Below are 491,970 nucleotides of genomic sequence, written 5' to 3'. Positions count from 1 at the left end.
GAATAGATTGACAGGCCTACACAGCAACATAAAGTTGTGCCTAATTAGACCAACTAAGATGGATCATCCTGCTTGTTAGATTGCATTTTAAATTATTTATGAAACAAGGAAACAGCCACGCAAAAGAACCAACAGCATTCTCATCTCAGAGCGACCTCCGAGGGCAGACATCAGCTGTATGAACCAAATCACCACCTTTTCCGGCTGAAAGAGAAGGAGGGCTTACAGCCTGGAGCAAAAGCCCAAATTGTTTCCAAGAAGGTACAGTAAAAGGCATCTGACCCTCATCTAAGAGGCTCTATTCTCTGTTCCCTGGAGATTTCCCCTTTAATTTGATCGTTTGCTGTTTGTTTGTCTCATCTTTTTTTTCCTCAATTAATCTTTAAAATGTGTTGATGTAATGGCTGATTAAATATTATAATCTCAGAGCCAATATCCTTATTCCCAGTTTAAATATTTATTCTGGTATTAAATGTTTTACTGAAATTCAGCCTTGCTGACAAAGAGAATTTTCTCTTCAGACGGATTTTTTTATATTTAAGACTTGATCGTAGCTAGAAATGTTATTTAATAAGAATGATATGAATGTCTCTGCAGATTTAGAGGCCTTTAGGCTACAGCACTGCAGAGCTGGCAGGGCAGTCCAAGTTGCTTTTGTCGTCACCTTCATCACATCTGCATACTGTTAGGTCTCCTTTCTCATTTTAGTCTGAGCTAATGACAGACAACATTTAAGTTTGGCATTGTTACTTTTTAGTCCAAAAGGAAAATGTATCTTAGATAGGGGCATGAGGAGAGACTCTGAGTCTATGTGGTTGAACTCATTTTGATTTCCCCCTTTATCCTTAAAAATACTCTCACATAAAATATTTTCATGGTTATCAACATTGCCTAATTTTTTTCTTCTATAACACTTTTACTTCCTCACATTTTTCCATTAAAGTAGTTGCAAATTTTCATTTTCTCAAACAATTATCTTTTGTTGCTAACTCACCTTGTGGAGAGTGTCCAGATGTTTTTCTCAAATATGTATAAATTATGACATTGCTATAAATCATCTGTACTGGAATAATTGTAATGTTTTTTATGCAATAATCTTTCCTCATAGGAAAATCCAATGTGCTGTTTTTTTTTTTTATCACAATAATTAACATTAGCAAAAGTAAATGAAAATTCTGTGTGCAAATAAAGTATACCTTCCACCCTTTTTCAGATTGAATTACTGAAAGAAAAAACATATCAATGAGAGCCTATTTCACAAAGATGCACCTGAGGTATGTCTTATTAGCAATCCTGGCTAAAAAGCCTTCAATATTTGATTGTTTTTCTGTGAGACTCCATTACAGGAAGGAACTTGCTGGTAAGACAATTTTTAAAAGAAAGTTAACGTGTTTTTTTTTTTTCTCATTTATTGACTCAAACATGCCAAACTGAATATCCCCTATAAGTGTTTGTATTAGAGATAAAGTTAAAACTGAAATTATTACAAAAACCTTTCAGAAATCCTGTATCTTGCAAGTTTTTTGTCTGAAATGTTTGAAAAGAACAAAATCCAATGCTTACATTTCAGGTTGGGATTATTCAGACAAATTGTCATCATTTCCACATGAAATCCAATAGAGACTAAAAGAAAATAATGACTCATAAAGATAACCAAAGTTTTTCAAACACTATTGTGTCTGTGTGAAGTTTGCTACTCCAGGGAGAGCCTGATAAATTCAGTCAAAGTCACTTGTTTGTCAAGGTCCCCTACAGTGACCCCAATTTTAACCATGTGCTCCGTGCAGGTGTCAATGCACCATGCTGTGTGGAGAATTAAAATAGAGTTTTGTCGTTTGGGGAGGAGGACTGCATCCAAGATACTTCACCCTAAGCAGCTGTTGGATGACCCAGCTGTAAAGCATCATCAGGATTCCTTGGAACAAACCATCTCTCACCTCTGGTTTTTCCCTCATTTAATGTGCTCAGTAGAAATGTCTTGTGTTAAAATACATGACGGAAGGGTTCATTTTAACAGAAAAAAAAGAAAAACTCATCTGAAATCTTTCTGTGGAGAATCATTGAATCAAACCAAAAGGTAAGAATTAAAATTTCATCAATGCAAATCAGAAATTGTACAATGTTTAAGTGCCTTTAAAACCAAACTATGTTTTCAGTAGAATTACTTCCCATTTTTAGGAAACAAAATTCTAAATCAGTTTGCAAACTAGACAACATTTAAGTACAAAAATAAATGGTAAAACTTTCCAGGACAACACTTTGCTTATATTTCATGAATGCAGAAAATAATATGCGGTTAATATGAATATTGTTACAGCTTGCAACCAAAGGGTGCCTGTTAGTTCCAGTTTGACATGTGAACAATGCAAAAAAAAATATTTGTTGCAGCACCTTTCATTTTACTCTATATCTGTGGCAAACATAGACCTTCAAGAAGGGACTGAAGAGGAGGCTCAAACTTAACATGTAAAATGTCCGACTTTAGCTGCTATCTTTTTCAGAATTCAGCTCTGAATCGGCGCCTCTACATAAAAGTATCTGTTATTGAGGTTATGTCTGTACTCAGAAATTATTTTAAGTGTTGAATTTTAATTATTTTGAAATTATTTTCGTCAAAAAGGGCCACATAATTATTTTACGCAATATACTAAAAGCCGTAGGGAACACAGCAATGAGGAAAGAGGTGCACTGGTGAACTGCAATCATATATCATGGAGAAGTAACTCTGGATTTCACACTGCGCACATTTCTCCTATCGTAAAATATGATGACATGATGGTGGCACAATCATCCCACTGCAATGCTTTTATTAAGCAAGGGGAGGAAGGCTTGTGGGATTAATGGGAAGATGAACCACAATACAGTAAATAAAGGGCAATCCACTATAATACAAAAGACTTGATACTGAGATGAAATTTCACCATTATGGGCAACAAAAATAAACTTAAAAGCCAAAGATTGATTTACATTAATGTGATTAAACGGTCTAGTCAAAGTCCAGACCTGAATTTAACGTAAAATCTGGGAGGAAGATTAGAATATACATATTAGCAGATATTATTTATCCATTCTGACAGAGTTTAGGTTGATATGTGAAGCTGGTCGATACATACCTCCAAAAAACCAGTAGGGTAATGACAGGGGGAGGGATTCTACTTCATCTTTTATATTTAAGTTTGCATTTTTTTAATGCAACAAAATGTGAAAAAGTTAAAGTGGTGTGAAAACATGCAATGATGCAGTAAAGCTTCATATAATCAAGTTTGCTGATCAGAATAAAGCTATCTAAATCTAACAATAACTAGAGTGTACTGGTTCAGTATAAGCCCTCCTGAAATATGTTTTGTATGGAAAGTATGTTCTGCCCTCCCACATTTTGATATGAACCAAGTCCTCATACTGTGTCTTCATAGGCATGCTGTGTCTGTATATTGCAGACGTTAATTGACTAACACTGTGTAAAAGGCCAAGTGAAAAGAAACGTATAAGCAGAGTTACATTAGTTCTGCTTGAGAAGTATTGACCATGCAGCAGCACCATTATTCCTGCTGTGGCTGTTTGTGTGATGATCAATGCACTTATTGAACCACACAGAGCAATTATTGATCAGTGTTCCTTTTTCCTTACAGTCCGCTAAGTGGTTGCTGCTTTTTTTTTTTTTTTTTTTTGCAATGTCCAGTTTTCTGCACATTGGAACCAGAAATGCAGTAAAGGTTGTCTATTCCTAGACCTTCTACTGCTAGAGTCAGCGACTTTCTTTTGCTCTTTTTCTATTCATACTAAGTTTACCTTATTCCTTGGTCAAACATGAAAAGACTTCAAAACTTAGTTTCTTAAAAATAAAGACCTTACAGAGATTGTTTTAATTAATATAGACTCCATGTCCCAACAGAAGTCAAAAACAGTGACTTGCAAAAAGAGTGAAAACTTAATTCACATTACATAATAATTGTTTGATAATCATATGACAGAATGTAGGTCTAGGTTTCACAGTCCACAGCGACATCAGCTCAGCAGTGTCTCTCAAGTAGCACATAAAACGGTGAGACAGAGGCATGTCAGTTGGATAATGTGAATTGTTAAACACATAAGCCATAAGGGTAAGAACTTTGTTTCAGACTTTCACCTGGAGTATAAATTCTTGACACTTTTTGTCGTATCTGTTCACAGCAGTGTATCAAATGTAAGGAGTGAAATCCCATCGTGGCCACACACAGAATGATGGATGTCAAACACTGTTTTGATGGCAAGGAGATCCTGTGGTTGAGGCGAGGTGAGACCAAGCACAGTCACGCGTTTAAACAGGTTTCATGCAGCAACGGGAGCAATTCAGATAACACATTTGGTAGCAAAACTTTTTGCGAAAGACTTGTCACATTTGGCTCAAAAACTTTACATAAGGGATAAAAACTGTAATAAATAATTCAAATGTTTATGCAGGGCCTATATTATGCAATATAAATGTTATAGTTCTGGTTCTGTTATGTTTTCTTTTGGCTTTTCAGTTTTACTTTGCTCAATGTTTTATAGTCTTAGTGGTTAAATTCTTATTTTGTTGTTTTTTCTGGTTATTTTCAGTTTTCTAGGTTTTTATTTGTTGTCCTCTATTGCCCTCTTGTGTTCTCCTTTTTCCCTAGCTCCGTTTCTGTTCTGCTCTGTGCACACCTGTTCCCAATCTGCTCGTTAGTCCTCTCTTTGTCTCAGTCTCCCTTAAATACCCTCTCTGTTCAGTTCTTCTTGGCTGGGTCCTCGTCAAACTTCCTCCAACTCCGTCTCTCTGAGCCTCACTCCTTGTGACTGTGATCCCCCTGATGTCTCCATGGTTTCTGGTTTGTCTTGACTCGTTTTCTTGTTTGGATTTTTGGACTCCTGGTTTCATGTTAGTTTGGGCTTTGTTTTTTGCTTTTTTGGATTCCTGGTTTCCTGTTTCCTGTTTGTTTTTGGACTTTGTTTTCATATTTGGATTTTTGGATTACCTGCATCTGTTCTCACTTATCTCATCATTAAATCCACAAGAAATTCACCTCTGCCTCCCTGCCTCTGCTTGTGGGTGAACAATCCATTACCAAATCGTGACAATAAACTTCTTTGATCTTTTAAATATGTTATATTCCCTAATGAAAATCATTCCCAATGTGTTTTTTTTTTTTTGCTTCAATTCATGCCTATGTAAATAATCCTCATAAATGCTGCTCTCTGACCAGCAGCCCCTACCTATAATGTGAAACAAGCAGCAGAGAGTTGCATCCACCACCTCCAGGAAACACCTACCTTGACCGCACTGCACCAGCTCAATGAACAAACATACTTCATACTCTAATCAGCGAGGGTTGGTGTGACTCAACGCTGCACTAGAAGAGGGTGCTTTAGCTTAGAAAAGTGACATCAAAACATCCTTGGTTTAGCCAGTTTATCAAGAATTATTCTGCCTTTAAATCTGCTTCACACCATAGCTAATGTTGGCAACTCCAGTTTTCGTTTCTCTTTAATTTGTCATAAAGTCGTTTTAAGGTGATAATGAGCAAGAAAGTACCCTTTAAAATAATCTGTGCAATCAGTTCATCAAGGTCATAAGGTCTATTAATTAATGTGCTTTTGGAGTTTTTCAGTGATTAAAGCAGCTGCAGACTGGCTGCCAGGCCAGTTAGGCTAACCACGGATATAGCTGTAGCAATACTCAGCTACCGCAGCCTTAGTGTAAGTCTGCCAGGTGATTTTTTTGCCAACTGTTATTGTGACATAGCAGCCTTGTTTTGCCTCACCTCTGCTACCTGCACTACCCAAGCCAGCCTGATTGAACACACCTGCCCTCAATCATCTCCTCCTGTCTATTTAAGCAGTCTGTTCCCTTCCTCCCATGCCAGTCCATCTTTGTTTGTTCCAGCAAGCATTCCAGCCCTTTTTCCCAAGCTTTCTAGCATTTTATTTTGTGTGCTCTGACTGCTTTTGCAGTGTTTTGTGTCAAATTTCAGAATTTTGGAAACTCTGACTTTTCATTTAAATCCTGCCTGTCCATTTTCCTGTCACAGTTATCTGGTTTTAGCTGCTAAAAGTCAATCTAAATCATTGCTGTATTATATTTGTGATTAAAAACTGAAAGCACAAGAATATAAAATCTAACATTTTTAATATTTATATTTCAAGGGCATAGATTTATTTTTTATTATGATAACCTTTTTTGCCTCAGTTAAATAAGATTAATATTTTATCAAACAGTATATTACCTTTTCTTTGTATATAACTAAATATATTTTCTATTTAGGTTAGCTCATCATACCAACCTACAATAAAGGTGTTTTTTTTTGTTTGTTTGTTGATTTTTTTTTTTTTTTTTTGCTCCTTTAGACAGACAGTGAATCTTGGTTCCACTGGGGATAAGAAGAGATTTGATGGCTGTGCCTCTTAAATAAGGCTGTAGCTTATGAGAAACGTGTTGTAAGATAATATATGCAATTCTGGATGTTAAAATTATCCAAGCTCCTTGTTGATTCCATAATGTCTCTCTTGTAGTTCTCAAATTAAAATGTTTGTTTTTTTCTTTTTTTAATTAAATGTTAATCTGCTCAAACAGGGTCTTATGTACCTGATTTTCCTAAAATCGCCTTTGATCATTTTTAATTGTCTGTCATTTGCATAAGAATTTTCAGGTTTCAAATTGATCTTTTACAAATCCTCAGTGTCGTCTTTTTCACCTTAATCATACTTCTTGACAGGTATAAACATCTTTTCTTTTTTCGTCATACTTGTTTATTATTAAATGTACTTTGAATTCTGCATGTGTTGCTAGTAGGTTTGATTATTAGGCACACACCCTGTCTGGTGTTATAGAGTGAGAACTTTAAGAAATGGTTTGATACTTCCTATTTTAAGGTGTTGGATGTGTAAAAAAAAAAAAACAAGGTTTTTGCATTTCTTAGTTAGAAAATTTACATAATAGCTATGCTTTGTCAAGGGATTCTAGTTGCGTCAGGAAATTTCTCCACTCTAAAATAAGCCATTATCTATTACTTTATGGAATGTCTCATGTTTGTGGCATGCAGTTCACATTAAATGTACTGTCTAAAGCCTAGGGATTTTGATGCATGTGAGTGATTACTTAAAATTGATCATTCAAGTCTTGTGCTTTTGGATTGTTAAAAAAAAACCTAGCCCTTTACTCAAAAAATTTACTGAATTTATATAAATTAAGTCAGTAAAGATTTGTCCTCATCGCAGAGTTTAGTAATTTCTTTACATCTCGACCAATGCGTTGATGCTAGCAGCAGAGCAAATATTTAACACTAAACATAAAAAAATACCATATTTTAGTTATTTACAGTAAATTGTAAAGTTCACAAAAGTGCATTTATTTTAATATTCACAATATGTCACTGGTTTATAAAGAACATATTTCCCAGTTTAATTTAGTCACTGTTTGAAGTGTTTAAAAAGAATTAAATAGTTTCATCACTCTACAGTCTATTATAATCTAATAAAGTATAATAAAACATTATTATTCCTATTTTCATTATTGGCTCTCAGATGTGTTTAGGAATCAAGCACAAAAAGCAGTTATCAGCCATTTAAAATACTGAGTAAAAATAGAGTCTGATATTTGTCTCTGTAGCCTCTCTGAGGAGAAGATAAATATGACATCTGACCGAGGGCAGATGTTTGTTGCTAAACATTAAGGGGGAAATGTAATGTGCTTGTATTTGTTATCTGCATGATGAATCTAGGGTAATAATAAAGCAGTTGTGCAAACTATTTGTAAAAAGTTGAGCAGTGAATCTCTGTTCTGGTATTGTAGTAGTGTCAGGATCCCAGTTTTTCTGTTCATCTGTTTGTCTTGTCTTTTGTGTTTCTCCCTTCCACCACCAGGAGGCGCCTGGCTCCGGTGCGCCTCCTTACACACCTGCATGCTGTTGCCTCAACTCCGGACTGCTCTTAATCTGCTGGTTGCCACTACTTCGATGCCACAGTGTTTGCCAGTTTGGGGTACTCTAGCCAAGCCTTGTTTATGCTGAGTCTGATCTGAGTTTTTGCATTTTGAGTTTTAGTTCTCTAGCCAAGCTGAAATCACATTGAGTTTTTCTGAGCGCTTGTTTCTCCCTGAGTCTAAATTTTGTTTGTTCTTTGCCTTTCGGCAGGAAGCCTTCCTGCAAACTGGACCTTTTCGGACCACCTTCTCCCAAGTAGGATCAACTGAGTCTTACATTGAGCAACGGATTCCAAACAGGAGGTTTGGATCCAGCCACTTTTGAGCACGCTGAGATCACTCTCTGAGTAAGGAAGTCATCTTCACCATGACCCGTTCAAGTACCACAGGAAAACTGAGTTGCAACCAGCGGCTGCATCATTCCACTCCGTCCGAGTTCTGGGTAAACCCTGTTCCGCCCTCCACCAAATCAAACAAACCCTGGAAGACCAACACACAGACTGGAGTCTACGTGTATCTTCTTCTCTGGAAACGTGAATGGCAACAAATCCTCTCCTTCAAGATTAACAATTCCTATTCCCCACTGAGCCTGAATCTAACAGTCTGTCTTCCCCTCGTCTTTCAGTTTTCCGGCCGAGCAGAGTTCGGAAGAACTCTGCACCGAACTCTAAGATACCTTTCAATAAAACCCGTTCAAACCTTTACTCTGTGTCTCTGTGTTTGGCTTCACTGCATGTGGGTCCGAGCTTTAGATAAAACCATGACAAGTAGGTTAGATTCTATTTGATAGACACATGATTTACTGCAGCTTTGTTTGTTTCAGTTGAAAGACTGATCAAAAGACTTCTAAATTTGTCTGTTTTGCAGCCCAGTGAAGGGTCATGTGGTCATTTTGGCCTGGTGTTCCTGGTTTGATTTGAAAATACCAGATTAGGAAAACTGAAGTCGTTCCATGAGGATTACTGAATGATAGAAGTCTCTGTTCAGGCTCTCGATGAAATCTTTCATGGTACAGTAGAGCCATTCAAAATGGCCCTTCCCAGTCAAATGCCAGTCGAATGGCAGCCCACTTTTCTGCAACTCCCAGCAAAATCCTCTCCAACTTCCAGCCACTGGAGGGACCCCCTCCCTTCCGGGGGTGCATAACTTTTTACCCTGACTACCCTTTCACAAGGTCTGACCAGGAGATCTTTATGTGTTCACACATCAGCACAGAAAGCATATTTTAGTACAAAAATGTATATTTAAAAAGGAATTATAGGGGACTAGCGAAGGACCAGCCAAGAGCCCATCAAGGAAAGTCGGGAAATTTTGTCTGGCTACTACTGTAACATACTCCCAGTCATCCAAACACAATTAAACTGTGCCCAGATTGTCCTGGTTCATGAGTTCCTGCCTAACAGTAGTATCCATTCAAAATGTCCCCACTTTCCTTGATGGGCCCTTGGCTGGTCCCCTACAATTCCTTTTTAAACATCTAAAATATTCTTTCTGTCATGATTTGTGGACATTAAGATCTAAAGATAAATGTTATCTCCTGGTCAGACCGTGTAATTTAGTGTAAGGGTGGAGTCAGAGTAAAAAAATATGCACACCAATGGGAGGGCCAGTGGCTGGAAGTTTGCTGCTACTGTAAACCCAGTGAAGATAGATGTCTGTCCTTCTGTTGTTCATACAACAGACTACTGTTTATTCTTCTGCTGTTTCTCCAAATTAGAAATTTTGCTTCTACTTTTAGGGGAAAGCCTGTTAATTAGGACTGCAAATACTTGATAATCATCTACTAACAGGAACATAACATTGAAATTCCAACATATCAATTTCAGTTAAACCCCATTGTTGTAAACCATAGGGTTTAATTTCATTTTGTCCCTCTCTTTGCAGCAATAACAGCTTCAACTCCTCTGTGAAAGCTTTCAATAAGAGTGAAGAGTGTTTGTGGGAATTTAACACCGTTCTACCATGAGAGTTTTCAATCAGTTTCTATTAATGTACTACAGAGGTCATGTATTGGGTTGAGGTGAGGCCAGCACTGTTCTTCTGAACCAAACTCATTTATCCATGTTTTAATGGATATTGCTTTGTGGAATTGAGTGATGTTGGATCAGAAAAGTATGCTGTAGTTTAGGTTTCCAAAAATGACAAACCCCTTGGATTACCAGACAGAATGCGTTTGTCTAGAGCACTGATTGTCAAAGTTGGAATCTTGAACCCACTTGGGATCATAGATGAACAGGTATAAGGCTCTAAAATCCTCAAAGGAAATTAAACTTTGAAAATCGTAACAAGGATGTAAATTTCTCGTTTAATGCTGTTTTTATTACTATAGCAATGGTTAAATAACATATTAGAAATATCCATAACACACGCCAACTACTGTGTAGCCTGTTTAATTCTTTTTTTTGTACTTATTCATAAGGTAATTACATATCTGCAATACAAGTGCAATAACCCAAGTCAACTACTGTGTAGTCTTCCCTTAGCTCTCTACTGTGCATATATTTATATATCTAAGGGAAACATTTTCCAGGACATTACAACTTTTTTCTTTTTTTCTATATGCTTTTTTGTTACTATATAAACTCTTTTTTTATATCATCTGTCCTATTTTTATCTTTAATTACATTTTGCTTTAACTCTTTGTATTCTATATAAGCTGCTGGAACCAGAATTTCCCTGAAGGAGTAATCCAAAAGGATAAATAAAGTTGAATCTAAGTCTAATATTTCAACTTATTGTATGAGTCATGATTCCATTTTAGTACCTATTGGTGGGTCAGAGGTTTAATCAGATGTGTAAGGGCTAGAAACCCTCTAACACATCCAGGACAGAAGGCAGTAGGAAACACTTGATTAAAGGAACAGAGTAGCTGCTTTTTGAGCCCTTAGTGGGGGAGGTGTCCCAGTGTCCCAGTGCTAAGACCCAAGAGTGGCATCGTGTGTAACAGGAGGGTAAGGGAAATGTCAGTCAAGCACATGTTCTCACACTGTAAGGGAAAAACCCATTAAGGAGTCACTTTCACACACCTTATTCCCCAGACATTCACATGTGAATCTTGCAAAGTGTCTAGAGAAATACATGTAGACCTTATCTAATGCTTCCTGTTGATCCACAGTTATATTTTAGAAAAAACACTTTCTATAACTGCTGCATAATGCAAAGGAAATGAGGTGGCATTAATATAGAGAGTTCAGAGTACAGTAGTTAATATGTTTTGCTCCATATCTTTAAACACTCTGTATTTATTATGTCTCGTTTGCATTTACTGTCAACGTATCTTCCTCTTTGGAAACACTCGAAAAAATATGCAAACTAGTAGAACAGTTGGAGAAACAACTGTAATCAATACAGTCAACACTGTCAATGGGAATTCTCCAGATTATCATATATTGTATTCCAGTCCCGACTCATCAAAGGACTTTTTTTTTTTTTACATTCTGGTCTCCAAATCCTTTGTCAAACCTGTTCCAGAGATAAAAATCTCCTGTTATGCATCACTGCAGCTGCATGACAAATTCAAAAATAAAGCAAATGCTCTGAATATAGGATTGCAGAGATTTGGAGTTACATGCTTGTTATCTATGTCACGCTTCTCTCTGCAGTGTGTATAGTATCAACCTGAGTACACACTGGCTGTTTTCCATAGCTGCAGTGTGTGCTATGAACAAACAGCATACGCAATCTCAGTGTGAACACTCTGTGCCGACAAACTGAACAAATGAAGGGTCAAATAAAAGAAAAGTCACAAAGCCCCTTTTGCTAAGAACAACTTCTGCAGTAATGTTTCTCGTCTCGCTTTCTGTTTGTATTCCACATTCTTGCATTTTTCCGCAATTATCTTATAGATATTTTACTGTTATTTTATGTGATCGATCAAAACCAAGTAGTACATGGTTGGCAGATTATACATACACTGGTTTTTGACTTAGAAAACTTTTATCGTCATTTTGTATAAACAGTGTCATGATTTATTTAAAGGAGAATTCCGGTTTTTAACACTTTTAGCCCATTTTCTGTAGTGTCCAGGATGAAATCGAATGATCGACACCAAAATTTTGACAATTGGTCCTGTCTCTGCTTTTTGGCTCATGCAGAATCCCCCCCTGGCTGCTTCAGAATGGCTTCCATTGTGCCTGTCCGATAATGTCCTTAAAACAACCTTAAACGTTCTTTTTTTAAAATATGCTACTCACCGGGTCGTCAGCGCTGTTCAATGACGTTCCAAAAAAAGTTTTGTAAAGAAAAAACGTTCCTGTAGTGTTTTATTTAGCATTTTGTAAATCCCATTGAGTTCTGTTGGAATAGTCAATATTTCCCTGCCACCGGAAACGGAAATGGGGCCTGTTTACACAGTTGTAGTCTTTTCGCTTCACTCTGTGTACTCCGACGTCGAGAATCAAGAATCCACCTTTCGTATTCCATTTTCAGAGTTTTTTAAAGTGTTTAACAGAGACATTATAACCTCGACGTCGGAGTACACAGAGTGAAGCGAAAAGACTACAACTGTGTAAACAGGCCCCATTTCCGTTTCCGGTGGCAGGGGAATATTGACTATTCCAACAGAACTCAATGGGATTTACAAAATGCTAAATAAAACACTACAGGAACGTTTTTTCTTTACGAAACTTTTTTTGGAACGTCATTGAACAGCGCTGACGACCCGGTGAGTAGTATATTTTAAAAAAAGAACGTTTAAGGTTGTTTTAAGGACATTATCGGACATGCACAATGGAAGCCATTCTGAAGCAGCCAGGGGGGGATTCTGCATGAGCCAAAAAGCAGAGACAGGACCAATTGTCAAAATTTTGGTGTCGATCATTCAATTTCATCCTGGACACTACAGAAAATGGGCTAAAAGTGTTAAAAACCGGAATTCTCCTTTAAGGATCTGACACAAAATGCAGAGAAAGACTCAGAGAGCAAGGCAAAGGTTTAAACAGATGTATTGTGGTAAGAATTGAGGGGTTGGCCCTGTACTCAGAGGGCTGGTAAAGCAGAACTGGAAGGGAGCAGGGAAGTTGACAGAGGTGAGTTCAGGATCCGTGGGAACTTTGAACGATGACTTGGAGAGACAGAGAAAACGGGACTCACGTTAGTGGAGAAAACTTTCTTCCCAGAATCCAGTCTGTGTGGTTTGACCTAGAGAAGAGGGGACTCGTTGGAGAGCGAACAGATAGACCCTTCGCTGGACGGAGGGTCTACCTGAGTATGAAAGGTCTGTCACTCGAAAACCCAGGAGAACTCGAACAGAACTTGTGGAGGTTAATCCCCTGCTTAGTGTGAGACTCAAACAATCCCTTCAGGGGAAGAAGGTCAAACATCCAGCTTGCAGGAAGGCTTCCTGCCAAAAAGGCAAAGACAAAAACAAGGTTAGGCTAAGTGAAACAAAGACTCAGTTTGACTCTGCAAAACTCAGCTTGGCTAGAGTACCCAAAACTGGCAAACATTCTGTAGTGTTGAGGTAGTGACAGTCCACTGCTTAAGTACTCCTCCAGATAATGATCCAACGAGCCTCAGGTGTGCAGGGAGGACAAATGAGGACAGGGCGCCACCTGGTGTTGGAGGGAGAGACAAACACAAAAGCAACAGACCACACAAACTGGATTCCTGATACACAGAGCGATACAAAATGAAATTAAGTTTTTTACTGCTCTCATGATATTTCCATTTCTTAAAGTACAGCACTGATCAAATGTAAACAGTATGTGCGAAAAAAAAACATGGTGCAAAAAAGCCCATTCATATAAAAGTTCAGAGCATTAAATATATATGGTGCTTTTATGCAGTGTTTTGATTTGGTGTTGTCAGTTTGATGCAGAGTCTGTGACTTTAATTTAGCATTTGTTTTTTTTTAGAGTTCAGCAGTCTAATCGTGATGGTATTTTAAGGTTACGGGCTTGGAACATACAGCTCTGGGATGAAATGTCTTTAATGGAGGGAAGAGGAGTCCCGATGATCTTCTCTGCTGTTCTCACCGCTCTTCTCACTTTCTTCCAATCTTCAGCGCTGCAGCCTCCACACCACACATTGAGACAGCTGGACAATGTTGGGGGGAGAATGGAGACAATGTGTTCTTTAACCAGCCTTTCGAAGCACTTCATCATAACAGGAGTCAGTGCGACAGGCCGGTAGTCATTGAGTTTGGTATCAGAATGATGGTGGCAGTGCTGATACTATAGACTGGTTCAGCGAGATGTTAAAAATGTCTGTGAGGACACCAGCCAGCTGACCTGCACACTCCTTGTACACCTGCCCAGGTATGTTATAAGGGCTTGGCGCCTTTGTTGGGCTGACGCTCCTCAGACTTTTCCTCACTTCAGATATGTCAATGTGAAAGCGCCTCCTCCCTCTGCTGTGGAATGGCTTTCACTGCTGGGAAGTCCAGATAAAAAGTACTCACCTTCTCCTGTGTCTCCCTCAGTGCCCTGGTTGCTGATGGGTTACCTGGTTCAACCCACCTGAAGATATTTTACTTATTTCTCTGTGCATTCATTATTTTTATTGTCTCCTGGAAGATACCTGCATGTGGTTCCAACTTGATATAAATATATATATTTTTTTATTATTATTATTGTAAATTCAATGTATTACATCTTTATACATGTGGACCAACTTTAACTAATTATATTGTGACTAAAAAAAATTTCTGTTCATGCTGGGTATCCTTTATTCAATGCAGGTCAAAGTGGATTGGTCAGCAATGGACAGCAATGGTTGACAACAATGGCATGTGTGTATATATATATATATATATATATATATATATATATATATATATATATATATATATATATATATATATATATATATAAATAACTGACTTCTTATTGAGACCCAATATCTTGGTAACATCAGAGTTATGGGAACAGCAAGCTGACTAATTCCCTGGGATTCCTATTACCCGGGTAATAGGAATCACAAATTTTGTGGCTTTCAATGGAAAAAGGCGTAATTTGACAGAATTTTATTGTTGATTGCATCACTCTACAATTTCTTAGTGTAATACTAGGTCAACATGTCTTTGCACATTCTTTCACAAGCCATTTATGTCCAGTGATCTCTCTAGCACAATAATAAGGTCAGAGGAGTTCATAAGGTCAGAAATAGAACTGATTTTACTGCATGCCTGAAGCAAGACACCTGATGTATTCTGACATGTAAGACAAGGCAGCTTTAGGTATGTTAGCTATCTAGTAACAGTAGCGGCATCTGGAATTGCTTTAATTTGCAAATTAGTCAGAAAACACCATCAGTTCTGTTTTGACATTTTCCTTCTGCAGAGGCACAGAAGCTACACACTTCTCTCCTTTACTGTTTGTTTTTTTTCTGACATCTGAGAGAAACTAGGTCATGCTTGACATATTCTGAAATGTTCATCTGAAGTTTTCTATCACTTAAAAGAAGTCAAACTTGAGGTTAAGGAATTAGAATCACTCTGGCGTTGTTCACCTTTAAAAAGCCTGCTAATTCCTATTTGTCTTTGATGTTGCTGCAGCAACAGCTTGTAGAGAAAGATGGCTTAAGGAAGTTAATATCCTTAAGGAGAGAATCATGCCTTTTGTTGCATAGAGTGATAAAATATCAAGAATTGAAATCTTTAACATTTTGTCACATTATCACCACAGGCCCCAAATATTAATGAATGAAAAAGGCAAGAATAAGAGAAAAAAGTGATTTTAGTACCAAAAAAATACATGTAATTTGCTCATTCCACAAGACTCTGTTAACTTTAGATACAACCAAGTGTAACCGATATGTTTTTAAAGTAGCATCACCATTACCTAGGAACACAGCAGACAGTTAATGGGTAGATTTAGAGCTGAGTTAAAGGACCAAGCAATCTCCCAAGTTTTAAATATCTCACTGAACTCACCATCTGAAAATACTAATGATATAGCACTACTGCAAACCTGAAAGTACAAGGCTGTCCACCTAGACTGACTCACCAGGGAAGTCTTGATGTGAGTTTGTCAAGGAAAATTGAGATGGGGAAAGAATAGTACTAGATAGGGGTGTAAAAAATAATCGTTTTGTATCGATGCATTGATCCAACAGCCGATGATCCGATGCATCGATACGTCCACAAGAGTATCGGTTTATGTTTTTTTCCCTCCGGTCTATTTTTATCTATTTGCTGCCGGACGTAATTCTCCCTCCCGGGCTGCGGTTGGCTAAACCTATTTTGCCCTCCTACCTCGCTTCCTGGTTATACACTTACAGCAGTTTGTTGCAGTAAGCTTGACACAGACATTTTTTATTTATGCTCAGTATTTAAGTTTGGTCTGTGCTATACGCTGTGGGTCTAGATACGGCCGAGGCGGTGAGGAAGTGGGGGCGAGTTTAGTCCGACGACGGAGGGACAAAGTAGCCGGCCTTATTACTACTCATAAAGCAAAACAGTTTGAAATCAGGCTCATGGAATCAGCTCCTCTTCAAGCTCCTCTTGATCAGGATGAACTTGTTGGTCACACCATGCCTTTAGAGGAGATTGAAACATTTACCCACACACCAACCTGAACAAAACAATGTGGATATGACACTCAAATCTTTACATATACGGTTTTGCGGTCTTACACCAAGCTACTAACCCTTGGCATAAAAACACTGTTTTTATTGTAGAGTTATGCATCTTTAAACAAAATAGAACAGACCTACAGTAGAATAGGTCAGGTTTGGAAAACCATGATTATATATAAACTGATATGCAGAATAAACACAAGCTATATCAGAAGTGACTGTTATCTAAGTTGGCTTTAAAGACACAGGAAATGTTTCATATATTGCATCATTGTGGCTAATAACTGTTTCCTGAACCTCATGTCCAACCATTCCAGAATATAAACTTCTACTGGTTTCCACTGATGAGGAAATTCATTCAGAAAGGCAGGGTACACCCTGGACAGGTCACCAGTCTCTTGAGGGCAACACAGACACAAACAGAAACTTATAAACATACAAACAAGAGATGCCCCATTTATAACATAGTTGGATATAAATGGAGGGGGGAAATATCCTGGGCCGGGGATTGAACCCATATGGAGCTAAATATGAAAACAGGCTGTAATCTCACAAAATTACAAGTTGGTATTTAAGGCAAGAGCTATTGCATAAAAAAAAATTCTGAAAATATAAACCTAAAAGAATAAAAACACAAGGAAACACACAGTAATGGAGAATTATATGGTAAAAAGAGGCAAACAACAAAAGGATGAATGCTGTAAAATGGATAAATTCAAAGATCCTGATAGAATTTTTTTTCTTTTTTTTTTTTTTTATACAGTTTTATATTTACAATTTTAACATGTTTTTGGAAGTCAAATTATTTTTCATCTTTTGGTCAATATCCAACCAGATTAGGAAATACAAAAAACAATTTCAGATTTTTTTTTTAAATTGTTTGATTGCTGATACCTATTACCTAGACTGATTTGTCCTAATTGCCGCATGAAATTTCAAAAGGAAATATTCAACTAAGAAAGTGTAAGATTGAGTCTCAGTGGATGATTTATGTGAACAGCATAGATGAGTTAGGATTTCTAACACCATCCTTTATTTCCACATTTCAAGGCCCACATCTGTTATGTTCTGAAATAGTTATCTTTGGACAGACTGAAGGACAATGTGTCCCTACATGCCAAAGTGGTCTCAGGGAAAAAAAAAGTGATCATATTTTTACCTTGGTAAGACTTTTCTAGTTTACTTTTTTGATGTAACTCTGCCCTTCACTGAACTACCAGCTGTACAAAAGGCAACCTTGAACAATGATATCAGTGAGTGTTTGCAATAAAAATACTTAGTTAGCAAAGGGAAAAAATACTGGGTGTAAGCGAGAATAAATATGCAGATGTCTCACGTTACTACTTGAACAAAGTTGCATTTGCATATGACCTTGTGGAATGTGCATGTGAAAGAAAGGGGCTTTTTCGGTGCAGGCATCCAGTGTGACATTATGATTAAGCCCTTGAAGACCCCCTGTTGTATTAATGCGTAGCTGCTCACATAAGTGAGATACACCTGTTTTGAGAGTACTTCTCACAGTGAATGCATTCCAGAGTTCCAGTCTAGGATTGACTTTAATAGTTTTATATGAATTTTTTTTGTTAATTGCTTCCATAAATTGTAATTTTTCTTGTCTCACCTGGTTGGAGTATTTAAAATTCAGAATTCTACGGCCAAATTTTAATGGTCTATGAATACCCACAAGGGGAAAGATAATCATTAGCCAAATGAATCAGAAAGGAGGTATTATATTCCACATGCAATGTTGAGTTAAAAGTTTAGTATGTTGAGAGACTGTATGCTTTAGCTTAAAACTTATGGTACTTCTTTTTTTGCCCGCTGAAGTCAGGATTTTTCAAGATTCTGGTTGGAAAAACATCACGACTGTCTGAGTTCTTTGTTTAGATGGTATCCTCTGGCGGTGCAATGGGTTTTGCATTGAAAATAGCTGCCATGAATGTTAAACTATACTGATAACAATGAATCTACAGATTCTCTTAAGGCCCTTACTATTTAAATTAATCTATGGTTGTACATAACATGTACATATACACATGAACATAAACACAACTGTAAACGAAATAACAACAATTAATCCTGTGGAGCAAAGTGAGAGCGGAGATAAAGCTGAGTGCACAGAGAAGAAGTTGAGAGCTCGTTGTCAGTGTTGAACACGCGGCAGACTGATTTTGAGCTAGGGTGTGCAAGTTTAAACAATGCATATTGTCTCACAGTTCGGTGGCACTAAAATGATGTCATAGATGTTAAGCAAAAGAACATGAAATGCAAAGTTGGTCTTCAAACTGTCGGGACTACCCAAAGTAACACTTCCCATCTCCACCGCCTACAGCACAGCCATGCTGTTGAGTTCAAAGATGTGCAAAAGTCTCCAATTACCTTTCTGCAAAAACGTTTGCAAGAGAGATAACATTTGTATCCTTTTCAGTAAGACATTGTTGAATTTTTAAACTTGAATGAGTACAAACTTTAATATTTAATTGAAAGTAATAGTAACGGGATTTATTGAATAACTAAAAATATAAATAGATCAGTTGCGTTTTCTGCAGACGCCTTTATTTCTGATAGGAGCTGGAGCATTTATCGTTATCGAAAAATGCCCAATCTATCGTTATATTGATTTAAGGTCATATCGCCCAGCCCTACTGCAAAGGTTCATGCGTTGAGTCTGACAGTCACGCATTTCTCAGGCGTATTTGATACTCATTCAAAATGGCTTGACGTACTGAGAGAGACAGCTGCTGGTGGCGGTTGTAGATGAAACTTAACTGGGGGGGGGGTTCTGTTGTCATTTAGGGGTTTTCTATGTAATTAAAAATGCAGATCAACTGCTGAACTAATGCCAATTGAATTCAATTCAGTATATTTATATAGCGCCAAATTCACAACACATGTCATCTCAAGGCACTTTACAGTTCAACTAGATCATACAGTCAAATTGATACAAAGTTTTCTATCTAAGGAAAACCAGTTGATTGCATTGACTTATTGACTCAAATAAAATCCCTCACACTAAGCATGCTTGTAGCGACAGTGGAGAGAAAAAACTCCCTTTTAACAGGAAGAAACCTCCAGCAGAACCAGGCTCAGTGTGAGCAGCAATCTGCTGAGGCTGACTGGGGTTCAAGGAGACAGAATCAGAGACACAAAAAGCAGCTGTAAAAGGCAGCCCCGTCCAGGAAACACACAGCCAGGCAGACGAGCTCTGAGCCAGCTCCCATGCCAGAAGACGAAGAGAGCATATCCACTCAGTCACGGTCAGAGAAACAGGACCACACTGGAAAACAGGCCGATCTCCAGCATCTATAAACAAGGGTGTTGATGGAAGCAGCACAGCTGATGTTTTTTTTCCAGGATGGAGTCACAGCCAAACGAACAGACCAGGCAAAGCTACTCTGAGGAAAAGCAGAGAGAGCAGAAGGTTAGAGATTGAACTAACAGATTCTGCAGAATAGGAGAATAGAGAGAGAATGAAGGAGAATGATGAAATGGGGGTCCCTATGTCCTCCAGCAGTCTAAGCCTATAGCAGCATAACTATAGAGATAGCTCAGGATAACCTGAGCCACTCTAACTATAAGCTTTATCAAAAAGGAAAGTTTTAAGCCTAGCCTTAAAAGTAGACAGGGTGTCTGCCTCACGGACTAAAACTGGTAGTTGGTTCCACAGGAGAGGGGCCTGATAACTAAAAGATCTGCCTCCCATTCTACTTTTAGAAATTCTAGGAACCACTAGTAAACCTGCAGATTGAGAGCGAAGTGCTCTGTTAGGGACATAAGAAAATGTATATATTTGTTGAACCATAAATTATTTAAGCAGCATCAATTTATAAATATGTTTGTAGTTTTATTAGCAAGGTCGTCATGAAAATCTACTCACTTGAGTGGTTTTCTGGAAAATATAGATGTAGGTTCATTGTGATCAATATAGGTTAATCTGAACTGTTTTCAGTGGTTATTAGTTTTTGGTCACCCATCAGCGCACACCAGTCCCTGCCTGACCACCGCTGTAAAAATTTCCCAGAACCGCCACCGTTGTCAAATATTTGTCCAACTTTTTTGTTTCATTTGTTATTTTTTTGGTTAATTAAGACTAGCATCAGGAGGCAGTTAGAGCAGCTGGCATGGAGGTGAGGACATTGTTATTAAGGTTTAAATCAACGTTTAGAAAAAAAATCTAATTTTTTTATCAAATCACATCATTACAATAAGGTCACACTCTTGTAATTTTCTAAAACTTGGCTGCAGCTGCATTATGACACAGTTATTTCTCAAGGATACATTTATTTCTAGACTTGTTAAACTACTTTGACCCGCAGTGAATTGTTCTTATTGTTAACATTTATTTTCTTCAGCTAATCTATGTATTTTTTTCTAGGTCCCTCTATAGTCTTCATTGTACAGCAGTGGCATTTGGTGTTTTAAAATAAAACTTTATAGAGTGGTAACTTTTACAGATAAACTGACAGAACCTTATTCCTCAATATCAACGTTTCCCGTTAAAAGGTTTGAAATGCTAAAAAAAAGTATTCTCTTCTTGTTCTTGTCTTCTTTTCAGACTCTACAGTCACAACTTGTATTTTTCTTTAATAGACAGTAAGGAGTCTAACTTTACAATTAACAGTGCTGTCAACACAGTCTAGAAGAATGTGCTGATAAATATAAACAAGAAGGGAATGTTCTTAAAGTGTTCTTTATATCAGAAACAGTCCTCTGATTTCGACAGGTCCTGGATGTACTCACTGTTAGCTAATTACCTTCCTTTCTAGGCCTCCATCCCACCCTGTCTTTCTCTCTACTCCACCTCTCTTATTCATGTTCACGCTTCCCTCCCATTTTCCATCTTTGGGTAATTTGGCCTGAGTTCATCTCGACACCTAACCTAACTTTTCGTCTGCAAAGTGAAAAATGACATTTTGGGTCGGGGACTTCAAGGATGGGCAAGTTAATGAATGGCCACCAGATGGCCCTTATTAGGCTAATGTGTTCCCCCTCTCTGCAGCCCCAGTTCTCGCCTGGGGACTTAGCTTGTTGGCAGCATGTGCATAAGCGTGTGTATGCACTTGTGTTTTCACATGTGTGTCGTGGTAAATCAGGTTAACCTAGGATGATAGAAGGATGCAGGTTCCTATGTTAACTGAAACGCTTTGTTTTTAATGGGTCCTACATTCACTACTGTCCTGGTCACCCCGGCAAAGGGCTGACCTTCATCCCTCCCTACTTAACACCAGCTGCAGTGATTTTAAAGTTTCAATGAACAAAAAAAAAAAGAACAACACCAAACTGGATTCTGAGAATGAGCATTGAAGCCCTTTCCCCTCCAGTCTGACAGTGTGTTAATTGCCTAATTTATAATCCCTGCTCATCAAAATGAATTATTGTTGCAAGGCATACATCAACCACAAAAGGCCCCACTAAACTCTGGAATGATGTTAAACATGGTAATTAATTGAGTTTAATTTATTAGATCCGCATCAATGTATCCTGCCACTGGTCTGTTGTATTTCCGGAAGGTGAATGCCGGAGCTGAGAGGGGATGGAGAGCAGAGCTGTCAAGTCAGTTTTAAATGAGATGCTCCCGGTAACTGCTCCACAAGTTACCCTAAACCCAACCCTAAACATCTTGCTTCAGTCGTTATTATAAATAATCAGAAAAAAGCTGTTTCTACTAATCACTTCTCTCGTTCTTTGAGCAGAATTTCATATTCTAAATGAGCTTCAGCTTAAAGGGGAATGCTATTTTTTTTTACATTGGGCCCTTGATTTTAAGTTATTACATCATGTTCTACTCATCCATATGAGTTTTGTGCCATTTGGAGCTGTTCTGAAGATATTCCGTTAGGTTATAAGTAACGTCTTCCTATGGGCAACGACTTGAAGGCACAAACTAAACTGTTCATAATTTATAATTTATGGTACGCCAGCATTCATTAAATGTAGGCAAATCACTGTCCCCCAGACATCTGCGGTTTTATTTTTCATATTTATATTTTTTAAAAGCAAACCGGAGTGTGTATGACGTCATCCGCGCATGCCGGCTACCATTCATTCTTCCTGTCCGCTGAACTTCTGCTAGTTTTACTCACATGCCATGAAGATATCTAGTGCTACTACCACATATGATCTCGCTCTCAAAATGGAATTGAACAATGACATCACATACACTTTGTTTTAATGAAATATAACAAATATAACCGCGGATGTCTGTGGGCCAGTTATTCACTTACGTTATGAATGCTGGCGTACCATAAATGATAAATTATTAACAGTTTAGTTTGTGCCTTCAAGTCGTTGCCCATAGGAAGACGTTATTTGGATATAACCTAACCGAATACCTTCAGAGCAGCTCCAAATGACACAAAACTCATATGGGTGAGTAGAACATGATGTAAAATGTAAAATCAAGGGCCCAATGAAAAAAAAAAACGCATTTCCCTTTAAAAGTGTGAACAGCTTTCGATAAGAAATGGATCAATCAGACTCTTTTTTTGGTCAAGAATAGACTAGACTACGATAGAATAGAATAGATCAGAACAGAAAGGACTTGCTGATGCAGATAAAAGATCAGATACAGCACAGTAGAATCTGGGTATGGAGACAGGAGAAAAGCAGAGTACAACTTAAATAGAGCAGAACACAGGTGCAGGTAATGACGGAACCACAGGTGAATGAAATGAATAGATTACCTGAAAGCTGTGGCTGAGAAATGTTTAAACAAGGGTAAACAAGAAAAATACAAGGACGAACATAACAGAATCTCTGAAATATTATAGAAGTCATCAGTTGCTCAAGTAAGGACAAACCCAACTAGAAACATTAAGAAAAAGGCAAGAGAAATAGACAGGAAAACAACATACCAAAAGGTAAACAAACCAAACTAACATTGCTAAGCCCCAAAGGCAAATGTCAGAATATGGCAAGACACAAATAACAAAAGTAATAAGAGGCTTAAGGCAAAATCACAAATCACAATATCCTAAAAGTAAAACACAGAAAATGAAAAACATAGAAAAGTAAACCAAAAGACTCAAAAATAATCCTTAATTAAACACTTACTTAGCTTGCTAAGGGAAGTGATTGCTATAAAGTCTAACAGGTGCTAGGAGGACAGATCTGTGATAACCCTGCTTAGCACACCTATGGTGCAGCAGTCTTACACTAAAAGCTCCAGTTTTGCTCATATGTGGGGTGTGAGAGACTGTTAAACAGTAGTTTTATTTTTGCTTAAATTATTCTGTCTCCCACTACCTACACTGTGCCGAGGGGACATTGTAAGACAAAGCTGGCCTTCCTGATAGGCTTCCAGAATTTAACTCACTCCCTTTCCTGATAAACAAGCTGTTTCCCTAATAAACCATAGTATACATTTAGGATAAGAAATTGAAGAAAACAAGTGTGTTCTACATAAAAAAAAAAATCTTAAGATTGCTATTGCCAAACCAATAAGGTCTTAATAAGGTCTTCAAGAATGTCCCCTGCAGTCCAAGAGATTTACATAAGCCTCCTTGGCAGGAAAAGTCTCATCTGATCCTTTATTTAAAGAAGACCAGTGTTATGATTCTGGTCCATTGTATTATTCAGGTGAACATCCAGATACTTGAGTGTTCAAGCCCTCTATCTCACCATTGATTGTGATTGTTCTCAAAGCTACAAGCTTTTAGGCATTGTCTTCATTCTGAGTCATCCTTACCTTTTATGAGAATATGGTAGAGTTGTCAAAGAACATCTGCGGGGCGTTAATTTGTAGTTTAGATCAGCGGTCCCCAACCTTTTTGCACCACGGACCGCTATATGTCAGACAATATTTTCACGGACCGGCCGGAGGGGGGGTTTGGCTGGGAATACGATCAAGTAAAATGATACGACTGGCATAAAATCAAATACAAACAGCATAAAAATAAAACAACAAGCCGGTGCCATCTATGTGTAATCGGAGAAAATGACAGACAAAGTGTGCTCCTGATGTCCAGTCTGCTCCGTAGCTTTGTTTTGATCGCTGTAACAGCAGAAAATTCCGCTTCACAAAGATAGGATGTTATAGATAGGATAAGTCTTGAACTGAATTAACCTGTGTCAAGAGGCACAGATGCACCGATTGGAGAGAATTGGCAGAGAATACCGCATTTTTTTATATTTTTCAAAATAAAATATCACTCAGACTCTGATCGTCGATAAATTTTATATATATATATATATATATATATATATATACTTTTTTCTGTGCGGCCCGGTACCAAATGACCCACAGACCAGTACCGGTCCGCGGCCCGGTGGTTGGGGACTGCTGGTTTAGATAATTAATAGGAGAGATGTCAGCACATTTCCTGCTGGCCCCCCTATACTGCAGACCCAGCCCTACGACCCTATCCCTACCACTATAGAAGGTTGTCCACTCCTGAAAGTTCCAGTTTGTCCTCTTAAAAGTCTTGGTTGGATTCAATTTAAAAAGAAAATTATGTAATGGATCCAAAAGTCAAATTAAAGAACATGATCCTCACAGTACTTCAAGATTTCTCCAGGCAAGCCAAAACTTGATCAAGCAAGTAGAGGATGGCATGATTCGTTCATATGCCAGATTGGCCGGCAAAATGCAGGTGACCCAAAGAACTTGCAGTTCAATGAAAACTCAAAAAAAGTACCCTTGTCATGCCAATATCTAATCTAATCAGTGTATTCTCATTATGAGTTCGTATGAAATCGTACGAAAAGTTATGCACCTTAATTTCATACGTTTTGGATGTTTTTTTCGTCGTATGCGCATCTGACGCACCATTCATGAATATAGAATATAAATTACAATTAGCCCTAACCCTGACCCTAACCCTGACCCTAACCCTAAGATATAAAACAGCAAGCAACGTAGTTAGAGACATGAATAAGTGATGACTGCACTGTTTTTCCCAGTTTTACGTCCGTCCGCGGATCCGCTTTTTTTTTCTGTCTGCCAGCGCATGCGCACTGATGTGGTTTTTTGAGGAAAAACATCCAAAACGTACGAAATAGTGTGCATAACTTTTCGTACGATTTCATACGAACTGATAATGAGAATATGTTGATCTAATAGGGGCTTAAACACGTGTCAATATTTGACCAGTTGATCTGTTTGTTGATGGTTGAAGATGGTAAAACTGAGTTTGGGAATAAGCAAGTGTCCAATCAATCCCACTGGAAAACTGTTTTAAATCATGAAACATCCAAAGTGGAAGACATTTGTGTTTTTTTAATTAATCTGTGCATCTAACGTATGTTTATGTATTTTGAATAAATGCTTTTTTTAAGCTCTCTTTTCTATTTTCTTTTCCATGTCACATTTCACAATGCATCTTATTGTGTTATTCAAACATGCATAATATGTTGCATTTATATCATCCACAACATTTTATGGTGCACATATATTACAATACAATGCTATCTTAAATAACACTATATAATAATTCAATCACCTCTCGCTGACATTATGATTATAAATGTGCAAGAATATTTTGGGACATATAGAGAAATATGTTGTTCCACCTGACTTCAAATATCTTTGCAGCTCGTTACAGTATGTAGTCCAGGCTGCATATTCCAACTGTTTAATGTAATCTCACTGCTCTCAGTGTTTTTTTCTTCAGCAGTTGCAGGCATCTATTTTTAGAGACAAAGCTTAAAGATTATCTGATCATTAAATACATTTCTACCAGAATCACAATACTTAATCATTACCTCCACCTGCTACACCAACAATCTAACAAAAATGTAAAATCTGCTTGAGATTGGGGTTGTAAAGGTTTGTTCTTGGTTAAATTTAAGGCTTTGGCAAAAATTAAAAACAGGATGAATTAATCAGAGTTACAGTTACATTTATTTTCAAAGCTAGCAAAGCCAAAGTTTCTTTTTCCTTGAACTTAGATACAGTTTGTTCATTACAAATACCAACTCAGTGACTTTATCTGTAATCTTTATCTCTTTGATCTCTGAAATGCATTTCTAAAAGCTTATGAAATATCCGTTATGTCGTCTTCTACCTTTTCTTAATAGCTGTGCAGCTTTGCAGTAAAAATATTAACAACAGTGGAAATGACCAGGAGTATTAAAAGACATTTTATTGAATATACAGAGAAAGGTCCTGCTGCTGTTCATGTGGGTTAATTTCCACGTTTAATCAGAGCTCTTCTTTAAACCTTAAATTCAATGCTGTAACAAGACGTCTGCTATGAAAATGAAAGGGTAACAAAAATAACGCTTAGATTTTATTAGGTAATTTAGCTAACTGTAAAGAGGAGTTTGGTCAGGGATGTTGGTGATTTCAAAATGCTTTGACTTATAACTTATGACTTATGCTTTGATAATATTTATTAAATTGGGACGTGTAAATGTCCCAAATTAGGCAAAAAAAAAAGAAAAAAGTTTTGCCTAATTTTTTACATTTTTGCTGAAATCATCTTAAACCTAGAAGGGAGTATTGTGTCAATATTATTTATTTAATTACAAAGCTAAATTATAACATTACAAAAATAAAGTCATAATATTACCATAATAATACATTAAAGTTGTAATATTATATGACAAAAAAAGTTATTTAAAAAAAATTACTGTCATAGAGAGATTTAAGTGATGTGATCAATTCAACCAAAGTGCTGCTCTTAGCTGCTAACTCACGGGGAGAATTGCTCTCTCTTGTAAGAATTGAAATAAAAGTTGGCTACTTTGCCATTCTCATTATATTATGAGATTGTTCTTGTAATATTTAACTGTATTTTCATGTTATTGACTTTTCTCACATACTTCGTGCGGAGCACTTGTATGGCATGTTAATTAATGAGAATTGCTCCACATCCACCAATACTCCCCCGCACGTCACCATATTAAATAAAGCATTAATTTCCGCATGTTTTGCTCCTATGAATTTAATAATAATACCGTGCATGCGATTGTTTCAGAACGATTGTTCTGAAGTCCTAAGCACTATAAAAGAGGTTTTCTACCAGGATATCTTTGTATTAAGAACCTGTCATCTTTCTCTCAATTGCAACCTGTTGTTTTGTCCCTGCAGCTGGAAAAGACTCCCATAGCATGATGTTGCCACCTCCATGTTTCACTGGTAGGATTGTATGTGGGCAGATGATGTGCATTTCTCTGGGTTTCTTCACACACACTGTTTACAATTAACACCAAAAAGCTTCATATTTCTTCCACTTTGGAGAAGCTTCCATTCAGCCACATTACCACAAAGCCCAGACTGGCGGAGGGCTGCAGAGATAGTTGAGTTTGTGGAACTTTCTCCCATCTTCCTGCTGGATCTCTGGAGCTCAGTCACAGTGATCTTTGGGTTCTTCTTTACTTCTCTCACCAATGCTCTTCTCCCACGATTGTTCAGTTTGGCTGGACAGCCAGGTCTAAGAAGAGTTCTGATCAAACAAAACTTCTTCTATGAAAGGATTATGGAGGCCATTGCCACAGTCCTGTCTCTGAGCACCTTGGGGTGTTTCTTCGACCTCATGATTCTCGTTTGCTCTGACATGCATTGAGAGCTGCAAGGTCTTAAATAGACAGGTGTGTGCCTTTCCTAATATGGTCCAATCAGTTTAACTAAACACAGCAGGACTCCAAAGAAGGAGCAGATGAAATGGACAGTATGTGAGCTAAATATGAAAGTCAAAGCAAAGGGTCTGAATACTTATGACTATGTGATATTTAAATTTTTCTTTTTCAATAAATCTGCACAATATTCTATTTTTTGTGTGAAAACCGGGTGCAGTGTGTACATTATTGAGAAATAAAATGTACCTGATTTTGCAGTCAGGCACAGAGTCAGACACAGAGCTCAAAGTTGAAAGGGATCTGAATACTTTCCGCAGCTGCTGTAAAAAAAATTACAAGATGCAGGAAACTAACCCAGTGTGAATCAGAGAGATGAAGGTTCCATGCTGTATTGATGCTTTGCTGAAAGCAAGACACTTTCTGCTCGTTAACACTGAAACAACCATAAATTCCACCATGTTTCTTGGTCCCTTAGGAAAATCTTAGAACTTCTGTATTTATATTAAGGATGCGGCAGAACTGGACAATCACCAAAAAACACAAATAGCAAATCTACCAAGGCCTGACTGAGAATTTGCAAACAGAGAGACCTTGGCCGAGTGAAATATTGATCTTAATCTCACTTGGGTGCTGTAGACTGACTTAAAATAAGCAATACATACAGTACCAAAAAAAAAGTCACAGAGCTTAAAGATATAAGTGGGGTAAGCTTTCCTCAGACTGATAACAAAAACAGAAGGGATTGCTACAGCTACCTGGGAACAGGTCATCATACACCTTTTTCCTCCTTGTTTTTATATACTGACAAGGTTAGGTATGTTTAGTCGTATTAAATAAGTTTCTTTTCCAGAGAGAAAGTAAGTAGATTAGACATTGATATGTGAACATTTCTTAATAGAGAACTAAATATTTTATGAGGTGGTCCAATTTTTCCACATTACTTCACATAAAAAAGTGATCAGAGTTATTTTCATTCCCCTATTTCTTCTCTAACTTCTTATTGTTATGAGTGTATAAATTTTCAGGACCTTGTTGATAATTATGAAATTCTTATGTTATTTTACTTTAAAATAATAAATAAATTGACCTGGTGTTTTATTTCTTTGTAATAATACTTAATATAATAAAGTCATATAAATTCTAAAATCTTTGCATGATTTAGCCATTTTTAAAGTTTTTTTCTTTTTTCTTTTGTTTCATGACCTTAAAGGGTTCAGTTTATGTTTCTAAATTAAAGATTTATATAAAAATAACAGACTGAAGTATTTTTTAAGTCCAACTGACATTTTCTCTTGTTATCAGATATATATATGATTTTTAGATAGCCTAAATCTCAGTAAGATTGATTTCTGTACATTTTGCTTAATATTTTTCGATGCATTGATTAGAAATAGGAAATCGCTTACAAGACAGAATCCCTGGTGCTAAAAACAACTCTTTAGCACAAACATCTGGGAATAATGCTGCAGCAAAGAAGTAAAAATCAACGGGCCTAGTTGCGGCTGCAGAGTAAATAGGGCAACAACATAATCATTATCCATCACACTGTAGATATAAAACTGTAATAAGAGAGTGGGGTGACCTCAGGCAGAGCTGAAATTTCTCGCAGTGGTTGTGTGGTGCCCATCGGTGGAGGTTTGAACATAACTGCTGACGCCACAACATTCCCAAGAATGACAAATGGGACCTGAATACATCTGGAGGTGCTTCAGGGGACACTGGGGAATGGGCACATTGCGAATGGCACAATTGCCAGTTGAGGTTAGGAGGGAAAGAGAGAATCGAAGCAAAGAGTGAGTTAGACTCAGAAAGCCTAAAATAGAAGCTCTGCTTCCCACATCTCCATCATCCCTTTGTGGGGGAGTCGGGGTCTGCATAACAAATAACCCACCATTCCTGGGAGCTGTTTCATACCTACAACCACAAGTCAAAGTTGAGCTAAGGTATGAAGCACGTGTTATGGATCTGATTCAGATTCAGATGATATATTAGAATATAATGTATATAAAACTGAATTGTGACCTGCCACTAGACCAACTGGGATCAACTGGGAGAATAGGGGAGACAGATCAGTCCCAAGCAGTCCTCCCTGTTCTTTCCAACAGGCTAAAACACACCCTATCCAATCTGGCATCCAGGATAGACCAGGGGTCTTTTTTTGGTTGAATCCATGCAACAGTTTGATAGAAAAGTCATGTCAGACAGGAAGAAGGATTTTGGCAAAGTAAACACCAGCTTTTGGGAAAATCAAACTAAAATTGTGAAATGGAGACTCATATTGATCCATAACATATCCTAATGTCCGAATGCAAGCAATAAAGCACTTAAATAATCTGTATACTTATGGTTGGAGCTCAGAAGGAAAAAAATATGAAAGAAGTGATTCTGCGATTTTGTATGTGCTTACATAAGAAGCAAGTACTGTTTTGTGTTTACTCCTAGGCCTACCCTAATATGACAACTCGATTGTGTTACATCGATCAGTTCAGGTAGCATCTACTTGGAGCTAATGTAAGTTTTTATAAAATTTGAAACACAGCTTGTGGAGTGAGACGTCCACATTGTATTTTGGCCTCCAGTATTTGTTTGAAACTTTTCTTTTGTTTAAAACTGCAGCGATAACAATTCCACCTACAAAGTATAAAGACATACATGGGTCACACCCAATCAAATTGTTATACAGAAAAGGTTAACAATCAGAGATACTCTTTAACGCAGAGTGCTCTTTCTTATTATACATGTACGGCTAAATATCCAAAGGTGAAAATTGACCATCTTATCACTCTTTGCTAGGTCATGGGAATATTTGGAAGGAAGACCTTGACCTTGATCTCCTTGATCACAAATAGAAGCCATTCTACTCAATGCAATAATTCCTACCATCTCTTTAGTAGGATGGACAGACCTCCTTTGTTGTCTTTTTTTGACAGAGCACAACTTGTGCTGTGAAAAAAGAAAGTTCAACAATACACCACGTCTTGTGCTTGTCTTTTAGAAATGGTAAGTAATGAACCAGAGTAACCATGTTGATCTGTTCCTACTGTTCCTAAGTTTTATTTTTTTAGTTCCAAATCCCAGAGTTTCAAATTCTGATTTTTAAAGTTGAAGGTTGTACCGTAAATATGTTGCCCAAATCCAATATGGCCACCACTTGAATGTCAGTAAGAGATCATGTAATACCTGTTTATCTATTCTACTGATGACCTGTCTCAACAAATTAAAACATCATTACATCCACCTGGTTGCCGATCATTTTTTCATTTTCATATATTTCTACCTAACAACTTGGAATGGATGAAAATAACACCAGTAACATTTTTACCAATATAGACATGTTAGACATTGTCTATATATACGTTTCAAGACATCCAGAAGCCGTATTATAAATCCCATCTTCAATTGCTTATACTCCATTCGTCCATAAGGGTCCACAGATTAAAAGCATCCCAGCATATTTGTAACAGAAACATTCCATTTTAAAAAATCACCACATAATTCAGTTTTTTTTTACAATCAGAAAAGTTCGATCCTTAAAGCTAATGCTAAACATCTTGATAATTACCACAGATTGCACAGAGATTTCCAGTCAATGTTGAGTATGTTTGTTTTCCTCACCTTCTATCCTACAAAACAAAATTTTCCATGCACGCCCCATTTTGAGATTTGAACTTAGGGCAGCCCTCAAACTGTCAAAGCGCTTGGCTCAGCTGCCTACTTTTACACATGACTCCCCCTCATAAAGTCCGGCTGCTATTGGTTAGGTCCAAACGTCAAGTTTGTCTCTCTAGCCAATTAAAGGAAAATTAATGTTCCTTTAAAGCTACAGTGTGTAATAATTACAGGGATATACAGTCAGAAATGTAATATATCATACATAACTATGTCATTTCATCATCATCTACGAGCTCAGCCTCTTAACCTTAATATTTGCGTTGCCTTAGATTTCGTTATTTATAATTACATAGGAGCGGGTCTCGCAGCCATGGAGGCAGACATCTTTGCGCTACGGCAGCACAGAGCCAACAAACTAGCGATTGCGAAATCGCCAAAATGTCACAACGATGTAGAAAAAATAACGAGTATATTTATTATCTTAAGTCTACATGAAATCTATACCCTACACAGACTAATGAAATACTATCTGTAAAATGATCTATGTAAACAAACCTCATCACTTGAGAAGGTAGGTGATGCGGACGTCGTGGAAGACATTTTGTCCCGTAACGCTCGCCGTACTGTTGGGGGGGAGAAGCGGTGGGGGGGAGATGTTCATGTTGCTGCGGTCTGCAGTCTGACCGCTAGATGTCGCTAAAAGTTACACACTGTACCTTTAAAACAAGGCTAAACATGGCTAATTTGAATATTGCAGCCCAGATATATAGCCGGGCATAAAAGGCACAGAGACATATCCGATACTGGATCGTTGCAAACTGTTAGATCAGGGGTATCAAACTGCCTCTGAAAAGGGCCATGTGGCTGCAGGTTTGTGCTATTTTTTGGTTGGAAAAAAAACCTGCATCCACATGGCCCTTGTTAGAACCAGTGTGACACCCCTGTGCAGAAAATTAAATGGAAAAGCAAAAAAGAATTGCTTGAAAATTATTTTGTGGCATCTAAATGCTACAGTGTGATCTTTGAGGTAAAATTGTTGTGTGAAATCAATAAGCACTATTTGGAATATTTTGGAGAGGTTTGGAGACGCTGATGACTCCAGAAGTTAAAAGTCTCATAGCTCTAGAACTGTTATATCTAGAGGTCTGAAATGATCTGCAGTTTCTGTACACATAATGCAGAATAAATGTAAAACAATGACCCAGGCCTATTGTCCAGCAAGTGTAGAGTCTTTGTTACTGCTATAAAAAAAACTTTTATTTTTGAGAGGGAAAAAAAAGCAACTTTGAGTCATATTTGCAGTGATGTAGTTTAGGCTGTATTTAGGCTGTAGTCACACGGTTTTTAACTATATTTTCAGAAATAAGAAGGTGTTAGCTTGATGATGATGTATCACACATGTAATTTGGGCTTACAGTTCCTTAGTTATTTGTTTTTTCATTTGAGTATGCAAAAACGCAAGGATTACTTATAATTAGGTTGATGCTAAGACTAACTATAATGTCTTAGTTCAATCCAATTTATTTATTCAGCCCCAGTTCACACCACCTGTCATCTAAAGGCATCTTTAAAGACAAATAATATAGACTGATTAGTTGAAAGTTTTCTTGTTAATGAAACCAGCTTGAATAGAATCTTTGACTTTGCAACGATATCTCACACCTCTTTGATTCCTCTTGATTCCTCCTTTATTTAAATACTCTAGGTAAAATTAAAATGCTATGGTACCGATTCTCTTGTTAATATGTTCAAATTGTGTTTTACGTCTACTAATATTTCGTATTTAAACTATATTAAGCTGAGTTTTTATGTCCTAAGGTGCGCAGACCCCCTCGGCTAACATGATGAGCCATGGAAACATCTAAGCAGCAGGTTACCAGACTCCCTGCTTCTACCAGGAACATGCTTTGTGAAACATTTGATGACAAAAAGGTGCCTTTTCTCATAAGCAAAAAAAGGAAAATCTTAAAAAAAAAGTATGGGTAGCAGAAAAATATCTTTTTTGCTCATGTTGTCTTCTTATTTTCGTGTCACGAGACGGGCAGGCGTTTTAGGACCAGGAGAAGATAAAGTCCTTTCCAGCAGACAGAGAATTGCAAATGAATGTGCTTTGAAAATGGATCAAAACTCCTAACATTTTTTTATCTTTTCACTTTCCTGTTAAAAAATAACCCCAACTTGACAATGCTGCCAATAGTTTATTCAACCATTGGACTGGAGTATTCAGAAAAATAATGAAGCTTTAGTCTTCCTTTACACACTTTTACATATGGGTAAGTAGTTTGTCATAATTTGAGAGATTTTAGTAGATTTTCTTCTTCTACCATTTCAGTAAAAAGCAATCTCAAAAGAAGAAAAAATTATCAAAAAAGGGAAGAAAATGAAACTTCAATTTTCTTTCTTAAATTTTTTTTTTATTTGTGGATAACCTCTTAAGTGGTGAAAAATATTTGATCAGACTTAGAAAATGGCCCTACATGTCTTGTGGCAAACTTGAAAATATAGTTAAAGCTTTCTTTAGCCAGTGGCTTTCTTCTTAACCCTCGTCTATAAAGGCTAGCTAAGGTGTGGGGCTACCACATAAAATCCCAATAAAAACATTGAAGTGTGTGTTTTTTAAGTAAATAAATCTTCAAAATTGTTATTTAAAAATGTTAGCAGCATAATATAGAGCGCCTTGGAAATGGATATCCAGCTGTATTGGTCTATTGCTTTTATCTCCACAGCAAAGAAGGAATAAAATCAACCCTTTAGCAACGTTTTTAAGGAAATGGCCCTCTTATAAATTTTAGGATACTGAAACGGCAAAGAGGAAGTTGAAGTCCAGGTAAGTGTTGCCAGTAGGTCCAACACAAACAACTGACAGAGTGTTTGTGTGGTGGAGGTGGGGGAGTATCTTCACCAACACTGCAGCACTTGTACATAAAGGCTGTACAGTTACCATGAGAGGCTGTGTTTCTGAATATGAGAGTATTCAATTAGCTCTGGTGTTGTCATGTATAGCACTTGGTAAAATCGCAGTCTGCTGTAAGCAGTGCAGAAGTGAGGATCCAGTAACCCATTTTTACTGTTAAATCATCCTAGTGGCCCTACAACGACATAAGATATAATGCGTTTCTGTACCAGGAAGAAAAACAACTGAAATGTAACTTCGGCAGCACTGCAAATTATCACTTTCTTCATCTCCTCTTCAATGATCAGTAAGAGTGTCTGCCAATCTGAAGGCATAGATAGAAACTCCCCAACCTATGTTTTGATCAAATATCACTTAAACATGACTTAAGCTTGATATATGCTGAAGGTAATATCAAAATCTTCTTTCACTCTAAATTCATTTTATTTGTTTGAAGGTTATGCCAGTGTAGAGGAGTACAACAGAAATGTGACATATATTTTTTGTGTGTCCTCAGGGTTCCCTGAGGCCATATCAAGTCTATAGCAAGAAAAATAATGTTTTCCAGCATACTGTTTTTATATTTCTTTGCTAACAGAATAGGAGAAGGGCTGAAATATATTTGGAAACTTTAAAATGCAGAGAAATGTGAAAGTTTCAGAGCTTGAGAACAAAGTAGCAGAAAAGTTATTTTAAAAATGTCTTTAATGAATATAGTGAAAGTGCTAAAGTTAGCTTTGTTATCACAGAGAATTTCTTTGCTTCTTAATCTTCTTAATTTAGTTTTTTCTACATGTTTAAATCATTTAGAATATTTGGTCATTTACTACATTTTGGAATTGTTTTTTTAATTGTATGTTAATGATGTGGTTGAAAACGGAAACGCAAATGATGTCATGTATGACTAATGTATCCTATGTCATAGTCTTTTTTTAAAGCTGTGTTTTAATATTACTAAGGTGAAAATATTTTAAATTAAAATCACTCTTACTTGGGTAAAATGTTTAACTATTCTACTTGAGTCTAAACTTTCCATTATCAGAGCTCTAAGTTACCAGGCTGACAATATTCCATCAATTACGGCAGATAAAAAGAAAGAACACAGAGATGTTGGGAAATAACTTGAAGCATGTGATTATTCAAACTGGTTAAGTCTGCCAAAAAAATTGCAGGAAGAACAACATTGAATGCAACACAGGAGAAAACAAAGAGACACAAAAGTTGAAATTCCATATGAGTCAGGAATTTCCCACAACACAACATACCAATGAATTTCAAAAGCAACAACACACTTAGGGCCGGATTTATCAAGATCCAATTTTGCGTGCAGTAATTTGCGCTCGCAAACTGGAATTTTGCGCAAGGGGCTGAACCATGGTTTGCGGGTGATTTAACAAGAGTGATTGCGTAACTGGTGGCAGGTGCAAAACTGTTGGAGACGCCCTATTTAAATGATGGTTTTGCGCATTTTGTGGTTTGCGGCATGGCGAGTTTGGACAGCAGAAAGCGCAAAAGGAAATTCGACCCCATGGAAATGGAGGTGTTGGTGGATGAAGCCAACAAACATTTAAGTGAGCTACAGCAAAGAAGTGTGACTGTCACACAGAGGAACGCTATATGTGAACAAATCTGTAATAAAGTAAACGCTGTTGGTGAAACCTTGCGAACAGTGGATGAAGTAAAAAAAAAAGATACCAGGATATTAGAAGGCGAACCAAAGAAAAACTGGCATATAACAAAACATCTGCGAACAAAAGAGGAGGGGGCACAGTAGATGAGATGCCTCTGACCAGCATTGAGGAACAAGTAGACAGCTGACGCTCTGTGAGGAGCAAATCACTGGAATTGCAGCTCCAAAATGGCAATGCTGGATAAACGAAATGTTTGGATGATCGTTTCCTCGTTCATTCCAAAAATATTCACACGGAGTGAAAAAATGCGTTCTCTGCGTCTCCTTGCTTCATTTCCATGTCTCCTTCTTGCGACAATAACCGCTGCCATGTGTGCGCAATTACGCATACAGACCATTTGCACCTTCTTTTGAAACGTGTTAAATATAGAGTCAGATACCGTTAGCAAAATTGCTTTCAGGTTTGATAAATCACTTTGCGAGTGCTAAATTAATATATTTACATGTTCTCCTCCCACAAGACGCACTTTTGCGTGTAAACGCCCCATATTGCATATTCATTGCAGAAAAAGTACTAAATGGATAACAGGCGCTATTTAGCACATTTTAAAGACCAAATCCTTTTAGCACGCTGTTGATAGATCAATTTGTACATTTTTTAGCGTGCGCAGTGAAATAGCTCACGTTTTTATACACGCAAACCTTTGATAGATCCGACCCTTAGACAAAAACTGGTTCATCCTAAAGGGAGAACACTCAAACCTTAGCTGAGCGGTATTGTTTATGCCACCCAGTGCAGTGAGAACTGTGCAGCCTGTTATATTAGAGAAACCAAACAAAGTTTACACAAATGCCTGGCACAGCATGGGAGAGTCAGTAGCTCTGGGCAGGATTCAGCTGTACACTTGTACCTCAAGAACAAATGACACACCAGATTTTGGATGGAGAGGACAGACGTGTTGAAAGAGGGCTAAAAGAAGCCATTTGTGAAAAGGGAGAAGCCATCACTGAACAAAGGGGAAAGACTACAGTTTCAGCTTCCAAGCATTTACAATTCAATAAATTCATTCCAAAGAAATTACATAAGCAATCCCATCATGATGACAGCGGACGGGGGCTAGAGGAGCAAGCAAAGACGGTGCGACTGTCGGTCAAAGTGCAGCTGAAGAGGCGGGCTAACAGCAAAACCAAAAGAAATTCCTTACAAACCGCAGTAAAAGGGAAGGCTACTTGATTTGCATCTGACTTGGAATGTTTTTAGGAGGATGTACCTCCATGCAGCTTAAATACATCAGCACTCCAACTACAGGTTTCTCTGGTGAGAGCCATCAAAACTGACAAAGACTTCTAGATACAGTATGTGTCAAAACATCTTCAAATAAACTGAGAAAAAGTCCATTTGTCATCCAATTTAAGCCAGCTGTGGTTGCCATGACTCGGATAACTGAGAATTTGTAAATGCAAATGTGATTTACTTACATCTGATTAAAACACTACGCAATTTCTATTCTTACTGTTGATGGAATGAATAGCAGCGGTATTAGCAGATTCCATGTATCATTGCTTGTAGAGCAATGTACGTAAGCTGGCCTAAAAAAATAATGTCACAGGGGTGATAAATGTGCCATCTTCTACTTTTTTATTATCTCTTTTCTTGCACGGAATTATACAAGGTGAGATCACTCCTTAGGACTAATGCGCAGCGAGGCTGAATGTAAGTCTTGTAAGCATTAGCTTTACATAAGGCATAAAGACCCTTCTGTTCATCCTGCCTGCCTCGGTGAATTTGGATTCACACGCTTCGGGACTTTTCACAACAACGCCTCAAAGTGCTTATTCTGTTGAACTCAAAGTGTTAAGTATCACAAATGTACTGTGGGATGTAATGCCAGACTGAGCCAATTTAAATCGTGCATTTTAAATGTTTCATAATGCTAATTATTATTGAAGGAGAAGATGGCATCACCATCACAGCCTCCAGCTTTAGAACTGTATGTGTGAATGGAAAAGAGGCTTTGACAGAACAATGGTGTTTTACATACGTAAGCAAAAGTGCATTTCATGCCTTTTGCCAGCTGGGATGATTTTATCTACTTTTCTTTGCAGGGCTTCACAGTGTTAGACCTGCGTGTCTAACTTGAAACAACAAACTTATGAGAACTTGAATTAATGCAGTGTGAATACAAAACTACTCTAAGAGAATGGTTTAGAGGTTATATTTATGATTGGGGATTAACGAGCTCAGTACAGCAAAGTGACACTGAATCTGTGATTGGGAAAGTGTCTGATAATACATCAGGTCTTGAGACTACAGGTGGAACTTGTAGCATTTTTCTAAAACAGAGGAGTAGGCTGAGAGTTATTAAAAGAGACAAACATAAATGTTCTTAAAGACATAAAACCTTAGGCTGAGGGATTTTTCATATACGGGAAATGTGTGTCTGTATTAGTGCCAGTTGAGAATTCGAAATATGTTAAAGGATTTTGTATGCCATGTATTAAAGCGGCTGTTTTTAGAGATCAACCGGAAGTCTTCTACATCTGGCTTTAGATTTCACACATTTAAATTTTTAATATAACTCTGCTTGACATTAAATCCTCCTTTATTCAGTCCGTGTCCTTTTCCTGGAACATTCTCATATTTAAGGGTGTTTGAAGGTGATGAAAATCCAATGTAAAACACCAACGTGAAGTATGGGGCTTTCTTATCTTTTCATTTTTTTTAGGATGACAACCATGAGCCATGTGAGCAAGCTCCATATACAGCTGCTCAATGTTTATGCAGTTTTGAATGTCTTCAGGAAGACGGGGAGGGAAGAGCACTGCTTGATATTTACACACAACAGCCATACCGTGATGATGGCTCCCTCGTGGACCCAAAGGACATGAATAAACCAGGCAAGAACACAAATCGAGTCAGGATGTGTAATATACTGGAATGTATAGAGTGGAGCCATAGACTATAGAGTATAGAGTGAAGCTGTGTATGTGTGTGTACCTGTCTAGGAAAATCTTTCCAATTTCACTAGATTGAGGACCAGTTGTTTGACATTTTGCCTGTCCTCACAAGCTATTTTGCTAATGTTTCGGTTCAGGGCAGGGGTCGGCAACCCAAACTGCTCAAAGAGGGAGCTGGACCAAAAAAACAAAATAAATCTGTCTGGAGCCACAAAAATGTAAAAGTCTTATAAACGCCTCATATGGCAACATGGGCTCTAAGTGTATTAGCCCACTATAGAAAAGGACTATGTGGGCTTAAATATATAATAGGCATTCATGATTAAATGTTAATCCTGGAGCAAATGTCACATATCAGCATAAAGTGAGGGAGGAGCAGTGGATGATCATGGTGAAGTTTTATTGCATTGATGAAATTATAGAAACACGATAAAGGAATCTTTCTATGGTGGACATTTTTTAGTTGGAAGGAGATGATTGAGTAATGAGGAACCAAGCAGGAACTGACATCGATCAGAGCAGTGCTCAGCATGACCATGAACATAAAATGTTCTCCATGCTGTCAAAATTCTTAGAGAGATCAAGCCACGCTCCTGAGTCATCGTTTTACCATGCTCCAATGCAGCCTTCACAGCCTTACATCCCAAGAGAACCTCCTACTCATTCTCCAAGGTTTCCTGCGGTTTCGGGTCCATCCAACATCAGGCCTCTATCCTTTCTTCAGGATCTACATCCACCACTGTTGTTCAACAATACTCATTCACATCATCTAACTCAATCCTTTTGTAAAACACCAGTTAATACCCATGATTATCCTCCTTCCTTCCAGTCTCAAGATGAGGATGAAATGTAAACCAGATTTAGGCACTTTTATGAAGTCCTTATTAATGTTTTGAAGGATGCATTTTAATTTAAATACTATGCAGTTGCAATGCAAGGTTAAGTTCACCTTATTTGTTAGTACTTGAATTTCAGAGATGCAATATTTTTTATATGCAGTGTTATTTTATTTTTGTATTCTAAAACATCGTTATATGCAGTTAAAGTGTTAATCTAAACAATCCACTACAAGAGGCTTCCATTGTTTTATGTAAGACAGCAAAGACAGGTAACGTACTAAAAATCTTTATTTTCCTGGTGTTGAACAAAAACGTATGAACGGTGTTAACAGTAGACCGCCCTAAAAAAATATGTTGGTAGTTCAACATTGATTACTGGAAAACTAAGTGAGTGCTTCTCTGACTCTTGCGGGGTGCAGATCTGCTACAGCACCTCTTTCTGCCCATCTTTCAATGGGAGGAACAGGTTCACCGGGTTCCTCGTAGTCCTTACCGTGCATTTCACACATGTTGTGCATTTACTGTACTTATGATATTGGTAACAGCAGAGATGTCCACATCTACGCATTTACCAAGGCACCTCCCTACAGCCGAGCAAGGGCGCACTCCACTGTCATCCTGGCTCTGCTGTGGTGTTCGTTAAAGCATCGCTGCTCAACTGTCAATGCTCCTGTGTCAGAATATCCTTTGAGCAGCCAGCTTTGGACGGGGTAAGCAAGGTCACCAAGCAGCATGATGGGCACTTGAAGTCTTTTGTAAAATACATTAGTCAAATTTAACAAAATTTTAGTCTTCTATCTTTAGTACTAGAATGTTAAAAACTTACTGGCTCTCTCTGCCAGGCAATAAACATTGGAATTTGTGAGAACCCAAGCATTGTGGACGCTTCCTGGTCATCAAGCATAAATGTTGATGAAGCTGTTGGAATACCTTGTTTATTTAATACACTACAGTGCTTTAAAACGTGCAATATCACTATTTCTTACCAAAATCGATGATCCACGACTCCCTGCAGAATAACTGAGTGCCACCTTTTACGATTAAAATAGTGTGTGTGGTTCTCCTCTGGGGCAACTATTGGGATATGACTCTCAGCGAATGCTCCTCCACATTGCGGGAAACCCCGTCTGTTTTTGAAATCTTCAACGACCTCCGGCAGATCATCCCCCTGGGGTAGATGTATGTAGTCCGGGATATGACGAACAGCTTTACAGAAGTCGTGGACCAGGGAGCAGACAGTGGACCTGGCTATGCCAAAGAGGTTGGCTATTGTGCAGTAACAAGCACCTGTTACAAGCCAATACAGCCCCACGGCAACGCGTTTAGTCCCTTCCATGGCCCGCTGACAATGTGTGTCTTTACGTCAGAGAGCTTAAGAGATCCGTTCACAAAACATTCTAAAATTTTGAATGAACTCAGTATCACTAAAGCCTCTCCTGGCTTCAGCTCCGGACCCACACAGTTCTCTGTACAGACATGAAGTAGAGACGATTGAGGAGTTCTGGTTTTGCCATCTATCTATGAACCCCCTTAGGTCCATCAACAATAGACCAGGAACAGTATGACATAAGTGTATGTGAATGTACTAATGTATAATTTATTTGACAATACATGTGCTAGTATACGTTCAATCTGTTTATGCTCTAATCATGAAAGGTAAAAGTCTGTACCACAGCCTGGTAAATACATGTTAAGTAGAGATGCACAGATCCAGTCTTCCAGTCCAACCCAATACCTGGGCTGAGTGTATCTACCAATATCAGATACCGATGCCAGTCAACTGTTAAATGAATAACCCGTATACTTTATCATTTTAGAGAAGGCTATAACAATAACATAAATATTACTAAAAAAAAAGAACAAATCCACATAGATATAAATGTACATTATATTTTTTAAATTTACAAATAAACCACAAAAAGAAAGAAATAACAGTTCCATGTACAGTGCGCTGGATTAGATCTCCAATATCCAATCACTAATATCCACTCCAGCTTATTAGTCAATATTGGAACTGATATCCGATCCAGGTATTGGATCGGTGCAGCTCTAACTCTAACCCTAAAAAAGATTAAATTCCAAAGTAAAAGATATTTTGCTGCTAAAACCAGTACTTACTTACTTACTTGGAGGCAAGTACAATCATGCAAGACCAGGGGTGGGCAGTTTGATGACCACAATGCACCAGCCTGACTTGTGATTGAGGCTTCCTCTTCAGAATGGATAGAGAAGAATGCTACATACATACGTAAAAATATATGTTTGACAGACTAGATGCCCAATATTTTAAATGTGATTCTACATCACCAAAAGTGTTAACAAAGGAATCAGATCAACAATATAAATAAATCACATCTAAGAAACAGTTTTTGTACCCACAAATAACCAACAACTGTGCCTTACAGAATAATTGGTTGTATAGACTAACATCAGTCACCATATTCATTGTATTTACGGTAATGGGATTTTTTTCTCTCCATTTCTCTACAATCTGAGTGAACCTGAGGTAGTTGGGAATCTAAAATGGTCAAAGCTCTCTGTAAGGCTGGTGGAGATACACCTTTCAACATCTACAGCTTTAATTGGAATCAGACGGGGTTCCACAATGTTTTGACTCAGGTGGTCTGAATAATATGAATAAAAAAAGAAATTTTAACCACTTTTTTTAAACACATTTTTTTTTATTTGTGTTAGTCTACCTCATAAAATACCCCCAAAATACACCAAATGACTTGATTTCCAAATACAACAGTTAGAATGGCTCAGCAGGTTTGTATATCCCTTCAAGGTAATTTGGATAATTTGTTTTGGACCCTCTTTTAAGTCACAAATAACCACAACAAAAATGTAATGAATACATTGAATTCTATCTATGTGGTTATATTTTTAGTTGACTTTTCATCTCAAGCCTAAAATCACCCTGAAGTTTCATGAGCTGCCAAACTGTCCTGGCTACCAATGTTCATGAATCACTAAGGCAACATTGCCAGATTTGTCGGGGAAAAAAAACACACACTGTGAGGAATCCGAAGCATGAGCTTTGATTGTTGGAACCCTGAGATCAGAGCCACAGCGCCTTCAACACCTGCTTTCATATCATCAGAGCATCTCCTTCTGTCGGCGTCAGCTCTGCAGAAAGTCTTTGCTCATCCACAAAATCTTATATCAGATCTGACAACAGAGGACCAGAAAGTTGAGCCAAAAAGTCAAAAAGGCTGATGTTATCAAGCCATCTGTTGGGATGGTGGTCCAACCTCAGCTGGAAGCCGGCCGCTGTCATTCATGCTGACCAGGCCAGGGGACAGCATACCTGGTGTGCATTTAGAAAGGCCGTCTCAGCTCACGCGGCTAGGAATCCATGGATCGGGCAGCAGGTAGCAGGGCAGCAGATGGCAGGGGAGACCACAGCCCACACATGGGCACACGTACAAACACACTGGACCTGATTCGGATCATTTTTACAGTGAACTTGCAGCAAACATCAGCATATGTTTACCACCTTGTATCACTAACTGTGCCTTCAACACATGTTCTGACTGTGTTCACACATTCCCACCTCTGTTCACGAGCACCTTTAGTTTGATAAATCAACCATTTTTTAAAATCTTTTTGCAGCAATGAGACATTTAGTCTATCCCCACATTCGTTCGCACTTATTAGCCAATAAGCTGGTGAGAAACAGCCCCCCTACTAGCCGTGGGTTGTTTGAGTCCTGTGGAGCAAACACCCTCACAATGTTATCGCTTCAAGGCTAATTTTAGCACAGGGTGTAGGCGCAGATAAGTTTGACTTAAATTAAGTCCAGAGATATGTTAGTTCTTTATGATTAATTTGCATGTTTTGTTTGTAATCAGGGCTTTATGAAACCTGCTTTTTTATTAATTTTCATTCACTATAAAACAAAAATATGGAGTTAGCAATCTCAAAGGTTTATTTAAAATTGTTTATAAAATTTTTATGACGAGCATGCCCCTCCCCCCACAAAACAACAACAACTTTATTAGTGATTTGAAAATTTGATTTGAGTTTATTCTCACATGTCTACAGATTTACCTATTCCCATTGCCTGTTACCATTACCTATGATACAAGGATAGCACACTAGAAAGATTTTTTTTTTTTGTAGTAAAATCTATTATCTATCAATAAGATTTGATCACACAAAATCTCTCGGGAAGTTTTCTTTAGCCAAGAGTATTTGGAAAAGAAAATCATGCATACTGCTTATTGTTACACACAGATTCAGATTTTTAGAGCAATCTGAATTTGATTTAAACTTCTGAAGTTTAGTGTCACCTTTAACCTTTTTTCACATCGGCGAAAAATGTAGTTATTAATTTCCTAAAGATACTCAATAAAAATCTCTCTGTAATATCCTCTGTAAATACAAAATCTTCATTCTTGATCATTTAATCTGTTACACAACTTCAAGAACAGTCTTTAAAGTAGTCAATATCTGCTTCATCTCCGCTGAAGCAATTCCTTAAACTTTACTCTCATCAAAAACCCTGTATATCTCGCTCCATGGCTCACAGAAATTGTACCACTCCACAAAGATCATCTGCTTTTGCACAAACAGCTTTTCCTTTTAAGACAATCAGACGGTGGAATCATCTTCCAGAATCTGAAACCGGCAGTCAAAAGCTAATTTCTAAACAATCTTATTACTGACTGCATATTTATATTTACAGCATTTCTGACTATTTGAGATTGAATGCAGTTTTTTCTTTAATATATTTATTAAATGTGTTTACTGCATTATGGGATTTACTGTCACAGCGGCCAGCTGTCGCCATAGGCTGTTGCTACCTAACAGCGGCGACTAATAACAAAGATGGCACAGGCACCGCATGGTGGAGGAGTTACATGATCAACGGGGAGCTAAAAGCAGTGATGAGTTCTCTATAAGGTTCACTATATATTCCCCGCTCTATATAGTGATTGAGGGATTTAGGGGTTAGGCTGGATGTTCGGGCACAGTTAGCTTATATGAGCTTTGAGAACAGAAACGTTTAAACCTAGCGTACTTGAGAATAAATGGGCTTCTGCATGCTCTTGCACGCGTTTAATAGGCGTTTCCTCTCAGGACTAGGTACAGGGTTGTTCATGTTTTTTTATTTTTAAGTGGAGAGGGCGATTCTTTTAAAAAAATTCGCGAAAATGCTCCACAATACCTTTAAGTTCCAATGTGTGTGATGGGAGGAGTACAAATACAGTACATATTAATGTACAGTTTTAGTAGTTTCTGTGCAAATTCAGCCTAAATTCAGACAGATTAAACATGAAGAATGGACTAACCTGGCGTAAACCAGATTCATATGTATAGTTCAATTTGAATTCTACACAGTATCCATCTGGAAAGGCTTCTGTGGAAAGTGTTTGCAAAAAGGACGGAAACTTAGTACAATTCTACACGCTGATTGGGTGAATCAAGTTTTTAGCCAATTACACCAGCGGGATCAGCTGTGCCGCATCACAATCTTGGTTTGTTTTGCAACTAGTTAATAAATCAAACTCTTATCGAATCCAGTCGGTAGGAACGCATAAACATCTTTTTTACCCACAAAGGTAAAAATCTTGTCCTTTTGCTCCTTTTTCAAAAAGAGAAAGAGGGTATTACAGCTAAAACTGGCGCAGTCATGTTTCTTTTTCTTCATCCTACCAGCTCTGGTTGATGCGTTGATGTCATACAATCAATGCATTTCAGTAGTCCAAAACAGTTCTCAAGGCTCGATGTTCACCATCGCCCAAAATTACTTTAAAATCACCGACATTCGATGAAAATGACCCAAAAGCGTTGCCGGCGCCATTTTTGCTGTTTTGTACACATTCTCACGTGATTTGAAAAAGGAGCTTGATTTGAAAAAGCCGGGTGATTTTCCACCAGATGGTGTGATTTTTGTCCACCTAGCGGTAATTTTGATGTAGTTACCAAAACGACAAACAAGCTATAAAGTGCTATCATGTGGCAGTCTTCTGTACAGTGATTCAGGTCATACATTAAAAAATGTTTATAAATTGTTTTCTCTTAGACATTGGAGAGGTGCATTTAAATGTTATATAGCTAAACATGTTAAGTTGATAACCTGTTATGTTATTATTATTGTCTTGTTGCTGCATTTATTTTGTCAGGGAAAACTAATCCTGAGTCAGTTAAAAGTCAGGGAATTCTGAAATTATGTAAGACTGTGGAAACCCTGTATAAAATAACTATGTATAATGATTCTCTAGAAAAGTCACATTATATTAATACTATTATCTTTTATAAACATACGTACCGTGACTCTAAAATAAAAGTTATTCATTTGTGACATTGACTTCTGTCTTGTAATTTATCTTTTTTAACCTGTCAAGTTTTTTTTAGATTTTTAACATTACAATTTATACTTTTCCAAGCATACAACAGTTCAAAGCAAAGTTTAGTTTGAAAAGAATGTGCAGGAAGGATTGAAAAGCATGTTAACACGGTAATGTAGGCTTGAGTTCATTATCTGACGCATGCATATACACACCAGGAACCTGTAAACTTAAAAAATACTGAATTACAAAAAACATTTAAAAAAACAAACATGTTTCATTGATATATATACAAAAATGAATATTAGGAACTATATTTATCAAACATTATACTGGGCAAGCAAAAATTGTTTCTGGTCAAATGAAATGTGAAAGTCACTTGCCCTTTGGGCAAGTGGTAAAAATTCTTAACGTCAACCCCTGGTTCTGTATGGAGGCGGCACAGTGGAGCAGTAGGTAGCGCTGATTGCAGCAAAAAGGTTCCGGTTTAGATTCCCAGCCTGGGATCTTTTGGTATAGAGTTTGTATGTTCTCCCTGGTTATCCGTGGGTTGTCTGTGGGCACTCTGGCTTCCTCCCACAGTCCAAAAACATGACTGTTAAGTTTATTGGCTTCTCTAAATTCTCCTTAGGTGTGAGTGTGAATAGTTGTTTGTCCCTGTGTTGTACTGTGATAGACTGCCCATTTACAGCTGGAGATAGGCCCTTCGTGACCCAAGCAGGGATAAGCTTGTCAGAAAATGGACAGACCTCTGAATAGTGGCTACATGCATTTTTGTTTGAGCAAAGTTTTCTTAACAAAGTTTAAAAAGGAAAAAATATCCTGCATCAGGGCTAATGCATCTGTTGACTTCGGGCAAGATGTTTTTCATGAGTTTTTGAACAATTCATCTTGCTAACAAGGTAAAGAATGGGCTGCAGAAGACAAAAAGTCTAAACTGAAACAAAACTTTAGAACCAATATTTCCCATAAATTGTAATTTATGCCCCATTTTTTATACCAAACCAGTCCATGTTTCAGCTGCACAAAAACCTTCCAATATGCCACCGGATCAGACTGTTCCATGTTATTTAGGGTAAATGATGCATCAAGTCATTAAAAGAAGCAGTGTATATCTTTATTCAGCTCTATGTACAACATTTACACTATGATACAGCATCATTACAGGGTTTCGCTACACAGTTACGATTGCACCATATTAGTCAGGCCTCAGTGGTTGGGTACCATGGTTATGAGACAGTACAAACAGCGTACATCTTTGGCTTCACTGGCATAACAAAACACAACACAGATATTTGAATGTAATCTTCCATCAAGGCCTAATGGCAAAAGAAATTGCAGAAGTGTATATATTACTCTGAAGTTGGCCCTGCACTTCTAAATGCAGAAGCCATCCCTGCACGGTTAGAAAAATGGGATAAAATGAAAATGAGGTGAAATTAAACAGGTTTTGTTTAGAGATTTGCCTTTTTTCCCATCCTTTCACCAACATACAGCTGCCAAACAGCTGAGAAGACAAAGACTGGACAAGAGGTAAAAAGGAAAAGAAGGGAGGGTAAAGCAGAGATAGAGAGGTGACAGTGAGACCGAAGCAGCGGCAGACGGAGAGATAAATGCAGTGGGGTCGCTGAGGTGAGGAGATGGTGTAATGATTAGATCACAGATACCCTTGAGCCTTCCACCAATCCCTCCTGTGCTCCAAAAAAAAAAAAAAAAAACAGAAAAGCAAAGGTCTGGAAGAGCTCTGGGAAGCAGAGAAAGGCCCGCAGCTCCAAATGGCCCTGCTGTCAGAGTTCAACTAGACGGAGGACGAGGAGGAGGAGCTGGAGTGGATTACTGGAGTTAGAGGAGTTCACTTTTATTTCTTTTTATCCCAAGGAAGGGAGAAGCAGAGACAGAGGAATGATCTATCACATTTGTGCCAATGAAGGTCTCCAAAAGCTATAAAGGTTTTTCCAGGATTTATAATCTGCATAAAACGTCCTGAACAGCAGATATTTCAAAATAAAATTTGGAGCCAAACGTTTGCTGCAATTTACTGAAAGATTTTGAAAGTGAGCAATGAAACCCTTCCTTTTAGTCTCGGAAGTGTCTGTCTCTCTGCCTGATAGCTTCGCCTCCCAATCATATGATGTCATCTCCAGACTTGAGCAGGTTGAAGGTGAAAAGTTGCATTTAGGATGCTTCCACCTAGTGGTCAGTTAGTGACACTGTTGGTGTCTTGCATCAAGTAAAAATGAAATAAATTAATTAATGTAAAGCATTCTTAAAGAGAACAAAATAAAGATAAAAGCAACGAGTGTCAGCTATGGCAGGGTGTTATTCATGACTTTCTCACATAATGGAGCCATTAAGTCCATCAAACATCAGTACAGGAAACCATTAACTGAAACTGTGGCACAATAAAAGTTGGCATCGACACAATGAAGACGTGACAGGGGATAGGGTGGGGGGAACTTTGAAAAAAAAGGATTGCCTTGGGGCTGATTTTCAAACATGACAGCTGCCTTGATCACGGTAAAATTTCAATCTGAGCTCTGAAACTTAGCGTCATCTTCAAACAAGCTTTCATACATCTTCACGTACAGCCTCTAGGGTGGCATGCTGGTAAGAGAAGATCCAAATGTGTCACATAAACGATAGTGGAATAAAAAGAATGAAATGGCAGCAATAATAAAATCAGTTCAGAATAGTCTTCAGCAAATACGAGGATGAACATTTTCTGATGAAAAAAACCTTCATTGAACTTTTTGACCTAAATGCCAAAAGCTACGAGTGAAGCAAACCCCCAATAACCACCCAAACACACTATACTCATGTTAAAGCATGGTGGTGGGAGTATCATGCTGTGGAAATGCATTTCCTTATCCATGGAGAGCTATGAGGCTATTTTAATAATTGCTTTAAAGGATAAATGATTGAGGGGGATAAATTAATTCAAATTAAAGGTGAAGTTTTAAAGATACAGTAACCACCGCATTCTGCCATCATTCCAAGCTTTGAGACTTAATGTTTCCTAACTGAGGACCTTCCAGGTGGCTTGGCTGTCTCCACCAATAGGCCGCTAATGCCTGCAATAAAAAATACCCTAGGCGGAAGAGCTCATGTTAACAGAGCAGCCACCGATAAGAGCAGAGGATCCATTACGATCGGGGCGACTGAAAACACGAGAGGCCGCTGGGTGGAGGGATAAAGCACAAGAAGAAGCAGGAGGAAAATGGGAAGAATAACGATCAACCGCTGGCAGCTGTGTGGCGACGCTATCCGACACCGTCGCCTTTCTGCTCGTCTCCAGGAAGAGCGAGAACACGCTGCGATCACAATCAGTAGGAGGGAGTTGTGTGAATGAACCTGGGCCATCGATAACAACCTGCGTTTTGTGGAGCGTGCACACAGGCAAGGTCATAATCAGCTGCAATCCCTTCAAAGTGACAAAAAAAGGAAAAACTTCACAGAGGAAGCAGCTGATGGATGAAAGGATGGATAGATGAGCGCATGAGTGAAGCAGTGGCATCCGAGTCTTGACTTGTGACAGTTCCGTTGTCGCCTGACTTGGCAGGTTTGGGAGAAGGCGTGAGGGGGTGAGCAGTGGCAGACTGGGGGAGGAGAGGAAGTGAGAGATGAATTATGGATGGGTGAAGAGAGGAGGAGATGGAGTGTCTGCCGAGCTGGTTTCCTGCTGACAGTCAGGCTGCTTGTCGTTGTAGCTGCTTAGCCACACCGAGTCCAGCAGAAATGACGCGGCTTGTTAGCAGCCTGCAGCAGCAGCCCCTTTTTTCCTCAGCGGAAGGCCGCTGGGGTGGTTTTAGGCAACAGGGCTTCATGGAGGAGAGTCGAGCGACTGAGCCGCTCAGTACGCTGCCTCTGCTTTAATCTTACTCGTCTTCACATAGCCGCTCATTCCTCAACCTCCTCCACGTATGTCGAAGGAAACCAGCCGACCTAGGGAAGAAACGAGAATAAGTGATGAGATCTGAGCAAGATGAGATTTAGAATGCTAAACCTTTCATCCAACTTTAACTAACCGCAGTTAGCAGGGCAGCATGCCAGCAGGCTTATATCTATCAGGCACACAATGATGTTTTCTGTCTGTCATGTAAATAATGAACAGAAGCTGCTAAAAGGCTAATATCTCAGATGTCCATCCACTCTAGTGATATTAGCAATGCTTCCATTGACTAAGATATAGAATATTATTCTTTGATTCCAGGTGGAAGTTGCTTGTCTTCTATCTTTTAGTTTCTTGAAAGAAACCTTTTTTTAAAAAGGAGAGACTTTCATAAGTGATGCATGAGCTAAAAGACACAAACATGCTACAACCGAAACCTTTCGGAAATTTTGGAGGATTTTTGTGAAATATAAAGCCCATGTAAAGCTTTATTAAGGAGCTAATTGAAAATGATAAATGGTCCTGGTTGCTGCCACTACATCCTGCAGCCATAATGATGGTTTGTTCAGGAGGATGGGAACTGTTAGCTTCCTGCAGCATAAAACGTTTTTTTCTGAAACGTCAAAAAGTTTTATTTTCTTCTTTTCTCATCTCCCTCCACATGTTAGCAGCTTTCCTGAAGCCTTGTAGGAGGTTGAGGCCTCTTGATTGGCCTTAATCGATGCAAAACTGATCTTATCGACCTCAGCAAAACTCTGAATCCAGTCTCTGTCAATGCTATAAACCTGAGTAATATTATTTATTTATTTAAAATAAATAAAATTAGCTTTGAACACTCAAGATGTAGGGTGAATTTATAAGGCGTTATTTATAAAGAAAAAAATCAGTTAACCTTTTAAAGTTCATTGAATTGCCAGAAAACTGCACTCAATTCTTCAAAGGCCATAATTATAATGTGCTGTATGCTGATGTCTTGGTAGCAGTGTTGTGGTCAAGACCACCTAACCCGAGACCAAGACAAGACCAAGACTAGAGTGTATCTAGACTGAGACAAGACCAAGCCTTTTAGGGTCCGAGACCGAGTCAAGACCAAGACCAGCGCCAGTATGTGACAATAAAATGTGAATCATAATCAAAATCACTAAAACTTATCTAAAAGACCCACATTCACATAAAAACACCTAGATATTTAACACACAGAACTGGACTAAACATTAACATCTTTATTTAGTACTTCTGTGTAGTAATCACAGAATTTTAAACAATTAATCAAAGTCGATCAAAATTGTATTTTCTCTGCCGTTCATGAACAGTACATACATTTATGTTGTTTTAAAATCTGCTATTTCAAAACAATGTGCAAAATTCTGTAAAATGTGTAAAACTGAAAAAAAAATCCAATCATTTCTCTCGTTTCTCTTTCATATACAGATTAAAGCTATATTATATAACTTTTCTTAAATAAATCTATATCTGTCACCAAGTTGTGAAATATGTTATGAGACAGATAATTTGTTGAAAAAATAGGTTGATCTCCTCACTGCATTTACCAATGAGACAGGTTATTGCTTGGATTTGAATCCAAGCATCCAATAAAAAGAAGGATCTTAAAGAAACTGATAATAGTCTGATGATTAGTGTTAATTCCACAGTTGTAGTCTTGACCGGTCTTGAAATAAAATATCGAGTCCTCAGCGCCCGAGACCGAGACAAGACCGAGACCAAATACGGTCAAGTCCGAGAAGAGACCGAGACCACGAGTACTACAACACTGCTTGGTAGCTTTGCAGACGTGGGATATTTGTTTTATCAGATGAAAGACTTCGCCTTTTATTATGTTTAATTTACCTTCCGATTCAAACTATGGTCTTCTTTTTGTTAAAGCTCAATAAAATAAGGGCTGTTATGAGAAGACATTTAAAAAAAAACATCACGTTGTATAAATACTTTACTTTCAGCAAGATTAGGTTAATTTGAACAACATCCGCTACATGTGTTTAAAATGTGAAATATTTTCATCAACTGTTCAAAATAATCAAATATGATCGACTAAAATATTTCTGTATCCTATAGTTAATTTCATAGCATAAAAAGAGCAACTGATTACCAGCATAGACAGAAAATATCCAGTGTAACTCTGATTAAACCGGATTGTAATTTTATTGATTGCTGGTTTAGTTTAATCCCACAGAAAAGCTCCTTCGTTGAGAGATCCAGCTGTTTATTCCAGCAGGTTAAACCTGCTGTTTTTCCAGGCTTTTTAACAGGATAAACAGCTCTTTAGATTCCCTTCGCCATGGGCTTTCCACTGGAGCACCATAAACGCTTACGTTTGGCTGAGCAGAGGAATAAAACATAAACAAAAATGCCTATTTCAAGACTGGCCAGGCTGAAATGCAGCACATCAGTGGAAGTCAGCACATATTGTAGGGTTTTCTATATTCTGAACCTGAGGTCTCTCAGTAATGTCTGTGTTATTATGCTGGAGAGCCCTGTTGGCATTTATGGATTTAAGCATAAGTAACTTTGCACTGAGGAGTGAGCCATGCAGACTGAAAGGAAGTGTTTTCCTGGATCCTTGCAGAGTTAAATATTCACATCTTTTCTCAAATCAATGCAGGAAAAAGGAGTTGACCTGCTGCCGCCGACTAACTCCATTCTCCTCTGATTTCCACTCAGCGTTACTGGAAGGTCACTCACCCGGCCGTTGACCTCGCCTCGCCACCAGCCGTTGGCTCCAGACTTTGTGTAGATCTTCACCACGTCTCCCTCCTGCAGCGACAGCTCCCGGGTGTCTCGAGAGCTGAAGTCGTAGCGCGCTATGGCCAAACCAATAACTTTAGGTGTCAGCACTAGAGGGGGAAAAAAATGGATTATTTAATTCAGAAATACTTTATTGATTTTAAAGGGGAATAAAATGCTGAAATCAGAACCTTTTTTTTTTCAATGAGTTGTAGATGCAATTTAGAAGAAAACATGGACAGTTACACATCAGGTCTGAACAAACATACAGACAGCCTTATTGATGCAGACAGAGACAAGGACAAACCTACCATATAAAGTTTAAAATTCAAGTAAATAAATGAAGGGATTTCAGAAACAGGTCCTGCTACCCCTGTTGTCATATTTCTCAAATCTTGATCCAAATATTTAGAAAAATCCATCTGAATATATTTGGAGTAAAAAGGAATAATAGTTTTGCAATAGATATAATACGACAGAGAGGACTACTGCTCTTAGACACTATTTCAAATGGGAAAAACAAAAGTTTATAATGTCCATGGCTGCAAGGGATGAGCTGCTCACCTTTAATTCTAAAACTAATCGAAAAAATAAATAAATAAATAAATAAATTACAAAACTGCATATTTACACACAGCATTAAACGTAACCATTAGGTTTTCTAAATTTAATTGGTTCGCTTTGGATTAAAACAAAATAAGAATATATAAAAAAAATATTTTGGCCCACTGTAAAGTGGGGTGGAGGATCTGTGATGCTGTGGGCTTGTTCCTTTAACATGAGCTTTTTGCAGTACCAGAGCATTCTAAAAAAAATGCTTTGTACCCGATGATTAACCATAAATATATATCCTCCATGTGTTGTTTTACAAGGCTTAAAATTAATTAATTTAATTAAAATTTTTAAAGCGACATCAAATTACGATCATAAAGGATGAAAGTTTTTTGCACACCTTTTAAAAAAGAGAAAGGTGCTACATGATGGAACCAAGTTTATAGGAGATCAGTAGATCGTTATTCTTGATCATTTACAGTTAAAAAAATATGCAGAGCAGTAACTGATGTTAGAAATTATTAAACTTTCTACAGAACACTTAATATCTTCTTTTTAATAGAGGTAGACCAGCATGAGTGCCCTGACACCTGTACGTGTGGGTAAGAGATTAAATGTCTCCTGTTGAGGAGAAAGTAGCTGGAGAGACAGATGTGGAGCAGGTGGAGCTAGTTACCAGGGCTCCAGCCCGCCCTGCCGCCTTTCCTCCTGTCCAGACCGCCTGCTCGGCCTGGGCTGACAGGTTGAAATGGAATGTCAGACCTCTAGAACCTGGCCGTGGGGATAAAATATCTAATATAGAGGAGCTCTGTGTACACTTCCACCCTTTCCTTGACGGACAGACCCAGAGGCACACACATACACACATCAGACACAGCTATATAAAAAAAAAGCCTCACATGCCATTTCCTTTTCCCAACAGCAATATAACGTGCAAAAAAAACAAAAACACATGGATTTCCAAACCCCACATCCTATGCATGCAGACGTCCAAACAACAGAACATGTTCTCCATGTAGGATGGCCAGTGTGCACACATAACTATGTAAGAGTCGACACGGTGCAAGATTCGTGCAATGATGTGAAGGCGCCGAGCTGCAGGCAGCATGCTAAGTAGCCTTCAGCATTAAGAGGAACGGGAGACGAAGTGAAGCTGTACCTGTACCTGACCAGAAGGGAGCAGAGGAAGGAGGCATAAAGCTGTAGCCGGCAGGAGTTACGAGAGAGAGGCCGCAGAGCAATGGAGCTATGGCAGGGCGGGGCCAGGCAGTGGGAGGGAAGGGTCGCAGAGATGCAGGGGGGGAGAAACAGAAGCAAAGAAGAAAAAATGAAAAATAACATGTTTTTTTTCTAAATAAATTTTCAAACCTCAGGGTTTTTTTTATTTATTTCAAATCCATGTCTTAAGGATTGGTTTTAATGTTATTTTAAGATGTTTGCTTCTCCAATTATCAGGATTTTTAATCTGTTATATAACATCTTCAAACTGTAAGAAACTATTTAAGTTACACCAGAAAATAGCTTTCTACATTGGAGCCCAAACGCAGCGATCCTGCTCAGTGTGAGGCATGGAGGGAAACAAAGTGCAGGTAATTCACCTCCCGTATACACAGATCCAGAACATTTAGACTGCAGGGGGAACATAAAGTTTAAAGGCCGTTCCCTGCAGAGCTTTTGTTGCTGCAATGCGTTCAGCTTTTATAACTGATTTACTGTATAGATCCTGACAATCTGAGGGTCCATAAATGCTTCTGAAATAACAAGACATTTCACATATAACTCTGTCCTCTTTTACTGGACTGACTTTACTGAAATTATAAGAAAATCTTGATACTTTTAACTGAAATATAACACATTTTTGTACTGATGAAGGTTCTCAGTCATCCAGGTCATAGTCATTCCGTAAAAATTCAAAAAATATCCACTGGAAAACCAAGTCCAGTGGATATTTTTTGAATTTTTACGGAAAAACGTATTTTTGTAAAAAAATAAATAAAAAACTTTCATGTTTTCAAAACTATCTTTTAATTTTTTCACAGCAGGATTTCCTGTAGGTTGTGTACATTTGATTTTAGACTTTCAAGGCATTTATGATTGGAGTTAAGGTCCTAAAAGATCAATTAAAAGCAATTTTATTTCATACTTTTATGAAATTTCTTAGCTAAGAACTAAGTAAACAATTAATAAAATTGTTATAGTACATAGCTTATCTAGCTAAGGACTTAAATTACGAATACACAATAACTTCAGAAAGTTTTATATAAATATACAGAGAGTATTATAACAAGAATTTAAACAAACATGTAGTCATGAGCAGAATTCCTTATTGTTCTGCTGCCTCCTGGGGTTTGTAGTTTTGTAACAACATGCTTAGAGCTAATTTCTTCCTACAATTACAAACAATCAAAACATTTCTAAATAAATAAACAAACCATACTATGACTGCAATTATCAATTATTCTGCAAATCAACTAATCCTTTTATTATTATTGCAGTTCGTTGTTAAATAACTGTACAGTAAAATATGCTTTCTGGAAGATTATTCATATAATTTGAACCAAGGGAAGCTAAAGCTATGCTGCTACAGGAGTTCTGGGAGGAAAATAAAATGACAAAAAGGCTAAACGTCTGTATAGTTAATACAGTTTTTAAATAAATTATTCTGTAATATTTTTGCGGTTTAGAGTCTTTAGACACCACATAATCATCAATTAATTGATGATGATGATGATGGTTTAAATAATTGACTAATGTGATTAACTGTTTTTAGATCTGAGCCAAACAACAGAAACTACTGGTAATGTTCACATTTAAGATTTAACAGAACATTACTAACATTATACATTTGGAGATATTTACATTTTTAGGTCCTAAAATCTGGATTGATAAATGAAAAAAAGAAGAATACATTAGATATATGTCATTTACTAGGGAGGACAAGTCGGGGACAGTGTTTTCTCATGGGGCACATAGTAAATGCAAACACACAGAAAACAGCTGAAGAGCGAATATTTTTGCTATTCAAAGTGAGCCACAAAGCCAAGGTTGTATATATCTGATCTAACAGAAACAAACTGTGATCCTATCTTAATATGGCTGGAGCTTAAAGCTACGGGTAAGTATATAATGATACGATAAATTGTAAAGACAAAAGTATCTCTTGCAAAAACATCCCTTCTGTCAGCGCAAATCATCACAAGATATTGATTTATTATTACACTGCGATCTCAATAAGTAAGAATAAGTAAGAATATCTCAAAATAAGTACATTTACCTAATATGACCTGCAAAGGAATGAGTGTTTTTGACTTTATGATAAGATAATTAGTTATAATGCATTTGAAATAGGACAATAGATATGTTTTCTTATTTGAATTTATTCTTGGAAATTTCTCTTAATTAATCGTTAATTTTCCGTCTACTCAGGTCTAGAGGGAAAATGCACTTATTAAAAGAATGAATTATTTAGACTTAATTTTTTGCTGTTTATGTTTTCCATACAGGCCACTTCACTACTTTTTAGAACCTTGCATGCATTAAACCCTGAGCGTTACCAGAAAGGAGCTAACAGGGACCAGTTCCTCTGTAGAACTGCTTCTGTATGCTCCTGTACTTTAAACATAAAACCAAATCAATTTCTTATCATAATATGCGCTGACCGAGGAGAGCGTAGAGTGCAAAGTTTACTTGAACAATTATTAAGAAATCAAGGTTTGTCACTCTAAGCTTCTGTTGAATCAAGATATGATCCGTTTTATCATCTAGATCAAGGGTCTGCATATTTGACTCACTTAATATGGTAAATGATTCCCTATTTTTGTGTTACTCTTTTGCTTTCCCCCAAGGAAAAAATGCTTAATTTGGTTTAAAACCGCCACTTCGTCAAATTATTAAGGCATTTAACCTGCAGATAATCCCATTTGGGAAACTTGTCTCTGTGTTTGAGATCAACTCTACCCAAAGCAGTGTGTATTAGCCATGTAAAACTGAAACTCCCACAGCGGCAGATAAATGCTCCAACTTTGTGAAAAATGTTCTGCTTTGAACAATCCAATTGGCGAGTAAACTGGTCCAAGTTATTGATATGCTGTAAGGAGAGCAGGGCTCTAGTGGTTTTTAAAATGAATTCTAATCAGGGCGCTTAGAGACAGCTCAGTAAGCCCTGATGGTTTCAGGGAACGAGCAATATGAAGAGGGATCGCACAGCCGCCGAGACGCCAGCTGAATTTCACATGCTTTATTTTTGAACAATCTGATTTGTGTGATTGCTGCGATTCAGCACACACACACACCCACGCCAATGCCGCCCAAACACACACAGTTAGAGCATCATTTTGTGAGAGACTGAAGAAGAGTGTAAAAATCTAATCAGGAGCCAATAGTCCCCACTCAGACTGTGAGCTGAAACAGCTCCACGGCTCCATGTTTGTTTATGTTCCCAGTTAACACTGGTGGTATCGCGTTATCAATCAGCTGTCCCTCTCCGAAAGCTGTCCGAAGGAGAAAGTGTTAATTAGGAGCTTTCCAGCAGTGCTCAGGGAATGACTGCGATAATAAACAGAAGTCATTTAAATGTGGAAGAGAGGAAATGAATTCTGCACTCCAGGAGCGGGCTGCCATGTAAGATGGAGGGACTTACAGCAGAACAAAACAAATTTGGACCGGAGCTGCCTAGACTTGCACTTTGAAGCCAAGCCTGGACTAAAGAAACCCAACAGCCTCGTGCAATCTGTTCACATTTCTGACACGATCGGCCACGAGCACAGCGGCGCGCAGGCTTTAGATGAAACCTTATTTTCCACTCATTGAGATGTCAGAGTTTTCATTCCCCACTGATGGCCAGCTCACATATGCTCTGGTGGCATTTTTCAGCCTGTGCGAGGTGAATATGGAAGCATTAGGCTCTGATAAGGCAAGCTGCCCTCCGTTGTTCACTCACCTGGTTACATAAAGTTAAATCTATTGATATGGAAAACATGCCTAAATCATCATTATTTCTGATTATATATATACTTGTTTAGTCTATAATCCTTCCTGAGATCAAAGTCCAAGAAGGTCTTTGCTTGCAAACGTGATCTCATTAAAGAGTTGCCTTCAGGTTCAGACAAATTTTCACATCAGAACTGGTGTCTCCTTTCATTCATCATTGACAAATAAAAGGGTGAATCTCAGGGAATTCAGGTTAGCAACAGTAATGAAAGAGTTGCAGGGTTACGGAGGCTGGATGAATAAATAATCTACAATGTTTGGGTACAGTTTGAAGCATCTGGAGTGATGGCGTCATTCAGAGGTGCTGCTGGGTTTTGTTCACCAAAGAATAAAGAGTTTATTCCTATGAAGGTGGAAAAGAAAGGAAATCCATCTCCTTAAATCAACAGCTCAGCATCTGACAGACAGAACATAACAACCCTCGCTCATGCTGACGGGAACGCTGAGGGTAAAGACTTGAAAAATCCTTTGGTTCATCAACTTTACAACCACAACTTTATACAGAACCATGGGAACTGATTCAGATTATTCGATTACAACATTTAAAAACTATAATACAACAGACCAAAACAACAAACAGCTTGAAGGATTTAGCACTGTTTTGAATGGAACTACATGAAAAATGGGAAAACTTGGCACCAGCTTTGGTCAGATTCCCTTAAAAAAAAAAAAAAAAGTGACCCCCTCTTGCATATTTTTTAAGTCTGACTCCACCCTTTCTTAATTTCAGAGTCTGACCGGAAGATCTTCTCTTAAGATCTTCATGTCTAAAAATCATGACAGAAAGATTTTTTTAGTACAAAGATTGATTTTTAAAAAGGAATTAAGCCTGGCGTACACTGTACAATTTATTCAATCATTGCACGCAGCTACAGCTCACACTGTACGATGAAACCGCAGGGTTTAAAAGTTCACAGCTCATGATGTATGTTCTCACACTGTGCAACCCGACTATCTAATGGAATCTGGCTGCTTATACGCATGCTTCTGTGTTTTCGTCTGAGAGGAAGAAGAAGAATCCTTGTTAGTACATTCACACAGAGCGATCTGAAAAGGATGGCCGACTGAATTTCAAAAACACATTTGCTGATCAGGAGGTGGTCGTGAGTTGCTGATTACCTCCTGTACACTATACGACGCATGATCAGGCTGAAGTCGGCCCGATTGAAAAATTCTCGCACGACTGGAAAATTGTCCCGAAAAGGGCAAAATAATTGTACAGTGCATGGCCGGCTTTAAAGGGGACCAGCCAAGAACCCATCAAGGAAAGTGGGAAAATTTTGAAACAAAAACAAAATAGTGTTTTTTGAGTTTTGCCTCAATTTGTTTTCTACATTAACATCGGAAAACCAAACGAAGGATACGCCTGTGATCACATTTATTTACATATTTAGTGTAACTGCATCTCATGTCCACAGAATCAGTTTTTTTCATATTTGTTCTATTGCAGTTTAAGGGGCAGTCTTCCAGGAGCAGCTGTTATGTTGGCATAAATTAACCCATTTATCTTTTTTCTTCACCTTATATAAAGGAGTCTGGTCAGATCAAAGAGCAGATATGTGTGATGGGACTCTAGATGATAGAGCCTTTGGTCATGATATTAACCTTATCTGTCACCAACTGTAACCAGAACAGCTTGTTAACAAACTGTCCTTAAAGTAACAGTAGCTGAGTTTCCATTACAGATTTTATATTCGGTTAAATTCGAAACTGCAGTGTTTTGCAATTGTGATATTCAGCAAAATAATAACCACAACTAAAATGAGTCGGAAAACAACATGGCAGCAGCTGATTTGAACACATAAGATAGATCCATACTGCAACCACAGCTACTCCAACTACTTCTGATCTTCTTCTTTGTCTTTCTACAAGGAAGTAAGATCCAGTTGTAGATACTGTGACTTTTGTGATGCAAAAAAAGGGGTTTCCATTGAAGTTTTGCAAAGTATAAGAATTTCGATAGGGCCAAAAAAAACCTCATACAGGTGTGTTTTTTTTATTGTAGTGTTTCCATTTAGTCAATTTATTTTTGCATTCACTATTTGAGCAATTTAATGCTTAATGGAGATAAATATATATGGATTGATAACTACATTTAGTCCAATGACAGTGTCTAAAATTGGACAATGCATCTTTGGAAATGTATCACTGTCGAATTTTTAAGGATACTAGCCATGAGAGGGTGGGGCAAGAAATGCCTGTACCCTGATAATTAGGGAATTAGGAAAACCTTTGCCACAGTGCTGTAATGTAATCGGTCTACAAGTGCGGCTTTTGAAGGAGACAACCCCTGAAATTCAAACACACACAAGGTCTACTTGCAAAAAGTACAATTTGACAACAAACCAGACCAAACAACAAAATTGAATCCATATGTGACCGAAGCAACAAGACAAGCAGACCAGAGGACTTAGATGGGACAGCGTTTATTCACGTAATCCACAAACCTGGACTTTATGTAGAGTGGAAAAGCCGAGATTGAATAACGGCTAAGAAAAGGGCGGTTTAAAGTTTATCGAAAGGTACTACGGGATGCAGTGAAACGTGTTATAATCAGATGAGACAAAAAGTGCAAAACACTATGCACATAAATCCGACTGTGAAACACGGTGGTGGCAGCATCAGCCAATGGGAGTGTTTGTTATAAACAAGCAAGTTAAACTGGTCAGAACTGATTGACAGTAGAAGGAGCTAAATATATATAGTAGGAGAACCAGGAAAACCACCTAGTCTTAAATGAACATTCATGTTCTGAACGTTCTCAATGCAATAAAGGAATAAACTACATCAGACTAAATTACATGAAAGCTTGAAGCTATATCAAGGGGTTTACTTGCTCCTGCCAAAAACATTAAAAGGTTTTGACTTACTTTCAAACTTAAGCTAAACAATATAATAGATTTAAACAGTTGCATATATCAAATGACATCATTTGGATGAGATATTAACACTTCAAGTCGAGTTATGAATGTTAATTCATTGAAATGATCTGTCCTCCATGAAGCTCTAATTGATTTGATCTTCACTAATCAGCCAGGGAGTGTTATCAAATCTAATACCATGCTTAGGGAATTCTCCAACCGCTGCCTGACAGCGAGTCAAAACCCATTAACATCACAGGAGGCTGAAATGCTGGTAACAGTGACTCATTGTGCACCTCTTTAGAAGCAGCCAAGATGTTCCCGTCTGAATTAAAGCAGCGTTCAAGAGACAGCGCTATCTGCAGGTAACCTGTCACTTGGTTAAATGTTTTAGATTCTTCTTAATGCTTTTTCCTTTTAATCTCCAAGCTTTGGCACAAGGTGATTAAAGGTGTAGTTGGTATTTTATCTGCCTCACAAACGATACACAGAGCTAAACATACCTGTTTATTCTGGTTGTGTTGTAGATGTAGATTTAAAATAAGATCAAATTAAAGCAAAATCAGGAAATAATAAAAGCCCTTTTTTTTAATATATCATTTTAACCTGTTAACTGGCCAGTTACACTCAACTAGAAAAGGCAAAAAAATTATTGTTTTAAAATAATTATCTTTTAGGGATTTTTTACAACAGAAAAAGCAGCAATTGTTCCCTCAGTTGCTTTAGCATATGCATTGGTAGAAAAAATATTCTCAAAAAAACTGCAGGTTTTATTGATTCTGTATCATTGTCTATAAAAAGACTATTTAAAATGTAAAAAAAAAAAAGTTATTTATTCCATCTGAGAGTTTAAAAAATGAGGTTTCAATACCATAAAAAAGCTGTTGTATTAGAGATTACATACTGAAACTTGTACTCACTGTTGCTGCCTGGCCGGCTGAAGCGGTGCACAGCGGCGTTCTCCGGTTCCCGGTAGGGGAACTGCAGGGTGGTATCCAGGCTCTTAAAGCCTTCCCTCAAAGAGTGGTGTTTGTAGTACTCAATCAGCTCCTTTATACAGAAGACAAACATAGTCTCATTAAAACCAACAATGGAGTCAGTTGGAATAAGAACTTTTATGGCATCTAGTAGAAAATCTGAGGTAAGAAAATCATCCACCATAAACAGTGTGTTGGCATTACACTGGATGATTGAGAAGTTTTGCAGGTCAGTATACATATATTTAACCAGAGCTTTCTTTGTTCACATGGTTAAAATTAAACATTGTTGACACTTCATTACATGAACATTATGGTTAAGTTATTAATAAAAAAAGCAGAAACAAGAAAGAAAGAAACTCACTAATATGCTCCTAAATTTCTTGTTCTCTGCAATGTAGTAGCAGCCCTCCTTGGTCAGGATCTTTATGTGCTTCACGTCGTTGTTGTACCTGTGGGCCATTGAATAAGTTATGAGTGTAATTTCCCTCTCTGATCACCACCATCGATCCGCGGCCGGCCTCTGGCCCTCGCACGGAGCTCGGGCCATTCCTCTAAAGCACGGGGTCCTGGAGGTTTGTGACACCATGAGAATGATGGTGGTGGGGGAGCCAAGGTGCACGCGAGGGTGAAAATGCTTTTCAGAGTTTTGTGTTTGGGTTTGCATTAACATTATAGCTGATTGGGGGTTGGGTCAAATTTTATAGACGAGAGTGCATATAAAGGACATCTGTCTTTTACAGTGTTGCTTTGTAAGCAACACAACATGCTGATTTTGTTCACCATTTTTGTTCAGACAAATCCTGCTGATTTAGTTGAGGAGGACAGTATTAGAGCTGGGCCACCATCGACTGTACTATGTGATATATTCCACAGAGGTTTTGATCGTGCAGAAGCATGGATTAGGCTGAAATCTTGTGGAGACTCTCATCGACTCTTACGAGGTCTCAAAAGAAACAAGATTGAGTTCTTCCCAACTAAAAAGGCTGCACAAAAGTGCTGTGATAGCAGCAAAAATATCATTAAAGTTCCACCAGAAACATGCTGCTGCATTACTACTGTTTCCTCGACATCCAACAGACAACTATCTATACACATGTCACCACAAAAGAGCTTCAAGATTAAACACTATTCCAGTCTTTAAAAGGTTTAAGCTTAACAGTGACCAGGGAACAATTCACATCCCTAAACTTTGTTACAATCTATTACGTTAGAAACATAAACCTCCTTTTATCTGACAATACAAAGTACAGAATAATTGTGACTTTAATAAAAAAGCATGTGTGGTAAACGGTACATGTAACTGTAGAGTTAGAGCAGCTCCTAAATAATGAAAATGTAACATTTAACCTTTACATCCATCAATCCATCCATTTTCTGACATTTTATCTCCATTTTACCTTTACATTATATATGTTAAAACATATAAGTGTATTTTGGTTTTTAGGTTATAAAGAAATACACATGATCTGCCTTTTTATGTCTCCATTTGTATTTGATTTGTTTGATTTGTTTGGCTCTAGTTTTCTGTCACCTCATCCAAAACAATGAGTTTAACCTTAGTTATTTCTAAATTAATGCTGCTTTATGATTAGGGTGCTTGAGGACATAGCGATCCCTTTTCATTCTTCTTCTTCATTCTATCACTGTTCTCCCATTTTGCAGTATTTGTTAAGTCCACTCCTAAATGTATGCTCTCCCTGCTTTTTCTCATGATCTGCTCTGTTCTTTTATGGCTGTGGCGCCATCCTGGAGAGAAATATCAGCTGTGCTGCTGCCATCAACACCTTTGTTTATGTTGGAGCTTGGTCTGTTTTTCAGTGTAGTCCTGTTTCTCTGACTGTGACTAACTGAATGTGTTCTCTTTAATCCTCTGACTGGGAGCTCGCCCGGAGCTCATCTTCCTGACTGTTTCTTTTCTGGGTCAGACCACCTGTAGAGCTGGTTAACAGTTGCCTTTTTTATCTCTGTTTCTGTATGTCTGCTTCTGTCTCCTTGAGCCCCAGTCGGCCTCGGCAAATGGCCGCTCACACTGAGCCTGGTTCTGCTGGAGCTTTCCTCCAGTTAAAAGGCAGTTTTCCTCTCCACTGTCGCTACATGCACGCTTGGTGTGAGGGATTGCTTAAGAGTTAATAACAAAATGCAAGCGACATTGTCGCCACAAACTCATCCAGGAGGACCATGTCTTGCAAATCAACACCTCGATGCAATCATCTTTATAGAAAATGTATGATCTGATTGAATGTCTCTATAAAGTGCCTTGAGATAACATGAGTTGGTGCTATATTAAAAAAATGAATTGATTTTAGGTGCTTTATTTAACCACCACTTGTATTGAAGGCAGTTGCATCTTTTTAATTACATTTTACATGCTGGGTAGAGTAATCTTGATAAGCTCTTCAAAAATATGACTAAATATGTAATTAAAACTTCACCAGATGTACGAAATGAAAATAAATAGTAGAAATCAGCTTAACAGGGATATTCCTAAGAACCAGGAACAAATAAAAATGCACTAAAAGAAGAAAACTTGTTATGCACAGTATAAAGCTCTAAAGATCAGACTGCTAAGACTTGAACATCAATGTGCTTTTTATAAAAAACAAAAACAAACAAAAGCTGTTTATGTGGCTCTGATCATGAATGGTAATGATAACATTCAACCCAGGAGAGGCCGCTGTCCAAATGTGGTTAACCATAGTCTTCACCTCGGGATGGGCACATCGCCCTTCCCAACAAGGTACAAATTAGTCTGTCAAGTTCTGTAGTGGAGGCTGAAGCTACATCTGGTCAATACTGTGGTTTGGCTAACCAATAACAACGCATCCATGGAGACACAGGAAAACCGCCATGTAACAGTGAGTACAAGAAAAAGAGACACTAATAATCTTGGCCTGTGTAAAGACAGCTTGGCTGTACGCTTGGCTAAACTAAACCCAACATCTGCAGCGTACCAGTTCACCCAGTGAAAAGCAATGTATGAGAAAATGGCATCTCACAGAAATCTATTAGTTTTAAATACAGTAAAGCCCGATGTATTGTTTCAGACTTACTTTATGCTGATGGCGTACTCTGTGAACTCCTTGCTGCGATGGCGGACCAAATAGGTGCTGTTGACCCTGTTGATGAGTTCTGCTTCAGCCTGAAATCTCTCCATTGGACCAGCAAACCTATGACGGTAAAAGAGAAAGAAGATTCCGTCATTCATGCAAAGAAAAATAACATTCTTTACCTTTTTCTAAGGTAACAGTGGGAACATGTAGTGTAGGTCATTGACGATTTCGACCTTGAGGGTCCTTTATAGTTAGCATCAGCTGTGCACAATTCTTTTTTAAGCAAAAATAGCTCAGTCAGAGGGAATTGGGTGTGTCTATGTACGTAGAGCAGATCTCAATTCAAGCCACATATTCTCTGTTACAGTTTGGACTTTGACTGGGTCGTTCTAACACATGATGCTTTGATTCAAACCATTGTAGCTCCAGCCTTAAGACTCAACTTGGAGAAGGGTCAGTCGTTGCTAAAGAAAAGCCTTTCCATATCATGATGCTGTAACTTCAACTAATCGAAAAAAGGATGCTGTGCTAAGTTTTAGGCCAAGTATAATTGTGTTAGACCATTTTAATACTAGAGAACCTTCAGTCACATCTTTGTGGTCTCTCCTGTCCTCTACATGGCGTTTGGCCAAACTGAAAACAGAGTTCATTCTAAAGTCTCTTTCTTGTTTCCACTTTTGCGTACAGATCAGCCCTTTGGAGCACACAACTAGAGGCTGTCAGATTGCTCCAAATGAGCTGTGGATCTCTGCAGTTTCTACAGAGATTCTAGGGGTCCTCTTGGCTGTTTCTCTGATCAATGTTTACTTGTCAGTTTAGCTGGACAGCAAGGTCTTGTTGAGTTGTACTGTAGAAGGTAATGGTGCTTTCTTTACACGTCACTAGAGCCTAGATACTGACTGGGCTATGCTGTTTCTGAAGCAAACTGCCGGGATTTTGTTAAGGGGCATCAGTTTTAAATAAAGAATTGAAGTAAATAGTAATGCATGCCACACTTTTTATATTTTTATTTAACAGATAAAAAAATGGTATGTTATTGAAAAAAAAATATTTTAAAACATGTCAAAGGTATAGTGGAAGATGCTGTTTTTGTGAGTGGACCATCAGAATAAGTGGTCCTCCTAATACTCAGTCATTCTGGAATATGTTTGCGTAAGGCTGCCCTCGTCTTCATTTTCATTTACCAACGGCGAGTCTGACATAGTGGAACAATAGCAAATCTTCTTTTGAAATGTAAGCTTGTATGAGTGCTGCAAACAGCAACAACAGAGTACGCATGAGGAGAAATGGGCTTTTGCATGCACTCACATGCGTTTATTAGTGGTTCCCACTCAGGAGCGGGTGCAGGGTTTTGCATGAGTTTTTTTTTTTTTTTTTTTTAAGTGAAGAGGTCTTTTCAAAAAATTCCCAAAACCCTTCACTATATCTTTAAGGTTAGTTGCTGTAACCTGACATAATGTCAAAATTGACCGACTTCAGCAAGGTATTGCATATTGTATCTGCAAACAAAATGAGGTAAAACAGCAAAATGAAAGTAAAATAAAATAAGTTCATGAGCTAAAATAAGTCCAAATTCAATGTTCAAGACCATTAGGTATGAATAGAGACTGCTTTATTTCTCTAATGACTCCAAAGGATAGAAACAATCTGAACTCACCACAGCTGTGAGGAGTAATCAACGGGCTTTGGCACCTGCAGGGAGGAAGAAAAAAAATCAATGCATGAGTCTGTTATTTACCTGAGGCAGTCAAAGGACGCGCGTCATTCTGGTCCCATAAAATGATACGCCAAATCTGCTGGTCTGTTTTAAAGTTCATATTAGGATGTTACACAAGTAAAACCGCTTAGTGCTCCTACAGATACGGCGATATGACTTTAGCATCTGGAGTGAATTACGTATTTCTGAAGCAGTCTAGGTAACTGTCTATTTGTGGCATAAACAAAGCAGCCATAAAAATGAAGGAAAAACTTTAAATCCGATAAAATGGTGTCTTAGAAGTTATATGTATAAAACCCATTTCATATATATTCTCTTGTTTTTGAAGAAATGAAGACATACTAATATCTAATCTTACTTTTTTTTATCTTTGGGAAAAGAAATTGATTTAATTGTTGCTACTGTTCAATAATTAACTAGGCTTTGCTTGTTAAAGAAATATCTTCTACAAAAGCTGAACTAGTTTGTGGTTATAAAGGCATGCACTGCCATAACAACAGTAGCAAGAGTCTGGTGTAGGCCCCATGATGGCATTTAAGGGATTTATGGAGACTCTCTCTGGCATCTTGCAAGTCTTCCCTCATAATAAACACTATTTGAGTTAGACCTGCCCATGATGGAAGTTCTTTTCAATATTTTCCCTTTGTAAAGCAATCCCTCCACAATGGAACATCTGTTAACAAATTAATCACTCCAATTATAAGCGTCTGCAATCATCTTTGTGAAGCTGAGAAAGCTCTTTATTTCTCCTTCTAGTTCTAGGTTTCACATTGACCTAAAGGAAAAACCTCATTTAAAATCCCGAGAAACAATGTTCATATCTTGGAGTACAACCAAGTGTGATTTTAGTCGGAATAAACATGAGGGGTGTTATAATTGAATAAAAAAAATGGGTAACTAAATTGTGCGCTAAAATGTGGTCCTGCTGGCAGAGCTGGAAATAAAAGCTGCTTACACACGGACACGGCCGCACGGCATCACTTGGAAAGAAGCCAGTCTCTTTCGTCGACAGGTTCCGGCCCTGAAACCACACAGAGATAATTGTGTTACATAGATCTGGCTCTGGAGTTTCTCCACAGTTCCAGAACAATTGGGCCGCAGCGCTAATATACAGCAGCAGGTAGCTGGCAGGAAGAGCAGAGGAGGACAAGTTGTCCCTTGGTGATGACAGTAGAAGTTCAGCACCATGATTTATGCACAATGTAGAGGGAAGAACCTTGTAGAAACAAGTTATATATAGAAACCAGCTCCCTCTGACAGACATGGACACTATGTTTTATTTTCCTCTGTTACCTGAAAAATATTTACACCTACTGCAAATTACAGGCCTTGTCAGAAGTTTAATTCAGTCAAAAATAGCCTTTTTAATTATTTTTGGAAGAAAGGCAGTAGCCTAATGGATAAATATGACTGAATTCATAGAGGCTTTTCTTTCATCAAAACAGTCAACATTTTATATATAAAGGCACAGACATACTGTATGGCTTCCACATATATGAATATAAAACGATCTATCTTTACTAAATAGATTTAAATAGAATATCCTGCATTGGTCTTTATTTCCAAACAATCCTTGCACCTGCAAAGATCAGTACTGGACCTCTGACCTGAAGCTGTTCATGCACGCTAATGAATAAAACCAACACGTAGAGGTGAATTCCTGTCAGTGGTTCAGGAATGTTAATGCCTTTTATTCTGTCCTTTTAGACACAAGTATGTGATCTTTGTCCTTTGCTTGTATTCATTTTGAAAACATCAGGCTTCTTTGAATAAGAAAGGGAGCTTTATTGTATTTCTCATTTACTTTAAAGCGATAAGCATGCTGGCAGCTGGAGCAGCAGGTCGTATATATCAGCTGCCTGGTGACAGTTAGCTGGTTTCAGACCCCGTTCCCCAACTGAATAAAAACATATTTAGGTTAAAATAGTCTGCCCAAGGCAGCTTATATTATGTTCTCCAGGAGCATTTTTTTTTTGCATTGCAGTAACATGCATGCTCTGAAAGGCACACTGCCAGCCAAGCCTATTTGTTAGCTCTCCTTTTCCATTTGTGCAACCTCAGGACATCTTATCAGCCCTGCGTGAAACGCTGCTATCTCCTGCATGCTGGCTGGAAGTCTCAGAAGGATTTCAGTCAGCAGGACTGTCAAAATAAACTGATAATTGCTGCTGAATGAAATAAAATTACAGTCAACAAACAAAGTCATCTTTTGCTAAATATATTGAGTTTTGTCTAGAATTCACAATATGATGCAATCCTAACCCATGTGAAAAAGCAACATTTCCAGCCTCACTCGCACCTGTTCATGGACCAGCGGCTGCTAGACAATTCCTAGGAAGGGGCTTATATTCGCCATTTTAGTTTTTCTTCCCGCAACTGTAAATGTGTGCAATAAACAAACCTTTCTAGCGTCTGGGAATCCCACTTCATGCCGAGAAGAGCCCTGTGGTGTGTTTAATTGTCTGCTGGGGCAACAACTGTGCCTTTGAATGTCATTGTTATTTTGCAGCTTGTTAGCAAAAAGTGTCAAAATGCACCGAGTCTCGTCAGCGAGAGGAAGTTAGGGGTTTCATTTAGAGAATTCATCTTACATTTTATTCCAGTCCACACAAACATGCCTTTACAGCTTGGTTATATAATGTAAAATACTGACAATTAAATTCATGTTTTCAACACTCGTACACACTGCGTAATAGCCAATTTGTTTCCAGCTATGTGGGAATGAAGGTTCCATGGTGTAAATTAGTTTTTTAAAGGGTATAAATAAATTTATCAGCCTTTTAAAACGAGCGATCGAGAAGTAAGCTGAACATCTGACCTGCCACCAGGGGCTGTGTGGATCGGCGCATAATAATTCGATGGTGTCTCCGTGCTTGATGGTGAGTGCCAGGCCAGAAGCAGGACTCGGCACGCCAAAGTAGTTCCTGATCACCATCATCTTGGGCAGTCCTGTGAAAAGACCAGAATTAGTCACTGGGAGGGACTGTCATTTAGGAGGAGAAGCAGAGTAAATGGGATCTCATTGAAAAAGTTTGATCAATGTAGATGGGAGCAGGATTAGGGAAGAAAATTGGCTCTTTGAATTATAATATTTAAATGATACTTAAAAGACCATTTAGGATCATTTGAATTTATAGCTGAAAAGGTTTTTGAGAGAAAAAAGATAGCTATGTGTGTCTTTGAATGGATGTTTTTCATGCTAAAGCTGCTGTTGCATTGTTCCTGACTTTTCCACACATACCAGCATATGGAGAATCCATATTAAATGGGTTTAAGCCTGAAGAAATCAGGCCTATCATGTTTGTTTGTCAACTAATCGCCTGACAAGCTGGTACCAGAAGTTTAGTGGACGTCATAAACCTTAAAGAGGTCAAATAATTATCAGTTAAATAACAATAGGGCCCCATTTTTTTAAAGGACTGTTCAAGCATTATGCATGCCGAGGTGACAGAATCTTGGCATAAGATTAATAAAGGCAATTATAAGTCCAAAAATTGAGCCGTCTACATCTAGAAACATGTGACCAAAGCAAATTAGATCCTGACATCTTTAGTTGACATAATTATAAGGTCAAGTGACAATGTTTGAAACAATGGACCAAAAGGAAAGGTCAGTGACTCACGTTAGCACCGTCAGTGGGCGGAGACTATGTGTTTGTTCTCAGTATAACATTAATCAAACCTATGCTCAATACATAATCACTTTTAAAAGTTTAATACAGAATCCCTTTTAAAAGAAAAAATTAGATTACAAATACGTCATACTAAAAATAAAAACAAATTTGAATTAACCAATAATTTTGCTATTTTCTATATTGTTTGTTATTATTTGGCTACAACTCCATATATATGTTATATGAATCAGATACCAGCAATATAGAATAAGATTATTATCATTTCTGCATTAATTTGTTATAATTTGTTATTGTTTCCAAATAGTAACATCATCCATACCAGTAATAGTACTTGGATAGAGTCATTATCAAATCTTTCTGCCTCTCCCTTTGAAATGGGCAACCTGTTTTTTATTGTCTTTTTGTCCATTGTACTGTGCTATTTAAAACAAGCTCATGTTAAGTACTGTGGCAGAATTATTAGGATATGTTAAACTCTTTATTGTTTCCAGGATATATATAAATAAGGGTAAAAAACACAGAAAATGTACATAAACATCTGCTGGCGTTAAAAGTCGTCTGGTTGTGATATGGAACGGGTTACAATAGTGCATGACTGGCCATCCAGCTGTCAGATAAAATATGAGCAGTAGTGAGCTCTGCTTTCTGGTTCACTACTGAGTCATTGCAGTGTCATCTGACAGAAGCTCTAACAATTACTCATTTTCACTTTAATAGATTTGATTTATTTTGTTATTCATTTTACTTGATAAAAACAGGTGACCAGAAATGCATTTCCTCATACTTTAGTTTCAAAGATTTTAAACACTTAAGGACATTTTCTTTACCTGGAATAACATCAGTCCTCTCCATTTCATTTTAAGCAATGTCTTAATTTAAATACAGTGGGCGCTGGTTGGAAATGGACACTTCACTCACGCTCCGCGTGTTTCACGTATTGTGTGAAAAACATGTGACTACTATAGCCACTAGGTGGCAGTCTGACTCCATTTCGGCGTCCCATGAGTCAGAATTACATAGGTCGAGTAGCAGACTGGAAGCGGTGTCACGGGTTGCGAGTTTATAGCGCAGAGGTTAAGCTGAGTGGTCTTTGGTTCAATAGACTGTGGGTTCAATCCCAGCTGTGGCCGAGTTGCCTTAAATGTTTTTGTTTTTTTTTTATTATAATTATTATCGCTTTTTTATAAAGTAATGAATGTTAGAATGTAAAGTAATGAAACCAGGTTTTCTATTTTTGAAACAACAATTGGAGTTATTCGTTGGACATTCACGCATGAGCCTGTATAAAAAGAGGAGCTGACCAGCTCCTTTAGTCAGAGACACCGTGTCTGTACGTTTGTGGGCCTGCAGTCAACTGAAAAGCAGGTTTATTGGGGATCTTGGTGTGATATTGTTCTATTTTATTTTGTTTTTGATTAAAATAAAGTTAATGAATTAATTTAACATTGGGACTGCATAATCTTATTTCATGAAAATATTTATAGATAGATTGATAGTAGTTATAGATACACCTCCGATCTTATCTGAGAACTGTTATTTCTATTTATCTGCATCGCTATTATTTAATGAAAAATAAAATTAATTAAGTTGGAGCCGGGGATACAGACTGTAGCGCAACCAGAGAAAGGCGACAGAGACAGTGCTGCGGCTGGTGATGTTGAAATTAAAATCATATCCAAAGTTGATTCCTCATTAAGATAAGCCAAAGTTATTCAAAAGGGTATGTAAGAAAATATATTTTCTTTAGTTTTGTAAAATATAAGTGCAGTTGAAAGCTTTGTTTTTGTGTGTTACTTTCTTGCCGTGCAATACGTGACACCCCTCCCAGTCTGGTCAAGTAGCAGACTGGGAGGGCTGTCACGGGTTGCGAGTTTATAGCGCAGAGGTTAAGCTGAGTGGTCTTTGGTTCAATAGACTGTGGGTTCAATCCCAGCTGTGGCCGAGTTGCCTTAAATGTGTTTTTTTTTTTTTTATAAAGCATCTTAATGCACCTTTTCCCTCCCTGTTTGCACCTCCAGTAACTTCTATGCCAATATGTGACGAGTGAATTTCTCCGCTGTGAGATCAATAAAGCTCATCTAATCACATCTACTCCAATCTAAATAAATAAATAAATATACACATGTTCAATAAATAAATAAGCATTCAATTAATTACCCCCAATAAATGGTGAAATGATATGTTCTCATAATAAATCATTTATTTAAAAAATGCTGTTATGTTCCTTTTTTTTTAAATTCCTTTTAAAATGCTTAACTATTTTTATTCTTTTATTTTCTTTCAAAAAATCACTAGATAACCACAAAAAAAAAAAAAAAAATCTGTAAATGAATTGTCTTGACAAATAAAAACATTTTGAAGATATAAAAACTGTAAAATAATAGGAAATAAAATATGACTAGAAAGGATTCACAAAAAACTGAATTTTAAGTATTAAAAAATTTAATATATAAATGTTAAAGTATTGCAATTGTTTCCAAATTAATTTTTCTTTGCACCAACCAAAGGGGAAAAAATAGAAAAAAAGCATCTGAATTTTCTTTTTCTTTTTTCTTTTTTTTTTTTTTTGTGGTTATCTGCTGCGGACATACTGTAAGTGGACTGGTCATGTTATTGTCCGACTGATGTGTGGGTTATACAGGCCAAACATCTTCCCTTGCCAACCCAAATAATGAAATCCGTTTTTTGTTTTTTTTTTCATCTTGACGAAAACCAGAAATATGGTCTGCCTGCATTCATCAACAACTTATGTTTGTGAGACCCCCTACCCCTCAGGACCCCCGCCTAATCAATGCAAAAAATAACGACAAATGGCTTTAGCAGGTTATTCAGAGTTGACGCGGTACTTTGCAGACAACTTACTCTCTTGTTCTCTGACAATAGAATTCAACCACCACCATTTACAGAGACCCCCTCCCCCTCACAGCTCAACTTTGTGGTTTCAACACTGCAGCGAAAGTTTCCTGATATGGGGAAGAGTGACTTGAAGGACTGCATTGATAAGATCAACGAATTTCTCCGTACAACACGCAAATCATCCCAACGACTCTCAATGTAAACCTGTTCAGTATTCATCACAATAAACACATTTTCCCACATGCTCTTTTCCCACTTTGTGTTGTTTTAAAATCTAATCTGAAATATAGAAATAGAAATTATAGAAACAAAATGTTTCACAGCAGTTTTTTCAGGAACAGAATCAGGTTTATTGACATTGTCAGAGAAGGAGTTCACAAACTAGGGATTTTTTTATGGTACAATCGTGCAAGATGACACATATAAGGGTAAATAGAATTATAAAAATATCTAAACACTGTGGCAATATATAAGCAATATCTATACCGTATATCCAGGTCTGGGACGGATTTTAGCAGGGGCTTACCGGGGCTGCAGCCCGGGGCCCCGGCATTCCCGTAGGATTTATATTTTTGTGAATGGATAGTGTTAGAATTTACCGTATTTTCACGACTATAAGCGCACATAAACGTCTTTTTATCCCTTGAAATGTGCGGTGCTCCCTTTGGTAAGGAGACCAGGTGGGGGTTTTTTCCACTCATCAACATCGCTGTTGATGCAGAAGCAGCGAGTTTAAAAATAAAATTAATAAAATGAACAATATCACACCAAGATTTGTGTGTTTTGGTGAGACGTTTCCTAGCTTTCTTTAGTCTGTCTGCTTCCCTGATTATGACCAGTTTTTTGTCCTGTGGATCAGCAGTCAACTGAAAAGCAGGTTTATTGGGGATCTTGGTGTGATATTGTTCAATTTTATTAATTTTATTTTTAAACTCGCTGCTTCTGCATCAACAGCGATGTTGATGAGTGGAAAAAACCCCCACCTGGTCTCCTTACCAAAGGGAGCATCGCACATTTCAAGGGATAAAAAGACGTTTATGTGCGCTTATAGTCGTGAAAATACGGTAAATTTTAACACTATCCATTCACAAAAATATAAATCCTACGGGAATGCCGGGGCCCCGGGCTGCAGCCCCGGTAAGCCCCTGCTAAAATCCGTCCCAGACCTGGATATACGGTATAGATATTGCTTATATATTGCCACAGTGTTTAGATATTTTTATAATTCTATTTACCCTTATATGTGTCATCTTGCACGATTGTACCATAAAAAAATCCCTAGTTTGTGAACTCCTTCTCTGACAATGTCAATAAACCTGATTCTGTTCCTGAAAAAACTGCTGTGAAACATTTTGTTTCTATAATTTCTATTTCTATATTTCAGATTAGATTTTAAAACAACACAAAGTGGGAAAAGAGCATGTGGGAAAATGTGTTTATTGTGATGAATACTGAACAGGTTTACATTGAGAGTCGTTGGGATGATTTGCGTGTTGTACGGAGAAATTCGTTGATCTTATCAATGCAGTCCTTCAAGTCACTCTTCCCCATATCAGGAAACTTTCGCTGCAGTGTTGAAACCACAAAGTTGAGCTGTGAGGGGGAGGGGGTCTCTGTAAATGGTGGTGGTTGAATTCTATTGTCAGAGAACAAGAGAGTAAGTTGTCTGCAAAGTACCGCGTCAACTCTGAATAACCTGCTAAAGCCATTTGTCGTTATTTTTTGCATTGATTAGGCGGGGGTCCTGAGGGGTAGGGGGTCTCACAAACATAAGTTGTTGATGAATGCAGGCAGACCATATTTCTGGTTTTCGTCAAGATGAAAAAAAAAACAAAAAACGGATTTCATTATTTGGGTTGGCAAGGGAAGATGTTTGGCCTGTATAACCCACACATCAGTCGGACAATAACATGACCAGTCCACTTACAGTATGTCCGCAGCAGATAACCACAAAAAAAAAAAAAAAGAAAAAAGAAAAAGAAAATTCAGATGCTTTTTTTCTATTTTTTCCCCTTTGGTTGGTGCAAAGAAAAATTAATTTGGAAACAATTGCAATACTTTAACATTTATATATTTAATTTTTTAATACTTAAAATTCAGTTTTTTGTGAATCCTTTCTAGTCATATTTTATTTCCTATTATTTTACAGTTTTTATATCTTCAAAATGTTTTTATTTGTCAAGACAATTCATTTACAGATTTTTTTTTTTTTTTTTTGTGGTTATCTAGTGATTTTTTGAAAGAAAATAAAAGAATAAAAATAGTTAAGCATTTTAAAAGGAATTTAAAAAAAAGGAACATAACAGCATTTTTTAAATAAATGATTTATTATGAGAACATATCATTTCACCTTGTATTGGGGGTAATTAATTGAATGCTTATTTATTTATTGAACATGTGTATATTTATTTATTTATTTAGATTGGAGTAGATGTGATTAGATGAGCTTTATTGATCTCACAGCGGAGAAATTCACTCGTCACATATTGGCATAGAAGTTACTGGAGGTGCAAACAGGGAGGGAAAAGGTGCATTAAGATGCTTTATAAAAAATAAAAAAAACATTTAAGGCAACTCGGCCACAGTTGGGATTGAACCCACGAGCTGTTGATCTGGAGACCACTCAGCTTAACCACTGCGCTATAAGTTCGCAACACGTGACAGCCCTCCCAGTCTGCTACTTGACCAGACTGGGAGGGGTGTCACGTATTGCACGGCAAGAAAGTAACACACAAAAAAAAAGCTTTCACCGGCACTTATATTTTACAAAACTAAAGAAAATATATTTTCTTACATACCCTTTTGAATAACTTTGGCTTATCTTAATGAGGAATCAACTTTGGATATGATTTTAATTTCAACATCACCAGCCGCAGCACTGTCTCTGTCGCCTTTCTCTGGTTGCGCTACAGTCCGTATCCCCGGCTCCAACTTAATTAATTTTATTTTTCATTAAATAATAGCGATGCAGATAAATAGAAATAACAGTTCTCAGATAAGATCGGAGGTGTATCTATAACTACGCAACCATTTTCATAAAATAAGATTATGCAGTCACTTGACTGCATAATCTTATGTTAAATTAATTCATTAACTTTATTTTAATCAAAAACAAAATAAAATAGCACAGTATCACACCAAGATCCCCAATAAACCTGCTTTTCAGTTGACTGCAGGCCCACAAACGTCACCCTCAGCACGGCAGAGGTCCCAAGCGCCACCTGGTGGTTGTCCGGGTACATTGCAGTTCTTTTTGAAATAAAAAAACTGGCCTCAGGAAATACAACGTGATTCACGTGGGAATCACACAGGAATCACGCAGGAAACCGTCCATTTCCAACCAGTCCCCACTGTATGTAGCCAAACAGCTACAATTTGCCATTACAAAACTCCCACTCATCCCGAACACGCAAATCCCAGCCGCATATCTCGTATACCCGATGCAATAAATTCTGTCTTAATATGGTGGAGAGACAGAATTTGGCACTGACAAAATACATAAAAAGAAAGAATACACAAAAACAAAACAAGCGAGGCGATGATGAAAAACATAAAACTGAAAGCAAATAAAGGAGAAGTCAACAGCATTGTACTGTGAGCTAATACAGCTATATCTGCTTTGCTTCTCTTTCAGCATCTGTTCAAGAGCTAAGGCTCTGAGGCTGGCAGCCTGACATGTGCCATCCTGCCTGAATAGGACTTCTAAAGACACAGGGCCGTGGAAAATCGAGTCTTGGGGGCATGAATTACATTCCCATCCACACAAGGACGAGCCACATGTTAGTGCACCTTCCAAATAGACAAAGATAGAAGCGGCGGAATATCATAAAACACAGAGGTGCAGGGGCAATCAAATGCCTATTGATTTTAATGCATCTTCAGTCAGATATCATTTTCTGCAGCATAATGGATGGAGGAGTGGAAAAAATGAGTGCCCAAGACCGGTTTATAAGCGATTAAAAGCCTTGAGTGGAAGCCGCCACACACACAAACACACCATGCACACAGTGATGGCTCATGTTAGTAATGTTTTTTAAGCAGAGAGATTCATGAAAACTAGAGTGGGACCTAAAAGTGAACAGTTAAAAAATGTGATCCATTCTACATGTTAGCAAGACACTGATAGATTTGCTTTCCACTATGAACCAGGTCATCTCTAGCAGCAGGGGTGGTTAGAGGTCTTAAGAGACACTAGACAGTAAAAAAGTAAGGATCGCTGCATTTGATCTTATTGAGATATTTTTTCTCTTTTCTAAACTGAATTATTTTATTAATTTTGAGTATCTAAAGTAGCATTTCTTAACATTGACTTTTAACTTTTTGAAGAGATGCACTAGTCACGTTATTAATCTGTTTTTTATAAAGCTGTGATATGCAATATCTAATTTTCCGGACAGAAATATAATTGAGGAAATAAATTAATATACAGATATTTAAGGCTTTCTTGTAGTGATTTGTTAGCAACCTTTTAAAATTGAAAGAAGAGGCGATGTACCACTCCTGGAGAGGAGTCATTGTCGAAGAGAAAGATGTTTTGAAGTTTTAAACTGTTAAACTGTGTTCAGCACCATATAGTATAAAGTGTAATTAACAGGGCAAGCGTCCATTAATCAGCAAGGTTAATTATTTAGATCCTTACCTTAACACTTCATTTTTTGACAGGCTGTCCAAAGACATTTTAATAAAACAGAGCAACTTTGTTGAACTATATTAAACCTTCTTGTTATCTGTTCAAAGTCATGCTCTCTCTTGCAGCTTTAATAAACTGATAAAATTACATGTAAATTACAACTTACTGCAACTAGAAATGGGTCTGTTTGTTATCACCTTTACTTTGTAACAGCCTCTACACTAAAGAGTGTTTTTGTCATTTAAATCGGCAGCAGTTAGCTTGGTGCACTGATTGAAAAGAAAATGATATTTATGTATTTTTGTGTTTTAGATCAGTCACCAATTTCTCTGTAGCTGTTAAACTTGGCTTATTTGAAATAACTTTTTTATGCAGTAATTCGGGTTCTTTTATTTATTTTAATCAAATAAAAAAAGTATCATATTCCCAGCTACTGATAACATGTTTATTACATTGTCTACTAATGAGCACTTATACAGTGCAGAGTTGATGCATGCTGATGTCTAATCATTTGTCTTATAGGGAACAATCTGTACTTCTAAATATAACCAGTAAGGGAGGGAATGTACAGTGCACAATTGGAGGATAAGTCGTTTTAATTTGCTCACCTGGATCTCGATGTCTGCCCTGTGAAAACAGAAAAAACAAAAACATGCTAAGAACAAAGATGGCTTATTCTGATTGCAAAAATATAAAACACAATAGTAGAAGCAGAGTTTTAAGCTGGGTTTATATGTTGAATACGTTATGAACATTTAAAGCCGGCCTGCTCTTACCCAGAGGCCAATGTAGCAATTCTGCAATGTGAACGGCTGCAGAAAAGAGTTGCAGAGAGCAAAGCATCTTTATTTACCCTACCAACAACAATAAAGTTCACACTTTTTGCATGCTTCTTGTGTGCACAGTCTTTCCAGTTTCATAGCAGTTAAAGTGAGAATCAAACACCTCTCATTAGTGCAGAAGCTGACAGCAGGAAAGCTGAGTCTTATTTGCAGCACAGAGCAAGTTGAAACCATTGTAAAGTAAAAACATACAGCAGTTTCACAAGCAGCGAGTCAGGTTAAATCTACTGAAAACACTCAATTTTCTGGCATCAGTTATTGCTGCAGTAACTGAAGTCAATTGGAGTCTCCTTGGCAAATAGCTGCAGAGGAGAGCAGCCTTCAAAGTGCAGCAAAGCTTTGCAGAAACACACAGACACACATCGGCACCAACACACACACACACACACACACACACACACACCGAGCTCACCTGAGTTCTGACGGAGCCGGGATCTGAAAGAAGTTTGAGAACAGGCATGGTGAATGACGGGTTAGTGGGTGCACGCAAACACTTGCACACACTCATCGGTACAAGGCAACACTCCCTCATTAGTGGAAAAGGCGGACGCTCGCGTCTGACCACGCTTCGCTTTGTTTTGCTGCGCTGCCACTACCTGACAGCCGGGATAGAGGAGGTAACAAGGCGGGGGATGCGGAGAGAGGTGCGGGGAGCAGACCTGCGGTTTTTGCTCCAGCGCTTTCTTTCATTGGCTCCCTTAGGGACGGATTACAACCTTCCTCCTCCTCCTCCCAAGACACACACAACTGCTAGGCACACACACACACACAGAAACACACCTGAGCAGACAGAACAATTACGTAAACACACACACATACCTATGCAGCAGACACACGCCAGTTGGCAGACTGCCACAAATCTGTGCGCTACTTTTAGTACCAGCATGCACCCACGCCTCCCTCAGCAGGCCTATTGTTCCCTAAGCTGAACCTTTGACCTGCTGAGCAGACAAGCAGTGCTGGAGATAATAAGCGAGATAAACGCAGGTAAACAAACCTTATCGTTCAGTCACACACAAACAAACAAACAAGCACGCAAGCTTTTAATTTGATGCTCATTGTCTATTTCTGCATGAAGTGATGCCCCGCTGTCCGCTCTTTATTATGCTTTCATTAAATATGTAGCTATCCATGCTTGTCTAAGTATCTGTTTTGCTCATCTTATGACGTTTATAATGAAATAATCTGGAGGGCAAACAGCACAAGGCAACAAATAGAGCAAGAGCTGAGCAATTTTACGACAAGGTAGATAAATTGCTTTGTAAATGCATGCATACCCCTTGGAGTTCTTTACATTTTTTTTTTCATGTTACAGCCTCATTACTTAGGTGAATATTATTTGTTTTTTTTATGTGACAGACAAACAAGATAAAAGCATCTGTAAGCAGTTTTTAACATTTGCCACAGATCTTAAATCAAACATTGATGTGTACTTTGACTGGGCCACTCTAATGCATGGAAATGCTTTGTTCTCTGTGTTTGCCTCCACACAAAGCGTATTGTACGTCGGATAATGAGTTACATTTTGATCTTGTCTGACCAGGATATTTTTCTTTCATGTTTGCTGTGTCCCGTTTTAATGCAAACCTAAAAAAAAAATAGAACTAGTGGTTTCTACGGTGTTTTAGATCATAGATCAAACAATGTTTTGTGTGATTTATGCAAAGGTTGAACTATTTTCTAACATATGAGGCCTTCACAGGAGAGCTTGATTATTACTGAGATTAACCTAGTCAAAGGTGGAATAGGACTTACCAATTGGGTGACTTTGGGTGCTTGATGTTGTGTAGGGGTATTTGAGTCATTGTTGAAAGTTTAAGGAGTTTGAATACTTTTATGAGGAATTGCAGATACACCAAGAGTTTTAAACCTACTAAAATGCTTACACCAGATCAGATTTTTCATCTGCAACCGCCTGCCCCCCCAAAAGTACATTTGGAGTAATGAGAGGGCAAATTCAAACAAGCATCTGAGGCATTACATCTCGGCACCCTCCAACTGCAGGCGTCGCCCCAATCTCCTCTGGCAAACGCGGTGCCCAGGTGGGCTTGGCGGTGGCATTATTGCCTCTGAAACCTGATAGTGCCGTAACGAATGCGGCGTCAAACAGGAGCTGGCAGCTTGCCACGGGGAATGCAAACATGTGGTGATAAAAGTGCGATGAGCTATATTGCTTGTACGCTGGCGGTGAGATTTCAGCCCAAGTGTCAAAAGCATCTCGTTTTAAAATCACAATCGTTCTCTTAAAGGGGCTCAAAAGAAAAACAAAGTTTTGGTTTTCTCCGCTCTTCACGCTCTCTCTCTCACAGGCTTGCTGCTTCACATAAACACACTGGACGGACATGCTAAGCTGGTTTCTGTAGGCCTGTTTTCTTTTCTCGTTTTTAGTCTGAGGTTTTTCCTCCTCCTCCACTCTCAAAGCTGTCATTGTGCCTGCAGACAGCGCTGAATGACAGATACGCAGGGACACAATAAAAAGTTTCAGAAAAACTCCTTTGTAAAAGTACTGTTATGCATTGAGAGATATGCATTGACACATGGTGACATTTCCTTTAAAAGGAAAAAAAAGCAGTGGAGGCAGCGAAGCTACAGCATAAATATATGTATGTTGCATGCCAAATACAGATCCAATGTTTGGATGACCTTCATTATAAGAAAAGAAGGTCATGCTTCAGGATCTTATCTTGTTAGAACAACCCCCTTTTTTATCTTTACAACACAGTTTTACGAGGCAAGTATTATCGCCCTCATGCTCTGCAATAAAAGCGCACTTTAGGTGATAAAATTTAATTTAAGGCCTCTTCAGAAACGTCTTGTCCAGTAAGAAGGGATGTGAGCAGACTTACCTGTTTTTCCACAGGTGCCAAAGCGTCCGAGGCATTCTTTATGGGCGCCTAGCCCACACTTGGAGCAAAGGTAGCCCTGGTAAAAGATCCCCCTGCAGAGACCGAAGCAACAAGATGAAGAGAAAACAGCTCCAGCAACACTTAGATAAGAGGGCAGGTGTAAGATTTAGAGCTGTGCTGTATTTTCTATCTAGTTTAAGCAGACGGGTTGTGAAACAGCCTGAAAACTTCATTCATCTTGTTTAGAGATGCAGTATTGTGCTCAATTTGCCACACTAGGAGGGCTGCGGTACAACGTGACATTTAAGCTTGTAGCACAGCTCCATCTTGTGCCACCATGACTTTGACATTTTGGACTGCGATTGAGATGGATTTCCTCTGGAGGAGGCTTAAAATCTCAAAAGTTTTATATGCATTTCAGTCCCGTACAAAAAAATGTGCATACCGCATCAACACTTTTGAAACAACCAGATTTATTTGAACAACCAGAATTTGAGGTGAAAAGACGAAGAAAAAGCATTTTACAGATACAAATCTCATAACTGTTTGATCAGTTTAAGTCTCTATAAAACTACTGGTGTTTTCAATGTAAAGTTAAATGATAGTAAGTTGTTCCATTTTTGTTTTCTTGTGTCGTCTACAAACTTGAGGCAAACTGTAAACAGGACGACTACCTTCTTATTTTTTTAACTTCTTGCATAAAAGATGGAGTTTATTCATAATAATTGTGTTAACAGAACCTCCCACCTGAGGTATAGATCACTGCAACTCCTCCAGAGTCATAGGAAATCTCTTTGCGTCTTCTCAAATTAATGCGTGGTTTGCAGTTGTTTCATACCTTTTCAGTTTTTCCATAAAATCCATTGTTCTGTGAGATGTGCAAAGCTCCTACTATTGTTGCATGCTCAAACACTTCTTTAAGAGGTAGCATCTTTATACTGGGATCAAATTACACAAAAACTCTAGAACCTTTTCCAATATTTTGGGGTAAAACAAGATCAACATTGTTTTTGTTTGCATCAATTCTTCTTAATAAACTGCAAAAAAAAAGCCAATTCTACTCCGTAATTATCTATTGAATGTCTCAAAAATTAACTAACATAAAGTAAGCAATAAAAAACACTGCTTATATTTTAAATCGAAGTCTTTCGTTGCCTCTGACCTTAATTAATCCCTGTCTATGGCCACAGTGAAAAAAAGTTCTGTCAATACATATTTAGTTATGTTTTAAAAACGAGGCTACAAATATGTTATAAACAAGGTCCATGGGAATAGCTCAGAAGCTTTCTGGAAATTGTGGGCACAGTGATTTAGAATTCTGCTCAATGAACGTGATCAAAAAAATCATATCATTTTGTCTGCTGGACAGGTTTCCTGCCCATGATCCTTTCTAGGAAGCGTATAGTTAAAGTGGCTTTGGCTATCTAGCTGCTGTAGCCCTGGAGTGCTGGAGGACCCAGCGACTACATTACTTTACCTACTTCACCTAGACCTTCAGCTATTTTACCTTTGTTCTTTTTGCTCTCTGTGGTTAACTATTGTCCTCTTTCTTTCCTTAAAGTAGGCCTGACATTAATGTCTATGTGGGACTTTCTTGCCTGTAGCTGGATTTGTTTAAGGCCTGTTTGGTCAGATTGACTTTTGTGGAGGAATTTTTTTAAAGCTGTAGTTAGTTGGATCTACTTGCCAAGGTAGTTTTTGTTTACTTAGCAGAAATACTGTTTAACGATTACAAATATTTCAGTGGTACTTTAACAACTTCCCACCCACTCTACCCCTAGCACTACCTCCGTCACTAGTGGCAAAGCTTGCCTGACATGTATATTTCCTAAATATGGAATTAGATTTTGTATATTCAAGCTGATGCTCTCATACATTCCTCTCCAATGTATCCTCCACCTCTTAAGAGCAGCTTAGAGGATAATTAATTTATCAAAACTAAATTTCTCCAATAGAATACGATCAAAGTTAATATATTAACTTTTATTTTAGTGCACAAAGCAGCAATGCCTATTCCATCAAGGAATTATCTTTGAACCATCCTAACTTTCTATACAACACATACAGTAAGAACAAAAGTGTGATGCAGAACTTTCCTGGGGGGGGAGGCTCTAAAACAACTTTAAGAGAGGCTCAATCTGAAGAGGTGAGGAAATATTACGTTAGCTGTCAAAGCAATAACTTTAAAGTTTGTGATGTGAATAAGGAAGTCAGAGAAACACATTGGTAAAACACCTGAGGCGAAACTACTTATGCACTGTGCTTTGCAAAAGAGTTTGCAATGAAACTTTGTATTTATTAGGATTTTGTGAGGAAGACCGACTATATAGCCGTGCATTATTGGTAAGTGGAAGGAAAAATACAATTTTGTTTAAAAAATAAATACAAGAATACACTAAAAAATTGACGTTTGCAGTAGTCTGCACATTTCAGTCTCTGATTTGCTGCAAATGTTTACTTTTTAATTAAAATTTTGTCATGTAATGGTATTTTTTGCTTCAAATTTTAAGCAAATGAATATGCATTGATCCAAACCCTCTTTTTTTGGCTCCAATTGCAAATTTTGAGAACAATACTCTGCAATAATTTAATGTCTTTTAAAGCCTAATATCTGACCAGCTCTTCTTCACATGCTGATCAAAATAATCCCCACAGCATGATGGGTGTTGCCACCATGTGTCTGATATTCAGCTGTAATTATCATCCCTACACAGTTTTTTGCATATATGTCAGAGAGTTTAACGTCATGTTACCTTTCTTGAGGAAAACATAATTGCTGATGGCGTCATTTAAATGCAAAAAAGCATTCGTGACCTGACCATTTTACTGAGAATTTAAAACTAATCCATTCAACTATTTCAAATTTTTTTTCACCAAGTAATATAAAAAAAAAAAGCTACAAGCACAATGTGAATAAAAGCAAACAGCCTCTTTTTCTCGCCTGGCTCTGTGTCACAGAGCAATAATCTCGTCCCCATTTCCCATCCATCGCCTTGGAAGAAGTGACGGAGTGTGACAGACATTTTTCTTTCTCTCCATCTTCTGTAGGTGAAACCACTCAGTCGTTCCCGCTGCGGGGAGAGACCATGAGTCGCAGTCCTTTGGGTTGCCGATACCATTCAGCAAACTCAAAAGGAGTTTTGTACGAGTGAAGCCGGGGAAGACGGGGAGAAAAGGAGAAAGTGGTGAATGGATTGTTGGGGTACACTGGAGAGGAACGGGGAGAGCTGAGGCCTTTTAAAGGAGTCGCGACAGCGCTTCAAAGCCCCTTTCAGTTTGACGCCGTGTTTGGCTGTTCTGACTACATCTTTAACAAGTATGTGCACGAAGAAGGTCGGGTCTCTTACCTGAGCAGCATGTGGCAAGAGTTGCAAGAGGTGATTTTTTCAAAGGTGTGCATCCGGAACTCGTGGAAATTGTTGGTTGCATTCTCAGGACGAATGTTTGATCTAAGAAAAGAGAGCAAGATATAAACATTAAAGCCCTAATAACACTAGTCTGCTTTCAGAGAACTCACATTAAATGTTATTTCTTTAACAAAAATGACTTTGTGCTTATAAAGTCAGTTTGTTTCAGTGCTCAAGCTGTCAGACTGCTGGATAAAGACGTCAAATATAAAAGCAAAGAGCAACACTTTTTTTCTCATACTTCTAATTGCGGCAGACAAACTCTTCCGCGGCTGAAGCAGCATCTCCACCGATACGCTTCTTTGAAGTGGGAAGGAGAGGATTGTGAGCAGACAGTGAGGTCTGCACCCAGAATTAACACAAGAGGCTTCCTCTGCCCCTGGGAAAATCGAAGCATGCATGGGTATGTGTTTGTGTGTTGAGGGGAGAGTGCTGGGAGGATAAAAACAAAAATAAATCCTGGATTTTTACAAACAAGTGTTCCTCTTTAGTTTCTGCGTTCGCGGTATCCAGATATAATCTGATATTTACATGTGTGCAGCCACTTTCCTGGAATCTGGAAGAATCTGTACAATTAGTGTTTTACACGCTCAACAAAATTGCACCATACAGATAAATGTGGATTTACTTTAGATAACAAACATGTATTGGATGGAAATTAAATTGAGTTAATCCAGTGATTTATTTTTATGAGTTTGGGAATAGAACCAAGTGATAACAAATCAGTAATGTTTATGCATATTCTCATTAGAAATGATGGATAGAACCCCAACAGTTTGCTAGCATTAGACAAACATACAAGTTTTAGGCAAGCTTGTGGCAACAGTATGTTCTTCCAATAGCCACGCTTTAAGATTTTTAGTAAAAGAGGTCAGAGTTGGGAGTGTTCAGGTGTAAGAGGAATGAACAGAAAAAAAGGCATTCTTTCATAAAAAAAAACACACTAGAATCTCTAGAACTACACTCTAAAAAGAAAATGCAGCCCCAACTTAAATGAATTGCTTCAATTAGTAACAAGTAACTTAATCATGTTGATTCAACTGCATTTATTGTGCTTATATGTTACAAGATGAAGCAGTTAAATTAATTGCTTAAAGAACCGGACTAGCAGTTAGGGCATAGAGCTTGGAATCCTGAGGTTCTGAGTTCGAGCCCCACTCCCACAGACTGCCACTCTGGGTCTTTGAGCAAGACCCTTAACCCCACGCTGCTCCCTGCATGCCCCTGAAGGGCAGCCCACTGCTCCCCAAGGGGATGGGTTAAATGCGGAGGTAAATTTCTCCAATGTGAGATCAATAAAGTTAATAATTTCAGAGTCTGTATAAACTGTTTCAATCTGCTTAGTGCTGTGAGTCAAACTTTCTTTTAAGGGCTATATAAATACAAAAGGTATTTTTCTGTAAAGCATTTTTGACAACAAAACGCCTCCTGAAGCAGGATTCCAACTGGGAGGGTTGGACGTCGCCAATCATCCCTGTGTTCAGTGTTCAGTGTCGTTGCTGTGCTTCTAAAACATACTGAAGGCGGATAGTAGGTTACCATGTCTATATTAGCAATTCTAATGGTTAGCGTCTCATAAAGCCAGTGCCATGCATACAGTACGTAGTAAATACATGTAAGCATGTTTTATGAGAGTTTTAACAAATAAAATGAAGAGAAATTATCAGTTTGTGTTGCTGATACTGTAGATAGAAGTACTACAGTTAAAATCTGAATCAATTCCAACCATATTTGTTTTCACAAGCAATGAATTTGACTTTGGTTCTCCATCAATCACATGGTAGTCATCCGTTTCAACAACATTTATACAAGTCAGGGATGGAGAGAAGGTCGGATGTGGGGATCCTGTCCTCAAACCTAATTAGTAAATCAACTGCTAAACTCAGGTGAGTGATTTCCAGCTCTCACTTTTATCTCAAACAGAACCCTGCCCTGTTCAGAGAGTCAGCTAATCAAGATTTCTTCCCAACATTCAGTTATATAAGCATTTAGAGGTAATTGCTGGAAAAAGATTTGCAAACAACAGAAAAGGACTGAGGTTATGGTTCAGAGCTTATAATTAAATGAAGACGGTTTTATAGAGTCCACACATCATTACATCATCTGTACTCTGTTATATTGATCAAGTTTGAATTGGCCATTACAGAATCTTTTAAATTAAGTTTGTATTTTATGAAGCTTTGTTTTTTTTTAGCTTTTCTTTTTACATTATTAGAGGTAAAATGTCTTCTTGTCTTTCTCTTATGCAGGCCATATTGTAGACCTCCCTGCTGTCTGAACCAAATTATTCTACTCTAAGGAGGAAGAGTTCATCTGCTTGGGATTTCAATTTCAGTCACTTGCAAAGTACGCATTATGTCACTAAATGCTGTAAACAGCGAGTGGTTTGGGGAAAAAACGCAAGAGAAAAAATTTAGTTTTTTTGGGAAAAACTCTCAATTCTCATCATTGGATAATTTGGCTTCAGAAGGTGCAGAAATCATATACCTGTTTTCTTAGCCTCACATCAACAGTTCAGCTTCTTCATCATCAATTCCACTACAAGATTGTTGCTTTTCTCAGGGCTTTCAAATATTATTCGACTAAATTGTTTTTGCTACTCCTATTTTAAAAGCTAGAAGGCCTGTTTGATAATGCGGAAGCTGCCGCTGACAAAAGCAGTGGGTAAGACCAAATAATCAAATACAGGTATCTCAGTCATCAGTGACTGTTAGTATATATCAAGGTTTGTGTTTTTTCTTCCTATTTTATAGTTTAATTTCTTTTTCTGTATTTTTTTTTTATTTATTCAGAAAATGAGTGAAACATCTAATTTTGCTCCAGCATTAATATGTCTTGCACAAGCCTATTTCAGACAGCACTAAGATATTTGAAAAGTTAAAGGGAGCAGCTGAGAAAACACGTCTTTTTCTATGTTATGTCGGCAAAGAACTCATGCTCTTCCTCAACACTGAAGTCCTCAGACATTTTTCTTTCACTGTTTCTTTCTTTGCACAGGTAAACAGCACATTTCTTCTTCTACGCTTGCATTATCGGCAGAGCAGACGCTGAATGCGCACTTTCATCTGGTTTGGTCTGCCGCGGTTTCTCTCGTGAACGCGCTTTTAGGAAATCCTATACACTACTGTTTATGCTCTAAAAACATTCTAAATGACTTTGTTTCGAGTAAATTATGGACGCTACCCACTCAGGACACTTGGAATACATTGGACGAGCAGTATGGAGGAATATTGACACGTTTTTGTGGACTTTTATGGACCTTTCTGCCTTGGGCGCCATAGACCTCCATTATTTGAATGTCAGCAGACAGCAAGAAGCCTCCCAGATCTCCAGATGCATTTGAGATATCAAAAAAGTACTCCAGAGTGTTGTTCAGCATGGGGGTGAGTAGAAAATGAAGGCTAATCATGTTTTGGGTGTACTATTCCTTTAAACAAATCCGACTGTATTTTCTGCCATAAGGTGACAAGTGAAGTGAAATGACACTATATAAATAAACAGAATAGAATTGATTTAGCTTCCTATACCTAAACAGGATTTGTAAAGATAGTAAATATGTAGGAAAAGAGCAAAACAGAGTGAAGACAATGAGCTTTAAGATCTATGCCTAACGCAGTAACACTGAATGTATAGAGTGTGTGAAGACGAAGGAAGAGCTAAAATATTCCAAAATGTATTAACATGCTTTTTATCCAGGCATGGCTGCAGAAATAATACTCCTACTTTTTTTTTCTGTACATTTTGCCATAAAGGCAAAATTAATTGGTGGTGGTGGAGGGGGTGGGGGTGGCAGTGCTTGTCAACAACAGATGGTGTAATAGTGGGAAAGTTATCGGCAAAATGCATCTATGCTCCTAGAATAAAGAACTGTTGCCTGCTAGTAGTGGTTTTCAGAGTTAAGTTGTGTTCACTGCTTATTCTGCATGTCAGTTGATGCCATAATATAAAGAAAAACATCATTTTATTTTGTCAATGTTGAAGCATTGTATTATTTAATGTTGCTAAGTTTGTCGCATATGACCTTATGGCATCTTCTCATCTTTGATTTTGTGAAAAAGGAACAATGAGGTTCACTGTGTCCGTCCTGGCTCTGCATCTGGAGCGTGGATTAATGTTTCATTGGAGATACAGCTTATCAGTCACTCCTGCAGGTTTGGATCCGGTCCAGGACTAGGACTGGTTGATGCAGTTCGACCACATGCAGAAAAAGATTCATCTATCTGAATACAATGTTTGGAGAGGGCGACACCCCTTTGTGTCACTTTCATTTCTGTCATCGTTGAATCACAACAGACAAGAATAACAAGATGAGCAACGTGTTGTGCATTAACAGTGGGACCAAATGCAGCTGAGATGATCACATTGCTGCCCTTGTGCTGTCCCAGGCAGACCGGCAGATAGAAAACACACTCACATGGCCATGCCGAACTGCTCCAGCCACTTCTTTTTCAGCTCTTTGGTCTTGAAGAAAAACTCAAAGCCATTCTGGCCCTGGTTGTGAGTGAGGTAGAATCCATGGGACCACTAGGACAGAAAAAGACAAACAAAAAAATATTCAAGGCAGGAGATTAAACAACAGCGAGCATCTACGCTGATGGAGAGGCAACGGAAAGACAGATGGGGACAAAGGGATGCAAAATGAAGGAGGGATGCCTTGGGGAGAGCAAGCTCAAAGGCAGAGGGGGTGGAGAGAGCGAATGGAGCGATGCAGAGGATGAGTGTTAAACAGAGAGAGGGAAAAAATGAGTTAGTTAACTGTGGCACACCGCTGCTGGGTTTCAAACAGCATGCATAGACCAGAGCAGTGAGTGGGCCTCTAATCTGCAACAATTATCACTTTAAAGGTTAAATATCAGCCCATTAGCTTCTGTGCCGACTCGGGCATCTGTGTTCTTAGACAGCAAAGCAAAGCGGATGATTGTCGGATGCACTTTTTATGACTGCTGATCGTGGTTTATTGAACTCGGCAATGAAGGTTAAACTGAGCCGGGTTCACTGGGTGGTTAGAAAAGAGCAGCGGCATATTGCTTCCACTCAATAAATAAAGAAAAGGAAAGCATTGCTTCAAACATGGATTCCCAGTGGACCCACTGGGTAGTGGCAGTGTCTTCCTGTCAATTTCTAAGAGGAAAAGAAAGAGAAAAACATTTTTTTTTATCTTTTTGTATAAAGAAGTTTGCAGAGGATGCTACTGAAATACTATTACCTTGCATTATAAAGTTATGGAGTGACTTAGTAAACCCTAAAGAATCCTTTTTAGCAGTATTGTGGAGGAGGACAATATTGCCTCAGTTTCCTATAGACACTAATTTCTTCTGCGTTCTCCTTAGGTCCCACACAGAATTACAATCAGACTGAAACCTGGACTTATACTGGACCATTGCAACACTTTGATTACTTCCTGTTCTATAACCTTCTGTAGTGGTTGTGATCATCGTCTTAGAGCTTGACAAAATATCAGACATGCTTTATTATATTTTAGATGGATAGACACATAAAATGGAGTTTAGCTTACCGGTATAATTGAAAAATAAACTCCCAGTCCTTTGATTTTATAACAACCCCAGATCCTCAACCCTCCACTGCTGTGCTTTACAGTTGCCATGAGGAATTGTATCTGTGATATTTAAGCACAGACCTTCAAGTGTAGGCGTATTCATATATATTTTTTCAAATGAAGGCTGTTTCCTGAAAACTATTCTAAACAAGGAAACTGAGAAAATTACCTTTGAATTTCACCCAGATTAAAAGACGGCAACAGTTGCCTCTAGAAGGAGATTAGCGATTCATTTTCTCTTTCGATGTGGGAACACAAACCTGTATGATTCATAAGGCATGTTCCCACCATGCCTTATGAACAGAAAATGTCTATAGCAGTATCCGACTGCTGTTTGGCATTTAAAATCCTATAAAGAGCAGCAGGGGTGTAGATAGGGTTGCCAACTCCCTGGAAAAAAAAAAGGGACACCATGTGCATGCAAGCTGACCCGATTGTTTTTACCCCTCCTGGCGTGGGGATTTTTTATTTATTTTTTTACCTCACTTTGTGTGTGAAAAGATTTTTTTAACTATTTGACTGAAATCTGCATTAATTTTAATGCATATTTGTGAGTGACATGAGCAATTTACTTGATGACAAAATAACAAACTTTGCTGAATACAATAAGTATCTAAAACATAAGCCTGTTCTGCTTAACTTCAAACTGTAAAAATGTATATAAAACAATAAATAAATAAATAAATAGTGCACATTTTTGGTCCAACAGCAAACTTGTGCAAACTTGTAAACATATTTGTGCATTGAATGCAATGACTGTAGGCTACAGTTGCAAAACAGAAAAAAAAAATCAAAAATCATTAGCTCAATGCAACTTTATGTGGCGATAGCCTAGTTTTTCCGCTCATATTTCTTCTCAGGAGTGAGGATTTGTCTGCCCCCAAAAGCAGCGTCAGCATTTAAATTACTCTGTTCATCCCACTGCCCTGTTGTCTCCCGCTATCAACCAATGGGATGAGCTTATTCTTGATCGTTACATATATGTTGTCAGTTCATTGGTCACAGTGCAGGACAGGGTGCAGGAACGAGTTTACCGTAAGTTTTGTAGCTAACGAGCACTTGTTCTCCATTAGTTTTTTACTGACAGTTTTTTTGCTCTCGCAGTAATGCGGGACAAAGTTAGTTCCTTTTCCACTAAATACTGGACAGGTACTTTTATTTCTAAATACAGAATAATTCTGTTTTTTCAAGGGACGGTTGGCAACCCTAGGTGTAGATAGCTTTTAATGTTTTTGGACAAATAAACTTTATTTCCCTCTGTTTTGGCACTTCTAAGGGTGTTAAATGAAATACTTTATGAACTGGTAGGCTGGCCGTCACTAAGTCTACGTAGACAACTTAATTCGTATATTTTTCTATACAAGGCCATGTTGGGTAAACTGCCAGCATATTTATGTAATCTCCTCAAGCTAAATTCCAGCCATCTTCATCTCCGTTCCACCAGGTGGCGCTCTTACCAGGTTCCAATGGTTTTTACTGAGCTGGGGAAGAAATCCTTCTCTTACTTTGCTCCATGGTTCTGGAATAATTTGCAAAACTTGCTCCATTTAAATGATCTAGTCCCATTGAATGAATTTAAGGCCATGTTAAAATGTCATGTAATTCAAAAATGTAACTGCCCTATGTGACCTGTCTTTTCCTCTATGTGAGATTTTGTCTATGTTGTATTTCTGTTTGTATTTTAACTGGTGTGCCGTCTTGGCCAGGTCTCCCTCGAAAAAGAGATTTCAATCTCAAGGGACTTCCTAGTTAAATAAAGGTTAAATAAATAAATAAAAAAATAAATAAAATTCCAATTGGTATAAGAGCAAACTGTAGATCTTTTTTACCATCTAGCAGGAACCTTTTAGATAGTAGCCATGCTATCTTAATTGCAAGCTACCAAACTTTTTCTTTAGTTCTTCTAATTGAAAAAACCTGAGAAGATTAGCCTTAATGTGGAGCTATTAAAAACATCTGAGACTTGCTTTTTAAGTGTTGAAGGTTTTTTCAAAGGTTTGAGGCTTTAAATATTTTTGTGAGGCACTCCATGCTGCACATTTGGCCCTTAAGCAAAAAGAGTTAATGAAGATAGACAATTTCTATCGTGATATTTTGTATTTTAATTTTATATCTTCACAAAGTAAAAAATTAAAATAATATTTTATGTTTATCAGCCTTCCTTTTTAGTAGTTAGTCATATTTTGTACTTTTTTTTTTAACATAAAACAGATATTGGTACAACTTTTGACTTAACTTGGTTTGTTACAGTTGTTGCAAGTTGTTATTTTTGTTCTGGGAATCGACCAAAAACATTCTCCGGGCCAAAAATTATTATCAAAACTGAAAACAGCTTTTAAAAAACATCAGATACCTCTTTTTTTCAGACTTACAGATATTCGTTCTTTTTTACTTTGCTTCATTAAAAGATTGACTATTTACCTCCAACAAGGAGGTTGTGTTTTTCGGAGAGTTTTATGCATGTGTTTGTCTGTCCGTTTACAGCACAACTTGTAAAATTATGAAAGGATTTTAATGAATTTTTTAACAAAGAAGCACTTCAGTCCAAGGAACAATTCATGACATTTTGGTGAGGATCCGGATCACCATCTGGATCCAGAATTATTTTTGAAAGATTCTTGGACTACAGGTATTAACTTAAGTATGTCAGGGAAATAAGCTACTTGGCAGTACTTTGCTCTCTCCAAGTGCTTTTCTAGTTAATAATATCTTTTGTTGCTAAAACTGAAAAAATAAATTACATGGAAATTTGTCTTTCCTTTTTTAATTGGGGAGAAGTGGACCCCTAATTACTTTCTAATTGGATAGTTTGGCACACAGTAAAAAAATTGGACAGCACAGCTCTAGAGCTACTGTACCAAACTGCCATCCAGTCAGTAAGTGAAAATTTTTCTTTAGATTTTTAATTAAAAGAAAAAAAAAGTAACACCACAACTAATCTTTAAAAAAACTGACCCGAATAGTGCTAACTACTAAAACCAAAACATTATGCCAAAATACATTTAAACATGATTTAGAAAGATAAACTGATTATTCTTTTCTTTTTAACTGCTATTTATTCTTTTATGAAGTCCTTAGATGTCTGAATACTTTCTGGAAAACCATTTTACCTCCACATAATCTGCATTCAAACACTGCTTTTACAATGAAGGTGCTCATTTCTGCAACCTTCAAGCAGACGCCATCATCTCCATCACAGCAAACACAAATATAGCGGCAAAGAAAATGCGCAACATTCTTCATGTCAGAGGTGAACGACGTTAAAACGGCTGCAACCTTCATAAATATAATCCTGTAAACGCATATGGGTCTAAGCCCTCGGTGTCTGCTATTACTGCGTCATTATTACCCAAATCAATGCTTCCTGGCACGCCTTGGATATCATTCCTCATTATGATTGGCAATATTTTCCCCCAGTTGGTACTTTGTATTCACTGTGTGTACAAGAGTAGTCAGGCCCAGAACGAGGTTTAATGATAGCACCATCTGGGAGGAGGCAGGCTGCTCCAGTCTGACACTGTTTCAGAAAGATGCGGAGGGGAAAAATGAATAAGAGAATGTAAAACAAGAGCAGGAACAAGCATGTACCAAATTATTTAGAACTGTTTTCTGTTAATTATTTTGTTGTTCTAGTTAGGAGCCTGAAAGGTTTTTGCCTGTAGCTCATTTTAGGAGCCCACTGGGGGATTCAGAGCACAGAAGGCGACAGCGGGGTGGAGAGACTGCTACAGGTGCTAATAAAACCCTATAAAGAAGCATGTTAAGTTAATTTTCATTCAGTTTTATGAACCTGAGTATATCTGACAAATGGTTATGGCAGTTCATTATACAGAAATAGCACTGCTAATTGGTTTGTCAGGAGTCCAACGTGGTCTCCGAGCTTTGCTGACTCAGTTATAAAGAAGCAATAACGGGCTCGACGTCGCAGAACTCACCTTCATTACGGCGTTCGACTCGTTAGGTGCTGCTTGTTTTGTTTCTTTTTATTTTACAGAGAGTTAATAGTGTAATATTCTTATTATTTTATCCATTTTACAAGCTAAAAATTACATCAAAACTATAAAAGTGCCTATTTGACTGTGTCCTGCTGGGACAAACAACATGGCATGCAGCTGTTTGTGAAATTTAATACCATGGAAAGCTCTTTAAGCTGTCGTGAAACAATAGTAAATCACAGCTAAAGTGGGACAGAGTCTTACTGAAGTACCGCAGTATAACATTACAAGCAAAGACTCTCACACTGAAAAAACAATCCAGAAATAAGTAAAAAATGGCTTAAATTAAGTATATTTAGCCTTAATTTGAGCAGGTAAATAAGATGATTTGCCAATGGAATGAGTATTTTCACTCTTAAAATAAGATAGTTAGATAATATTTACTTGAAATAAGACGATAAAATAGTTTTTTCTTATTTTAAAAGGAAATTGTCTTGTTCCATTGGCAAAGTGTCTTACTTACCTCCTCAAATCAAGGAAAAACACACTTATTTTAAGAAAAAATAACTTATTGAGATTTATATTTTTTGCAGTGCAGAAATATGTTCTTTTATATTGATTATTACTCCTCATCAATCATATGTACAAGAGGTTATGATCTGAAACAAAAGCTTACATACAATCCACATGATATATCACAGACATGTTTAATCTCATGCGGTTATAGTTTAAGAAATCATCTTAAAAGCTTCTTTACAAGAAGAGTTCTGGAAAGATTTATCTACGTCTCTCTGCTGTGAAATAACTACCTTTTGCCAAAATGCTAATTTACTGCTTTTATTATTGGCAAAAACAGTCTTCACCACTCTCGCAGTTACTTTTGGAATAAGCAAAGAGAAAAACAAAATAAACTGGCTGACAGAAAGATTTCCACTGTAGAAGCCAAAACGAAAGACTTGTTTCATGGCAGATTTAGGAGAGCCGCTCTTGCCAACATGTTAATACCTCTTGAACTTTTTCATGTTTTTCCCACTAAACCAAAAACCACTAAACCACAAACTTTGACTTTTTTGTGAATTTATTATATTGAAGACCAACAGAAAACCTTAAGAGGCAGTGGGCTGCAGCATTGAGCAGTGCAGCTTGGGGATAAGGATCTTGATAAGGAATCCAGACTTAGGTTTGAACCAGCAATCTTACAACAGTATTTTATTTTTTTTATTTTCTTGAGTCTGTCACTTATTCTGTTATTTTTATACACTTTTCCAAAGTTGCTATAACCTCCTGCTGCTTCTATAACACCACAATTTATCCGTTGTGGGACAATAAAAAAAATGTCTATTCTTATCTATTCTATTAACAGAATAGTATAGATCTATTCTATTATTCTTCTCACATATAAAGCCTTAAATATGATTGTTCCTTATGTTCCTAACAGAGCACTTCGCTCTCAATCCGCAAGTTTATTAGTGGTTCCTAGAATTTCTTAAAGTAGAATGGGAGGCAAATCTTTTAGTTATCAGGCTCCTCTCCTGTGGAACCAACTACCAGTTTTAGTCCGTGAGGCAGACACCTTGTCTACTTTTAAGGTTGGGCTTAAAACTTTCCTTTCTGATAAAGCTTATAGTTAGAGTGGCTCAGGTTATCTGAGCTATCTCTATAGTTATGCTGCTCTAGGTTTAGTCTTCTGGAGGACATAGGGATCCCTATTTCATCATTCTGCTTCATTCTGTCTCCATTCTCCTACTCTGCAGAGTCAGCCTAGGCAGATGGCTGCTCACACTGAGCTTGCTTCTGCTGGAGGTTTCTTTCTGTTAAAAGGGAGTTTTTTCCTCTCCACTGTCGCTACAAGCATGCTTAGTGTGAGCGATTGCATTCGAGTCAATAAGTCGATGCAATCAGCTGGTTTTCCTTAGATAGAAAACTTTGAATTAATTTGACTGTATGATCTGGTGAACTGTTAAAAACCATGAGATGACGTGTTGTGAATTGGCGCTATAGAAATAAACTGAATTGAATTACTCTAACACCTGCCCTGGTAAGAGCTTCTCTCCTCTGGGTTGTGCAGCTCACCCAGAGCAACCGTGGTCAGACCTCTTAGGGAAAACAAATCCCCAAAACAGTTGTTTTTTTTTATCTGAGTTTTTACAGATTTTATTTAAGGGTTTCTTAATAAAGAATGCTAAATACATATTAGAAGGGTTGTCAAAAGTATCGATATTCAAAAAAGTATCGATACTGAAATGTTGTATCCGGATACAATACTCGTTTTCAAAAGTATCGATACAGTGCCACCACCAGTGGCACCTAAGCAGTCATTCATCTAAAGTGCAGAATAGTGGAAAATGCACTTTCAGAACACTGTGTAATTGAATAATTCTACGCGCTTTTCAGTTTCACGCTTTTTTTTTTAAGAGTTGCAGCTGCTGAGAATTACTTTTGCTTCTTAACCGGTTTGGCTAGCGTCATTGTTATGTGTGCAAAGCATAGCCAAGGAAGGAACACTTAATTTTAATTTTATACGTTTTTTATCAAGCTTACTTAATATTCTGCACAGCATACAACCTCAAAATATTGTTCTTATTGTTTATTGTATTTATTTATTGTATTTTATTTATTAATTAAAATATTTCTGTAGAATTTTGGAGTCTTTGTTTTGGTATCGAAAATGGTATCGAGTATCAAATATTTTCCTCAGTATCGGTATCGAGTTGAAAAGTTTAGTATCGTGACAACCCTACATATTAGTATCACAATTTCCATGATATTATCAGTGAAACAATTTAAAAACATCCATCATGTTCCTCCTGCTTCACAACCATTAATTCAATTGAGCTAGTCACACCAAATCCTAATAAATCATAATTTTAGTTTATGGGGTATAAGTATGGCTCTATGTGTTTGTTAGGGAGGTGCAAACATTGCATTATTACATCTGCCAAGGAGGTTATGTTTTCATCTGTGTTGGTTTGTCTTTTTTCAAAATAAGGGATTTAAGTGCATATAGTCACTGGCAGCATATGATTACATTTTGGTGATGATCTGGATCACCAGATCCAGGAATTTTTTTAAAGATTCTGTGAATACAGGTATTAACTTAAGGTGGAAGTCCTAATAGGTCTGCGCTCTCTGCATGCTTTTCTAGTATTCTAGATGTTTTCATATTAGAATCTAAACATGTAACCTTGGTGTCAATGCTGTGCATGTTCTATATAGGCTAACTTATATGTTTATATCACGAACTGAAGTTAAATTAAAACACTTTTTTTGTTACATTCTAAGGCAGTATTTAGAAATATTGTGTTTTCGGGACGATCAGACAGTCAGCTGACCTAATGTTTGGTGATAAACTGCACCGATTTTCAGGTGGAGCTGTTAGATCTGACATCTAGCTGTTAGCTGGCAACCGTCAGAGATGACGGCGCCTCGGGGCACTCAGACCTTTCTGTTCTCCTTGTCCGATGTTGGGTTGTTGGTAATCTTGAAGAGGTGCAGGTCGATCACTTCCTTCATTTCATAGTTGTCTCCTCGACGCTTGCAAACAATCACAGCAGCATCGAACAGGAAGATATGCCTGCAGAAGAAATTATCATTACAATCAAATGAAAATGCCTCTCGTCTCTACGGTTCCTCTTTCATACCAGCAGCTAAAAAAACACCCAGCTAATTGTATCCTTGAGATTCTTCAGCGGGAGGAAAATTAGCATAATGACATTCATTTGCCATGGTACGATTCACTCAATTACATCAAGTAGTGGGGAAAAACAGGTTTGGTTTCATCAACTCTATGTCATCAGTTTATGTGTACTCTGGAAGGTTGCCAACAACATCTCCCCTCCTCCTCTCATTGAGTTACGGTCTGGCTTAACTTGACATCCTACCTGTCCTGTTTAGCCCGTCTGTCTACCGAGGCCACCCGTACCTCCCCATCGCCTTTGGGTCTTCCATAGTTGCTCAAAGGTTGGTTCTGGAAAAGCATAAGAAGAGAAAGAAAGAATAAATTCAGTCGGCGATACGGAAAACCAAACAGTCATTGTCTGGTTATTTGGACCTACCAGGTTTTCAATGGATCTCTGATACTGATCTATTTCTCGCAAAGTCTCGTTGTCCCTTTTGACTTCATTGACGTACTGCGCCAAGTCCTGCACACATGAAAAGACAATGAGTCCATTTAAATTTTGCTGCACAAAGAAATGCTTGCTTGATTTTCGTGAAATGAGTCTGTATACTTTAAATTTAGTTTTTTTTTAGATTTTGTCAGTTTGTAGCCCCAAACTTTTATGTATCTTACTGGGATTTAGTGGCAACACAACATCTGTTTGATGCATAATGGAAAATGAGAGAAATAATCAAAGAAAAAATAATGGATTGTAACATTAATCGGAGGACCAGCAAAGTTAAAGGTTAAAGGTAATCATGAAGGAGTTTCAGAGATCAGGAAGGAGACACTGTTGTTAGGATAAATATCAGACACACATTCTACCAACCTGGCCTTTATGGAAGAAAAGCAAGAAGAAAGACACTTTTAAAAGCCATAAGAAACTCTGACTGACATGGAAAAAGGGAAAGCAGGTTGTGTGAATGTCTGGTTCACACAAAGACATTTCAAAATCATCAGTTCATTTTTAAATCCTAAGAGATTCCCACAAATAATAACAAAATAAAATCCCAGATACAACAAAATTGAGTCGAACCTAGAATCGGATTTAATACAGGAAAATTCAGATGTTGGATGGGAAATCTCACAAAACCTCTGAAGATCAGATGTATGTTCAAAGGAACATGGTTGACAAGGAAGAAGAAGTGCCTGTCATGATCTGGACTGTTTGCTCCTCCTTAATTAGTCATTCCTTTCACCTGTTGTTTTCCCTCCCTGCCTCAATTATAATTTATTCCTCTCACCTGTTTCCTCTGGTTTATATTCAGTTCAGCCTGAGCATTCAGTGCCAGATCATTAACTGTTTTTCTGTTAGCCGATCTGTTCAGTTTATTTTCTTGGTTCATGTCCTGGATCCTGGCGGCCAGTGGAAAGAGGGTTTTAGTGTTTGTCTCGTCTTCTAATCGTCCACTGTTCCTCCCCTGCTGTGTCCTCTGGCTTTTTGGCTCTATATGCGGGGAGGTTCAGTTTTTATCCAAGTAAGCCTGGCTCCAAGGTGGAGACCAGTTTAAAGTCCTGCATCAAGTTCTGGTTCCGCGTCCTGTCTCGGCTACCCTCTTCCACCGAGCCTGCTCATCTGCACCTGATCCTGTCTGCTCCTGTGCATGACCACCCGTTCACGCTTTCGGACCCTGTCAGACTCTGAACCCTCCTGGGAAGTTGTGGATGCCTGGAAATTTGGATCCTGCTACCTGTTCTGTTCCTGCCTGATCTAGATCCTGTTCCTGTCTGTTCCTGTCTGTTCTGTATCCCTGACCAGGATCGGCTTCCTGCATGTCCTCTGGGTCTGCAGCTCTTGGGACATTCTTGGACTGGACTGTTAATACGGAGTGTCAGAGATTGGGCGGTGCCCCGCCCCCCCTCCTGCAGTATCCGCGAGCCACAGCTCCACTTTAGTTTTTGTTAATTTAATAAACCTTTTTGAATTTTCCTACTGACTGTCTCTCCTTGAATACTGGGTCCATCTGTCCTCGGTTCATGACAGTGCCGATATTTTGGCTTTGGTCAAAGAGGTGGAGCCAGCTCGAGTATAGCAGCTACTTTCTATACTATGGTATGAAGGAAAGGGGTGTTTTTTTAATTTATTTTTCTTTAGGAAACTTTTTCTTATTGGACACATGTAGGATTCAGCAGGCTTGTCTTCTCTTGGAGTACAGAACACACACAGACACATTAGTATATAAGGCCAGGACAAGTCCTGAGCGCTTCCAACGTCCGTCGGAGCAAAATAGATCACACTTAACACAAAACATGATGATTTCTTAAGATTATCTGTAGAGCCAACAAGGTAATCGGGGCGTAACATAAAACTACATATCATGAAACCCCATCTGTTAGACGCTGCAAACCACTTGAAACTGGAGCAGAGGTTCTCCTTACAGCAGGTCAAATGTAAACATAAGGGCAGAGTTATGATGGATTAAGTTAAACTGAATATTTATGTGTTACAAAAGTCCCCTCAAAGGCTGTGAAAAGAATCTAGTGTACATACTTACGCCTAATCTAACTGAAGAAATAACCATCTTAACTTAGTAGTGAGAGTGATTCATTCAGCTTTAAAGGTGGAATAAGACAGGGGTGTCCAACCAGTTTATCATTTTCATGCCTTTCAACGGGCTGCTTGCATCTGTTCAACGTTAAATCTTTCGTCTGGGGCTGCGTTAACATCGGTATCGGACGATGTCAGTCGTTTTTTTAATATCTCTGTATTTTCAGTGTGTAATTACAGTGTCCAAATGGTAAGAAAAGATATAATATATAATAAGTTATCAGCTGTAAATGCAGCGTCAATAGATATAGATATTGAACCAGATTTAGATATTGGTGCATTCCATTTTATCTTGAAAAAGATCCCACTACTCTAAAATTATAATTTTCCTTTCATTTCCTTTCCTTTAAAGAAATATTTTTTAAATAATATATACCTCTATTACATGCCAGGCCTTTTTTTGTCTTTTGAGGCCCCGATAAATTACCTTGCAGGGCCGGGCCCGGCCTTAATTTGGATTAGGTTGTTAAGACATGAGCCTTTATGTATAACAAGAGATTAATAATCTTAACTTTCTTCTCGGTTAGTGTTTAGAAAACTGTGTTTGGAAATACCTTCATCGCATCTAATGCAGTCCGTAGATTTGTTTTTTCTGAGGCATCATGGGTGTGTTTCACCAGCTCCTGTTGAACAGAGAAAAAAAAATCACAGCAATGTACCAAAAATGAGAAAGAACTGAGAGCCAATAAGAAATAGGATGCATAAAAACCTTAATATACACTGTTACCCAAAACGTTTATGCTCTGGAAAGAAAATTAAAACGTATGTGGGTAACGTCATCTATAGGATGTGTGTACCTGCTTGAAGGTTTGTATCTAAAATTACTCGCCAGCACGGCGGCAAAGATTAAACAAGACATCTAGACCTCGGTGGTGAGGGATAAGGATGGAGGCCATGCACGCATGAGGCCACACTAAGAGATACAGACCGGCATTACTCAAAACCCCAGTGTCAGTCAAGCTTAACCTGGACATTATTATTATCACAAGCAAGACGACAGAGAACTATTTATCAGTCCTGTACTCCGACCCCCCACCCCCGTATCAAGAGATACAGAGGATTGGAGCGGCCATGCTGATAGTAAGGCACAACATGATGGACTTATTGAGGGAGTGAGGGCAGAAAGGAAAACCAAGCCAAAGACGGATGGAAAGAAGAAGTAAAGAGAGAAAAAGAGGAAGAGACGTGGAGGGTAAAGACGGAAGGAAGTGACAAAACATTAGTTGGAGATATTCTGGATGTCACTGGGTGAGAAAGCACATATTGGTATTACCCAGCTGTTCTACAGGGAGCCCATAATGACACAACCAATGCACTTCACATCAATGTGTTTCATAAGTCTCCTTTTTACTTTTTGGCAGTGGTGCTACAGAAAGGTGGCCCGTTGGGGGCCATGCCCCCTTCTATTATTTGCTGTCCCCTCTTTCTCTGTTCCTCCCTGCTCAGACTGGGTTACATGCATTATCTCTTTGATTTATATGGGTTTTAAAATAAAGAGGCCCAGCCCCAAATGGGTCTGTCACCATAACACATTATGCTGGATAATAAATAGTCCCAGAAATTATTGTGATTAACAAAAATTATTGTTGGGTTTACTTCTTTAAATCCAGAGTGCTCCCACACTGCAGCTGCCACATTCAGCTTTGAAAGCATTTCTATCTCTCATCCAGCATTTCTCTGGCATGCTGCTCCTCAGTCATGAGGCCCTTATGCTACAATTGCTACACAAAAAAACAATGGGGGAGGGGTAAGTGGAGACCGATTTACCAGAGAAAAAGAAAAAGACATAACGAAGACAAGCAAGGCTGCAGATGGACATGGTTCAGTTTGTTTAAATGTATCATGTGATTAATTAATGTATTGTAAAAGAGCTGCTGTAGTATTTGTCTTTAAGTCATCCTTATAGATTTTTTTCTCTTCCATAGGCTACCATTCGTTTATATGGAGGTAAATCGGTCTCACTTTTCACAAATACACATATGTGATTCATACACACACAGGACAAGATCCACACACACACTCAAAAACAGCACTATTCACGCAAGCATACAAGATTCAGCACATGATTCGCCAAAGTATTTCTGGTCCATAAACGATTATAAATTAAATCACAAAGTATCAGTGGTCTTTAAACTTCACTGCATTTTTGTGTGGATTGTTAAGACTCCTGACATGCCTCGGTACACAAATGCCTTTTTTTTAAAGAGCGGATGGTTTGCAACCAATCACAAAGCTCCCTTGCATAAGCCAATCACAAGAGAGTAATCCACGTGGAATGGCTATTTGCTCCGCTCTGTTCCAGTGTTCTGTCAACTCAGCATGCAGCGTCACGCCAGCATACCCTTAGTAATACTTATTACATAGTTTCCTCTGTCTCCGCTGTCCTTACATCCAATTACTCTGTTTAATTTTGCGATTTAGTCAGGTTTTTGTCATAGTTTGTGTATAAAACAACAGAAAAATCATTCACTAGGTTTGTTAAACATGCATACATGTATGAATCACATATTTGTATTTGTGAAAATTGAGACCAATTTAGCTCCATACTTTTAGCCCCTCCCCCCAACTTGATGGCAGAACTTTGATATTGCCACAAACATACAGACAAGCAGAATTCCCTCAAGCAGCTGATATATTGGTGTTTCATGGTACTAAATCTGTACGGTAAAAGGCTCAATATGTGTATTGAGAGAAGTTTGTGTGAGTAATAAATAAAACTCCTCATATGAATATTTATTGTGTGGATGCCTTTTTGGGTAGACTCCATACCAAAATATTTCTACTGCTTCTTATTGTGTTTCTGCTCTATCTTCTAAAACCCCAAGTTGGTTGTTGCAGAAAGCTGTTAACAACAATCCTGACTCTGCTGGAAGTTTCTTCCTGTTAAAGGAGAGTTTTCCTCTCCACTCTCGCTTCATGCATGCCCATTTTAAAGGAATCCTACAAATAACAGGATGCAATTGAATGGCCACTGTTTCAACATGATCATTCAGGAGAAGTGAATTCTAAAGTCAAGGATTTGATGCAGTCTGACCAGGGTTTCTTTAGAATCAAACTCTGTATAGTGTCTTGAGATGGCCTTTGGTGTGAATGTGTTATTAATTCATTTGGTTTGTTTAATAGAGAGGCTGGACGCTCCTTCTTGTCAAACAATCCAGTCTTGTTGGGGTGTTTTTTGTTTTTTATCTTCTGCTCTTAAATGAACTATTTTACAGTATTTTAACGTACTTTAAATGTAATATATAATTACCTTCCACTGCACTTTAATTTATATAGCTTCTGTCTAAACTTTATTTATTCATTTTATAGTAAAACCCATTTGTATATATGCTATTGTACATAACTGTAAAAACCCTTTTTATAGTAATATCCACCTGTATATTATATTCAGTACATATCCAGCTTTAAATTTAGTTCATAACACTAGTGATCTATATATTATATTCATTATTTATAATGTTATTCATCTCTATACTTGTCCTATATTTATGGAACCATTATTTATCCTGCACTTGCTGCTATTGCACTTCTGGTTAGACCTAAACTGCATTTCGTTGCCTTGTACCTGTACCTGTGTAATGACAATAAAGTTGAATCTAATCTAAAAAAAAAACGTTTGCTTATTTAAATGTAGGCATTAGTGGATTATTAGTAACAGGAGACACCACAGCTTTAAAAGGTTCCAGTTTTAAAATTTGAAAACAAAAAAACAAAAAACAAAGTCCTTTTATTCCTTCCGGTATTAAGTTGTGGATTCTGAGAAAGAGCTGCCCACTTTCAAAACTTGCAGAAAGTTATGGTGTGAGACTTCGGGAGCTTTGCCCAGCCTTCTATTTAAGATAACATTATAACTAAATAAGATATAACTGTATATAAAAAATAAAAAAAAAGTTAGCTAACTATCATTTATTGTGTTTTATAAATGCTGAGCTAAAGCTGTGGTTCTCAATCCTGTGCTTCTCCTGTGCTTAATGTTTTAATCCTCTCTCCCCCAAAACAAGCATGCAACAGAATGCTGCAGAAGCCGTTTAATAATTCATTTTTGGCATGGGGAAAATACCTACAATAGGGATGAGAAACGCTGTGTCACAGGTGGCCGACTGTAGCCTAAAGTCAGACCAATTCATCAGCTAATACCAGGTGCTAAACCTGAGCTAGAGATTAAAAAAAACAAAAAAAACATCAAGCTTAAAATCTGACATTTCTGGTTCTATATTTATCCTAAAACATTCAACTAAATTTAGAGCCTCATCAGCTCTGAGTGTCATTTCAAAATTTGGGCATTTTGAACAGTCCGTTTTGCTCTTTTTTTGTTGTTGATATTATTGTAGAAATCTCTATTACTATTAATCATATCATTACTGTTACTTATAAAATAATGAACAAATTAAAAGGGTAGATGAGTGTCTGAAGAAGCTTCCACTCTCTTTCTAGGTGTTTGTCCTTATTGTTACACCTCTCCTCCTCTCCTCGCTTTATTCATTTGCTGCTATGCATTCATCCCCAATTGTCTCTACTGAGGTATAATTACACTGCATCTATTCTAAAGTCCCAGCCATAAAGCAGGTAAACAAAAAAGACCAGATGAGCAGCACAGCCTGAAGGACAAATGTAAAACACGGTCAATGCTGCCTCTAGTGGATAAATCGCTTCATCGCAGCTGTTAGGTTACAAAAGGGATTCATTTGTTTTAGATCAGTGACATGCAGATTGAACCTTAACATTTACTGAGAATTTAATGTTAAAAGTTGATAAGAATGTTGTCTTTAACAGTTTGATGTAATGATACAGACTGACATAATGAAAACCCAACTGAAAACAGGTCCGCAGAAAACATGGTGACTCAGAAATTTGGACAAATTAATCATAAAGATGGTTTGTATTATTGTGGTTTAATAAATTAAACATTTCTTACTCTCTCACAGAAGAAAACTAATGACTCTGTTTGTTTTTAATACACTCATAATGATCTTATAAAATCAACTATCAATTAAATTAATTATTATACAGCAATTTGGCTCCATTAATCCTCAGAAGAGAAGACAATATTTCTTTTTTTGATATTCAGGGCACTATTCAAGTTCAGTAACTTTACAGTAAGACGGTCCTCAGAGTAAAGACAGCAGCTGACCAGGAACATGACAGTTCAGAATGCCTTACCTGCAAAAGGAGATGATACTTCAACACCCGCTGCATGGGAACCACCAGCAGGTCTCTCAGGCTGAACTTGCCATAATTGGCTCTCTTTGAACATTCCTGCATAAAGTAAAAAAAAAGAGTCAATGATAAATACTTCCAACTATACATTAGAGACTTATAATACTATTTTGCTCAATTCCAGTAATAAAAATGAATTTGTCTTAATTTTTTGTATGTTCGCACAATTTTCTTCGAATTAATGCTTCACAGGTTTTAAAACATGTGCGGTGATTATCACTATCCCAATCTTGCAATGCCTCATATGCCCACTTGAGGGCACCCTCCATCCACTCTAAGCAGCTGAACCTACTGCATTTTTTACACTGCATCATAAAAGAGTATTTATTTATTGTTTAAAAGCAGATATGTTGCTGTTTACCTCTAACTTCATGCGTACATCCTCTCTGTTTTTGCAGATGTCATCCAGGGTGGCGATGGCTGTTTCCACATGGCTGCAATATTTCCCATAGATCAACAACCTGGATTGGATGAAAAACAAAAGGAAGAAAAGATTGGTTACAAAACTGTCACAGGTTATCATAGCTTGACTGTATTCCTTCATTTTAATAATAATTTTAAAGACGTAAAGTCATTTAATGTCCCGGAGCTAATGTACTACTGTTAAACTAACGACACTATAAAAAAGAGAAATCTGAATACACTGTGACGTTAAAATGATAAACATCTAGCTCAGAGTCTGTAATATTTTATGTCATAAGCATGAAAAACTACAGTATATCCTGCTTTAGAGAAACTCTGATGACATGATGAAGAACAAAAACAAAGAACAACCAAAACTAAAATGTTCCTGGGGTTGTTTGTTTTGATACCTCTCTTTGAAATTGATGAATATTTTGTAAAGGTTCTGGGAACTTCTGTTTTGGACTGATTCTTGGATATCCACCAGTAAACTCTTGTGAACCTCAACCAGGTCCTGGAAAACAGACAATTAACACCGATCATCAGAGATAAATTTCAGTTATTACAGCCAACAACATAGAAATATTAAACTAGCCCATGTTAAACCCTTGGTCATCATTCTATGTATATTGACAACAGAGCTATCCTAATGATCCAAACTAAAGGGCCATAAACTATAAAAGTATCTTTGATTGGTGCTGATGTCATATTGAATCAACATCACTGTCGGTCAAAACTCAAAGCTAAAATATGGGTATCATAACAGATGAATAGAGGAAAATGTTTAACCAGAACAATCCCTAGTAAAATTGATTGACCATTATTTCCTTGTCTGAAACTTTGTTTTTGTTTTATTTAATACTAAACAAAGAGCTTTTTTGAGTAAATGACATATCTCACAGTAGGTAGCACATGTGCACATTTATAAAACAATAATGCAGTAGGTGGCGGAGTGTGGTTTTATGGTTATTTTACTGTTTTGTTTTTACTACGTATGTTATTTTATTTTAATGTCTCATTTTAACTATGTATGCTGTTTCTATTGTGCGGTTTTGTTTTAACCATGAATTTTGTAGCACTTTGAGATTTTTTTAAATGTAAAGTGCAATACAAATAAAATGTATTATTATTATTATTATTATTATTATTATTATGCTCTCTTAAAAAAAAAAACTAAGGAAGGAGTAACCATTGAGAGGCAATGGAGCCATGTGAGTTAGCAACTCCCAGCAGTGGTGTTAATAAAAAGAGGAAAGCTTAATGATTAAATTTTATAAAGTGGCGGAAATTTGAAAAATAATTGTCAATGTAAAGTTTCTACTTTCTTGATAAGCTAGAAATAGTATATAAAATTGATCAGTTTTTTAACCATACTAAGCTCTGATACATCCATTGACATATTGACTCCCTTAGCAAGTAACTTTAAAATACAAAGAGAATTAATGCATTATTTTTTGTCATTCTTTACAGTTAGTATGTGATTAGGTCAAGGCAAAAACTATTCTTCGTTTGTTAGGCTGCAGTGTGGCCATAATAGTTTAATTTCAATCCCAAGCTGTCAGAAGGGGAATTTTATAATATTAGTGAATTAAAATGATAATTGTTATTTCAAGCTGACTGTATTCAAAGACAATAACTTACCTTAATATTTACAAACACCTTCTCCATCTCAGCCGTAGAGAAAAATGTAGTGAGGGGCAACATAAAGTGCTGCAGGAGAAACAGAGAAAAGAATGAAAACTGTTTTCATGAGAGCAATAGCGGGAAAGTCATATTGGGTAAGACATTATTGTGTTATGGAGGTCAAGCTGCAAAGAGCTGCAGTAAGCAGAAACAACCAGACCTGTCTGGCTTTCAGCAGTAATCTTATTTTCAGAGTGTGCAATTTAATGATTTCCCCTCTTCAAGAAGTTGCAGCGCATACTCAGCTCTGCATCGCCATGGAGTGGGTGAGCCAAACTAACTTCCACCAGCCGCTTCAAATCTAAAGTCATTTACTGAGTCACTCCACTGGGAAATCAAGCGAGGTAGATGTGAACATTCAAACGAGGAAGAAGACAGCTAGCTCTGACTGGAGGTCTGGAGGCTGTGGGTCTCCTACAGCCCTGAGAAAGTGCTGAGTAAGGTGAACGGCATCTGTAGGATTTGATCTTTTCTAAACAGTTTTTGATAAAAAACAAAAGAATCTTTCCAGATTATATTAATCTGCCTCTTGATTTCGAAGGAAGGAAGGAAGGAAGGAAGGAAAGAAGGAAGGAAGGAAGGAAGGAAGGAAGGAAGGAAGGAAGGAAGGAAGGAAGGAAGGAAGGAAGGAAGGAAGGAAGGAAGGAAGGAAGGAAGGAAGGAAGGAAGGAAGGAAGGAAGGAAGGAAGGAAGGAAGGAAGGAAGGAAGGAAGGAAGGATTCTTTATACAACAAAATTGTGTTTAAACTATCATTTCATAATATTCGTATTTACTTCCGTATTTATTTTCACCTGAAAAATAGCAAAATAAAATTCTGTACTTTTTCTACAGTGAGCTTGTTTTTTTTTATGTTATTTTATGATGTTTTATAGCAATCCTTTTTAAAAAACATGCATTAATAAAAAAAGGTTTTCTGTCATTACAACTGAATGCTGACGAGCTTCGAATGAAGTATAATAATGATGTTTTAAGTTGCAAATAATACTCTGCCTTCCAATTTGGTACTTAGCTTAAGCTTTTTTATAGGCAGTTAGATGTAACCATGATAAAGACCTCACAATTATGCCATCTATTTTTTATGACAAAAACAGTTTTACAAGCTCTTATATACATAACTAACCATTTTTATTCTAGCTGCTTTTTATGTATGATTCCGACTGAGTGTCTCAGGTCTTCCAACATGTTTAGCTGTGAGTTTGAGACACTTTTCTGGAAAAGAAAGTCTGATACAACTTCATTAGTTTAATTTAATGTATTTTTTGTTTCTTTTGGCTTGTTTTTCAAGTACGTGTTTAGGGTAGTTGGTGGTGTTATCTTGCAGCAAGAAAGTTCTGGGTTCAAATCAGGGTTTATCTGTTTGAGATTTGCATAATCTGATTACAGTACTCTGATTTCATCCCAAAGAAAAAAAAATATAGGAAACCTAGGAAAATGTGTGTTTTATGGAATACTAAACCTGCAAAGTTTTCATCTTCATCATTAAATTACTTTTAACTGAAGAGATCTATTATTTTTTCTGATGTACTGTACATTACGCTCCATCTGCTGTGATAAAGATTGGTTCTAATGGTAATATGAAATCTTTTGTTTTAACAGTCTAACAATGAACATTAAAGATTTTTTGCTTCCTTTTTCTTTGCCTTAATAACCGCCTGAGCAAAACAGACATGTCTTTTATAATTGGCATGATTTTTTTTTTTTTTTTTTTTTTTTTTTTTATCTTCACCAATTTGAAGAGTGACCTAAGAGGAATGGTGCTCAGCATCAGGCTGCATTCATGCACCAAGCAAACAGAAATTAAAAGTTCCTATACACATTGAGAACAGCTTAGGGAGAGCATATTCAATTCAAGCCAGACACATACTCACCTTAACTCTAAATGGATCTGTTAAAGTGCTCAAAATATGAACTCACAGGAAGTACTGACAGCACAAGGCTAAAACTATCCTCTTCCAATTATATAAGCCTACTTCAGGGTGCCATGGAGAGATGAATACCTGCTGGGCTGATATAAAAATGCATTTTCTCAATCAGGAAGCAAGTTTTTTTTTTGCAGTGACTCCTTCCAAATGTGTTTTCCTCATTATTTGAGGCTCTGGCGACCATCGGTTTGAACTTCCAACACTATAACATCATACAGAAAGCGAGGAGCCACATACGTCTTCCTTAACTACACACAAACACTTCAGTGTGCTTCCATGAAACATTATCGGGCAAAATGTTAACATTAACTCTATGGATCTAGAATGTAAAGTATATTACCAGTCTTATGTTACGGCTCCTTCAAAGCAGGGTAATGACCCCCATTTTTCAGTCTGTACGTACCTTGTGTATAGACTCCAAGGTCTCAGTGTATTTCTCCTCTGTCTGCTTGATCTCTGTTAAACAGCAGCTCCTGATGTCGATCTCTGCCTGCCTCTGGAACGTCTATACATACACACATATACACACACGTAGGCCGGTTACCATGTGTCAGTGCTGTGGGCTGACGAACCAGATGTATCCGATACAAGCCTCAGAGCGAGGTCAGGGGTTACACATGCTCTCTAATGTCTGCCAACATGGGAAAACAGTATTTTTTTTCCTTTTTAATAAACAAATACAGGGAAAATATAGCAATCTAACATGAGCATGAAATTATATTTCTTTTGTACTACTTTTAATAACTATATTTTGTTTCATTTGAAGACAGATTAGGCACAAAGTAAAAAGATTTAGCTTTTTTTAGTCTATGAGATTATATTGCTGCTTGAAAAAATAGTTTTTTCAGCATCTGGATCTGTGTTCAAGGTGACGTCTGGAGCACGAACCGGAGCAGGAACAGGTTCTGTCTTCATCAGGTCCTCGTAGATCTCCCCTCCTTCCTCGTCATCGTACACGCAGGCGTACAGATCCTCCTCGTCCTCCACGCCGTTCTCACTGCGGACACACGGGATGGAGCGTGTGAATTGGACCTCGTGACATAACACTGGTGTTTTATCCTCACTTTCTTTTCTTTCTTTTTTTCACAGCAAGCACAGGAAAAGCTCACAAAAAGTTCTGCTTTTACGGTTGCGGCATGGAATAATCCTGTGAGGAGAGGGCCGCTTTAAATCCAGGAGCGTGAAAGTGGTTCAGGAACAACTTACAAAATGCTTAGAAATGTAAGTCAGCAGGAGAGCTGACACTGTGGGATTTGGCATAAAGAAATCATGTTCTTTCTCAATGAATGGAGAACCACTAGTGGGAAGAGGGATCTATTCAGTTAAAATAAGTCAGAAGCTTTCAAATCAATTACTTTCTCATCATAGTAGCATAATTACACAATTTTAAAACCCTTCAAGCCAAACTGGTAGCTTGAGTATATTTTTTTATATAGTTATGAAACAACCCCACTGTTTAATATTAGGTTTTAATAAAATCATAAAAAGTTGAAACTACTTGTACAAATGTTCACAACACTTTTGTTTGACCTTGTTTTGCAGGAAACACATCTCTGCATTCTCGTTCTATAGGATATGTTTTTGGGATAGAGATAAGCATAACAAAAGGTTGTTGTTTTTTTTAGCTGGGGAACTATTTTTTGGTGTTTTTGAAAGATTAGTCTGATAAAATTCTAAATTCCTTTACAGTATATGTTCTATGAGCTTTTTATTAGAAATCGCCAGGTATCTTAAGAAGTTCAAGAAAAAAAAACGAAATACTTAACTCATCATACATATTCATGCATGATGAGTTTAAGATATAAGGATTTCGTGTGGTTTGGCTGCTGTACGTCGATTCTAGCGACTTTGTGACCCCCAAGATGACACTCTATGCAGATGATACAATGATGTACATCTCCTTTTGTACCACCCTGCCAACTGTTTGTGGTTGAAAGATAATCTTAGCCAGTGGTTAAGCAATATGAACCTCAATGTCCCGCTATATAAGACTAAACGTAAAGAAATTCATATCAATTATGAATAAAGGCTTTTTTCCGACAAACCCCCAATTTCCAATGACAAATTCCCCATCCTTCCGCTGACTTAGAAAGCCGTGTTTATCTCTGTCACTGCTACAAGCAGACTACTTCCTATACGATAGGAGCTGCCGGCGCTAAACACAGATCAGATCACTGTCGGGCTTCCCAACATCTTCATTACTGTAGACCTGTCTGCCCCCTCTGGTTTCAATTACATCGGCCTCTGTCTTTACAGTGCAGCAGGATATTCAACTGAAGAGTAATAAAAATATCCATAACCCGCTCTGCTGCGGTTTTACATTTCAATATGTTACAATTTCAAACTTCAGGGTATTATATGAGGAACTAACAGAAAGTAGCTCATGACTGAACTCAAGCTCCTTTTACCATGAAACATACACAAATCACAAATTCAAATTTATTATTTGAACGTTATACAACATTCAAATATAATCAAGCGGTAGATTGAGTCCACCTGCGTATAATGTAAGCTCAGTATGATCGGTTCTGTTAAGGGCTCAGAGGTTCGTTAAACAATGGAGAAAGGTTTATACCAGGAGTGTGTTATAGAACAATATTCCGAATTTTAGACATCTTAAAGATTCGATCCGTCATTTGGAAATTGAAATTGTATGAAAAGACAGCAAAACCACCAAGATATATGCATCAAGATCAGGCGATTGGTGGAAACAAGAGAAGCTGCAAAGATCAACAGCTCAGGTGGGAGAACCTTTTAACGGCAGTGCTATCAGGTCGGCATTTAACAAATCTGTGCTTCATGGAAAACAAATCCATCACTGAAGGTTTTGTTTGGGGATGGAGGAAAATTGGATGTTTTTGTATTTGATCTTTAACCCATAAACCCCACCCCCATCGGGTAGCAGTGGCAGAATCATGCTGTGGGCCTAGTTTTCTCAGCTGGGACGGTCAAGACAGTCAGAGCTCTGGAGATTTTTGGTTAAAAGCAGCAGAAGGTTGACGACTGTGGAGGTATACCCAACTATATAAATATCATCCAGCACTAAATACAACCAGAATTACAATGAGAGTCTATGTAATAGAATGGCTGAATAAAACTCCATTCTCATCCAGTTGAAAATTTGCAATAGAATTTTAAAAAATAGGTTAAATAATGCTCTATATGTCTTTCTTGGACTTACTCGAGGGGGCTTTACACAAATGTGTGCCAGACTTTTTTGGAAAAAACTGACATTTTTAAGCCACTCTGCATTAGTCTACCACAAAAAAATCCCATCAAAATATATTGAAATCTTCAAGATTTAATTGAATAAATGGTAGAAAAGTCGAATCCTTTTTCATGCCACTGTGTTTTAAAACGAGGATGCAGCAGCATTAAAGCTGCAGTTATTATAGGAAACAAAAAAAAAAAGAACATGGATGGCAGTTGGCAGACTGGTTCCAATAATATTCGCAACTACATCAGCAGAGAATCGATATTAAAAGGGCTACTGTGTTATTTCGGTGCACTGTGTTCAGATAAAGGATTTACAGCAGTAGATACGCACCAGCTGACCTATTTGAAGTTATTGCAGATTATGTAATACTATATAACTATATGCTTTGTTTTTAATCCCAAAACATCATAAATCTCACAACATACTTCGATGAAGTCATTGCAAATAAAAAAAATCATGACTTGATAGTTTTTATTCTTTATTCTCTGTGCTACGGGCCAAGAAATTAAATTAATAATATAATTTCTGGCATATCTAAGTATTAGCAGTTATTTTGTTTCAAAATCTGTTATTTAGCAAAGATCGGCTCATAAGTTTGTGCTAATTAGGGCGTGAATAACAAATGATGAAAGCCCAGTCCCACACAACTTGTGGTAAACTGCGAAAAGCTGTGGGGGGGCTGAGCGCACACTGAGAGCAGCGGAGGAGGTGGCTGCCTTCCAGTCAACACCCAGGGAACAAATGCTGCCCTAATCTGCAACGTTTAGTTGGGTTTTCACAGGCAGAAAAAGATTAAACTAAATTGACATAAGTAAGTCTAATAAAAGAGCAGAAGCGGGTAAGTGGAGGAAACCTACTCGATTAGGTCCTCTAGGTGGTTGTAGATGTCCTCATCTTCTTCCTCTCTCTCCTCTGTAGGAAAAGGTCTGTGGAAGGGAAGCAAACAATTTTTATAAAACAATTAATAGTCATGTTTTTGTGTGTCAACTATAATAATTGCAACAGACCTGATTCCAGTTTGTTGTGCGATGCTTGTGTGGGAAAGTTTGGACAGTGTGACCATCACCTGGAAATATAAAGAGACATTTATGATCTATAAAATGCTTCAAAGGGAGGAATAAAAACTTTGTAATACTTCATTTATAAGTATGGACACAAGAGGGCAGCATTTTCAAATACTTCAGGTAAAACTGAGCCCCTATTAATTTATATATTTTTTAAAAAGAACCATATTGTTGCCATCCCTCACCACAGTAAATTTTTTGCACTCAAACTTTTAATAGTAGATGCAGTTAAAGTAAGAATCTTCTGGTTTGATGAGGCTAGGCGAGATTAAAGAACCAATCCTGTCCAGGTTGGAGTCTGCTTCTTTTTAAATCTTGATCCACTTAGCATCCAGTGTATTTATTGAGATTTTATAGGACAAAAAAAAAAAGATTATACAAATCATAGAAGGAACATGATTAATGGCTTTAGCTCCAAACAAATGTCTGAAACTGCATGAAATGCACAGCTTTAAAAACCTCCAAGTCTTTTTTTTGGTATTTCTTAAACATCTAAAGACTGTTACTTCTGTCCAGTCGTGTACAATACAACTGAATTATTTTAAGTTTAAGTATTTCTTCTAGGTTTCTTTTAACAATAACAAATTCATGTCTAACACTTCTCCTGTTAGCAGATTCTCCTACCCGACTGGTCGATCTCTACAGCCCCCACACAATTCCCATAAGGCTCTTGGCTGCTTCTCTAATTAATGCTCTTCATGTCTTGCCTTAGACTGGACTACACTGTTTTTGTTTTTTAATGTTTGTCAGGTAAAGTATATAAAGATATAAACTAAAACAATTTATTAATCAGGTAGGTAGGAGCTGTGGCCTAGTGGTTAGGGCATAGAGCTTGGAATCCTGAGGTTCTGAGTTCGAGCCCCACTCCCACAGACTGCCACTCTGGGTCTCTGTGCAAAGACCCCTAACCCCACACTACTCCCTGCACGTCCCACGATGGCAGCCCTCTGCTCCCAAAGGTAGATTTCTCCAGTGTGAGATCAATAAAATGTTTACAAGAGGGGATCAAAACCAAGCTTTGTTTGAGCTTTATTTGTCAAAAGATAATAAATAAAACAAAGCATCTATTGGACTTCATGAAAAATCAACAATATTTTATGTGCAGATGTTAGAGGCAGAAACAAACTCTGCTTCATACATATAAAAATAAAACATTGCCAAAAGAGTAATTGATCAGGGGTTTGCATGATTACTGCCAGTCTATAATTTCACGCCGCTAGGCTCCTGTCTCTACCCTTCTTTTGACCCTTACTATGCACACGTCGCCGTCAGTTTGACGAATCACCCCTGAACTCTCCTTTTGTAAAAACCTTTGATATCCCTCATTTCTGCTTTGCCACTTCCCCCAGACGACCCTTCCACACCACACATCCAGTCATAGGTCATGGCTGCACACTTTCATTCACACCAAATACATCACAGATGTAACATGGACAAATCTGCCCCGCAGCGAGCTCTGCACGATCAATACTGATCACACAGCTGGCTTTCCCCTCCCTCCCACCTCTGCTCCAGCAAATGGAGTAAACAGTGGTATTCCGAGGATCATGTTGTTCCAGCCAACGTACTCCCAGCTCCAAACCAACACAACTCTGGAAGCTGTTTTTTGAATTAGTATCCAGGTTGAAACTCTTAGTAATGCCTAATAGGTAGACCTATGTGGATCTGTTACACTACATGTGCCACATCCGTCATTTCTGGGGTGGGTGATGAAAGTGACTGACATTTTCATCTTTCATCAATCCATTTAGAATGTTCCCAAACATTCAGTCACTCCCAGCGTGTTTCCAACAGAGTACGGTAAGCGAATAAGAGGGGATTTTGTTAGCTTCAGCTTCTGATCAAAGGGGAATATCAGTAGGAGGGAAAGTGAATGCTGGGAGGACATGGTGTGAATGCGGCTGCATGCAGCTCTGTAAGAGCGAATGACTGAAAATCATCAGAAGATTGATTAACTTGTACACACTGACTTTAAACTCCAACAAAACCAAGCCAAATCCACAGGAAGTAAATGGTGCGTTTTTCTATATCAGGAAAAGTACACATCAACATGTTCTAAATACATTATTTCCAACTCCCACGGCCCGCTCATATATACACGACAGCTTCTAGCCTGAGAGACCAAATCCAGGGTGAAAAAATAACATTTAATGCTTATAATCTTATTGCCTTGGGTGCCAAGGCATACACTGGGCGCACAATTACTAATCACATTTGGTCCTTAGAAGTACCTTATCTGCTGAGAGAGTACAATGCCCACGGTCAGTCCTAATGAAATGTAAGGGAATGGGTTTATTACACCCTGTAGGGAACTTAAAAAGCTGCGGTACATACTGTATTGTGGCAAAAACGAAAAATAAAGAAAAGGAGCTGAAGAAAATTTGGAATTCGTGCAAAAAACTCAGATTAATTGATGAAGTTTGTATAAAGTTTGTATAAAGAACAAAGCACAGACTTCATCTGTAAATATATGCGCATTCGCTTAAGGATTTAGTGTTTTGAAGGAGCATACTGCCAACTAGTGGCATGGCAGGGGAATCACCCACTTTAACTGGTAAACACAGATCATACTTAAAATGTCACAAACGGAAAAATGTCCTAGTTGTCATGTAAACAGAGCTTAAGAAGATGAGTATGAAAGAGTGTATCTGAGCTATCGCTATAGTTATGCTGCTATAGGCTTAGACTTCTGGAGGACATATGGACCCCTTTTTCATCATTCTGCTTCATTCTATCTCTATTCTCCCAATCTGCAGAATCTTTTACTTCAATCTCTAACTTTATGGTCTCTCTGCTTTTTCTCATAGTAGCTTTGCCTCGTCTGTTCCTGTTGCTATGACACCACTCTGGAGAGAAATATCAGCTGTCACCTTTGTTTGAAGATGTTGGAGATAGTCCTGTTTTTCAGCGAAGTTTTTTTTCTCTGACTGTGACTGGCTGGATGTGCTCTCTTCATCTTCTGACAGTGTGTTTACTGGAAGGGGCCGCCTTTTACAGTTGCTTTTTGTATCTCTGCTTCTGTCTTGAACCCCAGTCGACCTCGGCAGATGGCCGTTCACACTGAGCCTGATTCTCCTGGTGGTTTCTTCCTGTTTAAAGGCAGTTTTCCTCTCCACTGTCGCTACAAGCATGCTTAGTGTGAGGGATTGCATTCGAGTCAATGAGTCGATACAATCAACTGGTTTTCCTTAGAAAGAAAATGTTGAATCAATTTGACTGTATGATCTGGTGAATTGTAAAGTGCCTTGAGATTACATGTGTTGTGAATTGGCGCTATATGATTAAACTGAACTACACTGAACTGAAAATATAACAGACTATGACTAAAAATGAATAATTGGCAAAAAAAAGAAGAAAAAAACGAAGAAATCCTCCTTTGAGATCTGAAAATATGGTGCTTTATGGATAACAACCAATCATCAGTCTACAGTTGGATGTTTCTGTGTGAAGAAAGCTCCAAAATAGTTATTTTCATTACCAGTGATGTGTTATAACAAACACTCTGAGAAGCATAATAGATACAAAACTATTTTCTATTATGATTTGGCAGCTGGTTATTCAGACTGCAACAAGCTGAACTTAATTACAGCACAGTTTTATCATTTAAAGCTCTAAACCTCCATCTGACATAGAGCATACAGGATCTAAAAATTCTGAAAACTTTTTTGAAATATAAATTATGTGGTGGGTCAACATTTAATGAAAACTGACATTTGTATTGGTAGGTCAATTATGCAAGACCTGGAGTTTGGAAAAATACAAAAAAAAAAAATTTAAGCAAGCCTTTAAAGTCATGCAAACCATGCAATACTGCATCCCAGGTTTAAAATATTTTTCGTTCAAATGTTATCCAATTTTAGTCCATAATTGTTGGTCTGCAAAATTTTTAATAAATAAAAATGTCAAAAACAGACAATGTAACATCCGGCTTCATCAGTACAAGTTATGGTGGTTGCTGCAATGGAAAAACGACACATCAATGGGTCAGAGGTTCTTCCTTCTACAGAAACTCTTTGATGCACTGTCATGATGAATACTGATCTCTCCACTAATGAAGGAAGTGTATGACATCTGGTTGCCAGTTTGCAGGTACAGCACGTTCAGAGGCTGAGGATGTCTGGAGGATTTCCAGCTGTAGTTTTTAGGGGACTCTTGGGAATAAGCAGTGAGGTGCTACAATTTGTGGCTTCGCTGACTTTATGAGTCACACATTCCCGAAGTCAAATTACCATCTGTGTCAAACTAGAGACTCAGCCTCAGACTCATGAATTAGATTTGTCAAGACTCAGATGTTAGCTAATGATATTAGAGATTATGATTGCAATGAGATATTTGGGAGTTTAGCCTTTATTACATACATCTGATGTGTTCCAACAGTAGTGTTTCTGTTTCTATGGTATTCTTGATCTGCTTCAAGTCTTCAATTAAACCTTTTTCTTACTTGGAAATGTAATGTAGCGTTAGCTGGTGCAAGGTCAATTGTTCGGCTCTCTACCGCTTTAGAAATGCACTCGGTACCCGGCTCAGATCAACAGTTTAATGATCTTGAAGCCTTTGCTGGCTGATTGTTCAGTTGAATATTTGAATAGAAAACTGTGGAGTCAATTCTTTGTAACTGAGAGCAGAGTTTTTCTTACACCACTGGTTGAAGACAGGGTTACAGTAGCTGAGATCCACCATAGAACTCACTGCGTATTGTATGTTATAATAATGTTTGGTGTGCTCATGTTCCATCCATTATTAATATAAAAATGATTCCCTGATAAAAATGCAGTGTGAAGGAAAGTTTTTTTTACAAATGAAGACAGAATATTGACATAACTTTTGTTCCCAGTGACTCCAATAACCTGTTTACTTTTTGACGGTTATTTTTCATAAAAAAGTACAGCAGGCCCACTACATACCTGCTTTAAGCCTGGTTTATGCTTGCACCCTTGCCCTTACCTTGCAAGCAAGATTAGCCTAGAATACGGATATGTTTCGAACCAATGAAATGCAGTGATGTGCATGATGCCAACCAAAAGTAGCAGGCTGAAGCAAAAAAAATGGTAAATGTAGTTATAGCCTGCTACTGTATTCAGTCTATTTCAGCTGGTATAATCTCTATCAGTGTAATTCTCATTATGAGTTCGTCTGAAATCGTTTGAAAAGTTATGCACCGTAATTTCGTACGTTTTGGACATTCTTTTCGTCGTATGCGCATGCGCATCTTACGCACCATTCAAGAACATAGAATTTAAAATACAATTGGCCCTAACCCTAAGATATAAAACAGCAAGCAACATAGTTAGAGACATGAAGAAGTGATTATTGCACTGTTTTTCCCAGTTTTACGTCCGTCCGCGGATCTTCTTTGTTTGTCTGTCTGCCTGCGCATTTATCAGTTAACTCTGCTAGTTGTAAAACAAAAAAGCTGCAGAGGGATCCTATAGCTATAATTGTGTCTGCTTTAGTAGCTCTCATGGATAAACAAGTGGATGAAAATCTGGGCATTAGTGGTGTAAGACTTGGGGACAATGACAGAAATGCAATTGGCTAAAAGATTGACATGATCGGCATGTGCCACTTGCTGTATTCAGTCTATTTCAGCTGGTATAATCTCTATCAGTGTAATTCTCATTATGAGTTCGTCTGAAATCGTTTGAAAAGTTATGCACCGTAATTTCGTACGTTTTGGACGTTCTTCTCGTTGTATGCGCATGCGCATCTTACGCACCATTCAAGAACATAGAATTTAAAATACAATTAATCCTAACCCTGACCCTAACCCTAAGATATAAAACAGCAAACAACGTAGTTAGAGACATGAAGAAGTTATTATTGCACTGTTTTCCCAGTTTTACGTCCGTCCGCGGATCTGCTTTTTTTGTCTGTCTGCCTGCGCATTTATCAGTTACAGTAACTCTGCTAGTTGTAAAACAAAGAAGCTGCAGAGGGATCCTATAGCTATAATTGTGTCTGTTTTAGTAGCTCTCATGGATGAACAAGTGGATGAAAATCTGGGCATTAGTGGTGTAAGACTTGGGGACAATGACAAAAATGCAATTGGCTAAAAGATTGACATGATCGGCAGGTGCCACTTGCTAATTTACACAATCAGCAGCAAAAACTGTACTGAATGTCTGTCTCTTTTGCAAAGACTGGCTGTGAAAATGTTTAAAAGAGCTTTATTTTCTTTTTGGACATCCATGGTGTAAGCTGGTGGTCTGTCATAATTCCCCTGCTACTGTCAACCAGAGAATGAGGTGCAGGGAGAAAAGCTGCATGAATTGTAAAAGTTAAAAATGTTGTGTCTCTCAATCTCAATTCTGCATTGGAAATTACAAAACTAAGCCTTTAATCTATCCATTCCTCTCCTCAGAACATTTGTTGGATCAATGGCTGCTTTTTACAAGCTTCATTTTGTTGAAGGTCTATATATATAAATTAAAAGAGTTTCTACTGTCATCAAATGCTTGCTAAAAATGATGTCAGGCAAAGGCAGCAACTCCCACGTGTAGATTAGATATTAAATCAGCATTAATAGGAGCAGTTTGTTTGTAAAGTGCCTTGTGGTGAGATTTGTGGTGGAACACAAATAACTTTATCTGAATTAAAACCAAATGATGTCGTGTTAAGACTATATTTTTCTGTGTACTTAGTAAATAACAAGAACAAAACCTGACACATACAGTAGAGTCTATTTTAAGGCGTTCAGTCATTCGTTTTACATGCAGCTTTGGTCATTCAGCTTCCAGCCAAATGAGACTTATGTTTGTATTGGTGTTGCACGTTTTTACAATCACACGGGAAAATATTTTGGCGCCGTGTTCTTGCTGTGTTATCAGGTTTAAATTTCAAGCAATCCATAATAAAACTAGGTTGTTTTGTTTTGTTTTTTTCGAAACAGAGGAGCCACTAAGTGCGCTGAGGGTTTTCTTGTTGCAGCTTTCAGGAGGGACAAGCAGTGAAGCGAATGCTTTTTTGCTTCACCGACTTTATTAGTCATGCATTTACAAACCCAAATTAGGACAACTTAAATTAAATTGCAAAAGTATTCATTTTTCATTCATCTTCTATACAATTTGCCCTGTTAGAGCCAAACAAATAAAAATATTTATTGGACTTTTCTGTAATAGATTGACACAAAGTAACATATAAATCTGAATTGGGTGGAAATTATACAAGATTTTTAATGGCTACTTAAAGTCTCAAAGGGATATGTGAATTTTGATTAACCCCTTTTAATTTGACTCCCTTAAAAAAGCCTCAGAACAAGAGCCTTCAGAAGGCCCCTAATTAGTAATAGCATCCACCTTAATGTATTTCATCTCTGTTGTTTAGTGAAGGCATAGAAGATGCATCATTATTATAAATCAGCATCCTCTGGACTTTTAAGGATGAGTAGGAATAATAAATCAACTATTGGAAAAAGCCTGTTTATACTTTTACAAAAGCAATGTGCGTGACAATTTCAAAAACCTTATGGAAGAAGGTTTTCAGGTCCTCAAGATACAAAATAAAGAAAGGAGACACTATATGTCATCCTGACAACAATCCCTAAGTAGGAATATGGTGGTGGCAGCATCATTCTGGGGGATACTTTTGTACAGAAAACACAGTAGAGCTAGTCAAATTTGGCCTAACCTCAACACACAGCAAAAATATTCAATTCAGAGGTTTAGATTATAGCGTATCCATGTGCTATAATGGTCCAGTCAAAGTTCAGAGTATCTAATATATCTAAATATAGAATTAATATCTTATATAGAATTATGATTGTTAAAGAAACCCTTTAAAACCATATCTACTTTTTCTCCCAATTCACAGTTGTGTGTCAGTTTGTTTTTTTGTCATATATCTTCTAATCCCCCAAAATACAGTGAGGTTTGTAACAATAATTGGACAGAATATTACATTTTAAAGATAGGCTAAAACTTTGGCATCGATCCACCGTACCAGCAGTGCGCTCCTTATTCTGACAAGAACATCCCAGTTATACCCATCATTTGTTAAAAAAAGCAAAAACAGAGCACAACCATTGAAAAGGGCAGTATGCATAAAGAAATATGGCTCATAGAGGCACGGGCGGTTCTACACAGGGGCCAACGGGGGCCAGTGCCCTTGTAGATCATGTCTTGGCCCCTATTATGGCCCCTGTACTGAAGACATAATACTCATAATATATGCACTGGAACAGACAGGGTTACTGATAGGTCCATTGGCTTTATTTCATTTTTTTTTCTTTACAAATTCTGTTTTACTATTTAAATACAATAAGGTGATAGCTTCAGTGGTGTTGAGATAGGATCTCAGTTTTCATCTGTAAAATGTTTTTTTTGAACAAAAAAAAATGTAAAAAAAATGCTCTAATTTTTACAGCTGAATTTTTCAGTTTTTCTCGAGTTCTAATTCAGATTTTATTTCAAAAAATGGTAATTTTGACTTACATTAAGTCAAAAATATGTAAAATTACTAAATTATAAATGTATATTAACCTAATAAGAAATAGGATCTTAATTAAACCTATTTGAATATCAATTTCACTTAATGCAGCTCTCTTCATATATTTGAATCCCTTGCCCCTTTTTTTTTTTTATTTCATGCTTTTCTGTGCACCCATGAAAACAGGCTGGCCCCCTCCTGGCCCCCTAGTATATTTGATCTAGAACCGCCACTGCATATAGGTAAATGAAAAGGCCTAAAATAAATAACTATCTTATGTGAGGTTGCAGTACCCACAGTGTGCTCACAGACTAGAGGTGAAACACTCAGCAGGAGCCATGTAGAGCCATGTAACCTCAGATGATCAAGGCTGACAGAGCCCCTTTGATGGAGGCTAATAAACCTGCCCTGGCTGGGCATGGCTGCTCCTCTGGATCAACTGAGTCACTACAGTCCAATTAAAGCAGGATGAGGGATGTGTCTGCCCAGCAGAAACTGAGAGACAACACAACATGTGGATGTGTGTGCGCGCCTGTTTGAAGCTGCACAGCTGCCCAACATCACACTGTAATTACGTGATAGAACTGAAAGGTAACACTAAAGATCATGTACGTACCGTGTGCAGCGTCCATGTTCATTTTAAGCTACTGGCTGCTGATCGAAACTAATCGGTATCAGCCCCTTAATCTGTTGATCACACTGCAAATATTTAAATCTTTCTTAAGTGCAGTTTTTCTTGAATATAAAGGTAATTAAGGAATTTTGCCGATAAAATGAGACAATTTACATTTAATTAAATATATATTTATAAGAAAAAAACAGCTGCAGTCTCTTTATTTCAAGTGTATAATATCAAATGATCTTACTTTATGGCTACACATACTTATTCCATTGACAGATCATCTTATTTACCAACTCAAATTAAGGGTAAATACACTTATATTAAGATTTTTTTTTACTCATTTTAAGATCGTTTTGCAGTGCACTGATTAAATCTGAGAAATTTTTGACTCTTAGAATTATGGGGGGGGGGCGCCTCTAGAAAAAAGAGCGATGCATTTGGTTTTACAAAGAGTCTTATTGGTTTCAGATACAATCCATCTGGTCGTCCTAGTTTACTGTGCTCTGCTTTTATGCCTCCATTCTATGGTTCCTCTTTTCTTTTCCTTTTTTCTCATTTAAATTAGTAATTATGTGCTATAAATAGTCAAATTAGGTACTCTACTAGAATCAAACAACTGATTCTACAGCGTTTCACATTAAGGCTGTCAAGTGGAGCAAGATTAGTTTTTATCTATTTAGAGGATCCCTACATATTTTTATTTTTCAGATTTAACCAACATCTAATTTTTACAGTCCATAAAGTTTTTATTTATTTAAAATAAAAAGCCTGGATGGATGGATGGAAAGAAGGTTCTAACTTACAATTTCAGCTTCAAAATAATAATAAAAAAGACTCATTCTCCTTATGTATGTGTGAACATGAAATAAATCATCTTTCATTAACATTTAACCTGTTTAAAATGGTTGTTTAGTTTCCAACAGAATGCTTGTCGACATGCTAACATTTTTAGTCAATTCATATAAAGACTAATAATATTTACAATATTCTCAGAGTTGTTGTTTTAAAAAGGCAAATCCGTAGTGACTTATAAATGTCACGAAAACCTACTCAATATAATTTTTCTTTTAACCTACCCAGCAGGATGTCAGTCGTTTGACCGATATTATCTTTTTGTTAGGAAAAATTAACATTCATGAATTTATTTTTAAAACGATGATCAACAAAGGGGATTTTAACACTGATAGAATAATGTCTGATGTAATTAATCTAATTTGAATTTCTCATACAGAGTTTTCACTGAGGGGGGCACGATCACAGCATAGGTTTGTAAGTGTTGATCTCATGACATTTCTTAGACTGTCTAAATAACTAGAGATCACATCATAAGTTATTTCTGACTCTACGTCGTTCCTCTCTGTACAATTTTACAGTTTTTTTTTTTTGACTTTAGAAACTCAGAAGCTGATCAAATATCGGGTTAAATATCGGTGGGGTGGCCGATGTCAGTTTTAAGGCCGATACAGGCCGATACCGATAGGGGGCCGATTATATCGTGCATCCCTAGTGTAAAGTGATTTATTAGGCTGTCAAAAACAAATGTGGTGCCTGATATGGTGATCAAATCGTGTCTGCGAAAAGTGTTAAACGCATTGTTTGAAGGAGATTTTTTTTTACAGCAGATGTTCCTACACCACCGACATAAAAAGCTCTCTTGCAATGGTTTGTTGCATTTGGTAAAACAACTGAACATGTGTAGATCTTTTTTTTCTAAACTTTACTTTTATGGTTTTGTCACCTCAACACATGTACAAAACAATTGAAGACTCACCATGAATGCACCAAACACTTCAACATCACAATCATGAATCTCTTCAAGCAGGACTTAAAAGAAACACCAACTTTTCATTACATTTCCCTAAGCTTCACTTAGTGGTGTAAACTCCAACCACTGAGAAAACATTTCCCCATTGCTCTGTCCTTTTTCTTTTTTTTTGCATACATGCATTTTAAACCGCCACTGGTGCTTAAAGCAACACGCTGTTTCTTTGTATATGGCTACAGAGGATCAACAGCACTGCTGGGTTTTTTTGGAAAAAGAACAGCTCCCTCTATACATATTAAATGATCCTCCAGGTTCCACTTGAGTTTCTTTGTTCCCCCGAAACCCTTCACTGGAAAAAATTGACATTAAAATAAGTCTTTTTTTTCTTAAAATAGGTGCATCTGTTCTTGAATTGAGGAGTTAAGGGAATAAATTTACATTTAGAATAACAAAACACAATTGTATTGTCTTATTTCAAGTGCATATTACCTAATTATCTTATTTTAAGAGTGAAAACACTCATTCCATTGGCAAACAATTTAATTTACCTACTCAGATTAAGAGTAAATACATTTAATTTAAGAAATTTTTAGTAATTTCTACATAATTTTTCCGGTGTTCACACTGAATATCGGTGGCGTTGCTTGATAAAACATTCATGAAAAGCCATAAGCTTCCGGTCAGTCACTACAACCCTTTTTCTGTTGTCAGGAAGTTAACCACAGGAGGTTATAGTGGAGCTTTCCGAAATGTTTTCCATGTTCTGCATGTCAACATTGATTATTTGTACTTGTCTGTAAATGGATGAGTGCGTTTGGTTGATAGTGCTGCAGCACAGATTTCTAAAACAAGCAGCCGATGTATTAAATTCAACTCACATAGAGCCAATGAGAAGTTGAGTGGCTCAGAGGGAGATGAGTTAATGTCTGACAATCAGCGCCATCCCTCATTAAGGTCCATAATACATAATTAGTGTGTTTAGATACACTGATACAGCTGATTAGGCTTCTGTCCAACTATTGCCATTCGTCCTTCAATGTGTGCATCATTTTGTTCGCCACTCTTCTGATCAAACATTTCTTTGCATACTCTTCAATGATGTCATCATGCTTTTTGTTTTGTTTTTATTCATATATACATTAGGGTGTCTGTCATGTGAATGAACTAGAACAGGAGCAACCATGGGATTGCATCAATCTGAACTACAAAAAAATATAGAATTCATAAACAAATGAATTTTTACTACAACAAAGAAATGTATTATATGTTGCACCTGCCTTCCTTTACCTTTACATAGCCATTATATGAAGCAAAAACATTAAGCAAGTGTTGGTTCGTATTTTTCTCGGTGTCTGTGAAAAATAGACAGATGAGAGTTTATCTGTAGCAATGCGCTGTATCTGTATTTAGCGTCCCCCATCAGTAGCATGTGAGGCATCAGCTTTCAGTGACCTTTGGCACATTCATAATGTCAAGAAGAAACTCATTTTTGAAAAGTTTTATGTTATCGACTTTGTAATAATTCCTCATACCAAGCATGTGTGTAGCGACAGTGGGGAGAAAAAATCCTTTAACTAAAAAAAAAAATAAAAAATAAAAAATAAACTCCAACAGAACAATGCTCAGTGTGAATGACCTGCTGCCAGGATTGAACTGAGGTTTGAGAAGACAGGCTAAACACAAAAGTAAACGTGAATGGAAGTAGTAACATTTTTGTGAAAAAGATACACAGATAAGTTCTGAGCAATTTTTTTTGGAGTCCTAAAGGAAAGGCAGCAGAGTTAAAAGCAGTAAAAGCTCAGTGAATAGCCATGAGAGAAACAGGCAGTGCCAAGCTAATGTAGAAAACCTCTAATCCACACAAAGCGAAAAGAAAATAAATTGTAGAGGATAACAACATTTTACGTTTTATGAGTATTTCAACAATTTTGGAAATGTTGGTTCAATTTATTTTCCCCAAGGTTCAGTTAGAAAATTGATAAATTATGAGATTAAGCTTGATTTGCACCAGTACTATCAATAATTCATTGCAGTTTACAAGAATCTTTGGTTAAGAATCAGTTAAAATTTGCAAAAGGCCTATGTGAACCAGTTATAATGACATTGGAACATATTTCTATTCATGAACATTCAGTGAATTTTTCACCCCAACATAATAAAAGGTCCCTGACCCCTGCTAGGGCGTCAGCTCGAAAATGGATGCTCAACATAAAGCAGCTGGAGGGTCATCACCTGTCAGCAGAAAACATCAATGCTTCAAAGAAGAAGAAAGTCTTGATGGCAGGTTCAACAATGGCTGACACCGGCAAGAAGATCGGGTAGATGATGTAAATGCCTTTGCAAATTTGTGAAAATGTCATTTTATGTTTTATAAGCCACTCGTTTTGATTAGCCAAGTTAACCATGCAAAGATAACATCATGACCAGACAAAAAAACTGGTTCATGAATCCCTGATTGAGTTAAGAATGCATAGGAGAAGAGATCTTTGAATGAACGGCAAGTTTGTTAAGAATAAACGCATGCTATGAATGTTGGCGTACCATAAAGAATAAATTATGATTCGTTTTGTTATGCCTTCAACTCGTTGCCCATAGGAAGATGTTACTCGGATTAAAAAACCGAATATCTTCAGAACAGCTCCAAATGACACAAAACTAATATGGGCGAGTAGAACATGATGTAATAACGTAAAATCAAGGGGCCAATGTAAAAAAAAACGGTGTTCCCGTTTAGCAATCTCAATAAGAATCCCAAAATTTTGCAGTTCTCTGTAAATTTGTAGAAATTAATCATCTTACCAAAAATCTAAATTTAAGCTAGTCACATTCAAGACTAAAACAGAGTATTTTCCTTATTTTCCCTTCATCTAATAACTCCATCTCCACAGGGTAGGGTCAAAAGGGAGGTCGCTCTTGTTGTCCAGGTAAATCACATCAACCTCAGACAGCAGCACCGCAGGACCTACACTCACTACAAGGTGAGTGTAGGTCCTCCGACTCTTCTTCTGTGGTTTAAGTAACCGTTCCTCGCATGATCACACATTTACCGGTTTTCACTCACAAATACGCAACAAACACACTGAGGCTCTGACAAACACATCTGCTCTGATAAATCTTAACTCAACAGTGTCTGAATTGGCGAGACAACCTCACTTCACACACACATGCCCACAATCTGCTGTCTAGACATATAAATCACATAAATCTGTGACATATCAGAGTAGAAAATAAAACAACTGTGGGTATACAGGAAATAATCCCATCCATGGAGGTGGATGAACCATTTATAATATCATTTATCTAATTTCATTAGTTTTTATTTATATTTCTCTGAGGTTTTTTTTTTATAAAAAGCATTCACTCACTGACATAGCACTGCAAGCTGAGTGATACATTATAAAATCTCGTAGACTGCTATTAAAGAAAACTTTTCTAAGTGAATATACACCTAATTAAAAACTATCTAGCCTTCGTTGTTATATTTGTAATACGAATTGGTGGTCTGAATTCAATAGGTAATAATTTATTATTAACATTTTAAAAAGCAATACTGTATGATTTAATAAAACGTGTCTTTTTTATTTGTGTAAGGATTACCGGTATACATTTTCATGAGAGGTGCAGAGAAAATAAATAAAAACTAATGACATCGCATTCAATGTGCGGCCAGGCACGTTACCCTTGCCATTGATAACATGGAAAAAAGGCTTGCAGCCAGACATCCAGTATCTCTGGACACTTATTTCTGGCAGCAGGAAGATAAACACCTAAACATCACATAAAGAAATCTCCTCTCTTACTGCACCAACATGCAGTGGGTCATTTAGTTAAAAAGCCAGCTTTAATAGATGCTGAAGTCTGGGATATGTTCCAGCAATTGTGTCTTGCTAAAAACTAGTGTTGCACCGATACCAGTATCGGAAGGGGGCCCCGATCCAGTATTAAAATGGTGGTATCGGTATCGGCAAGTACCAACATATAAGGCACCAATACCATTCTGGGAGCCAAAAGTTTATTCAACTATTGTCAACCATTCGAGATAGGCAATAAAAAGTTCTACTAGATTCACTTTGCATTAGTCTTTTACACACAAACATCAATTTCAAACAGATGGTATCGATATTGGCCAATACTGCACAGCCAGGTATCGGTATTGGGGCAAAAAAAAAAGCATCGACGCAACACTACTAAAAACAAACAGTGCTTTAAAAATTATATTCTTGCTTGTGCTTTTTAGCAATGAGGATTTATCAGCCTAAATTCAAAACATTGCCTGTTTATATCTACCTGGTTACCTGTTCAGCTAGTCTTGAAGTGGGGTAATAGTTCCCTTTTTTAGCCCTAAAAACAATGTTTTAAAGCAAGTCTGCTCTGTGTTCAATGTCCTGAGGCAATATGAATCCCTTTGGGAAGTTGATTTTGTTATAGTTAATCTTTTCCTTAATTATGTCTCAGTCACCTATGTCTGACTTGACATAACCCCACTGTTGCAACAAGCATCCAGTCATTTATTCTACCGTTTTGAGTAAGTTTAATGTTCTTGCCCTGTTGATGGGAAAGATTTGATGCTAGGAGGCCTGGACCAGGGACAGGTGTAAAAGCTGTGGCCCACAACCCTGATTGCAGTGTCACGCCCCTAATCTGACAGCTTTTGCTCCAGAAATGCACTGTATTTAGCTCCAAATATTTGCAACACTGACCAGCTTCCTGTCCGTGCAGAAGAGAAGTATCCACACACTATGACACTTACACCACTATGTCTCACTGGATGGATGGATGGATGGATGGATGGATGGATGGATGGATGGATGGATGGATGGATGGATGGATGGATGGATGGATGGATGGATGGATGGATGGATGATAACTGATGAGTGTAATTAAGTTGCTGCAAAGCCTGATAAGACTGCAGCTCTATGGTACTGAGGTCAGAATAAGAAGCAGCCCTGGAAATAAGATTTTTTTTGTTTTTTTTAAACAAATACTTAATACTTATACTGTTAACTGCAGCAGCTACATAGTAAAGTCATTTCTGAATTAAGGTCTCAAGGTTTTTAGGATACAGAGGTTTTTTGATCTAATAAAAGATCTCCTAACTGATGCCTTTTTGTTTAATTTACAACCACTCTGGGAGTAAACAATAGCTCAAGCACAGCAATCCATCTTGTTACACCTTGCACTGCTATTCATTGTGGTACTTTACATGTCAAGTTTTCTTTTTTTTTTTTCTTTTATTGGCTCTTCCTGTTGCTGGATTACAGTGCAGAGCGGAGCCATAAGAGGTGAGTCTTCAGTGAGATGGTGTCATAAATCTAAAACTCCGAGGAATAAGGAAAACATAATCAAATGTCAAGGCAGAAAATGCCTGGAAGGTAAATAAAGAATACCCATTTTCCAATCCAGTAAATATAGGCAGTCTATCTTGCGTCCTGCTTTTGGATCGAATATCGACATCCCTGTTGGTCGTTCTGCTTGTTCAGCCACATAGCCACCTCAGACGGCGAAACAGTGAGGGCAAACATGAAACGCTGCATATCTAACAGTCCAAACCCCATAAGCGGAGCTGCAACGCTCGCCCACTCACAGATGTTTAATTCTGATGTAAGTTATGGTAATGTGAGAGAGTCTTGATGTTGATAAGATGACACATCAAGCTATGTGATGAAATCCCAAACTGGTTATGAGAGGGCATCAGAAAAGTAAGAGGCATCACAAACACAAATAAAATGCTCCGTAGAGCTGCTGACGTCTCATTTCACTTGTGAGCTGTTAAACTCTCAACACAGACAGGCAGCTTGTCAAATCCGTATGGCATAAGTGGGTTAGCATCAATTAGCATACCCTGAGGACTCCTCATTGTAACCAGAGCACTTAAATACTCACTGTTTCAATTTTTGAAGGATATATTGTAGGCATTAGTCATAACGATGTACAGTCCGGGTTGTTTCTCTGGGACTTGAATTATTCAACACCACAAAATAAAATATTGTACTTTCTTATACAAAACAATTACTTGGAGTAATTTCAGATATATCTATCCTATTTTTACAGTTGCTTTTTTAATCCTAGTGACATCATTTGAATTTTTTATAAAGTGTTTATTTGAACTGTGTAGACTCATTTTAATTTTCGCATTGATGTTGGATCAGGGCCGAAACAATTGCTTGGTTTAATAGTTATTCGTTTGTGAAATGTCAGTTTATTCAGTATTCAGAAATTCTTAGATCAAGAACAACATCTCCTGAAAGGTAATTAAATCAAAACTATACAATAAATACATACATTTTACAGTTAAGGTAAAAAAACTTGGAGAACTTCTCGAGTGATGTGGTTTTATAGTTTTAGCCTACAGTGTGCCATGGGAAATGGGGTAAACATGGGGTATTGTAATGGTAAAGAAGAAAATGCTTAAGCTTATACAAATGGACCAAAAAACAAACACACAAATGGTAAATAATAAGGGCCCCATCATTCAATCAGGAACAAGAGATACTGGCATGGACATTTTTTGAACTAGCAGTTAAGGCTGAAACAACTAATCAGATTAATAGTGATTAATCAATTATTGAAATAATCGTCAACTAATTAAGTAATCCGTTAACTGAGAAATGGAGTTTAGAGTCTCTAAGACATATCTTTACTGTAGCTGACAGAGCGACTCACTTAAAGCAGTAATTACACCAAGATTGAGAAAAAATATATACATATTTTGCATTTAAGATTTTAAAAAACACTTTCGTCTGTCAATATGCTCTATCCAGAACTCCGCATGTCAAAAAGTTATATTTTCACCTTGTTTAATTCTGTATAAAATCTTCTTTAAGGAACCTTTGGCTATCCGATTATTTTAAAAAAGGAATCAGCAGATTATCAATTATATTATTCGATTCAATATCTATTGTCAAATAATTGTTTATTGCAGCATAGTATAAGGTAAGCCCCCTTACCCCTTTAAACACATCTGTTTGTTAATTGTGACTTTGCACTGAGGTCACCCAATAAGACTGAGCTTCAAGAACTGCTTGGAAGTTGCTTTTTTCAAATCAGCCAATTAAAGAAGGAAGAAACACAAAAATGCATTTATATCACAGACTTTTTAATGTTTAATAACCCAGAGAAGACAAAGTTAAGATATTAAAGACCAAAATGGTGCAACATTATCATTATCTGATTTTTTCAAGCAAACTACATATTTGCTGATAAAAGTTTCAGAGCAAAGAGGGCGCAGGAAGGTTTGAGAGGATTCCTGAAAGGTTGATCTCTTTCAAGCCAAACCAACCTATCATCAGTGGTTTAGGAAAATGCCAATCGTGTGAGGAAAAGAGGGAGGAGAAAGAGACAGATACAAAGGTGCAGAAGAATGAGGAGGAGAAAATGATGAAAGAAGAGGAGAAAAAGCAGGACAGTGAATCAGGGCCCAGCAAAAACAGACAGGTAGGGGTTTAGAGTGCAGGACTGAGTTGGTAGCAGGTCCTTTACAAAACAATAAATCTCTTGATATACAAGGATTTTATTCCAAACCAAAGGTTTTTGACATGTAAAAACAGGCAGAAAAATATTTATAGTAGAATAAAGCGTTGGTTTTTATTGCAAATAAATACGCAATAACAACTGAAATATTTAATTTGTTAAAAAAGGGTCTTTACATTACAAATAAAGTATACACCTTAAAATTTGGGTTCCACTTGCATCCCTCATGCCTCTGCAAACCAAGCTCCCGAGCTGAATTTCAACCCCAGCCCACTCCTGTTTGAAGAGCAAAATGACAAAAATAGGAAAAATATAGGGAATAGTAAAGGGATGAAAATTTATCAGAATAAGGTCAGAGTTAGCTCTCAGCTTCAGCTACAACACCTAGAAACCACTGATTATGGCCGACAACTTGGTGTCATGATGGACGCAGATCTAAAGGCAGTTACAAAGTCAGCATTTTATCACCTAAACACCATTTCCAGGATTAAAGAGCTAATGTCCAAACAGGAACTAGAAAAACTCATTCATGCATTTATCTTTAGTAGAATTGATTACTGCAAGAGTGGGTTCATAGGTTTGCATAAAAAGTCAGAAAGCTGCTGCTGATCCAAAACTCTGCTGCCCGTGTTCTCACTAGAACTAAGAACTTAGACCGTAGACCTTGCTTGGCCTTGTTTTGAATGACTTCAGCCATCCAAAGCCTATCAGAGCAAAAACATAACTTACGTATCTTTCGGACTATAAGCCGCAGAAGCTAAGTTGCATGATTTGTACATATACAAGCCGCACCGGACTATAAGCCGCAGATTTTTTATGTTTAATGTCTGTCTTTCTTGCTGTTGTTCTGTCTCGTACCACTCGCGTAAGAAGTCTGCTTCCAGGGGACCTCCACATTCCCCCGCGAGCAGCTACCGTACTTGTGTGTTGAAGCAAATGTGATGTCAACATGGTGGATGGTAAAATCCATAGAATAGGTATTACACTAGTGGCAGTCAGCTGTAAAAGTCCATAGATAAGCCGCATTGTTATATAAGCCTCAAGGTCGAAAAATGGGGAAAAAAGTCGCGGCTTATAGTCCGAAAATTACAGTAAACAAATAGGTCTATTATGATCAGAAATTCTATTTTCATAAATAAGTTGTATAAAATGATATTAGATGTGCTGTAAAAGTGCATCTAATGGCACAAATCATCAACATCCAAAATTCAAATCAGCAACTTAAAAATCTGACTGTCTTCATTTTGGTTCTTTCTCTTATTAGAATATTAAATAGTCACTTGTGGAAAGTTCTCATTAAGTAACTACATGAATGAATACTGCATTTCTTTATTCCCTTTAGAGTGTTTCCGCCACTTGTGCAGAGGACTAGAAAGCAAACTTTGGCTTTTCATCTAAGATGGATTACAAGGCTGACTCAATGTATTATTTCATTGATTGGATGGATTTCAACCCCCCCCCACCCCTTCCGCTGTTTCAAAACCACATTTTTCTGGATGTTATATAACTCTGACAGGCCGATTTATTCTGAGGGGAGCACAGATTTTCTGAGTGTGGAGGACGAAGATTAGGTTTTGAAAATCGCCCCCCCACTTTGAATAGCAGCGCAACCGCCCACCACCACCTCCGTCTTGAGAGAGCAACACAAAACCCAGCCCCCTCTCCATCAGCATCTGGAAGAAGCATTGTTGACTCAGAACTAGCCTCTACCAGAGGCTAACGTTATAGAAACAAATCTCAAGCAGATCGGAGCATTTATGTCCCTCTGAAAGCTCAGGGACTTCTGGGCACCTCATCAAAGATTTTAACAAGAAAGTTTTTCTTCAAATTCATCAGTCAGAAATTGCACTTGTTATAAATAAAAACTGATTCGTTAGGCTTCCTTCAGATCAAAACAGCAGGTGCCTAAGGGAAACAGGGGAGGGAGAAAACTGAATAGACAAGAAGAAGCTACACATAACTTCATCTGAGCGCATGGTTGCCCATCTGGAAGAGAAAACTGACCACAGGCGATTCATGTTCTTGAAAAATTCACCTTACACAGTCATCCATAAGTAGGATCAAAGCGCTACAGCTTCACTCTGATGTTCAAACCACAGAGAAGAGCATGGAAAAAAAAAACATTTCTGGGCACTGATAGGGCAGAGACGTGTGTACATAGAAAATGAGATATTTAGGTTATAAGGTTTGGGGTTTGTGAAGCTTATTCTTATTCAGCAAAACTGATGCAAAAGTAAAAGTCTGCAAAAATCTGCCTTCTTTTTTTTCTAGAAAACCTTTGAAGAAGCAAAAATTGAACTTATCCATGATAGCCGGCCTATGAAGGATGATGATTCTCCAAAGAGATAGCTTGTTGATTGTCTTTTATGGTACATAAGGCCCTAACTACTTATTAGGGCTTCCAACAACCTGGACCTTATAAAAAAAAAAAAGTTTATAAGATGTGTTTATAAACATAAAGAAACTACATAGATTTATCTTAAATCTATTACTGTTAGTGGGGAAGGTTAGCTGCAATTTCCAAGAAGAGAAAAATATTCACCATAGATCTGGATATCGTCTCAAGCTATACCATTGTTACCATGATTCCAATCCCAACACCCCTAAGCTTGTATGCCATTAAATGAACTATAAGCTACCTTCCCCCACCTGTTTCTGCAAGCTGTTAGCCAGCTGTAACTGACGGATGGAGATTCCCCTGAAACGTTCTCTTTGTTACAAATGGGCAATGATTTTATAACTTTTAAGACATTTTTTGAACATTAAAGGATTGGACCCGCTGTATAGATTAGACACAGCTTTGACCAGTTAAAATGAGCTTTTCTAACTCACATTGTTGCAGGCCAAAGAAGGGAATGGCTTAAAACAGATACTAAAAATAAAGCTAAACTAAAACAATGGAAAAAACTACATTAACAGAGGATAACTCCTGACAAACCCAAACAGATCGAGGTTACTGTCACCGACATTCCAGTAGAAACATTCTGTATAAAACATTGATGGCTGGATCTCTTTTGCTTAAGTGGAAATGCTCCTTTGCTCAACCTACATCCATCTCAACTTATAGCACTAATATATAGTCTCCTCTAAGAATCTTCATTAAAAGCCAAATTTAGGAATTCACTCTGCAATCTGAGTGATGTTCTGGAAAACGGTCACCAGCAAAGCCATAGGAAGGCAGGATTTGGTCCGCAGCCAGAGGCCCACTTATCTCTCCTTCTGTTCTGCTTAGTCAGACGCAGACAGGAGAGAGGAGCAGAACACAATCTGTTTGCACATGTCGTTTGTGAGGTTACTCAGACTGTGTCTGTGTGGGGTGTGAAGGAAACGAAGAGAAAGAAAGAAAGCCGACCATTTTTGCTGATCAGTCTCCCAAACAACAGTATTTACATTACTGGCAAAGAAACAACCCAACACTTCAGGACTCAAAAATAACCCATCAAACCCCTTTACTTTTAAAGAGCGCAGGTAAATAAGCTTATATAGCAGTTCTGATAATTTGCTGTCTTTTCTCTAAATCAAACAGCATCTGTTTTGGCTAAAAATGAAAGCACCGGTTAACCAAGATCACCTTGAAAGAAACAGGCTAATCAACTACATCACTGTGTTTTCTCGTGTCTAGCAGGTTATGTGGGTCTTCCCCAATGGTTCACACGCTTTTAAAGTTGGGGGGGGGATAAGACTGTCAGAAAGTAGGAGAGTGGGTTGTTGGTTTAAAGACTTGCACATCTCTCCTTCTCTTCTTTGATCTTGACCACAGTTGCTCATAAACTCTGTCTGACTTAGCACTCCCCTTGCATTAAAGCTAGTGTGTATGCCATTTTTTGGCCCTGATACCAATATCTGATATCTGGCTGTGCAGTATTGGCCTTCTGATACCATCTATTTGAAATTGATGTGTTGTGTGTGTATATATGAAGAACTGCATACTACTTGGATGTGAAATAATTGCCATCATGGCTTTGTCAAGCTGCTGCCTACCTTTGTGAAGCAGGAAAAAGACTAATACAAAGTTAATCCAGTAGAACTTACCTACCTGAAAGCGGTGCCAATAGTTGAATAAACTTTTGGCTCTCAAAATGGTATCGTTGCCCTATTTGTTGGTACTCACCGATACCACCATTTTAGTGCTGGATCGGGTAAGTAAAGTAATTCAATTGGTAACTTTAAGGATGTTATCAGGAAAAGAACTGGAGTTCATGATGTTGATCAAGATCTAGTCCAGTGAGCGCTATAGCATAGTTCAGAGGTGTCAAACCCAGGGCTGCTGACCAGATTTGTGCAGCTTCAATATTATCACTCTGAAAACATCTCTCTGAATATCTACTAAGATCCCCCACCATTGAAAAGCACATGCACCACTAATGCTATAAATCCTTGAAGCTCTGCTGGTGTGTTGGCATTTCAAATAGGTCCCATAAGCCACACCTTCTCTGTTGACATTCAGCAGTGACCTCAGGGAGATGAAGAGATGCCAAATTATCTTGCTTAGAAAGGATTCCTGTCATCTTTCAGACTAGAAAACTGAGCTTTGTTATTTATTTCTTATTACTAATGCAACATGCGGAGTTAAATGGCTGAATTCTCATTGAGAGACATGATTATTGTTTTTAGGATGGCATTTATGACTCAAAAAGAAAATGTTTTCGTAGGAATAGGTGTACTTCTTGAATTGAAGACATTTGATGGTTTTGAAGACAAATAATATCATTTATACAATTGGAAAGCCCTTTAAGGGCTCTCAAAACTATCCAAGATTGTAAAGAGAACAACTTCAAGGGCTAAGCAGTGAGAATGTGAGGTCTTCTCATTTAACATTTTCCAAACCTTCGGAGGTTGTGAGGTATTTTAGCCATTTGAATCCGGCATGTAAGAGAAGGGAACATATCTTTTGATTTGACACCCCAACCAACCCATTAAAACACAGCTGTAATGCAGTTTCAGGTTACTACTCATCTCTGGATGCAGACTGCGATGAGTAACAATAGCTGCACAAAGTACTCTGAGCCTCGTGTGGCTATATTAATCACAACAGGTTGGCAGATTCTCATTCATAGCCTGAGCCTTCTCAGGTCACACAAATGCAACACTTATTCCCAGCCTTTATGTTACTGTACATGTGCACTCTGTGTACCGAGATCCATTTGACATTTCTTAAATAGAAGCATTGACAATCCTTTTTTTTTTTTTTTTGCTCCTACAATAACAGATAATTCAGTTCTTTTCTGGTCAATCAGTGCATTCAACCACGATTTAAAAACACCTTCAGACTTCCTGCGCTTCTCACCTGTTAACATCTGCTATCGATTAGGGTTCAAATATTCCTATTGATGATTGAAATAAAATAACTGTCATGTTCAGAATGATGCCTACAGAATTCATCATTTTATTTTGACACGTTACACTCTAGTTAGAAAATGGAAGAACTAATTTATTTTTGTATAACCCCTCAGGATTACAGTAAAACGCAAGGGCATAAGTTTAATTTCAACTTTGGTAGGGACTCTATTGGTCTTAAGCTCCATTGGTCTGATGCCACTGGTCCTATGCAAAACTATGCATGCTCTTTTTTTTATGCTTGACGTGAAATTTTATAAGCACTACACACACTAGATGCTGTCTATCAATGTTTGAAGCATCAACGGCTCAGATTAATGTGGAATTATGAGTTTTTTCCCCCTTTGAAAATGGTTGCATTTGACCAGCAACTAAGACAAAAGGTAAATACCTGCCTATCTAAATATATATAGTCTAAATATGTCTGTTATATTTGGATTTATCCTGCATTTTGCTTTGAATATATAGGATTGTGCAGTAAATGTAAGAAGATAATGGAGTAAACGGAGGTAAAACCCACTCTTATCGTTTATATGCTCTCTCCGTATCATGAAAGAGACCAAAATAATAAATTCATAGGTCGGCAAATAAATGTATTGTGTTTACATGTTAATCAGAACTAGAAGAGGAACTGACACTGAGCATTTAAAATATTTACTTCCCTATAGAAGTTGTACAGTGTAGTTTATAGATAGTTTAGACTGTGTGGAAATCTATGTAAAATAAAACTGTTTGTACTCGTCTTTATCCTATTTCTATAAGTGGGAATAGTCATTCAAATATCAGTATTATTATTACCATGTGGAACTCTAATTACGCTTTCTATATAAAAAAATATCAGATGTTTAGGTGCAATCTCGTATTGTTATACTCTATAAAAGAAATAATTAAACAGCACAGCAACAGTCTGTGCAAAACAGCTGCAGCAGCAGCTACCAGTCGGGCCAAAATTGTGGTAGGGACAGGTCCCTATGCAAACCTACGGTCATGGTAACACTAATGTTAAGTGGCACTATTAGCCTTTTATGTGACTTGACATATTGTGATCAGCCTAGGATATCAGTCTCAGTAAAGTGTTCAGCCAGCTGGCCAGCAGTGTGCAACAACAGCTCTAGGAGGGTAAAATGAGTTATTCTGCGTTATTCTATGCCACTTATCATTTAATTGTGATTTTTTTTTTTTTTTTCACATTTTACATATTTCTATTCATGTGATCAGCAGCTCACTTTAATTGGAAAAGTTTCCATCTTTTTTCCGAAATGTTGCCAATTTTGGCAGGCTATGTTTGAGCTGATTTGGGGCAAAGATGGGCCTTTAAAATAAATCAACATTATGCCTTTCTTCCCTTTTTTCAGTCAGAACAGACTATTTTTATCAGGGGTTTTACAGCCTCTTAAACTTTGACACATTTGCACATATGCTTCCACATCTAGGAGGTCATGACCAGCAACAGGAACTAAGAGGAAAGCAGGAATGTTCAATTGTTTTAGCCTTACATGCCCAAACAATATCAGCAAAAGTTGCAGGTGAGGCTTTTTGACCTCAGCTATGAATAAGTAACAAACAGAATAGGAATATAATTCACTTCCTCACACCATAAAATATAAACGCCCCATTTATACCTTGGTTACATATTAAATTAAATGATAATTTTCACAGTCAGAGAACAACCTGTGTGTTGTTAATGTGACCGTTTCCTCTTCCTGTTTCCTGCTGCTGAATGTGGAGATGAGTCAGTCTCTATTAGTCTCTCTAGAACACAAACGCACAACCGAAAATGGCCCAAACATATAACATAACCTTAAATGTCAGTCTTTGCACTAAAAAGATGCATATTGCATTTTTTATTTGGCTACACACTGCGCCTATAAAAGGGGTTTCTTATCTTCGAGTGAGAACCTTTTGCAGGAAAATGGGGGGTTATCTTTGTTTTTCCAATCCGTATTTGACTTCTTTCACGCTGCTGCCTTTACACCAGTTAAGATCTTAAAGCGGTTATTTGAATGTTTATGAACCGTGACGATTGCTAAGACTTTGTGAGAGTTGATTTCAACTAAACCGCTCTCTGAGAACACCAGAGTTCATTGAAATTCATCTTGCAAGACGCAGGTTAGCTGCAAAAGCATGTTATTATGGGCCATTAGCTGTGTTATCGGAAGTCACTTAAGGATTTTAAAAGTTGCTTTCTTAACGTGAATCCCGTTAGTAGCTAAAAAGTGGAAATTATTTTTAATTAATAGATATCTAGCAAAATTATACTGATTGCCATCCATTGAAAATGGGTTTTTGTTCTTTAAGAAGCTACATATTACTAATTAACAATAAGTATGCAGGTGTTTACTGGTAGTGCTTTATTGGGCTAAGTTTCCTGGTGGCAGATAGACTCCAGGTTTAATAACAAATAACATCACTAGAGCATGACTTTTGCAAACCACTCCAGGTCAACTGAAAACAAGATGCTTAATGCAGTAAAACATTTAATAGGAGAGGAATAATATAGCACTTCCATGATGAGTTCTAAAGCAGAATAAACTGCCAAGCAACTATTGCAAAACTTATCAAGTTTCCTACGCACCATATTTTTAAAGTATTAGTGTGGCACGATTATTGTAGAATTTAATAAAGAGGGGAAAATTAACACATTTGATTCATTTATTTTTCAATAGTGAACAAAAATGATTTGAGCTTTTTGCTCTTGATTTTCTGTTATATATTGTGAAAATGTCTTTAAAACAAAAAAAAAAAATAGACATAAGAAAATACTACATTCAATAGGGAATATCCCTATTTAATGTTTTGAAGCATTTTCTGTCAAATGCAGTTAAAATTAAATCCAGTCACAGTCTTAAAAAGCCTGTGAAACATTTTCTTACAAAGACCAAGACAATGTTTGAGAGAGAGCAAAACTTGAAAATAAACTCCTGAAAAGATCAACCTGATATCTAAAAGTGAGACACGTTTTTATTCCCTATCATAAAGATGATCTGTGCAATAACTCATCTCAGGGACCCAGTGGCCTCCTACTGATTGTTTGCAAGCTGTGGTTGTACGTTGGTCAGAGCCGTCAATGCTAATGTGTCTGCCTTCACATCCAGGGATGTGCAGTAACCATGGACAGATCTAAATGTGCTGCTAGAGGAAGCAGCTGCCATGTAACCACTGGGAGCCCATGAATTATCCACAGAGCTTTCATCACAGCAGCCTCTGCAGCAGGTTCTGACAGACAGCTTTGGGTTGAATTCAAAGCAAATTGGAGCAGAGGTTAAGTGAAGCATCACAGACCAGTTGGAAATAGAATAGAAGAGAATAGCATAGCATAGAATAGAATAGAATAGAATAGAATAGAATAGAATAGAATAGAATAGAATAGAATAGAATAGAATAGAATAGAATAGAATAGAATAGAATAGAATAGAATAGAATAGAATAGAATAGAATAGAATAGAATAGAATAGAATAGAATAGAATAGAATAGAATAGAAAGAAAGAAAGAAAGAAAGAAAGAAAGAAAGAAAGAAAGAAAGAAAGAAAGAAAGAAAGAAAGAAAGAAAGAAAGAAAGAAAGAAAGAAAGAAAGAAAGAAAGAAAGAAAGAATTATCAAATAAAGAGCTATATTTGAAACCATTAGGAGCTAAGACTCCTTAACAGACTCATCAGAAATAACGTGACAAATCAAGCTGCCATACAATACCAAAGAGACAGGATAGATTTAAAACAGAAATATTCAGAGGTTATGCACATGAGCAGTGCATATTTTCCCATTGAATCATCCAGTCAGCCTGAAACAGAGATTCTGTGAACATAGATTGCCATCATTTTCCTTAATCAAACCTGAGGTTCCCCAACAACAAACCTTTTAAAGCATCCGTATCAGAACATACCTGACAGCCTAATGGGAATATCTCAAAGTGAATAAAACTTGCTGTGCAGAAACATACCAATTTGGAACAACCTGATAAATAAAGAGCTCTCAACTTTTCAGCATGGAACTGTAAAGAAATGAATCATTTAAAGGATATATGCTATGCATAACATGTCGTAGCCTAAAATGTCAATGGTGATATATTCTCTAAATATAACCAACTGAAACCTGTTATCCAGTCCTAACTATAGATGAAACTCATGAATATAGAACTTCTTCTAGCAAAACAACATGAAACATTTAGAAGTAGACCTTACTCCGATAAATAGATTTATCTACAGATAATCTTAACTATTTGAGTAAAATTTTAATAATAGCTCTTAGAGCTCCAACCAAAACGCCAACCTTCGCTGCTACAACACAAAATCCTACAAAGAACACATTACACAGAAGAAAGGATGTTGCTAAAAATGGGTTTCTCACTTAATAACACAAGTCCAAACTGTATGGGGAGATATACCCGATGAATTTCTCGGTGCCAGAGATTATCTGCATCTCTGACACTGTTCACCTGTCTTTGGCTTCTGGCTAAAAATATGTCAAAACCTGTGAACATGCCTAGAGTATACACTTTGCCTTCTTGGTGACATTTAAAAAGTGGGTTTGGAAACAAGCACATGCTGAATCCTTGAACCAATTCTACACATTGAAAAAAGAACATTATATAAGTAACTAAAATAAGTAAAATAGTGTTAAAAATCATGCATATCTTAGACATAACTACCTATATGTTAAACTTACTTTAGGAAATAATGTATGAATTTTTAAACATTGCCTGAATCCACACAGCTTTCGTCTAATTCAACCAAAATGACAGTATTCAGAGGCACACGTATTTTATGAGGTGAGCGAGTTACTCAAGCTGTTTGTTAAATCAGGTCATTAGGTGCAACAGTTATAGAGAAAAAAAGGAAGTTGATCAAAAACTACATTTATATTACATCTATATAGAGCTTTTTAAGCGAGGGTGTACCCATTGGGTGCTTTGCGCATGCATTAAACCAGGGGTTATTGACCTTTTTAAGACTGAGGGCTACTTCATAGTAGGGGTGGAACGGTTTACAAAATCCACGGTTCGGTTCATGGTTTCGTGGTCACGATTTTCGGTTCGGTATATGTTGATTGCTAGGAAAATCTATTATGGTCATGTTGCTGTTAGCATAAACAAAACGTGTTGCACAATGCTTGCACACTGTTGCACTTTTATCCACAACTTTCTTTCCGCCGTCATCGTAGATCACTCTAAATGCAAAGTGGTCCCATACAGCAGACCTATAAAGTGCTGTGACCTATAAAGTCTTCCAACTCCTGTTCTTTCCCACTCGCCACACAATTCTCCACAACAACTGATTTTTTTCTGCTACACCCGGCTAAGCTGCTTCGCTTCTTCTTCTTGTTTACTATTGGTGGTTGGCTTTGGTCGCAGTGCCGCCACCTTCTGCTCTGGAGTGTAAACGCTTCGCCTATGAGAAAAAGGAGCAGCGCATGAACTGAACGCAACACATGCGAATCGAGACAGTCGAACCGAACGGTTCGGACGGTTTTCATAAACCGTTCCATCCCTACTTCATAGGTACCGAGTACTGTAATAGGAGGGGCAACCAATACTGACCTGTAATGATAAAATAATAAGAGCCGTAGCATAAGATAAAATTTCAATCTTAGCCGAATAGTGAGTTGTTCTGTTTTCAGAAGATGCTGAGGGCCCCCATCTGTTCCTTGAGGTACCCTCGGTACACATGGGCACCACTTTGGTGAGTCTGTTGTTTTTTTTGTTTTTTTTATTGCCGAGATCAATTACATGTAGCAGGAACCCGGTTAGATTTAGACTTTAACTCGTCCCAAATTTGGTCATTTCATGAATCCAATCTATTCATTTGTAAAGTACACACTTTCAGGATATAGTTCTGCAACGTATGCCTAATTGGCAGGAGGGAAACTATTACCATAATCTGATGCTCTCTCTGCATCAAAAGCCTTAAAGAGTAGCGCCTTGCTTTTAAAGGCCATTCTAATTAGACCAGTTGTAGGTGGGTTGCAGCTCTATAAGTCTGGCATTGTAATTGTAGGGCTAAAAGACAGACACCTACAAAGTTAAACAGTGAAACCTCCCACACCAAGCTGCAAAATTTCATGTGGTTATCTAGTCAAACGCTGTACTGTAATGACACTAACTGGAGATCTATGCCTATTTTTTCAATAAAAGATGAAAATCAGCTAAACTACATCACGTAATTCAAAATTAAGCTTTTAAAGGTTTTTTTATTTTCAAGTTAAAATAGAACACCAATCCTGTAGTTCAGCTATACAGTGTGAAGATAAACTCAGAATATCCATTAGCAAATAGCAGACACATGATATCTGCCCAAACAGATCTGCTGCAGAGAGTACGGCTGAAGGACAATGGAAAGAGATAGAGGGGGGGAGAAATAATAGGGGGGATGGTCAGGAGATGAATCAGCCTTTAGTGGGTTATCACAGTCGACAGAGAAAGAAGGCACCTATCAATAACCCATCTCACTTCTGCTTTCCTTGAAACACCATTTATTCCCCGTCACTTTAAAGGGAAAACAAAAACGAATCTTAACCTACTTTGAAATTTGGAAATCCAGTCCTATTCTGTGCTGGAATGACTTCTGCAAACATGTAGGGTGAAATTCCTACTTTAAGTAAGCATAGCCAGAAGAAGAGGCCCATCTTCCTAACTCAATAAACTCCTACTTACCATCTACATTTGCTGATTCTGAAAAAAAAAATAAATGAGCAGACTGCTCCTGGCAAAACAGCATGCCATAATAAATACATATCAGTAGATTTTTTAATATACTATGTACACTGGCAAAAATACATCATTTCAAAAAGTATTGTCTGTAATGTGTGTTTTTTTTTGTGTTTTTTTTTAACAATGTCCTGTCTGGAAATGTGGAAATAAGAATAACTGACTTGATGCCAAAAAGAGAGCCCAACAGATTTTGCTTTCACAAGTGGAGCAGTACGGCTATCGCCACAGTGTTCCGCTTGATTTATGCATATAAATAGCTTTATTATAATTCATGCAGTGTTACAGATTTTATGGACACTGCAATGTAAATAGAACAGGAAAGGAAAAACAGAAAAAATGAGAAAAGATGAAAGAAAGAGGAGATAAAAGGGATATAAGGATAAAACATCTTCAGTCTTCATCACCTGCAAAGATGTACAAAGAACAGCACAACCAACAGATAAAGTATAAGAGTAATGGTATATCAAGAGGTGCATTGAGCTACGGTTTTGCTGTCTATTTTTTTCCCTCCTATTTCCACATGTTGATTTGGTGTAACTGAACTGATGAATAGATTTTAAAGGAAATTTTAAGAAAATCAAATTAGTTGAATCACAGTTGCCTATATCTATCTCATTATAAACAAAAACAACAGGAAGCAGCTTCCTTTTGTCAAGACGAAAGAAAGTGAAAGCCCTCTCTAAGTATCACCCAACTTCACCTTTACACCTGACAATGATGAATTATTTTTCTTAAGAACAAAAAATGTTTATCATATGACTGCAAGGATGGACACTCTATGTCAGCACTGTGGTTATATTTTAAAACAAGTCGGACAGCTGCAGTAAAAAGGGAATTGAGACTCTTAGTCACTCACTGTCAGAAAATGTGACCGTAGTGTTCCACTGGATGACCAAACGATGCATTCATTTTACCTTTCTCACACAAGGTCTGTTTAAGCTTTTGCTGACAGATGGATTTGAGCACATGAGTGGGTTTTCTGCTATTGAGTAAAGATTCTCTTTAGTGGTTACTTCTTTAGAAATGGAGAAATAATTCAAAAAAACGGTTTAAAATAGAGTCTTTCAGCTTTTCATGATAACATACTGTAATTTTTTTACTACCTCAATATTCTTTGGTCTGCTCAAAACAACACATTCTCACTTCCAGCTCATCAAATACTGACACTTTTGCTCCAAACCCCTGCAAATCACATGCTGACTTGACATGAAGAGTTGAGACACCCAGAGTAAATGCTGAATTTGACAAAATAAATTATTTTCAAATTTTGACCTTATTTTTCGTAGCTTTTGGAGTGTATGGTAACATGTATACTAGTGTTTAGGGGTTGGGGTACAGAATGGGCTATCTCTATAGTTATGCTTCTATAGGCTTGGACTGCTGGAGGACATAGGGACCCTTTTACATATTCTGCTTTATACTTTCTATTCTCCCATTCTGCAGAATATATTAGTCCAATCTCTAGTGTTCTGCTCTCTCCTTTTTTTCTCATAGTAGCTTTATCTGGTCTGTTCCCGTTTAGCTGTGACACCTTCCTGGAGAGAAATATCAGCTGACCTTCTGTCATCAACACCTTTGTTTATAGACGTAGGAGCTTGGCCTGTCTTTCAGTGTAGTTCTGTTTCTCTGACTGTGACTAACTGGATGTGCTCTCTTCATCCTCTGACATAGGAGCTGGCTCGGAGCTTGTCTGCCTGGGTGTGTGTTTCCTGGACGGGGCCGCCTGTGGAGCTGATTGACAGTTGCTTCTCGTATCTCTGCTTCTGTATGGCTGCTTCTGTCTCCTTGAACCCCAGTTGGTCTCGGCAGATGGCCGCTCACACTGAGCCTGGTTCGGCTCGAGGTGTCTTCCTGTTAAAGGGGAGTTTTCCTCTCCACTGTGGCTACAAGCATGCTTAGTGTGAGGGATTGCCTTTCAGTCAATGAGTCTAAACAATCAGCTGGTTTTCCTTAGATAGAAAACTTAGAATCAATTTGACTATATGATCTGGTTTAATTGCTCCTGTAAAGGGCTTGGAGATGATTTCTTTTTTGTTAATTGGCGCTATATAAATAAACTGAATTGAATTCAAAGAACATTTCTGATACTTTCTGCCACAACCTTTCAGGCACCCTGCCTTTTAATAAATGAGTAAAACAATATTATTGATATTCATTTATCATCACTAGCTGGGATTAACAGATATTATTGAGACAGAAAAACATCAAAGATCTTTTAATGGAGGAAAGCACTTATTACAGCTGCAAAATCACTGCAGATTGAAGAGCACTTTATTTAACAGGGTTCATCCAGTTTTACATGCTACCACATTTGGAAAGACATCAGGAACTACATGTTTCAAGCCCGCATCATGCTGTGAGTTTGCTGAGCAAAATATTGCTGCAGATCATGCTATTGTAGCACGTTTAATCAAATAACGCATATGTATCCTGTTGCATTCAATCGAGCCCAGTTTGTATTCACAACAGAAGGGAATCTCACAAGAGTCGGATAGGAAGCTTGCAAAGTCCACCTTAAAAAGTCGGTCTAGATAAGCTTGTTTGAACCATATTTTATTTTTTTTACAGTATTACATGTGCATAAAAACATTCAAATAGAAATATTAATACCAATTATATCATTTCCCAAACACTTTATTTTAGACTCAGTTTCTTCTGACTGGCTGTCAAAAAATTGTTCACACCGCAGAAACGATGTCCTCCCAAACATCCTCTTTCTGCCAGGTGTGGGTCTAAATTTGCATGGCCTCTAAAGTCAATTCTCTCTTCTTTTTAAAGTCCCCAAAACCCCTTTATCTGCCTAGGAGTCAGATGTACAATCCCAGATGTCCCTGCTGCGGTTTACAGGCAGACCTGCTCCATTTGTCTTTATGTTCTCCTAATACAGGGCTGTGCACTCAAGAGCACTCCTCGGCTGTCCTGCAGAAGCATTAGTAACATCATAACTTTTTACCCCGTAGCTCAATTCCTGATCCTAATCATAGTTAATAACATGGCTTTCTTTGTAGTTCCTTTCAACCAACTAAAGTGGAGCAGTCAAAACTCCAAGCTGAAACTGTCACCGCTGAAGCCAACATTCATTTCTATCAAATTTTCTCAAATAGACTCGAGACTTTGCAACAAACACTAAAACAAATAGGCACTGCTTATGTTTTATTCAAGAGTGGTCCAACAGCTATTTTTAAAACAAGCAGCAGTGGAAAAAGCGCTGAATGGCAATAGGAGTGACGGTGAATGGCAGCTTTGCCCATTCCCTCCTCTCCTCTCTCCATTAGCCTTTGCGGAACCAGCAGAGCGAGAATTACCAACAGGCGTGCGCCATGATTTCAGAATGCTGCATTCACTCTGTGCAATGTGTCGACTTTAAATCATCAAAGTGCTCCACAACAGCCAAGTGAAATTACTGTTCTGCACAGAACTACAATTTTATCATTCAAAGCGAAATGGCTTGTAGACAACTGATACTTTTTATCACTCAGTTGACTCTGAATTGGCATTCAGCTGTCGAGCTTTAAAAATGACAGACTAAACTAAACATTTCTTGGTATGTTATTCGGTGTTCATAAAGAAAAGATTAACACATACAGTGGTTTTGACTCTTTGTAAACACTGATATTGATGAGACTCCACTGGTATTTGTATACGGTGTTCTATATATGTGCTTAGAGCACCACTTTCATTTTGTCACCTGACAAAATCTGAGCTCAATATATTTTAATTGAATAATTGGAGGAGGCCCAGGGGGGGAAACCCAGGACATGCTGGAGGGACTATGTTTCTTGGCTGGCCTGGGAGCGCTGGCCCAAGTGGCTGGGGAGAGGGACGTCTGGGACTCCCTACTTAAGCTGCTACCCCTGCGACCCGACCCCAGAGAAGCGGAGGAAGATGGATTCTATGTGGTATACAGGACATCAGTAATCAGGTCGTAACCCTAACTGGGCCATCCGAAAACAGGAATATGCTCTGGTCTAAACCATCAAACTGTAGCTCTGGCGGCGGTTGGATGTCTTACAACATTTTGCATGTGTTTTTAAGGGTTCCGCACTTTGTTTAGGCTTCTTCTTAAGCTTTCAGGGTCTTTAAGTCAGATTTTCAGAGAAGGTTTCGAATCCAGGTCAGCCGGGTTTGAATCCGACCAGTGGTCCTTTGCTGCATGTCTCTCCCCCTTTCTCATAACCCCTTTCATGTCAGCCTACTCTTGAAAAAAACGGCTCACTAGTGCCGTAAAAACTAAAAAAAAAAAGAGTAATTTTGTCTTAATAGTTGTTTTCTGGCAGTGTGTGGTGTTTGTGTCGCTCTCTGTTGCCCCCTTGCGCCATTTCCCCTAGCTTAGTTGCTTTTATTCACACCTGCTCCTTGTCAGCTGATTAGCAGTCTATCTTCACTCTACCATTTATACTCCTCTTGTGTCGATTCTCAGTGCTGGTTACGTTGCTCCTCATGTGTGTTTTCCCCTGATGTCTCCTGGTTTTTGTTTTCCTGTAATTCTCCTTGGATTTTTGCTTCTGTTGCTTTCTACATTTCATTAAACCTCCCTTATCTCTGCATTTGGGTCTTCAACCAACCTCCACCCAACCTTGACAGTATTCATTTGTTTAGTTCCTAACATTCTTTCGTCATGTTGACAGTGTGCTTAGGGCGGTCTGCGGCATTAGCCCTAGTGGTGTTTTTTAGAGCGGTACCAGGTTTGATATCTGATAATGGCAATTAACTTTTTTTTCTCTGTTATTGGCACTTTTCTCTCTTTTATCTCTTTATTTGTCAATAAATAATATAAAGTACATCTATATCTTGATTAATCTGTTACCTTTTTTAACAAGGTTTTTGTCAAGGTTAAAACCTTCACTCACATAGTAAGATTTATGGTTGATTCTTTAAACCGTTGAATCGGATCTGTATCACATAATGGACAATATGATCAACCCAGGTATCGGTATTGGATTGGATCTGAAAAAAAAACTTTGGTGTATCTCTGCCAACAAGCTCCATTCTGGTCTCTTATTAAACTTTGTTTTTAGGAGTTTTCAATCAAATTTGTAGAAAGCGTCAATAATCGATTCTCCAGTCTGAGCTTTGGATCTCTGGAGCCGCTTTAGCAACACTGTGCCCCGGCCTTTCCATTTCCAAGATGATGGATTGAACACTGTGCCAAAAGATGTTGAAAGTTGTATTATTTTTATGAGTTAAAACTTTTCAAAGCCATCTATCATCTGTTTCTACTTAAAAATAATGTCTTGTTTGGTCTCAGCCTCTGGTGTTAAAATTTAATGAAATACATTTCACTTTGTAGCTGAAAAAGGAAAAACTGGGAAAAAGTTAAAGAGCCATGCAGTAGACTATATCGCAATAAAGTTTGTACTGAATAGAATTTCTTAAATATTTAAACAAAGGAAGAACTTTTAAATGATAAAAAAATAAACGTAATTATTAAACTACATTTCCTTAAAGGGTAAAATCTCAACCCATTGTTTCCTAGCTTTACTATCATGCTTCTATAGTTCTGTTTAAATTAAGCATTAAAAACCAGAGACAAGCTTTTATCTCCTCTAACATAAAACATGGTTGGAAACTGCAATGGAAAAACATGAAAATCCAAACAATACAATGAGTAACAGTTGTTGAGCAATAAAAATCCCTGATCTGTTAGTGAGTTTTGCTGAGAATCTGTATTTACATCCTCACTCAGCACACTGAGTGAAAATATTTCCTGGCATAAGCAAAGAAACCTGCTAAAGGTCCAGAAGGGTTTCAATTACAAATGACTTAATGAAAATTCAGTCAGCTGCTCATGCATTTAAGTGGAAGTAGAATCAGTGGGAGTAAACACGTACTGTTGTCTATTTCTTAACCCTTAATTTCACTTCTTATTCCTTTCAGGAAAGTATTTTTTAATGATATCTCCTCCATACATAATTAAAACTAACCCTTCTTTAATCAGGTCAACCAAAAGTTTATTTGCAGATTTTAGCCAATTAAACCATCTTCCATTTTTGCTTAAATTCTAAGAGTCGTCCAGACTGAGGACACATGATTACACTTATCTTGTTCCAACTGAAAATCTGCAAAGTGGAGAAGCTGACTCTGTTTCACAATGTTGGCCAATGGGTGCTGTTACAAGAAAACACAGTGCAACAGTTTCACAGGCTTGCTTTACACAAGCTGTTCTCTTTCATAAACTTTTCACTGGAACAGTGTTGCCACCTGACTTGCACATTTGTCTTAAAAGGGGAAGTTCAGAAGCACAAACCTAATTTACACATATGCAAGTCAAACAGCCGCCTCGGTATGAATATAAATTGTTATCCAAAGTAACCTTTCCGGGTCACACTGGCCTAAAATTATCCATTTATCTAATATGGTGTTTGGAACAGCAAGGATCGTCTTTTTCAGTTGGCCTAATTAGGAGGAAGTAAATAGGATTTTATGGAACATAAATTTGTTGTCAACAGAGCTTGTATATTCACTGCAAAAACGATCTAGAAATAAGTCAGTATTTCTTAAATTAAGTGTATTTGCCTTTAATTTGAGTAGGTAAATAAGACGATCTGCAAATGGAAGGAGTATTTTTACTATTAAAATGCAATAATTAGATAATTAGATAGTTTTGAATGTAAATTGTCCTGTTCCATGGGCAAAGTGTCTCACTCTCCTCCTTAATTCAAGAAAAAATGCACTAATTTTAAGAAAAAATTACTTATATAGATTTAGATTTTTTTTCCAGTGTTGGCATATTTTGAGCTCAAGTTATTTTCTATTCTGTCTGTGTTGTGATATTTAAGTTACTTCAGTTTTCTAGCGGTGTACTACATGTGCAGCATTCATGTTGGCTAGAGTGGTGGCATAATTTTTTGAACCTGACAAAAATTGTCCAAGGTAACCTGGCTTATTTGGACGACAAAATTGTGAATACAAAAGAGTAAAATGCATTAAAAGGCAATGTTAGAGCATTGGTCTTACCGCTAAATCATGTCTTTATCCTATTAAATTAAAAGCCACGAAAGCATTGTTGAGATTTAATTTAAAGGAGGTTTTAGCCTTGTGAGCTGTTAGATGACAGAACATTTAATTTAAATAAATTATATTCAATGTAATGGAAATGTTCAGGGGAAAAAATAAAAAAACTATATTTTACACTTTGTGTTTCACAAATACAGTCAAAGTTTTAAGGAACAAAAATTGTTTTAAATAAATATTTACCACTGTTCAATAATTCAGTACTTATTCAAAGGTGATTCTAATAGTACAGAATTACTGAAAATCATTGCCTTTAAAATTAGAAGGACGTTTTAATAAATATCAAACCATCTTTTAAGAATCCTCCCTTCCCAAGTTCAGCTTTGGCCACTAAGTATTTTAAACTATGAACAAGACTAATGCAGACCAGGTTACTTCATGCAAATAAGTAAACTCTGGTGCATTCTCAACCTTAGCATCATTAGTGGCTAACAATTAGCCAGTTGCAATATTCTTGCTGAAGTATTTCTAACGAGACTTCATCAGTAAGCTTCACAATTCACAATGATCCCCCAATAAATGGACAAAAACTATAGTTACTTCCTGCATTATGTTAAACTTAGAGTCTTTAACATAGACGCAGCCAGCTTAATAAAAGATATTCTAATGCCATCCATACCAAAAGAGCTTGTTACAGTTACAATTCTTATCTTTGCTTTAAAAGAATAATTAAAAAACATAAAGTTTTATGTGAATATATGAGATAAAGTTCTTTGGTTTTTCCACGTAATCCTATTTAACATGTACATATATACTGTAGATATTTAAAGCCATGGAGCCTAAAGCATTTTATCTCAGCAAAAGGCTGTAATTCCTAATTAAACCTCCCGGGAACGTCTTGTGGCCAGCGCCATCACTGTCAGAGAGCCACAGTCTTTCACAGCTCTGCAAACTAAGGATAAAAGCTCTTTACAAGTAACCAGAGTCCCCACTTTAAACCCTTGTAAAGCCAACATGCTGAGACATTTTCGCTTTAATGAGACGAGGCGATTGGAACTTCTGGGTCATGCTGTTGCTTTTTCAGTGTTGGGATAAAAGTTTAGCTGTGGAAAGAGTGCTGTAGGACCACCTTATATGATAATTACTGCAAACATGGAATGTCTCTGTTCATAAATATGATAATATAGTAATATAGGAAGCCTGAAATAAGTCAGCCTTTACAAAATGTGCATAGAGGTTTCTATTTTTTCCACCTCAGAAATTTGGTTGTCATTTTAAATCTGAAATTATAGGGAAAACAAAGTGTTTTAACCAATAAATAATTTAAACAAGAGTAAGGGCCTGCATAAAGGCTCATTTGTTTGATTCACTACATCTTTGTAGACAGCTGGTACGCACAGCGGGGAAGGATGAGGCCTTGATTTACCCAAACCATGCCAAAATGTCACTGTATGACTGGCGGCAAGGGCCTGCCTTACCTTGCCAAAGTTCCTGACATCAAAAAGGTCGAACGCGTCGAACAGTTCGCTCTTTTTCATTCCGAATGAGTCGCAGCACGCTCCCAGGAAGGTCCGGATGTTCTTCAGGCACAGGAACTGCGTTTGGGAAAAAAAGAAACATTAATCTGACAGAGCCTCACAACCAAAATAGGGACTAGCATGGCATAAATAAATGATCTAGCCCATTATTATTCTATCATATCTTACTATCTTCTCTAAAGTGAATGTGCTCATGTGGTGCAGATGTTTTGCTTGTTTGCCTGTAAGCTTCACTCTGAATGTCTAATTAGACAATGTAGCTGAAGACACTGGAGATCCTTGCCTCTAAAGGCTTTCAAACCAGTGTTCATGGGCACACTGAGAGCATTTTATTTCATTGAAATGTGGTTAATTACACCTTTGTGGACAAACATTTGTCATCCATAATTCAAGCAGCATCCTGTGATCTAAAGTTACTATTTTTCATCATTGAAAATACTTTATCAGGTTTGATGCAGCGGTGCAAAGTTTACTAAAAGTAAACTATTTTTTTTCAGTTATCTTGGCTACTGTGTGGCTAGCAAATCTGACATTAAAAAAATCCTGCAAATGCGGCAAAACAAAGAAGCAAATTCAGTTTTGATATGATTTCCTGTTATCAAATAAAAAATGTAAGTTATTTAAGTATATCCCACAGTAATTCAGTTATTTCCTCCATTTTTATATACAAATAAATCTGAAGGAAAATATAGCAAATGCATATACTGCACAACCTACCGGTATTAAAATTCAAAGAAAAACCTGAAGGATAATTTTCACTTATTTGACACCCAGGGTTGCTGTTGCTATAATGCCGCCAGCGTGTTGCCAAGAATAGTTTTAGCGATTCTTCCAAACAAGTATTTCTCTGACTCTTTTTAAACATTCGCCTGGTGGTTAACCCAGCTCATGATTGAGGTGTAATGGTCAGGACAGATGGATATGGAAACAAAAACAGACAAATTAACAAAATAAAAATATTAGGAAATATTTAGTGGAAAAAAATTTTTTACTCATACCGGAGGAGTTTTCAACAATATATGAACTGATAAGAATATTAATATTAAATTGGTGCATCTCTAAAATTTAGCTTTTAGACTAAAAGGTGTCTAAAAGGGATTTGACCCAAAACATTCAAATTTGAGTGAAGATTCAAACTGCATCTCAGTTGTACTGGAAGTCAAACTTTCCAACCTCAAGAGGAAGATTTTAGCTGGAAAGTCCCTAAAAGTCGGAATTATGAGTAGGAAAGCCAGGGCAACCAGACCTCCGGATTCAACAGTGAGAAAGACTTTCCATTTCAGTCTGTGACCCCTCAAATAACAATGCAACATACTGGCAACTCCCCAAAACTACATATTGACTTAATTACTTCACTCTACTACTTATTAATACATATAAAGTTATGTAATTATCTATTTTTATTGTATTTAAATATTTAAGGCATAATTCTATCTATTGAATGGGAAATTAATTATTTATTTGTGCATTGTAACACTTTAAGTTGAATAAATTCTTAATCTACTTATTTCATGGGACATTCGACATCAAAATACATCAATTATGAAAACCTTCGCCATCCCAACTTGGTGTCCGCACATTGGAAACCCCTAGTTAGTTATCAAGTTACTTCTTTGAAATGTTTATAAAGCCTCTGTCCAACTGAAATTAGTGGATTAATGTGTTTTTTTTTAAACCCGCTAACAAACGGCATTTGGCTCCCTTCCGATTGGCAAAAAATGGCACCCCGAAGTTAGCATACTTGCCATGCATTTTAAGATGCAATAACTGAAGCAGATTTGGTAGCGTTGTGCTCCTTGGACTGCGTGACGATACTGGCTGGTCAAATGATTACATCATCAAATTTTCCACCCCTGACAGAAGAAATACCCTTTTTTTTATTTGGGAGGGTCCCTTTCTGACATCTTTAACCTCATCAAATTGAAACTAGGACAGAAGATATATCACATGTTATTCTTACTTAGTTTAAGGCACGTAGAGTTATAGTTAAATGATGCAATGCATGGCGAAGAGAGACATATCGCCATGACCATACCTTTAGCTCTAATTTCCACATAGATCATTAAATCTGCACCAAAATGGCTATGATGCCTACTCAACACAGGAATCCAGCCCAATATTTAGCAGGGATGGCTTTATTTTAAATACTAAAAAAATAAATAAATAAAAACAGCCCCAAAGCCATGATTTCACTGAGGATTATGAAACTTGGCATACATGTGTATGCCCCCAGGACCAGCAAAGTCTCACTGCAAAAACGATCTAGAAATAAGTAAAAATTTCTTAAATTAAGTGTATTCACCCTTAATTTGAGCAGGTAAATGACATAGTTTGCCCATAAGATAATATGCACTTGAAATAAGACAATGCAATTGTGTTTTCTTATTTTAAGTGAAAATTGTCTTGTTCCGTTGGCAAAATGTGTTTTACCTCCTCATTTTAAGAACAAATGCACTTATTTTAAGAAAAAAATGACTTATCTAGATTCATATTTTTTGCAGTAAGCCGTGATCCAAACCCCATAGGAAGTCGGCCATTTTGGAATGAATTCCTACAGCTTTTTAGCCTGATAAACTAGACTCAATTTGAGATTAAATGTGTAATTTATTCTGGCCCCTATAAATGAGACTTCGGAAGAATTTTGATGAAAACAACCTGTTGACTTTCAAACCATGTCTGTCCCTATTGGCCAAAGCTCTGACCAATGAGCGCAACTGACTGTCACGTAGTAAGGGTGACAGAAAGCTGGTGGGGGAGTGTAAACAAACAGCCTGTCGGTAAAACGGCGAATACGTCCAAAAATGAATGAGCGTAGAGCTTCTTCCTGCTCACGTTTCGACGAAAACCCCAAGTCTAATCCTTCTAAAACTGAATGCAAAGCTGGGTCAAAAATCGCCATCAGAGCCAGCGGTCCTTCACACACGACTATGCCGAGAGAGGGCCACTACAGACGGGCTGTGGGTAGCACTGGCTGCCGTTAGCCTCGGAGCTCCGGTGGTTGCCGCGGTCCTCTTGACTTCGGAAATGTATTTTTTAATTACGCATTAAATCAGTAAATGGCCCATATATTGACGCTTTAAAGTATAATATTCTTGCCTCAAATGATCTTAAAATGTACTTTTATTAAACAACAGAAAAGAGAACTTTTAACTTGAAAGCTGCTGCTGCCGCAGAACATGCAACTGTTCAATAGTTGTTGCCATCTTCCTTGTTGTGCTTTCTCCAGCATTGTGCAGCTTTATCGTCACGCTCTCAAAACCCCGCCCGCTTTGCATCCAAAATTTAACTCTGCATTGTGATTCGCCGGCCAGTTCTAGGGCCTGGGGCATTGATCGAGGCTAGACCAAACTTGCAGGCAAAAATTATTTTGGCCACTGGGGCTAGTTACTAGGCTAACAGCTTTTGAGTTACAGACTTCAAATTAACTGCGCATAGAATTTAGGCATTAGGGATCAAACCTTATGACAAAAATTATTCTCTATCAAAGCAGGTGGGCATGGCCAACCGCCAAAATCTGGCTTTCTGTCATGAAATTACATTAAGCCCAAAACCATGCTTTGATTGCGAATCAGGAAATTTGGTACCCATGTATAATCTAACAAGGTTTTAAAAAAGTCAGTTGGAGTTATGGCCCAATCCCTACATGAAGTCAGCCATTGTGAATTAAGGCAGCAAAGAATGAGTTCCATGTCCTTTTCTGACTTTCAAACAAGTGGGAAACCTTGGAGATTATGTTACTCTGACTTCCCAGTTTACTTCTGAGATAAAGGAAGAAAGCATAAAGTCAACGTCTTCATAGAATACAAAGCACTTTCTTGTCCGTCTGATTTTCAGTTTACAAGAGATTTTTTGCAGCTGAAGCAATATAAATGAAGTCAAATTTTTGAGAGAAGGAAACTCAAGTTATTTCATAATCGAATGACGTTAGACACAGCTTTATAAGAAACTGCAAATCAGACTCAGCCATAGAAATCCAATCTGAGCAGTTGTCTTAAAGCTAAAACACATTATTCTTTAAATACATGGAAATGTCCATGTTTAATAATTAACATATAAATTACATCTACTGTAGCTCTAACTAAAAGGTAACTCATTTTAGCAAGGCTGTTGAGCACTTCTGCAAACTATAAACAGGGCTGAGTGTTGGTCATGTTAAACCACATCATGTGCCAAAGTGTCAGCACTAAACCTAAGCAGAAACAGGCCCAAATGTAGGCTTTCTGAGCTGATTTACATTCCTCAGAAACAGTTCAGAGCTACAGGCTGCATTAACAGGAATTCAGTTACCCAACACGCTGCATTTGTGACTTCCTGTAAAATAAAAAGACAGAAGTGTAGCTCTGCCTGAACCCATGTTGTAGGGGAGTTTACAGTTTTTTGGCCACTTTGCTGTCTGCTGGATAGCCTTTGAGGATGACTTCATCTTTGGGTGTAACCAATGCTGCTTTTGCTCATGGCTGACATCTTCATGTGTTCAAGCCTTTTAAACTGTGCTATAGAAACAGAGGAGAGTGTGGTGAAACAAAGAGAGCAGAGGAGGCTGTTCCTGTGAAATCCTGGAGCTTATCAGCTGTGCTGTAATGGCTGTGCCCTTCTGCAGGGAACCGCTCATTTTTCAGACTCGCCAACAGAAAAAAAAACAAATAAAACAATACATTTCTAGGTTAGGACTTCTTTTTCTGTGAACCTAAACCTAAACAGAGGAACTACTTTCAGAGTCCAGCGGCTTTTAGATTGTCATTGTTGTAAGTATTGGAGGAAATGTCCCCCACCTCCCACGCACCGCCACTTTTTCAGTTCCCCTACCATCATTACAATCCTAAAACAGAGAGCTTAGCTTTATTGTCTTTTTTTTTTAGCTAATTTCTATCAGTAGGAACTCTCCAATTAGCTTCCACATGATGACAGCTCTTCAAGATTGTGTTCTTCTGTTTCTCTCTTTAACAAAAAAGCCTTCCAGGAAATAGATTTCATTGGCAATTTCCCGTTTCTAAGGCAAAGCCTCATGCTGAGGTGTCCATATTTAGAGAACTCATAAGTTTCTAATGCTTGAAAGAGAAAGAGTCAGCAAGAGTTGATTAAGGAAGCAGCCATTTTACTATCTATGGCACACCTTTGCCTTTTTAGTGCAGGAGGCAGTTGGATTAATAAGAAATTCATCATATGTAAATGCTCCTTAAAACAATAGAATTACACTTTCACACAAGACAGATAACCCACCCTCTCCCAACCACACAGATCCAGATAGGAGTGAATCGGCAAACAAAAGTCAAGCGGATATTATTGAATGTTTACACTTGTAAACATCACTTGCTTGTATCAGACAAGCACATCTTGTCTGCCCCGAGCCTTTGGAGAGTCCCAAGGGACCGTAGTATATTATCTTAGGGAAGCAGCTTCTCAGAGCACATATGAAAGACAGCGTGTCATCTGCGCCGAGCCAAAGACTGAAGAGGAGGAATTGTATAAAAAAAAGGGATGTTGCAGTATGAGGCAACCCTCCAACTGTTCAACATGCAGCCTCTCCTTGACACGAGGGACTCTCTGGGGCTCACCATCTGAATGGCTGAGTGAGTAATACAACAGTCAAATCTGTACCAAGTAGAATCTGATTCTTTAGGTTTTCTGATCAGACTTTCTTCTGAGAAGAAATGAAATTCTGGTGGCAGCTGGAACAGATTTAACACGAAAAAGATATGGACTGACGGAAACACGGCTTCAAAATATATGCATATATAAATACACATATATTTATATATGCATATAATTTTTATAATAATTGAAAATTAACACTTCTACATTTTAGAATCTCTAACCAAAAGCTGGCACTTTGATTTTTACAGTTCATTAAAAAGGAAATAAAAATGAAGGACATTTGCTCTGATGCACCAATGCTTTAATCCCATAATTCTTTCATTTTCTTTGTCATGCAGAACTGCAGCCTCCACCAAAGAATCTGCAGCACTCTTTCAGATGCAAGGAAATGCACATATATTTACAGCAAACTGGAATTACAATTGAAATATGGTTGAGCAAATACATTAAATAATTTAAGCCAAATATCCACAAATCACATCTTTGCTGAAAAACTAAGGAAAACTAAAGAACAGGGATGTGGATAAAAAATCGGTTTGGAAATTTTCAGCCACGCAATGTAAAATTCTAAACATATGTACCAAAAATAATGGGGGAATATGGGTTAGTTTACACTGTGGACTAACTGATGAAAATATGCAGCACTTTCTTCTTTATCTAAATTTGATATTAACTGGATATAATGTCCTTATATACTTCCAAAAAAAGTTTTTAAAAAATCCACTTGACTTTGTTTCCAACTTTGAAGATGTTTCTTTTCCCATCCAGAAAGCTTTTTCAATTAAAAATGTCAGGAATAGCATTGAGTTCTAGGCTCTTATACAGTAGCTCAACAAAACCTTGTTTTTGTTTTGAAAACATGCAAATTGGAACGGACGAACAGGTCCACTCCTTTGGAATGGGGGTCATTTGGCTTCTTTTGTTAGCCTGGAATGCCCCAAACCAGTCTAAGTAGTATGGAAGCAAATCGTTACCATATTTAAAATGAAAAAGCATTTTCAGAAATGCTTTTTCATTTTAAGAATGTGGCTGCATTGTTTGACTCATAAATGAAATTATTAATCAATCATCCTAGAAAAAGACATTTGAGATTTATTTTAAATAGGATGATTGATTACTAATTTCAATGTTTACATTTCAAATTGAATATTGATATGAATTTTCTAGGGTAAATTTTGAAAAATAAATCTCAAATGTCTTTTTCTTTTTAATTTTAATTAAGTAAAAGGATGAGCAGTGTTGAAGAAGAAAATGAAAATGCAAACAGGATGATTGATTACTAATTTCATTTATCAGTCAAACAATGCAGCCACATTCTTAAAATGAAAAAGACTTTCTGGAAATGCTTTTTCATTTTAAATATGGTAACGATTTGCTTCCATAGTCTAAGTGTCTGAAAGGTTGGTCGTTAAAGTCTGTGCCTATATACCATAATATTGCAATATTGTGATATCATATAGTGACCCCTAATAACAACTAAAAACAGCTAAATTGGCAGCATCTTGTTGCAAAAATAAAGAAAAAATCCTAATCCTAATAGCTTATTTATAATATTTTAACAGTAGTAAATATTTCTTTTTTATGTTAAACACTAAACATTATGTATTATAACCTGAGTTTCTAACAAGATGAATAAAGACACCTATAATCTCAGTGAACTTAAAATCATGAAGGCAAAATAATGGGGGATCCATATCCAGGATATCTCAGAGTAAACTGCTGTTCAACATATATATGACCTTTATTAGGGCTGGGTAATTTCGCCAAAGTCCCGAATCGATACGATTTTGATTCATACAGTTCTAAATCGATTAATTTCGATTCGATCTGTTTTTATAATAATGAAAGTGGTTCAACTGTGTTTCAAAATTATTATTATTTTTTCCTGTCTTATTAAACACAAGGTGCAAACTTGTAAATCGGACAGTTTAAACTTGAGATGTGAACAAAACTGTCTCAAAAGTGCAAACTTGATTGTGAAAAGTGAAAAGTGAAGCCTCACTCGAGAAAGCAGACGTAACACAGCAGACATGCATGAGCTGCATTATCTTCACTGCACAAACTATATTTGCAGCATTGTCTGTAACAACTACAGGGTGTTTTCTGGTCAACCCCCACATGTTAATGTCTTCAATCAACATATTGGCTATATTTGCAGCTGTCTGGCTTGAAGTAATCTTGAGTGCATCTTAACTGCTCATTTGAATGTGAACGTCACACGCGTCACTCTAAAACTAATCGATCTCATTCCCTAGACATCGATTTTGGAAAAATGTAAAGGAATCGATTCAAAATCGATTCAAAATCAATTAAATCGATTTTTTTTACGCTTCCAACCAAACCATCCTGGCAATATTTGATAAACATTCTTAGAACCTCAAAAATGTTAACCTATGTTAACCGAACATCTGAAAAAGCCGATAATTGAGACTGTATCTCATGCAAATCCAGCCGGTAGTGTGAACTAAGCTATTTTAGTCTTTCCATGAAACCAGCCAATATCATATTTGTGCATAAAGAGGAACTAAAGATTAAGATTTCATTCAGACAGTAGCTTCAATGTCACAGTCTGTAGAGCATGCAGTGAGTTATACCGGGTGAAAAGGAAGAGGCCGTTTACATACAAACGGCATTTGGAGAATCTAAAATTTCACCTGCAGCAGATTTCATTTTTAAATCCAACCCTGGGTGATAAAAAAAAAAGAAGAACTGTGCGTAGGGTTACCTCCCTGCTGCGTTTGGTTATGAGGTCGTGCTCTGTTTCCATAATATCCATAATAAGCATCCAGTTTCTGTATTCTTTGACACAAGTCAAAGCTCCATAGCAACAAGCTGGAAGCTTTTATTGCCCCAGTGTGTGTTGCAGACCATAATGAATTCCTGTTCTCTCTTTCATAGATGTGCTCTATGAAAGACAGCAAGACACTACAGTATGGCCGTCTCACTGCTTACAGCTCATTGAACGTTAATTAATGGGTAGAAATGGATGCAAAGGGAGGTCAAAGCCTGAGTCTCAAATCACATTTGGTGAGGCTTTTACAGATACCACATTTTCTCGCTAGCTGTAATAAAAGTTTAATGTTTACGTTCTAGAACAAACACTAAGCTCTGCACCTCCTTCATAACCACTGGGTTACATGTGGCAGTCAGAGTCACCTGCTCTCGCCCAGGTCACGTAAGAGCCATTGTCAGGCGTGTAACCGGGAAACGGGAGGATGTAGGGTAAGTGAGGTTGTGCTGACACCGCTGAATAAAGCTGCCCTCTCCCCTCTAAATGAAGACACTCGTCATCTCACTTATCTTAATAGAGTAATGTCAACATGGAGCAGCAGTCAGCAGGTTTAAAATCCAAAAATATGCTGTGGTAACTGATTTTGTTCCTCCCTCTTCACAAACGCACACAGAGCTGATGCACGGCAGCAGCACATGACTGGAAAACATTCAACAGCTGGTTGTTTTAGTCACTTTTTCCATTAATTCATGACTGCGTGCATGCACGGTTCCTGACAACATCTCTGCATTGTTGTAGCTTATCACAGTTCCTCTAAATCACAGCTTTTTAAGAAGTGTCATGTTCTGCTCATAGGCTGCTAAAAAGGTCAATAGTTAAACAGTTAAAATTATTATTTAATAGAAGTGTGTGGGTGTGATAGGATATAAAACAGTGCATATAAAAATTGTAAGTCAAAAACCCTTTTAAACCTTCACATCATCTTGCATTGACATCCCAAACTGCACAAATGATCTAGAAATAAGTAAGAATTTCTTAAATTAAGTGTATTTACTCTTAATTTGAATAGGTAAATAAGATGATTTCCCAATGGAATAAGTATTTTTACTCTTAAATTAAGATCATTAGATAATATGCACTTAAAATAAGACGATGCAATTGTTTTTTTCTTATATTAAATGCAAATTGTCTTGTTTCATTGGCAAAGTGTCTTGCTTAACTCTTTATTTCAAGAACAAATGCAGTTATTTTAAGGAAAAAATTTCTTTTTCAGATTTAAATTATTTGCAGTGCAAGGATATGCTCATTGGAGGACTATCTAAATAAAGTTCTCCTTTCAAGGACATACAACACACTGGGAGAAAAATAATCTATCTGGAGACTACACAGTAACTGCTTTTTTTATTTTTCACAAGTAAGTATTTTCATACAGAAACTACTTTTTGTTACAAAGTTTAAATGTATTTTCTCCACAGGTACTAAGTAGACATCAGAGGTATTTACAGAGTATGTTTTCTAACTGTAATCATTTAGAAAATAGATGATGATTGTTGCTAAAAGCTGTTCAAAAACTCTGAGGGAGAAAATAAAGAAAGAATCTGCATCTAAATATTATGAATTTGGCTTGAAATCTATAATCTTTACTACTTAATACATGCAACTTTTTTTGACACGGAAATACTTGAATATAATTAACAGGTACATTTTTGGGAGCTTTAAAAAATATATAATTATTCCCCTGACAGCTATTGGTCAAACAGCCCAAACAGTGTATGTACTCCACTAATGTCAGTTATTTCACATTCTGATCAGACTTAGGAATTTTTAGCAAGCACTTGTTCCTGGTAAAACTGGTCCCTGACGATGACCCTACCTGTACCAGAGGCATAATCCATACCATAAGCTGATTGTCACTGAATAAAATAATTAGAGTATGGAGAATATTTGTTTCTATCCTTATTTCTTAAAGGCACATTAAAGAACTTATTGTAAGTTGTCAATAAGGATGTAGTCGTTTCTGTTATGTCGCTTACCTAAAGTCATCACCACACATGCTCAAAGCAGTCAGAGGTAGGTACTAACTACTCTCTGTTTCAGCTACTTGAGTAACATTGAAGCTAACTTTTCTCTCACCATAAGAGAAAGTGTCTACGAAGTGTATGAGAAGAAAACAAAGGCCTCAGAAGAGGAAGATATATCCCAGAATGCTTGGTGTGGAGAGCTCTCCTTGCAAAGCATGATGGGATTTACTGTCATATCGGCTCGCTGTCACCATAGGCTATCAAAGATGGCGCAGGCTTGGTTGAGGAGGAGTAACGTGACCAATGGAGCAAAAAGTAGTGATCATCTGTCCAAACGGTCAAATAAGTGAGTTCGCTATAAAGTCCACTATATAGTCCATGCTTTATATTTTGGTTGAGGGATTTAGGGGTTTAGGGCAGACCTTTGGACACATTAAGCTTGTATGAGCTATGAAAACAGCAACTTTTATAAAGTGTGCACAAGGAGAAATGGGCTTCATCATGTGGAGAGGGTGGATCTTTTAAAAAATTGGCGAAAATCCTCCACAATACCTTTAAATAGTTAAATAATATCTTTATAAAGTATCCCTACTCTTACTTCAGTTAAATGTTTAGCTACTCCCTCCAGTGTGAGAAACTTCACTGCAAGATTTTTTCTTTTTTATTAAGTGTTCCAGAAAAAGACACACAGTTAATGTTTACCGATATGTCAAAATTAATGTATTTGTTTGTACACAGCCTGGTTGAGCCTACCACAATATTTGGAAGTCATGCTAATATACAGCAAGGGGGATTGTAACTGCAGGCACCGGTTTCAAAAGTTTAATGTTAAAAGAAAACCACTTTGGAAAAGTGTTATTTTTTATGACAATATTTGCTTGTCTTAACTGTTAATATAGTCTTCGAAATATCAGATTCTGCAAAAAACTTTACATTTTGCCCTGCTTTTTTTTTTTTTTTTTACTATTATTTTAGACTTCAGATGGTATTATTAGTTACTCTGACTTGCCTTTTTTTTTACCAAATAGTTTTTACCCTTAATTGTGTATAATTTTTGAGAAGTCTACCCAGCTCTCAAAGCAGTCCAACAAACTATAATTGCATAGTTTTTATTTTTATTTTTTGTTATGTGAGTCTGTCCACTATACACTTTACAAGTATAGAGATATACAAACATTAAACAAAAAAATGACCACAATTATTTGCAAATATAAAAAACAAGTGTGACACGAATTGTACCGTACCGATCAGGTACAGACGAGCAATAAAACAGGAAGGATGTAAGTGCTTTAATTTTCTCAGCAAAGTCATAAATAATTATAAATTAGTATCCTATTAATGATTAGGGATAGAGATAAGTCTGGTACTGGTTCCTAAGTTGCATTTAATAGAAATGCGGATGGATTTTGTAGTTGCTCATGCGCAAATCCTGCTTCTGGTATAGATCATAGCTAAAAGGAGAAAGAACTGATTTTGCCTGGAGCTCCTAATAATGATGAAGAAGTGAATAACATATCAGATCTGACAGCTAATCTAAATTGATAATAAAGATATTATCAGTTTGTTTGTTGTAATGATGCATCTGTGGCTGGCAATAATGCTTAATCATCTTATCAGCTAATAGGAGATTTCCTCAGTCAGTTAAAAAAAGTAATTTATTACATCTTCCTTCAATTTGTTTTGTTTGTATGCATTAGATTAGACGTCACTTGCAAAAGTAAGGGCTATTAAAAGTGATGCATTTAGCAATAGGCCAGAGGTCAGCCGATTTTCCCTCTTCAGCCCCGATTGATTGTTTTTTGCATTCAGTGAATGCATCATAACTGAGAACTCTCATCGTTTTTTGAGCTAACATGCATCAACCAAACATGGTGCACTTATTTTAACTGTTTAAATGCAGGTTATAGACATAAGCTTTTAACAAGCTTGTGATTCCTTTTTCTGGCAGATTCATAAATCTAATCTATCTAAAACTCCACATCTTATGTATTTTACGTGTAATTAGTCCACAATTAAAGAAAGTCACAACAAATCTAAATTGGACAGAAACAAAAAAAATGAAATGAATATCAAAATGATAAAAAAAACCTAAAAGGTGTGTCCCGATTATTAAGGAAACCGTTTTTACCTAAATAAATTGTTAAACTATACAACATTGTTTAATAGCATAAAATTTTCCGGTTCCCAGATTAAATGATTGTCTAATATTCAAGTGAGCAATCAGCGCAACAAGTGAAGATGACAGCTTGCGTCCTTTTGGCATTTTATGCTTTCTCCCTTTCTCCGTTGACACTTTTGTCCTTTCAGATGAAGGACGGGGGCAAAGACATGTTCCTTTTGCTTCTTGTTCTCTCATCTTCTGACACAAATCCAAAAAAAAAAGAATAAAAAAATCCTGTACCTTCCCCCATAACACCAAGAAACGTCCCATGAGCCATTTTTCCATTATATCTTGAGTTTAACCCCAGTGGCCTCCAATATATACACAAAGCTTACTCCCTCCCCCTCTCCATTTACTGGGATTGTATTAGTAGTAATGCATGAGCTGCAAGTCCTCCTGGCAATAGCAACACAGGTCAAGCAGCCTGGCTGAACTGTGGGTAAGTACGTGTTTCAAAAGGAGGATTAGAAGAAATTAGTGTGGAGGGAAAGTGGGTAATTGAAACCAACTCTAAAATCACTACTAAGCATGTAGGCTAGAAGAGAGACGGCCAGTTTTGTGAGCAAACCCCATCCTCCACTCTCCCCTTCTCCTTCTGTTCCATTCGATGATCCACCTCTTGAAAAATTGTGTTAAAGGAGTGTGAATGATGTTTCCTGTGTTAAATGACAGAAAGGGGTCAAGTGCTGTCTAACCTTTGTCAGTGTGTTCTGTGTGTGTGGGTACACACCCATGTTTGCAGGGAGACACCAAAATTTCTGGGGGGGGGGTGCTTTATTTAAAGCTATATTAAATGAGATTGGGACATTTCTTTGTCGTCATCCTTTATTTTCTACAAAAAATAAGAAATATACAATAACAAAAAAACTGTAGTATGCACTACTCTACGGACATTACTAATGAGTAGGCAGTTAAAGCTACAGTGTGTAATTTTCAGCGACATCTAGCGGTCAGACTACAGACCGGAGCAAAATGAACATCTCCCCCCCACCGCTTCTCCCCCCCAACAGTACGGCGAGCGTTACGGGACAAAATTTCTTCTACGACGTCCACATCACCTACCCTCTCAAGTGATGAGGTTTGTTTACATAGATAATTTTACAGATAGTATTTCATTAGTCTGTGTAGGGTATAGATTTCATGTAGACTTAAGATAATAAATATACCCGTTATTTTTTCTACATCGTTGTGACGTCTTGGTGAGCCTCTTTGCATGGTGATATAAACAGACGAAGTAATTGTAGTCATTAGTTTAACAGCGAGATTGTGTTCGCTGGAAGAATATATATCCCCCGTTTACAGAGTCCAAGTCATTTTGGTGGCACGGGGGTTACAACGCGAGGGAGAGGGAGAGGACGAGGGCGAAGGCAGGGAGGCCGTGCAGCTAGGGCCAGGCGAGAGAGGGGAGCCAGCGGGGTGAGAGCAGAGGAGGAAAGGCTTGAAGATCTCCAAAGGAGCCGGAGAGAAGTAACCGAGGTATATATCCAGAAAATTATTTTACAGAAAATTACTGAATCATTACCTGTGAAACGTCAGGGACGTTGCTGAATAAGTATACTGGAGAGTAACAGCATCATCACGCAGCATGTTATTGTTTTAGACAGGTCTGAGCATCCTGTACTCCAAAAACTGCAGTGATATTAGACAATTGTGTGTATAGGATTAATTACCTGTCCAAGAGAAAACTGGCAACTTGAGCGTCACTTTGAAAACCTTTTTCCTCCATCAGTGACTTCCATCGTGTAAATGCCGTGCCAATGTTGATCCGTGTTTTTTGCCGTTTCTTGTCACGCTTGCGTTTATTCTCGTCGTGTTTCCGCTTCTTAGATGACGGGGGTTCGGTGTCCGCCGCTTTTCGTTGTGATACAGAGTAGGCATGATCCTCCATTCGTCTGATGTTTGGCCACACAGTGCCAAACAGTTTGCAAAGTCACTCACGCCTGCCGCCTTGTTCACCTTTCTTGTTACTGAGGCGCAGTATACCTGCTTCTTCTTCTTCTTTGGTTTCAGGCAGACTAAACGCTTCTCAGGCATAATACTGCCATCTACTGTTCAGTACCGTCTCAGTTAATCTCTCTCAACTTGCCGTAGTTATTTTTGAGCGTCATGGGAGATCTCGCAATCGCTAGTTTGTTGCCTCTGCGCTTGCCGTAGCGCAAAGATGTCAGCCTCCATGGCTGCGAGACCCGCTCCTATGTAATTATAAATAACGAATTCTAAGGCAACGCAAATATTATGGTTAAAAGGCTGAGCTCATAGGTGATGATAAATAACATAGTTATGTATAATATATTAAATTTCTGACTTTATATGCCTGTAATTATTACACACTGTAGCTTTAAGCTAGTTTCCAAAGCAATATGAGAATATTTATATAATAATTCATTACCTTTTGACAATCTAAATATAGTCTGACTGACAATTTTTTCAGAACACAAAACAAGGGAATTATGTTTCGCAATAATACGTAGTTTTCGATTCGTTTCTGTAAATTCAACAATGAATAAAAAGCATTCTTATGTTTGGAAAACTAACTGTACTTAAAAACTACCTACTATTTAGTAGTGCTGCACCGATACCGATACCAGTATCGGATGGGGCCCCGATACTGCCCTAAAATGGTGGTATCGGTATTGGCGAGTACCAACAAATAGGGCACCGATACCATTTTGAGAGCCATAAGTTTATTCAACTATTGTCACCCTCTCCTGGTAGGCAATAAAAAGTTCTACTGGATTCACTTTGTATTAGATTTTTTCCTGCTTCACAAAGGTAGGCAGCAGCTTGACAAAGCCATGATGGCAATTATTTTACATTATTATGGTATTGGTATCGGCCGATACTGCACAGCCAGGTATCGGGTATCGGTATCGGGGCCAAAAAATGGCATCGTCGCAACACTACTATTTAGTACTATTACTGAAAGAGTAAACCATTCGGGATAATATGTGTACTTGTGAGGATCTAGAGCATTGTTATCCACACCCTTTGCCTTGTGTCTTAAAATGATCGATCAAAACTGTTTTAATACTAGGGGTGAGTATTTAGTTGCGATACGATACGTATCACAATACTTGGGTCACAATACAATACTATCATGACATTGCAAAATTACTATATATATTGCGATATTTTACCTAGCTATCAAAATATTAGGAACTTGAAGAGTGATGTTATATTGAGCAGCCGAAAATCACAATATATCGCCAAATAGATTTTTTCCCACATCCCCACTGTATACCACAAAATATATTATTAAATACTAAGAAATTAAATAGGTTGATGGAAGATTCTCAGTAATCCAGGTCATAGTCATTCCGTAAAAGTTTAAAAAAATAAATAAATAAAAAGATCCAGACATTTGAATTGAGAAAGCTTCCTGGAGGGGAAGCGAAACGTCTTCTTCAAATCTTGGAGCCAAGTCCAGTGGATTGTTTTTTTGTTTTTTTTTTACTTTTACAAAAATTAAATAGGCTAAGAGCTATCAAGATAGATAGAAACAGTACAAATTATAGATGACTTTATTTATGAGTCCCGAAAAACAAAATGTGACAATCATATTTATTCCTTGTTCTACTTTAAATTTAAACTTTTACATTCCTCTTACCAGACCTAAAACGTACTGATGAGTCACAGCTTGCAAGGCGGTTGGATATAGCCTTCAATAAACTAATTGTAAAGTACAGTTACAGAGATATTTTTTTGGATCTAAATTTGTTAATTGGTTGAAGTGAAAATTGTTAATTGTTGTTAAAGTATCCAATTTGTTAATTGGTTAAAGTGAAAATTGTTAATTGTCATTAAAGTATCCAATTTGTTAATTGGTTAAAGTGAAAATTGTTAATTGTCATTAAAGTATCCAATTTGTTAATTGGTTAAAGTGAAAATTGTTAATTGTCGTTAAAGTATCCAATTTGTTAATTGGTTAAAGTGAAAATTGTTAATTGTCATTAAAGTATCCAATTTGTTAATTGGTTAAAGTGAAAATTGTTAATTGTCATTAAAGTATCCAATTTGTTAATTGGTTAAAGTGAAAATTGTTAATTGTCGTTAAAGTATCCAATTTGTTAATTGGTTAAAGTGAAAATTGTTAATTGTCATTAAAGTATCCAATTTGTTAATTGGTTAAAGTGAAAATTGTTAATTGTCATTAAAGTATCCAATTTGTTAATTGGTTGAAGTGAAAATTGTTAATTGTCGTTAAAGTATCCAATTTGTTAATTGGTTAAAGTGAAAATTGTTAATTGTCATTAAAGTATCCAATTTGTTAATTGGTTAAAGTGAAAATTGTTAATTGTCGTTAATATATAGTAGAACTAATTTGGGCACATTGCAAATATAGCCTTGTTATATTCTAGTTCATTTTAAGCTAATTAGCTAGTTAGACACAGCTAGTTAGGATAAGTTTTTTAACAAACTCAAAGCAATACATCTGTCTTTTACAGGCAAACATTTTCATTTTCATTTTTTATATACCACTGCATGATTCCTGCCTTTCTCTACACTAGTTAGCTTGATAGAGGGTTTATTTCCTGTTAAAATGTAGGTGGAAGACACAGTTTTGACATTTGCGTTCGTATCTTCTTGTTATTTCACCGCACCTGTACAAAACTGTGATCCAAAAACCAATGTACACACAGAGCGATGGCTTGGGTGTACTGTTACACCCCGAAGAAATACACTGGCAAAAATAGGTATGCCCTTGTCCTCATTCCTTATCCTGTATGATACATGTATCAGGTCATAGCTATACATACTCATTGCAGGGAATTTGACATTTTCTCATAACACATTGAAGCGCCTTGCCGTTTCTAAACAGACAGCCGTCTGGTTCAGAACAGGACACCTCACACATAAATGACCCAGCTGGAAAAGTCATGAGCTCCATAATCTCCTGAACTGCACAGAGCCTTATCCGTGTCTATTCTGGGTCCAAGCACTGAGATATATGGACCTCATTCTCTCCAAAGGTAACGTCTAGGCTGCACAATTCATTTCTCTCCAGCCAGAGGAGGTTTAGTTTGTCATCACTCCTTGGTCAGGGTTTATCGCTACTGTGACTCTAACAGCAAAAAAACTTGAGACAAATGAACCCAGCTTTTCCAGATAACATTTTTTCTTTCAAATATAGTTGTTGCTTTTCTTGTCCTACAATTTGTCAGCATCATTCTAACTAAACATTGGTACATTTTAGGGCTGAAACAATTAATCAGATTAATCATGACTAATCGATTATTGAAACAATCGTCAACTAATTTAGTAATCAATTAAACATTAAATGGATTAAAGACTCTAAAATATGCCTTTAGCTGACAGAGCAACCCACTTTGAGCAGCAATTGTACCAAGATTGTAAAGAAAAAAGTAAACATTTTGCATTTAAGATACACTATATTGCCAAAAGTATTTGCTCACCCATCCAAATTATTGGAATCAGGTGTTCCAATCACTTCCATGGCCACAGGTGTATAAATTCAAGCACCTAGGCATGCAGACTGTTTTTACAAACATTTGTGAAAGAATGGGTCGCTCTCAGGAGCTCAGTGAATTCCAGCGTGGAACTGTGATAGGATGCCACCTGTGCAACAAATCCAGTCGTGATATTTCCTCGCTCCTAAATATTCCACAGTCAACTGTCAGCTGTATTATAAGAAAATGGAAGTGTTTGGGAACGACAGCAACTCAGCCACGAAGTGGTAGGCCACGTAAACTGACGGAGCGGGGTCAGCGGATGCTGACGCGCATAGTGCGAAGAGGTCGCCAACTTTCTGCAGAGTCAATCACTACAGACCTCCAAACTTCATGTGGCCTTCAGATTAGCTCAAGAACAGTGCGCAGAGAGCTTCATGGAATGGGTTTCCATGGTCGAGCAGCTGCATCCAAGCCATACATCACCAAGTGCAATGCAAAGCGTCGGATGCGGTGGTGTAAAGCACGCCGCCACTGGACTCTAGAGCAGTGGAGACGCGTTCTCTGGAGTGACGAATCGCGCTTCTCCATCTGGCAATCTGATGGACGGGTCTGGGTTTGGCGGTTGCCAGGAGAACGGTACTTGTCTGACTGCATTGTGCCAAGTGTAAAGTTTGGTGGAGGGGGGATTATGGTGTGGGGTTGTTTTTCAGGAGCTGGGCTTGGCCCCTTAGTTCCAGTGAAAGGAACTCTGAATGCTTCAGCATACCAAGACATTTTGGACAATTCCATGCTCCCAACTTTGTGGGAACAGTTTGGAGCTGGCCCCTTCCTCTTCCAACATGACTGTGCACCAGTGCACAAAGCAAGGTCCATAAAGACATGGATGACAGAGTCTGGTGTGGATGAACTTGACTGGCCTGCACAGAGTCCTGACCTCAACCCGATAGAACACCTTTGGGATGAATTAGAGCGGAGACTGAGAGCCAGGCCTTCTCGTCCAACATCAGTGTGCGACCTCACAAATGCGCTTCTGGAAGAATGGTCAAAAATTCCCATAAACACACTCCTAAACCTTGTGGACAGCCTTCCCAGAAGAGTTGAAGCTGTTCTAGCTGCAAAGGGTGGACCGACGTCATATTGAACCCTATGGATTAGGAACGGGATGTCACTTAAGCTCATATGTGAGTCAAGGCAGGTGAGCAAATACTTTTGGCAATATAGTGTATATACCGTATCCTTTTTCGTCTTTCAATATGCTCCATCCAGCACTCCTGAAATGGAATAGTTTTAGTTTCACCTTGTTCAATTTAGCAAAAAGCCTTGTTTAAAGAACCTTTCGCTATATGATTATTAATTGATTAATTCAAAAAATAATTGATGGTTTAATTGATTTGCAAAATAATCATTAATTGCAGCCCTAGTAAATATAAAACTGAATTGCAGAAAACTAGCATATGTTCTACAGGTCCTATCTTTCTTAGAAGTAATTTCTTTATACTAAAAACTCGAATGTACGTTGAGGGTTTCATCTATTGTCAGGATTCGACTACAGACTACCAACATGTCTCTTCTGATGAAGCTTGTTACCAGGAAAAATAGCAAACGGTATTGACTTTTTTTAGAGGTTTAAAAGCACTCAGCAGTGATTAACTGGAGAATCTAACGACATAACAAAATAAAAATTGATTAAAGACATAATCTCCACTTCTGCATACCTCCTAATAAAATCAGCATATGCTTGATTTATAGTTTAATGTGCAGTGAAATGCAGCGGTTAATAGATGGCTGCCGTTCAGGTTTGTCACCTTAGTGACGGAATGTAAGGTCATGTCACTGTGTGAAAATGTGCATTAAAAAAAACGACGATGCAACCGTGTACGCAAAAGCTGCTCCTGAATAAGCTGAGGTGACACAGTGGAACTAAGCAGAGTTACTGCATTATGCCATGCTGGCATTGTAAATTGGAGGGCTGTGGAGCATGGCATTGGTGCAGGACATGCATGACTGCGGTAACGTGGTGTTTACACACTGACAGGTGCAATCCTTTCTACAAAATGAATCAAGAGGCCAGCGATGCTACAGCAGCTTTGACAGCCTACGTCCTACACGTGTCTGCTGCATACCAATAGCCTGCAGCACGTAGTCTGCATACAGTGTACTGTAGGGAGAAATAATCAGTATGAGGTTTGGTAACTGTTGGCTGACAGTGAATACTTAGCAGGGATCCAAAGCAAACGAATCAGGAGATAAAGGAAGTAGCAGTAAATGTAAGTGGCTGGCAAAGGTTTCCAATATTATGTGATATTTTAGCTGAATGAGTGAAGTGGAAAGTTCAAGAGAAATAATAATAATACATTTTATTGGAGGGTGCCTTGAAAGCCCAAGTTCATCGAAAAAATTTAGGGGGAAAAATGTAGTTTCCAAAGAATGTGCTTGCTACATGTTTCTTCTTTTGTCACATTACATGTTTGCAGCAACATTGGGAAAGGTTTTCAATGTTATACGCCTATTATCTGGGTAGGGGACTTCAATGTCATGACCAATGCACGAGTAGATTAGTGTGAGAAAAACACTGTTGGCTGAATGAAAGAGGGTGGCTATGTCGGGCAACCTCAAGAAACTGGGAAGTATCTTACATCAAGGTTTGAGGCTTTTTTCAGTGTTTTGATTTACTTTTCTAAGTCCGTTCTCTCTTATTTTAACCTTTTTAAGAGCTCTTTTCCAGCTTATTGCTCTTGCTTATTTTCCATTGTTTCTCGTTGGTTTTGTCTTCACTTTAGTTGCTCATTATTTCTATATTTTTAGATTACTCATACTTGTGTCTTTCACTGTTGATCCCACTTTAAATGTTTCTCCCTTAGATAGAGCTATCAGCAACTAGTAGATTCAGTTCACCTATATTTCCCTTATTACCTGCACTTGCGTTCTCTTCTTTTTAAGTTGCCATTTCCCTCTCTGTTTAGCTGGATCCTCTGCATTGTTCAACAGTGTTAGTCAGCTTTTCAGGTCATTCTCTCAAGAATCTTTGTCATGCTGCTACGCTCTGGTTTTCAGCATATTGATCAACAAACCAACAACCACACCCTGACAACATAAAAACCAGCCCTAGAATAGGGTTAATATAGGTATAGGTTGAGCTGCACTGTGCTGTGCTGTTACTTGCCAGAAAGAAAAAAAAACATGCAGCCCTGAGGTAGCACTGAAACCAACACTCCTCAAAGTGACAAGTGTTACTGAGGAAACAAACCCCATGTTAGCTATTTCAGTAGCATAATATGCTCAAAATAAGTTGATGGGATACAAAAAGAATTTAGGACTGTTTTCTAAACTATTATGAAAACTATTTTCAGAGACATGCTTTCTTTCAATTCAGCCTGTAACAGAACAAGAGAGTGAGACACATTTAGTAGCTAACATAACATAAAATAACAATATTACAGCTTTTGTTTTGTTTTAATCCCTTGGACCTTTTGCTGTTTTTGAAGGAACATATTCAAGTAAAGAACATTAGCAATCCTTTTAGAAATATATAGTGTTAAAAAGTGTTAGACCTCTAGCTGTTACAACTGTGGCCGTTAGAACTCTTAGTTTTAGAACTCTGGCTGTTAGAACTCAGAGTTGTAGAACTCTGGCTGTTAGAACTCAGCCATTAAAACTCTGACTGTTAGAACTGTGAGTTTTAGAATTCTGGCTGTTAGAACTGTGGCCATTACAACTGTGGCTGTTAGAACTGTGGCCGTTAGAACTATGTCTGTTAGAACTGTGGCTGTTAGAACTGTGGCCGTTAGAACTGGGGCTGTTAGAACTGAGACTGTGGAGTTTTGGCCGTTAGTACTCTGACTGTCAGAACTCTGGCTGTTAGAACTCTGGCTGTTAGAACTCAGACTGTGGAACTCTGCCCGTTAGAACTCTGGCTGTTAGAACTCAGACTGTGGAACTCTGGCCGTTAGAGCTCTGGCCATTAAAATTCTGGCTGTTAGAACTGTGCTGGTTAGAACTCTGGCTGTTAGAACTCTGGCTGTTAGAACTCTGACTGTTAGAACTCTGGCTTTTAGAACTGAGACTGTGGAGTTTTGGCCGTTAGTACTCTGACTGTCAGAACTCTGGCTGTTAGAACTCTGGCTGTTAGAACTCAGACTGTGGAACTCTGCCCGTTAGAACTCTGGCTGTTAGAACTCAGACTGTGGAACTCTGGCCGTTAGAGCTCTGGCCATTAAAATTCTGGCTGTTAGAACTGTGCTGGTTAGAACTCTGGCTGTTAGAACTCTGACTGTTAGAACTCTGGCTTTTAGAACTCTGGCCGGTAGAACTCCGACTGTGGAACTCAGGCTGTTAGAAGTCTGGTTGTTAGAACTGTGGCTGTTAGAACTCAGACTGTGGAACTCAGGCCGTTAGAACTCTGGCCATTAGAATTCTGGCTGTTAGAACTCTGGCTGTTAGGACTGTGCTGGTTAGAACTCTGGTTGTTAGAACTGTGGCTGTTAGAACTCAGACTGTGGAACTCTGGTCGTTAGAACTCTGGCAATTAGAATTCTGGCTGTTAGAACTCTGGCTGTTAGAACTGCGCTGTTAGAACTGTTGCCGTTAGAACTCTTGCTGTTAGAACTCAGGCTTTTGAACTCTGGCCGTTAGAACTGTAACTGTTAGAACTCTGGCTGTTAGAACTAAAACTGTAGAATTTTGGCCATTAGAACTCTGACTGTCAGCATTCTGGCTGTCAGAACTGTGGCTGTTAGAGCTCAGACTGTGGAACTCTGGTCGTTAGAACTCTGGCAATTAGAATTCTGGCTGTTAGAAACTCTGGCTGTTAGAACTGCGCTGTTAGAACTGTTGCCGTTAGAACTCTTGCTGTTAGAACTCAGGCTTTTGAACTCTGGCCGTTAGAACTGTAACTGTTAGAACTCTGGCTGTTAGAACTAAAACTGTAGAATTTTGGCCATTAGAACTCTGACTGTCAGCATTCTGGCTGTCAGAACTGTGGCTGTTAGAGCTCAGACTGTGGAACTCTGGTCGTTAGAACTCTAGCTGTTAGAACTTTGACTATTAGAACTGTGGCCGTTAGAACTCTGACTGTTAGAACTGTGGCTGTGGAACTCTGGCCGTTAGAACTCTGGCTGTTAGGACTTTGGCTGTTAGACTGTGGCCGTTAGAACTTTGACTGTTAGAACTGTGACTGTGGAACTCTGGCCGTTAGAACTCTGACTGTTAGAACTGTGGCTGTGGAACTCTGGCCGTTAGAACTCTGGCTGTTAGGACTTTGGCTGTTAGAATGTGGCCGTTAGAACTCTGACTGTTAGAACTGTGACTGTGGAACTCTGGCCGTTAGAACTCTAGCTGTTAGAACTTTGACTATTAGAACTGTGGCCGTTAGAACTCTGACTGTTAGAACTCTGACTGTTAGAACTGTGGCTGTGGAACTCTGGCCGTTAGAACTCTGGCTGTTAGGACTTTAACTGTTAGACTGTGGCCGTTAGAACTTTGACTGTTAGAACTGTGACTGTGGAACTCTGGCCGTTAGAACTCTGACTGTTAGAACTATGACTGTGGAACTCTGGTCGTAAGAACTCTGACTGTTAGAACTATGACTGTGGAACTCTGGCCGTTAGAACTCTGACTGTTAGAACTATGACTGTGGAACTCTGGTCGTTAGAACTCTGACTGTTAGAACTATGACTGTGGAACTCTGGCCGTTAGAACTCTAGCTGTTAGAACTTTGACTGTTAGAACTGTGGCCATTAGAACTCTGACTGTTAGAACTGTGGCTGTGGAACTCTGGCCGTTAGAACTCTGGCTGTTAGAACTCTGGCTGTGGAACTGTGGCCGTTAGAACTCTGACTGTTAGAACTGGGGCTGTTAGAACTCTGGCTGTTAGAAATCTGACTGTTAGAAGTCTGGTTGTTAGAACTGTGGCTGTTAGAACTCAGTCTGTGGAACTCAGGCCGTTAGAACTCTGGCCATTAGAATTCTGGCTGTTAGAACTCTGGCTGTTAGGACTGTGCTGGTTAGAACTCTGGTTGTTAGAACTGTGGCTGTTAGAACTCAGACTGTGGAACTCTGGTCGTTAGAACTCTGGCAATTAGAATTCTGGCTGTTAGAACTCTGGCTGTTAGAACTGCGCTGTTAGAACTGTTGCCGTTAGAACTCTTGCTGTTAGAACTCAGGCTTTTGAACTCTGGCCGTTAGAACTGTAACTGTTAGAACTCTGGCTGTTAGAACTAAAACTGTAGAATTTTGGCCATTAGAACTCTGACTGTCAGCATTCTGGCTGTCAGAACTGTGGCTGTTAGAGCTCAGACTGTGGAACTCTGGTCGTTAGAACTCTGGCAATTAGAATTCTGGCTGTTAGAAACTCTGGCTGTTAGAACTGCGCTGTTAGAACTGTTGCCGTTAGAACTCTTGCTGTTAGAACTCAGGCTTTTGAACTCTGGCCGTTAGAACTGTAACTGTTAGAACTCTGGCTGTTAGAACTAAAACTGTAGAATTTTGGCCATTAGAACTCTGACTGTCAGCATTCTGGCTGTCAGAACTGTGGCTGTTAGAGCTCAGACTGTGGAACTCTGGTCGTTAGAACTCTGGCAATTAGAATTCTGGCTGTTAGAAACTCTGGCTGTTAGAACTGCGCTGTTAGAACTGTTGCCGTTAGAACTCTTGCTGTTAGAACTCAGGCTTTTGAACTCTGGCCGTTAGAACTGTAACTGTTAGAACTCTGGCTGTTAGAACTAAAACTGTAGAATTTTGGCCATTAGAACTCTGACTGTCAGCATTCTGGCTGTCAGAACTGTGGCTGTTAGAGCTCAGACTGTGGAACTCTGGTCGTTAGAACTCTAGCTGTTAGAACTTTGACTATTAGAACTGTGGCCGTTAGAACTCTGACTGTTAGAACTGTGGCTGTGGAACTCTGGCCGTTAGAACTCTGGCTGTTAGGACTTTGGCTGTTAGACTGTGGCCGTTAGAACTTTGACTGTTAGAACTGTGACTGTGGAACTCTGGCCGTTAGAACTCTGACTGTTAGAACTGTGGCTGTGGAACTCTGGCCGTTAGAACTCTGGCTGTTAGGACTTTGGCTGTTAGACTGTGGCCGTTAGAACTCTGACTGTTAGAACTGTGACTGTGGAACTCTGGCCGTTAGAACTCTGGCCGTTAGAACTCTAGCTGTTAGAACTTTGACTATTAGAACTGTGGCCGTTAGAACTCTGACTGTTAGAACTCTGACTGTTAGAACTGTGGCTGTGGAACTCTGGCCGTTAGAACTCTGGCTGTTAGGACTTTGGCTGTTAGACTGTGGCCGTTAGAACTTTGACTGTTAGAACTGTGACTGTGGAACTCTGGCCGTTAGAACTCTGACTGTTAGAACTATGACTGTGGAACTCTGGTCGTTAGAACTCTGACTGTTAGAACTATGACTGTGGAACTCTGGCCGTTAGAACTCTGACTGTTAGAACTATGACTGTGGAACTCTGGTCGTTAGAACTCTGACTGTTAGAACTATGACTGTGGAACTCTGGCCGTTAGAACTCTAGCTGTTAGAACTTTGACTGTTAGAACTGTGGCCATTAGAACTCTGACTGTTAGAACTGTGGCTGTGGAACTCTGGCCGTTAGAACTCTGGCTTTTAGAACTCTGGCTGTGGAACTGTGGCCGTTAGAACTCTGACTGTTAGAACTGGGGCTGTTAGAACTCTGGCTGTTAGAAATCTGACTGTTAGAAGTCTGGTTGTTAGAACTATGGCTGTTAGAACTCAGACTGTGGAACTCAGGCCGTTAGAACTCTGGCCATTAGAATTCTGGCTGTTAGAACTCTGGCTGTTAGGACTGTGCTGGTTAGAACTCTGGTTGTAAGAACTGTGGCTGTTAGAACTCAGACTGTGGAACTCTGGTCGTTAGAACTCTGGCAATTAGAATTCTGGCTGTTAGAACTCTGGCTGTTAGAACTGCGCTGTTAGAACTGTTGCCGTTAGAACTCTTGCTGTTAGAACTCAGGCTTTTGAACTCTGGCCGTTAGAACTGTAACTGTTAGAACTCTGGCTGTTAGAACTAAAACTGTAGAATTTTGGCCATTAGAACTCTGACTGTCAGCATTCTGGCTGTCAGAACTGTGGCTGTTAGAGCTCAGACTGTGGAACTCTGGTCGTTAGAACTCTGGCAATTAGAATTCTGGCTGTTAGAAACTCTGGCTGTTAGAACTGCGCTGTTAGAACTGTTGCCGTTAGAACTCTTGCTGTTAGAACTCAGGCTTTTGAACTCTGGCCGTTAGAACTGTAACTGTTAGAACTCTGGCTGTTAGAACTAAAACTGTAGAATTTTGGCCATTAGAACTCTGACTGTCAGCATTCTGGCTGTCAGAACTGTGGCTGTTAGAGCTCAGACTGTGGAACTCTGGTCGTTAGAACTCTGGCAATTAGAATTCTGGCTGTTAGAAACTCTGGCTGTTAGAACTGCGCTGTTAGAACTGTTGCCGTTAGAACTCTTGCTGTTAGAACTCAGGCTTTTGAACTCTGGCCGTTAGAACTGTAACTGTTAGAACTCTGGCTGTTAGAACTAAAACTGTAGAATTTTGGCCATTAGAACTCTGACTGTCAGCATTCTGGCTGTCAGAACTGTGGCTGTTAGAGCTCAGACTGTGGAACTCTGGTCGTTAGAACTCTAGCTGTTAGAACTTTGACTATTAGAACTGTGGCCGTTAGAACTCTGACTGTTAGAACTGTGGCTGTGGAACTCTGGCCGTTAGAACTCTGGCTGTTAGGACTTTGGCTGTTAGACTGTGGCCGTTAGAACTTTGACTGTTAGAACTGTGACTGTGGAACTCTGGCCGTTAGAACTCTGACTGTTAGAACTGTGGCTGTGGAACTCTGGCCGTTAGAACTCTGGCTGTTAGGACTTTGGCTGTTAGACTGTGGCCGTTAGAACTCTGACTGTTAGAACTGTGACTGTGGAACTCTGGCCGTTAGAACTCTGGCCGTTAGAACTCTAGCTGTTAGAACTTTGACTATTAGAACTGTGGCCGTTAGAACTCTGACTGTTAGAACTCTGACTGTTAGAACTGTGGCTGTGGAACTCTGGCCGTTAGAACTCTGGCTGTTAGGACTTTGGCTGTTAGACTGTGGCCGTTAGAACTTTGACAGTTAGAACTGTGACTGTGGAACTCTGGCCGTTAGAACTCTGACTGTTAGAACTATGACTGTGGAACTCTGGCCGTTAGAACTCTGACTGTTAGAACTATGACTGTGGAACTCTGGTCGTTAGAACTCTGACTGTTAGAACTATGACTGTGGAACTCTGGCCGTTAGAACTCTAGCTGTTAGAACTTTGACTGTTAGAACTGTGGCTGTGGAACTCTGGTCGTTGGAACTCTGACTGTTAGAACTATGACTGTGGAACTCTGGTCGTTAGAACTCTGACTGTTAGAACTATGGCTGTGGAACTCTGGCCGTTAGAACTCTGACTGTTAGAACTATGACTGTGGAACTCTGGCCGTTAGAACTCTAGCTGTTAGAACTGGGGCTGTTAGAACTCTGGCTGTTAGAAATCTGACTGTTAGAACTCTGGCTGTGGAACTCTGGACGTTGAACTATGAGTTTTCAAACTTCAATGCTTACATGTCTAATTTTTATAATTGTTTATAAAATTGTAATACTTATAATAGCACGAGAAAGGAAGCTGGAATCTGAAGCAACTGAACATTTTGACATAAAAAGATTTAATTATCTAAAAGTATGTACTTTTTATAATAGTGAATAGAATCATCTTTATTCTATAAGTATATTCTAGTACCACAATAACACTTGGCCAGAGAAAGACATTTTCTGATGCATATATCTGTGTTTCGAAGGTCCCAATCCGGCAGTCTGGGCTTGATAGGACTTTTCTTCTCCTACTACATCCAGAAAGCAAATTAAGTCATCTTCTCTTTGTCTTTCCTATCCTCCCACGCTTTCTCTAACTTTTGTGTCACGTCTGCATGAGAATGATGAGCGAGCCTCGGAGCCTTTGAAGCTGTACGCAGTGCTCCCTCTGTGAAACTGGCTTCTCTCTTCCTACTTTCACATCGCACAATCTAAGTCTCAGTTCGATAAAATAAACGTGTCCGACTGTACAATACAGGGCATGTGTAACACAGCTGATTTGGCCCTGAACAGTCAATAAAGCTAAGCTTAAATTAACTATTTCAAGCAAAGGAGTCTAAGTACTGTGAAAAAACAAAATATCAATTTATACATTTTTTATAAAATTATGGAGCAGACTCTACAGAACTAAAGAAAAGTCTTAAAGAAGAGCTTCAGATTTTAATGACACAATAATGCATCGTATTATTGGAGTTTTCCAAGTCACATCTGAGATGAAACTTGTGAATAGGATGACAATGCATGTGTTGCTAAAGCAAGCACAGTGTGTTGCTCTTTGTCTCACTTTCACTTTCCAAAACTACTGCAATCTTAAAGGCTGAGTTGATCACATGTTTTGGGGGGGGGGGGGGGGGGGGTCTTATTTTTTCTGATGCCTGAAAATAAGATGGGGTGTTTGGCCCTTCATTGTGCCTGACAAGTCGGTGCTTTGGTCTGAATTCGATTGACGGCATGTTTTAGTTACACTTCCTTCCTGTATTCCATTTCCTGATTTCCTGTTCTTGCTGTGCCTCGAGTCTGTCCTGTGTGAGAGGCTGGTGGGGCGCCTCCTCCACTGTTCCTCTCAGAAACCGCAAACCTTAATTCTGTGTCACAGAAAACCCAGGTAAATGTGGCTTTACAAAGGTGCAGGGCTTTAATTCAAAGATTATAATTCCAAAACCCCCTTAGAAGCCACCCATGTGCATCCTTTTCCCCTTCAACCGGTATTCATTTTAATTCAGTTTAGTTATCAATCAACAAGACATGTCATCTTAAAAGACCTTATTTACGTCTGATATTATCAAATCTTGTTTAATGCATTTTATTTTATAAGAATCAGTTTATCTGACAGGAATTCTACTTTATCTTGTCTCCTACACATGCAGATAATATTTGTTTTCTTTCAAAAATTAAAAAAAGCAATTAAAACACAACAGCACCTATGCCTTTTGACAATGTGGTCTTGGAGTTGCACTATAACAAGCATTCCCCAGTTCCTCTTTAAGCTAAACCCCTGCTTTCGACTCAGCTGAGACAAAAAGCAACTACTGATTATGTGGTTACGTTTTTTTGTTTTTTGCTGCCAGCAAGGCAAAAGGCCTCTACATGCTGTGGTCGGGCTTTGTCTAGACTTTGTAATTAGCTTATAACAGCACTGTAAACTTATGATCAAAGGGGCTGAATGAGTATTTTTCTTAAGCCGTAAACTGGAGCTTTTTATTGCAAACACTTGCAACAAGCGTTAAAACAAAGACAAGAATTTACATATGTTCAGCACATGGCTTCTAGTCAACTAATAGGTGCGTTATGTATTTTCATCCTTAGGGGAAATGCAGCACATTTAGTGCCTTCCAGGGGTATTCATAACCTCCTGACACATGGTGGAACGTGATGGTTGCAGAATCAAGCTGTGGGCATCCTTTTCTTTTGCATGGATATGAGGGATTGTTTCCATATGGCTAAAGAGAGGGCAGTGCTGGAGGATAAGCTGTTAGAGGCTCAAGGGAAGGTCACTATGCATTAGGACAACAGCCATAACCACACAACCACGTCTACTGTTCAATGGATTAGGCAGAAGTTTTTGTCATCATGTGACAAAATGTGGGAAAAGTTTTAAAAAATGTATGAAAAAAAGGAGCAGATTAGCTCATCCCTTTAGAAGATTCAAACAGTAAAACTAGACTTTTCTCTGCTAACATGCCATACTTCTAAACACAATAGACACACCAAGAAGGGGAAGCAGTATGTCCTGATTCCAGTACGCAGCTTGTGAACTCTCCAGAGCTTCTGATGCATTTTACTTTAATTAAGCAGCCCACCCCAGCGATGCACACAAAAAAAAACCCTCCAGGTCCCTTTATGTCCTGTGAGGTGCCTCAGTGGAGGGCCAGACAGACTCTCTTTTTTTTTTTTTTTTCACTGCCTTTGTCTTTTCCATCTCACGGGTCCCACGGGTGAGGCCGCCGCAGCGTCCCATGTGTTATTATCGGCCAATGATAAAGTAGCTGCCACAGTCCTCATGCATTATGCAGGAAGAAAGGGAAGGAACTCCTCCCCCAGTTATGTTAATCTAACTTATTTTGTTGAAGAGGGGGGTTGTGACTCACATTCCCCCCACCCCGACCCACAATGATCTCATTGGAATGAGTCGGTCCCCATCACAGTGACAGTGTGTCTGTAGGTGAAAGAAAACAAAACGAAAGCAAATCCTGAACTACTGACACACATCTGACTTGGGGAAGATGTAGAGTCTTTGAGAGAACTTTAGAAATAGGTGACAATTTAAAAACCATGTGTTTAAAAAGAATGGGATTGCTACCACATAGTATCTTGTCAGCTAGCTGTCTGGTAGCAGACAGCTGTTATATTCTCTTTTAATGGCTCTCTTTTGCTACATTCTCCCAATTTGAGCAGCAAAAAAGTGCCTGCTGCTTTATATTTGATGCTTGTCCACATCAAGGTCAGACGCTCCTCAAGAGCATCTTTGATGCTCCTGAAACGTGTCCAGTAAAGTATGTCCAGATGCGTCTAATGCTTCTGCTTCTCCTGTGTTCAGTGACAACTTCATACAGCTTTATTTGCTGTGATAAGTGGGTAAAAATGAGTTTTACAATGTTTTAAATTAAGAAAGTCCACCTCAAAACATTGTCTATGCAGTCATTTCATCAAGATTACGATCCTGCCTTGAAATATTGTCGCAGCCGTCCCCCCTCCCCACAAAGCGGTGATGTGCTGTCACTAGGAATCCCCACCAGCAGCACCTCAGGCCCGGTCAGCTCTCGGGTTTTTTCCACATTGTGGCTGGAAGTGGACGTTAGCGTTTTTCAGGTATGTGGTACAAACTGCAGGCACCATAATACTAAAAGCAAACATATAATTTGGCGGCAGGTTTCGATATTTTAAGTTAATTTAGATGCTAATTAACAGTTTCAGAGGAGTGATCATAGCTCTATGCATCAGCAGTTCTGTGTCTGTACCCCATGCCAGGTCCCAGATCAGCTTCTCTGATTGGTTGATGTGGTGTCAAGTAAAATTTTGTTAACTCTAGAATTTGCTTCAGATCCTTAGATGCGTCAAGATGAGCTACTCCTGGGCGTGCTGGTGGCGCATCTGTTAGCTCGCATGACCGACATACAGAGGCTTTAATCCTCGAAGCGCGGGCGGCCTGGGTTCGAATCCGACCTGTGGTCCTTTGCTGCATGTCTCTCCCCCTCTCTCATACCCCTTTTCCTGTCACTCTACTGTCAACATATTCTCATTATCAGTTCCTATGAAATCGTACGAAAAGTTATGCACACTATTTCGTACGTTTTGGACGTATTTCCTCAAAAAACCACATCAGTGCGCATGCGCTGGCAGACAGAAAAAAAAAGCAGATCCGCAGACGGATGTAAAAATGGGAAAAACGGTGCAATAATCACTTATTCATGTCTCTAACTACGTTGCTTGCTGTTTTATATCTTATGGTTAGGTACAGGGTCAGGGTTAGGGCTAATTGTTATTTATATTCTAAATTCGTGAATGGTCCGTCAGATGCGCATGCGCATACGACGAAAAAAAAAACGTCCAAAACGTACGAAATTACGGTGCATAACTTTTCGTACGATTTCATATGAACTCATAATGAGAATACACTGCTACTGTTGAAAAAACAAGCCACTAGTGCCGCAAAAACTCACAAGATGTGCCACTTGAGACGCGCTGCAGGACCGTTTGATGCACCTATTTTGCATGTAAACCGGCTGCTTCTGCAGCTCTGATCGCGTTTAGTATAAACGTAGCATTACTGTAGCTTCTTAATGGGTAAAAAAAGGGATACGTTTTTGAAGTTAACTTCGTTTAGAAGGTTATGAGCGCATGTCTTACCTGCAGTAGATGACTCATTCAATGAAAATCTAGAGTAGTTTACGAATAGCTGATTTAAAAGGTTCCTAATATCAGAGCATACCTCTACATTGTGAAAAAAAACTCAGTTCTCCAAAAAAGCCATATTCCTGTATGAAACAGGTACTGAAAACAGAACATTTTGCTTTTCCAGTCAAAGTAATGTCAAAGTAATGAGCATAGAAATGAATATTTCATTATTTCTTTGTTGTAAAAAAAATCCTTCTCTGAAATAAATATTGGAAAAATAGAGTGGCTATTTGTGATATTTTGGCATTATTGACCATCTGGCTTGAACAGAACACTTGATCCCTCAAATGTTTAACAGGTTTGGTTGCAATGTCTGATGAACCGTCCTCTTTGAGGATGTGCATCGAAATCTTAGGATAAAGTTCAGTGCCTAACAGAGCGGTGATATGGGACTGCAAAACGTTGCAACATTTCCTCTCCATATGTCTCTGCGATCAGATTGCCTCCAGTGATGAGTGGGCTTGTTTTTCAAAAGAGGGAAACTCCTTGCCAAATCATCACAGTTTTTTAGTTTGCCATTGGCAGAAATGATTTGGAAAGTTTTTTTTTAATTGGCACACCCCACAGTGGCATTTCCTCTACAAACGTGGCATAAAAAGGAAATTAACAGGTCTGTAAATAGTGTAAGGTTAATTGCCAAGATGCATTGTCACAACTGAAAAAAGCGAGGACCAGAAATGCTGTATATTCCATCTAGGGCTGGGCAATTAATTGCATTGGTAATATAATCTCAATTCAACAAAACGCAATTTTCAAATCAATTTTGATCATATTACATTTAAAAGGAGCAAGTTGCTAAATGTATTCCACCCATGGTAATATGCTTATAGTGGGTTCACAACCACACAGATGGGAAGAGAGAGGTGCTAAAATGCAGATGCATGCATGCAAGTAGAATTTATCACTTCTTGACAAAACGTTATAGTAAAGTCCTGCAACAAAAGACTCTGGACAAGCAAGCTTTCCATGTCATGAAAAAACTGAAACCCTGCAGTGAAACATTTTGATGATATTGGTTAATGCATAGTAGCCTCGTGAGACCATCCGAGCTTTCAAGATTTCACTTGCTAATCAGTCTGGCTACTCTCCGTTGAAGAAAATTTGGAGCTGTTCACCAAACGAACGTCCAATCAGTGTTGGCTTTGAGGCGGGTTGAGGTGTGACACAACGAAAAGCTCGACAGTTCAGTCTAAAGAACATGGCGGCTTCAGCCGATGAAACTAGCGTTAGCGTGGCTATCGAGCAAGTTTTATCGGAATTACAGAGTATTTCTTCACTGAAAGAAGAGCAAAACACTGCTCTGGAGGCTTTTCTCAGAGGAAAAGATGTTTTTGCTCTTCTCCCGACTGGTTTCGGCAAGAGTTTGATCCAGCAATTGGCTCCTCTTCGTCGTCGCTCTGTTACGTCATATGCTTCATTGATCTGATTGGTTTATTTGGCCCGTCTATCACCAAAATAGGCCAATCAGCTAACCCGTATTTTCGCCCCTTCCCTAAATTACTTCAGCGGAAGGTTTCCAGATGGATATGCGGAGCAAATCCATCTGGCGGAGTCAGGTTAGGTAGGTGTTAGCAACATTTTTGTTGGTAAAGTTGCGCGTTAAGAGGAATTGAACTTGAGGAATTGAGTCAGGTTAAATGCATAGTAAAATCAAAATAAAATCGCAATTGCAATATTGGTTTAAAATAATAGATTTTATTTATTTATTTTTTTTAAATCCATCAGCCCTAAATCCGTCCAAAGATTTTACATCCATTTCTTGTTAAAAACAAAAACACTGTTTTATGGATTATGAGTTGTTTTAAGGCAAAAGTCTTACTTGGTCTTAACCACTTGTGACCTAGCTTCAACCTCTGGTCCAACTTACCTGAGTTTATATTAAAGCGAGGACATAGAAAATGCTATCTACTGCAGGTTAGAGATCAACTTATAACATTTAAGCAGAACCTAACTTTAAACATCCTGAACTATCCGTCTAAGTCTATGCAATCAAAAAGACATTAAAAATGTCTGCCAATAAAAAACTAATTCATTCATCAACCACCCACCCAATGAAAATTCGAATACATTTTTTTATATTAAAGTTGACACAAAACATTCCATGTCTTTTTATTGACACAGATACTGTACCTACAGTAAAGTCTGTGTAATTTTACAATGACACCAAATGGGCTTAATAGACTCCTATCTTGTTTTGACTGAAATTTCAGAGTAAACATCCTAATATGGACATGGACATCCAGTTCAGCCCAATGACATTTAAAACCCGGGCATAATCTTAATTTGTCCACTCGCCCAGAGCACTAGGCTCAAGTAACAGAGACCCAATTTGATTTTGAATGTTGCCACTATGCTGCTTCTTTCCAGGAAGTGGGATGGATGCACCTCTTGATGAAATGTGAGAAACATCACCAAACTGTATGCATGGATTTAATTATCTGCTTTGAATAAAATCTGAACATTAGGTTTATCTGTTACAAAGGCATAGTCGGTGAGTGGGGAGTGTTATGCTGTTAGAGTGTAATACTCTTCAGCAGGCCTGCAGGCTCAGTAGGTGAGTGTCTACTTCACTGTGTGCTGTCACGAAGCCAGACAGACAGATTCACCATTAGAAAGGCGAATATTAATCAGGTCCCGGCTCAGGATGCACTGGTATTGAAGCAGATGGTATCTGACAAACAGGATCTGCATGGCCACAACTCATCTATCTATATATGCATTTATCTATCTATCTATCTATCTATCTATCTATCTATCTATCTATCTATCTATCTATCTATCTATCTATCTATCTATCTATCTATCTATCTATCTACACATTTATCTATCTAAAATACAGTCAAGATGTGGCCAAAGGTTCTACAATTTTGGTCAGACAGGGCTCCACTAAGTGCAACCAAACCTATTCTTCACAGGACTTAAGGAATTTTATCATTGCAAATGGAACAACAACACAAAAGTTACATTTCATTAACCTTTGTCCAAGCATTTCTTAATCATTCATGGAAAAGAAAAAGAAAACAAAATCATGGGGGCAGCAAGTTTGGGTGGAAATGGTGTGTGGGTGTGTGGAGGGCGCAAAGGAGGATCCCTACTTTACAAAGTTTCATCTTAAATGTTAATGTATAATATAAAAGTATATTAGGTTTCTACTAGTGAATTGTTACTTTAAACATCACGTTAAGAATAGTAACAATCAGGGAAATCCGACTATCTTGTTTGGCTGTATTCTTGCAAACTTGGAAAGTTGGGTAATTATCCCACCGAACGTCATACAGCTTTTATCGAGTTTATGCTTTACCTCTTACTGCAAACGAGAGACAAGTAAAATAACAAAACTTTTTTGCTTGAACTAATCTCGATGTGGCCCCCTTCCCTTCGGGAGTAGATTTGCACAAAAGAATAAGTGCAATTAATAAAAAACGCCATTCTTAATTACTTAAAGGCGTCTGTTTTCAAGTGTTTTCCGGCAACAGATTGTATGCGGTAAGAAAAATAAAAGTGTGAATAAAATAGTTTAAAATAAGAATAATTCTCAAAATTATTAAGCCGAAAGCTATAAATAAATCACTTCAATTGGATTTTATGTAGTTTCGCTTCGAAATAGTGCCCTCACTTCAGAAAATGTACAAAATGTATAAAAGACTGTGATTCTTATGGAGTTCGGCAGACTGACATCATCGCGGCTCAAGTGGAGTTTGACGCCCAGTGGAGGCAGGGGCATCGAGGGGATTACGTCTCTTACCTGTGACATTTGTGGTCGGAGGTTGATCTCCTTCAGGTTGATGCACTGGGGCTTCAGGTTGTTGAGCAGATGGCACAGGAGGACTCCATCCCGGAGGGTCTGAGCCAAGTCAAATACCTGCGCTGACTCCCATGTCACCCTGTGGCTAGCCGGGAGCACCTTGCATTCGATCAGCCACAGCGCGCACTGCCTCCAGTACTCCATCATTATTCTGTCTTCGTCCGGAGCGCGTTTGTTTCAGGTCTACCTGGAAATCAAACTGCTAACGGTCCGGTTACACCTCAAGCCGTTTTCTCTTTTTCCTTGTTTTTTTAACAGATCGGACCCATGCCAGAGCAGCCCGACTGGAAACCCGATGGGAGGAGAGGTGAAAAAGCGCCAGGGAGCCTCTGGATGCGGACGGTGCGCTCCACGGATGACAGTCCGGTGTGGCGAGCCTGAAGCTGTGTTGATGGAGCGCGTCCTGCACCCTTCCTCTCTCACTTACGCTCTCTCTCCCTCTCTGTTTCTCTTCCCTCCCCCTCACCCAGTTCCTCACCTCTTCCGCTTGCCAAACGGGCTCATTGAACAATTACAGTAGAAGAAACAACACGACTTCCCCTTTGTAAGGTGAAATCAGCATGGGTTATTTCTAATGACATTGTATAAAGCAAACTGCTGAATATTAGAGATAATATTTTAAGTATGTTTGCATGCTCCAGTTGCAAATAATCGTTCAACGAACCAAGCATGAACCACTTTCCCTTATCTATCTATCTATCTATACCTCCCAATAAATATGTTATTAAAATGAAGTGAAACTCATATTTTATGTTGATGCATTTGGACACCATGTGAACTATTTCTAGGAACTGAATGAATATCTTCCTGCAAATGATAGCCCAATCTCGTTTCTCAAAAAAAAAAAAGAAGTCAAAACCTAATGTGTGAGTAATTAAAAGAAACATTTATTTTGTATATAAACAAATGTCTCATATATGTGGTCAACACAATCACAGAAAGAGTACTTGACTAAACAGCTTTTTTTACAGAGTAGGCCTACTCATCCAAATACTTACGTATATGGAAAGCTGAGTGGAAGGAAAACCTTTTACTAGAAAAGCTTTTTGTGGCCTAAACATGAAGTATCTCCAACCAGCATAGTATATGGATTCAATTAGGGCTGCAACAACAAATCGATAAAATCGATAAAAATCGACTTTTAAAAGCGTTGGCAACGAATTTCATCATCGATTAGTTGTGTCGCGCGATTAATGCGTCATCCGCCGCCGCCGTCATCACTGCCACTTGACTGAAACGGGGGAAGAAAAAAAAATTACGGCAGAGCGAGCCAGCGCTGCAGGGCACAGTGTTGCCAACTCAGCGACTTTGTCGCTATATTTTGCGACTTTACAGACCCCTCCAGCGACTATTTTTTAAAAAAGCGACTAGCGACAAATCTGGCGACTTTTTACGGTGTCACTGGCGGCTTTTGGAGACTCTTACGTGAAAGCATGTATGGTTCCTACTCTTGTCCTGCAAGAGTGGGGGCGCCTCCCCCATCCCAACCCCGTTCTCCCACAGGAGTCCCTCTCAGCGCTGCTGTCAGAGCCAGCAGGATGTTTACCCTCAGCGTCCAGACTGCAAATGAAGCGCGAATGCGCCGGGATTGACGGCGCAAATTGATCACAATAAATAAAATAGCCTTTATAAATAAATTAACTTGCAAATAATGAGGGCAAGGCTTTTAAAGTTTAAATCTTCTGGCAAAGATAAAGTAAAGAAGATCCTGCAATTTATTGAAGTAAAGCAGAATAAAATCCAGCAAGATCAGTAATATGTCAATTAATTATATGCCACATTGCCATGTAAATATCTGTCTTTGGAGGATGTGTTTTTTAGCACCCCTAGTTCTCTCATTTTTATTCCAAATACAATTTATAACTTGAATCACAGGGCTATTTTTATCTCTATGGTTCAGTATTTTCTCAAGTAGCATCTTTAACTGCTATACTTTCCTGTCTTAAAAGGCAGAACTCTTCTAGTCTAAAAAAACCTCATTTGTTGAAATGGGGGGACCTATTGTTTGAGCCCCTTAGGGGCTTTTAAAAACAAAAATGTCTTTTTTTGCGCTTTATGAAACAAAGTACCCTATATTTTGTGGATGTTCAGCTACATTTCTCATGTAAGTTTGCGTAGTTTTAACACAAACATTTTTTTTTCCATATTGCACGAGTACAATTAATGAGCAACCTGTACTTGTGTGCTTGTTTGTTCTGTCTAAAATGTTTATTTTGGAATAAAGAGGTTAGTATAAAAAATATTTTTTGTCCGATTCATCGTTTAATCGAAAAAATAATCGGCCAATTCATCGATTTTTAAAATAATCGTTAGTTGCAGCCCTAGATTCAATGCTGTTTTGGGGGTCATTTGATATATGAAAATACTGCATTAACAGAGCATGGCATGTGGTTTAGTCTACATGATGCGCTGTTATAAACTATACTGCATAACCACTATAAAGCTGCTTCGATTCGCTTATAAGCCTCTAAATATAAGCAGATATATGATCAAGCCACAGGACTGTACTCTGTTGTCCAATAATTAAACTCTCTCATTGCTTAAAACACAGTTCTAAGTAGGTGTATGTCAACTTCTTATTTTTAATATTTTTTATTCTCTTATATTATCTGATATTAGTCTAGTAATTTGAAAAAAAAATCTTAATTATATTGGTTAAACCTGAAAGCAATTGAAACTACAGAAGTTTATTATAATCTAACATTTAATTGAAGAAAAATCCTCCAATTATTGTAAAATTAGATATTAAAAGAAACTAAACAGCTGCCCAGGAAACAGGGAGGTCATTTAACTATTACATGGAAGCTGTTTACAGAGTACTCATCCAAATACATATATGGAAAGTTGAGTGGAAGGAAAACCTTTCACTGGAAAAGATTTTTGTGGCCTAAACAAAAAGTATTTCCAACCAGCATAGTATATGGATTCAATGCTGTTTTGGGGGTCATTTGATATGAAAATACTGCATTAACAGACCATGGCGTGTGGTTTAGTGTACATGATGGGCTATTATACGCTATACTGTATAACCACTATAAAGCTGCTTCGATTCACTTATAAGCGATGAAGCCACAGGATTTGTGTACTCTGTTGTCCAAAAATTAGAGTCTCTCATCGCTTAAAACACAGCATACTTCTGAATTTTTATATTTTTTATTATGTGATATTAGTCTAGTAATTTACAAAAAAAATCTTAATTATATTGTTTAAACCTGAAAGCAGTTGAAACTAGAAAAGTTTATTATAATCTAGCGTTTAATTGAAGAAAAATCCTCCAATAACAATAAAATTAGTAATTAAAAGAAACATTTATTTTTGAGAAACAAATGTCTCTCTGTCGTCACATATGTGGTCAACACAATCACAGAAAGAATACTTGACTAAACAGCAGTCCAGGAAACAGGGAGGTCATTTAACTGTTACGTATAAGCTGTTTACAGAGTACTCATCCAAATACATATATGGAAAGTTGAGTGGAAGCAAAACCTTTTACAGGAAAAGATTTTTGTGGCCTAAACAAAAAGTATTTCCAACTCGCATAGTATATGGATTCAATGCTGTTTTGGAGACTGCTCTGTTATGAAAAATACTGCAATAACAGAGCATGATGTGATAGATGGGTTCCAACATGATGTGCTATTATGCTATAACCACTTTAAAACTGCTTGGATTCGCTTATAAGCCTCTAAATATAAGCAGAGATATGATCAAGCCAGAGGATTTGTATATCATTCATTTTTAGGTAAGAGGAAGATGTTTTTGTCATTCTTTCAAAGTCCATGTCTTTGTTAATGTCAGGTTAATTTGTTACAAATGATGCAAATAAGTACTGGAAACATACTAGCATTGTTGAATCTTTGCATGCTCTACAGCAGTCCATCTGAGGTGTGGAGCTGCTAAAAGTGGCATACTGCAGAGGTAGGATGCTAACATTTTTTCGGTCAATGCTGGAAATACCAACAGGAAGTCAGTTCTGGTCTGTCCCAACAGGCAGAAGTCAGTCCCAATGGAAAATTGATGGAGTCGGTTTCAATCCAGGGAGTTTAGGTTTAAAATTAAGATTAGGATTATCTCTCTGTGAAGGGGATTAAATTAGGTTAAATATTAAATCTACTGACTTTAGGTTTAAGTTTTCTCTAATATCTCAGATTTTTTTTTTTTTGTCTGCTTGTTTTACAGAACTTTATTGGGACATGTAGACAAACAGCCGACAGGTGCCATTTATCTAAAAAAAATTGTTGAAATTTAAATATCTTCGAATTATATACGTTTTTAAATTAAATCATTTAATGGAAATGGCTGAATAAGCCAATATGCACTTCTGATGCAGGATTTCAAAATGGTGGTGCCCTGACCCATACGGTCCCTGTCTGGACTGTTGGAGTTTCTCTGTGTATTCATACTGTAACATCAGGAATTAACATCAAATCTACGTCAAGGGGCTTTTTTTTAAATCAGACTTTAAAATAGTGCCTCAATAAAAATAGTTGTATAAAACAAAAATGAATGTCATGATATAAGTCATGGTGGCAGCTTGAAAATAGGAAGTGAAAGTCATCCAAAAAATAGAGTACAGCCCTGCATCATAGCAGAGGTGTCAAGTAGACTTAAGTACACTTTTGAGGTATCTATACTTTACTCCATTACTTATTTGTCTCTACTCATTCCATTTTCACACAAGAATCTATACTTTCTATTCCTTACATTTTTAAAACAATCATTACTCGTTACTCTTGGCTTCGGTTTAATGTTTATAAATATTTATTTCACGTCATGTCCTCCATCCAGTGCAGATCACTAGTGTAATTGGATGAGTCATATAATGCAAACGTCAAATTTGTTCTGACACTAAAGGAAATCATCAGAAGCAAGCAGGTGTTCTTCAAACTGCAAACGTGAATTGTCTATGCCATGCTACAATTTCGGATTCAGAAAAAGATGTTGAAATGTCTGAAAGGTCGGACACAGGCGAGAGCGTATCAGGAGACGGAGACCAACAAGACCTCCCTCATTCTTGGCCCTATCTCAAAATTTTTTTGGAAATTGTCAAAAAATTGAGCTTTAAAATTATTTTTAAAGTTTACTTTATACTTTTATACTTTCAGTAGTTTTTGGAGCGCAAACTTTTGCACTTTTACTTTAGTAAAGAGGTCAAGTTGATACTTTTACCAAAATGTTTTTAAACTGCAATATCTATACTTCTACTTAAGTAAGAAAGGTGTATACTATTGACACCACTGCATGATAGAGATCAGCCTGGGACTGTGCCGAGTTAGTAAGGAAGTCAAGGTTGCCTTACCCCATTTTTCAACTAATCTCCATGTTGAGTCTGGTCTTTTTCATCTATAAATAGATTTTTGCTGGTTTCAGATAAGGAAGCGTTGTTGACTAATCAACCACACTGATACACATACATTTATTATAGCAATACAGTTCAAAAGGTGGGACTTATATACATATACAAGACAATAAATCATTAAAAAAAAGACTCAAATCAACCTGCATTATCTTGTACTATATTGCATTACAGCTAAAGCTCAAAAGTAAACAAAGTTATTCTCAGGTTGATGCAAAACCAGGGAGCACACAGAGTTTGCTGACAGTTCTGGTCAATTAAACAAACTAATCATTTTAAACATCCCTATTTTCCCTATTTATACATAGTACAAGTGAATCTAATTAACTTAGAATATTCATAGAAAAATTAATTATTTGTTTAAATAAACTGAAAAAGTGACACTCATAATTCATATTAAAGAGATTTGTGATTATGTAAAATTTTACTGAAGAATATCTTCAAATAGCTGTTTTATATGAGCCTTTACGAATAAAACATTGTTTTATGAGCAGACTGACACCTGAGTAGTTCAGCACCGATGCATCTACAGTATAAGCCTGTAGCCTATTTTCCCTGAATTTACTTTGGGTTGGAGGTTCCCACACTGTTCAGCCAACCCAGTCTCATGGGAAAATGGACCTCCACCCAAGTTAAAGCAGTTTTAGAGAACTTTTTAGTTCTGGTCGATTTTTGCTCCCCCCAGTGGTCAAAAGCTGTATTGTTTGCCTAAAGGAAGACAGCATTTCCCATGAGAATCAGGACATAGTTCAGATTTTTGGGTAAATTACAATAGAATTTGTGTACAGACTATTTATACAGTTACTTTGACTTCATATGGAATTTAAGGTTTTATATATATATATATGGAAATTAAATGCATTTTATGGTCTTTATATGAGAGTTAGTTGACAGAAAATGGGATTGATGCAGGAAGGCTGATCGGTCCTGGACACATCATGGACTAATGGGGTCGACCTACGAGGAGAGCATTCATCGCAGGGTTGAAACCCAACACACAGGATGCAATAGCAAATGCAGTATTTCCAATCAAGCTCTTGGGTCACATGTCTTCAAGAAATTTAATTGGTTGTGAAATTTGAGTTGTTTTGATGTTTTCAACACAATGATTGTCAGACAAGGAGAGACAAGGGATGGCAGCCCACTGTTCCCTAAGGGGACGGGTTAAATGTAGATAGTTCATTTCGTTGCTGTGTACTTGTGACAGTGTAGTGACAATAAAGGAAAAACAAAACAAAAAAAAGGATGAAGAGTCAGAAAAATAGGGTAAATCGTGATTGCATTAAGGAACAAAAAAAAAGGAAAGGTTGTACATGGCTAAAAGAGGCCAAACAACTGTCGCCTCATCACAGGTGCTTCGCCCTGTGTCATTGCCACACTCAGTAGAAAGTGTGGCAATTGCCCTATCGAGCAATAGTCCTTTCGTTTTCTTCACCGGCTCAGAAAGGCCTAAAAACAAGAGCCATTACACCAAAGTTGTGGGTGCAGTCCAGACTATGTAAACGTAATATTACCTCTGAGTAGGGTGAATGCCACTAGAAAATTACTTTAACAGTCCTATCAAAGCTGTTTTCTGCCATACTTTTTCCTTTCAATAAACTTTCCAATAAAAAGCTCTGAAAGAGCACGCTCTGAACATCCAGCTTATTTAGCGATGACCTTTCATGGCATACCCTCTTTCTTGTATAGAGTGTTGAACAGCTATATATTTAGCAGTCTTCCCCATGATTGTATCAGTGATAAATCTACTTAATGTTAATAATATACTAATTGTAAAAAAAGAAAACTATAAATTCTGAATGCATATATCCAGAAATGCACCATTCAATGTTATCATTACCATTCTGACTAGTAGGAACATCCAGAGTGCTTAAAGCCAGAGGATGCTATACAAGATATTTCTGAATAAAAAATGATTGCATTTCAAAATATTAAGAAGGAAATACCGTATTTGCACCAGTTATCAGTGGGACCATCATGCTACAGAAAGAGGTAATAAATAAATTGTGTTTTATCTTTATTGCAGGAAAGTGTGCATTGCACTTCCCATACAGGGCTGCAAGAGAAGCAGAAACCCAATCTGTGAAAACCTATCCAAACCTGGAAGAGGAAAGTGCTGGTAATCACATTAACAGTCAGAGAAGGTGCTTTTATAGTCTTGGAGTGTTTATAGAAAGACTGGACAAGCTGAACTGCGCGCCTTCCGGATCAATTTCGTCTTCAGAAGGTTTCACTGTTATCACAAGTGGGAACCTTGACAACGGAATAACACTGCAGAGAGTTTTTCTTTCTGAAGAGCACTGCTCTGAGGATTTACATACAATATTCTGACATAAAAGGCTGTGAAGATTAGACAGCTGATCATAAGCGAGGGGGTTCAGCATTCCCACTTCGCCTCTCCCTTATTCAAAAACTGAAAAAAATGGGAGGCAGTTGAGCTGTACGGCCTTCGATTCTTCCACAGTGGTCACACTGGATGCCGTGGCTAACATAGCACAGATGACACAAGAGGTGGCTGCAGAAGCTAGATGCTGGCATACCTTGTTGCACCCCTTCTCCTGTTTCAACTTCCTCTTCCACACTGGGCGCCTGTGAGGTCTGGCAGTTATCACCATGACTTTAATTAATGTTACACACAGGCTCCCAGCAAAAGCACATAGGGTTTTGACAGCCATGCAGGATGTTGTTCCATTAAAGCTCTCAATAACTGATCAATTGCTGATGGTAATAATTACCCACTTGGGAAACTGTAAAACCTAAAAGCTTTTTAAGCACAAACCAGCAGCAAAAAACTAGTCATGCAAAGAGGTTATAGAATTTATTTTACACCGGTGAATTTGCATCAAAACATCCTCAATTTTCTATTAACAGATTTGACTAACCTTGCAATGACTAACCATGTGAGCCTCCCAGCAGCTGTATGATAAAACACATTGTGAATGTGACGCGATCTCAGGCTGTCACTGTTTATTATTAATACACAAATATTTAGCCAGAAATAGACATTTTCATTTTATTTAAAATGACTTTATTACCAGTTCAAAGGGTTTCTCCATCCAAATGGGCTGAAAATGATTTGCATCTTCAGCACAAACCATCATAACGTGACAAGATGGGGATATATTGTAAGAGACTTTCAATGGTGGAATGGCTTTTGGTGCCAGATAGTTTGGTCTGAGTGTGTCTGAATTATGCAACAATAATTAGAGAGACTTTTTTTTAAATATTCCTGCTACATCCTCTGTAGGTTCCATACTTTAAGACTGTTTTATAACTATGATACCTACTGCAACAAATATGCTACAAAGACACGTCTACAAGCTTTGTTTTAGAAATGATCTCTTCTATGATTCAGTAAAAAAATATGATGTGATATGTCTACCTTTCTTTTAAGCATGTATCATTTATTAATCTAGTGTTTTTCCAAAAAATTAAAGCCATCAGAAGTTTTCTTTTGCTTTGAATGTCTGATGTACGTACATGGAACACAGTTTAAACATGTTTTACTCAGTGTAATAAAATCTGTGTTAGATAATGACTGTTTTCATTTTTCATTTTCATTTCATTGTTTCTCAAGATGAACAATTGAAGGTGATAATTATTATATCCTCCAGGAACTGTTTGCTCTTGAAGCAAAATTTGAATAAAAAAATTTACCAAAGGGGATGGATGGATGAATGGATGGATGCATCCATCCATCCATCCATCCATCCATCCATCCATCCATCCATCCATCCATCCATCCATCCATCCATCCATCCATCCATCCATCTACCCATCCATCCATCCATCCATCCATCCATCCATCCACACATCAATCTACCCATCCATCCATCCATCCATCCATCCATCCATCCATCCATCCATCCACACATCAATCTACCCATCCATCCATCCATCCATCCATCCACACATCAATCTACCCATCCATCCATCCATCCATCCATCCATCCATCCACACATCAATCTACCCATCCATCCATCCATCCATCCACACATCAATCTACCCATCCATCCATCCATCCATCCATCCATCCATCCACACATCAATCTACCCATCCATCCATCCATCCATCCACACATCAATCTACCCATCCATCCATCCATCCATCCATCCATCCATCCACACATCAATCTACCCATCCATCCATCCATCCATCCATCCATCCATCCACACATCAATCTACCCATCCATCCATCCATCCATCCATCCATCCATCCACACATCAATCTACCCATCCATCCATCCATCCATCCATCCATCCATCCATCCATCCATCCATCCACACATCAATCTACCCATCCATCCATCCATCCATTCACACATCAATCTACCCATCCATCCATCCATCCATCCATCCACACATCAATCTACCCATCCATCCATCCATCCATCCATCCATCCATCCATCCACACATCAATCTACCCATCCATCCATCCATCCATCCATCCATCCATCCATCCACACATCAATCTACCCATCCATCCATCCATCCATCCATCCACACATCAATCTACCCATCCATCCATCCATCCATCCATCCATCCATCCATCCATCCATCCACACATCAATCTACCCATCCATCCATCCATCCATCCATCCATCCATCCATCCATCCATCCATTCACACATCAATCTACCCATCCATCCATCCATCCATCCACACATCAATCTACCCATCCATCCATCCATCCATCCATCCATCCATCCATCCATCCATCCACACATCAATCTACCCATCCATCCATCCATCCATCCATCCATCCATCCATCCATCCATCCACACATCAATCTACCCATCCATCCATCCATCCATCCATCCATCCATCCATCCATCCACACATCAATCTACCCATCCATCCATCCATCCATCCATCCATCCATCCACACATCAATCTACCCATCCATCCATCCATCCATCCATCATTCTACCCATCCATCCATCCATCCATCCATCCATCCATCCATCCATACATCAATCTACCCATCCACCCATCCACCCATCCATCCATCCATCCATCCATCCATCCATCCATCCATCCATCATTCTACCCATCCATCCATCCATCCATCCATCCATCCATACATCAATCTACCCATCCATCCATCCATCCATCCATCCATCCATACATCAATCTACCCATCCATCCATCCATCCATCCATCCATCCATCCATCTATCCATCCATCCATCAATCTACCCATCCATCCATCCATCCATCCATCTATCCATCCATCCATCCATCCATCCATCAATCTACCCATCCATCCATCCATCCATCCATCCATCAATCTACCCATCCATCCATCCATCCATCCATCCATCCATCCATCCATCCATCCATCCATCCATCCATCCATCCATCCATCCATCCATCCATCCATCCATCCATCCATCCATCCATCCATCCAAGTAAACGTATTATGCAGTTCACCCTAAAGGTGGGATCTCGGTTTCAGAGAAAATATGATCGAAATATGATCAAGCTTGTAAACAGAGCTGTTTAATGCAAGATATGCAAGATATTATAATACATACAAAATTTAAAAGAAAAAAAAACACCTACTGCCAAGAAAATATATATAAATTACTAACTGTAAATAAAAATATCATAAGGAATTAGTTGACAGACAGACGGACAGACAGAAATATCTAATTAAATATCTAATTGATTAATTCTGAAAACCAAAGATAGCAAAGAATACTATCATGAGTTGACAAACATATTCAAAATGGTGACATCATGATGACTTTGTTCACACTGCGCTCTCAGGGGAGCTGTCCAAAAATCCACATTCCTTTGCCTCTAAGACGTACATGGTGCACATTTTGAAAATTTTTGAGATGTACTATTTTAGTTTCTGGAACTGGATAAAAAAAAAAGGGAAAATCTACTGAATAATTGCTGAGGAGAGTGACATTTGAGCAAGAAAAGAAGATGTACTACAGTACACAGGAAACAGAAACAGTAATGACTGCTGTCAGGCAATGAACACAAATCATAATAATCAGTCAATATTCTGTATTTATGCGAACGTCTTTGAGGCCTGAAGAGGAGCGTCCAAGTGGAAATCTGGAGCAATCAATAAGACAGCAGCCTGTGGCCACCTGCTTGACAAAAAGGTGGTAACAACACATGATCTGAGCCCTGCTGAATCATTAGGAGGGGGATTAGGGGTGGTGGGGGGGGACTGACTGCGAAAGCAATGCAGCTAACGGGCATGAATTCATTTTGCAAACACTTTTCCCATGAAATGTTTATATTCCTGTAGAAAATTAGCAATAGAAAACAAGTGTGCAGCAACTTTTTCCACAGCAGAGGCACAATGTAATCAAATGCCTTCATGCAATAAAGACATTAAGCTTTGCTTGACGTCTGCTTTAGACCTTTTGTTGCTGTTTGTGCTCAAAGCACTATTTTTGCTCAAGCAGCTCTTTGTTCTTTTACTTTGCTTCTTGTAGCCATAACACTCATACTAAACCTGATTTAAGAAAAAAAGAAAAATAAGCATTACACAGAGAGCTGAAGGAAGCCACGAGAGCTCAGCATTCATTTCAAGGTTTAGGCATCAAGCAGTGAAAAGCCATCTCTCCACTCCTCATCAAATCCTCCCTATCATCCTCCCTTTTCTGCAAGTGTCATTTATAGACACCTCCTGCCCATTGTGTCATTTGATCTGGTGACGGTGGCAGATCTATTTGTGCATCTCTTTCATCTCTCTGTGAAGGGCATGGTATCTCCCAGCTAAACACAGCAAAAGCTCTTGTTTATTCAGCAGATTAACCATTTGAAGATATGTCTCAGCTGTACTGGTGACTCAGAATTTTCCTATACATTTCAACACTGTGTCTCCTCATCACAGCCTGAATTAATTATTCTCTTCTCTAATCCAATTCTAATTCATTTGTTAGCATGAGATCTCATTAAATACAGTTTCTCAAGTAGCTTTTGCTGCATTTAAAAGCAGGGTGTTGTAGCAGGAAGTGGGTCAGCATGAAGACCAGAGGGGGGTCACACAGAAGCTGCAGCTTTTCTTCATTGTTTTCTAGTTATGGCTATTGACTGCCTGCTTCTACTCTCTCTCAGCGTTAGCTTTTTTTTTTTTTTTTGCTGTTTTAGGGAGTCGGGAGTGAAATCAATGGCCTGGGATACCCGTGGGAGGCCTGGGATAAGTGGCGACAGGCCGGGATTAGCAGGGTCTCATTGGAGATGTTACACTGGGGAGGATCAGGTGGGATACAAGCAAAATAGAGGCAATGGACTGAAAGATACAGTGAAGGAAAGTAAATCGACACAGCACAGCCAGTCTGTTATAGTAATGCTAGGTTACTTGATGTGAAACTATTGACCAGTTTGCTGGAATATTTTTGCACTACAAATGAGCATATAGTTACTGGTACTATTATATCCTGTTTATGTGTTTATAATAATAATTTTTTTAATGCAAGAAATGTAAAAATAGTTAATAAATCTAATACTGCAAGATTTTTATCCCGATTCAAGACTAAATCCCACTCCAGATGTCTACTTCAGCCTCAAATGTATTCAGATTTTCCAGGAAGCTCTTTGTAAAAGCCAACATTTGCAACTAATCAAGGCCTTCTTCAGCTTCATTATGACACCTCAAACACCTGGACCGTTCATTGAGAATAAAGGCTCTGATCACACAGGAAGAGCACATGATTGAGATGTAAGACTTACAGCAATACTGATTCAAGAGCATAAGAAAAATCAGCTGGTATTTGTTCCAGATTATTTATAAATGAGCCAAAGAGGTTTGGGGATTCCGCTTTGTGGAGTAATGAACAGTTTCAGCCTGATGCAAACATAGTTGCTGGTTATGCTCCAGCTGCAGGCAGCGCTTCAGAAGTATCTTTCAAATTATTTCTATTTTGTTCCATTTTTTTTTACATTATTTTTGTGCAAATTGACAATCTTTATTTCAAGTGTATAATAACTCACAACCCTTTGGACTCTGGGTTGAACTCAAGTTCTCTCATTTTTCATTTTTCAACATCCATATTGCCACCTAATCAACCAGCATTACCTAAATAACTTTACAGACATTACAAATAATGATGATTGGATCTCTTTCTGATATATAAATGGTTAAATTTGTGAAAATCATATTCAACTAGAAAGTTCGCTACGCAGAAATAATTAGTTGCACATTTGCAAAACTAAAGAAAAACGAAAAATAGCAATAAAAAGGCAACTAACCAAAAAAAAAAAAAAAAAAAGAATATAACTAATTGAATTAGTCAATCTCATATGTTTTAAGATAGAACAAATGATGTTGAACCATTAATGCAGGTTTCTAGTTTTAGTCATTTCTTGGTGTTGGTTTTGTTCTACAAGCAGCACTTAAAAGCCTGAAATGATGATCTATCATTTGATGGACAATTTCAATTTCCACTACAGGAAATAGCTTCGATAAAGACCAGCATATATGAAAATAATTAAAGTTAAGACATCCAAACTGTATCAAGTACAAAGCAACGAAATATAGTTTGCATCTATCCAGAAGTGCTATACAGAATATAAATATTTATATACATGTGTACAGAGACTATGTATGTATGGAGTAACTGTAAGAGGCTATATATATATATATATATATATATATATATATATATATATATATATATATATATATATATATATATATATATATATATATATATATATATATATATATATATATATATATATATATATATATATATATATCTTGATTAGTATGGCCTGGGATGCTGGAATGTGTATCCACAGAGATTAACAGGATGTTATCCTGTTTACTCTATTGAAAATTGTTAACTAACTTTACTCCAAACTCTACAACATGCTGTCAATTCATGGGTTTGTCTATCTGAACATTTTTATTACCTCCTTCAGGTCATAGGTTATCCCTTACTACATCTTCACTTTTGGACCTGTCCACATTAGTCAATTTTTCATTTGTATTGTTTTCAATATGCATTTTAACCAGATAGATCAATTGATGTCTTTCAGACATTTTTATGATATTGTATCCAATTTTGAGCAATTTGAAGAGTTTCTGCCCACTTTTCACACTGCCAGGCATGGATAATGCCTGAACACGAGACTTTCTCTTTTTTTTATCTATTATTGGAGGATTTATTAGCTGCTGTTTAGGGAGCTGAAACTTTTGAAAATTAGCAAATAATGATCACATTTTCTACTAAATTAAATCAGCAATAGCCTCATAAAGAAAGTCTAAAAATACGTTCATTATATTTCAAAGACAATCTTTTACCAAGTATTTTTTTTGTCCAAGGGACGCAGATGGAAGCAAAAGTGTAGATAACTCAGATTAAGTAAGGGGCCCTTATTCAATGCGTTAAATAACCGTTCCCCGTGGGCTGCATGTGATTGGCTGTTCTTATCACTTGGGTGATTGCTCATTTAGTCCCTTCCAGAAAACTGACAGCAACAGCGCCTGAAGGAGCAGCCTGACAGAAGCAGTTCAGACTGTGAGGTAGGAACTAAAAGGTATTGGAGTTAAAAAACTGATTATCTGTTTGAGAACTTTTATTGACAATGAACTAAAAATATGCTAATAAATATTCTATTACACATTTATTCACAAAAAAAATACCCAGCTATCATTTGTAGTGCTGATGTCTTTACAATCTGTTGATATATTAGAATTAAAGCCATGTTGTATGAGTTGACAGGCCAAACTAATAACACAACATCAGGGAACAAGCCTATATCACATAGATTCACCACAATTACTTCTGCATGTGGGTTTTCTACTCAGCATCCATCAAGTATTTTTAGCCGCTAGCTATATTAGATTATTTCCAGTTGGAAAACAGTTGGAAAATATATATTCCCCTTTCTCTAATGAAATGTGCAGACTTTCATTTCAAGCAGTAGTTGATTTTCATATTAAGTGTTTGAAAATTGCGTGAAGCCCTCATAATAGCATATGTTTTGTTTGTGCTTTGATAGAAACAGATGGCCTTAAGCGTGGCCGACAGAGCCATCGGTGCCATCATTGGGGCAGCCGTAGCAGATGCAGCTGGTAAGAATCACACTACTTACAGCCAACACCACAATTAAAGTATTCCTCACTTATTTTATTAGCTTTGCCTTAAAAAAAAGCAAAGCATTTGCAGTGTTTTTAAAACCTCAAAATGGTTCCAACAACATGTTGCTCTTTTTATTACATGTTGCACCGATGCATTATCTGTTGGAAACATCTGGACATGCTGATAGAGCCCAGGGGAGGTGCCTTCATCTCTGAGCCATGTTGATTACACGTCTCCATACAATCTAGATTTGTTCTCAAATCCACAAAAAGCAAGTGCATGCATTATCCCCACCACTTGTTACTATTTATATATTATACAATCCAACATATCTAATGTAAAACTCAAATTATACATGTTTTTTAAGGTTTTGTAACCACAACAAAAATCTGAAAAGTGTATTAAAAAAATGTCTAATAGCAGCTGTGATTCGTTGGTAATGTCTTTACCAGCTTTGCAAATTTAAAGAGTGATTTTTTTTGTCTTTAGTTGTTAAAAATGTGTCTCGGTGTCAGACTGGATAATTATATATGTAAATAAGTAACTAAGTAAGTAAGTAAAAATGTATTTGTATAGCACATTTCAGTGGCAAGGTAATTCACTGGGTTTATATAAGAAAACCATCAGAACAAATATGAAGTAATATCATTAAAGTCATTAAGAAATAGTGCACAGAAAATCAATAAATTATATATGTATATTTATTATAATCAAGCATAATCATACAGATACACATGATAATCACAGGGAAATGGTCAATGTGTAATATACTTTTTTCAGAGCAGCTTTTCACCTGGATTTGTTTGCAGAGTCTAAGCTTACCCCCATGACGGACACCACCTTTCACCCCCTGCACCAGACTGTAGAGGAGCTGAGCAGCTCCTTTAGTAACAGTTATATACCCTGTGTGTAAGAAGGAGCACTACCGCAGGTCATTCATCCCTGCTGCCATCAGACTTTACAATGCCACTGCACTATAACCTAATGTAATAACACTCCAATAACTTATACTATTTATCTATTTAACAAACAAGAATCCACATCTTACCTGCCACCACTTTACTGTACACAAGATACTGTATATATAAGTCACCTTAAATCTCTCCTTCATTATCTTTTAACATCCACTGTATATATCTGGATGCACTGTATAAACTTCATGGAACTTTTCTTCCTTTGTGCATTTCCTGTTGTTTGTAAGACCAGTCACCAGTAAATTTCTCCATTGTGAGACCAATAAAGTTCTATTCTAATTAAAGGCAGCCCTGATTAAAAGAAGTTTTCTGGGTGATTAAATGTGCATAAAATTGAAAGCTGCCTCTCCAAGTTTGGTTCTGGGGATACAAAGAATAGTTTGGCTTTAATACAATTTAGCTAAAAGCAATGCATTAACAAAAATAAGTATTTTAAAGTTTGTTCTCTTAGCTACGGGTAGCCAATGTATAAGGACTTTAAAGCCAGGATGATGTGCTCTTTTTTTCTAGTCTTAGTGAGAACAAAGGCAGCAGCATTTTGCATCAGCTGCTGCTCCCTGATCAATATTTCTGGCAGATATGTGAAGATACTGTTGCACTAATCAGTACAATTACAGATAAAAGCATGGCTGAGCTTCTCTATATCTTGTTGTGGCATTAGTTCTTTAATTTAGGAAATGTTCTTCAGGTGGTAGAAAGTCAACTTTTTTATGTGTGTTTGGGTCATGTCCATTACTACACATAGATATTGGTTCTGTTCCAAGGTTTCTATTCAATTCAATTCAGTTTATTTATATAGCACCAATTCACAACACATGCTATCTCAAGGCACTTTACAGTTCACCAGAACATACAGTCAAACTGATTCAACGTTTTCTATCTAAGGAAAACCAGTTGACTGTATCGACTCATTGACACAAACGCAATCCCTCACACTAAGCATGCTTGTAGGGACAGTGGGGAGGAAAAACTCCCTTTAACAGGAAGAAACCTCCAGCAGATCCAGGCTCAGTGTTAGCGGGCCATTTGCCAAGGCTGACTGGGGTTCAAGGAGACAGAAGAAGACATACAGAAAGAAGCAAAGATACATAAGTCTACTGTCAAACAGCTCCACAGGCGGAAACACACAGCCAGGCAAATGTAGTGGTTGAAGCTACGCATTGATTCTTGATCATTTCTCCTTTAAATCAAAAGATAATAACATCAGTTTTATTTTCACTCAGCTGTGTGAATATAAATGATCAAGTTGAACTTAGGTCTGGACTTCTAATAGGCCATTCTAAAGTGGTCTGCTCAAACCCTTCAGCCCTGGCTCTGGATGAACGTTTGGGGCTGTTTTTCGCCATGTATTTGGCTCCATCAAACTTTATCTCAAGTCTGACCAGCTTCCCTATCCTAACTAAAGAAGATTATTTAACAAGCATGATGATGCCGTCACCCATTGAACACCAGGGATAGCACTGCATGTTCCAGGTGACCAGTGGGGGTAGATTTCCTTATTTCCTCAGTCTAATATGACTAAATAATCTTCTATAAGTCTGCGCTTCATGTCTGTAAAAAGGTAAAACATGAATTTCTCATGATTTCCTTTTAGCATAGATAGAAAACCAAGGGAAAAGTGGAGAAATGCTAAATAAATAGTTTTTCCATTTCTTACTGAGCTTTTTATTGAACCTAACCTGATATACAGAGATAAAAATAACACAGAGGTGGATGACAATTACTATTTTAAAATATTGTGGAGGATTTTCAATCATTTTTGAGAATACCCACCCTCTCCACTTTAAAAAAAATTATGCGAGAGCGTGCACAACCGCATTTCTCTTAGTGCATGCGTTGTTTACAAATTGCTGTTTGCATCTCTCATAGGAACACACCTTCCAGAAGAAGATTTGCAATTTTTCCACTGTTAGATTCACCACCAGTAAGTGAAAAGTAGGACGGCCTTTCGTAAATATATCACCAGATTGAATGACAATTAGGAGGACCACTTATTTTGATGATCCACCTGGTAAAAGAACATCCTCCACTGTACCTTTAAGTTAATTTTCAGCTTATTTTTTTCATCCGGGAATTTAATTAGGAGTATCAGAATAAAGGGGACTGAATGCAAACGCACACCTCACTTTTGAGATTATATTTGTAAATATAATTTTCAAACCATACCTTCTTTTAACTCTGCTTTACAATTAAGCACTACTTTGTGTGGATCAATCAATTTAAATCCATTAAATATACATGGAATACAATGGAATTGGAAATGTTTATAGGTGGGAATACTTTTAGAAGGCACTGAGCTCCGTGTTAAACACAGTCTGCCAACAGAAGGAAAAACAGTTTAGGAAAGCAGGGGGAGGAGGCATTACTTAATGTTTTACTATTTTTCCACCTCTCTGAATCTTTTAACCCCCTACAGCCCAACCGATGCACTGGATTTACAACCCAGACAGGCTGAAAGAAGTTCTCTCCGATCTAGAGCCCTGTCCAGAGTTTCGGCCTCAGTCAGCGAATCCTTTTTACCGCAGGACGACGGGTGAGCAGACCTGCTATGGAGACCAGGCCTACGTCCTGCTGGAGTCCCTGAGTCAGTGTGGAGGTACTGGACTTCACCCAAACAAGCAGACAGAAGTGTGACACACAAAAACAAGATATTTTCAGAGCTCTGACTTTGTTGTTTATTACAAAATATTCAAGCCTTTTTTTTTATTATTTCTCAGTGAAAAAAAGTACGTTATGAAGAAGTTCGACTCTTATTCAGAAGTCCTTAGCAGGCAGACACTATGTTTGGGTCAAATTAATCTTTTTTTCTGATTTTATTCCTTATACTCTGATATGTTTTGATAGATGTGGATGTGAAAGACCTGACTAAGCGCTTCTATGAGTTCTTTGGGCCAGGAACGGTGTATGATCTGCCCCTTAATGATCCCTACAGGAAAAAAGGAGGTAGGTGCAGTGTCTGCTTTTCTGCTAACTTTCTGTTTTGTATTTATTTCCCTAAGCGTTAATGACCAACTTTATTGGCCAGAGAGGATGTAAGAGCCACTTTTCAAACTGGTGTGTGTTTTTTTTCTATTTGCAGAAGAGATAGTCCCACTCTATATAAATGTGGCAGGACGCACTACTTCCCTATTCTTGGTTTCACTCTCTCTTGCACTGTAAATGTTTGCTGCCTTGTTTTACTGCTGGGATGACATGTAAAATACATTTGTGCAGTAAATTACCACAGCAGCACAGCACACCTTTGGGTCCAGTAAACCACAGACAGCTGGATGTCTTAGTCTCATAGCGTCATCAGTTTTTTAGAGCGATTTTTATCATAACTGAACACAAACCCCCTACAGAGACCTGAACTTCAGAAAGTTTGGGGGGAAGTTTTGAACCTGGTATGATTGAATCTCCCCCTATATTCAGGATTCTCCAGTTACTTTTGAATGTTTTGGATTACCAAATAATTTTTAAAAAAGCTGAATCAATCAAAAATTTTTACATCGTTCGGGGAATTTTGGACCACTTCTCTTTTCCTTGTTAAACAGTGCGTTAAATCCATGATCTCAAGCTCATACACCATTAACACACATTTTTATTTAATAAATTCACAGAAGATCATTTTAGATGAGTCTAGAAAGCCATTTCCCCCCTTTCCCTCTCTCTATTTCTTTATTTCTAGACATGACAGTGTGCTTGAAAGTTTACATACCCTTCCTTTAAAGACAGAGAATAACAGCTGCCAGTAAAATAAATTTAACTTGACAAAAGTTATTATAGATAAAAAAAAAAAAAGGATATGGTCATGAGTGAGGCACTTTAATCTGTCTGGGACAGTTTGTTGTTTCAACTTATTTTTTTTTTAACAAAAACTCAAATCAATATCTTATTTTATTAAATTTTTATTTCTTATTAGTTTTTCCATTTTTGTGTTAAATTACTAGTGTGAATGTATCATTTTCTTTAATGGGAGGGCATTACCTCATGCATGTGAGGCCAGTATTCTGTCAGAACAGGATACACTGTCAGATCGGCATATTATTCGTTTTTATCTGACCTATATGAATTCTGAGTCACAACATAAGCTGCAGCCAATGTTTTCTATGTTTATAAGACATGAAAACAAAATTTCACCAAATTTTAATTCACCGGCACACATTTTTTTTACTAATGTGACTTATTTTATATAAATATTGACTAATATGGCATCAGCTACAGATGCAAACATCCCGGAAACTTCAATCATGTCTGGTCGTTTCTGCATCCAAGAATTAACAGTATAATAAAAGCTCATTTTCTTTTTTAAAAGTTAAAATGAACCTGTTTTTTGCTGGTCGGTACACCGCTGCTAAAATTCATTGTGGGAATAATTATCTTTGCGCATTTGCAACAATGTATGCAGATCTGACAGAACGACTGTAGTGCCTCAGATGTTGTGTACCTCATATCAGCAGACTGATTCTAGTTGTGGGAATTATCTTGATTCTACATGTCTGGAGATATCCATACAGACTGGGTCACAAAATTTATGCAGATCAGTCAAATTATTTAAATAAATCATAATGTAATAAAGTGTGGGTAAAAAAAATACAACAGACTCGTTTGAAGAGAATTATTCCCTTAATAAATGAATTTATCATTTGGTGTTCTTGGCAGCATATAACAGTTTTTGTTCCACTGCTCAGGTCCGAAAGCTGTTCTTCCCATTGATGGTCCGTGGAGGAATGGGAGCTTGAAGGCTTTCTTAAGAAATGTCGATGCTGGAAAAGAAGAATCAGGTATAATCGATTCCTTTCACACTCCTTCCCACTGGCATCTGGTGTATCATATTCAGCATATCAACCGCACTGTGCATTTTCTAAGGCTGCGACGTAGACTGCCAAATGGACGGTGTCACCAAACTCGCTCCAGTGGTTGCCATGTTCGCTGGGAGGCCTGACATGCTGGAGAAAGTTGAGAGCGCCATACGGGTCACCCAGAACAACGACATGTGTGTGGCTGTGACTCTGGCTGCTGCAAGGTAAAACAGTTCTAGGAAGTTTTTAGGGGAAAAGAAGTGGCTAAATGAGGGGCAACATTAGCAAGGTGCCCTGATCAGTGGACCGGAAAATTTTCATAGGGGTGGTCAGGCAGGGGCCAATGTGTGTTGAGGGGTAAATTGGGGGGAAATTGATAAATGCCAAATATATCTTATGGTCAATCAATATTGATTAAAATGAACCAATAGGAAAATGAACAGAAAAAAACATCTAGATTCTCCACATAAATCGCTGAAGACAGATTGGATTTTTATGAGGGTCCCTGCTGATAAAGTTATGTGCATATTGATACATTAGCTTCATTTAAATTAATTTATGCTTCTACATAATATATACATTAAATGGGTTGACCAATGTTCTGAGAAGACTTCTAAGTGACTGCAGAGACAAACCTTCCTCTATAAAACCTGAAAGCTAATTCATAAAAGATCAAATATTCTGTATTAGTACTCTTTCTTTGTAGTGTATTGTTGTGAATTATTTATTTATTTATTTTTTGCTGCATTTTTGTGTCAAGTCTTGGTTAATATAGCATCAGTAAAATGTCAAAGCAGGAAATTCCACATAATGGTATCACTCACTGCTGCCACCATCAGGCTGAATGGAGAACTGCTTGTTCCAGTATTGAATTGAATCCCAGGGGGAACAACAAATAACCTGGTAGGGGTGCGTCCCAATGGCCCCCATGGCGATCCATCTAGAAACAACCCTGAGTTAAAGAGAGGCAGTGATGGTTGCAGATTACAACTCTAAAAAAAAGGGAAATGTTACATTTGTGTGTGTCTGTTTTACTAAATCAGGTTCCTGGAGCATTTCATCCTGAAAGGCGACGATCCCAAAGCTTTGGATGCAGTTGTGGCTCAGTTGAATGACCCCAACAGGGCCAACCCTCAGGATCTGGACAGGGCTGTCATTGGTAAGCCTTTTCTTGCTCTTCATCTCCTGCAGTAATCTGCTCATATAAGTCCCAGGGCTTTGAATGTAACAATCATTAGGCGTTTATTTATTTTATTTTATTTATTTTACCGTAGACATTGAAAACTTGGAAACTGCGAGTTTTAACGTATAGGTTTAGGGGGATAAACAAAAAAGTGGAGGAATGAGATCTTGATTAGGAAACACAGACATTAGCATCAAGTGAAATGAGCCAGAACCTCAATCCAATCAAGACAACTCCTTAAATTTAATTCCACCGAGCAAAGGTGGTGTTAATAATAAGCCATCCTTCAGCTAGAAGCCTTTCCTATAGGTTTCCTGCATGTTGATGTTTATTCAGCGGGAAGTGATATCCCCCAGCCTTTAGACGAGAGCAGACGGAAAAAATCAAACAGAACAGAAGTCATCTTTAAGTAAAATCTAAAATTTCCCTGTTAGGATAAGAATTAACCACTGTTTTTATTTCTCTCTGTCTCAACTGAAGCCCATATCAGCCAAGTGAAGGAGAACTTAGCCAAAGCGTCCCATCAGCTCATACCTGCTGTGTTCACCAACACATGAGGTAAGCCAGTAGAAAGCAGCAGGACTCAGGTCTGTTGACTTGGCATCGCCTGAACCTCCTTCCTAAAGGAGATCCGTCATTAGGCCCTTCTGCCTTTGATCTGTAATGGTCTCCCCTCCTCCTCCTTTTTTATTTTGTCCTTCCTGCTGAGTTGACTGTCTCAGGGTTTTTAGCAAAGCTTTTAAAGTTCTCCTTGCTAGAGTTGTTTCACATCCCTACTAATGGCATCTAAAGAGCACAGCAAATGATAGTGTTTTGCAGATAATTAAAAACTTCCTTGTGTCTGTCTGTGTCCAGCTTTGCCCGGTGCATTCCAGGGAGCGCTGCATGCAGTCCTGACTCTCAGTCAGCTTGATGAAGCAGTAAGGGACACCATGCGCCGAGGGGGATGCACCGCCAGCAGAGCCTCATTCATTGGAGCCTGTTTCGGGGCACAGGTAAAGTACACTGGAAAAATAATCCAGGAATAAGTAAAGACTTCTTAAATTAAGTGTATTTACCCTTAATCTGAATAGGTAAATGAGACTGTTTGCCAATGGAATGAGTATTTTTACTCTTAAAATAAGATAATTAGATAATATGCAATTTTTTTCTTATTTTATTTTAATAAATTGTCTTGTTCCATTAGAAAAATGTCTCTTTTACGTCCTCAATCCAAGGACAAATACATCTGTTTTAAGAAAAAATTACTTAGATTTAGATTTTTCCAGTTTAAGAATTAGTGAGTCAGTCAGATCTTTCGTATGATTATTAATACTACATTATTATTAAAAGGAGAACGGGAAAAAGCTGTATGTTGTAGCTTTACTTGACTCCCATATTGTGCAGCATTTTAATGCTAAGAATCAATAAAAAGCCTGAGAATGAATCAATATAATTTCAAATTATCTGTCGCAATTTATTTGCAGACCGGAATCCAGGGAATTCCTGAATCGTGGAGGAAGAGGACGTTCAGATACCCTCTGCTGTTAGAGCTGGCTAAAAATGTGGTCAGCAAACAGCAGCAATTCTAGATTAACATCCCATAAGCCCCTAATTTGTGGGACGAAATTAGCAAATTTCATTGATACTATTAATTTCAACCCATACTAATTTGACATTTTCTAACAAAGGCAGACATTCCCGTCTTACAGATATGCTTTGACATAGCAATTCATGACAGTTGCATTTTAAAGTACCCTGCTGAGTGTAACTTGAAAATATTTGTTTTGTCAAAGCTTCATTTTGTAATAAAAAAGGGGAATAAAAAAATGTGTGTAACGTGTGTAAATGTGTGTAAAATGTGTGCTCTGAATAAAAACTTGAACAACCATATCTGTATTGGTCTGTTATCGTCTTTGCAGCTTAATCTTAGGGAGTAAGTCTGATGGAAAAGCCATCTGCTGCAGTCAAGCTTCAGCAGCATTTCTATTTTCTCATCCCTTATGGGTACTTTCTGTTATTTTGAAGTGAAACAGAAGCATCGGACAGATTTACTTCTGGAACCGGCGGAGATTGCAACCTACTCCTCTCCTCTTTGCCTTTATGAAAGTGCTGACTTCTATATTCACATGTTTAAAGCATCCACCCCAACACTCCTGAAAGTTAGCCAAGTACGAGGCAATGCCAGAGACTTTATGTCTTTAACATGGCATGGGTATAAGAATGTGTGTAGGCCATCTTTTCCAGCCCACTTGTAGAGAAATGATAGATATCAAGTAGTTTAATGTTTAAACTCGGAAATGTTTAATGGTTTATGTTGCTTTATTGAAATGCGAGCTGTATTTAATGAAAATGATGGGTGCTTTGCATAACTGGGGGGACATGATTTTAGCTGTAGCTGTGTAGGTCAACTCTGCATAACTGCAGCTATAGTTTGGATTTGGTTGCTATTATTCAGAAACGTTAAAAAAATTGTAACCAATAGGAGCTTTTCTCTTTGTCCTGTCTTCAGTCAGCAGAAAGCATACTCCTTCTGTTATGGTTATATCCAGACATAAAAAGTATTTCTGTTTGTTTGTATTTTTTCCCACAAAACCTGTCAAATTCTATTTCCTTTTCATAGCTTAACATGAGATAGCCTGTTTAATGTTTTCTTTTTAATTATGCATTCATTCCCACTTAAAAAAAAGAAAAAAGAAAATACAGCCCCTATATACTATTACATTTGTAAAACAGATGAGCATTTCTTCTGATCTTTCTGTTGTTATGCATAGAGGTATTTTTGTATTTTGTGTTTGTATTTATTGCAGATCCCCATTAGCTACAGCAAGATGCTGCTGCTATTCTTCCTCTGCTCCATACAAAGACTCATACAAGACATGAAAGAAAATTACACGTGTGGTGTGATACAAAAATGTATAAAATACATTTTAAGATGTATATATATATAAAGAAATATAGCATGCTACACTGGTCAATGTTTTTTGAATAATCAACTAGCTGACCTTGAGATTGATCAATAAGCAATCTTATTCATAATAGTATATGTCTGCTGCATAATATATAATGTATGTCTGCTGCAATGTTTCTGACACATAAAAGTAATGAGTATCGAAGACTGTCTTTAACACGTAACCAGTTTGATTGTTTATGCATGGATTTTACATTAGTTATGTAATTACATCTTTTTTTTGTTGTTGTTGTTGTAATGGACAGTTAAAAAAATACAAACAGTACAATAATCCTTGGACCGCTCATCTCGACAGAATTGGTTTTGTTTAAATTGAACTTTTTCAAACCAGAACAGCCTCCCTATATGGTCAGGCAGCAAATTTGATTAAGTAAATGCCAAAAGCGGATGCATTATTTTTTTTCAGTGTGAGAAATAAAATATGTTCATGTACACCTTGGAATGCACTTGCGGACCACTAGGGGCACAAGTATCACCTGTTGGGAATCAAGGTTTAAAGTAACCATAGGCTTGTTTAGTTCCATTGCAGTCTGATTCAACCTCCACAAGTCTTTGGCTAAATTTTTCATCCCTGCATACAATTAATCAAACTGTGTGCAATACAGTCATTTGGAAACTAGTGTGTGCAATTTCTATGGAGTAATAACTAGATGATTTAATTGTTATGACACACTTGTCCACTAGTCTACACTGGTTGACCAATAATTCAAAGCTCCACTAGGTGGTGCCCTCACTATACTGCTACAAAACATGGAATTAAAACGTTTAACTAAGGCGATTTAGCCGCAAGGAGAAAAAAGAAACTTAAAGGACATTTATTATTTACAACACAGCTTGTCATACAAATGAGGCAAGCGTTAAACCTCAGACCAAGAAATATATATAATCTCAGAATTTAGACCTTTGTCCTCAGAATTCTGACTTAATCTCAAAATTCAGACTTTTTTCTCAGAATTCTGACTTTTTTCCTCATAATTCTGACTTTAATCTCAGAATTCTGACTTTTTTCCATACAATTCTGACTTTAATTTCTGAATTCTGACTTCTTTCTCAGAATTCTGACTATTTTCCTCATAATTCTGACTTTAATCTCAGAATTCTGACTTTTTTTACTTATAATGCTGACTTTAATCTCAGAATTCTGACTTTTTTACTTATAATGCTGACTTTAATCTCAGAATTCTGACCTTTTTCTCAGAATTCTGACTTTTTTCCCCATATTAAACTAAAATGAAATGTAAAAATCAGTTCACTTGCACTTTCAAAAAATCAGTGGCCATTATCCTCTTTCGTAGTACTATACAGTTACATCACTTTTTTAAATTTATTATATTATATATTATGTATTATATAATGTTTTTATCACTGCTGCTTACCTGCACATAAAAAATTAAAACGTCGAGAGAGAGCTGTACTTAATGAAATGTCTTTTTGTTTACACTTGTGTGTACAAAATTACTAAATAAAATTTGTCTAAATCGTCTTATTTTCTATATGTACTGTAGCGTCTCTTTGCGAACGCGTTTGCGCATGCGCGACTCGTTGCTCGGTAACAAGGGGCGGAAGCAGGGAACTATCTTTGGCCTGTCTGATCTTTGTCACTTTCAACAGCTGGGTGGAACTCTGACAAAAAAAAATTGCTTCAATGACATTTTGTGTAGGGATGGCAGCCTGAGCGCCAGATTAAACCGCCGCAGTGTCAGGAGTGGATTTTCTCTTCTGGACCATGGATTTTAACGTTAAACGTTTAGCGGCAGACGCCGGTACTTTTCTGAGTCGTGCAGTACAAGTAAGTAAAACTGTTGGAACGAAGGTGGAAGTCGTTGCTAGCGAACTTAGCTGCTAGCATATCCAGTTAGCTCAGTTGTGGGGTTTTAACTGTCACTGCTGCTCTTAGCGTGCAGCTAAGTAGCCTGTTATCACCCGAGGGAAAGCCTCTTTGCTCTTAACACTTCTTTCTACTTTTAGTTTAGTTATTTATTTTATTTCATTTTTTTATTACGTGGTCTTCGTTTCCATATAGCCACCGACGCAGGCCTCGGAAACCATCAAACAGCTGTGAAAGATGTAGCTGAGCGGATAGCAACTTGACTCCTCGGTGTTTCTTTGTTTAAATCGATCCTGTTCAGCAAAATGAGCGAAAAGAAACGTTTGTTTTTGGTTGTCAGTTTACAGAAGAGAAGCTTGGACAGGCTGAGAAAACTGAGCTGGATGCCCACTTGGAGAACCTGCTGGTCAGAGCTGAGAACACCAAGCAATGGACAGAGAAGATCATGAAGCAGACAGAGGTTTTACTACAGCCTAATCCAAGTAAGAGGGCAAAAATAACAATAAGCGCGAATGTATGAATTTAAAAACACTGATATTATTTTTTAAATTGGTTTTTGTTTTTTAAAATTACTTCTTATTTAGGTTTGGATTGCATGTTTGACTTGGGAAGAACTTTTGAGAATGGAGAGACCTTTTTACTTTTGATGCATTTCATGAATTGAATGACCCGCCAATGCATGCCAAAATGTCCAGTTTATTTCACTGTTGTCAGTTTGTTTAGATCTACATCCCTAGGAGGCTGTTTTCTGGGCCCCATCGTTTGATGGGGCGTCTGCAGAGTGTGTGAGCTCAGCTGTGCATCCTCTGCAGCTCGCACCATGATGCCATACCTCTGCAGCCCAATTACAGCATCGGCACAACAAACACCCAGACCATCTGCTGGTTTACTCCCTTGTGCAACAGTCCCCCATGTCTGCTCTACTACATTTTCTGTTTCAATGTTAAACACACCACAGATGAGCTTACTGTGATTGTTGCCGTTCTTTCGCGTGATGTTGTAACTTTAAACACATCTAATTAGAACCAGCAGAGGAATATTTCTGTTTATCTTGTCGAGGTTAACATTAACAGAGCGTTCTTTGGAGATAACTGAAGTCAGGCTGAAGTCAGCCCAGTGATGTCTCATGACTTTGTAATCGAGTTATCCGGTTGTGATCCCTTAGATGCAAGACTGGAAGAATTTGTGTACGAGAAGCTGGAGAAAAAAGCCCCCACACGCATGAACAACCATGACCTGCTGGGTCAGTCCATGATGGATGCAGGAAGCGACTTTGGTCCTGGGACTGCTTACGGTGAGGAAGTCTAACACTGGGAAAACTTAAACATTATACCTGATTTATAACATTTTACTTTAGTTATTTTACTGATTTATGTGTTGGGATGAAGAAAAAAAAAAAGTTACTGACGAATTGGTTGGATTTCTGAACCCATTAGGCTCAGATGCCACTTAGCAAACATCAGGTCTCCCCCTACAATTTTGCTTTGTTTTTACAACAAATAAAAGGCCTGGAAGCTTCTCAGATTGGATTAAGGTTTAGTCTGATGGTGGGAAAGCAAAAAAGAAAAATGGTTCCTTTGCATTTCCTTTGGTCTGAACTCTAAAATCAAGCAGAGGTGAACTCTGGCAGTTCTGACAGTTTCTGGTTTTTGTGAAGTTCTGACCTTCTGACTCTTTCTCTTTAAGCCGCAAAATATAAAACCATTCAAATAAATTTTTTTCCCCAAGACTTCCTGCCTGAAGTAACCATTTTATATTTAAAGGAGAATTCCGGTTTTTAACACTTTTAGCCCATTTTCTGTAGTGTCCAGGATGAAATTGAATGATCGACACCAAAATTTTGACAATTGGTCCTGTCTCTGCTTTTTGGCTCATGCAGAATCCCCCCCTGGCTGCTTCAGAATGGCTTCCATAGTGCATGTCCGATAATGTCCTTAAAACAACCTTAAACGTTCTTTTTTTAAAATATGCTACTCACCGGGTCGTCAGCGCTGTTCAATGACGTTCCAAAAAAAGTTTCGTAAAGAAAAAACGTTCCTGTAGTGTTTTATTTAGCATTTTGTAAATCCCATTGAGTTCTGTTGGAATAGTCAATATCCCTCCGCCACCGGAAACGGAAATAGGGCCTGTTTACGCTTAGTTGTAGTCTTTTCGCAAGGCCCAAGTGTTTCTGCTTCACTCTGTGTACTCCGACGTCGAGGTGCTAACGTCTCTGTTAAACACTTTAAAAAACTCTGAAAATGGAATAGGAAAGGTGGATTCTTGAGGAGGACATATTGGACTTTGAGTTTGACGGTAGAGGATACCGTCGCCAACTAGTGGTCTGGAGTGTGCAACGCTTCAGATTCGAACCGGAAGCGGAAGTTTATAAGCGGTTGTGATGTATCGGAAAAAATAGTTCTGGGATTTACAAAATGCTAAATAAAACAAGACAGGAACGGTTTTTCTTCACGAAACTTTTTTTGGAACGTCATTGAACAGCGCTGACGACCCGGTGAGTAGCATACTTTAAAAAAAGGACGTTTAAGGTTGTTTTAAGGACATTATCGGACATGCACTATGGAAGCCATTCTGAAGCAGCCAGGGGGGGATTCTGCATGAGCCAAAAAGCAGAGACAGGACCAATTGTCAAAATTTTGGTGTCGATCATTCGATTTCATCCTGGACACTACAGAAAATGGGCTAAAAGTGTTAAAAACCGGAATCATCCTTTAAACAAGGGCAATATCACATAGTGTGTGTGAGAGAATGGTTTAACACATTTTAAAAGGCGTTTAACGTCTTAGGAGTTGCTTTTTAAGATATTGGAAACGCCTTTTTTTTTCAGATTTCTTTTTGGGCCCTTGCATCTGTTTCTTTTCATGATTTTGTAACTTTTAAAGCTGCGTTGAGGACTAAGGCCTTCGTACAAAAGTCACACGCTTAACCCCTTACACATGTGTCCTCTACTGCTAACAGGCAATTTTAGCATATTAGTCTTTAATGCTTAATGAAATCAGAATGTAGGCAGTTGAGGACCAAAAAAGAAAAGCGCAAGGCCACATAAACGCAGCTCAGATGGCATGATTAGTGTCTGAAAACCATGTTTTTTAAAATGAAGGCAAGAATCAAACAATAAAGTGACAGATAACCTAAAAGATTAGTCATCATATTGCTGATCAACCGCTGTGTGCCAACATGTCAGCTAATTTTTCTCTTTAGAATCCCCCTCTTGAGGCTAAACTGATACATTTTTGTCTGCCTAATTTCATTATTCAGTTCTTTTCAGTTTCATTATTTTATTCTGAAGGATTCATTATTTAAAGATGCTTTCCAAAGCAAAACAGGGTGGACGTAATGAACTGGACAAAAGACAGAATGCAGCCAGAGTATATAAACCAGCCTGAAGGGGCATCAATAAAGACTATTTCATAAAATATCAACAAAGTTTAACTCTGAAAGCCGGATCTATAGATTAAGACTTGGACAGACAAATTCAATGATCCTTATTTAGGATTTAGATATCTGAAAATTTAGATACATGCATAATTTAGACGTTTACTTTAGATGGATTTACAAATAATCAGTGTTGCCTAGCAACTAGAACCCTTATTTTTCTTGTGTGAAATCAGTTTTTTTTTTTTTTTTTTTGTTTGTGTGTCAAGATAGTAAAGTAGTAGAAATGAATACAGGAAATCTGATTTTAGTGGCTATTAAACCACATAAACATCCATCAATGTTGAAGCTCTATTCAACTGTATTGATTCCTTTCAACCATTATAAGCATCCATTTAGAGGACTGGTTTTGTGCTGCTAACTTAAGGGATTTATCCGGAATTCTAGGACCAAACAGGAAGGATGTGTGAAACCTTCTGTGATGCAGCTTCTGATATCAAGTTAGGAACAGAGATGTTCCTAGCCTAGTAAACCAGCCCCACCCGCCAGCGGCCAAAATCATTTTAGGTTGCGAGTTTAGTCTAGCCTCGATCAATGCCCCAAGCCCTAGAACTGGCATTGCTACGTCAGTCAGTTGCGCTCATTGGTCAGAGCGTTGGCCAATAGGCACACACAGCGGTTTGAAAAACATCGGGTTGTTCTCATCAACATTCTTCCGATGTCTCATTCATCGGGGCCAGACTGAATTACACATTTAATCTCACATTTAGGCTGTTTTAGGTTCAAGCTTCTAGGGATTTCAAAGGTTTGATGTTAACTGTTGTTTCTGCCGCTCACTGCGACAGGAAACGCTTTGATAAAATGTGGCGAGACGCAGAAGCAGATCGGCGGTGCCGAGCGGGAGTTCATCCAGAGTTCTGCCATCAACTTCCTGACGCCTTTTCGAAATTTTCTAGAGGGCGACTTTAAAACCATCCTGGTAAGTACAGCTGGTGTCAGTTGATTTTATAGTGAGTTTCACTTTGAGCTGTAACTTCAGTCGTTTTCCAGAACTTAACCCCATATTCGATAAGTTTGTGTGGGTTTCAGATAAACGGTGCATTGGTGACATCACACCTCTTAAGCTTTTAATCATTTCCACCTAAAGTTTGATCTGTAATGGACTGCTTATTAATCCATGGAGTTTATCACTGATGGTTTTTCTTTTTTTCTTTTTTGTTAGAAAGAAAGAAAGCTTCTACAAGTGAAACGTTTGGATCTAGATGCAGCCAAAACGAGGCTAAAGAAAGCCAGGATGCCTGATGCAAGAGCTGCAGTAAGTTCATGCGCTAAAATCCTTTTTCCTTTTACCAATTCTGTTTTTGCATCTCTTAATCCACATTTTAGTGACGCCTATCTCTTCACAACAGCGTGAAATGTATTTTTTCCTCTGAAGAAGTTATGACAAACACGAGTTGCACAACCTGAGCTGATTCTCTTTAGCTTTTCTGACTCGCATCCCGTCTTCTGAGGAACGATGGGAAGTTTCGAGTTCCCTTTTCTTGGAACGCTGGTTTTATTTTTATTCTTTGTCACGCCCAGCTTTTCTTTATTTTGAAGTGCTGCGTTCTTCAGTTCAGACTTTAATAGGTCACAGTTTTTCCTCAGTTTCTTAAAAAGTGCCTTAAAGTAAAATGTTGTAATCTGAGACTTTGAAAAACTCTCCTAACTTCTTGTATTGGAAATGTTACAGTTTTCCTTCATTGTCCTGATTTAAATGTGTTTATAAGAGGGCTGCAAAATACTGTGATAAATGTTTATTTAAAGTGGTTCTGTATCGTGGCTTTAAAGGGATAGTTCGGTATTTTTGACATGAATCTGTATGGCATCCCGATCACCAGCGGCATGCAATCACACTGACTTACCCCTGGCAGCGTCCTGTGAGCAGAGTTATCGTCCAGTTTTGGTCAAGCCGAAAGTAGTCCTGCAGGTTTTTAGGAACAGCGAAATAAAACTTTTCTCTTCCCAAAACATTATGTGTCCAAAAGAGCGATATTTTCGCATCCCAAAAACATTGTAGTGGAAAAAGTCACACGTCGTTATCAATTGGTCCTATTTTCTCTCTGTTCGTATCAGTGCGCGCCGTCATTCAGACAGCGAGCCCAACAACAGCCATGTCTCCCTCCGCCGCGGAAGGAGACATGGCTGTTGTTGGGCTCGCTGTCTGAATGACGGCGCGCACTGATACGAACAGAGAGAAAATAGGACCAATTGATAACGACGTGTGACTTTTTCCACTACAATGTTTTTGGGATGCGAAAATATCACTCTTTTGAACACATAATGTTTTGGGAAGAGAAACGTTTTATTTCGCTGTTCCTAAAAACCTGCAGGACTACTTTCGGCTTGACCAAAACTGGACGATAACTCTGCTCACAGGACGCTGCCAGGGGTAAGTCAGTGTGATTGCATGCCGCTGGTGATCGAGATGCCATACAGATTCATGTCAAAAATACCGAACTATCCCTTTAAGGTGTATATCCCAGTCAGGCATTGACATTTTTTGGAAATTTAATTAGATTTTTGTTTTGTTTTTTAAATTAATTTCATTTCAGAAGTAGGAATATTTTTGCTGATCTAAAAACAAAAAACAAAACATTTGTTGAGATGAAAAAACTAAAAAACCTTGTTTTCCTATATTCCTGAACTTATATAGACATAGCAACAATAAAAGAAACAAAGGAAATCTTATACCAGTTATTTATTTCTCAATAGAGGCTGAATTTTGCAGTTTTAATTAATCATTTTAGTGATTTTCTTTGTTTACATTTGTGATGAACCTCAGACCCTCCTGTATTCACATGTGTCCTTGCTGATTGAGCAGTAAAAGCTGATTTGATGTTATAACCAGTTCCTTTGGGATTATATCTCAATTATCTGCTCCACATGCAAATAAACAGGTGGCCACTTCACACAGTCAGCTCCTCGCTGTGCAAGAAACAGGCCATGAAGAGCTCTGTGGATTTTCTAGTAACAATTAGGCTGTATTATTGTGAAGCTATTAGCTACCGTTATTCGGTTGAGATCAACCATTTAGCCAACAAAAAGCAGCCGTATTTAAGTAGCATTATGGCCTAATGTGAGTGTAATGACAGTGATGGTAACACCTGATGTTTCTTGGTGTTTTGAGCCCGAGAGCTCTCTGACAGTCATGGTAATGATGATAACATGTGGGTTAAGCAGACCTGATATCCTTATCGCTGCTTTCAGTGATGGTGCTAAAGACAGACATCGTTCTGAGACAAAGAAACCACAACAGGTATGAGTTAGTTTCAAAAAGAATCAAACCAACCTCCTATCACAGAGGAGGAAAGCCTATTTATTTCTACCCAGTGTTTAAAACAATTGTTGACCAATGTACCACAGAAGGTAGAAATCTATTTTTAATGAGTAAAACAAAATAAAAGAGCAATAAAATAAAAGATCAAGAAGTATTGGATGAAGTTTGTCGACGGAGTAATAAAAGCTACTATGCTCACTTCTGGGAGATAAATCAGCTACATTAAAAGAGTCGAAAATGTGAAAGTGTGCAGACTTTTATATTTATTTACTTTTATTCATTTGTAAAACATTTAGAATAGTTGTAGAACTGTTATATACAGTTATAGAACCTTTCCTTAACTTGGAGAATTAATGAAAGGTTCATCGGTTCTGTCTTTTCCTTTTAGAGACTTAATTTGACCAGATGTTGCCAGTTTTTATCTTCCTGTGGCTCGAAGGAATTAATGTTTCAGATCCTTGCAATAAAATCGGAGTAAACACGTCTACTCATGTGAAAAGAAAAGTGACGGAGCTGAAAACCTGAGCTGTAACTATTACTTTCTGTGGGTTAACACCAACTCCTGGTTGTTTTCACTGCTTTGGTACGGTGGCAGTAGTGTTTAGCTGTATGAAAAGCAACAGCTGAGAACTATTGAACAGGCCGCATCATCACAGGCCTGCTAACCTCCTACAGAGTGCGGTTTTATCAAGGCGCCTCCGTACCAACGCAGAGTATGAGGATGTGCTGTGTTGGCTCCTGCCCTGCAGCAGCTGTAGCTCTAACCACTGTGTCACTGTTGTTGTTGTTGTTTTTGTTTTTTTTTACGCAAAGCCGCAGATGTGAGCAGAGGAAGTGACAGAGGTGAGTGGAATGTTGGAGCCATGTTTGATTTGAACACAGACGCTAAACCCCATGGCAGTTTGGTCAACAGCTGCTATCTCTCTGCATCTCCCCCACGCAACACACAGCCAGCCCCTTTGCAAAAGGATTTACCCATGAATGTTTTTCAGTATTACAATCACAAACTTGATTTGGTAGTACTGGAAAAATTCCTTGAGCCAATGAAAAATATTTTATTAAAAAAAAAATCATCATCCTACCTACTACTTTTAAACAATCCATCTTCCAGTGGTGGCAGCATCATGCTGTGGGAATGCTTGTTACAATTGTATGTCATTTGTTAGAGATTTGTATTGCTTAATAATAAAAGCAAATTTTCAGGAATCGGTTTAGTTTATACCTTTTATATTTTACTTTCTTTTAACTTGCACCTGAAACCTTAGAATAAGTTTATAAACAGCTCTGGTTACATTTCAAGCTGTGTAACATGGACAGTTTGTTTAAAGCTGAGGGGTTTGAAGTGTAGGTTTTATTTTATTTTTTAACAAAAAAGGTCTGCTGTGTAATGATGATGTTTCCTCCTCTTTAGGCGGAGCAGGAGCTGAGGATGACCCAGAGCGAGTTTGACCGACAAGCTGAGATCACGCGCCTCCTGCTAGAGGGCGTCAGCAGCACCCATGTATGTGACCTCACAGAAACATGGACAGCCTTGTTAACCCTGCTGGGTTTTAGCTGTTTCTCAATTATGACATGTTTGATATAAATAGAAATCCCTCTAATGTTTTTTTCCGGCTTTCTATTCATGCACACCTTCAGGCACATCACCTCCGCTGTTTGAATGACTTTGTGGAAGCTCAGACGACTTATTATGCACAGTGTTACCAGTACATGGTGGACCTCCAAAAGCAGCTCGGCAGGTGGAACAGATTCACTTTGAAAGTTTTTTTTGTTTTTGTTTTTAAGATTTAATGCATTAGCAGTCAATATGTTTGTTTTTTATTAGCTTGTCTTCATTATGAGTAACTGCTGATTTATTGCTGTAACTGTAGGTGTGTGGAGCTCATTCAGGAGCTGAGAGTTTAGGAATTAGGAGATAAGACTTAAGAGTCAGAAATGATTAAATAAATCATTAAACCAGACAGCAGATGTATGCATCTGGGAAGACAAACAGCCTCTAGTTTTGCATTCAGAGTCCCAGCAGCCTCCAGAATCATGTCTTCTCCCTCCCACCAGCTTCCCGTCCTCCTTCTCCAACAACAACCAGTCGTCCATGTCGGGCGGGGCCAGCATCTCGGTGCCAACCATATCGGTTTCTGCCTCTCTGCCCAGCGTCTCTGCAGGCCGCGCCAGCTCCTCAGCGTCAGGCGGATTCAGCGAGCTGCGGAGCTCCAACGGCAGCCGCAAGGCCAGAGTCCTTTACGACTATGACGCTGCCAGCAGCAATGAGCTCTCCCTGCTGGCTGACGAGGTGAACTTTCTTTTGTTTGTTTTTCCACACAGTATTGTTGTAAAAACTTGTTTTTACAGATTTCTTCCCTTGGCTCTTTCTTAGGCATCATTTCCACCAATATAAGCCTGTTACATCTTACTTTAAAGAATTAAAATGGTTCTGGGTCACAACTTTTTTAATGCAGAGTTGCACCATCTGTTTAAACCCCATGACGTCTGATAGCAGGACAGCAGAAGTTCATCTCCTTAGTAGAACATGTGCCACTCCCTTTTCTAGGGAAAGGGTGTAGTGCATATGTGACTTATCAGCAGTGAACCAACATTAAAAATCTTTTGCTTTCTGAATTTTTTCTTTCTTTTTTTATCTTTTGAAAGGCTTAAGATTTGGTTGGGTTCTGCAAAATCAATCAATTTGTAATCATTGACTAAATACTGTTGGACACGCTTTGATCTCAATGAGTCTTACCCTGGTTTAATAAAGGTTGATTATGATAAACTCTAGGTGTCCTACCATTCGGACATTTTTTCTTAATCTAAGGGTTAGCTTTCCTGCAAGAATAATCCAGCTTTCTAGACATTATATAAATTTTCACATCTGGAGGACCATTAGGAAAATATTAAATTGGGGGGGCTAAATTGGTTTGTGGGAATCTGCTTTTTCAGTTTAAAAAACAAATGAGGTTATTGTGCTGCCAGGTCAGGCTTTATATGTGTGTCGACTACTTAATAATTCTGAAAAGATTCATTTCTCTATGCTTATTTAATTTTTTTTGTCCAGGTCATCACAGTCAGCAGCGTCCCGGGCATGGATTCAGACTGGCTGATGGGGGAGCGAGGCAACCAGAAGGGCAAAGTGCCAATCACCTACCTGGAGTTGCTCAACTGAAGCACACCTTCTGCCATCCTGCACAACCAGCTATGATCCTGTATTTATGCCATTCTGCAGGGACAGGCTTCACTTTCTATCTCTTTTTTTATGTTTCTTTTGTTTAAAAAAAAAACAAACTAAAAAAAAAAAAAATCCAAAAAACATGGAGTCTTTAATGCTGCAGAGTGGAGCAAGAATGAATATAATTGAGTGACGGGTGAGCACATGGATGCTTTTTCCTCATTACTTTACAGTAAATTAGCTTTGATGCCTTTGAGTTTGACGCCATGCAAGCTGAAATATTTGGCAGAAGTCTTTGCAGTAACGTTTTAAGATTTTGTTTACAAAATACATCTCAGATGGTAACCTAAATGCCCCCCATCCTCCTGCTAATAAGTCTAAGGGTATATAAGGAGGACATCTCTTCAATAGAGAAAACAGCACTTCAGTGTGAAGCAGTTTGATGCTGGTTCTTTTAAGTCTTATTTTATAATTAATGATCTCATGGAGCAGTAACTATTTTTATTTCGACCGTATTCTTTTTGTTGTGCCACAGATGTATTTGCATGAAGCTTTAGTGAACTGTTGCTGTCCATTAGATGGCTCTAATTTTACTCTCCACATCTTCACCTTCAGTATTGAGCTTTCTAGCTCAGTCTTTAGATATTCAAAACAAATTTTCCAACCTTATTGGAAAGCATTTTTTTATGTCATGACCTATGGACTGCGCTTAAAAAAAATAAATTCTGCCATTATTCTGCGGGGAAAAAAACAGTAACTGATTTATCTGGTTTTGATCAGCTTGATGTTAAAGAAAATGCCTGCAGTTAAGATATTTTACCTCCTTGACACTTTACTAACTCATCTTGAGTTCCATCAACCTTGCATTTCACTTTTACATGAAAGACCTTCAAGAATTGTATTATGTTACATTTGAGGACATTTCAAGTTTATTATGACAAAATTCTGCTTTTGTATTTTGTGTACCCGATACAGTGGCTTGTGGTTGTAAAATAAATATAAAATGAGCTATTAAATTAGACATTTTGATATTATTGCTCAGTTTAAATGAAAACTATAGATTGAGTTGTACTTAGAGATGCAACCACTAGAGGGCAGGGAAGGAGAAATTAATAGTCTGAGAGAAACCAGCTGTGAAAATATCTTGGAATTAAAGATACCATTATTTAAAAAAAATCTTTTTATAATGCAAGAATTTTAAACACAATAGAAACTAAAAAGGTCTGTAGAATCAAGGCCCCCAAAAAACAATATTCAATTCAGTTTATTTACAGTATATAGCATAAGGGTGTGCAAAATAATCGTCAAATCGATGAATCGTGATTCTAATTTTTGTGATCTACTGAATCGATTCTTGAAGGCAAGAATCGATTATAAAAAAAAAAAAAAAAATGAACAAATAAAATACATGAATGGTTGGCGCACATCAATCAAACCAAGTGGAATACAACTTCCAGTCCAGCAGATGTCGCTGCGGATGTGTTGGCGCCTGCTGCTTTGTGTCATAAGCATGTCCGGACTGATTATCCTCATTTTGTTATTTTAAATTTGATGAATCCTAAGATCTTTTTGTTGGTGTGTCCATGCCAGTAATAGTAATATTTCTGTCCAGTATTTGTTTTCATGGCAACACCTCCAAAAGTAATTTCAATAAATACAGCTATGTATGAATTCAGTTGCTTTCAGTTATGTATCAATTGAAGACACGATCCAGATCACACCCAGCCAGTCAGCCACTGGTAAGGGCTGTATCTTTTTCTTACAGTGTTCAGTGAAAATATCACAATGCATCGCAATATTTCAAGTATCGTGATGCATCGTGATAGAATCGCATCGTGGCATGTGAATCGTGATTCGAATCGAATCGTGACTTCTTTGCCAATACCCACCCCTAATATAGCACCAATTCACAACACGTCATCTCAAGGCACTTTACAGTTCACCAGATCATACATTCAAATTGATTCAAAGATTTATATCTAAGGAAAACCAGTTGATTGCATCGAATCATTGACTCGAAGTAGATAAGTAGGTGTCACAACCTGAAAATAACAGCTTTTAACAGAAAGAGCACAGTGGTATAGAGGATCAACTATTCTACTGGAAAACAAGGAGGATCATTGAGTATAATCTCAAATACATCATCTAACACATGATCCCCTGCAGCAGGTGGTTCATCTATATCTCTACTCTTAGGTACCAAACTTAAAGCTGAGATGAGTTGAAGGTGGACTGGGTGGAATGGTTTGCTTCCAGTCCTGACCTCAAAACACCAGAACTCTGGTGAGATTCTTGTTTGAAACCAGAGGGAACAACACAACCACAGTGGCTAGTGAAGGCAATGCTAGTTAAAAAAACGGGATGTGTCGTCTCACATCAGTGTGCAGCCAAACTAGTGACTAGCACTGATCTCTATTTATTCACTGGATTGCAGATAGATCGAATAACTGAAATCACCTGTCGCCATCTTGGTACTCCCCACTTTCAGGAAGCACCATAAAAATGCCTGGAATGTGATGTAATTACCATAACAATGTAATCGGTACATTTATATTGCATGTACATCATCAATTTAGCACTTTTGGCTCACATAGTGTGTGTCCGTGTGTGTGTAATATTCTTAATGTCTGACTACAGTATTATTATTACACTAATTTAGTTGTGATGAATTTTTATTGTATGTTATATTACATGATTTATAGACTTCATGGACTGCCTGCTGCTTATACAATGTGAAGTGTCTATTGTTTACCAGAAATCACAGTAATCTGCTGATGCTGTGACACAGCAAGTGTGAGTCAAAGAGATGATTTTATCTTTATTTTAAAAGTTTTAAGCCCCACTGAAAATGAGAATTCCAACCAGTCTAAGTAGGGAGTACCAATATGGCGGCTGGTGACTTCACAGCACAGTGTACGACCAACGGCCTATCAGCTATCCAATGTATAAATAGAGCTCAGTGGTGACCAGCGTGAAGGTACCAGGCTGTTTTAGCGGCTCACGGTTCTCCAACACACCACTGAAGCGACTGCTTGCTGAAGAAATCAATGGTTAAAATGCAACTTTTTGCTGCTATTTCAAACCTTTCTTAGATTTTTTTTTTTTTTAAGATTTTCACAGTTTTTTCAAAACATTTGTTTTGAGCTCCTCCAGTTTAAGCGCTACGTTCAGTGCAAACAATCTGTTGTAAGAGCAGAAAGTATAAAGAGGAAGTGAGTTTAGCAAACTGCGTGTTGACTAATAAGCTGACTAATAAGCAGCTTATGCATCTGATAATATATAGGATCATGTTTCCATGGATAGGATCATGTTTCCATGTTCTAGATCATAACTGTATTGCAACCTTAGAGCCTCTCTCTTTTCACCTTTGACCTGTATAACCTATCTCTAGTTGGTATTTAGATCTTTAGGACCCAAAGATCTAAGTCTTGCACATTTCAATTAAATTCAGTATATAGTGCCAATTCACAACACATGATTCACCAGATCATACAGTCAGATTGATTCGTTTTCTAAGGAAAACCAGTTGACTGCATCAACTCGTTGACTCGAATGCAATCCCTCACACTAAGCATGCATGTAGCGACAGTGGAGAGGAAAAATTCCCTTTTAACAGGAAGAAACCTCCAGCAGAACCAGGCTGAGTGTGAGCGGCCATCTGCTGAGGCCGACTGGGGTTCAAGGTGACAGAAGCAGAGATACAAAAAGCAGCTGGAAACACACAGTCAGGCAGACGAGCTCCCAGCCAGCTCCCATGTCAGTGGATGAAGAGAGCATATCCAGCCAGTCACAGTCAGAGAAACAGGACTACACTGGTAAAACAGGCCGATCTCCAACATCTATAAACAAAGGTGTTGATAGCAGCAGCACAGCTGATATTTCTCTCCAGGATGGAGTCACAGCCAAACAGGAACCTTTTAAAGATAATCCATCCACCTCAGAGGCGTGCCATTTAAAATTGTTGATCATTGCACAGGTGTTGCCTTTGGCTGGAGGGTTCAGGAAACCAATCAGTTTCATTCTCTCACTTGGTCAGCTTGGTGGAATATGGGACCACTCTTTCAGGGGTTGTGTTAAGTTGCTGGATGCTGGCCGGAAATATGGGAAGTCAAACATATATGCAGATGTCCAGTAAATTGGCTGGCCATGCAAGAGCTATGACGTTTTCAGCTTCCAGGAATTGTGTACAGTTCCTTGCAATATGCAGTCAGGCAGGGTCAGACATGAGGTTATGGTCATGAATGAATGGCACAACAATGGTCCTCTGGATCTTGTCCCTGCATCTCGGCGCATTTCAAATGCCAGTAATAGAAAAGGAAAAAGGAAAGGAAATGTCTCTTTATTGTTTTACCATGTGGAAACCTGTCCTCTGGTCTAAATTGTTAGGAAACCCTCAGAGTTGCACCTTTGAACATTTTAGGATTAAGGTTTTCTCATGTACCCAGAGTGACAGTCTGAGTTTCAAACCAGCAATCTTGCAGGTTTTCCAAAAAAGCCAATGCCCTTTGCTATGACAAACAGGCCACCACTTCCCTTGAGGTGCAATAAAAAGCACCCGTTCCCAATCTAACATAAATTACAGCTGCTCCTTCCCTTAAGGAGTTTGATTCACAGCATTGCCAGCCACCCTGCATGGGTAAAACTGGGATTCATCCATAAAAAGAAGACCTTTCCAAAGTGACTGATACCATCAAATGTAAGCATTATTAGAGATTGACTAATAGGTTGTTTGGAAACTGATTGTAATAACGAATATTTTACAAATTTGTTTATTTTTCTCTGATTTGTGCTGCTGATATTTTGGGAAAAAATTAATGAAGCCAGTATTGCTTTTTCTTCCACCTTTTACATGATAAAAATGACACAATGTTAGCAAATGCTACATATTTATTTCATCATTTAGTATCAAATCTAACAAGACACTAACAATGGGTAGCAAATAGAGAGGGATCAAGAATCAAGAAATATTCTTTAAATAAGCAGGTAAATAAGATGATCTGCCAATGGAATGAGTTTATTACTTTTAAAATAAGATAATTATATTATATGCACTTGAAATTGTTCCAATAGCAAAGTGTCTTACTTACCTCCTTAAATGGAAAAAAAACTTATTTAAATTTCCTATTTTTACAATGTGGACATTCCTGCAGTCAACATGTCAACTGCACACCCCCTTAAAATTTGCAACATCTGCGGCATTGTGCTGCTTGATAAAGCTGCACATTTTCATAGGGCCTTTTTGTGACAATTATGCAATTTATTCTCCTTTATAGCACTAAAACAGCTATTATCATGTTAATTTTACAATATAAAATCCTACACAACTACAGTATCAGCCGTCCTTTTGACGGTTGAGTTAAATTGTCAGATTAAGAACATCAGATCTGATGCATAAGGAAATCATTTTGCACAGGAAGCTGCAGGGGTTGCATCCCCTCTCTACCTTTTGATTACCTAAGAACTAAACAACAACCAACGCTACACAAAAGAAGTAGCAGAACTGTTCATATTTGAACGGGGCTTGTGCTAAACATGGAGCGAGTGGGATCAGTATTAGCAGAATGGAATATTACTGATACCTAGAGACGGGTAGAGTACCCAAAAATGGGACTCAAGTGAGAGCAGCACTACTTCATCCTGTTTTTTACTTAAGTAAAAGTTAAAAGTAGCCTTTAAAAGAAATTACTCAAGTGTAAAAAAGTATTTGTCAAAAATGCTAATCAATTATTGAGTAACTTATCTACTTGCTACCCATTGTGATATCTCATTTAATATATTACAAAATTTTGTAAAATTAAACAATATATTAAGTGATATGCAAATTCTGTTTTTTCAAAGAATAAGATATAAATGAACAAACAGCATTTACCCAATAAAAATATTGGTGGAATTAATACTATTTAAGAATTTTTTTTTTTTTAGGTAAAGTGAAACTTTAAAAATCAATAGTTACTGTATTTAAGCATAGGTTAAATTTTAGTATACTGTTTACTGAGCTTTAAATCAACCTCCAAATGACACAGAAGACTCAGCAGATAGAAAATGGCACTAAACCAATAAGCCTTGAGTGCAAAATAGAAGAAAGTGAGTCTCTTAGAGGTGCATATTTGTTTTAAACAAACTTGTTTTCATTAAGTGAAGTTACTTACAGTGGATGGAGTAGCCAGACATTTTACTCAATTAAGAATACAGATACTTTACCAGATTTACTCAAGTAAAACGTACAAAGCTGTAAAGCTAACAGTACATGTTTTTCAAAAAGGTTTCCCAAATATATGTAACTAAGTTGTTATTACTAGTGTTGCACCGACACCAGTATCGGGCGGGGCCCCAATCCAGCACTAAAATGGTGGTATCGGTATTGGTGAGTACCAACAAATGGGGCACAGATACCATTTTGAGAGCCAAAAGTTTATTAAATTATTGTCACCCATTCTAGGTAGGCAATAAAAAAATTCTACTGGATTCACTTTGTATTAGTCATTTTACTGCTTCCCAAAGGCAGGCAGCAGCTTGACAAAGCCATGATGGCAATTATTTTACATCCAAGTAGTATGCAGTATCAATTTTAAACAGATGGTATCGGTATCGGCCGATACTGCACAGCCAGGTATCAGGTATCGGTATCGGGGCCAAAAATTGGCATCGGCGCAACACTAGTTATTACCCACTTCTGCTGATACCTATTTTATATCTAATAAACAACTAGATTTTATTTAAAAAAATTTTTTCATTAAACAAGCAAATAAACTTTGAAGTTGTGCTTCTTCATTTACTCAGTAAGTCACTTTACGTTGTCTGCAGAGTGATCTTAAAAGACTTGTCTGAGAGTAACTTTGCTTAAAATAACCAACTAAAAAAGCGTTGTGGGAACAGAAAGGAGTTTGCTTTTGATTCACGAGTAAATAAGAAATTAAATTAATCTTCTCTTGTCTACCTTCATCTATAAGTTGTGGCATTAGTAATACAGTGGATCTAATCTCTACGGGAAGTTACGAAAGTAGCTGGTTAACACACGGTTGGTCCTGGTATCAAAAGTCAGAGTTTGTTTATAAACCATTCATTGTTTTTTTGTATTGTGAAAATGATTTGAGGAGATAATTATGGTAGAGTTTGTTCTGTATTTGTTGAAACTGTTTTCACTCAGGCTGTTGCTTTGATAACAGAAATGTTAAAACATAATGAAAAAAGAAAAGGATTTTGCTGCCAGTGTAAATATATGTTTTTATATATTTATAAATTTGGTGGGAGGCATAAAAAGTAAATTAAATACATAGTGTATTCTATTCCAATTTGTCCACAACAAATCCTGGAAAAGTTGACGTCTTGCAAATCAGTTAAAGATGGGTTTAATTTTTTTTTTGTTCCAACTTGCTGTAAAGAAATAGTCCTAATGACCTGCCCGGTTGACCTGTTCACCGTGTACCCCGCCTCTCACCCACTTACAGCTGGAGATAGGCACCAGCACCTCTTGCGACCCCACTTGGGATTAAGCGGGTTGGAAGATGGATGGATGAATTGACCTCCCCGATTGACGGCTACTAGTTTTTCAACTATTGCAAAAATTATTTTATACAACAAACGTATAAATGTAACATAACCTGTCAAATCAGACTTGACAATGGTTTTTAATTAACTGAGAGTTCCCAATTAAAAAAGTAGATGAGAGGTAGTATGTGTCTTATAACCACCATATTTGCACGCATGTGTGACTGCAAGGCAAGAGAAATGTGACAAAGCCGGGGGAAATTTTGACATTGAGCAAGAAGTCACATCAGGCAACGACACTGCTCAAAGAGGATATAAAAAAAACAAAAACGATGTGGATAGTGAGGCAGCGGTATGCTGTGAAATAGCCTGCCTTCTGGAAGTTTGTTTAATTTCAGGCAAAGATAGATAGAAGGGATTTTTTTTTTACAGATAGCTACAGCACATAGTTGAGTATGTCCTTATTACCTGTCCTGTAACTGGATCCACAAATGTTATTTGATCCTCTAAAAACAGTGAAATGCATTTTATACATCCTCAGCCTAAAGCCTAAGATTTCGTTGATATAATACAGCTAGTGTCCAATAATCTCATTGGATTCCACTTAGAAACAATCTGCCTCTTATGTCCTGGTTCCAGAAAGCTCAGGACATCCTCAATTGTCCGTCCCCGGATTAGAGCTGCTCTGACGGATTCCTGTGGCTGGTACAGGCCATATTTGTGTGAATCTAACTCCTTCTGGTAAAGCGTGCCTAGTTGCACATTTGAAGGTTTGCAGCCCATATGTGTACAGTTTCTGGCAGAAGGCTTTTAATTCAGCTATTCCACATCCAATTTCACTTCTCTAAACTTATTTGCATTCATCTGTGAGAAGCAGCACATACGCAAGTTGCACATACAGCCTTCCATGCGTGTATTTGCTGTGTATATTTGGCATCCTGTGTCTAGCTTTTTTCAGCATAACCACATTTTGGCTATTTACCAGTAAATAAAACATAAATATTTTTTTCTAGTTTGCTTTACCTTCCTGTACTTGGTGCCTTCTTGATATATATTCTGACTCAGAAAACTTGTGGTCAAAGGTTTATTGCCCTTTAAGCTGTTTATTAAAGCTGACATCTGTCTTCTGTAGTTGAGCAATCAAACTGAATTCCTCATTTTCTTCAAGCTAAAGCAGCAGTGAAGGACCTTCCTGAAATGATTATGATCAGCGTTTCAGTCGTTATTTATGCCTTGCTGCTCAACCAGATTTACCTTTTCTTCCCCACCTGGCAGATTTGCTTTTCTTTGAAGCTTTACTTTGAAGGCATCTGTCAATATAATGATAGGCGGTCACATTGTTTTCATAAATGGCCAACACTCAAACTGCTGGTGAAGATTCTCAGTTATCCAGGTCATAGTCATTCCAAAAAAAAGGAATATCTGGACTTTTGAATTGAAAAAGCTTCCTGGATGGGAAGCGAAACGTCTTCGAACTTAAAGACAAAGTCTATTGGATTGTTTTTTTTAAGTTTAAGGAATTCCACTCAAACCAAAGACCTCAAGCCATTGGTTTATTTCTTGCTCTTATCAGCTTCTACACTCTGTTGAGAGTATTTCATCACAGCCTTCTGGAACAGTCTGTAAACCTGTATTATTACTTACTTTTTAACAACTATTCTAAAGCAGAAGAACAAAAATCAGGCTTTGATTGTTAGGCATTCATAACTCAAAAGGTAACGACTTGTCAAAGTAATGAAGTTTTGAGGCTTGATGAAGGCTTCACTCTGGTTTCTCTTTTTATGTTCCAACCACCATGACCCTGAGCATCACCACAGTGGTATTTTGGTTACCTTCTGGTTTGACTCCGGCACTTTATGCGAGAGCACACTTATCTACCAACCTCCCTGCTACTGCACAACAACACATATCGCGCTAAAACGGGTACAAATGCTCTGCTGCTTCCTACTGTGCAACGCTGTTTCAAAGACATTTATATCTTCACTGATTATAAAGATATTGCATTGACACAGGTCATGCAGCAGGTTTTATTTAAAAGACTGAGCACAGGGGTCCGGAGTAACTCCTCACACTTATCATTGAGCTGGAATCTTATTTCGACGATGAGTCTTTCTTTGCGCTGATGGGAAGGAAACCACAAACCCCTCCTCTGTGAGATACAGAACTGGGCAGTTGCTGCACATCTTAGCAAAACAGGAAATTTCATGTTTCCTCTGCTGCTTATAGCAACAGCTTGCATCACACTACTTCTGCATGCCTTCACACAGATACACGTACGCCTACACACTGACAAACCGAGACCCACAAAAACGCAGCCGCAGTTTTACATGACGGTATTAGGGTTCGGGCTGGTTTTAAAACCACAGTTCAATTAGCAGTGCAAGCAATGAAAGACTGTTAAACATACCAAAGTACTTTTTTTTTTTACCTTGGAAAGCATTCGAAGGAATTTTTTTATTTCACTTTTTTAACATCTGTTCAGCTACCTTTGTCGATAGCATACAAAATACATTCACATTTAAAGTTTTGTAGATATTAGTAGGGTGTGGGTCTCAAATATTTCTTTTTGATTGATATTTGTAGGATTTTTGGCTTGAAGGTAAGAAAAACAACAATAGAGATTCCGGATAAAAATAGACAAATAGGCACAAGAAGCAGAATGTACCACACGATAGATTCTTCTGCGTCCGAACAATCAAGACTTTCTGAGTCCTGCACTCTGTGCAGCATAAATTCATGTTCACATATGATATCTGACTTCCCAACCATATTCATCGTCCTTGCTTCTTCAAATGTCCAAAACCACTGTGTTTGGCAGCAGTTGAATGTATTTCCTGTGAGAAAAATCAAATGGAGTTTAGAGGCCAGTGAATGAGCATCATCAGAGGGGATGGTGGAGAGTCTGTTGTCCCTTATGTCCAGGACTTTTAAGTCAGTATCATGAATCGAATGAGGGAGATGGGAAAGACTGTTGTTTGAAAGATTAAGTGACTTTAGAGTTTGAAACCTGGAAAGATCAATGTCTTGTATTTGAGTGTTTCCCAAGCCAAGATGTTGCAATGTCCTGCTTAAGCATTGTAATGAATTTTGGACATCAATGCCAGGGTTATCTGACAGTTCTAGATGTGTTAGTGACAAACCTGTGAATGCAGAATTTGGAACAGTTTCAAGGTTGCAACCTTTAAGGTAAAGCTGTCTAAGGGAATCAATGTTGCTCCATTGCAAGCAAGATGAACTGCTGCTTGCATTGATATTTATTTCATCTGGTTGGCAAATGCCAATGCTGTTATAGCTCAGATCTACGGAGTGGATTTTTGGCAACGAAGAAAATAAACCAACAGGTAGCTCATTTAGGTCATTGTGGCTTAGGTTAAAGTAAGTCAGGTTGGCCAATGTGGTGAGAGACTCATCATCCACTGGAATCTGGTTCAGTCTGTTGTTGCTGATATCCAGCTCATACAGGCTGCCGAAGAACCGTTCTGATGTGAGATTGAGCGTTTCTAGGCAGTTCATGCTCATTCGGAGTCTTGACAGCAGGGGCATTTTTTGGATAAACCCATTAGGGAAATACTCCACCTGGTTTCTTCTCAAATCTAAAGTGTCCAGAGAAGAAATATCACCATGAAGACTTTCATCCCATATCTCAACAGTCACATTTTTGATGTGCTTTTTTAGATTATAGAACTCGACGCTTGTCGATGAGTTTTGGAGCGTATTGTTGTCTGCATAGTGTTCATAGAACCTTAGAAGGTTGTTGGAGAGATAAAGGTTCTGTAACTTGCTGCGGCTTGGCAAGAAAGGGAAAAAGAGGAGTCTGTTGTTTGACAGATCAAGCGTCTCTAGCTTGAACGTATCATTGAGGTCCTGCCTTGAGATGAACCACTCGATGTAGTTGTAGCTGGCATTGAGGACGACCAGTTGAGTCATGTGGAAGTCGGTCAGACAAGGCAAAATGTTAAAGGCCAAGTTGAGCCTCTGAAGCTTCGGGTTACCGCCAAAGGCACTGTCGATTTCAAACATTATGTTTCTTTGAAGATCTAGCTCTTTGAGGTTGTGAAGATCCCTGAACGAGGTCTCGTCCAATCTTTGCAAGAGATTTCCAGAAAGATTGAGGTACTCCAGGGTTGATAAATTGTGAAGAAGAGTGAAAGCCATTTCATCATTAAGCTTATTCTCAGAAAGGTCTAGAAATCTAAGACCAGGCAGCTTTCTTAATGCAACACTGGTTTCTTCATAGCCAATGTAGATATTGTTGTTTGCAAAATTTAAGTTCTCTAATAACTTTGAATCTTCAAAGACCTTTGATTGTACTTTCTCCAGATCGTTACAAGCTAAGGTTAAAGTGATGAGTGAAGGGTAAGGAAGGAGAGACTTGTCATGTAGTGTTTTAATTTGATTGTAGTTCAGATGAAGCTCCTCTAAGGTCTGGGGCAGTCCTTCAGGCACAGAGGACAGTCTAGCATTGTTGCAGACAGCATTTTCATGTACCTGTAGAGCGAATAAAAGCAAGTAGAGTTAGGTTTTTTCATGGGGTTTCCTGTCATGAAGTTAAACTAGCTACCTGGTAAAAGAAATCTCAAAGATCTGGTTTAATCTCAGCCGACAACAACTTTTAGAAAAGGTAACATGTTCACATGATTATAGGTTTGTTATAAACAGTAATGTATGTAGCGTTAAGCTTTTTTTTTGACTAAACCAAAAGCCCTATGGCAGCTTATGCTTTGTATACTACTGGGTGAACTACCAGCTGTAAATAATGCAGGTTCAGCTAGCTTCTCAGGTTAACATGCATTATTTTTAATCATAATTTCATGGCAGCATTAACATTGCACATTTTATTATGCTAACATCAGGCAAAATTGTTCTTTTACAGAGATGGCTCTGTAGACTGAAATAAAATTTAGTCCCCTTTTTCTAGTTGATTTAGAATTATTTCTAAAAAATGTAGGGTTCAATAAGTAATAAAAGAGTTGATGCTTTCTTAAAGTTGTATCATTTGGGTCTGTATTCGAAATTTAAAAAATACTTTAGACAATGGAAATATATTTACACAAGTATTGGATTTCTGGTCTTGGCGCTTCCTTTGATTTGTTTAAACATGCAACAGCTGCTGCGGCCTTAAAGAAGATAGTACGCTTCATGTTGCATATTTCTAAATTGCTGATTTGAAATTTTATCTACTATGTTTAAAAATAATAATAACCTGGGAATGGGTTCTTTTTTTAGGGATGCTAAAAAGAAATGGTTCAAATAATCTCAGCATTGCACTATTGTTGTCTGACACACACACACACACACATATATATATATATATATATATATATATATATATATATATATATATATATATATATATATATATATATATATATATATATATATATATATATATATATATATAATTTTTTTCCAACATGGTTAACGGTTTGTGATTAAAAAAAACGATTTAGGAATTTAAATTCAAGTATTCACATTGAAAAAGAAAACATTAATATGTATTTATTAGACTTGATTTCCTTTAAAAATAATAAAAATGAAAGAAAATGTTTAGATCCTCTCTTCATGAAGGTTTAAAGTTGCTGTTTTGTCAGGGCTCTCTGCGACAAAATAAATTGGTATCTCATGTGTAAAGTGTATAACTCACATTAATGTTCAAATTCAGTTTAGTTTAACTTTATCGATCCCAACACTGCACCCTGTGGAACACCCCATAAAATGCCCCACCACCAAGATGTGTGCCTCTTCTGATATGGGCCTCTCTAATTTCCTTTGCAGTACTTCATGGCATCATAGTTGTTGTCAAATCATTGCTTGTATTATGTACGAGTATCTTATAATCTTTAAAAACAGTTACTTTAGCTGTTTTCTGAATGTTTTGTGGGTTTTTTGTTAATTATTAATAGGCATGTATGTATCATTTCATAATTCGTTTTCAGGATTTTACATTTCGTCAGGACTTGAATTCATTATCTAAGCTATTTGAAAGCAATTTATAAATAATCTTTAAGAAAGGGAATTTTTCTTTGGTATATTTGGCTTGAATCAAAGTTTCCTGTTAAACCTTTTTTTTTTTTTATCTTTTTCTAAATATCTTCTTGAGCTCTTTTAACTGTCCTTTTTTCAGTATTTAAAAAGAAAATGTTATTATCGAGCTTAGAGAGAGAAATGCATCTTACCTGGTGGCAGTGGTTGAATTTTGGATGACTTAAGACTGGTGTCAAGATTCTCCACATGGCCAATAAGCAAAGTACAATGGGATTTAGACCTTGGACTGGCATTTTATCATCCTCACTGTTAAAAACAAAAGTGACAAAGAAAAGGTTGATCCTCTTTTACAATATAATATCTGTTGATTTTACTCATACTGACGACCATAATCCTTTGAGGCATCAGATACGGCATAATTAGACATACAATTACTTAAACAGGAGAAAAAAATGAAAGGAAATTATAATAAAGCTTTTCGACATTAAACTTTTTATGCTTTTAAAACTTTCAAAGCTTGGCTTATGATTCTGACTCAAAATAAAGAAGATCATATTATAGTATTATTTAAGGTTTTTTTTTGTAAATTACATAACTTTGTGTTTTCCATTTTCGATGGTTTCCCAACAACTCTGCTGTTGCACAGAGATAAAATATTCATTTTAAGATGATTGACTGAGAGCTTTGTTTTATAAATTTTATATCGATGGCTGGAAACCTCAATACTTCAGTTGTTTGCTACATGAAACCGCAGTCATCTATGTGCTGATGACAAAGTGAAATATTTCAGAGAGTTGAAAGTTTAGAATATAGATCCTTCTTCAGAAAGCAGAAAGTGGTATATTATTTCATGAGAACAGCAGCTTTGCAATAATTTCCCCAAATTTCTATTCAAACCGCTGTCATGCGTTTGGAATATGGAGGTTTTGTCTTCCCCTTTTTCCTGCACGCATTGGTAGCCTATGCATTTGTGAATACAGACATATTTTACCTGGAGGTGCCATAATGAAAATAAATCTTTTTATTTTTACCACTTTTTTGCTGCTGTGTTAATCTCTCATCAATGCACCACACAGTGACAGTAAACACATATGCAAAGACAGTTGCACAACACAGCCTGCTTGTTATAACACTATAAGTTTAATAAAATTGCTGTGCAGCAAATTATGAGGTCATAGGAGGTACTAACACTGTGAATTAAAACTTTATATAGATACAATATCAATTCCCGAGTTGAGTTAAAAGACATTGTTTTAGTGTTGAGACTTTGTGATTTAAGAAAAGCAACAAACATCTGTCCTTAAGAGCATATAAGTCCTATATATTACTAAAACACTACAAATTAAACATTCTACATCTTTCACTGAGGCTCTCTTAGGTGCATCTCATTGCGTACTGCAGTGGTTGATTAGAGCAGAGTGCATTTACTTACACTGGTGGTTAGATGTGGATTTCCCAAGCCACTGACGGTTGATCCCCTGACCATATCGCCGAGTGACTTGCCGTTGTAGAAAGAGCTCTCATGTGTGTGACTTTCAGCTGCAGCACTCGTCTCTGACTGAACCGCTAGTGCCCCCTTTTTTTTTTTAACTCTTCACGGAAGCAGGCAGGCAACAGAAACCAAGTCACATGGACAAGTTGCAATCACACTGAGGTTCTCAAAGACCCGAGCCACAGGAAGGTGAGCGCAGGCTCAACAGTCAACAAGCAGGACTGTGCACGTTCACAGCTCTCTTCTTTTCCTCCTTCTTCTTGTTGTTTGCAACACCACTACAGTTGTGTTGTTACACAGACAACTAGTACCGGGAGCACAAGTGCCACCACAAAAACCCAATGAGAACACACCCTTCACACCCTCTGCTCTTTCTGATCAGTCAAGCTACTAGAGAGGAAACCACTCAACACACACCCTTCCTGCCTGATTTTCGGCCTCTCACAGAAGCTGAAATGCATTTATGCATACAAGCAGATTTAGTCAGTACCCCATATAAAGTAATACATTAAAGGATCACAATGCCTCTGGACCAGGAAATTAAACAAAAGTGATAGCTGAAAACCTATCACCGTCTCAACAAATCATCTCCCTGCAGCATGCTCCAGTTGGGTCCCTCTAATGTTTACATGACCTCTCATACCTCCACAAAATGGCTTCTTTCAGCAAACACAAAGTCCCATCAATTTGAACTCTTTTTCAGTTTTTTTTTTTTTTTTTCAGTTCTTAAGTTTAAGAGTTTGGAGATCCCGTGTAGCTGCATATCTGAAGTCTAATGGGCGTAAGAAAGGGGAATTGGGAATCAGGAAGTGCTTTTTCTGTCCTTAGGGGGTTCATTTGTTAGTTATTCCTTCCTGATTTCACACAGGATATCTCAAGCTCTCAGTTTTGACTAATGTTAAATTGGTTGGCAGCATGGTGTTTCTTTTCTTTTTTTTTTCACAGAATGTACATTGTTACTTGGCTTCAAGAAATAATGCAAGTAAAAACTTGGTGGTTTGGAGAAACTTGATTCCATCAGATGGTTAATGGCATAAAAGTCTTTCAAAATTGTGGTTTTATGTGACATAACAATCTCTTATGGGCTAACTTAAAAAACTGTTCCGTTCAATGTGCATCCACCCATCTCATATCTAAATTGTGTTTTTAATCATGCATAAAAATAATTTTTTCCATAGTAAGTGATCGTCGACAAACAATAAGTAAATTTTGACAACAGGAATTTGGTACAGAAGACTGCATTTAAGAAAGACCTTACAAAGGCTGAAAGTGGCTTTTTAGGCCTTCTGCATTTAATAATAGGCACATCTATGATAAAATGTTGCAGTGGTGCTATAAAGTGTTTCTTCTGAAATATTTATTTCCTGGTGCTTTTATTTCCACTCAGGAGAAAGGATATTTGCCTTAACTTAGACGCCACTGTGCAGATTATTCGCTTAACCTTCATGATTTATCAACAAAAACTAATTGAGCTTTGCCTCTTATCGCTGCTGGGTGATCATAGAAAGTGGGCATGTTGTTTACAGGGCAGAAATGGCCTGGTTAGGGCAGGTGCTTCCTGGACTCGGCAAGTTAACACTGTCACAAAACAGACTTAAATCAGAGACTTTCACTTAATATTTCTAAGAATGTTTTCAAACCTATCCAGGATTCTTTGTCAGTTATTTTAGTGTATATTAGAGTAACCTTTAAGTGGAGCGCAGATGTTTTAAAATATCCCTCCTCCTCCACACTTTCCAAGTCAGGTGCAATTCAATGGCCTAACTGTCGTTGCCCTGGGTTTTTGCAGTCTGTTGTTTTGTAGGAGTGCCATGTTCGGTTATTTGAACCGTGATGAGACTGTTTAACCTTATGGAATGAGTCCCAGGACAGAATTGTGTGCTTTGTAGAAACCACAATCCTTTCCCATCTGTTAAGTGATGGCTTTTCTCTTTTAACAAAGATGGCTTCATTCACTCCTCTTTCAAACCCTCCGTCTTCTCTGTCCAAGGTCTAAACATTTTGGTTGTTGAAGATGTGCCCTTTTGTTTTTGAGGTGCAAGTGTACAAAGTTGAGTTTTGCAGAGTAGATTATAAGCTACCCTGCTGTGCTGTAGTTGTTTAGTTTTTCTGATGTTGTTTGAGTAGTCCTCGCTGCATCGCATAAATAATGCCGCTCATAGAGTATTGTTAAGGTTAAATTCAGTGGTATGGTGTTTAGAAGAAATACTCCTGGGTTCCTCTGAAATTCCTGCCACATATGTAATTTCAACATGCATCTAAGTAACCAAAAAACAATTACACAACACAGGAGAGCCAGCAGCTTTTCAAGCCATTATCAAGGTTTTAAATCATTTTAACTTTCAGAACTGGTAGAGTTTATTGAAAACAGGGTGTCCCATGCCATAGATCTGGTTTTGACAGTAGCTAACAAAGATTCTTTGTACCACAAGTCAGATTCAAAGACCATTAAAGAGAAGCTTTTCAACAAAGTATTATGTTAATTTAAGATATATTTAATTATCAAAATGCAGCACATGGTGCTTATAGATGCTCCTTTAGGGCTGCTCTTTTCAATAACTGGCCTATGTGATCTGAGAGCATCGGATCAGTCGTTAAGTTAGTCCTGTGACCCAGAGTGCTGCTTTATGGCGGTCTGAGTTCCCCTTTAACATGAGAGCTAAATAAGCTAAAAGTTGTTGGGCAACAAACCGGATACTACACTGAGCTGCATGTGCATCACACACCAGGTGAATAGAGTTTTAAAAAAGGACCATCTCCAAGTTCTTAAACTTTATCTTTTGATATAGCAATGGTTGAATTTAGGCACATTTTGGTTTACGCAAAGAGATACGTCAAAACTAACTGGGAATAGGGAGAGCAGCCGAAACCTTCCTATTCTGCCGACACAGTGGTCCAGAATCTAGCCTGAATTATGCAAGAAGATTATTGAAGTGTAGCAATGTTCTGTCAAGGTACAATTGTTTTTTTTTTGTATAACAACAAAGTAGATATATATCACAAATAGATCATAATTTAAACGATTCTTCACAGGAACTTTTTTTTAAATGGTACCTTTTGGCTTTTTTAAGTAAAGCAACATTTCTCTTGTAGATTATTCCTTCTTGCATAGAAAATCTTTTCTTTTGTCACATTAACCGATGCAAAAGAAGCAGTTTCTCCATGTCCTTTTGTAAATTATTATCATCACACCTAAAACCTGCCAAATCTGGCAACAGGATGATCTGAAACATCTTTGTTTGGTGGAAAAACCCTTATTAGCACAACAATAGAAACTCTTCTTATAATTGTTGACCAGTTGTTTGCATGTTTCCACCAGTGTTTCCAATTTGAGACCGCCAGCTTGTTTTCCAGTAGTCTTTGATGATAACCTTCTCTGAGTTTCACAGATTCTCCATCAGATCCAAACTTTATGTGTGTTAATCTTATGTCTTGTCAAAAAGACATGTTGAAAAGATTACCTTGAACACAAATCTACAAGTAGTATCAAAAATTTGGGGCTAAATGGTATCAGCACCTTAAATGAAAGATGTGTCAACGATAGCAATGCATGACAGGGTTAACTTTGAGTGCTTTTTTCGGGTGGGAACTGTGGAGGAGGTGTGAGAGAGTGCATATGTCCTTGGTGATGAGTAGGCTTTCCTAAAATAACAAAAAAAAAGTATTTTTAACATCTATAGAATTACCTCAATAATAGTTTATCACTGTATAGTTTTAAGTTAATCATGCATTATTATTATTTTGTATAATGCAAAATGTATAGGTTCTGTTTGATGCTTTCTTTTTGTCTCCACTGTTGTCCACCTTTGTGAGGACATTACTGCCATCTAGTGAAATGTGACTTTCTACTAGTTTTTTTTATTTTTCCCACCCACCTGTGTTCCCCAGGGCTTCCATACAACAGAACCAACCTCCCAGTAACCTCAATATCTCTTTACAGATGTGTAAAGATATTTTTTTAACTTAGTAGAGATAGCGGATCTAAATAATGGGATAATTAGTGACCATACAGGACATCCTGTGATGGTGTGTCACTGACATAGCACCCTACTGCCTAATATGACATTTATAAGGCCTGCATGGCTGGCTCTAAATTTCCCTTAGGTGTGAGTAGGTGGATGGATGTCTTTTTTTCGTTTTTGTGCTGCCCTGTGTTCCAGTGGCAACCTGTTTGGGGGGGTGTGTACTCTAACTCTTCATCGTGGATTGCTGAAGATGGGTATGAGCAGCACAGCAATGACAAAGAGGGCATAAAATTACAAAGTATACAGCAGCGTTATATGCATTAATACCTTTTTCCAGTCAGTGAACTCTACAAATGGTGATTTGGAAACGGTTCAAGGCCTCAGCTTGGGGGTAACACAGGAAATAAAGGGAAAACATAATTATACGATTAGTGTCAAAATGACACAGAATTACTGCATTAACAACAAGGTGGAGGAGGTATGTTTTAATCATTGTCATACTTTTTATGTAATTAATTTTTAAATCAGATGCTTTATAGTAAATTGCCTCCTCTTACATAGCACTTTTTTTTTCCCAAGTCAGCAGACTTAAAGCGTTTTACAATACATTCATTTATTCACATACTCACACACACACTGATGATGGTAAACTACATTGTAGCCACAACGCTGCCCTGGGGCTCACTGGAAGAAGCGAGGCTGCTGTACACTGGTGTCACTGGGCCCTCTGACCACTATCAGTAGGCAATGCGGGTGAAGTGTCTTGCCCAAGGACACAACGACACTGAACGACTCCGGGGCTCGAACTGACAACCTTCCGATTGCAGGGCAAACTCCTGCACCTGCTGTCACTGTCGTCCATGATTTATATTATGCAACTGTTAATAATCCTCGGCAAATGTCACATTCAAAAGTGCAAATGGACTGGATCTAAACCTTGCATTTGTCTAGTTCTTGTAAAACTTACATTTTGTATCAACTCTATCCAAAATGTGAAAAAAAACTCTCCATATTGTAAAGGATCTGCATCTTATCTAATATCATGAAATAAATTTATATTATTTTGTTTTTTAAATCCTCCTGTTTTTTTATTTTTATTTTATTTTGAAATTCTATTAAAAATTCGTCCTAAATTATTACCAATGTTTTACACTTATACATTATACACTTCTAATACTTTGTTAGTAAAGTTTTTAAAAAACGTTAAGAAAAATTGGATACAAAAAAAACAACCTTGCTGTGCAAATAGCATTTGCACCCCCTACTGGTAATATGAGGAACTGCATGAATTTTAACCTTATTTATCCATCTTTCCATCCTTCTACATAAACTTTGCAGCAGCCCAGTCAGAGGTCCTGTATAATCCATATTCCATGCAACCATAATTCATTATTGTTTTTTTTTTTTTATTTAAACCACGTTGTTTAGTTTTGAGCTCAGAAGAAACTTGTTGTTTTAAGAATATCTAAAGCTCAAATTTGAAGTTTATTGAAACCGGTTTTGTGTTGCAGCATTTATTAACTACTTGTTTTTTGCATGTTTGCAAGTCTAATTTTTAGGACTTTTTTGAGTTTGCTATGAAATCATGTATTTACACACCTTCTTTATTAGGATATTATTGCGGCAAATGCAAGTATGACATATCGTTTATTTTTATCGATTTAAGTAACATCTTTATCAGGCATCCCTAAAGGTGGGCACATTGATATATTCCTAATGTTTTCTGTATTTCATAAATTAGAGAAGACATTTTAAAAAATGACCAGAAACATTTAAATTCAAACTTATTTTTTTGTTTTCTTTTTTACATTTACGATATCTGAATGAGAAATCATAATGAAAGTAGTGTCTGCTGCACACTGAGATATGCATCACGTAGGAGCTGTGTTTCTTGTTTCCCTTTCTTTATCACCACTAGAGGAGTTGTATTAATTTTAGGAGCTAAGTGCTGCAGAAGCAGAGAAAAGGTTATTAAAGGTCAAGGGTAATTTTCTTTTTAATGGGCTCAGTTATCTTTTTTTTTCCATTGTTCTAAACAGAAATATAAGATCAATGGATTCTGAAATGGAAATAAACCCACTCTAATGATTATAAGTGAAAATCAGGATCAACACTGTAAAGTTTGAGTGCTTGCAAAGGACAAAAACGAAACAATTATCACTTACCAACACCTTCATAATATAGAACTATAAATACAGTATATATCAAAGATAGTCACTGCACATCCTATGAGCAATTTTGTCAGTGTTGATCTTATTCTTTTGCAGACAAGGATAGTTTAAGCGTATTTACCCCAAATCATCATCATTAGAACTTAAATATCCTGCTCCTAAGTGTCTTTCACTCGTGCAAAGAGGCCATACCAGGAAGACAAAGCTTTAGACAACAGACTGAACACATTTACAGTTTTCCCCGCCCCTCAACTGATGAGGCTATCACATTTCCTGCAAAAGTGGTGCTATGCTGCACTTATTGACTAGTTGTAAGAAACGAAGGACTAAGCCTGAGGGCTGATAAAAAGAAAAAGAACATTAGAACATGTTCAAGCTGTTCAGACTCATGCATTTCATTAGAAAAACAAACAAAAAATCCTCTTTTTCAATAGTACGTATTGTTGGGGATCTTAGGCCGCTTAAGCTTCGTACAAGAAATCCAACCATCATTTAGTCAATGTAAACCAACAGGTTCCGAATAAAGATAAGGGAGGCGGACCTGACTGGAAGTCCATAGGCCCTGTCACCTTTCAGGACGCAGTAGGAACTCAGCCCCAGAATCAGATTTTTTTTCAGCTAGAAATTCACTCTGGTACTGGCACCTTTATGTTCTAGTCCAGCGCATTAGAGGTTATTATGAGCAAACATAAAAGTCTGACCAAAGAAATTTAAATTAACCTTATAAAAAAATAAACATTTAAAGTGGGTGAAAGCTCACTAGGTGCCAACAAATAAAGGGATAAAACCTTCATGCTCCTGTTGTTTTTACTTCCTGTTACATTTTTTCGCCATTTTGAGAAAAAAAAAAGTGTTAATTGGGTTGCAGCCTTTACCACAAGGTTTAGTCTATAGATAAAAAATGTTTTAAACAAACACATAATTGTAAAAAAAAAAAAAAAAGAAAAAAAAAAGAAGCTGCAAAGTTCCTATTATATCCTTTGAAGTTAAAACAAAGACACAGACTGAACTGAAATGACTGTGGTTGCTGATAATATCATGCATCATTTACAATATTGATTTCTATTAAGCCACTTTCTCCCCATGCTTTTTTTTTTGCTTCCCATCCTTTCAATGTTGCCATTATTCCTTTAAGTTTAGCATTGTATGTATTAAGATCTATATGGATATCAAAGAATATTTTAACCACAGATCTACAAATAATGTAGATAAAAACTAATATGTAAATAGACTGGTTTTACTCAGCGCTATTCTATTCGGTCATAGATTTCATTTTACAGCATCAAACAGTAAAAAGGTCTGACTCTAAATGTTGGCCTTTTTTCTCCATAAAATAAGTGCTCTAGTAATTTCTTATCTGATCAACATTATGCCACAATCACAAGCCAAAAGTATTCAAATAATTAATATAATCTAATGATAACCTGAACAAATACAAACAAAAACCAACAACAGAAAAAAACAAAAAAGAACCCAGATTTTTAAATGAGGATTTAGCTATCTATCTTAACTGGCCTGGCACTGTGTGAAACTATCACAAACGTGCTTAGATTGGAAGGCAACCATACCTTTGTTCAGTTTTTTGACATTTTGACACACATCCAGGAGTCTTTGTCCGTTCTATTGGTTTGCACCAGAGCAAACTCTAGTTGGAGCTAAATGTATGTAAGCAGCATGGAGGTCGATCTTCCTGCACACATTCAAGATGCAAATCAAATAGCCATCCTTTGCTCTTCTGGATTGTTTGAGCTTTTTGTTGTGCGTGGACTATATGCTTGGTCTTTTGAATCATGATGGTAGGGCTCGTTTTACCTCTTTGGAATGAGTTCCATGACTGAAATGCTTGGAAGCTGAAACTGCAATCCATGGCATTTCTCTTTTCACAAAAATGGCTTCCTTGACGCCTCTTTAAAACCATCTGTCCAAAATCTGAACACTTTGGTCTCCCAAGGTCTGTCCTTTGTTTTTGAGGTTCAAGTGTACAGCTGAATTTCCCCCAGAGCTGCTGACACTCGCTCACACTACGTTGTGTTATATTTGGTTTCTCCAATATACGAAGCTGTGCAGTCCTTGCTGCACTGAATCACATAGAAAACTGCTGCTCGGCTTAATTTGAGATTTTCTGTCTTTAGGACGAACCAGCTTTTGTCTCGGAGTATTGTTGGGGTTGAAATTCACTGGTATGTTGTAGATGTTTGGATGTTTAGATGTTTTAACAGACTTAACAAACAGCCACTTTGGATAACCACATTCTTCAACTAATTTCCTAACATATTTTTGTTCTTTTCATTTGTCCTCTGTAACTGAAGGAATATTTTTGGCCTGGTAACTCGGTGTTCTGATCACAAAAAGTGTATGTTCCAACGGGCGATGCGAGTCAAAATTAATAGACATGAGTATTAAGACTCCCATTTTCCTCAATCTGCATAGCAGTCCAGAAAGGGCTACATGTTGTTCTTGGCACCTTCTCTTGTGAAATTTATGTTTCTGTCCGCTCTTACCCATTGGTTTTTGATGATTTGCGCATTTTCCCCATGTTAATTACCGTGTCATCTTGATCTATCAGAGGTGTCTCTTTTGACTCCTGAATATGTGTCCAAACCGCTTAAAAAATATGAGCCAAAGTTTGGTTGCCTTCCAATTTAAGCCTGTTTGTGGTTGCAATGACCCGGATGACTGAGAATTTATACAGGTATGTGTGAAACTATATTACTCCAAGAGTACATAGACTCACAGTTCCTAATGCTTTACCTGCCTCTGTTAAGGTTAGGGTTCTTAATTCAATCTGAAAAACTTACACGAAGAGAAAAGACAATTAGGAGAAATTTATTGATACAGTTACTTTGTCTTTGGCGCTCACACCTTGGCAGTAAACATAGCACTGAATTTTGATAGATATGCATGAGCAGGAGCAAAGAATAGGGCTGTTCCCCCCCAGGCCTGAAACTGGTGGAGGAGATAGATGAAGTTGGTCAATCTGTAGACTGCTGGTTAGCGAAACAGTCTGCACAGCTTTATGGGGAGATCCAGTGCAGTGAGCTGATTCTAAAGCTTCACTCAGGGACCTGGAAGATGGAAGTCCAGCTTGGATAACACAGGTTGAGAGAACCTGTCCATGATGAGCAAGCATGGAACGACAGTGGAGAGGACAAAATTCCCGTTCGGAGGAAACCTCTGGCAGAACCCGGCTCAAAATGGCGGTCTTCTACCGCACCGGTTGAGATGAGACAGGGAATGCAGTAAGAGTCCGGGAGGAATGACACTCTGATGAAGCTTAGCTATGATGGTGGAGGAGAGGCTGGAGGTGGGTTGAAACGGTGTAATTTGAATGAAGTCACACAGCGCATCCACAGCCTGCACACAGGATCAGATAAGTGCGGATCAGAGGCCTTTTCAGATGAACATTTCGATGCCGATTGGCTTTCGTAGAGGTGTTTTTCAAAGCTGATTGGCTGTGTCACAGGTGGATGTAGGAGAGCAATCAGTTTCTTCAGCTGAACTTCCGCCTAGGCTCCATTTCAATAGGAAAGAAAAGACCCACTGCTGCACCAAAGAAACAATATTTTGTCGACTGACTGAAAAATAAAACCTTTATGAAATGTTTTCGGTTACACCAAGCTTAACACAAAAAAAAAACACATTTGGAAAAACACATTCTACATTACAGTCAACCATGTTGATGATTGTATGACAGTATTTGCAACATTATCTTCCCTCTGTGACCTTCACAATGACATAAATAACTCATAGAATCAAAAACATCTGATATGAGCTGTTGCCGCAGTGGTGTGAGGTTAGATGTAGGTAGCTAGATGCACATCTTCTTAAAACCTCGTTTTTTTAGATGATCTTATTTCTTATATTTTGTCTATGAATTAAAAACATTTTTTAAAATAAAATGTAATCTTGTGAACACTGAAAAAAGAATAATTTTATTCTTATAAAAAGTCTCCATATTAATTCAGAAAAAATTTTATGTTAAGATTTTTATAAAAATGAGGAGAAATCAACATTGTTATAAAAAGTTGTTGTGTTAATTCAGAAAAACAGTCCAATTTCTATTTTTCCAGTAACTGCAATACGCTTCTGTAAATATCTAAGAAATAAATACAGCAATCTTAGTTATAGTGGCACCATAAGGACTTTATTTCAGGCCATACAACCATACAGTGTCTATAGTACCGGAGATAAAATCACAAAATAAATAACATGTAATACTACAGTAGCACATTAAAAAGGACACATCATCAGGAGACAGGCATGATTTGCTCTGTTTGAGTTTTTTTCTGTTTTTGTTGTTTTTAATAAGAAATAACGACATCTGCAAATCATGCACTCCATTTTTAAATATATCAAAGTTAACCTTCAGGTCACAATGATTCAGTTTCAGTTCATTTATATAATAGAAGACTTCGGCTAACCCACAGAGTGTTGCTTTAACTACCTCACACACCATAACAGTTTATTTTAACCAGTACCGTTTGCACTTCAAATGTTAAAGTTTCTGACACAGTTTAGAGTAGTTTTGGGCTTCAAAGCAGATATAAAGTCTTAGATATTTGTTTAGCGCTATTCATCGGAAATATATGAGATAAAACTATGCTCTAGTATCCTGTGAACAAAACAGTGCGGCAGCCAAACCGTAAAAGTGGAATCTTCCCACGTTGATACAGAAACATATTGCCGATGGTCCGAGTGTTCTCTTGGTGTGGCTGTAGTTGAAGAGCCTGGGCCTTGTTTTAACGTCCGCTTTGCCTCAGCCTCTGTCACATTAGAACTTCATGACTGAAAGTGTTAGCAGTCCGCTCGCGAAAACAGCTAAATGTGTGTCTATCCGTCCAGAGGTTTCCCCAGATAAACCATGGTGACTTCCGTGTTGCCGTACACCGCGGAGACGGCGGGGAACAGGCAGACCTTTGGTAGTCCACGGAAAGCAATTCCAAGGAACTCGAAGCCTCTCTCAAAGGCTAGCGTCTTGTCGTCCATGTCAAGGATCACTCGTATTCGTTCCCCAATCTGTCAACAACAATCACATGACAGCGTTTGATAACATTAAAAATTCATCTTTAAGAAAATAATTGCTAGACAATATTAAAGCTGCTACGAGTATAGCTGTGAGCCATTTACCAATATAAAGATTATGTTTAAGCACATAAAAACGCCTACATTTTAATTGATGTTGTTATTTTTCTTAAAGACCTTTAAATGAAACATCAGAGAGAAGGTGCTTGTTCGAGGTTTGAGTAGCTAACTGAACAGCTAATGCTATTTAACCCACTAATGCAGGTTTGTTTTACCCAACAAAAATAATTATGAAAAATATTAAGCTAGCAAGATTTCTTGCAAAATTTAGCACAACAAAATACCAAAATACCACAAGATAAGGATAAAACTTAAGAACTGTAACAGTCAATTTGTTGGTGACTGTACTTTTCTTCTATTGTCGCTTTTCTGTTTTCAGTTAAAGCAAACAAATCTTTGAAAACATTAATTTTTCATTTCAGTTTTATTTAAACAGGTTGTCTCATTTAGATCCAAGATCTCATTTAAAAGAGAGATCTGTTCAAAAAACAAACAGCAATTAAATAGTTTGATTCAGTTTAAATAAGCTAACAAGATGAGCTAAAAACAAGAGCAAGTTTCATAAGAAGTTATATTAGCAATTCAATTCCAAATGTGATTGTTCTATTATATTGATGATTATGGCTTAAAGCTAATAGCGACACCTTAAGAAAATCTGATGTCAGACGAGTTTAATGTATTTTAAACTAAAAAGTTTCTGCCTATAGAAGACTATCTCCGTGTTTTGAAAGGTTCAAAACACAGAGACGGAATCGTTTTTGCGTAAATTTCAGGTAGATTGCATTTTTGTGTTTAGTGTAGGGTTGTCACGATACTAAACTTTTCAACTCGATACCGATACTAAGGAAAATATTCGATACTCGATACCATTTTCGATACCACAAGGATTAAAACAAAGACTCCAAAATTCAACAGAAATATTTTCATTAATAAATAAAATACAGTAAATAAACACAATAAAGGTTGTATGCTGTGCATAATATTATGCAAGCTTGATAAAAAACTTATAAAATTCAAATTAAGTGTTCCTTCCTTGGCTATGCTTTTCACACATAACAATGACACTAGCCAAACCAGTTAAGAAACAAAAATAAGTCTTAGCAGCTGCACCTCTTACAAAAAAAAAGTCTGAAACTGAAAAGAGCACAGAATTATTCAATCACACAGTGTTCTGAAAGTGCATTGTCCTCTATTCTGCACTTTAGATGAATGACTGCTTAGGTGCCGCTGGTGACGGCACTGTATCGATACTTTTAAAAACGAGTATTGTATCCGGATACAACATTTCAGTATCGATACTTTTTTGAGTTTCGATACTTTTGACAACCCTAGTTTAGTGCCTCTCTTCTCCTGTTTGATAAAAGTGAAATGGTCTCAAATGTCCTGCTAGGTTGCTACGCTGATCTTCCAAAAAACTCAAAATGTGCAATAATCACTGCTTGTTCATTCAATTAAACTTGTTTTTTTCCCTCAACATGCATAACGTCAGCAGTCTTATCCATGAACTTTAAGACCATAGCTTAAAGAATCTATATGGAACTTTGAACATGTTGAATTGGTCATGTTTTTATTTTCTGAGACACTACATTTTTTTTTGTTTTGTTTTCATTAGCTAACAAACAGTTGGATCCCTGTGGGTTTAAAGATCATAAGCTGCATAGACAGAAATATGCAGAAAGTAGTGAAATAATTCAACTCTTCAAAGATCTAACCTCGGTGTACTTTATAGAATCTCACAGCAGCCTTTTTCTTACTAAAACCACAGCAGTCTTCATCTCGGCCGCTACACCCACCTGATATTTGGGCGCGTTGTTGCACTGCGGGAAGTTCCCGCTGACCTCCCCGTTATGAAGCAGGTTATTATCCACCAAGTTCCAGCCCCAGCTCTGGTCGTCGCTGCCCAGCAGGGCTACATAGCCCTGGCACTGCATGGCAGCTCGCTTTGTGGCGATGCCTATCACCGCCACGGTGCCGAGGGGGCCCTCCCACCATATCTCCCACGCATGCCGGCCTTCTGTGAAGCCGATCTTGCCCCGCGCGCCGTCCGTGCTCTGGGCTATGGGGTTGCGGTGCAGGGTGAAGCCGTTCTTCTTCACGTAAACATTACGGGAACAGTCATGGGAGCTCAGGGCATGTTGGAAAGCCTTAAGCTGAGGAGGACAAGAGAACAATCACCCTTTTAGTACGTTCCAATATCAAAAGCAGGAATAATAGTACATATTATTTCAGTTAGGATGAGTTCAAACATTGTTTAATTTTGCAGGGAATGTTTACTGCGTCCGTTGGCTGCTGTGGAGCTGAAATATTCTGTAAAATTAATAACCAAAGTAATCATACCCTCTCAATTCTCCTATATATGAAAGTTTTCTGTATCTTTTTTATTAGAAAACAAAAAACACGAGGCTCTTTAATCCAATTACAGATTTGGATGATTTCTTTTTTTAGACATAGAATTTCCCGTCTTTCTTTATTTTTCACAAAAAAGCCCCAGCTCAGGCGACAGCTGTACAAATATGCCCTCATCATTGCGCTCAGGCTTCAAGGTGAGGATGATGGATTTTGGGTGATGTGTTACAATCAAAGTAGTCCCCTGCAAGATATGTAGGGGGGGGGGGGGGGGGGGGGGGGGGGGGAATGAACTACACAGTAATTTTCCCCCTCATTATTATGGATAAAAACATCTTCTCAAATGGTTCCAAGGTGAAAATATGTGAATATGTTTTAAAAGTTATATAATAAATATAATAATGACTGTTGATCACATCTTGGAAATCTCAGACTATCAACCTAATGTTAATGCGGAATAGAACAATTTAGATTTTTTTTTTTATTATTCAACCTAATTTTAGTGTCTTCAAATTCAATTTAAGATAAGACATAAAAATACAACCGAAATGGCTACAGTTAGTTTAGGGATTTCTACTTATGCAGAAAAACAAAGCAGCATGTCACCAGGCTTGCTGAATCTAACCTACAATATCTTCCTAGGTAAAAACAAAGCACCAGTTTTGAAAGAAGTTGATTTGAAAACATGTAAAACAAACAAAGTCCACTTGATGTTGTGTCTGCTTCTTTCTGTATCTCTGCTTCTGTCTCCTTGAACCCCAGTCGGCCTCAGCAGATGGCCGCTCACACTGAGTCTCACTACCCGATCCGTCCTGTAAGCACGATCCGTTCTGCACCTGCGTTATCGGCTCATTTGCGCATCCAGATATACATCCGGGTCATTTTCAATTTAATTTTTTTTTAATACTTAACTGACATTTTCCCTCCCCAGAAATAGTGAAGGTGATACAATATAATGTGTTAAAAGTTAATGTATTTCCTGAGAAATTAAATGCCTTAAAATCCTTTTCTGTCGTCTCTGCCCGATCTGCACTGGAAATGGGATCCTACACTAATTCCGGTGGCTAACTTTTTTTGGCTTCAGATTTAAACATAAATCTAGTCTTTGAGTTTTATGGTTTTGCTTCATTTTAATCTTAATAGTGCGTAACCTAAAGAAAGAAACAACTAAAACGCAGATAAACATGGTTTAATCATATTTTGTCGGACTACCCTGAGCATGTCTAATGATGACATCAGAGAAGCAGTTTAACGGAGAAAATGTAAAAAGCTTAAAAATTGTCTCAGACAAGTCATAAAACATTTTTTAAAGATGTGTATTAGCATTATTTGGCGAGTTAAGGATATAAATAAGAAGTTTTAGTACCATGGTTACAATATTTATGTACACCCGGATGTACATCTGCTCGTGCATGCGCAGAACGGATCGTGCTTCCGGGACGGATCGGGTAGTGACACTGTACCTGGTGCTGCTGGAGGTTTCTTCCTATTAAAAGGGAGTTTTTCCTCTCCACTGTCGCTACAAGCATGCTTAGTGTGAGAGATTGCTGAAGAGTCAATGAGTGGATGCAATCAGCTGGTTTTCCTTAGATAGAAAACTTTGAATCAAATTGACTCTATGATCTGGTTGAATTGTAAATTGCCTTGAGATGACGTGTTGTGAATTGGAATAAACTGAATTTAAACTGAGTAGAATGTAGCGTCTAGAGAAATAACAGAAGGTTGGTGTTGCTAAATGGAAGGAAAGCGAGGCTGAAGTGTATTAGTGAAGTAAACTTGCCATTCCTCACATTCCTCCAGATGTAACCGGTGTGTGTGACCCTACCTTCCCCCTGTATGTGGGCAGGTTGCACAGGATATCGGACCGCAGGGCTTCATCGCTCAGAGTCCTGGAGCTGAGGCTGCGCCACACCTCGCTGTTCTCATCCGCTAGAATGTTGTTCCAGTGCCAGCAGACCAACGAGCAGCGCATCAGGTCAGACAGCTCTAAATAGGAGAAAATGTGCTCCAGCACTCGGGCAGGCAACCTCCCGGCCACCCCCGCGCCTCCGCTCGCAGCAGCAGCGTAGGACGAGCCGCCGGCGGAGCTGCAACTGGCCGCAGCTGCGCCCAGGCAGGGGGAACCTCCTCCCCCTCCGGCCGCTACAGACATTGGGTCCGTGCAGCTCACCGACGAAAACGGCCAACCGAAGAGTTTCACCGTGTGCTGTAGGACGACCCCTATAATGACCGAAACGGCGTCATTTTTACCTGTAAAACCGCAAACAGGTCGCAGTTAAGCCATGAGCATAGTCCCTGCTCTTCCCACTTCAATGGCTGAATAGAAGCGATGCGTCAAGGTCCTGGAAGAGCAACTACGACACACGCAGCGTTGTCGAATAAATTAAAGCAATTTAAATATAAAAATCTCGAATATATTTAGCACCTTTAACGTCACGAAAGATACCGGAGTAAATAACACTTCAAATAAATACGGGCCAAAATCTGTTTGTGTTTTTTATATTGATCTTTCAGGACCGCATAGCTGTCATAGTCGTGAGCTCACATTTTTTTACGTTTTCAAAATTAAATGCATTGTTTCATTATACAAAACAAAAACATTAAAAACTTAAACCATATTTTTCTAGATAAAAAAATATTTTATATTATGTTACGGAAGTTATTTCAGGTTGTAAAAAAAAATTATAACTTTATTCACAAGTAACATAAAAATGAATAATAAAGAAAAGAATAATAATAAAATCTTAAAAAAAAATAATAATCAATCTGAAAAGATGAAGTTGAATTTGCCGCCATATTATAAGGGGCCTTTTTTGCTTTTGAAACACATACAGGACATTTTTCCCCCAGTGGTTTTCAAATAGGTTAACTAAGTACTGCAAAAATAAAAAATAGACTGAAATTAATGAATGCACTTTAGTATATTTCCAGGGATAACTCGATGTAAGAATTTTATTTATTATAAAATGTGATTTTTTTTTTCTCAAAATTTCTTATCTAGATTTAGTCTTGCTTGCTTTCGTTTATTTATATATATATATATATATATATATATATATATATATATATATATATATATATATATATATATATATATATATATATATATATATATATATATATATATATATATATATAATTATACTAACATTAAAACATATAACTACTAAAAAATAAATTCATTAAATCCAGGTAAAGTTAATTGTTTTTTGCTCAGGTTAAGTCAGTTTTCAGGCTTTCCATGATGAACTGGCCACTCTCAATATGGCGGACGCGCTGGCGCATCGTTTTTGCTAGGTTAAGCGAAGCCAATGCAGCGATGAAATGTGCTATGAAAACCACGTGACCAAGCATACACGGAAGTGACGCGCGGTGCTCAAAAGAGTTAAGCAAAGCATCTGGGGACAAAACAGCAGCTAGCTCAGTTTTAATTTAATAGCAGAGGACCGAGGCAAGGAGCGAATACACGGCGGAAAACGGTTAACAGTAAGTTTTTAAAAGGCTTGTGTTTAAAAATAAGAGTACGATTTGAGAGTTGTGCGTAATGTTTGGGACGGAGTCCGTCAGTGCAGAGCACAGCTGTCTCGGTTGCCTGCCCGTCTTCCTGCCTCCTGTCCGGCCGGGAGCAGCGCGGCCCTCTTGACAAGCCCGTCCCGTCTGCGTGCTGGCCGGGGACCGTCCCGTAGCTCAGCGCAGAGCCTCCGGTGATCTTTAGGTCAGACGGGACATCCGAGAAAAACATGCGAGGGGCGGGTGCGCTCTGGTAGCGGTGGCTTCTGTGTGATTAAAAACATGCGAGCTAAGCTAGCTTAACGATAACAAAGCGACGGGATGTTACGGAATTCCTGCGCTTAAAGTGAGGTTGCCATCTTCCCAGTTCGCACTACAGACACCTGACGACTGATTCAGCGGTGCACACCAAGTCCGACATGGATGTGCATAGGACAGATTTGAAAGAAAAACAGAATTATTGCTTAATTAGACTTACATGTTTGTAACTGAAAAAAATTGTAAATGAAAAAAATAAAAATAAAAAACCACCTCCTTAGTCATTAAGTAAAAAGACATTCAATTAGCTTGAATGCCGCCAAATAATGTTGAACTATTTTGACTGTTGTAGCTTTTGTTTTATAAAGATGTTTTTTTAAAATAAATTATTATTTTTCCAAGTTGTATGCTCAAATCTTATTTTTGTTTTTACTTTCCCATCCAATCCACATTAATAATATTAAATGTTCTTTTGACTCAGTTTTTATCGAATAATGCTTTTTTGTAAAAGTGATGTAATTGTGTTTTCAACATCACCACCAGAGGGCAGCAAAGCACAGACTAGAAACATTAAAAATGAACCTTTTGTGGTTATTTATAATTATAAAAAATGGATGCCAGTCTTAAATAAATTTAGTTGTGTTTTATAATCATACTGACATAATTATATGTTGTAATATGTTTTCTCAGAGCAGAAGTTATCATGAGCTACAAGCCGATTGAATTTAAAGTTAAAATCCATGTTTTTACATTTCAAAGGGCTACAGTCCAATAAAATAACACTTCTCAACACATTTGTGCTAAAATTGTCAATCTGAAAAATAAAAAAACAAATCATTGCAATTGAGGATTTTTTTCATGATTTGATTTTTACCTTTGTAATGCTTCTCCTAACTTGTATCCTAAATTTATTTTTGAATGCAGCGACTGTAATCAGACCAGCATCATGAACCCTGTCTACAGCCCTGCACCAACAGGGGTCCCCTTCCCCAACACCAAGGGTTTGAGCTATCCAGGTAATTCCTAATACCAATGCATGCTATGAAATGGCACAGATTTATAACAGTCAACCTTATCTATTTTATCTGTTTGGCTGCAGCTGCTGGATTCCCTGTCGGCTATGCGACCGCTGGGCCTGCATACAGTCCAAATGTTTACGCAGGAGCCAATCCAGCCTTCCACAGTGGTAAGAAACCGAATCTAACCTTCAATTTTTTTTTTGTGTGTGTGCTTCCTTTATAATCAGTCTTGAATTCACTGTTTCTTGACATAAAGATCTACAGAAGTCTGCCTTAGTGGAGCACCATGTTAAAAGACCTCTGTCACATCCTCCAATGAGTATATATTGGTGGTGGGACTAGATAAAAATATTTTAATCTAGTTAATTACTGGGTCTGTAATTAATTAATTAATTAAAATTAATCAAATTTTATTTCGAAAACCGTATAATTGACAAAATAAACCACCTTTTCAATTCATAAACCTTTTTTCAGCTCAGTTATTGATTAATTATGAACACAACAGCACATATCTTTATTTTTTTTAATCTGACTATTTTGGTTATATGTGGGGGTATCCAGAATTTCCCAATTGTGGGACAAAGTTTTTATATATATATATATATATATATATATATATATATATATACAGTGCCTGAATTAACCATATTATCCTGGCTGGGGCTGAATTAATTACTCGGATAAATCGATTATTGAAATAATTTTCAACTAATTTAATAATCGATTAATCCTTAACTGGAAACTCTAAAACATGCCTTTCGCTGACAGAGCGACCCACTTGGAGCAGCAATTATATCAAAATTGTAAAAAAAAAAATATATAAACAGTTTGCATTTAAGATAAAAAAAATAAAAAAAACGTTCTCATCTGTCAATTTACTCTGTCGTGAACTCCTGAAGTGGAAATGTTTTCGTTTCGTCAGGTTTAATTTCATAAAAATTCTTATTTAAGGAATTTTTGGCTTTCAATTTATTAATCGATTAGGTGAAAAAATAAATTACAGACTAATCAGTTTGCAAAGTAACCATTACTTGCAGGCTTAATATTTTGTATTTTATACAATCTTGTTTGTCTGCATGATTATTTCATTTTAAGAATGTTTAAACATTTAATAAATATCTAGAAGGCCAGTTTGAGCAGCCTTTTCCCCAAACTGTTAATTATTAAGTATTTTTGTAAATGATAACTTCTACTTTTACTTGAGTAAAACGAGTCAGCTAATTCTGCCGTCCTCTGGTCATCACTGTATTTGACAACAAGGGTAAATAAAAGCGTGTAGCTTTCCACCCTTCCTGCATAAAACATCCCTCCTTTTCATTATATTAGACTTTATGCTGACAAAGGTCTTACTTCTTAATTAAATCTGCTAATTCTTTCATCTACAGCTAGTTTAGTTTGTCGCCTCACAGCCTGCTCTGCCTCTAATCACTTCTTAATGTAGCTCATGCTAATGGTTCTACCACAATGACTCTACGTGTTTTTTTTTTTTCTGAACATTTTGCTCCATCAGCTTAGAAATGCTCTGCCTTTCTCCCTCTGCAATGATGTGTCTAGTGGACATAATGACTCGATTGACTAGAGACTCTGCTAGCTAACTTTGCTAAACAATGCGGGAAGCGGTGGAGACTGAGAGCTGAGCTGAGGGGGACAGAAAAATAAACCAACCCCTGTGTTTAGGGTCTCATATAGCCTACTGTTAAGTTTAATAAAACCAAAAGATAAATAACTGCATTTACATGCATTGTTGTATCATATAAAACAAAAACTATTAAAACTTAAACCATATTTTTCTAGATAAAAAAATATTTTATATAATATTACGGAAGTTATTTAATGCAAGTTTTAATATAAGGTGGCTTCCGGTTGTAAAAAAAATTATAACTTTATTAATAAGTAACACAAAAAATGAATAATAAAAGAAAAAAATTATAATGCATTTTTTTTAAATAATAATCAATCTGAAAAGATGAAGTTAAGTTTGCCGCCAGTAAGAATTGTATTTATTATTAAATGTATTTACATGCATTTTATGAGTTAAACATCCATTGTGTGTATATAAGGAAATGCAATGCGTTTTTTTGAATCTGTTGAAATGTTTCTAAATATTAATAGAAATCAACGCGTTAAAGTCTCGGCCCTGATATATATATTAAAAGCAAATTGATCCCAAAGTGTTCAACTTTAAACCGTAAATTACCTATTTAAAAAACAACTCTGTTACATTTATTTAATAGATGTATTTCTTTTTTTGTCAAAGAAGAAATAATTTCTTCATGTGAATGTTTCCTTTGCAAATTAACTGTAGTAGGAATGAAAATCAGTTATAGTAAAAGGACTTTAAAATTTACAAAAAGTGCTGTATATATGTTAGAATAAATATTATTATTATGATTAACTTGGGATGAACTGGTGTGATACCACTAGGCTTCAAACGTTAGACCACCCAGTGTGTGTGCGTTCCCGTGGTTACGCTCCCAGAGCTCATCCCGCTCCAAACTGCAGTAAACAATAACAGAAGTGTTTCCTCTCCTCAGGCTACGCTACTGGGACCGCTTTCAAAATGTCCTGCTCTCCCAACACGGGAACCGTCCCTCCTTACTCCTCCTCTCCCAACCCTTACCCCACTGCCGTTTACCCCGTCAGGAGCACCTATCCCCAACAGAGCCCTTATGCCCAGGTCAGTGAGTTAGCTTAAGGACGCGGGAACTGATTTAACCCGTTATCTCTGATAAAGTTCACTTACTGTTGTTCCTCTGTGATCCAGGCACTAATACCTTCACAACAACAAGGCACGTATTACACACAGCCGCTGTACGCTGCTCCGCCTCATGTCATCCATCACACGACAGTGGTCCAGCCCAACGGGATGCCCGCAGCTATGTACGCCCCGCATATCCCTCCTTCTCGCCACAACGGCGTAACCATGGGGATGGTAGCAGGCACAACCATGGCCATGTCAGCAGGTGAGCTCCAGCCGATGATGATCATTCGTTTGTATCCAAATCAGAACTAAAACCTGTTTGTGCTGCTTCACAGGAACTTTGCTGACAAGTCCATCACCAGCACCCGTCGCCCACCATCAAGTAACGATGCCCACATATCGGCCCCCTGGCACCCCCAGCTACAGTTATGTGCCCCCGCAGTGGTGAACAGACGGAAACGTGAGTGCAATGTACGCCTTACATTCCTCTGACTCTCCAGTGCAAGAAAAGCACAGTGCATTTTAGCCTCCAACGCTAAAATACAGCACAGCCGGTTGGTGCAGATTAACTTTTATTTTATTTTTTTACAAAGAACTTAAAAAAATAGAGATGCACCGATCCAATATTACGATCCAATTGGTCATGATATTGAAGAAAATTCTAGACTGTCTATTAATGAAAACAGGCTGATGTATTCAGTCTATCTTTATTTCTAATAGGTTTAGGTCAAGCTAAAAAAATATTTGAAAAGCAATAAAGTTTACCCTGCATTCTGCCTTTAATTTAATCACAACAGTGGAGGTCTTCAACAGGGGCTCCGCGACCCCTAGGGGGTCCACAGAGGTACTGCATGGGGGTTATGAAAGTATTTCCACTAATTGAAATGTCTTTAAATAAACATTAACATAAATTCAACAGACTGTAGTAAACAGATAAATAGAGGCAGAAGATGTCTTTGTCATCAATGCACACATTCAGCGACACACAGGAGCTCTTTCAAGCTGGGCACTGTTTCATTCACAACACCTGTCCCATCAACCAGGAATCAGAATCAGAAATACTTTAATAATCCCAGGGAGAAAATACTTTCGTTACATGACTCCATCTGTAATAGATTGACTATAGGACCAGTTAGATATAACACAATTTCATACAATGGGCTGGATCTATCAAAGGTTTGCGTGTATAAAAACGTGAGCTATTTCACTGCGTACGCTAAAACATGTACAAACTGATCTATCAACAGCGTGCTAAAAGGATTTGGTCTTTAAAACGTGCTAAATAGCGCCTCTTATCCATTTAGTACTTTTTCTGCAATGAATATGCAATATGGGGCGTTTACACGCAAAAGTGCGTCTTGTGGGAGGAGAACGTGTAAATATATTAATTTAGCACTCGCAAAGTGATTTATCAAGGCTGAAAGCAATTTTGCTAACGGTATCTGACTCTATATTTAACACGTTTCAGAAGAAGGTGCAAATGGTCTGTATGCGTAATTGCGCACACATGGCAGCGCTTATTGTCGCAAGAAGGAGACATCGAAATGAAGCAAGGAGACGCAGAGAACGCATTTTTTCACTCCGTGTGAATATTTTTGGAATGAACGAGGAAACGATCATCAAAACATATCGTTTATCCAGCATTGCCATTTTGGAGCTGTTGGGGGAACTCCGAATGGATTTGGAGCCAGCCACAAGGAGGATCCACGCAATACCAGATATCACAAAACTCCTTGCAACGTTGCACTTTTTTGCATCTGGATCATTCCAGCGTACGGTTGCAGCGAGAGCTGGGATCTCCCTATCTCGTTTTTCAGAAGTGCTGTCCGACGGGGTCGGGGTTCTCCCCCTGCGCCTGTGGAGCAACATGCCAATGATGCGGGGATGCGTACGCGCAGTCATCTCATCGACAGTTACTTCTTGTGAGCCATTTGGTATGTGCATTTTTCTAAAGGCCAATACAAAACACCTGTTTATTTTTTGTTTTTTTTTGTTTTTTTTTACTGCAGTGAAGTAGAAATTCAGCCACATACCACCTTAGGGAATAAAGGTTGCCAAAGTTTTTATATATATATATATATATATATATATATATATATATATATATATATATTTTTTTTTTTTTTTTTTTTGTTGGGGGTCACTGTAAGATTTAAATTTCTTATGCACTAGTTTGTACAAACTACAAACTACTTTGCCGCAAACCACAAAACGCGCAAAACCATCATTTAAATAGGGCGTCTCCAACAGTTTTGCACCTGCCACCAGTTACGCAATCGCTCTTGTTAAATCACCCGCAAACCATGGTTCAGCCCCTCGCACAAAATTCCGGTTTGCGAGCGCAAATTACTGCACGCAAAATTGGATCTTGATAAATCCGGCCCAATGTATATAATTAGGGGGTCCCCGCTTTATCTCGCCATCAGTTTGGGGGTCCTTGGCCTGGAAAACGTTGAAGACTCCTGCATTATAGCCAGACTCAACACTTTCAGCTAGATGTCACGGTGGAGTTTGCCCTCTTAACACGGTTTTCCATTTTTATACCTCCTTTTTGACCTTTTACATGTTCACATTCATTCATACCATTTGGCTCGTATAGAGAGGTTTATGACAGCCTATTAAAAAATCAACAGTAGTTATGATAACATTACAGCACACAGAGTTATGGAATCAGAAAAGCACCAGATTCAGCAGATAAACAAATTAAAGTATCTGAATCGGATTGGAAGTGGAAAAAAGTTCAAATCAGTGCATCAACATGAAAATTATTTGGTGGAACACAAACTGTTCTAATTACTTAGCCAGAATAAATCTGTTTTCCTGTCTTTTGGTTGCACTTGTGTAAAGCTAAGATTTATGTCTATGTTAAATCAAATGGATACTTGAACAGAGCGCAGTGAGATTTTTAAACCATGGATATTAAAACCTCTCCACCATCGTCTCCCTGACCCGTCTGCTGTGTTCTCTGGTCTCCATTATGCATCTATCTATAAAACTAAAAAAATAAAAATCAGTTAAAGAAAAATTGTCTAACGCTACGTCCAATCTATTCACTCAAAATGTGATGGGCACGGCCTGCCAATGTCCGCCTTGATGAAGGGACTGCCATGATGCTGCTTCAGCAACACAGAACAGCTTCTTTCAAACTGACAAAATCAGGCTGTTTTTACTTAATACTTCCGAGGGAAGTTGCTTTCCTTAGATTTAATTTAAAGTTACAGAGACAAGCTGGTGCAATACTTGTTAGACATTTATTTGGAAATAATATTGAATCCCATGGTCTGTTTTATAGTCCCGCATTATACTTTGTTGATTTAATGTGTCGAAAATGTGAAGAAGCAGTATTTAACCCATGCACGTTCTTCTCTCTGCAGGTCGGAAAGGCAGTAGATATGCATTCACACTCTACTCCAGTGTTTTTCGCTCTCGGTGGCAACCTGCCCTAGCAGCGTCTGCAGCCAGTTAGTCTTCTTCCAGCATAATGTGAATCTAAACCCCAACTAACATAGATCAGAGCTCGTTCGATCAGGGAGGGGGCTTGGAAGAACAGGTCCATCCCATATGAGATCCCCCTCTCCTCCTATAGCCACAAGGATGCATTCCACGCCCCCTCTTCTCTTCTCCCCGCCAGCATCAGCGCCTCTGCAGCCCAGCCACATATCTCACATCAAACTGCAAAAAAAAAGAAAACCTCCAACGCAAACCTTTGGACTCTCATGCAGGTTTTTATAGCTAAAACTCTGAAGTGGTCAAAAGGGAGTTCTGATTTTTTTTTTTATTATTATTATTTGGAGGATACATATGATGTTGAATGCATGTGAGTGTGTGTATATAAATATATAAATATATATGTAGATATATGAAGTAATGCTAGCTTGATCTACCTGCTGTGACAGATGCAAAGTCAATAAAAGGCACACGTCCAAAGGAACTTAAAAAAAAAGAGTAATAATCTGCAATGCTGAATTACCAGTGACCATCTCATAAATGTGAAGAAGAAAAAAAAAAAAAGAATTCCTGCAAAAACGTGCCTGCGTATTCTACGCAGAGTCCACCATTTTCACCGCTTTAGGTATGTAACGCTAGGTTTTTATTCTTTCTTTAACTGATGCAGCATCTCTTAGTATTTTTTTTGTATTTTAGGGGGGGAAAAAAGAGTTGGGATCTTTTAGTTTGTGCCTCTGACTGACAGCCATTCCGCAACTTTACCAGCCTGAGTGTTTCATTTTTTTTATGTTATGTTTTTTAGGAAATGTTTCTGTCTAAAAGACTTTGGGATCTTTATTTTGGCCAGAAGTGTTTGTTAATAAAGAACAAAGAAGATGGGGATAGTTTGCACCCGTTGGATGAGAGGGAATGAGTGGGACCAGTGTGTGCGCGCATAAGGAACGGTCTTAACATTGGAAAAACAAAAAGCGGTGCCATGTATAGTTCAACATGTTTAACTGTTTAAGTGTCCATGTCATAATGGCTTTTTTTTCTTGAGGGGTGGAGGGTAGCTCTGACACTACAGCATTAAATCACTGCTAACTGTGGCTATGTTAGGAAAGCATCATATTGTTCAAGTCCAGTTGTGAATAGCACTACTGAATGAAGGCACTAAGTGAAAAAGCTGAAGCCTTTTTACCCGCTGACATCGCTCTCTGTCTTACCTCAAAGTAAACCCACCAGTATCACTGTTTCAGACATGCTTTTCTATGTTGCCTCAGTCACCTCGGTTAAATAATCTGTTTTGTAAATGTTATTTTTGTGATTTTGGTTCATGTTTTGTACTCTAAAAAATAAAAACCAGCTATAAGGGAAAACCACTCTATGCCTCCTTTGTTACACTTTTTCATTTTCGCTCTTTCACATCAGCACATTCTGGCTCTAGCTAAGAGTTAAGAGAAATGCAACTTTTGTTGAAGTGTCACATTTTTAGTCCTGATAACATTTTAACAACTTTTTTAACATTTAAAGGCTACCTGGAATACAATATCAACATGGCAGTGGCAGCATCATGCTGTGGGATGCTTTTCTTCTGAAGAGGTGTCAGGTTTGCTGCATAACTGCTTGTCACATTTATTTATGAGAGTTTTTTTTTGTCTGGTTTTGTTAAAGAGACAATAAAATTCAGGTTTTTAATATACTGGTTGTTTAAAAAAAAAGGGGGGGGGGGGAGTTTCTTGTTGCTTTTTCTTTTTGCGATCTTTTAAAATAACCCTCTAAAATCCATCCATTCATGTTCCTCTTTTGAGGTCAGGTTGCCGGAGCAACAGGTTCAAGAAGGAAGCCTAGACACCCTCCCAGCAACATATTCCAATTTATTCTTGGGGATCCTCAGACCAGACACACATATAGTCCCTCAACCTATTCAATTATATAGCTCCAAATCATCCAGATCAATACCATCAGATTGGTTAAAAGTTTCTTAAAAAAAAAAAAAGAAAAAACATCTGATTACATCTGGAAAAAGTAAAAAAGAACATAAAATAAGGTGTAGGACTTACAAATAATGCAAATTGAGGTAGAATGTAGCAGAATGATGAAAATGCCTATGTCCTCCAGCACGCTAAGCCTATAGCAGCATAACTATACAGATAGCCATAGTGCAACATGAATGGACTCTTTTTGTTTTTTTGTTTTTTCTCAGCGCCACTCCTGGAAAAGATATTTGTAGGTTTCTGCAATATTCCAAATATGAGAGGATGAAATTCTGATAAAAAATAACCCTAAGGTGTTTTTTTTTTTTTTTTTTTTTACAAGTCTAAATGATGCAGTCCAGATGAATTAAAGAGAATAAAATCGGTCGTTTTAAAGTCCAAAGAAACTTACTTCTATCTTGTCTGAATTCAAAAGCCAAACATTTGAAGTCATCCAAGTTTTTATGTCCTCATAAAACCTGTTTTCGGGTTTCCTCCCAGTAGAACATGTCTGAGAAAGAACAGGAAGGAGGCAGATGCTCTGAGATCAGGGTTAGAATAGACAGAGTGGTAAATGAAGAACGTTGTTTTTTTGTTTTTTTGGCTAAACTATCTGGACAGGAGGAAAGGAAAAAAGGTTTGTTTTTATCGTGAGGAAGCATAGAGAATCCGGAGGATGGTCAGCATACCCAGAAAGTGATGAGAAGTATTGTTACACTTTAAATTTTTAATTTTCAGGTTTTTCATGGACATCTCTGTTCAATTCCTTTTTGTGAATACTCCATTCTAAACCACAATCAGAGGCAAATAGATTAGAATTAAGGATCCCAGATTCTCAAATAAATCTATGAAACAATTTAAGATGTCCAATCACTGATGCTTTTCATCTCTTTTGATTTATCTTCAGCTATTATGCAAAGAACAATGAACAAACATTATTCTCTAGATTTGTGAATATTGGTAAAGACGTACCCCATATCCCAAAGACATAATGATTGTTCTAAAATGGCTCTACTTATTTTTTCTTGTGTATAAAGAAAGTATTTTTTAATTGGGTATAATTTTTATGTCAAACTATGAAAAAACACTTAGCTGTTTTATCCCACAAAATCCAAACAAAAATAAAAATCAATCTTTTGTGGTTTATCATCAAATTAATCAAGAAAAATTAATCTTAGAGAAGAAGAAAAAAACAGCAATGTGTCAGACGGAGCAGTTCAATCAGGGGAAAATAAGTATTTTAGCTGAGAGGGACCATTCTGATCTCATATTTGAATTAATTTTCTTCTTGTGTCATCCTGTTCCTCTCAGTTATCACTCAGCTTATCCGAATTCACATTGACTCTTAGATTGCTGTTGTTCCTGTAGTTATTGTCTAAAATAAATCCTAGTCCCACATGCTCACTTAAAAAAATCTGAAAATATCTAACATATTTTCAATTTAAATGAAAATATGAAATATACATTAAAGAAAACAATGGTTTTAAATATAATCTTAATGTAGGTCATCAAATCAGTGTAAGTTTAGTCTGACAGAGTCTGTCTGTAGTGTTGTTAAATGTCCAGCAGGTGTCAGTATTCATTGAGACAGTAACTATGAAGGTTATTTTGTTCCAAAACTATTTGTGCATTGTAAGTGTGAATTTGAAGTTGTGGGAGTTATATTATAAGTTTTGTATTTGTAGAATAATAATAAAAAATGTTTTCTCTAGATTCCACAAATACAAAACTTATAATTTAACTCCCGCTACAACTTCAAATTCACACTTACAATGCACAAATAGTTTTGGAACAAAATCACCTTCATATCACAGTCATTCAAAAATGTTTTAAAAGATAATCCACTGGACTTTGTTTTCAAGTTTGAATACGTTTTCGCCTCCCATCCATGAAGCTTTTAAAATTAAATATGTCTATTTCTGCCTCTCTTTCAACAGCAGGGGGCGCTGCAGCTACAGGCTAACGCTCTGAGATCAGAAGAAGACCTCCCAGCATGCAACTCGGCGCGCAAACTTCAAGCTGAAAAAAAAAGGAAAATAGTTTTTGTTTTCAATTCAGCGTAGAAATGTAAACTTTTGTCATTTTCACAAACTTTAGAGATTTCCTGGAACTGTTGGCGTAAGAACTGCTTATGTCATTTATGCACCTTTTTTAAAGAAGTCCGAGTTGTAGTGCAGTTTGACTTGTTTAACTGTAGTCCTTATCGATTTTTGTAATATTATTATTATGTATTATTAAATTAGTGGCCAAGGTTTGCTTCAGTTGATCGCCGTATCTCAGTTGCTCTAATTCTTTTATATTTTTTAACACGTTGGAGCAGGGAAGCAACTAAATACAAGGAGAGTTTCGTAACCCTATAAGCAAATAGTATTAATAGTGAGTTTTTCAGAGTCTGGTTCCTTGGCTGCAGGATGAGCAGTCCAGGAGATGACAGCGGTCCCATGAGATCAGTTGATCTCTTTGAAGATCTGTTGAGGCAGCTGAAGGAATTCCACCAAAACACATTACATGGTATCTGACCCAGACAGCACACATTCAATGTTTAAATTACTTCCTTAAACCTTCACCTGTAGTGTTTTTATTGTCTCCTTCTAGATCTTGAGGCCAAAGTGAGCAAGCTGAAGAAGGATCGCTGTCTGTGAGTATGTTAGATCCCTTTCTAACCGCACTGGTCAGGAGGAATAACTGAGATCATGTTTTCTTTGCTGCAGAGACGCTCAGCGGCTGGAGTTGTTTTATAATCGCAACCAGCAGCTGAAGGAGCAAAACAAAAGCCTCCAGGAAACGATCAGTCTGCTGGAAGAACGGTAACTTCCTCACAGCCTTCTGCTTTCATCTATGTAGTTTAGTCTCCTGTCCTGGTGTGGAGCAGACACTACAGGTCAGATTCGCTGTATGAAAGTGTTGGGATTTTATGTTCAATGCCCATCCAGGTAGGATGCCACATTAATGTTGTGGATTTATATTCTATTCTATTCCCAGCCAGCTGGGAATTTATATTTCTGATACTTTAAGATGTTTATTTCCCTCCCCGGTAGGGGTGGCAAATATTTTATTTAATCAGATATTATTTCAGCTATATACTGTTTATGAATGCACAGCCATACTAGTTGTGTGTTAGAACAATAGATGAAAGAGTGATTCGAGCTCTAATCATGGTCAAACAGTTAATTCTGCACATACATGGAATAAATTCACCACACCTTCTTATTTAAAATATAAGAGTTTGTTAACAAAAATCATTTAGTTCCAAGTCAAACACATTTCAGTTTAGCACTCTTAACTAAAAATAGTGAAACTCAACTAAACTAAACTACTATGTACAAAGAGGAAAGGAAACATGGTTCAAAACCATATTACGGTTTAAGATGGATATTGTGTTTGAAAATCAAAGTTTATCTTCTCGAAGAATTTGGAATGTGATCAAATTAGCTTTTCACTAATTCAGAGAAATTGGAATGTTTTCAAACCAATTCACAATGCAAATCCATGAGGTGAATAAAACATTATTTTGCCATTTTATTAAATGATTTGCTTAGTCAAGAACCAGTAACCTTTAGTCAATTGATTCTTTACCCTCTTTGAAATATCTAGCAGCGAATAGACATGAGGATTCCACTAAATGACTCTTGGTCATACTTGGCAATGGAAATGTAACGAGCATTTGAGGAACATATGAACACTAATGTTATATCAGTGTTTAAACCCTTGGTGAAATAAAGCTTGTCCAAGCTTCAACAACAGCTCAAAACATTTACTGTAGCATAGCGTAGCATGCAGTCCATCCTGTTAGCTTTGTCTTTACTCATCATTCAACACATCAAAATCATTAAAAGACATATAGCTTGTTCTGTCCCTAATTATGCCAGACCTGCAAACTTTTTTGTTCATTTGGAAGACTTGAGTTTCACTCAGCAGTCAGGCTCAGCAAGGCAGGGGCTTCTTTGTCTCAGGCTCACACCAGGGGTCCTTCTCATTCAGTCTGAATCTATAACCTCTGAACTCAAGAGAAATGTGTTACAAAAAGTCTGTTTTGCAGCAGTTTGGTTCTGAAAGGTCACCATGATGACTTATCCTTGATGATTGTGAAAATCTGGGTCTTTTCGGCCTGGGTCTCCATTCCGGATGAGACCCTGCCGAAGTGGACCCCAGCTTCATGGGAAAGAGAGGGAAAGGAGAGTGTTCTGTGGTTTTTACTGTCCTCATGACTTGCCATCTGACTTGCCTGTGGAGGAGTTGGCTGAAGGGTGGGTGGGGGATTGAGAGTATTTCTTTCTCTGGTCATCATGTCAAGATGAAAATGGACACTGGATCCCAATGTCCAAGAACCATGATCATAGCATATGGCACAACAAAAGGAGGAAGGGTTAAATATTTTTCAAATCTTTCCAAGTAGCGAAGTATGCATGAAACTAATGGATGGAAGAAAGAAAACATTCATACTAAATAACTACAGAGATGATTCTTTAAAGAAATTCAAGCAAGAGTTGGAGAAACAAACAGTGAACTGAGTGGGTCTGCGCTATCTATATGGAGCCAAGCAGTAAATATTAATCAAAATCTCTAGTTTGCTGTGATCTTTCATGTGTGTCAAAGCCCCATTCATTTATAAAGGTCAGGAAAAAAAAATACAAGGCCTGTTTTAGCCTGGTGTTTAGAGCATCTGATTGGCTGATCTAAAGGCCCAGGAAAGAACACAGTGCTGTAGTGAATCAGATTTTGGGCCAGCGTTTGAGACATGTGGTTTGAATTGTGTAATTCTCTCTATAATGTTTATATTCTCCTGGTGTTTTCTCAATAATCTGACCGGATAAAGCCCTAAATCTGCATTACATTTTAAGTGATGGTGTGTTTCTATCAAATGTACACCAAACTGAGAATGTTTCCTGCTTCCAGGCTTCGTTCAGGGGAGTGTGATCGTTGCTCCGTCTTGGAGGAGAAGCTGAGAAGAAGTCAGGATCAGAACCTGGATGTAATCTCCAAACTAAGTGAGTTTTGTTCCTGAAGGGAAATTGATCCTTTCTTGGTTTTATTAAAGAGAATCAACTTAGCATCATCCCTGAGTGGTACTGTGGTAAATCTGTAAATGAAAACAAGACTTATTAGCATAGTTCATAGGTGGAAACAAGAGCTAGGAAGTGCATACATCTGTAGTTATCAGTATTTGTATTAAGGTCAAAACACTCCAAATTAGTTTTAGGATTACAAATTTTAGACAAGCTGAACACTCTGTAGAGGAGTATTTCTTCACTTCTTAGGTTTGTCATTTTGTAAGGGTATCGATTGGTTGATTAGTCTTTCTTTTTTCAACCTGGTTCCAATTAAGACTGACTTTATGCTATAGGTTACCATGGTGACGAGTTCTAAGAAAGCAGAAGTAAAGTGATTATTTTGCTAATCTATTAATTTGTCTTTTTTTTTTTTTATAACTGATTAATAATCGGATAGCCAAAGCTTCCTTAAGGAAGACTTTTCACAAAATTAAACCAGATGGAACTAAAACTTTTTCCCTTGAGGAATTCTGGATAGAGCGTATTGACAGATGAAAGTTTTTTTTTTTATATTAAAGTCTAAATAATATATATATATATATATTTTATCATTCAGGTATAATTGTTAGCATATTTTAGTCTCTATTCTCCAGTTAATGATTAATCGATTACTAAATTAGTTGACGATTATTTAATCAAGAATAACTGTTTTAGCCCTAGTATAAATGATGTAGCTATAATGTAAAGAACTGTGTGTTTTGGCGTACCACTATAACCATCATTACTTTTACCTTCAAACGCAGCCAGGGGTGACGGTCCTGTTTGAATGTATTTAAAAGCTTTTCTTTTATTATTATTATTATTTTGTTGCAGAGAATGAGAACAACCGCCTGGAGGATGAAAACCAAAAGCTTCAAGCTGAACTGGAGAAGATGAAAACCTCTCAGTAAGTCTTTTTACTTTAAGTTAGATAAATTAGGCAGTTTTGTTTCAGCTAAAACAGTAATCTATTAATAATCATTCTTTACTATAGATGTATTATAACAAATAAAAGGAGCTCTTATTGTTCCAGTTTCACTTCTGTTATAGGAACAAAAAAAAATATTTTTTTGAAACCTGACTCAAATCATCATAAGATTCTTTCTGCACCACATCTGCTATTGAAGGATGTGCTTTTTGCTCCACTTTTAGAAGTGTTCTCAGATTCGGCTGCACAGAAAGGTTTCACTTCCCCCTCTCTAACAGCTGCTGTCGTTGTATCAGAGCCGACTCCAAGGAGCCGTCGCTGCCAGATCAGGAGGACGATGTCATCCCAGGCTCGCCCATCTTACCCAGCTCGCTGCCCGTGGCAAACAAGCTGAGGAAACGTAAACAACTGGACAAGAGCAAACACGTTCGTTATGCAGAGACGCCTCTGGAGCAGAACAGCTCCATCTTTAATGGTCGGCCCCTTTTTGAAAACCATCAGCAAACAACTTTGATCAGGATAATAATGTTAGAATGTCCCTTTTTTTTGTTTATTAAAGAGTTGAAGAAAGAGCCTGATGGAGGAGCAAAGAATGCTGGGAGAGGAGACGTGCTTGTACCTAACACCTGTGAATTGGACCCATCTCAGAGCTCAAGTATAGGGCGCACATTTTACACTTTTATCAGAACACAAAGAGGGGAAATAAACCTTTTCCAGGAAATCCTGGAGAGAAAGTTTCATTTTTAGCGGCTTTATAGCTGAAAATGTTCTCTCTAGAATCTCTGCTTAAGTTTATTCAAATATTTTTAGTCATCTCTGTGTAGATCTAATGCAATTCAATACAAGAAGTGTAAAGAGGTTTAAAAAAAACAAACTCTTTCCTTCAGATAATGAGGAAGAGGCAAACATGGTGGTTGCAGAAACCTGCTGCCTGGAGCTCATTGGCGATCGCCACCTGGTGAGTACGGCTGAAAGACCAAATCACAAACAGCAATCGCTAAGCTTGACAGATATATTCCTAACATGTATGATGTATCTTTTACTTGATTTATGATGACTCTGATTGGTTTTTAATCTAAAGGGTAAAACCCCATGTAGTGGAATAATTACTTTTAACCAAATCAGAGGTTTTATTTTTTAGTTATTTAGGTTGATGTATTATAGTCATTCAAAAAAGTAAAAAAAAAAAAACAATCCGTTGGACTTAGTTTCCAAGTATGAAGACGTTTAACTTCCCATCCAGGAAGATTTTACAATTTAAAATATCAGAATTAGTGTGGAGTTTGAGGCTTTATATGGTGGACCAAAAACAAAGCCTGGTTTTGGCTTCAACATTCAAATTGAACCAGACGATGCAGAGTCGTTTGGGTTCTTTGTTAGCCTGCAATACCTGATACTTGACTATGTCTCTGAAGGGGGGTCATTACGGGGAACGGTTGGTCTGGCTGAACATGTAAATGGTTCTGTTCCCCCGTATGGGGGCTGCGATGATAGCGGGAAGGAATCAACTCTATCGCTGAATTGTAGGTTTTTGAAATCCATCCCTCTCTTTTAAGGTTTTATTTTTCATAGATGGCTTCCTTCACGCCCCTCTAAAACCACCTATCCTCTCTGTCCAAATTGTGAACATTCTGATCCTCAAAAGATGTCCTGTGGAAAGGTTGTTTGGTTTAATCCAATATAAAGATCAGAGCATGCATTGAAAAGCAGACACCTGTCCTCTCATATTTGGACTGGGGAATTGATTTATTTGTAATTTTTAGCTATTAAACAGTAAAAACATGAAAACGATTCATAAAGATGAGATGGATTTTCTTCTATAGGATATTATTTAATATACAAAAGAAAATTATAATAATAAAACACATAATTCCCAAGCTAATAAAAAAAAACATTAAAAATTATATTTCTGGTGCTTTTAATGTCATCGTTTTGAAAATTCTATTAAAATATTCTTTTTTAAAACCACTAAAGGTTCCAAGACTGTTATCTGTTATTATACAGGATTTATGCAGGAACAAGTAACTCCAATTTAATGCTTTTTTAATGCTCTTAGAAATAATTTTAATGCAATCAACAAGTGTATATACATATATATATATATATATATATATATATATATATATATATATATATATATATATAAACACGGGAAAAATCCTTCTTCATCTTTACGGTTCACAGGCTGCAGCCATGTCCTGAATTCCTAATTTTCCAGCCACTTTTGTTGAAATTCCGCCTTGAGCTTCTTTTCTGACCATACGGCTTTACGATCACACGGAAACGTGCACAACATGTTATATTTGATATATCTGACAAAATTGTTTTTATAAATGTTTTTTTTTTTTTTAATAAAGCATTTTAAATGCCACAATAATCACATTCAATGAATTTTTTTGCCATTTAAAGCCTTAATTTAATGACTTTTAATGATTCTTTATGACCCGCGGAAACCCTGTTGTAGTACATTAGTTAGTTCTTTTTATCATTTTTTTACTATACTACCACTATTAAGAGCCATTAAAGAGGGTCCAAAGAGCCACTATGTGGCTCTGGAGGTTGCAGAGCCTTGGTCTGACTTAATCAAATTCAGAGCTTTGCTTCTTTTACTTTGGTTGCAAACAACAGATGCTTACAGCCACATATTGTACACATGCATAAAGCTTAATACATCAACAAAACTATGGTTTTCATGCATTTAGATGTAAGAGAAAAAAGTAGCTGTACGTTAAAAAAGCCGTCATTGTCAAAGACCGTAAAATCACCCTTTTGTTTGTTGTTTTTTTTTGTTTTGTTTTACCTGATCCCAGTAACCTATTTCTTCCATTTGTCTTCCATTTGCCTTTAGGAAATGGGTTTGGCCCCAAATCATCAAAGCAACAGAAAAAGTAGCTGGAAGCAGAACATTGGTTTAAGGTACGTACAGCAGTGTCTGACTCTTCTGCTGTATCCATGGAATAACTGTCGGCTTAATCTTCTCTTCCACGCTCTCAGACCTTCGTCCTTTTCATCCACGCGGATCCATGGGGCAGACTTGAACACAGAGAGGTCGCCGTCTCTTCTCCAGAGTGTTGAGCGATTTTCAGAAGAAGGCTGCGTTCAGCAGGCCAAACGGAAGAAGGAGGAAAGGGATCCAGAGGTGCGGCGAGGTGGCGGCGGCGATGTGGCCGTTAAAGTGGACAATCAAGTGGAAGGAAAACAGTCAGAACCTGAAACCATGAGCCGGCCCTCCACATCAGTCTCTAATCTCAGCTTCAAAATGGAGCAGCCGGAAAACAAGGCAACAACAGTGTGTTAAGAGTTCCTTATTGTTGCTGCCCTCCCTTCACAGGGCATTTCAGAGTCTGACATTAGCTTTTGATTGATCAGATAAACAGTTTTAAGGGAATTCCTTTAACATTTCACAGGCGACGCAAAGTGAAACTACGATCCGAAAGCTGAATGCTTCTTGGTCAAGTCCTGCTTTCAAGAAGCCACTCAATAAAGCTAAAGATGAAGCAGACGGGAGGAGAAGGAGGACAACCCTGCATGGAGGAGACGGTGAGTCTGAAAACAGATCACAACTAACCAGGAGACCAACTATAGCCTTCCTGAATGTGACTGAGTCCATTTATTTCTCTCCCCCAGTCAATAGAAACCACACAGTGGAGCCTACATGGAGCGTTGATCCTGCTCTCGCCTTGTCCGTGTATGAGAGCGAGCAAAGGGAGGATGAGGTATAGCAGCATGAGGAGCCATTCTGGGGCTTCCTGTTAACTCCTCCGGTTCTCTGATGTTTAAAGGAAACCATCACTGCTTTTCAGGTAGGTGAAGAAGAGCAGCGACCAGGAGAGATGGCAGACACCGACTGCACCTTTGTCAGTCACAGCATGCTGCAGCGCCGGGGAGAGGACAGCCCGGACCGGGAGGACATGAAGTCCGGTACTTGGAAGAATCTTTTTAATGACTGTGTGGAGAAGTGACGCCATTGGTGATAATTTGAATATTTTTACCAGGACTTGGGGAAAAGGCCAATGACAGCCTGGACATGATGTTTGATGCAACAACTTTAGGGGAGTACAAGTCTTACAACTGTTCAAATTTGGATCAGAGTCTGGATTGTGATGATGATGATGAGGAGGAAGAAGAAGCAAAGGAGGACATTAAAAGTAAAGATTTAGCTTTATTTAAATGCCTTTTTGTCCTCTGATTTTTGACATTAAAAACAAATGTATCCTGATTTCTTAAACTAGATCAAGATCCTGAAAGTGCTGCGTTCCCCGGCAAGGCTGGGTAAGAAAAGCTCTCCGTTTTAGGTCCGTTATGGGTTGCATGGCTGTGATCCCTTTCTCTCCGTGCGCATCAGGCAGCCGACCTTTGCACACGTGGCCGTCGTTCGCAAGAAAGACGAGCGGAGGAAACTGAAGGGCACCACGTGCAAGGAATGTGAAGTGGTACGTGTTCCGATTCTAAAGCCCACCTGTTCCCAAACCTCGTCCTCCCTGCAATAACCCCTGTTCTCTGCAGTACTACGCCCATCTGCCAGAGGAGGAGAAACAAAAGAAGCTGTCCGCTTGCTCGAGGCATCGATATCTGTACATCCCTCCCAATACCCCTGAAAACTTCTGGGAAGTCGGATTCCCGTCGACCCAGACCTGCATTGAAAGAGGTAGCTTAACCCTTCATGTTTTATAACTTTCAACAGATTTTAAAATCAGAAAAACTTTACTCTCTTCTCCACACATATAGTACATTCTTGTCTTATTTAACCAGGGTTCCTACAGCATAAGGCAAGTTGAATTCAAGACTTTTTAAGACTTTTTAATGCCACTTGAAATACTAAATTTACAAGATACACAAGAAAAACCTGCTTGCGACAACTTAACCCAAAGGTTTATTTGCACATAAACCACTGCACTAATGTTTCAAATTTTGAAAAGCTTCCCATACAGGAAGAAAGCTAAAAATACACAAATGACAGATATAGGGATGCACGATATTGGGATTTTGGCCGATATCCATTATGCCGATATTTTAAAACTCATGTAGCCGATACCGTTACTGATGTTAAAGCTGGACAAAAATAAGTAGCCATTGAAAATAGCAGTTTTGTTATCCATTTCTGACACTTTGAAAAATAATAAACTCAAAAATATTTTTATATGCTAATATCAAATAGATTTTTAAAAACGCGGTATGATTTATTTTACTTTCAAAATCTCGTGAAATTTCATTGTTCTGTTACGAACTCGCGATATTTTGCAAATTCTTGTGAGATTTTGTTAGTAAAATAGATTGATACCGCGTCAATATATCAACATATAAAAATATGGCAAAATTTCGTGAATTTTCGTGGGATTTCGTAGCATAACGATGACATATAGCAATATTTCATTAGTAAAAGAGATTGATATGGTGTTTTTAAATGGCAATATATCAGCATATGAAGATATTGTGATATTTTAATGTATCAATATTTTTTCCCTCGTCTTTAGAAGTTTTTAAGTCTGTAAAAACAAAGTTTTTGAGGAAGAAGAAGAAATAGTATTTTTTTTTTTTCAGACTTTAGAAACTCAGAAGCTGACCAAATATCGGGTTAAATATCGGTGGGGTGGCCGATGTCCGATATTCACTTTTAAGGCCGATACCGACAGGGGGCCGATTATATCGTGCATCCCTAGACAGATATATTTAGCAATTATTTAACTGAATTCAAAAATTTGTGTTAGCAGGGAAAAAAAATAATCAGTTTTAAAGCCACAACATAACCAGTGCTAAGTCTTTTTTCCAGTTATTTTTCTTTGTATCGTTTTCTTAGTATGTTTGATTTGGTGATAAGTGGAGGCGTTGCAGAGACAAGGGTGGAACAAAACTGAGAAATACCGGCTGTTTCTCTGTAACTCGATTTTGACACTTTGTTTCGTGCTTCGCATGTGCGACTCCACTGCCTTAATTCCCATCGTTCTGAGCTTGACTCGCTTCTTGCACAAAATCCACTGAGCCTCATGTATGTTCCCTGGTTTTAGCCATGGAGAAAACTCTTGGCTGGAGCCAATTTTGGTTACATTTACACTTGCTCATATTTTCCAGACAAAAAAGTTAATGGTGCATCTCCCAAATGTCCCGGCCGCAACTACAAGTTTTTTGGTTCTGCTATCGGGACGGAACCAATAATGACGAGCCGTTATTTTTTTTAAATAAAAAAAAATTGTCAATTTTAATCTTTTATTTAGATTACAAAAATAAATCGTAATAAAAAATGATCCTATTTATGATGTTTTAAAAATTAAGACCGAAGAAAGATTTAAGACATTTTAATACCAATTAAGTTTTATTTTAAGGAATTCAATGCCTTTTAAGACTTTTTAAGGACCCGCAGGAACCCTGTTAACACAAACCGTAAAGAAAAACATGCAATAAACAAAATCTCACATTTATAAATTCCTAAACAGTATTTGTGAGAAAACGGCTTAATTAAAGTAACAAGTGGGGGAGGGGGGGAAGATCTGTGCCAGTAAAACTGCACTCCTCTCATTGTCTCTTGGTTATTTAACAGAATTCAACCCGACTAAAAGGGGTGACGGTAACCTTTAGAGCTTTCTTTGACCTCTCTTCTAGGTTACATCAAGGAGGAGAAGAGCCCTCAGGGACGTTCACGAAGAAGGCAGCCCTTTAACGCTTTATTCTCCCCAAAGCGAAGCCAGAAGCAGAGCTAATTCATTACTACAGATTCGTTTAGATAAGCTGCGCAGAGCGCAGATATGTTGCTGCCATTACGGCTCAGGAAACATTGAGACACACTTTAACACAACCAAATGGCGTGATTTTCTTTTATCACGGTGGGTGTAAGACTGTAAAGACTTTGTGGTACTTGTAGATGATGTAAATAAAATGAAGAGGTTTAACACGCTGGAAATGTGCCGGATATTTAATTAAATTCAATTAATATAGTCAAAAGGGTCCAAAAATTATTTTTAATTTTTTCACTTTTTTTTTTACATAGATAGATCTTTATTCAGATTGTTAAAATACATGAAATAGAAAAAAGTACAATCTCTTTCAGTAAGAAGTGCAGCTTTTTTCTTTCGTTTTACAGAGGAGAGTCTCTGTCTGAATACAGCAGCAGCGCTTCTCCAACATGACTGACGATCACACTGTTCAAAGAGAAAACAGAATTGGTTTGAAACTATTCAATAGGAAGTGTTTTTCTTTACTTTAATGTATAAATAAGATAATATATACTTTAATAGATGTAAAAATTAAATAAATGGTCTTACCAAAGCAGAGACATGGAGTTGATGTCTGTGTAGAAAACCAAAGGAGAGAGGAACACCGCAGTAACCTGGGAGAAAATAGTAGAAAACAAACTCTTATTTCAAAGCAGTTTATTTTTATTTATCCGATTATTTATTATTTTTACCTTCGATAGAAAAGCCCAAACCCTGAAGTGCTCCAGGGAGAGCCCACGTTTTAACCTGACAGTGGAAAGCAGTAACAAAAAACCCAGCAAAGCGCTGCAAAGACAGAAACCCTTTACAGTCCACATTAGATCCAAGTAGAAGCTTAAAGCTATATAGACACATTACGGGCGCTCACCTGGCGCAGCAGCCGCAGTGAAAGGAGTGGGAATGCAGAGAGGGGAACTCCAAGACACCCGTGAAGTCACCTATAGGGTAAAGCAAAGCTTCCTGATGTAAAAATGCATATATCAAACAGGATGAATGGGTCCGCTGATGTGTTTAGACGTACCTGTTGGATGAGCAGCCAGACCCAGCAGGAGCACGCTGTTGTTCAGAGAGATATAAGGCTTTAAATGGAGTCAAATAAAGCTGATTATGCAACCATTGAGGATTCACCTTCTAAATATCTCTGATAGATGTCATAGCATGTCTCCCTACCATATTCAGCCTTCCTTTTCCTTGTAGCTATCCTGCTCTAAATCATCCCTACCATCCGTCATCTTCCACCTTTGATGTTCCTACTCCTTCAGCTCCTCGAAGATATTGAAGCTATATACCCAATAACTTTACACCATTCAAACTGCAGTAAATCAGTGTCTTTACTTAAATGATAAGGGTATGAAATGGGCTCTGAAATGAAACGATCATGCAAATGTGTTCTTACCTGAATAAGTAGTTGATGCATTGCTGTTCAATGTCACTAAAAAAAGAAACATCAATCAAAAAGAAATGTTTTTTTCTTCCACAATTTTTCTTTTAAATATTGATGCAACAATAAAAAAGAAAGGAAATCTTGGACAAAGCTGATTGTTCCTGTATATAAATAAGAACCAAAGCTCTGAACAGAAGCTTAAAAAAATTAATTATGAATCTAGAAGTTCATAAAATGGTGAACCACAGAGAACCATCACGTCTGAACATCACATTTTTTTCCATACTTTTTAGATAGCTGCTCTCAATCTTTTTGGAGAGCGAAAAATATCCTGATGCAGAGATGAGGAATCTAGAGTCAACAAGTCATCTCTGTCATGTATTTGTTCTGCACATCCCCCTTAAGTGGATGAGTCCAACCTGTGCAGACTCACCTGGTTTAGTTGGTGGACGGAACAAATACAGGACACTGAGATGAACTGTTGACTCCAGATCCCTCATCTCTGATCTGATCATATACAATCATATTTTATGTGATATACAAGCTATCAGAACCATCCATAAAAAAGCCAGCCCCTTTGTGAAAACATGAATAAACTATGATTATCTGCATGTTTTTGGCTCAGTTTCAATGGACACACTGAGGTCTGTTCACTGCTGGATCTGTGGAATAAAAAAAACAAGACTAAAAGATCTCTAGAAAGGACTGATTGCTGTGATTTAATGGGACCATGGAGAACATCCGGCTGTCAGTTTGTGACCCGGGGCTTTTGAGTTCAAAAGGAAAAGGAATCCAGATGGAAAATAAACAACAAAAAAACTTAAAAAACAATTGATATCCAATTGTGAGGGTGTTGCATTGAATTAGACTCTTCATTCTCAACTGCCATCCAATGTAGCTGTAAAGACAGAGGCCCAATCCCAAACCGCCCCCTAATCTCTTCCCCTAACTATTGAGTGTCACTCCCAATGAAGTCAATTGGCAGCTGTGGAGGGCGATTTGATTAAAGGTGTAGTTGGGGTTAATAAGAATAGGACGGCTAGCCTGTTGAACCAGACTAAATGTGAGATTAAATGTGTAATTTAGTCTGGCCCCGATGAATGAGACAGCGGAAGATTGTTGATGAGAACAATCTGTTGTTTATCAAACCATGTCTGTGCCTATTGGCCGAAGCTCTGACCAATGAGCGCAACTAACTGTGACGTAGAAAGCGCGACGGAAAGCTGGTGGGGGAGTGTAAACAAACAGCCTGTCGGTAAAACGGAGAATACGTCCTTAAAAATGAATGAGCGTAGAGCCTCTTCCTGCTCACGTTTAAATGGAAACCTCAAGTCTAATACTTCCAAAACTGATTCCAAAGCTGAGTCAAAGGAGAACTGTTCAATAGTTGTTTCCATCTTCCTTGTTGTGCTTTCTCCAGCGTCGCTCAGCTTTGTCGTCACGCCCTCAAAACCCCGCTCACTTTGCACTGACACTAGTTTTTACTTTTCGTTGATTTCACTTTTATAGTAAAATCATAATTAGCATGCAGAGGGAGCGGTAAACATCTAGGAAATTAGTCAACTTAAAATATTTTTCCACACTTGTTTTTTTTTGTTCCCCATGGTAATTTTTTTGTCATACTCTGATGTCATCCTTTCATTTTACCATGTAATTCCCTTTCTTTATAAAATGCTATACCGACCTCAGATTGGTGGACTTGTGTTGAACTTTAAACACCCTGTATGCACCTGAAAACGACAGACAATGAGGTGCTTCAGGCAACATCTTCCATCAGAAAGGCTCCTTGGATGCTACCAGAACCTACCAACACAGCAGAGATGGAGCAGAGCCCAAAGGTAGCCACTTTGGTCAAACTGTGAAGAAAGGAGGGAAAGTAACAAGAAATGTGGCGGTGACAACATAAATCCACCAGTTCATGGAGAACTGTTACCTGGGGGTCACAGAGGGGAAGGTTGACGGCCGGCAGCAGCAAGAGGAAAATGCTGGAGGAGGAAGGATGTTTAAAATACAGATAATCATGAGTTTGAACGTTTGTTTAAAACAAACAAAAAAAAACAACCCATACATTTATATAATTTCATTGACATTTTAAATATCGAGATCAGGTACAAACAGTCTCAAGAAAAGTTATCTTTCTTTCTTTTGAGAAGTTTAATTTCTCTTGCGGATCAATAAAGCCTTTTTGAAATGAACAAAATCAAAGATGCCTCAGTCCTGTGAGAAACAAACTAGGAGACCCTCGTTAAATAATCATATCACATATCCACAGCTGATCTTTTTTAAACGTATCCATGAAGAATAAAGTGATTTCACAGATATCAAAGAAATAAAATCCTTTACTATGGTTCTACTAAACACACACACATCTCTTTCATCCATCCTCTGATCACATCTGTGATAAACCTTTGCCTCCAGACTGTGAAAGGTCAGCATTACTCCAGTTGCCCTACTTTGTGAGGACCCAATTAAACAAGCTTTTTTTCAACCAAAAGGCATTTATCACTTTATCAAGTTTAAATGTGATTATAGGGAAGGAGCTCTGATTTTTTACTGCGGGTTCATAATACAATTTTATTTTCTATTTATTTGGATTCCTTACTAACTTCATATTATAGTTTATCAACATATTTATATTGTTTTTTTTTTATTTGAGATGGAAAGCATAAAATGCCTAAGAATTAAATGTTCAAATTAAAAGATGAAGTACTTTTTATTTTATAATCAGTTATTGTTTGTTTAACTTTCATCAATACAAGACAATCACCAGTTTTGACTGAGAGGGGTACTTATAGTAAGACAAAATGTCCAAAAGGGAACACCATCCTAAGAAAAATAAACTTACCTGATGACTTTAAGCCACTGTTTCTTCTGTTGGAAGAAAGAGAACAACACATTATACATAAGAGTAGGGCTGTGAATCTTTGGGATTCCCACGATTCGATTTAGAATCGATTCTTGGGGTCACAATTCGATTTTTTTAAATCCAGGTAAACTCTACCAACAACTGTGGCTGATGTCTTTCGAGATGAGAACGGGGATTTGAAGTACTCCCGAAATACTTAACTTTACCGTTGCAATCTCTGCAAATCGCATGAGTCATGTCAAGCCCTTTCTTACTCGGTAAAAAGGTAAAATCCAAAGTGTTTCCAAATGGTTGCTTTTAAAGACTGTCCAGGTGGTTGGATTTCTTTTTCTTCGTCCTCCATACTTTAGCAGCAACAAACACAGCTCACACAACACCAAACACCACTCTGTAGCCCGCTAGGCTAACGCTTGCATGCCTGTGCATAGCTCACGCTGCTCATTGGTTTCGCCAAACACTACGGTGCCTGATAAGGCACATCCGCACCCCAAAAAAAAAAAAAGGAGAATCTATGGAAGCCCGTTTCCGCTACTCTATAAAAAAAGAAAAAAAAATGTATCTCATTATAATGAGATAGTAACTCAATATAATGGGATACTATCTCATTATAATAAGTTACTATCTCATTATAATGAGATACTATCTCATTATAATGAGATGCTAATCTAATATAATGAGATAGTATCTCCATATAATGAGATAGTATCTCATTATATTGAGTTACTATCTCATTATAATGAGATAATTTTTTGTTCTTTTTTTACAGAGTGGCGGGAACGGGCTTCCATAAGAATCGATTCTGAATCTTTAAATGTTAGACATGCGATTTGAGCTCAAATAGATTTTTTTTCTTCACCCCTACATAAGAGGTCCATGTTTCTTGAGATATAATAACTGTATAATAATGTGAGAAGAGGTACTTTTTGTTTACATAAAAAGGGCAGAAAATACTGCAGATAGAAAAAATGTTAATGATCCTAACAGCGGTATGGATCCAGATAAAACTTTTTGAACATGGTGAAATGTGCAGCAACTAAAGTTTCTAAATCACAAGTGGTCTTTGCCTTAAACCTGGTAAGTAAGCTACTAACTCATATTAATTAACTTTTTTTAATCTATAGTAGATAAAAAATATTTTTGCACTTCATTTGTTTTTTCTTTAAGGGGAATTTTTATTTTGCGATTGGGTTTGTAATGTAACAACAAGAAGAGGTATCAATAGCAGTGCAATGAATTTAACTTCTCCAAATTGTTTTTTTCCCCCTTTTAAATAATCTGATTTTCACAGCCTGCATGGGAAGCTAGAAGATGAGCTGCAGTCTGTTGCTCTAACAGAATGCTGCTGGTGCACAGGGCTGGTTATATGACACCAATAGCAGGCAGTTAATGCACTTACCTCTCTGTGAAAGGCACAGGCGATTATGTAGCTAACTACATGAGAGGAATTCTGAAGCGTGAAGAAAAAGGGAATGTCCTGTGCAAAAGGAAAAAAAAAACAGTGAAAAACCCCGATATTTACTTGCAGACACTAAATATGGCTGTTACTCACTATGCGTGATAAGGCCCTGGAACCTGCATATATGTTTCCTACAAACAGGAGTGATCCTGGAAGCCAGGAGAGAGCAGCAGCTCTGCAACACAAAAGGGACGACTCTTATGTCTGTAAAGCAGGCAGGCATAACCATACAGTAAATCGTTAGAGAGGAGTACCTCGGGATGGGATTCATCTCCACCCATCCCAGCTTCCCAGACAGCAGGAGCAGGATGGCTCCAATAAATGTCTGCCATCTGAGAAAAAAACATCTTTGTTACTTTAGGATTGAGAAAGCAGGCAGTACCTACAGGGGCGGTCCCAGATCATATTTAGTAATGGGGGGATTAATGGGCACACAGAAAAGAATGAAACAAAAAAAGGATAATAGCTATTATATCAATAGAGCTGCAGAACTGAAGAGCTACTTGTGACTCTGCACTGATTGAACTGCCATTTCCACATGATTTTTATTTATTTACATTTTATGTTCTTCCATTTAAAATGTTGTATTATTGGCCTTAAACTGTCAGTTTTACTTTACCTAAAAATAAGAATACCTTACAATGGGGAAGAGAGTTGCTAAAATAGTTACTAAATATTTACTAAAAGATACAATAGAAAGATTATTTTGAATATTAGGTCAATGTACATTTATAATGCAGAAATAGTGCATATTTCTGACTTATTCTAAATGGAAATTATCAGTTTTAATCACGATTTAGGTAGAATGAGAAATTCAGCTGTAAGAAATTACAGTATTTTTTTTTTATTCAGTTCAAAAATAACATTTAGTAGATAAAATTTTTTTTGATTCTATCTCAATAGGACTGAAACTACCACCTTCCATTTTAAATTATGATGCAACAGAACTGTAAAGGAAAATATCTGTTCCACTGCATACCAGTTTTTTTTTTTTTTTTTTTAGCATTTTTTTTTTTTTTTTAGCATTTTTTAGCATATCTTCAATGGAGGGGCCAGAACTAGCCCCTCTAGTCCCTTGCAGAGGGACTAGAGGGGCTAGTTCTACACAAGGGACTAGCCCACTAGTCCCTTGTGTAGAACTGCCCAGAGTACTTGCGCTTTTTTCCCCCAGCTACTCACCCTTGAAATAAAGTTGGAAAGGTGAACTTCAACACAGACAGGACGAACTGCAAATGAATTAAATGTTAGGTTAGCGTTTTGACAGGGATAGTACCAGCATTCTTACAGCGCCTTACAAAAGTATTCATACATTCATACTGCTGAAGGAAAAGGAGGGCCTTTTCATGATGCTGCCACCACCATGCTTCACAATGTGCTTGGTATATTGAAGGTTATAAGCACTGTTACTTATCCTTCATAAATGGCATTTTCTATGTAGATCATAATGATAAATGTTTGTCTTATCTGATAAACACCTTTAGTCTGTCTTCAGTTTTCCACTAGCTCTCCATCATTCCTCTGTTTTTAAGAACCTAACCTAAAATCATCTCTTCTATGGCTCCACAAGCTTATTTCTGCCCTTTCAGCTGTGTTCCTTTATATTCAAGGTGCTTTTTGTTTGCATTAAAGAAACAACCTCCCACCTTATTTTCTTTGGGACTTAAATTAGATCCTTGCTGTAGAGTCTTCTAGTTTATGTAGGACTTCATACCTTCAAGGCTCACCTTGTTGGTGAAATATGATACAACGAAAATGAAGCTGAAGGCGAGGCCAGAGATGTGGCTCCTCCAGTGCATGATGCTCCACAGACGCGCTGCAGCACGGACATGATTTCTATGAAAGATCCAACATTTCACTCAATGCAGCGCCTTTCAAAACAGAAGCTTTTCAATCCAGGAAACTTCCCTCACTGACGACACGTCGATACAACAAAGATCGTCTATAATGGCCAGGATCAAGCTCTCGCCGGGAACCAACCTGCTGGGTCGACAAGAATATATCATACTTTTTATTATTAATTGATATTTGCTTTTAGGATATGAGAACACAATACTTGTTTTTGATTTGTTTGACTTTATTTTGACTGTTTATAAAAAAATGTTCCTAGATTTAATTCATGACAGTCGGTGAATAGTAGAGAAACCGTGATAAAAAATTACGGTGAAACTAATTAACAAAAAAATAAAATAAAAATAACGTTTCTTGACTAAACTGTTGAAATGACTCGTGTCTTTCTTATTAAATATTGAGAGAAAATCTGTAACACAGATCTTCATCATCCAACAAGGATAGATATTATTTTTTATTGTTAATTGATATTTACTTTTGGGAAATGATAACAAAATACTTGTTCTTGATTTGTTTGACTTTGTCTGTTCATAGAATATACAAAACAGTCATATACAATTACACACCGTTGTATTATTTATTTAATTGTCCATAAAATCCTAGATTTCATTCATAACAGTTTAAATAGTGGAGAAATAATGATTAAAAATTACGATGAAACTAACTAACAAAAAAAAACGTTTCTTGACTAAACTGTTGAAATTACTCGTATCTTTCTTATTAAACATTTAGAGAGAATCTGTAACACAGAGACAGGAGGATGTGTCGCTGACCTCGGAAAAAAAAAGAAGAAAATAAATCAGAGTGAAGGCTCTTCGTCAAGATCCTAATCTGACAGTTGGTCACGTGACGTCAGACTAGCTTCCGTGTTGACAGAGCTGCTGCTTTTGTTGCTGCTCCGTGTTGAGTTTAAAGAGGATGCGGTGCCGCCGCCGCCGACATGGCTTTTTTTAAGACGCAAGAGCGAACCAAAGAACGGTTAGTTTCCTCTTTTATTACTGTGTCCGTCTGGGAGGTCAGCTCGTGGCTTTTTTTTTTTTTTATCCGTTGCAGCTGCGCATTAAAAAGCCCCCAGCGGGGTGTTTGCTTTCACTGCGGCTGAATGTCATTTATTTACAGGCTAGTGAAAGCTTCACTGACAGCTGAGGGGTGCTTCTCATTATTGAAGCCCCTGAAGCTGCTGTTTACGGTTTAGACTGATCCGGGGCAGACATGAAATCTGCCGCATCTAAAAAAAAAAACAATAATACTTGTACTCTGTTCTATAATTAAACTCAACAATCCTCTCTGCTTGACCTCTTTAATAAGAGCTGAGGTCATAGTAGGTCATTCTCGCTTTGGACACCTTGAAGAGGAAATTTTATCGATTAGGGGTAGCTTTATTTATTTATTTTTTTAGATAAACAAAAGCTAGACATCAAACGCAGACCGACATCATATTTCCCCAACTTAATACGTCGATCAATTGCAGTTATTAGCTGTGGCTATGGGGTTCCATTTGTGCCAAAAGTATGTTAATGCGTCTTCGCCAGAAGACTTCGTCAGAAGACGCATGAACATATTTTTGGCACAAATGGAACCCCATACAGCTGTGAGGAGGTCCCAGGAAGGAGCTGGTGAAGATTCTCGGTCATTCAGGTCATAGTCATTCCAAAAAAGTTCAAAAACAATCCACTGGACATTTTTTCCAAGTTTGAAGACGGAAGCTTTTTCAATTCACAATGTCAGAATTAGTTTTGAGTTCCAAGCTTTATAGCAGGGTAACCAAATAAAAATCTGTGGGGTTCGAATAAAGAAAACAACAACCAGTAAAGGTCCAGAGACATTTTTAATTATAATCTGTTAATTTAAAAATAATTTAACACAGAAATAAAATGAGTTTTTTTTAATGCATCCATGTTATACACTGACTTTTAAAATAATAATAATAATAATAATAAAAAAATATATATATTGAGAAGGAAGAGAAGGAAGTTTTGAGGGCGTGACGACAAAACTGCACAACGCTGGAGAAAGCACAACAAGGAAGATGGCAGCAACTATTGAACGGTTCTCGTTTGACTCAGCTTTGGAATCAGTTTTGAAAGGATTAGACTTGGGGCTTTGGTTGAAACGTGAGCAGGGAGAGGCTCTACGCTCATCCATTTTAAAGAAGGATGTATTCGCCATTTTACAGACAGGCTGTTTGTTTACACTCCCCCACCAGCTTTCCGTCGCGCTTCCTACGTCACAGTCAGTTGCGCTCATTGGTCAGAGCGTTGGCCAATAGGCACAGACATGGTTTGAAAAACAACGGGTTGTTATCATCAACAATCTTCCGATGTCTCATTCATCGGGGCCAGACTAAATTACACATTTATTCTCCCTTTTAGTCTGGTTTATCAGCACATATCAAGGTGCTCATTTTGAGCCTGGATCAATTTATTTTTGATTATATTCATGGTGGAGAATCCTGCTTCACAGCAGCAGGTTGAGGCAAACGTACTCAAAATGTGCAGGATCATCTTTGATGTCACTTTTCTTTCAACAGTTCACTGCAGTTCTTCCAGCACTCCACGCTTTCTTTCACTTTTTCTCATCTTCTCCCTCTTTCTCATCGCCCGGCTTGCCACAGGTTGGCCTGCTGTGTCTAAAAGTAGCTAGCGGGAGCAGCACTGACTGACACAGCTCACTGGCTAATTAGCATCACGTGCAGCCTGGTCACGGAGGGCTTTAACGTACGAACAGGAGAAGCGACACAAGTGAAATTAGACACTGCCGTCGGAAAACATGCAGTAATTTATAAATGTTCGAAATCAGGTTGGGTCTGGATTAGCGAGCAGATGGGTCTGGATCTGGATCCTAGTGCGCTTATCCGTGACCTCTTCTTTATAGAGTGGACCAAAACAGAAATCATGCATATTGAACTGGAAGAACAGGTCCGCCCCTTAGGAATGGTGAGTCGTTGAGATCTTTTGTTAGCCTGCAATGCCTGATACTGGTCTATGCCTCTGGTATATGCCCCATGAAACAAAAGTCAGTTGGTATTAGGACTGCAACTAATGAATATTTTGCAAATCGATTTAAACTGTTGATTATTTTTTCAATTATTAATCGCTTAGCCAAATCTTCCTTAATGAAGATTTTTTACAGTTCTAAAGCTTTTCTACCCCAGGAGTTCTGGATAGAGCATATTGACAGATAAAAAAAGTTTTTTTTTTTTTCTTAAATGCTATTTAAAAAAAATATATATATAGAAATGTTTAAATTGTTGTATAATTGCTGCTCTTAGTGGTTTCTCTGTCAGCTAAAGGCATGTTTTAAAGTCTCTATACTCCATTTAACGATCAATTGCTTACTAAATACTAAATTAGTTTACGATTATTTATATTATCAATGAATCACAATTAATCCGATTAATTGTTTCAGCCCTAGCTGGTTTATTTCCCCTTCAGTTGATCTTTTAAATGTTTATGATGCACATTCAACTAAGTAAATAGGATTCAGTCAGCTCCAAGAAAATAGAGATGACTAAATTGTTGTTCTTGCTTTCCTTCAGCTGGACAGGATGCCTTCCAGAAGGAAAACGGCAATTAAAATCCAGCCAGAGCGACGGAGTGGCTCAGATCAGAGCTTTTAATCTCTTACACTTCACTTTTTGATGTGACTCCTTTTCACTAAGTCTGAATCAGCTAAAAATGACCTGATGGAGGACGAATGTTACTGTGTGCTAAAGAGGCCATTTGATTCAGGCTTGTTGAACTTTTATCTTAACGTTGCAGGACAAAAGCTAGGACTTGAGTTTGAGAAGGTCAAGTCAAAGGCCAAATCTAAACCCAGCTTAAATCTATGACAATAATTGAAGATTGAAGCTTAGAGGTGCTCTCTGTCCAGGCTGACCAAGCTTGGAAGCTGTTTTTCACTTTTGATTGGAGACGTTTTAAGAAAAACTCTTTTAATGTGGTTTATGAAGCGTTTTTCGTTCTTCTTAAAATAAATCTTATTTTCTGAGAGGGATTCTCTTTATGGGAAACATGTGAGATGAATTAGATGGTAAAGCCTCTGTGACAGACAGCCTCTGTTTGTTTAGTGTGAGCACTCTGAGCAAACAGCATCTGGTTAGTAGGGAAAAAAAAACCCAACAAACTTTGATGTCATCAGTGAACCGGGATGCTGTTTGTGGGGAAATAATTCAAATAATTTGATTGTTTTAATAATTGTTTGCTATAGATTCATCCAAATGTGACCAGATGTTCAACACAACCTCAGTATTTCTCTTTTTTTTAACACCGACTCAAAAGTTTTTCATAATTTTTTATTCACTCTTTCATCATTACTGATGGTAGGCAGTCAGAGTGCTTCTCCTCATTATTTTCAGCTCATATGGGAGGAATCTGGTAAGAATAACTGCTGAAAAAACTGTCAGGAGATTAAAAGATAATAATAAACTTTACCCAGAGCCATGGATAGTTTTAGGTTTATTTATGTTATTTTGCGAAAGTATTCACACTCCTTTTTTTGCACTTTGGGTGTAACAACACACACTTCAATTAGATCAGGATTTTGTGCGATGGTTCATTTTGAAGCTGTGCATTAATTATAAAAAACAGTGTTTTAAATGTACGGTAGTTTTAAAAACCCAGAACTCAAAAGTTTAGCCTGCATATACTGGGTGTCCAGTTTTCATGAATCATTAGTTTGTGATCTTCTTGCTGCATTTCCAGCTGCAGGTCCTTAGGGATATTTCTCCACCAGCTTCTTACAGCCCGATCCCGACTAAGATATTTGGCCAGACTTCTTTGCAAACTGGCTTAGCCTCAGCCAAACTGAATGACTGCAGCTAGCACGTTTCAAATCTTTTCACAGATTCATTTGATTTAGATCTAGATTCTAGTTTTGGGCTTTGCAGTAGTTTAAACCTTTCAGTTGTTTTTCTTTAGGCTGTATGTTTGACGTTATTGTCCGGCTGCATAGTTAACTTCTCTCTTCAGTCTTTTTAGCCTTTTACTGTTATTTTCTTTAGTCTTTAAAATGTATTTTATTGGATTTTCTTGTTTTTATTCATCCATTTTCATAGTGCTCCCACAGCATGAACATCACTGCTGTTTTTCACCTAAGGTATGCTGAGTCCAGGGTGATGTGAAGTGTTAATTTTCAACGTTTCTTTTTTTTTTTATTTTTTTTTTTATTGTCATTACACGGTCACAATTACAGAGCAACGAACTCTCTGCATTTAACCCATCCACTTGGCGGGCAGTGGGCTGCCGTTGTGCGGCGCCCGGGGAGCAGTCTGGGGTTAAGGGTCTTGCTCAGGGACCCAGACTAGCAGTCCGCAGTGTGAGGGACTAGAACTCAAAACCTCCGAGACCTAAGCGCTAACCACTAGGTCACCTCCTCCCCTATTTCCGCCACACATTTAGATTCTAATGACTTTCTTTCAACAATAGTTTCCCTATGATAACTTCAGCATAAGAACCAGATTTATGGAGCACACTACTAGTTGTTCTGTCAACAACCATGTTTGTGAGACACTGTGCTGTCAAAGGTTTCTCTCATTAACCAATTGAGTATTCCTGTTTTTTTTTTTTCTTTCTGTCACTCTCTGTGACATTAGGACTCTAAAGCATATAGTCTGTTTTCAGTGGTCTAATTCATTTGTTTTTTGTTGTTTTCCTGCAGGTTTTCTCTCTTGTTGCTGGACCTGGAGGAATATTACTTCGAGCAGCACACTGGTTACCACCTGATCAGCAATTCAAGAAAAGAGAAGTAAGCTACAGCATGAAACTAAATCTGAACACCTGCTTCGCATGATGAAAAGACTTTATCAGACGTTAGCCTGAAATCTTGAAGACGTGAGCTCTGATGTTTCACCACTTTTAGCATTTAAAACACAGTTCTGGCTTGAACCTGTTAAAGGATCTGTTCAAATATTATATGATTAAAAAACTAAAAAGAAATTAATATTAAACAATCAATAAATATTAACATAGTGAGTCTGTTTGAAAGCTGAGCTTAACTCTACTTTCTTTCATTTTTGAAAATGAATGAGGTTTGCTCTCAGAGTTGATTTTAGCAGCACTGATCAACTTAAACACATTAAAAAGCACAACTCCTCCAGCTGTGCAGTGGACATGATCACATTGTTCTGTTTTAGGTTTGCTCGGCCTCCTTCCTTGTCCTAAAGTTTGCTTACTTTATACAAACAGCCTTTCTGCTGTTCATTTACTGTTTTCTGGAGTTCATGATGTCACATCTTATGTAAATAATTACCCTTATTCTTAGAAAACAACCTAAAAACAGCAACTATGTTCCTGCCCTCCACTAAAGCTGTTATGTGTTTTATAAAATGATAAGGAAATGTTTCATCTTTTAAAAGTGAAATGAAAGTAAATAAAACCTGATCTTAGAAATGTTGATTCTTTATACTTTTATCAACAGTTCTATTATTTCTCTGAGCTTTATTCCATTTTTTTTATTGTAGTTTTATTTGATACAAAGTAGAAACAGTGCTGCTTTTTTCTTCTTTTCAGAAAAATCCGAGGGTCCATTAAGGTTTGCTCCAGATCCATCATATTTGAGCCTGACAGTCATTCAGAGCCGATTCTAAAGGTTTGTGTTGATATTTGAAATGCATTTCTAATCCTTCACTTAATACAGATTATTAAACTGCACTTAGATTTAGCATAATGGCACCTTCTTAACACTTTTACCTTGGAATCATGAAAGGATTGGGTTTTTGAAAGCTAAGAAAGTCAAGTTTATAATTCTTTTTTCATATATTGATTTATATTTTATTGTCCTTTACAGATTAAATTTACAAACTAATAAGGTAATGCAGTGCCAATACGTTAAGATTGTCACAACAGGTTTTCCTTGTGTGCCTCCATAATAACATATTAGGTTTGGAACATAAAAAGTTAGCAACACAAAGAGAAAATTAAATAATTTAAGTGAAATTGTAGCTTTGAACAGGGATGTGGTATAAATAACTCTTATGCACTGGAAAAAATCAAAATCTAGATAAGTAATTTTTTCTTAAAATAAGTGCATTTGTTCTTGGATTGAGAAGGTAAGAGATACATTTGCCAATGGAACAAGACAATTTACCTTTAAAATAAGAAAACACAATTAAATTGTCTTAGTGCATGTTATCAAATTATCGTATTTTAACCCTTTATAGGGCAAGTTAGCGTTTTTGATCACTTGCATACCCCCTACAATTAGAGTTCCCCCCCGTCCCTCAGTGAGTTCTAGAAGTACAAGATCTATATCCAGCCATTCAGCAAAGATACTGCTACATGGCTGCACATCTTATTTTTGCATTTGACCATTTAGAGGAGCCCTTGAATGATATAGTATCTACTGTAAGTTAGGTTAGTATAAAAAAAGATAAGTAAAAAAAAAAACATTTAAAAAGTAAAGTTAAAAAAATAATAAGCCTAGTTAACAATTATATTTAGGTTTGTAAAAAAAAAAATGTAAGTGCCAGTATCAGCATAAATGGCTCTAAGGTTATGTTGGACCAAATAAAAAAAAGTGTTTCTTTTCGTCTCAGTGTTTTTCATGAATTTCTTATAAAAGTACTTTTGTTATTTTTCTTAATATATTCGGGAAAGTTTGCATTTCTTATTATATTGACATTAATTTCTGCCTCGAAATATCCATATTTTTTGAAAGTTACAAAGGTAAATGTCTTGTCCTGGATTCCAATAACACTATTGGCTTGAAAATTGAATTTCGAAGTATTTCACTAACTGCCCTAAAAAGGGATAAGAGTTAAAATACCTATTACTTTGGCAAACTATCTCATTTACCTAATCAAATTAAGGGTAAATACACTTGATTTAAGAAATGTTTTACCTACTTCTAGATCGTTTTTCCAGTGCGACATTGCTTATATTATAAATGTCCTTTCCTCATTCTTGTGTTTCCTCCATTAAATAAGCATCCAGCCTTCCCAATAAGCCCCTAAACTAAATATATTCTATGTTGCTTTATATACTTAAGCCATTCTTTCCAGATATTTTTAAATTTCTCAATTTCCAGTCTAATATATTCAGTTAGCTTTTCCATATTATAAATGGTTAGCATTACATTAAGTCAGTCATCCACATTTGGAACCAAATCATTTCGCCATCCTCTGGTTATTGCTTTCTTACGAGCCGACAACCACATTAGAAGTAATATATAATCGTCTCTTCTTTGAAGTTTCGATAATTCACGACTGTTCTCATAATGGTCTGTTTTTTTCTTCTTCATGCAAATCGCTGATTGACATATGATAAACTTTAATGATCCCACAGTGGGATAATTTATGCAAAAAAGCAGTAAAAATATTTCTGTGTCAGTTTTTATAGTGTATTCAAACTGGTTCATGATGTCTGTGCAGGTTCCTCTGCGAGACTGTCAGAACATTGAGTCTGTGGAGAAAGAAAACAATCCGTTCAATGAGTGAGTGTCCTTTCATTTCTAAACACTGAATATTTGTTGTTTTGTCAAACCGGTTCCTTTACTTCCAGTTGTTTTGCAACACTGCTTTCTGTTCTGTTTTTGAATTTTTTTACATGAAACACACTGACACAAATCTGTTCTGTTTCCAAAGTCTTTATTTTTTTGCGTTTGTCCTGTTTAGCCAATTCAGCTTGGGGATTATTTGTCCCAGAACTAGCTAATAGCCCAACGACTTTGCTTTCTCAAGCAAAAAACAAAAGCTTCAAAAGTCTTTGAAACCCATCAGATATTTATGTTTTTTTTTGTTTTCTCAGTCCTAAACCTCCGGTCATCACAGTTTCATGTGAGCAGGTGAGACTTTCTGTGGCTGCATTTCTTTTTTTCTTTCTGAGTCCAAGCGCTCTACTGAGTAAAAGCAGCTAATCCATTTTCCGTTTTTTTCCTCAGGTGATTTTCATCAAGGAAAGCAACGTCATAGCGCCTTACAGAAATGAAAGGGTGAGTCAGCTGGAGCTGAGGAGAAGATGTGCTCCTCCCAGTAGTTTTAATTGCCGTTGTTAAAAACTGTTTATCTCTCTGAGCTTTGCTGTTTGATCCATATAATTCTAAACTAATGCAATGGCTACAGTTTTTCTGTCTCTTTTAGTTTCTGTTTCTACAACAATAACATGCATAACCTTAAATAAACTTGCCTTCTCACTTTGGCAGGGATCAAAAAAATTAACCTTTGAATTAGAAACTTGGAGTAAAACAGAAGATGTGGTTCAGACATTACTGCAGGTATGTGGCTGTTTTAATATTTTTAAATCTGATTTTAAATTGATAAAATTATTTGTATCTTGAAAGTAGTGATTTGAAGAAGAAAGCTTATCTTTACCGTACATGTTTCATAGAGCATTAATATGGATTTAGCAGTCTAGCTAGATAAAAGCAACGATATTATTAAGACGTTAAAAACAAAGGAATGTTAAAATTAGAAATGAACAGCAAATCAAAAGGAAGCTAAAGCAGGATAAATTGGTTAACATGTATCAGATAAGTGGAGCGACAGCAACTTGGACAAATTTGAAAAGGAGCTCTATATATAAACAGCACCAATTCACAAAACCTTATTTCAGTAATTTAAGTAAGAGGGCATTAAACTGTTATTGCTTAGAAGACGTAGGACCTAAAACATCCATCCAGCATAGAGATGAGTACCTCATCAACAAAGGTTTTCAACAGCTGCCTCTCATATTTAATTTAAAACAAGAAAGAAACACTACTTTTTGTCAGAACCTTGGACAAGAAAACATGCTGAGACTTTGTTTAACAGAGGAGAAGCCTTAAGAACAAACCTAAACAAAAAACTATTTAAAAAGTCAAAGATTTACAATCCAAATGGGAAGCCTAAATGTTCCTGATGGACACCAGATGGAAACTATTGACAATGTCAGCTTCACACAGTTGATATAATGGAGTAGGTCTTAAGTATTAACCTCGTTGGGGAAAAATAGGAGCGTCCTGATCCGAATTTTTTATTTCAGACAGGATACAGATATTGCATCAGTGAGTATTTGCTAATGCTGATGTTCAGCCGATATGATCAGCTTGAAACATACATGCTTTTTAATACTTATTTAATATTATACTTAGAGAACAATAAGAATAACTGACACATTTACAATAAATCAGTAGGTTACATAAACTCAAAGCCTAGACAGCAAAAATGATTTACAATTAAATAAAATCTTTAAAAAATATATGTAGAAGAAACTTGTGTATGTCAAGTTTTAATCTCAGCTGTGGGATACAAGCACCGGTAGATAGAAATGCTAAAGAAGAATAAATGCTGGAGCAAATATCAGAGATTTAGACACAGGCGGTTAATATTCAAGTTGACCGATGAATCTCAATACTAGTGTTTAAGATGTGTAATATTAATTTAACAAGAAAACAGACAAATCAGGTTACCTTTTATAAGCACTGGCAACACACTTCTATGCTTTTATTTAACAAGATGTGTGTTATAGACATTGAATTCTAGCTGTTCCTCAAAGTGTCATAAAACTGTGCCATAAAGTTGTTATTGTGCCAATTAATCGCTGCCTTAGGTAAACATTGTTAGGGCGATGGAGGGATCTCTGTACTTTTTTCCAAAATGGTGGAATCAGATGGTGAGCACACCTATTTGCTCGGCTTCTTTTCTCATACTGTGGCAGTCAAAGTAACAATAATAAACACTTGGGGCCTGGTGGCAAAACAAAGAACAACCGAAATGTTCTTGTTCTGTGGTAATGTTGTTCTCAGTAGGCCAGGAATGTATTCACATGTTAAATATTGAACCTGGTTGAATCCTACTTTGATTTTCTTTTTATTTCGTCAAATAAATTTGGTGAAATTGTTTAATCTGCTCTTTATCTGTGGGCTTGTGTCTTTTTTTAAATATATTTTTGACTTATATTGTCCTTTTTTTCTCCTAAATCTTGTAGCTCCACAGGGCTTCCTGTCTGGACAAACTAGGAGACCAGACTGCTATGGTGAGTTGATCATTACCTAACCCCGTCTCATATCTCTAAAGCCTGTTAGATAATAAATGTAACATTTAAAAATGGATTATTTGCTTCCCAGCAACACATATTTACTCTTAAATTTCTGTTTATACATTTTTAGATTGCTGCTAATCTGCAGTCCAGACTGGCAAGGACGTCATTTGATAAGAACTGGTGAGTAAAAGCCTATATTATAGAGATTACATGCATGTTTCATTGGTTTTATTCTTTTTAGTAGCCAGTATTGTGGTTTAACCGTGATAGAATATACCACTGCTCTGCTGTAAAGTTTTCAGAGTGTTGCAGAGAATCCCCACATGGAGTGTGCTGTAGAGATGGTGACGCCTCTTGTGTCCAATCCCGGCCATGTCTGCGTTACAAATGAAAACCTTTACTTCCAGCCTCTTAATGGACATCCGGTAAGTCCACAGACACAGTAGTCGCCATTAAGAGGAGGATGTCAGCAGCTCTTTTAGCTAATTTTACACGAACACTAGTAACATCAAGTTTTTTCAGCAGCATGTGATCCAAATCAGACTGAATGAAGTCAGGAGAATCTACAAAAGAAGGCATGGTCTCAAACCTTTGGTGAGCTTCTTTAAAGGTTCAGAAATCCTCCTTTAACAACAGTGATGTTTAACGTGCATCTGTTTCTGCTGTTGGATGAACTCTGTGTTTGTGTGTTTGTTTAGGGGCTGGAGGTGTTCTGTAGTGAGAATAACCTTTGCTCAGACATCTACCTGAAGTTCTACGACCCAGCCGACAGAGATGAAATCTACTACTATATCGCTACCTTCCTGGGTAAGAAAACTCACGCGCGCCTAAATAGTAAAGTAAATGTTGGAAAGAATGTCCAGTTATTCTGAAAAGAGCACATGCTCTGGTTAAAGTACCAGCTTTTAATGATAAAAAAACTGATACCACAAGAAATCTTTCCAAGTTTTTTTTTTTTTTTTTCCCATGCAGTTTTTTAGAAATTTGTATTACGAAACAAGTCTGTTAAGGAATTTCCACTTTTACCTGAAATTCTAATTGATCCAAGGAGTGAAGTTTGTAGAAATTCATTCAGATTTACTCTTTAGGTTAAGATATAGTTTGACAGATGGAAAAGGTGTACATAAAACAATTCACAGCAATCTATGTACACTATGGCACAGTGAAAAGTGTTGATAGATGGAGAAAAACCATAACAGCAATGAGATAACTAAAACAAAAAACAAAAAGAAACTGGTTAGAGGAAAGCCACTGCAGCAGTGATGAAGGAGCTGCATGACTTTCTGCAGATTGTGGCTCATTTGTGAGCAACAGTCTCCCGTAACCTTCATAACTCTGAAGCATAAGGAAGGTTGCACAATAGAGGTCTCTCTTTAAAAAAAAACATTCAGGGCTAATAAAGTCCTGCAACAATGCACTATGGAAAAGCAAGCCTTCAAGATCACAAAAAAAACTAACACCCTAAAATAACATACTTAAGCTAGTATTCAGTGCAAAGGAAAATTACAGTTTTGGTTAAAAATAACCACAATTTTTAATATGGCAATATCTTTCAGCCCCATTCAGGGCTCACTAATAACTCCCTATGTTTTGTAGGGTTATGTGATATGATCCAATATAACTAAGACGTTTATAAAAAAGCTAAAAATGACATAATATCTGGATGTACCTGAAGAGGGGTTTGGACCAGATGTCAATTTGAATAGGTTTGGAGACTGTTTGCATGGTGGAGTAGAGAAATATAACCAAGTGCAGGCGTGGGATGCTGCCAAAAAGAATCAGCACTGAAATTCTATCCATAGTTACTTCAGTATTGCTTTATTTCAAAGAAAAAATCTCTACTAAAATTGTTTTTATTTGAATTGAAAACTTAGATGCATGATTAAAGGTAGAAGAAATATTTAATGTTCCCACGTATGCTGCACATGTCCTGAAATTTTCCAATGTTTATATGCTGTTCCCTTAATGATCCCCCAACTTTGATGTTTTTTTTCAGTTAATTAAGCAGAGATGGCAAAAGTACTTACTTTCCGTACTTGAGTAAAAGTACAGATACTTGTGTTAAAAAATACTCTGGTAAAAGTGGAAGTACTGATTAAACTTCTTTACTCAAGTAAAAGTACCAAAGTACAGGCTTGTAAATTTACTTAAAGTATAAAAGTAAAAGTAGGAACCACTTTTTTCATGCCGTTGCCTACATTTTAAATGGATGTCTGCCAATAGGACTAGATCTCCGTTGTGTTCATTTTTAATCATCTCGTCGTCCATACTATTATGCTAACGCCACCGCCACCAAGCTGCAATGATTTGCCGCGAATGAATCTGTCGATTCATCTTGTAGTGGTGCGTCAAATGCAACGTAGATTCCCATCCAATTAGATTGAATTTGGTATTGATGACGTGAAAAATAATAACGGTAACTCCATTGAAATGATTCAAAACTAAAGTAACGAGCCAATTTTTTTAAATGTAGGGAGTAGAAAGTACAGATATTTGTGTAAAAATGTAAGTAGTAGAAGTAAAAAGTCGTCATAAAAATAAGTAGTAAAGTAAAGTAAAAATATCAGAAAAATCTACTTGGGTACAGTAACGAAGTATTTGTACTTCGTTACTTCCCATGTCTGTAATTAAGTTAGTATTATAAGCACCAATGAATGACATTAATACATATAAAAAATCAAGCTTTTAGGGAAGGCACCCTTGTGAGCTTTTCTTTTGTGAACACATTCCCCTCACACACATGCAACAACAAAAAAAATCCACTTTCGCACTCACTTCACATATTTTGGCAGGTTTTTAACACCAAAACACAAGTTTAAAGAAAAGAAGTACAATTCTGGGTGATGACACCTTTAAACCTGAACCCTGCTGTTAAGTGAAAGGGAAGTTAAACCATCTTACAAGTCTTACCTAGCTTTAGTTTGAGGGAATATCCACTTTAATGAACACTACTCAATATTTTTTTTCCTCTCAAGAATTTCTTCTACTACTGTGTTATTATGCATTAATGCATTAGGAAAACATCCTATGAGTTTAAAACTTCAACAGTGGAGTGTGAGCGATTTATAAAACAGAAGAGATTTAAAAATACTGGATTAAAGGATTTGAAAATGGTAGAATTTATTATTTGCTTTAAAATACAAATGAAGACCGTTTTGGTACATTCTAAATTGTTGGTGTTAAAAGTTTAAAAAATGAATCAGATCTCTTTTTGTTTTCGTTTTTTAAATAGAGAACCATGTTAAGGAGCACACAGCAGAGAGTTACATGCTGCAGTGGCAAAGAGGGCATCTCAGCAACTATGAGTATCTTCTCCATTTGAATCACCTGGCTGACCGCAGCTGCAACGACCTCTCTCAGTACCCCGTCTTCCCCTGGGTCATAGCAGACTACACCAGCACGCACTTGGGTGGGTTGGTCTGTGTGTTACAGGCCAAAAAAACAGCAGGAGGATGTGTGGAAAAACTGAAGATGTAGCAGAGGTTCTTATTCAGGACTTTTTCTTTATATTCTCTATATTTTGCCAGACTTATCAAAAGCAGCCACATTCAGAGACCTGAGTAAACCCATTGGGGCCTTGAATCAAGAGCGGCTTGACAGACTCCTGGTGAGATGCTGAAGCAGATCTGTTTTTAAGCTCTTGCTATGTGGAGAGAGACACTCCTCTGCAACCTCTGCTGCTCCTTTCTTACAGACCCGGTACAGAGGCATGCCGGAACCCCGCTTCATCTACGGAAGTCACTACTCATCGCCAGGATACGTCCTGTTTTACCTGGTCAGAGTCGGTACGCTGCAGCACTAAACTTGGATTGTCAGCTTTTGCATACAGATATACAATGATGCAGTTACCACCCTTTTAATAAATGGTATCTGTTTGGTAAACATAAAATCAGATGTATAGATTTGGATCACATGTAAATGAAGCTTCCCTCGCTCTGTAGCTCCAGAGCACATGCTGTGTCTGCAGAATGGCCGATATGACCACGCAGACCGCATGTTCAACAGGTAAGATTTTTACCAACTTACTTAATTGCCAAAAAACCCCCACTCTTCTGTATCCTGATTTCCTTTATTAACTGCTACTAAAATGCTGTTATTTTCAAATTTCCAACTAACATTGGTAATGTCTATTTACTTTTGAAAAATAATACAATAGTTTATATGTGAAATTAAAGAAGACCTTCATATTTTTCAAGACACAATATTTGTGTCTTATTGGTGCTTTTTATTTCTTACAGCATCAATGAAACATGGAAAAACTGCTTAGAGGGAGCAACTGACTTTAAAGAGGTAAACGCTAAAAGTGTTTGCCGTATAGGTACGGCAAACAGAGGTGATTATGATCAACAGAGAAACAGAAAAAACTTCTGTGTACACCTGATTTAACCATGGTTGCATGCAAATTGTGATTGAGCATCAGACCAAACTTTGTTTCCGAAAGTAATGTTATCGTTAAAACCACCAAAGTAGGGATCAAATCAAGGCAAACTGGATAAGATTTTGTCTTAAGATCGGTTTAGTCCAGAGTTTGTGGTACTGGGAAACCTTAAATATGGAGTTGTATACCAGAGATGCATTTTAAAGAATTAGAGAAATGATTAAGGAAACACTTTGACAAACATGCTGAAGCCTCTTCATCCATCATCTGTGGAGAAGTATATTATATAAATGTATGTTTTATTTGTGTTCTTGGTATTTCAGCTGATCCCAGAGTTTTATGGAAGTGATTCCAGCTTCCTGGAAAACAAGTTGAATCTTGATTTGGGCCGAAGGCAGAATGGAACCTTAGTTGGTGATGTTGTTCTTCCTCCGTGGGCCTCAGGTGAGCTTCCTGTGAAACTGTGTTAAAAAGACATCCTTTATAGTCTGGAAGAGCCTTGAGTTTTTATGAAGTTATCTCCAGAATGAATGAGGGAAAATATTTTATTTAACCAGTTAAGAAAGTTAGGAACTAGTTCTTATTTATAAGGTGGATCTGGCAGCAGTAAATTAATTCTGACTTTGTTCCACATCCAGTCTGTGCAAAAGTTCCATCTGTTTGTTTTTGCAGTCCATGTTTTTTTTTTCACATTCATTACTCAACAAATATTTTTTTGTTTTTAGGTATAGTGGAGGATTTTTGCAAATTTTTGAAAAGACCTGCCCTCTCCACTTAAAAAATAAATAAAATAAATGGACATGCACAACCCTGTACCCGCTTTTGAGAGAGAACGCCTATTAAATGCGTGCGGCAGCATGAAGGAGCCCATTTCCCCTCGTGCACACGCTTTTTAAAAGTTGCTGTTCTCATAGCTCATACAAGCTTACTGCGTCCGAACGTCCACCCTAACCCCTAAATCCCTCTATATAGAGCGTGGACTATATAGTGGACTTTATAGCGAATGCAGTTAATTGACCGTTCGGACAGATCACTATTTTTTGCTCCCAGTTGGTCACGTAACTCCTCCACCTCGCGCTGCCTGCGCCATCTTTGTTATTAGTCACCACTGTTATTAGTCGCCACTGTCCCATAATGCTTTGCGATGACTGTCTGAATCCGTTGCTCACCACACATATACACCTGAATGTGCGCATGCACAGAAAAATGTAGCTAATGGGACAAGCACGTAGAACAGCCTTATGTTAGGAGGACCACTTATACCTTTAACATAAATATTATTATTATATCTATCCTAAAAAAGGCCTGAAGAAATGTTTAAAACTCTATAAATTTTTTTCTTTTTGGTGTTTTTTTTTTTTTTTTTCACAGATGCAAGTGATTTTCTTAAAAAGCAGAAGATGGCTCTGGAGAGCCAGTACGTATCAGAACACCTTCATGAATGGATTGACTTGGTGTTTGGCTTCAAACAGAAAGGCAGTGAAGCTGTGGCAGCTCAGAATGGTACCAGAGCCACAGTTTTTAGCTCGCTTTCAACTCAAACTGTTAAATATAAAGTTTAATCTTTTATCTTGTTTTGTTTTAGTGTTTCACCCTTTGACCTATGAAGGCGGGATTGACTGTGACAGGTGTGAAAGAAAATCAGACCAGAATTATTCATTCTTCCAGATAAATCTGCTAGATTATCACTTCTATCAATTCTTTCTTTGTCCGTCTTGGAAGCATCGAGGACACAGATCAGAGAATAGCGATGCTGACGCAGATCCTGGAGTTCGGCCAGACGCCCAAACAGCTCTTCACCAGCCCACACCCTCAGAGGATCACACCCAGGCTTCAGAATATTACCCGGAGCTCAAGCATCAACTCCACCGTCAGTGAGCTGTCCCCTGGTAAGGAGACTCTTAACGCTCAGAATCTCTGACTTGTGCCTCTGCGTTAATAGTAATAGCTCTCATCATCCACTACTTCTTTACCAGTAAATGAAGCTTAAATAAAGAATTCAATAATTGTCTTTGTTCCAATACTACTTTTGTTCTGATTATGGGAAGTAGGTGTGCTTGATTAGAGGTGGAAATGAAACCTCAATGAGCTAAATTAAGCCATAATCATTCTCTGAGTAACCCAGAAACAAGATGCTAGGTCTAATCAACGTCAATCATTTGTTGAGATTTTATGTGATTAATCAAACCTTCTTCCTTAATTGAAAAAAAAGAAAAATTAAAGTTAGTGGCTTTTAAACATTTAGGTGAACCTGTCTGCATCTCAATTTTTTACAACTTCTATCTTTTTGTAGCATTGATATGAATTAACCTGCATAATTGTATTAATAAAAAAGATTCTTTTGTCATCCTATAGTGTCTTTAAAGTTAGGCACTGTGTTATGTTTCAAAACAGGCTGTTTTCCTTCTATGCCCAAAACTTTAACTTTTGTTTTTGTTACGCAAATTTGCTTTTTCATCCTTATGGCTTCACCAGAGTTGTGGTTCTTTATTGTTTTTGCCTGTTTCACCCATTTCCTCCAAACGTTTCTGAGTTTCTTGGTCTTCATGATGCTGTTTTCACACTGAAAGCCTTCCCAGTAATATTTTTGGTGAAATTAAGTGAAAATGACTTTTTATAGAGTGAATCCTGAGAACATTTTGAAGCACTACATTTTAGGGATGTCCCAATCCGATATTAATATCAAATATCGGTCCAAAATTAGCCAAAAGATTAATATTGGATTTAAAAATTTCTGATATTTTCATGCTGATAGAAAAACTCTGCCTCAGTCAGTTGTTTTCATATCCTTTGTTTTTTACTTTTGTTCCCTAATATTACTTAATGAAGCATTTTATAACATTCTATAGTATGAATTAAGTAATAAAAGCCAGTATCGTACAATTCTCCGAAGCTGACATGAATAAAAAAGCTTTATTTACTTTGGCCGGTATCATTATAAAGAAACCTAAATACAGTTTTTAGATTTTTTGTTTATAAAATGTCTTTTAAAAACCCAGGCATCTATTAGCTGGTTTGTGTTGATCAATCACATAAAACCAAGTATTTGTGTTTGGATTTTACTGTAATAAAATGTAGAAAAAAACTCAAATAGATGTGAATACTTTCTGTATATTGTGCCGATAAAGAGCAATGTGCTGTTTCAGTGTCTCTGTGTGAGGACTCCTCCTTTGAAGACCTGACTGAGGAGAGCAGGAAGATGGCCTGGGCAAACATGGGAAATCTGAAACGGATCTCCAGCCACAAAATCCATAAAGAGTAATCATAAGTTTGGCTCTAATATAATTCAGTGGAGAACAGAGTGGAAAATGTTAGTTTCAATCATGACAGTGAGGAAATGCATAAGAAGCAGAGAGCATCATCTGCTTGAGAGTGTTTTTATCTTTCAAACTGTTTGGTCTGTAGTCTTTATAGTCAGAGAGTGTGTCATACTTACTGTCTAGATCTCTAATTAACTCTGCTTTACATGTCCAGAGCGGTGACGGGTATTGCTGTGAGTCGAGATGGAGCTTCTATCTTCTCCACATCTCAAGGTGTGCAATAACAACCTGTTAAAATGGCTGTGTCACCCCTCTTAAATGGTCCTTTTCTTTAGATCAATTTAAACTTAAAGTGTTGTATAAACTTGATATGCATCTTTATTTCAGACTCCACCCTGAAAATGTTCTCTAAAGAGCTGAAGGAATTCCAGAGGAGTGTTTCCTTCTCTAACATGGTACCCAGCTCAGTTTCCTCCATTATCTGGTTTCCTTTATGAAAAACAGGTCACCTTTGTAAACAGCAACCCCCTCCTCCCTGTTTTTCAGGCTTTATCCTCATGCTTGATGTTGGCTGATGGCAAAACCGTCATCTGTTCCTCATGGGACAACAATGTGTGAGTAGTGTGTGCGCACAATTATTGCAATTTTGAATGTGTGCTTCTTGACCTCCTCTTTCCTCCCTGGCAGCTATTTCTACTCCATCCCGTACGGCCGGCGGCAGGACACGTTGATGGGTCACGATGATGCTGTCAGTGACATGTGTTGGCTTGATGACAGACTCTATACAGCATCCTGGGATTCCACCGTTAAAGTAAACATGAGAACTTCGTGCAATTTGTTTCTTGCTTTTCAGACCAGAATTGAAAGGAGATAAAACCAGGTTTTCTAATCATTCTAACCCTATGAAAAACATGGTAAAAAGCTTAAAGCTCGGTAGAGTGTATAAACTCTCCCTTAATGCTTATAGAACAAAGATGAAGCCAAAGTGGGAAACATTTGAGTAAAACAATCAAAAAGAGGTTCAGTACGTTACAGAAAAAGTTTTATCTTATTCTCTCTGAGGAATATTGATCTCTTTTTCTTTTTAAAAAATTGTAAAAAAATGTTTTAGATCTTGTAAAAAATCTTTTGGAACATAGATTGATGAAAAAACGATCGCTCCCACTCTACTACGTTTTAAGAGCAAACTAGATTCAAGAGAGAATATAATCTATTTTATGCTACTTATTTACATTTACAAGAAGAACCTAGCTAGTATTTAACTCTTCATTCCTGTAGAAAAAGAAATGTTGTAGTGTAGATTGTTGTTTTCATGCAAAGTATTTGCATTTTGGAACTTATTGATGAATAAGGCCACTTTGTGTTAGATTTAGGTATAGAGTAAATTATTTTATGATATGCTTCTCCTTAAAGTCCCACAATAGAAAAATCTGGCCCATTCTTTTACTAAAAAAGTGAAAGAGGTTTATTACTCTCTCCTTTGTCTTTGTCTATGGCAGCTGGTGTCTTATTGAGCACTAATTTATTGTTTTATTTGTTTTTCCAGGTATGGCAGTGTTCCTCCAACAACCAGTCCAGTCATAAAAGATGCCAGTTTGAGCCGCTGGCTGAATTGGAGCATGATGCTGGGGTGAGTCTCATCCTCATATCTCTGAATCACTTTATTTAAACACTTGCATCTAAAAAAAACAAAAAAAAAAAAAAAAAAAAAAACAATATTTACGCTATGCGATGTTTTCTTCTTCCCATATAGAGCCAATGCAAATTGCAGGATTCTGAACTGGATATTTGTGTTATATTTTAGGTAAACTCGGTCAGTCTAAATCCCACTGGAACTCTGTTGGTTTCTGGTTGTAAAGACGGGTCCGTCACCATCTGGGACGCCAGCAGCTACCAAACCCTTCAGCAGGTCCACTGCCATGCTGGAACCATCCACCATTCAGCCTTCAGCCCTGGTCCGTGTCAGACTTGCAAGCTACTCACTTTTTTTGTGTTGTTTTCTGGTAGATCTAGAATATGGCTAAATAATCTCATTATGCACATTTTGATCAAGTCTATGTTCATTTGCAGAACACAAATCTCTTTGACTCCAAAGGACACAAGCTTCTTTTTGAATCATTTTCTACTCCTTTAAAGAAAATGTAGAATTTTATTTCTATCCCACTGTGGAAAAGTCCTGTTAATGTTATCAGTATTTGAGGAGCTGGAAGCATATTTCAGAACTCTGATTGTCTAGAAATCTCAAGCTCAACCCAGTCTGTGGTTGTTATCTTCATCAGATAGCAGACATGTCCTCAGTGTTGGTGGTGACTCCTGTATGAAGGTCATAGATGTTCAGACTGGAATGGTGATCTCATCCGTTAAGGCTGAAGAAGAACAGAGGTAAAAAAAAACAACAACAAAAAAAGTTTTTTTTTTTGCGATGAAGATGGTCTCTAAAGCTATTTAATATCTTTAATGCTGTAGGATGCTGCCAACTTTTATATAAAATGCAAAAGTGTTCAAATCCATGAACCACACACTTCAGTTTACTTAATTTAGATTGTTAATACCAGGCCAGCACATTATCAAGTGAAAAGAAAAACACACGATTTAGAGGTTTTTCTCTTTAATGATACTAAATAAACTCCTGTTCAACCACTTATTAGAAAACAGCAAGTTGGTAACTAGGGTCCAGGGTGAGATTAGAAATAAATAGATTCAGGCTTTTAGGTAAAAGTAGAAAAGGAAAATGTGTTGGGAGAAGAAATAACATGTATTGTCTCTTAGCAACAAGCGACTTAGGAGAAAATATTTGGGAGAAGGTTCTTTGGCCAAATTAGATCAGGTTTATATACGGTCAGCCTGCGTGCAAAACGCTGCACACCCTTACACATACTTTACCCATAGTGAAACAAGGTAAGGGCTGCATCATGCTTTTGGGAGGAAGCTGGTATTTTAGATACTGCAAAAGATCTGAGTTTGGTGCAGAGGATCAATTTCCAGCAGTAAAATTACTTTAAACACAGCTGAAGATACAATGAAATGTTTTAGATCTAATCATAATAGTGGCCTAGTTAAAGTTCGTTGAGACTGAAATTTGAGAGCTGGAGCTATTTGAATAAAAGAATAACCAATGACGTTGGTCTTTATATTTGAGGGGTGTGTTAAGATAAAGTCCAAAAAGTGAAGCTAAAGGGTAGCCAAGCACTGAATCAGGTCAAAACTTTCACATTATTCATACAGGAAATGTGATAACCACGTATTCCCCTCTAAGGGGATACAACATAGAAGAAATGTTGTTTATTTTTTTTCTGTTAGCTTTATATTTTGAAGCATTCATTACTTTTGTAGGGTTTCTCAGCATCTCTATGTGTGTGCAGATGTTTCTGCTGGGATGGGAGCTCTGCGCTCTGTGGAGGACAGTCAGGTGACCTTCTGCTATGGGACCTGCTCAGCAATACAGTTATCAACAGGATCCCTGCACATTCAGGTACAAGTTAATGCCACTGCAGGCTTAAGAGTATGATACTATCCACCCCTATTCACTGCTGTTGCATAAAAAAGAAACTTAGAAATACATTTTGATGAAACAACACATTTTTAAAGAGATTCATTGTTTTGCAGGTGCTGTCACAGCTATGTGGATGAATGAGCTCTGCAACACGGTCGTCACAGGCGGAGAGGACAAACAGATCATGTTCTGGCGGCTGCAGAGTTAAAGTTTCTCTCTCTGCAGCAGCAGGGAACTAAATGTCCAGTGCAATATGTGGTTCGTCTAAGTGCAGTGTTTCCTTGAGGTCAGGAAGTAAAAAGAACGCCATTGCCTTATTTTCAGTTCTTTTAGCCTGTTCTTCATGCATGAATGTGTGGATTTTATTTTTTGCTTTATATTGTATGTTGGAAGAGCTGTAAACCCAAGGAGAAAAGTCTGTCTAATAGAATGGATGTAAATAGTTTGAGTTTTTTTTATTATTATTAAGAATAATGTTTCTAATTCCAATGCTAATGCGCTTTTTATTATTGGAAGCGACCCAGTGAGTCTGTCAGAGGTTTATTGTTGCTACAGAAACACAGATAACCTGTAAAAGTTATGTTTTCCAGTTCTTTTCTTTTTAACTCCGCTTGAATGATAAAAGGAACCATATGAAAAATATTTGAGGGACTTTCATTATTTTGTACTATTCAGTCATTGAATCACTTTAATTTTTAAATCATTCTAGAATAACTTTTTAAATGAGTGAAAACAAGATAATTTACAAGAAATGCCTTCTGGGGGAGGCAGTCTGTGGTAAAGTTTTAACTTGTTTCTGAAGCTGCCTAATTAACCTTCATCAAGTCTTTAATATTCTTAGAACCATTTCAGAGAAAAACAAAACAAAACATTGAAAGCTGCAAGTGAAGAAAATGTGCAATATTTAGAACAAACCATCCCTTTTCTAGACATTAATTTGCTCTTGCAGACAGAGATCCATACAAAATAACGCAATTAAGAGATTAAAAATAAATTTTCCAAGGCTTTTTTGAATAGTTATCGATTTTTATTCTATTCAACAACTGATTCATCAAAAAACAAACATGTATGTTTGGTAAAACATTTACAAGCACTTGTGTGAAGCATGCTGCAGATTCCATTTTTCAGTAGAATAACAGCATACGAAAATACTAATGCAATTGCATGATATACAGTTACACTGTCAAAAAGCTGTGTACCTTTATGCTAAATGCATAAAGTAAAACCACAGTATATGAAAAGTAGCTAACAAGATCCAATCTAACCTGGAAATAGAGCTAATCATTTAGCTTACAACTTGTCAGCTGTCTAGTCAACATGTCTGCACTGTATGGCCTGTATGTCCAGCATTCTAGGAATTATCAATGGATTCTGCAATGAACGGAGCTTATAGCCAATGCAGCAAATATTGTGCATTAGAGTGAGATCTGGCAAAGATGTTTTTTTTTTTTTTAATGAACCTGCATTACATCTGATTCATCTTGGTTTGATGACAAGCAATGGGAATATCCCACAGTATTAGAAACCCTATGGTTTTATAAACCAGCAACCTCAAGTTTAGGTGTGAAACTTTTGGAAACACATTTACCAAAAGCAAACACTGCAGTTCTCTTATATGTTGAAAAGGTAAATCATGATCACCTCCTATTAAGCCATAATACAACTTGACACTTTGATAAAAAAAAAAAAAAAAAATCTAACCAAGACACAGTTTATAAAATAACTGAGGATATTAAGAATATGGGGATACAAGGACAATCGTCACAATAGTCTGAGATGCCCAGGTGTAGTTGTTCCATTAGTCTTTGTTGTTTTCTTTCTAATCTTGTTAAGATTATTCTTTATTAATCCCAAAGATGTTTGTTATACTTTGACCATTACATAAGATAACAGCTATGTATACATCTCCATAAATTACATTGTTTGTCTTCTGTAGTACTATAAGGTACATATGCTGAGGTGTTGTTTAATCTCCCTAAGCAGTCAAATAAGGAGAAGTAGTCCCTTTTTATCAGGATGAAGTCACAAGAATAGGGTAAAGAAATGGGAACACACAGAGCATCGTAAGTAGATATAACAACCCATATTGATAAAACATAATGAAGTCGATGTTCTAAAGAACCAATCTGGCAAAGAGATGATATTTTCATAAATATCTGCAGGTAGTAGTCTCAGCAGGGAGCCAAGGCAGGTTTGTCAGAAAAACAAAAAACAGACGCCTAACCAATGACCATTCACCTGCCAGACAACATAGAAGACATGCCCAGAAGGATCAACTAATGTTTTTCTTGGCTCATCTTCTTTTTTTGCTCCCAGTGCTTGTACAAGACAATTTAAGCCCAGTACTGTAAAATTTGTTCTTCTCTAAGTTAGATTAAATCTAATTAAATTTTTTCTGTCCTGTTTATTGTCTTTCTTCTATTATTCATTAAAATTTAATGCAATTATTTAAAATGGGGTATTTTAGCATGATCAAATCCATGAAAACGGAGTGCTGAGGCATGACGTCTTCAGTGGGCAGAAGCTCTCCTTACAATGTCAAAGGGAAATAATGCAAAATCTCACGAAGAACTCTATGATCAAAAGAAATGTGATATGTTTACAAAATAACTGTACAGTAAATGGTGACGTATCTTAATTATTCTGTTCTTTATTCTCCTCCTCTGCAGCTTTCTGTAAAAGAGAGACAACCAGACATTAGAGCTTTAATCTGAGCGTTGAATATACATCAGGATTAATGTCAGATAAATTTAAGCTTGACAAGTTGCGTTTAGGCCACTCGACATTTTGCCTCTCATCCAAGAAGCTTCCTTTCTAACTAGTGGTGGGTCCATGACCTGGATGACTGAGAATCTTCACAGAAATGTCAAATTTAAATTGTATGAATAATTATGTTCAAAATAATGCAATCATCCTACATCCAACACCAGGAGAGGGTTCTCTCATTTAAATCTGTTGATATTGTCAGCTCCAAAGATCAGACAAACAGGATCAGAGGTACAGAAGATGCTGTCTGATTCAGCTCTCAATTGGAATAATGCTAATTATTGGACCACTACACATAACTCTAATCCATCTAATGTTTTGCTGTTATTGTTGGATGACCTTTAGCCAAATGCCAGCAATTCTCAGCCATTCTCACCTTGTTTATATAATTCCAAAACCCTTTCTTAATGTGTGTTTGGATTTATCATTCTGATTAAAAAGCTGATTAGGTCCAAGTTTCAACTATCAAGCTAGTTTCAGTAAAAGCAGAATCTTATGGAAGTTTTCCCCTCTATTGCAACCACCCCTTAGCATGATAGTACCACCTCCATACTTCATTTATAGTATATTTTTTCTCCAGAAGTTATCTTAACTCCTCCAATTTGAAATCAACAAAGAGTTCTGTGTGTCTAGTTGTCAGTTCAGGACAGACTTGAACCTTCATTGTGGTTTAGGTCATCCTGATTCAACAATTGAATCAAATAACAGTTGATTAGTCAGTCTTTGGAGAATATACAGAGGAGGTCCTTCAGCCATTATTTCATGTGTTTTGGAGGAAAGGCAAGATCTAAATCACGCAGATCTTCCCTTGTTTTATCTTTCTAAGCTTTTTGGATCTTTCCATTGTTCTGAATGCAGGTCAATCCTGTAAATGCTGTTAAATAAATTACTTTTATGAAGGTGCAGTGAAACTAATTGCTGCAGGAATTATGGATTACTAATCAGAAAACAATCCATGTTTTTTTTCAAGTTTAGACTTTTGATCTTCAACCCAATCATTAGGCTACATTTTTTTTCTTTTTTTTTTAATCTTTAAAAAAGTTTTTTTTTTTGTATAATGATTTTACCTTTCAAAAAGGGTTCCCATAAATTATCCAAAGCCAAAACCTTATATAACTGATTTGATTTGTGATTGGAGAGAGTCTTCTGTCTGAACAGAGATTAGTGAGTGGTTCTACATCAGTTTAAGCATCGGTATAAAGATCTGACCTTGAGCTTTCGCAGGTTGGCAAATGCTTTGAGGAGCTTTGGTGTTGGAGGTTTTTGTCCAAACAGGGCTAACCCTTTCTGCTTGTCCTCTTTGGTTGGAGCCCCTGCTGCAGCTTTGGTTTTCATCAGTTGCCTTCAGGGATCACAGAACAAACATGTGGGTTTCAAGTTATAAACAACATAACTGCTCTCTTTTTCTCATTCTAATAAACTCACCTTCCCTTCTTGGCCAGAACTTTCTGAGACTCGGGGTAGTGGACAAGGATATCAAACAGGTCTTTCTTTTCCAGAACAAACAGGTTTGCAAAGCCATACGCTTTTACGTTAGCTGTCCGTCTGTTCCCTCCATCTTTAGCAGATTGTAGTAAGCTATAGGCACCAAAACAAACTCATCGATCAAGTCTTAGAGGATAAATAAAACAAGAACAAAAATGAAAAGAGAACCGATAGGGCTAAAAATCAGCTAAGTAAAACGTCAGGATGCAGTTCAAATGAAAATAACACAAATGGTTCTAGAGGTGCAACATTGTACTTCAAGAAATTAGAAATCAGGAAATGAATGAACATATTTTTTAAACTAATCTAGAAGCAGCTGTTTTTATTTTGTTTCTCAGCTGCCTACCCTTTAACAATTGAAACCTGGACCTAACCTGAAAGACAATCCAAATGTTCTCTGGATTATTGACTGATTTATAAGAAGTACTTCAATGTAATTAAGTCCAATTCAATTCCATTCAAAATACTTTATTAATCCCAAACGGGAATTGAAAAAAACTAAACGTTTAGGCTTTCAAATGAAAATGACAATGAAAACTACTAATTGTAAGACACGGTGGTGGCAGCACCTTGCTCGGTTTATTATAGCTGCTTGTGCATTGTACTGTATACTGTTAATTGCCTCTAAATTCTCAAACAGAACTTCATTTCAAAAGCTAGAACATTTAAAGGGGCACACCATCCGACAGGACAATAATCTTTCAAGATGGATAAACTCCAGCCTCTAGAAGGGCCCTGAATTCAACTAAATAGAAAATATATAAAATATATATAATATACTTAAGAAACTACTACATTTTAAAGGTGTTATGCTACTTTTGACAGCAAAAAACCTGTCAGATATCCACTAGAAAGATACCAGAAGCTAGATGAAGCCTATAATTTAAAATTTTTCCTCTGCAGATTTGTCAAGGTTAATCTGACCAATTCCTATGTCAGCTGGTGTAAATCATTTTAACCGAGGCTTAAAGCAATAAGAATGTAAAACTAGCACACCAAGTCATTAAACTGGTTAAAAGACTAATTCATAAATAATTGTGGTGAGCTGCTCAGATTCATGCCTGATTTCTCCAAACACGCAGCCTGCCTTCAGCGTCACAAACACAATGCTGTTGTCGGGTCCTCCCACCACCTGCACTGCTCCACTTTTGATGATGTACATCTCCTTACCGATGTCCCCCTGCAGAAGGAAATGAAGGACCTCAGCTTTTAATCCATTAGTTATTACATGATCAGCACAACTTACTTACCTTTTTCACCACAAAGTCTCCTGGTAAGTAGATGATGGACTTCAGCCTCAGCAACATGTCCACCAGCATCTGCTGGTCACAGCCCTGAGACAGACTCCTGATCATTCACCTTACCAATGCAGTGTGTTCTTGTTCATTCTCATGAACTTAATGTTTTTATTATTTTTCATTCAGGCATTCTGTGCTTTTTTTTTTCATATTGTCACCCGTGATTCTATGCCTTTTATCTTTTAAAACAATGTGTGGTTCTAAAGCAAAGTACGCTGAATCACCTGAAAGAGCTGGATCTTCTGGAAGGTTGCCAGGTTTATATCCACCGCAATGGCGATTCGCATTACAAGAGGCATCTTGTCCAGAAGCTCCGACTCATCTGAAGAGGACACGAGATACAATGTTTACAGAGGCTGGATGGCTTCAATGTGATTTCATAATGACTTAACCCCTCCAAAACACAGGTTCATGCAGATAGACTCTTTAATTTTAGATCAGCAAAATTATTACAGAAAGGTTCAAACCTTTCAAGTGTACAAAGCATTTTTATTTTAATGAACACATCCTTTAGATTCTCTTAATTTAAAGAACAATTATCAGCTTTTATTTCACTTACTTTATACTATAACATTTGATCATATGTATCCTGTATGTATAATGACAAATAGAGCATCTTGTCTTGTCTTATCTGATCTTATTAAGACTGAATACATACAGTAAGTGTTTTTTAAAATCCTGTACTTATTGCTGAAAATAGAATAAATATTAGAAGATAATGTTTTAATATCACAAATCCTCTTTAATATTCCCTCTACAATGATCAACATATTTATTTTCCTTTGGAAAATTAGTTGTATTATATAGAAATATTGCATTCTTAAATCTTCCTAAGCTGGTAGATTAAACTCACAATATAATTTTTTGGTAACTTTCTGATCTGATAAAAAGTTTGCACACCCCAGATTTTGAACTTATTTTCAGCTTTTCACGAGCTAAAGAAGGCTTAATTTTTTAGAAACCTCTGTTAGGATTTCTTAGTACACACCTAGCATTCCCTGAGATGCCCAGGTGTAGTTGTACCAGGTTCGGACTCTGTTCTGAACCAACTTTGGAATGGTGTAAGTGTTCATGTAGGCGACGCAGCCGTCCATAGACGCCCGAAAGTATGTCTGAGCTGCCGTGGCCGCTCCTATGACATCTCTCATCTAGAGGAAAGAGACAGAAGCTCTCCTTAATTATCAGTAGATCATGTTTATGTTCATGATCATATGTAGATCATGGAGACTTCAGGATGCAGAGATGTCACTTTCTATTGTAGCTGTGTGGTTAGTTTTTACCAGGAAAACCCATCATTTCATTCAACCCATTTATCACAATTTCAGCTGTTTTAAAAGTGTTTATTGTTCTTTTGAATGCAGTTAATGGCAGTTAATCACTTCCTGACTTGCAAAGGTTGATATCTTACTTATTTGAATTAAATGTTCCCTTAATTTACCATTTTTATTAAATAATTTCCTTTCTTTCATAAACTGCAGGTGTATCCGACACCAGATGCCTTTTCAATGCACTACAGGACAAACACATCCATCTGACATCAAAGCATCAAGGATGAGAAAAACAGCTGTTTCTGATGGTCTGATATTATTAATTGTTCAATAATTTCTATCAGAGAGCAAAATTAAATGCCCCATATTATAAACATAATACCCAAAGATTTTAACAATGGTATAACATGTTTTCTTTATCATGCACATCTTGATATTTTGTTTGAATTAAGCATTTCTGAGTAGCCCTTATAAATTCAGCTTTCTAAGCAGCAGCCCCTCCCTATCTTTAAAAAAGTATAGTTTTACTGTTTCACATTAAGCAATGATTACCTACTCACCTATTTTGACTGTGCTGCGTATACTCAGTAAACAACACGTCCAGTTTCTCTGATCAGCGAAGTGAGGTGAAGCGAGAAAATTTCTGCTCAACGTTGAGACGGAGCAGCTCCTTTAGCAGCTAATCTGCACAGTGACAGCAACTGCTCCTTTTTTAACCTAATTTTGAAGAATTACATGTTTTTTTTTTTTACAGCTTTTCCAATTCTCTAATTACCAAATTAATAGCCCTTTGTGTCACTGTAATATATACAAAAATAAAACATATAATACCAGAATTGCCAAAGAGAAGGTATCAGCTTCACCTGTCCAATGAGGCTGGAGAACACAAAGACACCAATGAAAAAGTTGGTCATCTGAAAGGTGATCTCAAACAGAGTCACAGGTTCTGGGAGGCCCCCTATGTTGATAAGGCTGCGTACTGCAAAGTAATAGCAACGTAGATACCTGAGGAAAAATACATGCTTGAATTAGACAAGAAGTAGGAATTCAACTGGAATACATTTTTCATGGAAACAGAATCTTTATAAATTCATCTGATTTAGTTGTTTCTGTAAATCTGAATGGTGTTGCTGAAAAGTAGAAAAAAAAAATATAGTTTTATCAATACTTTCTATGATATTTATAAATGTGTGGCTTTTACTTATGTAATATTTTTTATTACATTTGAAACCAGATTGTCATGGTCTTGGTTCTGTTGTACTTTACTTTGCTCCTTGTTTTCTAGTTTTATTGGTTTAATTCCTGTTTTGTTGTAATTTCTAGATTTATGTTAGTTCTCATGTTTTTCTGTTGTCCTCTGTTGCCCTCTTGTGTGTGTGTTTTCCTTTCCCCTTGGCTCCCTCGTTGTCTCCTCTCACACCTGCTCCTTGTCAGCTCGTTAGCCCTGCCTTTGCCTTAGTCAGCTATTTATACTCTCCCTCTGCTGTCACTCCTTGTGGGTTCCTTCTCTTTGCTGTCCTCCCATGCTGTTGTCCACCTACCTTGTCTCTCCCTGGCTCCTCGTGTTTGGTTTCCCCAGATGTCTCCATAGTTCTGGTTTGCTTTTCATTATTAGTTGGATTTTTGCATTCCTGCCTTTGCTTACTGTTTTGCCCCATTAAACTGCTAGAAATCTCCTCAGCCTCTCTGCCTCTGCATTTGGGTCCTCCAAACCACAACCAAACCCTGACACAGATGTCACTATATATTATATAGAAATACATGTAACTTTTTGACCCACTATTTGAAATTAAAATGGTTTAAGCAGTTTATTTTAGGTCAGTTAGGGTTACCAAAAACAATTAATGTTGACTAGATGTCAGAACAAACCAAGTATTTAGGGAAGTGGTGACCTAGTGGTTAGAGCGTAGAGCTTGTAATCCTGAGGTTGTGAGTTTGAAACCCACTCCTACAGACTGCCATTCTTGCTCCCACTCTGCTCCCCAAGGGGATAGGTTAAATGCAGAGAGTAAATTTTGTTGCACTGTACTTGTGACAGTGTAATAACTAGAATAAGGCTGGAAAAAGAATTGGACTTTGGCTTTCAGAACAGCCCAGAGAAAATTGATGCAAAGGTTTTATAAGCTTTTAATAGGTTAATAAGCAACATTTGAATAAAGTTAAGATGTAGCTATGGATGTAGTATAAGAATCAAAAGCACAAATTAATCAGGGACGAAACGAGGACCTCCACAAGTTTGACAGATCCAATAGTACAGACTGGAAGAAAAACAGTTTTTGAGGATTCAGACTGAAGCTGTGAGAGGGATATTAGCCACATTGAAATGAGTCCGGCATCATTAGCAGTAAAGGTCCTCAGAAAGCAAGAATCCATTACTCTTATAGTACTATAAAAAGGATCATGCTGTGCAGGTTTTTTGCTGTAAGGGTGACTGATACACTTCATAGAGTAGATAGAAATAAGTGACAACGGTAAGGAGGAAAACAGTAGCAACATCTCCAGATGTTAGCCCTGATATGAAAAGGAAAAAGTCTGTGTGAATAAGGTGGGTGTCACATTCGAGAAAATTCTTTAAAGATACCGAAACCATTCATTCTAAGTCAAATATTTATCCAAATTGTAGCTTGTGCACATGTATAATCATCTCTGCTTTAACTGCTAGTTAAATAAATAAAAAGAAAATCCCCTAAATTATTAAAGTTAAGGGTTAGCAAACATGATGTCCATTCCAAGAAGTGCTGCATAGCAGTGTTTGATGTTTCTAAGAATCTGCAGATTTCATGAATACATAAAAAAGTTCTCTTCTGGATCATTCAGATGAGACAAAATGTTTTTGCAACCTTGATGATTTTCTTATATTAATTGAACTATGAATGCATTTATGGCAGAGAGTTTATGAGCATAATTTTAAGTGCTGTTTTGGAAAAAGAGCTAAAGAACCTCCATAAGTCCAACACTCACTGCCTATCAAACTACAAGAAATTAGCATCCTGGAGTGACATAGGTAAAGCATAGAGAGAATCAACTGAGATACTGTTGTAGAGTTCATTCACGTATAAAAAAATATATCCAAAACAGCTGGATTGATGCAGTTTTTGGAAAGACAAGCACATAAAAGTGCTTGATGACAGTTGATGCGATTAAAGGAGTCATAACCAGTTTTTAGGTTAAGAATATATATGTATTAGATATTTTCTGTGCTGTTAGGTATGCTTGGGCAGATATTTTTTCCCTCATATATTAAAACCATATTTTATGCATAACTATTTTATGAGGTTTTTTAAATTTTAAAATCAATTTTGTCCCAGGCAATACTTGAAAAAGCCTTTAAAGAAAAAGTTTTAGTTTGCAGACTCTATAAATTTATTGTAATTCAAGTGCAATATATTTTGTTTCAAAACAGGAGCTCTGGAATACACATAATCAGCTATTTTACAATCATTCAGCACCATGGACAGCGGCTAAAAGTAGACGTCGCTTTGGTTTTTTGTTTTCCAGCCTTAAGATAAGTTTAGGAGACAAAAAGAGGGTCAAAACAAGTCAGAGAAAAAAAGTACATACGCTGTGCCTTTTCCATCATACACCCATGTGGTCGATGCCAGACCCTGGTGCACTGAGGCTACGTAGAAAGCACAGGCATTGAGATGGAGCATGTAAAGCAGGTAACCTGTGGTACGGGCCACTCTTCATCAGTAACAAGATGTAGACAGAAGCAGACAAGATTAACAGTATTGATATCTTATATTCAACTCACCTTTTTAGTATTTCATTTAAGTAAAATGTACATATCTACAGTATCTACTTCTAGACGGTGGGACATAAAATTCAATAATGTATTTAACTGCAGTAAAATCTACATGGAGACACAGACAGCTATGTCCTCACTGCTCTACAGAAATAGAGAAGACATATTAATTAGGCCTTGCTCATCGCTAGAAGTTATTAAACAGGTAAGAACAACACTGATAAAGTTGGCCAGAGGCTCCCCTTTGCATAAAACAACTAAATTAAACAGAATAACCAAACAAGATCACATTAATTTTGGTCAACTGTGAAATCTATAACTTAGGAATCAGTACATGTTGCAATAAAAGAGCAAAATAAGTGTATATAGCAGTATACTATGATCCTGTTTTATTGATTTCATTGTTCTACTGCTCCTTCTGGCTCAAACGTTCAATTCCAATGTCAGAAATGTACCCCTAAAAGAGGGGTTCCTCTGCTGGATCTATGCATCCCAGTTGAGACTGTGCAGCATATTCTCCTGGACAACAGCTGTTAAAAATGGGGGCTCTCCTAATTCCTATTCTCTATTTGCAGAATGACTGCAACCCAGCACATCAAATCTTCAGATGACTCCACTATTGTTGCTCTGATCTTAGGCAATGAACCTGTTAAAGACTGGAGCCTTCCTCCAGGCTGTCTCTCTGATTAATACCTTGGAATCTTGGTTGTAAGCTACTCTTATGTGATACATCTGATCCTCCTTACTGATTTTTTATTAAAACTTAAAGGTCACAGTTTAGTTTTTGTAAAAATAAATCAACTAAATGCTTCATTCCTGTTAGGAACCTCATAGGAACTGTAAGGAATGTAGCTGAAAGTGTAAAGGTTTGGGATGAATAGTTGTCATTCTGAGATCATCTGAAAAAACACAAGGACCGAAGTGGCCTAGTCAAAGCCCAGATCTCAAACTTACTTTTATGATCTGGGGCAACTTGAAACATACTAAGCATGCAAGAAAATGTGAAAGATCTCAAAAGATATTGCTTAATGGATTTAGTGAAATCAGCCTTACTTGACTGATTTCAGTAAATTTAGATGGTTGGGGTTTTCTTACTATTTCCTTAGCTAAAAAACAGCAATTCCTGATTAGTTGTATTTTCTGATTAAAGAGTGCTTAATTCTGTTTTGTGCATTAGATATAAAAACAAACAAAAAATTTTTTAAACTGTATAACATCTCTCAAATACGCATTACATTGACTAAAGCATGGAAATAAATAAAAAACAGAACATATTAAAATAAAGAATATGTTGCATAAAAAGCTAAAACGCTAAAGATGCTAATAAGTTTTAAAAAGTACTTCAAAAAGACAAAATTACACATCAATATTTAAATGGTTTTAAAAAAAGAAATTAATATTTTAAAAAGTTTTTCTGCTGGTAACATCACTGCCCCAAACGTAGTTATGTTACCTTCTTCCCTGTTATCAGCCTGGGAATTGCAGTACAATTAAAACATGCAAATCACTCTGCTTAAAAACCCTCTAATAACACCAGTGTTGAGTTCATTCAGCCACAATCTTTAGCCACAGGATTTTTTATTTTTGTTCCCCTAATACTGTTAATTGTCATAGAGTTTTTCTGAGCTTGATCCTTTACCTCCAGATGTAAGCTTTGGCCATTATGCTTTCAAGGCGATCACTGAACTCAAAGAAAGACTCTATCTAAAACACACAGAAATAGGGACTTAGGATCCACACCCAGCATGTGAAAAGTGTTTTGAAAACAAAAAACTTAATTGTTTAAGTAAATGAGGCCCACCTACCCTGATGAAGCGGTTGAATCTATATATGGAGGAGAATCCGAAGTGTAGAGAGAGAAGGTCAAAGGGGATGATGCTAAAAATGTCCGTCTGAACAACACATACAGGAAGATTTACACCTCTGGCATTAGAGACTCTGCTGTCTAAATAATGCCCAGCACATATCAACACACATAACTAACACACATATTCTGGTACATGTAGGTAAAACAGAAGTGAACTAATGTTTCGTAATAAAGCAATGTTTTTGAGCTAAAATGTTATAATTTGCTGCAAAGCTCAGGAAGGAGAACATAATGCTTTAATAATGAGAGAGTAAATCTATATCATGTACCCGGTTTCATTCTTTCATAAGGGAATATGCTTTGTTGCAATTCATTAATGAACATGTAAAAACCTTCTTACCTTAAATCGATAAGATTTCCGATAATGTACTTTAGTCAAAGCTCTGTCTTTCTGCAAGCAAAAAGGTAGTTATCCAAACCATGAATGAATAAAGTCAGAATCGGCGTGTACCCAGGATTTCCTCCTAAAATTTGGGTTATTTCTATGTTTTGGAGCTTCTTATAATTTTGCAAAAAAAAAAAAAAAAAAAGTCTTTGTACATTTTTTTATCCGTTAACCCCCTGCTGTTAGATACACCCTTATTTTCTTTTTGTTTAAAAATTTAAGCTCAACAAATTTCTAATACTAATAGAGCATGGATCTTTTTCTGTGTCTCTTTCTGTCTCCTTGAACCCCAGTCTGCTGAAGGGTTTCTTCCTGTTAAAAGGGAGTTTTTCCTCTCCACTGTCGCTACAAGTATGCTTGGTGTGAGGAATTGATGCAATCAATTTCACTGTATGATCGGGTTGAACTGTAAAATGCCTTGAGATGACATGTGTTGTGAGTTGGCGCTACATAAATAAACTGAATTCAAATGAATCTTGTTCTGATTAGTTTATTTATAAATTAAGATTTAAAATGTTGTAAAAGTAGTAATTAAAGCCTTTACTCTTTTAAGCTCTGCTTCTGAGCCTAAACAACTGCTGATTGGTGATGTCTGCCCCTAAAGATTGTTTGCATATGATGTCACATCGGTGCGGACAACAGCAACTTTACACTTAAATCTTTTGTGTAAAATAATAATAGTTAGGTCCTGATGGGTTTAATGGTGTTCAAACAAAGCCAATAAAACAGCAAAGAGAGGTTTTTCGTTACACTGAGACTCAGAAGGAGTGACTTGGTAATTATCAAAATCAAAAAAGTGGATGTTTGCTTTAAAATTCAACGCCTCCTCAATATAAATAACCAAAAGTAGAACAGAAAGGAATCATTATGTGTATATGCAGACATTCTTTGTTACAATTTTTTGTGCATTTGAATTGTTTTAATTTTGAGACCATAAATGAAGATCATAGATGCATATTAGACTGATGGGAGCAAAGACCAGCAATTTTAACAGAAAAGAAATGCAGTTTACTTAACCTGAATTTTTCATTTTCCACTTTGGTCTTTACCGATAACAGCCATATTTACTTATATGTTCTTTAAGGACATCATCTAACATGTCTGTAATGCATCTACTGATGTCCTATCAAATTGCTGCATTTCCGTCTATTACCTGTAACCAATGGGTGCCCCTCTGTAACAGAGATGCTTTGTGACTTACAATAATGTCTCCAGCTTTGACAAACTGCAGTCGGGGCTGCCAAACCACGATGTCAATGACATTGACAATGTCAGAGAGGATGTCAAAAAATATCCAGAAAGGAATGGTAGTTTGGCTGTGGTAAGGGAAGGCCAGCCGGACCGGGCTGAGCCAGACGTTGTAGTTATAAGCAACGGCTACGACTGTCAACCAGCCGATGTACCGACGATCTGATGAGGGAAATAACAAATGCTCTAAAATGTTTCAAACTACAAAACATTCATATTTATTTACTGGTTGTAGCATAATCGGCATGGGGTACCTGTGAAGGGATCAATGGTGCTTCCCAACACTGTATCCATCATCTTCTCCACTGGATGGAAGAGGACGTCAAAGCATGAGCAGCTGATGTCTGGCAGCATCTTTGCCTTCCTCCTGACCTCCTCCGCTAGCCTCTCCTCCTCTGTTTTCTTCTCAGCCTCTATTCTTTTCTCCTCATCTTTTTTCTTTTTCTCCTCTGCCTTCTTGGCTGCTTCCTCTGCCTTCTTTCTGTCTTCTTCTTCTTTCGCTATCCGCTCCTCTTCTTTCTGTCTGACATAGTCCTCTTTTCTCAGAACAGGCGCTGAAGAGGCAAAGGAAAACACACCACTGGGGTAATCTATTTAGTCTTACTACGGTAAATAAAACCGGAATATTCCTAAATTAACACTTACTAACAGGTGGGGTGATATCTGGAGACGTGGCGTAAGGGTCTATAACCTTTTCTTTGAGCAGTTCAGTTCGTTCTCTTAGGCTCTTTACAACACTTCTTAGGACCTCATCTGCGTATCGGGAATAGACAACAGGAGGAGAGGAAGGGGGCTCCCCGCTGAAACAGAGAGACATAACACTGAGAGATGAAACGAAGAATCTACAGGCTAAGAGGTGTAACATAACCTGCTTAGATGATGACCTAACATGATGACCTTAAAAATATTTCTTTCATTTGGACATTTCCGCATTTTTTTTCGCATTAAAAAACACAAATTGCAATGTTTGGATACTGGATATGTATGTTATAGATCAACCAAAGTAGCACTTCAATCTGGACCTGTCCCATGAGCATGACATGGCCAGCACCTTGTTTCACCATAGGATTTGAAAGCTCTGTTTTCAATTCAATTCAATTCAGTTTATTTATATAGCGGCAAATTCACAACACATGTCATCTCAAGGCACTTTACAGTTCAACCAGCTTTCCCAAATTTTTCCAAACCAAGTCTACAGTGTTTCTCCTTCTATCAAGAATAAAACTGGGATTAGATTGAACGCAGTTGGACCTTTATTAATCATGAGGTGGTTTCCCAAGACTGCCCCAATACATTTTATCCAGAGCTATAGGTGTGAAGAGGCGGTATGCAAATAACAGCCACAATACTGAGATTATTATCTTATTTTACAAACATTTTAAATCACATATAATTTTTTCCCACTTTACAGTCTGCAAAATTTTGTCAAAACATAATGTGGCTCACCAGGCATGATTGCTTTTAGAGGGCAAAGGATCAGAATTGTTGCATTTTCCACATTTTATATGAAAGCTTAACAAAAACATCAATATTTTTCTGTGAATATATATCATATTTAAAACATCTACTTTGCTGACAGAGAAAAGCTTATTGTTTCAAATTAACTATAGCCTGCATGTGAATGTGGGCTGGGATTATCCTCAGTCCAAAATGCTACGATAAGCTCCTAATCTCCTTTCCTGATTTAGGAGTCAAGCTGCAGGCCACAGATGGACCAGATCTGTTTAAGGCTTCACATTTAGGTGTATGCAACTAAATTGGGTACAATTCTGGTCATTTTATTATTATGGAATGTATTTATAACTAATACATGTCATCTTAAGGCAATATAAAAAAAACGTATCTAATTCATGTCAAATTGTTGCAAAAAAAGAAGCCAAACCTTTTTAAATTGAATAGAAAGCCTTACTCTCTTACACATGTCAATATGTAATGATGCCAGTCTTGATGCTCTGCGTATTCCTTCCAGTAACCCATCTTACCAAGTTAGCCCTTAGCCTTTCTGTAGCTTACTTTGAAACCACAAAGATTTCTCCTTACTGATAATATGCAACATCTTTTACTCTCTGTGGGATTAATTTGGTGAGGTTGTAAAGCTCCTTTTTTCCCCTTCTAATTAACTGAAGACTGGAATTATAGAAACGTTTTAAGCTTTTTTCCATAATAAACAGGGAAGGCTACAATAATTTTACTTCCTTTGTGTACAAAACGCATCTCTTATTTGTAAAGATTGTAAAAAAAAATATTAGGGCTGGGCGTTAATTCAATAACGATATATATCGATCGATAGACAAGTGGCGCAATAGAAAAACAGAGAGTCGATAAAAGTTCGATAAACAAACGCAATTTTCCTTCCTTCTCCTTGTAGCCTATCATGTAGGTTTATGCTAGTCACTACTTCTTCCCAACCAATCGCAATTGCGGACCCAGGCGCGCCGTCACAAAGCGCCGCCCTCTCAAACCACAACACAGAGCACATGAAGATGTCGCAGCAAGGAGAGGCGGAGGAAATTGTTCCAAAGAAGGGTTTCTGTAGTTCGCTGTTTTGGCAGTATTTCGGTCATGGCAAGTCGGACAAAAAACAAACCACGGTCATCTGTAAAATGTGTAGGGAACCAGTGAAAACGAAGTCTGATAACACAACCAACTTTTTTTTATCATCTCAGCCGCTCACACCCACAGGAGTACGAGATGTGTAGGCCCCGGCGCGGCTCTCCTCCGAGGAATCTTTGGGAATTTCGGGAAAAAAATAAATAAAAAATATTCAGTTCTGGGCAGTTTCCCACGTAGTTCTAACAATTGAGAGAAAAATGCTGAGGGGCCAGCAACTTCAAAGTAATAACCCAGGAAACTAAGCTGAACCAGGTTCAGCTAAGAAGAATGGGGGTGGTGGTGGCAGGGGGGGGGTCCATTTATTTATTTGTTATATTTATTTTGGTCACTTTTCTGGTCACTTTAGTTTATTCTTTGTCAGTATTTAATAACATGACTCAGGCCTCTTAAGTTATTTTTCTTTAAAACAATTCTGTTATGGTTAAAAAAGTTGGTTAAATAAAGATTTAATTCGAAGTCTGTGTTTGTGTTCTTTATTAAAAGCTGCACATAAAATATGGTTTCAAATCTTTTCAATAATTATCTATATCGATCAATATGCATTTTTTTTTATCGATAAGCTTTTTTTCTATATCGCCCAGCCCTAAAAAAAATATATATATAGGCTTAAGTTTGTGCGATGTATTGGATCATAAAAGAGAAAGCTAAAGCAGAATCAAAGACATACTTGCTGGAGCCTTTTTATATACCTGCTGATCACTAATTCAGTTGGAAGGCCAGCAGCTGATTAAGGATTAAGTTTGTCTTTCTTTTCTTAGTCTGTTTTCTCTTTCTGGCCTATTCCAGGAATCTCATTTTGTGGCACTTTGGGGAATTCTGTTATATCAGCCTTTGGGGGGACTAGTAAGATTTCTATGTGCCATGTACATCTGCCGTCATTAATATTCTGCAGTTGTCAGTTAATATATTTTTGCTTCTTGTATGAATTTAAGTCAAAAATCAAGCTGACATTTAGCCTCTCAGAGAACCTCTTGACCTTTCTATGAAATATCTTTGCTTCCTAATGGTATGTCCAATAAGGCAGCAGAACAGCAAGACTTGAAGAGAGATTTTTGTAAAATGCAACACCTTTTACCTCCTAATGCTTTGGAAAAAAAGGTCAAACAGATTCTTTTGATCAGAGCCACTCCTATCACAACCCTGTAACCATCATTAACTGTGAGAGATAATGCAGGACTATGAACCTGGTGTGACATAGAAAAATGAAATAAGAGAGACAAATGACAGAAATGTTATAGCACAAAATCAAAAAGTAGAGATTAAAATATATATCCTCTTTTAGCATATTGGTTTTCTTCTACTGTTTTCAAGAAACGAAAAAGTGAGTTTAAATGGAGTACTGCAATGTAATCTTTCTTTGGAGGCAATGCAGTAACAGAGTAAACATTTTACTGTATATGAATCTCAGTTCTAATGCACAAGTGATGATTAAACTTGATTTTAATGTGTCTTTCCAGACAAATTTATTTGTCCAAAAAAATTTTCGGACTGGCATATGGACAGGCAAAAGCAGGTTAATAACAGCAACTGTTTGTCATCTTGGCGCTAATAATTGGCTTTATTATTCATTCCATTCACCTGTCTACTCTGCCCAGTTGCTCATTACCGCTCACTGATCCACCTGCTCCTGCTTCCATTTAAGGTTCTTGCACCCAGCTATCAGGGCCAGATTACCTCGTACTTGCTGGCCAGTAGAGAGAGTTTTTTTTTAGCGTACCATAGTGTTTCTGATTTCCTCATCCTGACCTGTTCTACCTCTCATACCCTGAGCGTGCCTGTTCTTGTCTGACCTCAGCGGAGAGAGTGTTTTTTTTTTTTTGCAAAACTTTAGTTTTTCAGATTTCCTGACCTGTTCTGCCTCTTAACCACTGTGCCTGTCTGTTCCTGTCTGAACATTCTGCCTGAACCGTCTTTGGACTCCTGGACCTCTGAACCTGTCTGTTCCTGTTCTGTTTCCTTGTTCTGGCTTGGAACTCCTGCATGTTCCCTAGGGCAGCAGCAGCATCTGAGACACTCTGGGCGGCACCCGCAGCATCTTGTTGTCAGCCCACTGGCTGGATCGTACCTCATTCTCTGGCAATGGACTGAACTGTTAAACCATGTTTGTGACTCACGTTCTTAATCTTCCTTCATTAGATTTACGTGGTCACTAACCTTTGTTTCTTCTTAACAGAGTTTCCAGTGATAGATTTCCTAGCACCTGATATCACAGATCCACAGCCCGCTCAGTTCCATAGTTTGAATAAATGTTATGATTTATCCCACTATCTGTCTCGCCTTGAATATTAAGTCCTTCTTTTCTGGAATCATGACACTGTTATTGGAAATACTTAATGTATTGAGTTGGATTACTGTAATTTAAATCCCATACATCTTAGAATTGAAACTAATGATTATTTTGCTAACTGAATTTTTTTAAATAATAAATCAGATAAATAATAAAATAGCAAAAAGTAAGGAGCCTTCATCTTAAATGCAAAATGTCTGAATACATGATCTGACATAAGGTCATTGAAGTAAGTGGATCAACCTTTATGAGGTTTACAGTTCAGAAGTTTATAGTTTTTTTTTGCCTGTTTTGCTGTAGAGCTGCAATCTAAATTAGGAGACTGTTTTTTATAAAGCAGATCAAGCTTGTTCCTGAAAACTTGCTTGTTAAACATAATTACTGTTTAAGTCAGAGTTCTTTTGGCTGCTAAGGAAATTGCCAAACGACATGACAGCTCTATGCCCTAAAAGGAACACGGAGAAAACCTTGGTGTGTCAGTAGTTGGGTCATGGGTACCGTGCTGCAGAGGAACAGAGCTGTCATTTGGTACCAAAACTGAATTCGGGCCTAATGGAGACATAATGATATTAAAAATCTAGATGAACAATTAAACAAAGTTCAGTGTTTAAACCTCTTTACAAGTAGCTGCTAAGGGTCATTTATGTGACATAGCTAGAAATTAAAGTTTAAATCAATATTTTGAATTCAGCGTTTTGAGTTGAAATATTTTTAAGATTTTTATTTAGATATTTGTACAAAGAAAAAAAAACTTCTGAGGTGCACTTCCAGTAGGGATTGTATAAATGGCAACGCCCTTTTCCTGCAGTAGGATGCACAAGGTATATAGACTTCAGTCATGGGTGACGGTAACAGAGTTACCAACGATTCAAAATAGATCTGTTTCCAAAAGGAACACTTGAACATTTGTAGATGGTCTTAGCAGGACATATTTGGACATGTTATCTTCTTCTATTGGCTTTTATGTACTTGGTGCGGAGAAAAGAGTTAATCCATATTAGATTTTCTTCTATAAAGTTTGCTTTCTTTGTGTTCATGTTAAAGCTTACTGTTCCAGCCTTCACAAAGGTTGCTCTTTTAAAGCAATTCTTAAAATTCGGACTGAAAAGGGATCCCTTTTCCATGAATCTGAACAATCAGTTCCCATGACTTTTAAACATAGATCTATCCCTTCTGTAACCTGAATCCATTGTTTATGATATGATACATTGGGAGTGGATCCATACTCAATGATGATGATACATTCTTACCCTTCAGCCCCGTCTGGCTTTACTGGGGTGGCAGGAGCTGGAGCAGCAGCTGGAGCCTGAACAGCTGGAGCAGGATCTGCAAGAAATATTCAGCAAAACCTTTGGCTTGGTTTTAACTGCAGTACTCTGCCGCTGCAGTACTTTGCTGCTGACAAATACTGTAATACAAATGTTTTAAAATATAATTTCAATAAAGATTGTTAAAAACACCAAGAAACTTCTGCAAAATCATCCTTATTTACTGGTTTAAGGTAATGATACCATATATGGTAAATACACGACTCTTTGACCTATGAAAAAATCAAAGGGTCGCCAACCTATGGATTAGTTGAGCTTTGTGTTATAAACTATATCGGAAATTAAACAAGAAACTTCAGTTTTAAACATATGCTATCGTAAAAAGGTAAGCTTTGGGTAAAAGTTTTTTGTTGGTACAATATATAAACTCCAGACAGTGAATTTGTTCCATATTAACTCATTAGTGTTTATATTTTACAGGAAGCCCTTTGGTTAAAACATAACAAGTAACCTAATGGAGGGAATGCATTTATATATATATATATATATATATATATATATATATATATATATATATATATATATATATATATATATATATATATATATATATATATATATATATACACTATATTGCCAAAAGTATTTGCTCACCTGCCTTGACTCACATATGAGCTTAAGTGACATCCCGTTCCTAATCCATAGGGTTCAATATGACGTCGGTCCACCCTTTGCAGCTAGAACAGCTTCAACTCTTCTGGGAAGGCTGTCCACAAGGTTTAGGAGTGTGTTTATGGGAATTTTTGACCATTCTTCCAGAAGCGCATTTGTGAGGTTGCACACTGATGTTGGACGAGAAGGCCTGGCTCTCAGTCTCCGCTCTAATTCATCCCAAAGGTGTTCTATCGGGTTGAGGTCAGGACTCTGTGCAGGCCAGTCAAGTTCATCCACACCAGACTCTGTCATCCATGTCTTTATGGACCTTGCTTTGTGCACTGGTGCACAGTCATGTTGGAAGAGGAAGGGGCCAGCTCCAAACTGTTCCCACAAAGTTGGGAGCATGGAATTGTCCAAAATGTCTTGGGATGCTGAAGCATTCAGAGTTCCTTTCACTGGAACTAAGGGGCCAAGCCCAGCTCCTGAAAAACAACCCCACACCATAATCCCCCCTCCAACAAACTTTACACTTGGCACAATGCAGTCAGACAAGTACCGTTCTCCTGGCAACCTCCAAACCCAGACCCGTCCATCAGATTGCCAGATGGAGAAGCGCGATTCGTCACTCCAGAGAACGCGTCTCCACTGCTCTAGAGTCCAGTGGCGGCGTGCTTTACACCACCGCATCCGACGCTTTGCATTGCACTTGGTGATGTATGGCTTGGATGCAGCTGCTCGACCATGGAAACCCATTCCATGAAGCTCTCTGCGCACTGTTCTTGAGCTAATCTGAAGGCCACATGAAGTTTGGAGGTCTGTAGTGATTGACTCTGCAGAAAGTTGGCGACCTCTTCGCACTATGCGCGTCAGCATCCGCTGACCCCGCTCCGTCAGTTTACGTGGCCTACCACTTCGTGGCTGAGTTGCTGTTGTTCCCAAACACTTCCATTTTCTTATAATACAGCTGACAGTTGACTGTGGAATATTTAGGAGCGAGGAAATTTCACGACTGGATTTGTTGCACAGGTGGCATCCTATCACAGTTCCACGCTGGAATTCACTGAGCTCCTGAGAGCGACCCATTCTTTCACAAATGTTTGTAAAAACAGTCTGCATGCCTAGGTGCTTGAATTTATACACCTGTGGCCATGGAAGTGATTGGAACACCTGATTCCAATAATTTGGATGGGTGAGCAAATACTTTTGGCAATATAGTGTATGTTCTGCATATGCCTGAACCCCCTCAGCCAGATCATCACAAAGACTGGCTACGGATACCAATTCCGAAGCGGAACAATCATCGGTCACCTCCTCTACATGGATGACATCAAGCTGTATGCCAGGAGTGAGCGAGACATCGACTCACTGATCCACACTACCAGGATCTACAGCAACGACATTGGGATGTCATTCGGACTGGACAAGTGCGGTCGCATGGTCTCAAAGAGAGGGAAGATGATCAGAACCGAGGGGGTTGAACTACCAGAAGGCCACATAACAGATGTTCAGGACAGCTACAAATACCTTGGGGTGCCACAGGCTAACGGAAACCTTGAGGAGATGGCAAGAAAGACTGCCACAGCTAAATACCTACAAAGAGTAAGGCAGGTCCTGAAAAGTCAGCTGAATGGGAAAAACAAGATCCAAGCCATCAACACATATGCCCTACCAGTCATCAGATACCCCGCTGGTATAATAAACTGGCCAAAGGAGGAGATAGAGGCTACAGACATCAAGACGAGAAAGCTCCTCACAATGCATGGAGGGTTCCACCCCAAATCCAGCACTCTGAGACTGTACACCAAGCGTAGCGAGGGAGGCAGAGGGCTAGTGAGCGTCAAGACCACTGTCCAGGATGAAACAACTAAGATCCAGGAGTACATCAGAAAGATGGCCCCCAAAGACAAATGGCTTGGTGAGTACCTCAGGCAGGAGAAAACCGAAAGTGAGGACAAGAAAGAGGAAGGAGAACCATCATGAAGGGACAAGCTGCTGCACGGCGTATACCACTGACAAATAGAAGAAGTGGCTGATATCAAAAAATCCTACCAGTGGCTGGAAAAGGCTGGACTGAAGGACAGCACAGAGGCACTAATCATGGCAGCACAAGAACAGGCACTCAGTACAAGATCAATAGAGGCCAGGGTCTACCACACCAGGCAGGATCCCCGATGCAGACTGTGCAAAGATGCCTCTGAAACAATACAGCACATAACAGCGGGGTGTAAAATGCAGGCAGGAAGTGCATACATGGAACGCCACAACCAGGTAGCTGTCATAGTGTACAGGAACATCTGCCATGAGTATGGGCTGGAAGTCCCAAGGTCAAAATGGAACACACCTCCTAAGGTAGTTGAGAATGACCGAGCTAAGATCCTATGGGACTTCAAGATCCAGGCTGACAAACAGGTGATGGCTAACCAACCAGACATCGTGTTGATCGACAAACAGCAGAAGAAGGCAGTAGTGATAGATGTGGCAATCCCAAGCGACAGCAACATCAAGAAGAAAGAACACGAGAAGCTTGAGAAATACCAAGGACTGAAGGAGGAGCTAGAAAAGATGTGGCAGTAGTGCCAGTGGTAATTGGGCTGTGACCCCCAAACTGGGAGAGTGGCTACAGCAGATTCCAGGTAAAACATCAGAGGTCTCTGTCCAGAAGAGCGCAGTCCTAGGAACAGCTAAGATACTGCGCAGAACCCTCAAACTCCCAGGCCTCTGGTAGAGGACCCGAGCTTGAGGATGACACATACCACCCCACGAGAGGTGAGAAAACAGTTTATATATATATATATATATATATATATATATATATATATATATATATATATATATATATATATATATATATATATATATAAATTAGTTGCAGATAGTATGCAGTACAGTACCAAAAATTACATGAGCATCAACAGCATGCCAGTCATGTTTATTTCAGGCAGTGAATAATAGATGTAGACTATATGAGACTTTTAAAACCAAGTGCTAGAAAGAAAAGTTTAAAGTATGTTGGTTGATTATCTCTTTTTAATAGAATGACATAATACACACAGCCTCAAATCTACAGTTGGGCCTATGCATACAACCCTGAAAAGACTGTTTATTAATCCTTTCCTATGATGCAGAGAGTTTTGTCCTAAATATGGCCATGTTTATTTCCTGGAATTGATTAAACATACCTTGTGTTATATTGTTCAGCTTTATTGCACAGATATGAAAATGTAGCCATAGATCATATAAAATGTTCAACAGGGCTGATGTTTGGGTATTCAGTTCAATTCAGTTTATTTATATAGCGCCAATTCACAACATATTGTTAGGAATACAGTTTGTGTGTTTTTCTCTCTCCACCACCAGGTGGTGCCCTGTCCTTGTTGGGCCTCCCAACACACCTGTAGCTCGTTGGTTCATTACCGGAGGAGTATTTGAGCAGTGGGCTGTCACTACCTCAACGCCAGAGTGTTTGCCATTTTGGGGACTCTAGCCAAGCTGAGATTAGCAGAGTCTAACCTAAGCTTTGTTTCTCTGAGTCTTATCTAATTTTTGTCTTTCCTCTTCTGCAGGAAGTCTTACTGAGTAACTCGATACCTGGACCTTCTCCCCCTGGAATGATTAAGTGAGTACATACTGAGCAGGAGAAAACCTCCACATGATCCGTTTAAGTCCTCATCGGAAATCCAAGTGACAGTCCGCTCCTTTATTCCTCTGGGTCCAACGCTTGTCTATCTGTCCGCTCTCCAACAAGTTCCCTCTTCTCTGCATTAACCCCCACATCCCCTCAAGGATTAACAAGAGCCCCCACAAACGTGAGTCCATCTCCAGTATAATTCAAGCCTCAGTAAAATTTCCTACGGTCCCTGAACTGATCACTGTGATCTCCCCTTCAGACTTTCCAGTTCTGGTTCACCAGCCCAATGAGTCCCAGACCCAACTTCTGTTATTCATCATCATTTAATAAACCTGTTAAACTTTTTCCCTTGGTCTCTGGGTGGTTCTCTGCATGTGGGTCAGATCACTTAAACCAATCATGACACATATGTCATCTCATGGCACTTTACAGTTCAACGAGATCATACAGTCAAATTGATTCAAAGTTTTCTATCTAAGGAAAACCAGTTGATTGTATCGACTCATTGACTCAAAGGAAATCCCTCACACTAAGCATTCCAGAAGCTTTATATTACCTTGCACTATTGATTCTAAAAGCCTTTTATTTCCAGATTTTGGATCATTGTCTAACTGAGACATTTAACTGTATTCAAGTTTTAACAATTAGACTTTTTATTTTAGCTTCATTTAAAGGCATCAGATTTACTATTGGATTAATCTCCAGCCCCTTTCAAGGCTAGAAATTAATCAGTGGTGCTGTGTGAGTTAGAAAAATTTAAACAAATTCAAAACTTCAGTTGAGGTTTTAAAACATGTAACACACCAACTAAAGTTTCTGTTTGAGGTTTTTGGGCTCAGCAAAGAAAACATTTTGAATGCATCCTTATGTGTTTTCGTTGCCTTTGAAAAAACAGCAATGACTGTTGGTTTAGTGCCTTAGAGTGACATCTAAAATCACTTTATTATTGACACATATTTCTTGCCAAACAAGGGGCTGTGTGACAGCTGAAGTGCTGTTGAAATATAAACTGTTCTGCCAAAATCTGTTGGAGCTCACCGGTCGCCGGTTCTTCCTTCTTGGGCCCATCGTCCTTTTTCGATTCCTTAATTTCCTCTTCTTTTTCCTCAACATTTTTCTCTGCCTCTTTCTTTTCACTTGTTGTCTTTGGCTCTTCTTCTATGTCATCTTTTTTTTCTGGTAATGTCTCCTCCTGTAATTAACAAAGAAAAGCTATTTGAATTTCAGTGCCTTATGTTACCACCTGAGTTAAATCCTCCTTAATTTCATAAACCGACAGGGTTATTGCTCAAACTCAGGGATTTTAAAACTTAATGAGTATAACCCTTATTAGATTTCTATAAGATTTACCTCGGCCTTCCATACAGAAAGCCCATATTCTGATCTTCAGCTACCACAGTATACATGTCACATTAAATAATACTACTTACTTAAGCGATAGTATCAAGGTGTAAATTTATACTATATCCGTTGGTTGTGCTGTTCTTTTTACATCTTTGCAGGTGATAAAGCAGACTGAAGATGTTTTATTGTTATCTCCCTTTTGTATCCCCTATTATCTCCTCTTTCTTTCATCTTTTCTCCTGTTTTTCCTTTCCTGTGCTACTTACATTTTAGAGTCCATATAATCTGTAATTCACCCTGCATGTATTACAATAAAGCTATTTATATGCATAAATCAAGCGGAACACCATGGCGATAGCCGTAATGCTCCACTTGTGAGCAAAATCGAGTAAAATCTGTTGGGCTCTTTTTGGAATTAACACAATTATTCTTATTATCACATTGCCAGACAGGACATTGTTAAAAAAAATAAATCAAAATGGATCAGCTGATGGTAGTCTTAATTCTTATCATATCTGAAATAGTAATTTCATCCATTTACATTTAGGCAGCTTGATAGAAGCATCAAGGGTTTTTTTTTTTGATAAAAAAATTGTTAAACATTGAATTATTTGGTTGTGGATTGGTTTCCGAGCTTTAACCACTGAGTAATAAGCCCCAACGTTTAATTCTCATACCTCATTTCGCCACAGTTGAAACTAGATATGGAGATATTCTGTCTAAGAATAAACATTTTTCTCATTCTGTTATCACAACATTGAATAAAAGGCATTAGGTTTTGTAAGACAGTAGAGGCCAGATTTAAAGCTAACTATTGTGAGAGGATAGCTGTAAAATTTGACCAGGATCATTGAGTTTAGAGCAATTCTATAAAAAGATTGAAATAAAAAAACAAAAGCATTTAAATACGAAGACATGTTAAAAAGATTTATTTTATTACTATGGCACTGAGAAAATATAGATAATTTGATTGACTTCCCTGACCTAAAAAAGGGAACGCTTAGACTGACTAAAAGTCATATGGTGGGGAAAGAAACAGGGTTGTGAGTCTTTTATATAATATTATGAGTTTTTTGGTTTCAATTAAACCATTCCATTTTGACAGAAGACTTAACTCTGCGATAAATATCAGGTCCACTCCACATCAATGTCAGGCAGCTTCTGAAACTTTCACTGATCACGACCTGCTACAGCCCATCGCCATCCAAGAAGCAGACTTTCTACATTATATGTGGAGTTAGAGCTGAATAATCTTAATGCTTTTAGGTTTTAGCTACACATGTCATTTCCTCTGTTTTACATCTAAAGAAATTCAGGGATGACCGGGTCTTACCTTGGCTGGAGGAGCTGGTGTGGTTGAAGGAGTGGTTGAATGGGCAGTCGAAGGGTCACGAGCTCCCAACAACCTTTTCAACCGGCTAAACATGTTCGAAGGATTTCCCGTGGGCTACAGGGAGCAGGTCAGTCAATCCACTTCTTCTAGCCACTTCCTAACTGAGGGAACCCTGTGAACTGCCCTCTCAGCTCTAAGCAACACACTGAGGCTTTTACATTTCTTAGAATCGGTAATTCCCTGTGGGCACTCCTCCTTTTTGCCAGGGCCAGCACCAGATGAGATATCACACCCACCAATCCCTGCCTGGCCGGCTGATGCTGTACAGGAAAGAGTCTGATTTAAACAGGTGAATTTGCAATTATTACATATTAGTTACATAATATTTATACTATATGAAGTATTAAGCTTATTGTTAGGTCTTAAGGTTAATCCAAATGAAAGACTATGTAAAGGTAAGAAAGATTAAACTAAAATTTCCCTTTTCTCGGTTTCTTAGAATCCCCTTTTGATGCAGAGTTCAAAAAGAGGCCGTGCAGTTAATCAGCCTTCACAATGTCGCTGTCTGACTAACAGGATTAGACGGGATCTGGAGCTTCTGCTGTGCAAACCTGAGGCTGAGGGACTGACAATAAATGAACAAACACAAGAAAACAAATCAGACTGTTGTAGCATCTGCCATTCATTTATTAAGGTAAATATGGAAGATTAAATCAGTCAAATATTACATTAAATTTGTATTAAATCAGTTTGGCTTATAGTGTCAAGCTCCATAATCACCAATAAAAAGCAACCAGTGTAAGACAAAACAACACAGCAAAAAATAATCTAGAAATAAGTAAAACGTCCTTATATTAAATGTATTTACCCTTAATTTGAGTTGGTAAATAATATTATTTTCCAAAGGAATAAGTATTTTTACTCTTAAAATAAGACAATTAGATAATATGCACTTGAAATAAGAAAATGCAATTGTTTTGTTCTTATTTTAAACATAAATAGTCTTGTTCCAGTGGTAAAGTGTCTCACTTACCTCCTAAATTCAAGAAGAAAATAACTTATTTTAAGAAAAAAATAACTTACTTAGATTTCTTTTTTTCATTGTATATTAAACAACAACTTTGGAAGTAGATCATGTAATCACTGCGTTTTCTAACCAGTGACGGTTTTTGATATAGGTATGGGCCATAGGGCCTGCCACCCAGGGCACCATTTCATCATGGGGTGGCAAAATTACAATTGTTGTTAGGTTCTCTGCACATGAAGACAAAAACAAATAATGTCCACAGAAGCGCTACGCTATCGTACATAGGGCTGGGCGATATGGACCAAAAATAATATCCCAATATTTTTAAACTCTGTGGCAATAAACTATATTTATCCTGATATGTTTTCTTTTTATAAAGTAATTATAAAAGGGCATCCCTCAATAATCCTGGCCAGCCGGACTGCTGGTGAGGCTCAATACTCTCCGCTGCAAAACCAACAGGACCAATCATAGTGACAAGATTACAGATGCAACATGGCGATGTTTAATTGATTTATTATGTTCCCAGAGGGCTGTTTATATCTTTTCTTTTTTATTTTACAAAAAAAGATATAGTTATCTGATTGGTTCTAAACTGTTTCCACTGACACTGTTGATCCAACTTTTGAAATCGGGCTACACGCTTCCTTCCAGACAAACATGCTGTGTACACAGCATAAATTAGTCTGGGGCTCTCCAGATCAAAAAGCTTTTTTTCCTACTGTCACACTTCACTGTGTCCAACAGGCCCATTTTCTATAAAAATACACATGAGATCATGTCTAAACTAACTGAAAATTTACCTAATGGCACTTTTAAAACTATAATATTTCAATGTCGACTATCTCGCTATAAATGATACAGACTTATATATCTTATATCTCTGTTGAATAAAATCTTGATATTTTAAAACTGTTGATAGATGGCCCATAGGTGGTGCTATGACAGTCAAAGAAAACAACTCATGCAAAGTATATACAGTAAAATGGCACCATACAGTAGAGGAGCATGTGGCTTACTGTCATGGCTTTAAAAAAGATATAAATGCTATTTGAAATCTTCCTAATCTGAAGCTGGCTTCCAAAACAATATTTACCTGGTGTCCCAAAATTGACCCCTGTGAAGTAACTCCTGAATGATTTGCACAATTACGGTAATTTCTTTGTGGTCAGGGCAAATGTTTCTGTTGCTTACTAACAAACATAATTATAATGAAAACACTGTAATGTCAGCTTCACACAGAATCTTTGTGTTTTGCTCTTCTTTGCAAAAATATGGCATTTTGGATAATGCAGAAAATAAGACTCACTCCTTTACGCGGCGGCATGACAGAAAAACCTCCTCTGTGATTCCATCGGAGATGGAGTCTGTTTTTAACAGATGATGGAGCAAAATGTGTTGATTTAAAAAAAAAAAAAAGCTGAGCCAGAGAGAAAGTCAGACATCAAATAGAGGGGATTGCTTTGCATGAACAGATCCTACAAGGATCCAGTGTGGATTTTCTCACTGTGCTCTTTGCTACAACAGACGGAGGAGATGCAGAATGTAATCAGTGTGGACTGAGGACACACTGATTAAAACTGATACACAGCTTTTTTTAAAACAGACTTAAATTATGAAAGTCAAAAAGCACGATTCAATTTGTGATTATAAAAAAACAAAAACAAAAAAAACAACCTTGGCACAGAAAGACAGACGGCATCCTATCGAGAACCGCCACTGTTTATAACCGCTACTTTGGTTTTATCTCCACATTAGATTTACAGCATCCCTTTAGTTTTGGGAGCAAAATATTGGGCTTAAAGCTAACAAATCTGTCCATCTAAAGTGTAATCTTCCACTGAGAGGAAACATACCACAAAAAAAAAAAGATATAAAACAGTGCAAAGAATCTGAAAAAAAAATAAAAATCTTCAACTTTACTCCCAAAACTGGAGAAATCAACATGAATACAGAGTTCATCTGAGCCCTCACTGGTCACCAGATTTCTGTGTGAAAAAAGAAAACATATCAAAGATAATTGTACCAAACTACTTTAATGACAAATTCTTCACATGAACTATATTACATTTTTTGGTATAACGATTGTTAACTAACCTTCAGTCTGTCAAACATGTCTTTGTTAATGTGTCCTCCAAAAGCTCGCAGCAGTTTGGGTGTTGGCGGTTTGGGGCCGAATAGCGCGTGTCCTTTCTTCTTCTCTTCCTCTACTTTAGCTGCTGCAGGCCCCTTAGCCTTCATTAGCTTCCTACAAACACAAAAACGTTCAAAACCGTTTCAGAAATGTAATCAAATCCATTGTAGTCGTTGCCATTGCGGTTTATTGTTATACAAAAAGCTTATTTAAATGCCTTTTTTTTCGGTTTATATGTTTTTTAAATTTAAAAATGAATCTGACATTTGCATTAAGTCGCAAAAAAAAGTGCAGAAGTCCTAAAATTTACATCCACCCACCATTGGCAAAAATGTCACATTCATTCTGTTCTCTCAATTATTCATCTAAAATGATATTTTTCTAGAATAAAATATAATAGAACAGAATAATATGCTGCTCTAGCTTGAAATTAAGATGGATTTACTCTATTCTACTACAGTCAAAATTATGCATACAAGCTCAATTACATACATACACCGGCACTAAATTTGGTCGAATGCTCTTTTGCATTTCATACCACCATTTGATTCATTTTCTTTGCAAATTTGGAAAATTTATTACATATCATAGACCCAGAAGGAAATACACTTTAAAATATGTAGACTACAGTTTTGCAGTTGAGGCTGGGGATTTAGAAAGGCAGTCATAAACTAGTTGGATCTGTGTTTAGGATTGTTATCCTGTTAGAGACTGAAATGTGGCCTGGACTTTATTGTGAACAGTTTGATTGGAATTGAAGTGTAATAATCTAGATCTATATTATTCTACCAACTTTATGGCAGCTATACTATAAATACTCTTTTAAAAAATGTATCAGTCTGGCTAAATCGCTCAATCTCTTTCCTATCTGTCAATTGAAACATTTTACCTGTTCTCATTGGAGGGAACTAGTTACATATCTTATGGTTGTGGCACTGTGGGTCTTCCCAAAGGCCTCTGCAAGGTGGCTATACACCTGTACATTTTTAGTCAGGTTTAATAAAATCTCTAAATCTGTAGTATCTCAGTCATGCCTTTAAAGGTCTTTACTAATTTCTTAAGAACCTTTACTAAACTTGTAGGATTTTGCAGTTTTTCTAAGCCCTGATCAGAGAGAGCTAAAAAAAAATCCTTTATTTTTTGGGAAAGATATATTTTCAACTGCACCAATCATAGTCATCAATGAGAAGTATGCTGGTCTTTGTTTTATTAAGTTGCACGCTGTTAAAATATTTAAGTAAATGTATAAACAGGTCTATGAAATCTATTTCTGGTTTTGCTGGTTGTTCCACCCTCATTTATAAGCTGAGGGTTCACCACTGTTTTATATTTTCTTCTTTTTGCCAACTTCATGTTGTCAGACAGGTTCTATCTGAGGGAGTTCTTGGTTCTAATAGTCTGGCAGAAATGTTATTTTACCCCAGTCCAAATTTATTTATATAGCACTTAGGGCCAAATTGCTGCACAAAAGCAGAAAAAAAAATACATCATAAAATGTACTTAGATTAACAAAAAACTATATAAAATACAAATATATAAAACAATATTGAAAATAAAAGGAACAAAACATAAAATCCAGATCCTTCTAAGTAATAAACACCATGTCAGGTAAAAATGAGTTAATCAAAATATAATTATAATGGGTCATTTAAAAAAAGGTAGCAAATACATGCTCTCAGACCGGTATTATTTTGTTTCCCATTAATTATTAAAATTATCCTTGAAGTTTTATTTTTGGTGTGGATATGCCTGGGTGCCATTCCGAACTTAGTCCCGCCCACAACGTTTGAGGTCGGGAAGTTCGGTCTGGCATTGCTCAATAGTAGCGGGAGTATGCTCGCACAATATCTGGCGGGCAAATCAAATTGTCAGGGCGGGCTTTATACAATGATGGACAGATGATCAACAGTAACGTAATCAACCACGTCACCAAAGCGCGCTTGGGTGACAAAAACCATGGCTGCCGCTGGAGAGTTGAGGTGTGTAGATTCTGCTATTAGGTCTGTTCTAGAAGATATCGACAGCAAATTAATTTTAAAAGAGGAACAAGAGAAACGCTATGAAGGCTCATCTTCTTATTCTAGGCGTGGTACTGCATGTTTTAATTTTTGTTGACAACAACTATGCGTTGCTTAACATACGTCACGCACTCCGTTGCTCTTATTGGTTGTAGGTCTATCCAATTGACTGCAGAGGCATTTTTTTTTCCTGGTTCGTTTGAAACACGCCCCATAATCACAGCTCTATGGAGCAGTATCAGACTCATATTCTGACTAGAATTGAGTAGGACTACGTCAGGCTATCTGTTCTTAGCCTCACAGGCTCCAAATGAAGGTAATGAGAGATAAGAATGAGTTACACATGGCATGAAGGGGAGGACTGTTGTTTTGAGAAGATCCATTTGGCCAGCGAAAGATATATTAACCTAACAGAAAAAAAGTTGTTTTGCTTCAATGTTCAAGTGGGAGAACGCTCTTCATGCAGGGGGTGGGTTGGTTGCCCTGGGGGTAGTGTGTGTGTGTGTGTGGGATTTTGTAAGGTATAAATGTATGTACTGAGGACGTTAAATATATTTGTACCCTATTTCTTGCAAGAAATGCCTCTGCCTCAGCTTCCTAACTTTATGTTGGTATAATTATTGTTTTTTATGATATTGTGTTTTTAAATTGTGACAAGAAAACAAGTGCATTGATAATTTGTAAAGTGTGGACATACTTTTAGTTCTCTAATGATGGTGACAGCATAGTTGAAAAACAAGTACTGTCCTTTCATATTATAGAGTATAATCCTCTAACCCTGTAAAGGGATGGATGAAAGAAGCCATTAATGCGATGTCCATGCATCAGATATCTATACATTTCTACCTCTACTGTAAAGACATCCTTAAGCAAACGTATGCTTAGTTTTCTCCTTCGGTTGAGTGCTGTACTCACCTGCCCTTTCTGGCCAACACCTTTTGAGACTCTGGATAGTGGACCAGAATGTCGAACAGGTCCCTCTTTTCCAGAACGAAAAGATTAGCAAAGCCATATGCTTTGACGTTGGCTGTTCGCCTGTTCCCTCCGTCTTTAGATGACTGTAACAAACTACAGAAAACAGTTCATCTTTCATTGTAAGGCCAAGTACATCTGACAGTGAAGACTTCTCTTCTAACTGACCTGATTTCTCCAAACACGCAGCCTGCCTTCAGCGTCACAAACACAATGCTGTTGTCGGGTCCTCCCACCACCTGCACCGCTCCACTTTTGATAATGTACATCTCCTTACCGATGTCACCCTGCAGAGAGGAAAATATCAAACAAAGAAAAAAAAAAAGTCCATTCAGCGGCCATTCAGATGCCTGTGAAGTTTTTTTTCAAACCGATCACATGTAATTAGTGTCATAAACACATGAAACACTGAATTTCTAAGAAGCTTTTAGACATTATATATGGTATGCCTGATTACCATGACAAAACACATAAAAGGTGCTTACATAGTCCTACCATCAATACTGAAATACACAAGCAGTATGTTTTCATTGTACACATTGACAGTAAAACACATTTTGTTTATTATCCAGTCTGCCTGATCTTTAATGAAGATGATTCTCTTCATGAACATCTGACAAAACATTTTATCCTCAGTTTGTGACATGACTATGTTTGTTATCACAGTATTGGTGTATTTTATTTTGTAATTGTTTAACAACTCTTTAAAGTGGGAAATTAATGCCATTCTGGTAAGGCAGATATGTGTGTATCCTAATTACACAGAAAATAACTTCCATAAAGGGATGCCAATAAGAATAAAATAGTTATTTTTTTCTCTGTTAAATAAACGTCAAATTTAAAGGGACTATAAGTGTAAAACGTACTGTATAATTTCCGCCAAATAATTCTCATTGTTACCCTGGATGACAAAGATCTCTTTCATAAATTTGCCCTCTCCATTAGCAACTTCTCAGTCAACTTATTTTTTCAAACTTAGAAGTACTGTAAGGCTGTGTGAAGTATTTTAGAGGACCCAAATGCAGAGACGGAAGCTGAGGTGGTTTTATTGCTGATTCAATATGATCCAAAGCAAACAGAAGCAAAGTCCAAAACAAAATATAGAAAATTCAGGAGACGTCAGGGAAACACACCCGAGGAGCTAAAAAAAAAAGGTACCAGCAAAGATTAACTGAACAGGAGGTGTATATATTGGAGACGGAATCAATGGCAGGACTAATTAGCAGACGAGGAACAGGCGTGGACAGAAGAATCGAGACGGGAGCTAGGAGAAGGAGACTGATGCAGGTGAAGATTCTCAATCATGCAGGTCATAGTCATTCCAGGACAGTTAAAAAAAATCCACTGGACTTTGTTTTCCAAGTTTGAAGACATTTCGCTTCCCATCCACAAAGCTTATGCAATCAAAATGTCAGAATTAGCATTGAGTTCCAAGCTTTATAGAGTACAAAGTTTTGTTTTGGCTTAGAAAACATGCAAATCAAAAAGGACTAGAATAACATAAAATGGAAATAAAACCAATGAAAACTTAGAAAGAAAACTTAAAAATAGAACCAAAACCGTGACAGGTACAGTCCAGATCTACTTCTGTGCAGTGCGTAGCCTGTGTGCATTTCCTGGTTCCTGAGACAGTCATATAAGAATTCCAAGGGATGGCAAAATAGAGCGCAGCATTTGTTATTGTCAGAGTTGTGGTTTTGTTATGTTTTTTTCTTTTGAGTATTCAGTTTTGCTTTGCCCCTATGTTTTCTAGTTTTAGTGGTTTCATTCTTATTTTGTTATGTTTTCTGGTTATTTCCGTTCTCAGGTTTTTATTTGTTGCCCTCTGCTGCCCTCTTGTGTTCTCCTTTTTCCCTCACTCCTTTCCTGATTCTGCTCTGTTCACACCTGCTCCCAATCTGCTCATTAGTCCTCTCTTTGTTTCAGTTTCCCTTAAATACTCTCTCTGTTCAGTTCTTCAGTGCTGGTTCCTCGTCTAACTTCCTCCAACTCTCTGAGCCTTCCTCCTCGTGATAGTATCCCCCCTGTTGTCTCCATGGTTTCCGGTTTGTTTGGACTTTAGTTTTCATGTTTGGATTTTTGGATTTCCTGCCTCTGTGTTCAGTTAACCTTTCATTAAACCCACAAGAAAATCACCTCTGCCTCCCTGCCTCTGCATTTTGGTCCACAACCCAAATATGTTTATAAAAAAGTAGCAACTCTCAAACAGACAGAGAAGTAGACCAGACCAGGATCTTTCAAAAGTATTTGCACAGAAACTTGCTATGATGCATTATTGCCTTTTGACATCTTGAATTTAGCTGCACTACGTTCTTGTACTTGTTGCTAAACATCTTTGTATAGACTATGCTAACAGAATCCTTATAGAGATGCCAATGAAAGAGGTGGTTACTTTCTACAAACAATATAATGTCAAATTATGTATTCAAGACACATGTGGGATAAAGAGACCAACTCACTTTTTTCACCACAAAGTCTCCTGGTAGATAGATGATGGACTTTAGCCTCAGTAACATGTCCACTAACATCTGCTGGTCACAGCCCTGTCATAGCAGAGGTGAGTTAGCAAAACCATTCCTCTAAAGATGTTTGATGGATGATATCCTGTGGCTGCACCTTAAAGAGATCAATCTTCTGAAATGTTGCCAGGTTGATGTCCACAGCGATGGCAGTCCTCATTACAAGCGGCATCTTTTCAAGCAGTTCAGACTCATCTGGACATTAGAAAACAGGAAAGGTTAGGCCAACAGAGTCAACTCATTAACCCTAAATTATTCAGCCAGTCTTTACTGACCCAGCATGCCCTGAGCGTCCCAGGTGTAGGTATACCAGGTGCGGACTCTGTTTTGCACCAAAGAGGGAATGTTGTTGGTCACCATGTAAGCCACTGTGTTGTCCATTGAGGTCCGGAAGTAGGTCTGTCCTGCTGTGGCTGCACCGATGACATCTCTCATCTGAGGCAAAATAAGGCAAGTAAACAGAGGGGAAAATGCTATTAAGCTGCTTGTGTGAATTAAAAATCATAAATGATGAGCTATTGTTGGTGAAAAAGTATTCATACCCCTTGATATTTTTAACATTTTGTTACAATATCAAACTTCAGTTTTATTCAATGTGATTGAACACATGAAATAGTGCACAGTGTGCGATGTTTTAGAGGAAGGAGAAGACTATATGGCTTTTGTTAGTTTTAAAATCTAACGATGGGTGGATTACAGTTGCATTCATTTTCCTTCCCTTATTGATAACCTTTAGGAATTGGAACCTTTTCATCAGAAAAATTTATGTAGTCCACCATTTGTTTATTTTCTTTCCTTTCTTGGTATATATAGAATGGTCTGTAAAGTCCTTAGAGGTTTGTTAGAACATTTCAGTGAGTGAATGAGATCATGGAGATCAAGAAACTGAAGGATAACATTGAGGAGAAATCTAATATGGTTTTATGAAATTATGTTAAAATAAAACGCACCACAGAAAACTATGGTGTAACACATAATCACCTCAATTTAAATTGGAAATGTTATCCCCAACTTGAAAACTCCTTATGGATCTTAGAGGCAGAAAAACTGTGTGGGTTGTTCTTTTTCTTCCACCATGGAGTGGAAATTCGGTCAACTAAGAGGGAGAAAAAGACCTAAGACTGAGGTAAAGATTGCTGTTCCAACAAACGTAAATATACAGCAAGAGCAGGAAGGTTCTCCATCCTGTTCCTCAGCGACCTTTATGTTTAAGATTTCTCTTTACTCTAACAGACTTGAAATAATGACATCACCTTCTCAGCATGCCATCAAGGACTAAGGCCTGTTAAATATCAGTTTACCTTCTTATTTAAGAAGGTGAACTGACTACGTAGAGAGGCTCTGACTAGGCAGGGTGGGCAGATCTGCGCAGATTTTTTCCCTTCTGTCTCTGTGCTATACACAAATTTAAACAATTTCCCACATTTGAGTTGGACAGATTATGAAAAGTTATTTAAAAAATCGATTGTTTTTGCATGAGTCTGTCCTGCTTACTATATATAACATGATGTGATGAGTGTTTCCCTGTGAATAACAGATTTTATTTTAGATTTTCCCCCAAAATAGTTGTGTTTTACTTTGTAATCGCTTCTCTCTTCCTGTCAGGCCCATGAAATAGCCGCTGAATTGCTGGACAGTCTGACTAAAATAGATCTGTAGTAGAGACTGACATTGTTTCGGGAATCCCAAGGGTCACGAGATTCCCGTGGGATTCCCGTGGGATGGGAGTCAGTATTAGTAACGATCACGTGATTGGGACGGTACAGGATTAAACATTAACGGGAGCAGACGGGAGCAGGAGCAAACCCATAGTAAAAAAAAAAAAAAAAAAACTAGGATCGATGCCAAAAAATAAAATAAAATAGAAAGAAAAAAAATCCAGTACTGGCACCGCCATTTTGTAGTTTTTGGAGTGCATTCCTATTGAAGACAACAAGAATGGGAGTGGTGCAGGATCGGGAGTCATTCTGAATGGGAGCAGGATGGGAGTGGGAGTAATTTCACCAGGAGTGGGACGGGACAGGATTTAGATTTCTACTCTGGCCCGGGATCGGGAGGGGACACAATTTTTTTTCTGTGGAGTGGGACGGGACAGGAGTAAAAATCCACTCCAGTGTCAGTCTCTAATCTGTAGTCTATCTCAGTTGGACCTAATCAAAAATACCTCAAAAATATGTAGCTGTATTATTGGATGTTCTTTGAATTACTGACATACCACTTCTCAATTATCCTTCATTCATGCTGGTGTATTACATATAAAATGTCAATTAAATTCATTAAAGGTTGAAGCTGTAAAGTGAAAAAAAGTTCAACAGGTAGATACTATTGCAAAGAGCTTTACACACTTTTAAGAGAGAAAGACAGGGAGACACAAAGTATACAGCATTATGAAGGTTAGGAGGAGTTTGGGTGGCTGGAGTGATTGATCATTGTTCCTGACAAGACGTGTTTCATCCAGTTACCATGCCATCAGGACATGTCTAAAAAGGTGTCAGTGTGTTAATAAGAATATGGAAAGGAGAGCGGTCAGAGGTGTTGGTTCTATGGCCTACACTATGGACAATGTGGTGTCAGTGTTACCTGTCCAATCAAACTTGAGAAGACAAAGACGCCTACGAAAAAGTTTGTCATCTGAAAGGTTATCTCAAAGACAGTGTGGGGCTCATTTAGTCCACCGATGTTGATCAGACTGCGGACAGCGTAGTAGTAACAGCGCAGGTACCTATGAGGGAGGAGAGGCAGTGTTAGATGGACATTCGCCAATGATACTGCTTTTCCTGTGGAATAACCTTACATCACCCAGCAGGTTAATGGGAGATTTTAGTTAAGAATATTATGCTTTTTTATTTAAACTAGGTTTCTGTATATGATTCTCATAAAGTCTTGCTGTTGTTTCTTTTGTGTATTCAAATGTAAGGCAAAATATTAAAAAGTACGTGCTACAACAAAGAAGGCTAAATGAACAATAATAATGGACAGAGACAATGATCTAAAAAGGTATTTGCAGTTTAATAATCTTCTCCAAACATGATATCTTTAAAAGACAACTCAGCAAACATCTAAAGTAACTTCTCCACAAGTGGCCATTTCTCATTGAATACTAGGGAGGCTAAACCTCTATCAAACTTCATAAATGTAGTCATTAAACTTCATTAAATATGCATTAAATGCACCTGATTTCATGAGTATGTTTTGCATTGATCAGCTGTTTATTCCGCTCTCTGTCTCGATCTCCCCTCTGCTCTGGAACAGCAGGATGCTGCTGATCAGTCTCTATGAGTGAGAACGTGGAGCCCTGATTGGATAACACGCCAAAATGTATCACTTCCAGTAAGGCTAAACTTCTCAGGGGGTATATGGAGCAGGGGCGTCTCATAAAGCTGCCTGCTCAATGCTGATTGGCAAACATACTTAAAGATTTTTGACTGACTGTGGACAGACAGTAAGGAGGTTTTCCTCATGAGTCCAGAGGAAAGAGTGATCATTCAGTCAGAACAGTCATCTTGTGCGGAAATCTTCTGGAGTTTATCATTTCAGACGGATTCACATCAGCTATTTTCACCCATTTGTAGTAGTGAAGTATTTATGTATTTCAGCATTGAGCCTCTCTGGGTTCAGAGAGCAGTAAACACCACTGTTCTCCACATACAACCAAAAGCTAAATCAACAATAGCAGCAAGTTTGTGATTCCTTTTTAAGCACTTTTTGGACAGTCATTTATCAACAAAAATAGTGGGGGTTTTTTTGTGTTGTTTTTAACCCAAAATAATGTTTTCTACTTAGAGAGTTGCTGTCATAGTGGTACCAATGGTAAAGATGTGTAAATTTATTTTAGATTTTTATTTATTAAATATGTTTGCCGCAGTTTGCATGATTTAATCTGAAGAAAAACACTAATACATCCAAACTGCAGCAGGAGATGGCAGCTTCAGTACTTTGTTTACTTGTGGTATTAAGAGAAGTAAAAGGAGAGGTCTCTTTCTTATCAGATCTCTAACTTAATAACAGAAAAAGAAGCAAAAAAAAAACCACAAAAAAACAAACAAACACCAGAGTCTTTTATAATTGTATTTTATGATTTTATCAGAGCAAACCTCTCTAATGAATCTCCAAAATATAAACTGCATGTTAAAACAGACTGTCAATTTTGCTCGACTCTGGCTCCCCCCAGTGGACAAAAGCTGAATTTTTTTGCCTGAAGGAAGACCTCTTCAAAAGATCCATATTCTGCTTTCTGTGGGGTCAATTTGAAATTTAAAACCTCTTTAAAAACCGAAAAATTGAGTTTTGAGTACTCCCAACATCTGCTATTCTAATTGCATCCACCTTTTTGTTGTTCATATTTCTATGGCTCTTTCTGTTTGGTTTAAATGTTTCTTGACATAAATACCCTACTATTTGTATCACTTTGTACTTTTCAATTGTAATTTATCTTTATCTGTTCATGTACATTTTTGCAATCTGCTCTGAGAGTCTTTTTGTTTCATGTCAATGTTAATGGCTTAATAAAAACAAAAACAAAACTTTTGGACTTTCTGATCAGTTTCTGCTTCACCTCATTTCAAACAACAGGCAAAAAAATCTAAATATTATTTTTGCCTGCGGTTAAAGCAGATGATAAGAGCCTACTTTGACTGCATTTAGTGGAGTGTTTTTCAAGCTTCATCCATTGACTAGAACAAAAGAGACAGCAATGCAAATTCTCAGATCAGGTTTCACAAGGACATGTGAATGAGGACCAAGACCTTTCACACTTACAACAACAATAAATATTGCTACCAGAAGAGGCTGCATAGGAACAAGGAAGTGACCTAAATAATCAGGTTAGAAAAAACAAAAACTACCCTTATATAAGTCACAAGCTTGTCGATGTTATCTTGTTTTCATCTAAACCTTTATACAAGCTGACTACTTAGACATAAGTTAATGCCATTCTGACACCACTTTTTCCCAAACTGCTCTATGAAGCGAAAGCACACTATACATTGCAGTCATTTAAATCAAATATCAGTCAAATCAATGAAAACCACATCATAATAGACTTTAAAAAAGAAAAGCCTGCTTACGCGCTGCCTAGGCCGGAATAGACCCATTTTGTTTCCCCGATGCCCTGATATTCTGAAGCCACGTAGTAGAAGCAGGCATTCAGGTGAAGCATGAAGAGGAGGTAGCCAATGGTGCGAATCACTCTGAAAAGAAATGGTAGAGATAGTAACATTACAACGGGAAAACTTGAGGTAGGAGATAAGTTGCTGCTAGAAATTAGTGAAAAGCTTGCCTCACATTTTTACCTTATCAAAATCAACTCTGATCGAGTTATTGCTATTTTTGGTCTTCGTGGTCAGTATTGCTGACCCTAACCTCGTGTAACTTGCATTGAGCGGGGAGGTATACCTGCTGCTATTTGAAGACAAAGAATCTTTTATTTTTGAAGTACTTGGCTACATGGTATAATTGACATGTACTCTTTAAATCCCCCAAGGAGACAACAACTATATAAAATAAAGCATAAGAAATTTTTTCTTTTTTTAAATGTTGTGGTCCTTTTGCATTATATTTTAATGGCTTTCTTTAAAAATGCTTTATTAGGAAGTAACTTTTATCAGGGATTATTTTTTGAATAATAATGACAATAATGATCCTTTTACTTTTGTGAAATTCATCAGGTGCAACTCACCTCCAGATGTACGCCTTAGCTAAGATGCTCTCCAGACGGTCACTGAACTCAAAAAAAGTATCTATCTTCAGGATAAGAACAGGGAAATATCATTTGTATGGAAATTTAAACGCTACTCTGCAGATTCGCCACTTTATCATTAGTATAGTTACCTTCAGCAAACGGTTGGCTCTGAAACCAGATTTAAACCCAAAGTGGAAGTATAACAGGTCAAGTGGAAGGAGAGCAACAACGTCGGCCTGTTGGTGAGATGCAGATTACAGAGATGGTTAAATCAACTATACTCAGATTTACACAGGGATGAAAGTGTGAACGACTGTCTTTAAATATTGGAAATTTTAGTGACACATAAAATCAAAAGAATAGATAAATAATTTCAAACAGTTTTTATTCATTTTGCACATCTCTGATGTTGCTGCTATTTTCAAATATCCATTACTGTAAAAATAGCTGTATATTGGTTATTTATTCTCCAGGTGCACAGTATTTATATTGTTAAAACACTTCACAGTGCAGTATTTTATTGTTTATCTTTTAACTCTTCACTATAATGTCGTTCTTATACATTTTTCTTAGGCCCACATTTCTGTGACTATTTTTTCTGTAATCTTTTTGCTGCTGTAAACACCAGAATTTCCCCATTGTGGGACAATAAGGGGTTTTTCTATTCTATTCTATTCTATTCTATTCTATTCTATTCTAATAACATTTTCATCCAGTTCAGTTCAACTGAAACAACACATTTGTTGAGGGTTCTGAAGGGTAGAAGTTCTTTTTTCAGACATACAATAACCAGGTCAAAAATAAAAAATAATACGATAAAGACATTTTCATTTATTCCATTTTGATAGGACACAGTTGAAGTGGTATACACTAGCTTGATAATATCTATTGACTTTTTTTCATAGATGTTCTCCTAAACTATTTGGACAACCTTGTTTTCCATGATCCATTTAAGGTGATCATGAAGAGTTTCTACTCTTTTCAGGTCTCAGTTGCTCCAATGGATTTCTAAATTTCTCACGGTGCAGCCATTCCTTTTTTATATGCTCTTTATAATCCTTTATTCTCAGCTCTCTAATAGGGACACAGAGGTTTTCAATCAACTGGTGGCTGAAGATCCCAGAGCATAACTGTGCCTCCACAATGTTTAACTACTTAATGGTTTCCTTTTAGTGATACAGAACTTTTTTTTTTTTTAACTAACCTAACATAACATGTTCTGAAATTGTGGCCTAAAGGTTATTTTGGTTTTATTAGATCATTGGCAGCCTCTCTGACCAGTTCATCTCTCATATTTTTAGTTGTTTTCAAAAGAAACTACAGATTTTGTGTCACTTCTATCCTACAGTACTGGCATGTATAAAACCATTCATTTAATAAAGTAGGTGAAACTTAGTTGTACTTAATCAGATGTATATTAACTGATATTGCTGACTCTAAAGTTGCAAAAACAAAGTATTTTGTTGCTAAATTATAGCGACATGAGTCATTACACATGTTCATCCATTTAAAACGGGTAATCAATGTGCTTAATTGTCTTAAGGTCTTTGCAATCTCTTTAATAAAATATTTTATTCTGGAAACTGTTAACACTTTTAAATTTGTAAGTTATATCAGATCGCCCTTTAAAGAATCAATTATTATCTTATGTTTTTTATTTTGTTTAAGAATACTTTATTTATAAAATAAGTAAAGAAACAAACCAAAAAAATAAATAAACTCAATAAAAAATCTAACTAAAAGGGAAAAATTCAGAGAGGAACAATATAATGGACCCAGTTTTGGTCTGCTAAGGAAGGCCTATCTTTTAGGTCCAAGGTTGAGACTATAGTGTCGCTTCACTGTAGGAACCGGATTTGACCATCAGCATCTTTGGTTTCCATATTCCTGTATCACTGATGATGCTGACAGGAAATACCTCCACACAGCTGGTGAATCTACACCCTCAGTGTTTTCTTACTCACTCTGAGAGTGATACATTATAGCCTGAATTCTAATAATCAGTTTATCTCAATTTTTAAATGATCTCTAATATTGTCTTTTTTTTTATTTATCCCACATTGTTTACATTTGATCACTGCTGCACTTTCAAAAATGGAAATGTCATGAAAGATGAAATTTCATTTTGTTTACACTCTGTGTATAAGTCTAAGTCTACGATTTTATTTGAGAGTCACTATGAAGGCCTTTAATGCAGATTGTACTTTTCTGATCTATTATAAAAAAAAAAAAATTGAGCATCTATAAGGATATAAATTGAATGGTGTTCACACTTATATTATTCTCAGCACTCCATGTTTCCTTGACTAATGGGTTTGTTTTTCCAGTTGAACTGCACACAGTTAGCATGTACTGTATCTCATAAAGATAGAAGTGCAGAATGATTTATCATCATACCATTTTAATTTCACAATTATTTTTAGATTTTATAAAAATGTTGTACACTATGAGGTTCCCTTTAAAGATGTGTGAATTTGAGCTAATGTACCAGTAATCTCTCCGATTCCCTGTAGTGTTTGGTTGTCAAAACACGATCTTTCTAAAAGAGAGACAGAAAAAAAAATATTTCAACATATTATAATTTAGCACTGTCTCTATGCAGGGTTTTATTCCACACTTACTATGATGTCTCCTCCTTTTACAAATTGTTTGCGAGGCTGAAACAAGACAGAGTCTAGAAGGTAAATGATGTCTGCCACGATGTCCATGACAAACCAGATAGGGATGGAGGTTTCAGTATGGTAAGGGAAACACATTCGGGCGGTAATGAACCATGTGTTGTAGTTGATGGCAACAGTAACCAGACTCAGCCAGGCGATGTAGCGGCGATCTGTGAAGGGGTCGATGGTGGAGCCAATCACAGAATCTATCCGGTCCTCCAGAGGCTTCAATACAAAATCCACTGATGACCAATAAGCTGCAATCAGCCTCATCTTTAAGGGCACCTTCACCTTCTTTTCCTCCTCTTTCCTTTTCTCCTCCTCTTCCTTTTTCTTCTGTTCTGCTTCTTTCTTTTTTTTCTCCTGTTCTTCTTTCTTCTTCTTATCTGCCTCCTCTTTCTTTATCCTCTCCTCCTCTGCTTGCCTTGCCCTCTCCTCCATCACCCTGGTGTACTCGTCTTTAGGTAGTAGCGGTGCTGAAAGGGTGATACAACAAATTAGGGGCCTAAGAAATGAACACAGGTCCTCACTTTGCAATCACTGGGTAATATTATCAATAAGCTTGTGCCATAACTGCTCCAAATGTGAGCATGAAGATGATGAATGTTGTGGTACTTACTGACAGGAGGGGTTATCTCTGGGGAGGAAGCATAGCGGTCAGTAACTTTCTCCTTGTATATATTCAGCCTCTCTCTCATCCGCTGGGCTACCTTTTTGAGCTGCTCATCTGAGTATTTGTTGATGACTATTCGTGGAGAAAGAGGGGCCCCGTCTTGTCTAGAAAAACAAGAGCCAGTCATCTAAGATCAAAAATGACCTTAATACACATCATGATGTAACTGTTTCCTAAAGGCATCAATGTCCTTCATTCATTTTCATTTTCTCATACTGTATACATAATTATTCTTCCTCCAATTATTTCCTTCCTTTGAAAACCAGTATATTATGGTAACTAGACAGTCTAAGTTGGCCTCAGGTTAGTGTTAGAGCTTGAAAGTTTTCCTGTGGCTCTTCTCTGGGATTGACTCCCAACCTTTCTAGGTCATTTCCCACTTCTTACGAACTGATCACTGGACATTTAAGCCAAAGCCAAATATAACTTGTGCATGTATCCATCTTATAGATTATTCTTTTAAATACATTATTTGGTAGCTATATTAAAAGTCCCTTTAACTTGTTGTTTTGGTTGAAAGTGAAATCCAAAACCTGAAATTGATGTAGTCAAATAAGCCAGTGGATTGGTGCATATTTTTGATTTAACTAAACTGAACTAATCTTTCATGTACACATCTGACAGCTGACTTCTTTTACAAAATGTTGTGCAAGAGTGCAGCAATAAAGTGGCACTGAGATAAAATGAACAAAAACAAGAGAAGATTGAGAAATGGCCAGCAAACAAATAGGAGGATTTTACAAGAAAATTAAAAAAAATAAAACAAAGAGGCAGTGATATTGCAAAACAAACAAAAAATTATTAATACACTCTAAGAAGATGCATGGCATTCACTGTTCAGCATCAGACAATGTTCATAGAATGCCCTCTTGTGGATAAAATCAGTAATACACCTTAAGAATTTCTTCTGAGTTGAAGTTTAAATATTTCCTCCACCTCAAAGTTACTGAGGAATGGCATTATCTAAAAGGTACTTTTTGCATACTCTACTTTTGAAGTATCCGGTAGATTTCTGCAGTTAAAAATTCAAAGCCCACCAATGTAATTTCATGGGTTTTACCCAATGATAGGCAAACCCACAGTCTTTATCTCATTAATAATTTTAGTCAAATCCTGGGTCTTTAACTTTCTCATTTAACATTATCTGTAAAAAAAAAAAAAAAAGTATGCATACTATTACAGAATATCCCATGTGACCATCTGAATGACAAACTAAAATATCAGAACCAGAATAAAAAGCAGCTTCCAAAGGATTTTTTCTCTCATCAACACAAACAGACCTGGTCAAATGAGAAAATGTATTTGGCCCCTAAACAGCGTACTTGTTGTTTTATGCTTGGCAACAAGAAACTTCATCAAATTTCTACAGTCTTCATTTTTGAACACATTTAGTTGACAGACTTCCTGTTAAAGGGATAATATTGGCATACATGGTGTGTTTAAGGTCCTCTTGCTTGAATTGAGTTCAAGACTTAAGGTTAAAAGCTTAATTTTACAAACTGTGGGACATACTAATCTCTTTTAGATTTCTTTTGTTTAGAATATTGGTTCCATCAATTCTTCCAGGTCCTGAAGAAGCAGAGCCTCCAAAAATCCGATTACTAACCCAACTCTATTTGACAGTCAGCATGATAAACCTGTTTGAAATGCTGAGTAACTACGCCACAAAATGTAAGAGAGCCAATATCCTTTGTTTTTGCCATATGTGAAAGGGATGGTTGTGTTTTTCTTGGTCAACAACTGTTATTTGTGCAGCCTCTTTCATGAACACTGACCTTAGCTGAGACATGTGAGGCCTGTAGTGTTTTAGATGTTCATCAGGCTTCTTTCATGACTTCTTGGAATAGCCTTTAATGTGTTATTCAAATAATTTTTGCAGGCATACCTGCAAAGGTTCACCACTATTCCATGCATAATAGTAAAATGGTAAATGTCCTGTACTTATAGTATGTAGCGCTTTTTAAATCAGAGGACTTGACCAAAGTGCCCTACACTACATTCAGTCACACACTCACACACTCATGGTGGCAAGCTACACTGTAGCCGCAGCTGCCCTGGGGCTCACTGACAGAAGCAAGGCTGCCATTCACTGGCGGCACCAGTCCTTCCATTAACCATCAGTAGGCAATTGATGTGCAGGGTCTTGCCCAAGGATACAACGGACACTTGAAGCAACAACAACCCTCTGGTTGCAGGGGTAAAAATTTTCTCCTGATAAATAAGATCAAGATTTATCTGATGTAATTATTCATAAAATTGGTGTTATTGGAAAAGTAATCCAAAAGGGTGCAACCACTTTTCCACAGCAGTGTGTGAAATAATGAGCACTGGTAGGAACACAAACACAGTAAAAGACCAATCCTTTAAAAACAATGACAAGGAAACATCATGGTAGATCATTAAATCTACACATCTTTTGGTTAGAACAGTTATCAGCTCATGCAGCAACAGTCTAGGTCACCTGCAGGCTTTGCGTCCTCAGATCCCTTTTAAACTTGTAGCCTCTCAGTGAACATTTCAGTCACAGAGCTCCAGCTCTCTTCCTGTCACTCTTTCATAATGCATTAATACATCTCTGACATTGCATCTTTTTGGAAGCCTATCTTTATAGTTGAGAAGATTAAGAGCTGCTGCAACTTGTTGCCTACATGTCTTTCATGGCTGAGCCACATGCGACTCTGATGAGCTTCTTATGTCTAAAGAGCTGAAAAGCCTATAATCCACTCTCAGGTCATTGCTCTGTTAATACACATGTTGCACCAAGGGATACAGATCTCAAATACTCCATTCACCTCTCACAGCTTTGTCCGCATTTCTCCATACAACTTAGCATAATATCTGATTAATCTGTGATTAATTAGATACCAGTTGTGCAGTCCTGTCTAAGTAAAGTAGTTTGATATGGGGTGTTGAACTTTTATGCTTCATTGCTTCTTAGATTTAGGGCGTCTCTGTCAAGATTAACCATTTGACAGTAATGGCCATTGGTGCAAATGTTTGGTTTAGACCTTACCCTTCAGGTGGAGGGTGTTCAGGGTTTGCCAGGGTGGCTGTTGGAGCTGAGGCAGGTGCGGAGGCAGGTGTAGGTGCAGGTGCTGTTGAAGATGCTGGTGCAGGACCTGCAAATATATGCCACTTTTTAAATGACATTCACTTGCAAAAAACATTTAATTTTATGAATCATCTCATCACAGTCCTTATCATAGACATGAAGTATTCTTAAAAATTGGGAATGATCTGTCTAGCTGTCTACTCTCAGTGGTAACTACCTACAGGCATGTACAAGAACTGGCAGTAAGTATTTTGTGCTATAGAATTTTCTCCATAGTTTTGCTGTATTGTTTTAATTTTTCCACATTAAAGGGATTTGGAGCTTGAATAACATGTTTAACATCTAGCCACAGACTTTTATTCAGATTTAAAGCTGGACTTTGATAAGTCTATTAAAAAAGCTTTCATTTTTTTATTGTATTTAGAACAGGTCAGGGGTGGGCTTACATGTCTGATCAATCGTTGTCTTTCATAACTGCTAGAGTCAGCAAAGTAGCTCTTGACAAGGAGTTAGTTTATGATTTAATGGGTTATTAGAATCTTTTGAGCATCTTTGAGCTGTTTTAGTTAACCAAGTGGCATACTCGGTCTGATATTTGACAGTCTGCAGTTAGTTGTCAGTAAAGCCAAGTTTCATCAAGTCTTTAGTGTTTAATTAATTTATTTCCTTCAGCAGTGTTGCTTAAGGCATGGAGGGCTCTGTCATTAAATGTGATCCAGCAACTTACATTGTTCCTCTTTCTTTTTTCTTCATTCTTGCTTCTCCATACGATCACAATTGGTACATTTTGTCATAACTATTTAGCATAGTAAGTTTGAGACCTCAGACGTCTGGATCTCTGTCTGGACCGGAGATCTGGACAACTTTTTTCTATTTTTTTTAAATAAAAAATTTATTTATTATTATTATTATTTTTTTATTATTATTTTATTTTAAAAAAATTAGATCTGGACATCTAATTCATTCAATTCAACTGCTCTATATAGCAACAAATCACAACACATCATCTTAAGGCACTTTACAGAGATTATTCAATTAGATCATACAGTTAGATCCGTTAGAAGTTTCTATCTTAGAGAAAACAGCTGACTGCATCAAGTCATTGACTTGCAGAATACCCTTTTCCTGGATAAGGATGTGGCAAAAGAAGGTATTCGCTTGCATTTAGGTGTTGACTATAAGTATGCAGGGCAAGCATTCTGAAGAACTCAAGTGTTGGTTACGTATTGTTAACCCAGAAAACAGGGAGTGTGCTAAAATATCTATTTCTAACATAAACACTACACAGTGAGAACAGGATGGACCTACTCAGCAGGTGTTAATGCAATAACTTTTCAGTGCTGCATTTGTGAGATGAACAAAATGGGAAAAATGTATGGGCATTTTTAAAGAACGAATGAGAGGAATAACAATTTTTCACTGGAAAACCAGATGTTTCAATTGTTATTGTTAATAAAAATGCACACCAAATTAACTGTCTAACAGAATTGAATCTGTGTGCACCCGTGCAACTATACTATGGCAAGGTAATGCAACAGATATGTTTGCAGTGCTCAGTTTGTTCTTAGAAATTATTAACATTCACAAACCATGTCTATTTACACCTGGCCCAGCTTTTATTGTATACACAATTTGGTAAAGAAACTAAAACAGAAAAAGTATGCTATATTAGAAATTCATAATACTATTAACAATTTAGTTCAATGTAGTTTATTTATAGAGTGCCAATTCACAACACATGTCATTTCAAGGCTTCTTATAGAGACAATACAGTCAATAATAGTGAAAATATAAATTAAAACATTTCAGCTTGTGTAAATGAATATTTATTTGCAGGATTTAGATTATCACAAAATGCAGGGCTGAGCTTTCCTTTTAAATATAGATATTTAGCAAACAAAACAATGTGATATTTCCTGTCTATATCAGGAGGTTTATCTACCTTTCAGTATATCCTGAGTCTGAGGCCTAGTCCAAACAAAAACAACATCTTTTGATATGCAGCTTAGAAAGAGTTTTGATACAAGTGTACAAATCCCTGTGGTGCCAGACCCATTGGTGGCGCTGTGATGTTGCCGCAGAATTGCATCCAAACCTCTCACAAAACCACTGAGCCTTCACTAGAGGTGGGCGATTCTGGGAATTTAGATTTTGATCTCATAACAAGTATATACAGGGTCAGCAATGTCAATTTGATACAGATACTTTTTTTTTTTACCTTTAAGCTTGATGTATCATGAAAACTGTTGATCTTTTGGTGTTTTGTGATTTTTACTTCATTATTACAATGAAAACAATTGAATTTTAAAAATGCAAAGTGTGCTTTCCCAAAACTTCAAATGTGTTTGGATGGATAGCTTAAACGACAAAAGACCTGCGGCGTTACACCTAATTTTTCCTCCCTGTGGATGGGGAGTAATTGAAATAAAACTTGATCCAAAAGAGACATGTTTTGTTTTTTTCACACCTCAGAATTTACAAGAACTCCACAGATTGTCATCATTATATGTTTACAATTAGTTCAGTTTGAAAACTGCTAGTTGAACCTGAAATATTCCAATCTATTCAGGCTATTCTTAATTATTGTGATTAATAGATTCATTAAAAAGTCCACTTTTTTTCCCCTATTTTCACAGGAGAACTACTACTGACTCTTTCTTCAGTGATATCATCCCTATTCTGGTGATATGTGGGCTACTACTGCTGTGCTACTGCTGCTGTTTGCAGGGTGTGTTCCTTTAACTGAAAGCCACTAAATAAGTTAATCTAATACCATCCTGGTCATGAAAAAGAGAGTGAGTTAAAAGCTGGTTAGTGTATTTATATGTATGCTAAAGGTTCTGTGAATCAGGCTCACAAAAACACAGAAGTATAATACGGCTGTGAAAGTTTACAGATTTTGTTGTTACACCCAGGTTAACAGTTTGGACGCTGAAGCGGACAAATATTTTGAGAAGCCGAAAAGCATACCATGTTATTCAGAGTAAATCAATATGCCAGAGTTTGTGTTTGCACTTCCCCCATGATGAAATTATTAACAGGGTTTTCTCCCTGATGCAGGAAAACGAACCATCTTCCTGTTTAGCCACCGGAGAGGATTCTGCTTGTGCAAAATTATTTTAAAGAAACTTCTTCTAAGACCTTTCATGCTTAAAGTTTAGGAACCAAAAACCGACAAGTAACCTACTGCAAAATATGTTAGGAAGAAAATTTTACACATTCATTATTATATTTAAAAAAGGTCATCATGGTTTCTCAGAATATATTTAGCTTTTATTATTTACATCTATTTGCAGTCATAATTTCAAAAAAATATTAAATTCCAAAAAATTGAAGGTCACTGTTATACCTAGATTGATGAAAGCCTATTTAATGTTGTTTAACATTTCTTTGTAACCACACAGAGTTACTATAGCATGTTTTAAATAGATCAAATCATAAGTCTTCTATAATAAAATAATTTTTTTTAATCTATTTTTAAGATCCTGGCCAACAGGCAGCAACAAAATATAACACAAAGTTAGATAGTTAAAAGAAAACTATGCCTTTACAGAATATCATCTGTAAAGATATAAAACTTTATCATTCTGTGCTATAGCTTCACCATAGTCTCCTATGCCCTGTGCCTAAAATATCCATGACTGGAAGAATGAGTGGAAAATATCCAACGACTCGGTGCAGAAACACAAGTCATTGTTTCTGGTCCAAAATATTGAAAGGGTCTAATCAGAACTCAAATGGGATGCCACTTGCTCAGACTTGGCAAAGTTGTCACGAAGGATGCCCTCCCTGAACTGGGTCCGTCAGCATTACAATCAAAGATATAAACATATATTTTATATATATATATATATACACTCTTCCTCACCCACCACAAGCTTGGTTCCTCTACCAGAGGTCTGAGAGCTTGAAGGCTTTGCTGTTGCTAGAACTGCACTCTTCTGAACAGAGATGTCTGATGTATTTCCATGGATCTGCTGTAACCACTCTTTAAGTTTGGAGGTCACTGCCCCGAGGGCCCCAATGATCACGGGTACCACTGATGCTTTGACCTTCCAGGTTTTCTCCAACTCTTCTCAGAGCCCCTGGTATTTCGCTAGTTTCTCATGTTCCTTTTTCCTGATATTGCAGTGACTTGGTTCTGCTATGTCAACCACAGCGGCTTCCCTCTGCTTTTTGTCCACCACTACAATGTCCAGTTGGTTTGCCATTACCATTCAGTCCGTCTGTTTCTGGAAGTCCCATAGGATCTTGGCTCAGTCATTCTCTACCATCTTTGGGGAGGTTTCCCACTTTGACCTTGGGGTTTCCAGCCCATACCCTGCACAGATGTCCCTGCTATATATATATATACGGTATATATATATATATATATATATATATATATATATATATATATATATATATATATATATATATATATATATATATATATATGCTTCTATCAGAGTACTAAGCAACGCTTCAGATGCTCTGGTTAACACTGGTCCTTCAATCAGCTCACCGTTTGTTTGTAAGAGGATGTAATCAAAAATCTTCTTCAAAGTCTAGAAGACCCCAAATAGTCCTAATTAAAGCTGCTGGTCACATATAAACCATAGAGAATTGTCAGGTCATCAGCTGCCTTTTACTGTGTTCTAGTATTAGAAAAAATCAAGGAGAGGCAGCCTTACTTTTATATTCCTGGGATGTGCAGCAACTCTGGATTCATGTCAATCAAGAAAAAGTGCATTATATTTAGCTGCATCTTTATTCTAAACTCCAAAGATTGGATCATTTTCTATGTCTTTGCTTTTCATTTGGTGGAACTGCATTGCCTAAATTTTTCTTTATCTTTATGTTATTATGTCTAATATTGTTTCTGTTATGTTCGACTCTGTATTATTTTTTTTATGTATTTTGCATTTTTCCTCCTCGGTTTTCTACTAAAGCACTTGAAATTACCCTGTGTATGAACTGTGTATAAAGATTCTGCTTAGCATGCCTTGACAAATGGCAATAATTAGCCTAATGAAAGTGGAAAAGGATCATTCTTCGCTGATTGCAGATTCTTTGGAAGTGTTTTTCATTTGAAAAAAGGAAAACATTGAAAAAAACCTTCTCTTATGTTAATCTATCCAGTATTGTGCGTCACACATTTAATGCGTTGGATGTATTGCTACACCCACAGTCTTTTGGCACGACTCAGCCAAAATGTTTCGTCCAAAGAAAAGAAAAAACATGACAAACAGTAACGCAGCACGGAGAGTAAATTAGTTTTTTAAGGTCTCTTACCCTGCGGTTTGTCCTCTTTCTTTGGGTCATTTTCTTTTTCACTCGGCTTCTCCTCCTACATGACAAATCACCATTTTCCACACATTTAGATGGTTTTCTTTTCTATTCAAACCACAGTCATCCGATGAACACTTTGTGTTGCTCAGGAAAACTAAATGTGCAAAAACAGCAAAATATTCCTTTGGCTGAAAATCATAAGAAATTCCTTCTAATCCCTTATAGATTTAATTGAATCTACAAATATAACATTTTCAATTATGTGGATTATTTGATATAATCAATTAGTGGAAAGAATAGTAGATAAACAAAATTATTTGTCACCAATGCTTAAATCTTGAATGACAACAATCTAATTTCATGCTAAAGGGAAGTATGAAAGCTTATTCAAATTCATGAAAGTCTTTCAGAGCAACAATCCTAAAGAGTTACAGTATTTACAAAGTCATACCTTAGGCGATGGAGCTGGTGCAGGAGCTGGAGCTGCCTTGCTGCTCCCAGAGTCTGCTGGAACCTGTGGGCCTGAGAACAGGCCCTTCAATTTTGCAAACATACTTTAAAAAACAAAAATCAGTGCATCTGTTAGATTTGACTCTGTTTGTGGCAGAGAACCGAGCCGTTGTCTATGGAGCTAACTGATCCCCTTTGCTCTCCCTCTGCTCGTCCTCATAAACTGAGCTGGCCCTGATGGTATTACTGCTTTTAGCACCACTAATACTCTGACACAGAGAATAGTCCGCACCACCACCACTGACATGTAAACCCATCGCTATCTCATTTAGGAACCAAATAGGCTTATGGATGACCACTAAAGCAGAGAGGACAGCTGCAATAGAATACTGCACCACTGAAATGGTAGGGGTATCCTCTTTGAAATGGTATGTGTGCAGATAAAGCCTGCTTTTAAAATCCTGAAAAACATTCAAATTTTTAATTTAACCCAGATGCTGAGCATTAAATAAATGCAATTAGTCCATAACTGTGGGGAGATGAGATGATGAATGATTAAAAAAATGCTTAGAATTAGAAATTATAGTTTTTTTTTTATTAGATTCAGTTTTAACTCATGGTGGAGTTTCTTTTCTTAGCAGGGATATGGAAGCGGTGAAAGTTGATGGGAAGATGAATGGAGCTAAATACTGGAATAAAACTTGAGGGAGGCTGCAGAAGACTTGGGGTGGAGCTTCACCTTGCAGGAGGACAACAGCACTTAACACGTAGTGGCAGCTAAATGGCCTGTACTTGTATAGTACTTTATCAAATCCAAGGACCACAAAGCTCTTTTCACTGAATTGAGGTGCCCAAGGACAAAACAACTGAGTCGAACAGAGCTGAGGTTTAAAACAGTAATCCTGCAGTTTAACATCATATTTCTTCAACTTATGTTAACGTCCCGTTGGCTACGATAAAAAAAGGTTTAAATCAAAGCAAAATCCAAATCTGCATCCATACAGGAGTAGAAATGGCCAAACAGTCTATATATGAGCAAAGCAGATTGAGATGTACCCTAGTATAATTTCTAAATGCATCAAAACTTTTTTTTATTTTATTTAATTTTTCACTTTATACATACAATTTACTCAAGATTTTATTTGTAAAAAAGATAGCAATATATTTTCAAATATTTTGCACATGTATGTCATACAATTCTAAATTGTATGGTTCTTAAAAAAAAAGTTACATTATAAACATTATAAAACATACAATTATCTTTGGAATATACATCATAATGCAACATATTCCATATTTACAGTCTGATCTTTTTGTTCTTGCTTTTTCTCATGAGGATCGAACCGCAAAGGTTCATAATCTCTGTAAACAACACACTATTTTAAATACTAGGATCTGATATAATATCGCTGTTGGCTGTTTAGCTTTCTGCCTGTACAAAATCATCAAATTTAATCTCAAGTCAACACTAGATGGAAATAACCCAATAATTATCCAGCTTTTTTTTTTTTTTTTTTTACACTTTTCCATAATTTCCTTTCTCAGCTTATTCTGTTTCTTGATATTTTCTTTTTCCTGAAAACCCTCAAAGGGTTAAATTTGTAAAGATTATAGAAATTAACATGTTTGTTGAGCACCATCTCATGCATGCTTCTATTTTCTATTTCTGGGCTTTATAATTGAAATAAATAATATCTAATACACTAGTCATCTATTTTGACTGTTTCATCTATTTACTTTAAACACTACAGATAAAAAGACAATTATATCCTCAGTTGTTGTCTTTGTGTGACTTTGATTTTTTTTAAGGTTGAGAGAAGAGAGGAAGAAGATGAAGAAGCAGAATATTTGCTGGTTAATTTCCATGCTGTTCACTGAATCAAAGAGAATAGTCATGAGATCCTCTTACACTGTCTCCAATAATCTAATTAAAGCCTTGGTGTGGGGTTAAGCCTTTGACACTGTGGTGATAGTGCACGAAGCACCAGCTTCATGTTGTTTAGCTCGCTGAGGACTTTTCTACATGTTTTCGATTCACATTTTGCTTCCAAAAGAAGCAGTTTTTTTAAGGGATAAATAAAGACAAAGCAGCACATATAGCTTCCTTAGCCATTTATCAGTGTAAATTTGATGCATGTACATGCAGCTTATAAAACATTTTTTACATACTACAGTACACTACAGTAACAGCGCAGTAACAGTTTATTGCAGAAAAAAAAAAAAAGCTCTGAAGAAACATACACACCCGCATTGACCTTTTCAGTAATGTTTTTTTTCTATGACTTATACCTTTGCTCATCTGGCTTGATTTTTTAAAATCACATTATTTTACACTACCAATGTTGTCACATAAAAATAAAAAAAACAATATCTGGTGTTGGTTAATTTAACAAAGAAACAACTAATACAAAAATCTGGATCTTCCAATTACCTAAATATCAACAATGATTCATACTAATATCATATCTGGTCCATATCGGTATCGACCAATTCTCAAAGCTGTAATATTGGTATCGTATCGGAAATGTTGTATCGAGACATCCCCAGTTATTATTTGAATATTTTTTTGTATTACATATTGTAACAATTTAGAATATCAATGTATAAGATAAATATCTGCTTCTTAGTTCTGTTTTATCCAGCACATAAATCCTATATCATTTTAATCAAACTTTTAGAAACATCTGTAAAAAAAATTTTTATTATTAATTGTTGATTTTCTGGATCTTGCAATTAATAATTATATAAAATTGTTCCAGCACAGATAAAGAAAAACTCAAATAAAAACAAGCACTGTATTGGTTTTTGCTTTGTAGTCCTTTTTCCTTTTTTAAATATTTCTGAGAAAGTAATTTAAAAAGAAAGAAATCTTTATAATCTTTTTAATGTAATAAATGATGTTAATGCACCATACAATTATCTACAGTTTTTCTGAGTGTTTTTCTTTTATATGATTATAATTTAAGAAGATTTTAAATATGTCTGCATAATATATCAATGTACCCCAGGTTTTAAAAGTCCCAGAATCTCAGTGCTAAACGCTGCAATTTTGTGATCTACCACACGAGGGCAGGAAATCCATTTAAACTAAATTTCCTTCCTCCAGTAGATCAGAAAAACATTTCCATTAGAATTAGCCAGATATCATGAAGCATTTTGTCTGAGGTCATAGAGAGACTCCAACCATTGTGACTTATGTGTATTTTAAAGATAAAAACCTCTGCTATCACCACAGAACTCGTCTAAAAGAAAAACAGAAACAGACTTTAATTATTTAATCTCATATGCCACAGAATAAGTATTTATCATCTGAGAGTTTTCCAGGCATTCAGTGACGGCTTATAAAAAAAACTCTCAAAAGTTTGCTGTGGTTTTTCTGAAGAGGACCATAAACTACAGTTAATTAAAACCTCATTCGACTAATACTAATTTTTACTTGAAGATTAAGTTTAGATACCTTAACCTATGTGATTTCTATCTATAACAAAATTTAGGCTTCACTAGAAAGGAAACTAACTCTTTAATGGACATCCCATATGTGAACTTGTTTCAGCTGTTAGCTAAAGGAGGATAAAATGAAGTAACACCCGAAGCGGCAGCTGTTATACATTTATTTCTTTTGCGTTGTTTCTGGCTCTCCAGCTGCAGTGTGCTGTTTTATTGGCTCTCCCTGCTGAAGCTGTGTTTTCTTTGGGTGCATGTGCGCCACAGTGATGACGGCAACCCTCTGTGTGGAGTTTCTGTGAGGTAGTAACACAGCAGTGAGCCTCACAGCACTAAGGTGTGTCACTGAGAGAGCCAAAGGGTTTACTTTCTGGCATTTAGCTGCTTTCTGTTTAATCTGGGATATTTGGAACCAAGACCTGGGAAAGAAGATGCCACCAACTAAAATCTATTCTAGAATAGCCTGAAAATTGGGGGGTTCTGCAAAATGCTGTGCTGAGTAAATGGGCTTTACAATTTGAATCTAGACACAGTGATTTATTTGACTAGATTGCTTAATTTGACTACTGATTTAAAGTCCCAACAAAACTTTATTTTCAGCTGTGCTGGGTTCTGAGGCTGATATAAGATTAAGATTATTATTTCCCATCCATCCATCCATTATCTGACATGCTGAGTGGGGTAACACAGAGACAAACAGAGCAAACAACCATTCAAGCACACACTCACACCTAAGGAGAATTTAGAGAAGCCAATTAACCTAACAGTGCTATAAACACATGCTTTTACAGACTTCACTTTGAAAGCATGTGTATTTCAGTTTGGAAGAGAACATAACTCTACATCTGTAGTGCTATAGGCACTATTTCATCATACATGTTTATAGTTGATTTTGGAAAACTTAAAAAAGCATTATATAGAACCTTTAATTTTTCAACTGTCAGTTTTAAATGAAATCCTATTTGAAACATTATCTTAGCTTACACTGCTAGAGGACATAGGGACCCCTTTTCATAATTTTATCTCTATTCTCCCATTCTGCAGTATTTGTTGGTTCAATCTCGTAATGCTCGTCCAACTTTCTCTCTTTACAGTACCTTCATCTGGTCTGTTCCTGTTTGGCTGTGACACCATCCTGGAGAGAAATGTCAGCTGTGCTGCTGCCATCAACGACCTTGTTTATAGATGTTAGAGCTTGGCCTGTTTTTCTGTGTAGTCCTGTTTCTCTTACTGTGGCTAACTGTATGTGCTCTCTTTCATCCTATGACAAAGGAGCTGGCTCAGAGCTCGTCTGCCTGGCTGTGGGTTTCCTGGAGATGGCCGCCTGTGGAGCTGATTGACAGTTGCCTTTTGTATCTCTGCTTCTTTTCTTTGTCCACTTCTGTCTCATTGAACCCCAGTCGGCCTCGGCAGATGGCCGCTCACACTGAGCCTGGTTCTGCTGGAGGTTTCTTCCTATTAAAAGGGAGTTTTTCCTCTGCGCTGTCGCAATAACCATGCTTGGCGTGAGGGATTGCTTTTGAGTCAATAAGTCGATGCAAACAACTGGTTTTCCTTAGATATAAAATTTTGAGTGAATTTCACTGTATGATCTGGTTCAATTGTCTCTTTAAAGTGCCTTGAGATGATGGGTTGTGAATTGGCACTATATAAATAAACTGAATTGAATTGAATACAATGCATGCAACAGTTTTCAGAACTGGAAAGATGGATATACGAAAATTCAAAATTTCCTGAAGAACTACGTCATCTATACAGGATCCCTTTTGTGGACGTAAGCTTTAGCTGCACCCTTGTTTTTTTCCCAAGTCTAAACTCATTAAAAGCTGACAGTGCTGCTGAACTTATGATAGCATTTGAGAGGGTTTTGTGTCTTCACTGCATCAGGTAATGAGATTTCCTACGCCCAGTCAGGGTATCGATGCTTCTTGAACTCGTAATAGATGGAACACTGCGAAAAAACCAAACATTTAAATGCAATAGGAAATGAGAGCAAAACGTGGTATTGCTGCTTAAAAAACATTGAAATGAAGGATGTTTAGTTTATAAGAGATTTAAAAGTAGAAAGGGAAACACGGAAGAAAACTGGAAGCTTGGAAAGAAGGAACAAGGAAGAAAAATTCAGGGAAAGAAGGAACATGAAAGAAAATTATAATTTCACATCAGAGGCAAGAATTGAAGAGACGTGGCCAGTCAAATTGATCCGCGCTGTCTGAGAAACGACAAGTCGATGCTCTCCCTTTGACACAGTGATCATTTCTCATGAATGTTAACAGCCCTATTTCTCTTTTTTTACTTTTTGACGTCTGACACACCCCTTGGCAGCAATCAAATCTTACATGACAAAGCTGTCAGCCAACATTAGGCCACAGGTCTTTCCTCTGTAACACCCAAAGCCTGACAAAGGTCAATTGTTGATGAAAAATACCGTATTTTCACGACCATAAGGCGCACCGGACTAAAAGGCGCACTCTCAGTTATGTGTCCCATTTCTGTATTTAACACACACATAAGGCGCACCGGACTATAGGGCGCGTTTTTTATATACAGGTACAAGTCCTCTACTACCTATAAATACCTCTACTGCGTATTTAAAAATACAGCGGGGGCAAAACTGAGTATGACTGTGCTTTATTCATGTATTTATTACAAAGTATTAATCAAACCTGGCAGCTGGCCGTGAGACAGAGACATCGCAGATGACACAGCGCTGTGGTCACTCCTAAATTAACTTAAAATCCTGAAACCTGCTGACGGAATATGTTCGCTTTTATTACCGGTATCCTGGTGCCTGCAGCTAAAATTATTTAGATGAAAAACACCTGCCAGCAGCCGCGGTGAACCCCAGGCTGCCCAGCCTAGAGGCTGCTGATGAAGAGATTTCTGCTGTCAGCGCACCGCTGGTATGTGGGGGTCTGAGCGCCTCCGACAGAAATAGATAATCTGGATGAACTGACTGCAATTATTAAGTTTTCAGGTGGACTTTCTCACTTAAAAACATATTAAAACTACTTTATTCCCACTGATCACAGCAAATATAGCTGCAAGATTTAGATTATTTAGATGAAAAAACACCTGCCAGCCACCGCGATGAAGAGGAGGAGACGCGCCGGGGATGCTGTTGAATTAAGTTTTCAGGGAGAAAAATACAGCGGGAGCAAAACTGAGTATGATTGTGCTTTATTCATGTATTTATTACAAAGTATTAATCAAACCCATCAAAGTCATCATCCTCTGTTTCTGAATAAAACAGCTGCGCTAAATCAGACATGCCAGTTTCCCCTTCTTCGCTGTCAGTCACTTTCCGTGCAGCGCAGCTCCTCAGAAATAATGCCGGCTTTTGCGAAAGCCACAGAGCCAGCAGACACTTTAGTCCAAGCATCTACAATCCATCCGCAAACTGTGGCGTAATCTGCCCGGCGCTGCCTTCCACTTATCCTGAAACTGTGGTCTCCGTCGGTCATCCATCGCTCCCACGCCGCTCGCAGCCTTACTTCGAACGGCTGCTTCACACCGATGTCGAGCGGTTGAAGCTCCTTTGTCAGACCCCCGGGATAACGGCGAGCACAGCGTTCATTTGATTCACCTTTTTTTCCACATCGGCTGTGAGATGGGCACGCAGCGATGGTGATGCGTGGAAAAAACCACCTAGTCTTCTCACATACACCTGCCTCAGCCACGCATCCATCCAGCCTTTTCCATTTGCGTTAATATCATATGTCATCAGAGCGCTGTGTCTGTCTCGCTGGCAGCTCCCAGATCAGCTTCTCTGATTGGTTGATGCGGCGCGTCCAGCAGCAAAACTTCAATTTTTCCATCTCGAGCAGCAGAAGCGCGGCGCTTCAGATGCTTAAACGCTCCCGACGTGCTGCACCAAAATGCGCTGCGGGACCTTTTGCTGCACCTATATGCGCGTCAACCATTGACTTTGCATGTAAACTCGCTGCTTCTGCTGCACCTGCTGGGTCCGGTTCACACCGATGTCGAGCAGCGTTAATTTGTTTCCCCATGTTTTTCACATCAGCTGTGAGATGGGCACGCATGGAGTTACATATTATCAGCGATGGTGAGGGGTGGAAAAAAAACACCTGGTCTCCTTACATTCAGCCACTCTTTCATCATCTCCTCAATGAGGTGGTCTCAAAAGTCGCAGTTACAACACACATAAGGCGCACCGCACCATAGGGCGCACCGCACATTTTGAGGAAAAAAAAAGACGTTTAAGTGCGCCTTATAGTCGTGAAAATACGGTATTATTCTGTGGGCCAACACTTCCTGGATTAGTATGGAAAGAGAGAGAAAGAGAGATAGTATGACGAAGCTTCATAGCCAAAAAATATACAGAGAAAACTTAAAACTCTAGAAGATGTTTGACCTGAATTATTAAAATCTGTCAGTAGATTCCAAGTAACCTTAATCATTTGTCAGGGATACATACATCAGTTTTAATATTTTAAATGTGTGGAAGCTATTTCTCAGCAAGCAGCAGATGAACTTCCAAGAATCATGTTTTCCTCCTGAGGTTGCCCTGGGAAAAGCATAATCTGTGAGATCCCTGCTACTGTTTGCCAAGAACTGCTTAACAATTCATATTCAGCGGATTGTAAAAACAAGAACTGGCTCAGCATATTTTTTTCAAGCTGACAAAACTCTTTTTGTTCAGGGCTCCAGCTCAATGATTGTTACAAATAATCATCATCTCAGTTGCTTATATTTCCCAGGAAAATCGAATGACAGAACATAGTTCAGTAGTCTACTGTATAATATGCCCACCATTACAATAAGGCACACCTAAAACTAACCAGACTGCATTTTTTAAAAATATTATCATAAATAATCAAAGGTTGTCATGATTATGGAGTCGACATATTCATGTACAATGAAAAAAGATTCTAAGTAGTTTAAGTTTAGGCTGATTTATGAGTTAAATCTGACTAAATGTTGGCCTGTTTTATGTAGTGTTATGTTTTTTGTTGTTGTATGAAACTGGTGGGTTTGAAAGTATGACAGAGAGTAACTTCCATAACACTTCAAGTGATACACTTATACAACAGGATATGGAAGTGTATAATATATACCAACTCCTACGGTTCTAACACCACATGTAACGTATGAATCATCCGCTTATAACTTCACCAAGTGTTGTCCATTGGTCAAAATGTATAAAAATGGAAACATACCATCTCAGACGTTGCAGCTCAAAAAAGGTCTGTCAAGTGTTGAGGAACCAGGACAATATGATGACAAGTGGGCTACTAGAACAAGTAGACAATGAACATGGGAATATAATAAGGCACAATTGGCATGCTACTACTTCAGTGACCCTGACCAATGTGGTTATATGAACAGTGTAAAGCGCTTATTGAATGCTTAGATAGTGGAGGCTGGAAATAAAGGAACTGGAGGGTGTGTAATGATCTCAGAATGTAGGACCCAGAATTCAAGGTGAGACAGGCAGTGGGAAAGTTCAAAGCGTTTTTTAAACAAAACAGGTGCACGGGGCTGCTTGTCTGCTGCGGGGCGGATCTCTGCAGAAATGGGAGAATACAGGTCAGTGACTGGATATGGAGCTTAACACGACCTGATTCAAACTTCAGTCTATTCGCGGAGGTTTGACCGCAGTTGCGGCGGGAGACGCCCCCAGAGTTCCTAGAGAGCGAGCAGCAGACGCCGAGCAGCAACAGAGTCCAGAAGGGAAATCCAAGGCCGACGTCAGAAGACACTTCCAGGTTCAGAAGCCGGCAGAATCCAGGATCAGACAGGACAAACAGAGCAGACAGGGGCAAGGCAAAACTCGAACTCATCAGTTCAGAAAACTGGTCAAAATCAGGAAAACAGGCAGACTACAGAATGCAAGGGAATGTATCACAAACACACACGAGTAACCTGGCGCTGATGGGAGGCAAACACACAACTTAAGAAGTAGAGGAACCAGGTGAAAATGATTGGCGATAATCAGCCGCAGAACCAATTACTGTAGACAGGGGAGCAAGGAGCAAAGGAAAAAACCAAACCATCAGCGCCAAGATCATGACAGGGTGTGCAATAGAGGTCCATATCTACAATATCAAGCAAGATACCAGGTGAAGACTAAGGATAGAGGCCCAAGAAACAATCCGCCATCTCAAAGCAGGCTGTAAGATACTAGCAGGAAAGGCATACATGGAATGTCTGGCTGGTATAGTGTACAGAAACAACCATGCCACAAAAATTCTCAAATAACATAAAAACTTGATTCATGAGGGGGGGGACCCCTCATAACATCCACGTCATGTTGGGAAATCATCGCGTGTTTTGTATACCCAAATGGAAAAGCAAATGACTTAGGAACTGCAAACGCAAATTACATGTGTGATACATTATTTGAAAGCTAACACCTGTTTCTGAATATATACTTTAAAATAAAGAAGGAAACTAATCAATATGGCAATAGTATGGTGCTTTCAACAGCGTTAAACCTGGAAGGTTTAGATGTAGAGCTCCTATTGGCTAAAAGTTAAACAGCGTGGCTTTAAAGGAAAAGTCCATTCACATTCAAAATACAAACTTCTGAAAGTAAAAATTATTAGATACTTTTTAATAAATCGTGTGTTTTTAATTAAGAGTAATTTCATTTGAATGTGCTTTTCGGGAGACATCCATGTTTGTCAAAGACCACTACTGCGACCTACCGGTTTGTGACGCCATGGTGCGGTATCGGCTGTTGAGCAAGTTCCAGTGCTGTATCTGGAGTACAAGGCATTATTATTGTGCATGATGACGATGACCAGCGCACTATGCGAAGCAGAGAATAACAGATTAATGACGTGTTTTTTCTCTGGCCAGAAGTTCGATGGAAAATCCTCCCTCTTTACGTCGGCAATCCAATGACGAACCCGTGTTTGATCATGAATCGGAAAGATGAAATAACAATTTTTTTTTCACTTTTACCTGATGTATTACAACATCCATCTGCCCTGTACGTTGGCATTGTCAGTTTAACTATAGCACTCGCAAATTTCAATGGTGAAGTCGTCTCAAAATCTTAGATAATTGTTGTTGATTGCAGATGTGTCTAGTAGTTCCCATTGACTTTGCTTGTAATAAGGGTAGAATGGCGGAACATGACGTCACTGCCAGAAGATGTCAAGAGTGAGGTGCAAAAATTGCCTGGACTTTTCCTTAAAAATGTTCACTTAAAGTAGTTTAGAGCAATATTGTGCAATGTTCTATTGACAAAATATTGATATAGAATTGTAATATTCTATTGTATTGCAACTGTATTATGTGCAGCCTTATTTTTGTCTATTAGATCAATACAGATCTAACTTATTTAGATTCCTTTGTCTTATCCACATTGAGGGGCTATAAAGGCATGGTCCCCCATCACCTCTTATTGAAGCTCCACAACAGTGGAATAAAAAATTAAAGACTTTGCACTGTGATCAGCCTAAATTGAAAAGCGCACATGTTAAAAAGTTATTTTCACAGGGTACCTATAAAAAAAAGGTTTGCACCTAAATTTTTTTTGTGTGCTTCGAATAAGATAAAAGAAAGTACTAAAAACAGGCAATAAATATTAAATTACTATTTTGAAAAAAAAAACATTATAATTATAATAATTTATAATAAAATATAATATTATTTTAGATAAAAATACATGGAAATAGAAACAGGGAGGCTTAGCTTAAATGCCCTGTTTTCTCAAAGTGATTTAACAAACCTCTTTTATTAATATCTCATTTATTCTTAATTGAAATGACGTTCCACGCAAACTGTAATATTTTTCCTCCACTGCTGACACACTGCAGTCATTCTTAAATATAAGTATAAATAATTTGCCGAAATCTTTTAATTTTATAGCATTATAGCACCACTGTATGAAGAAATAAAAGACATATTTCAATCTGAATACTAACACCAATGTACAGTCATCATCAGTGGGGGCTGGTGGAGTTTTCTCCAGGGGGGGCTATAAAGTCAAAATAGAAGTATACCAAAACCAAACAAATGTATACTAAGTTATCACACCAGTATATTTATATGAATGCCAACAACAACAAAAAAACATTATAAAAACAACATTTCATGTACAGGTTTAATGTTTGTACATAAATTTTGCCCTTCTGAGGCTTTGTGAAGGCAAATCTGTGTTTGACAAACTTAAAAAAAATTATGTACCAGTATAATAATGGATAAGCTATAAGTCATCCTTATATTATTTAATATATAAAAAATATTTCTCCTGGATCATGGGTGTTAAACTCATTTTCAGATCGTCATCCAACCTTAAAAGGATCGGTTGTGACTAAAAAAACGCTTTTCTTTTTTAAACAATGTTTATTGCATGTGTTGTCAGATTACAAATGTTGAATAAGATACAAGGTGGGACATATAAGGAAAAGAAACAGCAATACTAAAAATAAATAAATTATTTTATATATATATATATATATAAATTATTATGTATTTATAAAAATCTTCAGTTCAACACATAATTCCAGCTATCTACTTCAATAACATTTTTCTCAAGGAAATTACAGAAAATTTACCAAGCTTGTTACTTACAGTGTAGCTTATCCTTTCCAAAGCTAAATAAAAATACATATTTGTTACCATTTGTAAAGTATTAGAAGGAGTATTCCTTTTCCATATACATCCTTTGGCTTCCAAAAATCAAATACTGAGAAGGGATTTTTCATTTTCTGAGGTCACAAAGATATCTGGGAAAATATTCAATAAACATAATTTTGGTTAGGGAGGTGCTTCTTTTCCAGTGATCCGACTGGCCAGGTTCAATACTTTTTCCCAAAGAGACACAATCAGAGGGCATTCCCACATGCAATGGAATAAAGAACATTTTTGTTGCTTACATTTAATGCATGTATCTCTTATATTTGGGTTAAACAGATGCAGCTTATTTGAAGTAGCTTATCGTCAGCTTATTTATTTGCATTTTACCAACTGTCTGCTCTACCAGGGTGAAACTTGTCATATGAGAAAACCTTGATAACTTGTGAGTCTCTCCCTAGTATTCCAAATCACTTTGCCAAGTTATTACTGTATTTTTGAGGAAAGAGTTCCTGGTCTGTATAGTTACTTTGTTATCGTTGGCTTAATTCAAAGAATTATTAATTGAGTGGAATTCTATTTAAACACAAACTGGGCATTGTCCTTAGCAAAATAGATGCCAAATGGAGGAAAAGATCTTTCCCTGTCAATACAAGAAAGATGGTGAGGGAGCAAATGGAAAAGAGTAAAAAAGATACAAATATTTAGATAAAATTAAGATTTTCAAAACATTGATCATAGACAAAGTTAATGTTGTCCACCTGTTTATGAGCTCTGTAACCCTCTCTGTTAAGGGACCATAGTTCATTGGGACTGTTACGGCCCCTGGCCTTTTAAGACTGTGCAGGCCTTTTCTTATGCAGGTTCAGCTCTGACAGAACTCCCTTGGTGGCTGCCTGAGGACTGCAGTGACATGATTGGAGCAGCAGAAGAGTGTCAAGCCAATCAGTGTGCTGATGAGGCCCACCTGCACCTTATAAAAGGCTCCTGAAAAGCTTTCAGTTTGGGGACAGATATTAGGAGGGTTTTGTTAAGCTGTTCCCCCATCTTGTTTTGCATCTGTTTTTGGGATGAAAGAGCTCTTTGCCCTGGCTTTGTATGTACTTTGCTTAGTCTGCTTTAGGTGGACTTGTTCAAGCTAGTAGCTTGTGTTTGGTTTGGTGCTCCCTTTGTCTTTTCATTTGGTTTGTTTTTGTGTTAAAACTTAGTCTGACTGTTTTTGGGCAGTTTGTAATTTTATTTGCTCTCAGCCAATCTTGAATTTGTTTGCCCTTACCTTTTTTGTTGTTTTGTTTTAACTGAGTTAAGCTATATTGTGTTTTGGGGCTGTTTAACCATCTTTTTTTGTAATAAATAATTTTAATCTTCCCCTGAACTACTCCAGACATTATTTATGTTGCTTCCCCAAGACCCCTAGACCTGGGGGGCGTAACAGGGACAAATTTGTCAAAGGCAGGAGTAATCTTCACACCCAAATACACAAAGGCTTTCATGAAGCCTGAAATTCATAAGTAGTATCATTGATTTGGTGTTGTTAAACTAGAACCTCAGTCGTCTATCCTGGATACAGTCAACAACAGAGATGGGAAGTAACGAAGTACAAATACTTCGTTACTGTACTCAAGTAGATTTTTCTGATATTTTTACTTTACTTTACTACTTATTTTTATGGCGACTTTTTACTTCTACTCCTTACATTTTTACACAAATATCTGTACTTTCTACTCCTTACATTTTAAAAAATTGGCTCGTTACTTTAGTTTTGAATCATTTCAATGGAGTTACCGTTATTATTTTTCACGTCATCAATACCAAATTCAATCTAATTGGATGGGAATCTACGTTGCATTTGACGCACCACTACAAGATGAATCGACAGATTCGGCGGTATTCATTGGCGGCAAATCATTGCAGCTTGGTGGCGGTGGCGTTAGCATAGTAGTATGGACGACGAGATGATTGAAAATGAACACAACGGAGATCTAGTCCTATTGGCAGACATCCATTTAAAATGTAGGAAACGGCATGAAAAAATTGGTTTCTACTTTTACTTTTATACTTTAAGTAAATTTACAAGCCTGTACTTTGTTACTTTTACTTGAGTAAAGAAGTTTAATCAGTACTTCCACTTTTACTAGAGTATTTTTTAACACAAGTATCTGTACTTTTACTCAAGTACGGAAAGTGAGTACTTTTACCATCTCTGGTCAACAACTACATTGGACTTTGCTGGACTGTACTGAACTGTGAAATCAAAAGACTGCAAAGAAAGGTACCATCCAATGATACAGGCATTGGCATCCCTCATGCATCTTAACCACTGAGGGGCCCGATGGTCAGTCTCTAGAATGAAGTAGTGGCTCAGAAGATAATACCTTAGTCTTTTGATCGCCCACTTCGTGGCCAAACATTCTTTCTCCACTGTTGAGTACCTTGTCTCCCTGTCAAGCAGCTTCCGACTCAAAAACACCACAGGCTTCATTTCACAATCCACCTCTTGTTGAAGGACAGTGGCAACCCCCACTATACATTTTCTGTACCGGCCAACCAAACCCAGAAATCCATTCACCTTCCTCTTTGTGGTTGGAACTCGGAAGGACTGGATTGCCTCCATCTTTCCCACTTGAGGTTTTATGATTCCAAAGCCAATGACAAAACCCAAGTACCCCACTTCCATGCAAGCTATGGTTCACTTCTTTGGGTTAATAGTAAGCCCAGCCTTTCTGATGCACAGTAACACCTCCTGCAGATGAATAACATGCTCCTCCCAGGACTGGCTATACACCACCACATCATCCAGACATGCTGCAGAAATTGGTGACAGTCTCTCAGTACATGATCCATTAAATGTTGGAATGTTGCGGGTGCACTCTGAAGCCCAAAAGGCATAACTCTGAATTTTTACATACCAAAAGGAGTTTGGAAGGTGGTCAGCTCTCTTGCCTCCCGTGCCAAAGCTAGTACCCTTTGCACAGATCCAGCATTGTAATGTAGCTTGCTGAACCGACTCTCTCTGTAGTTCATCATGTCTGAGCATTGGGTATGGATCAAAGTTGGACATGGTCTTCACATTTATGAGATCAATGCAGAATCTGTGGGAAAAATCTTTCTTTGGTACCAGCACAATTGGACTGAACCACTCACTACAGGACTCTTCAATATTCCCAAATCCATCATCAGCTCTTTTTTTTTTCTCAGCACTTGCCCCAACTGCTCTGGTATATGATAACTCTTTTGCATAGGTGCATCATCTTTCACCCGGATCTTATGTTGAACCAGTGATGTGAATCCTAGAGTTTGCTTGAAAAGCTGAAGATCCAAAATATTACTTATGTTGCTCTGCTCAAGAGGGGACAAATGAGAAAGGTCAACTCTACTGTGCTGGTTAGAAAGAATTGTTCAGTCAATTCCTCATCCTCAACTGCATGCACAAATTACTCCTGATGCAAAGGCTCCTGTCAACTGTGAGACTTCAACAGATTGACATGAAATGTTTGATATTTCTTGTTTCTCTCTAAACAAAAACCCTGTCTCTGGCCTTCTGATCATACCAGGTCTTTTGATGCTGCTCAGCCACTTTCATGTTGTCCTGTACCAATGATGCCATCCCCTGCAGTGTCTCCCTCATGTTGATGTCATATGCAGTAATGTTCCCATCCTCTGCCGTCCTTCAGCAGATCTTTCAGCAGATCCAGAGGGCCTGTCACTTGGCACCCATATTTGAAAGGGCCAGAAGCCTGTGGAAACCCGTGGAACCTCCCGGTAAGCAAATAATAGGTAAGGCAGCCATTGGTCCCAGTTTGCATCTGTGTCAGCGACAAACGTGCGCAGCATATTTTTGAGAGTGTGGTTATATCTTTCCACTAGCCTGTCCCTTTGGGGGTGATAAGGGGTGGTCTTAATATCCTTAATCCTTAACAACTTGTACACCTGCTGCAATAATTTGGAAAAAATGTTGTTCCACAATCTGTAAGAATTTCTCTTGGGATTCCTACTCTAGAGAACAGATGCAGAAGACTGTTAGCAACACGGCAGGCTTTAATAGATCTAAGTAGAAAGGCCTTGGGGGACCGTGTAGCATAGTCACATATTACCAATATGTAATGATAACCTGTAGAGCTCTTTTCTAGTGGGCCCACAATGTCCATGCCTAGCCTTTCAAAAGGAGTCTAAAAGACCAGGAGTGGTTGTAGTGGAGCTTGTGCTACACCTTTGCCTGAAGTCAACACATCTTTTGCAGGAACTACGGAATTTTGAAATATGACTATACATCCCAGGCCAAAAAACAAAAACAAAAAACGAGTGCTGATCCTACTCAGTGTCTTGTGAAAAGCCATATGACCAGCCCAAGGAATTGAATGCCCAAGCTCCATAACTTTGTACCAAAACTGTTGTGGGAGAGCTAAAGCTTCACACTTTCCCTTCTTCTGGTACGACACTTCCTTTAATCATGTAAACTGCATCTTCCAGAAGGTTTACCTGGCACTAATCAGTTCCTGTCCTGTCACTTTTTCAAACCAGGGTTTTAGAGTAGGTTCCTCCCCTTACAGTGCCCCCAAATCTGTAGGAATGTCAAAATCAAAGAAGGGATTTGGTTTAGATAACAATTCAGTCCTATCATCACCTGAAACTTTTATCCCTTCTTCTCTCAGATCTAGACTTCTTATTTTTCCCCAGCTATTTCCAGAGACTCCCCCGAAAAAGGTAGCTCTTCCAGGTTGGTCTTTGCACTCGGGGTCCCTTTGATGACATGATAGGTATTCAATGGTCCTATATGTATTGCTTCTAATGTCAGAACTGAGCTTTGGGTGTCTCTGTCATTGATTACTTTGGAATCATGTTCCGAATGATGTACAGTATAAGGTCAAAGTGAATGGGGATATCATTTCCCAGTATGACTAAAAATGGCAACGAGTGAGGCCCCGCTACCTGTAACAGGTCAAATAAACCTCAGCTGTGGGGTAAACATGTTCATCCCCACATACACAACTTATTCTACTTCCAAACTCACTTATATTTTCCTCTGAGATCAAGCTAGCTTGAGACTGAAAGCACCCGCAAAGCCTCTTCTTTTTTCCCCATTAACTAGAACAGGAACTGTGCAAACTTTCTTTTCTACCATCTCTGTGGCTGGTCTTGGACCTGAACACAAAGGTGACAGCTTTGATTTCAGGGCAGAGCAAAAGTGTTGCATAGGGCCAGTTATTACAATTATAACAAGTTGTTGGACTGATGACTTTAAAAATAACTTTTTGTCATTATGTCGTCTATGGGAGGAAATCTTCTTGAATTAGACACATTTCCACCCTGAACTTGACCAGACCCCTGTTCACTGCCACTGGACTTGGTTGGGCATAGTGGGTCTCCTGTGCAAACCAGGTGCTCTTGCTCCCCTTCCTGGCTGATGTGAAAACCTCTGAGAGGCCAGCTGTTTCTTTCGACGTCTTCGGGTCATGCTTCAGTATCCAGATCTCGAACTCTGGATTAACAATCCTCAAAAACTGCTCGAAAAATATCTGCTCAGATATTTCTTGTACAGTAGCTTTTTCAGGTTTTACCCATCTTGAAAACAAGTCTTTCAATCATACAAAAGCTCACGAGGCATCTCACCTGTCTCCACCCTTATGCATTTGAAGCAGCGTCAAAGTGTCAGCAGTGATCTCATAAATTGCAAGATTTGCTTCTTTCACTTTGTCATAGTTCTCAGAATCTGATATATCCATGAGAACATAAGCTTTACAAGCTTTCCCTGTCAATAGGAGAACAAGGCGAACAGCCCACTCATCTCTGGACCAGCAGCACACCTGGTCCATTCTCTCAAATGTGGTCACTAAATGCTCAATGTCAAATCCACAGGTAAGAGAGGCAATTTATGTTCACTTTTTCACCTGGAACCATGGGGAACCTAGACATTACCAACCTCTGATTCATCTTCACACACTTCAGGTGCTGTGGGGAAAGGGTTTGCTTCAGGATGCTCAGGTTTTTCAATCACAGCATTTACTAGAAGCTGAACTTGATGAAATTGATGCTGCAAGCTTTTCCACCTCTGCTCCTTGTGAGAGAAATCTTTGTCTATCTTATTGTCTCTATCTGCTTGAGACTGCAAAAGAGATTTAACTAACACTGCCAGTTCCTGCAACCTGTCCACTGGCTTTGCCGCTGCCATAGCCTCTAGATCAGATGAAGCTGCGGCTCCTTAAGGTTCTTCATCTTGGTTTGCCTTTTTTCCACCTCTAGTCATCTTCTCACTGTAGAATGGGAATCCCACTCCTGACACCACTTGTTAACAGGCGACCTCTCGACTGGATTTCCAGTGAGAAAATTAAATTGTCAAGTAAAGTGAAGTGGAAGTATCAGCAGGTTTATTCAGCTTCACAGCATTCCGCCTCTATGAAACACATACTCTATGCCTTAAATAGGCACAGCCGATGAACTAAACCATTTACCTGAAATTGAACATGCCCTCACTTCCATCAAAAAACCCACATTTAAATCAAAATACACATTTATGCTTTACTTTTTTTCTGTGTACAACTCCCCCTATATTTTTCCCAGTCTCTCTCTAAACCTATTAATGGTTTTTGGACCCCACCTGAGGAGAACACAGAAAAGACAGGTAAGTCACTTTCCTAACACCACAACACTTCTTCTGCACTCACTTCCAACAGATTTTACATTTGTTAGCTTCTCAACAGTAAGCCTTACTTGCTGTAAACAACAATTCTCTTTTCCACAGACAACCACCCCAACTGTTAATGGAGAGCAGCTGTACAGAGCCTGGAACAAAAGGCCACATACCAACCAAAAAAAATACACAATAAATATTTTTAAAAACCTTGTGTGCAAATTGTTCTTTATGTGCAAATCTATACTTAAAGTGCAGTGCTAAAAAAAAGTGTCCTAGTGCTAACCAAGCTGCTTCTACCTAATACAGTGCAAATGTCCCTTTAAAGTGTTACAAGTCATTTACATAAAAATGTTCCCAGTAATGAAGACGTCTTCATTACAGGTGCTATTTATTTTGTAAGCTGCAAAGACCCCCGAAGTGCAAGCGAGAGAAAGTAAGGCAGGTATAGTCTGTTTCAAGTTATAACAAAATAAAATTTCATCATCTGCATAGATGGCTATGCAATGTTCAGTATTTCCTATCTTTATTCCATTAAGACTGTTTTTTCTTCTTTTTTTTTCTTTTTGAATCACCATAGACATTCGTTCTATAGTCAGGGTAAAGGGGGCAACCCTGTCTTATCCACTGGTGCAATTCAAGGGTGATAAAAATGACCCATTTGTTAGAACTTCAGCCCGTGGAGCAGCATATAGGAGTCAAATCCTGCTCAGAAATTTTCTTCCCATACCAACCTTTTGCAGACTCTCAAATAAATACATCCATTCCACCCTGTCAAAGGCCTTCTCAGTATCCAATGACAGAGTCGAGCGTCTGTACAGCCAGATTTATTAAACACTACATTAAGTATGCTACGGAAAATGTGAATGTCCCGCCTTCCCTGCACAATTGAATGCTCATCTGTCTTTGAAAAATTGTAGCTGAATGATCTCCCTATCAAAATAAAGACCCACCTCTGGCTTCATGGATTCTCAGCAGAGCTAAGACTTCCCCTTGATTCCCCCTTTTCCCCCAATTCATCCACTCCTGCTGATTTGCACTTTAAAAGATTGGCACAGTAATGCAAGATAACATGTACCTTTTTTATATTTCTAAATTTAGGCCCATTTTAAGGAACTCAAAGTGGGTCTGTGTAACTGTTATTGTTTGTTGACTGTCATCTCATAGTAACCCTGAGTTTTAATTACTCCTGTTTGTTTCAGAAGAAACATGAGATATAAACATCCTGCCTTCTGTAAGATGTAGTTTGTCCCACAAAACCACCTAGATGTGACCTGTTTAGAGATCAATCGGTCAAACTAAAATCCCTGTTACTAAGTGGAATGACACAAAACCAAACTTTATACAGTGAGTGTGTCATGTTTTGTGGTGGTGAAGGATCAAAGTGGTAATGAGACATTGGCAGGCGCACGGCAACTGAACACATTTGAATGAAAACTGAAACTAACACTGTAAACCAGTAATTGCAATAGAAGAATCTACAAACAGAATGAAAAAAACAGGCCCAAATAAAACAGGAAAAAACAGAGATCAGGTGGGAGTAGTCAACTAAAGCAAATAGGCGCGAATCATGACTAAAATAATGGACATTCAGAAATGTGTTTCTGGAAGCTAAGGGATCCGTTTTGAATCATCTTTTTGTTTTATCATATGGCACTGATAAAATTTTTAATTCTCATTAACTGAAATTCCTATGGGGATTACTATGAATCCATGTTATATAGTAGCTTAATAAGCTCTCATACTGTATGACGGTGTCTTGTTTACCACCATAAATAAATGAAATTTAATCTAAATCTATCAATCAACTTTGTCAAAACCTAAACTTTTAATATTCCCTCCCTTTATTGTCTACACTTCAGCATGTCAAGCATGACCCTAAAAAAAAGCATACCTAAAAATAATTTAAAAGATTTTTCTTTTATTGAGAGAGTAGATAAGCCAATGAACTTGGGTGTGAGACAAAATGCTCTATTGACCATTAAGACGGTCAAAAACTTGGCCTTACAAAATCTTTATGATATCCTACAAAATTGTCTTGGAAATAAAATCAGAGCCCTATATATATTATTTAGATTCTTGACTGTATATGGACCCCCATCTGTATAGTTTGATCTATTCAGTTTTCTTCTATACAGTAGGTATCTGCTAGTGGAGCCCGTTTCTGAGAGGAAACTTTCTCACTTATCTAAACCTCTCATTCAAACCCAAAATCAGAAATGTACTTACATATTCCCTCTCTGTCTTGACAAACTGTGGGTAATGCCACCTTTTATTATGAAATTTGTTAAAGCAGCAGCTTATGTGCAACTGAAAGGAAGTGGTTGGATAAGCTCAGTTGCACTGCAAAAAACATCTAGAAATAAGTAAAAAATGTCTTAAATTAAGTGTATTTACCCTTAATTTGAGCAGGCAAACAAGATGATTTGCCAATGGAATGAGTATTTTTACTCCTAAAATAAGATAATTAGATAATATACACTTGAAATAAGACAAAGCAATTGTTTTTTCTTATTTTAAGCGTAAATTGTCTTGTTCCATTGGCAAAGTGTCTCACTTACCACCTGAATTCAAGAAAAAATGCACTTAATTTGAGTAAAAATGACTTATTTAGAGTTCCATTTTTTGCAGTGTGGGAGGCCAGCACTGGATGCCTCCTGGACAGAGAGCAGGCAGAGGGATGCAGAAAGACTTTACGTAAAATAACATTATTGGTGAACAATGTCTCCCATGTTTTCATGATGCTATTGGAGAGCAGAACTTATTCACTGACAGACAGATGATTACTAGATGCACAAAGGAGCGCCTCTGCAGATCCTTTCTTCTAACTTGTTTGATTTGAGCATTTTCGCTGCTCCCGAAAGGCTCAATATGTACTGGGGAAAAAATTGGTTATAAAGGTGTTCTGTCAGATGATCATTCCCTGTCAGACCAGCATGCCCATAGTCAAAACCCCTTTATCCCTTATGTTTTGTATGAAAAATACACTTTAAACTACTTCAATGGGCGTGTATCCCTATACAAAAAAGTTGTATTTTTCATACAAAAGTAAAGGGATAAACACAAATCTGACATCTTGCATATGCGTATTGAATATGGGTACAGTATGCTGGTCTGACGGGGTGTGCTGATCTGACAACACTGGATCAGAGCAAGAATCATTTGCGGAATTTATACTTCGCTTAATATGTGTCTTGCAGATTGTTATGTTCCCAAAGACAAAGAGTGCACGAGAATCTCTTGATGAAGTGCGATAAAGTAAAAACATTTTTCAGGTCTGTAAACTTTATACTGTTATCCTTTGTACTTCTTTGAACAATGCAAATTTTTACTACAATTTTTTTTATATTCACTGCAAATTTTCTTTCTAACCTGAGAGGTGATTCTTTTTTCTCTGTAACTGTAACTTTTGAACTTGCTTTGTGTCATTTGTCTACTTGTTTTATATATATATATATATATATATATATATATATATATATATATATATATATATATATATATATATATATATGCATGTGTGTGTGGGTGTGTGTGTATATATGAAAATCCGGTGAGGGGAATGAACCCTGTGATACTCTGAATCAAATGTCCGGTCAGCAGCACTGTATGTGTGCATACACAGGCTCCCTCCTTCCTGTTTCCATGAGCTAAACTGTGTGCCAAACAGGAATTGCATACATTGTCATCCTGTTGAGATACAGCAATTGTCTCTTACCGCAACCATATGAGATGATACAACTTTTCTAGGAATACATGGGTTGTTAGTCAGACCATTCACAAATACCTACCAGAGGGATAAAAAGCCTTCATGTTTGAAATCAGCAGACTTCACAGCTTTTTCTGAAGGTAGAAAAGGCACCACCTTTGCCTGCACTTTTTTCATTTCCGTGTTTCATCATTTTTTTAAAATCTTATCCCCTTTTTTTTCAAACTGTCGACCATAAGAACAGTAGATGAACACAAAATACAGAAATCCCACTTTCCCATAATCTCAGCTCCAGTCACAAACCCATAATCCCAAAATATCAAAATAATTTATTTAACTGTAACAATACCCTGATGGATGTCTTTACTAATCCAGGTCTTAAAAAAATTACTGAAAATAATTCTTAAAATAACCAAGTCTGGGTCCAGTATGCCTCTCTCTTTTTGGATTGTGGCCGCAGAAAGCTCCCAAAATGTGTCGGTCTGAAGCTAAGCTGTTTTTTGCTTAGGGAACATATTTAAAAAAAATACTTTAGTATAAGTAAGTGTCTTATCTTGTCTATAAACATAATCCTTCTTTTGCCTATGCGCAACAATCAAATTCTTTTCATTCCCTCGACTCGCACATGTGTGTTACCATACTTCCAACAAGATAAAGACCCTTGTACAAATTATACATACAGGAAACGTTTTCATACACATAAGGCAGTCAAAATCCTTTTACAGAGTTAGGTTAAATAAGAGTAGCATTAGAATGATAACTTTATGTCACATGGAACCAGTATAACTGTGAATTACCACCTGTACATATTTTTTAAATAATGATTAAAAATACGATGTATATATACATATATATATATATATATATATATATATATATATATATATATATATAAATATACATCGTATATTTAATCATTATTTAAAAAAACATGCACAGGTGGTACCACTTTCACCAAATAGAGGATAAACACAGTACTGGGGATCTATGACAGGAGATTGCAAACACAGGGAAAACTGAGGGAAAAGAGGTATTTATTAGTACTGATAGAAAGAAGCACAATCAATGGCCAGGTCCATGTTAGAGTGAATATGGAAACTCGATAGCCAGACTGTTCTGGATTTGTGTCTGAGTTTGTCTGCTAAACTGGAAACTGTGATCAATATAGAGCGAGTCCAGATGCATCAGACGTGTAGTGACTCATGGTGCAAATGCTGAGCTCAGTGTTTGATCGAGTGTAACCCAGTGGCAGCACTGCAGTCCCTGCAAAAGGGATGAAGTGTGCTGCCTCAAAAGTTTAACCTTTTAAAGGGATAACATATAATAGCAGGCAGATTTCAATCAGTCCATCATCAAATAATGATCCAAAGCACAAACTACAAATAAAACAAGTTACATTTTGAACCACATTCTGAACATCTAACAAATATGTGTAATTAATAACAGGTGCAGAAGTGGTGCGGACAGCCCTACTTTAAGTAAGCGTTATGTGTGTGCTACCAGATTTGTTTGCGTGTGCCAGAGGGAGGAGCAATTGGGAACAGAACTGCATACTGTACAAACAGCAGGTATGATTTTAATGTGAAGAAGATGAAGCCAGAGGAGAAGAGAAAATAATTGTACCAATTTGTGTGGAATAAAAAAAAAAATAAGCAGGTGAAAAAGATTGTTGATCACCTTTGATTAAAAGAAACAGATAATGAACAACAGAATGAGATACAACCAACCAATTATGCTTTCCCCAGAGGGTGGCCTAAGGTTTTGAGGCAGGATGAGGATGAGGAACTTAAAGTGCAACTTGTCATTGACAAAAGGAGTTCAGGTGAGCATCTGATTAACCTGAGTGTTTTAAAAAAAATGTTTAATGCCCCCTTTGGGTAAGAGCTTAGTTTTACAGGAGAATTTTCATCAAGTCAGACTGCAAATATCATTATTAAATAAAATATAACATGATAAACGGTGGAGCAGTGGAAAGCACTGTTGCCTTGCACCAAGAAGGTTCTGGGTTTGATTCCTGGCTTTCGGTCTTTCTGCATGGAGTTTGCATGTTCTCCCCATGCATGCATGGGTTCACTTCGGGTACTCCAGCTTCCTTCCACCACTTAAAACGTGTGGGGTTAACTGGCCTCTCTAAATTGTCCTTTGGTGTGAGTGTGTGTGGGCATGGCTGTGTGTCTTTGCGTGTCTCTATGTCGCCCATAGACTACTGGAGATAGGCACCGGCCCCACCGCAAAACTGACAAGGACTAGAGGGAAGAAAATGGATGGATGATGAATGGTGAAAAAGTCAAAGGATTTGCAAATTGTGAAAATTTGCATTTTTAAACAAGAATTTGTCGCCTTTTTAGCTTAAACCAAGTAAATTGTGGTATCGACAGGTGAGTCCTCCAGCAAAGCCTTGATTGTAATGCCCCAGCAAGGCCCTTTTGACTGTCATCATTCCTACATGTCCTGCCCCAAAAAACACTGCTGGCATGTCACTGGTCTGACCTGCTGGTGGTTACGAGATGTACATATTAGCGGGAGTCTTTCAAGATGTGTTTGTTGTGAGACTGAAAACTCAGCTCTAGTTGTTTGATCTGAGACTTCAGATCAAACAGCATGGAACCAACCCTGAAGAACTGCACAAGGAGAGTATATATGGGGGACAGAACAAAGACTGGGGTAATCAACTGATATGGAGCAGGTGTGGATGCTAGAGGCTAGAAGGGAACTAGGGGAAAGAAAATAGGCACAAGGGGGCAACAGAGAGTAACTAAAGACAGCTTAAATATAACATAATAAAAGATTAACAAAACAGAATAACTGATAACTGAGTCCCAAAAGGGGAGAACCATAAGAGAGACTGCTAGAAGCAAACTATGGTTAGGCTAAAGTTCCTTCTAAGAAAAATTATATATCTGACTTGTGAAATATGTTTCAAACATGATATGCGCCGATAGTAATATGTATTGGGGCCCTCACAGAATAGCTATGTGTGCACTGCTATTTAATCATACAGAGGTTTTTATTTTACTCTTATTTTAGAGTTTTCTCTCATTTGATTTTCCCAGAACCAGCACACCTACAGGACAGATATTTTATGCAAGATGTAATGCTGAAACTCTGGGTAGGGCTGGTGTGTCATGAGCAAATGATTTAACCATACTTCTCTGTTCAGCACAACATTGAACAGGATAGATGTATGTTAGATAAATCACACCAAGCAGCTGTAGCATGTTTTTATTACTCAGTCTACTCCAAGGCACTGTAAAGCAGATAATGCTTTGTCACACTGAATAGGAGACAAATCTCTTTCCTGGGTTTATGTAATGGATACGTATTGGAACAGATGAGTGCAGGTGAAGTGCCAGCCCAGAAGATGGAACAGATATCAGTAAGACTCTGCACTGTGAGAATGATGGAGTGAGAAGACGAAGCATTATTTTTTAGAGAGGTGCTTGTAAGATGAATTTTTTTTTTTTTTTTTTAGCACCAGGGCCTTTCAAGGAATAAAATATTAGCACAGACATACCCAACTAGCAAAATAAATCAACAATGATTACTTACAACTACATGCACGCTATTATTGAGTTTACTAGTTTACTAACTATTGAGTTTACTAATAGAATTATCTATTTTATGGCACTTCAATTTTGTCATTTGATATTGTTCCAAGGTAGAAAATGTAGGACCAAAACATAGGATATATATTTTATCCAGGCTCTCATCACACTGTGAAAATGTCAATGTAGAGAGAAGACGGAAAAGACAGGAGGTACACTGCAAAAAATATAAATCTCAATAAGTTATTTTTTCTTAAAATAAGTGTGTTTTTCCTTGATTTGAGGAGATAAGTAAGACACTTTGCCAATGGAACAAGACAATTTCCTTTTAAAATAAGAAAAAACTATTTTATCGTCTTATTTCAAGTAAATATTATCTAACTATCTTATTTTAAGAGTGAAAATACTCATTCCATTGGCAAATCATCTTATTTACCTGCTCAAATTAAGGCTAAATATACTTAATTTAAGCCATTTTTTACTTATTTCTGGATTGTTTTTGCAGTGAAGAGAGAGACTGGAAGTTCCCTTCTCATCTGGTCCGAGTGAGTCATACTGAGGAGCACCACAGTGCAAAAATGATTTTCCTTTCCCATTCCATTCTGAGGGTCATCTGAGGTATAGGGCGTCTTTTAGGACCATGGACATTTTCCAAAGGTTAAAGTCACACATGAAACACTGCAGCTTGTCTGACTCTTCAAGCCAGCGAGTCATTCCAGGACTGAACAAAAGGGTACAGGATTTGGCAGCATCACTCGTAACGAGTGCATGAACTCCTCACTCTATAATCGCCCATGGAGCGCTTCCAGTTTGGTGGTGAAACATGAGAGACTAAAGGTTCCAAAGGGCATAGAAAATTACAGCCTAGCTCAGTCATCTCAGTAATGAGGCAAACTGAGGAAGAAAATACAAGTTTTCTGAGTAAAGTAAAAGAAACAATGAAATGTTCTAATCTGATAATTAATTTCATTATAAATTCTCAACATTTTGCAGGAACTACTGCTAACATGAGTCATTTTTAAACTTCAAAATGCTGCAATAGCATATGAGTTACTCTAACGATTCAATCTTCATCCTAAATGGCAGTTGCCTATGCCTAAGGGATGCCACTGGAAAAAATCTAATCTAGATAAGTAATTTTTTCTTAAAATAAGTGAATTTGTTCTTGGATTGAGGAGGTAAAAGATAAATTTTGCCAATGAAACAAGACAATTTACATTTAAAATAAGAAAAAATAATTGCATTGTCTTATTTCAAGTGCATATTATCTAATTATCTTATTTTAATAGTAAAAATACTCATTCCATTGGCAAACTATATCATTTACCTATTCAAATTAAGGGTAAATACCCTTAATTTAAGAACTTTTAACTTATTTCTGAATAATTTTTCCAGTGGCATGTTTTCAGATCACATAGTGAGATGTTAAAGCATGCAGAGATGGGAAGTAACGAAGTACAAATACTTCGTTACTGTACTCAAGTAGATTTTTCTGATATTTTTACTTTACTTTACTACTTATTTTTATGGCGACTTTTTACTTCTACTCCTTACATTTTTACACAAATATCTGTACTTTCTACTCCTTACATTTAAAAAAATTGGCTCGTTACTTTAGTTTTGAATCATTTCAATGGAGTTACCGTTATTATTTTTCACGTCATCAATACCAAATTCAATCTAATTGGATGGGAATCTACGTTGCATTTGACGCACCACTACAAGATGAATCAACAGATTCGGCGGTATTCATTCGCGGCAAACCTTTGCAGCTTGGTGGCGGTGGCGTTAGCATAGTAGCATGGACGAGGAGATGATTGAAAATGAACACAACGGAGATCTAGTCCTATTGGCAGACATCCATTTAAAATGTAGGCAACGGCATGAAAAAAGTGGTTTCTACTTTTACTTTTATACTTTAAGTAAATTTACAAGCCTGTACTTTGTTACTTTTACTTGAGTAAAGAAGTTTAATCAGTACTTCCACTTTTACCAGACTATTTTTTAACACAAGTATCTGTACTTTTACTCAAGTACGGAAAGTGAGTACTTTTGCCATCTCTGAAAGCATGTAATAAAATATTGCTTATGAGGTGGGGTAGCACAGTGGTACAGTGTGTAGACCTGTTGCCTTCCAGCATGAAGGTCCTGGGTTCGATCATTGGCCTAGGGACGTTCTGAATGGAGCTTGCATATTATCCCTGTGCATGCATGGGTTCATTGTTAAGTTTAGTAATGTCTCTATATTGTCTTAAATTTGCATGGCTGCATGCATCTGGGTGTGTCTATTTCAACATATAAATCATTCAAAGATCTCAGGAGTGATAAACTTAGAATTTGTAAAGTCTAGCTTCCACAGCAGTCCTATACTCAACTCAGCATAACTTTGGTTTGTCCTAGGAACTGTGACAGCTATGAGGTCAGAACATTATCCTTTATAAATATTTTTTTATCCTGACATACAGTATATATTAGTTATCAAAAGAAAACACACATCTTAGAAAAAAAAAATGTAAAATATACATCATATGACAAAGTTTAAAGTAAAACTTTCATGTCTTATTACATAGATGAATGTAAGGGGTCTCTATTTTCATTTATAGGGGTAGGTTTCAACAAACAGGACATACTTTCAGGGTTTTGTGTTTTTATGATTTCCTAAGTAAAACTACTGCTTCTGTAATAAAAACAAATTAAATAGTTTTGGCTGGATCCTGACTACTTGCTCCAGTTTTTTTGTTTATTTAATCCTTGAGGGACTACAGCACTTGTACTGTAGCTGCAGGCATGTTAAGATGATTATTAGTCCCATACTTGCAGTAGAGATAAATAAAAGTATCTTGTTCTGAACCTTAGCTGTAATTTCAATAAATATTCATGGAATAACAAATAAAAGTCATAAATAACACAAACATTAGCATTTCGGTATTATCTGAATGAGTTATGTGTTCAACTTCCAGTGGTAGGTTCAATGCTCTCAGTCGGGAATCAGGCGCCTTCCCGGATGAGGGAGGGAACACCACCCAGTTGCCTCACAGCATGAATGATACTCCTGATCCCTCCTACAGATCGGCCTGATGAAGGAAGCAATCGTCCACCACATCTGAAGGATCCTGAGGAGGATTTGTGGATTGGGACACCCTTCAGAGCGTCGCCGTGACATAATCGGTCTACAAATGCAGCCCTCAGAGGATGCAGCCCCTGAACTGAGATGCACCCTCTGTGTTGCCCCAGCCCCCTGTGACGAATCAAGTGGGAAAGATTGATAGAAAATGTTGGTAAAAACAAAAAAAAAAACTTTCTCAATGGCCTCTACGGGTTCTCTGACTGTGACTAATTTGTTTACATAAGAATACTCTTCTTTGAGTATTTATTTGATCTGTCTAATAACTGTGGAATTAGTATCATATTACTGAAAGTAGTTAAGAACAAAGAAAAATAAGTGGACCCTACAGGAAGTTGAGAGAACACTCCTTCTTCCTCTATTCAGAGAACTGAATCCAGAGAACTGAATAGAGGAAGAAGGAGTGCTGCTGAAAAGAAGATGGAGTTTCCAAGACTGATGGAGGAGAAACTTTATCATAGACTTCATGCACCAGCCAAATGAGAAGCTGCAAACAACCACATCAGACATCTGTGGCTGGTCCAAGGAGAGCCTGTAGAGGTGTCAACATGGCGACACCAATTCCAAATGTTGGTGAGATGTCCTGTGCAACACATGGTGGATTATCCAAAAGACAGCTGGTCTTACTAAGCACCCATGTTGTAGTGGGAAAAGACACCAGCTGAGTGAGCCATTTTGAGCTGCTATTAATTAGTTCTGGAAAAAATTATCTTTGGTTGCACTGTATATACCAAACAATACTGAACTATGTTAGTGCGTTATAGTGATAATTGATAATAGTAATAATATTTTTTCTCTGTCATTGCTACTTCGTACCTCCAGTGAAATTTGTCTGCTGTATTCAAATTTGATGAATGATTTGGCAATGTCAATGACACAAAATATTCCTCAGTGGGTTTCTAGGGCTGTCAGTAGGATATATCTAGAAAGTCTCTACAGAGATCAGTGCATGCCAAAATCACCCCAACTGACAGCTGTCAGTAGTAGAGCTACCTCAGTGGCGTTACATTTTTTTTACATCATCTCTAAGTCTTATGAGGGTTTGTTAAAAAAAACAAGAAAAAAAATAAAAGAAAAAGTCACAAAATTTCTGAGATTGCTCATGTTTGGGCTTTTAAGTAAGAAAGGATTTCTTAAAAGGTAGGGCGTACCCTAACTTTTGTCCATAGACTTCTGGAGACAAGCAAAAGCTCCTTGTAACCCCGATAGACAGGTGTTTGAAGATGGATAGAAGTTTCTAAGCAAGGACTCAGTTTCAGAAGACGTCCAACCATAATAGAGTGATATTCAAGGTCTTTGATAAGAGAAAAATAAAAAATGTATTACGTATGTAGTAAATTATGGCAGAAACACAGTACTTGCTTTGCAAAGGCCTTAAGTAAGGAATGCTTAATTTGCATGTGCAATTAGTCAATGCATTTCAAGCGGTTTGCTAAGTCTGTGCAATCAACAACAGGTGCAAAAGTGACTTGGATTGCCTAATTTAAATCAGGATCACACTAGCAGCCATTCAAAATGGCCCTTCCCATTGGTTGTCTGGCTGACTGGTTGTCAGCAAGGACAGGTTGGGGAGAAGATTAAATTTTCTTTGCAGGGAAGATGCAGGCAGAAGAATGAGGAGCAAGGACCTTATCCATTTGCATAAAAAAAAAGAAGCTTGATGGCTTGTTGACACAAACTTGTCAGAGACGCTTTTTGATTCTGGATCATTCCAGCTGTTGCGATCACTCTGTGTTATTTCAGTTTCTGAAAGCACTGTAACTCATAAAGGACAACCACATAATCTTTCCTGACACTCACAGAAAGGAAAAGAAAGGTTTACCATCAAAATATATAAATCAATAAATAGTAAATGGTTCATGAGTAGTATGACAGAGCAGAAGAAAAAAGTCTTTCCCCAACAAATGATCATCATACCTAATGCATAACTTACATAATCAAAATGATCAGGTGGAAGTAGCACCTGAAGTTTGGATATTTTTTAGGATCAAAGAAGTATGGACAGTGGTGATAAAAAAGTGAAATACAGACAGACGCTATGTATTGCATTATATCATATAAAGGTTCATTTACCACGAGATTTCCACTAATTTTGGGGGAAATAGTATCTTCAAATTCATGGGACTGCAGTTAATTACAAATTTTCAAAAGACAGACTTTAGCCTCTTTACCACTCAATCTGATGATCATGATTAAAAGTAGATAAGTGCAAGGTGACCTAACACCCTCACAGTTCTCCCACCTCTTAAATGAATGTTGCTGGACTGCATACCATATAGTGCAATCATGGAGTGGAACAATGCATCCAGCTAAAATAACATGTAATGTTGCAAGTTTTTTTTTTAAGTAGTATGCTGCTGAAAAATATAATTGCTTGATAAATGTCTTACCTCTTACTATTTAAATTACACACTCATAAAATATTCTCTATCTTTTGTCATCAAACCTTTGCCTGCTTGTTGGTAAAATAACCACATTTGTGGGTGCAGTTTTGCACCTGACGTTCAAATGTGGTAAATCTATATGCGAAAACTGCACCCACAATCCATTTCAAATTTGATTAATTACATTTCTTACATTTGTGGTGATAAGTAATCACATTTACAAATCCTCCTCCCAGGTTTCTGCACACTCTGATGGTTAGCATATTTTCTGAATACAATATGCCTGCTGTTCTGCTTATTTTAGAGACATAATTATATGTGCACCTTGCTTAGAGATTATCTTTTGTCACATTATCAGGTTTTAGAGCCCAAAGAAAAACAAGCAGCCAGTTTGGAAGCTAAGACATTTAAAACAAGAATGTCTCTATTTCCCTGGTTCATGAAAAGGAGCTTGGTTTATACTTATCCTCTTACACCCAAAGGGGGTATAAATAAATTTCTGCCTGACAAAAACACACAAAAGTAAATAACTTATAGCCTCAAAGCTATTAGATTTAAGAAGAAACTTTTGGTACGTAAAGGTAAGATGTCATAGAATGGTTTTCTGGTGTCAGCACCATTGTAGCTTTGACCCTGCCTGAAATATTAGGGACAAAATACAAAATATTTTGCATTTTTTGAACCTCGCCAAAATTTTCTTTGAAATAAACATTGCAAAACACTACCAAAATATTATTTATAGCACAAAAAAGTAGTACAGACTTTCAAATCTAAATGTTGTGTAAAAATATACCAAATTTGGACTCAATCAGATGAATCATATTTATTTTAGAATGGTATTAGTGAGAAATTTCTTAGGTGGAGAGGCCATTTTGGCACATTTATCCATAAATGTCACCAAACTGTGCCAAATATGTTTTTTACATCAATACTGGGGGTTTGGTAAAATTACGAGGTCACGTAGCAGCTGGACCCGCCGGTGGGTCAAGGGGTTATGCCCTGATCAATCAAAATTTTGGAAACTTCAATCAGGAATGCAACAGTTGAATATACAGTAACACTACACCAATTTTTTTACTGAATCAAATTCACCCCTGCAGTGAAAAATACTCAGACAGGGGCAGCTGAAGCTTTTAAATATGAGTGTTACTGAGTATTACTGGTAGTAGAAACTCAACACACCAAACTTAACTGTATTGATTAAGATTTAAGTTTCAATCTGTTACTGAGCTTTACACTAGATTCAGGATTCAGATTACCATATCATATTAATCAGTAATATGTTATGTTAAGGTCTGCAAATAAAACCAGTAGTAATCGATGTATAATGTTTTGGTAGCTCAGAGAAGGCTGTAAGGCTGAGGCTCTCCATCAACACTGGACCTTTAAAGCATGCTGAATTGCATTTCTGCCCGTCTGAATAAGGCTTCAAAGAATATGATGTGATATGTGTTGGTGGAGCAGCTTCGTTTGATAAAGACAAAAGCATCTCCTTGGATCCCATGTCGGCAGCTTATCATTTTCTTTCCACAACCCAAGTTGGCAACCAAAGGAGGACAGCTTTATTAGCCAAATGTGCTTACTTCCTTATTTTGATTAAATAGCAAACACTATAATATCACATTATGAAAAATCCCTGATGTTTTATATATATATATATATATATATATATATATATATATATATATATATATATATATATATATATATATATATATATATATATATATATATATATATATATATGTATTTTTTTTTTCAATTCAGTTTATTTATATAGCGCCAATTCATAACACATGTCATCTCAATGGCACTTTACAGTTCACCAGATCATACAATCAAATTGATTCAAAGTTTTCTAAGGAAAACCTGTTGATCGCATCAACTCATTGACTCGAAATCAATCCCTCACACTAAGCATGCTTGTAGCAACAGTGGAGAGGAAAAACTCCCTTTTAACAGGACGAAACCTCCAGCAGAACCAGGTTCAGTGTGAGTGGCCATCTGCCAGGGCCGGCTGGGGTTCAAGGACACAGAGAAGAGACCCAATATATATATATATATATATATATATATATATATATATATATATATATATATATATATATATATAAAATATAATTCCATTCACCTGCATTCAAAATACTCTATATGATGAAAACATGGAGGCGAAAGCATTATGGAATGGAGATGCTTTTTTTGTCGTACCTATTATTCACACAAACATCATCAGGAAAGACACCACCCATTGGTGAGTTTGGTGATGCAGTACAGATACTAAAACAAAAGTGGGCCATGCAATACGCAGTTTGCTAAGGCTCCATGTTTATATGTTTTATTTTATCTGCAAACATGGTTTATTTGTTTTGTTATTGAGGTTTTTTTTATGTCTTGCTGCCTCTGTGAGATGCTTTTTGGTGAGATTAAACTTCCAGAGTTTGTTTTTATTTATTTTTGCCAACAGAAAAGAAAGAACTGTTATCTTATAGACACTTTTATTAAAGTCGGTTTACATATTTGCTTTCAGCGTACTGTAAAGGGAGGATGGTATTGGCTGCAATAAAATAAAACATACTCTACAACTTACAGGTAATATAATTGTGCTGACATTCAACACACTGTCTCTGAGAAAATATCCTGTGTTTTTCCCACTTTTCACCCCACTCTCTCTGGCACTGAGCCTTGATGCCACAGAGCCTCATTTCTGTGGAAATATTATCGCTCTAATCTCAGCGGTGGCATTGCTTTTTTTGTCAAGACTGGGTTCATTTGGCAGAGTCGGGAGGTCGCCAGGTCACTCTTTCAACTGAAAGACAGCTGCTGCTTCTGGAGGGACTCCCGATAGAAGAGGAGCTTCCACACCCATTCTTTGATCATTTGTTTTTCTTTTCGTTCATGTTGTTCTCATCCTCTGGCCCACCACTTCCTCTCCCCTTTTCACAGCTGGAAAACTGAAGGCATTAATCAAAAGCATTGTTCCAGTGACTGGGTGTTCTCACTGGGTAACGATGGCGGACACTTGATTCGTCTTGGCCTTTTTGGTGCTGCATTTGGCAAAGGCTTATAGGAAAACATGGATGTTAAAGTGTGGGAAGGTTTTAAAGTATCTGTTTGAGTTCTGTTTCAGGCCCACCCCATAATTCATGGCTTATAATAAAAAGGAGCATAAAGCAGAGATATTGCAGGACCTTAAAGGACAGTAAGAGGACAGCCACCATCCTCTCATGTCATTTTCTCTTCTTTTCTCCACACAATGCATTATCTGGTGACAAATGTGTCCTCGGTCTCGCTGTCTTACCCGTGATGGATGGTCCTCAGTGTTCCACAGAGGCTGCTGTGATTGGCTGGAACTGATAAGCCTAAATGGCTTTAGTAGGGCTCTAACAGCCTCACAGTCCCATAAAGACACAGCCATCCCACAGCTTCTCTTACAGTGTGGGACTCCAACTGAAAATTAAAATTGAATCGATACACTTTCTTTCAATCAGTTTTGACCTCTCTGTCCCCCTTAAGATTGTATGAAAGAAATAAGTTGACAACCATGCCCCATGAGACAAACAATCTACCATCAATGAGGCAATCATAGCGTGTTGATCCCATTGATCCAGCAGCTCTGCAAAAAGGAAAGTGACTCTTTGACTCAGAAATAGGCTCTGTACTTTCCTTTAAAAGAAAAACAAAACTAATCCTCCTTCTTCCACTAATCCTGTCAGCAAAGCTCATTGCACCCAAACTTTTGGGCTGATAGCTCTTTTCAGTGGTGGCCCATCCTAGTGATTTATACCACTGTCTTTCTCTGTTTTTCCTGCAGTTTTTTTGTTGAAGATAGTGACTCTAAAAAAGAGAATTTGGTAACTGGTAAGATAATGTCAATGTACTTCGGCCTGGGTTGTGAGATAATGCTAGTTGTTACCTAAAACAAACCAGGAGGAGTTACGTCTCTCGTTAGGTCATCGACAGCCTGCCTTTCTGATACTGACACCCAGATATGATGAAAGGCCTGATTTTTTTTTCAACCCTGCTTGACACCAGAGTGACGATTGTTAAATCTGTGATGTGATGATGCAGTGGTAGCAGGATGTGTGGAGGTGGAATCAGCATAGCTGTGATTATTAATCATGACAGACTGATTTGAGAGGACTGTTAACTTTTCCAGCAGTGAAAGGCCACCAACACACAGCCAAAAAGTCTGAGTTCTATTATTCCTGCTTACAGCTGGTTTAGCTTTTCAACCAAAGATATTGCTCAGAGTTGTTGCCTCGTTTCTGATCCTTGTCATGAAATCAGTCACTGCTGTCATGATAGTGATGTCACAGTTTTTCAGTTCCTTTGCCAACTTTATAACCAGGCAGCCAGTCTTCTTTTTGCTTCGGTCTTTCTTCTTCATGTGAATTCAGTTTCAATTAAAGGATCTTTAATTATAGACCTCAAAAAGCTCCCCATATCACTGTCTTTGCCTTTCCAAATCTTATGTAGTCTCTCTGGTTAAGTCCATTGATTTTAGAGCAAACATGAATTGTGCTTTTTAGAGAAAGGAACATTTTAAATGACTTTCAAAACAGAGAAAGGCTTTAAAACGAGTAATTGTGAATTGTGTAATTGAATAGTGGACAAGATATTGACTGTGGCTAGGAAACAATGGGGCCATGAGAGTTTGATCATGCATTCTACAGTTGTTTTATTGATCTAAAGTTGCTTACACTCATGGTCTTCAAGGTATTTTTTGCAGGGATGTGGGATGCCAAGGAGATTTTTAGGGTTATCCAGGTTCTATTCTCTTTAACTTCTTAAAGAATGTTGCTGTGAAATTCCATTACACTATCCCCAGTCTTAACACAGTCTAAAATGCCTGCTGATGCATATTTGACACAGACCACATATATATATATATATATATATATATATATATATATATATATATATATATATATATATATATATATATATATATATATATATATATATATATATATATATATATATATATATATATATATATATATATATATATATACTGTATATATATATATATATATATATATATATGATATATACTGAACGTGACTTACAAACCAAGGTTTACCACTAGAGTGCAAACATGTCATGAATGTATAAAAGCAAAAGCAACACTAAGGAAGGAGGCAGCTTTTGATATTGCATACAAACATAGTCCTCTCCTTTAGTAAGTTATGCAAAAAAGTTTTGCACAGAAATGGAAGGAGTTTTGCAAACTTGTACGTTGCTCACAACTCATGCAGCACACCTGACCTCTCTGCCCTGGGACATCACTCTTCCCCCATCCCCACATTCCACCCCACACACACAAATATACACAGTAAAGCCCACGCACTCTATAAATTAATCTGCCTCCCAGCTCACACAATTGTCTCGAATGTATGTGTGTGTGTGAGTGTGCGTCTACAAATCCTTGACACTGCAGAAAATTATTTTCCCCCCAAGAATAACTCAAGTCATCCCTGTGCTCATGGCGATAAACTTTCCGCCAGTTAATTACAAATATATGGAAGGATTAGCGGGGCCAATTATTATTATTATCACTGGGAAATTTATGATTAGTGTCACCAAGTGTTGTACGAAAAAAGCAGCCAAAGCCTGAATTAATTTGTTTATTGTGACACCAGGATGAAGACCAAGCACTCCTTGTGGCATAACCTTGAGGGCTCAAGAAATGCAGAGCCTTGCTTTTCTGGAGTTTTATTCATCCCACAGATGAGAGCTGAGAGTTTTAAATCCACTGGGGGTTAAAGTAATGATTACTGAGCGTTAAACTTGTCCTGCCTGTGACAGCACTCATGCTCTCACATTTACTTCTCTGGTTCTTTCACACTCGGCAGAGATGTGACCGAAAAGTCACTTTCCTCAATGACTACAAGCCAGTAATGGCTAGTGAAGCATATATTGGCAAGCAGTAATCGAGCATATGATTGGCTAGAAATTAAACCTGGAACTAAATAAATCCATCCTATTTAAAATTTGTTTAAATAAGATCCCAGAGGTAAAAAACGTCAGGACCAAGGCACCGATTGATGAAGTGTATTATTTAATTGCAGATTCAGTAGTTATTTAATATTTTATTACAACGTCACTTAACATTATGTTTTGGTCTCTGTCCGTTGCAAACAATGATCACTTTTTCCAGTGCAGAGAGTGACCAAAGGTGTGCAGAACTAGAATGTTAAGCCTTGCTTTGGACTGATCATTTTAAATTAACATTCCTAATTCTTAGCTTGTAGAATGTATGTTTTCAGATGTACCAGTAACATTTTGGTTAGGACAATTTCTTGGTAATGAAATGTACATATGTATGAAATGTATGAAATCCTGTGATTGGAAATATGGAAAAGTTTGATTGTTTATTATTTTCTATAGGTGATGAGTTGATGTGTTTGATGCAGAAGACTGATTGATTGATTTACTTTATTGATCTCACAGTGGAGAAATTTAGCTTTAACTCTGCTCTACTACTATAATCTTTCTCAAGTATATACCTTGCGTTCACACTAATATATATATATACATATATATATATATATATATATATATATATATATATATATATATAGTTATTGCACTAGGTATCAAATATAAAAAAAAATGGTTTTTGCACAGGGTAATAAATAGTAATTGCAAATTATATATTTCACAAGTTATTGCAGTTGTAGTGTCGCATTATAAACTCTGGTTGCAGCAGGGATGAATGACCTGCAGTAGCGCTCTTTTTTACAAACAGGGTGTAAAAGTCTTTCTCTAAAGGAGTTGCTCAGCTCCACTACAGGTGAAAGGGGTGAGAGAAGTTGTGTCAGGGTCTTGGTCTGTTTGTTCCTGTTTTCCTTGGTTATCCATTTGTTGTCCTCTGCTGCCCTCTTGTGTCCTCCCTTGCTCTATTTCTCTGTCCTGCCAGCACCTGTTGTCAATTTCCTCGTCAGCTCTCTCTTTGTCTCTGTCCCCTTTAAAAGCCCTCCCTCTTCAGTTCCTCTTTGCTGGATCCTCGTCTTACTTCCCGTCTATCATCTGCCTGCCTTGTCTCGTCTCTCCCTGGCTTCTGGTTTTGGTTAATCCTTGATGTCTCCTTGGTTCTGGTACGTTTGTAATTTTCAGTTGGACTCTGATTCTTGCTTCTGGACCTGTGAACCAAAATAAACAGACTTTAATTCACCTCTGCCTACTGGTCTCTGCGTTTGGGTCCTCCATACAAACACCGCTTCATGACAGTTGTCCATGTTGGATGTAAGCTTGGACAGCACCCTCCTTTCAGCCACTTCCTCCACTGAGTCCAGAGTGCAGCCTGGGACACAAGTGGCCTTTCTCATCAGTTTGTTCAGTCTCTTTCTGTCCCGCTCTGCGCAGTCAGAGGCCCAGCAGACAACAGTGCAGAGGAGGGCTGATGCCACCACAGAGTCATAGAAGAATTTAAGCAGCGGCCTGCTCACTCTAAATGACCAAGACCTCCTCAGGGGATGGAGCCGGCTCTGGCCCTTCTTATACAGGGCATCTATGTTATGAGTCCAAGTTTATTATTGATATGAACACCTAGGTATTTCGGTGAGGTAGTTGATCCAGGCAGCAAGATGTCTGTCCACTCCAGCATCCTCCAGTTTCCCCCTTAGCAGCTCTGGTCTGATGGTGTTGAAAGAGCTAGAAAAGTCAAAGAACATGACTCTCACTGCCCTCCCAGTGGTCTCCAGGTGGGTGAGCGCCCAGGGGGGCTTACCACGGTGCGTCAGTAAGTTAAGGTGCTCCATGGTCTTCATCAGGTAAGAGGTCAGGGTGACTGGTCTAAAGTGGGCCGGTTCCTTGACGTGCAGCGTTGAGAATACACCCATTTTGTTTGAATATGATTGTGCACTAGGGCCCAAAATATGGTCCTGTTTAGTGTAGCAACCATACTGGGCTGTATTGAGCCCTCAGTTAATCCTGGTAGAGCATCCCTAGGATAAAATGGGAGAATCTCAGCTACCAGGTGTCATGCAACATGAGTGGCCTCCCAAATGAAGTTCTGGTATAATTGTATTCCCATATTCGCACTTTTTAATTCCAGAGATAGCCTTCCAAGAAGTGTTACTGCTTCAGTATAGATATATTAATGCCCTTATGTTAAAACTAGATGTCATTTAAGTTCAGTGTGTGTAGAAAACTAACTGAATTTAGAAGAAATGTATGCTGTTTATTCTTTTTACCAGTTTTATAAAATCTGGCTAAGTTTAAACATATTTCAAAATCTCTTTTTGTTTCATTAATTTCATTTTACTTTAAATTATATAAACAACCATGCAAACCTTCCAAAGATTATTCCTTTTTATTGTAAATGTCAGGGTTTGGTGGAAGTTGGTTGAGGACCCAAATGCAGAGGAGACAGAGATGGGTTCTTGCTGATTTAATCAAACCCAAAGTCAACAGAAGGAAAGTTCAAAAACAAATATACAGAATACCAAAAAAACTGCTGCTCATAGAAGTAATTTTTGCATGTGTGGACATTTGGCAGGAAATTGACACCATATATGTCTGAGTACTTGCAAGATAAAAAAAGACTAAGCAAAGTTAATGCTCCAAAAAGGTTTATGCCACCTCCAACAGAGGGAATTTGAATTCAATAAGCTTTTGATCAAAAGTCAAGACTACAAATAGTTGTAGTGTAGTCTCTGAACTGTAGCAAGCTTGTGAAATTAAAGTTGAGTATGTCAATACAATATCGGTACAATGCGGTGAACATAAAACCCTTAAGTTTGCACAAACATAGAAAAGTTACAAAGCCTTGTGTTTCGAGGCACATTTAATGCTACGGAATCTCATGATATCATTTGCACTTGCAGACATAATGATAGAAAAAACCTTCTTATATTACAGCATAAACTCATTTGTAGCTACCGAGGCTTTAGAAGAGAGGAGAAACCCTCAACAGAGCAATGATGATGCTTTAAACACTCCCAAACAGCCGAGCTCAGCATAAAACCAATTACCTTGGCTCCAGTATGACAAACTGAAAAATTGAGCTCATCTGGCCTGTTATGAGGTACAATAAGCATGAACTAATTATTATGTTATGCTTACAAATGCAATAACTCTATAAAAAAACAAATCAGATACCAATAACACAGCAGGCTGATTTCCTATTTGTCTAACAAGGGCTAGATGTAAAAACCCAGGTTCTATATGCAGGTTTGTTGGTTCACGTGAGATCAAACTGTTTCAAAGTCCTGAAACAGTGTTACAGAGCAAAGAACCGAATGACCTACACACAGCAGTCATCCATGTTGAGTAGTTTACCGTCACCAGGTCATACTTGATTGTCTCACAGATGGGTTAGAGTAAAGCTCAATGTTAAAAGGTACAATTATAGTCAGAATGTATCAAGGATCTACTTATATGTGTAATTCTTTCTGATTTCACTGTGCACAAACATTTACTATAAAGGTTATAAATTTTAATAGTGAACTCTAACCCTAGACTTTTTTTAGATAAAACCTTGTAAAATTGTGGCATGCATATTTTTACTGTCATAAAAAGGATGACATGTCAGCAAATTTACAGAGAAACAGATGGCAATGCCTATATAGCATTTAGCAGATAAGCTGCAAAGAGGCCGGAGGTAACTGAAGGAACTGAAGATGACATTAGACACTTATGTTTGAATTTAGTACAGGACAAACAAATATATGGAAAAGGATATCCATATCAAGGAGTCCAAAACTGGCATATTCTCATTTAAATGTTCTATTTAAATATCTAACTCAGTACATACCATTACCACTACAATTAATGGAGGTGGCTCTTTTATTCCTGGGGGAGGCTTTTTCTCAGCAGGGACAGGAAAGCTGACCCAAATGGGTGGAGCTATAAATATGGCCAATGCAATAAAATAATTGTGTTAAACAAAATACTCAGAATGGACCAAGCTTCATATTCTAAAAGAACAACATAACTATATACATAGCTGGAGCTAATGCTTTAGATCAGACCAAATAGTGTTAGATCAGCCCAGTCAAAGTTCAGGCTTAAATCAGATTGACAATCTGTGCCATGATAGGAAAAAATAATGTACCTGGGTGCTCTCCATAAAGTCTGCCTGAGCTATTTTTGCCAAGAAGAATGAGCAAAGTTAGTTTACAGTCTAGACATATCTTAAAACAATGTAAATATGCAGGCTTTCTTGTTCTTCATATACTAGAAAACAAACAAAAAAATGCTTGTTTGATACTCTTAGGCTGAGTTTCTCTCTTGTATATCTAACAGCTTTTCAAAGTCCAATTTGAGTAATATGATTTAGTTTTCTACCCAAAAAACTTTCATAACAATCTCCCCTAAGGCAAAGCAAATTTATTTTGGAGTCTTGTTTTTACTAATGAAAAAGAAAAAAAAAATGAGAAAAACTTGTGAAATAGAGTCTAGGGCCATTTGACTTCAACACAGTTCAGAATATTATCTGTGACCAACATAATCACCACATACGCATCTCGAAAATACCTCACTTAGAATAATGCATTCTCGAGAGTCGTGAGGTTGAAAAAAATTGCTGTAAACTTGAAAGGCAGGAAGAAGAGGAGAACATCTCTGCCTATTTACATTTTTCTAAAATTAGGTTTTGAGTCACCAGACATTAAAGGTCTGACTTCCCAGACAAACTGCATCAACGATGAAAGGCTCTGTTTAGACAGATAAACAACACATTTTTTATGTTAGACTTGGACTTGATACAAAGACATATAAAAGACTAGGAGACACACAGTAAAGTACTCAGACATTTACTAGGTAATTTACTGGAACTTGATTGTTTCTCTTTACCAACTGTATAATCAAGCACATTGTGTGGAAATTGGTGAAGACGTCAACTTTATTGACGGTCTCAGGACAGAAGGGATAACTAATGATGTGAAAGAAATTATTGCTTAGAAACGGTTTAAGTAAAAAAAAAAGTTTTTCCTGAAAAAATTGCAGAAAAAAAAAAAGCTAAATTAGAGGTACTACCAAAGTATTACTGACAAAATGTAATTTGAATGAACCATGAGTTTTTAATTGTGTTTTTTCTGGGCACACAAACAAATGAAAGCTTGTCTTCCACACTTGTGATTCCTAGTTCAAGAAAAAAAGAATGGACCTGGCTCTTTGTAAATGTATCCTTAGACTGGACAAACACATGTTTTTGGAATTTTGGAGACCAAACCCTCATGTAAATGTATGAAGTGTTTGGAATAACATTTCTCTCTATGTGTGCATCTCTCTCTTCCAGCCATGCTTGAAAAGAAAGACGAAAAAAAAAAAAAAACACCTCCCACTCAGCCTATATTGTAGAAGTGTCTTTGATTGATGACTCTGACCTATTCTGGGAGCAGGCTGCCACATCTGCAACCTAATTACCCCATCATCACTACTTCTCTATGTGCTGCTGTGAAACACACGCACTCATACAGACATAACAGCGGGTCTCTGGTTAGTTTTTTCTTGCAAAGTTCAAAGTACAAGTTGCAGGTTGTAGTGTGAACAACTCAACTCAGACATTTGCCCTTCCTGCATGACAGAGCAGGTTATTTTCACAGTTATACCTTAGAGCGTTTTCCTGTAGAGAAAGCAGTTTCAGCCTCTGTGGGGTGTGCCATCCATTTTCCGTTTAGTCAATGGCACATCTTTATTCTGTTTATGGAAACAGTGAACACGCCTTTTTTGTCTCTGTTGCTTTGTCTGTAAAATTCCCATGTACTTCACAGATGGTTAGTCCGGTGCTTAGCGCTGCTCAATTTAGGTTGTTTGAAAAGCCCACAGCTGAGGTATTAAAATACTGGTTCTCTGTACAATATGGAAACATGGGTGTGAAAAAAATATATTTGACTCTGTCCTGATTAACCTGTTTTTATGTGGTTGTATAATAAAAAACACACTCAGAGCTCCAGACAAAACATCTGAATAAATTAACACAGACAGAAGGTTCTGGTATGACAAAAAGGATTTTCTGTAAATGTTTAAGTAATCCATTTCTATAGCACAAAGCAGAAGTGGCCATGGTTTCAATAGGATTACACTTGGATTTTATTTTGTGGCACAGAGGTGGACATTTTCCTATATGTGTTTAAGCCGTTAGCACATAATTTTGGTCGGCGGCAATTCAAGTGTGATGATAAGTCAATGATAAGCAAGTCATTTTCACCAGGTGTCGGTAACAATCCATACAATCCACACATATAAAGGAATCAAACAATAGATATCCAGAAATTAAGTTATGTGTAATAATGTGGAATGGCACAGGGAGAAATTATTCAACATATGAAGAAAGGTTCTGTCCCAAATGATGGCCTATAAAAAGGTTTCTCTGGTATCAAACAAGAAACATCTCATGATGGATAAAAATAAAGAGCTTTCCCAATGTATAATAATGATGGCATTGGTTACAGAAGGATTTCTAAACTTCAGAATGTTCCAGTGAGCACTGTTGAGGCCATAATCTGGAAGTGGCAAGAACATCATTTCACTATAAACCGACCACTACCAGGTGCTCCTTGCAAGATTTATGACACAGCAGTGAACATAATTATCAGAGGAGTTTTCCAAGAGCCAAAGACCACTTGTGGAAAACCTCAGAAAGACCTGGAATTAGCAGGTACAATTGATAGATAATAGACAATAGATAATGCACTCAACCGCCTTTGCCTGTACACACGTTCACCATGCAAGACTCCATTGCTGAAGAAAAAGCATTTTGAAGCTCGTTTAAAGTTTGCTGCATAACATTTAGACAAGCTTGTGTAATACTGAGAGAATATTGTCTGGTCAGATGAAACCAAAATGTAATTCTTGCCATAATGCACGTCATGTTTAAAGGTCAAATGGCATTCAACATCATCCCAAAAAAAACATACCAACAGTGAAGTTTGAAGGTGGGAACATCAGGGAATGGGGATGTTTTACAGCATATGGTACTGGTAAACTTAAAATAATTTAAGAAAGGATGAATGGAAATATGAATAGAGACATTCTCGATACAAATCTGCTGCCATCTAAAATGTTGATGAAGATGAAGCCTGAGTGAACATTTCAGCTAGACAATGACCCTGAACACAGGCAACGAAACTCTCAATTGGTGTCAGAGGATGAAAATAAAGCTGCTAGAATGGTCCAGCCAAGCCCAGCCATTCATAGCAGAGGCCCACGAAACCTTCAAGATTTGAAGACTGTTTGTGGGGAAGAATGGGCCAAAATTACACCAGAGCAATGCATGCAACATTTTTTCCCATACAGGAGGCATCTTGAAGCCTTCATTGCCAACAAAACCAGTTCTACAAAGTATTACATAAATGTCAGTAAGTGTGTTAAAATTTTCCATGTGCCCTGTTCCACATTATTACACATAATTTCTGGAAATCTGTGGTTTGATTTCTTTGTATGTGTGGATTGAATGGATTGTTACTGACATCTGATTAAAATGTCATGTCAATAGCACCCCATGAAATATATTGAGTGGGATGTTCAACACTTATTCTACTTGCTGTATATAGCATTTGGCTGTTTAAGCTTATTACACTTATAATGAGTAATAACTATCATCATCTTCCTCTGATAATCTTCAGTTAATCAGATTAAACAGCTTTCTGTTATTCTGTGTTGTATTTAAATGGCCGTTTTCTGTCATCTGATCCTCCGTTTACCTCCCATTGCCATCTCTGGTTTTCCTTAGTATATATTTTCATTAAAATCGATTATTTCAAGATGCTTCTGCTGAGGTGCTGTTCTTGTGTTAGTCCTTCACTATCACAAGCTTTGCCAATGTTAATTTAGAAATAAATCTTCACATCATTGTGATGTAGTCTATCTGCACCATTCTGGTGTTACCTCGAAAAGCACATTTCAGTGAAAAGCAAGGTTTTTTATTTTGAGCTGTTTGTAGTTTCTGTAATGTGCATCCTGAGGCTCCTGACCACAGAGACAATGTTAGTGAGACAAAGCAAGATATTTTTTTAGATATATAATTGTCTAATCTTGAACATCTTTTCAGCACTACCAAGGTTTTACCCATTTTAGTAACTCATTTATAACAATGCTTTTGCCATAGAAAATCACTACCCAGCACAACCACAATATATTGAACTTGGTCTATCGCTGTATTCTTAAAAGCAAGGTTAATGTAGAGTCTTTATTAAACTAATATTAGTAGCCCAATAAAATGCATCTGTTCTTGGTACATTCAAGAAGAGTTTGCTTTTCATTACTTAGAGTATTTGTTTTAATCTCCTGGCCAGGCAAAGTTTATAATAAAGATTTTTCATAAAATCTTTGAACAAAATTAATTCTTGCATTTTAGGTCCATAATGTTCTTCATTGTTAAGCTCCTATTTCCATCTGTTTTCAGTGCAGAAAGTACCTACTCTCCAATACTGTTAGCTCAAAATAAAAATACATCTAAACTGTGCTACATAGTACTGAAAGGGAATTTAGAGAAACAGGGAGTCAGGACAGGTTGTCAAACTTAGGTCAGTTGGGTTTTCCCTAAAACAAGCATTGGTATCATTCCAATATACAACTCTTTTCCCATTTGACCGCATCCTACCTTATTGAAGTCACACAGTCACCATCTATTATTCATTTTACCCAACAAATCCATTTAAATACATCAAGAAAACCAGTGAACTTCCCCAACAGACTGAACTGCATTAAGCCAGCAGGCAAAACAAACAGGGTGAATCTGTCTGCCTTGGCGCTCTTGTGCAATCGTTAGACATGGATGTGTGACTGCACACGCTAATGCATATGTAAATTGACACACGCTCTCATGCTTTACCACTCACAGTTCATGGCTTATATTTTTTACAATAAAAACTGAATGTGAGCGCTGTCTTATTACCAAAATCGCTCTTAGTTGATTTCATTATAATTAATCTAGTCAACCAGCTGTGCATAACTAACTCTTAACGCTGCACATCTGCTTCTTAGCTAAGGAGGACACTTCATGGAAGGTGAAGCTAAACAAAACTTCTAATTTGTAATAATACTAGTAAACGCTACAACTTACCTCAACCTTGTCTGTGTGTCAGTCAACTGCACACCTTTCCTGCAAGAAATTGAATAAAGAGAATAAAAAGAGTATCATCAAACCATAGTTTGCCCTTACCTGCCAAAATCAGCTGATTAGTTTTACTTCTTTTATTGTAAAAACAATAACAACCTTTAATCTCCTCCTTTAATCTCCTCCTTTAAAATCAAACCAGATTTCCACTGGGAGACCGGAAGATCCATTGTCCTGTGTATTGTGTTTAATCTAAACTGTACTGTAATTGTTGTCTGCACTAGAGCTAAATCGTTAACAAACATGACTCATGGCTCTTTCTATTAAAGTCGATTTTTAAAACGTTTTATGTTATTTGAGAAGATTTACTATAGTAATCAATAGCAAGACTTCTAAAAGCCTTTACAAGCATACTTTCCTACACTAACACAACTATTTTGGGAATATATTCTATATTCTATTTTAAGTGCATGTGTAAAAGGTGGAAATAATGCTCAAATAGAAACTGTGATATTTATTGCTTTCGACAAATTCCCCTATAATCCATATATACCGGTAATTCCTACAATATTCACTGTAGTAATCATTCTCTTTTCATTTCTTTTTTTAAGAAATCATGTCATATTCAAATAAAGCAGCTTGGTCTGTCTCACCCATATCTACAGAGCAATAATTAAAAGGCTTTCTAAAAAAACAGGAGAAATTATAGTTTATTCTGTTTTCACATTTAATTAATCTTCTCTACATTCATTTCTAAAGAAAAAAAAAGTTTCATTTATTTTATGGATTTTGAAAGATTTTTTCCACGAGGTGCTTGTAAAAGGTGCTTTCTTGAAACTTTTATATTTTCCAATCTATTAGATGGATTTTCTTTCACAAAACTGACACCCATTCATACAACAAATAAAAATATTCCCAAATAAATGAGTTTTGCCAAATAAATTGTATACAAATGACTTTTATAAATTTCCACTGCCACATTGTTTAACTATTGCAACTAGAAATATATGCAAAGACATGGTATGGCCAGCTAAAATCACATCACTGCAATTATGATGTTTTTTTTTTTGTGGATGTCAAGCAGAGCTTTTAGTTTTTGGCATCTGATCCACATAATCTATCACTCGTTTAAGCACTATTGACCCATCACACCCCTCTCTGGCAATGTGGCATGCCCAGACAAACCAGAAACAATCAACCCAAGAAGCCTTAAGCTTTGACTCAGCCTCTGATATTCCCAGGTGAGATTTAACAGACCATCTGAAAATTGCCCAAGAACAATGGATGCAATTCCCTTAACAAGGAGTCCATAGAATCCTCTCACCCCAGCACACCTCCAGAGGTACCATGTCTGTGCCAACTGCAAGTCAGGGTTTTTAATCAGGAAGACAGAGAAAAGCAGAACAATAAATCGCCAAATATATAGAGGACGGAGCAACATTTCTTGGACAAGAGGCCCTTATTATTTTTTTGGACTATCTTTGCTCGGATTGCTTTTTTGATCTATTGTAGCTAGGGTTCTTCACAGGACTTTATTCTAATTACATAACATCTAATCTGCAGTTAATGAGAGTGACATATTCAATAATTTGGAGAGGATGCATGTGTTGGATGAAAAGAAGCTGTGCTTTCATCTCCAAGATCTACTGTAGATTACTGCATCTTATTAGTGTAGCTCTCTGAGCCAAATAACTGTTTATTAAACTAAAGCTGTAATCTTCTTCCAGAATGACGTGTATGTAAGTGTTTCATTACATGGGATTTGGTCTCCTAAGATGTTTTATGAAGCACCATGTGCAGTGAAAAAGGTCATTCAAGTTAACACTGAGTGTAGTATGAAAAACGAATCTTTTCTTTTTATTTAATCTAAATTAATTTGTTTTCTGAACTTTTCTTTTTTAATTGAGCATTTTGTTTCTGTGTTTAGTACTGCAAAAAATAAAAGTTTTGGTAAGTGTTTTGTCTAGACTTGTTCAATTCAGTGACTGGGTATTTATAACAGACCCATCATGTCTATTTCAGTCGACCAGCATAGGAAGAGGCTGCACCTCAGCTGAGTTCTGTGTGTTTCCCAGATATGGTAACCTTGTGCAGTTTACTGGTCGAAAGCTGTTTTCCATCTCGTTTTTGCAGAGCTTGTAATTACATTCTTAGTCAAGAGTGCCAAGAAGAACCTCCTGTCATTGGACTAACTGGAAAGACATCCGATAGAGAAGTGGGAACGCAAAAGTCCTTCTTTCTAAAAAGCCGACTGAATTACAATATGATTTGCTTTGGCTAAGCAGAACCACCAGACACATTTTCCCTGTTCCTCAGAACTGCAGAGGCCAAGGTCCATTATTCCCCCTCTGAGCAGCAACCGACCACCAAGGCTCAAAGCTATCCTTCACCGATAAGAAAACCTTTATTCTTAGCTATGTCTGAGTAGATATTAAGTTTCAATAGGTATAGATGCTGTTTATTTGCTCCGGAAGGTGTTTGCTTGAGCTTCTCTTGGAAGTTGTAAACACCTTCAAGGCTGGTCAACCATACTGTAGGTAATTATCTTATATTCTCCTCTCTTTCTAACCATCCTCACCTTGTATTTTCCTTATTTTTGGACCTTGTGTTGGCTGACCACACCTAGCCGCACTAGCCAGAGTATAGGAGGTAGGCACCCTGGTCTACAGAGCTCTATTAGTGCCAGATCACAAATTAATTTCAATGCTGTTTGAATCATATTTGCTGGATTAAAGCCTAATCATTAATTGCTTGATTAACCAAACTTTAATTGATAGCTTACATTTATTATGAACCTTCCCAGCTTAATCAATTAGCAGAATCTTCCCTACATTATTTTCTCTTATCTAGTTTGCTGTGTTCTATTAGGATATTAAACAGAATAATTGCCTGTAACAAGGAATTTTTTGTATAAAATTGTTTTCATACAAGCGGGGGTTGTTTGTGGCTATTTTAAATCTTTGATAGGTTGACCCTAGGTTAAAATTACTCATTTAGAGCTTACTTATATTGGTGACATTAAATTGTTAATATTTACTAGTGGTAAATTCAAAGGTTTACAGCTGGTTTAAACTAACTTTAACTGTTGATTGATCATCCCAATTGTTGATTATAATCATTTGAGGCTGAAAGCTCTTAATCACAATAATCTAAAACATGTTTTTGAGATTATGATCAGACTTTATTAATAATTATAATCTCCAATTATGAATATTATTACAATTCGTTAAGTGCAATTGCATTACAATTTAAAAACTAAAAACTATTTGGATTTCACTGGATTTAATATGGAAAGGTTTAATAAAGTAATTCAAAGTGTTCATGTGAACTGAAAGGGTTAGATGTTTTTGAACACTTTAGGAAACAAATCTGAAAAACTGTGTCTGACATTTGTATTCAGTTAGTATGTAGAGCCACCTTTTCACTGTCACCTCAGCTAGTTTTTTTTTTTTTAGGTTAGTCTTGACAAGCTCTGTCCATTCCTCCATACAAACTAGCCTGAACTCTGTCAGAATGCATGGGTGGTGGTGTTAGAACCTCAGTATCTAAGCCTTTCTACAGATTCTTGACTAGGCTATTATAACACATGATTACCCAGTCAAGAAAGGCGTTGATTTTAACCTTTCCGCTGTAGCTGAATGGTGAATATTAATCCCATTCCCAACCTTTTTTTCCCGTAGCCTCTCAAAGGTTTTCTTAAAGGTTTAGTCAGTATTCAGGTTTTATCAAGCTTTTCATCAAGTGTAACTAGCTGTCCTTTCCTTGCTGAAGAAACAATCCCACAACAGGATTCAGCCACCACCATGTTTCTCATGAATGATGGTGTATTCACTGTTAATCTTCGGTCAAACATGAGTGACAGAAGACTAACACTTGACAAAAGTAAAGTTTTCTTTTATGTTGACCAAAGAATCTATTTCATACATTTTGTCTCCTATTTTGATTTGGAAAATTAGAAATATAATATCCCGCAGTATAAACAAAGCTTTCTTGGACTGGAGGCATTTATTTTTCCTGCCTTTCTTTATATAAAGACGCAAAGGATAATTAAGAATTTAGATAAAATGGTGGTTGTATAAAAAGTAACATTTTTGTTTGTAAGAAATATATAAAATAAATTGTCTTTTTGTATCACAATTCTTTCTAACTAACTATGCCTGCATGATACTGGTGGTCTCCTCTGGTGTCTGGGGGGTTCCTGTTCCCAGTTGGTGCTCTATTGGTGTGAACAAGGGAACCAGTTATTTTTGCAGGTGTCAGCACGTCCTGGCACCTTGACACGATGCTCCTATCCCCAACATACCAAAAACACACATCAGAGGGGTAACAAGGGGTGTAAAGTGTCATACTCAACAACTGGGATGGGTTGAGTGCGGCCTTGATGGCCAACCTGCTGGTCACAAGACAAACTGCCATCTTGTGAACAACCTTCCTACCCAACAGCGGGGTATTCTTTTTTCCAGGGACTCACGAGTATTTGTTTTCCAATTATGAAGGCCAGAATGACTCACCTAATTTCAGTGGGAGAGAGGCCTGAGATCCTGAGCTCTGCTGTAAAGCCCAGCATTAACAACTTTGCAGCGATGAGATGGTGTTTCTTCATAATTTCAAAATAAAACTTCTGAAATTATTTTTGACCAATATATACATTGACTCAATAAGAGCATGACGTAGATCTTGGAATCAGTCACTTTTGAAAGGGTGTAAAAAATTTGGTATTTTGTTAGCAATAGTCAAGTATTGTCTTGAATACATACTCAGAAAAATGCTAATAACATAACATCAAAAATGAAAGTTTAGAATCATTGCTTAGGCTTAGCAGTTAGTAGTTTCTAAATACATAGGGGGCTGTTCACTCAGTTGGCCATGCCGTGTTGCACCACTATTTTTGATCACTGTAGCTTAAACTGAACAAACTTGTCAGCCTTTCAGATTTTTACCTCTATCTAGAAGCATGTTATTGGTGACATAGGAGTTTAAAACAAGCAAAAAAAAAAAAAGTTTTTTTTTTCCATACATAGACCTAAATTCAATTAAGGTGAATTTAAAAAAATTAGATTATAGGAGGGTCAGTCTAGAAGACATACAATTGTATAATTTTAGTCAAATCAACTTTCATAATCAAACTTAACTTAAAGTGCTGATCACTATATGTAAGAATTGTCAGGACCTCAGGAGTCGTAAAACAATTTCATTGTTGTTTTGAATTTATATTGAGATTTTGTTGAGACTTCATAATGAAAAATATACACATGGAGGAATAAAAAACATAGAAAAGAAAGATATCATTCTCCTAGCAATTATTCTTTTAGAGGAACTGAGCCTTCAAAGAGCCTTTTTCTGTTACTCTATGAGGATCCCACTGAATGGCTCCCCAAAAATCTTAAAGGTAATTCCTGTAAGATTAAAACACAAGATTCTGATTTAAAAGACCATCCATATCTCTCCAAAAACACCAGAATCTGTCAGGAGTACTTTCGGTCAATCCCTTCTCAAGAAAAACTGGTCATGTGGAACATTAAATGTCTTGTGCTTGTAATTTTACATCACTGAAAAGCTATCCTTAATTAGATAAGTTCAAAAGAGTTATTATTAAATTATGTTAAAATCTTCCTAAACATTGTGACAGTTGTATCCCACATGCTGCAGGACAATTAATCATTCATCAGTTTATATTTTGAACCCATTTACTTAAACCATTGCATGTCAGAATACTTTCCTCGCAGTCAACTATCAAACATATGAACAGTTTAAAATAGCTGGAATCAGATGCTCAAGTCAGTACAAAATGTTCTGCTGGCAAGTAGGTCATGGTTAAAATAAAAAAATAAAAACTCTCATAGCAAACAGATTATGTTGTACCTGAGGAAGTCAGTTAGGAAATGACCACAGTAAGAATGGTACATAAGAATGAACAACCAGCATTTTAATACTTCACTGGATTTTAAAGAATGACATATCAACATGTGAATTTTAAAGCCATTTTAAGGCCTCTTTACCTTGTGAAATATCAGTATAAATTGCCTGTATACAGCCGGTGAAATAAATGTTGACCATGTCACAATTTTTCTCAGTCAATATATGTCTAGAGGTGCTATTGACATGACATTTTCAACAGATGTTGCCAATGTTCCATGCAAATCACACAAAACAAATCCAACCATAGATGACCAGAAATTAAGTTATTTATAATAAAGTGAATTGACACAGGGAAAAAGTATTAAACACAGTTACTGAAATGTATTTAATACTTCGTAAATTCGCCTTTGTTGGCAATGACAGCTTCAAGACGCCTCTTGTATGTGTAATGGAGTCACATGCATTGCTTAGGGGTAATTATGGCTCATTCTTCCACATAAGCAGTCTTCAAATCTTGAAGGTTTTGAGGGGCTGTTCTATAAACTCTGATCTTTAGGGCTCTGTCACACCTTGCCGATTTAGACAGCGTATGCCTGATGTCCCACAATCTTCTGAAATGCTGGCATACACTGAACTTTCTATGTATTTTTTTCAATTTTGGCAAAGAAGAGATGATAGCGGTAAATATATGTTCGATTACTGCCTGCTAAGCTAAAAGCAGCCTAGCCTAAGCTACGGCTAATAGCAGCTAATAGCAGTAGCCTTGCAAGAACAAGCTTTATTAAAGTGTATTTTTTGTGATTCACAGGAAGCAGTACGCCGTCTTCACAACTCGGAGACTAATTGCAGGCGCTATGAACCGGAGCAGGGGTAAGATTTAAATAATATGCTTTCATTCTGCGGTAAAAGGCAATGGATACGGATAGATACCGATGATCATAGCTGTACATTTTGTTTTCACAGACTACTGTCGCCTCACAATGAGGCGGTGACCTATTTGCTCGGAGCCATATCAGCAAGTCCAGATTTGCACGATGTTGATAAAGACGACATTGTGTGTAAGTGACTTGTTTTAATGTTTTCTCCTTCCTTGTTACTGTGACTTGGGTTTGATTTTTTATTCATACCACTCTCATTTAATTGTTTTCCAGCTGCCTATAAGACGTATTTTCAGACGGTACGCAGGAGCTTCAGATATACGCAGCCAGCCAGCACGTTGCGTGTGGAGGCTATCTGCTCGGAGTCGGGCCAGAAGAAAGAGGGTAAGACTTTATTTGGTGACTATTTTTCAGGTGCATTAATAGATGTGTTGTGTCCATACGCAGTGCGCTGATTCATTGTTTTGTGTTTTCAGCTGCTGAAAGCGAGGCAGAGTGTGCTAGCAGATGAGGAAGTGGAACTCTGGAAGTCCGCCACCGTCGGCCTCATGTCCGACGAAGAAGATGGCGTCGTCGGCGGTGTCTCTAGATGGATTGTACGGTCGCCGCTATTTCGTAGGCCGGATCTCACTGAACTCTGTGTTAAGCTGCAGTCCCGGTTAGAAGCGATGCCGAAGTACAGGGCCACGCACAGTAGGCGTCTGCACATCGGACCTGCCTCGGAGGGAATGCTGCCAGTTACCTCCAACCCCGAGGAAGCAAACGGACCGTTCACGGACTTGTAATTTTTAGATAAGCATGTGTTTGGATACGCGTTGTATATAGTTGTGTGCTTTAATAAAGCTCTTTCTTTGCATAAACAGCTTCCTGGCAAATCTTCATTTCCTGTATAAATTCATTCATGTCCTTGATGGTAGCCTAATAATTGTGTAGTAGTGTAGGATAACATAAATACACAGCATATGAATGAATAAATATATGAATGACTAAATATATGAATGAATAAATATATGAATTAATAAATATATTTATATGTAAATATATATATATATGCCAACCAATCACGAGCGACTTTACTTGTTTAAAAAGAAGTGGTTCCGTCCAATACGCAGTAAAAAAATTAAAGCCTGGCGTGGCCACGTGTGGTTTTGCTGCCAATCACGAGCGATTTCATTTGTTTGAGAATAGTGGTTTCAGCCAATACTGAGTAGGTTATTCAAGCCAGACCTGGCCAGCCGCACGGGTTTGCTGCATTCATATGCTAATTAGGGCCATTAGTACAGCTGATCGCTCTCCACATACGTCATGGTACGTTTCCGACAATTTGTGGCACGACAAACGCGGACAAGCGCGGGTTGCAAATTGTCGGAAACTGACGAAAATCAGGGAGATCTGCGGGAGTTTACGGGGACGAAAATCTCACTTCTCATGCAGTGCATATACAAGCGTATTCATAACAGTCCAGAACTTATACCCAACGACAACCTTACTTATGCATAACAGACAGAAGCATAATGCGGCATCAGTTGATCATCATCGCTGCTCCTGCTATCTGCTAGGAAGTTTGTTGGTCGTGGGCGTGAACGCATTGAAGTCCATCACACTAACCTTCATGCTCACCCTATGATGGAGATGAAGTCTGGGGGAAGTTTCTCATAGGTTTTAGATAACCTAGACGCCACGACTTATGAGTAACTTACACTTAACGTATGTCAACGATCAGATAACTTACCTGTCGGGAATACGTCAGGACATTTTTCAGCATGCTTAAAATTTTTCAACATACCGGAGTATGTCAACATTAGCCAGTGTGTTTCAGCATGTTTCAGAGTACTTCAACGTGCTCATAACTTATCCAACATATGCCACCTTTTTTGCCAGATTTTGCGTACGTTAGGCATATGCTGTCTATATCGTCAACGTGTGACAGGGGCTTAAGTTCCCTCCATTTCTATTGGATTCAGGTCAGGTGATTGGCTGGCCCATTCTAGCAGCTTTATGTTCTTTCCCTGAAAGAAGTTGAGATTTTCCATGGCTGTGTATTTGCGGTCATTGTCTTGCTGAAATGTCCACCCATGTTTCATCTTCATCATCCTGATAGATGGAACCAGATTTTTATTAACTCTGTACATTTTTACATTCATCCATCCTTTAATTACTGTATTTCAAGTTTGCCAATACCATATGGTGAAAAACAGCACCACACCATGATGTTACCACCTCAAAATGTCACTGTTGGTATGGTGTTTTTGGGGTCATGTGCAGTACCATCTGACCTCCAAGCACGATCTGTATTATGGCATCCAAAGAGCTCAATTTTGGTCTCCTCTGAACAAACTATATTCTCCCAGTATTACACAGGCTTGTCTAAATGTTGAGCAGCAAACTTTTAACGAGCTTCAACATGAAAAAAGATTCCCCACCCCTGCCCTAAACGAATTAATGTCAATAAAAAATGTAGATATCATAATAAATCCAATTGCATCTTTTAAAAAAATTCAAAACACATCTCCAAGCAAAGCTCAGGCCAATTAATAAAATATTTTCTGTTTATCCAAACCAAAATCTAGTCTGCAGTTATTACAAATAGTAAAGGTCCCTACAATCTGAAAGAGCCCGAAGTCATTAAAACATGTCTTGAATGCTCAAAAGCAACATCTAAAAACTTTGAGAATTCCTGTTGAGAGGTCTGGTTATTCATTCTGTTTTTGTTCTTTCAAATCCCACTGAAATATTCAAGGTGAGGTTTGGTTAACTGTAATTTATTATATATCTGTATTGCTTACAGACATATAACTACATATGCATCTGCTTTGAAAACCTGATCTCTCCTGTCCTCCATCTGGTGATTAACCCCCTCTCTTCAAATTGGTAAAGAATTAAAACATCCCTGTGTGATGGAAAAAAATAAAAAATGCACTCAGGCATACATTCATTCTCGCAGTGACTCACACACCAAACGAAGCAGTCTCTGTCTTAATCGTTTTCACTCATTTGTATGCATGCAACTGTTCAAGCTCTCGATTTGGGGAATAAGAGAGAGAGTGCGTGTGTGTATGTGGGTCTGAGATAGATTGTGTCACTTCGAGTGCCGGGGTTTCCCTCCAGGCATAATATAAACCAGGACTTTTGTTTGAAATTCAGCAAGCAAATCCTCTTCTGCAATGGGTGCTTTATTTACTTTGTATTTTGGATAAAAGTTGAGAGAAAAAGCACAGACACGTTCACAGTCCCAAAAATCTTTTCAAATGTTGCCTGTAGGATATCAAATCATGAGTGTGGCATTGATTTCCAGAACAGTTTCTGCATCAAGGTACAATACAGAATATTTCGATTAAAGGATTCTAGCATTGATCCTAGAGCTGAAACTAGTTAACAAAATCTGTTTCAGGGCTTTGAGCCTTTAATCCGATGATGACCAATAATATATAAAATGTACCTCAAGCTAACAGGTCGAAGCCTTCCTCAGATATATTTCAGATTTTTATCTTTTATTAATAGCTACAGAGTGGAAGAAGAAAAGCTAAGCATAACGGTTTTACAAAATAAGAATTAGAAGCAAGGCATTGTTAGGTTGAGTGGAGGTTTGAAGGACCCCAATGCAGAAACTGAAGCTGAGGTGGTTTCTTGCAAGTTAATAACAAAAGGTAGTAACTGAGGTAAAATCAAAAAAAAATACCAAAATACAGAAAACCAGAAAATGTCAGAAAAACTCTCATGAAGGGCAAAGAAATGACGACGGACCAACCAACAGGGACTGAACAGGAGGTGTATATGTGGGAGACAAAAACAAAGGCCAGGTTAATCAGCAGATTGGAAGCAGGTGTGGACAGAGGAATCAAGAAGGGAGCTAGGAAAAAAAGACTGACACAAGAGGGCAACAAACAAGAATACCTAATAACTCAAATACATCCAGAAAACACCACAAAATAGGAATTAATCCAATAAAAATAGAAAATAGAAAATAGAAAAACACGAATCAAAGTGAAACTGAAAACTCAAAAAGAAAACTTAAACACACAGAATCATGACAGACATGAGTTTGGCACCACTGACGGGGAGCTGTCCTGAGATTATAGTATATGTGAACTAAATGTATTTTGTTTGGACTAGGCTTACCATTACTATGATAAAGGTCTGGTTGGCAGTGGGAAACATTAATAGTGTCCACATTTGCTGTCCACAAGTAAAGGAACAGGGTTGGGCTGTTGGTTTTAATCTTGCAAAATAAACCAAGTTTTTTTTTTCTTTCCTTTAATAGAACAACAAAAATAAGACATGAGCTCAAGGAGCATCTGGGATATTAGAGAAAAAGTGGAGGAAATTGGATATGGGACAGTAGTTCTTTTCAGTGTACCTTTTTCAGTGAAACTAAGTCATGTAACTCCATTTTTTTCCCCTTTACAGTTAAAATCAGCAGAAGAGGAAAAGGATTTGAAATGCAAACATTGTTTCCAAACCTGGTAGACAGGAACAGCAAAGCAGGATAGCTTTGAACATTTTATATCATCAGTAGTCTTCAGTTTTAAAACAGATGTCACTGTAGCTGCTGTCAAGGGCAGCTCTATTAAATTTTACCTCATGTTGCTAGTTCAGGTAAATTATTGATGAATCTAAAGGGGTTAAAATTGTATATGTGGAAAAAATATTTTTGGGAATTGCATTTGTTGATGAAGACCTTGTAAAAAAGGGGAACATAAAGGTTTCTGTTCCATTTTGTTGAATCTTGCACATTGTTGTTATGGGAACATTGTTCTGTTGCATTGGAAGAGAGAGAGAAACACACTTTCTGCAAGCTGTCTGTAAGAGCTTAAAAAAGACTTCAAGATATCCATAAGTTTATAAAGAGAGAAGCGAACATCATCCAAGATCGACCCCCTTGAGTGAACAGGGTTTGCATTTATTTTCCCTTTTATTTGCTCCATGCTTATTTATGTGACTGTTTGTGCAACAAGCTAATTAAGACAATGTCTGATACTGGACAGCATTGCCCTTTATTTCCTCATTTGGAATGGATATTTTGTTTGTTGTTTTCTACAAGACTGTCAGGACGCAAGGGTTATTTCATATTTTTGTGTTTGCGTCAGTTCTGACAGCAATGCTGGTACAAATAACCAGGTTAGGAAATAGTGAAGACCTTTTTTTAAATAAATGCCAGTAAAGTGAACAATAGAGATTAGATGATTAAATGCCATATTTTACTGCCCATGAAATTCCACTGTGGTCTTAATTTATCCTTTACTATGGTTATCCATGTAATCTATTAATTAAAACACAGAAATTATTACCTACAGGATTAAATAACATTAATTGTTTTGTGATATTCGACTGGACATAAAACTTTGTCTGCAAGTCTTTTGCTTTCTTTCCAATTATATTTGAAAAGTAACAGAGACTAATCAGAAAATAGCTTAGATTATTTTTATATTTATTTGAGCTATGCACATAATGGTAAACAGAGCAGAGACATGCTAAGAAACCTCTAAGAGACCTCATAGAAACAGATGTGGGTATAGAGCAAAAGAGGCTTGGCTGTTATTTGGTTTCTGGGCACACCGAATTGTAGTTGGCCCAGATAAATAAAACAAATAGAATTTAGTGGAAATGAGTCATATGTATGCTGTTACAGGAGTTTGTTGAGAGCTTTTATTAAATTTCCGGCTATGCCAATTCTAGTGAAAATAATAGTTGCACAATGCAAGTTTTTAGTAAAGAGATAAGGTGGCTTATGTTGCCAATGTTGTTCAACAAAGGTTGCAACCAAAGATTTAAGATATGCCTTTGATTAGAATTTTTATGTCATGCTTTCTCAGTTTGTTGATGTAGTGGTGATTTAAATCTGAACGACAGTCTTTTATATCCAGGGACTCTTTCATCCTCAGTATGAGAAGATGTTGTGTGTCGTTTCATGCAGCCACACTTGTCCACTTCAGCTCATTTGACGGAAGCCCGATCACTGCTGTCAGGAACCGTGACAACAGAAACGTCTTTCAACTGGTGCATGTTGAAAAATAAAGGCTGTGAGGGGAAGTTTGCCTGCTCAATTAAAAAGGGGATTTTGAATGTACAAATCTGTCTGACCTATAATCAGACCACACGGACTGATCACTCACAAACAAAACCACTCATCATAAACAAAGAACCGACATTTGAGGCCAGCACTAGATTACAATGTGCAGAGATCAGCCATTAGAAAGAAACCATTTACATAAATAGTAGTCTTCATAAAATAAATCACCCAGGCTACGGCTTTAGATTTAAAATATAGTATAATGTTGCTCAGAACTGACCTAAACAATTGCTGGTTGATGTCATATTACCTCCACCTTTAGTTTAAGAAAGAAATAATGCTGTTCAGGATAAAAGCCATTTTAAACAGGTATCACTTTACTTCATCTCTGCCAAAGGCTTTGCGGTTCAAAATAGGGCCTTATGAAGCCTTTTTTTCCTGCTCATAAACATATGTTTCGATGACAAATATACTGCATGATTGACTTTCTACAGTATGTAAAGGTATAATGGAGGATATTTGCGAATATTTGTCCTCTCCACTTAAAAAAAAATGCATGTACACAATCTTGTACCTGCTCCCAAGAAGGAACGCCTATTAAACCCTTGCGAGAGCATGCACAAGCCCATTTCTCCTTGTGCACGCTCTATTTAAAAGTTGCTGTTTGCATCGCTCATACAAGCTTCCTTTCCAAAAGAAGATTTGTAATTTTTCCACTATGTCAGACTAACCACCGGTATGTGAAAATAAGGGAAAACCCATTGGGTAGCCCTACATAAACCAGAATGATTGTAAATTTGGAGGAGACCTTATTTTGATGATCCACCCAGAAAAAGAACATCCTCCACTGTACCTTTAAATTAATTCCTTCATAAAAATAGCCTTGTGATGGGTCTGGATTCAATTATAAATATTTAGCTCAAATGCTAACTTTAGACTAAAAAGCTTAGATTTTATTCCCTGGGAAAGGTAACATTTTATTAGAAAGCCAGGCTTAAAGACAGTTTGAAATATGATCTCTATGTTGATAGCCTTCTGAAACAGCTTTTATTCAAGATTTCTGATAGAAAATTCTTGATGAATCAAAATGATAAATTATGCAATAGGAATAAATGACACCCTGTTTCAGGGCTGCTCAGTGGCGCTGTGGGTTCGATTCCCTGCCCATGCAGTTTGCATGTTCTCCCTGAGCATGCGTGGGTTCTCTCCGGGTACTCCAGCTTCCTCCCACAGTCCAAAAACATGACTCTCTAAATTCTCCTTAGGTGTGAGTATGTGCGTGAGTGGTTGTTTGTCGTGTTTCTCTGTGTTGCCCTGCGATGGACTGGCAACCGGTCCAGGGTGTACCCCACCTCTCACCCAGTGACAGAGATAGGCACCAGCACCCGTCTTGGGATTAAGCAGGTTAGTAGATGGATGGATGGATTGAAGATGGATGGACACCCAGTTTCAGACCAAAGCTTGAGATCAAAAGTAGGTTGATTGTCTGTCAAGCTCCACTGAACTCCAGGTGACATCAGTGACAAAACTAAAAGATAAAATGAACCTGATCCCCTGATGAAGTTGATCTACACTATATTGCCAAAAGTATTTGCTCACCCATCCAAATTATTGGAATCAGGTGTTCCAATCACTTCCATGGCCACAGGTGTATAAATTCAAGCACCTAGGCATGCAGACTGTTTTTACAAACATTTGTGAAAGAATGGGTCGCTCTCAGGAGCTCAGTGAATTCCAGCGTGGAACTGTGATAGGATGCCACCTGTGCAACAAATCCAGTCGTGAAATTTCCTCGCTCCTAAATATTCCACAGTCAACTGTCAGCTGTATTATAAGAAAATGGAAGTGTTTGGGAACGACAGCAACTCAGCCACGAAGAGGTAGGCCACGTAAACTGACGGAGCGGGGTCAGCGGATGCTGACGCGCATAGTGCGAAGAGGTCGCCAACTTTCTGCAGAGTCAATCACTACAGACCTCCAAACTTCATGTGGCCTTCAGATTAGCTCAAGAACAGTGCGCAGAGAGCTTCATGGAATGGGTTTCCATGGTCGAGCAGCTGCATCCAAGCCATACATCACCAAGTGCAATGCAAAGCGTCGGATGCGGTGGTGTAAAGCCGCCGCCACTGGACTCTAGAGCAGTGGAGACGCGTTCTCTGGAGTGACGAATCGCGCTTCTCCATCTGGCAATCTGATGGACGGGTCTGGGTTTGGCGGTTGCCAGGAGAACGGTACTTGTCTGACTGCATTGTGCCAAGTGTAAAGTTTGGTGGAGGGGGGATTATGGTGTGAGGTTGTTTTTCAGGAGCTGGGCTTGGCCCCTTAGTTCCAGTGAAAGGAACTCTGAATGCTTCAGCATCCCAAGACATTTTGGACAATTCCATGCTCCCAACTTTGTGGGAACAGTTTGGAGCTGGCCCCTTCCTCTTCCAACATGACTGTGCACCAGTGCACAAAGCAAGGTCCATAAAGACATGGATGACAGAGTCTGGTGTGGATGAACTTGACTGGCCTGCACAGAGTCCTGACCTCAACCCGATAGAACACCTTTGGGATGAATTAGAGCGGAGACTGAGAGCCAGGCCTTCTCGTCCAACATCAGTGTGCGACCTCACAAATGCGCTTCTGGAAGAATGGTCAAAAATTCCCATAAACACACTCCTAAACCTTGTGGACAGCCTTCCCAGAAGAGTTGAAGCTGTTCTAGCTGCAAAGGGTGGACCGACGTCATATTGAACCCTATGGATTAGGAACGGGATGTCACTTAAGCTCATATGTGAGTCAAGGCAGGTGAGCAAATACTTTTGGCAATATAGTGTATGTCAGACAAGTCTCTTGATTGATTCTACTTGCCTTCAGCCTCAGAGCATACATTATTTTATTTATTTATTTATTTTTTTTATCTGCAGTACATTGTGCATGCAGTCATTGCTAGTGTCATCAATAATTGGCTCAAAGAGGCTCAGTCGGCTCTTGCTTTTTCCTCTGTGGATGGCATCATTGGATGTGCTGGTAAACTCACTGAACATGTAGCTGCAAAACAAACATACAGAAAAGAACATGACAGGTTCTTTGAGCAGTCTGACCTATTTCTAACTTCAGCTTCACCTTTACCCGCTCCTGTTTTACAGGTGAGTTACAGAACTATATTTAGACACTAGATGTATTATTGAAACAATGCATCTTATGTCTAAATAGGTTACATACCACCTCAAATGAGTCATTTCATTCTTATATACTGTGTTAACACTGATACCATCATGCGCATAACTAATTTGAAGAGCCAAGTAGACAAAGCTACCGTTCTCTTCATCTAAACCTTTTTGTATTATGCATGGGTTCACCCTATGTTTTGTAAAGTCTGCAGCCCTCATCCTGTGAAAATACAGGCTGAAATTGATGTGTACAATGGTGTAAGTGCTAGTTTTAATTTTTGGGACTCCTTGGTATTATACTGCTGCACTAAGCCGGTGGTAAAGCCTCCAACCCCCCACCTTTTTGTGCCCTCAGTGTTTGTCTCTGTGGAGTCTCTTTGCTCTGATTTTAAGTGATGTGTTTCCTAGGAATCAATACATTCCCTCCAAAAGCTTATCCAGTGTTGGCAACTGGCCTTGACTGAAAATGTTCAGCTGTCTTTGCCTTTCTTTCCTCTATTCATCTTTTTTTTCACCGTTGGAATATGTGCTAAGGCTTCACACAGCATTACGGACTGATTATACTAGCTATATACTTGCCTCATTACAGTCAATAAAGAGCTCAAACAGTGCAATAAACCTATATCACAAGGAAGTTAGTGAAGATGATTTACCCCTTATTACTCCTTCTGTGCTTGATAACTTATGGTCATTGAGCTGGACTGCATAGGGATTTTTTCTGGCAGTAAACCACAAACTAAATTGGCATATGTTAATCCCTCTGACAGTCAAACAGACTTCTACAAGTTGTCATGACAGCTAAAAAAAAAAGTGGTTAACCGTACCTCTTTAGCCCTGTATCATTAACAGCTGGTGGGATCAGCACTCCAGACATTTAATAGACACTTGAAATAATCCTTTCTTTCTGTGGTGCTGCTGGACCAATACATCGTTAGTGATGTATTATGGGTTCAGAGGTTTTTTTTTAGCAGTCAGACCCCTAACCAAGTTGACCCAGCTGGACTTGACCAAGGAAAGGCTAATCTACACACTCCGCTTTGTTTAAAAAAAATATAAAAATAGAAAATATAACCTCGAATGTCTGGGGGACAGTGATTCACCTACATGTTATGAATGCTGGCATGCCATAAAAAATAAATGATGAACAGTTTCGTCTGTGCCTAATTCGTTGCCCATAGGAAGACTAGGAAGACGTTACTTGGATATTACAAAATCGAATATCTTCGGAACAGATCCAAATGACACAAAACTAATATGGGTGAGTAGAACATGATGTAATAACATAAAATCAGAAATGAAATACTTTAATTTTTAACATTCACGTATTTTAGCCTAAACACATATGCACCATTCAGACTGTTTAGATTTATTTTTTCCCTAACAAAATATTACATACCTAGGTGTTACTTTATTGTATGTCTTGTACCATGTCTGTTGGTTGTGCAGTTCTTTTTACATCTCTTTGCAGGTGATGAAGCAGACTGAAAATGTTTTATGATTATCTCCGCTCTGTGTCCTTTTTATTTGATCTTTTTTTATCTTTTTTATCTCTTTCCTCTTCTATTCTACTTACATTGCAGTGTCCATATAATCTGTAAAACTCCCTGCATAATTATAATAAAGCAATTTATATGCATGAAACAAACGGAACACTATGTTGATAGCCGTACTGCTCCACTTGTGAAAGTAAAATCTGTTGGGCTCTTTTTGGCATCAAGACAATTATTCTTATTGCCACATTGCCAGACAGGACACTGTTACAAAAATAAAAAGTATATATATATATATATATATATATATATATTACTTGTGAACATAAACTTTTTCTTCATTAGTTGAGGTTGAGAATAAACCCATAGAAGCAGAGGGGTTCATGGCAGAGGTGGAAGCTGAAGCTTGTTAGCACAAACACTGTTAAGACATTATTGTGACAATTTTCTTATCATACAAACTAACACAATAAGATCATCATTTTACTCTTTAATGTTTTGGAAATATATAATATTGTGGATAATTCTTGTTCAAAGAGAAGGTACATAGAGGAAGAGGTTCTGATGCAGAGAAATACGATTCATGTGATGAATATTCAATTTGCTTATGATGATTAAATTTAGGAAAAACACACTGTGATCCATGTGGTAGTTTGATAGTAACAAGGAGTGTTAATATTGCCGAAATGCAATCAGGATCATTGTTCATGATATTTTTAATTACATGGAATTAAAACACAAAACAATACCTCAAATCAAGGGTGACCCCTTGTTTTATTGTCTGCATAAATCTTTAACATAGCTTCAAATCAAAGTGTAAGGTCACCTCACATTTCTTGCTTAGCCTTTTTTGTCAGCTTTACTAGCATCTGTTGTTTGTTTAGATCTAAGTCATGACAGCAAATCAGCCCCAGCTGCACTTACAAATGTTCCAGTCCAAACATGATAGCACAATTGGCTAAAAGAATACTGTTTGACCTTGGACTAAATAATGACAAACTTAGAAGCCTTCTTTTTAAGAAGAGGGTATGTAAAAGTTGTTTATAATGCACAAACCTATGCACATTTCTCATGTTGGTCTAATAAAAGATGATGTCCACCCCTCACCACCAGAGATGATATGTGTGTATAAATTTTCTAACTTAAACAAAACTTGATGTTTTATGGACAACATCTAAATAATATGAAGAAATACTGATACAAAGAAATGACATTTAAAGTGAATGTGGAGGTACTTTGGCTGAACTCTGCTGGCTATCAAGTTTTATTAATGGGAGCATTGGCTGATTAAATGCTATTAATGGTGTAAAGTCACTAAATATGACAAAGCTATGAATCAGTTTTTCCATTTTTTTATTCTGCTTTTTAAACAGCAGTTCCAAAATTAGAAAAAAAGACAAGAGCAAAACAATAAGCTAATATACTCTATCCACACTCTTAAAAGAGACTTGATTTTCCGTGCCATAAAATAGAAATCCAGTTCAACAACTGATTGTTATCACATCTACTCTCAAGGCATAAAATATGAATCAATCCCTGGTGGCAAATTATGTCCTATGAACTGGAATTTCTCTTACTTGTTTGCTGGCCAGATTAATTATGGTGAAGATGGCATTCATGAACAATTTGTAATCAAAGCACGTCAGCGTTAATTTAAACCAAATTGCACTGGAGTTCACAGAGAGTCTATGTCCCCAGGCATTATTTCCTAGAACCTCTAAACTATCAGAGATTGACATCATTTCAAGACTAAAATAACTTAATAAAAACTGAAACTAGTGATTGAGGTTACAGCGTTATGTAGAAATCTACATATCATCTGAACAATTATAGAGTTTTCTAAGAAAATTTGCATTCATAAAAACACTTCATCTTATATATATACATTTCACTCCATATAATATAAAAATATTTCTTATTAAATCCCTTTCAGCTGACTGGGATTTTGATTATTTTATATGAGACACAATTAGTCTATTGTTACAATTTACTATACAAGGGAATGTTTACAGAGTTACATAATATAGGCTAAGAGTTAAACATGAAAAACTACTTTTAATCTTTAATTGTTAGGCTGAGATGTCATGTCATGATCCGGGTGTGAGTGTGGTTTAGTGGGAGTCTTCTTTCCTAACAGAGAATCTTAGCTGGTCTGTGTGGCTGGCTTGTGCCTGACGGCAAACCTGCCAGTAATACCCCTCATTAGTCCATCAGTGATAGCTTATTTAATATATAATTTTTTAAAGCATTGGAATACATAAAGAATGTTTGTTTGTCATCCTTCACACTATATTAAAAGAAAGAAACAAACAAAAACAAAAAAATCCCTTTTTTTCCAATTGCATTATTTTGAGAAAGCTCCAGTGAGCCGCAAGGGTGAGCTAAAGAGCCGCATGCGCCTCCGGAGCCGCGGGTTGCTGACCCATGATCTAATCCCTAGCTGGCCATCATGCAGGGTTAGCATTGATGCTGTCACCAGTGCGACAGACTTCAGGAAAGTAAACAATGAAGAGCAACAAGTAAGGAAGCCAGGGCATAGTAAGTGTGCTTTATTTCACTCTTTTATCCATCCAAATCCCTCCTACCAGTGTTGCGCCATGTTTATTGAATATAAACAGAGTTGTTTTGACTTGTTAGATCAGATGCGACTGGTGCACTGTTTTGACTTCTGTACATTGCACTCAATGATATCACAAAAATTATAAGGTCAACCTGGGTCTGGTGTTCCCACAGCATTCCGATCAGAGCTGAGGCAATTTTAAAACTGATCGCTTGTCGACTCGTTTGACCCGAGTAAACACATATCAATGAGCTGTTCCCACTGCCACTAAAAGCTGATTGCTCCCGGGATTAAATGGGTTCTTCGGCCAATCAGAAAGGGGTATTGTAGTACTCCTGCTGGGACACCAACTCTCATCATACAACTCCCACTCAGATTGGTATACCTATCAACATTTTGCATCCACCTTTGTAAACAAACATATTTTTTAAATTCACTAAATTCTTTTTATGATTCAGCATTTTTGTTAGGAAGAACATAACAAATGTAGGCACTTTGCATGAATTACATTCTATGAAACTGGTCTGTTTTTATGATTGAAATGATCAGTACTCTTTGCTTAGATGGAATCTCTTTTAATGCTGGAATCAGAAAATAATCCAAAATCATCTAAAGGAGTGTTTAAAGTTAGGTCTTCCATATGTAAGGGGATATTTGGAAGGCTGTTCTGTTTTATTCCAAAACCTGGGATAAAAAAGGCTAAAAGAGAAATAACTATGAAGAACCAGTACCAGAGTACCTGCAGACAACTGACACACCTATGACGAAAAACTTAATACCACAGACAGACAGACCCTTGCAAAATAAATGTCAGACAAAGGATCTTACTCTTTTGAAACAGTGCCAACCACATGCAATGCAAATAAGAAAAAAGACTGACAATATTCGGAAGAACATGTTTTGAAACACAAAGTCATATAGGCCTATAAAGAAGGCAGGGTTTGTTGTGGGTGAATACAATGTTTTTCATGAGAACTCTCAAATTTATTAATCCATTCTCCTGATGATATTTCTTTATCACTACATCAGCTTGAACGTGTTGGAGCTTATCTTTACAGCAGAGTGCTGGAGGCAGCAAATTTAGCAGTCCATCTCCATAATTTCTTTGCTAGGTATTTATCAACCTCTGCAAAACAGTGACTTAATTACCTCTCAAAGCACGTTCATCAGTGAACTGATGTATCTATTTTCATAATTAGATAAGGCTTACACAGACAGAAGCAGGGAGCTAATTCTGAAAGCAGCAGAGCAAATGAAAGACACCATAACAGTTTGCTCAGCTGGGCTTTAGATTTAACAAGGACAGGGAAAACTGGTATTTTAATAGCAAGATTTATTTCTTTTTTGAAAGCTATGAAGTTTTAAGGTATAATGTGATTCCAAAGGAAAGATGAAAATATGTCATTTAGATTTTTCATTTACATACTTATATAATAATCGAACATTATTAGGTTAAACATTAATTTGAGATGTTAAGGTACAATACGTCCACACCTAATGGTAATATGGCAGCTGGAATGAAGGATATTCATGTGATCCTAATGTAGCTCTGGAACCCTGCCAAACTAAGCAAAGTGAGACGAAGATGGCAAATTAATTAAGGCGAATTCTAGAATCTTGTAGAATTTCCGCACCCGCATAGGTCGCAAAGCAAAATTCACAGTTGAAAAATCGTAATTTTTGTTTACATTTGTGTCACTTAATCCAAGGGACTAGATGTTGCTTTGAACTACAGTTGAGGACGTATTGGAGACAAGCTTTTTAAACCAAAATTGAAGATTAAGAAAATAATGTTGACAAACGTTGAAGTAGGAAATGCTCCTAAGAGGTTTTACGGTGGCTTTTAAAAAAGGGACTGTTTTGTTATCCTACATCAAGAAGCAGACATTGCCTTCATAGATTTTTCTGTCTCTAGAGGCTAGCTGCTGGATTTGAAAGAAAAAAACAAAGTGCTGTATTTGTTTCACTTCATACGGCTGAGACAAAAATGTACTGAACTGTGACTTTAAAACTAAGGTATGCACATTGTATTTTTGGATTGTGAACATGTGTCTGCAAACTATGCTAGGTTAAATTATTTTATAACAACATGGGTAAAATACTGATACAAGAACAGTTGCTCAAGTTGTATTAGGTTTATTTAATCTACTTAGAATTGTATTTTTACTGTGTGAAACCTGAAACATATGAGGTCAGAAACAAGCTGAGAGCTCAGCAGAGCTTACAAAGTCCCAAAAGACCCAGTTGTTTCTTTTTGTTTACTACAGTATCATGCTCCCCTTTTTCTTTGTTTCAGGTTTCATTATTGTAGACATGTGTTATGAGTTTGTCAGTTTCCCAAGATGGTTACACTGCACTCTCTCATCGCCATGGCTCAAATCCTGACTTGAGAAAAAAATCATTATGGAGCCTAATCAGTCCAGTGTAATCCCTTCAGGTTCCCACAACTGCATGTCACCATGCTTGCACAGCTTGCAGTTTGCACAGACCAACAGACAGACTGACTGATTAACATATGCGTAGTACAGGATGATGGACAAGTGGCTCCAGCCAAAAATTAGCAGGTGGGCAGTGCTTCAAGAAATATACAATGATTTGAAGAACAACGAGTTCACTGAGTCTCCTAAACTGAACTTTCCTAACAGTTTATCATCACATCTTTCAGAACGGGAATTTTCTTTGCAATAGTATTTTAAGTGCCAAAGAAAATCAACTGTCTAAAAAGTCTGATGATTTTTAGCAGGTTTTGATAAATATATATAATCTTTGTTGATTTTAATTGGTAATTTACAAAATTATATCTTTAATAGTATTATACTTATTTAAAGTCTTCCTGCAGGCTACCAAAAAAAAATGACAGCAATGAAGAATTTAAGCTGCATATCACTCAATGACCAATAAATCTTGTTCAGAGTTCAGATGAAAGATTTAGGCCCACTCCCATTTGTAGAATACATTAAATTAATTTGTTTTTTTGGGAGGGTCTTTTAATGTATGCTCAAATACGGGATCACTCAGTAAAGAAAGAGACTTCTTGTCGAACCTTAAGGAAGTTAAGTTTCCTTGAAAACATCCCTATATCAGAAAGTTTCCATCCTAGACATTTGGAAGGGTGTTGTTTTAGGACATGCTCGTTCTTTCTCTTTCTCCAAACACTCAAAGCAGTCCTTAAAAAAGTTCTACTTTCCTTTCACCCTATCCTACCACTTATACCAAAGTTTTCCCTAAATAATTTTAATAATAACTGCAAAATGTAACAGGTGGGTTCATCCGGCTTTTATAGAGGTTGGCTGCAAGACTTCCATTATGGCATGATAAATGGTGCTCTTGGTGACTGCCTTGAGATCATTAAAAAGCAAGTCTCATGTTGTTGCGGAATGATCCATTACATTTTGCAAGGTGATCCTCACCAGATGAGAAATATGTCTCATAAGGAATCAGGGTGACTAATAGTTATGTTAAATGGAACAGGCTAACAATATAATAATCCATCTCAGCATGGTCCCCACCAGACCCCTGAAAGTATTCAATAATATGCAAGCAAGATGTTTGTTGGAGACCTTTTATTGTATTGTATTTACCTACTAGATAAATGTAGCTCATGTTTGTGCAAGAAATAGCTGTATGGGAATAAACTATATTAAAAGACTGAGGCGGTTCATGGACTTCATAGATCCAGCACATTCCATAAGTGCTTGTTTAAATAAAGATTAGTGCAATTTAGATGCCAAGTAAACATCCATTCTTCCATTTTCTGTCATGCTTATCCCAGGCGGGGTCGCAAGGGGTGCTGTTGCCTATCTCCAGCTGTCTACGAGCGGGGTACACCCTGGACAGGTCGCCAGTCCATCACAGGACAACACAGACAGGATAGGACAAACAACTATTCACACTCACACCTAAGGAGAATTTAGATAAGCCAATCAACCTACCAGTCATGTTTGTTTTTGGACTGTGGGAGGAAGCCAGAGTACCCAGAAAGAACCCAGGCATGCTCAGGGAGAACATGCAAACTCCATGCAGAAAGACCCCAGGCTGGGAGTCGAACCCAGAACCTTCTTGCTATAAGGCAGCAGTGTGTGGCAGCACTGTGACACTGAGCAGCCCTAGTAGCTTCCAAGTAAACAGTTTCACTTAAATGTTTCACTCCATTCTTGAAACAGTTTTATGTTTTATTCCAATGCTATCATTTCTTACACAAACATTTTCACACCCTGATAAATAAATCCTAAAATGTCATCAATCATTTTACAAAAGTAAACTTGAAAGCCTCTGATACCATACAGTTTTTTATGACTGTTTGAACACTTTTTGTCATAGCGCATATAAAAACCAGGACTCGTTTTAACATCTTTGGATCAAAAGAAGAGGTTTGATAAAAACTATATATGCATTATATTCGCCAACCAGAATTTTGTAATACACTAACTCGAAGTGGCCATTGCAGTGTATTTTTTCCTTTTAGTTATAAAGATCCTACATTATGGATGGGTCGGTGAGGCGTCATGAAGCGTTTCAAGACATTACCAAACTGTATTGATATTTCGTTGACTGTGTCACTCAATACTGACACCTGCTGGACCTTTAAAATCCCTACATGCAGCCTAAACGGACACTGATTCAATGAACTAGTACAATAATATAAGTCATTTTATGCTATATTGCATTATTTCATATCTATCTTTGTTTTTTGTAGATGCAATTGATAAATAATATGAACATATAGCATAACGTGAAAATGAGGATGCTTGTGGACTAGGCTTAACAAAAAACATTCAAAACAATAAGTACAGCAAGTACAGTTTGAGTTTAATTGAAATTCAGATAGGTTGGGTCATAACTGAGAGGAACAGGATGACACAATGAGAAAATTAAAACAAATGTGAGATCAAAATGGTCCCATATGACTGACACTTTTCTTTTGCCTTGAGTCTGCAAAAAATTTCTTGATGAATTTGATATAGAACTGCTAAAGATCAGAGATTATCTTGGCAAATGCATCCCATTGACAAGATGCCATTATAAACACATTTTAAACACAGTCAGTTCAAAACAGCTCCTGTATCGTTCCCACGACTTTATTGAAACAATACACACACCTACACAGGCTTTTGCTCTATGCGCCCGTTCAATGCGTCAACACATGAGGTTTGCTGGACCCATCAGTACATCCTACAGTATTTATGATCAACTTTACAATGTACTAGATATAGAACTTAATTATCCATAGGTTTGATACTATAGATCATTTTGCGGGTGCTGATAATTATTTTATTTGCATATCCTCTAACCTTGAGTGGTTTGGCCATTAGAAAATGATTTGCAATTTATGATGGCATGCTCTTAAAAAAAAAAAAAAAAAAAAAAAGGTTTATACGTGCTGAATTTATGTGATACCTCCTTTCGTGGTGGCTGACTGAAAAATCAACAGGTTGTTCCAAGTTGAAATTCTCCTTACCAACAGGAGCGGTGGCCCCTTCACTCTAAAACAAATTGTTGGGATTTTTGCGTTTCCCAACTGTATAGCTCACAAATAGTCAACAAAACTTGATCATTTATGTGTTAAAAATTATGATTTTAATCCTTATATTTATATACTTCATTCAGTTACCAGCTTTTACAACAGCAGAAATATCAGACACAATGTCTTTGCTTTGTGTGAGTTTGTATTGCCTTTCTTTTCATTGGAAAACTTGGATTTTATCATTGATGTCTCCATTATTGCCATGAAATAGCTTCACTGACTTGATATAGAAAAAAAGTGTTCCTCATCTTTGTTTTAAGGTTTACTAATGAGGCAAAAGGTGTGAATATATGATTAAGGTAACTTTGTGCTTTACTGTATCACTGGTAATAAAAATTCTCTATTCGTCCAACATTTGTATAGACTGGCTCACATTTCTGCATGGGCTGCGATCTTAAGGTTTCCATTGGGTCAGTTGCACACATATTTTAAATCACGGAAACCTGTCCCTCAATTCTCACAATTCCTGTGCTTTGCCTTTCTGCTCCTTTGACTCTTGGAGAAACCCTTTCAAACTCCCAGCTGCGACTCACCTGGCAGCAGATTAACGAACTGTCCTTCATCAGCAGCTGTAGATGGTGCAAAATCTTATCATACGCTCACCTACCTGTCCACTTTCCGACCATGCTAGCAAACAAAAACACCATTCAAAATACCTCAGAACCTTCCTGTGGATGTACTCATCTTCTCCTGGGCTCACTTCACCTAATTTAAAGAGTAAGAATTCTTCACTGATTATTTTCAATGCAAAAAAAAAAAAAAACTCTTACCCATCCTCCCTAGAGACCCTTTTCATGTACATTGTTCTCAGTAAACCTCATTTTTGCAGGTAATTATTGCCTGTACAATAGTCAGCTGTACTTCAGACAAGACATTTACAGCCATATTGAATTAATTTGAAACACTACCTTAATGTTCAATTTCAAACCAGCTCTATTATTCTGTTTATTTTTAGAAGCTGTGCCTCGAGGTATGATAAAATGAGCCCAATAAAAAGGCTCCTGCTCCAATTCCCTCATTATTGAATTACGTGTTCAAGTACTTCTGCACTGTTTTTGCATCTGTCAATCTATTGGTTTTCTGTGTGCATGCATTGAGCAGATAATGAGAGCACAGCATGCAATCTATGATTTCAAATTAAAGCTGCCTGAATGGCCCTGTGAGTGCAGCGGTTTGTAGCCATAGAGGTAATACACTTTGATTTCTTGGTTTGTTTCCACAGACCAACCAGTTTAGGTGTCTCTTCCTAATTCAGCCTTTGATTGGCTGTCTGTTTCTTATGAATCTGATCCACTCATTTCCTTTGAGACAGTTGAGACAATAAATATCTCTTTAATTTATATATGTATGCTCTATTGAGGATAACAGTTGAGTTCATTTTAGTGCTTCTTATTCTTCTTATTCACCTACATTTTCAGCAAATAATACCCTCTTTTATGTAGAAGTTTCTAATGCAAATGTTCATTTTTTAATTCTTTAGTGAAAGCAGAATCCAAACATAAGAAAAACATTTTTAGAGAATTAGTGTTGAGTAAATGCAAAGGTTTACTGAGGCAATATTGCTAGCACTCTCTAGCCTTACTTTGCTCATATTTCAATTATGAGTAGTTTTTCATAAATGATATGCAAACAGTTAAATGAATTGATTTTGCATGAATTGATAATACATTTTAATTGTTTCTTTTTAAATAAAACACATGATTGATTTTTCTTATTAGTTACCAGCTGATAATGAGGTCTAAGCGTGGCATGATTGAAATTAACTGCCTTCAATAGTAAGCCATTTGATTTTATTCTGTTTTCTTTCTCACTGAAGGTATTATGTTGATATCGGTCTGTCCACACCTAAATGGTTAATATCCTGACAACATCTGATAAACAGGCCTTTTACATTTATGTTTAGTAACATATATTCCTTTAGTGCGGCTCTGTGGAGTGCCACAGGTTTCCATTCTTGGTCCTCTTTTTTTCCCTCTTTCTGTTGCCACTTAGAGTGATTATCAATCTTCCCCTCCTGTCTTTCTACAATCTGGTTAATACAACTTTCCTATTTCTTTTTCTTTTTTAAATCCTTCTGATCTCAAAAAGGCTATAATCCCAAAGATTGATTTTTAGCCACTCTCTTTTTCGCTGTCTCTGCGTCGTATTCTGGCTTCAGTTGGTTCAAATTGTGTCTCTAACATCTTAAAACTGACACCCGCAAATCCAACCACCTGTGAAGGCCTCAGAGGTTTGAAAGAGAGCATTAATGAAGGACAAGTATCATGACGACTAAGGGACAAAAAGGCATAGAATACATGGAAATGGTTGAAAAGTTTTAAGCATAGTTAGGTCATACAGCATGACTCTACCTTTGCATATCTTGAGCTATAAAGAATGGGGGAAAACTATAAATTTAAAAAGCCAAAATATATATTTTGACCAGGTATGAGAATATTAACCAGAAATCAACTAAGGGACCAAAGGTAACTACTCAGATGTTAAAGACAAAAGATCAACTGAGAAAAACAGTGAGCAGGACAACTACTGACTGAATAGAGGGAAAGTCATTGTATTTGCCGTTTTTGGAAGCATTGTAAGGTAGCAAGTTAGAAGAATATACTTAGATGTGCGTGACTCAAAACCTTAACCATTAACATAAAATCTTCCATTTTTTTCTTTTAACAGGAAAAGTGAACCTGGTTAGAGTTAATAAGGAAAGACGGCTAGAGTTAAATACTCACCTTGGAGGAAAACCTGCAACACACAATTTCCAGAAGATCACAAGTCTAAAAATAAAAAACAGAGCTACAAATAAAGCCAAATGTAATAGAATGGCCTAGTTAAAGCCAGGAAAAAAATCTAATTTAAAATCTTTTATTTTATGAAATATAAAACATATGACGATACTTTAAAATTAAGCTGTAATTATAATAATCACAATATTGATGCTAAATTAATATTGCATTGCTTTCTCACATATGTGTGTTTGTTTGAGAAAGAGAAAAGGACTGAAGCTGTGCTGGTTTTCCTTTACCAAGCGGGATGCAATTAAAGCAGCTTGAGATACAGATCACATTAGGTAATTACCACTGAAGTCATTGCATTTTTGTCATGTTGGGGAAAAATATTTCTATCAGCTGAGATGAAAGCATTCTCAGCAAGCTGTGGCGCCACTGCAACAAGCTTTTTGTGATGTGTCTCTTTTTTTCATTACTGTTCCTACAACCTGTCATATAAAAGCAGTTAATCTCAACGGCAATCTCCCCAAACCAATAACTACAGAAATAATCTCTTTTTGGCACAGAGAATCAGAGAAAACAGAAACAGAATGCTTTTGTGACTCATTCATGCGCAATTAAAACAACTTCCTTTTTTCCTGTAAACATAAAATCAATGCACTCTATAAATAAAAGTTTTACTGAATATGTAATTAAGTGCAGTAGCTGCCCTATGTGGATAAAAAAAGCCAATTCATCCAGACAGTGACTAAGGGGACATTACATGCAATTACAGTGTGCTCAATGAACTCAGTAAACAAGTGAAGAATAAAATGTATAATTTAGCTGCCGTTTTTACTGAAATGGACTGTACACACTGAAGCCAACATTAGTCAACCTGCTCCTACACAATGTATAATTTTATGCAAAACTGAAATAGCTTTGACCTAAAAATAAAGCATAGTAAAAGTTTAAAAGATGTTTAAAAGGGTGAGCAATAAAAAGTTGTTGCTGTTCAAAATCTATCAAGAATGTGACTTGTTTTGCGTGTTGGTATTTTTTATAATTTTCCCAAACCTTTTAGGTTTTTAACTTCTTTCAGTATTCTTGAGCATACTTTAAAAAATATATTAACAGAGGTGTAATAATATTACAGATAGCATCAACAATTACAGTAATATGATTGGTCTTTTTGATATTTTTAAAATCGTAGGGAAGTCATAATTAAATGTTTAAATCATTCCGGCTTAAACATGTAAGTATATAAATGTATTTCAGACCATATTGTCCAAACAGTTAGAACATTTCTATTCAAAAAAAAAAAATAATCTGTCTTAAAATCAGTTTTTTTTTTTCTCTGTTATTTTATGCAGGTTAGTTATATGTCAGCTTGTACACTTATATTCGGCCAATCATATATCAACGGTCATCTGTCAATCACATTTTTACGGTCATAGCATCTTGATTCATATGTCGCAGCTAATATACGCCAACGATTGCAATAAGAAATAAGAACAATTTACTTTCCCATTGAGTTCCGTCCCAGTGTTCACGAGGATGGACGTCTGTGTCTTCAGCAGGCGTAGAGCTAACAGAACTGGCAGCGTTGCAATGCAAGGGCTCAAACATGTACGGCTGTAAGCCTTCTACACCAAACCAAGCTTCTGCCGCCCTGGCGACCACTTCGACTTTTATACTTAACATTTATTCAGAAAAAAATGCTTCTCATCTATGAAGTCTGACCTGCAGTAGAGAAACTGTAAAGACTAAGAAAACTACCATTTAAACTGGTTTTTCATCAACAATCTTTCCTTGGCATGAACTGCACAGCTATCACTTTAGAATAACAGTCTCCATGGTGAGACAGAAACTGCTGTTCCTGGAATCCAATTTTCTGTCCTCATGGCCGAAAAAAGTTTTGCTGAGTCTGTGCATCCTTCTGTTTGACCCAGAAAGGCACGAGGAGGGTCACAGCCGAGTCATTTCCGCTATTTGGACTAAACCGTGTGAAAATGTCCCTGGAGGCCTGAGGACTCATTAGGTTCGATGACACCGCTGCCACTGGAGGTGTCAACAGGGAAAGCAGCGGACGGGACCTTAAATACAACACACCCTTCCTGTGACCTCTCATCCAGACAAGCTGCTGTACAATCTTAGCTGCTCTGCCTCCAAGGCTAATATGTGTTGTGTAATCACTTAAATGGAGGATGAAACACAGAGGGGATAAGAACATAGTCTGCACAGGAATATACCTTTAAAAACAGGCCACCAGGGTCAAGGAAACACCCCAATAAGACCCTGTAACATGAATAATTTCACAGACACTCAAGTGATATTTTTTACCAACACCTATTATTGGTGATCCAACAGCCACACGCCTCTGATGTGTTTTGCCAACGGACAACAAAGGCGAAAAAAAGTCTGTGCTGGCTATATGGTGCTGATATATTCCTCCACTTCTCCCCTTTGTGATTGGAAAAGCAAACAATAGAGCAAATGTTTCACTTCTCAGTTATCTGTCAGGGGAACAAGGGCTGCCATTTTGCATTCTATTGTTGTTTCCTGAATGATCCTGTGCTGCACAGCAACGCTGGCTCAGAAACAACCTGCATCTAATTTGTGTGTTGCTACTGCTCTAGGGGAAGATGAGGTATTATGTCCATCCAAAGCCACCTGGTCACCAAACCAAGCAGAGGCAAAAGGAAACAGGAGTTTCAACCACTTTTTACAAATAGCCTTTGTTTACGGTCAGGTATTTTACATTTTATAATGTTGCAAACACAACCTTAAGTGTACTTATTTAAACTTTATGATAGAAAAACATAAAAAGTAGTTTATGACTGATAGCTGAAAGTTCATATTTTGCTTGATCTATTATTTTAGTAATGAAAACCTGTAACTCCATGAGTGCATTTGTATCAAGCCCCTTTCGTCAGGAAATCCTATTTGATAAGACCAAGTTCAAACCTTCTGGCCTACAGTTTATATGTGGAGTAAACTTTTCACCCTCCTGAACACATTGTGTCCATGGTACAATATGGTGGTGGTACTATCATGGTCTAGCAGGGGTAGAGAAGCTGTTCAGAATAGGAGGAGAGCTAAATTCCAATGTTATGTTGGAAGAAAACAATTTAGAGACTGCAAAAGACTTCAGATTAGGATGAAGGTTAACCTTCCAGCAGGACAATGACACTAACCTCAGAAGAAGGATTTACTGTTTATCAAAGAGTATTCATGTGCCAGAATGGACCCGCCAAAGTCCAGACAAACATCCAGTAGAGGGGCCCAGTAATACTGTGGTTATGCCAAAAAAACGATCAAAAATCACATAATCATGTGAGAAAGAAGTTTTTAACAGTTTTGGTTTATAAAGCAATAAATAGAAATTGTTTGTCCGGATAAAGATTGTTTAGTCGTTTTTGAACAATGAAAATTGTTCATATTATATATTCATATAATTAAATAATTTTTGGAGCAGGCAAAATCAACAACAAACCTTGTTGTACGCCTGTCATCTGCTGATAGTGCTAATTTACGCATCCATCAAATTAGCCGCTTTAGATCTTGCTTCAGTAAACCCCAGTATTTATATTATACTCTGAGAACTTCTCAAGTTTTATCCCTCTAAGTGTCTTATACTTCTACTACTTTTTCAAACTTGATCTTAGAAATTCGTCTCTTTCTTTCCCGACCTCCATTGGCCAAGTTAGCTCCTTGTTTGTTAATAGCACACATCCTCAATATCATACACCTGGTGTTATACCAAAAATGCTTAAGATTGGTAACCAATGGATGAAAATCAAATTGTAAAACACAAAAATTTGATAAAACAGTGCAAAAAGTTGCCATTATGTAATTAGAAAGCCTTTGTGTGCAACCAGAGTGGGCTACTGGCCAGGAAATTCATAAAGTTACACAATAAGTAGGGTTGCCAACTGTCCTTTAAAAAAAAGAAACTGTCCCATATCAAGAAACAAAATTAGGTATCTGACTTAATTCAGATTTAATTTAAATGTTTAAAAAAACAATTAAATCACATAATAAAAGGCATACCAACCCATAATAACTTTTAGATTAACTTGAGTAAAATATATTTCTACAACAGATGAGTCAGGGAGCAGCCTGAATTCTACATATGTATAATTTTCTTCTACTTTAGATTAACACTCTAGTTTTACTCGGTATAATTGGATAGAATCAAAATAAAATGTTAAGAGGCTGGAGAATTTTGCAGTTCATTGTGTCCTTGGATCAGCAATTGACACATAACCTTTTCTTCATGACAGATATGAAATATTGTTGGGTGAGTATAGATGAACTTATTTTTATGGTAAAAGGAATAAACCGGGTTTTATTTAACTTTCAAACAGCTCCAGATCAATAATGACTGAAGATTATCTGAGAAAATTCCTATATTTATGCTCCTAAATTCCCAGCATATGGCTCCTTAAAAGTCTTCAAACAATACCGTTAATTATCAACATAAGTCCTGATGTGTGTAATGAAACATTGCTGTATCAGTAACGCAGCCCGGGGCCAGCCTGCTGACAGATGACTCTTCCTAGGGTGTAATAATAAACACGGGACATAGGAGGGAACATTAGACCAGCTTGACTTCCAGACCTGATGGGTGATCCATCATAGCGATGCTGACTGGTTAACTTTTGCACACCGGTGTGGATGATGTGGAACTGTGTTGGTGTTTCCCTGCCTCCACACACCTGAATTAAATACTTGGTGATTAACAGCACTCTGCAGCAGTGTATGGCAGCTGAGAACGTGATGTAAACATGTGATTGAGGTGTGCTAAAGCAGAGACTCATCTTAGATAGGAAGGATAGGAGATTCCGAGGACTGGGATTGAATACCAGTAATCTTGGGTACATTGAGAAGTGTAAGAGTGCGTTAGTGATACCATGCATTGTTTGTCTGTGTCTCCACTGGCTCTTTGAGCTCAGAAAGAATAAACAGACCACTGAGCTTGGCACTGAGTTTGTCCTCCTCCTTAATGAAGTGCAACCTTCCAAGCCCAAGCATCATTCATCATCCTCCTGGCCTCTGTGCTGGTGTGTGTGAATGAATTCGAGTCTCTCTATTTCTGTACGTAACAGCTTTGTGTTATCCAACCTACAGACTGCAGATGCAGGCACCCAAACAGCCCGTGTTACTTTAAGTTAAAAGAAATTGCCTTTTGCTTAGTTTGGCCCCAATCTCACTCATCTAATTTCCTGTCTATTAGATAGCGATCAGAAATCAGAGCTGTATCTGATTTTCATATGACATTGCAGGATATGTGGTAAGCAGAATAAGCTTTCAGAGGAGATTTGTGCACAATTATGCCACGATTTCAGTAATTCATGAAAGGAATTAGGCTGCCCTAGCTGTGCCATAATATTTACTCGAACAATCTGCAGCCTTTGTTTAGTCTGTGCCGAGATGTATATCTAAACGTAATCTTTTCCCTCAATCACAGTTGTGGAATTATAATGTTATGAGTTATGAATGTCTGCAGGGAAAGTCATACTGTATATGGATATATGTGTCCCTGTGGTCAGAGTTGATCCTAAGAACATGCCTGATGTTTAGTTGCTTTAAAGCTACCCAAATGTCAGTTTTTTTTAGCTTACAGTGAATTAATTAAAATATGGCTTTATCATCAGATTGGCAATAATATTGCTTGTATAAAAATAATTCTGGAATAACTAAATGAATATGTGATGTGTTCCATGCTCTGTCACATAACTTTAGACTAACAAAAGAAGCTGAGCATATCCAGACACAGCATATCCAGAATATGACATATGAGAGCCAAGGCGGCTGCTTTATTTCTTGTGTTAGCCGAAGCATAACACAACCGTGGCTAAAACTTTTGCATCAGTTTTATTATACTGACAAATCTTTTTATAATTTTCATCAGGCTCTTTAGATGACAAATGAGAGTAAACTTTGTGTAGAAACCCACAGGAGTTTGTGCAGATGTGAAAATGAGCTGCACATTTTTAAGCTCTGGAACAATGCATCTTAAAACCTGCAGACATTTTCTTTTATTTTACATGTAGGAGTATCTGTGATGGATTTTTTTATTCATTATGGTAAAAATGTAGGCTGCAAGAGGAAATTGTGGTTGCCACAAACCCTGAGAGGGTTCATGAAACCACTTCAGAACAGTTTAAATTTATGCTGAACAAAGAATTTTCTAAGAGGGAAAACATTTTGTTAAAAGTTACCGATTTTCCCATCAGTTTGATTCAAAGAAACAAAACTTGTTTAATAATAAAAATATGTCACCTACAATTAAGTAAGAGAAACAGAGAGATGTTTGAAACACCACATGCCTCCTATTGAGCACAAAGATGAAAGGGTAATGATTTAGGCTTGCTTTAAAGCCATGAATAAACCGAACTTTAGCACCTTGCAGTGTTTTAGTATAAGATGAAGTCTGAACTACCAAGTAAATAGAAATCTAAAGTAGGACTTCACTGACAGCCAAAGCTTTATTAAAACTAGGTTAAATGATCAATGGATCAGTTACAAATAAAAATAATAATGAACCAAATTTCTTCCATAACTTCATGTCAAAGATACCTCTGTAGGCAATATATAATGTTTAGTGTATTTTTATCAAACTTGTTTTCAAATTTAGACTTAATTTTGTGATTTTGTATATATAAAGTTAAATCTAAGCAAGAAGGTTCCGGGGTCTTTCTGCATGGAGTTTGCATGTCCTCCCTGAGCATGCGTGGTTCTCTCTGGGTACTCCGGCTTCCTCCCACAGTCCAAAAACATGACTGATGAAAACAAGTAAATTTCTCCATTGTGGGATCAATAAAGTCAATCAATCAAAATTTTTTTTAAATCAGTTTAAGACCTGATTTTAAATGTAATTACTTCCAGGTATGTAACACTTCTACAACTTATAAACCAGCGAGTGCTAGTCACTGTTATTTATGCTTTATCCAGAGAGTGATCGATCCTTCAACAAAAAGATCAAATAGTTTAAGAGACAAAGACTGATAATTCTCACACCCAGACACTAGTAATTATATTTTTTTCTCTTCCACTGCTGACATCCAGTCAGGTTGACTCACTGTTGGTTGAGCTAATGCAATGAACTTTATGCAATAAATGCATTGCTGAAACCATTTTAGATTGCACAAAAGGTCCTTATCTTGAGAATGCGTGAGCTCAGAGATTAAGAGGGGTTATATAGAACTGAATAATTTTTTTAATAGTACAGTTTGGTTTATATGTAGGTTTTGATGCTTTTGGTCATGGGTTGTTTTAACATTCTGTGTTAGGTTGAGTTTGTTTTGTTTATAAAGTTATTTGTTTTTTGCTGAAGGGTTTTGCATCCATGGCTGTATTTCTCAGCTGCTTTTGCTTTCTTCTTCCTGGAGCTTTCAGCTCACTAGCTCCTACACCTGCCTTTGTTTAATCCTTGCTTTCATTGGTGTACATATTGCCTTAGGTGTTTTGTTATTCTTTCATTAGATCCAGCTTTTGCCACATTTTGCTTTCCATCTCTCGAAATTTGTTTCTGGCCCCTTGTAATGCTTTTTGTTTGATTTAATAAAAGTTTTATTTATTTACATCATTTACTTGCCTCCGGAGTTATGCGTGTGTCCATGCTGAGAACACATCATCTACAGTAATGATAATACCGAATATGTTGCATTATGTTGAACATTTCTGTTACATATCATGGTTAAAAGCATGATAGAAAAAATTGGGTGTCGTTTACCCAATTCAACTCTTTAGTTTAGGGTGAACATAACTGACCTAGTTTCAGATTTAGCCATTTTGGAGGGTGCTGCCATTCTACACCATCAACACCCTGTAAGATTGGTTGTTTTTCTATCTCCAATGCACTATTGATCTATAGGACCTAAATGCAGGCAGGAATAATGTTGACACTTACCAAAACTACAAAACAATGAGACTGAAAAACAGAGCAGACTTGCTATACGTCGGGGCAAACTAAAATTCAGCAAGCTACAACCGAAAACAAATATGCTTAAAGCTGAGAAAGGTAGATTGCTGGAATTAGGAGCCTGTGCGTTATTTACTTTGGGAGAAGAATTCGTAAGAGTGGATCTGTGAAAAACTGTAGAGAAACAGAAAAAAAACTACTTATGTCAGGGGATGTCAGAGTATGGTTCAATAATCTCTGGTCTGAAAGAGACCGGACCAATCAGAGTGTGGGTGGTGACCCCATAATGCAACAGCATTATTCTGTAACCCCAACATTCAAGAGTGGCTATAACGGAGCGATATTTAAATGATGCCATTTATTTTATCCTAAAGAAGCGATTGATATTGTAAGAGCTTTTAAAAAAATAAATTTTTTTGCAGCACATGCTAAACCAAAGGGGGGGCAGCAGTGGAAAGTCCTAACTAGTTTGATATATTTTTAGTTCATAAACCTTAACTATATAAAGTGACAATAGAAAAGCTGTAATTAATATTGACCTCAATATCATAACATTAGGAATAAAAAAACACAGAATTCATGCTCTTGTCAGAACTAGTATCTATAGTTTATGACTGAGATGAGAAAGTTATTTTTCTTTAGTGTTCTAAATAAGTAAATATAATTAATAACCATTCAACCCATTTGATGTAGACATTTTGAAAAACCTTTTGTTTTATTTAGGTAGCATAAATATGTGTTTTGATTTATAAGCAAGCATTTTATCAAAATCTAGTCTTTAATGATTTATTTGGAAAATGCTTGCCCCTTTCCTGTTGATACCATTTTATAAGTGTTGACTGAGTTATTTTTAGGCATTTCAGGTTCTGCCCTCATTGTGCATTGGGTACCTGTTGATACTCTGCTACTACTGAGAGGAAAAGTAAGGTTGTAATAATTGGCTCCAGTAAGTTCTGAATTTATCCAGGAGCTTGGGCATAGCTGTCAGGTTTTATTAGATGTTTGTAGAGGACCCAAATACAGAGACAGCAGCAGAGATGGTCTCTTGTAGGTTTAATGATGAAATTGGTGGCAACAGAAGCAAAAATCCAGACTGAACAGGCAGGGAACTAGGAAAGAAAACAAGGAGACACCTGAGAGGAAGGTACAAAAAAAATAAGAGAATTTACTATTTAGAAAGTGCAGTGTAGGAGTATATATGGGAGAAAGTGGAGTGATTGGTTAATTGGGAGCAGGTGTGGACAGAAGCAGCTAGAAAGGAGCTAAGGGGGAAAGGAAAGAGAGTAAAATATAAGAAAGTAATGACTACAACATAAGGAATGACCAAGGGGAAAAGTAGAGGATACGAGAAAGAATAACTAAGTAAAACTAGACCGAGTAATAGATAATATGAAAAATGCTGAGAAGAGATAACAATGAAGAGTAAAACTAGGAATTCAAAAAATTTGGACAACAACACAGAATAAGATCAAACGAAGCATAAATTAAACCCCAAAAAGAAAACATAAAAAGTACTAAAAAGTCCAGAATGGCAGGTCATGACAATATAGTGTCCTGAATATCAAATCTGTTGATCTTCATTGAAAAAGCTCACTTGGCAAGCCAGGTTAATAATGTGTGGTACTGGGGTTTCCTTCTACACTTTATTAATCTGTGGCTACTCCAATGGAATCTGTTAGGGGAACAGAGGGATGTTCAGTACTACTTGCAAACTGGTTGGATGGAGTGACACGTAGTTCCTGTTTGTATACAAACTTATATCCTTGAATGGGTTGATAGTTAACTGGTGACATTTCAATTTACGACTTTGTGTTGTCTATATAATGTCAGATTTAATGTAGATCCAAAGGGCAACAGAAGCAAGTCCAAAAACCAAAATAAAGCAAAAACAAAAAAAAAAAGAAACAGGAGAAATCGGTGAAAACACATACAGTATGAGGAGCAAAGAAACAAGAAGGAACCAGCAAAGGGTAACTAAAGAGTAAGAGAGTATACTGTAAATGGCATCCTGAACAAACACTGGGCTAATTAGCAAAAGAGGAACAGGTGTGGATAGAAGCAACTAGAAGGGAGCTAGGGGAAGGAGACTGATAAAAAGGGACAAAAGAGGGTAAAAAAGAAATACATAAGAACTCAATAAATATAACCAAAAACGACTAGAATAATGGAAATGAAACCAATTAAAACTCAAAAAGAAAACTCAAACAGAACCAAAACCATGACAAATAATTATCGTTTATCACATGCATATTTATAGATTATTAGTTTTTATTATCTGAGTAAAGTTAAAGGAGAATTTTAAAGGAGGACCCCCATGGAGTACTTTGAGATCCTACAGGGGTCCCCTCCCTTGGACTGTCTAGAAAATAAATAACCAACAGTCTGAAAACACAGCATGTTACCAGACTGTTTTGTTTTTATTTGTCTAATCATATCTATATTTACCCTCTGTTCATATTTATCTCATGGCCGAGAGGCAACACCCCCCAAAAACAATGCTTTCTCCCCCCCTTTTCAACTAACAAAGCTTACAAAGGCTCTTCTTGGTGTATCTTTGTAATGATTTAGTCTTAGAGCAGCGGCCTGCTGTTCTGCTAATCAGCCACAGCTTTTCACAAAAGCCACTATATGGGAGGGCTGAGAGATGGTCTACAGTAAAATACAAGAAGAAGTTGGCTCAGGTGATATTGATTTTTTTTTTTTACCAGTATTAGTATCATCATTTGAGCATCTTGACTCATTTTTCTGAGAATGCACAATTGAAGATTGTATTTCAACCATGTGAAATATCCAGTGACGTGCGGTGAGGTTCATAGCTGGTGAGGCACTGACGTCATCAGAATCAGATTTGCAAATAGATGCATAGATTGACAGCAGTTTACAGGTTATGTTTCACTTCTGCATCCTTACACATACAAACTGTAGCTCACAAAACACACATTTCCTTAAAAAACAAAACAAAATAAATGTTATTACTGTCTTACCTTTACTTATAAATGAATAGAAGTCCTCCTTATCTTCCTTCAGTTTTAAAAGTCTCTCTGTCTCAATGGAGATCACTGCCAGGGAAGAAAGCCTTCCTTGATCCGTCCTGTTCCTGCCTTATGTTTTCAGTCTCTTGAGCACCCCCTGCCATGAGGCAAGAGAACTGCCTGCCTCACCTCGAACTTGTTCTCTGCCGTTTATAATCGCTCATTACACGAAACACGTTACACAAACACAGTTGGTGACAAAAAGCTCTGTACATTATATACATAAGCCAAATTATTAGAAATAAGTTCACATATTACATTTGTTTAAACCATTTTATTGACGCCGTACAGCAACATGCTCTCTCCGCTTTGCAGCCAGCGCAGAGCCAGGGGTTGCGCAATCCAAGGTGAGGCAGAGCTCGCTGCTGCCTCACCGGCATCGCTTCCAAGCATTTGAATGGGAAAATAAGAAAATTCAGCGATTTTGAACAAATAAAAATCGAAATTGGTGAAGCTACATGAAAAATGAATATTTTTTAGTACAAACCACCGGATGAATATAACAATTTAAATTACTTTATGATTATATATTTTCTTTCTTTCCATGATGGCTGGTGAGGCACTGCCTCACCTGCCTCCCCTGACCGCACGTCACTGGAAATATCTCAATTGTTTCATGTTTCATATTTTTCCCAATTGGCTGCTGCTCATGTGCTTTCTACTACTTTGTTTTGCCTCTTTGCTCATTTAAATTCCTGGCGACAAATGCAGCAGAATACTTTATCCCAATCGCTCTGCTGCCTCACAGACAGAAGATAAGAAGCGATCATAACACCAGGCAACATAAGGAGAAGTAGGTCACATTAAGGATATGAACCTCTTCATAGCTATGTCGGTATGTGTGTGTGCGTGTGTGCACTCTCAGCACTCTGTACAGATAACTCTGTCCTATCTCAACTCCATTTAGTGTCTCCATGCTTCGGTCTGGGTTACATCGATGGGCACCTCAGGGGAAATAAGGATACGGTTCTCAGGTTCCCAGCAGGCCCAACATATGGGAGTAGCTCTCTCATCCAGCTGAGATGAATTCATCCCAAACTCATCTCCTCGCTCAGATTAATTTGGCAGACATGGTGGGGCAGGTGGAATGTGTTGAGCAGCATCTGTATCTGTATGAGATTGATGTGAATGCTATGCTTTTGTGTATGTCAGTGTATTGCTGAAGGCTTTGGAGATGGAAAATGAAATGAGGTGTCACTCTGCTTTTATTTATTGTCACCCCTGTCCTCTTATTAGTCAGGAAGTTAAGAAAGGAAAAGGAATAATGTAGTTTGACATCAGAGTTGATTTATTACAGGAGCAGTTTATGGAAGTGACAATTGGCTCATACAAATCAGTTAAGTAAGGAAACTTGGGTCCAGCTAAAGGTAAATTAAAATGTAAGGGAGAAACTAATCAAATATGGAGGAATTTACTATTGTTGGGCCAAAAATATTTGCAAGTCAATAAGACATTTCAAAGCAATTAATTTACCATTCAGAATTCAAAAGAAGTGCCTGCTGGCTAAACTCAATTGAATTTGCAGCATAAAGGGAATCAAGGAATTAAGGAAATGTAATAGATTAGGTTATTGTAAAGTACTGGTTGCAGAACAAATCACCTACATACCATAATTTTGGTATCTAACTGACCATTTTGGTTGCCCCGGGCAATCGGGCAATGGTTAACATCGAGCCCTGCTGTATTAAAAGTGGGTAAAAAGTAGTAATCATATGCTTTTAAGTGAGAAAGTCCTCTTCAAAACTCATCTGTGCAGTCAGTTAATCCAGATTATGATCCTGCCTTCAAATATTATTTACAACCTTGTGCAATGGCGGTCTGAACTGTATTCACCTACATACCATAATTTTGGTATCTAACTGACCATTTTGGTGCTCTGTCACTCGAAATGCCCTTCAGCGGCAGCCTTTGGCCTGGTTGCCTCTTGGTGGTTTTCCGCTACTGTTCGCGGTGGCTGGAAGGCATTTTTCAGGTACGTTATCCAAACTGCAGGCACCAGAATAATAAAATCAAGCATACTTTGCCAGCAGGTTTTAATATTTGAAGTTAATTTAGGCGTTAATAAACTGTTTCAGAGGAGTGATCATAGCGATCTGCATCAGCAGTGCTGTGTCTGCCTCCCTGCCAGCTCCCAGATCAGCTTCTCTGATTGGTTGTGGTGGCGCATCGAGCAGCAAAGATACAGTCTTTCTAACTCCAGCAGTTTCTCCTTTTGCAGCTTGTTGCGCTGCTTCAGCTGCTCACAAGCGCTGCTCCTGCTACTCAAAATGCCCTGCAGGACCTTTTGCTGCACCTTGATGCGCATCAACCATTGATTTTGCATGTAAACTATCTGCTTCTGCTGCCTCTAGCAGCAATCTCTGCAGTCTGAACAAAGCATTAGAGTTGAACATATGGGGAATTCAGTGCTGCATTTCAAAAGTCACTGTTACACTGTTTCCTATCTATTTATGTATGCTGGTGCTTTTGTCATCTAAAGGCAACAAAGGGATATTTGACTCAAATGAACTCTATACCATAGCGCTTCACTGCCTTAAACACATATGACATATATAGGAGCAAATTTGTGTCAAAAAAACTCAGCAAGGCAGATATAACCATGTCATCCAAAGTGAGGTGAAATTTCTACAAGCTAACATTTACTGTAACAAAAAGCCAGCGGGAGGAGGCCCAGGGGGAGACCCAAGACACGCTGGAGGGACTATGTTTCTCAGCTGGCCTGGGAGCGCCTTGGGGTTCCCACGGAGGGGCTGGCCCAAGTGGCTGGTGAGAGGGACGTCTGGGCCTCCAAATTGAAGCGGCTACCCCCGCGACCCAACCCCGGATAAGCGGAAGAAGATGGATGGATGGATGGATGAAAAAGCCAGCGTTCACTGTGGCTTTGCAAAGCTCATGCAAACCTAAAATTCTGTCCCAACAAGATTGGTATATGTCTAGTGTTATACTTGCTATGGTAAAGAGCAACACTGACTGATTAAATCAAATGGAAAAAGATAGCCTATGCTAATTTAGGCAATGCAGTTCACTTCCATGTTAATTTGGTAACTTCAGTGTCACTTTTTAAAAAGTGGGATGGTGAAAATGTTTCTTTTGCTGCTACAGCATATGCATGGTCCTGCATTGTGCTACAGTAGCGCAGACTTTCAGTTGTTGAATTATAGTAGTGTCTCCAAATGATCTTCATCACAGCTTCTCAATCACACTGAGCTGCCAGCAAAGGGAAACGTGTTGTTAAACCAGTGTTGTGACCGGCCTTATGTTTAACCCAATATTACAATTTTTACTTATGAAAATGTATCTGATTAATGGTGGAGTTAATAATATAACAATATTAACACATGTCTAAATGCAATAAATTACAGGGAGAAAATACAGGAGAAATTGTTACACAATGTCATTAAAACCTAAAGTGTTTTTCTTTAGTTTAACCAGAGCAATGAAAATAATAGCAAAACAGAACTTTTAACTTTGACAAAACCTAAAAAGTTTTACTCTACTTAGTTCAGTTTCTGAATGACAGCAGCATCAGTGTAAAAGCTACCATGCAGCTCTGAGTTGGCAGAACACAAATAAACTTCCCAACAGCATAACTTTCATATTATATGAAGTTAGTTATGGGTCTCTGTGGTTTAAACTTTCTTATCAAGGTCTGTGTAATGCTTCAAAGCCATTGAATTTACTGACAATGTTGACAGATCTGCAGCAGCCTGACACAGCTGGAGATGCGTAAAGTGATGAGGCCATGCTGTTATGTTACTTTAACGGGCTCACTTCTCTCTACATGTGGAAAAGAAAGGCAAATTAGCTTAAATTAGATTGGGGTTTTATCGATTAAACTGGCTATCATTTCCAACAGCTTTTCTCATTTTCACTTGATGGGTTTATAAGGCTTGGTGTCACTGCAGCGCTCTGTTCTGTACCTTTATGTTTTCTTTAGGATCCTAAAAACATATAAAAAGAAATTGTTTATTTATTTTAAAGAGTGATGCTATAAGCGAATAAATATCCTGTTTTCAAGCAAGCTTCTTAAACATTTAGAAAAGAGAAAAGAAAATCAACTGAACAGAAAACTGTGAGTAACATTTCTCGCTCTTGCTGTAGTAGATTGTCTTTGAAGGCAAACTCAGAGCTGGTTCAGCCTTCAGACCGTTTGCTTAGCTGAAAAGTAAAACCATATGGTTATAAAACATTATGCCTTGATCATCCAGGCCAAAAAACTAAGTGGTTTGGTGCAGCAAAAGACTTCAGACAGAAGTCAAATGCTTCAGTGCCTTTCTGGCTTAGGGAGAATGACGGCATGCGTAGGTGGCTCTGAGATTCGGGGGTTGCCTCGAAGTAATATGTCATCGTCTTAAACTTAAGACAAAAAAGAATATTAAAAACGTGTGGAATAAAAACTGAAATAATCTTTGAAATAAAACATCAAAATAGATTCTGTTATGAAATTTTTATATTTCTGCACTGTTTGACCACAGCTTTTGCCCCTCAATTTGGCTTGTCCTTTTCCCCAATGTACTCTACTAATAAACAAATCCAAGCGGCTAAATCGCATCGTTGTGCTCAAATGAAGCTTTAGACCTCTAAATCTCTTTGTTTGCTGACAAATAACTCCTTATGGAGGGACTGTTGCAGCTTTCAATGATTTCCTCAGTGGAGGGAATTAGGAGTCCTAAAACCTCACAAAAGAGAAAAAGAAATATTTAGCATGGCAGCCAACTACTGGTTTGTGGTGAAGGTTAATAACCACTGCGGTTGCCTTCTGATGGTTTGCCAAAGATGATGGAAATCAGGGTGTGTTTTTCTAAAGCCAAGTCAGAAGAAGAGATTAAAGCACACTTTTCTTCAAATCCCTGAGTGCTCTGTTTTGGTTTCCTTGCACGCTGTTGCTTTCGAGAGAGACACTTAATCAGCAAACTTGAAACACTGCCTGGAGAAAATATTACAAGTTAAATTGAGCAAAAGAGCTTATGGACGGTGCCAGTGTTTACTATGCTGTTTTAAACAACCATTGCAAGCTCCTCAGACAGTAAAATGACAAACATAAATATGTGTTAAAAGCAGATTTTTGCTGAATATTATTAAAATGGTAAATTATTTAGCTCCCAGCAGATAAAAGTGAAATTCTCAGTAACTTAGGGTTGTTAATGCATAAACAGCTGTATGAAGATTGAGGAGCTCAGCTGACAATCAGAATTTTAAAGCAGGGTTATAAAATATCAACAGCTTGAAATATCCCACAGAGCAAAGTTTACCTGATCTGCATGCAAAATGCACTTTTGAATTATTTCTAAAAAGGTTTTGAAACATACCACTTTTCGTCCACCTTTTATATATTTGGAAAAGTTTTTGTCTGCCACACATGTTTATAGTAAAGTGAATTTAATTTAAGATGCAACAAAGTGTATAAACATTTACATTAATACTCTTAACACACACCCCATTTTTATGTTGTACCTATTGTACAGAACAGTCATGCTGGCAGAAAGATTTGCTTCAGAAGCAACTGAATACGTTTAAATACATAAGAGTATTTAATATATTTGATTTCTTGTTTTAGTTTTTTACCAACCTGGCATTGTTTATTTCTTGTCAGAAATAAATATACGTGGGAGTTGAGCGGTGAATGTTGGCAAGTCTGGCTTGGAAACTTTGGCCGCAAATGTTGACTGTATAAAATGGCAATAATCAGGCCCAATAGTTTTTGGGTAAAAAAGTAAAATAAATACTGATAAAAAAAACAAGACAGACAGATGGACACAGTGTGTACAGAAAGCATTAAGACCCAATTTAATTTTGCACTGTTACATTGGAGCCATTTTCTAAAATCAAAATGTTAATTTTATTTTTCAGTTACGCACACTAAGGACCCCATCTTGAAAGCAAAAAAATATATGTAAAAACGTGTAAAATTCTAAAAACTAAAATAATACATGGTCATAAGTGTTCAGACCCTTAGTTAGTATTGAGTGGAAATTTCACAACTGGATTTAGGGATCCTCTGCTATTCTTCCTTGCAGATCCTGTTTAGTTCTTAATTTCCGGAGGGAGTCTTCCCAAGGGATCAATAAAGTTCTGTCTAACTCTAAGTCTAAGTTCGGTCTGTCTGGTTGACAGCCTTTTTTCTAAGCCTCTTCAGACAAGCATAATTGGGTTTTGGCCAGGGCTCTGTCTGGGCCAGTCAATAATGGCCACAGGGTTGTTCCCCAAACTCCTTTGTTTTTTAGCTGTGTACTTAAGTTCATTGTCTTGTTGGAAGGTGAACTTGCGACCCAGTCTGTGGGCCAAAGCACTCTGGAAGAGGTTTTCTACCAGGATATTATTGTACCCCGATCATTCATCTTCCCCCAATTGCAACCAGTTGCCCTGTCCTCTTTCACTGTTAGGATTGTATTGGGCAAAAGATGAGCAGTGTCTGGGTTTCTTCACACATACTGCTTAGAATTGATGCCACGAAGTTCATCCTTGGTCTCGTCAGAACAGAGAATCATATTGTCTGGGAGTCATTCATATGTTTTTTTCCAAACTCTATGCAGGCTTTCATATGTCTTGCACTGAGGAGAGGCTTCCATTCAGCCACATTGCCATAAAGCGCAGACTGGTGGAGGACTGCAGTGATTGTTGACTTTGTGGAACATTCTCTCATTGCTCTACTGCATTTCTGGAGTTCAGTCACAGTGATTTTTAGGTTCTACTTTATCTCTCTCACCAAGGCTCTACTCCCTTGATTGCTCAGTTCAGCTAGACAGCCAGATCCAGTTAGAGTTCTGGTTGTACAAAACTTCTTTTATGAACGGACTATGGAGGCCAGTGTGCTCTTTGGAACCTTGAGTCTTTTGTCACCTTGGCCATGTCTGTGCATTGCCACAGTCCTGTCTATCTGCTCCTTGGGCAGTTTCTATTACCTTAATATTCTCATTTGCACCAACATGCATTGTGACCTGTAAGGTCTTATATACTGTAGACAAGTGTGTGTCTTTCCTAATCAAGTTCGGTCAGTTTAATTATGCAGCTTGATTCCTGTGAAGCAGTAGAACCATCTAAAGGAAGACCAGAGAAAATCGGCAGCATGACTAACTACTTATGACCATGTATTATTTCAGGTTTTTCTTTTTAATAATTTGCAGAATTTTTTAAAATTCTGTTTTTTGATGGGGTGCTGAGTGGGAATTAGAAATGAAATTCACTTTTTGGATTTTAGTAAATGCCATATATTAAGATTTGAAATTTGAAGAAAGAATGCATATTGGCAATTTAAACATTTTTAAATGTAACAAAAAGAGTTAGCGGTCATGTGGGAAAAGATTATAAATCACAATATCATATCCCCCTTATGCTGGTCACTGGTTTAGTCATACAAAGCAATTGCATCCTAATCTTCAACTGGGATTTGTTGCAAGTCAGCCAATGTGTGTTTGTCTGTCTAGTCAGCACAACCTGTCTGCTTGTTTCCAGGAGGACAGAGCAGAGACATCGAATCATAACTGGTTGCAGAATCTTATGCTGACTTCTCTCTGCATTGAGATTGGACCTGATATTGAAAGGCCTTGTTTTCTATATTTAGTGAGATGCAGTCCTTTACCATCACACAGCCGTAACCAAAAGCCATTTAGCATTTGACAGAAATAAATTGACAAGTGCTATATGTTGGAAACATATATACCATGTTTGGATTCTTAAACTAGAAATTAATTTCTCCTAGTAAAAAGGGCAGAATCTAAGGAGCAATAAACATACTTTGCAAACTTATAAGACTTTATGCCAAAAAGCACTCTTAGAGCAAAGAACAAATCAAGCAGATAAGGTTCCTTTCTTTCAGTCCTAGATTTACATTTTAATTATCAGCCCTCAATATTCAAGGTAGTTGTGATTAAAGAAAATATTATACAAGTGTCTGTTTCAAATTGAGAGAAAACATATTTAAAATACTACTACAAAGTACTGAACATTGTCCTTAAACCTCCCCTAATTTCCCTTTTTAATTTCTCCCTCACACCACAGCTCCTGAGCATGTCATCCCTCCTTAATTCTGTAATAGCCCAGCCGCCCGCCCGAGGCTCCGTTAGTCTTTGGTTGCTCCCCCAATGTCTGAATCCTCTAATATTTTGTGTAATTCTTTCAACCTTTGCTGTTGCTCAGTTATAAAGCTGAGTGACTGAAAAAGATGGAGATCACTGTTCAGAATACCACACAAGTTACTATAAATTCAGAAAGCAGGGTAGCTCCAGTCATTACACAAAATCCTTTTATTAAAAAAGTAAAGAAGCCACAGATATTTGTAACCACCGCCATTAGCATAGATCTAATGTTCCTAATTAGACTGTGATTATCTAAAAGACAAAAGAAAAGGTCATCTATGCTGGAAAGCCATACAGGTGGGGGAAGATTTACGCACCTTGTGCTGTACTTAGAGATTTTGATAAGGCTTTGAGTATACACGAACTGAATGATTTAAGTAGACTTTAATTTTATGGTTAAAGGAAATCTAGACCGGTTGAAGATCATGTTTTGTAAAAACAACCAAAACCAAATGAAGGCTTTTAATTTTGTAAGGGTAACACTTTGTAGGATAAACAAGCTCACTAGTAGGTGGGAATAATTGTGAATGTAAACAAACATGTTCTACTATCCTATGAAATGATGATGCATGTTAAATTAACTCAAGTTCGAACCAATAAAATTTCTCAAATGAAAATTTTTGTATAATGTGAGCTGTTTTTTTATTGTTATGTTCAAATTGAAACACAGATTTTTGTCATGTGATGTCAGGTTAATTTTGGCTTAATTCTAAGCACATAATTATTTTCTATCTAATTGAGCAATATAACTTTTGGACTGCACTTCATAAGCAAATAATACAACCAATGATTAATACATTAATTGTAAAGGGGAAATATTAATTTAGAATTGTCAACTCATTTATCATCTTGTTAATTCTTAAAGCCCACTTGTCCTTACATGGTTCTAGAGACATTAGACCAGAGTACAGGTCACCAGTTCACCACAGGACAACACCGAAAATAAACATCCATACATGTAAAAACAACAAACAAGGAAATTTACTACAGGTATACTGACTCCAGGTCAGGATTCAAACCCATAACTTGCAAGGCAACAGCTGCCTCTTAAATGTGAAATGCTAGTTTGTAATTTATAATGTTATATTGTCTTGATTTTGTAACCATGGTTGGTCCTTGCTTCTGTTGCATCACTACCTGATTGTAGTTCATTGGTATTTAGTTTGTATAATTCCAACTACTCTGTTAATGTTTATATTGCTGTGCAGTTACAAATAAGATTTTCTTAGACATAAAAAGAACATACATATATACAAATCACAGCTGCTTTCACTGCCCTCTTTTTTAATTGGCTGCACGCAACACGTGTTTGTAATTGGGTAATCAGTTCACACTACCTGACTGCGTTCAGATTTGGCTTAAAAATCTAAACAAATTTGCTTGACTGCAACTAAGTGGGCTCCCCTCACACACTTGCAGACTCCAGCCATTGCTTCCTCTCACGCTAACAGATCTTTGGGGGAATCAGCTCCATCTGACTTTCCCCGACTTTGCACAGATGTGTATTTGGGGTGAAATAAAGCATAAACATTCATACTGTCTCACTGTATTAACTGCAGTACCAACTGATATTCAGAATGCATCACATTTCGAAGGATAAAATAAAACGCTTATTAGTGGTTGTCAAGTTTTCTGATAAACATAATTTAATCACTTTCAGGAATCCTGACCAAGATTTTTAGGTGATATTATACGTCTTATGAAATATGACAAAGATTTTCCTTTGTTCACCATGGCTATATATCAAGTTGGGTATCCATGGATTGTATTTGGTTCTTAAGTGAAGGAAACACAACTTTTGGTTTTACAGAGCCAAAAGTCTTTATTGCAACTGCTTAGACTTGACAGAGTTGAAAAGCTAATAAATGAAGGTATACATCCAAAAGGAAAACTACAGTTTCATCCTGTCTTATTCAACTCTCTGAACCCAACACCCATTTAACATCAGCTCCCTGCAGCAGTTTTTTAAAAGTGATTCTTTTTGGGGACACTCTCCATTAATCTTCCCCCATATGCTGCACGACATTCACAAACAAAAAGCCACCTTGCAAACCAATTATGTTTTCGCTTGGGGAAGATAACGCACAAGCGCGGCGACTCGATTAGATGGATGACAAAATGAAACAACAGAAAGGAAACAAATTACACTGTGTCAGCGACGGCATCAAAAACACCCAAAGGGACCAATGATGGCGCCGCCTCACACAGATAGGTTCGCCTCCCAAACCCGGCTCTCCTCCCTGATCCTGCTCACAGCTGCTTCTCTCTGACTGATGAGCCAACTGAATCATTCATTGGCAAAGACAAACAAACTCGTCGACAGCACATTTGCTGGAGATCTGCATTCTCATCTGGTTTAATTTTTTTTAAAGGTTCCACAATTGCCTTTTGAATACAAAGTGTTTCTTCAATTGAGATTCTTCCATCAAACCATGCTAATCTTGTTTAAGAATGACTCAATTTCTAAAGACATTATCATAAAATATTGTGAAAAATCATTATTAAGACCACAGATATAAAGGGAAAAAAAATCCTAGGATTGTTACAACGTAAGGTGAAAAGCTGTGGGATCAATTTTAGAGGGAGGACAGAAAAATTAGGGTTTAAATAATGTGTTAAAAACAGTACATGAAAGTAAACATTGGATCAAACCTGAGAGAACAGCTATGGGTAAGTCTAAGAGCTCTGGTTTGTGAGTCTAGCTTATGTGAAAGTGTGATGGTCTGATGGTTCCAGTTCATAGATAAATCATTGTCTTCCTTTTAGATATTTTCCATGTAAATCTGGAAAAGAGATTGCAAACACACAAAAAAAGAATAAATTTAAATGGACCAGGGACAATTGATATAGAAAGTCAACTATCTCTTGATTAAGAACAGTTGGGTAGTGCAAGGTTGTACCTAGGTTTTCTTTAAAACTCCCTTAAACATTTTTGTATAGATTCCAAAATGTGTCGATGGTGTTCAAAAACAGCTTTAATCTCTAAGTTGGTTCATGTAACAAGGACTTTGACCTTGGATGCTCTAAGTAAAGATACTTTAATAAAAATGTACAAAACTACATTTTTCTTGAAGAACGACAAAAGAAGACATGTCTGGGTGGTTGCAAATAAGCAATGCATTCTTCAAAGATTGAGTGCCACCACATGATACCATCATGTGGTTGCAGATTGGTCATCTTTAATAAAAATACCAAGTAAACAGTGTACCATATACAAAAAGTAGATAAGGGGTTCACATGTCAGAAACTGGAAATGATCTTGGAGAGTCACTTTGGCTGATCTCTTCTCTCAAATTGTAGCTCCTACCTCCTGTCTCTAGCTCCTATTCCTTTACTTTTTGCAGAATCAGTAAGATCTCATACCAGGGTAGGAGAGGAGCTCCGGTCTGCTTTTCTGAATTCCAACAGTCTTACAAATTTTGTGAGGCGATGGACAGGCACATGAATGATGCTTGTCAAATTAGGACTGCACCCTTCTGTTACAGAACAACAAAAAAGTTACTCAAGTATAGCAAACAGCTGAATCTATCAATTATAAAGCCAATAGTATCAATGTGTGTGTGCATAGCTGAAGCCATCCCTCTTACAGTATATAGCTGTTGGAGGAAGTTGGAGCACCTGGAGAGAAGCCACGCATCCATGGGGAGAACATAACTATATAGAGAATGATTCCGGGCTGGGAATTATGTTACTCTATAGCGCAATTGTTTCTAAGAAGATATTTTGCTTCCAAAACAGTTTTTAAATTTTCTTTGTCCTTTTAGTATTAGGAAACAAAAATCAACCACTGATTCTTAATGTTTGGTTCTGTGTGTTCTAAAGTAAATTAGAGCCAGAAAACCTAAGATATCTGAGCAGCAGACAGACTGACAGCAAGTCTGTGATGTATTTTGGTGCTAAGCCATTCATTGAATAAAATACCAACAGAAGTTTTTTAAAGTCTAGTGTCTGAGCTATAGAAAGGCAATGCAAAGATTGTAGCACTGAGATGATGGGCTCCATTTTCTTCGTCTTAGTGAGGACGCAGACAGCAGTGTTCTGGATCAACTGTAGCTGTCTGATACATTTTTTTTAGATAGAACTGTTAAGACATTGTTGCATTATTAAACTCTACTAAAGATGAATGCATTAGACCAATTTACATTCGCCTTTGAAACCATGCACCAGAGCGCTCCGAGCACGGTAACCGAGATAACTGTTGAGTGTGATGGAATGCAACTGGACCGTGCCTGACACAACCAAACCGTGCTAAATCTAACACTATTTCAACAGTAGGGCTTGGCACGGTTCAGTGATAACAAAGAGCGCATGAGCAGACCGCATCATCTCCTATTTACAGTCAGCTGACTCCTTTCACAGGTTTTCCGGCGTGTCTTGCTTTGCAATTCACAGATACCTTCACCTGTTCACAACACAAATTTCTTCTCAGCATATTAACAATAAATATGATCAAAAGAGGATGGTGTGAATGAGGATGATGGTGAGACCGAGGCTGTCATTGAAATTTGGGAGTAGGATGCTATCCAGGCACAAACGTTCCTGAATAATATGGGCGCCTCCATTTCTTTTGTGTAATTCCCGCCCTGAGAGCTATAGTATCATGTACTGCCGATAGGAGGTGAGGAACCATGTTACAGTAGCGTGATGTGTAAATGGTCATAAGAACCAAACCCTGGTTGGTTTCTATCAAGGTATGTTAATCTATATAAAGGCATCAGTCTTTTTTTGTTATTGTTTGTTTTGTTTTTTTTAGGATTTTTTTGGTTTGGTTTTGTTTTTTTCATATACGTCAAAATGCACTGGAAGAATTGGTAGGCTGTTGTGAGGTGTGGTAAGCTTGGGACTCGAAAGGTTCTAGTCCCATGAACTGCCACTCCGGGTCACTGAGCAAGACCCTTAGCCCCATAATGGCAGCCCACTGCTCCCCAAGATGATGGGTTGAATGTAGAGTGTTCAGTTTGTTGCTCTGGACTTGTGACAGTGGAATGACAAATAAACTAGAGAAAAAAAAATTCAATGTCATCTAAATATGTTGACAGTGGTTTTGGTAAGAACTGTTTTAGACTTCAATTCAGATCAAGTTCTTTTTAGAAACATATTGAAAAATTAGAAGAAGTATTTGGTGTTGTCCTTCAAGTTGTTAGTGGGGACACAAATTCAGCTAAATAAAGAAATCATGAATGCATTAACCTAAATTATATACGCAACCAGATACCAGTCAAGACAAGCAGGAGGAATATGACAAAATGACAAACGTCATGTGTGCTCATTAAAATTTGGGTTAACTTGGAGTTATAGTGCTTAATTCTGGGTTATAGCTGCAAGCAGGATCCCACAAGGAATTTGCTAAAGCTTGTGCTACTTTTCTTTCAGAGCTAAGTATGTACAACAAAAGCTCATCACTGCATTCTTCTTCATTTTGAAATATCAGGCAATAAAATGAAATTGTAAGTACACATAAAGAGTAAGTACACATATTTTCAAAAAGATACAATAAAAAACATCAGAAGTGCTAATTAATAGTACAACTTTAACTTTAATATGTGCACAACCTTACTGGATAATAAACTTAGGTCAAAAACCTGATTTTCCCAGATTAACTTCCAACTTCAGGTGTTTTATCTGTATTTCAAATAGGGAATTTAAAAAATGCAACATCCAAAAACAAGTAGAACATAATTTAACCCAGCAGTAAATCCACTATTGGTTTCCATGAGCAGACCTCTGATGAGAAAAGTAAACAACCAAGTTATGATAGAAAAACACACTGAATGTAAATTGCATGTGTTAATATTTGTAAGTAGGCTTATTATTATTAGTAATTAAATACACTTAAAAAAATTACTAAGCTAAGGAACTTGTCCAGAACTGACATCTTAGTAGCGAGCTAAATGTGCACAAGGACCTCCAGCACATATTCCATCTCACAAAGATTATTAGAAAGCTATACATTATCTTGTCTCATTATCATCTACACCCTCATGAATGTCCCATTTTTATGGCCCCTTTTAGCTTCTGCTCTGCCATTACATCAGTTACTTTGTCATCTTCTTACACTCCACTGTCATTAAGACAGATCTCTTTCGTTTTTTGGTAAAACTCTACTTTCCTTTTTTTTTTTTGCTGTAAACCAAAATACTCATATAGTGTAACAACTCATACAAGCGCACATTTGACACAAATATTTGTTTTCCCTTTTTCTTCTATTTTAACTTTGTTCTCCTAGGTATTGGATTGGCTCCTAATTATTTATGATGTAATTCAGGGAATTATATTAAATAATCTTAATTTAGATCTGCGGGAGACGTTTGGTAGTTTAATAAATAATGGGCCAGACATTTACATAACATTCATGACCCACTGCTGATGTGGCTCCATGTCTATTGTTGACATTTGGGTGTCTTTATTTTACATCTCTTTATAAACTAGTCAAATGTTTTTGTTATTTAGCTAAGTCAGATCAACAGACATGTGTTACCAATCCTGGCATGTCAAGCATTTAGCTTTTTTTTGTTTATCTATCCATCCTCTTCTGCTTATTCGGGGTCGGGTCGCAGGAGTATCAGCTTCAGTAGGGAGGCCCAGACATCCCTCTGCCCAGCCACTTCGACCAGCTACTCTGGGGGAACCCCACGCACTCGCAGGCCAGCTGAGGACCCTTGTCCCTCCAGTGTGTCCTGGGTCTTCCTCTGGGTCTCCTCCCTCTGGGAGTTGCCCGCCAGTGAGGTGTCTAGGAGGTATCTTAGCCAGATGCCCAAAACACTTCAACTGGCCCCTCTCGACATGAAGGAGCTCAATCATTCCTCCCCGAATGATTGAGCTCCTCTCCCTATCTCTGAGGGAGAGCCCAGACCCACTTTGGAGAAAACTATGGTGCTGAGGTCACTGAGGTAGTTAAAAAGCTCCAAGGTGGCAAGGCCCCAGGAGGGAATAAGATTCGCCCTGAGTGAATTAAGTCTTGTGATGTTGTTGGGCTGTGTTGGTTAACGCAACTTTGCAACATTAGGTGGACATGAGGGGCAGTTCCCCTTGGATTGGCAGACTGGGGTGGGTGGTCCCCCTTTTTAAAAAGGGGGACTGTCATGATGGGTTCACTAAAAGCGACCCAAGAATGCAGAACACCACTGACGGACACAGGGATGAAAGTTTAACAGTTTATTGATGCACAAGCACACAGAATATACTGGTTCAGGTTCGGGGCCTGGATACTGGTTCACCGGAGTCTGCGTGAGAGACAGTTCAGCTAGCGTTGCCAAACTGAGGTTTGATTTCCTGAAGTTTACTGATTGTACCTTGAGGGTTCTTGAGGTTAGCTTTGGGAGAGCCTCTGTTGGTTCTGGAGAAGAGTTCATCAGCAGAGTCCGTTTGCTGCTTCAGCGTCTCACGTCTTATATGAACAGACCTTGGCTTAGAGTTTCCCCAGCTCTAGTCCGGAGCTGCTTGGAGGTTCTCTGTGATTCTTCAGGTTTGGCTCTGAGGGTCGGCTCGGCAGGTTAGCTCTTCCTGAGCTTTCACAGAGGAGGCACAGGTTTCCTGGAAAACAGAAACAAGGGTTAGAATCCAAACTGGATTCAAAAGTCATCGAGTTACTCTGAGGATCTAGGCTTAAGCGCTGACCAACTGGAACAACACTGCGGCGTTGAGGCAAGGTCTGAAGACAGCTTATATAGTGGATCCTCTGATGATCTTGACGAGCTGCAGCTGTGCAGGAGGCTCCCTCAGAGGATCCACGACGTACTCTGCTGGAGAAAGGTGGAATTTCTCCAGCTCCCAACAGGGACCAGATCTTGATTAGACACCAAAGCGTCACTAAACAGAATTAGTGACAAAGTGTCACTGATTCTGTTCAGAACTGTTATGGACACAATAATAGGTGCAGCCAAGGTGTTTAGGGGATTCGTTTTGGTGGCTTTAGGATCGTGTCTCTGCTATTTGTGGATGACGTGGTTTTATTGGCTTCATCAGGGTGGGATCTACAGCTCTCACTGGAGCAGTTTGGAGTGTGAACTGCTCAGTGCCTACTTAGTGAGCATCAATGCCTCTTAATCTGAGATCATGGTCTTAAGCCAGAAAGGGTAGAGTGCCTTCTCCCAGTTTGGGGAGGATCTACTGCCCGTAGTGGAGGAGTATAAGTATCGGTGGGTCTTTTTCACGAATGAGGGAAAGATGGAGCTGGAGATCGATAGGCGGATTGTTGTGGGGTCTGCTGTGAAGCGGGGGCTGTACTTGTCTGTCATGGTAAAGAGCTGAGCCAAAAGGCAAAGCTCTTGATTAAACGGCTGATCTACGTTCCTATCCTCATCTATGGTCATGAGCTTTGGGTCATGACTGAAAGAAAGAGATCCGTGATACAAGTGGCCAAAATGAAATTTTATCTAAACCATAGAAGTTTTCCAAATTTTCTCACTTTAAAACAAACTTCAATGAATTTAATATTTGGATTTTCTGCAATAGACCAATTCAAATTGGTCTAAAAAATCATCTTGGCTAAAGAACTTTAGCTCAGTGTGATTGGTTGGACAATGTAAGTCAACAGAAATGTTTAGGTACTGGCACAGATTGAATTTAGCTTTGGAGCTTTGTTCCATTTGAATGGTGGTTTTATTTCAACCATTCTATGGACGCTGTGGCTGTTTGTTTTGGAGTCAGTGTCCTTCTTTACGGTAAACCTCAGCCTAGTAACCAGATCTTTTAAAACCTCTTGCAGGTGTTTCTACAAAGTTATTCTTTTTCTGCTCCATTTATCTTTCTTTTCAATTCTGACCAGCTTATCTGGCAGTCCTTAAGAGTCTTTCCACATTCTCAGTCCTATTTAAGGATGGGAATATTTCAGTGTAGGGTTTGCTGTTTGCCTTAAACAGCTAATGGAAACTGAAAACTGGATTTCCTAATTTTTTAGTAAAAACAATTACCTTCGTTATTCTGTAAAAAAAAAAACACACACATTAGATGTCCTGTTTATGTCTAAAGTATTGTTATGTACTTCACATCTGGAGGTATTATAAACCTTTATTTGCTTCTATGATTAAAACTGTCCTTACTAAAACTTTCCATATAGCAGGACAACAATTTCCTGGCCACAGCCGTTCTGTTTTCAGATTATTTTTTTAAACCAGAGATGTAAACAATATTGGTGTTAAAGATATTTACAAGCTGTGAAAATTCTTGTAAAGAAAGTCTTGCTGTGATTATTTGACTGCTCAAGAATAAACTTAACATACTATATATACAAACATTGACATACTAATTTCTTCTGTCTTTCTTTTATTTGTAGCAAAGGGTCCTAAAACATGGAATATCTAAACAACCTTTTATTTTGATGAGAATATTTATCTAATCCTTGTTTTCCTAGAAAAACAAATGAGTATATTATCTAAATACACAAAGTCATTAACATATCTAGTTTTTATTTATTTTCGACTAATATATACTCCCACCTCATGTCTCTCTCAGCACATTTTATGAAGCAAATACAACTCAAATATTTTTCCTCCTTTTTTGTAGCCCCTAAAGGCATGTAAATGTCTCTCAACATCCTTGCCTCACCTTGTCACTGAGTTCTTAATGACATGTATGTGTGAACTACACTGGCGTATACCAGATTCCTGGACTCTGGGCACCTGCACCAATCGAATCCATCCTCTGATGGTGCTGACAGAGGCCGCGCCCGCATCAAAGAGATCTTGATTAGCTCAACATGGCCTTGTGAGAACGGAGGCTTTTAGAGCCTCTGACAGGCTCACTGATTCACATAAACTTCTTTTAATGAAAGTACATTTAAATCTAGAGGACCTACATAACACTACATTCAGCCTAAAGAGGAAAGTAGCTCTCATCAAGCTTGGAGATCTTTTTAACTTCTCCTTTTCCAGCCCTGACATGTAAAAACACCCCATTTGGGTTGTTCTAGATAAAAGAAAGATTTTATGCTCAGCCATTTTACCTCTGTTGCCTAATAACACAAATCATAGAAGGCTAAAATGATGCAGCATTACTGACTGCAATGTCACTAAAAACAAACATTATGAATTTTAATAGGGCTGCAAACACTCTGGAATAGCAGCAGTAAAGATTTAAGGTTTATTTGCACTCATTATTTCCCATCACACCTTTCATACAGATGGAAGCAGATCGTCTTTAGGGAATGTGTTAAGACAGTGTTTGGATTTCTAAAATGGGAAATACATTGTTTTTAGCATGTATTGTTGATAGTAGTTAGCCTAGTAACCAGATCGATCAGCTATTGTATTCTGCTGTATTTCAACATGAACCTGGATCACAGTTTTGTAAGACTTTAGTTTTCTCCCAAATGTACATTCTAGTTTCAGAAGTAGCTTTATGTGACCACTGCCTGTTGTTCCCAGTTAATTCCAGTTTGTTCTGGGAGTTTACAACATTTTCTCCAATGCACTTTGCTTTTTCGACATTTTTTTCGAAATTTTTTAAAGAATTATAATTGTGCAAAACTTTCATCTTCTTAGCTGCTGGTGTTTATTGGCTTTACCTTTGCCATTTTATACAAAAGAGTACTACAATTACTAGTGGTGCTTATACCGCAGTATGACAACAACAGCTCAAAGGCTAATAATATAGATACTAGTAAGTAATGGTAAATAAAGGCTGCAACACATTTGGCAAACATAAAGAATGAAAGAGGTTTTTAAGAGGGAATATATGTCGAATCTGAACTAATCCATATGTTGTTGATTTTTACCCTGAGGGTGTTACAGAACTCTTCTTTCCTCCTTTACTTTCCATTTCCTTTCAGAACCAGCTCTGTTTACCTAGTGGTATATCAGAGCTCCATGAATGTCACAGAAGATGTCATTTTTCATTGCTTCCTCTGCTTTTCAGTAGTCATCTCTTTTATGGATCTTTTTATTTGCAGATGTTTGTTGCAGCCACTCCTTAGAAGGGCTACAAAGCTCTTAAAGTTCTTCTTAATTTTAAATTGCTTTCCTACCTAGATCCATGCCATTAAGAACAATGGAACAAGAATGTATATCCCTCTTTCTTTGATTTCCTGTTTACCCTGAACCAATATAGCTGCCTTTATTTTGCTCATTAATCTCATTGTCGGCGTCTGACTGGTAGATTGAGCAGACAGAAAGGGCCACTACTCTGAGCCTAGTAGGAGTTTGTTCCACAACATTACACCCCTGTTTGCAGAAAGCCTTCATTTTGAGACAAAGTAGCTCAGTCTGCACAGAGAGGTGGTTTGAGGCAGTAAAACCTGGAAAGGCAATCCTATGGGACATAATCTGTTAGTTTTATGATGCAAATGAGGTCAGTCACTTCCAGCTAAAGCGAGGCTGATTTCATGCAATTTGCATGGTTTTAGCTGTCTATGTGTAGATGCTTACCGAAAGAGCCATTTTTAAACATAGGAGCACAAACAGCTGATGAAATAAACAGATAGATTTCATTTACATCGGTCCAAGATTCTCTCACTGTTTGAGACCATTTAATCTCCAACAGTGTTTATTATTATAATTTTTTTATGCTGGATTGTAGTCCTATCATATGCACCAAGTCATCCAGGTCCCACAGACAAAAGCATCCCCAGACCATCATCCTATAGTACCTCCACAAGTTTGACCAGTTTGATGTTGTTTTTCTACACACTATTATGTTATTTTCAATCCGCATGTGAATGAATCCTCAGCTTCCTGGACATTCTACTTACTGTATGTCTCTTCTGGCCACAGAATATTTTTCTAAAAGTCTTGGCAATTATCAAGATGTTATTTTGGCAAATACGTTGTGTTCTCATTGCTTAGGAATGAACTGTCCTATGCCTACACATTCTCTTACTGTATAGCTGAATTAAGAACACTTTCCTCAACTGAGTTGAGTCCTTTAATGTTCTGAGATCTTTGGTTATATTTTCCATCAAACTGATTCAGTGTATATCTTTCAAGTTTTTTCCTTTCCTCAACTTAAGCTCTTTCTCTCTGTACCCCTGTGGAGCTTGGTGTTAACGTAGCACCAGTTGCCTCAGAACCAAAGGAAAGGACTGCTTTCGTCAGGGGCCAAAGGTGGGCTCGCGGGGAGCAACAGCCAATCAAAATGCTGTAAGAACCTTTTTGAGCTTGAAAATTCAAAACAAGAACACCAGACTTTAACAAGAAACCACTGCATTAGCATTAATGTTGAGTGTCTCTGACCCTCTGAAATCATTCTTTATGGCATTTAAATGAGCTGCTTAGAGCTGTGTTCACAGATATATGATTCTCCACTAAATAAATGCATAATCTGATTAAGGTTTTTAACACCATGGACCAGCTGGTGCTTAAAACTTATGTTCAAAACTTGAATCACGTTTCCAGCTGCTTAGAGATGAGCTGATTATAAGCATGGAGCTTCACCAAAGACCACCTGTTGTTTTTTAAATCGTTAATAAGGTGGGAATATTTGGGCATCTATTTACAAGGTTGCTTTCATAAATTAAAATGATTTAATAATTCAAACTTTCATCATACCCTAGAACCCTTCGGAAAAAAAAAAAAACAAACAGATGGAGAATCAAACAGCAACAGGATGCAATGACCTTATGATGTGACTCTGACTTACAGGTTAGTGAAAAGCAAACCAATTCTGTTGCAAAACCAGGTAGAAAACTTAAATAGACCTGGTTAAGCACTGGAACCTCTTTGATGAAAAAGTCTCAAAGTAATTTTTAGTAGGACTGTCATTCCTAATAGGGTTTCGAAGAAGGTTCGGCACTGTTCCATGATTTCTCCATTTCTGGATAGTGGCACTCACTATGGTTCACTGGACTCCCAAAGCCCAAGAAATGGCTTTGTAACTGAGTTTTCAGGTCGACATATGTCAGTGACTTTGTTTCTCCCTGAAACTCCTTTGATGATGCGTTTCTCTTTTGAGATTCTGCAGTTCACTTCAGGTTTTATTTAAAGCTACAGTGTGTAATAATTACAGGGATATACAGTCAGAAATGTAATATATTATACATAACTATGTTATTTATCATCACCTATGAGCTCAGCTTCTTAACCTTAATATTTGCGTTGCCTTAGAATTCGTTATTTATAATTACATAGGAGCGGGTCTCGCAGCCATGGAGGCAGACATCTTTGCGCTACGGCAGCGCAGAGCCAACAAACTAGCGATTGCGAGATCGCCCATTACAATAATATGCTGCGTGATGATGCTGTTACTCTCCAGTATACTTATTCAGCAACGTCCCTGACGTTTCACAGGTAATGATTCAGTAATTTTCTGTAAAATAATTTTCTGGATATATACCTCGGTTACTTCTCTCCAGCTCCTTTGGAGATCTTCAAGCCTTTCCTCCTCTGCTCTAGTCAACCCTCGCTGGCACCTCTCCCTCGCCTGGCCCTGGCTGCACACCCACCCAGGCCTCTCTGCCCTCTTCCTCGCCCTCTTCCTCTCCCTCTTCCTCGCCTTGTAACCACCGTGCCACAAACAAGACTTGGACTCTGTAAACGGGGAATATATATTCTAGAGCAGGGAATATTAGCCCGAACCCGACGGGACCCGAGAGGTCCTGCCGGGTTCGGGCGGGTTCGGGCTGTACTTTTTATTATTTCATTCGGGCCGGGCCGGGCTCGGGCTTTAAACCGTTATATGCGCGGCAAATAAATGATCACCCCAGGCTCACACCGACTCCGGTCATACCGTTGCGGTGCGGTGGGTGCGGCGCCGCAGTGATTCCAAGTCATTAAAAAGACGTAAACCTCTCTCACCGGCTGCTGAGCTGTCCGGCTGCGGTTACCGAGACACTCCGGCGCTGCAGAAAATTCCGCAAGAAAGCTATCCTTGCGGCGTGCCGGAGCCCTCCACAACAAGCTCTCGCAAAAATCCTTTATTTGGGCCGTGTTATCGCGTGAAGTTACGTGAACTCAAGTGAACTTCTGTTAAATCTCCGGACCTGTTGCCGGAGCCGCAGTGCCGCACCGCACCGTAGTCAAAAGGGCGGTGTGAGAGGGGGTGTGCGGGAGGGGGTGTGCGGGAGTTGCGGTCTCCGTCGGCTCGGTAACCGCACCGGAGCCAGTGTGAGCAAGGGAGATTAGCCCTTGCGCACAATTGAAAAATGTCGGGCTGCAAACGGGTCGGGCTCTACGAAGCTGTCAATCATAACGGGCCGGGTCGGGCACGGGCCTGGTTCTTTCGGACTAGGGTCGGTTTCGGGCTGACTTTCAAGGCCCGTTTCATGCTCTAATATATTCTTCCAGCGAACACAATCTCGCTGTTAAACTAATGACTACAATTACTTCGTCTGTTTATATCACCATGCAAAGCAGCTCACCAAAACGTCACAACGATGTAGAAAAAATAACGGGTATATTTATTATCTTAAGTCTACATGAAATCTATACCCTACACAGACTAATGATTACTATCTGTAAAATTATCTATGTAAACAAACCTCTTCACTTGAGAAGGTAGGTGATGTGGACGTCGTGGAAGACATTTTGTCCCATAACGCTCGCTGTACTGTTGGGGGGGAGAAGCAGTGGGGGGGGAGATATCCATGTTGCTGCGGTCTGCAGTCTGGACGTTAGATGTCGCTGAAAATTACACACTGTAGCTTTAAGTAATTTCTTAGTTCTGCAATTCTGTTATCTTTTAGGACTGGATGTGGTCAGTAAATTAAAAAAAGGTGGTCATTTGTGCTTTTTAAAGACTTAGCAAATGAGGCAATTACATATTTCCATGCAGCACACAGCTGTTTGAATTTTACTTTACTAAATTAAATCGTCTTTGAAAGCTGTTATTTTATATTTACTTTGGTCTGAAGGAACAAAGTATAGCAAAAAAGCAAAAAAGAGAACAAATCTGTATAAACGGTTATTCACAGCACTGTACATCACTAAGTGACCCACTGGATCATTACCCAGTTAATGGCCCAATCCTACAGTTAAAAGCCATTTTTACAGGCTTTGTTTTTACATTAGATGATTTGAACGGCACCATGTATGCTGTGAGGCAAAAACTGAATATATTTGCTTTAAAAATCTCATCTGTTTGGCTCTAATGGGAAAACACAACTCATGTTATCGTGATTAGAAATCTAAAAACATGGGACAAACAGACAGCCAGTGGGTGTTCCTATTGATTCATCTTTTTTTTTTCTTTCATTTTTTCTTGTGCATCCTTTTAATTTGTCTTTTGACTGCTTAATGACAGGGCTGTCAACACTTGGTCAGTTTAAGGCATCAATCTCCTTTATGGTGGTGAAAACTTGCATTAATTTCGGTTTTCTTCAGTTTTCTTCTCTACATATACAATGAATGAAAAGAGTAAGTAGGATGACTGGTGGCATGTAGTCTCTCATCAGCTCCTCTGCCTCCTATCTTCCAACACCTCTGAGTCTTGACCCAAATACCTGCTTTGATATGGACTCTGATTTAGGGTGAGGCCCCTGGGGTAATCAGAGCCAGATCTGGAGGCCAGCTGAAGGCTTTAAGAGTGAAAGATTCCCACAGGTATAACAGACTGGAAGGTTATTACAAACTCTGCAGCCACCTGTTTTTATGCTCTCATGTTAATCCTGCTGAGAGGATGTTTCCCTTCTGACTGAAAATGAGAGGAAGGGGACTTCGGACATTCTATTAGTTTTACTCTTTATCTTATTAATGGATTAAATAGATTTCCCCATGAAGTGTTCTCCCATTTCTTAGATTAAATCAGTTATTTCTTTTCCTGTGCAAAGGAACACATCACCCTTTAACTATTTAACTTTTATCGTGTTACCAAAAACTTCAGTTAATGTTTTATCTTTTAAATATCAGGCACTTAATAAATAAAGTCACTTTCTGTGTAACTCAATAAGTGCAGCTGTTCTGTCTCAGAGAAAGGAAAACAAGTCAACATTTGGAGGAAATTCAAAGCAGGGCTGGGTTATAAAACAGTATTCCAGACCCTGATCGTCTGATGAAAAGGGGTTCAACTTGTTATGTGAAAATATAAAGATATGGAGCAAGATGTTGACGTCCAGCTCAACTAACAAATGGGAAAAGGCGAGCAAGAATCAGAGAAGCAGAGAAGGAGCTCAAGGTAACTCTGGAGTAAAGTGGCCAGATCTCTAAAATCGAATTGAGGGACATTTCTAGATAAACAAACAATAAACAAAATAAAACAATAAAATGTCAAAATGAAATCGTAAAAAAAATAAAGACTATGAAGTTGGACAACAGAAGATGGAAATACAAATTAAAGGCCAGCAGTCAATTCTACAAAACCTTATGTTGGATGAAGTCTATTGACTCTGTAAGCAGTGTAACCCTGGTTGTTAAACTCACCTTGCTCCAGAGCTTTGAGTCTACCACATGTAATATTTGAAGGGGTAACCCATAGTGTCGCAAAATGTGCAGAGGGTGAGAGCTGGGTGAGCTCTAGGATGTGATGTACTGTGGCCCACTGGCACACTACAGCAACACAAACATGGCAAGTAATGTAATCCTAATGATGAATCTTTATGCTCTGTCTTTACCAGAGGAAGCAGAAATGGTTGGAAAGAGAGGAAGGTTCTGAGGAAGAGGCCAGCAACCCAAAGCTGTACCAGTTTACAGTGATTCTGTGCAGCTCATCCTCTCACATCGTTGCCATAGGAACCATCACTAACTATCCAAACTACTGAGCAGTTAAATTCAATTCAGTTTATTTCTATATTTCCAATTAACAACACATGTCAACTCAAGGCACTTTACACAATTCAGTTACATTACAGAAACAGACTGATAAAAGGTTTTAATTCAATTTAGCTTGTTTATATAGTGTCACAGTCTTAGTTTTGTTATGTTTATTTAGAGTATTCAGTCTTACTTTGCTCCTTGTTTTAGTGTCTAATAATTATTTTTGTTGTTTTCTTGTTAGTTCCTGTCCTCCAGGTTTTCCATTTGTTGTCTTCTGCTGCCGTCTTGTGTCCTCTATCCCTAGCTCTGTTTTCTGCTCTGTCCTCCCTTGCTGTTTTCTCTGTCCTGCCAGCACCTGTTGCCAATTTCCTCGTCAGCTCTCTCTTTGTCTCTGTCCCCTTTAAAAACCCTCCCTCTACAGTTCTTGTTTGCTGGATCCTCGTCTTACATCTCATCAAACCTCTGGTCAGTTCTCTGTCATCCTTCCTTGTCTCTTCCTGGTTCTTAGTTTTTGGTTTTTCCCTGATGTCTCCTAGATTCTGGTTCTTAAGATATTTTTGTTGGATTTTTGACTCCTGCCTCAGAGCCTGTTTACCTCCAGCCTCTGAACCTGAAAACCTATTAAATCTCTTAAATTCATCTCGTCTCTGCATTTGGGTGCTCTAACCAACACCACCAAATCGTGACATATAGTGCTAATTCACAACACATGTCATCTCAAGGCACTTTACAGTTCACCAGATCATACTGTCAAATTGATTAAAAGTTTTCTATCTAAGGAAAACCGGTTGATTGCATCGTCTCATTGACTCAAATGCAATCCCTCAGGGTTCCTTTTTTTAGGCTGATTGCACAAAGTCAATGAATAATTTTTATGTTGTGTGACCCGTAGACGAAGGCTAGAATTAAGGCGAAATCATTATTTTCGGATACAAAATTTTGGTAGTCTCCCTTTTGTCAAATTTTTAAAAATCTTTAAAAAATGTACTGTTTTAAATAAATTTACATAATGCAGGTTTCTTTTTCCAATAGCGTCTTGGTCATGATGACTGAAAATAATTTAAAATCATTATACTATACTGCAGTGTTGGGAAAGTTCTCTTTCTACGTGAACTAGTTCAAAGTTCAGTTCACACATTTTAAAATGAACTAGTTCAGTTCATAGTTCACAATTCCAAAAAATGAACTAGTTCATAGCTCATAGTTCTTTTTTTTTTTTTTTCATATATTGCTCAATTACACCATAGCCTACTGTAGAACCACAGACAGCAATTATTTTATCAGTTGTAACACAGAAACTGTGCGTCAGATTTCATCTTCATATCCAGTTTTGAATCCTTATCCAACCAGGGTTTACATTAGCATTGAGGGGACAGCATTTCCCCATTGCTGCTTTAACGCTTTGGTGCTGTCCATTCACTTCACACTAGTAGCAGCTGCAGCTTTCACCCCTACAGTATATTTTCAAAAACATCAGGAAAAATGTGCTGCTTGAATGGTCTTTTTTATGAGTAATTATTAAAAGAAAAATAGGAAAGTAGTCTTTAAGGTGCAAATGTTTTTTTTTTATTTTAATAATTTTTTCCATTTGAAATTCCATTTCAATACATACTAAAAAGGAATACTGGAATCCTGGAAAATTATACCAGGCAGGTTTAACAAACAAGTTACATGGATAGTAAAACCCTCAAGAACAGGGGTCTTCTATGTTTTCCAGACCAAGGACCCCCAAACTGATGGTGAGATGGAGCGGGGACCCCCTAACTATATATATTGTATGAAATTGTGTCCTATAGTCACTCTATTACAGATGGAGTAATGTAAAGAAATTAATTTCTCCCTGGGATTATTAAAGTTTTTCTGATTCTGATTCCTGGTTGATGGGACAGGTGTTGTGAAGGAAACGGTGCCCAGCTTGAAAGAGCTCCTGTGTGTCGCTGAATGTGAGCATTGATGACTGAAAGACATCTTCTGCCTACATTTATCTGTTTACTACAGTGTGTTGATTTCATGTTAATGAGTTTTTAAAGACATTTCAATAAGTGGGAAAAAAAATGCAGGGGGGGAATATAAAAATATCAACTAACCATGCAGACCCACATGCAGTACCTCCGTAGACCCCCTAGGGGTCGCGGATTCCCTGTTGAAGACCTCCGCTCAAGAAGATTTTACTAACACAAACTGAGGGACCAGGCTGAGGTAGGAATTTAAGGTTACTGAAGTGCGGATTTTTTTACTGAAAGCCGGCGGGCAAACTTGTTGCCATCATCCTCACCGACCACCTGGTCATAAACCTGTTTTAGGTCGCCTCCATGCTGCTGGGGCTTCCACGCTGCATTTTGTTTTGATGACGCACGCGGCTGTAGGCTACGACACTGGTAGCTGCTGTTGCCAGATTGGGTGTTTTTCCCGCTACATATGAAGGCCTGTTTACGGTGTGATTTAGCCGGGGTTTCGTCTGGAGGGCTTTATAGAAATCTGGCAACCTATTGAACGGAGTTGAACTGAGAGAGCGTGCCGTTCACAGACGCCAGAATGAACGAGTTCACAATAACGTTCATCAGGCAATAATGCAGTACGTTCAGTTCACGTTCGCCCAAAATATGAACGAGTTCATGAACTTTCGTTCAATGAACGCGTTCAGGCACAACACTGCTATACTGGACAAATGATGCAGACTTATTTTACTCAATTTTTAATGCATTTACTGTTTTGTATGAATTTAAAAAGAGGACACGTCATTATTTCCATTATAGGAAACATACTTGATATATTCTCATTTCCTAAACGAAGCACTATGTGTTGAAGAAATCAGTCAGCAGGGAGCACCTGCTCAGGATTGAGCAGCTTACATCAGTTCCTCCTTAGTGAGGTCACAATCCAAGCCAATAGCAACACTGAAATGCAGTAACCACCACTTTAACCTGAGGAGGTTTTAGACACAAAAGCAGGATTTCAACACATTTGTAGTAAATTGTCAAAATAATGTCCAGGACATGTAGACAGCACTTTAGCATCTGCTTATGCAATTTATTATTTAAAGAAACTTTGATTTGATCTTGAGCAATCCCTTCAGATTTCTCTCCCTGTTTCTCATGCAGCAGCTACCTCTATGCTCTACTCTTCCTTTCGTTATTCTGGTTCTTATTAAAAGTTTATTTTGCTTTGCTTTTTAACTCATCTTAGGTAAAACAAAACACCCACAAATCCCATTTCATTTTTTGTGGATGTTGATACCATTGCTAATGTTTAATCTCACAAACCAAATGTTAGAAATATTTTATTTATACTCCGTTTGTGTTTCATGGGCTGTGTTCTAATGAACTATTATGTATAATGTATGATTCATCTTTTATTAACTCTTGCTTAAGATCGTTCCAGATAAAGGTCATGCAATGGACGGGTTGTGAAAGAGGCCTGAACATCCTCTATCCCATGCTGGGTTGAAAAAGAGACCTGAACAGCCTCTATCACATGTTTCTTCTAAACATGTGTTCTTGGAACAATTCAATTGTAAAACAACCACATGCTTTGTTTTAACATATGTGCTGAGGTTTAAAGTAAGATCATTTTGTTTCCCTTTCCCTTAGTTAAACCTCAGCTGGTGTAATTAGGGACATCCCCTTTTCTTCAATAAATAGCGAGGAGAAAGCTGAAGACTGGAGAGTGGGGTGGAGATTGTAAACTCCACAGTCTCTTCCTACTCTCCTCGCGAGTAACTAAATTAATTGTCTCTGTGCCTTATGTCTTTCCCTGTATATATGTATGATGTTAGGTGCTTAGACCTGACACCAAACCTTTATAATGACATGGATCAGCTCAGTTTAAACAAAGTTATTAGATCCACGTACAATGTCCATTTGGCAGTGACAAGCTGATCTTTTATTTATGTATTTATTTTAAAGTTTATTTTCTTCTACTATGGTTATAAAGCTAACCATAGTGCCACCAGTTGCTACAAGCCATATATTTACTTGCTCTTCTTACATGGTTAATATAATAACAGTCTCTAGCAGTGTTAATTTCATCAGCTTTAATTAATTTAGTCACAATGACAAAAATCAATTTTAGTCTTAGTCATATTTAGTCATTGCTTTCCAAATATAGTCTAAGTCTTAGTCTAAATGACGAAAATCAATCTTAGTCTTAGTCAAATTTTAGTCATTTTTGTCATTTAAGTCAACACTGTAAATAATAGAACTTCTCCACTCACTGCTTCTCTTTTTCTCTATTTTATTTATATAACACTGTGCAGAATACAGGTGCTGGTCATAAAATTAGAATATCATGAAAAAGTAGATTGATTTCAGTAATTCCATTTAAAAAGTGAAACTTGTATATTATATTCATACATTACATACAAACTCATATATTTCAGATGTTTATTTTGTTTAATTTTGATGATTACAAATGACAACAAATGAAAATCTCAAATTCATCATATCAGAAAATTAGAATATTGTGAAAAGGTTCAAAATTGATGGCCCCTGGTGCCACACTCTAATCAGCTAATTAACTCAAACCACCTGCAAAAGCCTTTAAATGGTCTTTCAGTCTAGTTCTATAGGCTACACAATCATGGGGAAGACTGCTGACTTGACAGTTGTCCAAAAGACGACCATCGACACCTTGCACAAGGAGGGCAAGACACAAAAGGTCATCGCTAAAGAGGCTGGCTGTTCACAGAGCTCAGTGTCCAAGCACATTAATAGAGAGGCGAAGGGAAGGAAAAGATGTGGTCGAAAAAAGTGTACAAGCAAGAGAGATAACCGCACCCTGGAGAGGATTGTGAAACAAAACCCCTTCAAAAATGTGGGGGAGATTCACAAAGAGTGGACTGCAGCTGGAGTGAGTGCTTCAAGAACCACCACACACAGACGTATGAAAGACATGGGTTTCTGCTGTCGCATTCCTTGTGTCAAGCCACTCTTGAACCACAGACAGCGTCAGAAGCGTCTTGCCTGGGCTAAAGAGAAACAGGACTGGACTGCTGGTGAGTGGTCCAAAGTCATGTTCTCTGATGAAAGTAAATTTTGCATTTCCTTTGGAAATCAAGGTCCCAGAGTCTGGAGGAAAAGAAGAGAGGCACTTCATCCACGTTGCTTGAAGTCCAGTGTAAAGTTTCCACAGTCAGTGATGGTTTGGGGTGCCATGTCATCTGCTGGTGTTGGTCCATTGTGTTTTCTGAGGTCCAGGGTCAACGCAGCCACATACCAGGAAGTTTTAGAGCACTTCATGCTTCCTGCAGCTGACCAACTTTTTGGAGATGCAGATTTCATTTTCCAACAGGACTTGGCACCTGCACACAGTGCCAAAGCTACCAGTACCTGGTTGAAGGACCATGGTATCCCTGTTCTTAATTGGCCAGCAAACTCTCCTGACCTTAACCCCATAGAAAATCTATGGGGTATTGTGAAGAAGAAGATGCAATACACCAGACCCAACAATTCAGAAGAGCTAAAAGCCACTATTAGAGCAACCTGGGCTATCATAACACCTGAGCAGTGCCACAGACTGATCGACTCCATGCCACGCCGCATTGCTGCAGTAATACAGGCCAAAGGAGGCCCAACTAAATACTGAGTGCTGTACATGCTCATACTTTTCATGTTCATACTTTTCAGTTGGCCAACATTTCTATAAATCCTTTGTTTTTATTGGTCTTCAGTAATATTCTAATTTTCTGATATGATGAATTTGAGATTTTCATTTGTTGTCATTTAAAATCATCAAAATTAAACCAAATAAACATCTGAAATATATGAGTTTGTATGTAATGTATGAATATAATATACAAGTTTCACTTTTTAAATGGAATTACTGAAATCAATCTACTTTTTCATGATATTCTAATTTTATGACCAGCACCTGTATAAGTTCTCCATACACACACACTGTTTCTCTTTTTAACATATATCACACTGCACACATTGAATCTTTTGTCGGCTTGTTGCATCATATCCACAAAGTCTTAATCAATGGTCCTTGCAGGCAGGCCAGAACGCCCAACCCACTTTGCCATTGAGTTCTCCAGGGCTTTCTGCTCTTTGGCGTCAGGTGTGTACGATGGGGGTGCTCCCAACAGCTCTCCAACAGACTTCCCATTCTTCCCCAACGTATGATTTGGCTTTGGTGTCAGTCATTATCATGCAGGTTGATTTGTTTTCCTTAGTGCTGTAAACGAAATGGCTCCATACTTCCTGCCATTGTTTTTGCCCAGCTCCTCCTACAAACCGTACACCAGTATCCGAGCCCGATGCAATGACTGCGAATTTGAGCTAGCCACAGTTAACTACTAAAACCTGGAAAGGCAATCCTATGGGACATAATCTGTTAGTTTTATGATGCAAATTGAGGTAAGTCACTTTCGAGCTAAAGCAAGGCTGATTTCATGCAATTTCCATGGTTTTAGCTGTCTGTGTGTAGATGCTTACTGAAACAGCCATTTTTAAACATAGGAGCACAAACAACTGATGAAATAAACAGATAGCTTTCATTTGCATCAGTCCAAAAAATCTCCTACTGTTTGAGACCATTTCATTTTATGCTGGATTGTAGTTCTATCATATGCACCAAGTCATCCAGGTCCCACAGACAAAAACATCCCCAAACCATCATCCTACAGTACCTCCACATACAGGTTGTTTTGTTTTCCTTCGCGTTGTAAACGAAATGGCTCCATACATCCTGCCGTTGTTTTCGCCCAGCTCCTCCTACAAACCGTACACCGGTATCCGAGCCCAACGCAACAACTACGACCAGTGACCAGTATAAGCCCGCTGCTACTACTGAATGAGCGGCACGAGGTACTGTGGAACAGGCGCTGATGTAGGGGCAAACAGGGCAACAATGCGTAATCTTCTATAAAGTTCAAGAAACACTTATATTAACAATTACAAATTAATTATAAGCAGTTACATTTTTTTAATGTCCATTCGTCCATGGCTTGTACATTTTTTTTATTTTCGTCATATTATTATTTTCTGGAAACAATTTTTGTGCGTCATCGTCTTGTCAGAAGGGGCATTAACAAACTATTTTCATTATAGTCCTGGTTGACAAAATTAACACTGGTCTGTAGGAATTTACAATAGAAACATTTCCAGAGACATTTGTTCACATTACTCTGGAGGAGCTGCAGGTCTTTGTAGCTCAGAGCAGAGTTAATTGTTCATTCTGCACTTTACAGTACATACCTTGAAAATTACAGACATCATACCCCATAGTAGCCTCATGCTGATTTTCTTTCCAATGCACATGTCAAGTCTCCAAAAACAGGACCCAGAATTCAGGCAGACAGAACAGGTAGAATAACAAAAACAGACCAAACAGGGGCAAGCCAAACCTCAGGAATCCAGAGGCAGACACAGCTCTGGATCAGGCAGTCAAAACACAACAGGGTACGCTAGATAACTCACACTCTGGTCAAATAATCTGGCACTGATGGCTGGAAATAGGCATTATTAATAGGAACTGGAATAGGTGGATCAGATCAGATAAGCAGGTGGAAGGAATTAACTAATAATCCTGTCATCAGAGCCAAGATCATGAAAGCACAGCGTTGCTGATAGGAAGATGGGTAATTTATTACTAATTGGGAAAACTTTGGAGAGAAAAACACCTACAAGGAAAGAATGATTTTAAGCTTCTAGTCAGACAGCTCAACAAGAGCTACAATATAGAGGTTAAAATTAAAAGTATACTTATGTGTTAGAATTGTCCATTTGAAGTCCATATCTTCATCCAATTTATTTAGTTATTTTTGCATAAATCACATGTGTAAAGTGTGATTTTGCAAGATAGTTCTTAATGTTTTTAGCTAGGTTGTAATTACTAGTGACAATATTTGGCTGAAAGTCTAATTACAGTTGGGAGAGTTACTTGCCTGCCTGTTTTGTCCCCTGATGCCAATAGAAATTTGATTAAACCACAATGCTCTGATGAAGCAGAACAGCTTCTATCTGGGCTTGGTCCTTAATGCCAACAAACAAATCAATCATTATTAGGAAAGTTACAAATACTGCGTAAAATTTAACAACATTCACCAATCAGGCATTACGCCACGCACATACAGTACAATATTTTAATGAATGTGTTAGTGGCAATGGGTCTTCAGTCCAATAAATATATATTATTTGTTTCTAAATGTTTATATAGATTAAGAATAAAACCCAACTCATCTACTTTGCTGCTCTAAAAACATTGACCCCCATATTTAAACCAGTCTCTGCCATATTCCCTAAAAGCAGCAAGACAACACTACTGACTCAGACAAAAACATATTACAAGAAAATTACACTTTCTGGGTAAACTTTACTTCTGGGTACCATTCAGTGTGGCTTATTACAGTCTAAATTAAACCACTAAAACTCTTGAACCAAAGCAGAAATCAGAATGGTAATTTGCTGCTGAGGGAAATGTAATAATAATGTTACCATTTTTTTTCGGCTGCCTTACAGCAGTAAGTCCACCATATACATAATGAAGCCCCCTTCACTGTGTGCTCCAGTGTATATTTGTGAGTCATTTTTTTTTTGTCTTGCCTACAGAGGATAAGCTTTCTAACTACCCCCCACCACCATCCTTACACTAAACCTTGCTATCAGGCACGACTTATTTGAGTTGCAGAATAGTTTTGCATCCTGGCTCACATGTTGAAAAGGAGGCTCAATAACTGGAACTTTACACATTATACTTTAATGGGGTCATTTGGCAGGCTGTATCTGCTCCACTGCTGTGTGCCTCCGACTGGGATCTATAGGACCCATTCTGTTCCATTGACTTTCAATCACGTTCCTCTTAGTTCCCCCGGTTCCCCACCGACTGCCAACCGGTGACTCATTACAGCTCTAAGGGTAAGTAGGGGCTTGCAACCAGTACATTATGTTGCTCAATGCAACAATTTCCTTCTGTTTGTTGGGATGTAATTACAAAACCATTGTGTTTATGCAGTACATTTGGCAGCCTTGTTCTCAAAAGTAACTTTTTCTTTTCAGATAAACTAAAAAAAGCCAAATCATAACTACCAGATTATAATTCCTACGTATATTATAAAGACTCCTGAAAGAGGCAGAATTTATATCATTAAAGTCAAGAAATAAAGCTGCACACAAAATGATTTTCTTTTAAAAATATATATATATATATAATGACAATAATCATTTTAAATTGTCTCCTCTTACTAAAAAATTTGAAAAATACTGTGAATGAAATCCTGGTTTGTGTCAAATAAAGAATGGATCCAATTTAATTCAGTTCAACTATATAGTGTCATTTCACAACATAAACTACCTTTATTACTGATCCTTTTCAACGCTAACAGATCTACTGTAGCATCTATGAGCCATCTGGAAAACAATAACGTTTTGTAATTCCTTTCTCCAGTTCTGCGCAAAATGTCACCATTTTTATTTGTAGTTTAAACCAGAATCTTTGGCTTTCTGTAAAGTTTTATTTTGGAAGACCTTCGGAGGTTTTGCAAATCATCCCATCAGAGTTTCTAAAGTGAGCTCCGTAACTGTTTTTTCTGACAAAGGGCATTAGAAATGTCAATTTGTATCTTTACTTATTCATAATCATTATGTCACATGCAGTTTTACACAGTGATTTCAGTCCTGGCTCACTACATGTTCAATGTCAATCCTGTTTCCCCTGACATGTCTCTGTAATTCATTGTTCAGTAAAACTTTTTCCTTTTTGTTGTAACGTTTTTAGGTTTTATTGACATACAGATATATGTACACATTCATGCTCATCCAGGAGGAGCAGATTTTACAAGTCAATGGCTCAGTGCAATCAGTTTGGTTTCCTTTGATAGCAAACTTTTAACCTGTCTGATTGTGTCTTAATAAAAGTACCTACATATACAGTATACAGCAAATTAACCTACATATATACAGTAAATGATCTGATTTGAATTGACAGATAAGTCTATTTGTCCTGACCTGTAGCTCACTTGCATTAGCTATGTATTTACCTTATAAAAACCTCTGTAGTCATCCTGTAGCCGACACAAATCACTCTAGTAAGATGGACAAGTAACTACTGCAAGAAGAAAGCCTGGGTGGGTGGCTATGGGAGCGATGGGAGGCTAGTGTTAAAAAAACACCCTTCCCATCAGTCCCATCCCAACTGATTCATTTCTTTTGGAAAATATTATGAGTCCTCCCTGACAGTCTGCACTTAAGGTCTTTCTGGAGCCGAGCACACAGATTAGATTTTATTGTCTCTCAGACTTAAAATAAAGTATCAGCTAGGAACATTAACTTAAGCTTTTTTCACTTTTTCACTGCTCATAACACTAGAAAAACTTTTCACTTCTGTTCAGTACCAGCCTGGCCAGTCAGAATGACTTACATAGGGCATAAGTCAATTTGTTAAGGGTCAGACTCTCCAGATTTGCCAGACTCACCCATAATGTTGCAGCACTTTTCTATAACCATAAGAGTCGAGACTATAGCCACAGTGAGGCGATAAAGGGATATACATTAAATAAGATAAGTGATAATTACTAACCGGGCACAGTTAGGCAGGTGAGCTATCGGGGCAGTGATCATGACTTCTGGAGGTTGTGCAGCGTATTTCAGTGCAAACAACAAATCACCTGGTTCAGGAGACCACAAGGGTGGCTGATTAGCCAGGCGTGGTCATTGCCCCCCTTCAAGCTCCGCCCCTGGCATGATCTATGTTGTTAAAGAGCGCAGGATCCATGTGCATGGGCAGGGATGCCTCAATAGCATCATTGTTGGGTTTGCTCTGTACAGTTTGTCAAGTATAGGCCTAGTTTTAGTTTCCTATCAGCTTGCTGTTGGATGAGAGCAAAAAGTAGGGCAGAAATAGGATCATGGTGGAAAAACAACATTTGTGAGACAAAGTACCCTGCATGAAAAAGTCAGTCAACTTTTGATGCCATAAGATTTGAAGTCTGATCATGAAACTTCAGTTTTCTGTCATCGTTTAAGATTAATTTCTGACCAATAATACAAGGAACTCTCAGGAGGTTTTGATCAAAAAGTTTATGAAATAAGGAAAACGTGATTCTTTAGAAACTCTCTCAATAAGCAGGTGGATGGAAATGAAAAAAAAAGAAGATAGGCTTAGAGGAGCAGTGAAACCATAATGTGGTTGAGAGAGTGAGAGGATTTTCATCCGGTGGTTAAGGTGGCTTCCCAAGAAAGAGAAAACAGGAGCTGGTCAGAGAAGAGCCAATGGTTAGCCATGGTAGCGGTGCTTTTTTCAATCTACCTGGTTATCATAGGAGTCAGTTGATTTCAGGAAGGAATAAAGAGCAGTCTACCTGGTGAGAAAACCTTGAAGAAAACAACAGGGTGGTTTGATACAGGCAGGAGCACGAAAACTTGGTAATTTACTCCGAGATTTTCTCCATTTTTCTTTTCCTGAAATAAAAGTAAAGTAAAAAGGTACTTTATGTTTATTTGAGCAACATTCATGCAGCCAAGTAGTGATAGACATATTTTGCTACTGCTGTTCCACCACTAAACCCCGCATTAGGTTAAAAAATACAGTCTTAGCCTAACTTGTGGTTAATGATCTCTGGCCAAACCATTTGTCCCACAGAGAAACCACATGGACCTAGCATAGACTTTGGTCCTGGATTGTGCTACAATATGAAAATATTGGTGAAACAAAGTGACTAATGTGCATGCAATGAGACATTTATCATCAATCAATGACTTAATTTGAATTGTCTGAACTGGTATTGTTCTTTCTCTAGTCTGAGCATTACAGGTTGAGTCTAAGAATCTGTGTGAAAGCAAACTGAAAAAGGAAATTTCCTCACTTTAACCGATCACTGCTCCGTAACAGCTGAGTAAACGCACCTTTAACCTAAAAGCTTTATGACCTTTACATGAAGGGAAGCCAGAGAGCCTAGAATAAGCTCAGAGAGGAAGTGTAACAGAGCATTACTAACAGCAGAGGTACCCTGCAGCCTGTGAAGAAAATACTGTAGATAGATGGATGTTATCCAACACAAGACATTCAAATCATAGCAATCTGAAAGACATCATGTGTGAAATCTTTATGGAAGTATTAATAGATATTTGAAGGTCTTACTCTCTAAACCTACAGGCCTTCTCCATCCCTCTGTAGATTTTGAAAAGGAAGATACATAAGGGGATGGAGAGAATACATTCTTGGCTGTGAATCAAGATAAGAGCCTCAGAAGCCAGGTCTGTAAAAAGAAAGCAGCATTTAGTGAAGGCAGTGATTGTCTGCGCGTAGATTTTTCTGTGTGTCTGAAGGAGCACGTTTCCCCTTTGAAGATGATGAAGATTGAGCCATTAAAAGCATCATCGTTGTTTTGCTCAGTGGAAAAATTGATGATGACTCAAAACAGCGACAGAACCATTTTAACCTGTCTCTTTACCATTTATCATAGTTAAGACAACAGCTGCAGCACTCTCTGTATCCCCATAAAATCCCCCAAATGTGAAAACGTGTGTGTTTCTAAGAACTCCTGTCTAGCACTGTATATTACACAAAGGAGGCAATTTACAGTGACGTGACAGGGAATAACCCCAGCAATGTAGAGGCAAACATGAGGAGCTGTTGGAAGCAGATTTGATGTTGGTGGCGAGAGGGTTGATGGTGTTTTTGTGCTCCATATGCTCAGTGGAAAATAGGCTGTCAACTGGATTTCTCTGTGAACATGAGAAGAGACAGTGGGGTGCAAGAGCACGGGGCTGAATCCCGCAGTGTATATCCAGATGCATATACGCTTGAAGATTTAGGGATCTTCAGAGACCACAGTCAAATTTTATTGCATACTTGTTTATGCACAGATGCAGTCGTCTGTCTGCAGACTTGATTTCCTGTTGGAGTGCGTGCTTCTATACATTTCCAGCCGGCACAGTAGGTTGTTCAGGGCCTCAGCACTGAGCACCGAAAACTGCGTCAGTGCATTAGTGTCAAGCCAGATGTATCCTCCACCCTGTCCCTGAGCTCTTGTTGCAAGCCCACAGAGAGGAATTCAGCTGCAGCCAGCGGCAGTTTGCATGATGAGCCTGGCCGATCGCCTCAATAAGGACTGATCGCACCGTTTGGACAGAAATGGGGACGGATGTAGAGGGATGGAAAACAGATGGGAAGGAAGGAGGACTGAGGAAGAGATATAGATGGGGTGGACTGATGTGGAGAAATGTTAGGGAATGATGGTTTTCAGAAGGGTAATGCTGGTGTGTAGTGAGTTCTCTGTGCACTGAAATAGGCAAATGGCCAGCCATTACTGACAGTGATCTTCTCTGACTTCAGCGAGCTCGGACACCTATCTTTACCCTGCTGAATTTATTATGACGTTCAGAAGGAAAAAAGCCCTCTTCATAGCTCCAGTCAATCCTTGACTGTGGCCTTGCAGGCAGCTGAGCCTATGGCTCATAGCACGCTTTTTAAAACCGTGGGTGAAGCAAGCTGCTTTTGCAGAGAGGGAAGGGTAAATCATGGAGTGCATCACATTAGCACTTAAGATCCATAGTGCTGAGACTTATAAATAATTAGGTACAAGGCGCAATAGGGAACCCGGTAAGCTGTCAAAAAGCAAAAACAGGTTAGTTCTTTCGCATCAGAATCACTGATAGTAGACGCTATGCAAGTTACAAATTTTGTTTATTTCCCAGTGGACTGGATAATATTTCATGTTTGTTGATCTTTCAACATCTATTAGCTTTCTTTACAGAATTTTAAGCTTACACAGTTGGTAAACAGTCTTGGCTCATACAATGGAAATGTTTTATAGTCTACAGCTTATTTGGTACTCAAGTGCAATATATAGTATGGATGATATACCCTAAAGATGAAATATTTAGAAATTAGACTTAAGTTTGTTTCTCAACATTATAGCTTATTTGGGGTCAGCATAAAAAATTTTTGCTTTTCAAATAAAATGGACAGATTAAGACAAATCCAATAAATACCAATATTGATAAAAATTAGGGATAAACTGTATTGTTAAACACACCAAGATTTTCATAAGCCAAAGTGGTGGGCCTTGACCTAACTAAAAATACGTAAGATTTACTTCGCACTATGTCCAATACACATACGTTAGCAATATAGTGGAAGTTCCCCGACCTCTCCACTTAGAAAAAAAATGTAATGCATGTGAGAGGATGCAAAAGCCCTTTGTTCCTTGAGCTTCTCTGTTTAAAAGTTGCAGTTTGCATCACTCATCCAAGCTTACTATCCAAAAGATGGTTTGCAATTTTTCCACTATGTCAGACTCAACACCAGTAAGTGACAGTGGGGACGAGCACGTAGGAAGGCCTTATGTAAACATATTACCAGAATGATTGATAATTAGGATGACCACTTATTTTGATAATCCACCCATGAAAAACAACATCCTCAACTATACCTTTAAGACCTGATAACTGTGGAGATATTCTTTCTTTTTTTTTTGTTTTGTATGTGTTTCTGCAGTTTAAAAATTTGCTCGAAAACCCCTTGGGCTGAAAAGAAAAAGGGACACACAAACAGGGATATATGCTTCTCCTGGACATCCTGCTGTTTGCATACAGGGAGAATCGCTCCTAAGAAGATTTTCTCTCATTAGGATTTCAATTGTTCTGACTCATCTGCAGCATTCTAACAAACTATGCTAGGGTGATTGTGATGGACTTGAGCTCAGCAGTGGCACTCCAGAATCAATGGTATCCTGAATACAGGAAAGACCAAGGAGATTATAATTGACTACAGGAGTCAGACACTCCTCTCTGCGTACAGGTGGAGGCAGAGGTGGTGTGGACGGCATTAGGTTCTTTGGCTCTATATTCTTCTGATCTCCAGTCTGAGAGCATACAGTAGGAGCTGGACATGCATAAGTCCAGAAAGGGGCCAAATACATAGCTAGAGAGCGCACTCATCGGGGTAATGCACATCCCACTTCCATCAGGAAAGCAATTCAAAAATATTACTATAAACTCAGAAACAGTTTAGTTCTTCAGAGCTTAGAAAGCAATCGTCCCCCTAGGCAACCCTGGTGAATAACAGCTCATTTTATAGCGCATAGCGTGTTTCAGCAGAAGTTACACTTTTTGTCAATACAACATGCCATATTCCATGTTCACATGTATTCTTGTTTTCACCAATTTGAGTTTCCTCTATGGATGTTCATTGCTGCTTTAATAAGAACCTTTATGGCTGTTGCAGATAAAGGCTTTGTGATAGAAAATCATGCCACTCTATTGGCTTTCATATCAGTGTTTTACACTTTTCTTTTGTCCTGTGTTAGTAAACTTAAGGGTTTTGTATATTTACCCTCAAAAGAACACTGGAGTGAAGGCATTTAAGTAATGGAGGCAGAAAATTCAGTATTTCCTTAGTTGAGGTTTGAAAAATTCGAAGATCAAGAATGCAAACGTGCAAAAAAATGTTGAATGTCAAGAAGGATAAGACATGCCGAGATGCCAAGATGCTGCCAAGATTATGGATATGTGAATAAGTACTGCCAGCAGAGGGGGACGGTGCTGCTCGCACCCGGTGCAAAAATTCTTTGCAGGCTCAAACAGTACACCATAAACTCTATCAGGTTTGATTGCTTTGCATCCATTTTTTTATTTGAAGATGAAGGTTTGTTTTTTTTTTATCACTTTTAGAAGCACATTACATGACTGGGCCTCTCTAAAGAAAGAGGTTTGCAGCCAGACATTGAGTTGAAATGCATAATTTCAATCAGAAAGGAGATAAAAGATATAGAATGGATGAGGAATATAGTTTCATGCTGCTTGATCATAAAAAAGCAGTAAGAAGTGAACAAGTTGACTTTGAATCTCTATAGTTCTATCACTTAGCTCAGCTGATGGGCAATATCAGCACTAAAGCTGCTCAAGGTTCACTGAGACCTGATACTGTCAGGTATCATTTCTGGCCCAATGGATTTAAAAAAAAGCCTTGAAACAAAAAAGTATTTTTGGAGGAATTATGAACCGATATGCAGCACAAGTCCAATACGTGGAAGAAAAAACTAAACTTGGAAAGTTTAACGCAAAACACACAAACAATGATGCAAGCACAAACATTGCAACATAATCCTCTCAGTGTAATGAGTTCACGCTCCAACTGGCTGGACTTCTTGCTGAGCTTTTCTTCAGAATTAAGAGACATGCAAAAAAAAAAAAAGACATAGATGATCTCAGCATTTTCACCAGATATGACCTTTAGATTTGTGGGTGAAAGGCTATTGATTTTAAAGCTGAATGACATAGTAAATACATTTTGGTCAACGGTTTAATCTGATGCTTTCTATGCCCTAAATAGCTGTCACTTAACAGTTAACACAGCGATGTTGTAAAATCGCTCGCTAAGTATATTAAATCAATATGAGAAGAAACAAAGCAATGATTCCCAAAAAATTGTGACATTGTCTCTGGGTCACGGGTTCAGACTCCAGCAAAACTGTCATAGAGCTTCTGCAGTCCATTAAATAAGGAATTTATAAACACTCATTCTGAAAGTCATGAGGGTTTCTATGGACAGATGGCAGGTGATGAAAATTCTAAAAATAAAATAGAGCCTGCAATTCATCCTCTATGAGCTAAAGATATAGGAAGATTACAGGGCAATTAGATGCAGAGGAAGCACTGTGGTGAGTTGCATTATTTATTGCAGATTTATTAAGTTGTCTTTCCATCAGCAAAAAGAATGCCATGTGTTGATTTTCTCTTTTGTCAATATTCTGAATTGAATTGATAGAAAAATTATGACTTATTGGATTTGTAGATTGCAGAACAACCCTCAAAACAGCAGTCTTGCTTTTATGAAAGTGCTTGAATATTTGCATCCTAACCTGAAGTTATTCAGTTATTAATAGGTCATTTATAGCGTCACTCTTGCTCCTAAACCTTTTTTTTTTGTTTTCTTTAATGTTATATTATTAGTAATGAACACTGATAAGGTAATACATCAACCACAGTACCTCACCTGAGAAAATTGAGGGAGTAAGAGGTACAGACATTTTTTTTTTTATCTGGTGGACTGATTCGCTGGGTGTTTTAACAGATCCCATTCTAGCCCTGGAGGCTGAGATCATCCCACCCCCTCTGCGTCAGCACAGCTTGCTGAAATCTGTGCCATCATTTCTGCTTGAAACAGCATGAAGGGAAAAACCTAAACATATAGACACACATTGGAAAAAAACAGATTTTTCTGACCACCACAGGTAAACCTATCAAACATTGAGCTCAGATGCTCCACCTATAAGATGCTTTGACAAGACCGGAGCAGGTTGCTGTTGCACGGTGCTCTTCACATCAGTTAGGCACTTCTTCTTTGAGTTGACACTTTCATCAGGTGGGTTGGGAACTATCCCCACCAAAACTGAGTCTGCTTGAACATGCATTAATTGGCTAATTAGTGACCTCCTAATAATGGGGATTATGTGGGTGAAACTGGGAGAGACTGTAGATTAAACAGTTTAGAAAAAAGCAGGATGGATTCTTCTACCTTTTGGGAAAATATAATCCCAAGTGGGACCATTATATGATTTTGATTTAAAAGTAGTTACATCATTATATTTTAATTACATTAGAGTCTTATTTAACACAGGATGAATCACACTTTGAGCTGGAACTGGACAAAGCGACACCATTTCTTACAGATAAGGCCAAGATACCATGAGGAGCTCAACACATTAGATGGGCCCACTTTTATGAACAGGGCTTGAGTGTTTGAAAACAATTCAGATTTGACCTGTTCCAGGGTTTCAGCCTTCATTTATGGGTTAGGGTTAGGAAACTGCCTGAGCACAAACTGATTACTTTGCATCTCTAATCAGTACTAACACTTATCTTTGCAAACTTATCTAAGCAAAATTACCTGAATGCTATGATTCACTATTGACAAATTGATGAACTGTTTAATCCCTTTTTTAGGTAACAACCCAAAAGGTCATTTATTTTTGCCCTGCTTGTATATAGTTACAATGAAGCTGTCAGTGTGCAGGCATGATATTCAAAAGGCCCAAATAAGGGAAATCTTAAAACATCAAGTGAAACATCAGCTAAACAAGGCTGTGGTTTAGTTTTTGTCAAGATATAAAACAGCCTTTATAAATCTGTAATCAAGCAGATAATGGCAATGAAAGCTTTCCCCCCTTTGCAAGAGGGATAAACAATCCTACAACCTTAAACTTCAAACCTTTCTCTATAGAATCTGGCAGTCCTGCTTAACTGATCCTACCTTTTTTATTTGCTTTCAATATCCCTGATAAGTGGTGGTCACAATGCAATGAATATAATCCCTTTAAAACAGATACCCTTTTCCAAATTAATCACATAATCTGATCTCTTGCTCTGCCTCTTTATTTATCTATTTAGTTTTTTGTCGTCACAGTAAAAAAAAAATCCCCCTTTAACTCAGAAGTATAATTTTGAGGCGGTGCTTCCAAAGGGTCAAACCTTTCCAGTTGGCTATCTTAGCTGTTTATAAAATAAAGTTT

The 491,970-nt window shown here is 37.7% G+C and overlaps 11 protein-coding genes across 23 annotated transcripts; 5 read left to right on the top strand and 6 right to left on the bottom strand.

The window, feature by feature from the left end:
- Positions 1-47,278: 47,278 nt before the first annotated feature.
- On the bottom strand, positions 47,279-189,365 carry LOC119795991 (guanine nucleotide exchange factor VAV3). 5 transcript variants are annotated; one of them, XM_038304272.1, is made up of 29 exons: positions 188,878-189,365; positions 153,137-153,253; positions 114,326-114,384; positions 114,176-114,244; positions 110,990-111,098; positions 110,505-110,606; positions 108,137-108,205; positions 106,906-107,009; positions 106,455-106,554; positions 106,037-106,132; positions 101,431-101,499; positions 98,726-98,812; positions 98,552-98,637; positions 98,112-98,244; positions 89,593-89,702; positions 85,119-85,220; positions 81,772-81,863; positions 79,338-79,360; positions 78,860-78,895; positions 78,692-78,710; positions 69,782-69,912; positions 67,919-67,984; positions 66,904-66,938; positions 65,247-65,363; positions 62,558-62,645; positions 62,137-62,266; positions 54,526-54,612; positions 52,773-52,924; positions 47,279-50,125 (listed from the first exon to the last, which is right to left on the bottom strand). In XM_038304272.1, the coding sequence occupies exons 1-29, from the start codon at positions 189,082-189,084 to the stop codon at positions 50,081-50,083; spliced, it is 2,640 nt and encodes an 879-aa protein (XP_038160200.1). In that variant the 5' UTR covers positions 189,085-189,365; the 3' UTR covers positions 47,279-50,080. The 5 variants fall into 5 exon arrangements, with proteins under 5 accessions (XP_038160200.1, XP_038160201.1, XP_038160202.1 ...); XM_038304273.1 differs by having other exon boundaries at positions 54,532-54,612; XM_038304274.1 differs by lacking the exon at positions 78,860-78,895.
- A 14,310-nt stretch (positions 189,366-203,675) lies between these two features.
- On the top strand, positions 203,676-213,165 carry LOC119795972 (crystallin J1B-like). 2 transcript variants are annotated; one of them, XM_038304240.1, is made up of 10 exons: positions 203,676-203,796; positions 204,276-204,348; positions 207,746-207,925; positions 208,174-208,272; positions 210,000-210,092; positions 210,178-210,334; positions 211,154-211,269; positions 211,774-211,851; positions 212,149-212,288; positions 212,760-213,165. In XM_038304240.1, exons 2-10 carry the CDS (start codon positions 204,282-204,284, stop codon positions 212,862-212,864), a joined length of 1,035 nt encoding a protein of 344 aa, XP_038160168.1. In that variant the 5' UTR covers positions 203,676-203,796; positions 204,276-204,281; the 3' UTR covers positions 212,865-213,165. The 2 variants fall into 2 exon arrangements, with proteins under 2 accessions (XP_038160168.1, XP_038160169.1); XM_038304241.1 differs by having other exon boundaries at positions 203,703-203,810.
- Positions 213,166-215,836: 2,671 nt separating this feature from the next.
- sh3glb1a (SH3-domain GRB2-like endophilin B1a) lies at positions 215,837-226,941 on the top strand. Of its 2 annotated transcripts, XR_005282402.1 has the most exons (10): positions 215,837-216,032; positions 216,412-216,553; positions 217,237-217,365; positions 220,292-220,425; positions 220,669-220,761; positions 224,177-224,266; positions 224,404-224,504; positions 224,821-225,055; positions 225,815-226,024; positions 226,364-226,941. XR_005282402.1 is itself a non-coding variant. In XM_038304281.1 (9 exons), exons 1-9 carry the CDS (start codon positions 215,970-215,972, stop codon positions 225,920-225,922), a joined length of 1,095 nt encoding a protein of 364 aa, XP_038160209.1. In that variant the 5' UTR covers positions 215,837-215,969; the 3' UTR covers positions 225,923-226,941. The 2 variants fall into 2 exon arrangements, 1 of the variants encoding a protein (XP_038160209.1); XM_038304281.1 differs by having other exon boundaries at positions 225,815-226,941.
- Positions 226,942-235,828: 8,887 nt separating this feature from the next.
- nrros (negative regulator of reactive oxygen species) lies at positions 235,829-241,216 on the bottom strand. Its single transcript, XM_038304244.1, has 3 exons — positions 240,831-241,216; positions 239,590-239,704; positions 235,829-237,901 (listed from the first exon to the last, which is right to left on the bottom strand). Exons 2-3 carry the CDS (start codon positions 239,689-239,691, stop codon positions 235,949-235,951), a joined length of 2,055 nt encoding a protein of 684 aa, XP_038160172.1. The 5' UTR covers positions 239,692-239,704; positions 240,831-241,216; the 3' UTR covers positions 235,829-235,948.
- Positions 241,217-251,148: 9,932 nt separating this feature from the next.
- fbxo45 (F-box protein 45) lies at positions 251,149-256,796 on the bottom strand. The gene is made up of 3 exons (XM_038304268.1): positions 256,280-256,796; positions 253,902-254,258; positions 251,149-252,042 (listed from the first exon to the last, which is right to left on the bottom strand). The coding sequence occupies exons 1-3, from the start codon at positions 256,604-256,606 to the stop codon at positions 251,857-251,859; spliced, it is 870 nt and encodes a 289-aa protein (XP_038160196.1). The 5' UTR covers positions 256,607-256,796; the 3' UTR covers positions 251,149-251,856.
- Positions 256,316-266,747, top strand: fam168b (family with sequence similarity 168 member B). 3 transcript variants are annotated; one of them, XM_038304270.1, is made up of 7 exons: positions 256,316-256,429; positions 259,147-259,238; positions 259,322-259,408; positions 261,776-261,918; positions 262,006-262,204; positions 262,278-262,413; positions 265,317-266,747. In XM_038304270.1, the coding sequence occupies exons 1-6, from the start codon at positions 256,389-256,391 to the stop codon at positions 262,388-262,390; spliced, it is 675 nt and encodes a 224-aa protein (XP_038160198.1). In that variant the 5' UTR covers positions 256,316-256,388; the 3' UTR covers positions 262,391-262,413; positions 265,317-266,747. The 3 variants fall into 3 exon arrangements, with proteins under 3 accessions (XP_038160198.1, XP_038160197.1, XP_038160199.1); XM_038304269.1 differs by having other exon boundaries at positions 256,319-256,429; positions 262,278-262,402; XM_038304271.1 differs by lacking the exon at positions 256,316-256,429 and adding an exon at positions 257,785-257,940 and having other exon boundaries at positions 262,278-262,402.
- A 2,573-nt stretch (positions 266,748-269,320) lies between these two features.
- On the top strand, positions 269,321-280,186 carry rbbp8 (retinoblastoma binding protein 8). Of its 3 annotated transcripts, none has more exons than XM_038304304.1 (19): positions 269,321-269,462; positions 269,755-269,855; positions 269,940-269,982; positions 270,056-270,151; positions 272,241-272,332; positions 273,209-273,281; positions 273,581-273,777; positions 273,862-273,957; positions 274,190-274,260; positions 276,151-276,218; positions 276,297-276,591; positions 276,710-276,842; positions 276,930-277,018; positions 277,106-277,223; positions 277,298-277,450; positions 277,535-277,574; positions 277,648-277,735; positions 277,809-277,950; positions 279,900-280,186. In XM_038304304.1, the coding sequence occupies exons 2-19, from the start codon at positions 269,756-269,758 to the stop codon at positions 279,995-279,997; spliced, it is 1,992 nt and encodes a 663-aa protein (XP_038160232.1). In that variant the 5' UTR covers positions 269,321-269,462; position 269,755; the 3' UTR covers positions 279,998-280,186. The 3 variants fall into 3 exon arrangements, with proteins under 3 accessions (XP_038160232.1, XP_038160233.1, XP_038160231.1); XM_038304305.1 differs by having other exon boundaries at positions 269,323-269,462; positions 269,734-269,855; positions 273,599-273,777; XM_038304303.1 differs by having other exon boundaries at positions 269,323-269,462; positions 269,734-269,855.
- On the bottom strand, positions 279,732-287,641 carry LOC119796009 (transmembrane protein 241). The gene is made up of 15 exons (XM_038304306.1): positions 287,440-287,641; positions 286,895-286,941; positions 285,970-286,047; positions 285,809-285,890; positions 285,656-285,733; positions 284,239-284,264; positions 283,327-283,378; positions 283,201-283,249; positions 283,078-283,123; positions 281,406-281,441; positions 281,031-281,065; positions 280,878-280,947; positions 280,702-280,795; positions 280,559-280,623; positions 279,732-280,435 (listed from the first exon to the last, which is right to left on the bottom strand). The coding sequence occupies exons 1-15, from the start codon at positions 287,509-287,511 to the stop codon at positions 280,372-280,374; spliced, it is 894 nt and encodes a 297-aa protein (XP_038160234.1). The 5' UTR covers positions 287,512-287,641; the 3' UTR covers positions 279,732-280,371.
- A 747-nt stretch (positions 287,642-288,388) lies between these two features.
- Positions 288,389-310,194, top strand: nsmaf (neutral sphingomyelinase (N-SMase) activation associated factor). 2 transcript variants are annotated; one of them, XM_038304280.1, is made up of 31 exons: positions 288,389-288,541; positions 293,222-293,308; positions 294,073-294,151; positions 295,932-295,993; positions 296,308-296,344; positions 296,441-296,491; positions 296,702-296,773; positions 298,465-298,512; positions 298,646-298,698; positions 298,814-298,943; positions 299,044-299,112; positions 299,217-299,325; positions 301,751-301,927; positions 302,046-302,125; positions 302,213-302,303; positions 302,460-302,523; positions 302,757-302,808; positions 303,220-303,340; positions 304,268-304,399; positions 304,482-304,524; positions 304,619-304,785; positions 306,043-306,154; positions 306,371-306,429; positions 306,544-306,611; positions 306,703-306,770; positions 306,844-306,967; positions 307,703-307,786; positions 307,961-308,111; positions 308,436-308,538; positions 309,519-309,628; positions 309,763-310,194. In XM_038304280.1, exons 1-31 carry the CDS (start codon positions 288,504-288,506, stop codon positions 309,855-309,857), a joined length of 2,736 nt encoding a protein of 911 aa, XP_038160208.1. In that variant the 5' UTR covers positions 288,389-288,503; the 3' UTR covers positions 309,858-310,194. The 2 variants fall into 2 exon arrangements, with proteins under 2 accessions (XP_038160208.1, XP_038160207.1); XM_038304279.1 differs by having other exon boundaries at positions 299,041-299,112.
- An 802-nt stretch (positions 310,195-310,996) lies between these two features.
- Positions 310,997-337,274, bottom strand: cngb3.1 (cyclic nucleotide gated channel subunit beta 3, tandem duplicate 1). Its single transcript, XM_038304278.1, has 18 exons — positions 336,842-337,274; positions 335,203-335,356; positions 329,862-329,937; positions 324,357-324,511; positions 323,966-324,265; positions 323,665-323,873; positions 322,419-322,469; positions 322,017-322,103; positions 321,851-321,915; positions 320,028-320,150; positions 317,330-317,471; positions 316,187-316,346; positions 315,423-315,520; positions 315,151-315,234; positions 314,962-315,080; positions 313,841-313,993; positions 313,625-313,757; positions 310,997-312,322 (listed from the first exon to the last, which is right to left on the bottom strand). The coding sequence occupies exons 1-18, from the start codon at positions 336,932-336,934 to the stop codon at positions 312,284-312,286; spliced, it is 2,241 nt and encodes a 746-aa protein (XP_038160206.1). The 5' UTR covers positions 336,935-337,274; the 3' UTR covers positions 310,997-312,283.
- Positions 337,275-339,130: 1,856 nt separating this feature from the next.
- LOC119795977 (cyclic nucleotide-gated cation channel beta-3-like) lies at positions 339,131-363,550 on the bottom strand. 2 transcript variants are annotated; one of them, XM_038304247.1, is made up of 17 exons: positions 363,299-363,550; positions 362,851-362,905; positions 357,538-357,643; positions 354,471-354,628; positions 353,813-354,327; positions 353,680-353,730; positions 351,341-351,427; positions 351,189-351,253; positions 350,578-350,700; positions 348,092-348,233; positions 345,787-345,946; positions 345,609-345,706; positions 345,452-345,535; positions 343,161-343,279; positions 342,936-343,088; positions 339,966-340,116; positions 339,131-339,856 (listed from the first exon to the last, which is right to left on the bottom strand). In XM_038304247.1, the coding sequence occupies exons 1-17, from the start codon at positions 363,398-363,400 to the stop codon at positions 339,839-339,841; spliced, it is 2,187 nt and encodes a 728-aa protein (XP_038160175.1). In that variant the 5' UTR covers positions 363,401-363,550; the 3' UTR covers positions 339,131-339,838. The 2 variants fall into 2 exon arrangements, with proteins under 2 accessions (XP_038160175.1, XP_038160176.1); XM_038304248.1 differs by lacking the exons at positions 357,538-357,643; positions 362,851-362,905; positions 363,299-363,550 and adding an exon at positions 354,756-354,886 and having other exon boundaries at positions 354,471-354,667.
- Positions 363,551-491,970: the final 128,420 nt, after the last annotated feature.

The sequence above is a fragment of the Cyprinodon tularosa genome, unplaced genomic scaffold (assembly GCF_016077235.1).
Source record: "Cyprinodon tularosa strain WSP-4 unplaced genomic scaffold, ASM1607723v1 ctg53, whole genome shotgun sequence".
Taxonomy (NCBI): Eukaryota; Metazoa; Chordata; class Actinopteri; order Cyprinodontiformes; family Cyprinodontidae; genus Cyprinodon; species Cyprinodon tularosa.
Note: the sequence above shows the minus strand (reverse complement) of the source record. Positions and strands in the feature narration are given on the sequence as shown.

Excerpts from the sequence above, each read along its gene's own strand:
- LOC119795991 (XM_038304272.1), bottom strand. The coding sequence starts at position 189,084 with ATGATGGAGTACTGGAGGCAGTGCGCGCTGTGGCTGATCGAATGCAAG. Across the intron at positions 78,896-79,337 it reads CCGGCTCCGTCAGAACTCAG|CCGTTCACATTGCAGAATTG; the intron begins GTGAGCTCGGTG and ends TCTTTTCTGCAG. Across the intron at positions 66,939-67,918 it reads CCGTGCGGCCGTGTCCGTGT|GTGCCAAAGCCCGTTGATTA; the intron begins GTAAGCAGCTTT and ends TCCTCCCTGCAG.
- sh3glb1a (XM_038304281.1), top strand. The coding sequence starts at position 215,970 with ATGGATTTTAACGTTAAACGTTTAGCGGCAGACGCCGGTACTTTTCTG. Across the intron at positions 216,033-216,411 it reads TTCTGAGTCGTGCAGTACAA|TTTACAGAAGAGAAGCTTGG; the intron begins GTAAGTAAAACT and ends TTTGGTTGTCAG. Across the intron at positions 220,426-220,668 it reads GCGACTTTAAAACCATCCTG|AAAGAAAGAAAGCTTCTACA; the intron begins GTAAGTACAGCT and ends CTTTTTTGTTAG.
- nrros (XM_038304244.1), bottom strand. The coding sequence starts at position 239,691 with ATGCCAGTCCAAGGTCTAAATCCCATTGTACTTTGCTTATTGGCCATG. Across the intron at positions 237,902-239,589 it reads AATTCAACCACTGCCACCAG|GTACATGAAAATGCTGTCTG; the intron begins GTAAGATGCATT and ends TTCGCTCTACAG.
- fam168b (XM_038304270.1), top strand. The coding sequence starts at position 256,389 with ATGTTGTTCCAGTGCCAGCAGACCAACGAGCAGCGCATCAG. Across the intron at positions 259,239-259,321 it reads CAAGGGTTTGAGCTATCCAG|CTGCTGGATTCCCTGTCGGC; the intron begins GTAATTCCTAAT and ends GTTTGGCTGCAG. Across the intron at positions 262,205-262,277 it reads AACCATGGCCATGTCAGCAG|GAACTTTGCTGACAAGTCCA; the intron begins GTGAGCTCCAGC and ends GCTGCTTCACAG.
- fbxo45 (XM_038304268.1), bottom strand. The coding sequence starts at position 256,606 with ATGTCTGTAGCGGCCGGAGGGGGAGGAGGTTCCCCCTGCCTGGGCGCA. Across the intron at positions 254,259-256,279 it reads TGCCCACATACAGGGGGAAG|CTTAAGGCTTTCCAACATGC; the intron begins GTAGGGTCACAC and ends TGTCCTCCTCAG. Across the intron at positions 252,043-253,901 it reads ACAACGCGCCCAAATATCAG|ATTGGGGAACGAATACGAGT; the intron begins GTGGGTGTAGCG and ends TGTTGTTGACAG.
- rbbp8 (XM_038304304.1), top strand. The coding sequence starts at position 269,756 with ATGAGCAGTCCAGGAGATGACAGCGGTCCCATGAGATCAGTTGATCTC. Across the intron at positions 269,983-270,055 it reads CTGAAGAAGGATCGCTGTCT|AGACGCTCAGCGGCTGGAGT; the intron begins GTGAGTATGTTA and ends TCTTTGCTGCAG. Across the intron at positions 276,219-276,296 it reads AAGCAGAACATTGGTTTAAG|ACCTTCGTCCTTTTCATCCA; the intron begins GTACGTACAGCA and ends CCACGCTCTCAG.
- LOC119796009 (XM_038304306.1), bottom strand. The coding sequence starts at position 287,511 with ATGCACTGGAGGAGCCACATCTCTGGCCTCGCCTTCAGCTTCATTTTC. Across the intron at positions 284,265-285,655 it reads CCTGTGCCTTTCACAGAGAG|AAGAAACAGTGGCTTAAAGT; the intron begins GTAAGTGCATTA and ends TTCTTCCAACAG. Across the intron at positions 283,124-283,200 it reads GCTCCATCTCTGCTGTGTTG|GTGCATACAGGGTGTTTAAA; the intron begins GTAGGTTCTGGT and ends TGTCGTTTTCAG.
- nsmaf (XM_038304279.1), top strand. The coding sequence starts at position 288,504 with ATGGCTTTTTTTAAGACGCAAGAGCGAACCAAAGAACG. Across the intron at positions 304,786-306,042 it reads CGTCAGTGAGCTGTCCCCTG|TGTCTCTGTGTGAGGACTCC; the intron begins GTAAGGAGACTC and ends GTGCTGTTTCAG. Across the intron at positions 306,430-306,543 it reads TATCTTCTCCACATCTCAAG|ACTCCACCCTGAAAATGTTC; the intron begins GTGTGCAATAAC and ends TCTTTATTTCAG.
- cngb3.1 (XM_038304278.1), bottom strand. The coding sequence starts at position 336,934 with ATGTTTAGCCGGTTGAAAAGGTTGTTGGGAGCTCGTGACCCTTCGACT. Across the intron at positions 320,151-321,850 it reads GCCAAAGCTTACATCTGGAG|AGTGGCCCGTACCACAGGTT; the intron begins GTAAAGGATCAA and ends TTACTGATGAAG. Across the intron at positions 312,323-313,624 it reads CCAACCTGCGAAAGCTCAAG|AAAGCTGCAGAGGAGGAGAA; the intron begins GTCAGATCTTTA and ends TCTCTTTTACAG.
- LOC119795977 (XM_038304247.1), bottom strand. The coding sequence starts at position 363,400 with ATGTTTGCAAAATTGAAGGGCCTGTTCTCAGGCCCACAGGTTCCAGCA. Across the intron at positions 362,906-363,298 it reads CACCAGCTCCATCGCCTAAG|GAGGAGAAGCCGAGTGAAAA; the intron begins GTATGACTTTGT and ends TTTGTCATGTAG. Across the intron at positions 354,629-357,537 it reads GAACACCCTCCACCTGAAGG|ACAAGACGGGGCCCCTCTTT; the intron begins GTAAGGTCTAAA and ends TTGTTTTTCTAG.